The following is a 576,716-nucleotide window of genomic DNA, read 5'->3' on the forward strand; positions in this document are numbered from 1 at the left end:
AACTTCATAAATTTCTCAAAGAAACCTAAATGAATATTATTTTGAAATACGTCTTGAGATAAAACATAATTTACAAGAAAAAACATTATTTCGATCACGTTAGAATAAATCGTGTGTATACTGAAAATAGTGGCATGGTAAAAGGGTAAGTAGCCTAACTAACTTGAATCAGAAATTTTGATCAGACAATATTTTAGTTATTGTATAATGTTACTCATTAGAGTAGCAAAATTATCTTTCAAAGTCTTCTGATTGAGATGTTTACGTAAGCATTTTTTTTCTACGTACACTTCGCTTTAAATTACGAAATAGATAATTTAATCAAATGTTTGCCAACTGTTGACTAGGTCACTATTTTGCAGTATACCCAAGATATTTATCAATACCAAATCTATGCTAACAGCTACGTATTTTTACACCAAACCTTAATAAGCTGGTTACATTAAACTTTTGGCGTACTAAAGCAGTTTGGATGTTTGTGTGCAAATATAGCCCTTAAAAACGGTACTAGCCAGCCAACAAGTTCGTTTGCAATCATTTAAATAAATTTCATGTCAAAAAAACCTTTAGTTAAATAAATATGTAATTTTGTGCACTGTTTTACTGACACGTGAATTTTCTGCAACATACTTCGTAAGCAACGATCAGTAAACCTACATTTGCAAGTATTAGTTAAAAATCCATAATCATGTTTATAGTTATATTTCATTCAATTTAGTGATCCAGTAAAACAAAACATAAAATGAAAATTATACAAAGAGCCTTTAGATTACTAAAGTTTTCTATCAAATATAACCTTAAAACTAGTGTTGGGCCGAAACCAAATTTTTTCGAATCCGAATTTCAAAATAGAATCCCAAAGAGTACCTCTAAAATACTCCTCGAACCTAAATCTAGGTCTCAAGGGTCTAAAATAAAATAATGCACAGTAAATAAAAATGATAACTATGGTGTTGATGATTAAGTCTTTTTTCACTAAGTTTCCAGAATAAATACTTATTGTAATTCCATTTATATAATTAATGTTAAATTACAATATCTTGGGGAATGGTAACAGGATAGATATGAAGGAAAAGGTTTACATTCTAAACTTCAGAGGTTAGATATTTTAATTTATTTTATAATAAGGATTTGATGGTATTGAAGGATTTGAGGATTTTTACTGGCCAATCCCTACTGAAAACTCTTTTCAAAACTGCGACATTTCTTCACCTGTGAGCCCGCGAGAAGTACCCACATAGATTCGTGTACTCACATAAACCGCATAGTTAACTTCCAGCACACACAACATTCGTGACGTTCCTTGCGGATACAAGTGTGGACAAGTACATTCTTCAGGCGAATTCGTACACGGTAGGTGAATTCACTGAAATGTAATCAGTGTAGTCCACACATGAACAAGTGGAATTCGTTCGATGAAATTATCCGTAAGAATTCGCGTATTCTAATGGGAATATTCGGTCAGATTTTCATTTCAAATATGCATTAGTTAATATAGTTTTTTTATTATTATTTCCCAAGCGTCGTCGTAGTTTATCGCCGACGAGAAGATCACGAAACGCCATCTTTTGCACTGAGCACTTCATGAACTTCAGTTCCTAAACCGTATTTCAAAATATAACTTAATTTACAAAGAACATTGGTTACAAATTGTCCAGGGACCTTTGTAAATTTACCTCCACCTTCGTAAAGGTTTGGACACGTGAGTTCACTCGCTTCGAACACGAATCCAAAAGAATAGTCTCGTAATATTAACGAAACATTCAAAAACTCGTTAAGTTTGCAGTATACCCATGGCGGGGGTAACTATGACTCTCTCGCCGGTCGTCGCCCGACGAGTCCACCGCCCCCGGGTCAAAGGGCTGTAAACCCACCGGTTTCCTTACGGTTGGGTCGGTTTCCACAGGCCGAGTGCTTGGGTGCAGTGAGGTCGGAACGTGGTGGATGTTGACTCGTACGTGACGGTCTGGTTTGAGTCTGGTGAGCAAATAACGACCTCTTCGATGGTTCCCGCCACTAGTAGCCCGGCGCGGCTGTGGCTCTCAAGCGGATCCCAGCCGTAGGAGGGTCATGGTTGCCCATATGGGTGAAGCTAAAAGCTACCTCTGTTCTTTTGTCAACTTGTGTGTTTACTTTCCTTGATAACGAAACATACAACTCGAGATTCGAAAATACGGAGTAGTTTCTACGATGATCCGTTTACTTGAGGTTAATTCTTCGTTGAAAAGACCGTAAATTTAGTGTAATTCCTAACAGTTTAATGACGATGTGTGATAGGCCGGAGGGTGGTCTGAGTCCCCGGCTATTTCCACGAGAAGAAGTGGAGATGATAATGCTAAGGGATACCGTTGCCTTACGCTGTACAAAGACGGAGGGACAACTCCCAGGAAGGAAATATTTCCACAAGCAAAAATCATCCCCGACCCGATCCGGGATTCGAACCCATGATCCGTGGCTCCCCAGCTGGAAGCTCTAATAACTTTTTGTTCGATTTGATACAATTTCTTAAACGCCATTGATGCTTTACAATGTGTGTCATAGAAAAAATCTTTAAGAATTGAGAAGCTGATGTCAAATATTAAATGTCTAGAGACAGCATAAAAGTTCCGTGGAAGAAAATTTAGTCGTGAAAATAAATGGTAAATAAATATTAAAGCTCAGACGAAAACAGCGGACGGACAGACACGAGACAGTTGCAACAAGAACAGTAAATCAGAGACAAACCACAACCTTGAACAACACTACAGCACGGGCGAACACAAACCAGTTGCGACGTTTCGGAAACTGGCTTGTTCTCTCCGCATGTTTTTTGTGTTCATATTCGTTGTACATTCTTGAGGGTTTGTTCATGACATCTGGTGTAAAACAGCAATGGCTACGTCAAAGAAAAATGTTTTGATTCAATCTTCCGCAATGTAAAAATAATTCAAATAAATCATTTTTTTTTTTTTAATTTTATGTTTGGCTCTCTGGTAGTTTTAGTCGCTAACGTGTACTTTAGAAATCAATATTTTTATTTCACAAATGTTAATACTTTCAATGTAATCAAACAAGGACTAGCAAAACCGATATACGTAGATAAAGACTGTATACTGTAGAAACGTGTAATATTACACCGCTATAGGTGGCAGCTTATCTCCACCGATGTAGATGTATTTTTTACTTTCATTACTTTTACAAAAGAGTCCTTTGGAATCTTTATTCCCTTTGCTAATAAATAGTTTGTAATACTACAAGAAAGGTACTGTAACTTTGTACAACATATTTTGCATATATGAAATATATTTTTCGAGAAAATACTTAGTATTTCTTACAAAAATTGGCGCGTGATTTTATATTTTAATTGATGTTTGATTTAAGCATGATTTTTTGAACCAAAGAAAATATAAACAAATTTTAAATAATTGTACTTAAGTTGGTTTAATTTGGTTTTTTTAATGTGCGGAGTTAATACTGGAAAGCTATTCAGGAACTTATTACATATAACTAACTATTGTAGATACTGGAACAGCACAATGCATAAATTCCCGGGTAAAAAATCCGAACTCACTATTATTGCGAACACTATTTTGTAGTGATACAGTTTTTTTCATGTAAATTTACAAATTAAAAAATATCTGTGATTTTACATCAATATTTCCGTTCCATCTACAAAAAAAATTACCGTGTACATATGTGAGTGTATTTCAACTCATTTTTATTATAAACTAACATCAACCAATTAGGTGTAAATTTATCTATACTTTAAAAATCACATATACACTATATGCGTTATTTCAAAAACAAGTTTGAATAATTCTACTAATTTCGTGTATGTGAAATGTTATATTTGTTTGTGCAAAACATTATCTTCGTTGTACGTGTAGAATTACACTGTTGTGTTTCATGAAGTATAATTATACATACACTACCTACCTGTGTAGTTTTAAACTTTTAGTAGTATGGGTAATCTGTAAAAAAAAACATCTACATCGTAGGTGTAAATTTGCTCATCACGCACAGGTCATTTAGCCACGGTATTTTATCCTCCGTTTAATTTCTGTGCATCGAACGGTGTTGATGTCCTGTTCTTGCCCTTAAGACCGCGCGCCGTGAAGGACGAACGTATTATGCTTCACATTGCCGCCCTCGCGCCATTGCGCTGATGGGTCATTAAACGATCCAATCTTGTTTTTAAAACTCGCCCTTTTTTTTTTTTTTTTTTTTTTTACTCGCGAGAGGCTCTGTAACGACACTTCGGAAAAGGCCCTACTGCGGAGATGCAGCGAGGGGGAGGGGGGTTGGTGCGGGAAGGATGGGAAAAGGGAGGAGGGTAGCGCCAGTATTACACGGCCACCGTGTCGCAAATGACGTCACAAATTGGCGTCTCCACCGACCCCCCCAATCTTATCTCCACCCCGTACCACTCTCTCTCTCTTTCTCTCCCTTCCTCTCTCTCTCTCTCTCTCTGACGCGTGGTACTTTTCGCGCTCCTCTTCTCTGCATCCCCTTGTTCGTCGTCCTCACCAGCGAAATCGTGGCCAAGGGGCTGATACTACCGAGCTCTTATCTGAAGTTAGTCCCCAAAGCTATCGCCAACCTCTAAAATTAAGCACCAACTACTCTGGTTTAAAGGCATGTTTTTTTTTTTTTTTTTTTTTTTTGTATTCTAGTGATAAAAATGGTTTCGATGTGTAACATCATAGCTCTCGATGTACGGCTTTTGATGTGAGTGATTTAGTGAACATGGGGGGGAAAAAAGAAGTCGCATGGAACGGAAGTATGTAACAGCGGTCCTGCCACCTGTGGCGTATGGTGTTTAAAAAAAGTTCACAAAGTCAAATAGAAACTATATAGAATTAACTGTTTGATTAATTTTAAAAATTCGGGAAGTATTTTAGTAAAATTCCTTTAGGTAAGTTCTTTTTTTTTTCGATTTTATCGGAGTGTTTTCATTATATAGTAATAAATTTCGGTCTGTTGGTAAAATAATTCGGTAGTCGATGTAGCTGCTCCGGCAGCGGATTCTAGCGGCGAGTGCGGGAACTACGTGTGATTCGCGTCAAGAAAGGTAGTTCAAGACCACAATTTTCGTATATAGTCAATTCATGACGCTCGGCTTTACTTTTTAATAATTCTACGTTAAATTTCGTGTCCTAGTTTCGTATTTTAAGTGTGTTTGCAGCATGAGATCACATGAATTTTCTCGTTGCCGAGGTTAGATGTTACACATCTCTGGCTAGTACTGTAAGACTCGCTCACGTGATTTATTTATAACCTAAGACTCGTACTTTTGCATCTTTAAATAGTTAATGTTTAAAAAGCCAATAATTTTATTGCTTCGGAATCATCACATTTATTTTGTAGATACATAAAACTATTCGAAAGTGTCACATGGTGAGAAACATCAATAATTATTTATTAGTAAATAGAAAACTAAGTACAAATGCCGAATTTGCCTGTCTATAACTTTTGCTGTCAACTATAAGAAATAATATATAGTGAATAGCGATAAAAACTAAATAATAACGAAATAAAATTCAATACACATAATTATATCAAATCCGTCGAAACTCAAAATTTTACTAAATTCTCCTATAAATCATTATGCTGTACATTATAATATAAAATTATTTTTGTATATTCTTAGTTTAGGTAATTAATAAATATTAATAACTAAAAACTTATTACAAAAATGTATTTAGTTAACAGTGTACTATGTTTTCTAAGTATACGAAAGAAAAGAAAGAAAAAATTATGTATGTAGTTCAAAACTCAGTTAACAGTTACGTAAGAATCTGATACATCACAACACAACGCATAAGTAAATCGGACTTCCAAAATGAATAAAAATTTTTAATGATATTTGTAGTATTGTATAATAAGACAATAGTAAATAGTATCATGTTAGGACCAGGAATAAATTTAAGTCTCGCAATCAATCTAATTTAAATATTCCCTTTTAGGAAGTTCAGTAAATCCAAGAACATGGTTTGGTTACATAAAATTAAATTATGCCAGATTTAAGTGATTTTGTACATTTATGTTCGATATAAGTGGCGCGTGTACAACATTCATACAAATAAAAATAACAAAGTAGGCTGAAATTTATCCACGTATATAGCCATTCATTTTGGCTCTACAAATAACTCAAGAATCACTACAGTGATTCAGACAAAAAATAAAATATATTTAATCATTCAGTAAAATTTATGAAAACAAACGTCATAAACGCAAGTCATCTTAAAGATGAAAAGATGGTTGACCTAAAATTATGTTTATTTTTATCGAATAATTTTTTTATATAGTTTTAATACTATTATTGCTAAAATGTTGCGGACTTCATAAGGTATCTAAAAAATTTTAGAAGGTTATGATTCCTAAGTACAACATATATTTTGTAGGGCCTATATTACTTTCATTTATTTGCAATAATACCTTTCGACTCCTTTTAGCTCTAAACACTTAGACATCATACGAAAAGTACCATTTAAATTATTGGAAATGATATCTTCGGAATTGCATACAACAGGGAAGAGTGCTTTTCTTGACAGGTAACAATATAAACGTCATTAGTTTGCCAGCTGGACCATTCCCCCCCCCCCTTAATTATTTCTGATAAATGTTCTGATGTATGATTTGCTAACCTATGTAGGTATTTGGACAGATCAGTACTTATTATATTCAATGTAACAATTTTTGTGGAAATTCACTTGCTCATGGGACGGACTTTCTGTTTATGAACTCCTACTTAAATGACCATTTAGCCTAAAGGAATCTTGAAAAGTCCATCTTAAAGAATGTCAGCTATTTTTGTTGACTTTTCGAAAAGTTTCAAGGATCTTTACAGAATCGCCGAAGCAGCCTTTCGTGACAGGAAGAGTCACTCGCATCCTTACATCCATCCTTCGTGGCCTTTGAAGTACCATCTTTCAGTAAAAATATTCGACTATTGTTTACCCAGCCAACTAATGTATTCGCCCCTTTATGTTTATGTATTACTGTCAAATGATTAACTTGAAAGTGTATGAACTGAAAATTTATCGAAAATATTTGTAAACGCAGACGAATAACTGCAGATAAAATTATTATTTGTTGATACGCCATGCTAAGTTGGCGTCTACAATAATTCTGCATATTTTCACGGCTAGTCTTTCACAGAACGCAAACATGATATTAAAAGGTTCCTTTGTTTACGGATGCAACGGCACAGGATTGTTGGGTAACAGCCTGAATGGTTGGTTTTTGTGAATCAACTGTACGAAATGGCTCATTACAGGAAGATTTCATTGCAGAACAGAATATTGTTGTCTTTCCTCGCAAGGGGATTTATCAAGGTGTTTGGCTGGTTCAGTAATTGTTAAAGGTGTCGCAAGGAAAAACTCACTATCAAACATCTCTCTATCTGCCACCAACTCAATTCTTGGTTGTTCCTCCCTGGCAGAAGCAACACATGTCGCTACACGTTGCCAAAAAAAAGTGGGGGGGGGGGGGGGGCGAACGGCGAGATACGTGTTCCATCAGCTGAGGTTCGCTGGAATGGGTAGGGGTTCCAGGGTCCAGAGGGGAGGTTTTATTAAACCAGCCAACGGCCTGTCGGCACCCGTCGCTCCCTCCCCTTGCATTCTCTCTCTCTCTCTCTCTCTCTCTCTCTCTCTCTCGCCCCCTTTCGACGCCTGGAAACCCTGCAACCTACACAGCCGGCACGGGCTTCCACCCACACCCTCCCCCTTCCAACGAAACTCGTAGCATCACGTCACCCCTCACACGCACGTATATAAGGGTGGATTCCTCACCGCTTCCAATATGTCAGCCCATGGCGCCCTTCCGTACAGTCACTGCCAGTCCAAGCCACCGGGCGGACACACAACAGTAAGCAGGTTTTATTTTCCAGTCGCCACAAGCTAAATCTAACCCTGGAAAAAGTAATTAACACTCAAAAGGCCGACGTACATCACTTCTATGTTTTTTACATGGTACTTATTTTATTTCCCTTATTTATACTTTATGGAACTTTCAAATTATCACCTTCATATATGAGAAGCAAAATTTCGTTTTAAAATAACAAGAGCTCAAACCAACTTGTATTATGTGGCTAATTAATTTTATATATTTATTTCATCATTTAGAGAAAGCGGTAGTTTCGTTTGTGTTTCATGGTATGTTCAGACCGTGATATATTAATTAAAATTTGTTACGAGTGGGATGCAGGGAGATCACAATTAAATAACTAGAGTTTTATTTGTTAACCAATATTCACACTGTTGATTAAATTATAACAGTCTGTCCACAAAGTATTCACACTTTTAATAAGTCCCCACTGGAGCTCGGCTCGACACTGGCTCTCTCCCTGCTGCTCGTCCCTTACCGTGCTCCCCCTGTCCCGACACACTGCCCTGCACTTCTCACTCGTTCACCGTGACACGGTCCCTGGTGCATCGACCTTCCTTCTCGTCAGCCGCCATCGCTCGCGGTGTGATCCTCCCGTGTGCGCACGCTGTCAGCCCGCACCCTCTCCGTGACTCCTCCGGGAGAAAAACTTGGCTAAGCATTTAGTCGCGTGAAAGGGGATTGTATTAACCCCCTCCCCTCTGATTTTTGTTTCATATGTAGCTTTGAATATATATACTGTATAGAAGTCGCGAGTGGATAGGATTTACTCTACGTTTTTCAGAAGCGTATGATGAGCAGCTTGGGAACTTCACCGCTGCAGTGCGCTGCCGTAACGCCCTGTATCGTCTTAGGTTGTTATTTACACGTTAGAGCGCAGCACTGTTGCCCGCTGTCATTCCCCGCACCCCCCATCAATCATTCACTGCAGCTCAAGGTCGTTCAACGGGAGGGGGAAGGGGTGTTTGAAGAGTTCGACACTTGTCCGCTAGGGACCACCACAAGTCGATGCCCTAGAGATTATGGCGATTGCGGCGGTGAATTAACCAACTACCTCAAACCGTATTCTAAATTTTAATCTGGGCTGGTGACTTCTATACAGTATATATATTCAAAGATATGTAGTGAGTTAGATTTTTGTTTCGTCAAGGTTCATCTGGATGGTGGGAGGACCACCTCCGACGAGACCGAGGGAGGTGTGGTAGGGACCAGTACCATTGCCAACGTTCCGGCGGAAGCCTTCGGGAACAATCCCGGCCAGCACAGTGGGTGCAGCGCCTGCCACGGTCTGATCCAATCGAATTGAGCCTCAGCCGGTGGTGGGCGCCCGTGAATCTCACGACCTGGGACGACGTAGTTCACCGACCCTTACCGGGTTAATGCGGGCGGCAACCCGGCCCTTAGAAGGCTAGTACATCAGCCTAAAGAGTCTGCAAGTGCACGCGGACAACCAGGATTGTCCCCGTGTACCTGAGAAGCCTGCCTGGCATCAGCCGGGCAGGTGGAGGGGCGTGCTTTCAAGCAACACGGATCCTTGAGATAGGCAACAATCTTGTGTCAAAGCTTTGATAGGCCTATTCTAACACGTCTATCACCTGTTCCCTGATTCTACCTTTGAGGTGCAGGTACAGGGAGGGAGGAGGTGCGGAGAGCCGGACATGTTCCGGAAAACATGTTGCGTTCACGGCTGGTCAAGGTGCCTGGGGGAATGATTGCTGACCTACGATGTGTCGGAGCTGTAGCCGGCTCTAGTATCTGAGTGATGCTCTCGCCAGGTCACCGAAATGGGCGTTCGATGCGAATACATAGCCTCTCCCGCTTACAGCAACCCATAGCCTTCTCGTGGCGCCATTGTTATACAAATAGGGCAATAACGGGGGCACCCACTCCTCTGACTTCCTCGGTGTGTCGGAACGGGTATTCTTGTATACTAGTAGGCTGTGGACGGGTGGCTCGCCTTGCACTGCCGAAAATCTATCGGAGGGTTTTGGACCCCCAAACCCTAGGTGGTGTCTCAAGACACCTGGTTCGCTGTGAAGAGCCAAAGGCGTGTATGGAATAGCGAAGGGCTTCTGAGAGGCCTGAGGGTCGCCGTGGTCAGGGGCAGCCCGAGCCTTCACTGGCTGTATCCCATAGGCGGGGGAGATTCCGAAGTGAGTAACTGAGGATATCCATGCTGCTGAGGGCGGCAGTCACCGGACTGTAGATAGTGCCGGGAAAGCACTATACCTTAAAATTAAGAGTACCATGGGACTGTTCCTCTGATGAGACAGATCCCCGCTGAGGTTTTCTTATACGGCCCTGGATCAGATTTGGAGATGGACTCGTGGTGGCAGTGGTAGCTCCTATCGCTTGGAGCACACTCAGAGGAGTCCCCGCTCTGATGACGAGTGGCAGTAGTGAGCTACTTAACGCTCGGGTACTAGCCTGCAAAGCTAGCAGAGGCGGGTAACCTCGGCTAGATCACGAGTATCTGGGTGACCGAGGGGTCGCAGTGATGTGAGAGGTATGGGCCGTGTCGGTACTCACCAGGCCCACAGTGGGGGGACTTGCACTGGTGGTGTCCTGGGGTATTCGGCGGCTGGAGGTTCTCCAGTGGCATGGCATGTTGAGATCGGTTCCTTAACCTCTGTGCGTAGCTGTTGGCCTTCAGAACCATACCGCGTCTGAATAACGTAAATATTCCAGGTCCCGTGGGGCCCATGGTAAGGATGGGTGTTAAAACCTACACCTGCCATGTAAAAGATCCACCATGGAGTTTCCTCCGATTCAGCCCATTAGGGAGCAGGCACGCGGTGCCCCGGTGAGCACAGCTAATAGATCTTGTGAAAACATGTTGCGTTCACGGGTGTTTCCCCTTCACCAGAATTCCATAAATCCATTGTTACCCAACGCAAATGGTGAGATTTCCTTTTATTAACAGCTTTTCTTTTCTGTTTTTTTTTTTTCCTTTTCGAGCTTTATTTTCCTTTTTACTAACTACGCATGATGGTTTTCTCTGTAGTGTGGGTCCAGCTCCGGCCCCGGATTGCGGTTCATCTTCTCTTCTGGCCCAACTCATCTGATGGGTCGGCTACCAATTTCTCCATGCGAACTCGGACCCCTGTAGCCCTTTCTCTTGGGCTGGCATCCTAATGTTTCGACCATGCATCACGATATTCTCCGCGTAGCTGGCAAGAAGATGAGTTTTCTACAAGCCTGTGGACGTAATGTTCCAAAAGCCCAAATTATTATTCAGGACATTTTATAGTTAAGTTTAAATTTAACAGCTCGAATATGTTTACCGTCTTTTCTTTTTGACAATCTTTTAATCTTATTTTTCTTTCAAAGGAAGAATGTAAACAACAACCACACCCCCCCCCCCCCCCCGGGCAGGGCCTTTTAATTTCAGTTTTTTTACCTTGTGAATTTCAGAGGTTTTACTCAAAACTAATGTTGAGGATAGGTATTTCCTTGTTTTACTTCCAAAGATCATCGAGCACATAATAAATTGCAGACAAACTGAGATTTCTGTGTTCATCCACTTATTTACGTCTCACTATTGAAGACCTTTTTAAACATCCAGTCAACAAGGCAGTCACTTAAACTACTTGGCTGTAACGAATAATAACTTATTTAACTTATGGTTCACTTAGTCACTTAGCATAGTATCTACGGTCCACAATAACTCTAAAACAGTAGCTTGTAGAGTTTAAACTAAATTTATGTCACACGAGCTGTGCTCCCTCCTCTGGATATTTAAATAATAAATTTATTATACTTGTCAGGCCAGCATTCGCTTTATTGTGATGTGGTAAATACCAATCAAAGAGAAGCTTAGGATCAAGTGTCACACAAGAGCAACATAAAATAATTTGCAGTTAAGTTTTGTTACGAAATTGTGGCGTACTGTAACTGAAGAAACTCTAAATGAATGTTTAATTCATCGAGTTCGCTAGAAAAGGTTAAGGTTGGTGAGATGAGAATGGAGAATCGACGGGATGAATGGGTGAAGGGAACGGAAGTACCCCGAGAAAACCTATCGGCTCACGGTAACGTCCGATAAGTTTCGCACTTGCAAAAAAAAATTTTCACCTTGGACAGAAACTCTAAATGAGTAATTCCGGTACAGTAGAGTATGTTTTAATGGACTGCTTATGGTTGATCACGTGCGTCGAAGTGGATGGATGAATGAAACTCTGAACGAAGTAAAGTTTAATGTAACCAAAATTGTAAAAAATTAATAAATCTTTCTGTATTGATTAAAGCGGATGAAATAGAAAAAAAAAGTATAAAAAAGCTTCGAAGACTGAGTCAAGGGGGAAAAAAGAGAAAGGAATAGAGCGGAGAGGGAAAGAGATAGTCATTCCTCTGCCATCGGGATTGTTAAGGGGGGAAGGGTATTAGTATCAGAACGGTCAGCGCACAAAGAAATGGATTTTCATCGCCACTGCGCAACGATACGGACCGACTGTCCTTGTGATCCTGCGATCCTGCGATCCTGCGACGGAAGAGGATCGCGCAGTTCCCAATCCTGCCGACCGGCGGATGTCAAACAAAGACTTGATTGCTTCCCAAGTCATTTCCTGTCCGCAGAAAGCTTTCTAACGTGGTCGTTTTAGTAGGGAATTGCTCGCCCTGAACTCATATGCTTCAAGACCGCAACCCAACAAACAAGTGGTTTTTTTTTCTTTTCAAAATAAGCTTTCTCATACTTGGCTCTACAGCGCACAAATCGGCCTAATGTTAAGCAATACCGACTTATTAAAATCGCATTACAAATTATTCTAACCTCATCAGTTTTGTTCAAATATACGCTAATTTTAATGTTCACCTGAATTTTAACTATATTTCTTACTCTATAAAAACATATATCATATATAAAGGTATTCTACCACAAAATTAATAAGAATTGATATCTCAATGAAAATTTACAGTTCATTTAATGTAACGTTTTATTATTTATATTTTGTATCCAGTTTTGTTCTCGAGTTTCTAAAATCATTATTATTTACTCATACGTCGCAATTTATGATTAATTTTGTAAATATTTATCAATGGCGTGTTTTATTTGAAAAAACGCTTCGCGTATCTTACTTATTTTAACCAAGTCTTTAAATTTATTTGTGAAGTGGAGACTGGTAATGGAGAAGAGTCTGAACGACTTAGTGCTTAACTTGTTGAGATTATCATGATTAGGTGTTCAGGGTTTTCAATGCTGTTGCTTAAATTATTTTCTGTTTATTTGCCAGCTTTTGCGGTTGGAGAATGAGTAAAGATGTGGAATGATCAAGCTCTGATGTTAACAATAAAACATTTGTGTAATGTCGGGAATAACATGTTTCGATTTTTTTGTTTGGTTCTCATTGTCAATAAATTGTTATTGCCAGCCAACTTTTCGTTCGATGGTCAAAAACTATTACTTGTTGTTCCTCTTGTGGGGCAACAGTTTCTACACAACAATTATTTGTTTTCACATCTTATGTTTGACATTGTTTTTATATAAAATATTGAAATATAGAAATAAGTAAATATAAGAATATGGAAAAATAATTAATTTTCAAATTATAGTATTTTATGTGTATTACATAAGTTATACAAAAATAATCTCTGCAATCGTATAATTGTTTTCTTTCTAAACCTCTCTGTTTAGTTATAATGCTTTATGTAATCGTAATTAAAACCCATTTTTTACATAAAGTTGTTAGCCATCTATTTTATGAGTTTAAAATAATTCTATAGATTTATCTTAATTACATATAACACGTCTTTAGGTTAAAATACTGATAAGCAGATTGAGAATAGTCTTATTTTATGCATTTCTACATAATCCATAGATACATATGTTTCACGTTGATACAATAGTTTCTCATACACAGTTTAATTTTTAACTCATATCGTTTTTATAGTATACAAAGAAGAGCAATTTTTACAGGTACTAATATGATTCCATTCTGTATCCTTATGAAATGAAAAAAAAAAATATTCATAGTTAATATTTCACAATACGTTTTTACACGGTTTTTTTATTTTTGATTTACTATTTTTTCTCTAATAATTTATGAGTTTTAATAACAAAAAAATATTTTAGTTATTTTAAAGGAATAAATACACTAATTTCTAAATAACATATCAGGTTTAGTTTTCCCATTTTTTTATTTGTTTTAAATCTTTATATGTTAATAGCTGTAGTACCCGGCGTTGCCCGGGCTGAACACAAGGTGATATATTATCTGCGAAGTACAGCAAAATGGTAAGCGCTATATGGCAGTGTATTGAACATAGAGACATTTCACACAATTGCTGTTTGTATGTCTATGACCTATGATTTTCTGTTTACCCATGGCGATCGGTTGAACGGTTTAGAAGTTGATGCGCTGCAGCGCCATCTAGTGGCAAGTTATAGTAAAATGGATATCGCGAAAATATTCTCCGTGTTGAAATATCTATGTATGCCAACAATATTCATGGCGATGGGTCAAACGGTGTCGGAGTTTATCAACGTGATACATATATACAAACATCCTATTTTATATATAGAGATAAAAAGGAATTTGTCAACAGTAATACTACTACCAATAGTAACTATATTGTAGCCTTTGAAGTAACTACCTTAACGAAAGACAAATTTTCAATACTAAAAGATAAATCATGGTTACGGCATGAAAACTGATGACATTAAATGTGGCGTATTTGGATTCCTACCCATGTCCATTAATGTTTTTATATATATACACACATATATATAGAGAGAGAGATAGAGAGATAGAGAGATATATAGATATTATATATATAGTTAAGACTCCGCGCACGAGCGTTGTCGGCTTGAAGTCACCCCATGGTCGTTTTCTGTCACACGCGACTGATTTCAAACGACTACCGATTTCGATTTCATGCCCCGAATAATACAGATTTCGTCCGCGTTTTTTTTTTTTTTTTACCGCGTACGTGCCGAAGGCTATATTTCCGGCAACGAGGTCTGCAGATGAATCCTATTTCGGTGTTTTGACGAATCACACGTAGAATACTTCGTAAAACAACCCTGACACACAACCCGCCCCCCCCCCCCCCCCCTTTTCTAACCCGTTAAACGAAAACCTGGTAAATGCTTGCGTGGTTGGTCAAGAATGTAAATTATTTTTTTTAACTTGCAAATTAAAAAAAAAACTTGTGAACAGACTCACTGTCCTAACTGAAGACATTAATACAGTGATAGTTCTTTGGTATCAGTACGTAATGTACCCGCTAGGAAACAGGAAACGCTACACTGTAACGGCGAACACTTAGTAATAAGAGACGTGTGTCTCGTAGTGTTGCGACCCGAAGTTAAAAGTCAAAAGGAGCCCAAACCAACCCGGAAAATAAAAAAATCCAAACCGAGCGGTTCCGATCGACACTGAATTACAGAACTTGCCTAATCGTTGTGTCACGTCGACGTCTATGTTGGATTAAAGAGGAGAGCCTATTATTAACAACAAATATATTTGACGTGACGTCTAATAAATCTATGAACGCCGGCTGCACGCAGTGTCCCGTTACGCACATTGTCCCATTACGCTGTGTCCCGTTACGCTCATTGTACGCTTGCGCCGCATCTATCTCTCTTCCACTCGATTGGAACAACCATCGATTTGACTTTTTCGAGGCACATTAAACTTGAAACACTCCCATTCGTTTACTACTTTTCCTATCATCATCCTATCCTTAACAGAATAACACAGATTGGAAGAAGTTAAATAGCAAACATGTATAAAAGTTATAGTTAGAATACTCTGTTCGTTAAAATAATAAACATATTTGAATTAATGAGTGCAAATAAAAGTAAACTTATCAATTAAATTGTAGATTTCATTTCACTCCTTTGTATCCATACAAAATAGTGATAATTCAATAAAAATGATTCAATTTTATTCATAAAAGTATGCAATCATTTCATCAATGTTTTGTTATGACGTTGTCACGTTAAACTATCGTCCGTAAACAGCCGGAAGAGTTAAATCATAATCACAGGGCAACGGAAGAGAAAGCACTTGGAATCAGCCCGTGTAACGTATGTAAAGTTGGGTATAAAATATAAGGTTTTGAATTAAAACATCTTTACAGCCGGTTACAGATAAATAAGTATAAACACTTTTGTGACCTTTTACCACTTTTAGATCATACTTAGTAAATATATTTTGAGAAAACTCGAGTTGAAACATAAAACGTAAGAGAGCTATAGAAATAAACTTTCAACGTACTATCGTAATTGATCGTAGGTAATGAAGAGAATACAAAATACTAAAATTAGTATGTCAAACCGAGCCTTAATTATCCTAAAATAAAGTTCTAATATTTCAAATTAACGAAAATTATTTTAAATAAATTCATTTTATAAACCTCATCTAAATGTTTCAAAACACTTTTTTTTAGTTTTATTTAATTGTTTTAATTAATTTAAAGGCTAATTTTTATGTCAGTTCTAGCAATAACTGAAAGCATGAAATCATGTTTTTTTACAGTTTTGGATTAATTGTTCGTTGGTAGCCTTCATCTTACAACTCTTTATATGTTTATTTTATCATTCATAAATCAATAAAAATTATATCCCCAAAGCTAAAAAAAAATAGCTTCTATGGTTCTGGGAAAACTTAAATAAAAAATTTTAAGACGAATCCGACATATCCAAAACTGTATATTTTATGATTACATGTTTTCAGTACATGCTATAACTGACATTAAAAATTTGTTATTAAGTTGGTAAAAAGCATTAAATAAGGATTTGTTTAAAAGAAAAAAAATATTTATAAACAGTTTCATATGGTTATGTTATGAGTTTATTTAAATTCAGGTGTGAAAATAAAAATTTTACTAACAAAAAAAAATTGGGGGATTCTGAACCCCTTAAAGTGTGAAACCCCTTAAACCGGGACGCGGCTTGGTTCGGCAGGTGTGTAGGCAGGCGCCTTAAAAAGGTCCCGCGGCAAGACGAATGCAGCTGTTCCCCTCCGGACACGGGACGATGTCCTCTTGACACGGCACACTCTCATTGGCGGATCGACAAGGTACATTGACGAGCCGGGTGGAGGGGGGGGGGGTGTTCTTCGAGGATCTCTTCCTCGCTGGAAGATTGCCTCCTGAAGACATGCCCCGGCTCCCTTTGCCTGGAAACCAAATGAGGAAATCCAATTTGCCGAAGAGATATCTCGAGAGAGACAGAGAGAAAGAGAGAGGGAGAAATAGGGAGGGAAAAGAAGCTGGAGACTCCCTCCGAAAATTACGGGGAAAAAAAGGGGGGGTGTAGAATAAAATAAAATGTCGTGATTAAGAACAATACCCGAGGGTAGTTGGTTGCGGCAACCCTTAGAGGCAATTCCAGGGAAGGTAGGTTAACCGGGGAAGGAGAAGGAAAAAAAAAGGAGGGAGACACATTTTAGAATCGCGGGAAAGAGGGAAGGAAATTGGAGATTGACTTGTCCACCGCAGATGGTTCAAAGACGTCGTCATGAGAATAAGAGAGGAAAATAAAATAAAAAAAGAAGGCGGAACTGGTAGAGGGAAAGAACGAAGAAGAAAAGGCGTAAGAGGTTCTTTTTTTTTCTTTTTTTTTTTTTTTTTTCATTCTCCTACCGTGTGTTTTGCGTCGGCGTCAGTGCTGCTTGATCGAAACGCAACTTCAAATGTTTACCCACAAAAACCCGAAGATTACGTGGCAGTTTTACAATACGGCACTTTCTTGAAAGCGTTGGCGTTTTGTATTTCTCCCTTAATCGTCGTTCAAACCATGGAGGTATTAGCCAGTGGAGTGGGTTCCTGGTCTAGAGTTGAAGTCATTCTTGTTAGCAGTTGGCAGGATCGTACACGCGACTTCATTTCGGGTGACTGACATAACCACTGTGCACATTGTCTGCTTTCAATTTCCTTACTTTTGTTGGTGGGAATGATTGATTTTTATAGGATCTTGGGGTGGGAGGATATATTTATCATCCTTCCAACCCCAATGGCGTAGGCTACTCCCTTGGCCATTGATTAGCCGAACAGAGAGTGTAAATGCTTAGTGCTAAAGTTTAGTTCAAATAGCTTTGTTTTACCCCTTGGGCCAACCTCCCCCTCATTTTACCTATCTATGTCTTTTGGTGTGTCCTAGATGAATTGTAAAGTGTTATGTGCTAATCGTCATCCCTGGTATGTAGGCCACCTGGAAGTTCTCAGCCAAAAAAAATTAAATGCTATACCTACCGAAAAAGGCTTCGCTTGGATAAAAAAAAAATTGTCCATTGTGTCATGTGAACCTGAAATGGCACTGTCTCCATGTGGTTCTGGAAGAAGGAAGACGCTTCTTGTCCTAGCTTCTTGGCGAGCTGGGCGGGTATATAAGCCCCTCGCAAGCTGTCGAGGAGGGAGAGAGTAGAGACTCGTAGAGCAGAAGACCACCGCAACGCCAATCGCTATTCCCGCACGGAGATCACCGCCGAAGAAAACTGTGGCTATTTTATCGTCACAATGTTAATGTGGAGAGATAGATTTATTCCATGAAGCCAGCAGCGGGACTTGAATAATTTGCAATTTTTTTTTTTTAGAGAAGTGTCATTAGGACTTAGTCATTTTTTGGAGTAATCTCTCGTCGAAGTGACTGATGGACGAAGAGTGTTCCATGGACTTGGAATCCTACTGTTCTGGGTTGGTAACAGTGACAAATATGTTTGAACTGGAGTTGGCGAGTAGTCGGTAAAATAAATACAGCGACAATCATTGGGTCTTGTGTTGGTCGGTGTTGGTCGGATAGGAGGTTAAGAATGATACGTAAGTTACGTATGATTGTTACGTTATTTTACGTAAGGAACTTGCGCATGCTTATTTGAGATACTCGCATTTGTGCCAACAATGTTTCTTAAATTTCAAAACTGCACCTCGAAGTTTACTTTGACGTTCATAATGGCTTACGTGAGTTGTACGTAAGGGGACTTCAGTCTTATCGCCTCCGATCAGTGTGATATACGAAGATGGTTCGTAGAGGCTACTGTAAAAATAATGCCAGACCGTTTAACTCCAGGGCAATAGATCTGGGTGTCCTGTATGTAAAAACTACTTGTGTTCTGCAGTGTGATGACTGCTTCGTACGAGCTGTACAGGCACTTAGTTTTTTTTCTAGGGGTTGAGTCGCCGAAGTGGAAGGTTACTTTAGGGTGTAACTCCGGGTGACCCAAAGGCTGCTAGCTGTGAGTGCTGCTCGCCCCCCGCCCACTCAAGGACTTCGGCTGGAACGAGACATCGTATCGGCCGCCGTCGGACAGAAAGATCTTCGGGTGGAGCACTTCTCTGAACATGTTACTTGTACGGCGAGTTGTTTTTGATTGTCGGGTGCGGTCTTACTGCTTACACATTCCTATTATCTTTCCTTAATTAATATCAATATTATATGCCATAATCATTGCAGTTAACATGTTCTTTTAGACTTAATATTGCCGCTTGTTGACGGCTCTGTGGCTTAAGTTAGATTTTACCTGTTCCATTTTAAAGATTTAAAGCTCTTTTGAGAATAATATTTTATTTTTGAGATGGGTACACCTAGAGGTTTTTTTTTAATATGCTGAGTAGAAGTGCCCAAAGTAATTTTTAGTGATGTTGGTGGGCTTTTTATATAACCTTTTACTGTGAGCATTAAGTTGCTAAAGTCATGATATTTATTGTTTTTCTATCGCTTGCTTTAAATAGTTATGCCATGGCTCGTGTTTTACAGTGATTGCCGTGACAAGTTACTCGGGAATGCCCTGGTAGCAGACCCCGCTGAGTTATTTTATTTTCAGTATATGAAGTGTCCTGTGCTTAAAAAAAAACACGTATACATTTTATTTCGCTACGATGACGGGAGCCGGAGATAAAATAAACTTTTTTTTCCACAACAAAGATCAACCAATATAAGGTGAGCTCCCGTTTCCACCAACACCAATAACCAATAATAACACATACGTAATCGAATAAATCTGTTCTAAATCAATCAATAAACATTTATCAATTTTTTTATTAAATTATGTGATAATTAAAGAAAAAAATCACCGTGTGATTATTCGCACGGGGACACACACACACTAATATCACACGTTAATATTGTAAATTATTATAATTTTTTAGTTATAAATTCAAATAATTCAGCAAATTAACTGTCTGAGCATGTAGGCAACTTGTTTCCACGTACAGGATTTTAATTTTCGGGAAAGGGGGTTGTTGAGAAGAAAAGGGGGTTAGGGTAGTGCCTCGCAAATGCTGTGGGAACTCGTCTCGGACGATAAACCACCCGCGGAGATAAGGGAAAGGTCGCGGAGGTCACGCGAGTGAAAGGTCAGTTGAGGAACCCCCCCCCCCCCCCTTACCAACATCTAACACCCGCCCCTTCGGAAACCGCCGCACGCCACTGCCACTTCCAGTTTAATTTTAAGTCACTGTCGTTTTTTTTTCTCCTCTAAATGGAACAGAATTATTCATGCAGAATCAAGGATGTGTGTAAATTTGTGCATTCACGAGAAAACAACTGGGACACTAAAGGGAAAAAAATAATAGCGTTCGCAGTAATGCTGGTTTCGGATTCTCACCCGGGCATTTATGTTTGTGTTGTCCCATTTCCTTCGATTGTAAACCGGTTCCTTCCTAAATAGCCTTCCAGTACTAACTGCACACGTTAATAAGCATAATAAAACAAAATAAAGTCACATTATTGGACATTAGATTATCTTTTCCATGGTTTAATAAAAATTATGCTTGAATAAAACATAAATTAAAATATAAAATTATGCGCAGATTTTTGTAAGTAATACTCAGTACTATCTTTGTTAATATTTTACTTTTTAATGTTTAACTTAAGAGCTCTTTTAACAGTGCAAAAATAAAAATGTTCTTTTTAATACTGCCTCCCGAAAGTCCTCACACCGCCCGCTGCACCACCACAGACATAGCTTTCAGAGATTTGCTGTTCCAGCGTTTGTGTTGGCGTTCTGCGAACGACCTTGTATGTGTTCCTTGCTATGAGTAAGAACAAAAAAAGTCTCCCTTTGTACACAACGTGGCGCAGATGAAGGGTTCCATATTCTGTGGCCTCACGGGGAACGGGGGAAGGAAAAAAGGGTGCGAAAAGGGAAAATAAAGAGTTCACTGAGTAAGAAAGAAGAACAGAGATGGATACAGACCAAAGGCCATATAGATCATGGAGGTATACGTCTATGGAGTGGATGTGTTTTCTGGTGTTGAAGTCACTTTGGTTGGCAGTCAGTATGCAAAACAAACCGTCGCTGTATGGATGATTATGCTAGAATTTTGTTTAATAGCTCGAAAGAAACTCGGTAGTAAGCATCCAAAAAATTTGCATCGCGAGGTGAGTATTGTGTAACAAGGATGATAAAAGCACATATGCACAAATTAGCGTTAAATTTCACTATAATAATGTTATCCGATTTTAGATGGGAAATGAGATGTGGGGGGGGGGGGGTTATTTTCATTTTGTCTTCGATTTTTAATATGCCAAATATTACACACGTCAGCTCTCTAAATTCTTACCTTTTATTTATATCTGTATGTTTGTGTGTGTGTGGTGTGTGTAGTGTGTGTGGTTTGTGTGTGTGTGGTGGGTGGGGTCGTGTGATATGTGTGTGTCTTAAAACGTCCTTTCATTATCCGTCTGTTTAGTGAAGCTTGTGGCGATTTGCGAACTAACGGCGCTGAAAGTTGACACAGTCTAATATTGTTTTGAATAGGCTTATAATAAATATCGAGTGCTTATTTAAATTAAAATGTTTCAAATCCACATTTCTTAGTCTTCATTTACATTTCTCAGGAAAGTTGTGACAAACGCTATTTCTCTAAAATGCAATTTTTTTTGTTATCCATGAATGTTATATCATAAATTAACAATAGGTATTAGGGGCTTACAAAACTCAACCCTAAGCCTGACAGTTGTAAAATGTTCAGATATTTAAAGAACATAAAATTAATTTTGTGGATGTTTTAAAATGAACGTTTAAGAGGAATTGAAGAATTAATAAGTATAATATGTTGAAACAAAAACATCATAGTTACATGATATTGTAAAAAGATGATTGGCTGAAACTCTTCTGAAAAAAAATTTTAGTGCAGCAAAATACTGCAAGTATCCAACAATTGTTTATGTATCATCTTTCGAAGAGATAGCACTGCTTGCGTACTCATAATTAATGAAGGAGTACAGAACCGACATATGATCTATCATTTCTGAAATGAAAAACTCTACTTAGTACTGATAATATAAGTGTAAACATAATAAAAAACACAAATATAATGTGTGCACACCTATAGCTCATAAAGCAAATTTAAGCTTAAGTTTGCGTAAATTTCCTGAGCAGCTAAAGGAAGCGATTGTTATTCCCTTGCATCTTATATTTTTATACCAATCTTGATATTAAGTAGCATCTCAAAAATTTTAGAAAAAAAAATATGTTGAAAACAATTAATGCCATTTTTTTAAATAATAACAAAATACTATCTGTAACTCAAAATGGATTTAGAAAAAGTTTAAGTACAAATGATGCTTCAAGAAAAGTTCACAAAGCCATAGAACAAGATAAAAAATGTGTTTGTGTAATGTTAGATCTTGCTAAAGCTTTTGATACAGATCCACATTAAATACTTCTAGATAAATTAGATAAATTAGGAATAAGAGGTTTGGAAAACAATTGGTTTAAAAGTAATTTGGAGGGTAAGTCTCAGAGAGAAAAAGTAAATAATAAACTAGGAAACTCTCTAAATATAAATATAGGGGTCCCACAGGGCAGTATTCTTGGGCCAATTTTGCTTCTGATATACAAAAACAATATATATAGCCTAACTGACATAGAGGGGCAGATAGTTTATTTTGCAGATGATACTGCAATTTTATTTTCTTGTGAAACGAGTTTTCTGTATTTGAAACGGTTAATAATGAACTTAAAAAAATTAAAGAAATATTAAATGATAGTTTTTCTTTCTCAAAACATAAATAAAACCAAAAATATTACTTTCTCTACCAAAATTTTGGGTCAACCGTTCGAACATGAACTAAATATTCATGTATGTAATGAAATAAGCGTTAAATGTGTCAAATGTAGTGTCATAGAAAGAGTACAGGATAGAAAATACTTAGGTATAGTGCTCGACTCTTTTCTAAGATGGAAAAAAAACATATTTCTTGTCTTACAAAAAAATTACAAAAATTGTGTATAAATTACTTGAGCTATGATCAATATTATCTATTGAAGGTATTAGAATGAGTAGTATAGCATAGCCGGTCCGGAAACAGGATGCAGGATGTGGTGGTGGTGTCGGTGTCCGCCATCTTGGATTTGTGACGTCACGGCGGCAAAAATTCCTCAAAATTCCTAAAAAATGAGTCGAAATGACTCAAAATTTCCCGTTTTAAGAAAAAAAATTCCCGTTTTCGAGGGAAAAATTCCCGTTTCGAGGGAAAATTTCCCGTTTTATTCCTTAAAAATCCCAGCGGCTGAAAATTCCTAAAACTGGCTTAAGCATCCTTAAATCAAGCCAACGTTAAGCCATTTATAGGATTATGACGTCACCGCTGCAGTTTCCGTTACGCCCGCCATCTTTAAATTTACTATCCAATTTTAATGAAATAGAAATTTTTTTAAAATTTATAAAAAAATTCAATTAATAAAATTTTAATAAAAAATATTTAAAAAACATACTTTTTCGACACGGAGCTCGGAGTCCTCGGTTCGAACCCGACGAATGCAAAAAAAAAAAAATGACGACCGATCCTTCCCTCGTGGTGGGTGCTGGCAGACTGACTCCCACCACTTTTTATCATCATCTAGTATGATGTCATGTCCGCCATCTTGTCTTCGTCTGCTGGTAGCCATCATCATCTTGTTATCGTCGGCGAGAGTGCGCTGACGCCATGTTTGTTTAATTCTTATCCGCTAGAGTGCAGTAATCATTTATTATTGCTGTGTCACCCGCCATCTTGTCATTTGGCCGCCATCTTGGAATCGTGTAATTATTTAGCTTGAAATTCGGGAAAAATTCCAAAATTCATTAAATAAATCACTCATTAATTTACAGATTGATTCGATCAGTTTCAGTCCTTGGTTCGATACCCGATCGATGCAATAATGTTTAATTTGATGTAAAAAATAATTTAAATAAACCATGTTCAACATTCTTAAAGAGACATTAAAACCTCTACTGTCATCATCATCCTATAAGCCATCAACACCAACATATTGGTAATTCATAATTTTAATGCTAGAGATTCGGGAAAAAGTTCAGAAATCATTAAATAAATTTCCAATCAATGTACTGATTAATTAGATCGACTTAGGTCCTTGGTACGATTCTGGACGATGAAAAAAAATAACAATTTAACATAATAGTGACAGGTTCGAGAAAAAAAACAACACAAGTTCTTTCACAAACATAATATTTATTACATAATATATATTCTACTACAGGATCAGTTGCTAAAGCCAGCAATCTTATAATCATTTAGTTCCGCAGCGGTGTGAAATGACTAATTCTTAGCTCCAATCGGTTTATACTAGACAGAGTCCAACCAGAACCTTTACAGACATAGTCCACCTCTTCTTGACAGAGTTTCTGGATACCGTATTTAACAGTTTGCTTCACATCGTTAGAACTGTAAATTACTGCAGCCGATGTCTTGAATGCACACTTCTTCACTTTGTCATCGAACGGATAAGGCTTTCCATATATACAGCCCAACCACAAGTTATATTTCAAAGGTCCGTTTGTTGCTACATCATCAGTAAGCTGATTGATTATCTTCTGTCTGATATCGTCAAGAAAATTACAAATGTCCTTTGACTCACCGATCGTATTTAGATAATAGTAGTCTTTCAACGTTCCACGAAATGCAGACTGGGCCAAGTAGAAGCCATTATCGTTCACTTGTAATGCTCCGAACACAGTCTTAGGTTTAGTTCCATGTTCAGACATCATAACAATCGGTTGCTGAGCATCTGTTTTTTTGGTTGTACGCTTTCGTGTCTCCAATCTAAAGCGAGGAGTCGAAATGTCGGCAGGTAGTTCAGCAGTAGGAGCACAGACTCCACCTTTACATTTTTTCGCATGATGTCGCAAACTGTCAATTCGAGTAAATCATTTAAGGCACTCATCACATCGAAACTTCATGCGAGATGGATTCTTCGTGCATTTGCTCCGCTCATGTCTTCGTGCATTATGAGCAAATGCGAACGACGTATCACAGTAGCTGCAAGGATACCGTGGTGATGAAGACGAACCATTCAGACCCGATCCAGATACTGACGTTGCCGCAGTAGTACTATTTCCAGGCATTCTCTTATGCACATCGATGCATCGTTGTTGCGACGAAACCTTTACTTTCTGCCGCACAGCAGGACCTTTGCATGCCTTCATGTGCGTTTTCATATTATCTTTTCTGGCAAACTGCTTATGACATTTCTTACAAACAAACATTTTACGATATAGGTTCTTGACACATTCGCTCCTCTCGTGTCGCCGAGCATTGCTATTGTTTGAGAAAATCTTGTCGCAGTAACAGCACCGATGTTCGTTAGTTGTTGTCGATTCGGCATCCATTGAAGTCTCCATAGAGGTCGTATCGTCGATCGTCGTGGTTTCCTGCACATCCAGCTCAGTAGTCATTAAGCTATCTTCTGCTGGTGGTATCACATCTGTTGAAATCTCCTCCAGTGTTGACATCGACGTTGTCAACGGAATCTGCTCCTTCTCCGTCGTAGCTGTCGTCAAGGTTCCCGTAGACGATGGTACAACCTCCATCGAGTTCGTCGTTAAAGTCGGTAAAGATGCCATCGAGTTCGCAAGAACAGGTAATTACGTGATTATTGCACCAGAAGAAACAAACTAGGTGATCCTTACACCGACGACGTCAGTAACAAACTGAGCGACCTGCTGTCTAGGACTCACTTATATACATGCACCGTATGGAATAATACGCTAGTCAAATCGAGAACCATTTACAATAATACTAGAGTCAAAACAACATTAAAAATAGAAGGACCAACAACGAAAAGGCAGCACATTTGGAAGCACCGACAACGAAAAGGCAGCACATTTGGAAGCACCGCCAACGAAAAGGCAGCATATTTTGGATGCACCATCGAATAAGGAAGCACCGACAACGTAATGGCAGCACATTTGGAAGCACCGACAACGTAAAGGCAGCACATTTGGAAGCACCGACAACGAAAAGGCAGCACATTTGGAAGCACCGACAACGTAAAGGCAGCACATTTGGAAGCACCGACAACGAAAAGGCAGCACATTTGGAAGCACCGACAACGAAAAGGCAGCACATTTGGAAGCACCGACAACGAAAAGGCAGCACATTTGGAAGCACCGACAACGAAAAGACAGCACATTTGGAAGCACCGACAACGAAAAGGCAGCACATTTGGAAGCACCGACAACGAAACGGCAGCACATTTGGAAGCACCGTAAACGAAAAGGCAGCACATTTGGAAGCACCGACAACGAAAAGACAGCACATTTGGAAGCACCGACAACGAAAAGGCAGCACATTTGGAAGCACCGACAACGAAATGGCAGCACATTTGGAAGCACCGACAACGAAAAGGCAGCACATTTGGAAGCACCGACAACGAAACGGCAGCACATTTGGAAGCACCAACAACGAAAAGGCAGCACATTTGGAAGCACCGACAACGAAAAGACAGCACATTTGGAAGCACCGACAACGAAAAGGCAGCACATTTGGAAGCACCGACAACGAAATGGCAGCACATTTGGAAGCACCGACAACGAAAAGGCAGCACATTTGGAAGCACCGACAACGAAACGGCAGCACATTTGGAAGCACCAACAACGAAAAGGCAGCACATTTGGAAGCACCGACAACGAAACGGCAGCACATTTGGAAGCACCGACAACGAAACGGCAGCACATTTGGAAGCACCGACAACGAAACGGCAGCACATTTGGAAGCACCGACAACGAAACGGCAGCACATTTGGAAGCACCGACAACGAAAAGGCAGCACATTTGGAAGCACCGACAACGAAACGGCAGCACATTTGGAAGCACCGACAACGAAAAGGCAGCACATTTGGAAGCACCGACAACGAAAAGGCAGCGCATTTGGAAGCACCGACAACGAAAAGGCAGCACCATCATCAAAAAGGCCGCACATTTGTCATTGGCTCCAATATTCATTGGCTCCAATATTCATTGGCTCCATTATTCATTGATTCCATCAGTCTATTGATTCCATCAGTCTAGTGACTCCATCTGTCATTGGCTCCTACAGTCATTGGCTCCTACAGTCATTGGCTCCAACAACTGTCTTTTGTCTCACCAACTCCAAATATATATATTTGGCTAGAATTCTACGAGTCTAAGAGACTATGAGACCACATGGCTACGAGTCTAAAATGATCTAGCTGGTTACGAGTTATACATGGCTTGCGAGGCTACAGAGCTATGAAGTTTCTAGTACACAGGTTTACATGACTGCGAGGAAACAGGACTACAAGTCTGCAAGAGTACTTGACTACGAAGGTACTCGCCTACATGACTCCAGTTACCGCATCTGTCTTCGACGGAATTTTCTCTTTTGCTCCAACTGCTCCATCAGCATTATGTTATAAGATTACAAGGCCTCTTGCTTACGTAGCTTCAAGTCTACAAGCCTCCAATGCATCATGACTGCGAGACTACGATCAATGAGGTTACGAGTCTACGCGATTGCGAGTCTTCTAGGTTACGTGATCGCGAGGCTATAGGACTACGAAGCTTCTAGAACGCATGGTTACGAGACTGCGAGGCTACAATTCTACGAGGTCCCAAGACATCCAGGCTACGCGACTACGAGCCATGAGGTTACGAGACTACGTGACTACGAATCTTCAAGTTTACGAGACTGCGAGGCTACAGAGCTACGAAGCCTCTAGTACACAGGTTTACGTGACTGCGAGGATACAGGACTACGCGACTTCGAGCCATAAGGTTACGAGATAACGTGACTACGAATCTTCATGTTTACGAGACTGCGAGGCTACAGAGCTACGAAGCCTCTAGAAAACGAGTTTACGTGACTGCGTGGATACAGGAATACAAGTCTGCATGAGTTCTTGACTACGAAGCTACTCGTCTACAAGGCTCCAATTGACACATCTGTCTTCGATGGAATTTTCTCTTTTGCTACATCTACACCATCAGCATTATGTTATAAGATTACAAAGCTACTTGCTTACGTAGCTTCAAGTCTACGAGGCTCCAATACATCATGAATACGAGACTACGAGCCATGAGGTTACGAGACTATGCGATTGCAAGTCTTCAAGGTTACGTCATCGCGAGGCTATAGGACTACGAAGCTTCCAGAACGCATGGTTACGAGAATGCATGACTAATTGGTCGCATGGCTACGAAACTTTATGTCTCTAACTGACTACAATAGCACTATTCAGTGGTGAGAGTTAATTTATTTCATGCAAAGGTACTTGCTGCAAGCAGTTCCACTTTTCAACATCAGATGACGTCACGTTTTGCTTGCAGGTAAAATAATATTTATTTATTTTATGCGGGATGCGGGTTGTTCACTATCGATCGCATAAGAAGAATGGCATCGATAGTCTTCAAGGAGAAGGAAGTTCGTCCTTCCTGCTAGTGCTTCTCAGATTTCTCACGGTCCGCCATCTTGGATTGCGACGTCACGGCTGCCATCTTAGATGGGTGTGACTTTGACCTTTGACCGAAACCGCAGGAATGATCGCAAGCACACGGATTAACCATCAAAATATATATAAGAATTATCAGGAGCACACGGAGAAAACCATCATAATATTGGCAAGAATAATCAGGAGCACACGGAGAAAAACGACACATGTTTTCTTTGATATCATAAAATTACAGAAAAAAAATATTTAAAAATAAAAAAATTAATAAAAAAATTAAAAATAAAAACAAAAAATACATAAAATTCTGGCTTGTACTAGAACTCTATCTTTGCTCAGCAATGATAAGTTTACAAGCTAGCAGAATCTATTTATGTATTTTTTTGTTTTTATTTTAAATTTTTTTATTAATTTTTTTTATTTTTAAATATTTTTTTTCTGTAATTTTATGATATCAAAGAAAACATGTGTCGTTTTTTTCCGTGTGCTCCTGATTATTCTTGCCAATATTATGATGGTTTTCTCCGTGTGCTCCTGATAATTCTTATATATATTTTGATGGTTAATCCGTGTGCTTGCGATCATTCCTGCGGTTTCGGTCAAAGGTCAAAGTCACACCCATCTAAGATGGCAGCCGTGACGTCGCAATCCAAGATGGCGGACCGTGAGAAATCTGAGAAGCACTAGCAGGAAGGACGAACTTCCTTCTCCTTGAAGACTATCGATGCCATTCTTCTTATGCGATCGATAGTGAACAACCCGCATCCCGCATAAAATAAATAAATATTATTTTACCTGCAAGCAAAACGTGACGTCATCTGATGTTGAAAAGTGGAACTGCTTGCAGCAAGTACCTTTGCATGAAATAAATTAACTCTCACCACTGAATAGTGCTATTGTAGTCAGTTAGAAACATAAAGTTTCGTAGCCATGCGACCAATTAGTCATGCATTCTCGTAACCATGCGTTCTGGAAGCTTCGTAGTCCTATAGCCTCGCGATGACGTAACCTTGAAGACTAGCAATCGCATAGTCTCGTAACCTCATGGCTCGTAGTCTCGTAGTCATGATGTATTGGAGCCTCGTAGACTTGAAGCTACGTAAGCAAGTAGCTTTGTAATCTTATAACATAATGCTGATGGTGTAGATGTAGCAAAAGAGAAAATTCCATCGAAGACAGATGTGTCAATTGGAGCCTTGTAGACGAGTAGCTTCGTAGTCAAGAACTCATGCAGACTTGTTTTCCTGTATCCACGCAGTCACGTAAACTCGTTTTCTAGAGGCTTCGTAGCTCTGTAGCCTCGCAGTCTCGTAAACATGAAGATTCGTAGTCACGTAATCTCGTAACCTTATGGCTCGAAGTCGCGTAGTCCTGTATCCTCGCAGTCACGTAAACCTGTGTACTAGAGGCTTCGTAGCTCTGTAGCCTTGCAGTCTCGTAAACTTGAAGATTCGTAGTCACGTAGTCTCGTAACCTCATGGCTCGTAGTCGCGTAGCCTGGATGTCTTGGGACCTCGTAGAATTGTAGCCTCGCAGTCTCGTAACCATGCGTTCTAGAAGCTTCGTAGTCCTATAGCCTCGCGATCACGTAACCTAGAAGACTCGCAATCGCGTAGACTCGTAACCTCATTGATCGTAGTCTCGCAGTCATGATGCATTGGAGGCTTGTAGACTTGAAGCTACGTAAGCAAGAGGCCTTGTAATCTTATAACATAATGCTGATGGAGCAGTTGGAGCAAAAGAGAAAATTCCGTCGAAGACAGATGCGGTAACTGGAGTCATGTAGACGAGTACCTTCGTAGTCAAGTACTCTTGCAGACTTGTAGTCCTGTTTCCTCGCAGTCATGTAAACCTGTGTACTAGAAACTTCATAGCTCTGTAGCCTCGCAAGCCATGTATAACTCGTAACCAGCTAGATCATTTTAGACTCGTAGCCATGTGGTCTCATAGTCTCTTAGACTCGTAGAATTCTAGCCAAATATATATATTTGGAGTTGGTGAGACAAAAGACAGTTGTTGGAGCCAATGACTGTAGGAGCCAATGACTGTAGGAGCCAATGACAGATGGAGTCACTAGACTGATGGAATCAATAGACTGATGGAATCAATGAATAATGGAGCCAATGAATATTGGAGCCAATGAATATTGGAGCCAATGACAAATGTGCGGCCTTTTTGATGATGGTGCTGCCTTTTCGTTGTCGGTGCTTCCAAATGCGCTGCCTTTTCGTTGTCGGTGCTTCCAAATGCGCTGCCTTTTCGTTGTCGGTGCTTCCAAATGCGCTGCCTTTTCGTTGTCGGTGCTTCCAAATGTGCTGCCTTTTCGTTGCCGGTGCTTCCAAATGTGCTGCCGTTTCGTTGTCGGTGCTTCCAAATGTGCTGCCTTTTCGTTGTCGGTGCTTCCAAATGTGCTGCCTTTTCGTTGTCGGTGCTTCCAAATGTGCTGCCTTTTCGTTGTCGGTGCTTCCAAATGTGCTGCCTTTTCGTTGTCGGTGCTTCCAAATGTGCTGCCGTTTCGTTGTCGGTGCTTCCAAATGTGCTGCCTTTTCGTTGTCGGTGCTTCCAAATGTGCTGCCGTTTCGTTGTCGGTGCTTCCAAATGTGCTGCCGTTTCGTTGTCGGTGCTTCCAAATGTGCTGCCGTTTCGTTGTCGGTGCTTCCAAATGTGCTGCCGTTTCGTTGTCGGTGCTTCCAAATGTGCTGCCTTTTCGTTGTCGGTGCCTCCAAATGTGCTGCCGTTTCGTTGTCGGTGCTTCCAAATGTGCTGCCTTTTCGTTGTCGGTGCTTCCAAATGTGCTGCCATTTCGTTGTCGGTGCTTCCAAATGTGCTGCCTTTTCGTTGTCGGTGCTTCCAAATGTGCTGCCTTTTCGTTGTCGGTGCTTCCAAATGTGCTGCCTTTTCGTTGTCGGTGCTTCCAAATGTGCTGCCGTTTCGTTTTCGGTGCTTCCAAATGTGCTGCCTTTTCGTTGTCGGTGCTTCCAAATGTGCTGTCTTTTCGTTGTCGGTGCTTCCAAATTTGCTGCCGTTTCGTTGTCGGTGCTTCCAAATGTGCTGCCTTTTCGTTGATGGTCCTTCTATTTTAATGTTGTTTTGACTCTAGTATTATTGTAAATGGTTCTTGATTTGACTAGCGTTTTATTCCATACGGTGCATGTATATAAGCGAGTCCTAGACAACAGGACGCTCAGTTTGTTACTGACGTCGTCGGTGTAAGGATCACCTAGTTTGTTTCTTCTGGTGCATTAATCACGTAATTACCTGTTCTTGCGAACTCGATGGCATCTTTACCGACTTTAACGACGAACTCGATGGAGGTTGTACCATCGTCTACGGGAACCTTGACGACAGCTACGACGGAGAAGGAGCAGATTCCGTTGACAACGTCGATGTCAACACTGGAGGAGATTTCAACAGATGTGATACCACCAGCAGAATATAGCTTAATGACTTCTGAGCTGGATGTGCAGGAAACCACGACGATCGACGATACGACCTCTATGGAGACTTCAATGGATGCTGATTTGACAACTAGCGAACATCGGTGCTGTTATTGCGACAAGATTTTCTCAAACAGCAGCAATGCTCGGCGACACGAGAGGAGCGAATGTGCCAAGAACCTATATCGTAAAATGTTTGTTTGTGAGAAATGTCATAAGCAGTTTGCCAGAAAAGATAATATGAAAACGCACATGAAGGCATGCAAAGGTCCTGCTGTTCGGCAGAAAGTAAAGGTTTCGTCGCAACAACGATGCATCGATGTGCATAAGAGAATGCCTGGAAATGGTACTACTGTTGTAACGCCTGTATCTGGATCGGGTCTGAAAGGATCGTCTTCATCACCACGGTATCCTTGCAGCTACTGTGATACGTCGTTCGCATTTTCCCATGATGCACGAAGACATGAGCGGAGCAAATGCACGAAGAATCCATCTCGCATGAAGTTTCGATGTGATGAGTGTCATGAATGGTTTACTCGAATTGATAATTTGCGACGACATGCGAAAAACTGTAAAGGTGAAGTCCGTGTGCCTACTGCTGAACTACCTGCAGAAATTTCGACTCCTCGGTTTAGGTTGAAGGTTCGTGAGCGTACAAGCAAGAAAACCGATGTGCAGCAACCGATTGGTATGACGTCTGAACAGGAAAATAAACCTAAGACTGTGTTCGGAGCATTACAAGTGAACGATAATGGCTTCTACTTGGCGCAGTCTGCATTTCGTGGAACATTGAAGGACTATTATTATTTAAATACGTTAGGTGAGTCGAAAGACATTTGTAATTTTCTTGATGATATCAGAGAGGACATAATCAATCAGCTTACTGATGATGTAGCAACAAACGGACCTTTGAAATATAACTTGTGGTTGGACTGTATATATGGAAAGCCATATCCGTTCGATGACAAAGTGAAGAAGTGTGCATTCAAGACATCGGCTGCAGTAATTTACAGTTCTAACGATGTGAAGCAAACTGTTAAAAACGGTATCCAGAAACTCTGTCAAGAAGAGGTGGACTATGTCTGTAAAGGTTCTGGCTGGACTCTGTCTAGTATAAACCGATTGGAGCTAAGAATTAGTCATTTCACACCGCTGCGGAACTAAATGATTATAAGATTGCTGGCTTTCGCAAATGATCCTGTAGTAGAATAGAAATTATGTAATAAATATTATGTTTGTAAAAGAACTTGCAGTGTTTAATTCCTCGAACCTGTTACTATTATGTTAAATTGATGTTATATTTAATTTTTTTTGCATCATCCAAGATCGAACCGAGGACGGGAATCGATCGAATCAATATGTAAATTAATGAGTGATTTATTTAATGAATTTTGAACGTTTTCCCGAATTTCTAGCTAAATAATTACGGATTTTCAAGATGGCGGCCAAATGACAAGATGGCGGGTGTCACAGTAATCAATTATAACTGCACTCTAGCGGATACGAATTAAACTAACATGTCATCGGCGCACTCTAGCCGACGATACAATGATGATGGCTTCCAGCATCGAAGACAAGATGGCGGACATGACATCATACTACCTGACGATATATATGCTTTGAAAAAAAAGTGGTGGGAGTCAGTATGCCTGCGTCCACTGTGAGGGAAGGATCGGTCACCATTTTTAATTTTTTTGCACTCGTCGGGTTCGAACCGAGGACTCCGAGCTCCGTGTCGTAAATGTTTTTTTAAATATTTTTTATTAAAAATATTATTATTTAATTTTTTTATAATTTTAAAATTTTTTCATTAAAATCGGATAATAAATTTAAAGATGGTGGCCGTAACGGAAATTGCAATGGTGACATCATAATTCGAAATGGCGGATAACACAATGCCGGAATGTTCGAGAAAACGAAATGACGTCATCCAAGATGGTGGATCCAAGATGGCCGTCGGGGTCAAGGTCAAAGGTCAAGGTCACATCCTGATAGAGGCTTAACTGAGGCTTGAGTTAAGGATGCTTAAGCCTCTATCAGGACATTTCTAGCCGCTGGGATTTTTAAGGACTAAAACGGGAAATTTTCCCTCGAAACGGGAATTTTTCCCTCGAAAACGGGAAATTTTTTTCTTAAAACGGGAAATTTTGAGTCATTTTGAGTCATTTTTGAGGAATTTTGAGGAATTTTTGCCGCCGTGACGTCACAAATCCAAGATGGCGGACACCGGCACCGGCACCACCGCCTGAGGCCTGTCCTCGGTCCGGCTATTGTATACTACTAGAATGGTTTAATGTTCTATTTTTCAGTATGTTATGCATTATGGAATTCTGGCAAAGCGTCATATTCAAAAACTTATTTTACGAGTCATTTAAAAAAACACACACGTACCCATCCAAGGAACTTTTTTTAAAATGTTAACAGTATTTTATATTTAAATATTCTTTATTAGTGCTGCAATAATTAATATGTATAAAAGGGAAATCAGTAAAATTATGTATATCATAACTATCCTACACAGCATAGACAGAACATAAATTTACCAATCCCTTTATTTCATAAAACAATTTCTCAGAGATCTTTAAAATTTTTGCTTCCAAAAATTGTAGTTATTCTTCCTGAAAAATTGAACACAAAAAAAATCAGTTTAGTAAATATGTCAATTTTGGCTGAATAATTTAACTGATGAAGTGATTTATGTAATATTTAAGTAGGTTTTTATGTACTATATTAATTTGCATACTTCTACTTTCCATTTTTTTATATATAGAATTTTTTGAAACGTTATACTTTATTATATTGCTCTTTTTAACTTTAATTTTATAAATACTTATGTAAGATTTCTTAAAAATTTTTATTTATTTATTTGTCAATTTTTACGATTTGCAATAAATTTTAATTAGTCAAAATACCACTAATTTTTTAACGTGACTATATGCACTCACACACAAGATTGCTTTTGTGAGTGCTACATTTTCCTATTTAATTTATTAAATTGTAATCATTGCGTTAAAAAAAAGAGTAAAATAAAAATAAATTAATACGTTTAAATATGTTTAAATCGCGTTTAATTTATTCACTGCATGTTAGAGACATTCATCATAATTTAAAAATAAAAATAAAATATGAAAAATTGTGAGGGAGTGTTTCAGTAATCGCCAGTGATGTGTAAACATCTGAACTCGGCAACAAGCAGATTCGTGTGTTCTCGTGTTGCAAATAAACTTATAATAAGAAACTCGGACACCAAATTTAACGTAGAATGTTTTAGAAAAAATTAGAAGCGTGTTAAATATATGAAAATAATTAATTTTGGTAAAAAAAAAATTGGTTGTCTGTAAAGTCGGTTTACGGACGATAGTTTAACGTGACAACGTCATAACAAAACATTGACGAAATGATTGCATACTTTTATGAACAAAATTGAATCATTTTTATTGAATTATCACTATTTTGTATGGATACAAGGAAGGAGTGAAATGAAATCTACAATTTAATTGATAAGTTTACTTTTATTTGCACTCATTAATTCAAATATGTTTATTACTTTAACGAACAGATTATTTTAACTATAACTTTTATACATGTTTGCTATTTAACTTCTTCCAATCTGTGTTATTCTGTTAAGGATAGGACGATGATAGGAAAAGTAGGAAACGAATGGGAGTGTTTCAAGTTTAATGTGCTTCGAAAAAGTCAAATCGATGGTTGTTCCAATCGAGTGGAAGAGAGATAGATGCGGCGCAAGCGTACAATGAGCGTAACGGGACACAGCGTAACGTGACAATGTGCGTAACGGGACTCTTTTTCGTGCGTGCAGCCGGTTTTCATCGATTTATTAGACGTCACGTCAAAAATTGTAAATCATTTTCCTCTTTTTTTTCAAAATCTAACTATAATACGGTTTAACAAGGTGGTATCATCTGTTTTTAGGTTATAACTCTTTACGCGTGTTGAGGGTAAAGTTTCAGTATGAAATGCAATGAAATAAGCGAATGTTACGCAACGTAAATCTGACCGTTTGACAGTACAATGCTCATGAATGCAGAAACTGCTGTAGCAACGAGCCAAAGTCGTCTAGATAGTGGACCCACGGGGGATGTAATAAGTGTATGGGTATGCCAATGTAAACTTTATGGTAGTAAAACTATCCTGGAATACATTTTGTATCTTTAATAGTCATAACAAAATATAAAAGTAAGTTCTAAAATACCTATAATTTATTAGCCAGTAAAATTGTTTTGGGACTTCATTTCGTCAAAGATAACAATTATTTTGTTGGTTCTCCAAAGCATTATGAACGTGACGCTATTTCTAAAGTATTTTCCAAACTAAAAGTAGCAGTCAAATAGATCCCGGATTGGGACTTAATTTTCAACAAGGAATTATATTAAAATACTGCCCATCTTGTTAACATTCATTAAACAGTTAATACTATAAATTTTCCAAACTCAAATATTAACCGGTAACATTTTTAAACACATAACACTAAGTATATGTTTGAGTTTTTTTTTTCCTTAAACGACTGAAATCAGTATGTAATTACTTTCTACAAACAAACCTTAACCTTATTAAGCTGATGCAACATTTTTGTATTATATTATAATGTTATTAAAAAGTATTAAAAAATCTTCTTTCGACGATATTTGAACCGCGGACCTAATGCTTACGAAGGGCACATATTACCATAATGCTACAATGACTTCTCGGAAATAATGAGGAGAGTAGTTATTAAACGTAGTTTGTTTTTTTTTAGGTTATTTAAAACTTTGGATTACGTTTTACTATGACTATTTTAGTTTACCAAATATGTTACAGGGTAGTTTCACTATCATAATGTTTCATTTGGCACACCGATTCGTTTGGCATGTACCCTCATTATTTACCAAAGTGACTATATACGTGTTTATGTTGCTACACGTTCGTCCGCCATCTTTTCGTTGTTTCTGAGACTTGTGCGCAGACGCAGCTCCGTTGTCTCGCATTTCCGTTCCATCTTCACTAAATTACTCCTACCACATACCGTATACCGTGAGCTAAGATGTTTACACATCAATGATACTAGAAGTGTGTATATGAAATGAAAGAGAATAATGAATAGTATTCAAGTTTATAGGAAACGCCCAATTAACGCAATAATAAAACAGGGGCCCGGCCTACATGATTCATTTAGCAGACGTATCACACCAATGAGTATGCGAAGTTATCAGACCTATCCATATACCCTGATCACGACATGCCTCCTAGTTGCTGAAGAACTATAAGATGGGTAAAGGCAGGGGAGTTCTACTTCAGCACATGACAGAAGAGTGTTACGTAATGCAATGTAAAAAAAACTTTCTTAAGAGGGAGAGATAACAACCAAAATATGTCATTTTGGTTTTAATAATTTTTATACTCTTTTTTTCACCTTTAATATTGAAAATTAACATTCCTTATGGTATAGATCACACGTTATGTAGGATTTTTAAAAACCATAATTTTATGTCCATTGACGGCGTTATTAATGTTGCAATCATTACAGATAAATTAATTAAATAACTAACATCAGTGATTTCACAAGAAATAAACTGTTTGTTTCAAGTTTTCAGTCACTATTTAATTCAAGCACTCCTCTAAACTATTTACTATGTTAATGAAGCCAAAAACTGAATATTAAATGATAGGGAATGGTTATGGCCTAAAAACTGCTAAATCCAATATTCGGTTTCTATCCCTCCTGCTTACGTCAATTTAAATGTTTGCAGAGAGAAAAATGCGTCAAGTAAGTTATATTAATAATTATTGTCTGGCAAGTTCTGTGTATGAAATATATTTTCCAAAATATGGTGGATCTGATACCTATTAGTGATAAAAAAGGCCAACACAATTATTATTATTATGTTTGTTGTCTCTCTTATTGAAAGCAATCATTAGCCAATGAATTTCAATAAAAATTTGAACGCTATTAATATATGTCGAGAAGTAATTTATAGCTTGTTTCATGCTTCCCCGCGAAAGCATGCCTTTGTTCTGCATGCATAAACTTAAAAATCATTTGATGGATTTCTAAATAAAGGCCGAACAAAGTTGCAGGCGCAGATAGTGTTTAAAAAGAGCTGAACGATGTGAAACGTATTTGACTGAAGTCACGTTCATGAAATATTTTAATTACAAAAACGGGAAGGTGTGTTCAGAATCCTGGTGTTATTGTGGAAGCTCGAGTACAACAAACGTTTTAATAGCTTCTCTCTTGCGATACTGGCCTACGTTTTCGCCCATTATATGTATCTTAATAATATATATATATAAATCCAGTGTCCTGATGTTTGTTTCCAGTGAACTCTTCACCAAGTCAACCAATTTCGATGAAAATTGGCATTTATGTGTAATTTTTTTCCAACTTGAGAGATAGGATAGTTTTTATTTCGATTAATGGTCTTAATAATTTATAATTAATAATAAATAATAAATAACCGATCGCCATGGGTAAACAAAAAATCATAGACATACAAACAGTAATTGTGTGACATTTCTCTATGTCCAACACACTGTCATAATTATAGAGCTATCCAGTTTGCTTTAACTCGCAGACAATAAAGCTCCATGTGTTTAGCCCGGGCAACGCCGGGTACTGCAGCTAGTATGTATATATGTATGAACCTGCAACAAAATAAAACTTTGAGTTTAACAAATGGAAAATAACAGAGTGTCTGCAGCAGTACCGTTCGTAAACAAACGCAGGTGTGATTGAACCCATCCGAATGGTTTCCGACGATGTCAGTAGTCTATCGTAAACCATTGGTTTTTTCCCGATGCGCAAAAGACATGAGACGGTCTAAATCATCGATAGTAAATGGTCTATGAGTCTACTCTACATATACTTCACCCCCTCCCCCTTCCACCCTCCAAAAATCGCTACCTCTTTATATTGCGATTTGAGGGCAAGTTACCTTTGATAGGTTGTAAAATCATGCCCTATCTTTGGCACTTTGTAACTCGTCGTTATTTAGTATTCACGCAAATATTCCACTTTATATTTTTATATATTCAAATTATACATATATATACAGAGTGTTCGCGAATTGCGGTGCATAAATTTAATGGATGCGAGAGAATGCCAAAAAAAACTATTTTTGTTACGTAGAGAGAAAATTTGAATTTGGCGGGCTTCAAGGGACTATTCCACTGGCTGAGAAGACAAGCGACTGCAGCGCAGTAGCGTACAGACAAGACTCCCCCGTGGGAAGCAGGCGACAGCCGGGTTGGAACAAAACAACGCCCTACGTGGTGTGAAACTCCCAGTTCCGGGTCGCTGACGAAGCTGCACAAAGGTCTCCCAACTCTGGCACACGCTCCTTGTTGTAGGTGAAATGCGCGCCACTGCTACTGCTGAAATCCCTCTCGCCTCCCCGTGCCACCATTAAGGGCGGAATTCATAGTGGTGATATAAGCAATACTTGAAAAAAGTACTGCTTATATGCATACTTAAGTATGGCATTAAATTCATAGCGAACAAAAAGAGCACTGCTTATTAGGGCTACTTCAAGTAATACTTCACGAAACACTGCGTCAAATAAGTACTGCTCAATATGAATTTACAGTCATTAAATAAGTTTGCCTTGTTTCTTAAGTATTCATAATCAAATAAGCCATGCTTATTCATTGATCTAAGTAATACTTCATGAAGTCGGCTATCTAGGTGACTCAAGTACTGGTACGGATTTGTTTGTTGTAAGTAATAGGTTATATTGCACCCGCGTGGTAGTGAATAATTTCTATAACACTTTAGGCCCCTTCTGGGAGGGGTTTTCTCAGAGTGGTAAACTGATTGCCTTGCACTAACAACAAACAAATAATCAACAGTGAAAGTACCATCAAACGAGACGTTTCCCGAACGACTGTTATGAAAATAATTTATTCAAATAGTAAATTCAAGGCGATCAACAATTGCAGAAGATAATTACACATGTTCAATTTATAACACATTAATTATTGATACATGATTTATACACGGTCCCATTAGACACACGGGGCAGAAGACCCTTATTACACGACGCGATGTCAACTTGAAATCAGAAAAAAGGTATACATGCAGTATATCATATATAAAATTTAACTTTGCCCTTTAAATACTTATGACGAACAGGGAACGTGAATACATAAACAAATTAAACCTGATCACCTTGGCTGCCAACGCTGGGATACACCACCAAATGAACAAAGAGAAATGACGAAAACATCTTGCGAGGCACGGTTGACAACGGGAGGAAAAGCCACAGAAAATACTAATTGGAATTTACAAGGTGGCGGCCAAAACAATAATTTCGAAACAACAAGAAAGGAGAATTATAACATTTACGTTACATTCCGGGAGCGGCCACCGCGTCCCTTCCGCAATCACTCAATTTGAAGTCAACCGTACCTTGAGGTGCGAGTAGATCGGTCGGTGTCCCAGCGTCGAAACAGGAAGAGTCAGGGGGCGCAAGGCCTTAAATAAACTAAGCTCAGATGGCGCTAGTGTTGTCAGCTACCACCGAAGAAACGACAAGAGGGGAAAGCGAGGGGAGGTAAGGGGTTTGGGGCAAAGGCGGATGGAGGGAGTGAGAGGGGGGGAAGGCCGTGTGCACGGGCGCCCATGCAGCCCGTTGCAATATAAGGTATTAATTGCCGTTAATTTTTCCATATATTAATTAAAATTGAGAGTAAACAAATTCAATTTGGGGAAAAGAAACTAAACAATTCGTTGCCGCTTAGTTTTGTAAACAATACAGGCTATGTACATAACCTCTTCTGCAGCTAGCATGTTGTTTCGCTACCACGTGGCTAACTTCACCCACTTATAGATCACAGACACAAGATGGCCAACATAACAACACAAACATTCAAAACATATTTATGTAGTTGTAAATTCGTTTTTAATACATGTTCATATTTATGTTATTCAAGTTCACTATCAAATCAAGTATAAATATCATCTTACGTATTAATATCATTATTTTAATCGCATATGTGGTTTGAAACGTTGGCATTTTTATTTTCAAACAGGTAAACTATGTATTTACAGCAGTATGTTAGCTTGCGTTACGTTGACACAAAATTCGTCCTTTACTTTTTGAGATACTTCATCAAGTACAGCATGGCCAATATAAGTAGTGCTTGTTCAAGTATTACTTTGTCAAGTATAGGTTTATGAATTCATTGCTGGAATAAGTACTACTTGAAGAATAAGCACTACTTTATAAAAAACTACTTATTCGCCAAACAAGCCTTCGACTATGAATCCCGCCCTAAGACACGTCGATCAATCCCCGCGGATGTGAGGTCTGCAGCGCTATTGCCGTTTGTCGCAGTGTCGCAGTCACTGAGGCCCTGGTACGCATTGGGCGTTTCAAGAAGGAAGCCTACGATTCACTCGTCCTTCTGGACATGCCCGAATACTCACGTTGGCAAGCCTTCTTTCAACAGACGAGAGAGCCAAACGCCCGATCGTGCATCTTCGGTTTTTTTTTTTTTTTTGTTCATTGTAAATAAATATACAACCCATGATAACTAATGGTCAATTAGGTTAGGTTAGCTACATTATAAATACTTTAAAACATTGTGGACGGTTGATTTGGTTAGGATAGCTACATTAAAGATACTGTGAAATCATGTAAACGGTTTCCTAGCCCTGGATAGCTACAATTTTAAAAGTTATTTGCTAAGAAACCATAAAGTGATTTTACAGTATTTTTAATGTAGCTATACTTACCTAATATAACCAACCATCCACAATGTTTTAAAGTATTTATAATGAAGCTAACATATCCTAATCGACCGCAAAATTTAATGCCACACCGGTTTATACAATGAGATAGAACCGGGGGGGGGGGGGGGGAAGCGAGCATGAACTTCGGGGAACTTCGGGTTTGGCTCTCTCGTCTGTGAAAAGAAGGCTTGCCAACGTGAGTATTCGGGTATGTCCAGAAGGACGAGTGAATAGTAAGCTTCCCGTTTCAAGAACCAAGGGGTCCGGATGTACGTGTGCACTCGCGAACGCGCGGTTGTAAGATGTTGGGTTGGAACACGCGCGCTGTCCGCGCGTCAGCTGCTCGCTTCGACACACACGCGCCGCCCACTGTGCTGCAGCGAGCCAGAGCACTGGCCGTGCTAACACACGGCTAGCAGTCTCCTGGAGCGGGCGGAGTGCTCGAGTGACGGCCTCTTGCGGGGAGGGCTCCCAGGGGCCGTATTACCTTTGAATATATATACTGTATAGAAGTCGCCAGCCCAGGTTAAAATTTCTAATACGGTTTTGAGGTAGTTGGTTAATTCACCGCCGCAATCGCCACCATCTCTAGGGCATCGACTTGTGGTGGTCCCTAGCGGACAAGTCTCGAACTCTTCAAACACCCCTTCCCCCTACCGTTGAACGACGTTGAGCTGCAGTGAATGATGGATGAGGGAAGCGGGGAATGACAGCGGGCGACAGCACTGCGCTCTAACGTGTAAATAACAACTAAGACGATACAGGGCGTTACGGCAGCGCACTGCAGCGGTGAAGTTCCCAAGCTGCTCATCATAAGCTTCTGAAAAACGTAGAGTAAATCCTATCCACTCGCGACTTCTATACAGTATATATATTCAAAGGTATTACTGCGCAGGGTGTCATCTCACTCATGTCCACAAGAAATCGCCCACATCGATTGCAGATAGCCCATGGAAAAGAAGTGTCTTCTATCTCTATTCATCACAATGCCCACAGCAGCATATGGGTTCGAGTCCCTACCGCGATCCCGCTAGAGAAACAAATTTTTAACACCGCCTTATAAGTAACCCAGTATCATCCTTTTCACAGACATCCGCACATAAACTCTTATTTCACAACAAAAGGCAGTGGGCGGCCTGGAACTCTTCACGGGCCCTTGGTTCGATGCTGGGTTCTGGCACACGGACCACGAGGCCCGCAGTGGCTGTGATGACAATACAGTTTGCGGCACACTGTGTCGCAGTGTTGTCTGACTAAGCAAACAGTCTGAGCCACTGTGCTGCTGTGCTTTCGGGTAGAGTGTGCGCGCGTTGACCGAATAACGTAGAACTATCATTTCGATACCGAGCTATTTATTGATTAAATACAAAAGAGTCCAGCCATTTGGGACACGGAGAGTCCCGATTGTAGAAACAGGAGTAGATACTGAAGAAACGAAATTGGGAGGAAACGGTGGAAGTGTTTTTTGTGATTCTGAAGATGATTTGGAGGAGGAAAAAAAAAATTTCTCTTTGCCTCTGCCGTCGTCTTTTATAGCGACCCGTCCATTTTCCGGGCTGATCCAGTGCGCATGCCCTAACTAACGGTCGTCGAACAACGAGACTAAACAGCGTGGTGTGTGCTCTGCTAACGCGCGTATGACGTAACGCCCGACGCCTAAGACCTGGTACACACGGAGCGTTGTAACGCGAATCACAGCACGTGTTGAAGGCGGATACGTTACGGACGTTGAAGCGTCCTGTCTCGCGTAACCCCCCCCCCCCCTTTTTTTTTTTAAATTTCACGATGGAAGCCGAAGAAGTCGCATGTCTTTGGCAAATCTATCGTCGTTATAAATCAAAAAGACAGACACAAAGACAATATTCGGTCCATCCTGTTTTAAGAGAGAGAGATTAACATACGGTATGATTGCGGGACGGGTATAATTGTGAATACATACTATATGAAACACCATTAATAATTATTGAAAGTGGAAATGCACCACGATACATTTATCATATTACATTTTGAAAGAAATAAAAAAGGGGGAGATACCGTGGCAAGATCGTATAATTTGAATCTATGTAAGTATGTAACTAGATGACTAGTTATAAACTTAAATAATTATTTACTTATATAGTTGCACACTGAAATTACTTATGAGTTATTCAACTGTGTTAACATAAATATTAAATGGTTTATCAGAAACCTACTAGTAAATGGAAATTATACTACTTACCCAGATTTTTTTTTTTTTTTCCATCGAGTCTGCACTTCCAAGTATCTCAGCCATCTCTTCCCAACACGACTGCTTCATAATTTCTATCCCTGTGCTCCGAGCATTACAAATCCCTCTTCAACTTCATCAACATGACGGGCTCCTGCGTGGTAGCAGGTACATCCTCCACGAAAGCGCGCGTTAAACTGATCAGTCCTACCGGACACTAGGTACCGCGACACTTTAGGAGAGTTGGGAGGGGGGGTGTCTCGGAACGCGCTTTGGAACGGGGACGCACCACAACGCCGAAATACCACAACGCCGAAATGCCAAATTGACCACAACGCCGACAGCTAGAAAACTGTTGTGTACCACAACGCCGAATTACCACAACGCCGAAATACATTAACCCCGAAAAATGTCATTGCAGGACTGCCACAAAGGTTATGTTAGGTAAGGTAAGCACACAAATTCATTCAGTTGTTTTTCATTTTGCTCCTGTGCCCACCCCCCCCCCCTTTCCCGCAGCAACACTTTTCGGCATTACTGTATTTCGGCGTTGTGGTACACAGCAGTTTTCTAGCTGTCGGCGTTGCGGTCAATTTGGCATTCGGCGTTATGGCATTTGGCGTTATTGTACGTTCGGCGTTGTGGTATTTCGGCGTTGTTGTAACGACCCCTTTGGTACCTTTGTTGGGCAATAGCGCGTGTTAACGTGTTTACACATTCGCCCACGCCTAGGTATTCCACTAACGCGTGGTACAGTGTCCCGTGTTAGCTAGGCCCCTAACAGTCATCACCGCAATCATCGCCCAAAGCGAGACGTGGTAACGTACCACATCTAACCATCCACTGAGCTGTGCACCGGACTGCTGGTTGCTAGTGGAAAAGCCTCCTAAGATGTCCATCAAGTTCTGTCCCTGCCCGAACACGCCCGAATATTCACCTTCGGCCAACCTCGGGATTTGTTTTATTTTTGCGCAGGAAAAATTAATCCAAATATTAAAAGTGTTCGGTTAGGTTAGCTACATTAAAACACTTTAAAACACTGTGGACGGTTAGTTAGGTTAGTATAGCTACATTAAAATAAACAGAGAAATATAAACATATAGACTATAAATAAACCCGAGGTTGGCCGAAGGTGAATATTCGGGCGTGTTCGGGCCGGGATAGAACTTGAAGTACATCTTAGGCTTCCCGTTGCTAGTGAGAGTGGCTAGAGCTAAACGTCTGAGTCCGGCTCGTTGCTTGCTTGCCACGGAGTTTGAACGCCACTGCGCTGCGATCCCAGCCAGTGGAGTAGCGCCCTGGTGCGCGCGATATTCAAATTTGAGCATCACTGTTTGTTCCTGTAACTTTGCAATATTTCATTTCCGAATATAATGTTCCTTTAATAAAAAAGTGTTGATTTTGGCATTCTCTGCCATCTTTTAAATTCTTGCTCTGCAATTTGCGAACATATTAGTATATGTATTTATGCATGTATGCATGGATTTATGTATATAAATATGTGTGTGTGTTTGCACCTTATGGGTATTTGTTTTTCATAGTAAGCTGTTGCAGTCGGTTCTTATTTAATTTTTTTGCTTTTTTTTACTTTTCAATTAGGAGAATAAATGGAGTACAGAATTTAAACTAATTGTTTATAATTCATTGATACTGGGTGTTTAAAGACATAATCATAATTTCCTTAAGAAAAAAATTGTGTATTTCTTGCAAGATAAGGATTTTTAAATGACGAAAAATAGTGAACAATGTTTGTGAATATTTGAAGGGCTGAGGATTAGAAGGGTGATATCAACCAATTCATAATGTTTGAGAACAGTGAAAAGAAGATTTTGTTTGGAAATATAAGTATTGTATTGAACTACTACAAAACGCTGAGTTTTCATTTTGTACATTCAAATATTTCTTTTTTCACCAAACAACTTTTTTTCATTGTTTTGTTGTGAAATATTTTTATAAAAAAATCATAAAAAAATTAATTGCATTGTTAACCCGAGAAAAAATTATAAGTGGGCTATCAGCCACATATTAACGTATCATAAAGTTAGAAGTGGGTTATCAACCAATAAGTGTACAGTGTTGTACAGTGTTGTACAGTGTTATTAATGGGAAATGGAACAATATCTGAGGCCAATTTTTTATTCTTCTATGGAAGAGAAATGATTAGTTGGCACCACTGGTGTTATTTTTTCCTCAGGTGGTCATACTGGCTTATTTATCATTGTAATGCACGGTTATGAATGCAGAGTCGCATTGATGTTTATTTTGTTTCGTCATGTCGGCATTTCAGTCTCAAAATAAGTATGTAAGTTTAAAAGAAGGTGATACATTTTTTACTCTACCAGAATTCTACCAGGATATTATTCATGATGAAAATAGTGTTAATGAACCTGCTATTGAAACAGGCAAGTGCTTAGACACATTAAAAACTACAGCATCCCGTCAAGTTTTGTGTTGTTCTGGATTAACAGACAATAGTAAACAACAACATATTAGTGAAGATGAACGTGAACAAACTGAATATGAACATGAAGGAGGAGAAATTGAGCAACAAAAGAAAAAGAGTGAGGAAAGGGAAGAACAAGCTGATCCACAAGTGGATCTCCGAGAACATAGATGTGAGATGCCAACATCTGCAAAGAAAAAGCGAAAGTGTGAAGAAATGTGGAAACAAAATGTAAGAAAAAAGTTAAAAAATTCATTTGAAGCTTATACAACAACTAGTAACAAACAAGTTAATGCAACAATGCAAGTGGTTACAGAATGTTCAGATGGATGTTATTTGAGCTTACAGAATAAAGAAATTCATTTTCAAAAATTGAAGGAACTTCAAGATTACGATAAACAAAACCTTTTTCTTAGAGGTTTGATTTCAGTAAAAGAAAAACAAAGATCAAGAATAGCAGAAGAAGTCAGAAAAAAAACCAGGACAGTGTACGAATACAGTGTAATGGAAAATGGTCAACGTGTTGTTGTTTGCCAAAGCGTTTTCATGAGTCTTTTTTGCATTAAGAAAAAGAGACTAGAAAAATTACTGAAGTCTGTAAGTGCAGACGATCCTGGAATGGCACTTGATAAAAGAGGTAAACACACAAAAAAAAGAACAAGTGAAGTAATAAAAGACAGTATTAGACATCACATTTCTTCATTCCCAACAGAAATGAGCCATTATTCAAGAAATGTGAATTTAGAAAAAAAGTATCTCTCTCCATCTCTGAATTTGTCGAAAATGTTTAGACTCTACAAGGAGATACATCCTGAGGCTGATGTAAAGGAGTGGCTTTACAGAGACATTTTCCTTCATGAATTTAATCTTGGGTTTGGAACACCTAGAAGTGATACATGTGTTACTTGTGACAAATTTTGCGCAATGTTGGTAAATCCTGACTTAACTGACCTGGAAAAGCAAAAGCTACTTACAAAAAAAGAATTGCATGTCAAGAAGGCAGATAAAGGGTATGAGGAATTGAGGAATGATATCAAAAAAAGTGATGGCAAGAAGAAAGAAACTATAACATTTGATCTGCAGCAAACATTGCCTACACCTCACCTAAGCCAATCCCAAGCATTTTACAAGCGTCAGTTGTGGGTGTATAATGAATGTGTACATATTGGATCAACTGGAGAAGCATTCATGGTTCTTTGGACTGAGGGAGATGCAAAACGTGGGTCATGTGAGATTGCGACTGCTTTGCTCAAGACTTTGGTGCTTATGCGTGGTAGAAAAGCTCTGCCTGTTCAAGAGTTAGTGTTCTGGTCAGATAGTTGTGCTGGGCAGAATAAGAATTTTCAAATTATTGCTTTGTTGTCATATCTAGTGCAAAGAAAGTTTGCTGCAACTGTTCGACATCGGTTTCTTGTGAGTGGACATACTTTTCTCCCATGTGACCGTGATTTTTCTCACATAGAGAGGCAGAAGAAATTGAATGTGAATGCGATACACACCCCTGAAGACTGGGAAAAAGTTGTGAAAGAAGCTAGAAATGAGAAACCATTTGAAACTTTAGTGATGAAAAGTAGTGACATATATGACTTCAAAACATTTTTCGATGAAGGTTTCAACAAACCAAAGGCAGCCCAGAAAGTGAGAATACGTGAGGTAACAGAGTTTAGGATAGACAGAGAGGATCCTTATGAGGTGAAGTTCAGATATAGCAGTGGAAACATCGAGTCATACGACACATTCAGAATTTGCAGACCTGGACGGGCGAAAGTTGTTCCAGCACTGAAAAAGTTGTACCACACAAAAGTGAAAGTAAATCCAAAAAAATTGAAGGACCTAAAAGATCAAATGGAATATGTCCCTGAAACAAAAAAAGACTTTTGGAAAGACTTTTTTGCTGAGCAAATTCAACTGGTTGACAAGGAGTGCCGTGTCACTGAATTCCCTGAAGATGATCCTGCTTACTGGGAAAATAGTTACTGATGTATGTACATACATTAAGACTATCTAGAAAAGAAAAGAGAAATGTACATGTTCTACACCTCTGTCTTGACTTACTTTTTAATCCAAACTTTCAAGAGTTGTGTTAGATGTATGTAACATTATTTAATTTTTCCTAAATAAGTTTGAATACATTTTTAAATTATTAAATATTGCAATACTAATTCAGTTAAGCTTCAAGGAAAAAACATTATAATTTTTAGTATAGCAGTAAATAAAGTATTATAAAACTAAACCAACAGCCTATTATTGCACTGGTAACAATGGTAGTCTTTTTATTCAATATGAAATAACAATCCATTTTATATTAATCCTCGTATGTTTGACTGTTCTTGTGTATTTTGTGCTTTTTTGTATAGTAAAAATAATGTAAAGGTAAATCTCATTATTTTGAGGTGTATGGCTGATAGCCCCCATCTAATTCTTTGGCATGTGGTTCATAGCCCCGTTATAATATTATTGGTTGATAGCTCCATTATAATGTTGCCAGAAAATGCAGCTCGAGAAGTTTAGAACTATATTTTGAGTGTTTAAAGTGGGCTACGGACAAAACCAATGATACCAACGAATTCTACACGAAATTTCCTATAATAATATGCTGGAAAGTCATTTTCGCAATTTTGGCTGATAGCCCCCTTCTAATCCTTAGCCCTTCATTTGCGCACGATACAATTTGTTTTTAATATTTTATTTTTACCAATGAAGGGAAGATACTTATAATTACTCAGCATTAGATTGAGAAAATCTATTTTGATGGATAAATGTACTACTAGTATCTTATCTACGGGTGAATTATGCAGTACAAATCGCTGAAGCTGGGAAGATTTCTTTTTTTTTATTTGCACAAAGTAACGCTTTAAAGAAAGTAAATTATCTAAGTTTGTACATTGGGCTAATTTCCACCCTTCTCTTGTAGATGTACTTAGTTACGAAACACTTTCTTACTTGTGCGAAATTTCTCGCCATTCATTTCCTTGTTTCCAGGTTACTACCTCTGTCTGGTAGACGAAAATGTCTGCGTGCGTTTCTTATCTTTAAGGAAGAACTAATCCTTTTATGACTTCTGTCCTGTTCTTTCTTTAAACTGTTACGCCATAAAGATTTTCCCCCACTCATCTGTTCTTTTTCGCTTCCGAGTTCTTTATTCCGCTAGTTTAATTAGAAGAATGCGGAGATAGCAAGGCTGCAATTACATTTCGAGGGAGAATTTGAGAGTGTGCAGAAACTGATTAAAATAATCAGGTACATTAGAGGCTTTTTTTTCAAAAGTAGCTCAAAGCGTAAACATGAAATAGGAAAGTAAATATTCTTCCCTCATACGTCACTGCTAAATTGTCTACTGAGAAGACTACATGTTTCAGTTTTAAAAACATTTCTCAGTCTGTTCACAAAAATTAGTTCAATTTCATCAATATAAGTCGTGTACTTCAAAATATTTCAAATGAAGTAATGTAATGTAAATACGTATGATAATCTTCCATATAAATCAAGTTAGTTTTGATATTCTTTATATGGATTTTTTTTAATACACCAAAAATTTTGACTAGGCTTAAAATTTGTTTAGTTAGGTTACATCGGTTTATTATTTATTATTATTAATGACTAACAATAAAATTTGTCAAGAAATATAATAATTTAAGGTTGTATGTTACTAACTGATACGTATTTATTTTTAAATATCAAATACCACATTTCTGATGATTTCTTATGACATAAAACTTTTTTACATGAAAAGCCTTGGCTTGGTTCATAGCCCATGTTCACCAGTTGAGTGTATTGGTTCACAGAAAACGTTCACCCAATGCTTTATGATTTTAAATAAAGGTTCGTTCACTATCCACGAATGATGATGAATTGTTAATCGGTCCAGTTCTATAACCATCACCACGCGAAGATGGCAATGACGTAACAGATATTCTAGACTGAGATATTCTAGGTGAGATGATACTGCAATGGTTCATCGTCGCCTTACGTGTTACGAAGCAGAAGGTGCAAACACAATGCACCCTGGCCCGTTTCTATGACAGGAATTTTTCCACTAGTGAAAACAGGCTTCGAATCTAACCACTATTTATTTTAATGATTATCGGGTTGGTAATTTTTTTTTTCTAAATTACAAACGAGTCGACCACAATTTTTGTTTGACGGTCACGTGCAATTACTAATTTGACAATGGTAAATTCAAGGTCACGCCCATGCCTTGCCCGGGACTCGAACCCACGACCCCTAGTTTCGAGAGCCAGGGTGCATTTTACTGTCCTGGGGGGGGGGGGGGGGAGGGGTGTCGGCTCTCTGAGCCAACTTTTTGAACATCAGACACTTTAAGAGCGCGGTCATATGGAACACCGAACCGGTTCAGGCGAACAGGTTTAAGCTAAAATGCGTACAAACGCGAAAGTGTACGGTTACACGGCATTTGGTATAAAATGTGTGTTAATCTCCAAATACCGATTGTCTACTGTCAAGTGATTTTGTTGTAGACCCTATTTATTTGAGCGCGTGTCCCTCTGTTAGAGAATTACCGTCAGCATCAATTTTTAAAACAATACAATTTTTAAAACAATAAACTTGTTGATTTTTTTTGACGTGACGTCTAATAAATCGATGAACGCCGGCTGCACGCACAAATAAGGATGACTCATTGTCCCGTTACGCACATTGTCCCGTTACGCACATTGTCCCGTTACGCTCATTGTACGCTTGCACCGCATCTATCTCTCTTCCACTCGATTGGAACAACCATCGATTTGACTTTTTCGAGGATCATTAAACTTGAAACACTCCCATTCGTTTCCTACTTTTCCTATCATCGTCCCATCCTTAACAGAATAACACAGATTGGAACAAGTTAAATAGCAAACATGTATAAACGTTATAGTTAAAATAATCTCTTCGTTAAAGTAATAAACATATTTGAATTAATGAGTGCAAATAAAAGTAAATTTATCAATTAAATTGTATATTTCATTTAACTCCTTCTTTGTATCCATACAAAATAGTGATAATTCAATAAAATTATTCAATTTTATCCATAAAAGTATGCAATCATTTCATCACTGTTTTGTTATGACGTTGTCACGTTAAACTATCGTCCGTAAACCGACTTTACAGACAACCAATTTTTAGTTGTTGTTGTTGTTATGGTCGATAAAATATTACACGAACTTGTGCCAGGAACATTCTTCATCGTGCGTTTTTCGCAAAGGACTGTTTATACTCTCGACACTCAACAGCCAAAATCAGAGGCTTGTGTGGGAGAGATATCGTACTGAACTACATTGCCGATCTGTTTGGGTTGAATGAGGAATGAATGGCCTCGTAAGAAACACGTTCCGACACTTGTGTAACCGTGCGCACATGTATGTTGAGCACGTTTACCTGAAGTATGTCGTTCTGGGTCCCGTGTGACCACACCCTAAGTTAAGAGGAAAATGTAGTTTCATGTGCACGATGACGCTTCACAAAATTGCAACGATAGTAACGATTTAAATTATTCCCAAAGGTGGAAAAAAAAGAGTGAGAATTAATGGTAAAAAAAAAGTGGGCGGGTCTTTCAAAACTCATCGGTTATGTGTAAAAATCCAACCTCGGTAATGAGAAAATCCATCTGTCATGTTGTTCATGTTGTAAGTAACTTATAATAGGAATTTAGGACACGAAATTTAACTTAGAAGTCTTTAAAATAATGCTCGGCGTGATAAAGAAACTGATGGATAAAATTGTCACTTTTCAAATGCCAAATATTCTGGATGCGAATCGCTGCGTGAACCGTAAACGTTGCTTGTAACCATCAAAGGCAGATAACAACTAAGCAGCACGAAAAAAAAATATATTTTTTAAACTATTAGAAACGGCTCTGATAGAACCCCGGCATTGTGCCTGATTTTCGACAAATTTTATTAAATTACTGCCCGTCTTATTAAAATTCACATAAAACGGTAAAAGTATAAAGATTCTGCACATGTTACAAATTTTATTTTTATGGCTGTCCTAAATATTAACATGAAACTTTTTAAAACACATATAATAACACTAAATATATGTTTGTATAGGGCCTAGTTGTGTTTGCTTAAACGACTGATATTAAACTGTAAATATTTCCTACAAACAATCCTTAACCATATTAAGTTAATTAAATGTTGTTATATAAAATTATTACATTATATTGGCATTAAATAAGTTTTAAAAAATATCCTGTGACGAAATCCATACTGCCACCCTTGAGGCTAACAAGCGCACAGTCTACCGCTACTTGTCCCATTGGGAACACAGAAGGTGAATATGTATTATAATCAGTGAAAGTCCAATTATCTTAGGTATTTTAAATTTTGTGTTTTATTTTACTGCTATGACTATTTTAGTTAACCAAATATTTTCCTGGGTATATTCACTCACTATCATAAAGTTTCATTTGGCCCCTATGTTTACGAAAGTGATTATATACGGGTTTATGTTGTTACATGTGGGTTCGCCATCTTTGTGTCACATTTCCGCTCATCAACTTCCGTTCCATTTTCACGAAGTTACTCCTAACGAATGCTGTGCCCGGAGAGCTAAGATATTTACACAAAAAAAATGTATAGAGTACATCGAGAACACGACTGAATAAGGCGCGACGACAACGACGACACGACAACGACGGACACGACACGACACGACAGACCCGACACGCTCAGTGGCCAATGAAAGACAATATCTCTGTGACGTCAACATAACAAACATTCGCCCCGAATGGCCCGCAAGAAGTTGATTCTATTTCTGACTACGTCGTGTCGTGACGCACGACGGAAAGCAAAACGGAAACCATGCAAAACTAATACTTAAAATATTTACCTTCTTGGTAAATCTTTATGCTGAAAGGGAAATCTTTATGCTGAAAAATGAAAACGAAATTTAATTTTACGTATGCGTACACTTTCACGTTTTTAGTGTGCCTTCAACTGTTTACGTAAACGGATGTCATCGTGTTTATGGACAATATTATTATTCAACATTTAGTCATGATTTAATTTTAGAATGTACCAGTTCAGAGAATAACTTGACTACTTGATGAAGTTCTGGCTCGTGGTATTCTGTATGACACTGGCTTGAAGGACTACAGAAATCAGACACCAAAAAAAAAGTAAGGACCGAGATAGTATTTTTTTCTTAATTAAGAATTATATATTATAATAAACTTAAACTCACGTCATGCCCGTCTAAATTTCTACGGGAACTAAAAACTTTCTGTGGGGCCCACACTATTTTAAGCGCATTCTCTTCTTCATTTTATGAACGCATTTGGCATGAGAATATTTGCTGAGAGCCATTTAGAGTTAATCGTGTTAATGTAGACGTGGTATTGTGACCCTACGCTATTAACTCTGTCGTGCTGGGAAGATGTACGACATATAATCGGATTGGTCGTGTTGTGTATTCAGATAAATGAGCGGGTATTATTACTAAAGGTATTTCCGTTTGATTAATATAGTATGCCGTATAGTTAATCATTAATGCCGAACATCATGTATGATGAACATGATATGAGTTAATTAAATCTTAAAAGTACAAAATTTCTTTTAAAAAAAGTATAAAATATTAACATATAGTTATGGCCTAAAGAGCCATGCGTATTCAAAATCAATTTGAAAACGTATTTGCGTAAAAATATTAGAATCTACACGACATTTTAAAAAAGGATGCTCTATCGTGATTTGTTTAAGGAAGTAAATGTTTTAAAATCTCTGTATATATCACTCAATATATGACTCTGACAAATTTTTCTTTATATATGTACATAAATTCATATAGTTACTCTGAAAATATACTATTTTCATTCTGTCTCTTTGTTCAACAGTTTTTAAGATTTTTGTGTTATTTATATTAGACAATAGACTGATAATAATTATGTCGTAATAACAGTTACTTGGCACCAATCAGTATTAAGATTAATAAATTTTAATTCTCCACACGACAATTTATAAAATTTACTGTCATTAATACTGTAATAAAACAGAAAATTAATCAATTAGTATTTAGCAATAATTATGCTTGGTGCTTTGGTTAAAACTATTCTTCGCAATTTAATTGACACAATGGGTTCAATGAAAAAATCAAAATCATTCAGGTAGCAAGAAAATAATTATTCAAAATTAATACGAAACAAAAAAACATAACACTAGTCACAAAGAACAATAACTCACGTTTATTATTAAAAAGCATTTTATAGGACCAATATAAAATACAAACTTGTAGGAAAATATTTCATTAAAATTTTTATGGTTTATCATCAAACTAAATTTCAATAAATCATTAAAGAAATGTATCACTTGAGATGTGGCTTAAAATATAGAGCTGCCAATACGATCAGCATAGACCCAACAAATGTCTAGAATTCAGTGGTAAAAAAAATTTAAAGTGTTGTAAAATATCAGGGAAGTTTGCAAACTAAAATCATAATTTCCCCGCGTAATTCAGTCAGAGATGCGTGAAGTCTTATCTCAATCTCTGAACGCGTAACACAATATTCAGTCTGTATATTTTTCGTATTTTTTATTTTAAAAACATGCAAGTTTGCAGCATTGAAATTGCACACAAACGTTAGTTAAAATAGTTGTGTAACTGTTTAGTACGTTTAAGTGTCCGTGCGTGTTGGTTTAAATGGCTAAAATCACTTGGCGTCACTAATATGTGAAAGAAGTGACTTAACAAACGCGCCAGATGTCCGCAGGAAAAGGACGCGAATTAATAGAAGTTGTTTACTGCAATAATCTTGCCGCACCGATAACAAAAAATTATTCGTAAACACAGTTTGTGTTCGTAGTCACTATTTCACTGAAACAATACTTTTCACACATTAATTTGCGTGATTACAACGGGCTGAGCTAAGGCTGTAGCTTAAGCATAATGACCCTAATCCACCTTAGTCCCATTGCCCAGCATGCCTCTGGCTTAGCATTCAAGTATCTCAACAATCAAGGCTAAGTCAAGAAAGCTAAAACTGCGCACTGTGTTGAAGTCATCCAACCACAACACGTAAGACAGATTCACGCGTGGTAGTTTTTAACGAAACTTAAATCATGAAACTAAAGTAACTAGACATTATGCACTAAAGCTAGACATAAAGACGTAAAACAGACTTAATATTTACGTATTGCAAGTATTAACGTAAATAAATCCCAAACAAAATAAAATAAAAAATGGTTCAAATGTAGTATCCGGTAATAAAATACATAAAATAGTACTAAAAATGTACTCTGCACAAGTATACTTGTGATGTCAAAAGTTGTATCGAGGATATATGCTATCCTTTTGCACGCCTTATTTACGCCCTGTAGTGTCAAGTTTTTTTTCTGGTGATTCGCCACATGTAAAAATAAGATGAATAGGCCTAAATAAGCCGGTCTCTTGCCTAACAGCACTACTTGGATGTGGGCTACGCTGTCATCACCGGCTGCATACCCGACAGGCGTTATTACACGCTGTAGAACTTGCATCAAAAACGCCTAAACTTTGTACTTTAAAGTAAGGCAACCATTTTCTGTCAATATTTACTTGCCAATTAATACCAAGAAGGAGGTAATCAGATTGTAGTTGCAATGTTGTTAATCTAGCAGAAAGCTTTCAAGACCCCAATATCCACCTACTTATTTTTTTTTTCTGATTCGTTAACTTATTATTATCAAGCCCCATAATCTCTATTTAATAAAAATTGTCGTGTCTTTATTTTGGTGTCAAAATGCAAAAGAATAATTTTTAAAGTGTAACGGGCTTCAGTTATAATGTTGGGTTATTGCGTTATTACGTCATAATTGTAGTTTTATCGTGGAGGTATTATTCCATGGAGTTGTTTGGCGTCCGTTCTAAAGTTCAAGTCACGCTTGTAAGCAACAGGTTAACCAAACAACCCGTATACGCATAAATAACGATTCTAGAAGTCATGTTTAATAGTTTGAAATTAATTCGCTAGGAAGATCGTAAAAATTCCATCATGAAGTTAGTTTTGTTGAACAAAGATATTAAATACATACGGCTCTCGTATTAAAATTTATTATCATTTTTGAAATTTTTTGTATTCACGTGTTAAAAGGGAGGGGGGTTGGTGTTTATTTTGGCTTCAATGAGTATCAACAAAATGGCAAAGATTTCACAAGTCGACTTCCTAACTTTATACCTCCGTGAGTCTATTTGCAGTTTTACTAATGTTTTAGTATGTACGACCTTCATATTAATTTTAATGGTTTTAATATTGCGCCATGTAGGTATATTATATATGGCATATGTTATTTGTAAAAATTCAGGCAAATATCAATTATTAAAAAATTTGGCCATTCACTACACGGTAATTTTCTGTTTTGTCACAGTTGGCTAGTAAGCACAACTTTGATTCTACAATATATGTTTTTTTATATATATTTCCCAATACTCTGTAAACCAATAAAGGACAGCTGCAAATTTTGTGTGCGACAAACATAGCGTTGTTGTCACACCAGTCCAATAGAGATGTCAGAAGATAGTTGCAGTACTGGCATTTTATTTGCTTGAAATTCACGATGCCAACATTCTGATGGCAAAAAAAAAATCTTTATTTCCCTCTAAGCAAAGCCTTTTTTATCGTTGTTAAAATTTATTAAACATAAAAACTTCCAATAATTTGAAATTTTTAATACAAGTGAAAATTATGTCACCAGATAGCAAAATAAATTGTTCGGGATGTTCACGCAAATCTATGATAAAATTTACGTGAGCTTTCCGTACTATATTTTTTGAATAATTTTCCTATTTTGAGCTATTTTGCTATTTTCTGACTGAAATAAGGGAAATCCAGCTTCCACCAACCCCATGTCTGACCCAAAATTATTTGACAATAATAAAATTTCAAAAAAAAAATCTTGCAACACCATGTTAGTATGCGCACGTCAATTTAATGAAACATCTGGGGAAAAAAAAATAAACTGCAAAAGTCTGTTTGATTGCAGAATGGAGCACGATATTTTCCCCTCAATTTACTATCACTGTGGGAATTTCCAAGATTTTCCCAGGATTAAAAGTAAATTCTCTGACTTTCCGTTACCAATTACAATTCCCCTGACTTCTCTCTGACTTTCCAGAATTTGAACACCGTGATTTTAAATATTACGTAATAAATAATTATTGTATAGTCAAACCTTGTCACTTGCCTGTGTCTGTAGCATAAAACTGTCCGGTATTGGTTACTAGCAAGTTGGTAAGAAGTAAGAGAGGGAGTGTGTGCATTTTTTACCAACTTTATTATTGAAGTCAAAATGAGAACATCCCACTCCTTTCCCATCTGGATAGCAAATTTTTTTTTTGTTATAAAAATATTTCATTGCTAGTTGTTCCTTGCAAATGTCCTTGCAATTCAATGTTTGTTTAACAATACTCATTTTAAGAAGGTACGTTATTTCCTACCGTGTTCCTTTCAAAACGTAACATATTAACCTTTAAAATTATCCAATTGCTAACAAGTTTACATCAACTTCAGAATAGCCACCAACTCCATATTTTGTAGTTTATTTGAAATTTCTTCATTAAGATCTGGAACCAGCTGACGAACGAAGGAAAAAAAAATCCAACATGGCTGCTGGCGCAAAGCTTTTAAATGTCGACGTTCGACGGTTGCCCGCCGCGGCGCGCTGCAGTCGCTTTATAACGCTCGGCTTTTGTTTATGCCTCGGCCCGCGGCTGCGTAATCACACGCGCCTGGTTAATTATCCAGTTGCCCGCCTCCGACGCCGCGGCGCTAGTGCGCACACCTCCTCCATCTCTCTCTCTCTCTCTCTCTCTCTCTCTCCCTCTCTCTCTCTCTCTCTCTCTCCCTCTCTTCTCAAGAGAAGCGGCGCTACCAACTTTACCAGACCCTCCCCCACCGAGACTCTAGCGCGCTCCTTTGCTGACGTCACACCGGCCGTTTGAAATATTCAGGGGGCGCCTTCTCCTGCAACTCACCACTGAAAAATACACCGCGCCACCTACCCTCCCCTAGACACCCACCCCCTTTACCCTTCTCTCTCTCTCTACTAGCCGTGAATTTTGCAACGCCGCCCGCTGCAGAACAATGCCTTTAATTCGTCGCGATAGCTTTACGGGTCGGCGGGCAATGCTTCACGAGCTATAGCGAGACCCGAAGCAAATCCTGGCGCGCTCGAAATGAAATGGAGCTTGAAATATTTACGATGCACGATTCTTTTTTTCCGCAGTTTCTTGCAATGCTGCCAACGTCTTCGACCCAACTGTAACCTCCTACCTAACGTCCCCTCCCCTCCTTCCTTTTGAACCGTTACCAATCCACAACCTGACGGTGTCGCTCCGGGCTGCGCGTTGCATGCCGGGATTACGCAACTTGTAGATACAGGATGTCCCATAACTCACCGTCAAGCCGGGGACAGTTCATGGACCAGTCAATTACTGTTATGAATATAAACCATCAAGAAGTGTAGGTTGCGAGTTTTACACTTTTGACGTGACAACGTCTAATAAATCGATGAACGCCGGCTGCACGCACGAAAAAGTGTCCCGTTACGCACGTCGTCCCGTTACGCGCGGTGTCCCGTTACGCTCATTGTACGCTTGCGCCGCATCTACCTCTCTTCCACTCGATTGGAAAAACCATCGATTTGACTTTTTCGAGGCACATTAAACTTGAAACACTCCCATTCGTTTCCTACTTTTCCTATCATCGTCCTATCCTTAACAGAATAACACAGATTGGAAGAAGTTAAATAGCAAAGATGTATAAAAGTTATAGTTAAAATAATCTCTTCGATAAAGTAATAAACATACGTATTTGAATTAATGAGTGAAAATAAAAGTACATTTATCAATTAAATTGTAGATTTCATTTCACTCCTCCTTTGTATCCATACAAAATAGTGATAATTCAATAAAAATGATTAAATTTTATTCATAAAAGTATGCAATCATTTCATCAATGTTTTGTTATGACGTCACGTTAAACTATCGTCCGTAAACCGACTTTACAGACAACCAATTTTTTTTTTAAGTTTTTAAATCCCCCTCCCTTGCACTAAATTATTAGATACTGTGACTAAATGTTTTCGCTACACAATCATATTTAACAATACTATTGATGACAATATATATAAATAAAAATTTTAATGTTCATTCCTTCAAAATTTTAAATCCCCGACAGATTTCACCGATTGTTTTGAAATATTGACACAACAATGCATTCGAATACGCGCGTGTTTTTATATAACTATGTAACACCTGAGACAGGTAAAAATATAGGTAAAAACATAGATTTTTAATATTTTCAAAGCTATATATTGTCATATATACAAGTATAGAGATAAATAAATATAGGTATATAGTGGAGAGAGATATAGAGGGACATGTGTATAGAGATATAGAGATAAAGAGAGATATAGAGGTATATACGTAGATATATATATAGAGGTATAGAGTTATACATATAGAGATAGATAGGAGGATAGAGAATTACAAATTACAAAAAAAAAAATTGGAGCACTACAACGCAACCACGAATTTGCTGGTACAAAATAAAATCAAACATGCTACACGTTTGGTTGGGAGGGGGGATGAGTTTGTCCTTAACGCTGCCAAAATTTTGCATTGGGTAAGATTTACTGTCATACTGTAAAAAATATTGCTTTGCTTACTTAGCAAGTTGTTTAAAAATATGGCTAACTAAAGCCACCAAGGAAATAATTTTTTATGGAGTGAATAACTAAATAAACCGATTTAAAATGTTTACCACATAACTAATGCAAAGGTTTTTTTACCCCAAAAATAGAATTTTTATTTTAAAATTTTTCTCAATATTTGAGTTTTTTATTATTGCATTGCAACAATTTTTAGTTAAAATATCTATTAATTTGGTGCAGGCTTTGAGATTTTAAATATTATGGAAAAAATTATAATAACTAGAAAACTACGACACTTTTTGAATTTGGGTTTTTTGATTCAGAACAGTTATTTACTTGACTATCAATTGTTCTCAGTTTGACTTTGATAAAAATATCACTCTAAAAAAATTGCTGTTTCTTTTTGAAAATTTTTAAAATTTAAGCCAATGGTCTATATATCCTTGTGCTACCATTGTTCTGTAAACAGTATTTTTTTAACAACCTCGCGTGTTTTAACGGTTCGTGAGCAATCATCATATAATGCTTTGTAAGCGGTATTTCGGTTATGTGTGCACTGCAAATATATATATATAAATGTATATATATACCTATATATATTGTAAATGGAGTAGAAATATTCATGTAAAGTTACAGGTATTTGTAAATTTGTACATTAACATAAAAAATGTGTCACTAGAACACATTGTTCGCAGTAATACTGGGTTCGTATTATTATCCTGACATTTTTGCTTTGTAATGTTGTCCCAGTACCTCCAATAGTTATTTGCAAACCATTTCCTGAATAGCTTTCTAGTATTAACTGCACACATAACAAGCATGAAACAACAAAACAAAGTCAAATTATTGAATATTCTGTTATCTTTTTCAGGGTTTAAAAAAAAATTTAATTATGTGCCACTTCTCGTAAGAAATACTCAGTATTATCTCGGAAAAAAAGGTATTTCATATATGAAAAAAAAATACCACAGCCATGTGTTGTAAAAATATACTATACCTTTCTTGTAGCATTACAAACTATTTCTTGGCAACTATTTACAAAGTAATCTTTGTAAGAGTACAAAATGGTTTTTTTTTCTGTGTCCCACACTGTTACCGCCTTTGAGAACTGTCAAATTTTAGACAAGTTACGTTGACGCAGGCTGTAAACAAGGATTGCAATATTCTTGATCGTGAATACCATAGAACTGGGACGAAACATTTGGAACTATTATAAACAAATCTTTATAATTTTCTTTTATGCAATTAATTCTGTTGCTGGTATTGAACTTTGGGGACTGCAGCCTTGTAAACCTACTACAAAACTGTTCCTTTTTTTGTTCCTATTCTAATTTTTTGAGTATACCACCACATATTTTGCTACTGGTATTAAATATATTGATGTGATTTTTAATTTTCTAGAACTAATTGTTTTTTAATGTAATATTTTTTTATTTTAATGTTACAAACACATTTACATACCCAGGGTGTCCACAGAAGTGACAAAATCAATTTTAGTGACGTTTTAGTGACCTTTTCAGTGACTTTAACTGACCTAAATGGCAACATTTTTTTTCTGATTTTTTTTTTTACTTTGTACTATTGACTAAACTAATTGACACTTTTACAAAAAAATACACATTAGGCTTAACATTTATGCCTAAAAACTACCAATGACCACCCAAATTTAAAAGGACATGTTATCCTAATGCAGAGCTGCCTACCTCAAATCACACCTATCAGTAATTACAATTATATGAAAAAAGTACGCTTAAATCATGCACGATAAATTTTTTCTGAGGCATTTTGACACACTCACAAGATAAAACAAGGACATTAATATGCAAAAAAAAAAAATATATATAGGCATATGTATATGAATATAGCCTAATGAAAATTTATGAATCGAAAAAAAAAACTTTTTGAACAATACAAACTGAATGTCAATTTTACTGGAAATTTTGAATCTTCAATTCAAAGTATTCAAATTTAACCTTTAGAAAAACTGTTTTTTTATTTGCTTCTTTTATCCTAATTGGATAATAACTGTCATGTAAACAAACAAAAGAAGACAAACACAAGGACTTGTAAACAATAACTTTGCGTTTGTTACTTTCGTTTCTAGCGAAAAAAGGACGATATAGATTTTTTGCTCATCATGGCTATAAAATGACCCGCATATTTCTTTGATTCAATATGCCGTCCAGTCATCCCTTCCACCATGAGCAATCGAAAAGTCACACGTGCATACATTACAAAATGCATGGCGTTCCAAACATTTGAAGACAACAAGCATGGCCATTCTTTTGAATATTTAAGTCGAAAGTTCTGAAGAATTGCGTGTTTCGCCCCCCCCCCCCCCCCCAGGTACACATTGTTCTGTCACACGCTTCATTTCTACAACCGGCACTGAAGAACACAACACTACCGAAAAACACAAAAATAATTCACGTCTGTAGACACGACAAAAACACTATGATGAAAAAAATGGCTTTCAAGAAATAAATTAAAACAACACAGGTTAGCCAAAGTACCGTACAAAAATTATCGTGATGTAAGTAGCCTTCAAACTAAAAGTCTGAGAATATGTACTAGTTGTATCGTACAACAGACGTAGTACCATTCCATTAATATTTCAAAACACGAGAATTAATATACTTATTTCGACAGTACATGCGCACACTTACTAGTTACGTTATTTGCGCAAACAAGCGATGTATTCAAACTGCGTTCACGAAACACGCACAGCAGAAACGGAATTTTCTCCGTTACCATGCAGCACAAAGCCTCGTTTCCGTAAAAAACCAGCGATGTTCCGTAATTCCGTAATTCTATGTTAAATCCGTAATAATTACGGAAAATCCGTAATGGCTGGCAGCTCTGCTAATGAGAGATTGTGTATTTACTATACTTGTATGGACGCGGAGGCGGAAAGCATCGTTATCGTAACAAGATGTACGTACTAGTATACCGTAACATCTATGGTTTGAAAACCTCTGAATCCTCGTACAAATACTAGTCTTTTCATACGTCAGGCAATACTAGACTCGTACGGCCTGTGTCCTAAAAAACGAAACAACGAAAACGAACATAGCACGACAATCAGCTTGGCATAGCATTGAATTTCACCACTGCGTTTCATGGTATCTTATTTCAGCACTTTGTTCTTCTATCGCAGGCCGAACCATAGTAAAGAAAGAAAAATACGGCTGTGCCAATTACACAGTCACTTAGCATCCAATAAATACACGTGAAAATACGTGAATAGAAAAAATTTTCGTGAGCTTGTATCGAATCCCGTGACTTTTTAGTGACTTCGTGACCTCGCATCAAAATTCGTTACTTTTTCGTTACTTTCGGGACTTTCGGGACTTGTAGACACCCTGATACCACAATCTAACAAAATATTTCTAAGACGTTGAAAAAGTTTGAAATCGCAATGCTTCAAGTTATTCTTGCAATTATTTTTATATACTTTGTTATGCTGGGTCAAATCACGTATACTATCAATATTAGTTGATACGGGAATACAGGATATTTATCTTCAGCGCACCCCCACCCCCCTTTCTCTCCTTCCCCATCCACTGTCAAACAAACGAATAATACGATTTCGAATTCACAGTAGAAATGATTTCTGCGTCAGAGCATTTGAGTCACAAAACATCGACTCCTCTATGAACACGGATGAAGTGTTAAATGGCTTGGATGTAGATTTGTAGCTGCCCGTGGTACAAATTAATTGAGAAAAAATCAGGGGTCTAATGACCTGTAGGCTAAACTGTTAAGTCTAGTGAACTTCCAACACGATGCCATTTGTTAAAAACCTCTCCGTGGTTTTTTTTATTAAATTTTTTTTTTTTTTTTCAATTTTTGGTCAATACTTTTATTTAAGGGCTAATTATACCATTTTAACTCGATAACTCTCTTTTACTTGCTGTTCTCTCACAAATGTTTTCAACATATGTATTCACTTAAGTTTTCGTATTTGTTATCACTTGCGCTACATTTTTATACCCATTATATTACATTAAGTGAATATATCTTTGACATTTTTTGTGTCTCAACGACAAATGCAAAGGATGTGTAGAGTTAAAAATTTTAATGTAGCCCTTAAATAAAAGCAATGAATTTAAAACATTTTTAAATCACTAGCATAGCTAGAGAAACCGAGCCTTAATACTGACTCGTAAGCCTGTGGATTCGCTACTGGATAAAAAATATTGGTTGTCTGTAAAGTCGGTTTACCGTCGATAGTTTAACGTGACGTCATAACAAAACATTGATGAAATGATTGCATACTTTTATAAATAAAATTGAACCATTTTTATTTTAATAATAAAAGAATAAATACTTGAAATTATACTAGTAATCAGATTTTTAAAATGCAAGAATAATTAACCCTTATTGCCGAAATTGTTGTTGTAATAAGCAATGAAAACCACATTAACTTTTCACTTCACTTTATAAACAGTCGACGAAACAATTCACGTGTAGATGACTTGTAATTAATTTTAAAAACTGGCGTTTAGCTATAAAGTTTAAATATAATTATGAACAAATTTTCATATAAATAAACTGTAATGAAATATCTATCATCAATTATATGAATCACCATAATTTTTTAGTCAATTGTAACATAACCTATTATAACTGCACTCGCCGACAGCGTAACGGAACACAGCGTAACGGAACAATGAGCGTAACGGGACACAAAGTAACGGGATAATGTGCGTAACGGGACACTTTTTTCGTGCGTGCAGCCGGCGTTCATCGATTTATTAGACGTTGTCGCGTCAAAAAAATATTCTACAGGCTCTGCCAAAATTCTCTTCGATCCATTTTATTTTCTTGAAGCGTATCTGCCGCATTTTGGTGAACTTAAGTCGCTGACGCGTTACTCTCGTGTTGGCAAGGGGTCGCGGGTTCGATCTCGACATGTCGGCGTGACGCAAATTCGTGAACACCGTGCTTCGGAGACGACTGCGATCCTTGAGGTCTCCGGAGCAACTCCGGGCGTGGCAGTTGTGGCTGGAAACCTTCCGGGAAAACAACGAACACACCAACGGCTCGATACCGGAGTCACAATCGAGCGACGCGACGAAAAAAAACATCGCGTCATTGCGCGCACACGCTGTTTTCGCCCGCGCGCCAATCACAGCCAAGCCACGAAAATGTCGAATGTTTCTGGTCATTTAACACCTGCACCACAGATACGACAGTTATTAATTTCTTAACAGTTTTTTTTTAATCAAAATTTTCGAGAGGAATAGGTTTAGTCCGAATTTAGTGTTCTTTGGGGAATTCAGTGTGCGTGAAAACAATTTCAAATATTTCACAAATTAATTTATATAATTTTTTTAAAACACTTATACCAATGCAGGAGTCTGGCCTTCTTTCGAAAACTAAAGTCCTTCGCTAGTTTCGCTCGCGACGCGACGGGAATATGAAAATCTCTCTCGCCGGGGAAACGTCCGTCGCGCAAGCGAAAAATTTAAATTTTCCCATCGCGGCCACGTAACAGATGCGCCCCTAAACGTGATTATTTTCCGTTCGCGTCGCTTCGCGTCGCTTCAGTCGCGTCGCGCTAGTCGTGACTGCTCCTGCATGATAACTATTATTTTTTGGCTGGTCATGCCCGCTGTGCCAAACGGAATTCTTTCGGGGGGGAAAAAATATATATCTTCAATCCCAAACAAAAAAAAACTAAATAATGCAGTGTAGAAAGAGCTGACGAGAACGGCTGGTTTGTCTGGTGTCCCGGGATGTTGCCTTTTATTTCCCTCATCAAACAGACTCCAGGGGCTGTAAGACTTCCGGCAATGTCGCGCCGCCCCTTCCCCCCCCCCCCCCCCCAATCACCCCGGGTGAAAGCTGCGTTCAATTAAATATCTGTTCGACTTTGACCGGAGAAAAGGTTTTTTTTTTTAAAAAAAAAGAGAGAGAGAGGGAGAGAGAGAAAAAAAACTAACGTCGAACGCGTGTTTCCTGAATTTTAATTGCCCCTGCGGCAGCTTGTTCCCGAAGGGACGAAAATTTCGGGGCCTCTCTCCACCCCCCCCCCCCCCCCTTCCTTGTGGGTGATGAGGAATGACTTGGAAGAGAGCGCTCCGCCGAGGAAATGACGAGTGAATGTAGCAATTTCCTACGTGGAACGATGCGGTGTGAGCCTTTGCGAAGCGTCGCCAGAGGCCTCTGGCGGACGAGGACAGAAAATAAAGAAGAGAGAGAGAGAGGAAGAAGGGTCGGTAGATTGGACAAGGGTTAAGAGGGGAAGGGGTCAGAACGGCGGGGACAGGGGCTCAGCCGAGCCGTGTGACTAAAGGGTCAGTTTATTTCAAACACGGGCGTAAGAGACGCCATGATCAATACTGTACTCTCGCCGCCTTGCTACCCCGTGCATGCGAGGTTCGTTCAAAAAAAAAAAAGTAACTTGAAATTTTTGTAGTTTCGCGGGTGGTATTAGTCAGATTCGTGCAATTATTTTTTTTTTCGTTGTTGTGTTGGTAAACATGTCTGAAAAGTTGTTGGCCATGTTGGATTTTTAGTTTGTGGTATCAGCTGTAAAAACTGGTTAGATGCGTTTCGGTACCATCGGCGATTTGTTATTTAATTTATTTGTTTAAGAAAATTTTGTTATGAAAATGGAGTAAAAGTGCATCAATGTTTCAGAATATTGTTTGTTTTTTTTTTTTTTTTTTTGCGGAAGGAACACACAGCTTCAGACGAGGGCTCAGCCAGTCCGAGAAGCGAAATTCAGGTCACGCGCCAGAAAGTGCGGCTACCCGCAGAACGCCAGCGTGCGACGGGAAGTCGACCACAAGGCGTCTGAGGCAGGACCCTGGCATTCTGCAGGTGGCTGCCCTGCGTTTGCTTCTCGGACTGGCTGAGACTGTGGTCTAAAGATGGGTGTTCCTTTTGTAGAAAAAAAATAATAAAAATATATTTTAACACATTGCTAAGTATGTGTATTTGGTTCATATGTGGACAGGGGTGGGGGTGGGGGATCCAGTGAACCACGGTGGCCATCTTGAATAATGTCATTCCCGGTGGCCATCTTGTATTACGTCACTTCCGGCGGCCATCTTGGATTACGTCACTTCCGGTGGTCATCTTGGATTTGACTTTGACCTTTGACCCCAGCGGCCATCTTTGATTCCGCCATTTTGTTTTCTAGAAAATTACACCATTTTGTTTTCTAGAACATTCCACCGAATTATGATGACACATCCACCATCTTGAAAATCCACAAACATAAACTAGAAAATTGGGAAAAAATTTTAAAAATTTATAAAAAAATATTAACACAATTTTAATTTAAAAACTTGATGACTTCGTCATCGAGCTCCTCACTCCTGTGCGTTGCACTTATCGTTACGATGCCATCTTCATCGAGCTTCCCACTCCTACCCATGCATTATAGTCTGCTGGAGGCAGACATCTTGTTTAGTGGAGACCGCCATCTTGAATTCATCTGATGGATGTCGTCATCGGGTATAGGTTTCAAAAGTATGTTAGTGTATGTAAGGCCGAGTTTATATCTCCTACCAGTGTTGTTATGACCCTAATAGACCAAAAAATTCACAGATTTTGTTAAAATAAATCACAAAATCCACAAAATCCACAGTAATTTTGTTGTTGTAACCATAATTTATTCTTAAAGACATACAATGTATGTAGGGTTATATTTATGATTCCCAACAGTGTTTTTATGAGCCTTATAGACCAACAAAATAATCCACAGTAATTTTGTTCAAGACCACCATTTTTTCTTAAAGACATAATCATTTGTGATGTTTATATGTATAGTCTGTGATATATGTTATCATATATCAAAAGAATCGTCTCATCGTTGCGGTTGCGATTATTACAGTATTGATAATTTAAAAAAAATATTTAGTTAATTTAATTTTTTGACTCAATACTACATCGTTCAGGACCAGAAAATTCTCAGAGTCCTCACTCTCAAACAATATTTTTATTGAATTATCTTCTAAGCAGTAACAGCTTGCGTTCTCGTGTTAAAAAGCTGAACGGAAGCAGATATTTTAATGTTTGCGTATATATTTTCATTTCTCAGAGACAAATTTCAATAGCATTACCTTGCGGAATGCAGGTGTTATGTTAAAATAATAAACAATTTGTAGGTAAAATCATATTTATTGAAATAAAGCCAGGCTTTTAACGACACAAAATCCTCAAGAAAAAACTATATAACCTAAACGGAAACTATATACAACAAAGTCTCAGCATTGCGGATGCGATGGTTATAGTAATAATACTTAATAACTTTTTCTTCCATAAAATTTATTTACTTACTACTTCATAATCGTCACAGGAACCAGAAATTTTTCAGAGTCCTAATCGACATCCATCAGATAAAATCAAGATGGCGGTCTCCACTAAACAAGATAGCTGCCTCCAGCAGACTATAATTCATGGGTAGGAGTGAGGAATTTGATATTGTCATTGAACGAAAAGTACAACGCACAGGAGTGAGGAGCTCGATGACGAAGTCATCAAGATTTTTAATTAAAATTTATATATAATTTTTTTTAATTTTTCTCCAATTTTCTGAATTAATATTTGACGATTTTCAAGATGGTGGATATGACGTCATAATTCGGTGGAATGTTCTAGAAAACAAAATGGTGGAATTTTCTAGAAAAGAAAATGGCGGAATCCAAGATGGCCGCCGGGGTAAAAGATCAAAGTCAAATCCAAGATGGCCACCGGAAGTGACGTATTCCAAGATGGCCGCCACTAATCCCTGAATCCCCACCCCCCACCCCTGTTCTCATATGAACTAAATACCTACACCTACTTTGCTACTCTTTGCTCCATTCTTATAACAAAATGTTCTTAAACAAATAAATGAAATAACAAATCGCCGATTGTACCGAAACACATCTAACCTGTTTGACAGCTGACAGCAATCTAGACATCCAATATGGCTAACAATCTACAGATACTTTTCAAACCTCTTTACCAACACAACAATGAAAAATTGCGTGAATCGGGCTAATAAAACCCGCGAAACTACAGAATTCCCGTTACTTTTTGAACACAAATCGCATTTGCGGAAAGTTCACGTGTTTAAAGTAAATTCAAAATATAACCACGTTTAAGGGTTTTTTCTACTAAAAAAATATTTAATTGGTTTTTTATGAACTTAATGGCCAATTTGAGTGTCAGACTTAGCAGTCACAGGAAGCGTAATGTAATCTGACATACAATTTTGGATTAACCGTTCCTATGTAGCTTTAGTCTTGAAATTCTTTATTTTTAGTATATCGCTAGTTAATAAAACCTCGTTATCGCTCACAGGGTATTGCTGGTATATTACCATGGCATGAAAAGTACGTAATTACTTCCGAACGTTTTTACTAAGGAAATAGACCGAATAAATTATCAGGTGTATGAAAGATTTAATTCATAACAAAAGCGTTTAAAAATGACATTAATCTAAGTCGTTACCCGTAAGTCATTTTTATTTTTAGTTTAGATTAAGTATCGGATTTCAAAACACGCCTTTTCCCACGATTTCGTCTGCGTGGACTTCATAATTGGATCCAGTGTAGAATGAATAAATAGAGACAAATAATCATGAAAAAGGATATAGGCTATGATTCTTATTTGTACTGTGGTTTTCCGATTCATTAACATGGTATTCACAGAATTTATGATGTTCCTTGACACTCATAATTTAATTCTATATAGGTGTTTGTGCAGACGATATTAGACAACCCCTCATTTCCTAATCACCCCGTTTTACGGTATGAGTCTGAATTCCACATACCTAAAAATCTTGGCTACATATTAATCACAAAAAAATAATTTAACAAATATATATATTGTATACAGCTTATAGTCCAAATTGCTTCCCAAATAACAGTCAAAGTAGTTGTGCCGAACTTGTGTTCGCCACAGTGAGCATAATTTGGGGTCTAGATTTTTTGGGTAGCACTCGTGCCACGCTGGATGTAGCGGCCCACGAACTGACATTTGGCTTTGCCTCCTCTGTCAAAATTAAGGGAAGCCTTCATTTCACAGACGTGAGAGCCGCACCCGAAGTTCCCCGAAGTTCTTGCTAGGAAACCGTTTACATGATTTCACAGTATCTTTGATGTAGCTATCCTAACCAAATCAACCGTCCACAATGTTTTAAAGCATTTATAATGTAGCTAACCAAACATAATTGACCATTAGTTATCATGAGTTACAATGAACCAAAAAAAAACCGAAGGTGCACGATCGGGCGTTTGGCTCTCTCGTCTGTGAAAAGAAGGCTTTCTTAAAATTAAGTTGGCGTCTGAGCGCGAGTCGACCTTGGTCGCAAGCGCCGATGGTAATCACGTGATTCCTGAGAAAATCATCACACAGGAATTGATTCAGTCATTTCCTGACGTCTTTACGATACGCATAGGTAGATGTGATGTGCTGCCATATAAGTTTTATTTCAGAGATAAAACCCCTGTTTATTCTAAATATCACAAGGTTTCACCTCCATATTCAAGATGGAACATTATGGATTTTTGTATAGTGTTTAATTGAAAAAAAGAATTTCTACGACTTATACAGATCTTGTTTCTAGCGCAAAATTATTTCATTGAAATAATTAGGAGTAGCACCATGTGTCTTCATAGATTTTTGTAACGTGTTCCTACCTCCAATTATTCAATAAAATTATTTTACAAAAATGTCAAGTTTTTACTTTATTGTGTAACTTTGTTGAAACTAAAAACACTTTCCAGACGACTGGTGTTCTGTTCTAATTAGTTTCTGAATTATTTTCAATAAACCTGTAGTTCAGCTCTTACTCCAAATGCGTAAAGCAGTCTTCGGAAGAACTTAAGAAGCACGTGTGTGTATGTGTGTTCGTGTGTGTATGTGTATGTGTGTGTGTGTTTCCAACTATTTTTTTATGATTAACCTAAAGACGGAAGTTTGTTTTCGATCTCAGACTTATTCTGTATGAACAATTTCTCAGGTAAAAAAAAAAAAATTGGTCGTCTGTAAAGTCGGTTTACGGACGATAGTTTAACGTGACAACGTCATAACAAAACATTGATGAAATGATTGCATACTTTTATGAATAAAATTGAATCATTTTTATTGAATTATCACTATTTTGTATGGATACAAAGAAGGAGTGAAATGAAATCTACAATTTAATTGATAAATTTACTTTTATTTGTACTCGTTAATTCAAATATGTTTATTACTTTAACGAACAGATTATTTTAACTATAACTTTTATACATGTTTGCTATTTAACTTCTTCCAATATGTGTTATTCTGTTAATGATAGGACGATGATACGAAAAGTAGGAAACGAATGGGAGTGTTTAAAGTTTAATGTTCCTCGAAAAAGTAAAATCGATGGTTGTTCCAATCGAGTGGAAGAGAGATAGATGCGGCGCAAGCGTACAATGAGCGTAACGGGACACCGCGTAACGGGACAATGTGCGTAACGGGACAATGTGCTTAACGGGACACTTTTTCGTGCGTGCAGCTGGCGTTCACCGATTTATTAGACGTTGTCACGTCAAAAAAAAATTTACAAGAAATAAAATTTGAAAGAGCTTATTTTTTATCGTCTGAGAAGCGCAGCCGTGTGAATTATTCTTGTCTGTCTGCGACAGGGGCCGTGTTATTTTCGAATCAATCACGTTTCCGCGGTGGCCGAAAGTCTTGCGGATAACGTGGTTAAGGCCCGGAGCGAATTGGAAGCGCCGCTGCTTTCCATCCTTAAGGGACGAGGCAGCAAGCTCATTAAGCCGGTCGCAATGCTTCGGGACCCCATCAGCTCCATGGTTTATTTATGAGCTCCGATAGCTTTTCGAGCTGGTCCCCCCCCCCCCCCTCACCCCCCCAAGCCAACACCATTTTTTTTTTATCGCCAGACAGACGTCTGCGTCCCATTTTACCCGCCCGAAACGAAATTATTCAGCGAACAAAACCAATAATTGCATTTAAGCTGCACGTGTAGGAGGGCTGAAGTGCCCCCTCCAAAAAACAAAACAAAAAAATAAATAAAATAAAATAAAAGGATTAGTTTTGAGAGAATTTTTGTGTTTCCCCGGGACAAATGAAAGGGTTCCGTCGTACAAAGAGGGTGCCCCTGTAACAATGCTTGCGCGCTTTTCCTCGTTGGAAATAATTGGCAGAGGATTGTCTGCTCTTCCCAATGACGTCACGGTTGTGTGTGTGTGTGTGTGTGTGTGTGTGTGTGTGTGTGTGTGTGTGTGGTGGGTGGGTGGGTGGGTGTGTGTGTGTGTGTGTGGGTGGGTGTGTGTGTGTGTGTGTGTGTGGGTGGGTGGGTGGGTGGGTGTGTGTGTGTGGGTGGGTGGGTGTGTAGCTGGTTCCGTAACAGCAGTGGACTGTACGAAATAAAACCGATTTCGCTGAGTATCTCCACGGCTTTTGTGACTTTTCATTGGTCTGTTCCGCTTGATAAACTATTTTTTCCCGGATAAAAAAATACTTAAAATCGCATAGTTTATAACTATAAAATAGTTTACTAACACGTAGTATACGTGCGCGACTTTGAAAATTCAGAACTATAAATCTACAAAATATATATACCAGTCTCTTTAGGTTCTTAGTTTACTGTGTTGATAAATGCATTTTATCAACACAGTAAAAATTCAGTTCTTTATGTTTTGCGGGTATGACTTTTTTTTTTTTTTGTTGCGATTCTGTAAACGTGTTTGAGCTATTGAATAGGCTCAAACTTTCTTGCTGAAATAATTACTTCTTACATTCGCTAATTTCATTATTTATTATTCAAACGTTAACTAAATTTACGTATATTAAACATTTTAATGGAAAACTACATAATTATACGATTTGTGCGAAAGAAATATTTTTAACTAATCTCGTAGATAATAAGTATACACCCATCCTTCTTCTATCCCAGCTACATTTTAATGGAATAAACATACGAATAAGAATGTTTCAAACAACAACTATGTATACGTACATAGATTGGAAAAACATCACTCGTAACAATCAAACCAAAATTTCTACACATCAATATTTATGTGGGGGGAAAAAAATGTGTGAACGAGTCTTTCAGTAGCACTCGCCAGAAATGTGTAACATCTAACCTGGGTAACGAGCAAATACATGCGTTCTCATGTGTTGCAAATACACTTATAATACGAAACTCGGACACTAATTTTAACGTAGAATACATCTAAATTATGCTGAGCGTGATGAACATATGCACTAATTGTGTTTTCAACTATACTTATGGACGCGAAACACTCGTTAGTTTCCACGCCCGCCGCTAGAATTAGTTGCCGTAGCAGTTATGTCGACTATTGAATCATTTTATTATGAGACCGAAATTTTTAACTCTAGGTTACGAAATAATAAGTGGAAATAATACTAACCACGGCTTTGGACAGGATTTTATTTAAATACTGCCCGTCTTGTTAACATTCACTAAACAGTTAATATTATAAAGTTTCCCTTGGCTATGTGATCTTTGGTTCGTGCCATCCGCCACAGATAGCAGCACCGTTGGTTACACACTTCCGTTCCATGTAACTTCCGTCCCAGTCACTAAATTACTCCCACCAAATGCCGTTTACAGAGAGTTAAGATGTTACACATCAAAAGTATTTTTATTTCTCTTTTAACGACCAACTTAATAAAAAATACGACGTATGAGTTTTTTTTTCTCTCTATTTTAATCAAAATACCGTGTGTTTTATTTTTGCATGAGAAAATATAACCTGATTATGAATCGGAGAAACAAAGCTCATTAATGTCCGCACTTACAACAAGCTGTGTCTTCTGGTACCAACATGTGTGGGACTGATAAATAAGCGATGGACAATTTTTTTTAATTAAACCGTCGCTTCAAAGTGTAGTCTTTGTCGTATAACTGTTCAGTTTTTTATATCATAAATCGATAAAATTTTGGTTTTATCATAATCCTATAAAACGACGTTTTTCAGGATTGAATGGTAATTAGTGTTAAAGTTTGTCAATGAAATTTAAATATTTACAAACAATAAACCTTGGTTATTTTACAACTATATTTTTTTTAAAAATAATCAAAAAAATACGTACAGGCTGAGTCTGCATTCAACTTACAAACTTCGGCTGCAAGTTCATCCCAACAAAACACGTTGAAAACATCCCAACAAAAGATGCTGAAAACATCCCAACAAAACATGCTGAAAACATCCCAACAAATCATGTTGAAAACATCCCAACAAAACATGCTGGAAACATCCCAACAAAACATGCTGAAAAAATCCAAACGACATATGGTCTAAAATGCTTCCCAAAGCTGGTATACGCTTTGAAGTAGCGGCTGAACAAGATTTAAATTGTAAAAAAATAATAATAAGTTTTTAGCATATTTAACTGAGCGTCTTAATTATGATTAATTGAACTTACTTCCACAACCACACTGCGAATTTCTTCGTTATAGCAAATATTATTCAACTGAAGAACTTGTGGTTGCGCCTTTATTTCCCACGTATTTATGTGTCGTCGAGGGTTGAAAGGTTTAAAACATACTAAAATTTAAATTTTTGAAAAAATGGTCAGACCACTAGCCTCCAACCAAGGTGATACGGACACGATTCCCAACGTGAGGAGAACACGTGTCCCCCCCCCCCTCCTCCTTCGCTGGTGGGAAACTTGACGGACGTTGCCGCCTCCCTCGGCCGTGCGTTCCGCCGGTGCTCCAACGAGCATTGCGTGTCGCGCTCCCGTCGTCTCCGCGTGGACCTCGGTGTGGGGAAGCCTAAGATGTACATCAAGTTCTGTCCCTGCCCGAACACGCCCGAATATTCACCTTCGGCCAACCTCGGGTTCATTTATATTTCTCTGTTTATTTTAATGTAGCTATACTAACCTATCGAACCGTCCATGGTGTTTTGAAGTGTTTTAATGCAGCTAACCTAACCGACCACTTTTAATATTTGTAATCATTTTTCCTGCGCGATTTTTTTTCCTAACCTAACTAAAACTAAATGTATTTTGGAGGGGTCCGGGTTAGGGAGGAACCTAGATGCGTCTCAGGCCGAAGCCTATACGCCTAGTCATGCTGGGATTAGCCATGCAAGGAGAGGGTCGCATGCATCATGTGCTAGGAGGGGATTGGCCAGCCATGGCAGCGATTGACGCCATGACTATCTCCCCTCACTCTTAAATCTAGACTATAACTAGAGATAGGTTGGGCCCAGGTAAAACCTACACAAACACAGGGAAAACCCTGGGCACATTCATGCGGGATGCCAAATTGGCATGCATTACGTGTAGGAATTTACAGGAGACAGAGGATGGTCTGGGCAAAAATAAAACAAATCCCCGAGGTTGGCCGAAGGTGGAATATTCGGGCGTGTTCGGGCAGGGACAGAACTTGGTGTAGGTACATCTTAAGGTGGGTCTACACTATATAACAAAAACATGTTATATTTGTAACATGTTATATAACAAGTTACACAACTTGTTTCATAACATGTTACATAAAAAGTTAAATAATAAGTTATATAACAAGTAATACAACTTGTTTCATAACATGTTACATGTTTTCAAACATGCATACCAGTGTGGACAAACGGCCAACATGTTATACAACAAGTTATTTAACTTCCTTTGATCTTTACCGACACTGCATGGGAAGCATATAGGGTAAACCTGGGTAATTTCGTGATAAAATGTCATTTTATGATCATTTCAATGATACCAATAATTGCAAGTCTTTGTTTAGTATGTTAGCATTTAGTACACACTCAATGTTAATAGTTTTATTGTGTTTTAAATTATATTATATAATTTTTGTTAATTATAATTAATATTTTGTCTGTAGGTGCGTATACTAGGTTATTTCGTGATAACCTTGGTAATTTAGTGACTACACCTTGATAATTTCGTGATAGTTTACTACTCTGTTAAATACATAGAAAAAATTCCAACAATGTGCCAATTAATTTCATTATGTTATTTTTACAGTTTTACATGTTAATTGTCTCCAAAGTACACTAAAATAATATTTAACATTTACTTAAATTGAATAGTAAAAATTAAATAAAAAATCTTCCACCGAAAATAAATGGAACATAATTTCAAAACAAATTAAACAGGGATTTTAACAATAAAACACATTAATCTTCTTCATAATTGCCCTGATATTCTTCACACATGAAGATGTCTTCCTCAGTATCATTAAATGTTTGGCATTTAATGTGATACCAGACCAAACAGAAACTGCACTGAACCCATGTGGCTCCAGTTTTATTCCTTGCATCGTCATTGTAACTCTTGCCACAAACTTCACACATGCAGTCACATCTCTCTCCTGCTCTCCAGAAGTGATGGCAGTTACACTGTTATTGCTCTGCTTATTTGGTCTGCCTGTAGCAAAAGAATTACCACATTTAGTGAATAACAATTAAATCATAATGCTTAGTTTCGTTTTATACAAAATTATATCTAACATTAACATATTACCTTTTCGTCTTTTTTTTTGCCCATGGTTCTCCCTCAGGTGGATTTAAGCATTTTGCTCTGGGATCTCTCTTAGCTCTGTTTGTTTCTCGGATCTTCCTTACAGTTGCCGCTGTTGGCAAAGAAAGTTGAAAGTCAACATCTTCAACTGGTTGTGTTGCTGTTTCAGGAGATGTTTCTGTCAATTTTGATGTTGTTATGGCCTCTTCTGAGATAGCATCGGGTATTAGTGGGCAAACACCTGTCTTCATGAAAACTGAAATGATTTTTTCAGAGCTAAAAGCGCTCAAAAATGCTGGTCTAAATAGTCTGTTAAAATCAGCACGTCTTGGTTAGTGAATACGATTTTCTCTCATTTGGCTACTGAAAATCTTCCGCCAAGCTTGTTTCAACGGCCGGTAAACTCCAACATCCAGTGGCTGTAAAAGATGAGTCGTGTGAGGCGGGAATGTGAATAGGAAAATCCTATTCTCTTTCGCAAGTGAAATGACATCTTCAAAATGTGTGAAGCATGGGAATCCATTAGAAGGACAACTGGCCTCTTTGGTGGGATGCAGTTGATGAAGTGCTGGAACCACTCAAGAAAGAGATCACTATTGATCCAACCCTTTGGCGTGAGACTTATAAAGCTTCCTGGGATGGCATCCTTTAGCAGATCATCATTCATCTTAACACCCTTAAAATAATCATGGGTGGTACCCAATGACCACTGGCATTCACACATGCCAATATGGTGTGGTTTTCACCACGATCGACATATGTTCTCTTGTATACATTTTTTTCCCAATCGCTGTTACAACTTTAGAAGGTTTAAAAACGTACGACAAACCTGTTTCGTCGCAGTTCCAAATTTTATCAGGACAGTCTTTGATTTGCAACTTTTTTACAAGTTCATCCAGGCTTGCGAAGATTGATCTGTTTGCCATTGATGATCTGTATGCAGCAATGTTTTCTGGGATCCGAAGTGTCAAGCCATATCGATTCTTGAAGTCCTTCCACCATCATTCGCTTGCTGCTTCATCATCACTGTTGAAAGGGTGTTTCTTACCAGAAATCACAGCAAGTTTGTAAGCAAGGCGAAGAATTTGAATGACGGTCAACCCAAAACCATGTTCCTGCATTGCGATTAGATATTTGTAAATTCTTTGTTCTAATTTAACTGACAAAGCGAAAGGTTTCCCAAGTTTTGGTAAACTTTGTCCCAAGTTTTCTTCATTCTTACTTCTTGTAATAAAATCTTTAAGAGTGGACCAAGGAACATTGCATTCTCTCGATGACTTGAACACAGAGTAACCATTTCGTACCATTTGTGGAGCCTTGATAAGGTCTTTCTGGTAATACTGTGGATATTTTGTAGCCATCTGGCAGACAATAACAAAACAAATTCTTGGTATTTGACTAGTGAAGCAGGTGTCGTAAAATCCTAACATCTAGGCTCCTAAATAACAAAATATATATTTTTGTAAGATTCGAAGTCACTCCGATAATAATTTGCTTAATTTTTAGGTTCTAATTCAGTTAGTGTTTAGAATTAGATAACTGGAAGAAACTGGCGACAGAATATTATTGCAAAAAATAACAAATAATAAATTTACTAGTCATTTGTACGTTTGTGTTTACACAATACAAAAATGACAATAGGTAATTTCGTGATACCTTGAGTAGGAGTAGTAAGCTGTTACTAGGCCAATGTAAACATAGAAATGTAAACACAGCACCAGTAACAGCATGGGCGCCGCCATCTTGTTTCATGGGCGCCGCCATCTTGTCACGTGGGGGCCGCCATTGTTGTTGACAGAGGTTACCAGGGCGCGCCGGTAGGCCGCCATCTTAGTTAAACCTTTAGTTACCAGAGCGCGCCACCGTCGCTCCGAATGTGGGAATTGTATACAAAAAACCTGGGCGCTGGGTGGATTCGATCCCGGGGACGCACCAACGTCGAGGAGACGGACGCCTTGACCACTAGACCACGGGACCATATGAAGTATGGGGAATTAAATAACGAACATATGCCTTAAAGAAGCTATGCTTAAAAGAAGCTATGTCGTTAAAATTTCGAAAAGCACCCGCCATGTCTTAAAAAATGCAACCATACTAGCTATGCCTATAGACCCCACCACTCCACAATCGCCGCCATGTCCAAATTTCGAAAAATAAACCCCCCACCCCCAAGTATGTCTAAAAGAAAACCCCGCCATACTAGCTATGCTTAAACCGCCATGCGTAAAAGCCCCGCCACTCCACAACCGCCGCCATGTGGTATGCTTAAAACAAATGACGCCATGACGTATGCTTAAAGCAAACCCCCACCATTATGCTTAACCGCCATGTCTTAAAAAAACATGTCTATAAACCCCACCACTCCACAACCGCCATATTGTTACAAAAAAATATGCTTAAAAGAAGATATGTTTAAATTTCGAAAATAAATAAAATAACGCTATGCTTAAATTTAAAAAAAATACAGTCATACTAGCTATGCCTAAACGGGTAACTTTCGAAAATAACCACCATGTTTAAAAGCCCCGCAATACCAGCTACGACTAAAACAAACATAACCTCAAAATCCCGCGCAGAGAGAGCGAGATGTTGCCTGCTGGAGCGTCACTCGTAAACTGCGCAACTATAAGCATAATAATGTCTTTAAAAACAACAGTGTGTGTGTGTAACATGCCAAGTAATAAGCATAGTTACTATTACGTCGAGTAAAATAAGCATAGTTAAAAGTATTAATAATGTAATAATATATTTACAAACACTTTGTAGTAAATGGCTCTCGGCCAATGTGATAAGCATTAAAAACACCGTGCTGGAAACCTCGCTCGTGCGACCAGGAACATGTTTACCGATGAGGCGCATGCCCGGAGGGGGGAAGGTGACTGCAGATGACTTGTTGACAAAAAAGTGTTGACCGATGAGGCGCGTGGCCGGAGGGGGGAAATGAAATCTCCACTACCGATCTCGCCCGCGAACGCCCCAGGGGGCAAGGTGTTATGTCGGACACCGACGGCGAGGCCGAAAAAACAAAAGCCGGAGAGGAAACCTACCGGATAACATCACGGTAATTAACCCAAGTCTTTACGGAAACGGGAAAACCTTTCCACGACACTAGGAAACGGTTGCCACACTTTTTATGAATTTTATTCACTAAATAAGTATCGGGGTACGCAGTTACCTGAATCTCAGGACCATAAAATCCGCCTTTAATTTCATTACCGTCCAAATCACTCAAATGAAACACACGTGGAAAATTATTCATAACTCTGACCACTCTGAAAACTTCGTGCGACCACCTGGGTTTGAATCCCTTCTCAAACACTGTCTTGTGTTTTGATATACGTACGTACGAACCCACGCGAGCCTTTAACCGTCTAGAATCTATTTTCTTAACATACCTGTAAACTGTTTGTAGCAATGAGTTATCCCTCACAGCATTCGGAGCCATGCCTATAGTGCGGTGGAACCTATTATTGTAGACAGAAAGTAATTTCGGTAATAGTGTAAGCCACTTATAATTTCCTTGTGCCGAGAACTCACGGTAAAGCATATCCTTTAAACTCCTATTAAAACGTTCTACAACAGACGCCTTGACTTCGCTATAACTAGAGTAGTGATTAATTGCGTACCTTTGCATTAAGGCTTGAAAATGTTTATTGTAAAATTCCGCTCCAGCGTCGCTTTGAATATTCTTAAAACTTCCCGCCTCATTTAAAATACTCTTCATGGCCGCGGTGACTAATATTCCCGTCTTTCGTTTAACTGGAACCGCATATGCACGTTTGCTATAGACATCTATAGCAGTAAGGATGTACTTGAAACCGCTATTTATCCTGCTGTACGGAATCATCTCCACCAAATCAATCTGTAATAAATCGCGAAGCCCATATGTCAACACACGTCTACGAGGAAAAATTCTGCGAACTCCGCGATGCAGTTCATTAGAAATCCCACGTTGTGCGACACTCATTTTATGATATAGCCAGCTTCCTTCAACTCTTCAAGAATAGATATCACCTCGTTGCTATGCCCGGTATGGCCAGCAGCTTGCGAGGCCATTAGTAATCTGAGGCGAGCAATAAGTTGGTTCGGGTTGTCCCAATAGATAAATTGCTTTGTGCGTTGCAAATTCAATGTTTTTTGTAACAAGCCACTTCCTCGCTGAGATGAGTCAATATTCGGAAACAATCCTTTAATGATATCAAACTTTGCATGCGTTTCGCTTTTATAACGTTTTGTCGTAGGATCATTTTTTTTTAAATAAGCATTTGTAATATCTAGTAAATGTCCGTATTGTTTTAAGGCAGAATCGGAGTAGGTGTGCGGCACTCGGCGGAACAATAATTCGAATAAGCCGGGAGCAGGCTGTATCAATTCTTCGTTTACGCGAATTAAATTATTATCGTGAAAAAATACTTCCGTATCCCCTAAGAACCAATGGTTGTTGCGTTTATAGAGACCGTAGGTCCCAACACCCGAGCGAAGGTTGTAGCTCCGTACGTAAGACTGTAATTCACCCAATGAATCATTCATAACATTGCGACGTATACTAGTGTCAGAATCATAACCATCACTCATTACCGGTTCCGGCTTCACCTCTGAAGACTCTTGTTTCGGAACAATACCACGTTGCGGGATCACAAACGACTGTCCAAGACTATCCAAACGCGAATTAACAGACTTGAACATTTCCTGATTAATCGCATCCCTCTCCATTCGCGCTCGCTTAGCCAAAATATATTTGGCACGTATGTTCCGTATGACATGATCTAATGCGTTTGCCTCGGCAGACATGACTGAAGATAACCATACAGCATAAAGCCTTTTTATATACAAAATGTCTAAGTTTTAGGAGGCGGCCTCTGAGGTGTGGGCCGCTTAGCAACAGTCCTCACAGTCGATGCAGAAACCAATCCATCAAAACCATTCTTAACAACACCAATAGTACGAGCCAATTGAGAAACACGTTGCGAAATGTCAGCGCCACTAGCGGTAAGTTTCAATATCAGTTCCGCCAAGATAACGTTTACCTTTTCTATAATCGTATTCTCAAATAGATCGAGTTTATTCTCCAACAAAGTAACATACATATCACCCAACTTTGTTGGCAGTACCGACAGACGAGAATTGATTTGGTCCACAGACCGCTGCTCCTTCAACTCCATATTACGTAAAAACTCGATAATACCAACCTGCACATCCCGTACATTGACTAACGATAAATTGAGCTCCGTAAACCGACGCAACAGCTCCTCCGTCACCTTGCGAGTGATTACACTCGCGACAGAGTCGATATATTGTTTACTCGCGCCATCCCCAGCATCCTTTGGCATACCCACACGCTTTAAACGTTTTCCGCCCAAATCGCAATTCCCATCAAGATCGCGAGATATACACGAGTCAAGCTGACGTTTCAGAGGACCACCTCCAAACTTTGATACGCTGTAGGACATCCTTCAATGACTCGCAACAATAAAATGATCAAAACCACAACGATACCTGCCATTAAGTAAAGGATAATCCTTTACAATAACAAGAAAACCATGTTCATTTTTCCAACACAAGAAGCACATATCCTTAAACGCGCGAAACTCCATATCACTGTTTACATGATCATCGTAGGCATGTCGCAAATTAAGCATATCCATGCGGAAAAGCACGATAACATTCGCATTATCACGAAGCAAATGTTTAGGTATTCTGCCATAAGTTTGACCTAGGTAAAAACAATCAACATGTGCGTGTCGACCCATAGAAAAATACTGTTGTATGATTCCTTGTTTCTCACACATTATATCGTCAAACACAAACACTGAATTGGCCCTGGCCTCGCTAGGAGGTACCACATCAGCATTTTCCGTATACGGGAAAAATCCCAAACCTTCCACCGCTCTAAGAACCGTAGCCAGCCGTTTATACTTTGGTTGGTGCAACGATTTTGAATATAGATACACATTCTCGAACCGAAGACCGTTCGGTTCCTCGAGTAAACTGAGTAGGACACACGTTTTTCCGCATTCGGACGGACCGACAATTAAACATCTTATTGTCGACGGTAATAAAGAACCATGCCGCGACTCGCGAGCACTGGCTTCATCAGCCTGTGTAAGCCGCACAGGCAGCGACTCACGCTGTGGCACTACTTCCATTACGCAACTAAACAGAAAACTATAAAAACAGCGTACTTATACCAACTCGAATCAGTATAGTGTTATGCGTTGTACACGAAAGAAGGTACAAAGAGGTGGAGGAATAATAAACTCTGTTATTAACAAGCTGCCAGTAGAAGTACATCTGCCAGGATATAATTACTGCGGTCCGGGAACGAAACTCGCCAAGAGGCTAGCACGCGGAGATACAGGAGTCAACTCCCTTGACGAGGCGTGTCGTCTCCACGATATTAGCTATTCTAAAAGTAATAACCAAAGTGACAGACATATAGCCGACGGTATATTAGCGAACAAAGCCGCACAAATAGCAAAGAACCCCGCAACGAAATTCGGTGAAAAGATTGCAGCGTGGGGAGTCAATAAGATAATGAGAGTAAAACGTAAGATTGGCGGCGGCGTCTCAATAAAGAAAAACCGCGCGAAAAAAGGCGGGCTACTACCTTTCATTTTCCCAGCGCTGGCAGCGCTAGGCAGCCTGATTGGCGGAGCGGCGGGTATAGCCAAGACCGTAAACAACGCACAGCACAATAGTAAAATGCAGGCGCTTGCAAAAAACGGTTCGGGCCTATACCTGCGTCCCTACCCAAAGTCAGGGGGAGGGGTCAAGCGGAGAAGAAGGAAGAGGGGCGGGAAAAGGAAATGAGGATACTGAGTAACCTGCCAAAGCGAGCCCTTACCACCACAGACATAAAGACAGCAATTAGGAAATTAAAAATTCCACATTTTAGAAATGTGTTTATGAAGGATAAATTACCCACAAAACCATATCACAACGAGAGTGGTATTATTAATTTAGATACGAGTAAGGGGCCCGGAACGCATTGGGTAGCGTATGCCAAGACCGGTCGTACGGCTCGGTATTATGATAGTTTTGGAGACCTGCCGCCCCCTTTAGAAATGCAGCGATACCTGAGAGGCTGCAAAATAACATATAATTACGATAGACAGCAAAAGTTAAACTCATTCAACTGCGGACACTTGTGCATAAAGTTTCTCATCTCGGTATATAAGAGAACCGGCTTCGAAAGAACATGTCCATCACGCTAATACTAAGTGGAAACACATCGGAACTGTGTTCAACACACTTCCCACCGATCGACGTAAGTGACGGGTTATGGCAACTCGCTCTCGTGGATTTTACCGTATACAATTCCATCCCGAACGTGGACGAAAACAACCGAATGTTTAGGTACAAGCTGAAGAACGAAGAGATGACGCGAGAAATTAAATTACCTATAGGTTCCTACGAAGTCTTAGACATTGAAACGTATATTAAACAACACCTACCCACAGACGTAATGTTTTCGTTGAAAGGTAATCCAAACACTCTACAATGCGTATTGAACAGCAATGCACAAATCGACTGCACCGGCGACTGTTCCCTAGCCCCGATGCTTGGATTCGAACCGGAAGTCTACGAGGCGAATAAAATTCACGAGTCGACCCAGCCCGTAAACGTGATGCCGGTAAACGTGATTAGAATCACGGCGAATATTATTGGCCACAGCTTCCTTAATGGAAAACCAAACAGTACGATACACGAATTTTCCCCGAACGTTCCTCCAGGATATAAGCTCAGTGATACGCCTCAAACACTCATTTACAGTCCGGTTACCGTGCAACAAATACGAGAGTTGGTTATTAGAGTGGTAGACCAGAACGGTAAATTAATCAACTTTAGAAACGAGGTGATTACACTACGCTTACATTTGAAAAAAGTATGGGCGTAAGATACTTTGGTTTGCATAAAGGGGCGGGGGTGAGCAAGCATAGAGCCAGTACGAAAGCAAACATCAAGCGGTTAACACCTGCCAACGTGAGATTCCTAGAAAAATTAGGTTTCAAAGTATTTCCAAATGGAATATAGTATACTCGATGTGCAACAATCACCGCAGTTTGACGATGCAGTCTCAAAATGTGAAATGCACACGTACAAACCATACATTGCGGGACCGTACGAGCCAAGCTCCGAGATAGTTATAGCAATACAAAACTCTGACGTGTATACGCACATTGCTAAATCGTTTCTGCGAATTCGCGGTGCATTCACGAAACCAAACGGGCAGAAACCAGACAATGCAAAAATCGTAAACAATGGTATACTGCATATGATAAATCGAATATCATTCGAACTTAACGGCGTGACAATCGACGAGGTACGTGAAGTTGGAATTGTGACAACTGTGAAAAACTATTTATCGCGCACGCGTGATGAAAAAGCTGTAAGTAAGATGGCGGGATGGTGTCCGGACGGCGACTACAATTTACCACTTACAGCGCAAGGCGAGTTTGAGATATGCGTTCCGTTGAACCAGTTGCTAGGCTTTGCAGAAGACTATAAACAAATATTAATAAATTGTAAACAAACGCTCGTTATAATCACCGCAAACAGTTATATTAACGCTATAATGGACACAAGCGATCAGCCACAGCAAGTGACATTAAGTTTGCAATCTATCGACTGGCTTGTTCCGCATGTAACGGTAAGCCCCGCCCAGCGCACACGGCTGTTGAAAATGATTGAAAAAGGCCGCGACATAGATATGGCTTTCAGATCGTGGGGAGTAGAAGTTTACCCGAGTTTACCACCATCACAGAGCGTCAGTTGGGCTGTAAAATCTAGCTTCTCCAGCGAACGCCCTCGTTATATAATAGTGGCATTTCAAACCGGCAGGCATAATGTTCTAGCCGCAAACAAATCTAAATTCGACCATTGTAATTTACAAAATATCAAGGTCTATCTTAATTCCGAGGCGTATCCATATTCGGACCTAGCAATAAACTTTACGAATGGATACTACCTACTTGCATATAACATGTACTCGGACTTTCAAGCGAGCTACTACGGTAGACTAAATACACCTCTACTTGACCCGGAGGGATTTAAAGATAAGGCCCCTCTCTTTGTATTCGACGTGTCACGTCAAAACGAAAAACTGACCTCAACCATCATAGATTGTAAAATAGACATAACCGCAGCAAACAATATACCGCCGCTAACACAGGCATACGCAATTATTCTACACGATAGATTAGTATCGTACAACCCGAGGGATCAAAGTATTAAAATAATGAGCTAAACGCGATGTATGTTCAGTCGTGTCTCAGCCGCCATGGCGAAGTGTGTTAACCTCCAAGGCTTATTCTCACAGCACGGGTTTATTGTTAAGGAAGTTAGCATCGCAGACTCTGAAGGGAGCGTGATTACGCGCTCGTTTCAACCACCATTTGCGTGGGAACATTTAATTAGCAAACATCAACAAACAAACACGTGGCTCACCAACACCTTCCACAATCTGAAATGGGAAGACGGAATATTTCCCTACACAAGCCTGCCAAACATATTGACGGCACACCTGAGTGGAACTATAATGGTTGCCGGAGCCGAACAGAAACGTTGGCTAGCTAAACATTGTCGCAAACATGTGCGCATAGTGGACGTTCAAAGTGAATATGGCTGCCCATCATTAAAGTTATTAGATAAAACGTACAGCAACAACCGCAGAGGCACAAGACCGGTATCGTCGCGCCACAACGCAGCGCTGCTCAGAGCATGGATGATTGAAAACATTGCCGAGAGCAATGATAAGGCGGAAATGTCAGAGGAGGGGTAGACCTCAAGGTCACCGCAAGCAGCATTGTCGGTATAAATATAGCTAGGTGGTCCAGAGTAAACAACATCTCAATGCCTTCGTATCTAAATACCCAAGTAACAGATCATGCAATGAACTGTTCCGAATGCCGTGATTGCATAATACATTTAATTACTCATCTGGTAAATATTGTTTTAAATAGACACGCAGGTCCGTGCGTGAACAGTCGTGCGGAAACAGTGACGGTGTAAAGATGGCTAGCTTTAATCCCCGGAACACGTATCCAGATGTAACTCCAAGGGTAGGCAGTGTAGAGTATAGCGAGTGGAGTCAGGGCGCGTTGAGACATGTTACGGAAGAATGTGACTCTACCGTGCACTCGAAACATATACACAACCCAAGACCGGAAGACCTGCCTCTAGAAGTGATTCCCTGCCCCGGCTTCGGCGAGTGCTGCGTTAGTATGCTACGCACCGATACAACTCTACCCGCAACAAGTGCAGAGGTCTACGCACACGCCTTCGAGACGCAGCCGCCATTGCCCGCCTGCAGCCAGACTTCACAGCCGCCGGTAGAGCCGAGACGCCGACGCCGCCCTTCCGCCCGCAGAGCGCGGGGCCTCGATGAGGGCGACCTGGGTCCAGCGGTGAGCAGTGACCAAGCATTGGATGAAAGAGTGTTAGACATTGCCAGAACCGCACTGCGCAAAGTACTTACAGACCTTTTAAAAAATATATAATTTGTTTTATACATAATATCATTTAAACTTAATTACAATGTAATATCATTTATGCGTAATACCATTTAAAATTGATTTCAATGTATTATCTTTATACGTAGTATTGTTTGCAAAGTAACTTTTATTCGTAAATATTGTTTATACGTAAATTGTTTTCACGTTTTGTATTATTTTATACGTATCATTGTTTTGTATTATTTTATACGTCAACATTGTCTTCAGTGTAATAACTTTATACATAATAATTGTTTATACGTATTATTGTCTTCGGTGTAATATCTTTATACGTAAATTGTTTTTTCAATGTAACAATTTTGTAACTCTATTCCAACGGGTGTGGGCTATTAAAAACATAAAAAAAATGTCTCGATGTATTTTTCTTTCTACTTGACCCTGACAACCTCACTAATGTGTTCACTCGTAACCATGCAAACCACATAAATATTTTTTTGAAAATGTGTTCACTCGTGACCTTGCAAACCACACTAATGTGTTTACTCGTGACCTTGCAATGACCTTGCAAACAACTAATGTGTTCACACTAAATTTTGTCTTAAGACGGAAAACGTTCGTGTGACGTACGTGTGGTGAAAGTGTGTCCAACCCGGACTGACCTAGCTGGGCATGTATAAATACCGCCGTCGGGAGGCGATTGCTTGCATTTGATGTCGACGCATGCTACGTGAGGTAAGTCTCCTCCGCTAGTGTTAATTCTACGTCTCTACACGGTCCCTCCCGCTGGCTGGGCTGGGCAGGCTCCCCTCCCCGACTGCCGGCTGGGCGGACTCCCTCCCCGACTGCCGGGCGAGCTCCCCTCCCCACCTGCGGGGCGGGGAAAGGCTCGTTGTCATGACAACACGGAGCGGAGGGGGGTGCGCTCAGTCGTGTTTACGGCGCGCGCAGAGTAACAAGTTCACAGTCGCTCAGTCATGTTTACAGCGACACATAGTTTGCGCTCACGTAGCTTGGGCTTCGCTCAAGACCCTTTCCTTTAATATTAACAAATGTTTATTTTATGTTTCCAGAACATTATTTGTACCGCTGAACGTAACTTCCCGTCTATCCCCTCCTCGCCATGTCTACTCCCCCCGAGGCGAAGCGACCCCGTCCCAGTGAGGCTTCCACGTCGGGCACTCGCGACAGCGCGCGGGCGTCCGGGGTGGAGCCGCGTGAAGCTGGCGACTTGCCTCCCCTGGAGAGTGTTATCTTGGACTCTGCTTTTGCTAACCGGATAGTGGACTTTCGGATCGGAAATGATGTTGAGCCTATTGATCCCGATTTGGACCGGTTTCTACAGAGATGTAGGGTTCCCTTTCTGGCCTTAACTTCCGTCTTGGTACGCCCTTTTAAAGTCTACATTTCACTCTCGGCTTCATTTGTTAAGGAATCTGTGGAGGGAGGCGAGAGTGAGACATTTCATTTTACAACCCATTCAGCCGCGGTACTGCTCTCTGATGAGGTAGGGGAAATCTACGATTCAGTATTCATTCCGGAAGTCAATAAGAACGTTAGCGAATTCGCTGCTCGTGGCAGTGGGTGGGCTCTACAGCGATTGATTAACATGGATGTACATGTTTCAAGCTATAGGGCTTTCACCGTTGGCGCGCCGCACACGAAATTACCGACGTTTTTATCCAATAGGAAAGCTTGTGTCAATATTGTTTGTCCCGAGCAGCATTGCTTTCTGTATGCCGTTATGGCAGGTGTGATGCCGGCGGAAGCCCATGTTAAACGAGCCAGTTCGTATCCGGATCCACTTGTGGCTTTCAATACGTCTGGTTTGAGTTTCCCATCCACTCTCCATCAGATTAAGACATTCGAGAGGAACAATAATATTTCCGTTAACGTTTATGCTTGCGTAGACAATAAGGGGAGTATTGTTGATGAATGTTTTAGTGGCAAATCTGTATCCTCTATCCAGCCTCTTCGCGTATCCTCTGAGCGAAGAGCGAGACATGTAAATATTTTAGCGATTCGTTCTAGTGGCGCGGCAGAGCACCTACACTTTGTAACAATTAAGAGTCTGTCCAGATTATTAAATTCCCAACTGTCACGGTCTAATCGTAAGAAATGGATTTGCGAGCGCTGTCTTCAATACTTTACAAGTGAAGACAGGTTAACTTCACACACTATTCTCTGCAGCCAGCATCAAGCGGTGCGTTCCTGTTTCCCTACAGAGGAGAATAAATATTTACAGTTTACAAATATTGCAAAACAGGATCGCCTCGGCTTTATTGCGTACTGTGACACCGAGTCATACCTTAAGCCGATATCCACCTGTTTACCCGGTGATGAGACATCTAATACCACACGGGTAAACGAACATGTACCATACGCATGCAGCATTTTGTTAGTGTGTGGTTACGATAGCTCTTTGACCAGGTATGTGCAATTCGAGGGTGATAATTGTATTGCTGAAATGGTCGCCGAATTAGTTTCAATGACAAAGTGGGTATGTGATATATATTCAAAGACCATTCCTATTAAGACGCCGACTCCAGCCGTCTCTGCAAGGCTTGCGAGTCAAACACATTGCCATATCTGTAAGAAGGTATTGGCTGGGCAGAAGGTGCTCGATCACTGCCATTTGACTGGTGAAATACGTGGTTATGCCCATTCGAAATGCAACCTGGCTTTCAGAATGCAAAAGAAACAGCTTGTCGCGGTATTCCATAATTTGCAAAATTATGATGCCCACTTTTTAATGAAGCATTTGGTTTCGCGGCGGATTGCACAGCCGGACGGCTCTTTTGTTGTGGAGAATCCCGGCGAGGTCAAAGTATTAGGCGTAACTCTAGAGAGTTACAAATGTATTACTAAATACATACATGTCTCAGAAAATGCGCAAGGAGGCGTGCGCGCTGTGCGTCTTAGATTTATTGATTCACTTAACTTTTTAATTTCATCTCTGGAAACTCTCGCTGGCAATCTCACGCCGGATCAGTTGAAACTCACCCGTTCAATGTTTCCAGATGACGCACAGTTTCAGTTAGCTACGCGTAAAGGTGTGTTTCCCTATGACTTTGTTAAGTCTAGTGAGCATTTGCAGACTGCCTCGCTACCACCAAAGGATGCGTTCCATAACGTAATGAGTGGCATGGACGTGAGTGATCTGGACTATACTCACGCTCAAAAGGCTTGGGACGTATTCCATTGTGTCACACTGAAAGAGTACGCACTTAGTTACCTTAAGGTGGATACTTGTTTGCTGGCCGACATATTCGAGTCTTTCCGTTTCGTTTGCCTACAGCATTATTCGCTTGATCCCGCACATTACATTACCGCTCCCTCGCTCGCATGGGATGCACTTTTAATTAAAACCGGTGTGCGTCTTGAACTTGTGACCAACCCGGACATATACCTCTTCCTAGAGTCTGCCGTTCGTGGAGGTATTACAAACGTAAGTCGACGTCACGCGAAAGCTAACAATGTGTACATGTCCAGTCACGACCCGAGCCTTCCGTCTTCATACATTTGTTATTTCGATGTTAACGCACTGTATGCTCACACAATGTTGGATAAGCTTCCCGTGGGTAATTTCCAATGGGTTCCCAGGGATGAGTATACGAGTTGGGATTTCAACACCATTGACATCGATGGTGATACATCATTTTTCGCGGAAGTAGATTTGACCTTTCCCGATGATTGTCACGATCGCCTATCAGAGCTGCCTCTGGCCCCTGTGAATGGCGTACCGCCAAACGGGTGTATGAGTAAATTACTGTTAACTCTCGCGCCGCGTACTAAATATATTGTTCATGCCAAAACACTGCGGCACTACGTTCAGTATGGGGCGGTCATCGGCCAGGTTCACCGCGTGCTGCGGTTTGCGCAGGCAGCTTGGATGAGGGACTATATAGCCTTTAATGCTGAGCGTCGTGCCCAGGCTGCGAACCCCTTTGAGAAATCGTTTTTTAAATTACTGTCGAACTCTGTGTACGGAAAAAGTTTGGAAAATACGTGAAAGCATAAGGATATACGCATTGTTTCACGATACGATTCCATTTATGGGGCGGCTGAGCTGATTGGTCGTCCGACATTCAAGGCTCGGCGAATCATCGATGAGAGTTTAGTCCTCATAGAGATGCTTAAATGGACGATTACCTTTGATAAACCATTGTACACAGGTGTCGCCATTTTAGATTTATCAAAATTAGTTCTCTACGATTTCCATTATAATTACATGCAAAAGAAATTCCCTCCACAGTCTCTGCATCTCCTGTACACGGACACGGATTCGTTAATTTACCACGTTGTGTGTGACGACATTTACGATTCGATTCGCCCCGATTTAGCTTCCCGTTTCGATACATCAAATTATGCTCCAGGTAATGAGCAACGCTTCCCCTTGGTTAATAAGGGTGTAACGGGGGTGATGAAGGATGAGGCCGCTGGCAATGTCATCACGGAGTTTGTTGGTCTTCGCCCGAAGCTTTACGCGTTTAAGATGGAGGACGGTTCTTCTACGCGTAAGGCGAAGGGAGTCAAGGCCAGCGCACTGCGTTCACTCCTGTTTCCTCAATACCTGGAATGCTTGCTTCAAAATTCACGAGTTCTCGCGACCCAACACCATTTCCGATCGCGAGGCCACACTGTGTTTACGGAGCGTGTGACCAAGGTAGCATTGTCTTCAGGAGATGATAAGCGTTGGCTTTCTGAAGACGGTGTCAGCACTCTGCCTTGGGGACATAAGGACCTACGCCTTTCCCTGGACCATGATTAGCCCTTTCCTAGTGTTACGTTCAGCTATGCTGTCGTCTCCGAGTGATGGGGTGGCCTAGCGCTTCGATCCTCCCACCATTGCACGTGGAGAATAACCTATTGGTATGTCACAGTACAAAAAAATGTTAACGTAATTGTTTACATGTTTTTTTAATGCTAGAATGGACTTAACGTAATTTTTTATCTGTTTATATAATTTAATTTTAAAGTTAGAATGTCTTTAACGTAATTTATATAATATTTTTTAAAGCTAGAATGGTCTTAACGTATTTTGTTTTAAACATGTGATTTTATTTTACAAAAGGTTGATGTAATTTATTTTCTTTACAAGTCTTAACGTAATCTATTTTAAACATGATATTTATTATCTACACATGTTTATATAATTTAATTTACACAAGTAATTTATACAATTCTTGACGTAATTTATTTAAAAAAGAAATGTTAACATATTTTATACAAACGTTAACGTATTTTCTGTTTACATATCTTAACGTAATCTCTTTTAAACAAGTAATTATTTTCTCTTTAAATTATCTTAAAGTAATTTATTTTACACAAGTACTTTATTCAAATGTTAACATGTTTTCTATTTCCAATTCTTGACGTACATTATTTTCCCCATATTTATTTTCTCTCTTTACACGCTTGGGGTATGCTGTAGCTACTGTGTATGTATTGTTCTGCAGATCTCCCCAACACGAGATGGCTGTATCGATATGTGATGATTGTCAGCCATTATACCGAGAGAGCTAGCCGAGCTGTTCTTTACGGAGGAGGGTGGGCCACAGCCACCGCGGGAACGTGAAGGCCGCAGCGATTGCTCGACCGCGCGCCTTCGGGGTTGGAGTTGTCCGCCACACATGTTTTATACATAAAGTATAATAAAACCAACATTCTTTTTTACCCGTGTGTTGTCTACATTATTTCTTTTTTCCACCTCTGTGTATTCCTTGTGCTTTCTCCTTTCCTGTACGCAGCGATAGCCTGACCTTGTTACTCTGTGGTAAACACTTTCACTCTCACCCAGCAGGTAAACATGTTCCTGGTCGCACGAGCGAGGTTTCCAGCACGGTGTTTTTAATGCTTATCACATTGGCCGAGAGCCATTTACTACAAAGTGTTTGTAAATATATTATTACATTATTAATACTTTTAACTATGCTTATTTTACTCGACGTAATAGTAACTATGCTTATTACTTGGCGTGTTGCACACACACACTGTTGTTTTTAAAGACATTATTATGCTTATAGTTGCGCAGTTTACGAGTGACGCTCCAGCAGGCAACATCTCGCTCTCTCTGCGCGGGATTTTGAGGTTATGTTTGTTTTAGTCGTAGCTGGTATTGCGGGGCTTTTAAACATGGTGGTTATTTTCGAAAGTTACCCGTTTAGGCATAGCTAGTATGACTGTATTTTTTTTAAATTTAAGCATAGCGTTATTTTATTTATTTTCGAAATTTAAACATATCTTCTTTTAAGCATATTTTTTTGTAACAATATGGCGGTTGTGGAGTGGTGGGGTTTATAGACATGTTTTTTTTTAAGACATGGCGGTTAAGTATAATGGTGGGGGTTTGCTTTAAGCATACGTCATGGCGTCATTTGTTTTAAGCATACCACATGGCGGCGGTTGTGGAGTGGCGGGGCTTTTACGCATGGCGGTTTAAGCATAGCTAGTATGGCGGGGTTTTCTTTTAGACATACTTGGGGGTGGGGGGTTTATTTTTCGAAATTTGGACATGGCGGCGATTGTGGAGTGGTGGGGTCTATAGGCATAGCTAGTATGGTTGCATTTTTTAAGACATGGCGGGTGCTTTTCGAAATTTTAACGACATAGCTTATTTTAAGCATAGCTTCTTTAAGGCATATGTCCGTTATTTAATTCCCCATACTTCATATGGTCCCGTGGTCTAGTGGTCAAGGCGTCCGTCTCCTCGACGTTGGTGCGTCCCCGGGATCGAATCCACCCAGCGCCCAGGTTTTTTTGTATACAATTCCCACATTCGGAGCGACGGTGGCGCGCTCTGGTAACTAAAGGTTTAACTAAGATGGCGGCCTACCGGCGCGCCCTGGTAACCTCTGTCAACAACAATGGCGGCCCTCACGTGACAAGATGGCGGCGCCCATGAAACAAGATGGCGGCGCCCAGGCTGTTACTGGCGCTGTGTTTACATTTCTATGTTTACATTGGCCTAGTAACAGCTTACTACTCCTACTACCTTGGTTATTTCGTGATATCCTAAATTAATGTGAAAATATGTTCAAAGTGTAACTCACATGCATTAGTTTCGGTACAATTATTAAAATAATTAGAATTAGTGTTTACAAAATCGTCACAAATTATTAAACAATACACTGCAAGACACTCCAAATTATCTTCTCCTAAAACCTTAAATTATTCTTTGTGTTACTAAGGCTATATAGGTTTTAGGTTGGAAAGAACAAATACGTTTAAGGTGTTAAAAAATAGCTTAAGATATTTGCTATAATTTCACCAAATTTCAATTACTTACCTGTTTTGTTAGTTTTTCAAATATTTTTCAAAAACACGCTTAGATAGCCTTCCGCAAAACATTACAAAAATTCAACATCAAATAACAAAACAACTCACAGAGAACAAATGAACTATTATGGGGAATCCGTTAGTCCGGACACAGACATGCCGCGCTATCAACCAACGAACTTTCGAACTGAAAGAGCGTTTTGTTTTTCCGTGAGAGAATGTTCAAAATATGTCACGAACTAACCACTGCTGCCACGAAATTACCCAGGTTTACCCTAACTTGTTTTATAACACTTATTTTGTTATAAAACATGGTGTTATATAACATTTTTCTTCATGTTTTCATAACAAGTTATATAACTTTGTTGTATAACTTGTAATATAATTTTCATTCTTTTCATTTTGTAACATGTTGTATAACTTTGTAATATAACATTTTATAACTTGTTTTGTTATACAGTGCAGACCCACCTTTAGGCTTCTCCTCGGTGTGTCGACGGGGACTTGGGTCGCTCTCGCCCATGGGGCGGCCGCTCGGGGGAGGTCGTAAGAGCGGCCGCGTCGTCGCCGCTGCGGCCCGATGATCCCCCCTTCCCCCCTCATACACCACACGCGGTGCGGCGCGTTCCGCGTCGCGCAAAGCCTTCCTGTAAACAATCCTCGCGTCCTCGGGCGCCCCTGGGGAAACTCTACCACAGCTCGCGGCAGCCAGTGGCCGTTGTTCCCCCCCTCCCCTCCCCCCCGCCACAGGAAAAACACGCGGTGGAAGGAAACTGGGGCAGATATCCCAGAGTCACGCCGTCGTCTTGACAGCCAGGAGTTCCCCGCCCCAGACGCTCTTTTCGCGCGCGCGGGGAAGAAAAACAGGGAGCGAATCTCCCACGTGTTCTCACCAAGCGCGCGACTCCGGAGGAAGGGCGCAGGGGGGGCGATAGCCCCTTCCAGTGGTGGATTCATAGGTAAGGGCGCGGGGGGCGCCCCCCCCCCCACCTTAACCAGGGCAGCCCAGCACCAAGCATGGTTCTTGGCAAGGGGAGGGCGCGCACCCGGCCGCCGATGTTATACAATACACATTCATACACTTACCTTTAACGACTTCATGTCTTGGAAACAGTTTGAATAAAGTTTTATTAAGCTTCGCATGTGACTAGAATCTTTAGTTTTTCTGTAGTGATTTTGACATTTGTATACTGCACAATTGGCCATTTTAACTACATATAGCACACAATTATGCACCAACAACAGCAAATATTCGGGCGAGACGTAAATGAAACGGATAGAGCTTGGAAAAAGATCTCTGGCTACATCCAAGCAACCAAGGTGACGTAACAAGGGAGTGTGTGGAAAAGGTAGACCTGCGCCCCCCCCCCCCCCTTGAGATTTTTCTGTATCCGCCACTGACCCCTTCCGAGCCCAAAATTTTACTTCTTATTTCTTTGTAGAGAATATTAATATTAACTTAAAATCTTTCGTTAATGTGCTAAACTCTTCTTTCAATCATAATGTGTGCGAAAATACTAAATTTCAGTATTTGAGAGCATATATTTTGTGGATATCCCAAGGGCAATGTCATGATTATTAACTGCATCCTCCTGTGTGTGAGAGCCCTGCCCGAGAAGTCTTCCTGGAGCCGCCATTGGTTCTCACGATGTTGCAAATTCTTACGCGTATAAATACGAAATTTTGGAAAACGAAAATTTTAACGTGGAACAACGTTGAGAGTTATGAATACATACGCACGCAAAATTTGAGTTTTTTTAAAGCTAAATTTCTGGACGCGAATACACACACACGTGGTTCCCGCGCCCGTCGCTTTTTAATTCACTGCCGGAGCAGCTACGTCGACTATCGAATCATTAAACTATAAACTACTGATTCGGCTCCAATACAAGCGAAAAAAGATTTGAAAAAAAATACTAAACCACTGCTTTGGACCTGATTTTCGACAGGGAATATTATTAAATTACTACCCAGCTTATTAAAATTCATTTTAAAAAAATTAATAGTATTAAGTTTCCCTTTGTCTTTGTGAACTTTGGTTCGCACCATCCGTCACAGATGGCAGCACCGTGGTTACACATTTCCGTTCCATGCGGCTTCCGTTCAATCCACGAAATTACTCTCACCAAATGCCGCATTCCGAGAGCTAAGATGTTACTCATAAAAAAATTTCGTACTTTTACAAATGATTCTGTTGGAGACATACATATTTTGTAACACTGGAAGAAAAATGTGGTAGTTTTGTACAACACATGGCGATGGTTAATTTTTGCATAAATGAAATACGGTTTTCGATATAATACTGAGTATTTCTTACGAAAATTGGCGCATAATTTTATATTTTAATTGATGTTTCATTTAAAGCATATATATTTTAAATCCATGAAAATATAATCGAATATTCAACAATTTGATTGTATTTGGTTTTATTATGCTTACTAGTTAATGCGAGGCATGCGTTGCAATGCCACAATCTTTTTTTTTTTTTTTTGGAATTTGGTACACATATTCAACGCATCTCTCTATATCTCTTTCTATCTATCGTTATCTTTATCTCTTTATAACTCTATCTACATATATATCTCTATATAGGTATCTATATCTCCCTCTATATGTCTCTATCTCTCTCCTCTATATACCTATATATATAACTCTATATATGTTACTCTATAGCAATGTAACTATTAGTAATCTACGTTTTCATCTGTCCATATTTTTATCCATCTTTTTTACCTGTCATATGTGTGACAAAGGTATATATTTGGATGCAAATTTGTATCAAAATTTCAAAACAATCGGTGAATACCTTTCTGAGATTTAAGATTTTGAAACAAACGAACATTCACATTTTAATTTTTTTTTTTTATATAGTTTAATGTGCGCAGTCAAAACTGGAATCTTTTCAGGGAACTGTTGAATATAACTTTTAACAATTGGAGGTAGTTGGGCAAAAAACACTAAGCATAAATGCCCGTTTGAGAAGAATTCGAACCCAGTGATAACTGCGAACACCATTTTGTGTAGTGATATGGTTGTTTTCGTGTACAGGGCCGGATTTAGGGGAGGGCAACCGGGGTGAAAGCCCCGGGGCCTCCACAAACGGAGGGCCCCCACAATAATTTCATATAATTCTTGTCTCCGATTATATTTATGTATGTTTTTTTAAATACTAAGAGATACTACTTGATTTCACAATAAATTATTTATTGGAAAACTCGACTGAAAAAAATTGTTCATTTTATTTGGAAAATAATTTGGGGCCAGGGGGCCTCCGCTCCTCTGTTGCCCCGAGGCCTCCAGACCTCTAAATCCGGCCTGTTCGTGTAAATGCACAAATCTGCGTGAACATTCCCGTTCAATTTGTAAAAATAATAATAATAATAATAATAAGTACAGTGTAGCGCGTGGATGTCGGAAGACGGTCCCTGCTGCCGTCTGCCGCCAGATGGATGCGTCTGTAGCGCGCCAGGCCTGCGTGGAAAACCCCTCACGGCGCGACGACGAATTCCCCGCGCCCCAGAGCTGTTCCGAAGAAAGTAGCCACTGCATACGAGCTTGGAACGACGCGTATCAATCACCGAAACCCTCCCTTCTTTTCCTTCTTCCCATTCCTTGTTCCTTCTTTCCTGCATCTGTTTCGCACCTGCTGCTTCCAAGAGTTGAACGTATTTCTGCTGGAATGTTCCGCATTCAATTCGGCTCAATGAGATTTACGTTTGGGATATTTTCCTCATTCGGGTCCAACTCCTTTTTTTGTTCTGGTCTGTACTCGAGCTGATTGAGGGAGAGATACTGTTGACCTGTGAGTTTCGGTTTATGAACTAACAGTGCCGGTAAATATGTAGTTGGGCGATATGTGTTTAAAAAAAATTTTTAATCCGAAAATACTTTTATTATATGCTCTTTAACTTTCTCTTTTCAGTAAACACGGTGGAGATAAGAAATTCCAAATACTTTAGGAGATATCTAATTTTTTAATTTTCATCACAATACCTGTGCATTCATGCGGCGTACGAAATGTTTCTTGTTTACGAGTATCAATATTTCGAATTTTAATGTTTTATTTGTTATTTGGACATTGTTGCGCAAGTAGGCTAATAAGTAAAAAAAAAAATACGTGAGTTCCTACTGTTCATCCTTTGTCCCAGTTTGTTAGGTCAGGTCAGATACATTATAAATACTTTAAAACTAAACAACCATTAAAATTAATTCATATAATTTTTAATGTCCGCTTAGTTTGAAAGTATTTATAATGTAACTGACCTGACCTAATCGACCATTTTAATTAATTAGGCATTCACGAACACACGGCAAAATAAAAATTTGTTTCGGTCGAATGATTGCACAGGTCTTGTATTCATTGCAAAATAAGAACGGCGATATCTCCTAAAGTATTTGTAATTTCTAATCTCCGCCGGGTTTTATGAAAAGAGGAAGTTAAAAAGAATAGAATAAAAGTATTTTCGGAATTAAAAAAAAATATTTTAACAAATATCGCCCAACTACATATTTACCAGTGCCACTTGAGACGGGATCACACATCGACCATGACGTTGAAAATTTGAATGCAGGTGACCCTATGCAAAAATTTTCAGTCAGACACAGTCGAACAGTAGAGACACTACATGTCCTGGCTGGAACAGCTGTCGTAAACTAAAGAGGCACACGATATTTTTGCTTTAAAGATGCTAACTGGAATTTTCGTATTTTTGCAGTGTTGACAAAACGAATCAGAATAAAAACCAGATACAAGAACAAGATTAACATCATTTGTTAGGTGTGAAAAAGAAATTCAGAACGTAATAAAGTTTGTTGAACGTGATTTTGCGGGGCAGCAAAGTTGATAAAAACCAGAACAAAGTGGAAACGTTTTAAAAACAAGGGAGTTGTGACTCCTTAAAATAGAAGAAGTAACAAAGTTTACTCGGAAAAAGCTACAAGATTAAATCCAGATTTGATTTCTTATATGATAACATTAAACGAAGTTTACGTCAGTTATTTTTATAATATTACAGTAGGCAATCAAAAACTAGTTTGTATACAGTTCAAGAATCAAGGGAGAGAGATAGGACCCGAAAACATTGGCTTAAACAGTTTCTATTTTATAATATATTTTTTTAACATTTAATATAGAATATTAACCTTCTTTAAGCCAGAGAGAAATATTACGGCATTATCTAACATCACAACATTGTGTCTATTTAAAGTATTATTACTTTTCTTATTCATCACCATGTACACCCCCCCCCCCTTTCCCTCCTTTAAAGGGTTATTGTGATATGCTTGAAGCATCCCCAAAGATCCTGTTCCATAATTTTCTCCTCGATAATTCTTATTTGTACAGGAGACAAAGAATTATGTAACAAATACTGTTCCAGTGAAAATAATGTAAAATTTACAAAGTAACGGTAACAGCAGAAAATAACACTGAAGAGAAAATTTTAGAGTGTTTAAGTCTTCCCAGGTAGCTTTAGACTGACCAACGCTTTCTTACATAGCAAAATTTAGCATGTAAACATACAGTAACACTGTAAAATACATGAAAACTTATTTTACATATTTCTGCAATTACAGCTTCTATTGGCTTGTGCAGACTTTTTGAATGCTCATAAAATGGGTATTCGCCAAAGGAAAGTTTAGGTTGGACCTAAATATGAAGAAGATAATGCATTACTTATGTCAAAAATGAAACCATAGTGTATTGAGATAAAGTTAAGTTCCCCTTGTGAACCTTATGCAAAGTTAAAAAGTTGAAAGTCAAAGTACAACGAACACTGACAAGAGTTTTAAGATATTTTCCCATTAATTGCGAAATAAGTCATCGAGCTAGTGTGAGAAGAAAAAAAAAGTGTCTAATAATGTCCAGTGTGACAAACTAGTTATTTAATTAACTAAATATCACCATTATTTAATAATTAAAATGGGCGTTACCTGTTTAGTAGTTATTCTAATATTACCAGTAGTAATCTCAAAATACAACATTTCTGGCCAGCTTACATATATTATTTTAAAAGAAAAGAAAATAAAAATAGACAAATTGACATTTATTAAACTTTAAGTGCTTATTTTAGTCGATAACTTTGAAATTCATTTTGATACAATAAATTATTCTAGTTATAACCAGGTGGCCATAGTCCAATGTAAGATCATGACTGTACTATCTAGTTTCAAGTACGTCCACAAATTTCGGATGTGTTGTACATAATTGCACAGACTACTCATTGGCGTAGCTGTATTCATAAAGTTGGGGGGGGGGGGGGGGGGACAAATAATTATTTTGCTGTCATGTAAACCGGGGGTCCTCCACCGGAAAATTTTTATTTTAAAAGTGCAAAATAGCGCTTTTTAAGCAGTTTTTTGTATCTAACCATTGGATACATCGATGTTAAAATCATTATTGTTTCCTTAAGATAAAATTTGAGAGTGAAGATATTGCAAATAAAGTTGGGCAGAATAATATTATAAAATAAAAATATCACGGTCTAGAAAGTTGGGGGGGACAGTCCCCTCCACCCAAAAAGTTCAGGGGGACACGTCCCCCCTGTCCCCCCCCCCACGGTTCCTACGCCCCTGGGACTACTACATTTTTAATTTCGGCGCGACTCAACTGCTTTCTTCCGTCAGCGGGACCGAGAAACGGTTGAAGTGATTGACCAGCCCATCTGACGAGGTGAACAGGACTGGAGACAGAAGTTTAAATTTAATTTTGGGAACCTGGACCCACCACGCAGAGACAAAGAAAGAGCGGAGTTAAAAAAAAACGGAGAAAGAAAGAAACAGGGTAAAACATTTGCCTCGTAAAACGCGGGGAAAAAAAAATTGATAAGAGAGGACATCTGAATCTCACTCACCGCAGTGGTGGGTAGAGAAGCCGAAATCAGCTCATCTCGCCGCAAACGGAGCATAACGCCGTACGAAACAATATAACAAAAGACTAGCTCACTGCATGATGCTCACAAGCCTAATATTAAAAAATATATATAAAACATTTGAGGAATGAATCCTTTTCGGTCGGAACTACATCTTTCAGACAAAAGACTTCAAGCACTTAAACGCTAAAAAAAAAAAAAAAAAATGCGCCTGGTTAGCGACACGGCCACTTCACACCTCAAAAAAACACTGCTCGCAAGTAGACGGTAACATAAATCTGCGTCACAAGAGAACCAGGTGTGGATATGGGTGGAAGGATGACCCTCACGAAAAAAGGGGGGGCAGGAGTTGGCGCTCCATGTGAGGAATCTTGGAACTAAAGTCCCAAAGTATCAGTTACTGAGCTGCCGGTAGATGGCAACCCGGGGCTGAGTAGTAGACATAGGTGCGGGCGAGTATGGTTCAGACTCGCCCGCCACGCCGGCCCGCCAGATGTCGGGCAGAGGCAGCGCGACGAGCGCGGGCAGGAATTTTGGACATCCCTTACGGAGGTTTAAAAAAAAGGGGGGGGGGAATTCCAGAGGGGAAGCCTTCATTTCACAGACGAGAGAGCCACACCCGAAGTTCATGCTCGCTTTTTTTTTTCCGTTCTATCTCATTGTATAAACCGGTGTGGCATTAAATTTTGCGGTCAATTAGGATAGGTTAGCTAAATTATAAATACTTTAAAACATTGTGGATGGTTGGTTATATTAGGTAAGTATAGCTACATTAAAAATACTGTAAAATCATTGTATCGTTGCTTAGCAAATAACTTTATAATATGTAGCTATCCAGGGCTAGGAAACCGTTTACATGATTTCACAGTATCTTTAATGTAGTTATCCTAACCAAATCCACCGTCCACAATGTTTTAAAGTATTTATAATGTAGCTAACCTAACCTTTTACAATGAACAAAACAAACTGAAGATGCACGATCGGACGTTTGGCTCTCTCGTCTGTGAAAAGAAGCGTGCTGGCCCGGCGGGAAACGACAAAACGTCGCCCCAGAAACAACCAGTGCCACCCAATGTAATGCGGACAGAAATGTCCAAGTTCCCGCCCATTGCTTAATAGTTCATTTCTACTCTGCCCAACTCGTTCTTCCGGAACCATCCTTCTGTTTCCTGTAACCAACCTGCTAGATATTAATGCATGAAATTTTTGCATCCCGCATGTCAGTGCCCAGGGTTTACCCTGTGTCTATGCAGGTTTTACCTGGGCCCAACTTATCTAGTTTTTAGTCTAGAATAGTCAAGTGAAGGGAGTTGGTCATGAGCAAATTGCTGCCATGGCTGGCCATTCCCCCTCCTAGCACATGATGCATGCTACCTCTCCTGCATGGCTTAACACCTGCATGATTAGAGCGTATGGGCTTCGGCAGAGTCCCTCCCTAACCCGGACCCCTCCCAAATACACTTAGTTTTAGTTATGTTAGGGAAATAAAATTGCCACGCTACGCCGGCTGCTTCCAGGCACGTCGGGCGCACACGCTACGCCAGTGGAGCTCGAGCGAGCACGCACGTGACGGGAAGTGTGCAGCTCGCGATCAGGTCAAAGCGGCCGCGGTCTTGGCTGGCCCGGGAGACACAGAAGATTCTAGCGACAGCAATGCTACCTTCCTGCAACTGCCGCACCGCTTACGCTCGTTCCGAGGCCGGCTGCCGCACCGCTCAGGCTCGTTCCGGGGCCGGCGGCACGATCATATAATTATGTCATCTGAAACTTCCAATCATCAAATATGGCCTCGTGGCTGAGCGCTCAGCGGCGCTATCATCTAAACGTAAGGTTGACGGTTCGAATCCCAGCAGGTACGAATTTTTTTTGTACTTGTAAAAATAAATACGATCACGTAACATTTCAAAAGTAATAAATATATTTGAATAATGAATGCAAATAAAAGTATATATATTAATTAAATTGTAATTTGCAGGTAAGGACATGATAAGTAATGGTCAATTAGGTTAGGTTAGCTACATTATAAATACTTTAAAACTTTGTGGACGGTTGATTTGGTTAGGATAGCTACATTAAAGATACTGTGAAATCATGTAAACTGTTTCCTAGCGCTGGATAGCTACATATTAAAAAGTTATTTGCTAAGCAACCATAAAATGATTTTACAGTAATTTTAATGTAGCTATACTTACCTAATATAACCAACCATCCACTAAACAGTCTATGTGGCATTTTTATACTGGAGAGAAAAAACGCGCGCTTAAAAATAAAAAACATCCAGGGGGTAGGCGCTCCCGATCGGCTAACGGAAAGGATCGGCATTTGCGGCCAGTTGCAGGAAGGTAGCATTGCTGTCGCTAGACTCTTGTGGGAGACACTGTGTGCTTGCTGTCAATTCTGCACATGAGTGCAGGCGGGCACAGAAAAAGGAGGGAAATAAAGAAGTTCGACTCTTACAGTGGAAACTGAAACCATGTTTCACGCGACATGTGCCGCTATCTGTTGGGCGGGCCCATAACTACCAGAAAATAAAAAATCGGAATAGAGGTTCTCATACAATTTTTTAAGTTGATACTTTTTTTTGGTATATTAGCTGACTAGCTGACCGACCCGGCTTCGCACGGCTATACTAATGGGAGAAAAATTAAGCCACATCTCCCATTTACAGTAATGGTAAATAAAAAAAAATTCAGCGAAAATTTATTACAGTGCTGTATAATGTACCGGAGAGAAAATGAATAGCACCGATGGTTTCCCGACTCGTGCACGCAACGTACAACTGATGTACCCGTACTTCGCTACGGCAATCTACAGGCAGATCACTCTTGCGCCGCTCATTATACATGCCCCTCCTTGTGGGTACGCCACTGCCGCGCGATGCCCGTTGCCATGGAGATGCAGAAGGCATGAACAATGCAAAATCCTGTTCTCATGCAGACAAAGTACCCACTGTTGCCTGGTTTTAACCACCCATGGGATCTAATTTCCGGAAAATGTCATCCTGCGTAACATAAGGAACATTATCTACTGTGAAGTTTCAAGTCTGTAAAATATATATACTTGAAAAAAAGGGCAATTTTTGATATTTAAAGTACCCGCAACATTTCAACGGTGATGAGGACTGCACTAACAATGAAATAGTCGTTAACTTCTAGCGCCTGCGGCATTGTCAACACACACTTCGTACGTGTACTACATGTTGTATCTAACCCCCTCCAACGCATTTGATTCTAAATTGGACTTTTAGTAGAGGTGGGTCGAAAAGTATCAACCTGATACTTTGTCACTGATACGCGCCTGTATCAGGAACGGCAAACGAGTACACTTGAAAAGTATCAAGTACTTTAGTATCAGTTCAGAATTCGCCTGGAACAACACTACGGCCAATGTGCGCAGAACCCGATCGCAGATGACGGTCACTTGGGTGGAGCTTATGAAAGGGGAGGGAGCAGGAACGACGAATAAGGGATAAAGAAGGGAAATAATGTAGGGGAGGAAGCGCAGGGGAAGGCGTTGAAGGAGAGGCGCAAAGCGAAATTGTTACACGAGTCGTTTGGTTACTGTCCCACATCAAAGTACGCTCAGTGCGCAGTGCATGCACAGTCTCGTTCAATAATAAAACTAATGAAATTTTAATATTAAAAAGTACATTAATACAAGATATATTTATATTTGTGCACCTAACAGCTATGAAAATGCAAATAAATTCTCAGTTGACGCTAATAACAGATGTAATCAACATATGGACTTTTTTTTTCGAAAACAATTAATAACTAGTGTTTTCATACATTAAAAGATTACGATTTTATCAAAAATTAAAAAAAAAAACATACGTACATTAGTGAGCATACTATATCAATGATTACGTTTCAAATGTTTCTTCAGATTAGTCGATGATGATTTATAACTCAGTTTTTGTTTACACAAATTACAATTAGCAAACTCATTATTTACCATAAAATAAATCCACATAAATGAAGTCTTTTTCCTGCACTTATCCATTCCTTATTTCACTATAAAGATACTAACTACAAAGCATGACAGCCAGCAACAATGTACATGGTAATAATACACGGCCAGGACGAACTGCAGTGAATGTTGAACTGATTGATACTGGCTGTATCAGGCGGGCATGAGAGTAACAGAGATACAGAATTATCGGGCGTGATGAATAATGTATCAGAGACACCGATACCTTTTTAGGCTGGTGATGACGGCACGGAGGATGTGTACCCTGTAACGAGAATGCTGATACCTTGTCGCTTCCTGGGACCGCTACTGCTCTGATCAGAAACTTGTAACTAGATACATTACAGTATCAGTATCAGGTTGGAACAGCTACCGAAAATTGCTGTAACAACCCACCTCTAACTTTTAGTAAGGATCCCTAATGTTATTGATAATATAATATAGCCTATAGCCTTCCTTGATAAATGTACTATCCAACACTGAAAGAATTTTTCAAATCGGACCAGTGGTTCCTGAGATTAGCACGTTCAAACAAACAAACTCTTCAGCTTTATAATATTAGTATAGATTTATGCTGGCAGCTCAAACTAATTTAATTGATGCGAAAATACTTAATTCTGTTTTGTAGTAAACCGTCATGTAATAAATAAAGGAGTAGGAGGTGCAAAAATTCATTGTACTAAACACCACAAAATTAGTGGCTGCCTAAATAGAGTGAATTTTCACTGGTTTGTTTGCCTGATAACAGCTTATACATTACTTCTCCTAATAAATTAATGTAGTTATGTCAGCAATATATTATGAAAACTACTATCTAGCGGACGGGCCCATAACTACTTCAAAAAACTAGGTCTCAGTCTCGGTAATTAGAGTTTCTCCCCCATGCAGGCGACCTGCTGCCGACCCAGTGCGGGATACTGTAGCATGTCCGACCACTCAGCGCTGAAGCACTAGCCGGGTTCTGCAGAGTGGGAGAAGTTTCAATCGGACCCCCCCCCCCCCCCAATTAATAACAGTAAACAAATATTTAAATCAGAGCCAGGGGGTATGAAACTGTGCCGAGAAGAGTCACTGATTGACGGACACAACGTGTAAACAATCTAAACAAACCTCGGCAATGTGCAAAACTCGTGTGTTCTCGTGTTGTTCGTGTGTTTGCAGAAAAAAAAAACTTATATAATTCGAAACTCGGACACAAAATTTGACGTAGAATTCTTTTCACGTAATGCGGAGAGTGATGAATGAACTGATGAATAAAATGTAGTCGCTTTTCAAATAGGTACCAAGATTTCTGGTTGCGAATCGCGCACATATTTCCTGCCCCCGACGCTAGAATTCGCTGCCTGGATCGTAAACGTTGCTTGCCGCCATCAAACGCAGATATCAATTAGCAACTCGAAACAACCGGAAATTTTAAACTAATAGAAACGGCTGCAATAATACTACGGTTTTGTACATGATTTTTTACAACTAATTTGATCAAAATACTGTTTATATTGTAAAGTCACTTAACAGTTAATACTATAAAGTTTCTGCATACATTATGAGTTATTCTTTTATGTCATTAATAAAACATTAACCTGAAACATTTTAAACACATATTATAACACTAAGTATATGTATGTTTTTGATTTTACTTAAACATCTGAAATCAGTCTGAAAATACTTTCTACAAACAAACTTTAACCGTATTGAGCTGATTCATTATCATTATATTATGTTATTAAAAAAGTAAAACCATCTTCGAGTGACGAGATTTGAACCACGCCGTGAGGTTACCAAGTGAACGCTCTACCGCTGTGCTTCTGAGCCGCTTGGCTATTAAGAAGGAGAATATGTATTATAATTATTGTCATGCCAGTTTTTTTAGGTATTTTAAAACTTAAGATTACTTTTTAATATGATGATTTTAGCTTACCAAATACCTTCAGGGTAGTTTATCTATCATCAAGTTTCATTTGGCACACCAATACGTTTGGTATGTCTCTTCATGTTTACGAAAGTGACCATATACAGGTTTATGTTGCTACACGTTGATTCGCCATCTTTGTTGACACATTGCCATTCCATTTTCACGAAATTACTCCTACCAAGTGCCATATTCCGAGGAGTAAGATGTTCACAGATACAGAAATATTTTACTACAAACGTTTAACGAATCACTTGCTTGGGCATAAAGTTTCATGCAACATGAAACATTTGCAAATGAGTCTTGGAAGGTATCATAGCTTATGGAGGTAATGGTGTTCATCACACATGAGATTGACTGAAGTGTCAATGCCAGTTGTAGATCAGTGGGTGTCACTGATGACTGTAGTTAAGGCTTTCGGGAATGTTGCATTCTCTGCATTCTTTCAAAATTCCAAAGGTTATCGAACAAATCGTAATTTTAAAAAAAAACATGACATTGGTGCATGAAAAGTGGTTTACCTACCTCATGAAAAGGTAGAATCATACACTGAATTATTCTGATCTAAATCAGAAAAGCAACTAACATATTTATGAGACAGTACCAATTAAATGCTTACAGAACAAAGCAGCTTTATAACAAGGTTGTTTCCTATATAGTTGTGTGTCTGTGATTTCGGATCTTGTTCATGACTTAAATTAAATTCACAGTGCAAACATTTGTGGGTGTTCATGAGAGATTTTATCAAGCTAAGAAAATAATATTGAACAATTGAAGTAACTTTAAACCCCAGCACTAAATGAGAACATTTATTCATTGTGTTTATAGTTTAGTATGTAGGCTTTGTAGTCACACTGCTTATGTGTAAGAATTAATTCTTAATTCTCACAAAAAATCGAAGAAAAGTTAAAGCAATTTTTTCATGATTTTGGAAAAAAAGTTTTCCTAAATTTATAAATTAATTTTTAAAAAAGAAACAATTTTACAGAAAAGGCTACATAAATACAATTAATTAAAATCTGTATTTCACATGAATACATGATCTGAGACAATGCTAGATTTGAAATTGAAATCGGTCTTAAAAGTTTTTAAAGCTATGAAGTAATTTTTATGCGCTTTTGGAATATAGCAAATTTGAAAACAGTAAAGTTTACTACCTTTAACACATGATTAAACATGTAGTGCTGGAGTGCCTCAAGATGGTAACCTAAGGTAGTGATTAAAAAAAATTAATGACTGTGGGAAAAATAGATATGTTTTAATGGGTTTTATGCATCAGCTGTTCTCGAAGATGAATATTGGATTAACGGCTGGATTAACAAAAAAACTGTTTTCAAAAAATATATTTTATTCAACAATGTTTTGAAACCTGGAAATAACCAGTATACATACAACTGAAGTTTTTCCCCAAAGTAAAAATGTAACAAATTAAAATAAATTACCTAAAAAATTATGTATATACATGTGTGTGTGTATTCTCAGGAAGAATCTAAACCCATACTACTCCTTCTGTATACACCATTAGACAGTAGCACGATAACCAGAATGTTCGTTTCATTCAGCACAAATGGGAAAAAATAGCTGTGGCAAATGACAGAAAATATTTTTGCTACCTAACAATAATTAACTACCGAAAAAATTGTTACCATCTGTAATTGGTAAGTAACAATTTGCAAAAAAAAATAAAATTTAAAAATAAATAAAAATTGAACAGAAACTGCAGTTACATATAAGTACCACTGCCTGTCCAGTAAGACAGGTATGTGCGCTATATGCCGGAACGTGCTTCTGTTTTGAAAACTAGGTGCTCCCGTGTTTGTTTGCTGGCAGGCTCTTACAATGGCTTGTCTCACTACCATCTATTTGCATACATAAGGCACATTAGGTTGAATTAGAAATGTAAGATTCATAGCCCACTGTCACTCAATTCATCCGTCACATTCTAATCTAATTTATACTCTTTCCATCCATTTGAGAAGGTCTTATTTACACTTTTATGGAATGCTTCTAATCACAGAGATATCTTTCTATTAAAATAATTTCTATCAATAAAATAAGATGCACTATCATTTCAAGCCATGGAAAATTAACATCAAATGAGTAATTCTAATGCTATGAATTTCTCTGTGATGAAAGCTGGCCAATTTTTGCGAAAATAGGACAAATTTTATATGGAAGACGACAAAAACAAGAGTTATTAGTACCTTTCAGTACGTCACTGAATATTAACTTTGCACTGCTCGCTTGCTATAACTTATGCGTGATTCCTTGTTTATGCAACCTGATCTGTGCTGAGTTTGTCCAGTACGATGACGACATCGAATGCAGGGGTAAAGATTGGTGACGACACACTTCATCCTGGTTCACGATGACAAGTATGATGTCGGTCAGTGGAGGAGGGAGGTTTAGCAGGGGGGAGGAATGAGAGAGACCGCTCATCGCTTGGCGACTTCAGCGACATACCTAGGCAATTCACTAACTATTATCCATGCTTCACTACAAACGAAACTATGGTCGCTATTATCAACAAGTACACAGATCCTAGCCAATAAATGGTGCGGCCTTTACAAGCTTTAAAAGTACATTTTTCAACAGTTTGAAATGAAAATACAGTCAACTATTTAACACACACAAAATTTAAAAGCTGCTCATAACACTGTGCAAGATATTTAACTTACCCTACCAAACCCTGATAAATAATGATAGTAAAATATATATAACATAGACATTGCTTATAATGGACTTTGTACAATACAATTATAAAATATACATATGCCGAGATTTTACTACGGATGGCAGCAAAGTAATTTTTTTTTGGTTTGATATGTAGGATTTAATTATTACACACTCACCAACTCCAATACAGATAAATTACATACTGGCATTAACATCAACACCCCAATGGTTTGGTGAAAACAAAATAAATGCTCAAAACGTATTTTTCGTCTCACACCAACAGCTATCTTGCTGCCAGCCGCAAAAATACCGCAGTAGATACACTTTGTCAAAAATTGAAAATTACAGGAAAAAAGTTAAAGAACACAGGTATCTGATAATAAAAAACACACATGTACCATTTAAAACAATGGAATGTCAACATCATCACAACAAACCACTAGAAATATTTGTAGGAAAAGGCAGTGATTTTTCAGTCTTTTCTTTTTCTTTTTTTTAAATTGTTTATTAATACAAAACCTGCATCAGACAAATATAACTCAACAATGATTACTTGAAATGAAGATAAAAAATTTGCATTTTCAGATTTAAAACTTAAGATTATTAAATAGATTCAAAATTTCTTAGTGTCATTGATAAATATTTTAAAATAATGAACTTCATGAAGTTGATTAAAACCAATTAAAACTGTTACTGCACTTATTACCTTATCGCTACAGCAACTTTACTAGCAACACTTTTACAGCCAGTGCGCAAGGGCATTAGAACTGAAATCAAGTGATCAACGTCCCCATTAGACATCGAAATTCCTTGCTGTGATAAGGCCTCCTTCACACACTTTTTCACATGCTGCTCTTGCAATGGTTGGAAAAGTATTGAACAAGCCCTGATTTTGAACATACTTTCGATCATAAGTTGATTTTCAGTAGATACCTTGCCACGCTGCTGAATGTTAAAAATTAGTATGAGGATGACACGAAAACCACGCGAAATGCTTGCAGCAGAGAGCTCATCGAGGAATTTCACACCGGCCCTTTCTTGTCCAACGGACAGCCCATCCATGATAACCAGGTTATCACCACACGGGGAAAGATTCGACAAAACCTCGTCAGCGGAAGAAACGGAGTGGCCAGCCACTGAGGGAATGACGTACTGAATGTTTCTAGGCCACGTGAAATATTTACTTATCAGCGAAGCCGCATAGGACTTGCCAACGCCGGTGCCGCCATAGAACACCATGGCCTCGACTCTCGGGCCATCGGAAATCGAAAACAGCGTCAACTGCGTCACAATCTCCACACTGGCCCGCTCCTGCCCGAACAGTTTGTGTTTGAAAACTCGTTCCAGCATGTCCGTCCTGAGGGTGTGTCGGCAAGCATCGTCGCCCGGGCCCGCGAGCCTGCGGAAGAGGAAAAAACCTGCAACCAGCAGCAGCGACATGCAGCACGCCAGCCACAATTTCTGGAACTTCTCGAAACTACAGTTCTGGCCGGCAGATGCCGGGGACTGTTTACCAGCACCCGAGGATGTGCTTCTGCCGCCCGTGTCCCTGCTGTCGAGCGACCGAACCTTCCTGCCCTTGTCTGCGTGTGAAGGGAACCTTCCCTCCCTGCTGTTGGTGCTGCTGAAGTAGTGAACGTTCCCGGTGTCTGTGACCATGCGAATCTGCTCGTGCGTGACCTGGCTGACGCGCCCCCCGCTCCCGATGAGCTGCTTGCAGCTGAAGTGGCGGAACATGGTCCAGCCTCGCGGGACGTGAAGAAGGCGTCCCTGCTGCGAAGACTTCGTCGCCGGAGCAGGGAGCTCCGTGTCGAGGAACCTCCTCCGCGGGCTGCCAGCCTCGACAGCACGCTGCTTCCCAGAGTCCATCGTGTCAGTCGGAGCACTCGCTGTAAATGCCAAAACACAAATGCACTTATCTGGATTTAAGTAAACAAGGAAATAAAAAAATAAATACCCAACTTACTACTGTAAACTTCAGATAATCTGGCACACTCAGGACCTTTTAGCGGCCGGAATACAAAAAATTCCAGATCAACGGACGGTATATTCCTTCGTCGATAAAAGCTAAGTTGTAGAGCATATACATCAGCAAGATGGTGTTTCGCTGCAAATACTGTTGAGCAGGAACATAAGGATGAATGAACATTTTCAACGTAAACACAGTTCAAAAGTAAATTTGTCTGTCCATTCACCTACTACTTCGAGGCTGCACAGAGCTCATCCGACTGCCACTTATGTGCATACTGTAAAAGAGTTTTTCGACCTTAATTAAAAAAAAACTGTATTATTTTACCTTCAGTTCCCTAAGTAGGCTTAAGTCCATACATTTCTAGGTGATGCAGGACCATCAGGCTTTCTGGACAGTTGATTCCGGACTATTGGAAGTCTATTGTATCGCATAAAAATTTCATTAAGTGGCAACAACTGTAGGAATAACATAAAATAATATGCTGTGTTCTTCTAACACATTACCAAAGAACTAAAAAATTTGAAAATTAATTTGCATTTAAAAAAAAAATTTAATTCAGTACTTACTAAAAATAAGAAACTTCCGATTATGTTCATGAATGTGACAACATAGATCAAAGCAGAAGTACATAATACCAAAATACTATTGAATAAAATACAAAGCTGTAGCAGCATATGAATTTTATTCAAAATGCATCTTCTTTATTTATCTTTGACGTTAAAACTCAGTATTAACCTTAACGATGAATAACAATGCTCAACATTTCTACTGGTACAGCATATTTATGATATTGATGATTCTCTAATAAGTGCATTAAAAATTCTCGGTAGTTAATATTTCATCCAAAAATTAAAATTGTTTTGTGAACCAAAAAGTCGCCTTGAAGTAGCCATACAATCACATGGGCTAAATACAAAAAAAAAATTACATATTATTAAAAAATTTAACTAAAAAATACTCTAAAGTTTATTATGCATTAGGTAACTTTTTTTTTTAGTTACCTTGATTGTATGTGATGACTGGTTAGCAAGCCTTACTGCTAATTAACCTAATACATTAAAAACTATTTAATCCAACACAATCAAGACCACTGCGATGTTGGATTAGTGATTTTTCCAGACAAAATTACAGTATAGGCTATCAATTTTTATTAGGAAAACTGTGGAGGATTTGAAATTGCCCATAATTGTACATTTAAGTGCATGCCATACATAAGACTAATAAAGCATACAATCTTGCACAAATGAAATATTTATTATGACTGTTACGTAGTTTTACTTACAAAAACATTTAGCAAACTAACATTGAAAAATTATTGAATTTAAATACAGTTCTTCTAGCAAAGATATAGATATACTTTAGAAGGGCATGTTGAACAAACTTGAATAATATTGAAAAGTAAAATAAATTTGGGTAGATAGTCCTGGCTCAGGCAGTAACGTACTGACTAGTCTACATTATCAAAGCACAAAACAATTTTTATGTCACTATATTTACATTACAGGAAATATTTACAGTAATCATTCCTCATCCCGTATCCAGTTTATATCAATGTTTTATAATTCATATTCTCAAAACATTATCACAAATACATTGAACTGCTTACTTTATTTTAATAGTTAACAATGAGGAACATTAATCATATTTACAATAATTTTACAGCAACTGTTAACCAGAAAATACCATTTTTTCACAAATTGCTAACATTATCTATTCTCCATTTAAATTGGTTATTACAGAAAACCACTTGTTCAAATCAATGTGCTTTTACTGAATAATGACCAAAAAAAGGTTAGGAAGTAATTAAATGATTTCTGGAATTCAAACAAAATATGAATAGTATCAAAACAACAACATAAAACATTATCATAGTAAAAAGATTCATTTTACTAGGAAAATAAATCACCATTCAAAGCTCACAAAATGATTTCCATTTGTTTATAGAAGTCTCTAAACTGCACAATCATCCAAATATATTTTCAGTGCTACTGTCTTATCTTATTAATTATTTTTTTTGTAATTTCATTGCATTAATTGTATTAAAACTAGGATTTCTTTCAGAGACTCCCTTTCCAATACTCAATATCTTAGAAAATAAAAAATCATAGGTGGAGTTTACCCTGAACTTTTAAGAAATCATTAATAAAGCTGGACTCTCAATGATCCGTTGCGTCCGTCAGCCATTCATCTATCCGTCTGTCAACAAGTCGAGCGATTCACAATCATGTGCACGTCCATCAAATACTTTTTTAATTTTAATGCTGCCAACCGACCAAAAATCTTAAATACTGGTGACAATTTATCTTGTATAGATATATTGACGATCATGAAAGTTAACACTTAATAAATAACTAAATTAATTTTTTTTCACTATATATATCACACACCACACACGTCCCTAAATTTACTACGAAGGGATGGTTTTCTAATTCCTACTAGTTTCTGAAAAAATTAAATCTTTATATCTTACATAACAATACCTGTGTTTTTATGCTGCCGCCACCATTAATTGTTTACCCGCAAAAAATAGGAATATGTATATGTTTTCCATTAACTAAGATGTTCCTGAATTAACCCTGGAAGGAAAGTTTATTAATTCCTACTAGATTGTGAAAAAAATAACAGTTTACAGCTCACATTACCATACGTATGTATTCACGCAATTGCTGACATTCATTCTTTACCCATGTGGATTTTTTATTTTTTTTTTGTTTAGAGAACTTAAGTCAATGTAAGTGGTGTTGTAATAATGAAATTTGTTTCAATAACAACTGTATTGTAACTTTAAGGAATATTTAATGCTTATTTTTCATGTTTTTTGTTGTTTAATTACAAAATGTTTGTTTTGTTACAGTGCATTTAAAGTACTTACTATTTTGAGTCATGTTGTAACAGACAAGTCTAGTGGGAGGCAAAAATTTGAATAGCATAGTTAACGTTTATTTTCTTTGAGGAATATGTGCTGTGAACCGAATTGGCTGACACACTAATTTTACAGTTTACAGTCTTTCCCAGGAATTCCTTATTACAGCCATTGTACGTATATTCTGTGTTTGATATGGCTGGTGGTTCATGTATCCCAGTTTATCCCTGGATCCTGAAGGCTTGATCCTGATGGCATGATCCTGTTGTCTTGATCTGTAGTACATGATGCTTGCTGTTTTAGTTAAGTACGTTGAAAGATCTTGATGGCATGATCTTGTTGGCTTGATCATGTGGTAAGTGATGCTTGCTGTTTTAGTTCAGTACGTTGGAAGAATGTGCACATGAAAGAAATTGCAAAATAATTATTAAGAATTATGATTGTAGGTCGAAAAAAAAAATCCCCTTTTAATTGACTTTTGATCATAATTCATTATAATTTTTTTTATGTACAGGATCTTCCAACATACTGAAGCAAAACAGCAAGCATATGTACCACAGGATCAATCCAACAGGATCATGCTATCAGGATCAAGCCTTCATGATCCAGGGATACACTTCAGTATATGGAACAAAAGAATCAGCATCTTTTTTATTCTACATAGTTGTGCTAAACAAAGAGATACACGTTCACGAGTAAACAATGAATGGCAGCGGCAGTGTAAAAACACAAATATTAAGACACCATGTTTTCGGGGTAAATTTAGGGACGTCTCTAGAATTTGAAAAACGTAACTTAAGTTATTATTTTCTTTTTGCTCCACGAAGTCACACGTCCGATTCTGGTATAGTATAGTAAGCTATAAACTATAATATTTCACAAACTATTAGGAATTAAGAAACCTCCCTTCAGTGTAAATTCATTGAAGTGTGCAGTGTGTGACAAGCATATTTTCCTTTTTTTTTAACCAAATAGAAAAATTTTAATAAATGTTACCACCCATTAGGAGGTATGGCTATAAACCCTAATGAGATTTGTGTTAAAAATGTGGGGTAAATTGGTGCGCAAACAATTAAAACCTTTACAGAAAACATACTTTAATTTTTAAAAAAACCAATGCTTCAAATAATGTTGTTAAAAATAAAATTTGCCAATTATTGTTTTGTACAGGCCTTCTCATCAAAGAAAAGTAAATAACTGATATTTCTATAAGTTACTAAATAGTTAAATTGTTTTAATAATTTTACATACGATCTACTCCACCACCTATTTACCCCATCCTATCTTAAGGAAAGACGTTAAACGTTAAAGCACTGGTTTCTAGTAGTTTTATTTCTCTCTCTCTAGGTTTTTACCCAAGACAACGAAACATATGAAGCTATCTCTAACCTTCCAAAAACAAACAAACCCTTAAAAAACTTTTCAAACTCCAAAAACAAAGAAAACAGACTAACAAAATCAAACTAGACACAAGTTATAATAAATGATTTAAAATAAGCCGTTAAAATTACCACCAAATCAAAAGCCCAATCACCTGCTATGTAATCATTTCACTATCATCAGCCTAGTGTACAGTGTAGCGCTTTCCGGAGTTCAGTACCAAATACTGGTTTTTTTTTTTTTTTTAACTTTTCCTATGTTACTCTAACCCACTCACTTTTGATCTAAAAATATCCGTGTGACTTTACACTTACGTTATCACGTTTGTTACATAAATAAAGATTGGTTCAAGTAGTGTTGTAATAATGTTATACTTGTAGTATACATTTTTTTATGTTTATTAATTTGTAATTAATGTTCACAATACTATTTCTTTACGGAGCTTGGAAAATTTATAAATGTATTCTATACGTCATAATTAAAGCAATTTTTTGTAGTAAACATTAAAAACTTTTATTTTTTATTGAAATAAAATCATTGAAATTCGTTGTCCTTAAAGCTGAAAGTGGAACAATCCCACAACATGCTACGGAACGTTATGGCTGTAACTATAATAAAGTTCAATCAAAATTGCGCGTTGTGTGACGTTAGGTTTAGTTTACGTTTTACCTTTCAGCTTTTGGCTGGTCAGCGTTGCCACTAACACGTGTGGGAAAGTTGTGTTTTTTAATTGATTATGTTGTATTTATCACAGTAGTTTATAAATTATTTAAAACTTGAGATATTATATAGAATTGTCTACAACATGCCAGTAACCAAAGCGTCTACTCTTGTAAATGGCAGTAATCAATCCCCAGATGTTTGTGAAGGGGAAACCCAACCTAAGACTGCAAAACAGTTGGAGAAAGAAGCAAAGAAGTTAGCTAAACTTGAAAAATTTAAACAGAAGCAAGATAAAACAACGGTAGATTCATCCAAGGCAAAAGATAAAACGGAGGTAATGAAACATTCTTTTTCTCGCAGGAAACTTCTTAAAATATTACATCAGACTTGACTTTTATGTGATCTATCATGTAATCTTAGTTGTAACTTAAAAGTTTATTCTATATCTATAAAACAGGCAGTTAAATTTGAACTGACAGTTGGCAGGATTCTAATTGCACAATGCATATTTGAATTGTAAAGCTAATGCTATTAAAAAAAATTAATATACCTAGGGAATTTTTCTAGTTGGCGATACCATAACATTACTGATGACGTTACCAAGATTGCGTCCCTTTTCATTACCTCCCCTACGTTCTTACGGGACAATACGGGAATATTGGGGTTTTGGGCAGGAACTATAAACTCATTATTTGTACTATTCATATTTTTAATCGCAAACTAGAATAGGTATTATCCCCCCTGTTTTATTCTATTTTCCTTTTTTTTTTAAAATAAAAGAAATTATGCCTATAGACTTTACAACTGAAGCCAGTATCGTGAAATGTAACACTGCCTTTTCATTACAAAACTTCACGATTCTGAAATAAAAATTCCAGGCTGAATTATTATGATTAAATTAGATACCAGTATCATCTAGAATAGACTGGGTGGGAGTTAATTACACAATACCAATAATTATTTTTATTTATAATTTCCTGGTATGCTACTTAGAATATTCCTGCCTATTCTTTTTTGCGATGCCCGTAAATAAAATTGTAAAATAATAACATTTTATTTAATATTGTGAACTACGATAATCTTTCACTTGCTTTATTCTCTTTTGCGATTCCTTAATAAATTTTTCTTGAAATGAGCACATATTCTAAACAGATTACATTGTTAATGAGAGGTAGAATATTGTATAATGCGATACGTGTAATTATTATTTTGAAAGAAAAATTAATTACCTAATCAGTATTGTGTTCTAGTATTAATTCCCATCCGTTTTATACTAATTCTCAACACCAGAAAAATTTGTTTTAATATAACACACATTCAACATAGATGCTATTGGTATCAAGTGGTTGATTATTCTATAATGCAAACATAAACCTTTGATTTGGTACCGTCTTCCAGTTTAACCTCCCACCCATTTTTTTGCTATTTTTCACTACCTGAAAAATTTGTATTCTATTTTACACATATTCAATGTAGATGCTACCTGTATCTACAGGTAGAGTATTTGACTGTATTTGAATTCACGAAAATAATACATTTATTAGGTATATCACCATATTACCAATGAATTTCCCATGTCTCAAAACAATCCATTACTGGTAGAATTTTACTGTGGTTTACATAACCCTTTCCTAACATCACGTATTAAACATACATAACACACCTGTGACGTAACCCATCAAACTAATAGCATATAACACTACTACAAATAAAAAACCTTTTCTTTTCCATTTAATATAACACTTATCTGTTGTTGCTTTATGTCAATTATCTTTTATTATGATTATTTATTTTGTATTTATTTGATTTACCACTAATAAATTGGTATTCGTCCTTTTATTTTTTATCCATAACAAAACTCTATTCATTTCTTTTCCTGTCCACTACTACCCTACTTTTTTTAATTTCCTACAGCTACCTATTGATTAATTTTTTCTTTATTTTCTAATTTTTTTACAATTTATTTTCTATCACTATTTAACATCTTGAATAAACTTTATAAATAAACATTCTTCTTCACTATGACTATACCTCCATACATACGTATTTGTCTAAATAACTTTGTAAATTTGTTTCCTTCATTTTCCTGTACCCACATTTAATTTAATCGCACTCCAGAAATCCTCTATTGTATCATAGTTCTTAAACTATATCTTGTGATTGACAGTACATATAAGTTAGTGCTTAAATCCTAAATTTGATAACCCTCCATATGCCTTCCACATATCACTATTTTACTGCAGTGCTATAGATAATAGAACTTTTTTGAACCACAAATAAAATGTACTACTTAATATATGTAAATTGTAAATGTACTAAAATTGTATTAGAAAATTGTAATTTGGCCCTCCCCTGACCATCAAATGGGATCCGCTCTTGCTTCAAGATGCCATTGAGGGCCACAAGAAACTTTATACCTCTCTTGACTATCTCAAATTATATTAAATAAACAATTGCTGGTTATGTTTAAATATTTTAGAGCACCACACTCTTTTTTCTTTGGAGGGATAGTTGTGGGATTTAGCAGCTTTCTGAAGAAAGGTAAACTAACCAACAAAAAAGATTTTGACATCAACAACTACACATTTATAATTTATTGTCTGCCTTGTGTGAGGCCCAGGCAGTCTTTCTTCATAACCTTCCCCCCCCCCCCCTCCCTCAAAAAAATCACTTGGCAAGAATTTGTGAGAAATCAGCAATTGGATTATCCAATTTGGACTATCAAGTCTGCTCACTTACTCGCCTAGGCAATCCAATCAGTGATGCACACAGTCAGTTATATTACACTTCAAAATTCACCAGGATGAGATCACTCAATTTTTGCAAATCATTGCGTGGTTTAACGTGTATACTAGCCGTGTTTTCACAGCTTGGCTTCACTCGGACAGATAAAGATTTTTAGCAGAGCAATTTTTTTCTTTTAAGAATGTTATGAAAACTAATATTTAAATTAAGTTCCAGTTCCAACTTGTTTTTCTGTGCCTGGCCTTCAAATTTATTCAACTAATATTTTGTTTATATAAGGGCAGAGTAATTGCAAAAATACTGGATTTTTTTTTTTACATCTTAACATTTTAATCAGCGCAAGCTAAAAAAAAAAAAAAAGCAATCAATTTAGTCTTTGTTCTTTAGTTTTAGTTTTATGACAGTGAAATAATTTTTTTAATCACTCCTATGGTTTTCAAATTTCACTGCTGTGATTGTTTTGTTTCTTATTTTACTTTATTACAAGAAAATAAACTGGGAAACGTGGCGGACGTTACTGTGCCCTTTCGGTTTTCTCGGGGTACTTCCGTTCCCCTCATCAATTCATTTCATCGCTGCTCCAGTGCATCTCAGCACATGCTTTGTGCCCATTTAGACCCTGCCTCTAGCTGGTAACTACATGTCAATTTTCATATCATTTTCACTCTTTTGTCACCCTTGACTTTTTTTTTTTGAGTCCAAGGGAATTCTATCACTGAAGTGGTTAATGTGCTTGTTCAATTACTCATAGCTGCCCTGGGACTGGCTTATTGTAGCTCGTAAGCTACTCGCCACGTAGGGACTCGTTTGGAACGCTGTGAGATGGTTCCGATGTGTGTGCCTCGTTCGCACAGAAGAAAGAGAGGAAGAAGGAGGTTAAAGAGGCAGCGACGTACGACCTGCCGACGCCGGCGGGAGAGAAGAAGGACACCGGGTGTCCCATGCCGGATGCCTACAGCCCCCAGTACGTGGAGGCCGCGTGGTACAGCTGGTGGGAGAAGCAAGGATACTTCACACCGGAGTATGGAGTGAGTACGGTACACTTACCATTAGTTCAAGCTCTGTGAGATGAGATAACAACTAATAAAGTAATCTACTGGAAATTGACATGGATATACAAATTAGTAGTTCTAAAGGAAAATTTTAAATTTATGGCTAATCGAACTAAGTTAATGGGGTATTGGCAGGTTATTACGGTATCTGCTTGTTAATGAGGTTTAGGATGAATAGTGGGGTATCAGCCAGTTCGTTTCATATCGGCTCGTTTGTGAGGTATATGATATATAGTAAGGTATCGATCGGTTAGTGGGTTATCTGACTTTTTAATGGGTTATCAGCCATTTAGTGGGTTAGTCAGATAATAAAAACTCTTTTTTAAGTATCGAGAAATCAAGTTTGATGCTCCTATCAAAAATAACAAATTTCTCCAAATTTCAAGGTGGTGCTGTAAGGGAAGAATCAACCACTTTGATTACAAACCATTGGATTGTGAATCCTTCAATACTAGTATTAGGTATAATAGTTTGACACATACTACTTGCAATATTGATGATACAGGGAGAAAACATTTGCTTGGACAAATGTCTAGAGTAAGATTGTGCAAACCTAGTATTGTTAGTTTAGTGTTCCCATCAGTAATAATCTCGCTGTCACTAAGCCTTAAGATAAACCCATTAAGTGGGGGGGGGGGGGGGTAGCACATGTATTAAAAGAATCCCTATTATGTGGCTATCTAAAAAGTGTTTACTTTTTTTTTTACATTTGTTGCACTCTTAATTTTTTTTTTGTTGCATGAAATGTTCATTGTAGCTTTATAAAATTATTTGTTTACAATTTTTGTGATATTTTTGCAGAGAAAGAGTATCTCGGAGCCGAATCCCAAAGGAAAGTTTGTGATGGTGATCCCTCCGCCCAACGTCACCGGATCTCTGCATCTCGGCCACGCGCTGACCAATGCCATCGAGGACGCGATCACGCGGTGGTGAGTCCACCCGGCCGTCTTCTTGCCGGACAGATGGTGCATTAACCACTCGAAGTGGCTGCATTTCCCCCTCCCTTCCCCCCCCGCCCCTCCACAACATTTTATAATTCTGTACCAAGATTGCAATCATTTGTGTACATCTGTTTCAGGTATTATGTCCTGTTTAGATCAGTGATCATTATGAATGCTCTGTGTAAATCGATACCTAATATCAGTCAGTGATGGGTCAAACTCACTTTTTTCTCGAACCAAAATCTCAAATTTGATTGTTAAAAGAGTGTCACTAATACATGCACAGATCTCAAGAGTATAATAATAATAATAATAATAATAATAATAATAATAATAATAATAATAATAATAATAAACATATGAGCAAGAACACAAAATGCAAGTTTTGAAGAAACATTCAACTTATTACCTAAATTTTTAATTTTTTTTTTTTTAAATAAATATGCATATGTTTATAGAGATACAATTTTATTTTTGTCTAAAATGTGTCCTGCACTGCTAAAAAAATTGTGAGAGCACTGTTGCTAGGGGTAAACACAAAATTACATTATATTTTTTGTAGAGGTAAATAATACAGGCCTCATCTACTAGCAGTTTTGTTGTTTGAATTTATTGATTTCCCATTCTCAAATTATTTTTTACATATTCATTTCCCTTGAAAATCATATGTTTTGAATGCTAAAGCTTTGATGGTGTTTGAGGACAGTAACGGCTTAAACTCTGCAGTCATGGGTTCAGTCCCGGCTGCTGCCTGCAGTGGTCGACTTTTTTCTTCTTTCCGAAAGTGGTTTTCCACCCCCCACAGATGACAGCAGAAGCTTGCCACGTTGGAACATGAAGATCAATTTTTTTTTTCACAAAGGTTTGATTTTTTTTCAAGTGGGAAAAGGGTGGTGGACGTTTCAGTGAACAGACAGGTTTTCTCAGGGTACTCCCGTTTTCCATGCCAACAACTTATTACGTCAATGCTCCATTGTCATTCCTTCGTCCTTCATGGTCTCTGGGATTGTTACAGGTCACAAAAGTCACGAAATACTCATGAAATGAATTGTAATGTTTTCGGGAAGTCACGATACTTTAATTTCCAGCGGTTTTTTTGTCGACTTTCATTTTATATTCTTGATACCTCACTTCAGTTTATACGTATATAAATCTACACATTCCTGCCAATAGTAGATATATTCTGTATTGTGTTTAATTTTGGCTTTTTGCATATAAAAGTATTGATGAAGTTATAAACTAAACTGTACATGGCGCCTTTCGTTTGCTAGCAGCCACGAGCTTCACTAAGCTTGGTTTTTGCCAAGGAGAAGGATAGGAAGTTGCCAGACCTTACCATGTGGCGGACATAGAGAAATGACACAAACTGTTTGTGTGTTAATGACTTCCCTCCTATGATTATCTATTGTAAAACTGTATTTACTTTTTTTTTCATTCTTTTAGGAATGGAATTTCATAATTATTTGTAGTCTATGTCGCTCTTGAGTTCATAAACTATCTATATGCTAAAAAATCGTGTCGATCCTTTGCTTCATTGCTGCGTGAAAGAAGGACAAACAGACAAACACACTTTCACATAATAATAATAGTAGGGATATCAATGAGTCCTTATACTCTAAATCATTGTTGATTCGTGTTGAAACATGAATTTCACAGCTCTCTCCTTCCGCCCCTTGGCTTCTCTCCCCTCGCCCGGCAACACAACGTCCTGGGGGTATGGGCGGAGTGGACCGAGGGGACCGGCTGGTTGCAGGCACCGCATGAAGGGCGAGACGGTGCTGTGGAACCCGGGGTGCGACCACGCGGGCATCGCCACGCAGGTCGTCGTCGAGAAGAAGCTGTGGCGGGAGGAGGGGAAGTCCCGCCACGACCTTGGCCGGGAGCAGTTCCTCGCCAAGATCTGGGAGTGGAAGAAGAAGTGAGCGCCTTTTTTGTACAGCTTGTAACTCGGTGCACATGATAGACTTGAAACTTCTTTGGAAATTCCAACCTCGAATCGTAAGTATATCGTAATTGGTAAAACTGCAGAGAGATAGAAAGCAGACATTTTTTTTCTAATTCACTGTTGAAATACTCACACCATAAAGAAAAAAAACTGTATGTGATACTCTTTCTTTGGACTGTTCTGCCATTTGGAACAAACCAAATCTCTGAACGAAATATGAAATTCAAAACAGGTAGCCCTTTCTATGAGAGAAATGCCGGAACTGTCTCAACAGCTCTCTCTGTGCCGCTGGTTGAACAAGGAGGAATGCAAGCGCGCTGGTGGCAAACTTGAAATTCAAGGCATTCACAGCTGACTGTATATGATACCTATATCTATTTTCTGAACAATCGCATGCGCATACTCTCTGTCTTATTCTTTCGTTCATCTATCTCTCTTGGTTTAATTTTTTTTTTAGGCGGGGAACAAATCATTGCACAAAGAGGAGAATGAAAACGAGCCCACCCTAGTGCTCTCTTTATATAGGTCATGGCAGGCTTCGGTTTGCCTTTGTTTGCCATTATTGATGAGACTACAGGTTTTTTCTCCAATAGTATTTCTTACCATTCTGTCATTAAATTTTTATTGTGTTTTGAATAGCAAAATTTATTTTAATGTTTTCTGTAAAAACTGGCGGAAACTGTGACCTGAGTCTAGAGAAAACTACCTACAGCAAATAGAAAGAAGTTTTCAAGTGTTATGTTTGAACTGTAATCAGGTTGAATGTTTTATTCAAGCCGATCTGATTCATTACAGCAGAAATGAAAATTTATAATAATGTATAGGTTAAAGATAGTAACTCAGAACTTGTTATCAAATATTACAGTAGCATAGTGCTGATTTACCGAGTACATATTAGTATCGGAACAGAATGAGGCTTTGTCATGTGAAGCTTTCAGCCTGTAGCCATAACTTGAATGTTGTAACGCATTATTTTTACCCAGGCAACTGACGATGTGGCCGGGATAAAAGTCCGCCTGCACGTTCACCGCGATGTTTCCAGGAACGGGGACAGGATCTACACGCAGCTGCGGAGGCTGGGCTCGTCCATGGACTGGAGCCGAGCCTGCTTCACCATGGACCCGAAGCTGTGCCGCGCGGTCACCGAAGCGTTCGTAAGGCTCCACGAGGAGGGCACCATCTACCGGAGCAACAGGCTCGTCAACTGGTCGTGCACGCTCAAGTCTGCGATATCGGACATCGAGGTGCGGTCGCCCCGGAGCCTGTCTTCGTCCTTGCACGTTTGTGCTTTGTCGTCGGTGTTTTACTGGATGTAACCGTGAATAATGAACCATGAAGAAATCGAATAAGATTGTTCAGTAAGATAAAATCATTATAATTCATCAGACAATATTTCAGCTGGTGATGTACTGACGTTATCATTTTAGTAACCGTTTCAACCATTATTCCCAAATTTCTGGATTTCTGATATAATCGTTTTGAGCAGATACTTAAAAAATCTGGCCCCACATGAAAAAAAAAATTAAATTTGATCCATGCAGGCGTCTCACATCTTTCCTATTTACCTGTTTTAAGTTCCGTAGACATATTTACTCCAATTCGCCTGTAAATTTAAGGCTATACTCGGGTGTTGTGTTTGTTAATTAGGTTGAGGCATAAAGTGTAGTGTGCTATGCACAAATTTTATGCTGTGAAATACTTTTTTGGTCATCCAGCAGGGGGGGCTGAATTGTATCCCCTTGGAAAGGGTACCATTCAGACTTATGGTGGCGGTAGTGTAGCTGGGTAGGAACTGGAAAGGTACCCTTTCCAATTTCTTAAAATGTTTCGGTTTTAATGCAAATATGCACTGGAAAGGTATCCCCTCGGAAAGGGTACCTTTCAGGATTTTCTGTACAATGACACAGCAGAAAATAAACTGGAAAGGTACCCTTTCCGATTTCTTAAAATGCATATTATTTTCTGCTTTAAAATCCTGAAAGTTATTCCCTTAGAAAGGTAACCTTTCCAGTTTGCGACATGTTTGTGCTCATAATGGTTAGGTAGGTTAGGTTAGTTTAGGTTAGGTTAGGTTAGGTTAAGTTAGGTTAGGTTAGGTTAGGTTAGAGGGGATAACTTTCATGACTTTAAAGCAGAAAATAATATGAATTTTAAGAAATCGGAAAGGGTACCTTTCCAGTTTATTTTCTGCTGTGTCATTGTACAGAAAATCCTGAAAGGTACCCTTTCCAAGGGGATACAATTCTGTCGCCCCATTCAGCGTAGATCCTTGTAATGAGGATACCTGTACTCGCAGACCCGTGAGTAGAGAGGCGTGTCTGTCACGGCAGGTGGACAAGGTGGAGCTGAGCGGACGCACGCTGCTGTCGGTGCCCGGCTACGAGCGGAAGGTGGAGTTCGGCGCGATGGTGCTGTTCGCGTACCGCGTCGAGGGGGAGGGGGAGGAGGGGGAGGAGGAGGTGGTGGTGGCGACCACGCGCGTCGAGACCATGCTCGGGGACACGGCCGTGGCCGTCCACCCGCTGGATCCGCGCTACGCCCGCCTGCACGGCAGGTTCGTGTTGCACCCGTTCTGCCACCGCCGGCTGCCCGTCGTCGCGGACGACTTCGTCGAGAGGGACTTCGGCACGGGTGCGTACGTCGCTCTCCTGAGGGATCGGTGAACTGTCTTTCATCCAGCACTCTGTGGTTCGGCACATCCTGTAACCCCAGGCCTCTCACGTTAAGATTTTTTTAGGTTTATTCCGGTGTTTTGACTAGGGGTGAGCCGATCACCACATTTGCTGATCATGCCGATGCCAGAAATGTGGTACCGATTATGCCGATTTTTTTGACCGATTAGTGCTTTTTTAAGTTGGTTGTAAAATATGCTCCAAATTACTTAAGTTAAATAATTTTACTTGAAACTACTCATTACTGAATACCCTAAACAAATAGGTTATATATATTTATATGACAAACTTTTGATTTAGACACTGATTATTAGTTCGTTCCCATTAACTAATCTGGAAATCTATTAATCCCTTTTACAAAATCTATAACACTGTTGACCAACTAATCATCATCGTCACACCATTCGAAAATGAATGATTGTTTGCATTTTTCAGCTTTTTGGCGCAATTTAAAATGCTTTCTGCTTGATATTAAGACGATGTTCCGACTATATGCCAGCGCCCCTGGCTGACGTGGTATGGCCACTCACGTAAGGCTGTTCCAAACACCGCCACCGTTCGCCCAATCATATGCTTGTTTTTGTATTTATCGGGTGTCGCTGTTCCAAGCTGACGTCAGTGCCCCGAACGGTGTGCTTAGGCTTTAAAACTTCGCCAGTTTGTCTTATCTATCCAAACATTATGCCGGAAAGGAAAATAAACGCCGTAGTTTTACGTATTTTTACAGTATATTTTTGAGTTTAACATTATAACGTGAGCGTGTGTAAGCTTTTGTTTGCCTTAGTGCATTTATGACAAATGTTCAGTGGCGGCCATGTTGCGGTGTTTGTTTACAAGTGACGAGACAAGTCTTTAACCCAGTATTTAAATTTCGCTTAAAAACACTGCAATTTCACGTTTTAATACTAAATTTCGTGTAAAAACGCTGTGTTATGGCGATTTCGCGTAAAAACTGTATTTTACGGTGATTTCGCGTTTATCGTCGTTTAATCACGATCGCACAAAGAACAGGCCCCTATGCATGACTTATTAAATGGTTTGGTGTGCTTTTGTTTACTCTTTTTTAACAAACTACTTTTCATGAATATGTTTATTCTTTAAGAATAACTTTACTTAATTTTTTTTTCTGCAGAAAAGATTAAAACATGTAAGTAACGTAAATGATACTTTAAAAACGTCAAGCAACAGTTCTGAAGAAAAAATATGTCGGCGCTTTTGTGTTACGTAGAGATATTTTTTTTTGTCTTCAGAAAGCGGTAATCGGCAAAAAGGATCGGCATGCACGGAGCTGATCATGCAAATGACAAAAATGGCCAAAATCGGCCGATCGGCTCACCCCTAGTTTTGACCTAGGCCATCAGGTCATAGTTTATCATTATCGTTTTATAGTTGGTTACATTTCACATTTCGTGGGTACATTTCCGTAATGATTTTTGTAGGCATGGTCGGGCAGAGAAATTTGACTTCGGGCGGGCTCGGGCGGGTAATTGTCCAAAATTTTCGGGCTCGGGCAATCTCGGTCGGGCATCAAAATCAGTTAATGAAATAAATTTTGAACATAAAATAGTCGTACTTAAGTTTGCATTGACAAACCTGAACTGTTTTTATTTATTTACTATACCGCACTGATATGAAAGTTAAACATTAAACTAAAAAATAGAGTGCATATTAATCTTGGAAATAAAGTGCTTATTAACTAAATTGTGTTTGGGTAGCTGCTTGAAGGTTCATTGTCACTGCTGATTGACCTACACTTCCACTGGTATCCATTTTGGTAAAATAATGACATGAATTAAATAGAAACAATTCACAACCACTTTCTGCAAATGCCACGCAACTACAATGTGTGTAATTAAAGTCAGCTTATAATCCTTCTCGCGCACAGCAAGCAGCTCCACCGGCCTTGAACACTACTTTGTGACTATTGAGCAGTGAGCATCCGCCGTGCGCGCGCGTGTGTGTGTGTGTGTGAGAGAGAGAGAGAGAGAGAGAGAGAGAGAGAGAGAGAGAGAGGCGGGCGACCAGCTGCATCGTTAGTCAGCCAGCGAGAGTAACAGTAAATGTTGACCTTGACCACTTCCGCTTGCTGCAGGGCTCGCTCTCTTATATCTGTCTCCCCCTCCCACAAACACACTTGCTGACCGGGCACCTTCTTTATCTTATCTCTCACGCACACTCACTTCACCGGCTGGTGCCGGGACGGCGGCGGCGTGGCATGTTCCTGCAGCTGCCGCGCGTTCCAAAAAAAAGAAGCTTTGTTTACTTGCGCCGTGCGGTATTGCCGTTTTCCAAGGTGCCCGATATTTTCGGGCACTGAAATACCCGCCCGGAATTTCGGGTATACTTGATACCCGAAACACTGCCCGAAATTTCGGGTACCCGACCATCCCTAGATTTTTGGAAGATGACCAATGCTCATATGTACTTTTTCATTCTTCAAAATTGATTTTATAACTTATTTAAAATACCCTTGTAAATTTTTTTCTCATATAATGGCAGTGGTCCTGAATTTGCTGGATTGAAAACCTCTTATTATAGCAGTAATATGCAAGCAGAATAATTTTTACGCTTTTGCGTACATCGTTTCTTTCATTGTAATCTAATTTCAAATCGAAGATCAGAATATTCACGAATATTGAATATTATTTAAATAAAATTCTAACATACAGTGAAATTTTTTTCCACACTTCTCAGGAGTCCAAGAAAAATTTATTTAAAAGAGAGTAATATACCTGGAGCCATTTCAAAGAGGTGTAAAGTAAAGGAAATTTTTAAAAAAAACTGGCAATGCATTTTTTTAAACCAGTAAATTTTTAATTTTGAAACATTTTTTGGTATGGTTACATCCATAAAATAGAACATCATTAATACTGTTAAATCATAATCATTTGTTAAATGTAAACAACATGTGAATAATGTTGCAGTACAAATCATAATTACTCAATCAATCATCTTAGCCTTGTATATAGTATGTACTTTTTTGTTCCCAATAATTTTTTCTGTGTTTGTGTTTGACATGGTGTAGGCCTATCTATTGGGAACAAATAATTTATAAAAAAAAATTTTCAATTTGAAATTTTGAATCAAATATTAAATTATTCAAGAATATTGAATTATGAATATCAAATGATTTACGAGTATTGAATATTTTTTGAGTACTCGGAAACCCCTAATATACGTTTAAAAGCAATGTGCTTGGCCGATTCCGGCTTTGGACTCTGCCAATTTCACTTCTGTGTATTGCATGGTACCTCCTACTTGTCAGGCTCTTCAAATTCAGCATGTGACTCTTTTGAACACATTTCATGAAAACTTCTTATTTGACTGTGTTCTGACAAGATTTTTTTTTGTTGATTTTTAGTGTATCTGGTGATAGTATTCCACAAAAAATTTACTACAGCTTAGTGTTAATAAAATGAGGATAAAATGCTTGCTACCCTTATTTTATTATTAAAGGGAGAAGATACTATCAACCATGTTTTTACAAGTCCATATCAGTAATAAGAAACAATAGTAATCAATTTTTGCTTATCTGAAATTAGTTTCCTCTATTTATTTAAAGTAAAATTGTAATATATAATTTTATATTGTAAAGGTCAATATCTCCTGTAATAAGTAATAATGTTAGGAAAAAACATTATAAATTTCTTTTCGTCCAATTTTCTCGTAAGACATCACTCGCCAGGTGTTGTCTGTGTTTAGAAACTGTCTATAGATAATAGCAGTTGGTTGTAGTTTTGCATTTGACATGGAATCACATTGGTGCAGTCCGACTGTTTTTTTTTTTTCTGTGTCGAAGGTCTAGAAAGGATAGGCTGAGTATCTTCATTGTTTCAGTCCTGTTGGTAATTATTATTTTTCAGCATTTTTATGTTTTTTTGTTTTTTTTACCGACAGGTGCAGTGAAAATCACACCAGCTCACGATCCGAATGATTATGAAGTTGGGAAGCGGCACAATTTGCCATTCTTAACAATTTTCAGCGATGAAGGGATAATAGTTGGTGATTGCGGACCATTTGTTGTGAGTAATGTTGGTTGTTCTTCATTATAGTTCAGTTCCCTTAGTAACTGTTGTATTTTCAGGGCAGCATATTGAAGTAGGTATTTTTACTTTGAATTGTGATTTACATACATGTCAAATTCTATTCTGTCATTTTTTTTTGCAAACATAATAGGTTGTTATTTTTTTTTTGGGGGGGGGGACTTTGCTTTGTGTGAAGTTCGCCCATACCTGCCGCTAAGTTGTGGTCAAAACACTCAAAAGTTTTGTGATTTTGTGAAGTCGCAAACAATGTATGGAAAAAATTTGCATTGTAACTAGAGGAAGACAAAATTTTTAAAGTGGAAAATATTTAAAATAGGAAAATTCTTTTAAATCATAGTTAATATTTAAATAACTATTCTTTTTGTTTTGTTTTTAGGCAAGTGTCTAGTACATTTGTGTGCAATTATTGATTTTGAGGGGTGAAAATTGTATTTGACGAAAATATCCTGCACAGAAAACAAATATAAATGTTACATAACCATGTCTTCGTTGATACTATGTTGACTACTTGCTGTAGAGATCATTGTGGCAACGAACACATAAGTCACAATTTCTTATTTACGAGGTTTACTAGCCTGTCAGCAGCCGAGTTCGGGAGTAAATTACAATAAACAAATAAATTCAATAATTGGTAGTTAACTCTCTGAAACTATAATCTGATGTGGAATCTTGATTGGTAAAATAAACAAGAAAAAATTATACCTATCACAGTGAAATGTGTAAAGTCATGTACAGCTGTTTACATCAACGTGCTTCATGCTCTGCTTCCTGGCAAAGGAAAAAATCAGCCTATAAACAAATTGTAAGGTGTTTTTCCCTCATGTTCGGTTGTGCGGTAGTAAATCTGGCTCGCTTGTGGGAAGTCGTTGGTTTGATCCCAACGGTCTGCACGGGAGGGATGATTTTGACGTAAATTATTTTTCCTCCCCCCACTCCAGGTGAATGATGTTGCAGTTCTCCGACGTACACCTTCCCCACGCCTCACGGCAATAGTCTGCAATCAGCTTCACTATGGTCAGCATCTAAAGAACGAAAAGTAAAATACAGTAACACCCTTTTAAAAAAATTGCACTTAATAAAATATTCTCCATAATAAGTTAAATATTTTCACTTTGCCTTTAAATACAGTTTTATCATTTTAATAAGTTTACCCTCTTAATTAGTATCTCAAGAAACTTCTTAACAGAGTTTTACTCTATTTAAAACTAGCCGTAAAGTTCTTACATCAAATGTAGCGTAACGAAAATTCTGACACCACTAGTGTTAAACTGGACTTAAAAAGGGACTGAGGGAAGAGGAATGCTAGATAGGAATAAAAATTGAGGGTATAGGGAGAGAGGTAGGCAATGGATTCGTGATCTTCGCACTTGTCATATGCCTGTAAGATTTCTCGGGAGTTAGTCATAGTGTCCTTCAATTAATACACTGACAGTTATTACCAAGGACCTGTCTATTAATTTGTCGTGACTGCATGGTCAGGCCTGTACAAGAAGTCTAGTGACTGTAGGCTGTACTCTACCCGAGTGTCGAACCTGGTACCTTGCTCGCTAGCACCTGTCGCGCTGCGCACCGCGATAAGGCTCGAGGTGCCTGATAGACTCTATGTCTTAGTTGCCTTAACGCATCTCTCTTACTTTTAGTAACCTCACGATAGTATTGCACTCGCATGACATTGGCCCTCTGGCTTAACACCTCCTCTGACCTCCCTTGAATCTGCAACTAGACCTTTGCGAAGCTTCGACTAAGCGAATCAATTGAAGCATTTCTTTTTAATATTTGATTTGACTTATCCAGGAAATTTGCTATTCATTTTAATTATAGCTTTGGTTCTAATGTAAAGCTTCGTGACATATGTGAAGCTTTGTGTTTGTTGCAAAGTTTTAAAACATCAAAGGCCTAACATTCGCTCATGAAAATATCAAAATATTCAGTTTTTTTTTTTGTTTTGTATATTTTTTGGTTGAATAAAGTTGGTTACTTAAAAAGACTAAAAGGTGTCACTCAACTTGCTCTTATAAATGCTCAGTATTATAATTATGTATGGTTATTTTTATTTTATAATTTTTATTGAATGATATTATGCATTTATAGGACCCAATTGGTTAATCACTTAATTAGTCCAAACATTACAAATTTTAAATGGTTAATTTTTTACTTCAATCTTGTATTTTATTAAATAATTGTAATACTGCTTTTTAGAACTCACAATTTTATTTGACTTTGCGAATATTTTAAACTTTTGATTTCATATTCAATTCGCATTAAAAAAAAAGTAAGTAATCGCACAGGCCTACCCACAATGCCACAGAACGACGTGTTAGCTTCAAGAGAACAACGCGCCAAAGAACAAATGAAGTGTGCGGAGTGGCAGTCTCAGCATACGGGCAACGAACAGAGCAGCTGACGATTACAACTGCACAACTCTGGTACCTTCCACAAAAGTTTAAATTAAACAAATCCTATAAAAAATGGGTACCCTCGCAATCATGTGTGTTTCCTTAATACATCATTAGTACAACGTGATGGCAGGGCGATATGCCCGGGTGCTAGAATCGTACCCCAGCCATCAGCCTTGATGGCCATGGTGTGACTGGGGTGGAATAGGCAAGGTGAAACCATAGTGATTCACCATTTCCTTCCACAGTGTGGAATTTAAGCCAGAAGCTCCAATGTCTGATCACTGAGCAAAACGTTTTGCATGATTTGTGGGTTTCAATTCATGATACTGAATGCTGGTGTTTTTTGAATGCCTCATATTCTGTTTTACCATAAAATCTAATTTAAATATTCAGTAAAATACACTTACGATTTGGTGGGTATTTTTACAGCTAATTCTGCCAAAAGAATTTTTATCTGACGAGCAATTAGTAGTTCTGTATTGCGCAGAAGTGGACATTAAATTAATACGAACTACCTAAGACTAGGTTACATCTGCATTTTGTGTTGCTTTTCTAAACTCAAATAGTATGAGCTTTTTTGAAGCACGTGGTTGTTCATTCCAGCGAGGTGTTAATGTTGAACATGCTTTTAAAATGTTATTATTTTCCACTTCAGAAGTCAACTAATTTTTCAGATAGAACTTCTGTATTCAATAACTATATTTATGTTCAAATTTTAATTTTAGCTGGAAAATTTCAAATGCTTATTACCTATCTGAGGAAACCATAATCATTTGTTTTTTAATGTGTAACAGGGTATGAAGAGGTTCGATGCAAGAAGAGCAGTAATCGAGGCTCTGAAGGAAAAGGGTCTCTTCCGTGAAATCAAAGACAACCCCATGGTTGTGCCCATTTGCAGCAGATCCAAGGATGTAGTGGAACCGCTCATTAAACCTCAGTGGTCAGTAATTACCATCTTACTGCAAGATGCTGTTGCATTGCTATCATCATGGCCATTGTACTAAATATTTTTTTCTTGTATAGTTAATGGTAATGGGGGAAAAAAATTGCCGTCCTTTTCCGTTACATGCTATAGTGAGCATTCAATCAAGTTTAGGCAGTTAACAGACATACTAAAAGAAATAATGATTTCCTTCAGTTGAACCTTTAATCCTTATGGCCTCTAGGAATCTTCTTTGCAAAATTGCTGCACCCTTTCCGTCCATTATCATTACATTATCCTATTTCGACATTCTTTTATTCCTATAATCCAAAAATGAATTGCATTTTCGGATTAATTTCCTATTGTGACCAAACAAGCGTTAACACTATCAAACTACTAAATCCTTTTCATTGCAGTGAGTTTTTATTTTTTAATTTTTTAAAAAAAAAAGAGCTACTTTGTGGTTTTCTGGTTTAATATTTTATGCCTTTGAAGCCAAAGGTAACACTCCAACAGATGATGTTACAGCCACTGGATTTTCATTTGAATAAACTGCGTGAAGTCTGCACTTAAAGCCTATTGTGTGGCATGTATGTGACATTTGCAGTGGCCATGAGGCTATCCTGAAACATTGTTCTGATTGGTCGTACTGGAGTGGTTTTATTTATTCCTCTCTGGTGCTAATTGGCAGCTATATTTTGTTTTATGTAATTTAGTAGTTACTAGTATGTAGTTTGATTAAATTTAACAATCATTTATATTTTGGTTGTTTACACACTGCCGGAAGAATTTTTGGCTCAAGTTTAGTTTTATGTTTGTTAAAATTAATGAAAGTTTTGAAAAAAGTGTAATTTTGTTCATACTATATACGTAATTGGTTGTAAATTCATGGTGATTATAGTTTTAGTAATTCAATCAGGAATTTTGTCAATTAACTATGTAGCATTTTTTCTGTAAGAACTTGCTTACAATCCCTTAAAATTTAATTCTCAAATAATTTTTTTTAAAAAAATTCTTTTTAGGTATGTCAAATGCAGTGAGATGGCTAAAAATGCAACGGAAGCTGTGCAATCAGGGGAACTGAAAATTATTCCTGAACACTTCTCTAAAACGTGGTACCATTGGATGGAGAACATACGGTATGTGAGATCAGGGAAAAAATGCTCAGAAATTCAAGTCAGTACACCAAGTCAAATTGAAGTGCATGTTAATAAACCATGTGTAATATCTAATTGTGAATTAAAACATAAAAAAAGCAAGATTAAATAAAACTTGATTTTTTTTGCTATAAATTTTATCCTTGAATCCCTTTATTTGTTATTTTTTTTTTTACTTCATAGTGGTAAATTATTATTAAAGATAAATAAAAATAAATAATTTTAGCTTTCCATATTTAATCATGCATGATTTAATAACTCATGACTCTATTACTATTGCTGGTGCTTGCTCGAAACTTGTGCTTGCAGATTTCTTTTAATTGTAAATCTGTCCGAGACATGTATATTTTTTTAATGTAAGTACCATGAGATATTTTTATACTTTATTATAATTTTAAGAATTTTGGAATTATTGAATAAATTGTTTTCTATTTATAAATATTGATAGTAAAAACTAAAATATCACAATTGAGTCTATGTGCCATTTATGTTCTCTCACTGCCCCTACAAAAATATATTTTTTTTGTTCCAGGGACTGGTGTATTTCGAGGCAACTCTGGTGGGGTCACAGGATCCCAGCTTATTTTGTGACCGTTGATGATCCTCGGATACCTCCAGGCAATGTGTGTGGTTATAGCTATTTGGATTTCAAACCATAATCAGCAGCTGCCAAATGTTAAATTTAAAATTTAAAATTAAATTTAAATTTAAAATTTGGTCTAAAAATAAAATCATAAAATCTTGTCTCTGTTCATTATTCACTGGTAATATTTTTATAGGAGTGTGACAACGAGTACTGGGTGAGCGGCCGAACGGAAGAGGAAGCACTGGAGAAAGCAGTGAGGAAGTTCAACGTACCTGCGTCCAAGATCACTCTTACGCAAGATGCAGACGTACTCGACACGTGGTTCTCCTCCGGACTTTTCCCGTTCTCCATTTTCGGGTGGCCAGAAGAGGTTGGTGGTCTTCCTCGAACAATCTTGACATTCATGCTAACCAAAGTTTGATGCCAGAACAAAATTTGAGACCTGAATGTACGTATTACATTTTTCTCTTGATTTGTTTAATCTTAGGTTTGTATTCATTAATATTATTACAAAAATTCATTTGTAGTGGAATTTGTACATTTTTTTAAAAAATCAATCTTGATTCTTGCCAAAAACTGCACAAAAATCCACTTTAACATAGCATGTCTTATGCCTGTTAAAAACTGAAACACATTGAGACAACTACAGTAGAATCCCGCTGATGCGACCCCTCACGGTTTCCGGAAAAACAGACTTTTAAACGGAATGGTCGCAATAGAGAATTCGGGCCAATTTTACCCCCCCACCCCCCCCCCCCCCCCACCCCTCCCCCAAATATAAAGTGAATTTGCGTCACGCGAGTTCGGCTATGCTAGCCCGCTGGTTGTTATTTTCGTTCAAAGCGTGGCGAAGGAACTTGTGTGGATCAGGTAGAAAACATTCGGCTATAAACGAAGGATATAAGAACAATGCTATCCTGAAATGCTGTGACATGTTTTTGGAGTAGATAATCACAGCGACAGACCAACAGGATGGGCTCCCGTCCTTGCCGTCAGCGATGTTTATTTTGACAGCTCAAGCAATTATCTTTTCCACGTCCCTTCGCAGCGTAAAAAAAAAAGAAAAAAACACTGAATGCAGATGGAAAAGTAACTATGCGGTAAAATAAATATATTTACGGCACTGCTAAATTTTTTTATTCAAATAATTCGAGGTATTTGTGATTTTTCAGCAGAAACTGCTGTGTGATTAATAAACAAATAGTATCATAATAACTTAAACTTATAAATTATTTATTAACGGCGAAGGACAGTCGTATAAGCCCATAAAAATATTTATTTTACTGAGAATGGCCTATACAACCTGGCTTTTGTCGCACACGGTGTGGGAGGGGAGGAGGATGCTGACAGTTTCTCACGCAGAAGGTTGTAATAAGGGAGGCAATGTGTTGAAATGTTAGTTGGGAAGGGGGGGGGGGGGGGGTGTTTTAACATGGTTTGTGGTTCTGGGAGGGATGAGCCTTGAAGAATTAGCAGGGGATGGGAGAGGTAAGCGTCATGTCAAGCCGCCAGCCTGGCTGGACAAGTTTCTTACGCTCTCGTAGAAGCTACCACAGCGGCTTTTCGTGAGGGCGGGTTAAGATAACATGACAGCTGAGACGGCTTTTTATGCGATAGTGGACGCGCCGAGCTCGGCTAGACACTGCCGTGTGGACAGTCTAGAGGGGTGGTATCTATTTTTAGCTGTCTTTTGTATGCCTGCCTGCTTACAGTACAGCTCTTGCCAAGATAAACGTGAACACATGGCGCCCAACAAAGTGTAACAGACTTGTTTTTCAGCCGATTTTACTCAAATTTTCGACTTTCTCTGCTCAAATTTTTCACGGTTTCTCAAAAAACGGTCGTATAAACGGAATGGATGCATCAGAGGGGGGTCGCATCGGCGGGATTCTACTGTACTTGTTTAATTCGGGCTTGAGATTAGTGAGTGAAAGGAAACACTAGGAATGAGCCAATATCAACCTCATATTTGTACCGTCAGATCTTTATTGTTTGAAAAATATTATATTGGAGGGAAAATATTTCATGAAAAATATTTCAGGAATGTATGTGGAGTGATTCAGACACCAGCACTTTAGTAGTTGATAAAGGCTACATTATTAATCTGTAACAGAAGCAGTCACTCTCACTGAAAGTTTGTTTAGCATTATAGGGAATGATTGTGACACACAAAAAAAAAAAATTTGTTTAGATCTTGAACTTTTAAATGTGATTTTTTTTTCCTTTAAAAATAGAAATGTAATGGCTTAAAATGTTTTTATTTACCTCATTTTATTTCAGACTCTTGAGATCTAGATTTGGATTTGACCCAGATTAGCAGGAATGCACTACATATAGTTTTTTTAGGCCAGAAAAACAATGATTACAAAAAATTAAACTTTTCTTAGTGGGCTATGTACTTTCGGATAAGAAACTTAACCGAGATTACAGTCTCAACCAGAAGTAAAATTATTATTTCTACTCCGTGTCTGCCCTTCAGGAGTGTGTGCCGGCACCTGGCTTGTGCTTGTTTGTCCAGACGGAGGAGCTGAGGAGCTTCTACCCGGGCAGCCTGCTGGAGACGGGCCACGACATCCTGTTCTTCTGGGTGGCTCGCATGGTCTTCCTGGGGCAGAAGATGCTCGGGAGGCTGCCCTTCAAGGAGGTGTACCTTCACCCCATCGTCCGGGACGCCCACGGCCGCAAGATGAGCAAGTCGCTCGGTAACGTGATCGACCCCATGGACGTCATCACGGGCATTTCGCTGGAGGTGAGCCCGTGCATCCACGGCCACTTTTTCCGACCAAGACTCCGTTTGTGAAGTTTTCATGTCAACATGGTTTCATGAAATGTATGTACTTTGTATTTCATTGAATTTTAAACATGTAGGCAAGTTTTTCCCTAAAATTGTATTAAAAATTTATGTTTGTAGTAATGTAATTCGTACAGGATAGCCCATAACTAGGCCTGTGCAATTATTCAAATTTTCGAATACGAACGCGATGAATAAACGATTCAGATTCGATTTGACCTCGAATACAACCACTCCAAAATATTGAATATCAGTTTCCGTACAAATATTGGACATTACATACCTCGTAATTTTATCATATACTAACTTTCGCTGTTGAGGTTAAGATATTTTTGCAATATAAATACCCTTTTTTTTTTGATGATTTAATGGGACTTCATAATCAAAAACGTGAACAATAATCAATGTTTTAAACATGCTACGAGTATTCAAAGTTTTTTTTTCACTACTGTCTCACTAAGCAGTAATGGAAAAATCACGTGAACTATTACACAGCACATTTGTCATTTCAAACTTTAAAACAAAATCTTTCGTCACACGCACTAGAAGTGGAGAGGGGGAAAGAAAAAAACAACCATGGACTATAACACCTCAAAACACAGACACTCCATTGAGATGGGCATTAAAAGAAGTAATTGTCATAGTTTCAATGCCATATAAATCAATAGTTACAATCAGTTGAACACCATGTGATACAAAAGCATCTTACTTGCTGTATATATCTGTGATGAAACACAATGTGACTCGAAAATATATAATAAAAAAATAAGTAAATAGTGTTAAGATTCCAGATGAAATCAGCAAAAATTATTTTTATAATATAGCTGAACTAAAATTAAATTTACCTGGCAGCCGTTAACAACGAAAACTTGTGAATATATTGGGTTAGTTATGTAAATAATGAGCTCATTCAATTACTAATTTGGGAATATGGCATTCAAAAAAAATCTTTTTTCGTAAAATAGAATGCAAAGGATTTCGTGGTATTTAGCAGTTTGCAAAATTTTTCTGAATCAATATACAGGTTGTGGAAAATAGAGTGAATAGGAATTGAAATTAAATGAAAGGTTTTCTGCCTTTAATACTCTCACCTGAGAGGAGTTTTTCCCGATTGGTTGCAGCTGTGGGCCAATCACAGCCTTTCATTCATCTAATTGGACTGTTTGTTTGGCCAATTCGAGATGTGCAACTGTTTTTGACTAGGGGAGCTGGCAAATCAGTGGCCTCTTCTCTTCTTATTGGCTGAGCTGTTTGGCCAACCAGAGGGGACCTGTCTTTTGTTAGATGCAGAGCTAGGTTTTAAGGTTTTCTGAAGAATGTATCCTATATTCTGCCTAATTTTTAGCCATCTTCTCTATTTATGTTTGCTGGGTGTTTTAATATTCATACTGATTCTGGAATGTATCTTTTCTTGTATTGTCGAATGTTGGCTATGGTGTGGAATTGGTAAAAATCAATGCTGTGTCTGGTTTCCAAGGAGTGTTCTGCTATTGCTGATCGTGGGTTTTCATGTTTATAGTCACTGATATCGTGATATGTTCTTTAACCCTTGTGATAATTCTTCTGCTAGTTTGTCCTATGTATACCTTGCCACAAGAACATCGAATCTTGTACACATCAGCTATCTTTTTGGCTGGGGTTTTGTCTTTGGCAGGTGTCACAAGAGACCCCTCAATCATGTTTATAAGTTTGAGAATTGTATGAATTTCATTCTTCCTAAGAATTCTTGCCACTTGGTCTGGAATTCCTTTGACATAAGGAATGAAAGTTTTATTAGGAAAGTGACTCTTTCTTTTGCTTTTGAGGTGGCTTCATGGCTTTCCTAATTTCTGGTTTTGAATAACCATTTGCTTGAAAAGCACTTGTTATATGTTTCATTTATTCCATCTTCTTCGCAAATGGCTCTAGCTCTGTTGACCAAAGTCAAAATGACTGTTCTCTTCTGAGATGGAGGATGGTGTGAACTCGTCTTTAGATACCTGTCTGTGTGGGTTGGCTTTCTGTAAACACTGTGGCTGATGTGGTTATCTGCATCATATTTAAGGCCTAATTTGAGGAGAAAGCAATAAGTACCAGCCAGCTTAAACCCAAGTGCTGGTACAGGTATGTAGATGACACTTTTGTGATTTGGTGCCATGGTAAAGATAAGCTGCAAGACTAACTGAAACACCTGAACAGCATCCATCCGAACATACATTTCACCATGGAGGTGGAAGTAGAAGGAAAATTGTCTTTTCTGGATGTATATATATTGCCATCCAGATGAGAAAGACAGTCTCCTACTCCATGACTTCTTAACCACCATGGTCTATGGAGGGCGAAAGAAGGGAAGTATTCTCCATCAAAGTACTGCAATCTCCATTTCTTGAGACTGCAGTCACTTGAATTTTTGTGTGAATGGTATGTGTCTGCTTGAAGTTGGAATTGGAATGTGTTGACTTGAAGTTCAAATGGATGTGATTAAAAGATCAAATATGTTCATGGAATTTATTAGAGCTTATTTTTTATTTAATTTTGATGTACCTTTCTGCAAATTTGACTTTTGCGTGTGTTAGTATGTAAAGATTTGATTCAGGTGTTATGTGTAAGAGACAAATGATTATTTTTCCTCAGGAATAGAAGTAATGTTTTCCGATCAGCTTAATACATATATTGAATTCATCACATCTAACATTATGTCTATTGGGATGGTTTGAAAGCAAGGTTTGGTTACGAACCAAATACAGTTATAGCTTGTAAGTATGGTATATTGTAATCGTATGTGAAATAAGGAAACATTTTATGCTCTTCCAGGACCTACATGAACAGTTACTTGAAAGTAATTTAGACCCAAAAGAAATTGCAAAAGCGAAAGATGGCCAAAAGCAAGATTTCCCAAACGGAATACCAGAATGTGGAACCGATGCGTTAAGATTCGCACTGTGTGCTTACATAATGCAAGGTAAGGTACACGACACCATCTGTCTATGTGAAAAGTTTCCATATTTACTTGCCATGGTTGCTGACATAAAATAATTGTACGAGTCATTTTATTATTGATATTGAAATTGAGACATGAAGCGGTATAGTGGTTTTAGTGTTGATTACTTGTTCAGTGTTTGGGTTTATATATATATATGTGTGTGTGTGAGTGTGTGTGTATGTATGTATGTGTGTGTATGTATATATATATAAAGCAGTGAAGGACAAGATGGCTGCAATGAAAATTGTCTTGTGTGAAAGTCTCTGTTATTTCTCTTTTTCCGGGTTCCTTCAGAGGTTCTTCAGACACTCTGAACATATGATGACATTTTTATGTATCTCCAACACTATTGTATGTATTATATTAGTATGTTAAGTATTAAGGTAGGAAAACTTTTAAGACGTTATTCCTGTCCTGTCTAAATTTTTAAGTCCCTCAGAAACTTCTCAACAGGGTTTTAGTGTTATTTGGACTTGTATCAAATATACATATATACATATTGGAAAGTGGAGGCTTTATTGTCCACAAACCGGTCTTTCTTGGCATGGTGTCCTCATGTATGTCCTCTAAAAATAATTACTACCTGGCGATGTTTGCAAAAAAAATCAGTCTGTGTAATACCGGAATCATAGGTGTGAGTGCTAAATTTTCCTGTTTAATTTAGTGAATCGTAATCAAAGTGTAAAGAATAAAGAGGAAATAAAAATTAATTTTATTATACTCTAGAATTTATTAAGTTTATATTAATAACTGAGAGGTTTAAAACAGCCTGTATTTGCTGTTCTAGTATATGTCTTAATTAAAATAATAAATTAATTTTTTGTATTCAGTTTTTAATAGCTGAGAACTTTTTCTAATGTGAAAATTTTTATTTTCAACAGGCCGTGACATAAACTTGGACATACTGCGCGTCCAGGGCTACAGGTTCTTCTGCAACAAGCTGTGGAACGCCACCAAGTTTGCCCTCGCGTACCTGGGAAGCGACTTCGTGCCGTCGGACGGTGAAGTAAGTTGCGCGGCGGCGCGGCGCGGCGACACGGACGGTGACGGTGCGGGTGGTGGTGGTGGTAGTGACGGTGGCGGTGAGGTGGAGACGGATGTGAGGTCCATCGTCGGCATCTGCCGCACGGGGCGGGCGGGTGTGACGGACGCTATCTGCCGCGGTCTGGACGGCTACCTCGCGGATCGTAGCTACCTCGGAGGTTACGTTCCCACGCAAGCCGACAGTGCTGTGTACGCGGCCGTGAACAGAACTGTGTCCCCCTTGCGACTGCCTCATCTCAGCAGGTGGCAGAGGCACCTTAGAAGTTTGGTCGAGGGTAAAGTGTCCTTTCCCCCTTGCCCCTGGCTGAACGACGTAACTCCTGTTGCGAGAAAGGTAGGTAGAATTCTGTAGGCCATTAGTGTAAAATCCTGGTAGTTCTAGTATTTTTTAGTAGTTATTTTTAGTTTAAAAAATGTCACTTAGTTTATTTTGATTTTTTAACGGAATTTGTTTTGCATTAGGTGGTGTGCAAATACATATTTACAGGTAAGACTATTTTTGTCAAGGCAGGGGGTTTCTGTATTTTATTCCCACCAAAAGATTATTTATTTCTATTTTCATTTTGAATCTTTCTCCTGTGTTAAAATCATAAATATCTGTGTTTGAAATATTGAATCACCTGTAAATTTATTTTTGTATAGTAGTATATTTTTTGTTATGTTTTTTATGTGCTGAAAGGCATTAAATTTTGTGGGTAGTGAACATTAATAAACACAAATGATTTATTCTTGTTGTTGTTGTTGTTGTGCTTGTTGTTGTTGTTTAAGAATTAGTAGAATTACTGTAAAATGAGTGACAAATTTTATGTCTAAACTTTCAAAAGCAACCATCATTATGATGTCCTTAAACCTGGTTTTCTAACTTCCTTATCTATTCTTTACTTTATTAAATATATATTATCAGAATAAAGGTTTGCAAAATATTTTAATTTTGCCTTGTTGAGAATATCTTATATGATGTCTGAAAAAAATTGTTTAATTTGGGGACTAATGACTATTTATATTGATTATTTATTATTATATACAGTGTCGTTTTCTATTTTATTGTATTTGTAATTACATTGTACTACCCCTTATGTTGTAGTGTTGTCTCTTCCTTATGGCGGAGTTCAAATAACATAGGTACGGGACCTAAAAATTATTTACATGTGTTTTAAGTAGAATTTTGGATTACAAACTATATAGCTTTTAAACAACTTTCACATTTGCACGTGATTTACATATTAGGATAAGTTTGATAATAATATATTAGTAATTATAATTTGATAATAGATCATTTTTAAGTCTAAACATGGATTGGTGAAATATGTTAATGTTGTGTTGTAATGTTTTAAATAACAAAAATGACATCTGTACCTGTCAGAGAAAGTAACACGTAACTTAAGAAAAGTCACATAATTGAGATGTAGTGTTCATTTTTTGTTTTTGTTTTTATGGTTGTGCATGCAGTTGCAAATGTGCGTGGCGTTCCAGGTGCGTGGCAAGGAGTCCCCCATGGACGTGTGGATGCTGAGCCGGTTGGCCGCGGCGGTGGAGCAGTGCGACAGGGGCTTCAAGGCGTACGAGTTCCCGACTGCGACGACGGCGTGCTACAACGTGTGGCTGTACGAGCTGTGCGACGTGTACTTGGAGTGCCTGAAGCCCGTGCTCCAGGGCGGGGACGAGGCGAGCGTCGCCGCCGCGAAGCAGACACTCCACACGTGCCTGGACGTCGGGCTGCGCCTGCTCTCGCCCTTCATGCCGTTCATCACGGAGGAGCTGTACCAGCGGCTGCCCGGCAGCTCCGCCGCCACCCCGAGCATCTGCGTGGCACCGTACCCTCAGGTCGAGGAGGTAACCACTAACCAGGTCCCTGACTGAACTGTGTATCATCCTCATCCTCCTCATCCTCATCATCATCATCCTCATCAACATCCTCCTCATTCTCCTCATCATCCTCCTCATTCTCCTCATCATCATCCTCCTCATCATCATCACCATCATCGTCATCCTCCTCATCATCATCCTCATCCTCCTCATCATCATCCTCATCCTCCTCATCATCCTCCTCATCGTCATCCTCATCCTCCTCATTGTCCTCCTCATCGTCATCATCCTCATCATCCTCCTCATCATCATCCTCATTATCACCATCATCATCATCCTCATCCTCCTCATCATCATCCTCATCATCCTCATCCTCCTCATCATCATCCTCATCATCCTCATCCTCCTCATCATCATCCTCCTCATCCTCCTCATCCTCCTCATCATCCTCCTCATCATCATCCTCATCCTCATCATCCTCATCGTCATCCTCCTCATCGTCATCATCCTCATCATCATCCTCATCATCATCATCTTCCTCATCATCATCCTCATCATCATCATCTTCCTCATCATCATCATCCTCATCATCATCATCATCCTCATCATCATCATCATCCTCATCATCATCCTCCTCCTCATCATCATCCTCATCATCCTCCTCATCATCCTCATCCTCCTCCTCGTCATCATCATCATCATCGTCATATCACCATCATCCTCATCACCATCATCATCCTCAAATGCTTCTAGTCTACGGCCGGGTCAACAAAGTATCCTCCATCTTCCTGTGTCATGTCACTGTTCCAGTCTTCTCCTCTCTCCTGCACTCCTTTCAACATTCTGTTCTTCCCGCCTCATTCCTTGAGGCCTTCTTCCTGTGTACTTAAACTCCATCATTTTCCCAGGCAGCCTCTCTCTTCCCATTCTCTGGACGTGGCCATACCCAGTGACTCTTATTCAAGTCCTGTTCTCCTGCTCCTGCTTGCACCAACTCGTTCCTGATCCTATCTCCTTCATTCCTATTGCTCTTTTCTTCCCAGCTTCTCTCTTATATCTGCAGTCCAAGTCTCTGCTCCATAAGTGACTATGGACACGTAGTAGGTATTGTACAACACTTGTATGCATTTTAATGGCTCCTCCCTCTTTCATACCAAATCTCTTACAAACCTGTAGAGAAAAAAAATCAAGTGATGGTCATGATGAGAAACATAAATGGAGTAAGGAGATGCATTGAATTAGATGGTATTGTGTTGAAATGGGTGGAAACCTTTTAAGTATCAGGGAAGTGTATTGGTGAGAGGGGGCCCATAAACAAGAAGGAAGTAGTAAGAAGAGGACAAAAAGTGTGTATGTTGTGAGATCGCAAAGGCGGGGGAGAAAATAATTAGCGTTGTGTTCACGCAAAACAAGGGTATCAGTGCGAAGGAGGGACACCTAACAGCTTCCTTCTCTACTCATGCCCCACTCCACTCATCTGTGCTTGTGTCGTTGAGAGTCATCACTGTGCAGTGCAGGTACCTTCGCTGCTGTGTGAGAAGCTAAGACGTGTGTGCACACACACATGAAGCCTAGTGGCACACAAATTGATTATACATATATTTTTTACCGTGTTTATGCTTGTGAAAGTTTAGTGAAGAATTATTTTGACCTGTAACATATTAGCTCTCGGTATACTGCATTTGGTAGGATTAATTTTGTTAATTTAATTGAAGTCATATTAACAGAAGTGTGGAACTACCACGGTGCTGCCATCTGTGGTAGATGGTGCATACCAAAGTTCACAAAGCCAAAGGGAAACTTTATTAAATATTGAATGAATTTTAACAATATGGGCAGTATTTTAATAAAATTTACTGTAGAAAATAGGGTCAAAAGCTGGGGTTTATTATTTGTTTTAGTCTTTTTTGCTTTATGGGAGCCATTCCATTGTATAGTTTAAAATTTTAGTTTGCAAATCGCATAATTCAAAAGTCGACGTAGCTGCTCCGGCAACGAATTCTTGTGCCGGATGCAGAAACTACATGTGATATGCATAAAGAAATGTGGTTGAAAACACAATTTGTGTATATATTAATCACTCTAGCATATTTTTTAAGAATTCTATGTAAAATTTTGTGTTCGATATTTGTATTATAAGTGTATTTGCAATGTGAGAACACATGAATTTGCTCTATACCGAGGTTAGATGTTACACATCTGGTAAATACTGAAAGACTTGTTCACCTGTTTTTTTTTTATATATATACCCATGAAACATTTCTGTTTTTGCATGCCCAGTGCCCTTGGAGAAATTTGGTTGTGGAGTCTGAAGTGGAGTTCATCCTCAAGATTGTTCACATGTTGAGATCTGTTCGTAGCGACTACAATCTGCTCAACAAAACCCGAACCGAAGGTAAAGTTACTAATACTTACTTGGTAATATTTTATGATTTTGAGTTTTTGGTTCAGTTAGACTAGTGTGTACATGTACTGTTAGACTCTTGATGCGTCACGCATGCCGCTAACGAAATACATTCATTCCTTCATGCCCCACCTCCATCTTCACGGCCGCAGTGCCGTTTACCCATTTCAATTAGCGCCCTGGTGCTTGCACCATTTCAAAACACATCTGGCTAAGTGCTGCTGCGTGATCTTATGCCGCCTACTGAACATGTCCCGCCAATCAGTGTCGCGCTCATTGCCCCTCCTCCCGTCCATTAAATGAGGACTTCGCAGCTGTGATTGCCAGCCACTATCTAACCGCCGACTCGCTTTGTCACGTTTAAACTCAACGCCTCGGTTCATTTTAACCCTCTACACCTTGGATGGAACTGTCTGCTATTCAAAATTGCGACCTTCAGTTCCAAGAGCCTGCCCGCTGCCACTGCTATCAGCCACAAATTCTAATGTCCGTCTACGTGCACCTTATCCTAAAGTCAAAGAAAATTTGATTTCCTTAAAATCACATTAAGTCCTATTATTAGAGTCAAGATTTTGTGGTGTTATTTTAAGACAAATTTCGGTGTAAAGAAATAAAGATTTCGGTGTTATATGGTTTTATTTTTTTGCTCAAAATACCCACGGCAAAATTTTCTTGCTTTTCTGTACGACATGAAAATTTATTAAAACAAATATTAATAAACACTAAAACCTCATGATCTAATTACAATTAAGTTCATTTGCAAATTCATAGATAATTAAGTTCATTTGCAAATTCATAAATTCAAACTTTTAAATAACTACTAAAAATTTCACGACTTAATTACAATCACATACACTACAAAATTACACAATTAAGCACTTCCAAAGTTACTATTAAGACGGTTTTATTGAAATGATATCATAGTTAAATTTTCCGCATTTTCTGGAGTGAGACGTTGTCTTCTGTCACTAACTACCAGTGAGTACCTGGAAAATGAACGTTCTGCATCAACATTTGATGTTGGGAACAAGATTGCCCTTAAACTGGCTTGAGCAAATTCACTGTAGTCCCCTTTAAGGGAGCCAAGTACCTTTGCAACATCAATTTGGCTTGTTTCTGGCAATGAAAGTTCATCCTCAATTATTTTTTTGAAAGCAACATAGCCATGCATGAATGTATCAATGGGAAGATGGGAAACAGAAGGCAAGTTATGCAGAGACTTCTGTAGGTTTGCATCTTCTATGCTAACCCTACTCACATTTCTTGGGTTGACCCGCAAATTAATGGCATTAAAGACTCTTAGACAAGGATGTCGTTTAACAGATGAGTTTTGCTTCAAACGCTTATGTTTCTCACTCGCGACATGTTTCACAAGCGTATCGCGTCTCTCGTAGTCTAGCCTGCAGTTACAGAATTTGCCCATTAAAATTTTATCACTGAAATAAAATCCTTCGCTGGAAAATTCTTTCGATCGGTCACTGGCAGAAACCTTCGTTTTAGGCATTATCAAAAATTTTTAATCACATAGTAAGAATTTAACCTCTTAGTACGCAAAAACTTGCCGTGCTGGAAAGATCAAAACAATGGAGAATAGATGCGAATACAAACGCATACCGAATACCAACATACGTACGTGAAAATTAATACCGACATAAACATGTACTATTTATTATTTACAATCGTTACGTTAAGCAGGGTTAATTTTATTTTCATACCCTACGTACTTTATTTTAAATAAACAGTAAAAGCAATGCGCTTTAGTGTTTAATATTTTAATGATTAAAAACGTAATCTTAGAAAAACATATTTTCGACGTTTGTTATTTTTGTATTTACAGAAAGTGAACGGCGGCCATTGTATCATAGTTATCAACATCTTAAATTATTATGGTACACAAGATTACTGTTTAAAGAAAATATTACGTTAATTCCGAGACTTCATTTCAATATCTATAATGAATCACCATCGCATATAATATATATGGCTGCTAGTTACTGTCAGAAATATTTGATTGTGCTGAAGATAGTGAATTGCCCTTACAGAATAAAAAAAAAACGTAAATAATTAGGATAGACGAAATTTCGTGACATATCGCGGATTTCGCACAATTTCGTTTTATTTTGTGTTTTCAAGCGGTTTTCGGTGTTATTTCGTTTTATCGCGCATTACCATATAACCGTGCCTCTACCTATTATTATGAAATAATCATAAGACAATAGAATAAAATATCTCCAGTGAAATAGTATTCTGTATATGCCTCTGCTACGAAAACTGTATATGTACGACACCAAACCTAACCAGGATGTCTACCGATCACAGAACTGAAGGAGTGGTCATGAATGTTACAGAAAAGTCCGTAAACGCTGGAAGTTTATAAACTTTAGTTTACACTAATTTTTTTCCTAACTTGTATTTTGTTTTCTGCCATCTTACTTCAGTTTATAGTCTCGCATTAAATCGGCACTTGCATGCAAATGGTAGATGTATTTAATATTATGTTTAATTTTTGTTCGTATACATAAAAATTTATCCTGTAACTAAAATAAATAAGAGGAAAGATCCTGAAAAAGTCCTGAAATTGGTTCATCAGGCATTTGTAGACATTCTGGTAATGTACCAGCTTCAAATGTTAATTGGAGATCACGTTCAGGTTTCAAGTAAAGAATGCAGTTTATTCTAAGAAATGAAACCGGACTCTGCATTCCAGCTAACCTGAATGTTTTGGAATCGACTTCTGTCAGTCCTGTCAACAGCAGCCCGAAATTAATGTTTAACTTTTTCAAACTTATCCTTTCTTATACCTTTGCCGACTAATATTATTACACACACGTCATTTATGGGGACATGATTATATGGTGAATTGCGATAAAATCTAAATAACACTGAAAAGCATATCAATTCACCGTATAACATTGAAATTTAAGTTAATATACCACAAAGCACCAAAATGCAATTAAAATTAATAAACTTATCAGTTTTTTCAATTAAAGTAATTTATTTCTCATTAAATTTGTACCCCATTTTATGAAAAAAATAAATTGAAAAACTTGTAGGTACTTCGTTTTAATCTTGCAACTGTTACTAATTACTCATGTAATGTTAGTACATTTTTCAAACACAAAAATACTCAACAGATATATTTTGTGTGTTCCGAATAGTTAAAAATGCTTATTACAAATCATTATCTTGTAAAAGTGCATCATGTAGTGGTCAATCAAACTGTTTTGAAGAAACTAGTATCATGGAACATTTAAGTGTATTTGTTTAGTAATATGCAATTTTTTTTAATAGATTTCATGAAAAAATAAAACCATAAAATCTTTTGTCTCATCATATAGTGCTTTGAATAAAAGAAAACACTTAAAATTAAAAATTTGAAATAGTTAATGTAGCTGGAACGTAAAACATCAATTGAAAAACTCTTGTGCATCTCTGTGTTGATCCCAGCGTACGCCGTGTGCTCGGACGAAGGCACCACGGAGCTCGTGAGCAGGTACTCGTCCGTCGTGGTGACGCTGGCGTGCTGCAGCAAGCTGGACGCCAGGTCCGCGCCGCCGCCGGGTTGCATCATCGTTACCGTCTCCGACAAGTGCGAGGTCCACCTCCTGCTCAAGGTGACTGCCCGTTGCCGTGCTTTACACGCCCCTCACGTGATCCTCGCTTCCATTTTTTCAGAATTTTCCCCAGTTTAATAAATGCATTCTTCAACAAAACGAAAATCCTATATATAGTAACGCTGATCACTGATCACTGACTATAAAGCCAAAGAGACATGTCTACCGTGGATATCATGGCGCACAAATATTAGCCCACTCCATAGAGATGTGTATAAAATAGAAAATGGAAGTGTAACAGTAGAGTAACACTTGAAATACAGCTACATAAGTCGAAAACTCCTTAGTTATTAAAATAAAGTGTTTGTTGTATGCTAACTATGCTTATAATTACTAAAAAGGCTTATACCTCATAAAGTTTACCTCTAAATGAAAAACAGTGGAAAAATTTTCCCGTTTTGGAAACCTAAGTTTGTGTTACTGACTGGGAATCTTTTGATGATATTTTGAGTTTTGTACTTGTGTCCTATCGAAAATCTTTGTTTTTACAGTGAACTCTCGATATCTCTGACTTCGATATCCCGGACATCGGATAACTCGGACATCTGCAAAAGTGGGGTGCGCGTCATACGTGGGTATTTGCTGGCGCGAGGTGCGAGACTTGGCAACATTGCGTGGTGGGCGGATTGGGAGACGTGGCAACGGTGCGCGGCACGCCAAGGTGGCTATTGTTATTGGTCACGAGCCCGTCACGCCGGCGGTAACAATGGCAGTTATTGATGCACTTGTGAACTAATGGGTAGTTGGAAAAAATAAATCGACAATAGCAGTATCGTTTTTATTTATGTTCAGTTAATTCTTTGCACATTATAATGGCGCCTAAACTAAAATGTGTAACTTTAAGTATCGCGCAAAAGTTAAAATTGATTGAAAGGCTAGAGTCTTGCGCGTCTGTCGATAGTTTGTGCATAGAATTTGGGATTGCTAAACAAACTTTCAGTTATAAATTTACATTACATACGCTCATAAAAACTTTTATCAGTAAATTTTTTTTTATTATTATCTCCCACGTTTACCGTCCGCCCCCTCCATTCCGTAAGAGACGTTGAGAAACAGCTGACCTCGCCTCTCTCCGTCTCTCTCTCTCTCTCTCTCTCTCTCTCTCTCTCTCTCTCTCATCTCCTCCCCTAGACCATTCCGTAAACAACATGAGTCTCCGCAGCAGGCAAACAGTGGATTCATTATTCAGCATATAGCACAGGCTTATCTTATCACCACGTACCTTACATTTTTTGTATTTAAGATGCACAATGTAATACAGCCAACCGTAGCCCTGATGTAACTTGCTGTGTTGTCACTTCCCGCAAAAACCATTGGAATTTTTGTCTTTTATGTATAAATGTTTTTATGCCCAAATGTTTTTTTTGGCAGATTTTCTGTTTTGTAGTTACGTCCTTTTGAATTTTTGTATTATATTCTTCTTTTGTGGTCATTTAATTCTTGCTACTAAAATTATCGGTGAATCTATAAATAGCAAAACTGCACTTATATGTTTTCTTTTTCATTAAGAGAAATTGAATTTTTAATAAAAACTTTGTATACATAAATTGTTTTTTATGTCATTTTAAAACATGTGGCGTAGGCACCTTACAGCCTCCTAGTTAAACCATAGTTACAAAACTTAAGGTAAAATGAATGAAAACTGAAATCCTTCTTTAAGAGTCAACTCTAGATAATAACAGTTTTCAGAATAACTGTGAATAACAATTTTTATATAAAACATATTATAATTAGTATAAATTAAATAATTTGTCATTAATGTAGAATATTTGCTAGGCTTACTTTGTAAATTGATGAAACACTGATAGAAAATAATAATTACACAAAATTACAAAATAAATAGCTTAATTATTGATAACTTATTCAGGTAAAAAAAATTTAATAGTTCGAAATTTTGCCAAAACTGAAAATAACCTTAAAAATGATTCCACGTGTAAGGTTGCATATGTTTAAGCTCATTTTGAAGTTGTTTTGAGTTGTGAGTCACGTAATATGCGAAAAAACACGGTAGATGTTAAATGCAGTTGTTTGGAAGGGCTTTTGTTACTGGAGGTGGTTGTGCTCTCGTGTCTGCGCAGGGCTTGGTGGACCCCGAGAAGGAGCTGGCGAAGGCGGGCAAGAAGCAGGAGCAGCTGCGGCAGCAGGTGTCGAAGCTGAGGGCGGCGGCGGCGGCCCCGGACTACGCGACCAAGGTCCCGGCCGAGGTCCGGGACGCCAACGCCGAGAAGCTGGCCTCGTCGGAGGGAGAGCTGGTCCGCCTGGAGGCGGCCGTCTTGGCGCTCAGGGACATGCAGCTGGCCTGAGGCGCCCGTCTGACCTGTCGGACGCAAGCAATAAGTTATTTCGAAAATGCAAGTTCCTTATCACTATCTCTATTAAGGCGAAAGATGCACACGTCTGTTCTTTCAAGCTACGGATGATTTGTGTTGAGGACTGAGCTAATTGCTGATGACTCATCTTCCCTTTTTTCTCAGCCAATTAGTGCTTCAAAAATAAGATATATATTTATAATATATCAGGGGATAGCCGGGTGGTTGAATCTTCAAACTCTGTTAAACCATCTGCAATTTGGTATTTGAAATATTTGATTTTCGAGAGAAAAAATTCGATGAAAGATATTTTAATTCTATTTTTTGCTTTTCTTTGTTCCTATCCTATTACCATTTTCCAAGATAGGTACCTAAAGTACTTTCAGTATGCAATTATGTAATTTAAATTATGATAGTTATTGATTTGGGAAACTTATATTCTTAAACATATGTTTAAAAGTTTTGATGTTTTAACACTTAAGTTAATTTTTTTTTAATTTTTTCATTCCTCTACATTATTTTATTTTTGGTCATGAGACCTATATTATTTATATTTGAGAGGAATATTCAAGAACATTGGGATTTGAACGATCATTATTTTTATTTATTTTTTCTTAATGGGCTCTGCTCTTTGAATTGCCTTATGTTTATTTGTTTATTTTATCGCAACATTTTCTACACACATGATGTAAATTATAAATAAATGAAAGGATATCAGATAAATATTCTCACACAGCATTTTCATAGAACCTTTTAACTAGCAGCATAATTATTTCGTTATTTAAATGGTTTCTAAACTTTATTTTTTTCAAAGAAACATATTTGATTATTACTGTACTGTACACAGCATCGCTTAGGCACTTCTCATATTACATGTAAAAAAAATTATGCTCATTTATCAGTATGATACATGACAGAGACAGACACATCAACATATGATTCTTGAGAAAATAAAGCCACTCTTTTTTAGAGTTTTTTAACATCTTATGTTTCAATATCTGCCCTAATATTATGTATTTGTGGCATAATTTGTCATGAATGTAATAGGTATTAATTTTGTCTCAAACATTATGGTTTCGGAAAGATTTACATAATCAGTGTCCAGATACAATTGTAAAATATTGTAATTTACCCATGATGAATTTGAAGTTAAACTTGTCAAGCTTTGCTAATACATAGAAATGTATAATTTATTGTTTTTCATAAAAGTATTACTGCCAAGGTCAGATTTCAACATCATTGTAAACAGCCGTACATGGCAACATTACTGGAAAGATAAACAAGGTCATAAAAAGTTTATGTCTGGATTAAGGTTAGTGTGCTGTTACATGACTATCCCGTGCACAGAAAGTGTATTGTTTTTATTATAAACTAGCTGTACCCTGCCACGCTTTTCTGTGGCTTCTTAGCTGAATGTAAAAGAACATAATCCGTTTAGTAAACTCCGTTGAAATCCATGAAAACAAAACAATCAAGAGAAAACGCTTGTCTTTTGTTTTTATTAGCGGGATAAATGTTCATAAAAGTAAAACAGCAATAAAAAAATGAAGGAACGTTAGAATTCAAAAAATAAATAGCCATAAACCATCTAGGAAAAATTTCGCATCGAATAGTGGTAGTTTCATGTCGATACGATCAGTGGTTTAGGCGTGATTGAGCCTCAAACGAAGACCATTTTCATTTTATATATATACTAGCTGTACCCTGCCACGCTTCGCTGTGGCTTCTTAGCTGAATGTAAAAGAACATAATCCGTTTAGTAAACTCAGTTGAAATCCATGAAAACAAAAGAATCAAGAGAAAACGCTTGTCTTTTGTTTTTATTAGCGGGATAAATATTCATAAAAGTAAAACAGCAATAAAAAAATGAAGGAACGTTAGAATTCAAAAAATAAATAGCCATAAACCATCTAGGAAAAATTTCGCATCGAATGGTGGTAGTTTCATGTCGATACGATCAGTGGTTTAGGCGTGATTGAGCCTCAAACGAAGACGATTTTCATTATATATATATAGATATATATAGATTACATTTTTAAATTATTTATTATTATTTTACATTTTCATGTCTATGCTACATTGTTGTCTATTGGACGTATCTTAAAGTGCTACAATCTATGGCATAGCCCAAGTGACTTTGAGGCCTCAATTAGCAAGACCCCTCTAGGGAACAAATGACTTTCATGGCAAATTGAACTTTTTGTACGTAATTTGCACAAAAGAACTTTCATTGTTGAAAATTCACGTTTTAAATTTGAGACATTTTAGTGTTTTCAGATGTGTTGTTGAATGTCTGTATTTTGTTTTGATGGGTTAATTAAGTCAACGATCTTTGTGTCTCGGCCAATGAGAGGCCATGTTGCTTAAGTTAAGCGTCGTTAATTAAGTTAAGAAAAACGTTTTTGGAATGACTACTGCGTTGGCTAGACAGCCTGGGTTTCAATCCCCTTAAAAATCTGATAATTCTACGAGCTAAACAGATCATCCAGTTGTAGGGATGTTTTTAATCGCCGTATAAACATAATTATATGTAATTTATATAGGGCACATCCTATATGATGTGTAATTAGGTGTGAAATTAACGTGAGTAAAGTTGACTCGTAATGCTATTTTGAACGGACCGTATTTCTGCATAAACGTATTTGATTCTGCCAACACTTATATAAATTTTGATTTTTGTGTCGAAAGATAAACAATTTTTAAGCCAATTACTATTCTGATTTACATGTTCTTAGTTCTAACCCAGAGGTGAAATGAGACGGAGTTCTCATGAAATTCTACCATACCTACACACTGGATTCAGCCGAGGTACACTAATTTAACTAAAGTGACAACGATAATAAACTATATTTTAACACATTAACTTTGATCTAGAGTGAGAGCAACAGACACAATAATTTGGATTTATGAACTTTTGTTGTATTTTATCATGTGTGCAACATATCTCCTGTTTATTTAAAAACATAAGAGTATACCACTGGTTAAACCAATAATTATCTATATAATTGTCTGATTAAAGATTATTTGTTTGATTTTATTTTATTCTATTATTACTTCACAGTGTATGTGTTTTTGTTTAATAACCCTAAACTACATGTTCTCACTCTCATACCAATCCTAGATCTGAAGTGTTATATTATTTTATTTTTTTCTCTTATGTATTACATTACACTTATCCTATCCTGATAATGAGGTTAAGTTATACATAAGAGTGGCACCCAGAAACAATTCAAAATAATCAGAGTCTACACTCGGCAGAGTGGCCATATTAAAGAATAAATACTCAGAGTGTTCACCAACGTGGCTTATTATTATTTATACTATAATAAAACAGTAGTTTTTTTCTGTCTGTCTGTCTGTTTGTACGCAGTGTTCTACAAAACTACTATACGAATTTTAATGGGGTTTTCAAGTTAACTTGAGCGTAGCAGAGAAAGAAATATAAGCTTTATTTCATTAAAATCGGCTCAAGGAAAGAAAAGAAATCTTAATTTTATGACATACAATATAGGTAATCATTATAAGAAGCCATTAAGTTTTGCTATTGTAAGGAACTAAGTAGAGAGTAAGAAAAAATAAAGATCCAGACAGTTTGTAGTGTCGCCATATTTGTTTCAATTTTCAATACCCTTTTTTAGAGGTGGGACGATACCACACTTTCGATACTTGATTCTGTATTGTTTTTTCAGTTCGATACTTCGATACTTTCTATACTCCAGGGAAAAAATATTTTCCCATTAAGTAACATTTATTACAAATAACATAAATTAGTTTTAAACTATATAAATTCCCTCTTTATTACAAAAATACAAATGAGAACTTTGAGAAGCAAATAAGAAATGTAGTAGTAATTTAATGAAACTACTTTAAATTTATAGTAGATTTAACAGCCAAGCACTAGTTGTAACACACTCTCTTCAGTATAGTCGGTGCTAATAAAATAACGGAGAAGTAATATAACAGGACAATGGTGCCGTTACAGTTCAGGACACAAAAGCAAACAATGTTTATTTTTTGAATAATTGATAAAATAGCACCGTAACGTAAGACAACAATATGATAGTGTTACGATTTGAAAGGCACGTTAATTCCGAGGTTAAACTCACGATATCGTTCACACAACAATCCGGATATTTGTCTGAAAATGTTTTAAAAACATTCAACACAATAGTTTTCTGTGCACATTTCAAAGGCTTTCCCGTTCTGTGTTTTACAAAACTCGGTCCGGCGTCAGCCATAACAAACCGTGCGCGCGCGAATCCGAAATACAACTGTTGCGCCGGGCATCAACTGTACACTGTACACATGGCGTCTGCTAACATAATTGTAAGTAAATACTTGCTGACACATTAAACTGTATTTGATATCAATGGTGAAATGCTATAATGCTATATAACAACAATTGTTATAAAAAAAGGCAGTGTAAAAATACTTACAAATGGTAAGTAACCAAGGGACTATTTCTTGCACACGAATAATGTGCGCGGTGGCCGGCAGCCAATAAAAATGTTCATTTACAAGAGGCTTTGTTTATTCCAAAACTCAGGTAAGAGTGAACGAAGAATAGGCGCGTTATTGTTATTATTGCGACGGATTGCAGGTGGAGTCAGTTAATGTGAATTTTAAGTGCTCGATATTTCTACTAATTTTTTTTTTTTCAAATTTCCTGTGAATTCAATGTCAGAAGTGTTACGTACGAAAAACGTAACTTATTGAACACGAAACAAAAACAACTTTACCTTACTTTACCGTTTGTTTACTATTGGAAAGTTGCAGTTACAACTTATATAATTATAATTTATTCTGATGTAAGCCTATTGGTTATCATACTTACGGCTAATAAGCTGTTCTAGTAGTTGTATTTTGTACGATGGCGACTCAATACTCAATTCAATACAAATGAACAAGCATTCCGGTATCGAAAGAATGTATCGAATTTACAGTTTCGATACTCAATACTTTGCGATACCGTCAGGTATCGAGGTATCGAAGTATCGAAAATCCCATCACTACCCTTTTTGTATATTACAATTTAAATTGCAGAAAAAAATCATGTTTCATAGACACATAAATAGTGAGTGTGTGTGTCATTTCTCTATGTTCACGAGGTCTCGCCGCGTCAATTTTCTCCTTGGGGCGAATCCGTCCGCTTAATTAAATTAAATAAACAGCTTTTATCGTTGAATGATTTATTTCATAAAAAACTGCTCTCATAAAGACACTAATGAATCACCATGTTCGATAACAAGAAATTGTGATATGGCAAAAGTGTTACAAGACTGCTCTCTAATCGTTTGGGATGAATGCACAATGGCGAATAAAAAAGCAGTTGAAGCTGTGGACATGACACAGGTGCCCTCCCTGAGCAACACGGTCAGGTGACGCTTCCAGAAATACTTGGCAGAGTCGTATCTTCGGAAGACGAACTCATACGTTCGGTATTCGGGGATCTGTCAAACATACATCATCAGGAACATACGTGGTTATGTGAACGTGCCATACTCACTCCAAGAAATGACCAAGCTGCTGCAATCAATGAAAAAATTTTAAACGAATTGAATGGGGCTGAAGTGGTTTACACATCGTTTAACAGCGTCCTTAATCAGGACGACGCCACTAATTATCCAGTTGAGTTTTTGAGCTCTCTCACTGCAAGTGGTCTTCCTGTTCACAAAATTGTTCTCAAAGTCGGTGTTCCAATAATGCCTCTGAGGAACCTTACTCCCCCAAAATTGTGCAATGGAACCCGACTTAAAGTAACTGCTCTACAACGAAATATAATCGAAGCTGAGATTCTCACTGGATGTGGCTCAGGTGAAACTGTTTTCATACCACGCATACCAATCATTCCGAATAACTTCCCGTTCGGGTTCAAGCGCACACAGTTTCCAATAGCAGTTTGTTTCGCGATGACAATAAATAAGTCTCAGGGTCAGAGCCTTAAGGCAGCTGGTGTCGACTTAAGGTCTGATTGTTTTTTCCACGGCCAGATGTATGTGGCTTGCTCGTGGGTCAGTAATGCAGACAATCTTTACATTCTAGCTCTAGACGGGAAAACAGTAAATGTGGTTTACAAAGAAATTTTATGAAGTGTCTTCCCGACATTACATTTGAAAGTAGAAACATATTTACCCAAAATTTAGGTAGTAACATATTTTTATTGCAAAGACTGAAATAGAGGTGAGAAAAATTATCACATGTGAACATAAGAAAACTACTACAACTGTACCAACTGTTATGTTATAATGTTTAAATTTCTAAATGGTGCAAGATAATACAAAATTCCATGCGGAAAAAGTCGTGGGCAGCAGCTACGTATAGTTATAGGTATAGGGCTATGCATGCTGATTTTTCATATACTGCATGGATGCGAACATGTAAGAATAATCTATCTATCTTACTAGAGTAAAACAGTAGTTATTTTTCTGTCTGTCTGTTAGTACGCGGTGTTCTACAAAACTACTATACTAATTTTAATGGGGTCTTGCGTATAACAGTCATTACTTAATTATTTGCCTTCAATGCAGTTATTTTATTTCACGTCCAGTGAAGCGGGCGGGTTCGGCTAGTCTACAGTAAAACCATTTATACATTCTAGTAAGAGTAATATTAAGAGTAGTAGTAACTATTCAGAGAACTATTATTGCACTCACACACACTACCTTATCATTAGTGTATTGTGTTTTTGGGTTCCTAAACCATATTTTATGACTTATTGTTGTTAAAACACCAAACTATTGATTTTTCTAATCATTAAGTATTGTGGAATGATATCCAGGTTGATGGTTTATGTTACGTTCTCTAATTTAGTTGGTGCCCATTGACAGAACGTTACGTCAGTTCTTTGGTTACCTTGTCAAATTGTTTTTCTGAATGTCATTGAAAAAGTTATCAGTACGTATTACATTTTTATACTATTGTAATTTTAACTGTAAACTTTTAGCCAATTTTCTGTGTGCAAAAGCTTGAACATTTTGTCCAAATCAAGGGAGTGAAGGATTTAAAAATCCCTGAGATAGATCAATGACTGAAATTTTCCTAGTTCTGTTTGAACAAGTATCACGGGTATACGAGCTTGTAACTGTAAAATACATAATAATTCTAAATACTGATCATTAATCCTATCCATTGCAGCAGATGTAATTAGAATGTATGCAAATGTAGGCATCTTCATGTTTAAACTATTTTTTTTATACTGGACCAATACTTGTTCAAAACTTGATATCATCAGTTGCTTTCTCCAAAATGTTTGGTATCTTTAATTCTGTAGTAAATAAATTTTAAAAAATTGTATATTTATATTTCTAGCATATCACTCCCATTATTTCAATAAACATTGTGCAAATTAACTGGAATTTTTTTCATGTACCTCACAAGTAGGTATAATTTTTAACTTTTTAATGCTAGGGAATGGTGCAATTATTATCACAGTAATTTTTTGTCACATTTTACCATTTATATTAAATTTAGTATAGACACATTAAAAGTGTATTCATTTTAAAGTAATCTGAAATGGATTTCTGCATACACCACACACTTACAGACTAGCGACAAAAAGGATTGTGCAATTTTTTTTTTTTTGCAATGATTACAATTAAGTTTATTATATAAATTTTTGTCATGACGGCCATTATACGTGGTTGCAGTCTGATGTTCATTAATTAAAATCCATCTGTGACAAGCTGGGAGGAAAAAACTTATCTTTTTTTTATATAAATAAACTAGGAAAAAACTTATCTTTTTTTTATTATAAATAAACTAGGAAAAAACTTATCTTTTTTTTATTATAAATAAACTATTAATTCAAAGGTTTTTTCTTCTTCTATACTTTGAAAGATTTGAAGAAAAATGTTGGATGAGAAATGTAGTAAATTCATAAATTTAACTAGCAGAAATACTGGTGAGAATTTTAATATTTTTCTCTTGATAATTTTTATCACTTTAATGTGTTAACTTTTTCCAACCATAGCAGCTGCTGAAGTAATTTTAGTTCTGCCCTTATGGTTTGCGTATTATTTACACTAATGCTGTCTTTTGGTAAAATTTTGCCGCTGATTGCTGCTGTCGTAATATAAAAAAAACTAGAGCTTCTAAATTATGTTCCTGAAATACACTTTTATACCAGAAGTTAGAAGAGTACAGGAATACTTTCTATTATACATAATCTTTAAAAGTTGGTACTTAGTTTTAAATGGTTTATTTGGTTTCAGCTCTGGTGCAGCCAAAATCGTTAGGTAAGTTATATATATATTATATATATATTATTTTTCATAGCAACATTTTATTAAATTTGTTAGAAAACCCTGGAATTAGTTTTTGCCAATAGTGTGGCCATCCTGTACCAGTCTCAACAAGAGAACAAATATTTTTGTTTGATCAAACTTTCAAACAATACCTTTTTGACTGTGATCATCTTAATACTATGTATCACCACCACTTAAGTAACACCACCGCCTAAGTGACAATTTTTTTCCTCTATGGAAAAACAACCATTTTGCATCTTCTCACGATGTTATTGAGTACTATCTACTGATTAAATATGTAAATCTAAAATAAAAACATAATTTTGTTTTGTTATGCTTGCGTTGGCAAGGTTTTTTATATTTCCTGTAAAATTTGGTTTTTGTCACATAGGCGGTGTTGTTTCTTAATGACGGCACACAAATTTATAATCAAAATATGCACTGGTTTCGCAGTTTTATAAATCAGGATATGTATTATGTTTTATTAAACATTGCTGGTACTCTTGTAACTAAGATGTTGGTATCGGATGATTTCCTTGTTTGTTTCCTGATTTACCCTGTGTGAAGGAACCCGACTTTAATAGGTAAAGGCATAAAAATACATAGTGTGAACTTCTTCGATGCCCCAGAACAAGTCTGAAGTATGTCCAGTCTTGCGAAGTAGATTGATACAAGCCCTTAATTCTGAACGGTTTGTGTGCGTGTGTACGAGAAAATCATTTCAGAATTCAAGCGTGATTATGATTACGACTACACTAAACTCGATTCCACAAACCCCAGATTTAACGAATCAGCAATTTTAAGAATACGTTCTCATGAACTGTCGAAAATTCCAAAATTTTATCACCAAAATATAATCAGAAAAACAGTTTAAATTTTCAATGATAGGTTAAAAAATTTAATTTATAACAGTTAAATTTGTGGGGGGATATAATACTCATTTATTCACAGATTGCCAGAAACAGACCAACACTCAATAAATAACTGCAAGGGTATGCACAAAAAATATAAAACTGAAATAAATACTTGTTCGTGTAAGAAGAAAAAATTGTTTAAAAATTTGGCTGCGATAGCTTCTGCAACATAGGTGGTCGCGCAAAGTCTGTCTAGTACAGGCAAGCAGCGTTATCATGACGTGTAGCTTACCCCTCCCTCTCCTTTGTGGACATTCTTCAAGGCTAAAGCAAATCCCTCCCAGAGATACAAATCATCTTGTCTTACCCCCCCCCCCCCCCCCCTCTTTTCTCTCTCCTAACATTCCAACTTCCTTCCCCTTGTAAAACTTTCCACATGAGAAACTGTCACGATAACCACAACCTCCCCAACCATGTGCCAAAATACCACACTGTAGTATAATCTATTCACTGTAAAATATTTTTAACGCCAATGCGACCACCATTTACCATTAATGCTGTATGCTAATAAGCATCAGACATTAAATTTTTCAAAAATAGGAACTAGATACACTTTCTTCATAAATCACACAGCAGTATTTCTGCTGGAAAATCACGAACTTTGAAATTTCTTAGAAGGAAAAATTTACCAGGACCATATAAATATTTATTTCATCGCAAATGAACTAGACTCACCATTCCTTCCGCCATTCCTGGCCCGTGACGAATAGCAACTACAGCGTGTGCAAAACAGACGTCTTCCGAAAGGGAAAGATATCCAAGAAAAGCATGTTTGGACCACCTACTGTCACCAAATAAAACACAAACACCGCACAATGCGTGGTTAGTCCCTGTGAAATCCCTTCATTACCGCTCCTGCTAGCAGGCGAGACATGGAATGCTAATAAGGATTAAGGGAATCCAGAGGAAGAAAATAGACAGCAGCCAGTATTTTTCCTGCTTGGATGACAAGGTAAGCATTGCTGAATACCGTATTTACCCGAATATAAGACGAGATTTTTTACCATAATTTATCATTCAAAACAAAGGGGTCGCCTTATATTCAGATACATTGATTTTTTGGTAAACATAATTATTTTAGGTCAATGTTTTCAGGTTGTGCAGTAGTTACTGGCTGCACATGTTACGACCGATGTTTTTGGAATGTTTTATAGCACAAGACGGCGCCCATCTTAGCGATTATTTTCTTGTACAAAAACATTAATGTAGGTTATACTGTTATACAGTACTTCTTTGCTGTGATTATTTAAGTTAAACGAACGGTATGTTATTTACATTTTAAATGCTGATGAAACGCCTGTATATTTTGATATGCCTTCAAATTATTCAGTGGATGCTGTTGGAACTAAAACAGTTAATGTGAAGACAAGTGGCAATGAGAAAATGAGGATAACAGTGATGCTTACAGTGTTAGCTGATGGTAGAAAATTGTTCCCTTTTGTCATTCTTAACCGTAAAACTATGCCAAAAGAAAAATTGCCTTCTGGGTAATAGTGAGATATCAAGAAAAAGGTTGGATGACAAGTGAGTTGATGCAAGACTGGTTAAAGGCAGTTTGGGATAGAATGCCTGGGGCACTTTTAAAGAAGAAAGATGTTAGTGTTAGATGCATTCAAAGGACATTTAACGCCAGAGGTGAAATCATGTATTAAAGGTATGAACACCCAACCTTGTTATTATTCCTGGAGGCATGACTTCAAAGCTGCAGGTATTAGATGTGTGTGTCAACAAACCATTTAAAGACAGTCTAAAAGTGCTGTACTCTGAATGGCTCTTGGCCGGCACCCATGCTCTAACACCAACAGGCAAAATCAGAAAACCAAGTATAGCAGTCTTGTGTCAGTGGATTAAGGCTGCATGGGACACAATCTTATCGGAAGTGATCATCAAAAGCTTCAAGAAATGTTGCATTTCTAATGCATTGGATGGCAGTGAAGATAGTGTCATGTGGGAAGAAGATGCAATTGAAGCTGAAGTCGACAGCAGTGAAGATGACAACAATGAAGATGATGCATCAGCATAATGAAACACTATAACAGTTTCCAACAGTTACAGTAGCAGCCATTTAGGTATTTATTTCTGTTTGTACATAAACTGTTAACAGTATTTCAAAAGTAGTGGTTGAAATCCTTTGTAACATTCATATTTTCAATTTTATATCTAATTTGTTGGCATGTGTTTAATACAATAAACAATTATTTTCCTGAAAACATGAGGCTGTAGTTTGGGAGTCGTCTTATATTCGGGTAAATACGGTAATAAAAACCAACAGGCACAAAACAGCTACGCAGATGTAGTACCCATTTGATTGTTTCCTGCTGTTTGTGCATATGCAAAAACCAGTCAGCATTAACTACTCAATTTTATTATGACTGTATAAAACTAAACAATTTGGCATATGTTTTTCAATTCATTTAATAGAAACACTACTGTTTCGTATAACTCTAACAGTACACTAAAAATGTATACATTGACAAAAATCTGTGTGTGTTTAATCAGCACCAATGATTCAGTTAAATCAAAATAAACACAGGAAAAATAAATACATGTATATCTACCTACATGGAACACAAAACTTGACAGTGGTGATTATTGCATAATATTTAACACTATTTACAATGTGATTTATAAAATGTCTAACAATCCAACAGCACCATAAATACAAATAATCGCACAAGATAGTCAACAAACCAATCTTTTTTTTTTAACACCAAATTTAAAATATTAGAAGCAGGTGGGAGACAGGACGAAGATTTAGTGACAGTATACAGTCATTCCCATTTAAACTTTCTCTCTCGATACATAACTCACTATATAAATGTAATGATCCATAAACATAGCAACAATCCATCACCCGTCATATATATAATTTGCAGGAATTCAAAAACACTCCTTAGTGAATAAATACTATGTTTATTCGCCACTCCTACAAACGCTTCATGTGTAAATTTTATAATGTTTGCTTAGGAGGCAAACCGCATGATTTCAGATATGTCTCTTAAACAATTATGTCCGTGGTATTGTATTTGTATCAAGATGATTAAAAATCTCTACGGTGTTTCGACTAAGACAGGAAAACACACGGTAGATCAGGGACAAACTGAAATGGTGTGGCGAATAGTGAGACTGGGTTTAACACACAAAAAAAGTCTGTAAGAGAAAACGTGGTAACCTAAGAAATTGGACTGCCACAAAAATGTGGTATAAATCATAATTACACATGAACCTGTATGGTTAAGACTGCTGGTAATACATGAGACAACATAACATAACTTTTAAGTTTTCCACAAATTAACATAACAATAACAAACATTAAAATATTTCATTAACTTCAAGAAAGCATTATTCAAAATTTGAATTTTAGAACACTTCCTTAATGGAAGGAATGATTTATTGTGAAATGATGCAGAGTCCAACAAAATGTTAGAATAACAAACACCACACTAATTTCCTTATAAAGGAGCCATTATATACATGTAGAAAAGAGAAAAAAAAGCCAAAAGTATAGTGCAATGAGGCATGTGTATTAAAAACTCAAAACCACAACAGTTCAGTAAAAAACACCAAATGTGCATTTTTCAAAAAATTTGTTCGCAAAATGCAATAATGCATACATACAACATTTAAGTTGTAGTTCATCTGTATATATTTTGAACCTACGGTATGGTGTAAACATTTCATAAACACTACATTTAACACTTGGTTTTAACTGGCCAAAATATATCATATACATATTTATATTCAAAATTTCTTGCTCTTCAGCTACCATATGTATCTACACCAGACTCATTGACATGATTTTCATAAAACTAAACATCAACACATAATTTTACTGTATACAAATAAAAATTTAAAAAAAAAAAATCAAAATAAGACCAATAATTTATCCTGATATGTTTTCTACTATTCCCTCATCTATAAAATACTGCCTTAAATATAATATTGATATAGTTTTAAACACAGATTTTATAAATTGAAAATTTATACTGCTACTAACTTTATGTGAAACTCTTCAAACAATAACAAGTATACTAGTATACTAACAAATAACAATCAATTAATTTCTCTTTACACATTATTCAAATCACTTATTGATACACAATCATTGTGACAAGAGACTTAATAAAGTTTGAATAAACATTTAATTATCACCCATGCCTTTCCTGGACTTTCACAGCAAATGAGAGGACTTTATTATGCACAATACATAGGTGGAAGAAAGAACAGACAAGAAAAACATTTAAAATATAAATTTTTCTCACTTAAAACAAAATCCTGCTGTCAAAAAAAGTTATGTTATTATGTGTTTTTAGCTGTCAATAATTTTGGGAATTTCTTATAGCGGCACCAAATTCCCATTGGATGTTGATACAGGCAGCGTATATTATCATGTACTGTAGGGGCCAGGAATCTTGCGAGCTGTCAAAGCGAGGGTGAAGGAGAAAGAGGATGAAGGACGACAGGAAAAATAGAAGTTAAAGGATAAGTGAGTGTAATGCAGTGGGGGATTCCGTCTCCCTTTGTGCGTATATTGGCAATTAGTACACAAAGAGTAACGGAGCCGAATATAAAACGTAGGAAAAGTAATAAAGTGATTCACAGCAGAGAGAGAGAAGTAATTAGTAAAGTAATATCAATCTGTGATCAAGAAGCAATCTTTGTTCTCGGGAACTATGGGATGCAGCTCGCTACTTTCGTGGTCCCTACAGTAAACCCAACAACACAATCGCATAAAAACTAATACTATGGCAGGTAAAACAAAGTATACATACATACATTCAAATGGTTCTCACTAATTCACAGGCAGTTTCAAGCCCGGCGACGAAACACAAACAGTACCGTAAATGCCGGGGTACATTCGCAACAGCACGCCCACAGCACACATGCATGGAAAAAAAGATAGCAGCTGCAACATTGGGAATAGCACACACACACACACACAGGAGAACAGCACGTGTCGAACTTCTAAGTTTTCGCTGTGCTAGGCACTAATTTCTGTTTTTGAGACCAATCTGAATACAATATATCAGCGGCATGGAGTAGCTGGCGATTTCTTTGATATGAGTATTTCGAAACTACCAGTGAAACTGATTTGAGTGTGGTGTTTATGCAAAGGCAAAGCTCTGTATTTAATCATTCCTAAATGTTAAAAGCAAAATGGTAAAATCAAATGCTTGCATATAATAATAGCTGACGAAACTCAAGTGTGCAGTTTGCGTGCCGTCGCGAACGTAGCCCGGCTCAGGCTGCGACTTCGAAAGCAGGTACGGGTGGCGCTGACGCGGCGCTATTCGAACTTTGTCCAGTTGCTCTGCGGCGAACCTCCGGGGCGGGCGGGCGCTGCGTCGCCTTTCCGGAAGCTGTTGAAGTCGAGCCCGTACTCTCTGAGCAGGAGGTCGGCCTCACGGGCGCCCGCCTCGCCCCTCGACGAGTGCAGGAAGGAACGCTGGGGGGCGGGGGCGGGTGCGGGGGAAGCCGCGTGACCGTCCACGCCACCCTTCCCCTGGTTCGCCGACCTCGACGGGGACATCTTCTTCACGGTGGGGGAGAAGTAGGGGTACAGGGGGTTCTCCAGCCCCTCCGCGCCCAGCTTGGCGTGGTTCTGGAACGCCAGCAGCGTCTGGCTCACGCTCGGCAGGGACGACTGGTCCACTCTCTTCTCCTTGGTCAGCAGCGGGTCAAAGTCGTCCACCGGGTTGGAGTCCAGGCATATCAAATCCCGTGATGTCTTTTGCTTTTGCTGAAAAACCAGAACACACATTTAATTGATGAGCTTCTCACTCCTCCCCTCTTTCAAAATATTCATACAAAAAAACTTCCATAAAAACCTCAAACTCTTAAGCTTTGATTACAGAGAAAGCTATACAATCTTAAAACTTATACTTTGACACGCTGCATATAGACTAAACCACTCGTGCACAAGTTTATTTTGCAAAAACAGTAACTATGCTGACACACCATGTTTACCTCGGTATATAATGTAATGATTTTTTACCCAAACTGTGGAAACTTAAAAGTGGTGGTCGCATTATAATCGCTAACTTTTATCTTGCAATTGGGAACAGCTTAGTTGAAAAACTAGCTGCTGCTTGGTGTTTCATAAGAGACCGTGTAAATCACTCTACTGACGAAAGTTGCAACAGAAAGGGTTTAGTGAACATAGAATAACGTTAATAATTTTAATAATTTTCAAGTGCTATGTACTTGAACTGTGATTTCCAATCCTTATAAAGTCTTTTTCATACACTCATAATCAAAAAACTTGGGGTTGCATTAATTTGAGTGTTACATTATTTTTGGGCAAATGTGTAATTTATGTTTTTTTTTAATGTGTGTTGTGCCCCAGCTTGCGCCCAGCCAAATGTATAATTTCACTAAAGATTATGCTATACATACATTTCAAAGTTACATATTAGGGTTCTGTGAGTATTCGAAAAATATACTATACTCACGAATAATCTAATATTGAAGTCAACATCTTAAAGCAATAGTTTTTTAGTTTTACAAGGTGTATTCCAAAAAAAAAAAGAAAATATTTAAATTTAAAAAAACTAATGTAAATTGTATAAAACTAAGATGATTTATTGAAAAATTTAGATTGTTTTTCTGCAAAATTATATATATAAAATAATTAGTTGGATAACGAAACCACTTTCAAACTTGAAATTTTACTGTTTTAAGAGAATGCATTGACGTTTTCTTTATTTTCTTGCATTTTACATCAACATATCATGATTCTAGATTTAGTTCTTTATCATTTTACTGTATTTTGTGTCAATTTTTGTTTAACTCCTGTGATTGTGAACTTTAATTTGTTTTAGAAATATTTCTGTTTTGTGAATAATTTGATATTAGATTCTAAAATTATATTACAACTTTAAAAAAAATGGGTCCACATACTTATGTACGTGCATTAGAAGTTATGCTTATTTGGTGTTATAAAAAACTAACTTTAATTTTGCATCTAAATAATCAACAGAAATGTGTTAATATAAACATGTGCATAAAATTATTTATGTATTTTAGTATAATAATAGAGATAAATTTTCATTAATAATGAAAATCAATAAATATGCTAAATGTTTATTCTAATGTATTATTTTAATTCTAATAAATAATAATGCAAATAAATTTTACATATGGAAACAAAACATCACTTGGATAAACACTTGAAAAAGTTTATAACCACAATTTCTATCACCAATATTCACAAAAGTACTTTTTTTTTTAAATTATATTGGCCAGTATTCAATATCAATTACTAAAGTATATGATTTAAAATTTAAAAGCACATACAGTCAAACCTCTCTGAAACGACCCCTCACGGTTCCCAGGAATAGGGTTGTAATAGAGAGGGGGGGGAGGGTCGTAATAGATGGTTTCCGAAATATTCAGTTCTTTCAAATACCCCCCCCCCCCCCCCTTTCCTCATCTACCCGCTACTCGCTAAGAAACCAGCCGTACAATGGCAGGATGCTGTCACTCACAATGCTAGACGGCATTGCTTTAAACCCACTTCAACCTTCATGACAAGTCCCTCGCCCTACAGGCCACCTCTAAAGAAAATATGTCAAAAGACAGTTTATTTTTACTGGTTAGTTTACATGTACGTTTTCTGCTTGCCGTAGTTAAATAAACTAAAACCCCGATGCCACGAACCCCGGATTTAACGAAGCAGTGATTTTCTGCCGGCTTTAATACTTCCAATAATGTTCATTTAAGAATAACAAAAAAATAATGGGACATTTCCCTTAAAAAATATGGCATCGGTAGGTTCTGCAACGCGAGTGGACGCACACGAAGCTCGCCCAGCTGGCTGGCGGCAGCAGCTTCATGACGCATAAGCTCACCCCTCCCTCCCCTCGGTAACATTCTTCAAGGCTAGCTCATCCCTCCCAGACACACAAACCATCTAGTGTCCTCCCTTATAACACCCCAACTTCGCTCTCCTTTGAAAAACCTTCAGTGAGAAAATGCTCATTTCACCCTCCCTTCTCCCGTAAAATTGGGCTATTATGAATGGTGTACTAAAGCGGTGAGGGAGGGGATAAAATATGTCACTTTTCACACCAAGTTCGAGTTCAGTCATCTCTGGCAAGGAATTTACAAGCTTTCAAACTTAAATATAAATGTATTTTAATAGCAAGGGTCCTATGAAAAGGAATATACCGAATAAAATCAAGCTGCTGTCACCAAACAAAGCATAAAACGGCCCAATGCGTGGTCGCTTCGTTATTGCTTGCGCGAGAGGTGAGAGGTGGGATGTTAGAAGATAAATGCAGGGGAGACAGACGGCAGCGGTGTGTTTCCTGCGTGGGGAATAAGTGGCGTAGCCTTTTTTTTTATGCTGGGTGAAGCGACCTTTTTCTATCAACCCACGGGAAAAGATAATTGCTTGAGCTGTCAAAATAAACATCGCTGCGGCAGTTAAAACAAGTCAAGGCGGGCGTGCATCCAGTCGGTCGCTGTGTATTGTCAACCGATAGTAATAAAAATCAAGAGAAATCCAGCACGTAGCTTTGCCTTAACTGCGTACCACACTAGACACTCGCAAAAAGCTAAACCTAAACACGTTGCCACAAAAACCTTTATCTGCACCCTGCCGGCAAAAGGAACGTGGATGGGGGTTGTTAAGCGCTGACAGCGGCCGACAGGAAGTGGTATCTATTTTTAGATATGCGCTGCCTACGGCAGTACAGCACTCGGCAAAAGAAACGCTGTAACACGCTACTCATCACAAGAAACTTATTTTCTGTCCGATTTTCATCGGATTTTCGGCAATTTTTTCACTGTTCCTCAAAATCGGGTTGTAATAGAGAGGTGGTCGCAATAAATGGGGTCGCAACAAAAAGGTTTTACTGTATATACTTTTAAGTTGTATGTAGCCTTTTACATACTGTCAATTTTTTTTGCATGTTGCACGCGCATCATAAAAATTCATTCTTATAATTTTTTTTCATAACATGCACTTGAAAATACAATTGAAAAAATTTATAAACACAATTTCTATCACTAATATTCACAATAAATAAATAAATGTTTTTTTAGTGATATGGACCAGTATTCAATATCAATCACTAAATTATAAGATTTAAAAAAGCACATATATAATTTTTATTTGTATGTAGCCTTTATTTTGTATGTAGCTTTTCTTTCAGTCCGTAAAAATTTCATTGCTTGGTACATGTGCATCATAAAATTTCACTCTCATTATTATTTCATAACGCATATAACTTAAAAAAACATATTTGCAGAAGCCCACTAAATATACTTTGCCTTAATATTGTATATTTTAAACCACCGGCCTGCTCTTTCAAATTTAGAAAGTACCCGTAGGTTGATATTTGAATTCACATCTAGTGAAAACAAAATCATTACAGACTGACACACACATTGCCTGTTGGGTAAATTGGGGTATAAATCAGCCAAGGCCAGGAGTGTATGGAGGGGATAACCCCCTCCCACCCTTTTCACTGAAATCCTAAAAGAATTTATCAAAATCTATCATTCCCACCAACAAAAAGGAATTAATTTGAAAGAAAACAACTGGCAAGTAGTTCTATCCCCCGATTAAAATTAAATTCTGCGTTCACTCCTGGCCGATGCCTATTGCAGGGAACCATCACAGCACTGGCACGGAATGATTTCAGGAAATCACGGACAATCAAAATCAGAAATCAGGATGGTTGGACCGAGATTCGAATTTTGGTCCTCTTGAATGTTAATCCAAAGTTTAATCATCAAAACAACTCACTCTCAATTTTAAGTTTGGAAGTCTTTTGGAAGCAGACAGTAAGTCTCCTGAACTACAATACAAAAACACAAAGGACTTGGTGAGCTTTAAAAAACTGTCCATAATTATAACAAGTTTTCAAACAGCCAACACACTCCCATGGGATTCTGATATTTAAATGCAGCATAAATTACTGCATAAACACATCAATGCAACTGCAGAAAAACTAATAATATGTCTTGAGAAAAAATAATGTAGTGACGAGGATAGTAGTAGCCAGCACAATAAAAAAGCACAGCGCAAGGCAAAGTGGTTTACACACTGTCAGTCTGTGCAGCCTACTAGCCAGCTAGGTTCTTGTCATATCACTAGAGGGATGATGATAATGGTGATCTTACTGTAATTGAGTAAAAAAAAAATTGCTTACATAGACGAATGACTGAGTTAAACCTGAAACACCTGAATTTGAAATTCTGTCTCACTGAGTTCTCATGGTACATAGTGAATTTGGTCATCTGAAGCAATATCAGTCTCATGTTGACAGCTAGACTGATTGCAACTGGAATGAATGAATTGATCATCAACATCAAGATCATTTTTGATGGAGTAAGGTTGGAATGCAAGGGTGAGAGAAATGGGAATACCCTGAAGAAACCAACAGACTCACTGCAACATTCCCCACTTGCAAAAAAAAAAAAAATTCTGTGTACCCCTGCCGGGAATGGAACCCGGATCGTCTAGGTGACCGTCCAACCTCTGTGGCCCCTTAGACAACATCTTGTCACTCGTCCATAAAGAAGTGCATCCAGCGAAGATGAAACTCTAAATGCTCCCCACTCACACTTTAGTCACCCCGTCATGTCAGATTACAGGTTTTACATACGTAGTTCCAGATTTCTGTGAGAATTTGCATATTTAGAAAATAAGACTATTAGGTTAAGTTCTAATAATTATCCAACTGGACAAATAATGAGAATGAACCTCTAAAGAATGACTGACAACAAATTTTTAGTTATTAATACTCGCAGCAGATGTATAGGGCAACATATATGTTTAGTGGATAATTTACAATGCTTATATAGTAAAACAATTGTACCAGTCACATCACCTGAATAATTTTACAAGAATGAGATAAACCACTGTTGCAGGTGAGGCCCAGACTTAATCCAAGAACCAAGTACAAAGTGCTGCAGCTGCAAGATTGATAAAGCCTACTGCAGAATTGGTGAAGGACTCAAACCTGTACGACTTTAAACCACTGGTTCAAACCCTCATCGCTGACTCAACTGAAAGAGCTGTAAATGAAAATTAGTAGGGATTAATTTGTAGGGCCAGTTACTAAAAAGAAAGAAAGTAATTTTTCACTGATTCTTGGGACGTTAAACACTTGTCGACGAATGGATCTTATTCAGTTCACATGCACCAAAATGCAGCAATTTTTCAGTGGGCAGGCATCAATGCTGTGAATAGTATAACCAACAATCACTATATGTGAACTTCACTACTGAAAATAAACACACTTTTAACCAAACCAGTGTTTTCAAAATTTTTATTTTAATGCAACAGAGTTTAAAATAAAAATTATCTAAATTAGGTGAAGTCTACTGTTTATAAGGTTAGCAAAAATATGATCTTTTAATCAAAGTACGTATGTAAATAATCTTCTTAGAAGGCAAGCATTCAGGAACCAAGCCAATATTTTTCATTAATAATGAAACTTAGATACATTTAAGACTACTTTTAGCAACATACAGGTATTATCAGTACACATGCACAGAACTCAAATTTCACAGAAACATTAACTTGCAATAAACATTTAAAAGGCGTTCCAACACAAACATCAGTTTCTAAAAGCATAAAAAATTTCTCAGCTTTACACCAATTACCAAGCAAAAGCAAACAGATCTACAGTAGAGTATCAACTGGCCGAGTTTATGCGGACTGCTACAACTTAGGACACGAAAAATCTCAGATAACGTGGGCATGATAATAATATTGTCTTTGTTTTCAGTTGGCCCAGGGGTATCATTTTTTGGGGTGGTGTTTATCCAGCTTTTCTCCAGGGTATATTCTTTCATGTCACTACATGATTTGCCCAACCAGTAAATAGCATCTTTGAGGATAATTTTCTTTAGGCTTTCTCGACAACAGTTAGATCATTCTCTAGGTCCTCAAGCAAATGTTGCTGCTAATGGCGCTTTATGGTGGCTCAGATAATATGAATTCTCAGTTAATCGAGACTCTACTGTACTTTGCTTTTTAAATAGAAAGGAAAGAGGTTAAAAAGGGGGTTGGAAAAATCATCAGAAAAGCCAAACATTCCGGATAGAATAAACAAGCTGGAAACTGAAATGGACACAAAACGTAATTGAAAACGTGACCGCTCTTTCGTCGCAGTGCCGCTGGCTTCGACTCGCTGCCGTTACCTTCGGGCTCCTCAGCATGGGGGGCAGGAGGCGAACGACGTCAACCGAGGAAGGGGACGCCAAGTCCCCGTCACCGCCCATCGCGAAGGGTGCCGCCCCGAACACATCACAGCCGTTAAGGGAGGGAGAGCCGTGTGGAACGCGGTCGAGGGGCGGAGCCTGGTGGGGAGGGGACGGGGGAAGCAGGAGGGGAGCGGTGGGGGACGTCCACCAGGCATCAGGGCTGCCACAACCACCACCCGAGGGCTTGAAGCTTTCCAGGCTACGCACAGGCTTCAGCTGCAACGGCATACGTACACACAGTGCAACCGGGACACATGCATGAACACACACATATTTGACAATTTATTAAACAGCACCCTTCACATCACAACCCTTTACGTACCCAAGCTGAATAGCATTCATTCTGTGGCAGCAGCATTTATAATTGCTTGCAGTTACAAAAAAAACAATTTACACATTGATACGGTAAAAAAGCATAACACAGAACAAAGTGCCAAAAGTCTAACATTTAAACCAAACAGGTTCATTTTCACAGATCTCTTACCAGCACAATGAAAGTTGAACAGTTAGGAATCTCAAAAAGAATACATTCAAAAACACAAATACCTATATTAGTTTATCACATATGATGTATCAAGTTAAATTCAAATATGCACATAAATTTCCCTTACCAAAAAAAATTATTGGTCATTATATGAAATGGATTTTTATACAACTAAATCAAAATATACAGTATTAAATCACCTTTTAAAGGTTTTAATTTCTTTTTGCCATTTTAAAGGCTATAAAGAACTAAAATTGCAATCATTAATTGTATAATTAAATTATAGTTCTCTCAGGTACCATTTGTAAAACAGTCACCTCACGAATCTATGTCACTACAACGTTTTTAGGTAAGCATAAACGGTTTGATTAAAAAAAATTAAAGAAAGAAATAAGCCAAAAGTAATTTTGTGGAGTGTGTGTTTTTTTTTTGGGGGGGAGGGGAGGCACGGTGCATTTTGATTCCTTTACTGAGCACTGTACTACAGTTTGTGTTATGTAACTTGTCTGAAATTTCATTCTCAGAAGTAATACCAGTAATAGCTATTTCCCAACTGTTACTAAAAATAGCACCAATTAATGTTTCTTTACAAATACTGACAACCACATTAAATTGTTTACAAACTCTGAACGAGAGCTGCTTGATTGGTGCAAGATTACAGAATTTTCCGAACCATGGAATGCTGGATTAGACATTTCACGGTACGAACAAACTCATTTTGTACAAAGTAAATGACCTATCGTAAGATAGGGCATTTAATTTATAAATAAAAAAAGGTTGCAAAAGCCTTTTCCCCTGGTAACAACTCATAGAAATAGACAGCGACGTAAAGCTGTGCGTGCCTGCCAGTACCAGCCTTACATCGACCTTCGTAAGGAGCGTCAGTGACCATATTAGTTACAGCAAACTTTGGACCCCGAGACAAACGCAGACTACTGATAACAGGCAGAACCAACAAAGATGACATCGAGCCAAGGGCACCTGCGTACGACAGTGCAAACATGGCATGTGTTATCTGATGTGGTGTAAATAACGTACAACACGAGTCGTCTTGACGCCTCTGCGTAGCGAGACCTTGCACACGGGTGCCGAGCGAGCTTTGAAAATAGCTCACCGGTAAAAAGAAAGTATATCGATAGATAGCATTACCCAATGGAAAACCATTATATCACCTGCCTGAGCAATTAGTCCACTAAAGTTAGTTAAAATGACTGAACAACGTGAAAAATGGCCCGCTGGGTTTCTAAACTTTTGAAATGCGTGGATACTAATCATCTCGCACTACCCTGATTTCCACGACAGTACTTTTATAAATAAATAAGTAGCTTTTACAATCAAATGCACACACCAAAATACCATATACTGAGCTGTTTTAAGCCAAAGAGATTGAAATTTTTGTTAACTCTTCTTTTAAAGGAGTTTTAATTCATTTAATACCAATTATTACTCCAAGTTCAAATAAATTTACTGACACTGCAAGTGCTTTTTTATCTATCTTTTTTATAGATTTAAAGGAAAATATTTAGCCGACACTACACTTCAGTTTTAAAATGATATAACTTAACTGCTTATTTCACGTGGCCCTTCAAATATAAAAAAGGACAAACAAAACTTAGTCACAGAAAAAATAAGTTTTTTTAAGGTATGTAATGATTTTTTTTAAAAAGAACATGTCAAATTACTGCAGTTATAACCACAGTATAAAATAGCGATAACAATTTATTTTATTTAAATTTTAAAAAAAGACAAAGAGCCTGTGTCTCGAAAAACCTTAGTATTTAGCTAAATAACGTGCTGTTTTAAAACTGTTAATAAATTAAGCTTGTATTTGTTATATGTTATGATGTTGGGGGAAAACTAGTGAAGGACAAGGGACAGCTGAATATTATCTGCCCAGAGCGCTAGATATGTGAAGTTGGGGCCTGATAACAGATGCTGTATCGTCAGCAACATAGGATATGTTGAAGATTGATATGGAAATAAATCGAGTTCTCCGAATAACAAACACAGCACATGTTAAGGTGGTTTGAACGTCATACCAAAAACTTCACGAAAAGGGACCAAGGATGATTTAAACAAACATTATGTCTTCCCGTAGCGTAGTGTTCGGGTAGTACTTTTTTAGTAAACCTGAAAGACTTTATGCTCATCCTGCACTTTCGAGCACACAGAGAGAGTGCACATCTCTCCACTCACAGTTCTATCGACGGGGGGCGAATCGGAGCCTCCGGAGTCGAGCAGCGAACACTTCCCGGACATGAACTCTTGGAGCGACCCCATCAGGTCCATGTCCAGTGGCGACAGCTGCAGTCCCGGGCCGTCGCCGCTCACCACTTCCGCCTCGGGAGAGGACGGATCCGACGACGGGCCGAGGGACAAATACTGCTTCGATCTGCAACATCGTCAAGCTACACGTCTTCGCGGTCCAACACCGGATTTCTAGAGCATTTACAAACACCAAAAAAGATTAACCATTTTCAAGACTTTTTTTAGGACCTTTTTCATATCGCAGGGTCATATTTATATAATAAAAAAAATTGGTTGTCTGTAAAGTCGGTTTACGGACGATAGTTTAATGTGACGTCATAACAAAACATTGATGAAATGATTGCATACTTTTATGAATAAAATTGAATCATTTTTATTGAATTATCACTATTTTGTATGGATACAAAGAAGGAGTGAAATGAAATCTACAATTTAATTGATATTACTTTTATTTGCACTCATTAATTCAAATATGTTTATTACTTTAACGAAGAGATTATTTTAACTAGGGGTGAGCCAATCACCACATTTGCCGATCATGCCGATGCCAGAAATGTGGTACCGATCATGCCGATTTTTTTGACCGATTAGTGCTTTTTTAAGTTGGTTGTAAAATATGCTCCGAATTACTTAAGTTAAATAATTTTACTTGAAACTACTCATTACTGAATACCCTAAACAAATAGGTTACATATATTTATATGACAAACTTTTGATTTAGACACTGATTATTAGTTGTTCCCATAAACTAATCTGGAAATCTATTAATCCCTTTAACAAAATCTATAACACACTGTTAACCAACTAATCATCATCGTCACACCATTCGAAAATGAATGTTTGTTTACATTTTTCCGCTTTTTGGCGCGATTTAAAATGCTTTCTGCTTGATATTAAGACGCTGTTCCAACTATATGCCAGCACCACCGGCTGACGTGGTATGGCCACTCACGTAAGGCTGTTCCAAACACCGCCACCGTTCGCCCAATCATCTGCGTGCTTTTGTATTTATCGGGTGTCGCTGTTCCAAGGTGACATCAGTGCCCCGAGCGGTGTACGTAGGCCTTAAAACTTCGCCTGTTTGTCTTATCTATCCAAACATTATGCCGGGAAGGAAAATAAAAGCCGTAGTTTTACGTATTTTTACAGTATATTTTTGAGTTTAACATTATAACGTGAGCATGTGTAAGCTTTTGTTTGCTTTAGTGCATTTATGACTAATGTTCAGTAGCGGCCATGTTGCGGTGTTTGTTTATCAGTGACGAGACAGTATTTTACCCAGTTTTTAAATTTCGCTTAAAAACACTGCGATATTGCGTTTTAATACTAAATTTCGTGTAAAAATGCTGTGTTATGGCGATTTCGCGTTTATCGTCGTTTAATCGCGATCGCGAAAAGAACAGGCCCCTATGCATGACTTATTAAACGATTTGGTGTGCTTTTGTTTACTATTTTTTAACAAACGTACTTTTCATGAATATGTTTATTTTTAAAGAATAACTTTACTTAATTTTTTTTTCTGCAGAAAAGATTAAAACACGTAAGTAACGTAAGTGTTACTTTAAAACGTCAAGCAACAGTTCTGAAGCAAAAAATATGTCGGCGCTTTTGTGTTACGTAGAGATTTTTTTGTCTTCAGAAAGCGGTAATCGGCAAAAAGGATTGGCATGCATGAAGCCCATCATGCAAATGACCAAAATGACCAAAATTGGCCGATCTTAATAATCGGCAATCGGCATCGGCTCACCCCTAATTTTAACTATTACTTTTATACATGTTTGCTATTTAATTTCTTCCAATCTATGTTATTCTGTTAAGGATAGGACAATGATAGGAAAAGTAGGAAACGAATGGGAGTGTTTCAAGGATGATGTGAAGGAAAATGGCTTACCCAACAAGATGCAGTCAAAAATAATATATTTGCGCCACGGACTCTGCAGCAATGCTAGGAGGAACGGGTTAGCAAAGAGCAATGAAAATGTTACATTGAAATGCATGAAAACAGAATCACGCCACGGACTCTGTCGCAATGCTAGGAGGTTCAGGTTAGCAAAGAGCAATATAATATGAGCGTAACGGGACACAGCGAAACGGGACAATGTGCATAACGGGACTCTTTTTCGTGCGTGCAGCCGGCGTTCATCAATTTATTAGACGTCACGTCAAAAAAATCAAACATAATAAAAAAATTATTAAGTATTCATGTGTAGATTTTTAGAGATAAATTTTATTAGAAATATTATTCACATGATTTAAGCCGATAATCACCTGTTATTTATAATTTGTGTGGCACTATAAACTGAAGTAAGGCGTCAAAGAACTCAATGTAAGTTAGACAAAGGCTGCTGGAAATTAAAGTTTTGTGACTTCCAGCATCGTTACTGTTAATTAAGGGACTTTTTTTTGTGATTTTTGGTGGCCAGTCCTTCAGTTTCGTTGCTTTCTCGATAATTCCGTGACTTGCAGACAGCCTGATTTCTGAATAAGTTTTGGGTTCTGGAGATACTCGATATTAAATATTTAGTGCATTATTAATGAAGTCTATAAAGTAATAATACTTACCATTTAGTTAGGCAATCCCCAAATTTTAAGAGAAAATTGAGTTACTGGATTGTACCTACCACTGTTACATTGATTAAAAAAACCATGAAGACAAAATATAAAAATCTAGTATACATCAAGAACCAAATTTTAAATAAATTTTTTACAAGAATTCAATAAAGTATTTTATTATTTTTAATATGTGCATAGTTCAAATCATTAAACATGGAATAGAAAACTATTCAAAGGAATTTTTGTAATGCAAGCATGATTTTGAAGGTGAAATAATATCATGTCTTGTTTCAATCAAGTTGAAAGGTTCTCAAAATAATGCATTGTTACTCAATGTATCTTTAACAGTGGGACATTCGGAATGAATAAACTCAACAACAGTTCAAGAAAACTGGGAAAAATATCCACCCAGGCCTACAGCCAGAAACCATCCCAGCTTTTGAATGTGTTATTTCAGGACACAATGACAAACTTAAAAAAAGGATAGCAAGATAGCCACTTCAGGATTCGAACCCAGGTTCTCTGGATTGTGAGAATTGTCTTACCACTGCACCACCTAGTTCTAGATTTTAAATACAGAATTCTGTGAAAATATGTCTGGTGGCAGCAGAGTTGCCTCATGTACACATACACACACACATGGCTACATAAAGTGACATAATAAATTGAGAATTTTTTTTTTTATATAAAGTCTGATGCAGAAAGGGAGTTAACGTAAATGCAAAAATCACATTAAAAAGATGTGAAAGTGACGAAAAATGTGAACAATAAAAAAAAAATGCATTGAATAAAAAATAAAAAATTCCTTGGTTAAAAAAAATTACATATCGTCGCTTAAGAAACAACACTGCCCAAGTGACATTTTTTTTTAATATGTGTTAAATTTTTGTTTCTCAACACAACCATTTAATCTTTTCTCACAAAGTGAATTCTAACACTATCATCCAGTTCCAGCATGGCTCAAAAATTATTAAGCTCTAAAGAAAAATTTTGCTTTTTGTCACATAGGCGGTGCTGTTTCTTAAGTGACGATAAAAACGTATATCACACTCGCCAACTTTATTTATAGCTTCAACGAAGAAGACCAATCGATAGATCGAAAATGACGTTGAATGATTCGACAGGAAGGAATCGGGAGCAGGTGAACCAAGCGAGCTGCCGCCGACGGACCGGGAAGGACGAGCGAACCGTACTTGACGTCGCCCGCGGACGTGTTCCTCTGCGGCCGGGGCTCCTTGCGGAACGAGGCGACGGCCGCAGGCTTGGCGACGTAGGCGGTGTGGGGCCGGCGCTTCTGCACCGGCGACGAGGGGGCAGACCGGGGCTTGTGGCCGGGCTCGCGGCGGTGGTGTCGCTCCAGCTCGTCAGCGTGCAGCGCCGAGTGGCTCTGCGGGTCTCTGAACATGGACCGGAGCTCCTTGTAGGCCGACCGCACGTCCTTCCCCCGCTCCTTCACCTGCGGGCAGTCCGTGGGGCGTGGTGGTTTCCAGGGGCGCAACAACAGGGGGGGACACAAGGGTATATTGCCCCCCCCCCCCTCTGAAACCTTGAAGTGGGGGCAAACGAGGGCAAAGAAAGTGCCGTGTAATCAATTTTTTTAGATGATGAAAACTGCTTAACATAGCACCATTTTCCACCTTGAAATACAAATTTTTCCCGTTTCAATAAGGGGGGGGGGGGGGAAATTGATGATTCTTTATAAAAAGGTATATTGCCGCCACCCCCCTCCCCCCCCCCCACCCTTGGTAATTTAGCTGTTGCGTACCTGGTGGTCTCCACAACTCTGATTTATGAGCAAACTTGAGTCGTACTCAAGCGGTATACAGGTATAGGCCGGGGTTGGAAAAAAAAACCAAACTACCTAATTTTTTTGGTTTGAACAAGGTTTTTTTACTATGTCATTAAATTAGTTTGGTTCTCGGCATGCTCAAATGAAAAACTACACAACATCCCGCTTTCTGCCACTTATTATGTTGAATAAGCAAAGTTACAAGAACTGAAGTCTAGTAAATCTGCACATCTGACTGGGACCTGAACACAGAAAGGGTATTTCCCCACATGAGTATTCTCAATAGAATGGAGTTTCTCACAGAATGAGGATTTACAGTACAATTGGGGATTTCCCACAGAATAGGGATTACCTATTTAATATCTTTTAATTTTAGATGTATATTAATCTGGGTATGATTTACAACTTACTTAGATAATTTAAATAAGATCTTTGGTAATTTTTTGTTCCTGTGAATCACTAGAAACATTCATGCCCAAACTTTTGTTATTAGAGTGTAAGTAGACCTTTCATTATATATATATATATATATATATATATATATATATATATATATATATATATATTAAAAAACATTATTTTAAAAAATATTTTTTATAAAAAGCACTTGTTTTAAACCATTGTGGTTTAAAGCAGCCAACCGTGTTATAGGCCCATTGTAATCTTTGATGTCCCGTCAATGTGGCTAATGCTTACATGCCTTTTTTTTATCATTACTATTATTTAAGGGCTATTTATGAAATTTTAACATGACACCTCCCTTGTATTTGCTGTTCTGTCACTAATATATTTCAAAAGATATTCACTAAGTGTGATATAATGGGTGTAAAAAGTCATCCAAGTGATAATACTAGAAACATGATTATATGGTGACTTGCAATAAAACCAAAATAACAATGAAAAACACACACCAAATAATATCAAACTGCAAGTTAATATACCATAAAGCTTAAAAATGCAATTAATATCATAAAATTAATTAGTATTTTAAATCAAAACTTAAATCACAAAAATATAAGCTTGTAATATAGTAAATTCAAAGATTGTGATTTAAGCATTTAGCATGTAGTTGTACCAAAAAGTACAGCCTAAATAAGTATAAGATTGGAAAAAAAATTACTTTCTTAGTTCTTGCATTTAGTTACTTATTTTTACATGGAGGTGTTGGTTTATTCTTAAAAAAACTAACATATTTTATGATTTATTTTATACTGTTCCGAGTAGTAAGACATGCTGATTAAATATTTTTATATTGTAAAAGTGCATCATCTATCATTCAAAATTAGACTTTTTTGGTGAAATAAGTATCATGAAACATTAAGTATAATACGTATTTGTTGAATAACATGGTAGATTTATGAACTGAAATTCATAATAAAAAAAAATTAAAACAGAAACCTCCTATTTTGAAAACAAAATTGGCCTAAAAATAACACCATTAAATCTTGTCTCTAATAATCACACAAAATATACAACATCCTAAAAAATTTTGTGATGTAAATCCAACACTTCTAGGAAATAATTATGATTTACAGTATTTATACACTTTTACATGTTACTTACAGATTTCACAGCTGATTTCATTGCCGGGTTCGCCTGAAATAACAACATGAAACCAAAAATGAAAAGCAAAGCAAACATAAAATCAGTATGTACTTTCATATGGATGCAAACAAAAGATCCACAAAAACAGCAAACTCCCAGATCAAATGCAAAATAAATAATTAAGTCGTGCAGTAAAATATAATGCATTTCAATCAATTTGAATTTATGTGCTAAAGAAATTTCACTCTGTGAAAACTACTAATGGCATAATAGTCAATCATAAAATAAACAAAGAAAAATAAAATAACTAAACATACATTGCTTGCAACATAAATTGTACTCAGTATATGTCTCAGTGTCGTCGTCCCCCCCCCCCCCCCAAACTATTTTCTTGGAATAGTCTCACCTTCTAAGTATTTTTGAGTTGTGGACTTTCCTTGTCGCCTCCTGAGTCTCGTCACCATGACTCATTTCTTTCGCTGTCTGCCAGGCCTAAATGTACTTACACACCTGCAACCTCCAGCTGCAGTCAGCAAGTCAAAAGTCAAAAGTCAGTTTACGGATGCCACATGCTTACTGCTTCTTGCCCGTTTACAGACGCACTATCTTGAAAGGTTAAATGTTCTCGACCATCATTCCTAGATGTATGCCCTAAGTTTGTTTACAGACGCGTTTCTTGGCACTGCGCAGCCTTTTGCGACCTGAAGAATACTGCAAAATATTCGCAAGACAGTTACGCGTCCCGTGTGGCGAGAGGGCCAGAGTTTGCTACTGCGTTCTTTGGGCACAATAAACGTCCTTGCACAGTAAAATTTTATTGACTTGCCTTTTACCGACTGTCAACTTTGTCTATGCTCTGGTGGGAACCCCCTGCCTCATTACGACCCCAGAAAAGACACGAAGCAGCTGAAGTGTTCTCAGCATCCGTGTCTTGGCTGCCTTGCGATCAGATGGCAACCAAGACACACATAAGCGTCTCAATCCCTTTCCACTCCCTTCCTAAGAATCAAGTGTTTCGGATTTCAAACTTTAACCTTTAACTCTTCAAACAAATGAACATCTCACCTTATACGCCAGAAAATACGGTACAACTACACCTAGTTCATGCATAAATGAACATTTTCTGAAGGAGTGATTAATGTCTACTTTCAGTATCCCCCCATACACAGACATGCATCAAACAAGGAGAACTGCTATTTTGTGAAAAAATGCCAATTTTAACAATTATTTTCAATATGCTATTAGATAAGCCTGACTACCAAAATAAAAATTTTCTGATCCTTGCATCTCTTTCAGGATAATTTTGGTAACAAAATAAAACTATACCCAATCAGTTATCCACTGTAAAAACTTTTTTTGCAAGTACAAAAAGAATACACTGTGTGGGATAATAGTCACAGTCACATTTACAGCAAAACAAAAAATAAATATTATGTAATTTTTGCAACATAACATACACATAAATACAGGAAAATAAATGTAGTACTGCAATACTTACCACTATTTCCAAATGATTAATAACTATACAGTTTGCTATAACATACAGTTCGCTATGCATTTCACTTACTTAAAACTTTCTTTTCAAATATTAAACAATTATGGGTATTCATAGGCAATATAGTATTTTACTGTAAAAAAAGTCTTGCTGTAAACAAAAAGCTTAAATTATATTTAGCACACAACGAATTATAAATATTTTTGGAGAATAAATTTTGTTAAGTCATGCATACAATAAATAATAAAGCGCTATATATTACCTTACTCTTAACATTTTTTATGAAAGCGCTTCCTTCCTTCTTCATTGTGTACGTCCATTCTTTGTACTGCTGCTTCAGTTTGGAGCTTGACTTGCCGGAATAATTACACGCTTCCAACTCAAACTCGTCAGAGAAACCAAGGCCGTTGTTCAACATGTCCAGTCTCTCTTCGATGAACTGTGGACAACAACAGCTGTGCAGACTCCACGTAAGAACAGCTGTCCGTGACATAACAGGACATTTACACAAATCTGACATACAATTCCCCTAACTTTTTCCTCACTAAAATTTCAAATTTCCATTACTATTGCATTTAAATAATTTACCTAATTTTAAATTTATCTGGAAGAAATAAAGAAAATTCACACTCCTCCACACCCATGGCTACCTTAAAATTTATTAATAAAAATTAAACTCAAAACCTTGCATACAAAATTTTATAGCGTGTACAACAATGCACTACAACACCACCCGAAAGAAAATTCTCTGATTTTCCCTGACTTTCCAGAACGAGGATACCCTGATTAATAATGAATTTTCAAAGTAAATTTTAATAAACAGTAACACTGTCACCAGTTCGAATAATTCTGTGCTTATTTAACTTATTTACTGATGCTTCAAGTCTCGTCAACGAGGTCACTGAGAGAATGAAAAACATGCGTCAGTCAGAAAGATCAGGGGAAAATCTAAATCATTCCTGCATTCGTCCTGGAATGATGAATAAAAAAAATGAAAACCAAAATCAGGATGGATGGAGAAGGATTTGAACCCTGAACCTCCCAAAGACAAGTTCATCATTTTACCATTGCACCAACTCACTGGGTGGTTTGAATAATTTTAAAATTGACTATACAGTACACAGATATTTAGCTGAATTGATGAATTTGTAATTGTTTTGGTGAAAGGGTTGACTTGATCAGAAACTACCAGCAACTACAAGTAACAATATACAGGTGGCCATTAAAATTAAATTTAAATTAATGGTCCAAACATACACACAATGACTTGTCACTATTAAAAGTTACACCTGCCAAAGATATCAGAGCATTTCAAACCTGAAAATTTCCTGTACTAGCAACTCGCAATCTTTACATTTTGCAACCTAAGTTCGTAATCTACACGCTTCCTCAAATAACCTACTTTCTTGTTTAAAATTTTCATAAATTTCATTTATCAATTACAAGAAATCATTCACATGATTTCAGAAATAATGAAAATTAAACACAAAATCACGAATCAAATCAACACCCGAAATGTTACAAAAATTACTTCTGAAATATGCTGTACTTGCATAAACAGGTTGTTCGCAAATTGTAGGGCATAAATTTATGAGTGGCAGAAAAAAAAAAGTTAAGGAACCTATGTTTAGAAACTAATTCCTGCAAAGTTACTGGCAGAAACAGTAGCACAATCACAGGGCAATGTACAATGTAGTTAAAACGCTTCTTGGGAAACAGGCAACAAGCCGGGCACAGACATTTAAAATTAGCCATACACAATTTGGTGTACATCACTCTTCAGTGGTAACGAAGTTTCATTAAGAAAGCGACGGGTGGTTAAGGGCGACGCTCACCTGCTGGAATATCTGCAGCTCCAGCATCTTGCGCAGGAACGGCTGCATGGGCGCGGGCCGCGACTCGACGAAGGCGTCCGCGCTGAAGGTGATCCGCTCGCCCTGGCAGAACTTGAGGGCGTCGCGGTAGCCCCCGATGAGCTGCACCAGGGCCCGGAGGAAGGCCCGCGAGACCCCGTCGCCCAGCAGGCTCGCCCTGTTGCGCAGCTGCCGCCTCAGCGAGGTCACCTGCGGCACGCCGCGGGGACTCCTCACAGTGCAGCGTTCGTAGACATCGCGCATGCCGCCCCTCGAGGTCGCTACTGCCGCACCTCCGACGCGAGGAAAAAGATCTAATTTTCGTAATCAACTCGTGGGGGAAAAAAAACTATATATTTTACAAGCTGTCACATGCAGAACTAATACAACCAGGGAAGAAACACAAACCAGAGGCACTATCTTTAAATTCAGCAGTTTTTTAAGTGACTTCAAAATTCACATTTTATTTAACCCTTTCAGACACACCTAGTCAATTCCTACAATATATACTTAATTTAAATTTTTTTTTTTTAATTTTAACTAATTTTTTTTGTGTGGTAATAATATTACACTATAATTATAATATTAATGTAGAATTATTTTGTAATAATAAAAGTAAAATAAAATGTATTTAATTATTTCATAGCCTTGAAGTATGATGTCCACTGGAATGTAGGTACACCCCAACCCATGCATTTCAGGTTTGAAAAAATCAATTTTTCATTGAGATATAAATGATTCACTTCAGTGGACGACTAGCCTGAAAGGTTAACCAATAAAACTGTGTCGATATGATGGCAAATAAGATTACAGAACGACCGGATTATGATTTTAAAGTGAAACGGGCATAAAAAAAATGCTGTCCAAAATCCCTAAAAAAAAAAAAATTAATAACAAAAAAGATCCACTCAAAATTATTCAGGGTGGTATAGAAGACCAATAAAAATGTTTCTCATTAATAAAAATACTAACCCTATTGGGTTCTCGGTGGCTGTGATCGATAATGCAACATGCTCACATACTGTGGAAAGGAACGAGAGTTTGATTTACGAGCACCGAGTTGGTACCCAAGAGGTGTGGAGCCCACTATAATCTTGGAAGGTCCATTTGCCTGAAGCATCCGAGCATAACCGTGCAATGTAAAACGCTACCAAACAAAAAAGTAATATCCCTAATGAGACAAAATTAATGCACATTTCTTTATATTTATAGCATTTATAAACTTATGAATAAACTGTCTAGTTCAGTTTTAAAATGTAGTATTATTTTTTATTATTATTGTTGTCCAAAACACTTGAACCTACACATAAAATGTGTTCAGATAAGTATTTAATTAACACCTATTTAATAACCTTTCTGAGCAATTCAAATATGATCAAATCCTCAAAACCCTAAGCATGCTAACACTGCTGTTTAGAAGAAAAGTGGTAGATGCTGTTTCCAAATTTTTTTTCTGATGTTTAACATAGCTCCGAAATTTTCGAAAAATTTTTTTTTAAGATTTGAGAGTTTTTTTTTCTGAAACAAAGGACACCTCAGCTACTGAAGTCAAGAAATGACAAAACTGTTGGACAAATAATAATTGTAACAAGCCTTTTAAAAGATCTGGACCCTTTTACTAGATGAAAAATCTCAGTGAAAATTATTGATTAATTGTTTCGTATGATGAAGATACATATACAAATAAACATTGTTTTAAATAACATGTTAATAAAAATTTAACTAGCAATGAATTAGAATAGTGTCACGTATATATACCTCTTTTATTGTTTTCCTGGTGCCATTCTCTTTGTTTGTCACATCTTTGTAATGTTTTTGTCCTTGTGGTATTCTTTATATTTAAGTTATCCTGTGTTTGTAAGTGTAATGTTTGTCTGTGTATATATTCTATTATTTGTTAAGTGCCTGCCTCTTCAACACTTCGACTGTTGGCAGGCACTCAAATTGTTAATATATAAAAAAAGAAAATTATTTTTATTATTTTTCTTACAATGGTTATCATATCGTCAGTATCTATTCTACAATTGGATATAAAAACTTACCACCTTCATGTGCAAAAGCCTTCACATTACTGTTGACTAACAAGCGGCACTTATTTAATTAAGACTTGAAGGATGCAACGTCCTGCCAGTAAACCTAACATCTTACCACATCCTGGGGAAGACTTTCGAGATCCATGAAAGGCGTTTCGACGACGTTGGTGTCGGCGTCCAAGACTACCACATCACCTAGTTCGGAAGTGCGAGCTCTCTGTAAATGAAATACACGCCATTGTCAAATAAATGTGTTGACTGTGCCAATTTATTTATATCACTAAAATTGAAAAATCAGTTAAATTATAACACAGTTTCCAAAGAAATATAATTCTAATTGTGTCTACTTTCCTTAAAAATATTAATTTCATCTTAAGTACTCTTAAATTAATAATACATATGAAATCACACATTTGAATACCAGTTAGACTGGCACTGTGTTTATTCCAAAAGCATCATATGTAACGTTCAACACAAAAAAAAACTTTGTTTTAACATGATGTTTTAAAGTATTTTTTTCCTCTCCAGAAATCTTGTCCAAATCTCACTTTGCTTGTATCATCAATTTCTTCAGCAGTGATAAAATAATGTGGTAAAAACAATTACTACTACAGCAGATACAAAGCGAGTGCAAGGGGTATTGTGAGCGGAAGGGGAGGGGGGGAAGTTGAACTGATAAAGAACTTACACTGGGTAAAATTATGTTAATGGCCAAGAATAGAGCCCGGGAGAAACACTAGTGTCTGACCACAGAACCCCTTCCATTTCCCCCTCATTTTTCAAGAGCTTCTGTATATGCCACTGAGAATTATGTATTGTAAAATAAATTATAATTAATTATATCGTTCTGAAGCAATGTAGCCAAACAGTAAACAAAACACACAAAACCTACAAAAAAATAAAAGAGACAATTTTTTTTTTTGATGGTTCTTTTATTTTCGACCAGCCTGACAGATTCATGAGTGATGGGAATGGGCATGAGAAAGGTAAATTAAGGTTAAGGGCAAATAAGCACCTTATGAACACTTTCACACTCACACACGTACCGTACCCCAAATACTGGCAGCCAGAGCTTATCTCGGCGGCTGAATATATACAATCCTTCTATCAGAAAAAGGAATAACATTTTATTGAAAACAGAATCAAAACCTCCCGATCAACACCATTCACAGGTGGTGAGAGAGAGTACCGTACCTTCAAAACTGGTTCCGGCACACCAATCAAGTAAGGCATAGGTGCGAGCAGGTAGTCGATTAGCGCCATCGGTAGGACTGGGATGAATATATGTTGCCAGTTCATGGGGTAGATGACCGCGTTGGCCGACTGTACGCAGGCACTCAGTCTGTACAACTTTTTCGAAGTGAAAATTATCCGCCGCTCATACAGCATCGACGCAAAAATTACCATCATGTTGTGAGCGTCGACGGCGTTGTAATACTCCGTGAGGTTTCGCTGGAAGAAACGTGAGAACAATAAACTGTGAAGCACATGCAAAAATAAAAACCAGCGAAATTCAGCGAGGATGCACAACTCACGTTTTCTGGAATGCAGGGCAGCTGGTACTGATTCGGGCAAGCGCATACAAAATTCTGTAACAATTGGTAAACAAAAAATATTAATCTCTAACATCATTACGTGATACCCTTGCTACATGCCAATATCTTCGATTTTTAAAAAAATATATATTCATAACACACAGAGATGTCTTATAATTTTATGGCTCTAAAATTCCCATGACTTAGCTTTAGAAACTTGCTGAATTCAAAATTGGTGGCCATTGTAAGTTTTATGTCAGACACAGTCACCCACTTTAAATAATAAGTTATTTTCTCCAGAGATTACATGTGGGTGCCTGTTCATTAAAACTATAAGACAATAGAAAACTAATGTTGGAAAGATAAAGTTTGTCTTGCTGTGTCAATAATTAGGATAAATATGTCAGAAATGAAAAAAAAAAATTACCAAATAGTACAAGAGGACAAGATATGTTCTTCCTTGATAACCCTGTGTTACCAAAGGTCTTATACGCTTTATAAAATCTATATGGGAATTTTATTACCTACAAATAAGTTTGACTTAATTTTCTAATAAAAAATTAATTTATTAACTAAACAAAAACTACTTTCTACCAGATACTCATAGAAAAATAAAAATACAATCCACAATTAGTACAGCAGGCTTCAATATTTTCTACTAAAGTTCTGCACATCATTGAGTGAATACAGAGGTATAACAAGTAGTTTACAAGCCTCGACATCACACCAAAATGTGTTTTCATGCAAAAACATTGATTTGTCTTACAATAATTACAAAAACAACAATAGTTATTATAAAGACATATTTTTCACAGTTTTAAAACTTATTATTTTATATCAAGTGCTTTCCAACATTGTCGATGATGCAATGCAAATGGATTTTGAGTTATTAAGCATTTCTAATGTACAAGTTGAGTTGTGACAGTGAGCTTAGTGTCCACAAACAATGTGGTTATGTCTGGTAGCGCTGTTAACTGTGCAAAAGGCACACGTTAGATGTCAAAGTAACATTTGACAACTTAGAAGCACAAAATATATCACATTTATGAAGTTTTACTCAGACATATTAACAGGTTAACTTTAAAATCACGTGTCACTATAGTAATGTTTACGTTAAAAAAAAAAATTGGTTGTCTGTAAAGTCGGTTTACGGACAATAGTTTAACGTGACGTCATAACAAAACATTAATGAAATGATTGATCCAGAAGAAAAGGAAATATCATATTCGGCCTGAGACTGAGCCGTAATAGGTTTTTGCAACCAAACCATTTAGGCATAAAAAATATTATATTCTTTGAGGAAGAATTTTTTTTTGAAATTTTTCTATCTTTTGTATGATAAAATCTACCTCTGAATACTTTTATGAATAAAATTGAATCATTTTTATTGAATTATCACTATTTTGTATGGATACAAAGGAGTGAAATGAAATTTACAATTTAATTAATAAATTTACTTTTATTTGCATTAATTATTCAAATATATTTATTACCTTTGAAATGTTACGTGCGCCGTATTTATTTTTACAATTACAAAAAAAAAATTCGCACCTACCGGGATTCGAACCTAAAACCTTACAATTAGAAGCAAGCGCCGCTGATCGCTCACCCACGAGGCCATATTCGATTATTAATAATTTCAGATGTTATATATACATTTATAAAAATTTTGTTCACGGTAGGGGAATAATATTTGTTCGCTTTTATAACTCGATTTTATAACAAATATGCATCCCAAATACACAAAACTTATTTATAGTGTATTACAATATTTTTTAAAACATTGTGCAAAAGATCCCGGGTGTAATTTGAATTATTATGTGTAACTGTAAAACACCATTGTCGGTTCAAAACGTATTTGAATATTCAACATTACTTTTAAATAACTGTACCAATTGTGCTGAAAATCGGTGGACAATCGTTAAATTACATAATATTAATAATTCAAACGACGAAAATATGATTGAAAAGTCAAATCGATGGTCGTTACAATCGAGTGGAAGAGAGATGCCACGCATGCGTAGGCCCTACAATGAGCATGAAGAGAGATGCCACGCATGCGTACAATGAGCAAACACGTCACATCCGTAGTGGGACACTTTTTCGTGCGTGCAGTCGGCGTTCATCGATTTATTAGACGTTGTCACGTCAAAAATATACATGTATTTATTTTCCAGATGTGTATCCTCGGTGCTGATCAGTCACGCAAACATGTCACGTGTTTGTCTGCAACGCTGAAGCCGGCCACAAAATTTCATCATTGCATGCAGTCAGGCAGCGAAATACACAGGTCTCTTAAAAATTAATACAAATATCAAGAGACAAATCGTTCACTGCACACTGACGAACCAGAACAAGAGACACCTCTTTCAATCAGAAAGTAACCATTCGTAAAAAAAAAAATAGGGCTGTTCCGATACCCGATCAGATATTGGCTGTTGACATACACCAAGGTATGGCCCAAAGTATTGGCATAGGTATCGAAGGTACTGGAAAAAAAATGTAGTACTCAGAACTTTAATATTTTTACAAAAAAAAAATACTCATGTTTTTTATAGTTTAAAAATATTTTATTTTTATAGATTTATTTTAACTACATTTTTAAAGGCAAATCTTACACACTGATAACTTAGGCACTGTTTAACTACAAGTACTAAATATAAATAAGATGTTTACCCAAAAATTAGGTGATGCACAATTTCCAATAAAATTTGCTTTGAATTTAGATTTAGGGGAAAAAAATTACATCCTCTAAAAGATTTTTTAAAAATTATGTTTCAATTATTTATTCATTAAGTGTAGCCAGTTGATCGGTGGAGGTATCAAGTGTATCGGGGTATTGTAGTTGGTATAGTGGTATCTGGTATTGGTATCGGAAAAGAAGGTAACGAAACAACCCTAAAAAAATATTGAAAACCACCCTAAAAAAATTAAGATGAAACAAAATGCTATTTTCAAATTTCACTCACATCTCTCCCTTCATTAAAGGAAACGTGTAACGTCCCACCGGGACTTGGTATATTACTGCAGTACACAGCTTCCAGGAACGTCCACAGCTCATCCGATTTCGGCCCGTGGGTTATCTGAGCAATTTGGTTCAACAGCCTGCGAAAAATTACCAGAGTTCATAAGAACAAAGTTGTAAAACAGACTCTCTCCTATTGGCCTCTGCTGGCCGCCATGTTGATGACGACAACTCGAGGAACCTGTCTAAAAGTGTCTCTAGTTGCTGGCATATTCAGTTTAGTTGGGCTGCTGATCTACTGTGGAGTTTGTCTGGTTTAAGGCTAGCCGGTTAAGAGGGAGTCCACTGTAGCATAACAAGGTTCAAGAGCGTATGCAGCTCAAAACAGAAACTAGGATATTTTTCTGACTTCAACCTCTCCCATGGTATCATAAATTATGACAAAAGGAAGATCATCTCATTTATTAAAAAAAAAAAAAAATTTTTTTGAACATTAGTTAAAGAGCATTAGTTACAAAATGCTCCTTGTTTGAGAAAACCCATAAGGTAAATGCTTAGCATGTCCAACCCATTTGACCTGTTTTCACCAATAGTGCTTCTTGGCCATATTTTAATACATTAAATACAATCATATTTTCCAGTTTTATTTCTCTTACCCTTCAGAAGGTTCACTTTCGTTCAACACTTTGGATCACTTCCAAAGGCTTCCACGATAGTGGTAGGTGAGTATTCTGAAGGGTAAGTGGTAGGTGAGTATTCTGACCATTCAAACATCATAGCCCATAATTTGAAAAAAAATATATACACATATATATATATATATATATATATATATATATATATATATATATATATATATGTATGTATAAAAAATGACCACAACAGGGTTTGCTGGATTTCAAAACACAAGCCCAGATGTTTCTAGCTAAGAATAAAAAAAGCATGACTTAAACAGCAACTTATCCATTCTCATAAATGGTTTGTACACCTCTTGAGCAATAAAAAATTAAGAAATTTTTAAGAATCACTTTACTTCATCGCCTTTAACACTATCAAGAGGTAGAAAACTATTTGTAATATCACAAAAATTCCTCAGGGAAAAATGTTAAATAGTTAATGCAGAAAAAAATTATTTTGTTGGTTATTTCAATTCTTACAAATATGCCCCTTATTGGCCAGAATTATCTCTGAATCACATCTAACCCAATCAGTGTATATCTGAAATTTATACCACTACCATTTACATTTACTTTGCAGGTTCAAAGTTAGTTTAAAGGTGAGATACAAACTATGAAAACCAATTCAAAACATTTTTTTATTCATAAAATATAATCAATGGCCCCAAATTCGCCAATTGTATTGGGCATGCACAAAGTATTGTTTACTGACAAGTCAGAAACACCAGAACATTTAAATACCACCCACAATTATCCATTGCTTGCAAGCTAACAGTCTTTATTAATTAGTTTTTACGGATTCTTAGTGAAATTGAAGAACTTTTAAGGGTCCTTAATCAAATTAAGGACTTTTTAAGGATATTAAGGAGGCGTACGGACCCAGTCATAATGAGGGTCGCGGTGGTGGAGTGGTCAGACCACTTATCACCCAAGGAGGAGGTCCAAGTTTGATTCCAGGCAGGCAAAAACCCACCCTGTAGGAGATGTAGCGGATACCATGAGCTGATTGGTTTTCTCATGATAATCTCATTTCCCTACCAATGCACTTTGTTGCTGTCCCGTAAGACTCTTTTGGCCCCCATTCATAGCTAATGAGCAAATATTTCATTCTCATACTATGTATTTCAATAAATAAATCACTAGGTAACTCATATTTTAAGCTACATTTATTTACTCTTGCTATCATGATTGCACACAATCTAAAAGAGCATTAAAAACAAAATTTTAATATACACTGGTAAGGCTTTCATGATTCAGACAAACTGCAAATGTCAATGTTAAAAGTCAAAAGTTTATTAAAAAACCCTCCTGACTTAAAAATATATAAATAAACAAAAATTAAAAACAAAAGTAAACCTTTATGACACAGCCTATACTTTTCTAAGTTCACTAAGAAACCTTGTGGTAAAATATTAATTAAATATGCATCTGTGATAGTTCTACAATTGTTTGAAACTGCATGCACATATCAGAAACCGTCCCAGAGGTTGGGGACGAACATGTCGCGACTTACTTGTAAAAGGACTCGTGCCAAGGTAGGTAGCTCAAAATCACAAGAGCAGTTTCACTTTTTGGATCATGGCGGCAAAACCCAAAAGTCCATTTTGAGTCCACGTTTGTCAACACGAACGAATAGTGCTGCACAGTAGTACTGAAAATTTATATAGATTACCAAAGAGTAAAAAAAAAAATTGTACCATAAAACAAACTTATAAATACAGTAAAACTCTTACTTTCTCATGGAATTTGAGAATTTAAGCTTCTTAACCATGAAAATTTTAAAAGGATTTACTAATACCTTATTTCCTTCGGTTTAAATTGAAAATAATTTCATCCTAAAAAATAGGAAAACATTTTAAATCATAACTCCTTAAAGGAGTTTCACAACTACATTCCCCACAAAATTCTTGCATGTACTATGTGGATTATGGTAGGCCTATCTATGCTATTTCAAACATATTGTAACTTACTTTAAAAATTAAGTGACAGATTTGCATAAACTAATAATCTATCCAAAATATTGTAACGGTCAGCTACTAACTTTTCAAAGTCACATGGATATGCAAATTTAGGAACAGATTTCAGTACTTCTTCGTTTTTGTAACTGTCAGGAAACTTTTGAATTATCCATGCATCCTTTACGTTTGGTTGCGGTTTTACAACTTCGCAGAAGCATTGAAACAAATGCTTCACATTTTCCCTGGAAACAAAAATATACAATAAAGTTTAACTCTCACCAAAACTACAACAGCAAAGACGTGATCAATTTTGTCAAACTAATTCATAATTAATATTTTTTTCTTTACATTTTTCCAAAGCTACAAAAATATTCTTTTTTAACTTTAAACATATTACCAGATCATTAAGTGCAATTTGTATTTATTCATGGATTAAAGCTTTCATTTATTTTTAATAAAATAAGGTGCAAAAAATAAAACTGCTGTAATCCTATGAAGAACACACTTAATATAACAAATGAAACCCTTATTGATATGAAAGATTTTTAATAAGTGAGACAGATTCTTGATGAAATGATAAATGATTCATATTGTGCCTTTAGAAACGTTTGCCAAAAATTAACATTCATAAATTTCAATTTAAAACCTGAATTTCAGAATCTTTTGATTCAAGTGAAATCAATAAAATAAACAAATAACAGAATCAGAACATTAAATTAAAAGTGAGTGCAAAACAGAAAGATTACGTTGGATTAGCCAGATGACTAACTGCAGGAAATCATTAAGTTACATTTCAGTTCTGTTAGTGGTAAAGAGCTACTATAGATGCAATAGGTTATTTTCTGGTTGCATATCCAATTTTTGTACACAAAAAGAACAAGCTAAAACAATCCAACCAGCAGTAAACCTTTAATTTCACTGTCAGTAATTTGTGAAGCCAGTGAAAGTACAAGATGGCATGAAAATTGTGTGATAGTTAATAGATGGAAATAATGCACAATTTTTTTTCCCCTTCCCCCTAACACACGACAGGTGAGGATGATACTGCTAGAAAAGTGGGAAAGTGACAATGATGAGGGTTGAACCAAGCCCTTTAAAACCAGACATGTAGTACAACGAACGACTGGCACTAACGTTCGTGTATTTAGAATAAAAAAACACAAACTAACCCATTTCTATCCTTACCTCATAAGACAACATTTAACCGCCAGTCAAAAACAAATCGTTTTTTTTCTTTACTTCTTAGAAGAAGAAAAAAAACAGCTTAAAACTATAAACTAACCAAAAAAAAATTTAAAAAAAAATTCCTCGACATATATGATATAATACCTTATTCTAGAACCCATTTTTCATTTCAGGAGAGGTTATCATCATCTCATTAATAGCTGTCATGCATCAAGTTTTGATTCCAATTACTAAATGACAGCACACATTGGAGAGCGCCATTACTTTAATAAACACAGCCACCCCTAAATATTCAACAGCCTGTCGAATGGTTAAATTCAGCCGCCGCTGAATTAAAAAATAAGCAAGGAAATCATATTATAAAATCTGGTACAATTGTCAAATCAAAAAAAAATTAACAACTTATAAATAATAATATTGTAAAAGGGATATTTAAAGTGGAAAGAGAATATTTATTCACAAATTTGTTGAGCTGTTGATTATGGTTGGTACCATAAGGCTGAAAAAGGCAGAGATAAGTAAATTGACTTATCTCTGGTAATCTCTGGATAAAACGTGTAATTTACAATGAATCATTCTAATGGTTACAGGTTACATATCCAAAACATACTAAAATAAAAATTCATCCACTGATACAGTACAATATAACATTTACAGTATGGACTTGACATCGTCCGGCCGAAGGCCACCCCAAAGCCCGACCTGCAACCGCCAATATCCAACCCCGCAAACGGAACGCACCCCTAGCAATGGCCCACCCCAGTCAGGCGAGCCCCTGAGGACCAGGTAGAATCAAGGACCATGTCTTAATTAATCAGCCACCTCGACCCCAGTTCATTAGAAAACAGACACAATTTAATAGGAATACCACTTTTTATTAAAAAAACCCGCCCAAGGGAAGTGTGACGCAGGAGTGCCCAGGTCACTCACGTGTGAAATTACGTTAATACATTTGTAAGTGTCTCCCTTGCGGCCTTCAGCCTAAATTAATTAGAGTATTGTGTAACGTAAATATGACTCCCCGTTTTTTGTGTATAACTTGCCACTGGAGCAGTCAACAAGTTGACGTCGACCCAAGTGTCGAACCAGCTCGCACAGCCCGTTATGCCACGCCAACGCCTTCTCCTGCCTTGTGTTGCGTGTGCGCCGATGTGCAGTGCGGCTAGGGCAGGGGGGGAGATTCGCACGCTAGGGGAAGTTTACTGTAAAATACATAAGAAACATTCTTATTTGTAAATTGTTTATATTATTATTTGAAGGGTCGTGTTTTCTTTATTATAAATGGTTTATTATATTGTATGAAATGTTATGTAAAATTAGTTCTCACGTGTTCACCGGGCGCCAAGGCCGAGGCTTCCGCCTGTGACCAATCAGCGTGTTCCGCGGGCTCGCGAGGAGGGGTGGGACGCGGGCGCTGGGTCGCGCGAGGCGGGGAGGTAGTCAGTCGGCGGCTGGACGCAGGAGGCGAGAGACGTGGCTACGAGAGCTCTCCGAGGCGATGAGAACGGGCGCGGTGTCTCGCTGCAGTTAATGCAGTGCCGAGAGGAAGCGATTCCTCTGCCACAGTCGTGTGGTCAGTTAGGTGTGTCATCGTGTCATTCAGTCGCGGCGTGCAGTCAGGCACTGCTTTTGCATGCGTGTTTTTCTCCGGCAGTTTACGAGTCGCGGAGTTCTTTTGCGGGCTGGATTTTCGCTTTAGTTTGCACGGTAATTTTCGGGTCTTGCTCATCACGAACGGGACATCACGTATTTTTTTCATACAGCAACAGTGCGCGGAACCGGGCTCCGCCCTACAGGATCGGTCACAGGCGGGAACGCGGTAGCCCCTTGTAAAGGGTTTGTTTTCGTATATAAAGAACCTGGAAACCGTCTTTGAGTGTATTAATGACTATCCTGGTGACTTAGTCCCTTGGCTACGCGGCCCGAACCCTCTCTACCGAACACTGAGTAGCCGGCTAAATACTACCATTCAGGGGCTAGTCGACCAGGCGACGACAAAGTGACGAACAGTATCTGGTGTGACTCTTATTACTTAAACTTAATTTATGTAAACTTGTTAAACCTAATTCTTAGAGAGTCTCTGCAAATTAGATTAATCATTAATAATTAATGTACGAATTTAGTGCCGCACTCAATCTCTTGTTATTGAAATAATTTCCGAATAACGGAACTTAGGAAACTTTGGCGCGAGAGAATGCTGAGGCCTCCCCTCGCGCCAAGGGCAAACGCCAGTACCGAGCGACTCGCGGACCGGGGCGGACGTGCGTTCCACGGTGAGTCTTCATCCTTTGTCTCCACTTAAATTCACTACTGGTAACTATAGTCATTAATTCAAATCCTTTTCGTTGCTTAAACTCCCCAAGTGTACCTGGTCCTTTTTACGGTGTAGGGCCCAACCCAGCCTCTTAAGTATAAACTCCCCGCACTAAACATTACGCGGGACAATTCAATATACAGCACGGGCCAACTCCCGCCAACAATGACTTCTTGATAATCGTCGAGTGCACAGCCACCGGCAACAACGACGCATAGGAGTTGCAACTGATTTAACTGCGAGCCGCGGTCCACACAGGTGGACCCGAGTACCGCCGCTTTAACAATTTTCGGGATTAACCGCCCCAATCGACATTTCTCTTAACCTCGACTGGCGTGAGGGTTTAAGATTAGTGACAGTGCATCACAGCACTCAATGCTAATTTAATGTAATTTCGTAGGGTAATTCAATGTGCATCGTGTAAGTGTAAACTGTAATTGTAACTGTTCGAACCGAGTAAATGTCCACTCCGCACAATTCGTGCGCGATGTGTCACCGACAGTACAAAACCGAATTCGTGTGTGTTATTGTGTGAGTCTCCCTAACCCAGCCAGGAATCTGCATGTTATGCTGCACAGGGCCTGTAACTCATTTCATGTTTCTTGGCTGTCAAGATCATACAAATTTTGAGAATTTTGAAATGTCAGGTAAAATTAATTAATATTTTCTGAAAGAAATGCAAACCATTTCTTGAAGTAGCCAGTGGCATAGCAGTTAATCCTAAAAAGTTTCAGTTCTGCAATAAATTAAATTCTCCTTATTTGTACAACCCAAAAAGGTTAAAAATGTAACTTTGGCAGCTAATTATGCGAAAAGTATGCAACTATATATATTATTCATTTCATGAAAGTTAAACGATCGAAAATGTCTAAAAGTTGATCAGTGATTAATATAAATCTAAAATCATGACCTGGAACGGGACATACACCCTTAACAGCCAGGGATCCCTCCAACCTCAACCATCGTCGACGGTCCTAGAGGGCCATGCAGGGGCATTCGCACCCACCGACTCAACTTTTGGTTAGACACAGAGCTAGCCTGACGCCCTCCCGGACACATTTTCATTAAGAGCCAGCTTCCCTGCTAGGATCCACGCCCGGTCTCGAACACGAGAACCTGGACGACGGCAGACTGAAACAAACTACAAACTTGTTATGATTTAGATATTAAATTGTAGTTCTGTTAAGCAATATGGAGAGTTGGGGTTAAAACTTGAAAGGAATATTTTTAGGATAACTGTGGGCATGGCAAGTGTATTCAGGTTCACGAAGAGGAAATGTATAAAATTATAAACTGCTAGAGGAGAGAATAAGTAGGATAAGTTACAAATATCTAAGGATTGCTTATAGAAAGAAATCTGGGGTAAAGAAAGCCAGTAGAGAAAATAAAATTAAGAAAAGCAGGCAGCCCTTAATATATGCTGGGTAGAAAAGTGAATAGAGGAAGCAATAATCTTAAGATGAAGGCTTACACTGCCAGGTTGTGCCTCAAGGGTATCCAGCTCAAAACAGTATGGGGAGACTGTAATTTTTCTGAATTAAATTACTTTCATGCTGGAGGAGAGTACATGGTGCTATACAAGAGGAAACAATAACAAAGGAAGAACATCATGATGTGCAATACTGTTGTCCTATTGACATTTGAGATCTCAGTGGAGCATCGCCACCCTATGTATATGTCTGTAATAGGATAAAGGGACACAGATTATAGTATTTAAGAGTGTAACTGAATATTTGTAAGTTTGACGCCGCCCGTCGGTGCTCCCTCTGAGAGCTCAGGCCATTATGTGTCCTCAATACCTGATTAGGACGAATGTAACTAACACGCCCACGCATACCAGGAAGAGTGAGTTAGGGCAGTGCACCGAACAGCATGGCGCTAGTCACGGCCGGCTGTGTTGTGCGACGTGCCCGCCCGGGTGTGGTGATGCGCCATCGGAACATAGTGTACATGCAATTGTAATCAAGGGAAGAACTAAAACTCTTTATGTCTTTAAAATCTCTAAATAATTAATACATGTTGATTTTTGTGCTTTGTGTCACAACGCTGGCCGTCACCATCTTCCTGTGCTCCATAACTTTCCGCGGGAAAATGAGCCCTCCCTGGCCGGGTTGCCAGAGAGTGGAGTCAGTCGCCGTCAAGCACTCATCAGGGCCGGCAGCTCCGCGCACATGGAACCTTCACTTATCGCGCCAAAACCAGCATGTAGTTTTCAATAGTTCAATTTTTTAATCCGTTTTTATCCGCTCCCCGGCCAGCCTTAAACCGACATTGCGAAGTTTCGCGCGATCCTTTACTAATTATATGTGTCTCAGGCATGAGTAGTTTTTATTATAATACGTAAGTACTTTTGTTAATGGCATCACGCCGATGTGCCCACGCTTCACGCTGTAATACCCCCGCCAGGAGTTTGGACTTTGCCCACGCGGGGCTGCGTAATAGCCCAACGTGCACAGTAACATTTAATAACGAATCAGCTTCTGGGACGTGCCGTGGTCGCGTGTGAGATTTCCGTGCCCCGGTACTGCCGCGCCCGCACCCAGCATTCGTGGCCTCTACGCCAAAATTAGGACGGAACTCGGGTAATTATGTCAACCTAATCTGAACTGTATTTCTGTACCAATTCATTTCACTCTGCAGAACAATTCGATGGCAGATTTTATTCTACGGTAATAATTCTAGGCTTAGCTTCAGCTATCAGCAACGTGTGTGATCTACCCATGCCAAGGGCATGCTAAGTGTGGAGATAGCCACCAAGTGTACTTTTGTAACTCCAGTATTCATCTAGGTCAATTTATAGGTGTGTTAATTAGTCAGTCATAGTCATTCACTTGTTTCGCCATCCGGCACATCCTTAATCGTATCCTCCCGACATGTCACGCAACATAATATCCCCTACTGCTAGTTTCAGGTTAGCGTGCAACCCCCGGTGGGGTAATTCCGGGACATTCCGCAAGCAGTGAATCAATGCCGCCATTCGAGGGCTGCGTGTGCAGAGATTAGAAGGTAGATGATGATACGGCCAGTTACGTGACGGCGCCATGTACCATGCGACTTACTGTACCAGGTGACGTGTGAATAAAATCAGTTAACATTTAAGTGTTTTCCCTTAATAATTACGGCATCCTGGGTGGCCTAAACAGCCCGGGGAGTCCTTTGTCGACACGTCCCTGCCTGCAGCCACGAGGCAAAGAACCCTGCCCTCGAGTCAAATTTTGAGTTTTCGCAGCTTATATTCACTAATTCTAAAATAGGCAGCGGGGACAGCGTCAAGTTCATAAGGGTGTTTGTATGGATATAAATGTATTTGTATTATGAAACACCGTAGTATTGTATAGAGCGATCATGCTGCTTGAGGTATGCTATCTTCATAGGAAGAATCTTTTGCGAAAGCGCTGACCTTCAGTTCTACTGGGTTGCTAACTTATTTCAGATGCGGACATTTGAACTGATGTAGCATTATTGAGACGCAGTGCTTTTACAAGTAACCGTTGCAGTAAGGTCGTTAGTAATAAAAGTTGATGCCGGTTCCGCCTGTCCCCCAGTGGTTGTTGATGAAGGTTGAGGCTTGGTTCGATTTCAGGGGTAGGTTTGAGCCTTAGTGGCATGGAGAAGGGGATGGCTTGGCTGATGAGGCTGTTCTCACCCTATAGCTGCTTCTCCCAGTTGGCTAGAGCCAGCAGCTCTCAACAGCGCCTCCGCTCGTCCTCCAGGCTGTCAGCTACCTGCCGCTCTGCCTCTCGCAACTGCTCCTCTTGCCTCAGCACCCTGGTCTGCAGGGCGAAGTCTCACTCGGAGTGGGTGTAGCAGTCATCAGGTCTGCTCCAGTTGTCGGTCAGCGCTGTCACCACTTGCTCTCGCACTTCCACACTGATTCCAGAGGCGGCGGGCACACAGTGGCGGGCCCTCCCGACAGATGTGCTCTACTGTCGAGGGAACCTAGTTGCCGCATCTTGTAAACGGACGATTGCCTCTTGTCTACACACAAAGACTGTGCCGATGCACTGACACTCGCACTCGCTCACTCCCGGTGCACACGGACAGTGATGGGCAACAGCGACCTTAGTGACGAGGAAGGCATGATGGAAATCGTCAAAGTGTTTCAGTCTCTCTCTGTGTGGTTATTTGTAAGTGTGGGCGTTCCGGTGGCTAGAACAGCAGGAGTTAACCCGTCGTGTTTCACACCTCCAGAAGATCCTAACTCGGCCTTTAGGTGTCGAATGCTGAACCTGAGTATTCTCGTGCCCTGACTGTGAGATGGAGCACAGTCATTTGAATATATTTTTTGAGCTGGCAATCTGTAAATAATGATTTATCTCTAGGGACATTTAAAACGACAGGGGAGGTAACGACAATTACGTATTAAGTTTTTGTGTTTCGGGGGTTGGAATATTTGGATGAGAGTCGTGTGATAGCAAGAGATTTGGTTGACGAAGGTTAAGAGGAAAGTATAGCTGCAAGCATAGCACATAATTTAATGTTATGTCTGAAGTTAATACGGTTCGTCTGTTAAAGTATTTTCCCAGTAAATTTATTGATGTATAATTAAATTTGAGAATGATAAACCCTCTATTAATGCTGTATATATCTCAGATGATACAATGATACTAAATATTAAATCCTCAAAAGATTTCATAATTTATTTTCTACTTTAACGAAGGCAAAATTTCAGAAATGAGCAATAACAAATTGTTAAAAATGTACAATCTAAGATGGTGTATATTAGTTTCTGTCCTCCTAAGCTTTCAGTTTTCCACAATTCTATAAAGACATTTCACAATAATACAGTGACTGCCGATCTTTGTAGCCGAGTCGGATGCAAACCGTCTAACGGTGTGAAAAGTTCTGAGTTCGGATTCCGAGTATGACATATGTGTAAAATTCGAATGAACGACAATAATAAAAACAAATTAAGATTACCCACTTGGTTGCTGAAAAAAAAGTTGTAAACCAATAAATATAAAAAATATCTTTGACTATTGCTGACAAAATTTAAATTAGTACTAATCTATAAATTGATAAATAGAAAATATGAGGTAAAAAAAATTATAATAAAATGTTTATTTAGAACAAACTAAAGTTTGTTGAAAGTTTGTTTTTAGTAGGTTTACACACATGATGTGAGTGATAATTTTGGGATTTAAAGGATGGGGAACCGCTAGGGTAAAATCTTTTGCGCGCTAAATGTTTGGGTTGTGGCGGAATGAGAAGTAATGAATTTGTTGGATCGGGTTAACAATTATTTGAGAATACCAAAATTTAAATAATAACTAAAAATTGATTTTTTTTTGGATTTTAATGGGCCTATTTGGGTTTTAGTACGGTGAGCTTAACCTCACTTTACGTTTGAAAAATGAAATAATTTTTTTTTTAAAAGCATTCGGAAGCGCTCTGACAATTTTTGTTATATATAAACAATTGTTTACATGGTGAAACCAAATGAACTTTATTGTAAGTACGTTACGGCTGGGGCCAAGACTATTTTCGATCCTGCCATTTAGAAAGCCTCGGCTACACTGTATTCATGAGGGATCTGTGGAATACCACAAGGTCATATTTCAGCTAGTATTAAGTAAACAGTTGGGTGGTGACAACAGAATCAGTTCCATCTTTTATTGAAAATAGTCTTGGCTATGCTATTAAAGCACAAATAAAAAAATTGCATCACTATTTTTACATTACTGGTAATATTTACAAAAATTTTACACCTTCCTTAAACCAGAAAATATTGTTTCTTTTTGCATGTGGTGGGGATAGTAATACTTAGACTCGACCATGGTGGCGTACACGATACCGCATAGGCCGAGCGTAAAATTGTTAATTGTATGTGAAGTTCTGGGAAATACCTGAATGTGCCTCAATATTATAATTAGAAATATAATAAATAGAGGTAAAAGTAATGAAAAAAAGCGTACCCCTATGTATTTGTTACAATTACAATTAGTACTCGTTACTATCGTATTGTTACGTTATTTGTTACTTCTGATACCTCATAACACGCTATGTTATGTTAGAGCAACGAATCGAGTCGTATTGCGTACGCATATGTACAGTACGACGTCGTGACGTCGCGACGTCGCAACATTCGTAATTTGTAGAAAACATTCTTATACATTACATACCAAACTGCGTTAGGTGCATTTTTTTACTTTTCCATATTATGAACCAGACTTTTGTTTAAGTCATTCTAAATTTAATTTGATTAAATAGGTAAAGTGTAGAACTACAAGTGAACTGTTGACGGAATCTACTAAATGTGCAATGGATTTACTATTTTGAAAATTTTAACCGTGAGCTTATGTTATATCACAATAACATCGCAATCTATTATGCGTCGATTATAATGAAAAAGCAACAAATATGTGTCGAAAATTATTTATTGACAATAAAATTTAAACAACATTCTAACGATAAATCCCATACTACGAAAAATGCGAGTAACGAAATGCATTCATGTGTAACGTTTCGTTACTCGTTACTGGATTTCACACCCGTTACTCAGTACCGAATTCATACGGTTTGCTACAGCTCTAATAATAAGGAACTGAATAAATTCATTTTCAGGTGCTTGCTTATTTTTTTTTTTTTTTAAAAAAAAAACTCATCTAGTAGCTCTACAGTGGAAAAAAAAAAATATTTGAAGTGCACAATGTTTTGTTTAGTGACATGAGATTATGCTACGGTGTGGAAGCCACAATGTATCTGAGGCTTATTGTAGCAAGGCACCTACCACAAAGTGAAATATCTTTAGACCTGGCTGGGAATTGAACCTGGGACTTTCAGCTCACCAGACAAGCCACTCTCGATCCATTGTGCGTTCCCAGGTGTAGTCGGTGATTCAGTCCAAAGCAAATCGAAAATATTTTCTTTGTAACTTTTTAGCCAATGTTTTAAGCCCAGTTTTTTTTTGTATCTGGACTAAAGAAAGAGTGAAAGAAGTTTATATTAATACCTGCACACTTTTTAAGTCTTATATTTTGGCCATTTATAGCTTTCTCAGATTCTTGATTAGAAAGTGTTAGTCCGAACTTGGGTCTTGATTCAATACTTAAAATTTAATATTAGCCTAGTTACTCTATCAAAGAAATATATTGTATTCTGTGTTTATTTTAACCTGTTAAATAATGTTACACATAAATTAATAAGTTTTATTACTTTATAAAAAAAACATTATAAATAATATTTTTTTCAGGTAAAAAATGGACATTGATTCTGATGAAGCCGGGAAAGAACGTCAGAAGCGGAAAAGAGATGAGTAAGACATGCCTTTAACCATTATGAAACTTAATACATTTGTGGTTGTGTATTCAATTAATGTTTTATCGTAAACTTGAAACAATAATGTTAATCTTGACTGGACTGTTTTATCTTTCTAGTAGTTTTTGAGTTTACTTCTTAAGAACAAACTCACATTCTTTTCATCAAATTAGTATTGATACTATGGTAATTTTTTTTTATCCTGTAAAATTATTTGTAAGAATTCTAATTCTATAATGAATGAAACCATGTTGGTATTTTGTAGTGACAGCTTTGAACAAAACCCTGCAGTTCCACCTGCATTCTGCATTTGGGAGATGATCGTTAACCCTTTAAAGAGCCTCTTTGAGGATTTGGAAACCTCTCACGAAGACCTGAAAGCTCTGATATACTCGCTGGCCAAGGCTTGCAAAGATTCCACCGATACATTCTACCCTTCTGGCAAGGGAGTCTCGCCCCCAACTTACGAGCTGTGGGTGCAGCAGTATACGAGTGAGTGTTACTAGTCATTAAAAAATAAAAAAAAAAAGTGCAATACTTGTAAATATTTATGCTCCAAAAGTTGTGTTGGGAGGGACTGGTTTGGTGTTTGCAGTGAAGCATGTTTGTGCAAGCCTGTAATTTTCATTGTCTTCAAGTAATTTACATTTTAATGTTTTGTATTTTGGAGTGAATTGAAATTGTACATTATCAAAGAACCTGTGTGATGTGTTCTGGGGTCAGAAAACTGAAATTTGTGAGCAAAATAAGAAGCCTGTCATCTTGCAATTTCAAATATTTTGACACCCCTTGCAATAAAGCTTCCATGCTAAATTTTTTGGCTGGATATGGCATTGGACTTGGCTTTGGCTACTTGTTGAAGTCAACACTTGTGAACAGGTTTGGTTATCATGATAGTTGTAGTCCCCACGTAAAATGATCTGTACTTCCTCGCGGCATTTACAAATTAGAATCTGATAGTAAATACGTGGTTAACACAGTATAGAAGGTCTAGGTTTGTGCCTTGACTTGTTAAAAAAACTGGGATAAATAGTTAAAATTTAGAATTACAGTCAAAAATGGGAAAAATCCAAAATAGTGGGGCCTAATCCTCCTTAAGCAACATGTTCTATCATGGTTTACATCATAAGGGAAATTAATGTTACCTCAAGGGAATTAAAACAAAATGGTTAGACAAAGGCTCTTCTTGTATTGCTAATCTATTAAATTGTATTTTTTGGCACATAAGGCTGAATTCCATACCTTGTGCCTTGGAGTGAAATGTGAGCAACACTTCTTTGTGCATTGTTTCCAGGATTTTTGTTTCTCTATTAACAGTTTTGTCTGTCATAAATTGAAGAATTTGTTACTACCTTGTGACTATGGCAGTGTTAGATGATGGCAAAAAAAATATTAGTGATTTTTTTCTATGGAGGTATTACATATTTTGGTCACTGATTGGTTTAATAATAAATAAATAAACTTGAGAATTTAGGAAAAAGTCAGGGAATTCTGTGTGTAGCTTTTTCTGAACATCCTGGCTACTTTTCCCACAAAATTAACATCCAATAAAATATCTGATTCATGTCATAATTTCATGCAATCGTTTAAATATTAACAAAGTTCAGAGATGATGCTGTTATACTCTGCGGCTTCACAACAGCGTATTGGAGATTCTTTTAAGGTTCATAGCTGTATCTGATCAAATGAAATATGATTTCAAATACAACACTATTCCAAGTAAAAGTTAATCTAAGACTAACTAATTTAAATGTTTAAATGTTTGAATATATGCCTTCCACAAATTAAGGAAGTAATTGGTAAAAAAGATGACTTGGAACAGAAGACCTGAAACAAAGAAACCCTCACAATTAATAAAACCTCGGATTTGAGACTAAATTATCATTGATTGATCAGTTAAAACTGTAAGTACCTATTAAAAATAATTAGTTCTGAGGTATTTGGTTTATGAATGGTAAACATGTTGTAGTTTATTTCCTATTTGACTGATCTAATTAATTTGAAATAAAAGTTTACATATTAATATTATTTTTAATGCACATATCATTATATTAAGTACTGTAAACTTTCGTCAACATTCTGTTAGGATAAGGCACTAAATAAAAAGATAAAAAAATAATGTTTTTCAATACATGTGCTACTAGTTCGGTTACTATTTTGTAATTATGTTTTATATTTTATATTTTTGTATACATAAAATTTCTTGTGATTTTGAATCATGTTTTGATGGACATTTGAAGTATGTGCCTATAGCTGAAAATCACAACATCCAAGATTTCCTTGTTTTTAAATAAATGGTCACTATTTGTGTGTTGAAAGAGGTATAGCTGGAAGTATTTGGGTTTTAAAAACCTTCCTCACAGCCCCATAAAGACAAAAACTTAAGTAAGTTAAAGACATTGTGGGCTTGAAGAAGAATGAAACTGTATATTGGGAAGAATTGAGAGCAACAATTGACTAAGGGCCATGATGGTTGAGTGGTCATTCAACTCGTCTTTTATCAAGGTGATCCGGGTTTGATTCTCATCAGGGTCTAACCGGGATATTTTCCCAAGTGGCATTACGTGGCAGACATTGATTTGAGTTGCTGGGTTTTCTCAACCCCACCACAAGCATTCCATTAAAGCTCCAATCTCATCTGTTCATCCCTAATTGTCTCTAAGAACCTTGATGTGAGCCAGATACTAAGCCTTAATTCATTCATTTATTCAACAATTGACAATGCACAAATGATTTTCAAAATAACAATCTTTGTGTCCCCACGCATAATCAGAATTTATCTTTAAGCACATGTTGCATTTTGGGGAACTTTTAAATGAAATTGGACTCAGATTTTTGTGTCCATTTACAGATAGTGGAGCGAGAAAATAAATAAATATAAGGAAATAGCAAATGGCACATAATTTATTTTCGAAATTAACTCTTTTTTTGGTGATGTTTCCTATTTTATTTTTGGTGGGTTGAACTTTTCTCTACTCCAAACGTTGAATTTGAATTTAGGTCTCAAGGGTCAAAAGTAAAAACCATGTACCATATTTACCCGTAGAAAGGTCACCTCTGGGTATGGATACCACCTATAATATTGGATATGAAAGTATGACATTTTCACCGTAAGGTTCGCCCTTTAATAAGGGTCACTGAACTAGATTTCCAATTTTTTTTTACCTAAGCTAACTAAAATAAATCTTAAGTGTGTGAAAATAATGCTACTGTTGAATCATTTAGTTGAAAACACAATTCCTCTAAACCAAGTTTATTGTGCATCGCTGTGTGTTGGTTCTATTGGAGTTTTGGGAAACAGACATTCTCGAGAGGTCAGTATTTTAGCGTTTTAACTGCTCGTTTTCTTTTGCAGACTTCGACATGTGGCTCCTTGGTCGCTTGTTTTACATGCTAGGTTACGAGAAGCTGCAGTACCTGCATGCTGTGTGCACGGAAGCTCAGCTGAATATTCTGTACATCTTGCAAGTGAACCATTACGAAATCTTTGAACGAATCCTCCAAGAGTACCTCCATTATCTGACAGGTAAGCTTAGAAAAAAAAAAGGGGAGGGGGGGGGTTGCCCGTAAAGTCGGTTTATGGACGATAATTTTACGTGACATCATCATAAGAAAATATTGATGAAAAAATTGCACACTTTTTAATTTTCAAATATTATTTACAGTTTTTGAAAATTTAATTTAAATAATTTTTTTTAAATATAATCATGAACGATTAGTTAAAAATCCCGCCTTAACCTGTTTGATATTATAGAAGATTTTCTCGCATGGTGGTTGGCCGGTTCTTGCACGCTCGGCTCAGGCGGAACGTGACACTTTTTCGTGCGTGCAGCCGGCGTTCATCGATTTATAAGACGTTATCACGTCAAAAAACATTTACAGCACATGTTTAGAGTTTTAATGTACACCAGGTCACAAACCAGTTTAATCTCAAATATAAGACTACTTTGAATATAAGACTCTAAATAAAAAATAATAATTACTAGTACGTAAGCTGACTTAGAACAATAGATGACCTGAAACAAAGCAACCCTCCCAAATCAAAATATCTCGAATATAAGACTATTTTCAGTGCAAGTTGATAAAATACCAGAATGTACCCATGAGTTTAAACTGGAATTGTGAAAACCAAAAAATTCCATGATTAAAAATTACCCACAATGCCTTGAATAATCTATTTGACTTCTCACAAATTGTCTTAAGACTTTTGTATTGTGTTTCCTTTCAAATCTGTGTAATGAGTAGAGACCTGCAAAATTCGCGGTTTCGATGGCCCTCAGGATATACTGTACATACCCCTGTACACTCGGGAAAATAACGCAAGTTCATTGGCTGCCGACTTGTAAGTCGTCTCAGCTGGTTTGTCTGTGATTCGATCCTTCTTTGGTTGAGGGTTTATAACTGGTTGAGATTCGTTCAGATGAACAGTAAGCCAATAGCAAAAATTATCTAAGAAGTATATGTGTTTGAATTCTAGCCTATCACCGAATGAATCCGCAAATTTTGCAGGTCTCTAGTAATGAGTCAATAGGTTTAAACTGCTATCAGTGATGAAGGTTCTCGCTTATCAAATTTTAAAGCTGTATACGTATTTTTTTATTCTGCCATTAATGCCTAAGAGTATAATTTTGACTCTAGAACTTTATGTTAGATGTTATGTATACCCTTGTACATCACATTGATCACATTTGTAGGTTGAACTGAATCTAAAATTTTTTTAGCACTTCTCAAAAAGCACTAAAGAAATCCAAATATTTTGGAAATTATTGTACCAAAATAAGTCAGCTTCAACTAGATACACTTAAGACCCTAAAAATAATGAACTTATGTTTCAAAATGCACAATAATATATTAATAAATACAACTTTTAATAATATCATGCAGGTATTTAAGTGTTAGAAAATTCTATCACTATTCATACTTATATCATGATATTGCATGTTTTGATTCAATAAGTAAATTTTATATTTATTAATTAATTAAAATATGTAAATGGTTCTTTCTTTCATTATATGTAGACATCAGGCACTAGGCCTACTATAAAAAGGTTTAGTATGGTTTAAATAATTTAATATATGATCCCTTGGGAATTAAATTTGTTTGAAGGGCTGACTTAGCAGCTTTTTTTTCTAATGACTTGTCTTTTAATCATTTGATTGTTCCTGTAAATATTTTCGAAGATTATTTTTGTGATGAGGCACAACATAATGTCTTATATCAACCATTTTTTTTTCTTTATCTTATGTTACTGTTAGGTAAAGAATTTTTTTTAAAATAGTGATGTTTAGTACTGCATGTATTTTTTCTTGAAGGTTTTATGTCAAGTTAGAGGTGGGTCGAAAAGTAACAACCTGATACTTTGTCACCTATACGCGCCTGTATCAGGAACGGCAAATGAGTACACTTGAAAATTATCAAGTACTTTAGTATCAGTTCAGAATTCTCCTGGAACAACACCACGGCCAATGTGCGCAGAACCCGATCGCAGATGACGGTCACTTGGGCGGAGCTTGTGAAAGGGGAGGGAGCAGGAACGACGAATAAGGGATAAAGAAGGGAAATAATGTAGGGGAGGAAGCGCAGAGGAAGGCGTTGAAGGAGAGGCGCAAAGCGAAATTGTTACGAGTCGTTTGGTTATTGTCCCACATCAAAGTACCTACGCTCAGTGCGCAGTGCGTGCACAGTCTCGTTCAATAATAAAACTAATGAAATTTTAATATTAAAAAGTACATTAATACAAGATATAATATTTATATTTGTGCACCTAACAGCTATGAAAATGCAAATAAATTCTCAGTTGACACTAATAACAGATGTAATCAACATATGGACTTTTTTTTTTCGAAAACAATTAGTAACTAGTGTTTTCATACATTAAAAGATTATGATTTTATCAAAAATTAAAAATAAAAAAAAACAGATACGTACATTAGTGAGCATACTATATCAATGTTTACGTTTCAAATGTTTCTTCAGATTAGTCTATAATGATTTATAACTCAGTTTTTGTTTACACAAATTACAATTAGCAAACTCATTATTTTCCGTAAAAAAATTCCACACAAATGAAGTCTTTTTCATGCACTTATCCATTCCTTATTTCACTATAAAGATACTAACTACAAAACTTGACAGCCCGCAACAATGTACATTGTGGTAATTAATACACGGCCAGGACGAACTGCAGTGAATGTTGAACTGATTGATACTGGCTGTATCAGGCGGGCATGAGAGTAACAGAGCTAGAGAATTATCGGGCGTGATGAATAATGTATCAGAGACACCGATACCTTTTTATGCTGGTGATGACGGCACGGAGGATGTGTACCCTGTAACGAGAATGCTGATACCTTGTCGCTTCCTGGGACCGCTACTGCTCTGATACAAAAGTATCAGATACTTGTAACTAGGTTCATTACTGTATCAGTATCAGGTTGGAACAGATACCGAAAATTGCTGTAACAACCCACCTCTATGTCAAGTATCAAGTTTATTTTTGGGGTACACAGAATTTAAAAAAAAAATGGAACACAGAAAAGTAGTATTTGGTTGGTGATGTTAAGTGAGTAACAGTGAATTGTAAATGGTTAGGTATTCTGTGTATACCAGCAAGTGAATAACACATCAATGCGGTTCTCCAAATTTTTTCCACAATCATGAGCTGTCTGATGTAGAAATTTATTCCCAATAGGCATGTTCAAATACTGGTTTATGGATGAAATTGTGAATATCTTTCTCAGCAAGGCTGTTTGAACTATTTTATAAAATACTGAAATAAGTACTGTAAAAAAAACATAAATCTTAGTTGTTAGGTTTTGAAAAAAAAAAAAATTTGTCTTCATAATTTTATCAAACCTAATATATAGAAAAAAACTTCAGCAATATTACATTATCTCAAAAAAGAATTTTAAAAATCTAATTGAGTATGACTACTTCTTGGTTTTTTTGGGTTAAGACTACGTCCAATGTAATAATGATGTGCGACTCTTTGGCTTACCATGTTGCAGCGATTATTAGGCTGGTCTTCTGGCAAGTATTTATATAGGGCCAATTAAAGATCAGCTGTAATTGGTCCCGGCATGTGGCCATAAATAGTGTGATGTTTTGGCCAGTCTAGTTATCTGGAATCAGCAACTAACCTATCTTATTGTCATACAAAGATTTAAATCTATTGATTGTAGGCCACAATAGTGTAAATCTATGTCTGGGGAGAAGATATTTGCTGATTTCAGATCACTGGATAAACTGAGCTTCTACTCAGCATCATTTTGATTGGCCAGACCCTCATCTAATCATGGCCTCTCGCAGGGCCGTGAAAATGGCTGCAACATGAATGTGAAAGGTCATCATCTTAACTCACAAGCAGTCATGGAGTAGTTAACTCCGGCCACAAAAGCTTACGATCCAGATTAAAATTTTTAAATTTGGTCAAACCTTTCTTATATAACTAACAATTTATTCACCGTTGGCAGTCAGTGTAACAATGCTGCTACAGTAAACTGAAGACCCGTAAATCTAAGGCTATATGCGTTTCAAGCCTTTCAAATCGTTGAAGCTTCGTAGTACATGTTTGAAGCTTCAAACAAAATAAATAGCAAATTCCCTGGTGAAGTTTAATGCAGTATCTAAAACATCTTCCATTTGATAAAGCTTTTAATAATATACATAGCCTAATCAAGATTAACAAAAGCATTTATAGGAAAACTTCTGATCATCATTACTGTCTGTAATTCTATCTTACACGCTAACATATACAAAACTTGGCCGCAGCATCAAGAGGCTGTAGTAATGTTGCAGTTTGTAACTTGGTCCACACCGTTCCTATTCATTACAACAGAAAATTCCAATTGCGTGTTAGCGATGAGAGGACAAATATTGTTCGTTGTTCAATAAGAAATTAAAGTGAAAGTTTTGTGGCTACAGGATTTTTTTTCAGGCTGAATGTAAATATTGTGTTTCAGATCTCGCCGAACTGCAGGTTCAGCAGACATTGTGTTCGAGGGTGCCTGTGACCATTGAGAGATTCAGTTCCCAGCATGATGTGTGCCCAGGGCTTGATTTGACTCAGATTAATGTGTCCATTTGCGATGAAAATATGTGCTCTAATCTTCTGTGTCATGTCTTACAGGTGAGTGAAGCAAGGAGATAATTTTATCGAAATAACAATTGGCACATAATTTATTTTAGAAAATAACTCTTATTTGGTAATGTTCTCTATTTTACTATGGGTGGGACATACTCAGATTTTCTCGAATCCAAACGTTGAATTTGAATCTTGGTCTCAAGGGTCAAAAATTAAAACATGTACAAGTAATAAAAAAAATATTGAGTATGGTGTGAAAATATTCCAACCTTTAAATGTTTGTTTCACAAACAAAATTCTCAGAATCAATAGATATTGTAATTTTATTTACATAAATTCCTATTAAAAGTGCAATATCTTGGGGAAGCAGAAATTGGATAGGTATGAAGAAAAACAAAAAAAAATGTACCTATTAAACTTCAGAATTTTTACCGTTAAATATATAGATTTACTACGCACGTTCCTTAAATGTTTTTCCTTGAACCTTTTTTCCTGTAAACACTTATCTTACAGATACAAGAGGTTCAGTGGTGCTCAGGAATTTGACTGGCCCATCTCTGTATTTTCGTCAATTGCACAAAATTTCAGCTTGATGGTTTGTCTGTTGTTTTTTTGGGATTCAGTACTGTAAAAATTCATACCTAGTGTTGATGGTGAAAACAGACATTTTAACGTGTTATTTCTGTGGAAAATTATCTCAAGACATGTTGTTGATGTTAGATTATTACCATAATACGCAGGAATCAGATTATATTGTATCAGTCCACATACTGGTTAAGTTCTTAATTAAAACACATTTCACATAACCCTCGTCACATACATTTTATCAGAAGAAGAACCCACGATGTAAGTACCAACACTACAACACAAATTCATTGTTCCCAACACCTGTTTAATAAACTTCTTACAAAATAAAATCAACATGGCAACACATTCTAACAGTTGCGAGAGCCAGAACTCTTCAAATCCTAGGTGCCAGGTCACCATGATTCCTAACGTTTCTCTGCTAGCGGCTAACTCCTGCCAAGGCGCCGAGCTATACCTAAGTGAACAGTAGTTTTGGAAACATCAGCTAATTTTGTTGTTACAAAATCTTGCTGTACAGAAATGACTTTTGAGTCCAAGAAACTGGGATGGGATCTAAACTAGTGTGGGCAGGGCCTTCGAGCAACATTAAGCCCCCTCACCATTGTTTCATGTACAACTTTTACAACCCCAAATAAAGACTGTAAATTATGTTACCATAACTCTAAACATTATCTGTGCATATGAATATTACTTGTAAGGTTTCCTATGAATTATTACCCTCGTAGTATGTCTCCTTTTTAATTTTATTTTTTTTCCTCCATGTATGTAATTTTTATAATTCATGTATTTCTCTAAACCTCATCTGGTATTTGCTTGTAAATTACTGTCTTGTATCTGTTTGTATTGTTGTTATCACTGAAAGGGTGCGGTACTCTAGTCTTCGTATGTTGGTCATATGCGGTTGGCTAGCCTGCTATGATGCCAATGATGTGGGGGGAGGGGTGTGTGCGTGTTTGTGATTTTTTTATATTTTTAGAGATGACTTTGAATTTGTCCTTATTATGTTGTGCCCACCAATGAAATTCCAGTACTTTTGGTGGGCATGTAACAAAACTAATAAATAAAATATTACCAATAGACTTGTAATTTTCATCCTATCAGTGTACTCACAAGCTCGGGTTGGTGATAAGGCTCTGGGGATTTTCATCCCTATATTTTATATGTGGTGTGCAGCACAACATGAGCTGGTGGATAAATAAAGTACATACTTGGCGAACAAATCGTCCGTTAGCATCCCCTATGGCGGTCTCGCAGCGAACGCAGCACCCTTGTGCCCCAAACGCTCGGCAACATGACATGTTCACAGCTAGACAGCAGTGCCACCTTAAAACAGACTAGTACTACATATTTGGACATTGACGGTTTGATGCTGTTTCAAAAATGATGACCCTTGGAAATCTGATGTAGTTTCTTGAGGAGGACTAATATTAAGCCACTGCTTGCAGCACAGCTTCCGTATGAAATTTTTTTGGCTTGACATTTCATAGGACTTAGCTAAGAGCTCATCAAAAATTTATTGACTGGCTTTTTTAATTGTGTTTGTCCTCGAAGTAATCAGTTATCTCCTGCCCAGCAGTAACTGACCAAAGTTTCCAAGTATCAGATCGTAACAAGGTATAAAAGCTTGAGAAGACACTATTACACCTTGTCATTCCAAAAAATTTTTACAAAAAAATTGAAAGAAATTAATTCCAGATGGCAAAGTCTGGTTTCCCTTAAGGGGCCCACCTAGCCACGGGTGTATTTGTGTCAGTGAGGTGGGATGATAAGTGTGACGCTTGCTGATGCTTCTAGCACGGTGTCGCCCCTGCTCTGAACTGGCGCGCAGTCTTCTCTTCTTACATAGGTCAACTAAGAAATTTGAGTGGTAACCATAACATTGTATGGTGGAGAAACGAAGATAAATGTGTAATAGAAGTCCCTTGAGTGCCATCAAGAATCTGTATCGGACATTTTACGTCTAAAAAATATTCTGATAACACATGTTTTAGCCATTTTCACTCATAAAAATACTGTTTAGAAACAAAATACTGAAACAGAACTAATCATCCGTCCTCAGTGCTTTCTTAAATGCTTTTCATGAACAGATATCACTTGGATATCTTCAGCAGTTTTTAAATTGCTTGGTTTCTTCTGAAGCTATGCACACCGCAAGTGTGCCCAGATAGGCAGGCCCTTGAATGACGTGGTGAGATCTGAAGTTCTGCCTTGAGACGTTCTTGCCTCCTGTGGCCCTCAGGGTCCTCACCGGTGGATGGTGGTCGACTGAAGTCCGTGTCTCGTGCGACTTGTCTCAAATTTGGCAGTCATCGAAAGCAGTACTAGTGGTACCCATTTCCCGCTTGCAAATCATTGCATGATGTATGTGTGCCAACATCAGCAACCGTATGAAATTGACAGACCAACTGTGGCAGAAGGATACTTGGACTAACTTGTACTACTTTTTTGAGAAATGCCACCTTTGAGGCAATTTACTTCTTGCAGTCTAAAACCCCGGAGACACCTCGTATGTTTCCCGATTTTTGGTTTATTGTTAATCGGTAGGGACAAGATTTTATGGGTTTTTAATTTTTAGGTCAATTTCGTTTTTAAAAGAGGAGATTTTGGTGTTGCTTTGACAAATATGACACTCAGATATTCCTCAGTATGTACTTATTCTTAGTATGTACTACTAGTATTGTCGTAGTAGGTGGTGCTCACGTTGTGTGCAGTGGCTACATGTTGTAGCATCGTACCTGGGTGTGGTGCCTGCGGGCGTGCGGTGCCTAACCCTGATTGCAGCGCCCACCTCGTGTTTGTCGTCCTGTCTACTGTCCATCCGGTATGACAGAATTGTTGCCCATTGGAAGGGCAGCCCTTCAGGATTTTTTTGTCAGTGGGTTATTTGTACATAGACTGGAAGGGCAGCCCATCCAATTTCTGAAAAAAACGCTCCTTTATTAGTTTAAATAATTCTGAAAACTTGTCCCTTGGATGGGCAGCCCATCAGGATTTTTCTGACAGTGGTTAGTTTTTAAAGTGACCTAACCTAACCTTACCTAATCTAACCTAAAATATCCTAACCTAACCTAATCTAACCTAACCTAACCTAACCTAACCTAACCTAACCTAACCTAACCTAACCTAACCTAACCTAACCTAACCTAACCTAACCTAACCTAAACTTACCACTGTCAGAAAAATCCTGAAGGGCTGCCCATCCAAGGGGCAACAATTGAGCTCCCCCGTCCATCCTGTGCATCCATTTTGTGTTTGTGCCTGCCCCAGAAGTATTTATCCTGTTGGCAGGCATGGAACAAATTTATAAATAAATAAAATATTTCGCCAAAATAGTCTCATTTTGACTGACATGTGATTCACATATACAATAAAAGCATTAGTAGTAAGAATGTCTTTAACAGAACTACTCAGGAAAAGAAAAATAAAACAGTTTTTTTTTATGATTGAAAAATGTGACATCATTAAAGTAAAATTTGTTTCCAATAAGAGATGAAAGTTAAAACAATTTGATATTAATTTTTTTCTAATCCATTTAATTAGTTTAATTTGGTACAAAATTCATGCTAAATAAATTACATTTGATGTATCTACCATAATTAAAGATGAAATTGTCATAATTTGAGTTAAAGTTTGTCAAATTGCTCATTGATTTCATGCTTCTAGTTACATTTTGGTGCTAAAGGGTCTATTAACTTGCATTTTGATGTTATGTAGTGTATCAACATGGTTTGCATTGTTATTTAGTTATATTGCAATTCAGAGAGAGGCAACAGGACTGTTGAATGTTCATCATTAAGCATGTGTTTTAATTATAATTTTTTTTCAGATTTTCACCTCGCTGATAAGCAGTATTTCCGAGCACATACCACTTTTTTTGAAACTGTGGAAAATAGTGTGCATGCTAGTGGAATGTGGGTCTGTCGGGGTGAAGATAAGTTCATTGAAGATGTTGTCTGTGATGCTTCAGAACAACGCATCTGATTCACCCGAGGTTAGTTCTTGAAATAAAGGATTAATAGGTCACTAGATGGTAGATTGATCTGTAACAAGGAGGCTACAACTTAAGCAAAAGTCCCAAAACTTTAATTCCCAGTAGTCTTTTGATAACTTTCACTTTTTTTTAAGTTTAACTTTAGTTTATAGTTGCACGTTAAACATTAAAATCGGCACGTACCTATAGATAGTAGGTATGTTTCCTAGTATGTTTAAATTTGCTCACTATGTGTAAACAATTATCTTGGATATAAAGAATGGTTAAAATTATATTAAAATATTCTGAAAAAGTGCTGAAGTTGATTCACCAAGTATATGTATGCAACCTGTCTAGAGGTAATGGTGGCAGTGTTAATGTGTAAGTAGATACGTACCTACTGCTTTTGACAAATGGTACATAAGGTACAAAGTGTTAAGGGTTTGTCAGATAAATTAACCAAAACTTTATATAGGAATGGGTTGGATAATTTACATACCTGAAAAACAATGACGATGATGATGGTGATGGTGATGCTATACATGATAATGTAGATGGTATAGATTATGGAGGATGTAGATAATGTAATTGATGTAGAAGATGATAATGTAGGTAATTGTATAGATGATAATGATGTAGGTGAGTGTATAGATGATATAGATGATGGTGTGGTTTATGATGTTTCAGTCCCTAGCCATCACCACAGGGAGATGGTCATGGTATATCTGGGGCACACTAGACTAGATAATTCTGCAATGGTTTACCATTGCCTTTTGCAACATGGAAGTGACAATACATGACACAGTCCTGGACCTGGGAAGACATTTTTCTACAGTTTGAAAGTCCTGACCCGTCCAGAAATCAAACTGGAACCTTGGCTTACCAGCCAGCAGCTGTGAATACTGACACCTAACAACATTAGACACTACTTGAAAAAATAGCAGGCTAAAATTAATGAAGGCACTCCATGAATGAGAAACAGTTTTGAAAAGCATTAGTAAATTTTAATTTTTATTGTAACTATGTAAGTTGAGAAGTGTGTTTTTTTTTTCCACAATAAATTTATTTATATTTTTGTTGAAAAATTATTTTGTAATTTTTGTGTTATAGTTTGTGAGGCACTTCATCTATGTTCTGAGAGCAATTACGAATGCCTCGTGGGCCGACCTGTCCGACGCTGATTACGAGCGACTGTGTGATGCCGTGCGTACATCGCTGCAAGCGTTCATAAACAGCGGGAAGTCTGTTTTGGCCTTGCACAAGGATCACTTGATAGATGTCGGCCTGGAATCTCTTCTGGCGGACGAAAGGGACTGTGTTGCATTGGGTAGGTGTGCAGAAGCATGATGATGTATCCAAAATTTAGTACATTCATGCATACATACATTGTAGTAAGGGACAATATTATATGGCGATAAAATAAAAATAACACCAAAAAAGCATGTCAATGTACGGTGTAACACCGAAATGCAATTAATACACCATTTAACACCAAAATGCAACTTAAATCATGAAATCAATCAGTTTTCAAACAAAACTTTACTTAAATACATAAAAATTAAAATTTTAATGTATTAAATTAAATTAATGTTTTTTCTGAATGATGTTTGCACAAAAATGTATCATGTAAAAGGATTGGAAAAAAAAATTAATTTTACTTTGTTTAATGTGAATGAGCATTTAAGTGTATTGTTAAATAATTTATGCCTAAATAAATACTATGTTTACACTCTTAGGTTTGACATTCATAAGATGTAGAGTTGAACATGCTATTACAATAGTTTTGTGTTGTAGCCCATTTAAAGGTAGTTTCCTAAATTATTTTGTTCAATAATTTTTTTTTATTTTGCTCATTATTTTTAATTAATTCTTAATGCAGATAGATTTAATTGTTTATTAATGGTTTTATTAATTTAATAATTTTTTATGTAATGGTTTTTGATAAACCTAAATACCTTTTTATATTTCAATCCTAGCATGAACTATGAGCATGTAATTGTGTGGTATACAGTTAAGAATCGACCATTTGTGTCTTTGTAGCCTGTCGTAAAACATTTTAGATTTAGGACATCATTTATTAATTAATTAAAACTTGGTTCACCCAAAATTCCCTAACATAAGTTTTTAATGGTTTGATAAAACCAAATCTGTGTTTAGTTACTATTGATATTAAAACATAAAGAGTTAACACAATAAGTGGTAAATTCAATGGTTAATTCAAATTTATATACAATTTTTTTCTGTTTTTTCAATTTATCTACTATTTAAATATAAAATGGTCCTAGTTTCTCAAAACCATTAAACACTTTCATATTAAATTTATAAAACCATTTATAAGCAATTAGCAAAAGTTGTGATTTAAATTTATTTGAAAAAAAAATTTAAAAAAAAGTGTTAGCAACAAAATAATTTAGGATAATATTCTCTTAAATAGCTGGGAAGTCCTTGGTTTATTTAAAGTGTTAAGAATACTTTGGGGTTAGTACAATAGTCAGAATAATAAATAATTTAATAAATTAGTAAAATAGTAACCATGTTCAATTATTCAATGTTCTGAGCTCTTTCAAACACATACACATTTGTTTGTATACTCATGCTGAGAAAATTTTTTTTTTTCTGTAGTAGGTACCATTTTTTTCTAGCCACTGAGAAAAGCCAAACCTACTAGCGTTTTTGTCAATTATTTGTGCTTAAAGTACAGTCACTTATTTCCCCTTAAGCCATTTTTGACTAGGTTAAATGTACGTATTTTCATTTTGAAATATTATAAAAATGGCAACATGAAGAAGTGAAACAAAAGTTAAAACTTTTGTATAGAATTTATTGGTACAGCGGAAGTTGAATTAATAACCTCCATTTAATATTATTTACCCAATATAATATTTTTAAATGTTTTTCAGTTTTTTTTTCTTTGTGTACAGATATCCATATATGTGTCCATAGGTTGATTTGCATTATTAGTATTTTAAAGATTTTTAAAAAAATTAATATGTACCATGTGGCAAAAATAATTCATTCAAATAAATTGTTTCAGAACATCTTCATTCATGTGCAAGTGATCTGGTTGTAAAACTTCTTGCAGAGGATGTGCAATTAGATGATGCTCGTATTGAAGCTCTTGGAAATGCCGCCACAAAAGTGAGGAAATTTGAGTAGCAAATCGTAGAATAAATACATGTACAATATTTGTGTTTTATTCATTTAGTTAAATAAATAAATAAATAAATGTAATACTTATAAATACAAAAAAAGAATTTTTGAATCTTTCATGTAGTTTATGTCGAAATGTATTTTACGAACAGCATGAAATGAAAATAAACAAACAGTATTAGAACAAGTTTAAGCTGTACACATTACGTAAATATTTTCAGAAATAACAAAATAATTTTTGTTATAAATTATGTAATCAATTCATTTGCGTTCAGGTGTTTGTTGATGGTTGCAATGTAATGTAATATCTTTTTACAACTTGTTTTGAATATCATTGTACTGTATTAATATTTTATTAGTATTCTCGTTAAATCTATATTGATGTTCGATAATCAAGCAAAATAGCTAACATGAAACGGCTATGAACTGGAACTAGCCAAATTAAAAAGCATTTTTGTATAACATTTTTCAAAGTAATTTGAATTTAAAACAAAATTTGTACATGTTAAATTCATACGTTTATGTATTTTGAAATAAAGGAATTAAAATATGTACATAATGGTAAGCTTTTATTTTTACAGTGATATTTTTTAGCCCTGCATTGGTATTGTGATCTGCTAATTCGGATCGGGTTTTGTTTTACAGCCATGCATTAAGGTGTTGATGTACTGTGTGATCAGAGAACTACAAGCTACGAGCCCAAGAGGAAATGAACACCCATCAGTTGCTAAGCAAGACTGTGAAGTGCTAATAGCTCAGGACGTTAGCTCCACGTGGTACAAGATGTACACTCGCTTTCTGTACATCATGGAATTTACTACATCTGTCAGTGATGTTCATGTTTTACTTTCACTGTTGAGGTAATTTAATTTTTGTTGTCTTGGATTTTTCCATCTTTTTGCTATAACTGTAGTTTTTAACTATTCATCCCTGTGTTTTGGCATGTCGAGGCATAGATCATAACTCCCAGACCTTCTACACCTTGTAACCACATAATTACTAATTGGCAATAGTCTGTAAGTGCGAGGAAATGACGTATTGTTTCACACAGTTGACTACAACTATCATCATGATCACACCAGTTCATGAGAGTTGACTTCAAAAAGTATGCCAGAGCTAAGTCCTATGCCATGTCAAACCAAAAAAAATTTAGAATGGAAACTTTATTGCAAGCTGTATCAAAATATTTGAAGTTGTAAGATGGCGAGGCCAAATCTCCCTTAAGACTAGGTCTTGACATACCATATTTGTTATTTAATTTTCTTGCCTTTGTTATTATTCCTCTATATGATAGCTCCCTTGCATTAAGTTTCATCACAAACTTTGTCTCTAAATATTTGTGAAGGGTTAAATAAAAGCTGTAAAACAGAAATTTGATACTGAGTTAAAATATGAAATGCAAGAGGACTGTCATGATAAATTTATAGGAATGGAAAATTAAATACAGTAGAACCCTGTTATAATGTTCCTGCATATAGTGTTTTACTGCTTATAATGTCATATTTTTAAAGTACCAATATTTCCCCCATAAGGACAATGTATTTATTTCCTGCATATAACGTTCATAAATAGTGTAATTTCCTGCTTATAATGTTTGCTTTCTAACATTCAATAAATGGGGAAATAATGTTTTAAAACCAAATTATTCCAACACTTACGATAAAAAGTTTCCTTTAAGTATGTTTATGTTTACAATCACTGCCATACAAGAAGTTTGTTAAAATACAATTTTATGCAATGTACTGAAGGTACACAATGTTCATAGTTACGTGTCAGTTGACACCCTTAGTCAACTCTTCTCTTCCTTGCCATTCCAGTGGGTATTCAGATGCACGTACATAGTTCGATATTAAAGTTGCCAACCATTGAGCGAGGGCATAACTAAAAGTGTTTTCTATTGCTTACAAATAATTTTTTTTTTCATTCATACGTAGGAATCCCAAAATTAAACATTTTCAGGTGGCGAAGGAGTAGACGTTCTCACTCTTAATGTTGTCATCATGAATCGTGAGACAATTTTACAAAAAATGTGGCAGTGTACCTTTAAAGACAAACAAAATTTAACCAGGGAACAAGACGAAGTTGAAAATTTGTTGGTTTTTTTCAGAAAATTCATGTATCAAGTATACTATCTTTGGTTTTAACATTAAAGTTGTTTACGTAGCTTGGTGAGTCCATTGGTACAAGGCTCGAACATTGTTAAGTGCTAAATTGAGATTTTCTGCTGATAACGTTTTCCTGCTTATAATGTTTTTTTCTTTTGCTCCCTTGAAAAACATTATAACAGGGTTCTACTGTAACCTATACGTAGGGACGAGATTTTATGGTGAATTGTGATAAAACTGAAATAACACAGGAAAACATGTGAATACACCATATACTAACACCAAAATGAAAGTTATTACTCCATTTAGCACCAAAATGCAACCAGAATCATGAAATCAACCAACAATTTCATAAACATGTAATCTTTTATTTAGTAAATTCAATGAGTGTGATTTATTTAGCGTGAAGTTTGTTAAAAAAAATTAAGAATTAAATTGATTGAAGAAAATTAATTTTATTTGGTTTGAGCTTGCATCTCTTATAGTAACACTTTTTACATAATGTTGACATATGTTTCAAACACAAAAATTTTTGCAAGTTTATTTTAATTTTTTCGAGTATTTCTGTCCCAGACATGCTTATTACAAATTATTTTATTGTAAAAGTGCATTATTAATCAGTCAGAATGTAACTATTATGTTGAAATAGGTATTGAGAAATATTATTTATTTTCATATTTGTTGTATAAAACCTATTTTTATCTCCTGTTTAACAAACAAAATTGACCTAAAAATAAAACCACAAAATCTTGTTCCTACCGATAGGGCATGTTTGACTGAGACTCGAGTAGACATTTTCTAATTTTTTTTTTGTGACTAGGGAACTCCACGACACAGTGTTCTGGGTAGCTGCGGCCTGCACTCTACAGGAAAAACCCTTCCAGAATGTGAGATTTTTCGGAGAAAATGTGGAATTGATGATAATGTTTTTAGTGGACGCTATTAACAGAATGCCCAGAGATTTCTCGGATAATGTTAAGAGTAATGTGGTGGAAAAAACAATCAAAATTGCGGGATGTTTTCTGCAAGTCCCTGAAATGGAAAATGTCTCCGCAAAGGCGTTGAATACTGCAATCGCCCTGGTCTCCCTGCCTTGGGTGGATGAAAACAGCGAATTTCTGGACCTCGGGAAAGAATTTGTTGACAATTTTGACATTGCTTCATTCAAGACCACCAGGTTCAAATGTTTTTTGGGTAAGTTATTTCTGTGCTTGTATTCTTATTTAAAATCTGTTTTTTGCAGGGTAAAATTTCTGCTTTAAAAACTACTTTGTATTTTAATATACTTCCATAAGGACTTCTCTAAAAAGTAGTGTGCAGTGTGCAGTTGACAACACCATACAGTTAACAAGCAAACTCATTATAACTGGGGAAAGTAAGAATAAAGCTGGTTATTTAGTAAGGCAGTAATTAAGGTTGTTGCACAAAAACAGTGATGGCTAATCATCTTTCACGTAAGTTAAAGTACTGGGTACTGTTCATTCTAGAAAAAAAAAACACTGTTATCTTAATATAGCGAATACAACTTATATTAGTTTAAGAGCCCTGCTAATCTAGGCGAACATACAGTATGTAGAGCTTCATAATAAACCAAGCAATTTAAAAACTGCTCAAGGTATTCAAGTGGGGCCTGTTGACGAAAAGTATTTAAGAATACGCTGAGGGCAGATTAGTGGTTTTGTTTCAGTATTTTATATTCAAACAGTAAATTTAGAATAGTGAAAAATGCCTAAAACTTTTGTTTTAAGAATAATTTGAGACATGAATTGCCTGGTAAAGATTCTTGAAAACACCCAAGGGCCTTACATTACACCTTTATCTTCATTTCTCCGGCAAATCAAATTATATTAGAGTTTTAGGTATACCTGTCAATTATAAATTATTTTTTCATTATCATATTCAGTATATCTTAACCAATGTGAACAGATCTCATGCTTACATTAAATATATTACTTTTAATGCATCTAATTTTGATTCTATTGTCAGTCTTTATATATTCTTAAGTTATATCGAAACTAGAATATGGCTCTATCATTTGGAACACCATTAATAAAATTGATAGTGATAAACTTCAGAAAGAGTATATTAAATTCAGAAAAATTATGTCAAATTAAAAATTTCGATAACATTGTCATCAAGACGAGCTATATTATCGTATTTACCTGAATATAATGCGATGATTTTTATAAAAACTGCTGAAACTGAAAGTGAGGGTCGCAGTATAAACACAAACCTACATCTTTGCTGCTGGAAGAATGTTTTGAAAGGGCGTGGCACGGTGAGACAACTGTGTCAAGGTCACAGCCGGCGCCAGCGATGCAGCCAAAATGTGAAGTAACAGAGCTACTAGTCAGCGCTTGGGTCAGTATTAGAAGTGATTGTCTTTTGTTTGGTCACTTGTGCTTTGTTTAGCATTGTAGGAAAGTGAAATTTTTTTTTATAAAATGGATACTGTAGAGAGGTGTGGGAGTTCACAATTTAAAATGTCATGAGACGAAGTTATGATGCTAACTTTAAGTTTATAGTGGTAAATCATGCAGTTCAAACCAACAACTGCCAAGCTGCTCGTAAATATGACATTACTGAAAGCAACGTGCGTAATTGGAAGGCGGATTTGCTTTGTCTCAAGAATGCAAATGGTTTGTGGAAAGTATTCAGATGGACTAAAAAGGGATGGTTCTCTGATATTGAAACCCGCGTGGAGAGGAGATGGAATTACAATTTCACAAGATGTAATAAAATTAAAATTCCAAGATACTGCTTATGAATTGAACATTCCGTGGACTAGATTCAAGGCAAGTACTGGGTGGTACATAAGAATAATGCACCGTTGCAGATTTTGTTTGCGGTGCATAACACAACTAGCCCAAAATCTGCCAAACGATTTCCAAGATAAATTGATTAAATTTAGGCACTATGTGATTAGTTTGCATAAACAACACCATTATTTGTACAGCCAAATTGGAAAAACTGATGAAACGGCAGTGTATTTCGACATTCCCAGCAACAGTACCGTTGAAACGAAAGGCGTTAAGATTGTCACCGTGCGCATGACTGGAAATGGTGATATTACCTGTTTTGGCAGGCGGCAGGAAACTGCCACCAATCATTATCTTAAAAAAGGAAAACTCTTCCCAAAGAAGCGTTTCTGCCGGACATAATCATTCGTTATCAAGAAAAAGTCTGGATGACGAGTGATTTAATGCAAGAATGGTTATGACTTGTGTGGAATCGGTGCCTGGGTGCACTTCTGAAGAAAAGGGGCATGTTGGTCCTTGGTGAAATTCAGGGACATATGACACTTGAGGTTAAAACTACGATAAATAATTTTAACACAGACTTGGTTGTTATACCAGTTTGAATGACAAGCCAGCTACAAGTTCTCGATGTTGTCGTAAACAAAACAAGCCATTTAAGGACCAACTTCGGCAACAGTATAATGATTGGCTGTTTACGGGTGACTATTCTCCGATGCCAACTGGGAAAATTGAGAAATCATGAGTTCTTCAGCTAGCAAAATGTATTTCTACAGCCTGGCAAAGGATAACTTCAGAATCCATCGTCCATGACTTTAAGAAGTGTTGCATTTCAAATTCCATGAATGGCACTGACGATCTGTGCTGGCAAGATGAAGTTAAAGGCAGTGTCAGCAGTAGCAGCATTGTAGACACTGACAGTGAATGATTATTCTTACCAGCATCATAACAAACTCTGTTAATATAAATATGTAAAATAACTGTTTATGTAAATAATATTATTTAGTGTTGTGAAAACCTATATTGGCCTAGGTAAATTAAACTATTTAAATTTTATTATATATTTAATTTTAAAAAAAATAGTGCTTTGTCTTTTAACTGTGATTTCCTGTCCATAATTTTGTATTTTAACTGTGATATACTCTCCAAACATTTTTTTTCCTAGACTGTCAATCACAAAGTTTGGGGTAGCATTATATGAAGAGTCGAAGTGTCTTCAGGTAAATACGGTAGATGCACTATTTTCAAGTAACCCTTCTGACAAACTTAATCTGCTAGAAAACACTGGAATTAAAATACCATCCTTCAACAGTCTTAATCAACCACTGTTATGTTCTTTAAACAAAAAAAAATATATATATTTTATATTGTATTGTTAAAAACTTCAATAAATTCAAAAGCTTATTTCCCTTGTCTAATAATAAATTAATTATAAAGAAAATAGTAGGATACCTTAATTGTTCACCCTAGTTCACTATATATAATCCATGATCAAATCAGTGTGTGTTCAATTTATATACTTATTGTCCTGTTTTTGTTTCTGTGTTTTCTATTTATGTGTCTGTTTGTTTGGATTTCATATTTTTGTTTGTATGTAGTTTTGTGTTATTATTTTTATTGTGATTGTATTTGTGTATTGTATTTTGCCTATCATACATATATGACATTCTTGCCATAGGTAGGCATGTTTCAAGTATAGATAAATAAATTAAAAATATTGTTATGGTTGCTACTCAAATTTCATAGTGAAGACTGCACCTGAGTTTAGAGCCTTTTACTCTTGGAGATACTGCCCTAGAAACACTAGCAGATTAATTATGCACTAAAAATTCACATTCAACTTTGAAAACAAATATTTGTTGACTTGAATCGTGTCTTTAAATCATAGATAATTTTTTTTTTCCTCTAGAGAAACTAAGGGTAAAAAAAATTAAAGTTAAATCAAAAATTAAAATTAAAGGCATCTTATATTTGAGTAAGTACATTTTATTCTGTACAAATTTGACTGTTCTCTAAAAATAACGATTTTGTCTAAAAACACTGCAGACAGAATAATTAAATGGCAGAAGGATATGTAGACCATTAGTTCTAATTATTGAAAATAGTTAAATTTGGGACATATTAAAATGACACAGACTGTACTGTATTTACTCCAATATAAGACACCACTGATTTTGAGATGCATCTGTTCTTTTAGTTATTATTTTCACTAGAGAAATAAGGTTTATGATTTTAAGATGCAATTCAATTCAAAGAAATTTTCTTTTTAAATGTGAAAGTACATTTTTAGTGCATTACCGCTGCTTAGCAGATATGCGGCTCATATTTTATTGACCTACTAGGCATTTACAGGGTGGCAAGCAACAGGGAAAACCTGGAAAAGTCAGGGGATTTTTAGTAACAGGAAAAAGTCAGGAATTTTTATCATGGTTAGATTACTGAAAAATAAAAGTTATATTACGGACTTATTTTTATTCATCCCGGTTCCACGGAAGGCCCTTTTTCTCTCATTTCTTGTTGCTCGTTATTATATCAGAAATTTGACCATGTTCTATTGACAGTAGTGTGAAAAAATAATCGATACTTGCTTGTTGCAGTATTCAAGTGTGTTATGCCTACGAGTTACGATTTTGAATATGAATTTTTTTGATAGTTATTGGCGATTAACTAATATCAGAGGGCAGGGGAAAATTTTTTTTTCCAAGCCCGGAAGAGCTATGGAATTTTTAATCACAGATTTTGTTAGCCATGCTGATTTCTATCTGATGTTTGAATGAAGATCCTTCGCTGAGGATGGAGTGCCTGGACCAGCTGGCGAGAGCCCCGCGTGACACAGCGGAATCCTGGAGGCTCGGCGTCGTGAGGCAGTGCCTCTCGGGCCCAGACGGGGCGCTCCGAGCCCGCGCCGTCGCCGGCGTCCCCGTGCTCCTGTCCGCCAACTGTCACTCCGTCGCGGCCGCGGACGTCCTCTCGGCGGCGCTCGGGCAGCGGGACCCAGTGGTGGAGCTGGCGCTGTCCCGAGTCTTCGGCATCGTGGCGTGCGTCCTCTCCGGCGATCATCGTCTCACCAGGTGAGGGGAGGCCTGCTTTCGGAATAGGTAACATAGCTAGGTAAAATTAACTTTATTTTACCTTTGGAATACATATATATATATATTTTTTTATTCATTATACAGATTTATGGGGGAAAACAAACATCCAGTGCTTCAAATTTCTTGGAATGAAGTTTGTTTATGTTTGAAACCAGATAAAATAATGTGCCACCAACTAGTAGTTACGGCACAATTTCAAATTTGAATTTTTTTTTTTTAACTTAAATAATGTCTCCAAGCATTCCTCTGCTGCATGAACTTAAACTTGTTCCTCCTCTTGTACACTCCCATTCAACGTTTGTCAGACTCGTCTCTCCTGATTTTCCCAGCCTTTACCATTTCAATGACCCAGCAGGACGATCCCGTTATTCCCGTCTTGGCGCACGGACGTCTCCTGTAATTCGTCCCCGGTTCGTGACGAGAACTGCTAAGGCATGCAAACTCTCAAGACCGGGCAGTTCCTAGAGCTCGTCTGACGCCGGCACTCCTTAGCATGATCGCGAATAATCTTCTTCAAAGTATAGTCACGCCTACGAGTTTGGTAGACCAGCTTTCCCACTGGCATTGCAGTTTTAACTCCTCCCCCCTCTTCAGGTTTTCCTGGGAACGTCGCCCCGGGTCTTTGACCGGCCGGTAACCCCTGAGATTTTGAACGCCCGCGAAACGCCTGCCCTCTGGTGTCTCCCGCAGGAACCAGTTCAAGTAGTTACCCTTCAAGCCACCAGAGCGCTGGCTTAGTCCGTCCCATAAGCCTCAATGCTACTACCAGCTGACCCACAAGAGTCGATTTCGTCTTAGTTCAGCCACACCTCGGTAGGTCGCGCTGACATCGGGCAGTACCAACAACTTCGAGGTATCAAAGTCTGCCTTTCCTCGACAAGCACCTCGGTAATGTTCGGAACCTTTCGGTTTGAGAGGCAAAGCCCTCCCCACCTTTATTTCGTTAACATCGCTTTCAATTACGAGTCTCGACCGCCAGAAGCTTACTGCGCGCTGCGATTCAGGACTGAGTGCATAGAACGAACGTCATCGGGACGCCTCGCTGTTTCTCTGAAGATGTGATCCGATTAGCCAAGGGATGTTTCCCAACATAGTAGTGTTTAGGCGTTAGTCAGTCCACGTAAATATAGCTAAAGTAATAATGTAGAAGTCATCATAGATAATATATTTTCTTTGAGAATCATGGAACATCCGCGTCACGCTTGCCTGGTCAATCATCGGGCAGACCCTGGAAGACATCACCCTGTTTGGTGAGGATTTAGCACTACCCCTCCCCCACCATTCATCGTAACTAGGAGGCATTTTCTGCCTATTTTACCTACTGTCTGTGATTCAGTCCTAAACATATGTGTTTGGATCTGTTCACAGACAGGGATCAAGTGCCCCAGTATTCAAGTGCCACTAGTACTCGTGCCAGAGTACCAGTGCCAGGCACCGAACACCAGACCCGGGTGCTTTGCCATGGACCAGATCTGTCTACACCGGACGAAAGGCCCAGGGCCTCTGACGTCTCGTCAGCTGCCCCACTTCAACTAACCATCTCCGAAATGCCAGCATTGCAATTTTTTTAATAACTTTTTTCGGACTAGCATCCAGACACGATGTCTTTTCGACTAGAATCAGGAGCATCACTACGATAATTTCATGTGTTTACTTATTAAGAACTTAAATCAAAAATTGTGAAATATACTTATGCTAATTCACTAATAAGGCCCAGCCCATTCTAGAGTACACTCTAGAACCCATTCCTGTACCCATTCTTGTATTAATGTAATCTCAATCCCATGTTGTTTATGCTTTCTTTCTGTTAATTGAATCACATGTTGTAACTCTATATTATGACAGATAACCAAAAGTAAAATAATAAAAAACAGAGAAACCAACGCTGGACGAAATCATTGTTTTACCTTCTGGAGCTCAAAGATCCACTTGTTCCCCTCAGTCATCAGGTGAGAGTGACGAGGCGGAGCAATAATATACGTATAATTTAACAATTTATCGGTAAGAAACATTTGTAGTCAACTAGAGTCATGCGAGTATAGGATTTTTAGTTCGAGTCGAGTTCGAGCGAGTATTCAAGAAATGTTTCGAGTTCGAGTTCGAGTTAAATTCGAGTCGAGTAGTAAAATCCATAAATATCCATTATTTATATATAACTCTCATGTTTAAAGACCAGCAAATATCAAGGCCCTATACAAACCTCGGGTGTGAGGATTCTCATTGCTGCAAATATTTTCATGGTCTTTTAATAATTTTGTTTCTTTTGAAAATGCAAAGTATTATTAAAATTTACTTGTTAACAAAAAAAAAAGTATAAAAGAATGTTTTAAACACCGACACCGAGCAAAATTTTATTCAAAACCATAGCATAAGTGCAAAAGTATTTGTCAACATTCTTAGCAGTCACCTAGCTGCAGGGTATATTAAGGATTTCCACTGTTACAGGAAATTTTTGTAGCCATACAATAAATATCAACTTTTTTTTAAGAATAGTTATACTGTATATATTTTAATATACATGCCTAAGCCTGAACATAACTCAATATTAAAAAAAAAAAGACAGCAACATTTTACTATAGGAATGATCATAATCAACATTTTTGTAAAAGTCTTTCAAGGAGAAACACCAGCTGTTCAATGTGCTCTGGAGCAAGGTTTTCTCGGCGTGTGGATACAGTAGAATCTCGTTATAAAGTACATCAATAAACCCTCAACTTTTATACCTACTTAGTAATGACAGTACTTTATTCTGGAAGTTACCTTTAAAATGTAGTACTTTTGAATTTTTGAAAATAAAGTAGTAGGGGATCAAATGTTACATTAGCTTGGAAGCAAATATTTATAAAACAACAAGAATTAAAAAAGAATTACTGAACTTAATACAGTAGCCTAAATTCTAGGCCTACATATACAAAATTTATATCTGTTGAATACAAAATGACAAATGGTTTAAACTATTTTGCAGATATGTACATTTATTGGGATAGAATTCCCTCGTCATCTTCTAGGCGAAGTCTCTTGCGACCAGCAGATAGAGATGACTGTTCATACAGTTTAATAATTTTTTCGCGATCTTTTATTATTGTTGACAGTGTAGTGGGCACCAAACCAAACGACCGTGCCACATCTGCATTTTTCCTGCCTTTGTCAACTTCTTTTAATATTTATACTTTTTCCTTCAAAGTAAACTGCTTGCGTTTCTTTTTATCTATTTGGCCATCCATCCTGATTAAAATATTCAATCAACAATATTGTTTGCCTCATGCCACGTCAAATGTAAACAAACCTCTCATCTATAGATAACCATAGCTCCGCACTAGTAGCGCACGTTGCGAGCATGGCTGTTCCAGGCAACATTCCGACCTTCATGGCAAAACAAAGCGTGTCGGCCATGTTGTGACACCAAACAGTTCGAAAATTAACCTGCATAAATTAACATTATATTGGATTTTCTATTTTGTATATAAGATAAAATTTAATTATTATTTAAAGTTTGTATCTGCGGTAATTGAAACTTTTAAAACGTGCTTTATAAATAACCAAAAGATGGCGCAGCTAAAAACAATTTTCTTGGAGGGGCGAGAGAGCAATCGATTGTTTAGATCGTCTCGTGCACTGAAGTGTGTGATCCATGGAGGACGAATGGCGCGTTGTACTGTGTTTGTTTACGTCGTATACTTGTTAACGATTCTTGAAAGTGATAAAAATTAATCATAATGTACATTTATATTAAAGAACCCCTGCGCAAACACAGTAACTATTATGTAAAATTTTCTTGATAACTGGAAAAGAATGGTCGTATTGAAAGGTAGGAAACGTTTTTAATGTTAAAAGTGAAATATTTTTACATTGTTTACATAGGTGTTTTGAGCGGGAATTTAAAATCATACGTTGAACTGAAAGATACAATGGGTTTCTTTTATTTACATGCGCAAACAAGGTTAGTTAACACGTAATTTTAAATATTTTTATACTTGGGCCTAACCAAAAAAGTCTGAAAAGACATCATTAAACTCGAACTCGACTCGTGAGTCGTGAACGGCCGTGCCGAGTCAGAGAACTAATTAAAAACTCAACTCGAACTCGAAATTCGAGTACTCGCAGGTCTCTATAGTCAACACCTCATGCTGCTAAATGTTGTAGGTATAGCATTGGCGTAGCTGTGTTCATAAAGTTGGGGGGGACAAATAATGATTTTGATGTCATGTAAACCCATTCCCCTCTTACTAAGACGGGGAGTTCCGGGGGTCCTCCACCGGAAAATTTTGATTTTAAAAGTGCAAAATAGCGCTTTTTTAAGCAGTTTTTTGTATCTAACCATTGGATACATCAATGTTAAAATTATTATTGTTTCCTTAATATAAAATTTGATGAGTGAAGAAATTACAAATAAAGTTGGGCAGAATAATATTGTAAAATAAAAATATCACGGTCTAGAAAGTTTGGGGGGGACAGTCTCATCCACCCAAAAAGTTCAGGGGGACACGTCCCCCCTGTCCCCCCCGGTTCCTACGCCCCTGAGGTATAGATCAGTCTGGTATTAGTCTCTAGTGTGTTTGATTTGTTTTCTTGTGGGTTACATCTCACGTTCACACCTGGTGTTGTCCGATGACGCGGCCTGATGGCTGATCCTTGAAGACCGCTGTGTTGGCCGGGTGTTCCAGGGTGGTGTGCGAGGACTCGTACGTGAGGCACCGAGCCGAGTGCAGGCGCTGCGACGGCCCGGAGAGCGGTGGTGAGCACGGGAGCCGGTGCCCGCCCGTGGCGGAGCGCCTCCTGGCGGGACTCGCGTCCCTGCTGGACTCCCGACTGGCGGAGGTGCGGCTGAACGCCGCCCGAGCCCTCCCGAGGCTGTGCCGACACCTGGACCGGGGCGGCCGGTGCCTGGAGCCCGCCCGGTGGCTGGCCCTGCTCCGTGACGACGATCGCGCCGTGAGGCTGGAGCTGGCGGGGGCCGTCGCCCCGCTGGCGCTCGCCCGGGGGCCGGCCCCCCGCCCCGGGTGCGACTCCCTGGCCGGGCTCTGCGGCAAGCAGCTCGTCGCCGCCGTCAGGTCGAGCCTGGCGGAGCCCCGGGAGGAACTGCAGGACTCGTGCATGCGCGCCGTCGCGGAGATCGGCCGGTGAGAGTTCCCTGGTCTCCCCGTGAGAACTCCAGGGGAGTTGGAATGAGTCGAGGAATTCGCTTTCAATCCTTCGTAAAGTCATGGAAAATTCCTCCAGCGAGGAGAAAATAGTTATGCGTGCAATCACCCAAACTGTTTGTCCGATGGTGTTTTTCGTGCATATTCATACACACTTTAAAAACTAAAAAAGGCGTGTCAGAGTTATGTTAAATACATAAAGAAATAAAGAAAGTGAAGAGACCACTACAGCAGCTGTGGGGATGGTTGAGGCCGGACTTTTCGTATTTTTTTCTTCAGAAAATAGATGAATTATTTAAAACAGATTAATGAAGAGACACTTCGAAATTTAGTTCAGGCGTAAGTTTGGGAAATTTTATTACATATTTGTGTGTACAGCGTGTTTTTCCGTGCAGGAATAACTTTTAATTTTTTAAATGGTTTGATTATGCGGTAGTACACAAATCACATTTGTGTGGAAGCGTTTAACTTAATGCTTGGTTAAATGCTTTAATTTTTGCACATTTGTTTATTTCGTGCATTAAAAAATAAAATAATTATCAATAGAAATGTGATTGAGGAAGGGAGATGTAAACCTGGTTTGTTTGTTACTAAAATTAAAGTTAAAAAAAAAAGTAATTATCCTAGCAATGAACTTTATGCAAATGATTTGTTGAGTGAAACAATTTACAAACCAAGGTTAAATTAGTTAGTCAATTTTCAAAACATTGCTTTAATATTTTTATGATTGACTGTTTTGAGTACTGAAATGTGTGTTTACAGTAGCTGTCACCCTTAAAGAGCTAACAATTAAATGGAATTAGAGTGTTGGTCTTGTCAAGGGTCGTTACAGATGTTTGAAGGGTGAATCCATGGGATGGAGCAGCGACTGGACGATTAAGTGGGGGAAACAGGAAACACCCCGAAAACCCACAGGCTTGCCTTAATGTCAGCCATGTTTCCCATTTGGAGGTTTTACGCTGCCAGGAATTGAACGTACGAGGGTTATTTTTTTTTCAACCTCCGATCGGCTGTAATAAAAAAACGGGAATGAATTGGGAAATTATTTTAGTGTCAAAAGAAACGTACATCTTTACTCTATTTTTCCACATAATCACCGTGCAGATTGAGGCATTTGTCGTACCGATGCACCAGTTTTCCAATACCCTCTGCATAAAATGATGCCTCCTGCCTATTCAGCCACGTTTTAACAGTGCCCTGCAGTTCATCATTGGTGTGCCCTTCTGCCTGTAAGAAACGGATGACTCCACGCAGCTCGTATTTCGCCGTACAGTTTATCGTTGCAGCCATGTTGACATTCCCATAACCAAGCTTCAACTGAGGTGTGAGTTGGCCGCTCCACATGGTTGGTGGAAGGGGGTAAACACTACGAGACTGTACGGCGAAATGCGAGCTGTGTGGAGTCATCCGTTTCTTACAGGCAGAAGGGCACACCAATGATGAACTGCAGGGCACTGTTAAAACGTGGCTGAATAGGCAGGAGGCATCATTTTATGCAGAGGGTATTGGAAAGCTGGTGCATCGGTACGACAAATGCTTCAATCTGCACGGTGATTATGTGGAAAAATAGAGTATAGATGTACGTTTCTTTTGACATTAAAATAATTTCCCAATTCATTCCCGTTTTTTTATTACAGCCGATCGGAGGTAAAAAAAAAAAAAAAACCTCGTATTTCAGATGTTCTTGAAATAAATTGAACTGTGCATACACAGAAATTATAGTTTTTAGGATATTGTTTTTCTATTCTTTCTCTTTACTTTTCATCAATGAGAACAAAATTAGAATATTGTTCAGTGATTTGGAATTATATTAATTCGTCTAATAGAGATGAACTCAAATCAATTCAATATAAAATATTAAAACTTTTAAATACAAAACAGTAAACGTTTATCCCAGGCTAACTTACCTTCTCTTTCTAATCATAGAGAATACCTAGATTCAGGTATTCATTAATAATTTTTATAGCTCTAAAATTAATTACAAATATATTCTTGATAACATTTGACTTAGGGTCCCACAGTTTCACAGTCATTTAAAAATTTCAAAAAAGTCTTTAAATTAAATTCTAATTTTAATAAATTACAAAACCTGGTAAATTAACTGAAAAAGCATTGTCTTCATAATATCTGTTCATGTTTTTACTAAGTTATTTATTTAACTTTACAGTTCTTTAGATTTATAGCATTTTATAAACTTTGTATTTATCTTGCTTTATTAATAATCTTGTATGTATTCACTCAGTCTTTTTTTTATATTATTGTTTTGATTGGCATTAATGGTATAGTTATACATAACTATTTTTCATTTATAAATTTAATTTCATCATTGTAGTATTGATCTCTGGGTTGTGCTGTCCTTGTTTGTCCTTTGTCCTGTGATATTGTTTTTAGTATTTTCCTATTTTGTGTTTGTGTTATGTGCGTATCAGTTAAGGTTTTCTTCAACTTTAGATAGGCATGATACAATTTAATAAATTTATAAATAAATGATTTGTTCTAGTTATACTTTCTAGCTTTAGTTTCATTAATTTGATTCTCAATTTTTAATATTGTTTGCAAACTTTATTTTTTCTTTTTTTAGAATACCGGAGGAAAATACTCTGCTACTTGTTGTTGGCTTGATGATCGTGTATGCCTTACATCCTGCTTCATGCAAGAGCTCTGTCGTTAAAGTACACCTCAACCAGATAGCTTCTGCTCGAAACACAAGTCCAGACATTCTCTTCTGTCAAGTTCAGGATGAACTCAGTGATGTAAGTGTAGCCATGTTAGGTATGCCATCTGTTTTTTAACATGTGATTACTGATATAAAAAAAAATTTAATTGCTAAAATGTCTTTTTGTTGTCATTTAACTGTTCTTTGTTTTAAATAAGGGTGTAAATTCAGACATAACCTTCTTTCTGATACAATGATAAGTGATTTTAAATTATTATTAATTTCACATAAACTATTAGCCTTCATATTTGTGGTTATGGAGCTTTTATCTCCGCCAATTTTCGCAGCTTAATAACATTTTTGCCCAGTATTTTTAACATTTGTTTGTTAAACAGTTTCATTGTTTAATTTTTCACTAATTTATTTATCTTCATTAAGAAAATTAAGTTTTCTGAGATATATTTAAATTTTATTTACATGTATTTTTTTATTGTTTATATTTTAAATTTCTTTTGTTTGCAAATAAACTTAAAATTTCTAGCAATTCAAAGCCAAAAATAATATATAAAATTGATCCTACTTCTTTGTATACTAACTGACGTAGTTCTGTATTTCTTTAAAATCATTTTTGTTTTCGGTTGCAAATTTATTTTGCAGTTTCTCATTACCTTGGCTCAGGGTTTGTTAGTGTAATACAAGAATAAGGTAACTTATTACATACTAGGGACAAGATTATATGGTAAGTTGCGATAAAACCGAAATTACACAATGGAGCCTGTCAAAACAATGTATGACACTACATGGCAAGTTAATACACTACGTATTTAGCACCGAAATGTAACTAGAAACAGGAAAGCAATCAGTAATCTAATGTAACATAAATAAAGTTACAAAAAAAAAAGTTATATTCAACAGTGGTAAATTCATTGAATGGAATTTGTTTAGCGGCGTGGTACGGCGCAGTATGGCACGTTGTAGGTGGGGAAATATGCCTAAGTGTGCTTACCTGAATGGGCAGACACTTGAGGGCAGATGACTGTGCCACATGCGTGCAAATATAAATAACAAATAATAAATTAAAAAAAATATTAAAAAAATTAAGCAGCATTTGCAATAACAATTAATAAAGCTCAAGGACAGATGCTTAAAGTTGCAGGAGTTCATTTTAGAAAAAATATGTTTTTCCCATGCTCACGTGTATCAAAACCGCAAAATCTTTTTTTTGGCAAAAGATGGGAAAACAAAAAACGTAGTTTATAAAAATGTACTTAAATAAACTCATATGGATAGGGCTGGGCCGATCACTAAATTTGCAGATCATTCCGATACCGATAATTTGCGCCGATGACCGGCGCCGATCATTGCCGATCAGACTAATTAAGAATTTTATAGCTTGTTTGATATTAATAATAAAATCTAAAAAAAATTTAATAAAAAAGTTACCTTATGATAACTTACCATTTATTTAACACTTCTGACAGAAGACAAATTGTTCATTGATTTTTAAAAATGAACAAAAATATAATGTAAGCTAAGTATTTCCTATTTTTACTATTTCTAGACCTTCCCACCCCACAAACCAAAGTACCCATACAACAATTTTTACAGGTCTTGAAAATAAGTGCTTTATAATATCTTCAAAAGATTTTCCAAATAAATAACTAAAGGCCTACCTTATTTAGTTACTTTGTAAGTATTAAATTAGAAACATACAACTTTGCATTTTTTTAATTCAGTTATTTATTAATTTTAATTTAGTATGTAATGATCGGCGTTTTGTGACCGGTAAATAATTTGCAATTCGGTACCGATGCCGATGTGTGAAAATCGGCTGATTATTGTGATCGGTGATCGGCATAGGCCCAGCCCTACATATTAATACTTTATACCTTATGTACTTATATACTTAAAATAATTTAATAAGCTCTTTGCAGTGAAACGCCACAAATAGCTCATTAAAATATTTATACGTATGTGTCTTATTTGTAAAATAATTAGCCTAAATAATTAAAAATGCTACCCAAAGACACTACCTATTCCACGCGGATGAAGTCGCTGGCACAGCTAGTGCTGAATAAACAAAATTCTTTGAATTTAATAAATTAAAAAAATAATGGTTTTGTGAACTGAGTTACGGTTTTTAATTAAAACTACTGATTTATTTCATGAATTCAGTTTGAATTTCGGTGCTTTATGGTGTATCAACTTCCATTTAGGTGTTACATGTTGTATTGAGACATGCTTCTTGGCGTTATTTCAGTTTTATCACAATTCACCGAATAATCTTGTCCCTATGTATAAGTGAATCGTGTGTTAGTCAAAATGAGAGTATTTTGGTATATATATATATATAAAAAAAAAAAAATAAGTATTTCAGGTTCATTTTTATTGACCACTATTTTTTTTTTTTGTAAAGACGTGTTGAAATAAAAATGATAATACCGAAATCCCGGGGTGCGAAAACAAAACCAACCTTGAAAATGTCCGTGCTGATCTCAGGTGATGGCCGACTTGCTCCTGCAGAACCAGAGCTGCTCGAACAACTTCGTCTCGTGCGTGAGCAAGCTGGCGCAGGCGTTCGGCATCGCCGTGTCGCTGGAGTTTGTGGGCGGCCTGATCTGCCAGCTGCTGCCCGTCGTGGTGGCGGCCGTGCCAGGGTCCCGGGAGGCCCGCCGGCTCGTGGGCGAGATGGCGCTGGCCAAGAAGATGGACGCCAAGCAGCTCGTGGACGAGCAGTTCCAGGTCCGCGGGAATCCCGCAAGCTGGAACTGAAACGGAACAATTTTGTATCCAAGTCGACATTTTGTTACCACTCAACCAGGGCCGGCGTGTCCATATAGGCGAACCAGGCAACCGCCCAGGGCGCCAAGTAGCTGGGGGCGGCGCAAATACGACACATAACAGCTGATACAATATGTTTAACGATAATTGAAACTAGATGAAAATGGATTTTTGTAACAGTTTGGAATGTTTATATTGATATAAGTAATTATTTAAAGCCCACGGTGACCTGTTTATGATTTGTAATAAGTAAATAAGTAAAAAAAATAACCACAAGCCTGCTTACATTTGATTGTTGACAAAATCTTAGGCTTACGTGATGTATTTTGAGAAAAGGAAAATTTTTTTTGGGGTGTTCCCCGGGGGGGGGGGGAGGGGGGGGGGAGGGGGGGGGGGGTTGGGGTGGCACCTAGGGCGCCAATTTACCTTGCACCGGCCCTGCACTCAACCACCTCCGGCTAGCTCAAATCAGGTAATGAGTGGAACATGCAGGTTAGAAGCAGGTCACGAAGAAATTACTGCTCGATTGTTTGATGGATTACCTGTTCCTTTTATTTGTGATAAAAATCCAGCAAAAAAATACTCAAAAGATAAATTTATCATTTAAAAAAAAATTTTAAAAAAATAAACCCGGAGAATTACATTTACAATAACTTTTAAGAGGGAAAAATTTTACATCCAACCCGAAATACGACAAAAACAATTTATAACAAATTATTATTAATGGATTGCGTGAGGAAGGCTGTAATTTGGGTTGTTACAATTTAAAATCGAATAATTTTTTTTAAAAATTATTTATTGAAAGATACACAAGGTGTCCACGTTCTGGAAAGTCAGGGAAAAGTCAGGAAAGTTGAAATTGTCCAGGAAATTTATTTGAAATCCTGGAAAAGATATGGAATTTCCCTAGTAATAGTATGTTTAGGGAAAAATGTCATCCCGTAGACTGCGAAATAATTTTTTTTTTACCCCATTATTATACACATTATAAAATGCCATATGCAAGGTTCCATTGGAATTGTAATTTTTGTATGAAAAGAAATAAAGTTGATGGAGAACTGGGCCAGCTATGAGAATGTGGAGGCTGAGTTGGTTCCCAAGTGTTACAGAGACCACTATAATCTGGTTATTCTCATAGTCGTAAGCCACTCTGCATAAATGTACAGTAATTAAAGCTCTACCTTCATCTTTACTTTTCTGTTACCATCTATTAAAACTTATTCTTTTCCAGTTAAAAACTCAGAATTTTTTTTAATAGAATACAAGAATACCTCTTTTAATTGCTTTTCTATTAAAATTGATCATCGTTACCTTTTTGTTTTTTAACTTTTAAAAATTATAGTGTTGAAATTATTCTTTATAAATTAAAATTATGCCTGGTGTAAGGCATTTTAGCTTAATTTTTACTGCTTATTCTTTTTCAGTACATCTACCCGCATATTTACATGCTCAGAAATGAGGATAATTTGCAAGGATGCATTTCTTTCATGGAAGAGGTAACTGGGTATTCTGTGTCCAAACTAAAATGGCGTTCTTTTAAGGTAAGTTTTTGCTACAGGTTTAGCCTGGTAGAACAAAAAAACTCTATGAATTAGTGTTAATCAAGAAATTGAAATGTTATTATTAATGAAATGTTACTTAATATTTTACAATGGTGCATGTTATTAAAATAATGAACCAAAAGTGCTTGAATATTTTTTTTATTTATGTCAAATTTATACAGAAACCAAAATGTGGTACATAACTTGAGCTCAATAGAGCCTGTGTGGAACACATTATGTCCATTCACTCAAATGTTTATACTTGCGGGTCTGGGCCACAGTATGGTTGAGTGATTCAAGATTTTATATTTTCGGACATACCTACTTCATTTCTAGGTACGTTGAATGTCATAAGAAACCTCGATAAGGGACAAAAAAGATGAATATGCAAACACACAGAAAACAAGCCAAAATCAGCCAATGTCAAAAAATTCAAAACATAGACAGCACAGAAAATTCAGTGGAAGGAATCAGTCGGAACAGCACAGATGAGACAGTTGCAACAAGAACTAGAACAGAAAATAAAGATGATAACGTCATTGGACAAAACAGTGACAAACGGACAAACTCAATGTGGATACTAAAAGGGACAATGTCGACAACACACAGATGCACAGGCGAACCTAGTGATGTGACAGAACATCATAACAACGACAGCACATACAAACACAGCAGTAGGCTTCCTAAGACAATGGTTGTGTTTGGATATTCGTCTTTTTTTTGCACGTTATTGAGGTTTCTTATGACATGCAGCGTTACCAGCAATGGCGTATGTCCAATCAATGTTGGATTGTGTATGTTAAATCAATATTTCCCATTGCAAGAACTGTTCAAAGAACGTAGAGTGGTCAGAACTGTTGCTTCCCAACAAGGTGACCCAGTTTCAGTACCAGGTGGAGTCGTACACTCATTTTTTTTATGCAAATGAGGAACGTGGTAGATATTATCGTGAGCTGGTGGTTTTTCTCTTGGTACTCCCATTTGCTCTGCCCATTAATAACATCACTGCTAAATTATTTTCTCATCATCCTCTCATTACAGTGAAACCTCAATTTTAGTACCTCACTATAGTGGATTTCTCACTTAAAATATATATTTTCACATCCCAACAAGTTAGTCTTACATTTAGTAACAGTTCAGTCCAAAGTACTTTCATTATTAAGTACCAAAACGTGGGGTTTTCTCAGGTACGTTGTAATGAGATATTCTAGATTTAGAGCACTCATGAGTTAGTTCATTTTCATGGGGAAAATGAGGCATTTTATATCAATTTGTAGCTTTTCACACTAAAATTATGCATTGTGAGCGCAGATAATTTCATAAATAAAACAAAACAAAACCCCCTTTTTCTTTTTCAAACACACATACGTACGTGGTATGAAACTGTCCGTAGTTTGCAAAATGTAACCTCAAGATTACTAATCGAAAGAATATTAACAAAATAGCAGTCAAGTGTTTACTTCGTACTTACTTAGGGCTGATTCTGAGTAATTTCCAGTTGGCCCAAGGTGCATTAACAATTTGTATACAATGTGTTAAATTGTAGCATTAAAACTGTGCGAGAGTATATTCTGATACATAACTTATTTTAGGCTTAACCAAAGACAGTTATTATTGTCCAGTTTCAAACTGACCTTTGAATATACTATAAAAATTCATTTTATGCTCCAATTCATATTAGACTTGGTAAAAAAAATTTTTTGGTTGGGGAAACTATTTTTATGATTTAAATAATGTTTTACAGTGTTTTTAATTAACAGTTATTGGGTAAAATGGATTTCTCTTGGTAATAATATAAGCTTCTAATGGCAATGACTATTTTTTTTTTTGCCTCTTAATAGGAAGGTTTTCTGCTTCTTCCCCCTCCTGTGTATCACATGTTTCAAGAATTCTGTGTGGTTTTCAGGCATTATGCAGCGAGTTCCTTCTGTCTTACAAATTTCGATCCACAGAAGTGGTGAATGCTCTGAAAGAGCTTGTGACGCATAAGTCAGAGTCCAAAGATTCCACAGAGCTAGTCACAGCAGAGAATCTAGTAAGCAGGTTAATTTTTCTCTTTGGTGCTTCCGTTGCAGTCTAGAATGTATAGTTTATAGTAACTGCTTACTTTAAAATAATTTTTTGCTAACAATTATGGCATTCTTGGTTTTTTTGTAATATGTTTATAATTTTCATCTTGTAACTTGGTTTGAATAGTAGAATGTTGCTAAAAGGTGTACCTTTTAGTAAATGAAAAAATTCAACACTGATAATCTCTGAAGTCTACGAGGTTGATTTTTCCCTTCATATCTATCCTGTTACCATTCACCTAGATATTGTACTTTTAACATGTAATTGTGTAAATAATATTGCAATGTGTATTGATTCTGCAAACTTAGTTTGTTAAATGAACATTTAAAGGGTAGAATATTTCAACACCATAGTTAACATTTTAAATTTATTGTACATTAATTTATGTTTGAGGTGTTCTCTGGGATTTGAATTCGAGATTCCGATTTGAAAAAATTGGGTTGTGACCCATCACTAAGTTAGAGCATTTATTTGTTAAGTTCTAAATGGCTGTGATTGTTATTGCATACTCTCATGTGCTAAGAGTCATGAGTATGATCCCAATACCTTCGCACGACTCAAATCCATGAGCATTGAGTTCAGTATCAAAGTATTTCAGAACCCACTATGCATAATATTTGAGGTCCCTTCATCTCAACGGGGTAATTTCCGAAATTATTTTGCGGCTATAAGTTTGTATTTTTGCCAACTTTTTAAAGTGAATCAATAACATTACTATATAGTTTATGGTATGTTATTGGTTCTTCAATAAGTGTTATTTAAACATTTTTAAAATCTTAAGGCCAATTTTTATTTCAATCCTAATTATGAATAGATAGTGAATTAACCATTCTTATGTAACACTAGCTGCTGTACCCAGCGTTGTCCGGGCTGAGAACAGGGTGAGGGGGACCTTTTTCGAAATCAGATGTAGTTAGTAATTGTATTCTTAATTTGAATGTCAAGTGTGCAAAATAATTTAGATCACTTTCAGATCCCGATAGACGTTGTTCTGCCAGTGTATAGTTATTTACCTGTATGTATCTAAAAATTGGTGGTGTGTATGTAATCTTGGCTCTACAAAGCATTATAGAAAAAAGCTGAAAAATAAGAGATTTCTAATATTGAAATGATTCCATTATCTAGCTAATGCTCAGCATGCATTGCAATGCCTCATTCAGTTTTGTTTTGTAATATGTTTAAAGTAGTTACACATATACAAATCATTCATCCATATCTCAAAATATATATTTATCTTTATTTACATTTATATATATATATATATATGTATCTATATCTATTTATCTCTTTATATCTACATATATACATATATACCTCCCACTATCTCTATCTCTTCTATATATAAATCTCTATATAGTGCTATACATCTATATATCTCTTTATCTAACCCATTTAATTCTCTATACCTCGCTCTATCTCAACTTATCTCTCTGTCTCTCTCAATCTCACTCTGTATATATATCACTCATTCTCTGTCTCTCTTTTATTCTATATATATAAAAATGTTATGTTGGTTTGTGTACGCTTCAAAAACTCAAAAAGTTCTGCACCGATCGAGCTGAAATTTTACCATTATATACAACCCGCATCAAGGATTGTTTTTATCTACTTTTCACGTCAGCAACATACCCGCGACCGCGAAAAAGTAACTGCGCCATTTTATTAATGTGTTTTCTCACCAATAAAAAAAATCACGCATTTTCTGTTATGGAAACGTTTCTCCATGCCAAATGATTTCTCTTAGCAATGGAAAAAACTACGTCAAGTGAAGCGAGCGGGAAATGGCTATATACAATGAGAATGCTTTTATTGTGAGGTGCAATAATTAAAAAATGACTAAGCGTACCGGTATGGGACTAATTATACAATATGAATGAGGTACTTTAGTGTGATCGTGTCTCGATTGAGCTGCGCCGTTATCCAAATCGTAAGTAGAGGTTATGTTTTGTATGGGTCTATCACCACTTGATGTGGGATTGCATGTAGATGGTTCTAGGCTATTCATTTTTTGAACACCTTAGGCCCTATACCTTTTTTTAAATTTTTAATTTAATTAATATGTTCTATCGCCAATAACAACAATTGCATCAATCATAAGTAGAGGTTATGTTTTGTATGGGTCTATCACCATTTGATGTAGAATTGCATGTAGATGGTTCTAGGCTATTCATTTTTTTGAACTCCTTAGACCCTATACCTTTTTTTTAATTTTTAATTAAATTAATATGATCTATCGCCAATAACAACAATTGAATCAATCGTAAGTAGAGGTTATGTTTTGTATGGGTCTATCACCACTTGATGTGGGATTGCGTGCAGATGGTTATTGCATCAATCGTTAAGTAGAGGTTATGTTTTGTATGGGTCTATCACCACTTGATGTGGTATTGCGTGTAGATGGTTCTAGGCGTTTCAGGCTACTGCCAGGCTCTAAGGTTTAATAATGAAACGAAAGGGATGTGTTGCGCTGGCGGAAAAATCAAATTGCCTCAACTTGATGCACCACCAGATCCATTGAAAACTTTACTTGCTGGATCTACCGCTGAATCGAAGCATTTCCTATAGAACATCAGGAAATATAACTCTTGCTTCCAAATGACGTCATTTGGTGCGGAAATCGTGACTGCTCAATTCATGCCAACTTTTAAAATCAAAGGGCAAATATATCACAAAGCTGGCTCCCAGCTCCCATTCTCAGATAGTGACCATAAATTCCTACAAATGTACTTCATTGGTGATGATAGAGATGAAGTAGATGCACTTTGTGGAATACATACCTCGCTAATAAGACCAATTAAGTATTTCGCAACTGCAGGAGCTTCTTCACGAAAGGAACAATTTGGTGCGTTTGTTCAAAACAGCAATTGATATGATGCCATCAGATACCCACAAAATTATTATTCACGCAGACAAAACTCCCGCTGGAGAACATGTCCGGAGATATAATGCTCCAACTATAGACGAAGTAGCAATTGTCATAGTCGGAGATCAGTTCCAACCTAGAGATATTTTCTCCATCGAAGAAATAATCAACTGATAAACGTAGCAGAAACTCACTGTTGTTAGGATGCTTTACAATATCCAGTGATCTTTTGGGATGGTGCCGATGTATATCATTTAAATGTGAAAATGATAAATCCAGTAAATGGTGCAGAAATCAATAAAAATTGCAGCTCAATGAACTTTTACGCATACCTCTTAATGATTCGTAGAAACGAGGACAATTATATTTTAAAATTACGTCAGGTGTTTCACCAGTATATTGTGGATATGTATGCAGAAATTGAAACGGAACGTCTGATATTTCTCCGTTTAAATCAGAATAAACTACGCTCTGAAGAATATGTTCATTTGCGAGATGCAGTTGTGAATGACGGTAATACAACCAACGTTGGAAAGCTAACTATTTTGCCATCTTCATACATTGGCAGTCCACGTCACATGCAAGAATATATTCAAGATGCAATGTCATATGTTCGTCATTACGGGCGTCCAGATTTATTTATCACTTTCACATGCAATACAGCTTGGGACGAGATACGGCAGCTGTTACTTCCTGGCCAATCACACGTCGATAGGCATGATATTATAGCACGTGTTTTCCGACAAAAGCTTAAATCGCTGATGGATTTCATCGTGAAACATGAAGTATTTGGATCTGTGCGCTGCTGGATGTATTCAGTCGAATGGCAAAATAGAGGATTGCCACATGCGCATATACTAATCTGGCTCTACAATAAAATAACTTCAGACGAAATCGACGATCAACTGAAGATGGTGGGAATTCGGCAACTATACACATGCAAAATAGTGCTTAGCTATTGCAAATAAAGTTCTTAGTCAATTAGGAATGCCAGCACCAACCCGAACTGCGACTGTTGCATTTGATGTAGATTTACGCTGTGAACAGAGTTATAACATTGATGATCTTCAGACATATGTCCAATCGAACATTTCCAAATTAACGCGTGAACAGAAAGGCATTTATGATCGCATAATGCAAATGATAAATGACGGAATTGGGGTGTACTTCTTCTTGGATGCGCCAGGAGGAACTGGGTAAACATTCCTAATTAGATTGATTCTAGCAACGGTTTGATCAAAAAATGACATAGCCTTAGCTTTTGCTTCGTCTGGAATAGCTGCGACATTGTTACCAGGTGGAAGAACTGCGCATTCAGCTCTAAAGTTGCCATTAAACATGCAAATCATCGAGACTCCTACGTGCAATATTTCCAAAGCATCCGGTATGGGAAAAGTATTACAAAAATGTAAACTAATTGTTTGGGATGAATGCACGATGGCACATAAAAAATCGCTTGAAGCTCTTGATCGAACGTTACGAGATTTGCGTGGAAATGTTCAACCATTCGGGAATGCATTGCTATTGCTCGCAGGAGATTTTAGGAAAACATTGCCTGTAATTTCTCGATCGACACCAGCAGACGAAATAAATGCTTGCCTGAAATATTCAACACTATGGCGGCACGTACGTACATTGCAGTTGACTACGAATATGCGTGTCCAGTTGCAGAATGATGCATCAGCTGAGGTATTCTCACGACAGTTACTGGAACTTGGAAACGGACAGCTGCCAGTCGATGAGACGTCTAGTCGAATATCATTTCCCGATCATTTTAGTAATTTAGTAACATCGAAAGAAGAACTGATCGAAAAAGTATTTCCTGACATTCATAAAAATCATAGAAATCACGATTGGCTCAGTGAAAGAGCTATCCTTGCCGCAAAGACTAAAGATGTCTATCAACTTAATAATGTTATTCAATCCAGTATTCATGGTGATGAAATTACATATAAGTCGATAGACACCGTTGTGGAAGCAGATGAAGTTAATTATCCAACTGAATTTTTAAACTCACTTGATCTGCCAGGGATACGACCACACATACTTAAATTGAAAATAGGTGTGCCAATTATCCTTTTGCAGAATATTAAACAGCCAAAACTCTGAAACGGCACGCGACTTTCAGTTAAGAAATTAATGAATAACGTAGTGGAAGCAACGATTTTAACGGGGCCTTTCAAAGGTGAAGATGTCCTCATTCCTCGAATACCCATGATCCCGACCGATACACCATTTCAATTTAAAAGATTGCAATTCCCAATTCGATTGGCATTTGCAATCACAATCAAAAAAGCTCAAGGTCAATCTTTAGAATTGTGTGGTTTAGATTTAGATGCGGATTGCTTTTCACATGGACAACTGTATGTTGCGTGTTCCTGAGTCGGAAAACCAGATAGTCTTTATATCTACGCATACAGTGGAAAAACAAAAATATATTGTATATCCACAAGTATTGCAAAATTAAACTTATGTGAAATGTATTCTTTGTTTTGTTTCTCATTTCTGAACTATTCAATCACAATGTGCCACAGCGAAGCGTGGCAGGGTACAGCTAGTATTTAAATAAATTGTCTCATGCGTGCACGCTTAGACAACAAAAACAGACGAAGTGCCACTATATAATATGAAATAAACACATTTTTTTGAAACGATTCGTGCTCCAACTATTGCAAAATAGTTATACCATCTCAGAAACCTTCACGGACATCCGCATAACATCTCACCAAAATTTAATCGCAATCGGATAAATGGTATAGGAACGCATACGGCACAAACAAACAAAAATGAAAGACATGACAAACGCATCGAACGAAGGTGCGTTTAAAATTCAAGGCAACTCTATCTATTGACGAAGTTAAGAACCAAACTGTTATTAGCACCTTTATTTTGCTAGCCGCTGCGAGCTCCACTAAGCGGGCTGGTCTCACCAAGGAGAAAAATATGAATTAGCAAGACCTTACTATGTGTATGATCGTGTGGCAGACATAGAGAAATGACACTCACTCACTATTTGTATGTTTATGACGTATGATTTTTTCTGTTATAAAATGAAATTTTCACTTATTCATTCCCTTATGGATGGCATTTCATATTAATATGTAACCTATGTGTTATTCTGATGTATAAGCTATATTATTGTAAAGTTTCATTAAAATCCATTCAGTAGTTTTTACGTGAAAGAGTAACAAACATCCATACTTACAAACTTTCGCGTTTATAATATTAGTAGGATATAACATAACACTTTTTAGTTTTAGAATGTCATTGTTAAAAAAATCAGAGTTTTAAATTAAAGGCTACATAAGAAAGTTTTATTCAAAACTTTATACCACAAGATTAAATGCTTTATATCCATGCTAGGATTAAAATATATATTAAGCTTAAAGTTTCTTTGAAAATATTCATAAAAATGATAAAATCATTTATTAATAATAAACAATGCTACCCTCGTAATATGCCCTGTGTATAACTGTGCAAATAATAATTTATATTGACTATCAGACAGGAGGTAAGATGATTTAGAATGTGAAAAGAAAAATGTTTTTGAAGTCTACTCTCCAAGAATTTAAAATTACAAAAAAAAAAAAAAAAATACTGTTTAGAGAAAAGTTATGTACTCTGTTATTTAAAAACTTCTGATTGTACCATTAGTAACATTTATTAAAATCTCAAAATTAGGTTATAGTATTTTAATTTTATTTCCTTTGACTAGATTATTTTTTACTAGGTACTGGAAAAAATTAGGTAGCATTTTGCTATAGATAGTTTTTTTTTGTTATTTCAGCCTTTAAATGCTTTTTTTTTTGTTAGTTTACAGCATAATTTTTATTTCTACTGTAATCAGGTACGGCACAAACTCAACACATCGACCTTCGTCAGGCGGCTTAATTTGTGCATTATGCTTTAGCAGTATGACTGTAGAGTAAACGACAGCATCAGTACAGGTGGTGCTTCAAGTTCCCCTCAAATGTTCATAAAGTTTTGCAATTTTCAAGGATGTCGTTTTTCACGCTAGTTTTTGTGACTAGCATGCTACGTGATATCGCTGCGTCTTTGCGATGTGGTAAAGTTACGTGCTTTCGAGTTAACCTTCAAAATAAATCTCCAACCCAATTAATCCAATTGATTCATAACTTAGGTACTATAAATTAATTCTGTAACTTAATGTTTACTAGCATATTGCATTACCAGTTTGTAATACATATATAAGTGAATATTTAGTATTAAAATATCCAGAATGTTTGTAAGTTGCATTAAAACGTTAACTTCACAGTTGTAGATACCAATTTATAAAACGTAGTTGCTAATTTTGGAAGACGTAGATACTAATTTTTCCAGCTCCTATTTGTTACTACAGAAAATCTCGGTTAAGATATTTCTCAAGGTACTTAAAAATTTAGACTTATTATCAGTGAAACCTTATTATGAGGGTAATACTGTGTGTATTAGTAGGTCAAGTGCTAAATGTTTTAAACTTATATAAGAAATGTTCTTCGTGGGATTTTCTTAAGATTTTCTCTAAACAGTATTTTTTTTTTTTTGTAATTTTAAATTCTTGGAGCATAGATTTCAAAAACTTTTTTTTTTTTTTTCCACATTCTAAATCATCTTACTTGCTGTCTGATAGTCAGTATAAATTATTATTCGCACAGTTATACACAGCGGCATATTACGAGGGTAGCATAGTTAATTATTATGTAATAAATGCTTTTATCATTTTAATCAATATTTTCAAAGAAACTTTAAGCTTGATACATATTTCAAATATTTCAATCCTAACACGGATTGTTGTTTTGCCGTGACTGTGAAGGCCGCGATGTTCGGTCCCCCAGGCGGACAAGCTGCAGCGACAGTTCCTCGGCGTGATGGTGTGCTTCGACGACCGGCTGCGGTCGGGCTCGGTGTCTGACGCGGTGAAGAGGAGGGCGCTGCTCTCGCTGCCGGGCGTGATCCGGCTGATGGGGCCCCGGCACGTGACGCCCATCCGGTTCAAGGTCCTGGCCATCCTGCGCTCCGCCCTGCAGCTCCGCTCCAGCAACTTCCCGGACCTCTGCTGCGCCTCCTGGGACAGCTTCGTCCACAAGTGAGTCCGTTTCCAAGTCGGGGCACCGCTTCAAATCCTGCAAATGATTGTGGGTGGACTACATGCCGCATGTACCCGCGTGAGGTTAGCACGTTTCGTGCCGATTTTCAGTTTAAAAAAATTAAGTTCGTTTTTTATGCGAATTCATAACTTTGGGTTAAAAAAAAAAAAATTGGTTGTCTGTAAAGTCAGTTTATGGATGATAGTTTAACGTGACAACGTCATAACAAAACATTGATGAAATGATTGCATACTTTTATGAATAAAATTGAATAATTTTTATTGAACTATCACTATTTTGTATGGATACAAAGAAGGAGTGAAATGAATTCTACAATTTAATGGATAAATTTACTTTTATTTGCACTCATTAATTCCAATATGTTTATTACTTTAGCGAACAGATTATTTTAACTATAACTTTTATACATGTTTGCTATTTAACTTCTTCCGATCTGTGTTATTCTGTTATGGTTAGGACGATGATAGGAAAAGTAGGAAACGAATGGGAGTGTTTCAAGTTTAATGTGCCTCGAAAAAGTCAAATCGATGGTTGTTCCAATCGAGTGGAAGAGAGATGGATGCGGCGCAAGCGTACAATGAGCGTAACGGAACACAGCGTAATGGGACACTTTTTCGTGCGTGCAGCTGGCGTTCATCAATTTATTAGACGTTGTTACGTCAAAAATTATAATTGCAGTGTGTCATTGAGTGTGTGTAAATAAATTTCCTATTTTGGTTTTTAATAAATATGTTACGAGTAAGTATAAATTGTTTGGTTAAAATATCTGAGCACGGTGCATGATAAGCACTACGAATGGCGCCATTGTGCTATGTCTGCTCGGTAGACATTCGTGCAGCCGGCACAGGCGAGTGACGTGACTTGCTGGGCTAGCATTGGGCTGAAGGAGAGGAAAATTATAAAATAAATCAGCCAGTTGGTATGTGTGCATCTGCGAGTGCTTGTGGCCATGTAGCGGTGTTGACGGTTCTACCGCCTTTTCTCATAATTGTAAGTTTTAAATGTCCGTGAACTGGCACCATACACAGTCTCCACGTGTGTATTTCGACAGGTTTTTTGGATGCAATTGTGACCCAAATATGTTTATTTTGCATGAGATTCATCATCTTTCAAATGCAACATTCCGTTCAAAAACTGCAGCCATCGTTGGTGCTTTGAAAGCCTCACTTCAAAGCACGGCTGTTTACGTTCCTCCAGCTCCTGCAGGAATTTCTCGCCAACTGTAATGTTCGTGCTAGTTTTTATAAAAGAAATGGACATAGGGTAGCGAGATGCCTTTTCTTATTGGGGTAGAGGACTGATTAAAAAAAAAATACAATAGCCGGGAGAGGATACATGGGTGGAAATTGTATTTTTATGATTCAAATTATAGGCACAACCCATACACAGGGGCGACTCTTCTGTTGGTAAATATGGTACATTTCTCAGACATATGTTTTAATTATTAAGTCAAATTTTAAATCCATAGGATGCACCCGAAAACCTTGTAGGGTGCACCATTGCACACTGATGCCCACTTTGAGAACCACTGTTCTAAGGGGTGTGCCGTCATCAAAATACTGATTACAGTTTGGTGCTCTTTAATGCTATATTCGTCGGTTGAAAATCTATACTACCCTTGCAAAGCCAGGTACTACAGATGATCGCTTTTTTTATGCCATGACATCATTTTGGGGTAGTGTTCTTTGTTTTGACTTGCCATTGTCTTACTTTGCATGCACTTTTTGTAGGACTAACTTAAAAGTTAAAATACAGTTTTGAGCTTGGAAAGAAATTTTTTTTTACCTGAAAAATTTCCAACCTGGTCTAGGATATCACCCTGGCATCCTTATAAAATCCAAAAAAAAATTCTGTAAATAAAAGTAGTGAACATATCGGTTCCGCACATTCTGAATCTGACACTGATTGAACCGCTTGCATTCAGATTTTTTTTTACTGGATTGGGGCATTTATTGTCCTTGAGACATGTGATAATAGAGAATTTTTTTTTTAAAACTGTAAAGCTTGTGTAAATTTCTTGTTTTAAATATAATTTTTTTATATATGATTTTTTCTTTGGTATTTTCATTAAAACTAGTATTTTGATGTTAGATAGTAGGACAAAATCTCCATTCTGGCATGGCTGTAGTCCTGAATGTTCTGTACTAAGAATTGTTTAAAATTTTTTTTATTTTCAGAATAATTTTATTTTGAAATATACCATTTCTGGTTACTTGAATTTATTTTTGAAAATTGCTCTTATGGATGTATGTGGTGTAGAATTCAACATATCTGTAAAAGGAAGGATAAGAACACCATGTCCATTTTGTTACGAAATAGAGTTGGCAGGATTAAAACATCAAACTGTTACATTGAAAATATTTTTTTTTTGCTAGTAAATTATACCAGGAATAATGTGTTAAATTTTCTTAAAGCTGTTCCTTTTACCTGTGCTAACTTAGAATACTGTAAATAGATTTGAAACAAATTAAAAATTTGGTCAACTGAAAAACCACAAACCACTTGATCAATACAAACCACAAACAAAAATAATGACAATATAATTTGAATGCTAATATGAGTAGGGATTACACAAATATGTTTTATATTATGTATTAATAAAATAACTTGCATTTCAGTTTTATGTGGTGTACATATTAACTTGTGTTTTGTGCTTGACTTCATTTTGTATTGTGTCGTATCCTTGTACGCTTGCTATTAGGCTTTTGCAAGGTGGCAAAGAGTCACCCTCCACCTTATTCTCCCAATTCCTGAAGCCTTCTCCTTAAGGGGCCCGCCTCGTCAGGGGTGTATGTGTGTTAGTGAGGTGGGATGATAAGCGCGACGCTCGCTGGTGCTTCTAGCGCGGTATAGCCTCTAAGCGTAAGACTCTGAACTGGCGCGCAGTCTTCTCGTCGACTCAGGATAACTGTGAAATTTGAGCGGTGACTGTAACATTATATGGCTTAGAAATTAAGATAAAGGTGTAATGCAAGTCCCTTAAGTGCTTTCAAGAATCTGTACTGGTTGTATTATGCCTAAAAATTACCCTGAAAACATGCGTTTTAGCCATTTTTACTCTTCTAAAAATACAGTTTAAAAACTTAATCCAAAATCAAAAGTACTTTTCGGCCCTCAGCGAACTCTTAAATGCTTTTCATAAACATTCCCCGCTCGGATATCTTCAGTAGTTTTGAAATCACGTTGTTTTTTCCTGAAGCTCTGCGCACCGTGTGTGTGCCCGGGTGGGCGGGGGCCTTAAGTCCTTCCCCTCCTCACAGTAGTATCTTCCCTCCCTCCCCCGCAAGCGTCCCACCCTATCGTCATGCCCTTGGTGTAAAAGTACTCTTTATTTTATTCCAGCATTGACATCTCGACGGTTGGCCCTCTGCTGGGTACGATATTCACGTCTCTCTTGCCGTACTTGGAGGATTTCCAAGAAGAAGTGAGCTCAATCTTCCATTTTCTGGTGCGGCAAGATATTTTGAAGCCATACTTGAAGGATTTGTACTTCGTTCCAAACCACCCAGCCATTGAGGGTGTGTACGCAACCATTCAAGAGAACATTGTGACTGGGAGGTTGGTTCAGCATGCATACTAATACCAATAATAATAATAGTAATAATAATAATAATAATAATAATAATAATAATAATAATGTAGAATTAAATTTCATATTTTAGGATAGTTTTCATTTTTTATCTTTATTTACCAAATCTGGTTAGTCTTGTATTGTTTTCAGTATACTTTTTTTTTGTAGTTTTTATTTTGCTATGGCATGAAAATTGATCATAGGTTTTTCAAAGTCTGCTGTGTCATCCACCGACTGTTAGTAAAAGTAAATTAAATAAAAGAAAAATGTTAAGGATATTGCTATATTGTTTTTTGTTAAATCCTTTAATATGCTTAGTTTGTAAACTTAAACATTTCACAGATATTTCAGGTTAGCCTATAAAGAGGAAGGAAAAAAAAAAATTCCTCTAGGAGTCTTGGTTTTGTCAAACTTTAACATCAATTAAAATTGAAATTTATGTATTAGTAGAGATGGTTATTTATAGCATTTAAAATTATAACATTTAGCATTTTGAAATTAAATTTTAGCATTTTGTTGCATTTTTGAAAACAAGATTTAGCCAATTCTCTCATTTTACATTACTGAAGAAAAGTATATTTTTAAAAAGCATTAAATAATACACATATTAATTACTAACAACCACAAAAATAAATATCTAGCACAACTACAAAGATAGCCTATCTTGGCAGGTTTCCAAACAACTTATTAGCACTTATGAGTGCAATAAATTGAATACTTAAAATTACAATATATATTTTTTAGCCGTGTTCATGGCCATTGATGTAGAGTGCACAAATAATGTTATTGAAACTGGTTTTTTCAATTTTCGCCTTCTTTGGGTTTTCGATCATGCCAGAAATCGTTGCTTGCCGTTTTACCGACTTTTTTTTTCATCCGATTTCTCGGTGAATCTTTTTTTTTTGCAGCCTGATGTCCCTCAGATTTAATGTACTTTTCAAGTACATTTTTTTTTTTCCACTCCAGATGGCGATTACATAAATTGCACATAAAAATATTCTTATCACTTTCTTAGAACTGTTCACATTTGGATTCATTTATGCGATCGCGAATGGAAATTACGTTTTGTCCCATTTTTACCACGAGAAATAACAGTGGTATACAACACATTCACGAGTATGCACGTATTTGTAAACACACCACCTTCCACAGACTACACAAGAACACGGCTTTCACGTGAAACACAGCCAGAAAATGGGACTTACAATTGTTAGCGCGGCGAAGCAAAGATGTCGCAATATGGTGGCCTAAAAACTTGTACTCTGCAAGATGACAGACACTCTTCCAGCTAGTTGTTCTTTGCTTTGTTTACAATCGCGAGGCACGGATGGCCATTCATCATTCAAAAACAATAGTTGTTGTGAATGACATGACAATAAGATACTTGTGCTGAATACGCCATAAAATGATGGTTTCTTTTGATACTGAAATGAAACGAAATACAATCGGTAAATAAATTGTGTAGAGTGAAGACGAATCTACGTTTTTTTACCTTGATTTGCATTTATCTCGGAATTGTCTAGATTTCGCATTTTATAGCCGAAAAAATATAATTTAGCATATTTTCGCATCTAATTCGCGAAAACGAAAAATCACCATCCCTACGTATTAGCAGTAAACATAAAATTTGTTGCATGACTGCGTATTTACTTACTGTTTAGATGCTTTAAATTGTGATTTACCAGTGTTGTTTAAAACTGCAGCAAAACTAAAAATGTTTTGATATAGTGCACGTTTGAAAAAATTGACAATTTTGCTAACATTGCATATTATTTAGTATCACATGTAGCCGAAGAGCTAATGCCCACTATTAAAAAAAGCTTTATGTTAACATAGGATGCAAACTGTCAGAGCCTATGAGAAATGAATTTAAACTTCCAAAATAAACTGTGTTTTAATGTGCAATAAAAGTATACGTATGTATAAAAATAATGTATTATATCCTAAATGACATAAAATGCTAAATTACAAGAGTAAAATGCTAAAAAATTTATTTCCTAAATTCTCATTATGTACCTCTCTATTAACTTTTTGTAATATGCGAAATAAAAATAGAATTTGGTGCATGTGAATTGTGTTCCTTTTGAAGTCCAGGTTAAATCTATTTATAGAGTTGGAATAAGTCTTATATTTTTACTTTTAGTTATTAAAATGTGTATTTTTATGTATACTTTTTTTAAAGTAACTTTTATGAGAGCCATCGTGCTATTAACCATTTATACTTGTGATTCCCTGAATTATGATACATCTGTTATCGCTGCGATTGCCACTGTTTGTTCTCAGGCCGTTCCTGGACACACTGAAAGATGCCCTCTCTTACATCACTCACGAGAACATGGACATTCGTTCTCACGGCTTGAAGCGCTTGAAGAAACTTCTGGAGTCCAACTATGTGCAGTTTCAGAACTGTGTGGTCGGGGCAGAAGGTTTAGATCCTGTTGTTACTGAGGTAGGGAAGTGCTTTATAAAATTTTTTTTCATTATACAAATCAAGTCAATAATATTAATTTTATTTAGGGTAAATTAAAAAAAATTCCCTAAGGCATTGTACTTTTAAAATAAAATTATATAAATAAAATTACAATTTTTATTGATTCTGGAAACTTAATTTGTGAAAAATCCATTCAAAGTCTAGAATGTTTCAACGACATTGTTAATATTTTTAATTTAGTGTACTTTATTTTATTTTGTACCCTTGAGACCTAGATTCGGAATCGAATGGTATATTCGATGTACTCTCTGCGATTCTAATTCGAGATTCTGTTTCGAGAAAATTGGGATTCCACCCATCTCTAATATATTTATATGCACACACATAAACACGTGCGTGTGTACATACCTGCACATATGCACACGTGCACACATTGACCTTACACTTTTTCCTAAATTATATGTTTAACAGAAATTTCTCTTATTTTGAATATCATGTGTTGGCATTTTCATCAAGAAGTACCAATTCCAACCTTTAGAAGTGGTTTTTCGAAATGTCATATAGACAGTGACATTCCCATTTTATTTCTAAATCATTTGAAAGTTTAAATGCAAATTGTGAAAAAAATTGTTCATCAAAAAGTACAAAATTTGTGCTTTAAGGGTGGAAAGGGGGATGGGAATTTTTTTTAAATTTATTGTAGACAGCATTCCAACTTTTATTTTTTATTTTTTAGAAATCATTTGTAGACAATATTTTCCCCCTTATTTTGAAGGCAAAGTGAACAAAGTGTCATTTTAGTAGTGTCAGAGTTCTCTTTTAAGGGGTGGGAAAGTGAATGGTTTTTCGAAATCTTATTAAAAAAAAAATACAAACAAATGAAAACTCCTTATTATATTATAGATATATGAAAGATTTTACAAATATATAGTGATGATGATTAGTATGTATCTTCAGCTATTATCATGGTGTAGCTTGAGTACGTCCATGATATGGCAACTTAACTACAAACTTTCTTTTGTATATATGTGTGCTAACATCTCACTACGTAGCACTTCTTTCTTACACTAATTGAGCAGGCAAATTCATAGGCCATTATCACACAAATCTTAAACATTTGTTACTTCATCACACAAACAAATCAAATTAATCTACTGAAAATTAATTTAGAACATCAAAATATTTCTAAAGTTGGCATTTTTTAAAGATGAAGCCAATATTGATTGTTTTTAAATTTACATGTTGTAGGTTTGACAGTTATTATTTAAATATCCCATTCCTTAATTTAATATAAAAAAAATCTGAATTAAATACACATTCGTATTTATTTTCATGCATAGTGTTTCCTTAGATTTTAATTACAGTAGAGTGAAGACTTGTTTATTTACTGAAATAAATGTTATCTGATAGGTTACTTTTGTGCATGAATGCACCAATTAAAGCTACATAGTCATGCAGGCTAAGTGCAAGTGGAGGTTGTAAATCTGTCTTAGATTAGAGATGTATGATTGTTTTGCAGGTTGTGGAAAGTCTCATATCGAACTGCAGTGATACGGATATCAGTGTTGCACAAGGCTGTGCCATGTGTTTGGGAGAAATTGGAGCAATCGACCCTGGGAACCTTCCCCGCAGAAAAAGCACAGCAGGTAAATAATTTCTAAACATCTATGTCACGGGCAGAAATAATAAGGGTTCGCACCTGTCTCCCCTCAAATGATCTTTCTGATCTGAAAATCATCATCAAATGTCATTAGAGAGAAAGGTCTTTAAATCTGCCAAGTTCGGAACCACGGCCATGCTAAAATTTCGATTTTGCCAGACTATCGATCTTCAAAGTAGTTTTAACTGATATACTAGGTAGAGAAAAATTACGTCATTTACCCGCATATGGGTCATACATTTTATGCAGATTTTTTGTTTGTAGTGTGATCATTATGCAAGTATTGCATTTTGGGTAAAGAAAAAGACTAACATTGAACCGTGTGGTTGAATATGTACTTAAATAACTAGCATGTGTTTGTTTTTAATAAATATGTTATGGGTAAGAATAAAAAAAAAAATAAAAAAAAAAAAAACCAGCCAGAGAATGAGAAAGAGGGGAGGGTGTGTGCATGTGTGTGGCCATGCAGCATTGTTTATGGTTCTCCCTCCCTCACTCATCATTAATGTCCGTGAAGTGGCACTACACAACCGTCACGTGTCTATCGATACAGGTTTTTGTTATGCAACTGTGACTAAACATTGTTTTTTTGTGTTAGATTTCCCATGCCTTAAACTGCAACATTCCATTACAAAACTGCTGTGAAGAGTGTGCTTGTTTTTATTAAGGAACTGACAAAAAAATCGGATAATAAATATTAGTGTGTCATCATTTCTCGCATGGTTTGTACAACAATTTAATAAATAATATTGTAAAAAGTTTACTCTTTTAGGTGGATTTCGTAGAAAGACTACCAATTATAGCCGTTACCTTGGTGTACTTCCGTAAATTTTTTTTATAGTTTTTTGTTTCAAAACCATTGTCAAATTAAAATTTATACACACTTATATATCATAATTTTATGGACACGATAACTACCGTAATTTTGCACCAATCACTTCCAAACTGATACATAAAATCAAGTAATGAAAAATCTCAGTGAAGTACGTTAATGGGAAAAATTCCACAAAAGGGGTAGAATTGGGGGTAGGTTTTTTGGAAAAAAAAAAATCGCTATAGCTCCCATAACATGACAAATATCGCATCTGTTTGAACGTGTTATTACTCGTAGGAGTAATACCAAAAAGTTTGTGTACATACTTTTTGGATACGACCAAATATAACTGCAAGGAGTAGGGAAAAAAAAGGGTTGAAGGACAAAAAAATACATACTATTGTATCTGTTCAAACTATTTGTAAATCGTATAGTTTTTATCTAAACCTTTTCTGAAACAAGTTTTGATAAAATAAACCATTGCATCAAAAGGATGAAAAAAAATGGGTATAATAATAAAAAAAGAATAATTTCTGATCATGTATGCTAAGTTCATTCTTATGTATTGTAAATCCTTAACATATTATTGACAACTTCATTGGACAAAAACTTTTATAGGACCAACCATTACTGCATGGGGTGAAAAATATTGGGGTTGAATGACAAATAAAATAACACTGTTAGTAGGCAAACTATCAATTCTGTTCAGATTGTTTGTAAACGTTAATGATATCATCCAAAACATCCCACAATGACTGTCACTAAGAGGGGCAAGCCATTGTTAAGAAATAAAAATTCATTTCATGACAGTAATGTTCAGTATTAAAAATAACTAACATTTTATAATCATTTATATTCACAAAATCAGTCTTATTTGTGGTGACTGAGAAAAATAAAAATAAAATAAATTGTGGGAATATATGTTTATTTTCAGAGCGTGCTGCTTTCCCACTCAGCGTGAAAACAGACAGTTTCGCGGTTGCTGCTCTCAACGAACTTGTGAGGTCATTCCAGACTTGCAGGAACTCTGAAAACTTGGACGGATTTTCCCTTGCGATTCAGGTGAGCATCGTCATTCGAGGAACTAAGGTTTGATCTCCCACGCCCTGTTAGCTACATTATAACCCCGATTTTCTAAATCTGGATTTAATGTAGGTAGCTTCGATTTACGAATAAATTACAGCAATCATCAAAAAACCAGAAATTTAAGACCAAAATAAAAATATAATTATTTAGAATAAATTTAAAGAAATCACAATAAAAGCTTATAATTTTTTTTAAAATGCACAGCGTATATTTGTAATACTCTCAATTATGTTTCAATAAAAAGAGGAAATAAGATTGGACATTCCCTTGAAAAATGTGGCGGTGGTAGTTTCTGCGATAAAAGTGGGATAGTAAGAAACTCGTCCGGCTGGGCTGGTGACAGCGGCGGCAGAATGACGTATGGCTTACCTCTCCCTCCCCTGGTTAACATTTTCCAAGGCCAAAGCTCATCCCTCCCGGAGACAAAACGTTTTGTCTCCTCCCTCTTAAAATTCCCTTCCCTTGTTCAACCTTCAGTATGAGAAAACTTTCAAAATCCCCCCCGCAATACCAGCAACGAAAGCCAATTTCCCCCCCCATAATCTGACTTTAACTAAGTGTATTTGTTTGGGAGGAGTCTGGGAAGACTCGCCTAAACAAGACAAATGTTGAATAGTCCATTCTCGGTAAAATTAATATTTTTTAGGCCCACGTGACAGCCATGTTTACCGTTCGTAAATACTGTGTGATTATGACATCAGGCATTAAATTAAATAAAAAAAAAATGAACTGTGTAAACTTTGTTTATTACTCATACACCATATTTCTGCTGGAAAATCACAAACTTAGATTTCTTAGATGGAAAAATTTAGCAGGGCCGTAAAAATATTTATTTTACTGCAAATGAACTATACTCACCTTTTTCTCTGTATTCCAACATTTCCGGTACATTACACATAGCAACTGCAATGATGTGCAGCATTAGAGAAGAAAGAAAAGCAAATGAGAAGCAACTTCCTCCCCTTACGGCCATAGCCAGCAATCAATAGTTATTTAAATCACATGTCGCATTCCTCACACCGCTAGGTAAATGATATAAGTATTGCTGTTTGTAGGAATGGGGTGTAGTTTTTGAACTAAGCTGTGTTTCTCACACTAAAATGTGCATGTTTTAGTGAATGTGTTTTGTCATTAGAGCACAGTGTTTTTCTTAACCTCAAATGTCTATAATCGCTTTTATGAAACAGTATAGGTAATTTTTTGTTTAGATGATTTGAGCTCAAACATAGAATGAAAGTATCATGATAAAATTAAAAGAAAAAGCTCTCAACCAATAGTTATGACAAAAAAAAAGAATAATAAGGGAGTAAACCAACATGTCTCAGAAGCTAACTCTTTTGACGGGCGTAATTTTAATTTGTGAAATTTTACGGCAGTCTTCTATAAGACCTTCCGCTTGATTGTGAGGGCCAAGTTTATCTGGTCGTTTATATTATTTCTATCTTTCTGTGAGTGAAATTTTTGATATGAACAAAAAGAGACTGAAAAATTAGTGGTTTTTTTTTTTTGTGATACCCACTGAGCCAATGAGAAACCTTACACCAAAAGTACTATGGAATCATATGCCGCCCAGTTAATATGGTTCTCAAGTGAGTAGCCAATGAATGATAAATTTTCCTTGGCACTTAGAGGACTGTTGGGAGTGTCTAACAATAGAACAGCTAATAGTTTAAAAGTGTTATTTTTTTTTTTGCAAACTGGTGTTCTGGCAAGCTGCCTTGAGTCTTGGTGGATCTTATTACATTAGGAAAATTACCTTTTTTATTTTTTGTTTGTAATTATGTTAAAAGTAGCAAGTAATTTTTTTTTCTTTCCAGGAGCTTTTGAAGGCGTATAGTATTTCTCCTAATGCGAAAGCTTCAAAGCGGCATTTATGGGACAGTTTCCCTGATTTCATGAAAGAGATCATGTCTCCGTTGCTGACTTCTAGTTACAAAATAACGGTCAACAGGGTGTCAACATACGTCCATCCCGTGTACGGGTAAGTTAAACCTTTGTAGCACGTTAATTGTTACATGTTACATGCCATGGTTTTTATGGCCGGTATTGCAAGACAAAAAGAAGGGTTTAGATGTTGAATATGCTGCACCTGTACTCTAACCGTATTCCTAGTGCTTATTTTTAGGGAAGGGATTTTGGTGTCTTATTCATTGCCGATCTGTCGCCCAAATTCTGTGCATGGGCAAGGCTCACTTTTTCATTGATTTTGTCCAGATGATGGATCCTTGTCTGGCACCATTAACTTGTATGTAGTATGTTTCCTGAACATCGGGGAACGTACCAAGCATGTTGGTGAGCCAATTGAAACTTTATGATAGATGATAGCGAAACTGTCCCGGAATACATTTTCTACACTTTAATGGTCAGAACAAGAAATAATCACAACTTAAAAAGTACCTACTTCAGAAAATTATAAAGGCAGTACTATTTTTTGTCGAGGTGCTGTTATCTCTAAGATTTTTGCTGTAACATTTGTATCGATCGTTGCGAAACGTCCGCTAGAATGTGTTGTAACTAGTTTCTATCCTCACGCAGGGCACCGTGTATGAAAACAGTTGCTGATCTGTTTCCTTACTGGGATTTGGTTAGGCCATTTTCTGGAATATGGCTTGGTTACGTTTTTTTTCCCAACAAAGCAGTGCTTATTCGCTATTTTACCCGGATGTAAGGACTGAAGGAAACTGAAGGACTGGGAATGAAAGTCACGAAAAAGTCCAGAAATAAACAGTAACTTTACTAAAAATTACAAAAGTTAAATTTTCAGCAGCCATTTACTAATATGTGTTTTGTTTTTGACCCGTCACTTCAAATTTATTGCATGTTAAATATAAATAATTGGCAACTGTACACTTAAATAATGCAGCGTCACCAAGTTTTACAAATTTTCCATGTTTATTACTGATTAGTATTTAAATGTTCAGTTAGATAACTGCACTGTGTTATTTATGTATTACAGAATCAGAGAAAGTTACTGATTTGTCAGAAATATTATGCTTATTTGCGTTTTGTACGATAAATCTGGCTTTTGTGGCCAGTTGGCTGTTGGCTACATAATTTGCACGATAATTGTGGTAGTTCTCTGCAGTCATGGCACCATAATTTTGGTGATGTGTGCAGGTAATATTTTGGCAACAGAGGAAAATATATAGCTTGTTAGGACCACGACAGCCAGCATTGGATCAGGCTACTGTTGTGTTGCCTTTCGCATCGCCATTAAATTATGAGAAATTAAAACAAGACGTGTGTCGGTCTTATGCCTCAGACTTTAAAAGGGTTGAGTAAAGGTTTCGTGATAGCTGCATAAAAGCATGGTTGTGTCTCATTCCATCTAAAAATTCTAAAGAGTCAGAAATATAATTTTTATGAGTTATGACTTTTTACTCACGTTTGGAGCATAACATTTAATTGTGAAACATTTATTTCAAGAGTTACGTTTCGAGACTTTGAAGAGTCAAAAAGTATGGATTTTTACATACAAACATCTGCTTAAGTTCAATGTATTGCAAATCGGACCAAGAAAGAAATTGCATCCATTTTGTGAATTTCATCTTTCTCTAAAGCAACTTTGATATTAGCTAATAATTGGGCTATAAAAAAATATTACCCTTAAGGAGATTCAAGAATTCAAGCATATAATACTTGCATTACCAAATGATAAAGTAAACTTTGTGTAAACTACTTAACATAAATATATATTCTTAAATTATTTTAGCCTTTAAAATATGAAGTGGTTTTCTAACTTGTGTAATTGTTAAATTATTCAATTTACTGTGTAGGCATTAGTGTTAATTTTTTTATTGTGTAAATATGCTCTAAATATGTTTTAATTTTCTAACGTAGATATCTGCTTGTTCCTGTGGATTGTAGATTTATTTCATTTTATGTTAAGATTTGCTTAGTGTATTAAAAAAAAATACATAAAAATTTTTTAAGAAAATTTTATTCAAAGTTTCTGATAAAAGTCCTTAAATTGGTTTACCAGGTATCTGTGGACACTCTGTATTTAAAAAGAGTATCATGATGCAGAGAAAAACCAAACATGTAAAATAGCAGTTTCATCTTCTCATACAAGAAACAAGTATATATTTGTATTTTGTTTTGTCAGTTCCAGGTATGGAAAGTCACTCACAGACTGGGCTTTCCACTGGATAATTAAACTCATCCCGCTGATGGAAGATAAATTTGCAGAGTCCATCTTTGATTCTTGTCTTTTTGCAATGAAGAACAGTGCTCAAGTACTACTGTTCTTCTTACCGTACGTTGTCGGTGAGTGAAATAAACTAAATGTTCTGAATTATTGCTTTATTTTTCCGCCTTGTGATTCCTGAAAGATTGTGTTTTTTTTTTAAATTTTACTTCAATGCAATAATTAAAAAAGATGTATGTAGTAAAATGCTGCTTTTGTGCAGATACATTCCAAATCTTCTACCCTGCTACTGCTAGTGACTATCATTAAGCCATTTATCATTGGGATAAGGAGGAATTTTTTTACGTAGGTAGTATATATGTATGATTTAGTCTGTGTGTGTGTGTGTGTATAATACAGAAATGTTTGTTAACAGTGATTTTTTAAATATTTTTCAATGTTTGTTTAAAGTTTGTGTATTAGCTTACATTAACAATTTATTACCTTAAAAAATATAAAATGCTGCAAAATGAAATAATCTATGACCATACTAATATTAAAACTGTTTGAAGTTCACTGAATGAAATTATGAAGACATTTTTTTTTGTTATTTTTCTTTTGCTGGGGTGAAACACTACATTTGATTTTTTTCTGAGGCAGTTAGTTATAATTATATCTATTCTGTAGACTTTCTTTTACGTTTATATTTTGTAATACTTTTCTTAAAGAACGCCCTTTTTTAAAACTATTTGCTAGAAGTATTGCAACCAGAAATACTGAAGTAGTGAAGATGGCCGTGCTAAGAAATGCCAGCGCGGGACTTTGCTTTGATGCGACAACTCCTGGGATCTGTCCGCAATAACAATGTTTTTAGCAAATATTTTCATTTGCAGTATTTGATGGATCATGCCATTTCGAAATGCATAGTTTATGATTACGCATTGGAAATTTTAAAGTTGTCCTCTTTGTGGATGTCACAAATCTAATAATAAATAATAAATAAATAAATAAATAATTTAGTAGGGATGTGCGAATCCTTGATTTTCAGTTCGGTTCGAATCCGATTCGAATCCCTGGCAATATTTGAGATATGAATCCGATTCCGAATATTAAGCACAAAATAATTAAAAATAACTGATTAATTAAAATAATGTATGTTCTCTTTTTGCTAACTATAACTACTGGCAATTATTTATTACACTGAGATTGAAATGTTTATAATTATGTAAACTTAATTAATAATAAACACTTTAAAATATGAAAACCAAAACATATTCGATTCTCCAACTCAACCGTAATAAACTGCACGCCACAGGGAAATCTCAGTTTTATAAACGTTACAGCAAACGAAACCATTTTTTCTCCAATAATTAGCCAAGACTTTTTTTTCTTGTAGGTATGTAATTGTTTTTAATTTATAGTTTGCTATACGACGAAATTCGCAATTATAGTTTAAGCTCTCAAAATCTCGAAATTCTTTAAATGTCACTGTGTTAATTATTTAATTTACATATCTTTCTTTGATACATCATATTATAAATACTTACATAATAGTCGCCTAATTTTATTTTCCCCTGCTAGTATTTTTGAGCCGTATTAAATTAATTTATAACTTTGTGAATATTCGTAATACTGTTCGAATCCATATACGTACAACGATTCCGGGTTCGGGTAATTGTGGATTCGAACCGTACCCGAAAATATCGGGTACTCGCACATCCCTATAATTTAGAATATTAAGTCCGTACTGCACCAACGGAAATCTTTTATTCGATTCCCGAAATAAAAATTGGTTGTCTCTAAAGTCGGTTTACGGACGACAGTTTAACGTGACGTCATAAAAAAACATTGATGAAATGATTGCATACTTTTATGAATAAAATTGAATAATTTTTATTTAATTATCACTATTTTGTATGGATACAAACAAGGAGTGAAATGAAATCTACAATTTAATTGATAAATTTACTTTTATTTGCACTCATTAATTCAAATATGTTTATTACTTTAACAAAGAGATTATTTTAACTATAACTTTACTAACCATAAATTTACACATCAGACAACTTTGTATTTCTATTAATTAAATAAGCATTAATATCTGAATGAATAATAGATTTCATATTATAAAAACATTCTTTTATACGGAAAACTACCTACACAAAGTGCTTGGAATCTAACAGCAGGACCAAAAACATCATGCAACATTTATGTGAGAATTTTTTTTTCACAAAATTTTGACACCCAAAAATAACAGTGCGATGATTATGCAATAAAACACGGTAGTTTTAAAAAAATTTCTCTGTCTCTTCTGGCATAAGTTCAAAACTACAGGACAGATTTTGATTAAACTTTCTTTATTGTAAGGTCTTTGGCTAACTTAAACATTAGGCTACGGTATATATGTATACAAAATTATACCCTTAAGGGAGTTAAAAAGGGGTAAATAATATACTAAATACAGTATTTAAATAATTAATCATAACTCAAAACTAATCAAGCATAAGAAAAGATATGTGGTATCAAAAATAAATACACCAAAACTATAAATATGTTTTTACCATTTTGCCAATTTTCATTTATAAAGAAGTAAGTTTGGTTTTATAAAGATAAATTAATATTGTATAATAATCCACTAGAGCAGAAGGTAAGAAACTGAGCACGAAAAACATGCATTCAGAGTTATGTATTTGGTTTTCCCTATTTTTGAAATCCAACAATTAAGTGGATGAAAAGGATGATAGTTTTGTTTTACTAATAAAAAAAATCACATATGAAGCTAATAAAATGGAACGAATGAAGTTGTGGTACACACAATAAACATACCAAAACTACTAGCTTCTTCGTACCCTTTTGTGAGGTTCCACCTCGAAGAAATGTAAGGGGTATGAGTTTGATTTTAAGAAGAAATTTCATACCTACAAATCTAAGAGAACCTCCCAATAGAGTACTGTATTAATTTTTTTTTTCTTCAAATTTTTTTAAAAGATATATGTAAATGAAAAGGGTGTAAATTTGCTTTTATTTACAAGCATCATATATCTACGAAGCTAATGAAGTGGGAGGTAAAGAATTCAGGATGCTTCATAATCATAATCATACAGAATTTATTAATTTCTTGCCACGTTCAGAAATTCTACCCAAGTAGGTTGGAAAGGGGCTTGTTCCGTGACTACGGACGTTATAGAATTCACCCGAAAATTGGTGAATTCTAGCAGCGCCCAGCACCAACTTGTGTCTAGGCGGCCATCTTCATTTTTACCGTCCTTTGTTGGACACACAAGCAAGGAGAAAGTTTCGTTCACATCCAACCAACAACAAAAAGAAAAACACTGTTACATGTCCACGCTCCGAGCACAAACAAATGAGAAATATATACAAATGGTCCTTTTTTTAAAAGTCACTGAACACTGCTGAACAAGGTTTTTATTTTTTTATTCGTATGACCCGCAGCTAAAGAAAATTTTATTTTAAGTTCCTGAAAAAAAGTCTTGAAATGCATTCACCAGGTGCCTGTAGACACCCTGTTCTTCGACCTGCCACTCCAGTGACGGTGGCATGTTGCCGAGGGTGGAATGCCCTGTCGCAGTGCACGCGCTGTTCGCGTCGAGCCAGGAGACGAAGCGGATGATCCTGGAGGAGCTGCTGGCCCCGCTGGGCAGCGCCCTGCCGGCTCCGAGCTCCTCCGGCGCGGCCGCCTTCCTGCCCCTGCACCGCTCCCCCCCCCGGGCGTCGCCGCCGCGGGCTCCCGGCCCCCCAGGACCCCGAGGAGGGGGGCGGCGGGGCGGCGGCCCACGACCTCTGCACCAAGGCCGTGTGCACGCTGCTGGACTTCCTGGACCGGTGGCGGCGCGAGTGGCGGCCCGGGGCGTGCGTCGAGGAGGCCCACTTCACCAGCGTCCGAGGCAAGCGACAAAGAATCTAGCTTCGCCCTTAAAACATTCCAAGGGCATGGGCCTCTCTGTCGGGGGGGGGGGGGGGGGGGGGGGGGGCACATGTCCCCTCCAAAAATTCCTTGGGGAGGGGACAAAGGGACGGGATACGGGGACAAAATATTTATATGCTGTTTTGATTCATTACAAGTTTCCATTCGGTTCGAGGTAAACTTTGAACGCTGCATTAGTACCTTACAGAAGCGACGAGGCAAGGTTCTTATCCAGCTTGTTTTTTTCTCTTTTTTTTTTTTTTGGAATTTCGATGGTCTCGTGGCATGTCTCTACTCAATTCTTCGTTCAACATTACATTATTATCATCATTACATTGTTACTATCATTATCATCTCATTACACGCAATACATTCTATTTGGATATTTTTACTTCTATTCGCCAAATATATTTACACCCCATGTCCCCCCCTAAATTTACTTACCAGAGAGACCCATGTTCTAAGTGCATGATGAAATTTGAAAAAGCAAAAGAACTAGACACAGGGAAATTCCGCAGATTAACCGGAGTGACACGAAGTACATTTGACCAAATGGTATCGTTTTTGGAGATAAGCCACAAAATAAAAAAAAAGCCCGAGGAGGCCGCGTACTTAGGTGCCACAAACCGGCTTTATTTGCAAAGTTCATGGATGAAATGCATAATAAAAGGGTCAAAATGAATGAAAAAAAATTGAGACAAGATAAAACACGTACAAAAACATTTCGCTCCCCTGCTTGTGCGAATCGTTATTTGTCTACGCTAAGTAGGGTTTTAACTCTTGCAACAAAAGAGTGGGAGCTGCTTTCTATTAATCCTTTCTCTAAGGTTTCTATGTTTCCTAAAAATAGAGGTAGGATCAGATTTTTGAGTTAAGTACAGGCTGAAAAAACATCTTTGTAACAACTGCTTACCATGACCACTTCCTTTTTTATGTATGTCTATACTTAATTTTTAATTACTTTAAATTAGTTTTGGTAGAATCTTTTGTAATAGTTAATATGTGAACATTAAGTTAAAATTTTAATTTGTTCTCTTAATGTTTAGTCAACATCTGCTTATATCATGCTTAATTTTTAATATTCCACTATTTGATGTAATTGCAGAAATGTTGTGAAGTGTAACTTCGTCACCAATAAAGACGATAAATAAAAAATTAAATATATAAATTAGTACCGGGTCCACCCACGGGGACGATATTAGAAACCTGGCAAACACAGGGGAATGCACATTGTCAAAGTGCATAAACTGAAACAGAAAGTATTTTACTGTGTATTATCCTAATGTCTTAAAACTTGTATGTATTTTAATTAAAGGATTTGCATGCTGTTAATTATCTGCATCTGTTATTTATCAACATAATTTAAACATATAGGTTACAATAAACTGTATCTGAAGCACAATCAAATATATATAATTACAGTTCTATCAATTCAAAGTTTTTCCAGATAGATTGATGACACGGGAAAAATTGGAAAATTTTTATTTGGGACAGCAAAACCTGAGAAAACTCAAGAAACTGGCTTTACTAATTTTATTCTATTTATTTTCCTGCGCAAGTTTTTTTCAACATGTATTTAGGTTACATTCTATGGCCATTTCCTTCTTCAATTTCCCTGGCTTGTGTGGCATGTCCCTCTGTACTCTATAATAAATAGTTGTTGACAAGACAAAAACCAAAATAAAAAATTTTTAAAAAGTCTTGGTGGTTGACTGATGATGACACGAAAAAAAAAACTTACCATGTCGGTCGGACGTCCACGTCACTACCTAACTCCAAAGTAAGCAATTACATTTCTTTAACTAAGAACCCATAGCTGCTCTAATGAAGTGACCTAATTAACATTTCAATCACTAAGAAGAACGAGAAACGCTCTGCAAGGTCTTTTATGCAGCGCCCCAGGAGGGAATGCGCATGCGCACAAGGCTTAAGGGAGGGTAAACGACCAGCAAAAATGGAAGGAGAGGAGGAATATGATGTCTCTAAGGGGAACGGAGCGTAAAGTGGGAGGGAGGGGTGACACCCACGCCGCAGCAAAATATGAACTCGTGAGGACGAAATCATTACAAAGAGAGAACTCATGCCAAATTCTGTTGAAAATTTGGTCAAAGCTTTCGCAAACATGTGGTACGGCATGTGAGTCACAAAAACTTTTCTCTGTCTGTTTGCAGAGTTCTGCAGTCACATATCGAAACTGACGGTTGCTACTGCGAACTACAACTGCATGGAATACCCAAGAGCACTTATTTATGCTGAAACATACATTAAAGAGCATCCGGACGAGTTCCAGAATCAGCTGCCGTTACTTACAGTGAGTTTTTATACTTGGATTTGAATACACAGTACATATATAATTTTTTTTATATCATTCATATTTTTAAATGCTGTTTTCTTTTTCATTGTGATGATTCATAATCATGATAAAGGGTAACATTTTCACATGTTATTTATTTAGATGAACGTTTTAAAAATGTTTGAGTCAACCCTAGGCTAGCATTATCTTTACATATATGCTTTTTATCACCCTCAATTGATATATTAGTTTTTTTGTGGTGACATTTCCAGACTCCATTATTTGTCTATTCTGTCATCATTGCTTTTAATTTGGCAGGCAAATTAGTTAATAACTTTTCAATTCCTTCATAGTTTTAGCTCACACTGTTTCCATGATAGCACAAGTGCATCACTACGCCACTGATATTTAAAGCCAACATTTGCTCAGAAAGTAAACGGAGATAAGTGGCTGTAAAATTTGGTAGCCAATAAAATTATATAAAGTTATATTAGACTGAATTTGCAATAAAATTCGTACTGCAAGAATTAATGGACTATAGTTTTATTAATATATATCAAATCAGGTGAGAGGAATTAAATTTTTAATGCATTCAGTAAATCATTTTGTTGTACAATATGTGTTATATTGTATGTGCTTTGTTTGTTATTACTTAACGCAGAAGCGAATCAAGTGTCTTAATAGCTTGCTCCATCTTACTCGAATACATTATTTCCTTATTTGATTAAAGTGAGATGTTAAGTGTGCTTTTTTCTTTCTTTTTCGGAATATTATTAACTTTTCCAGTGGTAATATATGTAGGTTTAGCTTTGTGTTTGGCTGTGTTACTCTTCAAGTGATGCTATCTTCGGGAGAACTTTGTGTTAAGTCTGTAAAGTCAGAAATTAAATTGCTGTGTGTTAAGGGGCCCGCTTCGTCAGGGGTGTATGTGTGTTAGTGAGGCGGGATGATAAGCGCGACGCTCGATGGTATTTCTAGCGCAGTATCGTCTCTAAGCTCAAGGCTGTGAACTGACGCGCAGTCTTCTCGTCGTCAATTGATAACTGTGAAATTTTTGCGGTGACCGTAATTTTATATTACGGGGAAATGAAGATAAAGGTGTAATGCAAGTCCCTTAAGTGCTTTCAAGAATCTGTACCACTTGTTTTACACCTAAAAATTACTCTGAAAACATGCGTTTTAGCCATTTTAACTCTTCTAGAAATACAGTTTAAAAACATGATCCAAAATTAAAAGTACTTTTCGGGCCTCAGCGAACTCTTAAATGCTTTTCGTAAACATACCCCACTCGGATATCTTGAGTAGTTTTGAAATCGCGTTGTTTTTCCTGAAGCTCTGCTCACCGTGTGTGTGCCCGGGTAGGCGGAGCCCTTAAGGTAAGTGTGCCGTGTCCTGCATTATTCGGCTGTGGTTGTTGCAGAAAATATTTGCCCAGCTCGACGAGAAGGACGCTGTGTCCGGTATCCTCACAACTCAGCAGCAGGAGCCATCTCTCGAGGACCTCATCCTTGCCCATGAAGTCATGGGGAACCTGCAGGTACTGAACGGGCCAACGGTGCTTCCCGGTGTTACGGCTTTTCAGTAATTATCACTAGCGACATGATTTTATGGTTTTATTTTCAGGCCAATTTTATTTTTTATTTTGAACAGGAAATTTCAGTGTAATGGTCTTTTTTTTTTTCCCCATGTTTTTTCCATGAGATACATTTATTAAAAAATACACCGTATTACTGTACATAACTTAAATGTTACCTAGTACTAATTTCTCCAAAACAGTGTCATTTTGACTGATAAACGATGCACTTTTACAATAAAATGATATTCAGAACAAATAAAATAAATTTAAGTTTTTTTTTAATTTAAAAAATGTACTAATGTTGTAATGTGAAAATGAGTAACTAATAACATTTGCAAGATTAAAAAGAAGTTAACTTTTTACAATTTTTTTTCTTCATAAAATTTGGTACAAACTTAAATAAATTACTTGCTAAATAAATTACTTTCAATGAATTTAATGTTTTAGAAAGTTACCTATTTGTCTTCAGAGACAAGTTTTGATTGGAAATGCTGATCAGTGTCATGATTTTAATTGCATTTTGGTGCTTTGTGATTTATCAACTTGAATTTTGATATTATATGGTGTATTGAGATGCTTTTCATTGTTATTTCGGTTTTATCACCATTCACCATATAATTTTCCCTAACTATTACTGATTTAGACATCCAGTTACGAAACTACGGCAGTGTTATGTATTAACTACGAAAACAGAAAAACTTATGCACGTCTCAATATCAGCGTTTTCTACAATAAATATCGGTCATGTATGTTGTGTAATAATAAGGTAAATCTTTTGTAAAGTACTTAACATAAATATGAATCCTGACAATTTTTATATTTTTAATTTAATGTGATTTGCAAACCTGTGCAATTTGCAAATTACTTGATAGATAAATTATCTCTTTGCTCTATAGAAATGGTGTTACCGTATTTACTCGCGTAAAGGCCCCCCTTTTTTCCCCCAAATTTTGACTCCAAAAAAGGGGAGGGGGCCTATACGCGAATTTGGAGGAAAAAATATATTTTTCTTTTCAAGTTGTGCGTCTATGTTCGAATGAGGAAGGCGGGGGAGGCAGCGACGCGGCAGGAGGGAGAGAGAGAGGCAACGACTCCGCAGGGGGGAGTGGCAGCGCTAGGACAGGGGGGAGAGAGGCAGAGGCAGCGCTGTTACAGGAGGGGAGAGAGGCAGAGGCGTGGCTTAAGGGGCCTCCCTAGTAGCATCAGAAGTTAGCGGAACACTATGTTTTTAAAATAATGATGGGACTTTATTAATCGACACTACGAATCTGAAAGTTTTTCACCCACGAGAATATACTACACGAATTGTCTGTATATGTTTACATTTTTGTTTTTTTCTATCAAAATATCAAATAAAAAATTTCCAACTTGTCCAACTTTGGGGCTATTTTATAATGCTTAGGAGAATGACAGAAAAAAAGTACAAGTCTAGAAAAAAAGATAATTTTTTTCTGAAGAAATTCATGTATTTAAAACATATAGTCATCGCTTTGAATTCCGAGATATCTTTTCCACAATCTCTGCAAATCCTGAAAGTTTTCCACCGTCTCGTGCTGCCGCTCGGCGAAGCCAGCTCGCAGCCACAGCTCAGGTAGCGCGGTGGTGGACCCGTGCCCGGAGGGGAGGCAGCTACCTGTGTGTGCGTGCGTTCGTGAGAGGGAGACAACCCACAACCGGCACCGGTAAAAGATAATCCCGTGACCGAAAGAAATTCTCAGAATTGCTTTTAGTGTGCCTCGCCACAGTACCATGTGCTCGACTTACTCTGTGACTATATTCGTGTATCTTTAAAAATTGCTTTTGTTTTTTAAACTACAAATATCCTAAAGCTTACCATACTATATCATGCATTACGAAATAAAGTATTGAAACTGATCAATCAACACATTGAAAGTTGTCGTACAAACTATTTATTGGTGGCTTTACAGTCTCGCTAGCTAATTCGACAAAATTTTAGGGTTGTGCGAATGTTCGGTATACCGATACCGAAATCGAAATTTTGCTACTTTCATTTTCGATTTCGGTAAGAATTTCATCTGTCGAAGTTCGTTTTTAGCGAAATATTTCGAGCCAAACGAAAGTTCAATAGCTTACCGAAGTTCGTTTGTTCTAGTTGAAAAAGAAATCGAAATTTAATAAAAATGTACAGTAGAATACCGGTACAATAACGTACCTTATTATAAAGTATATTTCACTTAACGAATTTTTTTTAAGTCCCCGCCAAAAATCATATCTTCGCCATGCAACACAGTTTCAGTTTAAAGTATCATATTTTCACTATAACGTATAAATACTAGTAGCGTGGCATTACTACAGCAAAATTTACTTAAACTGGTAAATAAATTTCCAGCTAAATGATTAATGTAGTAGAACAAAGATACACAAATACCACCGCAACGTATTTTCTTACCTCTAAATTCTCAAAACAAAGTTAACAAACAGTTGCGCGCACAACCATAGATTATACCGTACGTAGTATGCGACGCGACGTGAGCAACACAACACCATTCGATACATCGAAAGACGGAGGTTTGAGAGAAGTATTAATTATTTAGACAAAAGTGTTACGCTACGCTAAAAATACTGTTTGATGTCTGTGCCGGGATTGTTTATTGTTATTGTTGAGTTTATTTTCAGGTTACGTTATTTAGACACCGCATTGTATTTGTGCTACAATATGAATGATCCTGGAGATAAAAAGAAACTAAAGCAATTCACGCTTAAGGAAAAAGTGGATATACTCAAGAGAACTAGACAAGGGGAAAAAAGCAAGTTGCAGTTGCGAATACATATGGCATTGCGGCTCTCCTGTAGCTATTTTTTTATATATTTTTTTTTCTCTTTGTAAAGATATGTATGCATGTTTCAGTACTAAGTACAAAAACTTGAGGTACCTGTAAGTACTTAGCACTGAGATTCTACTGTAATGTCTTTATATGATTTGCATATGTTATTACATTATTAGTAATAACAAGCAAATTATTAATTAGAAAAAAGATTTCCATTAAGATTAATTTACGTGGTGATGAAACAAACTCACGTTAATGAAAATACGGTAAAATCATAATTTGAACAAACATGGCAGATAAAGTAAACAAAATTCAACCGTGATTACCGTAGGCTAGGTATCAAAACAAAATCATGCAATATTTGAAAAATTACCTGATTCATTTGCTTTCAAACAGTAGTGTAGGTACTATATTCGTAAAACATACATTCCAGAACTGTTAGTACACATAAACAAAGAACGTACCTACTTTTATTCACGCACAGCCAAACAAAAACATTGTCGTCTGCTTTATTTAAATTTTACATACTCTGACTGGCATATAAAATCCTCATAATATACAGCCAATTAGACAAAAAGGTCAACAAGTCACTGCGTGTAATGACCACTTGGCAGCAACCATTTGTTATGTTTTGTTTTGACCATGTCCCTTGCCTGGTCTACAGCTTCCTGAGCTAGCCATGTGTGACAGTGGTGCAAGATGGTGGCCGTTCCGCAGTATTCACGTATTTTTTCATCAGTACCATGCACGAATAAATATATTATCATAGACTGCGACATTACGACTGTAAAGGAAATAGTCTGTGTGCTGAAAGATCTGGATTGATTCTTGAAATTTACGAGTGACATGGGGCTGTGTTGTGTGGTCTACTGCAGATGTTGATTATATTAAATAGTAATATTTATATATACATCAAAAGGTACCAAAATGATTTATGTAATAGAATTTATTACTGAAGAGCAAATTTTGGGGCACTTTTTTTCTTTGTTAATTAAAAAATTTCGCTTAACTTTCGTTAAGAATATATTTATCTCATAGAAAAATTCATTTTCGTTTCACTTTCGCGAAACTTGATAAATTTTCTTTCACTTTCATTTCATGTGGATAAAGTCACTTTCGCACATCCCTACAAAATTTATATTTAACTTTTAACATGAAAATACACTTCATTGTTTTTCCTTCTATTTTTGATAAAATATCAAAAAAAAATTATTATACTACCCAATATTTTTTAATATTATTTTAGTTTTCCAAAATGATTTTACACATCTTACAACGCCGGGGAAAATTTTTTATACTGGTATTAACCAAATGGTTAACTATTTACAAACGTTTTGATACTTAAAAATGTAGGTTTATATAAAATGTATCTTAAATTAAAAGAAAAATTGTATTTTGAAAACTAAATGTCATTTTGCTATGCTTTTTGGTTAGATAGATATCTGATTGTCTGCACTGTTTTAAAAATGTTCATGGAATGATAAATAAAAATAAAAACTAGGGAAGTTCTATATTAAATAAGCTATAGTCAGAAGTATATAAATGTTCCTGCTGGCGCAGGAGTCACGAGGAGGATTGAAGATGGGGTCAGTGACTGATCGCTCACATATGTAGTTATGGATGGTACGTTATTAATTACAAAATTCAAAAACCATTTGAAGTTAAAAAGTATAATTAGTGGCAATGTTTAATAAAGATGACGTAAATTTTCAGATAAACTTGTTTCTACAGCTCGATTAATTAATAAGGGCAGGAAATAAGTTTTTTACAGCAATTATACAATTTATTAAAATTTTACTAACCACAATTAATTTATCCAAAAACCAAAAATTAAGTAAATATTGCCCACAATTTACAACATCCACGAAAGAACCTTGCAAATTATTTTTGTTAGATGCATTATTTTGCATTCAAGTTCTTTATTTTTTAATACTTCACCTACTTATAATTGTTACATATTTGGCACATGGTCCGTCACGCCCAATTAAAGGGCCTGAATAAGTAGAACGTGTTTCTGATCAAATTGCACGCCTGTTAATTTACCTGCAACCTGTGAAATAAATTATTGTACACTCGTGACGTTGTCAATCAACTTAAATATTTATGAGTTAAAACAAAACAACTATAACGGATAATCAAAGAAATTGTGAAATTTTGAAAGCTTGTTCTGTTTTTATATAGTACACAAAGCAGTTAAACCATAAATTGTTTGTTGTTGAAAAAAAAATCATTAATCTTTCATGCTTTTTTCATTTATTTTTATTACCAGATATTTCCGTTGAAGTAATACTTTTATATATACACACACACACACACACCAACACACACACCAACACACACACACACCAACACACACACACACCAACACACACACACACACACACACACACACCAACACACACACACACCAACACACACACCAACACACACACCAACACACACACCAACACACACACCAACACACACACCAACACACACACCAACACACACACCAACACACACACCAACACACACACCAACACACACACCAACACACACACCAACACACACACCAACACACACCAACACACACACACACACATCAATCTAGAAAAAAAAATTAAGGTAGCCTTATTCCAAATATGTTATGACATACATTAGTATAAACCAACCAGTAGTTTATAGTAATTAATAATGTTATTTAATTTCAAAATTTGTATATATTTATTTGTGAAGTATTGCCACAACTTGTGTTTTGGGGAACTTTTTTCTTTTTCTTTTCATTATACTTCATAGTAACTTTTAACAACGATATCTTTGGATTTAAGATATTTATTTGCCTACTTCCTCTATTCTTGCTTTTGAATTACAAGTTCGATGGAGAATTTTTATTAGGAAGGATGAATTCGAACGGCGAGCATGAAAGAAAATGATAAGCAGCAAACTTGACTGAGACTTCGAGAAATGTACGAATCTAAAATTTATATAAAACTTAAAGTTCATCGCTGCCAATATTCGACCAGAACTACATAATCGTCGTCGAAGGTATTCAAGAACTACATAGTCGTCATCGAATATAGACCAGAACTACATAGTCGTCGTCAAAGATAGTCAAGAACTACATATGCGTCATCGAGGATAGTAAATCGCTGCATCATTGTCAAGAATGTGAACAACTGCCCTTCGTCGTCATCAAGAATCGCCGGTTTGGAGACCCATCAACTAACAGTCGCTGTCCACATCGGGACCTGTACCACATCCAGCTGTACACACCGAGAGCCGCTGTTCCTGTGGAGTCATCATCAGGACGATCGAGAAGTCGCTGTTCCTGTGGAGTCATCATCAGGACGATCGAGAAGTCGCTGTTCCTGTGGAGTCATCATCAGGACGATCGAGAAGTCGCTGTTCCTGTGGAGTCATCATCAGGACGATCGAGAAGTCGCTGTTCCTATGGAGTCATCATCAGGACGATCGAGAAGTCGCTGTTCCTGTGGAGTCATCATCAGGACGATCGAGAAGCCGCTGTTCCTGTGGAGTCATCATCAGGAAGATCGAGAAGCCGCTGTTCCTGTGGAGTCATCATCAGGACGATCGAGAAGTCGCTGTTCTTGTGGAGTCATCATCAGGAAGATCGAGAACTAGGACATCACTACGTCAGTACGAATGTAGTTACTGAGATCCGCAGTTCACGGTATAGTTGAAATACCATATCTTAAGGTGGTATTGTCCTTAACTTGCGGCATATTCTGAGGTAACTATGAACTATGAGAAAATTTTATATCTTTCCAACTCCACAAGTTTATAATTAATAGCAGTACATAACCCGACAGCAGTGTATCAATCTTATGTCTGATTCACCTACTTACACCCATATAACCCGAGATACTAACCGAAGAGTCCCGATTGAGCTAAAATAAGTTAAAACTTTACTACATTTGAATATAGCAATATTTGTAATATCAAGTTTCAAGATGATATGGTAATATAAATATTAAATTTTTATTTGAAGAGGTGTCCTATTACACAGGTTGTGCAATATTAATATTTTAAACCATTCTACTGGATATAGTTATTCTTGTAAAAATTCTAATTAGAATGTTGTAATGTGAAAACAATATCATTTCCAGTAATATAACTATTCATATTACAACAGTGAATCGTTTTCGTTATCATTGAAATTGGATTAAAACTTAAGATTAATGATAAGTATATCATAAACATATACTCAGAGATCATATATGTTCTTTAGAGGTTCTCAAATTTGGTATTAACCAAATTACTTTTTTTGTTGGTCTGCCAATAACCGGGCTAGTCAGATTGAAATAGGCGATCACATTAGTTAACTAAGAATATAAATTCGCTTTACAACCACAGCTTGTACACAAGTCGTAAAAAACATGGGTTCTACTTACAGGCCGTATTTAATGTAGTAGGTTTATGACAAATACAACAGCAATAAACATATGGCTGAGTCTGCTTCCATGTACACTTTTTTTAAGTTATCACTTCACTTTTAAAGTGGGTAAAGTGTACCTATCAAGTAGCTTAGCATTACCCAAAGTGAATGTCGTGCTCCAGAAAATGTTCGAACTATGTAATATTTGTATCACTGTTGCGTTATAGACCTGCAACTTTTTTCAGTGCGCGAACTTTTTTCAGTGCGCGATGTCACTCTTATGTAAAAAATATGTCGTGTTTAGCGCAAACGTGTTCGAATGAATCCACATCGAGCTGCCAAAGAATACCTATCGATGTCGGCAACATACATAAGTATACAAACCATCGTTTACAAGTGTATTCATACGGAAGTATAAAACTGGCGGCGGGCCATGATGCAGTTGGTTCTTCGCGTACAGTCCACTGACGGGATAAGAAGCGTCAAAGCTCTTATATGGCTATTCTGTAAACTTGTATGTCATTTCACTGCCTGCTTTAGACAAACAACATCCATTACTTTTAGCTTTGGCTTGAAAAGAATTACTCCGGCCGGCTTTCTTATAAGACTTATTTCAGCTCCACGTGCGACCAGTGTGTATAATTTGTCCGCGGCCTTATCTTTGGGTGAAAGTTATTTGGAAGGGAAGTTGTATCTGTAATGTTCATCATGTATTACATAACAATTCAACTTGGATACGCACATGTGTTTTTAAAATATATGTTTAATAACTAGCAATACAAAGTATGTGTTGAATTTCATGTATTGAATTTTTTTTACATTATGTACGAACATTATAATCACAATATTTCATGAGAAGTTTTTAAAACATTTTACAAAGCAATCTCTAATTTCTTCCACACCTCATGGTTAACCTTACTATTTTATTTCATGTTTCAGTTGATTTAAACTGTTTGGAATCATAATATGATGGACAATGAAGAATATTAGTTTCAGTAAATTTTATGAGAGGATTTACTTATTGCATTAAATATACCTCAATTTTTACCTCAAAGGAAAAAGTTGCATATCATTAAATGATAAATATTTGTTTCCCATTAGTATAGTTTATGAACATAACTTATTGTGATAATACCTACATCAGTTAAATTGTGTTTTTGTAATGCTCTCCTATTGCAGTAAAATTCTTGGGCAAATTGAATAGCACATAGTCGATCTTCAACATAAGCTTTTGGAATACATAAATGTAATAAATTATGTTCTCGTGATTTTAACAATTAAATATTTCTTCGCATGAAAAAATTAATTAACTAAAAAAATATTTCAGTAAATTTATACTCAAGGACTAAAATTTTTTATTTTTATTTTAAATAATATTGTATGTATACTTTTCTGGAAATAGAAGATTCAAGAAAAAAAATTTTCTTTTATTTTTATTTTGTTCTTGAACTTACTTGACAAGCAATATTGAACTTCAACTTTATACTTTCGGTATAGCACTTTTCGATTTATTTTCTTCAAACGGGAACTAAAAGTAATGAATAAATAGCATTTTCCTCTATAATTATTGCAGCCGTATACTGAAAAGTTTAACTTTCCTTTATTTGCATGACGCGGAACTCCTAACTAGACAAAACGTTTGTTATTTATTTTGAACGTTATATTTATGTTTCCTTTCGAACAAACTCTTAACATTTAATTTCATCAAAAGTTATACAATATAAGTATCAAGTTAAAATATTTTTAAGTGAAGTTGTGGATATTTTGTTGTTGGAAATGACACTCTGAAGTTTGAATGAAAGTGATATATGATAAAATTATATTTGTAGTTAAAAACAGATAATTCCTTTCAAATTCAATCTTTTGTTACATGCATATTGCCAAGTAAATTTGACAATATACAGTAAACTCCCGGTATACCGCGCCCCGATAGATCGCGGAATCGGGTATATCGCGGGTCAAACCATGTCCCCCAATCAGAAATTAATAATAATAATAATAACACAGTAGAACCTCGTTAATTCGTGATGGTCGGGACCGAGATAATCACGGATTACCGAATTTCACGGACTAGCGATTAAAGCCCGGAAGGTCTTGTCAAGCTTCTCAGATACCGGCGTGCAGCTGGGTTAAGGCCAAGGTCATGTGACGTAACATCTACCGAGGCTTACTGCGCCATGGCAGCAGATGGATAAAAAATAGTAAACTCTCCATTATTCGTGTTAATTGGGACCCGCCGATGCCCGGCTAATTAAAATCCTGTAAAAAAAAAAGTAATAAACCCGGATAATCCGTTCACGGTAAAGACCGTCTTCGAATTAGTCTCGGCTTAAAAAAATACGGCACTGCCTAGCCATTAGTTCACGGTCATTTACAACAGCCGAAGAGAGAAAGATAAGATCGTGCTGAACTTGCACACATAAATTTTGGGTAGCCCCCCCCCCCCCCCCTTCCCCCTCAATCATCCCACTTCGTCCAGCCGAATGCCAGCCAGACACGTCACTCGCCAGGCGCCTGCCGTGCGTTGGCGGGTGGAAACAAACAAAGGGAGACGGGAAGCAGAAGTCAAGACATCCCCCTCAAGTTTAAAGAGTGACAAATGTGACAGCTGAAAGGGGGACGACACAAAGGGTCGGTACAAACAGCGTTGCAGAGTTTGGCGGCCCATGCGAAGGCTTGCAGTGTTTGCCGGCCGCCGGCCCGCGTGACGTTAATTTTAAGCGCTGACAATTTTTACTTCTCTTTTTTTTTCTGCACTTTTAAATCGTCCCGGATTATCCGATTCCCGAATTAGCGCGTCACGGATTAACGAGTTTCTACTGTAATAATAATGGAATAAATGATTGACAGCCGATTAGGATAATTTTGCGTTGTAACTCACAAACTAAGCATCGGGCAGAAAAAAGCCTAGGCGTAGAAAATGTCCGCAGTGAAATTCTAAACAAGATATCTCCGTACATTATTCCTCTATCTTGTAGTGTTTTCAAATTATGATCCAATCCAGACCAGTGTTATTTTCTGAAACATTAGTTCTTAAAATTTTTTTAACCCACAAATAAAGCATCGGACAGGGGACCCGATAAAGCCTACCGTCCAGCGACATTATCCAGCGACATTATCCAGCGTGACTCGGCTGGGGATTGATTTTGGATAGGTTTGGTTGACGGCAAGCGCTTGGAGGGGAGAGGCGAGCCGAGAATATGCGACCAAGACACCCGGGTAGACGGAGTGGAATATAAGCACCAGTGATGAGAGGGGCGATTAAGCCGAAAGGGGGGAAGTCTGGTGACCTTGAGTAGTTCACTCATTTCCGTCTGCACACTTCTCGTGGTCACGTGTGTTGACAAGCGGAGACATATAAATGTTTTGTTACAACTTGAACCTACAGACGTAATATTATTCGTTGTATTATACACGTTCATCTTTTTACTTTGGTATAATGTTTTAACATTAAATAATAAAGTAAATCAGCTAGCGTAATTTTAATCTTTGCCGAGGAATTCCCAGTGGTCCAATACTTACGTGAACCATACTGTACCACTTTTGCCGTGAGGTAGTAAACAAGCCCCGGATATGTTTATGTGTAGCGGCCTCGCGACCTTTAACCAGAGGCTGGGGAATATAACACTTGCCGATCCGAGCCACACACACTTAGCAACTCGACAAAGCGTTTGATGGAATAAGTAAAGACAACGTTTAACAGACTTTTTAATACGGCGCCACTGATTGCGCTAAAATTATTTTGGCGCAATTTTTGTATCCCACATGTGACCATTTATAATTTACTGTAAGCATGGATAACAAAGTTTAACCACTTTACACGATAGACGATTCTTTATTTTATATTGTACGAATGCTAGAATAGTTTTTCACGTATCTGCTGCATACTTCTGCAAAAGACACGCTATTTGTAAGTACGTAAATCTAGAATTTTTATTTTGTCAATCAAACTCGGTACTTTGCGATTCATATTCGGTTTGAAGTATTACTATGGCCTTTCTATTTAGAAGACTTTGACCACAAAATCGTGTGTAACCGCACACACTGCACTTACTTTGTTACGGACACTCAGACGAAGCAGATACTGTGGCTGACACCACGAGACTGGCAGCAGCTTGTGTGCCGCACGTGTGTATGGCAGCGTGTGGCGCGCTCGTAGGCCGTGCGACAAACAGTGCGCGGCATGCGGAAAAATAAAAAATAAAATTCAACATTTAATATTTATATTTACAATTTATTATTTTTATTTTTTCACCCGCGTTTAGTGAAAACTGCGGATGCAAAGTCCGCACAAAGGCGGGCCGTCTATACTGTGCGTGCTTGCCGACCTATTAGAACACAGGCGGTGTTTTATGCCTTTTGACCTTGGTCACATCGAAACATCGCGGTTATGCAACAACGCGGGTAAAAGTTATGTCCCCCGACAACCGCGTTAAATAGGGAGTGTACTGTATTAAATTTTATGCATTTGAATCTATTCGGATATTCTGCAGCATTAATTCATATAAGCAAATACTTATTACGTACAATGTACTTTTAGTCCTGTTGTATAATTATACAAAAAATTGTATCCAAAGTATTGTTTCTTCTATGCGGTTATGGTTGAAAAAGAAAAAAAAGTAATTTATATTATTTTTAAATTTGGTTGTTAGTAAGAACACGTATTTAGTGTAATACGACATATATTATTCTGTTTATTAAAACATTATTATCGATAACTCTATTTTATATTTATCTGTCTATGTTATATTTCAAATTGATTGTTTTTCTTCGGCTTATGACAGCACCAAATTTTGTTTTATCGCATATGTAATGTTTTTATGTTTTGCATATTATAATTAATGAGTTAGTATTGTTGGCGGGTGAGGCTTTTTCACAAATGTACGCGTTCTTGGCGGCTAGCAGGTAGGACGCGTGTATTACGCAGGCTGGATAGGGAAGTACGACTGCGGGCGAGCTCCATGATAGAAGCAACGGGAGTAGTAGCACTCGGCTATTTGTATAGGTTGGGATAGCTGTGCGAATGGTAGAACAGACCACGGGTCTATGATGAGGAAAAAGGTCCCAAGCTCGACATCCCGAACTGTCGATGGATCATCAGGAAAGTCAACAACTTGTTCAGAAACTTGAGTCCCTCTTTCAAAATTCAGTTTATTACCTGGACATGACTATATTCGGTATTCTACCAAGCGAAGCAAACTCTTAATTCATTACTAGTTGATGTTTAATATTTTGACGCAAAATAAAATTGTTAATTAGATTACTTTGCTCATGCCAGGTTTTACAAGTTTTGTCAAAGATAATTAAATGAATAAAAATTGAGTCCCTTTGCTGCTGGCTACCCGCAAGAAATTATCATGGTGAATAATAATAATTATAAGTCTACATGTAATATTATATGATTTTTGTGGGATTGTGTTTTGGTAATGGTGTGTGTAACTGTCTTGTGTATTTTATTACATTCACTTCACGTAACGAATTGTCTGAACGTAATGTTATTGTTTGTTTGTTTTAATATTTCGTTTTATTGAACAAAGATACATAATTTGCCGCTTCGAGCGACTACAGAAATGATAATACAATTAGTTTACAGTGTTCCAAACATTTTAGTTTACTCTACTGTACATGGGTCGAATATGTTTTATGTTTTATGTTTTATGTTATGTTTACTGAAACCATTATACGCGCTAAGTGAGATGTTGCGATTGAGTAGAAGGGAAAATATGTCTTAAAACCCTGCATAATGCATACCTGCCAACTTGTACGATTTTCTCGGAAAATGTACGAAAAATAGCTTCGTTGTACGATTTTACGGACAAGTGTTATTTTGTACGAATTTTCCACAACTTTGAATAAGTTCTGCCGTTCTGCGTAACAGAACAATTTATCTCGAGTATTGTAATCGATATATCGATGTGAACCTTAGGAAATGATATATTTACATTAGAGTATGTGTCGATACTGTTGTATCGTTTGTTTTATCCCGTTTGTTGATGCTGATGGTTTTCTGTTTTCATTAGTTGCCGTTAAGGTGGCGGTGTTTTAGCGGAGTTAATTCATGCGTGATGTAATTTGATTTAAAGACTTTTTTAATGTAGCAGTATACCATTTGTGCAGCGTAATTTGGTATTGTTACGTTTAGTTTCTTTATTCATTATGGTTTCGGCCTTTGAGGCACAAGTTTTTTGTTAGGTAAGCCGTTAATCTGTTTCTCAGGTTATTGTTTGATTTAAATTCGGTAAAAATGAGTAGGCCTACTACGAAAAAACAGAAAGTGTATAATCAAGTATTTAGAGAACAGTACAGTGTTGAATTCTCTTTTATTAAGAAGTCTGTAAAGGGTGACATATTTGCTTACTGTACAGTTTGTCATTCCGACATAAATATTGCACATGGTGGGAAAACGGACATAACGGTTCATTGTTGAAGCGCCAAACATGCCGCAAATGTAAAATGCCAGGAAGAAAGCCAGAAAATATCAACTTTTTTTGTCAAAACGGGAAATGCCGACTTAGACGTGATAAAAGCAGAGTGCCTGTTTACGGCCTTTTTGGTAGAGCATAATATACCTTTGACTGCTGCTGATCATGCAGGTGCATTGCTACGGAAAATGTTTCCAAACTCAGAGATAGCCAAAAAGTACGGGTGTGCCAGAACTAAAACTGCAGCTATTGTAAGTGAAATGGCTTCTGATAAAACAGAAGACCTGGTCCATTGTTTACAAAATGGACCATTTGCTGTTGCTACTGATGGTAGTAACGACTCAAATGCGAAACTTTACCCGATTGTTGTCACATTCTATGATGAAAAGCAGCAGAAAATTGTTAACACAGTTTTGTCCATTTCTGCATTGGAGGGTGATTCCACCGGACGTAATATAGGGAACTTAGTGCTTTCACAGTTTGAACTCAAGAAAGTACCTGTTAAGAATTGTATAGCATTGTGTTGTGATAATGCAGCTGTAATGGTAGGTCGCAAGAATGGCGTTGCAGCTGTATTAAAAGAAAAGCAAAATGATCTCATAGTTGTAGGATGCATTTGCCATCTAATTAATCTGGCTGCCGAAAAAGCTGTAGGGGGTTTACCCATAAAAATAGATGAAATACTTGTGGATATATTCTATTACTTAGAAAAAAGTGCAAAGAGAATAGACAGATTCCACAAATTCCAAGAGCTTCATAATAAGGAAGCAAAAAATATTTTGAAACACGTTAGTACAAGGTGGCTCTCTCTTGGGCGTAGTTTGTGTAGGCTAGTTGAACAATGGGACCCATTGGTTAGTTTCTTCAGTGAAGAAGTTGCAAGTCAGAAATCGTCATCATCTGGTAGCCTTAGCTCGTACAGAATTCCTAAGATGAGCCCTTCACAGAAAAAACAACCCATTCCAAACCCTGTTGGAGTAGGCCTAAATGCCAAAAATGAAAATGAACGCAAAAGGAAATCAGATTCCATTAGTGTCCCTAGTTCCAGTAGTAAGACAGTTGCTTTAGCAAGCTCTCGTGACAAACCTTGTTTGAAGAATCTAACTCCTGTCATTAATCGAGAAGAAAAGTTGTTTATGTTCCTGACATCTAAACTCAGCAAGGCTTTTTGTCTATTTCTTCTTAGTGTAATACCATCATTTGATAAGGTAAATACAACCCTCCAGTCGGCATCTCCACATATCCATGTCCTTAGGCAACTGTTGTTTGATTTTTTGAGAGACCTGTTATCAAACTTTGTCAAGCCGAAAGTAATTAAAGGCAGCTCCTTACTTGAACTCGACTACCACTCCATTGAGAATCAGAAAGAAGACGCTGATTTAGTTGTAGGGAATCAGGCTGTTAACATTGTGAAAACACTGGAAGACAAAGAAAAAATAGTTTTCTATTCTTCTGTTCGTAAGTACTTTGTCTTAGCTTGCGATTACATTGTCAACAAGTTTCCTTTAAAAGATGAGGTATTGAAACATGCAGAAGTTGCTAGACTCAGTAACATTGAGAATGCCAGCTTTTCTTCTGTCCATTATTTTGTGGAATTATTTCCTATTATGCTTGCTATAAAGGAAGGGGAAACACAAGATGCTGCTATAGACGAAATACAAAAGCAGTTCACAACTCTTCAGGTCAACGACATTTCAGATATTTGTGCAACAGAAGTAAGTGAAGATATAAAATGGTCTCAGTTAGCCAGTATTCGAGGAGTAGATGGAGTGGCAAAGTATAATCGGATAGCTAGAGTAATGTTATCAATCTTATCCATCCCACACAGTAACGCAGAGTGTGAGCGTACTTTCAGCTTAATTAAGAAGAATCGAACACAGTTCAGGTCATCAATGTCAAATGAAACTCTGGAAGCAATTTCTATCCTCAAGTCAAGACAAACTGGTGTATGTTATGAACAGAATTATAGTGCAGAATTTTTGAAGAAAGCGAAGAAGGCGACAGCCTCCTCTTTGAAATCGCAATGCTCAACCTCAAATTAAGTTAAAAGACAATGAAACAACTGTTCATATATACTTTTCTGTTAATTTACATCATATTTATGTGATAAATGGTTGGTTTAGGCTATTTAGCATTGCTTATAGAATTATTTTTAATCACAGTAATTTTTGTGGCATGGAGTTTAAATTGCCGCGTGTCCTTTACGCGAAAAATTAACATTTTGAAATGTCTTCCTAATTTTCATCTTGGAAAGTTGGCAGGTATGGTAATGTTATGAATTCCATTCATTCGTTTACTCTGTGATCCGGAGGGTCTGTTGTTAATACTGAATACATGTGCACTTCCTCTATGTAGAGTGGCTTCATTAATATGAAAGCATAGCTCACGTTGATGAAATACTTATTAATTAAAAAATAAAAATGTTATTTTATGCTTTAGTTTCTGTTAGTGTCGTACACAGATTAAAAATATAATGCAGAGTTCCTCAGTTTTATGTATACATATTGAAATTTGCTCATGTGTAGAGTAGTTATTAAAGCATAAAAAACATATATGACGAATTGTGTATTATTTCCATTAGGCGTGACCATGAAAATAGATAAGATTTTATCATTATGTGATATCTACATTTGAAATATTGGCGTTTAAATATTTATGAAAGCGTGTGAACTCTTAAAGCACTATTTATCTATTTAGGAAATAGGTAGTTTCTTTGATTTCTAGAAGGGTTTTTTAAACAAACAACTAAATTAATTCAAAAATTTGAACTACTGCAAGCAAAAAATACTTTATTCCATTTTTATTTTAAAATTAGCCATTGAATTCTACCTTGCTTACACTCTATTATCGAAAAAGTTTTTTTTTTGACAGAGGTGAATACCGTAAACTAATACACAAAACACAGAGTAGTTATTAAAAGCATAAAAAACATATATGACGAATTGTTGTGTATTATTTCCATTAGGCGTGACCATGAAAATAGATAAGATTTTATCATTATGTGAAATCTACATTTTAAATGTTGGCGTTTAAATATTTATGAAAGCGTGTGATCTTAAAGCACTATTTATCTATTAAGGAAGTAGGTAGTTTCTTTGATTTTAGAAGGGTTTTTTAAACAAACAACTAAATTAATTCAAAAATTTGAACTACTGCAAGCAAAAAATACTTTATTCCATTTTTATTTTAAAATTAGCCATTGTTTTCTACCTTGCTTACACTCTATTATCGAAAAATATATTTTTTTGACAGAGATGAATACCGTAAATTAATACACAAAACATACATGTTTTCGTATGATACAATAATAGCTAGTGACAGTGACGAAACCAAAATTATTTTGATAGTTTGTATAGAAAATCCCCAACAGTAGTGGTGGTATATTTAGGGATTTATTTGTAGATGGGTAAGTACTATTCCACAATAAAAAGGAGTTATCGTCAATTATCAAAGCAGCCATATTTCGTATCTTCTTTGACAGCCTAAATACAGCACCAAATGACGTACTTGGCTAAAAATTAATTCCAGCTGCATGCGTAGATTCCGGGAGGAGGGGAGAATCTCAGGGTGGCCCGAACCTCCCTGAAATAAAAAAGTCCGTCTGAGGGGGCCCGCTTGCATTTGCAAAATCTTCACGTTATCCCGTGGGCCTCATGGGAATCCTACAAATTTTCGCCCGTGATTCCAGCTATACATTTCACTGACACCTTGAGCACAACAGTCAGTGCACACTGAGTTCTTCCATACCACCCGCACTTGTCTTCGATAAAATCTGAACTCAGGTGGATTCAGCGTGACTGACTAAGCCTGCAGTCTGAATCCACCTGTAGGCCGCTGTTGCATCATTTTATTCCCAGTTTTATACTCAATCTATTAGTAGGACGTGATTTCTCATCACGGTGCGGAAGACTTTTATGAATGAAAGCGTAACTGTTCGTGCAAAACCATTCATCACACAAATGTCAGTTCGAAAGTATAATGTTGGAAATTTTTTTAATGATATAATTTTTGCAAATTTTTTCTGAAAACACAAGCTAACGCATCGATTGTTGGTGACAGCATTTTTTGTAATGTATGTAAATCTCTTAATTATGTAGAACGTTAATTAAAAAATAAAAATACATGTTTTAAACAGAATTGACGAATGTTTGCATTTCATGGATATGGACTGGATTGCAACACTAATTTAATGTTTCAAGTTAATAAACACTGTCAGGAAGCAAGCAAGGCAATGCGAGAACATTATCCTTTTGGTTGAATGTAGCGAAAAGGAAAAACAGTCACCTTTCTTGCCACGATCTTGTTCGCAGATAACGCAGGTATAAGTAGCAAATGGACTCCACACAATAACAACCCTCCCATTATTCCGCCCCCCTCGCTGAAACGCCCTCTCCCCCCTCCACCGCGGTGCAGGTGACAGGCTCAGGTATATCGCCCCGCCCAACCACTGGCTGTAGCACGTGGCCAGTGGCCCAACGCGCTAAAGATTTTTACTAGGGAGGCCCCTTAACCTCCCTCCTGCCAGCTAGCCAGCCAACCAGACAAAGGAGTGTTAGAATCCTTGACCCACTTCCCTTCCTCCTTCACTTCCCCTCTACTTCTACGACAACACTCCACATCAACACATTGGCAGCGCGCGAGTCCACCTTTCTTTATCTTTATGTCGTTTGAGATAGAACTAACTGCTTACGTCTGGCATGCCTCACGACGGTCCTACTGAGAACGGACAAACTATAATACCAGTCTCTGTATCACTGCCGCTTACAAAATCACCTCCCGCCGCTCACAATACATGGCTTGTTGTTTGATGCATACCAAGCTGCCCTGCCCTCAGATAAACCCAGAAAAACACGTTTTTAAATTTTTTCTCAAAAATGTTTACAAAACAAGGAGGGGGGCTTATACGTGGGCGGGGCCTTTACTCGAGTAAATACTGTAATTATTTTGTAGAGTCTAGTATCTGGCCTAAACTTCATAGTGTTTGTTTGTTGAACACGTGTTGTATTGTATGCTATAATGTTATTACTATTACTTTTGGGCATGCCTGGGAGTTGTCAGCATTGGGTCTGTGTAGTTTCCTGATATTATGGTTCCTTTAAAATACCCTACCAGAAACCAACTTTTGACATCTTTTGTTTTGGTTTAGAGTATTTTTGTATGTTTCTGTTGCCTTGCTATTTGTAATATCCATGTAACGTTTATCATGCGAAGAAAGTAAACAAACACATTCTTTCAATGTTACCAATGTCTGAGGATGTAAATACTCGTGAAACAAAAAATGTTTTTGCATGCCATAGAGTATGGTTTTCTCTGTCACAATGCTTAAGATTAACATCTACATGTATTAAATTAGTAGAACTGTTGTTTGTTTGTTAGAAATAATGATTTGTGGCTATTATGCATGTTTGAAGTCATTTATATAAACAAAGAATGCAAACGAAACATATTGTAATTACTTTATAAAAAAAAACTCTAAAATATAATTACATCAGTTTGATAATCAAAAGTTTATAAATGTTTGCTGATAAAACTAAATTTGAAGATAAGAATGTGTCCATGCCATCACGATCCCGAAGCCAATAGCGTTCAGCATTTCGCCTATTCCAGATTAAAGTTTTAGGCTAGTGCAAAAAATAAGCCTCCGGTTTTCTGTGTTATTGAATTGTTTAAGTAACCATTCTAATATTGAACCTCATATATAGAGTAAATCCATCTGGAAACAAACCAGTTAAATTAATTTTTAACTTTAAAATAGCATTTTGAATGGAACATTATCTTCTAATTTATGTTTTGAATTTTGTTTGATGTTATTTATTATGTATGCAAAAGGAGCATATATTTTGATGTTGTTAAGTAATTAAATTTTTTTCCCTTCCTCTTTAAAGCTTTGGTTTAGTTATGTTACACTATTGCTGTATGTTTTCTCAGAACAAACAGTGAACTAGTTTAAATTTTTTGGGCTTTAAATTGATTGTTGAGTGCTTATTAAAATCTAATATTGTTAATCAAAGAGTTTTAAAGCAGCCAAATTTATATCATGAAAAATTTTTCTTTTTCTTTACTGTACAAATATTACAAGCCCTCAATCATTTTTTTTAGAAAAAAATTTAATCCAAATAAAATTAGTACTTTTTGAATCACAGAAATTAAATTTGTGATAGTGACATTATTATAATGACTGTCATAAAAAATCATGCTTGTACTGCAGGATGTAAGTTCTTGCTACGAGAGACTTGCTCAAGAAAAACTGCTAACACCTCAGTTTATGAAAGGAATGGTGCGGTGCTATCTCGCTCTCGACCAGCCGGTTATGGCGTTGAGAGCTACAGAGAACATCTTGACACACAGGCGAGTCTGCATTTCTTTCTTAACTAACAGCTCTTCTCTTGCGATCCTGTCACTCTGTTAAAATTTTACTCTCTAACTGTATGAACAACATTATTGTACCAAATATAGCTTTCCATTTCTCCATCAAGTAAAGTTGGCAGACGACCAGAAATTTTTTTTTAAAACCCTGTGAGACATGTAAAGAGTATCATTTGATTTTAATTTATTTTTTAAAATAAAAATAAAGCTTCAGAGTACTGAATAGAATGTTGACAATTTCTTTAGCTTTTAAAACATTGTTCGTTTATGTCACATCATTTGTTATTTCCATATAAATTTCTTAACATACAAAATGTGATAACATTATTTTAGTTATTTTACTTAAACATCCTCTAATCTCCCATGAGTTTTTTTTGCCATTTTAAGATTTGTTAAGACAGAAACAAAAGTCGTAACCATTTTTGCTGGGCACGATTCTGATTGACTGATTCCGTAAAACATACAACGTATTTTTAACCCATTCTAATACCGTGTAGCACTTTCAGACTAGCAAACTTTACTGTGGGTGTGTTCAACATTTTTCTTAAAAATTTGTTTTTATTTTATTCTATAAATTTTTATTACTCTTATTTTAATTCCTGTATTTTAGTATTCTACAGCAAAACCCCTTATTTGCACTTTTCATGCGGACAAAGTAAAAAAGTGTAAAAAGCGGGAAAGTGTAAATAAAGGGAAAAGTAAGAAATACGTTAAAGTTAATTAAAATACAGTCGCATTCTGCAGCGTTCAGAACAAATACGGGCTACATTACACATAGGCATTGTACCACAGTAAAAAAAATGAAAAAAAAAGGGCCGCAAATTGATGGAAATTTACTGTCAATAGCGCGCCGTGCGCAGAGAAAGGTCATTGTACTCGATCAGCTGTTGTTACGGCGCGGCGTAGCCGCCTGCTGGCTCTCTCTGTTCTCTGAGCTGTGCATGCGCAGTATAACTCACTCAACGCTCCGCCCAGACTCGTGACCTTCCATCAGCAGCCAGCCAATAGATGCGAGCTTAGCGGAAAAAAATATAAGCTCCACCTCCCGTGTACCAGTTTTGTCCAGTTCTAATACCAGTTTATTGGTATACGCACCAGTTTTTTCGCTGCCGTGACGTGTTCAAGTTTACGTTCATCTTGATGTCTTGATACCAATAATTAATAATTTACGATCCCCAGAAATAATTTGTTAGTTTAAAAAATATGCGTCAACTGTACAATACTTCCAAAATTATAAAATACGTATAAAACTGTTACCAAGACTCTGCTCATTTTATCTTGTGAAGTTTGTCTCGTACCAGTATTTCGGCTAAGTTGTGACATAAATACAGTATCAGAACTTAACAATCAGCCACGTTTATACATTTGTGTCGTGAGTTTACGTTTTTCCCTTGTGCAGTTTAGATTGTCTCCTGCTATAATTACTAGGACTTTTACACGCCTAGGCTTGAATTATTACATGTTTAGAAATAAAAGCAACTTTTCATGTTATAAAATATGTATATTTTGCGATTTAAAATGTTCATTGCCGACTATAAACGTTACGTTTTTCACGATGTTTTTAGGCCCACTAGCTAATCTTATTTACTCTCAAAGTACCCACGGTATTTTCTGGTTGTTTATGGTTGTTACGTGATGTAAATAGCGGGATGGATTCGATTTTTGAGACGTAATTCGCGTGAAAGTATTGTATTGGACTAAATGGGAACTAAACAGGACCTGAAGAATATAGAGCAAATAACGGGAAAAACGTAAATAATGGTAACGTAAATAAGGGGTTTTGCTGTATATGGTTAGAACTAATATTTGAAATAGTTTACAATGTATTACAAAATGCATCTCGGAATAGTCGGCAGTCCTATGCAACGCGAGGAAAGTTGCCGCCTGTGCAAGGCACGAGTGCTGAGAATGCGAATCGTCCTGAAACTTGTTAGCCCCGGCACACGTCGGCCGCAGCGGTAACGGCCGGTCGGCACCGCCTTGTTGCCCCGCAGTCCCCACCTGGCGGTCGTCATGTGCGAGCAGCAGGCGGAGGCGTTCTGGCAGCTGCACATGTTTGACGAGCTGGCCGGCCTGGTGTCGCGGCCCGAGTTCGCCGGCGACCGGTCGTGGGGCATCCAGGTGGGCAGGATCCTCACCGACTTCCGGCGCCTGGACCGCGACGGCCTGCGCGAGAACGTGGAGGCGGCGCGCAGGATGCTGCTGGAGGCCCTCGCGACGTCCAGCCTGGACAAGGGGGCCTACCACAACGGATACGAGGAAGTTGTCAGGTACGGATGCACGTGTGTGTATGTATGTGAATGTCTCTCACTTTTTTCTTTTGCCCGTTTACCTTTTTCTTTTCCCATTGCAGCAAGTTTTTACTTTTGCAGTACTGATTTAAATGAAATTTTTCACCCACGAGTCAAATTTTTTTCAAAAATGAATTGCAAAAATCAGCATTTTACTTGGGCCTAAATCACTTGTTTGACACCAACTTGCAAAATGTGTAGTTCTGGGCGAAGTTCGAAAATTTCGAACCTAATCGAACCGAACCCTTACGTTCGGTTCAGTTCAAAACCTCTTAAAATATATTCGAAAAACCGAACGTTCGTTTAAATAAAAATTACGTTTTTCTAACCCCCATTATATCTCTCTGTCTATATCTCTCTATATCTCTCTATCTATTTCTATCTATCTCTCTATATCTCTCTATATCTCTATGTTTCTATCTATCTATCTCTATATATCTCTCTATATATCTCTATCTCTATCTATCTCTCTATATATCTCTATCTATCTCTATCTATCTCTCTCTCTTTCTATCTCTCTCTCTATCTATCTATCTCTCTCTCTCTCCCCCCTCCCCCCCACCTTGTCTCATGAGATCACCCGAAGCCCTCAACTTTGTTCTAACTGATGTGTTTCCATCCACTGCTTCACTTCATATTTTTAAAACTTTATTGTTTGCTTCAGGGTCTACCACAGAGGGTAGGTTGTTTAGCTTAATTATTTATTTTCTCTGTTTACGAGCTTTAGAACTTTGAGTGCTGAACTTAGTCTAAACAACACGGTGACCTGGACAAGTATACCAATTCCATGTCAATGAGCCTTTCTAACTGTTTACAATAATTAGTAACATAATGAAAAATGTGTATAAGAGCTGCAAGAATAAAACCAATTTTACCAGATATCATTATGTATTATTTACTGAACGGCCATGTGTCCGACGCAGTTGAGACTAAGGCTTGTGAATGCCTTAGTAGCCCTCTTAACTACGATCATTAACTGTAAATAGCATGCCGATGCATAGGTTTGCACCCGAAAGAGTCACGTCATTGCCCGCCGGCAGTCTCTGCCAGGTTCCACACTGGGCGCCACTTTATGTCCCAGGCATTTCGGAGGCTCTGATATGATTTGCATCGTCGTTTGTTTACCTTGGGTGCCACCATGAGGAAGGGCATGCGGACCCGGCGTAACAGGGCCGTGACGAGACACTTGCGGGTGCAAGACTCGAAGTTCCCCCTATGCCATCCACAGGACTAGGCCTGCTCTACGCATCGGGCATGCTATTCACAGCTTACGATCGTAGTTAAGAGGGCTCGAGGCATCCCACACCCTATAGTAGTCTCAACTTGCGTCAGACACGTAGTCGTTCAGAATGCTGGTCAGATTGCTCATTGACATGGAATTGGTATACTTGTTGTCCAGGTCACCGTGTGGTTTAGACTAAGTTCAGCACCCAAAGTTCTAAAGCTCGTAAACAGAGAAAATAAATAATTAAGCTAAACAGCAGACCCTGGAGCAAACAAGAAAGTTTTAAAAATATGAAGTGAAGCAGTGGATGGAAACACATCAGTTAGAACAAAATTGAGGGCTTTGGGTGATCTCATGAGACTTGGTGGGGGGGGGGGGGGAGGGAGGGAGGGAGAGAGAGAGAGAGAGAGATAGGAGAGGCGTAGACCCTGGTCGATGTCACAGTGTGGTCCCGAATGTGCTGCATTGGTACCTTGCACTGTACTCAGCGTGTGAGCTGGTGAGCTGAGTGGAGTAGGGGGCCGGAGGTGGTACATAAGCTGGGATGGGTAGCCTCAGCCTCTGTGTATAGCTAAAAGCTCTAACGCTCTTCCTGGTTGCGTATGCGGCTTATCCGCATCCGTGCCCATGGGGGCCCCAGCCTGGAAGTCCTTATAGGATATGAAGGCTGGGTTATCAAAAAGGAGGAGAGATCCCCATAACCTGTACTCGGCGTGTAGCTAGTCCCCTCACGCGTGCGTGCGACCCAGGCTGCAGATGCTGAACGAGGTGGAGGCGGCGGAGGAAATGGTGCGAGGCGCGCTGCGGGGCACGGGCGACGCGGGGGCCGTGCAGGCGCTGGCGCACAAGTGGGGGCTGAAGCTGGAATGCGTGCAGCAGTCGGCGGGCGTGCTGGAGCCCATCCTCGCCCTGCGCCGCACCCTGCTGGACCTGGCGCGCCGGCTGCTGGAGCCCGGCGCCTCCGGAGCGCTGGAGCCGCTCGTCGGCCGGCTCTGGCTCAGCAGCGCCGAGCTCGCGCGCAGGTACGCAGTTTCCGGTGTCAAATTCGCACATTATTAATAAGCAAAATAAAACATATAAAGTCCAGTTACTGAACATATAATTATAATCCCATGGTTTGAGAAAAATTATGCTTGAATGAAACATCAATTAAAATGTAAAAAATGTAAGAAATACTCCGAATTCTCTCTCTTCCTGTTCCTGGTTTCAATACCAAACCAGAACTTTATACCTCATGCTCGTTTGACCAAAAACGGTCTCATTTTGACTGACACATAATGCACTCATGCAATAAAATCATTAGTATTTAATAAGCATGTATACGTCTAGAGAGAACTCCTCGGATAAAATAAAAAAAAATGGCAAATTTTTGTGTTTCTGAAAAAACGTGCCAACGTAATTAATGCAAAAACATGTCACTAATGAGATGAAAAATCAAGCAATGTTAGTTCTTACTTTATTGGTACAAAATTCATGTTAAATAACATTCAATGAATTTACTTTCATAATTACTGTATTTACTCGCGTAAAGGCACCCCTTTTTTCCCCAAATTTTCGACTCCAAAAAAGGGGCCTATACGCAAATTTGGAGGAAAAAATAGATTTTTCTTTTTTTCAGGTATGAAAAACTAACATTTAATAAAAGCAAAATGAGATACAGCCACAACTTATTTAAACGCCAATTAAATTTAGATTAAATGAAACAGCTGGCGGAACGACTGGCAAGTCGTGCGTCTTTATTCTAATGAGGGAGGGTGGGGGAGGCAGCGACGCGGCAGGAGGGAGAGAGAGGCAGCGAGTCCGAAGGGGTGAGAGCGGACAAACTATAATACCAGTCTCTGTATCATTGCCGCTTACAAAATCACCTCCCGCCGCTCACAATACATGGCTTGCTGTTTGATGCATGCCAAGCTGCCCTGCCCTCAGATAAACCCAGAAAACTTGTTTTTTAATTTTTTCTCAAAAATGCTTACAAAACAAGGAGGGGGGGGCGTATACGCGGGCGGGGCCTTTACGAGAGCAAATATGGTACTTCATACTTATTTAACCTTAACAGTCTCATTTTGACTGACACATAATACACTCATGCAATAAAATCATTAGTATTTAATAAGCATGTCTAGAGAGAACTACTCGGATAAAATAAAAATAAGATGGCAAATTTTTGTGTTTTTGAAAAATGTGCCAACGTCGTTAATGCAAAAACATGTTACTAACGCGATGAAAAAATCAAGCAATGTTAGTTCTTGCTTTATTGGTACAAAATTCATGTTAAATAACATTCAATGAATTTACTGTCATCATTAATTTTATTTTTTTTTTTTTTTTTTTTTTTTTTTTTTTTTTTTGTAATTTGGGTTAAGTTTTGTCGAATTGCTGATTGGTTTCACGTTTTCAGATAAATTTTGGTGCTTTATGGTTTATTAACTTGCATTGCCGGTGTTGAACGTTGAATCAAAGTGCTTGTCTGTGTTGTTTTGGTTTTATCGCAATTCACCCCATAATCTTGTCGCTACTTACGTCTACGGACGACTTGTGTTGAAGATCCATTGCGACGTAATGTCGCGGGCAGGAATCAGATTGTTAAAAAGTTGTTCTTGAGCCTTTGCTGATTCGTGGACGAAGGTGTGCAAAGCCTAATGGTGTTTTTTTTCTTCTTTTTCCTTCCAGAGCTGGTTCGTACCACCAGGCGTACAACTGCATCATGAATGCCCAGAAGTGCCACCTGAAGGAGGTGTTCGTGGAGAAGGCCAAGTGGCACTGGGAGCGGGGGGAGCAGGAGCTGGCCTTCATGACGCTGCGACGCGGCCTCGAAGAGCACTTCCCCGACTCGGCCTCCTTCAAGAACATGGCGTCCGACGAGAGGAAGGACGACCGCAAGCTGTGCGCGGAGGTCGGTCGCACCGGGGGGAGGGGAAGTTGGGGGCATTCATTCTTCGGTTGTACCGTATATACTCGTGTATAGCGCGCCCTTTTTACCCCTCAAGTAAAGGAAAAAAATCAAGGATGCGCGCTATACACGGAAAAAAAAAGTTAGTGAGGGGGAGGCGGGGAGGAGGAGTGGTAGTTGTTAACTGCCGGGTGACGGGTGACGTTTCTGGCCAGCCCCCACACATACGCACAAGCAACGAGGCCTCTCTTACACACACACACCAACACACACACACACACACACACACAGACACACAGACACACAACCTGGTCTCTCCCACGTACACGCTCACACACACACACACACCAACACACACACACAGACACGCAACCTGGTCTCTCCCACGTACACGCTCACACACACACACGTGTGCGCGCAAGCTCGCACATCATGGTCTCTTGTTTATTTTTAGACCTCTCCCCTCTACAGAAAGCCAGTGCAGGAGCTAGTAAAAAAAAAGAGAGAGAGAATGTTGTTGTCACCAGTCCCCACTCCCCAGCCCACTTCCTTCGCTTCCTCGTCCCAGCAGCTACCTGTGAGTCATCTAGTCCTCCGCGCCAGCTTAGCAACAGTGAAGGGAGTGGTGGTGTTTAGTCCTGTCAACTGTCGGTTATAGTCCCGTTCCTGCCTGCCTCCCTCCCTCCCTCCCGAACTTGTACCAGTTGTGAAGATACAGCGCTTCATTATCTTCCGTCTACACAGCAGAGTTTAGCTTGCTCGTGTCGTATCGGATGGTACCGTATGCCACAAAAGTTTTGCTTTCAGGTGGAAGAGTATTTAATTTAAGTATTTTCCTGACACATCACCACACATCAATTTAAATAATCATTTGTTTCATAAGTAATTACTTAACAGGTACCACAAAATGTTAGTAATATTTATTTATGGGGGAAAATTTTTTCTTTTTTTTCTTTTTGAATTTGTTGCAAAAATCGTGGTGCGCGCTATACACGAGTAAATACGGTATTTAATTCCTGTTCACGCATTTTTGAAGATTATATAAGTCGTGGGTACTAACGCCGGAGCTCGTTGGAAGCCATGGCGCACATGGGCATTTCATAGCAGGATGAGTTGAGTCATTGGTTAATAATATTTACCTGTCTCACTTCCGTACTACTACTACTACCGTACTGTCTCACTTCCGTACATGTAAAATTTCAGGTTGTCATCTGAGTCACAAAAATAACTTAAAAGTTGTGAAACAGTCATAAGTTGTAGTAACAGTGTTGATGTCACACATTTAAGTCTTGAGTTTTTAATGGTTTTTAATGCCATAATATTACAATTTTTAAAATCTTTAGAATATTTCTTGCAGCTCCTACTTCAAACCGCATTTGAAAATTTTTTTTTTGAAAATGAATTGGCGAAATTGCTACAAAAATATACCCTCTTTTATTGCACAATCGTGGCACCTTTATTTTAGGGTGTTAAAATTTGGATAAAAAAAAACCTTCGCGTAAACGTCGCATGTGGTTTTCGGTCCCGCTATTAGATTCCGAGCGCTTTGTGTAGGTATTTTTTTCCGTATAAAACGATGCATTTTAAAGTATAAATCTAATATTTATTCGGACATTACCGCTTACTTATTTAATTAACGGAAATACAAAGTTGTCTGATGTATAAATTTTTATTTTAAAGACGTTTTTAAACGTTATAACCTATATCTATTTGTCTGCGTCGCCGCAGTGTACCACTTACATAAATGTAGCGAGTGCTAGTTGACATCTTTCATATTTGGTTATGTTGTTTCCCGTATAGAGCACGCACACGTAATTGAATATCGATATCTCGCCGATTGCATGCAACGCGTGCTCTGTCGAGTGCCGAGTTAACTACATTTGATGGCTTGCACTCTTTCGTGGTGTGTACTACGATAGTTATGCGTTCGTTCAGGCTCGCATTTGGATCACAGATTATGTGGGGTAAGTTAAGGTCTTGTAATGCAGTCTTACTCGTGTAGGTTTGAATTGCCACAAGAAACTTAGGACTTTGATGGAGCAAGACACAGCTAGAGTGTTTGTTTTGCATGTGGGAATGTTATTCAATCCAAGTCATGTGACCAGTAATGTTGTTGATGACAGTTTGTATCCTGCTGTGAGGAAAATCCCTGTCCTCTCAACACTTTCGAAGCAAGAATTCTTGGAAGGATACTTGACCTTCCAGACTCATGTTTCAGAACTTTTGAGGGACATGAAGCCTGTAGCTGTTGGAGCTGTTTTATTGGCTTTACAAGATGGCCACGAAAACTTTGTAAACTGTTCTCTCTCAGTTCTTTCCATACCGCCATCAAATGCAGACAGTGAACGGGCATTCTCTGCATATGGACACATATTCTCAGACTTAAGAGTGAATTTAAAACCCAGCAACATAGAAATCCTCCTGACTCAGTATTTTGGCAGAAAGCTCTTCTGTCGAGAGCATGTGTTTAAAGACATATCTTTTTGTAGAAAATTGTTTTAAGAACTGACTATATTTTTATGTAATTTTCACTTAATTTGTAAATTTGTTACTGCAGTCTTAGTTTTCTTTGCCATTGTTTGCCTATGTAACAAATATTTACAAAGTAGGCATGTGCTTTCATTCCAGGGTAAATGTTTTTAAAAATAATATTCTGTGGACTGCGTAATATTGATTTAGTTTTTAGTGTTTGCCAGCTGAGTGCATTTTATGTTTAGTATTAAAATTTTAAAAAATTTGAGGCTAAACCAATCTCATTTGCCAATTTCAATTTTAATTTAATGTATCTCACCAAAATTTTACAACGATTTTGCCACCGCTTGCTTATTTTTACACAGATATTTTGCACAGCTTTCGACTTTTTTTTACACCAAAATGAGCCAGTTTTATTGACCATTTTCTGGGGTCCCTATGTATGCTCTTTTGCTTCTAGGCAAAACTGTTGATTGCTACGTATAATGACGAAACAGCAAATGTGACAATGGATGTCAACATAAACCACTACAAAGAAGCGATGGAGCCATATAGGGAGTGGGAAAAGAGTCTTGTGTGTTTGGCCCAGTATTACGATCGTGTTGTGTCGACTGTGGCACCTGAAGAAAGGGACTTGAAATTCGGGTGAGCTGCCCTTTTCTTAAGTTTTAAATGTACCAAGCAGAGGAGATCATCCCCTTTCGTACATTCTTTTCATAAATAATCATTGTTTTAATTTGATTGAGTAGTTATAATATTTACACTTGGTTTAAGTAGTATTATAATTGATGCCTAATACCCCATGCTTACCATCATAATTAAAGAATATTGTTCGTTCCCGTGTTCAGGTCAGTTTGAATTAATAATTGGGGGAAAATTCAGTTAGTTTCACCTAAAGTAACTACCATTATTTTGGGTGCCCGTGCCACTATCGAAGGGTGCTGACGTCAGTTTCCCCATCGTAATGCCCTACACATGTGCACGGGACCTTGTCAGCACCTGTGAGGCCGGGAACTCACCACGCAACTGGCAGCTTGCCACCCCTCCACAGCCTTGCTGACCGCTGCCGAAGCCCTTCATCCCTCCTCCGCCGCAGCTCGCGGGACAGTGTTAAAGGCAGTGCTCGGACAGAGCCCCACAGCGCTGCCTTGTGCTCTTGCTGCCCGTGCTTGTGCCGCCTTCTACGTCGCCGGGTGTGAGTAGGGCCAGTTTTGGAACTCTTTAAGGAGAACCTTCTAGGCTGACCAGAGGGTGGCACGTGTGTTACTTATTGTAATAAACACCAGCCGCAGTGTTGATGCCTTTCTGTTCTGTGGGGCACCACCTCTTAACGTTATCTTTCATCTGTCATCCGCCAAGGCCCTTCGCCGGCACCCTGCAGACTCGACAGGTGGTCCCGGTTCGACCCTCGCGCCTCGTCTCGTTCCTCACCGACACGGCAGTGGGGCGGTTACTCAGTGGCCGGACTGTCCGGTGACGTTGGTCCACTCGGAGAAACAGCTCACTACAAATCGACCGCCACAGTTACCACGCCCTGAACACTTGGGCAGGACTGGAAGTACTCGGTGACATTGACCCGCCGGGAAACCAGTTATGCCTGAGAACGGGGTGATCTGACAGGAACACTACCACAGCACACCGCACCACACATCACATCGTCCCTGCTCCCACTCCACCTGGCCTTATGCCCTATCGCAACCGGAGGGGGTTGAGAGGCGGGAAGCCCTCCCTGCCCACGGCCACGTAGCCGCAGCGAATGGGACCAGCGGTGCCCCCGCAGCCCTCGAGGCCTCTTGTTTGAGCGGAGCAGCGCCCAGACCGCACTGCAAGCCATGGTTCGGGCTGAGATGCCTCTACCAGGCCAGTCGCAAGAGCCCTGGCCCGCGGTCGGAGGAACCTGATAGTCTGTGCCTGCTACCAGCTGTCCTGAGGTGGGGCATCACAAAAGGAAGGCCACCTGATCTCTGCCTCACCCTCGGGTGGGGGAGATGAGAACGAAAATTCATTAAAAATTCATGTCGCTCCATAGTTTTTGATTCTGTACTCGGACTAAGTATGGTTTGTTTTTTAGTGGTGAAAACACAACTAAACACTTTGAAATCACTTAAGTCGTACAGGTGTCTTGCTCGATGGTGATGAAGAACTCAATAATCCCGTTATTATGTTTGGTAGGCTACATGGTGTAACGTGTAAGGTACTAAAAATGTTATATCTCTCAAAAAATTGTCTTTTTTTATAAGGTTAAGTAATATTAGAAACAGTGGAACCTATGTTTGCATATGAGTAATGTAAAATTATGTTATATTTGTAACCTTTATTATGAAGCATAATGTTTTGTATTACAGGGACCTTCAAGTGAATGCAATACATTGTTTTCTAAAGTCATTGCAATATGGCTGTAACCATATCTACCAGTCAATGCCTCGGCTGTTGAGCATTTGGCTGGACTATGGAACACGATTTTATGACGCTACAAAAATTCGAACCTCGGCCACCACTATTGAAATCATGAAATCGCACATGGAGAAAATGTCTAATCTAATTGGTAAGAATGTTGTCTCTAACTGTCGTTTCATTATCACATTACATTGTATCATTTGGTTTCAAATTCAAACATACAACCTTCTATATTTGAAACTGATTGTATTCTAGAAGAGTATGTGCATATGTTTTCTCATTTCTAGCCTATGACTTTACCCAGTCAGGCAATTTTGATTTAAGACATACTACATACTACAGTGTCTTAATAGAAAGAAAACCAAGCCACTTTAAGGAAATTAATATCTACATGATTGACGTTCTGAGATACCCTCATAATATGTACCATGTTGATTGAACTAAGAATCCATCCAACTATTTAATTAATTATTAATTGATCTCATAATGTTGGAGTGTCATGTTTCACCTTCTTACCTGCTTATATAAAGCTTCATATTTATAGAGTCCAATAATAACTCAACAAGGTTTAATCTTTCTCAGTACATTGTTGGAATCACTAGTTGGCATGACGCAAAGAATGTGATGCGACAGTAAAATATTTCATTATTGTAAAGATTCTATTTTTACCCATGTAACAGATAAAACTAAAATATTATATTTAAAATATTTCTTGCCATTTAATATGCACCAAACATACAAGAGCCATCATTGTTTAGATTTTGGTTTTGTTTGACATATTTAAAAAAAAATATGTTTAATTCAATTTGTTTGGAAAAATCCCTGTACTTGAACACATTTCAAAGGTTTCTCAGATAAATGTACGTAAAAAATAATATTATTGTTATTACAGATAAATGTACATTATTAACCACAGTAATACCAATTCACCACTCTAACCATCTTTCCATAACAACATTGTAAAGCTTATTTCAGTAACACAGCCAAATGCACCTTGCAACTTATAACAACTCAAATTAAAAGTAGACCTAGCCAAAGAATACATCTTACAGTTTTAAAAATAGTTGATATACTGTTATTTAATCTGAGTGAACTTGCTAATGTCTTTGTAGTAAAAAAAAAATTACAAAAACTGTAGTATAAGCATGCAGAGATTGTGAGATTGATAATTTTTTTATTTTTCAGACACGTACTTGGACCGTCTGCCACCTTACATGTTCCTTACAGCGTTTTCACAAATCATATCGCGTGTCTGCCACACACTTCCAGACGTTTATAAGAGAGTGAAAGCTATAATTGTGAATTTGCTTATTGTTTACCCACAGCAGTGTATGTGGATGTTCATTTCTTCATGTAAGGTAATAAGCTGTGCATAACTACATATTTGCTTATTTATTCATTTTTGGTACTTAAAATGTTAGCACTGTACAATTTAACTGAGATGTGCACTGTAATTTTACAGTAGAACAAGTAGAACCTACGTGAAAAGATTTTAAATAGTTTTCATTGTAGAATATTTTTTGGAGTTTTTGCGTATGATTTTTGTTTCACTTGGCCCACTTATCAAGATAATTTTTTTTTTAATTTTTATAATTTTCTGTCTTGAAATAATTGACAACAGTAATAAAACTGTTTGGTATTAATTATTGACCATTGTATATGCCAGCAGTAAAGTTAAGTAGGCATTAGATTTAACTGAAAAGTTACATATACATATTGCTGTACAATTATAAATTTTTTTTTCAATTTTAATTCATTTTCTATCCTTCTCTTCAAATAGTTTTTAATAGATGGTTTCAGTTTTGCAAAAAAAAATATTTTGAGGTAAATTTTTTTTAGTGAAACTTCTTTGGGTGCGATGAGAGTAAAATTTCAAGGTCAAATTTTAATGCAATGTTTCACGAAACATTATTGTGAAACTATTTCTGGTGCTAGTCAAAGAGAGATAAAAAGACCACTGTGCTATATAGGTTGCTGGGATTGTTTTCATCTCCTTTTTGTGCGATGATTTGACCCCCGCCCAAAAAAACATAACCGAAAGAGATAGATAAATGAAGGAATAAGACAGAGAGAGTGCACTTGCACTTGTTTCAGAAAATACATACAGATATTCTATCCAGTCAGCTGTAAATGTGTTGAATTTTATATTAGCTACCAACACGATCACGTTCCTCCTTGTTTAACCAGCAGCGCAGAGAGGGCTGTTGAGACAGTCCCTGCATTTCCCGCATAGGTAGCGCTACTTGTTGCTGTTATTTTGAAGTGAGTAATAATTTTGTAATTTGTGTTCATTTAGAAAATTTTCTTCATTCTCTCTTTCTCTCTCTCTCTTTCTCTGCCATTTTACCCCTTACGAGTCGAGGTTTGAATTGCCAAAGAAGTTTCGCTTTTATCACTTTTAATGAGTTAGACGCACTCTTTTTTTTTTAGTCATCATTTCCTGCACTCGCCAAACGAAGTCAAGAAATTCTTCATGATCCAGCTGTCAAGCAAGCCAAGTTGAGCAAACTTATAAACGACTTCAACAACTTGTCCGACAAGCTTATTGAATTGATCAACACCCGAATAGATGATGTACGTACAGAACTCCTTAGTTCATACTGTGGATTAAAGAAGGTTGTGGTTTTTAGTGGAGTTAATATAATATTAAGAGGAAATAAAGTATTAAAAAATTCAACACTGATACCCTCTGAAGTTTATTCAATCAATTTTTTTTCTTTGAATCTATCATGTTACCATTCCCTAAGAAAGTGTACTTTTAACATGTTATTTATAAATAAAAATACAATATTTTTTTTGATTCTGGAAACATAGGTTATGAAACAAACATGTAAAGGGTTTAACGTTTCAATGCCATAAGTTAATATTTTTAATTTCTTGTGTAAAATTTAATTTTGCCCTTTCAGATCTAAATTTGTATTCAAGGGGTATATTCAAGGTACTCTATCACTTCCCTCGGATATCAAATCTTCTAAATACTAAAGAATTGATCATACAATAAAACACTGTTAAGAAGTTTATGAAGGAACATAAATAGAAATTCATTTAGTAGTGTTAATAAGTAAATAAGGGGTAACATTTTAGGTATTTATTGCTTAATTACATAAACTTACTATGCAGAAAACTTTATTTAGTGGGATTTTTTTGAGAGGATTTTACTTTACCTGAGGGATATTAGGATTTGACTGACCCATCCCTAGTTACTTCACCATATTTTGTGTTACGGTTGATTTTGTTCTGCATTTATTCTCAGAACTTCACAATGCCGTCTCTCTTGTTGCAGTTGATTGAATTTTTTGTGTTCTCTTCGCAGAATGTAACTTCCACGACCGTTAGTGCCATCGTAAGAACTTTGCCCCTACTGTTTCGAAGCAACTTCAGCCCCATCATGCTGCCGATGCAGAAACAGCGCTCCATCATGCTTCCCAGTTCAGAAGATGGAATCCAGACACATGATCCTTTTCCTCGGTAAGAAAACATTTTCTATTAATAGCAAGCAGAAACAGACATTTCTGTGTGTTAGGGATTGAAATGTTTAATGTGTGTGTAAAGTATGACAGTGTGGTGCAAAATATCTAGGTTGGCAGCCATGCCAACAGGCGTCGAGGCCAGATATGTGGGTAGGTTATGGTTGCTGGTTGCTAGTAAACAAACAGTGGATACCTCGTGTGAGGGCAACCAAGAATCGCAAACCATCGGGTTAAGTAAGGTCTGTGTGCAGACATAACAGTGGCAACGATGATTGTTCGTAAGAGAAATAGGTTATAGAGTTGTAGCAATGATGGCTACTAATGGAGTGATTGGGGAATTTGTGGCAGGTCAGGCAACGTGGAATTCGTACCAGGAAATAATTCAGTTTTATTTCATTGCAAATAAAATTGAAACTGACGACGTGAAGCATCTTTACAGTATGTGGGTCGAAACCGTACGACTTGGTCACAGGTTTAATTCTGCCTAATGGAACCAATTCAGTGAATCTTAGTGAAGTGTGTACAAAGCTCACGGCGCACTTTGAGCCGAAGCCCAGCAAGATCGTGGAGACGTACAAGTTTATCAAACAGGACCAACATTTGGTGGAGTTGTGACACTTAAGTATGCATTGTAACTTCCGGAATCTGGAACGAATGTTATGGGACCGGCTGGTGTGCGGGACAGGTTGGTTCAGTACACCTGGTTGGCAAAGGATAAGCTAACTTTCAAAGTCATTGTCGATGTTGCTGTGGCGGCAGAGGCAGCAGGGAGGAAGAAGTGATACAAGCACACTTGATGGTGATCAAACAATGAAGCTCATGCCGTGGCAAGAGAAAGAGGTACAGACCAGGGCATGTAGCAGAAATTCCACTTAAGCAGCCATGTTGGCGTTGTTGGGGGTCCCATTCAGCAGAATCTTGTAGGCATGTAACAACAGTCTGCCATTACTTAGACAGAGCTGGTATTAAGAAAAAGAAGCTAAACACGACCAATAGCATGCAAGGAAAGACAGGAGAAACAGTTAACAATGGGAGGACACGCATGCTGTCTTTATGATCTTGTATATAGACTTGTTACCAATTTCAAGTATAAATTTTCTTACTACAAAATTTCTTGCCGCAAACTAGTAAGAAGGTTTATCTTAAAATAATTTTGGTTTTTGCTAATGTATAAATATATAATTAATTTTGTGCTCTATTCATTCAAATTTTTCCATTTTCCTTTATGTTTTACCTTAGATGGAAATACTGGTAAGGGTTTTTCCTTTAGATTTATCACTAGAGTTGTTTTTAATTTTTGCTTTGTCACAAATTTTGTCACCAGATATCTATTAAACGTTATTTCTGAGTTGTAAAATATCACACAAGTGATGATGAAAGATTGCCTTTGGTGTGAGTTTTTGTTGGTAGCTAAAAATTTGTATACACGTTGTGATCTTGTTGCAATTTTATATTTGCAATTGTGTAACTGTTTTTAGACAACTTTAAGCAATCCAGTTTTAATATGGTTTTGCTAGGGTAGGAGAAGGTTAAGAGTGCTCTTTTATCATTAGCTTCTGATTTTTATTTTAAACTAATTTATCATTACTAGAGACCTGCAAAATTCGCGGTTTCGATGGCCTTCAGGACAGACTGCACATACCCCTGTACACTCGGGCAAATAACGCAAGTTCATTGGCTGCTGACTTGTAAGTCGTCTCAGCTGGTTTGTCTGTGATTCGATCCTTCTTTGGTTGAGGGTTTATAACTGGTTGAGATTCGTCCAGATGAACAGTAAGCCAATAGAAAAATTATCTAAGAGGTGTATGTGTTTGAATTCTAGCCTATCACCGAATGAATCCGCGAATTTTGCAGGTCTCTACTCATTACTGTGTCCATCCTTTAAAGTATATTTTAATTTATGTTGAATCATAAGTAGGGATGGGTTGAGTACACATTTTTATCGATTCCGATACCGGTACCGATTCCTAAATTTCGATTCTCGATTCCGAGTCATTCCAGTTTTCGATTCCTGGTAATTCTGGTCACATAATTAAAACTACTTAAGAATTGAATGCATTACATAATGATAATAACATGTATAAAGGATAATTATAAACTTAGGATTAAATGTTAAGGTTTTTTTTTTTTTTTTTTTTTTCAATTACCAGTGAAGAAGCATCTTCACATAAAGTTTGTTTGCTAGTAAGTACTAGGCTGTGCACAAAGAAGTTTAACATTTAGACAGGGTTCTTTAACAGGCGATAACGCCGATAACATAACATCTTTGTTCGAAATGGGTTCAAAGGTAGCACTACTTTTTTCTGTGGTACCTTTTGACTTAGTTGGTGACAGTGCTGTAAACAAAAGTTTGTTTTTCTTCAAAGACTATTTTTTCTGGTAGTAATGTGTGCCGGGATTTCAAATGCTTCATTAAATTGGTTGCAGATTTGTAAGTACCGCTCCGTGAAATTTGCGCACTACAGTGATTACAAATTGCATAGTTGTCATTTTCACTATTGATGCGAAAATGTTCCCAAACTTTAGACATGTTGATACAACATCAGACCATTCGCATCGTAATTTGAAACGACAGTCGGCGAACATTTTTTTACTAACAAACTAGCAAAACACTTGAAAATAGTTTTAGCAAAACAATATTTGTGCCAAATAAATAGCATATATGCGAAACAATTCACAGTAACCTCAATAGCACGACGGTGAATTACGCCGTAATTCACCGTCGCACATAGGGGTATTTCTTACATTTAGCTGGCCAAAAGTCCAATCCTCGGAATTGCACTCAGGTTAAAAAAAACCGGTTCCTAGAAAAGCCAGATAGTTGTGCGACCTAACCACATTGTTTTCATTTCACCCACCTCATTTTACAGATGGTAGTGTCAGTCGGAACTCAGGCATTGCTCGCAGTGGTTGTGTATACTAGATGTTCGTGCTTTAAAACTCAATATTTAAGTGTTTATTATTTTATGTTCTATTGTGAAAAGATAAATTCTGGTTATGGATTCTGTAATTCCTGGTAAGTAACTTTGTTATTTTAGTCCAAATATTATAATTTTACAAACCCCCTTTTTTCTTTTTCACTTTTAAAAAAGGCTTTTAAATTCAGTTATTTTTATCAAAAATAGTAGTTTTGGGAGCCTTGTTGTTTAAGTGCCCGGCATTTCCCGGTTATGATGCTTATATATTCTTAAAATATAGTTATTATACTTTTGAAAAATGTATATATTGGTTCCAACTAATTCCTACTCCTCCATGTAGAGTGATTTAAAATTTATAATATGAAAATGTGAAAAACTCATGCTTCCGATACATTTTATTTCTATTATTTCAGAACCTTCTGGAAATAGTTTGATGACTCGTAAGGAAATATTTGACCTGATGATATCACAAAACCATCTAGATTTTAATGGTGAATTAGAATACATCGAAGATTATTTGGTTTCACATAAACCTTATACCGAAGAACAAGTTATGGAAATAAAGCGTAATTTATCAAGATTGAGATCAGAAGTGAAAAATCGCTGGGTAACAGCAAAATACAGAAGTGATTTATTTGTGAAAAACAGTGAAAAGTGGTTGAGTGGAGTGTTTAAATTACCTGTATTAGTGGCAAGAAGAAGACCGGGTAGACCAACAAAATCATTTCAAGACATTAGTGAGCGAAGCAAAAGACACAAGACTGAGGGTATACGTTTGTCTGATAGCCCTGAGAAAATTATCTATGCAGCTGAAATGGAATTGAGAGCCCAAGGAAATAGATGTGCGTCAAATATACTGAAATAGATTTCAGAAAGTAAGGATCGTGCTAAGGAGTACAGGAATTCAATCGAGTGTGACAAGGCACATGCCAAGCAAGTTTGTCCGGAGGAAGCACTAGCAATGTTTGTAGATGCTGATTTGTCAAGGACGCAATATGACAGAATCAGACAAACAACAGGAAATCTTCCCTGCTACTCAGTTTTGCAGAAATATAAAAAAAACATTGTTATCCTTCCGATGAATCTTTCAACATAACTAAAACCTGTGCCGAAGTGAATTTACAAGGTGTCGTGAACCACACAGCCGAAAGATTACTTTTACATTTAGAAGAAGTTTTGAAAACCCTTGACGATAGTGAAAATACTTTCCGAATGATTTGTAAATGGGGATGTGATGGCTCACAACAGGCTCAGTTCAAACAAAAGTTTGAAAATGATAGCGGATACGACTCACACATTTTTCAAAGTTATTTTGTGCCTCTGCGTATAGTGTATGGAATGGAAAATAAAATATTGTGGCAGAACCCAACTCCATCGTCACCCCGCTACTGTAGACCTATCCGTATACGCTTTGTAAAGGAGACAGTTGACATAACGAAGGAAGAAATCAGTTACGTGGAAAGTGCGGCAAATAAATTGGAACCAACAACAGTAACAATTGGTGGAAGGCCATACATTGTAGAAAACAAGATGATGCTTACAATGATAGACGCAAGTGTGCAATGCGGCAACAGGCACAAAATCTACAATGAGATGTTATATATGTGGAGCTACATCTAAAGATTTCAACGATTTGAATAAAACAAGTGAGATTAATGTAGATTCGTTAATATTCGGTTTGTCTATTTTACACGCCAGGATTCGGCTATTTGAAAGCTTACTGCATATTGCTTACAAACTTGGCGTGCAATATTTACCCGCTAAATCTGAAGCAGACAAACCTTTAATACAAAAGAACAAAGAAAGAATTCAAGACGAATTTAAAAGCAAGCTAGGTCTCCGCGTAGATTTTCCCAAAGCTGGATTCGGAAACACTAATGACGGAAAAACAAGTCGACGATTTTTTGAAGATCCTGAGTTGGCAGCTGAAATAACAGGCCTGGATGTTACTTTCATTCAAAGAATAAAAGTGATTCTTGAATGCATTTCAAGCGGGTACAAAATAGATGTGAAAAAATTTCAGAAATTTACTAGAGAGGCTGCAGAACTTTATGTTGAATTGTATGGTAGGCATAACATGACGCCTACCATGCATAAACTATTGATACATGGTTCTATAATAATAGAGAATGCCCTTTTGCCTATAGGACAATTGTCTGAAGAGGCAGCAGAAGCCAGAAATAAGCATTTCCGTTCATACAGGCAGAATTTCGCAAGGAAATTTAATAGAGTAGACAGTAATACAGATATTTTAAATAGGCTGTTGTTAACATCTGATCCCCTGCTTTCATCAAGGCGAACAATGATCAAGAAAAAACGAAATTCTTTTATGAAGGAAACATCGGAAATCTTGATATGTGAAGAAAGTTAAGGCTTTTTCCATTTAATATTTATATTTTCAGTTTTAAAATATAATTATAATTTTTTATTTTAATTTAGTTAGTAGATACGTATATAGTTGTCCACTTTAATTATTAACCAATATAAATTTTACTTACAAGAACTTTCATTTTCTTTCGCTATTTGTTTTCGCTTTTGCTTTTTGCTACATTGCATTGCTGGAAATTAGAAGTGAAGATACTTTTGCAGACAAGTTTTTATAAATTACAGATTATTTTCCAAACGTTTAAGAGCGATAAATAATTTTGTCCCGCTAGATTAGTCCAATACCCCTATGTGCGTCGTGCTATTGAGGTTACTGTGAATTGTTTCGCATCCATGCTATTTATTTGGCACAAATATTGTTTTGCTAAAACTATTTTCAAGTGTTTTTCTAGTAATTATTACGGTTTTCCTTTGCAAGAAATAAAAATGAGCCTCTGTTGGCGGTATGGCCAGAGAATTCTTTGAAATCGATTGTTGCTTTCATTATACAATTTGTCCCGTACGCAACGAATCAATACGTTTCGACTTGACTTTATATTTTATGGCCACCAGAGATTTTGTGGAGGCCATCATCCTTGAATGGCTCACAACTAAAATGGTGACGACACGTGATGTGATCTCGTTTCATAACCATCACTTTCTTCACAAAAAACAATGGACTTTTCTTAACTGCAAATAAAATTAATAAGTCTTTTAACAATTTATTTACGTCTAATACATGAGTGAGGAATAATGTTCTTCGATCGTGGAGTTTTAATTAGAGGTTAAACATGCCCGGTAACATTGTTTTTATTTATTTTTATTCGTATAAAATTAATATTTAATAATAATGAGCATTATTAGGAATTTTATGCGCATACGGCAGGTAAGATATATTAAAATAAGTAAGTAAAGTTCAGACGAAAATATATTACTTCTGTATTTTCATAACTTAACCGATTCCTAACCTACCTTGCCCTTTTTTAGTACCCGATACCGAGTACCCAAATTTTTTAATAATCGGTGGTATCGAGGAATCGGAGAATCGAATCGACCCATCCCTAATCATAAGCTAAATCACCAAAGTGCAAAGTAAAAGAAAAAAAACATAATTATTAATGTTTAATATTACGTTTAAATATTTTGGAAAACCTAGACCTATATTTTAATCTTGCACAAAGTATAAGTTTTCTGACAATATTAATAGGCTTGTGTGAACACTAATTTTTTTATATGTGAAGCGAATACTAAATTGAATGTTTAAAATATTCGCAAAGTCAAATCAAATTGCCAATATTGTTCTTGATGAAGCTCTATTAGACTTATTTTTATTTTACGAAATTCAGATTTATGTAAATAAAATAATCGTTAAACATTTATAATGGTTTAATAAAAAAATTAAAAATAACCTTTCATAATATTAATATTGAATTTTCATACAAGGAAACAGAGTAAAAACTCATGATTTGTTTTTAAGTGACAACTTTATTCAAGCAAAATACATTTATGTAACACAAAAAAAAAGTATTTACATGAGCAAATTAGGCTTCAGTGTTTTAAAGCTTTGCAACAAATGCGAAGCTTCACATCAAACGTGAAACTTTGCATCACAACAAAAGCTTTAAATAAAATGAATAGCAAATTTCCTACCAAAGTCAAATCAAATATTAAAAAGAGCTTTGATTGATTTGCTTGGTCGAAGCTTCGCACAGGCATAATATTTAACACAGATTTGGCCATTTGGAATCCTTGTCATGCTGTCCAACTGAAAATGGAGTAGTGTTTGTGAATAATTTGGAACGCGTTCAACTTGTGTTTTTACCTGGAGAGAAATTTTGTCACGTGTGTCTCAACTCTCTGTAATAGAATTACATGTGCTGAGTAATTTTTTTTTTCTACATTATAGTTTTCGTGGTGAATTTATATGCCAGATAAGTGTAAAATAAAAATTTATGTGATGGTATTAAGCATATTTTTACATTTCAATTATTTACTTATTTTTTTGTGAATTTCAGGAGTGTCGTGTATATTGAAGGCATGCTGGAAGAAGTCACCATATTGTCGTCTCTGCAGAAACCTCGCCGATTTTCATTTAGAGGCTCTGACGGGCAGGAGTACATGATAATGGGAAAGCCAAAGGTTAGTGACTTTGTTTTAATTAGTTCAGGCTCGTTTATATAGAGTGCTTTATTTTTAGATTGTGACAGCCACCCATATTTCGTTTGACATTTGTTTTCTCACAATTATTATTTGAGACAAAATAATTCTGTATTCTTCATGGAAAGGCTTATTTTAAATATTGTGGTTTTTTTTTTGGTAGCGCTGCAAAGTAGGTAGTATCTCCCATTTTTTTTAATACTATTCCCTTGACTTGTATACTTATATATACCTATTATTTCTAAAAACATTTATGAAATCTTTATTTTTGAGTGCCAAACTTTAATTTAAGCATTGATCTTTTTCACTAATGATGTGCTGCATATATTTAATGAAAATTTGTTTTTTATTTTATTTACATTTTAACTATTAGCAAAAAGAATATTATAGAATAGATGCATTTAGTGGCAGATTTAGAGGGGGTAAAAAATGCATGGGATAATACGACTTCTGAAGTAATAAACAGGTATTATACAAGGTCCAGACAACCGGTGCACCACCCAGAAGTCAATTCTGGATGCCTTACTTTTTCTAATTTGTATGAAAATAAAATTGAATTTTTTGAAAATATCCTTTGATTTATTTAATATTATGTTTCATACCAATTACATAACTTAAATAATGTTGCTATGTAATTACTGAAAGTGTTCCGTAATTTTAAAATTTAATTATTATTTAAATTTTTAATTCCTAATAATTTTGAAGAGGCCTGTCATGCATTTGTTTTGGATTGTTACATGATAAATATATTTTGGTGTGATTTAGTTACCTTTCAAAACATTGTTTTTAATCAAAAGCCACATTTTTTGTTTCAAATAGAGGAACAAGGCTGTCATAATATGTTGAAAACCTGTACTGTTTCTTTCAGGATGATTTGAGAAAGGATTTTCGAATCATGGAATTTCATTCCATTATCAACAAGTACCTGCACAAAGACCCGGAGTCTCGACAGCGAGGTTTGAAGATCCGCACATACGTAAGATCTTTGTTATAACACACGCAACATGAAAATTGTTGATTACATTATTACATTGCAACCTCATTACAAAGTACCTCACTTTAAAATGTATATTTTTAGGTTCCATCAAAATGGTTTACATTTAGTAAAAGTTCAGTATAAAGTACCTTCATTAAAAACCACAAAGGTGGTATTTTTCAAGTATGTTGTAATGAGATTTCACTGTATTTTTAATTTAAATATTTGAGAGATAATGTGTGTACATTTTCACATACACATTTATGTAGATAGTTCTTTCTGCTCCAATTAATTTTTCTGCAGAGATTTTGGGCAAAACTGAGAGTCGTAAGTTGGTTATTACTGTAAAGTGTTGTTGTATTGTGCACACAAAAATGTTTTGAACCAATTAATCATGAAAAATTAATTTTTGTTTCCAAATATTTATAATAATCTTTTTAACTAATTAGTTTGTTACACATAAAAGATTCATAAAAAAATAAATAAATAATAATAGTTTTGTGTACATTTCTATTTCATTTCTTTGGACTGTGAATAAATGTACTGACTTAAGTTTTATGGATGTTTTAGAGTGTGGTTCCGCTGAATGAAGAATGTGGCATTGTAGAATGGGTTCCCAATTTAATTGGTCTTCGCCCAATTATGTTGAAATTGCTGAAAGAAAAAGGCCAGCATGTTTCTGGCCGTGAGCTAAAGAAAATGATGTGTGGTAAGCTCTTACATCACATTTATCCATTGGTTCTAGAATCTTTGTCGGGGTATTCATGTACAGTTGTCAGTTGGTTTGCTTCTGTTATCTTTGGAGAACATTTTTTATCTTCTTGAGAGTACTTTATCATATTTAATGTATATTACACAGTGTTGAAAAGTATTGAGCTATTACTTTTTGTTTCGACATTTGCAGCTGTGAGCGATCCACTGCCCAAAAAGCGCCAAGTGTATTTGGAACAACTTCTGCCCAAACATCCTCCAATACTTGAAGAGTGGTTTCGGCAAACTTTCGCAGATCCCTACAACTGGTGAGTGGTTTTATTAAATACGTGGCACTAGCCAGTATGAAAAAAATAATTAAATGGCAGCAACCAAAGATGATTCTCAAGTCCAAGAACATTATAGTTACCATTTAAGCTTATCTACATTACCTGTCAAATGTTAAGGTTCATTATGAAATTTGTACAAAATGATCTTTTTTCCGGCTCCAGGTAGTGCAAAAATTGTGTGTGTGTGTTATACATGTGTGTGCATGCATGCATGCGTGTGTGTACGTGTGCAAATGTGTGTGTGTGTGTGTGTGTGTGTGTGCATCTCACAAATTAAATGTAAACAATTCTGAAAAATTTTATCTTTCAAAGCTATTTTCTTGTAAATGTTTAAATGACATGTTCCATAGTCTTTTGGTATGCACCAAAATCAAGGCTCAACGGAATGTATGAATAAGTAAAATAAATACCTAATGTCAATAAGTTAAATTTGAAAAAAAAGAAAAATTTCATAAAAATAATGAAAAGAAGTATTACAACAGATTGCACCAAATGTTTAAGAACAGGGATGTTTTGTACAAATTTTGTAATGTTCCTATACTTTAACGGGTAATGTATGTCTTCAGTACAATTATTTTTTATTTGTATTTCTAAAAATAAACATATTTACGTAATGTTCAATATAGGATGCTTGAATTTTTTTTTTTCCAAAATTCCATTTTCTTTAATTTCTCACAAACATGAAATTAATGCCGGGTGAGAAGTAAATACTAGTATTTCATAGGAATACCAAAAAATGTGTTTGTTAAGTGGGGGATTAGGCCCGGTCAGCTTGAATTTTTTATTTTTTGGTCACATTTCTGTTTTGACAAGGTGTAGTACATACCAACTTTTGGTATTTGCTGTAATTCTGTGTTCATGGACTGCAATGATTATTTCGACAGTTTTAGTTGCCAGTGTGAAATAGTTAATTTGTGACAGTGATTTAAGGCTGAAGCCTGTTAAGAAATATCTCACAATGTATGATATTTTGGGAAGATATAAATATAATTAAGGTTTGCTTTGTCATGCTAAAAGTTTGGCTAAGTAGCTCAAATTGATATTTCACCCACCTCTTAAAGTAACGTTGTTTGAAAATAATGACGCCAATAACTTACGGCATGATTATAGTAACAACAACAAGGTCGTTGATTCTAAGTAGTGCTATTTTTTCATCCACATGAATTTTTAGTTTCCGTGCACACACAATGGCAACGACACTGTGTAACGTCAATCACCAATGCAACAAAGAAAATAATTTGAGTCTTAAAAACATAGTTTACCTTTTCTGTAATAGCTATTCACTTTCTTCATTGGCTATATTTTTAGCTCAATTAAAATGATAGAATAAATTACATTACTAAAAAAAAAAATTGGTTGTCTGTAAAGTCGGTTTACGGACGATAGTTTAACATGACAACATCATAACAAAGCATTGATGTAATGATTGATCCAGAAGAAAAGGAAATATCATATTCGGCCTGAGACTGAGCCGTAATAGGTTTTTGCAACCAAACTATTTAGGCATTAAAAATATTATATTCTTTGAGGAAGAAATTTTTCAAAATTTTTCTATCTTTTTGTATGATAAAAATCTACCTCTGAATACTTTTATGAATGAAATTGAATCAATTTTATTGAATTATCACTATTTTGTATGGATACAAAGGAGTGAAATGAAATGTACAATTTAATTAATAAATTTACTTTTATTTGCATTCATTAATTCAAATATGTTTATTACTTTTGAAATGTTGCGTGCGCCGTGATTATTTTTACAAGTACAAAAAAAATTCGCAGCTGCCAAGATTCGAACCGATAACCTTTGGATTGGAAGTCATCCATGCTAACCACACGGCCACGAGACCAAATTGAAAAAATAATTGTTTTAGATGTTATAAAATAATAATATTCCACGCACGATATTTGTTTGAATTTCTTTTAACTAGCATATTCTCTGTTGGACTTGAAATATTTACATGCTCGTGGGCTCATAACTATAATACATTGTGTGATTTAGTTGATCAAATAATAACTCATGACAAATAATTACCAATGTCAAACTAAAGCGTGAAAAGTATCATACCAGCAATAAATATTAAGTTACACAGCTAAAACAATACTCATACAACACTGTTTAAATATACTGATTTACACTAGTAATTAAAATAATACGTACTTGTAAGAACGCCATTTCCTTGCGAATATACTCCCGTGGCGCGGTGCACAACAATAACCTCGAACCCCGGCCGAGTTCTCTGTACCGTCCGCAACATACCAGAGAGATGCCACGCATGCGTAAACACATCCGTAGTGGGACAATTTTTTGTGTGTGCAGCCAGCGTTCATCGATTTATTAGACGTTGTCACGTCAAAAATATTTCTGATGCCCGTGTGTGTTTAGCCAACATTTGTACTATGCCATCGCGCCACTCAGAAGCAGAACTGGCAAGAAATGCCTGAAACTTTCAGCTCGTGCCTACCAGGATGTGCTAGTGGCAAGTCATGTGGTTAGCGATTCAAGTGGAGTCGTGCATTTATAGTAAACAACAGTGTCAGGAATTACGGTTACAGGTTAAATAATCCTTCTTGCTAATAGAAAATATTACATTTATGCTTATTTAATTGTATTTACACGTTCCATAGAGCTTCTATATTAATAACATGATCAATTTGTAGCTCATAAATGTTTTTTGTGCCCAAGACCTTATACTTTATATATAATCGAAGCAGCCTGTGGTTATTTTTTTGATAATGTTTTTAGATGTATAATTAATACATGCTGTGAATTAATTTTAGCAGAAGTTGAAAACTAATTATTTTGATAAACATAATCTCTTTTGAAAAAATGGTATTTTAATAGTGCTGTTTTTTCTTAGTGTTACTTTGAGGGGTGGGTGACTAGTAAGAAATTGAAGCACAAGGGGACTAATCCTTCATAAACTGGAATTTTTTTTAGTTTCTTTAATTTTTCCTGTGATTGCAGGTTCTGCGCCCGAACCGCGTACATCAGGACAGCGGCAGTGATGTCGGTGGTGGGGTACATAGTCGGCCTGGGGGACCGGCACGGGGAGAACATCTTGCTCGACTCCACCACGGGGGATGCCATTCACGTTGATTTCAACTGCCTCTTCAACAAGGTAGTGCGGTTTCGCCGTCTGTGTACGTGGTTTGTCGCGAGTACTAGCATTCGAGTGAAGTGGCGCGATAGTAAAAATGTTGGACGTGCATGGCAAATGTCCCTGTTTTCATTTAAGGGTTTGCAAGTATTAGAAAAAATATTTAATTTTCAATTCAATATTTAAAATAGTTTTAAAATTGTTCTTTACTAATATCTACAGAATGTAGTACCCATTCAAAAAAATAATTAAATGAAAAGAATGTAATATTTAAGAAACCAAGAAAATTTATTCAGAAATTGGGACTTGTTTTCTGCAACATATTACGTATGTGCTTTTTATGTGTAAAAATTAACCTTATATAAGGATAAAAAAATACCTATTAAAGATTCCCTATTTTAATTTGAGTAATTAGTTTGATCAGTACTAAAATTATCAAAATTAAATATTTTTTTTGTTTAAGAAAATACTTTGATGTTTATAGTTCTCTGCATTTTACACTACTGTATTGTGGTTACACACACACACACACACACACCCTATACATGCACATCTCTACATGCTATTGTACACCCCTCTACACACAATTGTACACCCCTCTACACACAGGGTGTACCCATCTACATTCACACCTGCATCTACCTCTACGCACACCAGCCTCTACATCTACACTCAACCACAAAATTATACTTCTACACACCCCACACACTTGTACCTCTAACAACACCTATACACACACTTCTACACACGCCAAAACACGCACCCACCTCTACAAACTTCTATTTCGCACCCATCTCTACACACACCTTGAACTACTTACACTGTCAAGGCCTACAAAAATTCCCCACACGACCTCTACCAAAGAGGGTCTATCACACACCTTCCCGAAACGAACTATCCTCACTGCTTCCCCGAAGTCTGAGTCCCACCCCTTTGAGCATATAATGTGAGATTACAGAAATTTATCCAACATGTTATCATCAAAATCTTACAGTAAAGCATCTACTGGGTACAGATAAAAAAACAAAACAAACCAGTTAAACATGTAGTTAACTTTATGCTGTTTATTAAACAGTTGATTATGCATGTGTTAAACCTTTTTTAAAGTAAGATTGCTTCATGACAATAATATAAAAAATATACAAATATTTTATACCTACACACACATGAAACTATTGCATCTAAAATACATGCCTTATAATAGGACAGTAAACTTAAGCTAATCTAGCTTAATACAAATACATGTTGGAATAAACTTCTTTTTTTAATGCCAGGCTAGATAATAAATAAGGTAATCTAAAACACTATCTAAAATACTGCAATTTAAATGAAGCACACCTTCATCAAAGTTCACATGGCCTTTTCTGTTCATTATGAATTTCAAGTTGAATTATAAGCACACTAGCACAACAATTTTTTTCATGAACCTTCCCTGAGATCAATTACGCATTATTAGTAATAGTTACGGTAATTCGTGGACTTGAAATTTATCGTTTGTTCACACAGTTTTAACATAAACACACTTCTCATTTAACTGTTTCCACTTTGTCTCAGTTTGTTACGGTTGTAATGGTGGAAAACATACTTCATCTTCGCTCAGTCTTTTTCCTTTCCGTTTGCAAGACAATTTATTCATAACTGTTCGTTAGCAACATAAACGTCCATAGCAAAATTTGAGAATCAATCTACAAATGTTAATCTCGTAACTGTCCCATTCAAAGCAACACATGCTTTGTCAAACTAACATCCGCCCTACCAAATTTGAGCATTTTCCGTTCCCAATTACTTAATCTATTTATGATCTTTACTTCACGACGCAAACGTCCAGAGATGTCCCTCGTAACTCCTGGTGTGAGTTCCTCGCCGACATCATCCGCCGCAGGCAGCACGGACCTCTCTCTTGTAGCCGGTAAAATTACAAGTCACCAGACCGGCGATAGTTCGCACCTTAGCACACACTGCCGATTTTCGTTTGTTTCTTGTCCGACTTCAGGTGCATTTGGCCCGTTTCTAAAACAACCAAAGGGGTAATATTAAGCAAGCATCCCAAGCAAGCGCAAATAAAAAATAGAAAAATAACTGAAAGCTAATTAAAAATTACAAAAAAGAATAATTTACAATACTATAAAATAGCAGAAATAAAACATAACATTACTAAAATTATTAAAAAGTAATAAAAAGCAGACACTAAAATGTATTAAAATTCAAATTGCAAACCTATAAAAAAGTTACCAGACAACTGGTAACAACACACAAACAAACCAACACACACACCTACACCAAACACACATCTACACACACCATACACTCTTTCACCTACACACCTAAACCTTCAATCATACATAAACCTACTCATTTTCCTACAAAACTCACTCACGCCTACACACACCACCACAAACATCTACACACACTAAAATATCTAACAACCTACACTCTACTACATACAGACCTTCCTACACAAAGATACACACATTCTCATCTACAACATCTACAACAAAAGAAAAAATGACATACCAAACACACACCTACACACACCTATACACACACCTGAAAAAACACCTACATACATGCATGAAAAAAAAAACCTTCACAAACCAATACACAACATAAAAAAATTTCACTCACACCTTAACACACCTACAAACAATTTTGCTCAAACCTAAACACAAATACACACCTATACACACACCTACACATACATATTCTCACACACCTATATCACACACACATACCATGCACACACACATACACCATGCACACACATCCACACCTACACCAAGCACTAACACCCCCCCCCCCCCCCCTAAACCACACACCTACACCACATTACTTACTCCACACCACATCTACTTACTCCACACCTATATACTTACACACTTATACAACACCTACTTTAACCACACACACATACTGCTATACACACACAAACCACACATATATCATTCATGCACACAGACATACACCTCATGCTTACATGCACACACACACAAACACCACACACACACACACCTACACCACACACACACCTACACCACACACACACACACACCTACACCACACACACACACCTACACCACACACACACACACCTACACCACACACACACACACCTACACCACACACACACACACCTACACCACACACACACACCTACACTACACACACCTACCTACACCAAATAGACACACATCCACATACACCAAATACACACACAACCATATATACCAAACACAGACACAGACAGAACCACATATACCACACACAGACACCCACATATACCAAACACATTCACAACTAAATACTCCAAACACATACGCAATCCACATATACCAAACACATACACCCACCTACACCACACAACCTTAAACCACACACACCTACACCACAAATGCACACACTCACATACGTACACCACACACACACCTGTACACACACATCTGCCGCATATACACACCTACCCCACACACACTGGTGTGTGGGTTTAGATGTGTATGTTGTGTTGGTGAGAGTGTGGTGTATGTGGGTGTGTGTGGTGTAGGGATATGTATAGGTTTTTGTGTTTTAGGTGGTTGTGTGTGTCTGTGGTATAGGAAAGTGTGTGAGTCTGTGGTATAGGAAAGTGTGTGGTGTAGGTGGGAGGTTTGTGTGTGTGGTGTAGGTGGGCAGGTGTGTGTGTGTGGTGTAGGTGGGCAGGTGTGTGTGTAGTGCTGGTGGGTGTTGTTGTGTATGTGGTGTAGGTGTGTGTGTGTGTGGAACTACACCACACACACCACACACACCCTCAAAATACACCACACACCCTTCCACCAACACCTTCAAACACACACACACCGACAGCCCACATACTCCCCCTACACCACACACCCTCCTACATACACCACACACACTAGCCCTAACCCATCTAAACCTCCACACACCTACAATCCACACACACATACACACTCCTACACCCACACACACAAATACACACACCTACACCTCACTCATACATACCTACACCTCACTCATATACACCTACACTTCACTCATACACACTTACACCTCACTCATACACACCTACACCACACTCACGCACACTGTCTCCACACACCTTCACCCAAACACCACACAAAATGTACACCACACATTCAACTAATCCACACATTCAACTAAGTATCACACCTACACCTACACCACACACACACACACACACACACACCTACACTACACACCCACCTACACCACACACCCACCAACACCCACACGTAAGTGCATGTGTGTTTGGGGTAGGTGGGTTGCGTTGTGAGTGTGTGAGATAGTTGGGTTTGTGTGTGAGGTAGGTGAGTGGGTGGGTAAGTGTGGTGTAGGAAGGTGTAGTGTAGGTGGGTTTGTGGTGTAGGTGGGTGTGTGTTTTGTGTAGGTGGTGGGAGTGTTGGTGGGTTTTGGATGGGTGGGTTGTAGGTGTGATTATTTGTGTGGTGTAGGTTTGTGTGGGAAGGTGAAGGTGTTTATTTGGAGGTGTTGTGTGTGTGGTCAAGGTGTGTGGCTTATGTGTGTGTTGTGTAGGTGTGTGTGTGTGTTTAGTAAGTGTGTGTGATGTAGTTAAATTTGTTAGTGTGGTGTAGATGGTGTATATGTGTGTATGTAGTGTAGATGTGTGTATGTGGTGTTATTGGGTTTGTGTGGGTGTAGTGGGTGTAAGAAATGCAGGTGCATGTGTTTGTGGTTGTGTGTGTGTGGTATAGGCATGTGTGTAGTGTAGGTGCGTTAGTGGTGTATTAGGGGGTGTGTAGTTGGTGAATGTGGTGTAGGTGTGGTGTAGGTGGGAGGTTGTGTGTGATGTAGGTGTATAATATATCAGGTGGGTGTTGTGTAGGTGGGATGGAGTGTGTGTGATGTAGGTGTGTGTATGTGTATTTGATGTAGGTGTCTGTGTATATATGATGTAGGTGTGAGTGGGTGTATTTGGAGCAGGTGGGTGTGTGTGTCTGTGTGGCGGGTGAAGATGGTTGGAAGTGTGTGAGTGTGTAGGTAGCTGTATGTGTGTGTGGCATAGGTGTGTATGTGTGTGTGGAGTGCTGGTGAGTATTAGTGTGTATGATGGGTCTGTGTGTATAGTGTGTATACCTTCATCACACAAACCTTGACCTTGACCATACACTTACACACCCACACACATACCTATAACAAACACCCACCTACCACGACCACCCAAAAATACCACACAACCATACCCTCTACACCCCACATACCACTACACCCCACACCCCACTTCACCCCACACCCCACTTCACCCCACAACCACCTTAACCCCACAACCACACCACCTTCACCCAAACCCACCAACACCCCACAGCTAGGCCCTCTATAACCCACACCCTCTACACCACACACCCGCCTTCACCTCACACCCGCCTTCACCTCACACCCACCTACACACCACACCCACCTTCAAACCACACCCGCACCCACAATCACCCCACACCCACACCCTACTACACCCCACACCTGCACCCTACTACACCCCACACCCAGACCCTCTACACCCCACACACAGACCCTCTACACCCCACACACAGACCCTCTACACCCCACACACAGACCCTCTACACCCCACACCCAGACCCTCTACACCCCACACACAGACCCTCTACACCCCACACCCAGACCCTCTACACCCCACACCCAGACCCTCTACACCCCACACACAGACCCTCTACACCCCACACCCAGACCCTCTACACCCCACACCCAGACCCTCTACACCCCACACCCAGACCCTCTACACCCCACACCCAGACCCTCTACACCCCACACCCAGACCCTCTACACCCCACACCCAGACCCTCTACACCCCACACCCAGACCCTCTACACCCCACACACAGACCCTCTACACCCCACACACATACCCTCTACACCCCACACACATACCCTCTACACCCTACACCCAGACCCTCTACACCCCACACCCAGACCCTCTACACCCCACACCCAGACCCTCTACACCCCACACCCAGACCCTCTACACCCCACACCCAGACCCTCTACACCCCACACCCAGACCCTCTACACCCCACACCCAGACCCTCTACACCCCACACACAGACCCTCTACACCCCACACCCAGACCCTCTACACCCCACACCCAGACCCTCTACACCCCACACACAGACCCTCTACACCCCACACACATACCCTCTACACCCCACACACATACCCTCTACACCCCACACCCAGACCCTCTACACCCCACACCCAGACCCTCTACACCCCACACACAGACCCTCTACACCCCACACACAGACCCTCTACACCCCACACCCAGACCCTCTACACCCCACACCCAGACCCTCTACACCCCACACACAGACCCTCTACACCCCACACACATACCCTCTACACCCCACACACATACCCTCTACACCCCACACCCAGACCCTCTACACCCCACACCCAGACCCTCTACACCCCACACCCAGACCCTCTACACCCCACACCCAGACCCTCTACACCCCACACCCAGACCCTCTACACCCCACACCCAGACCCTCTACACCCCACACCCAGACCCTCTACACCCCACACACAGACCCTCTACACCCCACACACATACCCTCTACACCCCACACACATACCCTCTACACCCTACACCCAGACCCTCTACACCCCACACCCAGACCCTCTACACCCCACACCCAGACCCTCTACACCCCACACCCAGACCCTCTACACCCCACACCCAGACCCTCTACACCCCACACCCAGACCCTCTACACCCCACACCCAGACCCTCTACACCCCACACACAGACCCTCTACACCCCACACCCAGACCCTCTACACCCCACACCCAGACCCTCTACACCCCACACACAGACCCTCTACACCCCACACACATACCCTCTACACCCCACACCCAGACCCTCTACACCCCACACACAGACCCTCTACACCCCACACCCAGACCCTCTACACCCCACACCCAGACCCTCTACACCCCACACCCAGACCCTCTACACCCCACACCCAGACCCTCTACACCCCACACCCAGACCCTCTACACCCCACACCCAGACCCTCTACACCCCACACACAGACCCTCTACACCCCACACCCAGACCCTCTACACCCCACACCCAGACCCTCTACACCCCACACCCAGACCCTCTACACCCCACACCCAGACCCTCTACACCCCACACTCCAACCTACACCACACACCGACATACACCTTCACCCCACACCAACAGTCTCTTCACACCACACCCACCTACACCCATGTTCATTCAACTACCACCTTCACCTCACACCCACCTTCACCCCACACACACACACCCTCTACACCCCACACTCACACCCTCTACACCCCACACTCACAACCTCTACACCCCACACTCACACCCTCTACACCCCACACTCACACCCTCTACACCCCACACTCACACCCTCTACACCCACACCCACCTCCACACCCACAACTTCTACACCCCACACCCACACCCTCTACACCCCACACCCACCTTCACCCAAACCCACCTTCACCCCACACCCACACCCTCTACACCAAACACTCACCTACATGACACCCAACTACAGCATTCACCCACCTACACCACACACCCTCTAAACCCCACACCCACCCCACACCCACACCCACCTACACCCCACACCCTCTACACCCCACACCTACCTTCACCCCACACCCACACCCACCTTCATCTCTCACCCACACCCACCTCCACCCTACTCCCATCTTCACCCTTCACCCTTCACCCCAAACCCACACCCACACCCACACCCTCACCCTCAACCTCTACACCCCACACCCTCACCCTCTACACCTTCACCCCACACCCTCAACACCCCACACCCTCAACACCCCACACCCTCAACACCCCACACCCTCACCCTCTACACCCAACACCCACACCCTATACACCCAACACCCACACCCTATACACCCAACACCCACACCCTCACCCTTTACACCCAACACCCACACCCTCTACACCCAACACACACACCCTCTACACCCAACACCCAACACCCACACCCTCTACACCCAACACCCACACCCTTTACACCCAACACCCACACCCTCTACACCCAACACCCACACCCTCACCCTCTACACCCAACACCCACACCCTCACCCTCACCCTCACCCTCACCCTCTACACCCAACACCCACACCCTCACCCTCTACACCCAACACCCACACCCTCACCCTCACCCTCACCCTCTACACCCAACACCAACACCCACACCCTCACCCTCACCCTCTACACCCAACACCCATACCCTCACCCTCTGCACCCAACACCCTCACCCTCTACACCCAACACCCTCACCCTCTACACCCAACACCCTCACCCTCTACACCCAACACCCTCACCCTCTACACCCAACACCCTCACCCTCTACACCCAACACCCTCACCCTCTACACCCAACACCCTCACCCTCTACACCCAACACCCACACCCTCTACACCCAACACCCACACCCTCTACACCCAACACCCACACCCTCTACACCCAACACCCACACCCTCTACACCCAACACCCACACCCTCTACACCCAACACCCACACCCTCTACACCCCACATCCTCACCCTCTACACCTTCACCCCACACCCTCTACACCTTCACCCCACACCCTCAACACCACACACCCTCACCCTCTACACCCAACACCCACACCCTATACACCCAACACCCACACCCTCACCCTCTACACCCAACACCCACACCCTCTACACTCAACACCCAAACCCTCAACACCCACACCCTCTACACCCAACACCCTCACCCTCTACACCCAACACCCACACCCTCTACACCCAACACCCACACCCTCTACACCCAACACCCACACCCTCACCCTCTACACCCAACACCCACACCCTCACCCTCTACACCCAACACCCACACCCTCACCCTCTACACCCAACACCCACACCCTCACCCTCTACACCCAACACCCACACCCTCACCCTCTACACCCAACACCCACACCCTCACCCTCTACACCCAACACCCACACCCTCACCCTCTACACCCAACACCCACACCCTCACCCTCTACACCCAACACCCACACCCTCACCCTCTACACCCAACACCCAACACCCAACACCCTCACCCTCTACACCCAACACCCACACCCTCACCCTCTACACCCAACACCCACACCCTCACCCTCTACACCCAACACCCACACCCTCACCCTCTACAACCAACACCCACACCCTCACCCTCTACACCCAACACCCACACCCTCACCCTCTACACCCAACACCCACACCCTCACCCTCTACACCCAACACCCACACCCTCTACACCCAACACCCACACCCTCTACACCCAACACCCACACCCTCTACACCCCACACCCTCACCCTCTACACCTTCACCCCACACCCTCAACACCACACACCCTCACCCTCTACACCCAACACCCACACCCTATACACCCAATACCCACACCCTCACCCTCTACACCCAACACCCACACCCTCACCCTCTACACCCAACACCCGCACCCTCTACACCCAACACCCAAACCCTCAACACCCACACCCTCTACACCCAACACCCACACCCTCAACACCCACACCTTCAAAACCCCTCACCCCACACCCACACCCTCTACACCCCTCACCCACCATCACCCCACACCCACCTACACCACACACCCACTTTCACCCCACACCCACCTTCACCCCACATCAACTTACACCACCCACACCCTCTACACCCCACACCTACCTTCACCCCACACCCACCTTCACCCCACACCCACCTAGTGATGGGTAGTGGAAAGTTTCCAGTCAGAAATTTCCTGCCGAAAACTTTCAAAAATGGAAAATTTACAGACCTCATGGAAACTTTGGAAAAAAGTGGAAACATTGGGAAACATTGAATTTTTTTTAGCTGTAACAGTTGAGTGCTGTTGAGTATATATGCAAAATTTCAACCGAAATGGAACACATTGAATAAGGTATAGTTTTAACAGAGTACCAAAGTAGAGAAGGTATGTGGGCCAAAGAATTTCTTTGGATGACGCTTGAAAAAGGTAAAATTGAACCCTGTACTTGGTGGAAAGGTCTGTGTGGTCATACACAGCTGTCAAAAGCAGCAAACAGAATCTTAGGTATGCCAGTAACCTCTGCTGCTACAGAGAGGTCTTTCAGTACACATGGTAGTATACATACAAAACTAAGAAACCGCTTGACCACTGAAAGAGCAGGTAAAATATCATTCATTGCCCACAACTGGAAATTGTGTCACCACATCCTGGAGGACATTGAAAAATTGGAAAGGAAAGATTCTATTACTGTCATTGTGGAAGACAAATGTGAGAAAGTATAGCAGAATAAAAAACTACCACAGTGTGTTTTAAAAGAAGACAGTGCATCTTGTTCTAACAATGAAACAGAAGAGGAAGAAAACAGTGATTTCAGTTATGAGGACAATGATGATTTCATTGGTTTCTAAGACCCAATATGACTTAAATAAGGACATGTTTGTTTCCAATTCAGTTAAAACTGTAACGTATGTATGATTTCTTATTATGAATGCAACTAATTGTTGATCAATATTTTTTTTAGTGTTCTATTTGTTACAACTTATTTGTCTTTATTTCCAATCAGTTGATAAATTGTAATAATATAGTGTTAATATTTTCAAATCTATGTAGTCAAATATTTTAACTGTTATTGACCAGGTAATTGTTTTTTCAGAAGGAATCATTTCTTTTAAATCTGCAGTTAAGTATTCTTTACCTTAATTTTTCTTCCACTACATTAGCTTTTTGTTATGTTGAAAGCAGCTGATTAAATAATTTTCAGATTTAAAAACTGATTAGGCCTACTTGCAATGAATTTGTGAACTGTATTTGTAAAAAGAATAATTCCACCTAAATGTTGAAATTAATTTAGAACAGCACCCACAGTAAATTCTACATCGCTAACGAAAGATATTTTAATGTCCTCTTAATACTGCAACTATGAATATTGTATTTTACAATATGAAAATTTCATACAGTAGAGACAGTCACATGTCTAATTCTCTGAAATGGTTATTTATAAACCAACATCAAAGTTTCCTAAAATTTCCTATGTTTTTCGGTTTTTGGAAAGTTTCCATGAAAATTTCCAGGAAAATTTCAGATAGATAAAATTTTGGACATTTACCCATCCCTACACCCACCTTTACCCCACACCCACTTACACCCCACACCCACTTACACCTCACACCCACCTACTCCACACACCCACTTTCACCCCACATCCTACCTTCACCCCACACCAACCTACACCACCCACACCCTCTACACCCCACACCCACACCACCTTCACCCCACACCCACACCACCAACACCCAAAGTAAGACCCTCTATACCCCACACCTACACCCTTTACACCCCACACCATCTACACCCCACACCCACCTTCACCACTCACCCATACCTCTACACTACACACCCACCCCTCTACACTACACACCCACACCTACCTACACCATTCACAGACACTTACACTACACCACACACAGTTACACCACACACAGCCATCTGGTATTCTCATTTGTGTCACTTTCATTTTTAGTTTAGTTCTTCATGTACTTTGAGTCCGGACGAAATTGGTAATGATTTGCCAACCTCTCCTTGTTAATTTTGGTAGCTTTGATACTACCAACGGATTCAATCTTTTTTGTACTAACTAGAAATATCTGGTGTTGCATTTGGCACAAAAAAAGGTATAAATATTTCATAATTTTTTTCTTACTAATATTTATTAAATTTTTAAATTAATTAATCTGAATGTGTGTGGGTTTCAGGGCGAGACGTTTGACTGGCCAGAGCGCGTGCCTTTCAGGCTGACCCACAACATGGTGGTCGCCATGGGCCCCATGGGCGTGGAGGGCACGTTCCGAAGAACCTGCGAGATAACGCTGAGGATGATCAGGAACCAGCAGAACGCGCTCATGTCTGTCTTGAGACCATTTGTCTACGACCCCACCGCCACTTTGGGCAACATGAGCCGCAAGGGGCACTATGAGTTCACCAACGAACAGGTATCGGAACAGCAATTATTATTTTGTTATTTGTGACATATTTCTTTGTTTTGAAATTAATAACAAACAGTGCTGTGTATCTCGTGGAAGGAGTCAGTATGGCTCCCCTGGTAGAACCACAATGAACTACTGTGTCTGGTATGGTAAGATTTTTGGGAAGGGATGGGGGGGGGGGGGGTAGAGTAAGTGCAAGGATGCTTTGACAACAAACCGCTTAACTCATTTACTTAGCGGTTAGCAGAGGAGTAAACCTGTAATGTTAAATACGTTCGGAAATCAATAAAAATGCATATAATTGACCATATTTTCCTTCCAACATCTGAGATTATTCAAGTCCTGTGGGAGATTTCTTATCACTGTCCGCTGCTGCGTGCTAAAACAAATAATTTAAGACAGCAAGTTGTTTAAACCCCTGTTGGGATTGGAAATGTTTGGGCTGGCATGCCACAATTTATTTTCATGTTTGTAGAAACCTCTGTGTGTCTGCAGTGCATTTTTTTATATTTATTTCTATGCTATAAAACAATTGGTTCAAGTTTAGTAGAGGCACGCCACCTAGTTCGTAAGTGGCCAGTTATCTTGATGCCCTTGTCAAGTCACCCTCAGCATTTTCGCACTTTCTGACCTCGAAGACGGAAAAACAATACCCCAGTGGCTAGTCATTTTTAAGGGTGGCTGAATGTGAATAACTTACTCGCTTAATATGTTTTAAATGTTTTCGCTTGCAAAGTCCACCCAAGTGGTCACCTGGTATGTTTTGAAGAACTTGTTTGTTTGGATATTCTATTTGGTTTTAGGGTAGCATGAGATTTCGATTTGAGGGTGGTGGGGGGGGGGGGGGGGGGCATACAAAACGTAATGTTTAAGAAAAATTTATTATCTCGTTTAAGGTTGGTTGTAAACTTTTTTTTTTGTAGTTTGCATTGTGACAAAGGAGTCAAGCACAGTGTGGAATTAGTGTCTGCCGCATGTAGCGCTGCATTTTAAAGAAGCCAAGTTGGTCTAGAGTGTTTTTTGTGTGTTTGATGCTTCACCTGTTAGAAAGGGAGGCACTGGAACTATTAATGTGTGTTCATTCTCTGTGTACGAAACCCTATGTTTTTTTACCTAAGTTAGTATTGTTAACTGCAGCTTCGTAAGGCCTAGTAATATAAATAGATTTAATTGATATCTGTCTATGCTATGTGTAGCCGGGAAATATACTAAAAATATTTTAAAAGTTGATAAAGTAGGCTATATTGCAATGAGCTTTGGAGCTGTAGTGATCGAGTGGTCAGATAATCGCCGACCAGCGAGGCGATCGGGGGTCAAATATCGATAGGGTCAAATCTGGATTTTATTCGCTTGTGGGTGTTACTGTGACCCATAATTATAGATTAGATAGTAGTAATGTGTAATTCCGTTCTTTTTTTCCCCCCAGGCTGTCAAACACATTCAAAATATTGAGCTCCGAATCCAAGGCAGAGTGAAGAGCAAGAACAAAAGCTTCACTTTATCTCTGTTGTCTGTCGAAGGCCAAGTGAACAACTTGATCCAAGAAGCAACCAGCATAGACAATTTGTGTCAGATGTACATAGGTTGGGGAGCATTTTTGTGAGCGCCACAAAGGATTTGTTTGTGTTGTATGCTATACCTATGTGAATTGACATTTGTTCCTTATTAGTTGATGATTCAACACTGGAAATACGTGTATTTATTTTTGTATTTTTGTTATTAAAGGTTATGATGAATTTCATCTTCAAAAGCATTTTTCATGAGTGTGTGCCCTATCTCCATGTCTTCACTGTACTGCTTACAAAAATGTGTAACCATGGTGCTGCTATCTGTGGTGGATGGCACAAACCAAAGTTCACAAAGCCAAAGGGAAAATATAGTATTTATCAACTGTTCATTAATAAAATTTATTGTCAAAAATCAGATTCAAAGCCGGGGTTTTAGTGTTTTTAAAGTCTTTTTTGCTTTTGTCAGAGCTGTTTCATTATATAGTTATACATTTCAAAGAATTATTTTGTTGACGTAGCTGCTCTGGCAGTGAATTCTAGTGGTGGGTCAAGAAATGTAGTTGAAAACACAATTTGCGTTTATAGATTATGCTCAACATTATTTTTGAAGAATTCTACTTATAATTCAAAACTTGGCTGGCACAACATTTAAAGTTTATTTGCAAAAATGATCACACACAAATTCAATTTTTACCGAGGTTGGATGTTTACATATCACCGGCCGGCCACATGGCATTACTTTTGGCTTTAAGGAGTTAACCAACATACGTAAGCTTGAAAATTTAAAAGTCCGTCACGTGGGAGAAAGAACTGAACTCCCCAGGCCTGCCTGGCTGTGTGGACACAGGATCCCAGACCATTGCACGAAGTTAACACTTCCCCGCACTAGGGTGAGCTGAGTACGTAAATAAGTTCATTAATTTGATACACAGCATTACCAGTAGGCCTGTGCGTAGCTTCGACTAAGTGAATCATTCGAAGCTCTTCTTAATACTCAATTTTACTTTGCCAGGAAATTTGCTATTCATTTTATTTGAAGCTTTGTTTGTGACAAAAAAAATTAAAAACTTAAGATTCACGTATGAACATATTTTAAATTTTATTTCTCTGTGTGTGTGTGCGTGTGCGCGTTTGCGCGTGTGCGTGCTTGAATAAAGTTGAACAAAAGACACACCATTTTCTTTTATGGATACTCAATATTAATATTATGCATGGCTATTTTATGATTTTTACTGAAAGATGTTATTATAGGGCCCAATTGGCTAATCACTTAATTAGTTCAAACATTATATACATTAAATATTTTTTAAAATTTAATTCTGTATTTTGTCAAATAAGTGTAACACAGCTTCACCGAGAATAATAGTATTCACAATTCAATTTAATTCAATTCAATTCAATTCAACTTCACAAATATTTTAAACATTTAATTTGATATTTGCTTCGCATCAGAAAACTATTATTCGCACAGGCGTGTCTACAGGTCACTAAAATCACAAAAATACTAAGGATACTGAAGGACTGGTTACGAAAGGCACGAAAAAGTACCTGAATTAGCAGCAATAGTGTTTGAAGTCAAGAAACTTTAATTTCGAGCAGCCTTTACTAACATACATTTTGTTTTCTGACAGCTCATTTTAGATTATGGTCACGTGGAAATTACCTCCGAAAATGTTTTAGTTTCTTAAGTTACGTTCCTGCGAATTGTATAAAAATTCATATTGCATTTGCTCATGCTTGTCAAAAACAATATACTATCAACTATGGCGGTGTTCAAACATTCTACCCTTGAATTGGTTGTTTCATAAACTAAGTTTCCAGAATTGTAGTTTTATTTATATAATTACAATTAAAAATACAATGATATGTATGAAGAAGAAAAAAGACCTAATATCTTCAGAGATTATCAGTGTTGAAATAAAAAAAAAAATACTTTTTCCTCTTTGAATCTTGAATTTTTTGAATACTAATGATTTTATGGTTTTTGAGGATTTGCTTTATCCATCCTGAGTATGTAGATTTAAAATCACCATTGTATAAAAAAAAAACTTGTCAAAATTTTATGAAAAAGTCCTGAAATTAGTGTCTAGACATCCTGATTACTTACCTGTAGCCAATTTGAGCTGAAAAAGGTTGTGTGTCCTTGTTGCAAAAGCCCACAGAGTCCCCAGGTAACAGCGTGGTGGTGGTGGTGGTGGTGGTGGTGGTGGTGGTGGTGGTGGTGGTGGTGGTAAGCGCAGTATGGTTCTGAAGGAAAAACACAACACCCAGGGAAGTAAAACTACCACACAATAAAAATTCCTAATCTTACCAGTAATCCAACCTGTGACCTTTGAACCAGCAGCCGAAAACCCTGACCGCTATCAAACAGTCTGGCTTAAGCGTAAGCGTAAGCGTAAGCGTAAGGCTACAGCCATCCTATATTGGTAGGGACAAGATTATATGGTGAATGCGTTATAAAACTGAAAAGCATGTCAGTTCGCCATATAACAGAAATGCAACTTAATGCATGATAAAACACTGACACTCAACTAAAATCATGAAATTAATCAGGATATTAGCCAAACTTAACTGAAATAAAAAAATTAAATGTATTAAAGGCAATGAATGAATGTAATTTTGTTACTATGAAGTTTGTACCAAATTGTATAATTTAAACAGACTGGAAAATTTAATTTTTTTCTTTGAGCTACATTGCTTATCAGATCTGCTACTTTTTTTTTTTTTTTTTTTTACATATATGGTGTCTGCATTATTTCCAAACACACAATACTTGCAGATTTATATTTCATCTGAATAGTTAAGCCCATGTCATACTTATTAGGAATTCTTTTATTGTGAAAATGGATCATGTATTAATCAAAATGGTGAAGTTAGTATTAAGAAATATTAATGAAGGTATTATTTGTCAAAAAAAAAATACTATTTTTTATGAATATAATTTATATAAAAAAAAAACATTAAAACCATAAAATTGGTCGACCCCTTCAGGATTGGCTTTGGATTGAAGCTGATGGCTCTCTATATGAGAGAAGGATGTGACATCTCTGCCACACACTGAGAAGTTGAACGATGAGATGAGGCGAGTATGGAATGGCATGCGACTGAACGGAAATCCATTGAGAAAACACACTGACTTAAGTAACGTCCGTCACGTTTCTCACTTCCAACTAACTAAATATGTTACTGATTGAAGTGTAAGAGATTTTTTTACATAGCCTTGTGCGCACCTAATTAACAGAACTGAATCAAATTGGATTAAGCTGGCTTAACGTAAATTACTTTATTTATGTAGGTTACTGCAGGAAAGCCACCAAGTGGCGTCTTGTACAACTATGAAGTTGCTACCTTCACTAAAGGTGCTTTTAAAGAAGACAAAAGCCAACAAATAAGAAAGCAGAGTACAGTTACACACTTACATAGTTGCATGTACACTTTTAAACAATTGAATATTTTCTTGGTAACACACATGCATCCTTCTCCCATTATGCAAATTATGTGTGCTAAAAACCTTGGAAGTATAGCTATAATTAATATTTTTAGTTCCAAAAATGAAGTTGTAGTTAAATAATTTTAATCCGGACCAAATTCTCAAATCCCTCACCTTTCTGTGTGATGGTTAAAATTTTTGTAATATATTTCTTGTATTTGCTATGCAATCATGCCCAGTGTTTGGTGCTTGCATAGCGCATACCTTTTATCTGTTAAAAAAAAAAATCCACCATCACTTCATAAATACTGAATTATATTCTATCAGAATTATTTTTGAAGACTCCTTGTTACAATCGTAAACACCTTTATTTTCAATGGCATGAGCCCGTGTGTCAATGTACCAAACGTACTATCAATGTTACGAATTCAAGCCGGCCAATAGCTCAACTAAAAATAAACTAGAATTTTCCCGCACTGTCGCAGTTCAGCCCAACTGCACAGTCTGTAGAGCCAGCCCAGGTACTAATGTACTCCTCACAGAATAAAACAGCACCACAATAGTTTGATAAACATGATATTTGTCTTAAATTTGAAATAAAAATATATCACTCTCAGGGGTTCCATGAGAGTGCTCCATGGCTTTTCTGTACCACATAATCGCTCGATTGACTTGACCTATCCAACCAGTAACACTAGAGAACTTAAAGGCCCCTACCTACCAGGGCACACTATGTGTGCATAGATTCAGAAAAAGAAACCACGTGATTTATAAACTGTCCAGGATATCCGAGTGGTGTCTGTTTATGAAAATCCTACTTAAGAACACGCTGAGGGCAGGCGAGTGGTTCAGTTTCCGGATTTTATTTTGAAACTGTGTTTGCAGTAGAGTGAAAATGCCTAAAATAAGTTTTTTTTAGAAACTCCAGGTTTCTTCACATATAACGTGAACCTCAAAGTTGCAAACTGGTTCATCAGACATCAAGCTAGAAGCTGTGCAGTGAATAATGATTTTCGGCACAATTTTAAATTTGAATTTTGAACCATAATTTTAGCAGGAATTTTATTACTAAAAGCCCACTGTATACACCTACTTAATTTTTATTCGGCTAGTTCCTCGAGTCGTTCCCAGTGCCGTATCTTAGAATTTGCCTATCATTTGCGAATATAGCACCTTTCCTCATCTTCTCCCCGCTTTGGATCACGCCTGTCGCCTGTAATTCTCCCTGCAGCCATGACAAGAACTGCCATGCCCTGCAAGCTATCAGAGCTATCTAAGACCCCACCTTAGGCGAGCATTTGCAGTCATGCTCCGGACTCAGTTGCCCTTATGCCCCGGCACGTCCCCACGCTCAGTAGAGCACATTTCCCACTGCCCCTGCAAATTTCCACCTACCCCTTCTCCATCATTTCCTGGGAACACTGCCCAGAGCATTGACCGGTCCTTAACCCCGGCCAACGACGCCCTGTCCCAAGGTCTGGACACATGTTCGAATGTTCCGCCTCTGACCTCTAGTGGCGGATTCGTAAGTTATTTCCCCTGGGTGTTTGAGTGCCAGCTAAACGCCACTGCCCTATAGCGATTCCTGAAGCCAACACACTCACGTATTTCTCTTCCGAGCCACCAGAGTGCTCCACCAGTCTCCTCTATAAGCCCCATGCTTTTGAAGTAGCCTCGTGCGATCGGGCACTAACACCAATGTCGAGATATCGAAGTCAGTATTTCTCGATCCCTCCTTCGGACTTCTTCAGAACTTTTCAGCCGCGTAGACGAAGTACCCCCCTTCTTCCAAGGCTAAGCGCTGATTTAATTAAATGTCATACAAAGGGACTTATCGGCGCGACTTCTCACGAGCAGCATCGTTTCTTGGCCAGCCCTCAGCACTATTCAACTCTGCTAAAACCACAAGGATGTAGTCGCCTCGTCCAAGGATGCCTTCCCTAAGTCTTTAGAAAGCTATTTGTCGGACTGTGCCGTAGTGTACAGAATTTTATTATTTGCTAAATTTTTTGTTAAATTTAAATTATGAGTGTGTCCGCGTCGACCGCGCCAGTTTCGGTCCGGATTTTGCGAGCACCTCGGCGAGACTTCTGAAGCCACACCGCAACAACCTGTTTTGGTGAGTTTTCGATACTCATTCTCTTCCCCGACCATTTTCTTTTTTGTGGGAATTTATGCCTGATTAACGACTGTCTGCAGACCAGATCTAATTCTTTTGGATTTGGCTTGTTCGCAGACAGGGTCGAAGAACTGTCCAAGAATCCAAGAATTGGTATCCCAGACACGGAGCCGAGATGGGAGTTTTCTCTGGTCCTCGGTACCCGAAAACTACTAAAATGCCACTTGGTAGCCCGGCTCCATCATAAATTATCACTCCCGACAAACCTCCAAATTATCCGCGACACCCACTGTGGGCCAGTTCGCCACGGGATGCCAGCAGTTAATAAAATATGTACCTACTATAAGTATGCTATAGATAAAGTGAATAACGACTTATAATTCTGGTATTATCGATAACTAGATGTACTAACTGTAAGCAACACAGGAAAGCATGATCATATAAATTTGTTATCGTTTTAATATTTAGAATGGATTTTTATTTTATATCATGGTTCTAAATGTTTAAGAGCCGGCCCCTATTATAAAATTTTCACTCATTCAGTTATGAACTGTTACACTCCTCAGTCACAACAGAGCAAACCCAAGTTAGGTATGTTATTGCTTTGTTACACTTCACTCTCTCTTGATGACTGGGGGTAACTAGTGGATCTTTTAGTTCCAGAAGGCAATATAATGATTTTGTCTAGATATTAGTACCTCTGTTTTTATTTTACTTTTGATGATTTTCAGTCAGACTTTTTATAAATTAACACACATATATAAATATATATAAATACCTAACGTGGATTTAAAATTACATTATTAAAAGAATGGGCCGGCCCTTATTAGACAATTTAATTGATCATTAACACAATTTAAATAAAATATGCAACAATAAACAGATTCAGTTCCTATTACAATATCGTGGCTTAAGGTTATTCTGAAGATCTAAAAAACTGAAGAACTGGATGTTTGACGATGGCTGGCCAAAGTTACATTGCTAACGAGACGTCCGGGCGCCTTAGTCGTGCCCATTGATGGAGGAAGGGCTCGAGGGTGGAGTGGTCAGTTCAGCATCTGGACCTTGGGAACTTGTCCGTTCCTTGGAAACTGTCCGGTACTTGGAACTTGCCCGGTTCTGGGATCTGTCTGGTTCTGGGACCCTGTCTGTGAACAGATCCGAAACACATTATGTTCAGGACTGATTCACAGACAGTTGGCAAAATAGGCAGAAAATGCCTTCTAATCACGATGATGGTGAGGAGTAAAGGTTGTTAAAACTCACCAAACAGGGAGATGGCTTCCAGGTTCAGCTGGGCTCACGAACTCGCGGTTGTCGCGGACGTTTCCATGATTAAAAAAATGAATTAATAAATTATGATGAATAAAACTTTACTCCTACGAGGTAGACCTACACGGACTGACTAAATGTTAATCACTACAGTTGTGGGAATCATATCCCTTGTTAGCTGATTACATCTTAATAGAAAAACGGAGATACGGAGTGGTCAGCCTGGTGTCGCAGCGCGCAGTAAAATTGGGGCGGCAGCGACTCGTAATTAAAAGGCGAAGATAATCAAAAGAAAGAGGGGGGGGGGGGGCTTATGCTTCCGGACCGAAAGGTTCCCAAGATTACCGAGGGGCTTGTCGAGAAATACTGACTTCGATATCTCGAAGTTGGCGGTACTGGCCGATGTCAGCGCGACCTACCGAGGTGTGTCTGAACCAAGTAGAGGTCGACTCACACGAGGCGACTGCTAGCAGCATGGGGCTTATGGAGCAGACTAGGCCAGCGCTCTGGTGGTCTGGGAAGGAACTACGGGGTACTGGTTGTTGCGGGAGACGCCAGAGGGCAGGCGTTTAGCGGGCGTTCAAACACCCAGGGGAAGTGATTCGCAAAACTGCCACTAGGTGGCATAAGCATGTACTTTTTGGGACTGGAGTCGTGGCCTTGGGACAGGCCGAACCTGGCCGGGGTTTGTGGCCGGTCAGTGCTCTGGCCAGTGTTCCCAGGAAAACTTGGAGAAGGGGTAGGGGGGTTAAAACTGCGATGACAGTTGGAAAGGGGCTCTACTGAGCCCGGAGGCGTGACTGTACGTTGGTGAAAATGACTCGAGATCATGCCCCTGAAGTACTCATGTCAGGGGAGGTCTTAGAAGCAGCCTGCCATGATAGCTTGCAGGACATAGCAGTTCTCGTCACGGCTCGGAGGCGAATTACAGGCGACGTTCATGCACCAAGGCGGGAATAAAAGGATACACAGTCTGACTCGATAAAAGGCTCGGTAAAATCGGATCTAGGGCTGGGAAAAATTGTAGAGGCAGGTCTGACAAAGATTAAACTGGAGTGTACAGTAGGAGGAGCAAATTTAAGTTCTTGCAGCAAATAATGACTGGTAACATTATTTTTTAAAAATTCAAATTTAAAATTGTGCCAAAAATACTAGTTGGTGGCACAGAACCCTTATTATAAATTGTAATGTATGAATGTATGAGCCCTATTATAAATTTTAAGTAATTCACTTCTTTATCAAACCAAATTCTTATTACGAAATTGATGTTTGTTTTCTCTTGTTAAAAATAACTACGAAAGAAAAATAAATAGAAGCACAGCTATAGGCGAAACTACATTTTTATTATTTATTCATTTGAAGAAAATTATCCACTCTCCCCAAAGTATTTTCAGGGAGACAGTGATTTTTGTTGTTGTTGGGCCTTTGTGTCACCTCTGAGGTATAAAGCATTGTTGTTTTGTTTCTTTTCCAAAGGAAATTTTATTCTCTTAAATATAATAATATAACAAACTGACGCAAAGTCCATAACAAAGCACCAGTGAGCATCACACCTACCATCCCGCCTCATACAGATACACCCCTGACTTACTGCAGGGGAGGGGGAAGGTAGAAACACTAGTAAAGCTGTTTAAAATAAACAAGGGGCGAGGGGTTGGAAAAAACTGGGAGATATATTGCACAGAATTGGGTACAGAGGCAGGAGAGATCGTCAAGTGGAAGATCCAAAGAGACATGGGTGGCTGTTGGGTCCCGCGCCCAGCCATTAAATTTTTTTTATAGTCCTTGTTTGTCTGTGAAAAATTATGAAATTAATGGAAAAAACAATGTTTAAATTTTATTAGCATATAATTTACAATGTCGACCAATACCTTTAGATTTCAATTTCGAGTTTTCATGATTTCATATACCTAGTAAAAAATTTCTAAGATTTTATTTCCTCACATGAAGACGCGACTTCACGCCGGAATTCGATCGCTAGGATTAATAAAACTAACCCAAGTATAATTTTTTTTCCCTGAAAGAACATCGACATTTCTTAAGATTAATTAGAAAAATAATTACCGAATTTTAAGTTCCAGGTTTGGCTTAAAACCTTTTGTTTTCGAGAGTTTATTTCAAAAAAAATGTTCCACTCTTGAAAAAAAAAAAAAAAAATGGCCCAGGACCGCTACTGGAAAGAGAGAAGCGATATCATACCTGACGAGGAAAGGTACATGCCTCAAGACACATTTTGTGTGGGGGGAGAGGGGGGGGGGAAATAAAACTGTTATGTTTCAAATCACTACGATCAGCCAGTCTCTTTATTTTATTCAGTACATGCGTCGACAAGAGTTCGCCGACGCTTATCTGTGGTCGGGGGGGCTGATAAGATTAGGGTCCGCTGTTTATTCTCGCGGTTAGCCATACGAGAGGCCTGCTGACAACGTCGGGCAGCGGGCAGACAGATGTCCGCGTGACGGCAGAGCCCGTGAGCCGCCTCCTCCGTCGCCGATGTTCGCGCACAAGGCCGCCTGGGGCTGGCTCTATCCCTACCAAGGCAGCAAGAAGTGTCGAGGTGGGTACGCCGGCCGACAGGTTCGCTCACCTCTCGGCTCGGGGGCTCCGCGAGGAATCCTGCTGCTCACGCGTTCTTTCGTGCGCGCCCGAGTATTCTTGGCTTTCTGTAAACTTGGAACGTCACATTATGTAGGTCTCAAGTGACCAGGAGCGTAAAGTATCGGGGAGGGATATATAACTTCCCCCCCCCCCCATAAATCCTTAGAATCCGGAAATCAGGCCAAAAGGTTATAGTACACCCCTCCCCCCACCTTTTTTTACACATGATGATATTCTCTTTACTCTCTTGCAAGTGACATAACAAATTTCCAAATCAGTGTCTTTTCCGGTTCAAACGGCTTGAATATCTGTGTTACGTCACTTGACACATTATTATGCCGCACCAGGACATAATTCGGGCGTGTAAAAAAGAATTTGTGGAATCGTGGACTGTCTTGTAGTGTCGTACTTGATAGAAAGGTCGTCAAACACAGTCACTTCCTTTAAAAAAAAGGTAATCGAAAACTTGTTTCCACAATGCCAAAACTACACTTCGACCAGTGTTCAGCAGAGCATGAGCTGATAAAACATAACGGCTTCGACCTGTTATCATGTGATTATGTGGACGTGATCACCCCCTGACTCTTGAAAGGCTCATGGAGATATCTAGTCCGTGGAATGGGCGCTAGAAGTTTGTTTGATAGCTTGGAAGAAATTTGCTAGGATTGGGAAGAGAGAATTGTTTTGACAAAGATGTCAACAACACATCAACAAGTCAACATTGGACTCCAATACAACGAAAAAAAAAATGTTTTCGCTATCTAGATGGGAAATGATGTTGAGAGGTTGATTTAAAACATGTTGGACATACGCCATTGCTAATTTAGACTGTATGTCATAGAGAAAATCTGAAGAATGGACAAACACACACACACACCTACACACACACACACACACACACACACACACACACACACAGGAAACCAAGCCAAAATCAGTCGATCAGATATCAAATGCATAGACAGTTTGTGCCTCACGACGGGAATAGATTCTAGTTCCTGAAACTTCGTTACTGTTGTATCTTAAAGAAGCCTACTTTGTTCTTCTGTGTTGTCGCCGTTGTGCTCCCAGAATATTTGTTTAATTTCATCGCTGGGTTCGCATGTGCGTCGCTGTGTTGTCATTGCGCTGTCCAGGTCATCTGTTTGGAATCATAGTAGGGGTTCCTCTGTTTATCGCTGCACGTTATCCAAGGTTGTTGTTTGTCTTTACTTACTGTGTTTGTCGCAACTGTCTCGTCGTTGTCAGCAGACTCGGTTCGTCTGTGCTGTGATAATGTTCTAACTCTTTTCACTAACTTTTCTGTGCTGTCTATGAATTTAACATCGGATGATTTTGGCTTGTTTTTCTGGTGTGTGTGTGTGTGTTCATCTTTTTGTATGTCCGTTCTTCGGGTCTTCTCTATGACACTCAGTGTAAGCCAGCAATGGTGTATGCCGCACATAATGTTTTTTAATCAATCTTCCCCGTCACAAGAACTATCCAAAGAACGTATGTTGAGGGGTGGTTCTAGTTTCGACTTCTATTATAATCATGGCATGGCAAGCAGAACTTACGCAGCATTTTATTTCTTTGAAGGGGGGAGGAAAGGAATAGAACCGATATCAAGGCCGTAGCCAGGATTTTGCGAAGGAGGGGCTCCAGTATAATCATTATATATATATTTTTTTACGAATAAGTATTCTTTATAATGGAATTTCAAAATGAAAATTGACTGTCACACTAAAATCTCAGTGAAAGTAGGCTTTTAGTACTTCAACGTTTACATATAGAATTTTTAAGTACTGTAATATTTTTTTTATGAAAAGCTGGACATTTTTTATTTTGTTTATTAATATATATTAATGTTAGTAAATATATGAAACACACATGTCAAGTTTGTATGAAAGACATACTTACACATGTGGAAACTGGCATGAAAAATAAGACTGTACTTGAAAAAACAATTCCTGCCTTTTCTGTGTGTGGAGCCTGTAATATGGGAGGAAATGCACTAAGGTTGCCCTCTAAGGATTACAATAATATTTCCAAAAATAAAACTTTGTAAACTTTCGTAGTTAAATTACTGTTATATTCTAATTCCGTTTTTTTTTTCTCTTTTAAATTCCGGAAAAGGGGAGGGGGGGGGTTCCGGACCCCCAGAACCTTGCCGCTGTGCCCGCTGTTGGCTTCCGGTTTATTTCCTTTTGTTGATGGGGATGATAACGCAAGCCACTGACGGCAAAGATTGCACTCACTTCACTCCTTATCTTCATACCGCAATAGACCCCTCTCTTGAATAATTTACAGTGCGTGTGTACCGTCAACTGAAAATAAAATTAGCCTATAACTTGATTTGGAAGTTTTTATTTTATTTATTATTATTTTCACGTCGCACAGTTCATGCGCATTTCAGGCTCTTGAAGTGATGGACCTCAAAATATCGTAATTGCTCCGAATGTTATTACAGTAGAACCTCGATTATCCGTGATCCGATTAATCAAGCATTCGATTAAACGAGTTCTCAATTAAAAATGAAACATTGTTTTTGAGAAGGGAAGGGTGGGGGGGGGGGGAGACCTAGCCCGCGAAGTTTAATTCATTAGGAAAGGGACAAGAAAGGAGGAGTAAAACTAGAAACTACGTATTAAAAGTAGAAGCGAACGGAAAAAAAAAAACTCGTTAAATTACACGCACCTATGCATATCAAATTGTAAATGTAATTCATATTTTTTCATTGTTAACTGTGTCTTTTAGGTGTTTACAAATAATTTCATTCACACACATTAAAAAAATAATAGTTCAGTAATACTTGTACATTTGTTTTGTATGAATTACTTACGAAATTTTGCTATATTGTATAACATAAATACACTTGAATTCGATTATCTGTGATTTTAGCTTATCCTTGCTGACGTTCCCCCCCCCCCCCCCTTCCCCAATTACCCCGGTCATACAAGATTCTATTGTACTTGGGTTCTGACTTGGTGCTCGCAAATTTGGAATTGGCCTTACAAACCTCGAATTACTAAATGGTTGAAACCACTCTCGATTCGTTTACACCGGGCACCAGGTACCGGTATAAACACACCAGACGCAGGCACCAAAGTTTTAAGTTAAAAGGCTAAGTAGTCGATTATTAGCATTAACGCTTTAGTTTTCAAACCATTCACTTTATGAAATAGTATTTTTTTGTATGAAAATCGACTGGTTTTAAATTAACTTTGAAATTATTTTTAATCTTACTTTTTCTTTCAATGGAATGCTTTCCGAACACGTTCACTTCTTAGTTTGTAGGCTACTTTTACCTTTTAAAGTGACTAATTTTCTGCGCTGAATGTATGGTGAAATTGATGTTCGTCAAACCAACTTACCGTTGTTTGGAATTTGTATTCCCGAGACTGAAGTAGCTTAATATTTAGAATTTTTTTTTTTTCCAACCTTAAACTTTTTATCAGTTATTTTATTTTCTAGCATTATTTTTTTTAATTAATTCAAGTAACATTGACGAATGTCGGAAAAGTACTGTAAAATTAGTAAAATTAGTAGTTGAACTTTATACATTCTGATAAATTTAGATCTTAAATACAATGCGGTTTTTTTTTTTTTTTTTTTTTGTGTACGGTGGGAACTACGTGTAAAGTTATACAGAGTGAGTCTGAATTCAACCGACAAAAACTTCAGCTGCAGGTTTGTCACGAAAAAATAATTTTTTCGCTGTCGTAAAATTATTTTGTTGGAATAATTGGGGGGTGAACACCTTTATTTTACACGTATTGTTACCAATTATTTCAATGAAATAATTAATTTTATAACAAAATTTGTAGCGGTCGTAGAACTTCATTCAGTTAAACATAATCCAGATGCTCAGTGTTCAATCCTAAATACGTTCTCTATGACTTATAATGATAAAAAAGGGTTTTCAGCTCAAATTTCAAAGACGTATACCAGCTTTGGTAAGCACTTTATACCGTAAGTCGAACACATGTTTTAAACTTATTTGGTCGTGATAAACCTGCAGCCGAATTATGTCTTATTCAGACCCGGGTCTGACTACACATACACGAGAAAGTATTTGCACGTGCCTTTAAAGTCATATCTATTTAAAAATAAAATATAAATAGTAATCATTCATCAAAATTCGTGGTTTGAAATAAAATATATCTTCTACATTTAATACTGTAGCTATCCTTAGGCCTATTACTATTACTGAATGAAAGTGACAAACTTTCCATGACGACACAAATCTAAGAATGCATTGAAAAATGGGAATTTAAGTATCCATAATAATCGTGTAGACAGTTTGTACGATATCTTATTTCGTTCTTGTTTACATTAGGATTTTAGTATGGAAAATATTTTAAAATTATTCTATGTATTTTTCACTTCTATTTCGTCACAAAAACCTTTTTTCAAATGCATTTTTTTTATTTACAGTTTTTTTTAAACATATATAGCTAAGCTTTTTGTTAATTCACGCAGCTTGCTTAGAAATAGCCTCACTTTAATCTGAGTACTTTACTTCCATACCTCACTTTAATTTGAGTACTTTACTTCCATAGCTCACTAAATTACACTGAACATTCGTATTGGAAAATAATAATTAGCCTATGCATAAAAGGGTGAGTGTTCAGCATCAAACTGAAATCACAATTATTGCACGTTGCGACGAACGGGACCACTTTTTTTCGTAACCAATCACATGCTACACATTCGTGACGTCAGCGCGACATAATTGGCGAACGCGACAGACTTCCCAAGTAGAAATATTTTTAAGTTTTCATTTGCGAAAGTAACGTCAGATGGGACCTTTTTGTGTAACGCACAGATATTTGAGATTTCAAATCTATCTGCACCTGTAGACCCGCCCGATAAAGGCTCAGATACAACCAACATTGTACTTAGTTCTTAGTTCTACTCTTTTCTTGTCCCTTCCCCTAATGAATTACACTTTGCGGGAGTGCCCCCCCCCCTTTCCCCCCCCCCCCTCCCGCACGGTCTGTCCAAAAAAATTAAGACCGTTTTCGTTTTAAAAATCAGGAAAATTATATTCCTACAAAATTTTTACATGGCATTGTTCGTACGTGTCTACGCGGTTTTTATACGTAATCCCCGGCAATACCAACTCACTTCTTGAGTCAAACCAAATTCAAATTCAAAAGTTTTTATTTTGCTTTGTTACACATTTGCATTTACATGACAGTGTGGCATGCCAGCACCAGGTGCTCTTTTGCCAAAATTACAGTTATTAGTTAAGGTTACACATTACAAACACAACAATATTTACAGAGAATTACAGAAGTTTTACAGGTATGATGCAAAGGAAATTTTAAAAACCTTTGTAACTTGTCTGGGGCTGTCGGCCCTGGGGAACAAGGTTCTCAACTCCTTTGTCATAATAATCTCCCGTCGCGGTTCGCAGCCTGCTTGACACCCCTTCCTGGACTTCCTCGTCCGTCGAGAAGCGTTTCCCGCCCAAACGTTGCTTTAAGTGAAGGAACAGACGGGAAACCACTATGCTATGGTATCCCTCTGTATTTTATTAGTATCATGAACTGCAGGAAGAGACAATGATCATCTGGCATTGCAGCTAGTGTGTGTAAATAGTTTATTGTATGTTATCTAATATTATTGTATTTCTTGGCTTCGCCGCCATATGCAATCTCTTTCCGCAATAAAATAACTTATGAAAACGAAAACTAAACGGGAACCACTAGGCATCAGGTCAGGGCTGTATGCCGAATGGCTAAGGACATCCCACATAAAATATTGCAGGAGCGCGGATAGTTACAGTTATAAGCACTCACACAACACAAAACTAGCACAGCGGCCTGGCTACAACAAACATAAACTTAACCCCAATACTTTTTTTGTTATGTTTGTTTTAGCTTTGAAAAAATTATTATTATGTAGTTAAGAGTGTATATAATATAAGGGAAAAAATTGGTACCAACAGAATAAAATCAATTCTAGCAGAATAATTGTAAAATTAAATGCAGAAATAATTTATTTGTTTCCTTCGTAGTTTGAGCTGCGATGTTTATAGCTTAACTCCATCGTGCGAACATAATAAGCAAAATAAATAATATCCGGCACATTTTCTTTATTTATTAAATAAAGTTCTCTAATGACTACATAGTATGACGTACTTAATATTAATACCGGACTTGGGTAAAATTCTATAGTAGTATATGATTGTAGCTAGTCAGGTTGTATTGCATGAAGTTCAACTGCCATGCAAAAAAACTGTGTTCTACTTGTGAAAAGCTTACGTTGATTGTTGCCAGGACTTAAGGTGGCCACCTGGTTAAGGGTAGCCAACAGCGTGCAGAGCTCCGGGTGTCAACACACCATTTAAAAAACATTTAATATTTCAGAAAAGTGTCTGATTAAGAATAGCATTTAAGAGCCCTTGCACTCGTCTACACAAGTTTCATTTCATGGAAATATTTTAACACAGTATTGTAAGTGGTAGGTATTGGGAAGTGTACTGAGCTTTTATATTTAATATTTCATCATAAAAATTTAGGGTCACTTTTCAAAATCCTATAAAGGCATATTACCGAAGACTGTCCTTGGGAATGTAAAAACCATGCTCTGCTACCAATGAAACACTTACCTTTCATATAAACAAGTTTATAATGGGTTTACATGCATTTGTAAATGTAGTATAAACTTTCTTGGTATGCTGAGTGGGGAAGGTGCATAAAGGCGAAGAGGCTTGTGATGCGCGAGCCAGTGTCACCCTTAGAACCCCCCGTGCTTTTTAGAGCTCGTGCGCCTGGCCAGGTGGCCCGCTACAGAATTGTTTCCAATTAAATCTGTACCATGCCTTGCAGCACTCAAGGGCAAGAGCTATGTGGTGGGCAAGGACCCTGGCTGCGACGTGGTCATCTCGAAGGCACAGGCGCCCTCCGGCGACGACTACGCCAATCTGAACAAGCAGCACTTCAAGATCAAGAGGAAAGATGGCGAGTCGTTCTTGAAGGACCTGAGCAGTGCGCGCACGTACGTGAACGGCAAGGAGCTCTTCTTCAACGAGAAAGTCAAGCTGAAGCACAACGACGTGATCTCGGTGCTCAGACCACACTTCAAAGGTAAGTGTAAAGGAGGGCGGAACCTAAGATTAACTGAATTCCAATTGCTCGCGTAACTTACGATTTCTTATGCTGTTTTTAAAAGTGAGTGGTAAGTTAGGGTACGTCTTTTTCATAAATAAAATAATCGCTGAAATTCGTTCTGGTTGACGTGAACAATTCTTATAAATCTGGATGTCAGTTTTAAAAGTACAATGTAACAAACTAAAATAGGATAGATTTGCAAACAGTATAAAATATACACCGAGATTATTATATTCGAAATGCCATATATATAAATAGGGTAAAGGTTTATGCAAGCACCATCACAAAACATATCTTGTATATTTACAGGTCACTTCAAGTATAGGCAATTTTATCGAATGTTAGATTCTGGGTGACTTACCTTATTTAAGAGCAGATATTGAAAACATACATTAACCAATGGGAATAAAATAAAATAAATTTTGTGCAGAAAGTAGTAAAATCATGTTTGGAAAAGTATTCGATGTTAACAACTAATATCTAAGAATTCTGTGAAAAAAATACAATGTCAAGACATACGGCGAATTTGTACAATCGGAATTACAAGAAACGACGATTAGAACAAACAACAGCCTTTTACGATTCTAAAATGGTGCCACTCACCGGTGCCGAACAAACCAACTCTTCAGGGAGAGGAAGAAAGCTAAAATGGCGGACGTAACCAATCCTAGTACGAGTGCAAGCATCACCGACAGTAATCAGCCGTGTCCTAGTACAATGAAACTGCAATAGAAATACGCTGATAATGAAACTATAAATAAACATTTGATTGGAACAACTGTGTTTTTCGAGCTTCCCATTTACAGAACGTATTCATGTCATGTGTCGTATCCCAACACAGCCTAAACCAATTATTTTTAGATCACATCTATGTGATCATAAATAAAATTGAAGCTTGGTTGGATTAAGTCAGCGACATATGAAATATTTTAAATAAAAATCTCATATATAAATATTCGTACAAACTTTTGTCGTGACGTCTAATAAATCGATGAAAGCCGGCTGCACGCACGAAAAAGTGTCCCGTTACGCATATTGTTCCGTTACGCTGTATCCCGTTACGCTGTGTTCCGTTACTCTGTCGGCGAGTGCAGTAATAATAGGTTATGTTACAATTGACTAAAAAATTATGGTGATTCATATAATTGATGATAGATATTTGATTACAGTTTATTTATATGAAAACTTGTTCATAATTATATTTAATCTTTATAGCTAAACGCCAGTTTTTAAAATGAATTACAGGTCATCTAAACGTGAACTGTTTCGTCGACTGTTTATAAAGTGAAGTGAAAAGTAATGTGGTTTTCATTGCTTATTACAACAACAATTTCGACAATAAAGGTTAATTATTCTTGCATTTTAAAAATATGATTACTAGTATAATTTCAAGTATTTATTCTTTTTTTATTAAAATAAAAATGATTAAATTTTATTCATAAAAGTATGCAATCATTTCATCAATGTTTTGTTATGACGTCACGTTAAACTATCGTCCGTAAACCGACTTTACAGACAACCAATTTTTTTATTAGTAATTTGATCAGGAAACTGAAAATTTGTTCGAAGTAATATATAATAGTTCCTCCTGCCAGTAGCGGTGGAAAGGAGGGGGATATCTTCCCCCATTTCAAAGTTATTAAAAAATTATCAAAATATCAGTGTTGATGTGTGAGAAGCCACGTCGTCTACGGATTCTACTTTAGGCACATATATCAGAGTGTTAGTGTTTATAGTAAAGTATTTTTTAATATGAAAGTATATTTTTTTCAATTTTTAAAAAAATACCTCCCCCTATTAGAAAAAAAATCCTTAATCCATCACTACCTCCTACGACTGATAGCGGATTTAATATTGGGGTTCGCCACCTTGAATTATGACGTCACGGCCGTCATCTTGCATGGTGTTGAACGTGACCTTCAAAATTAGCCAAAATTCACACAAAATTTACTCAATTTGCCAAAATTGAACCATATCCACCAAAATGATAAAAAATTTCCCGTTTAATTTTCAATCAGGAAATTTTGTAATTCGAAAATTCCCATTTTCAAGACAAAATATCCCAATAAAGGTCCAAAAATACGAAATTGTAAATTCCTCAAAATGCTTTTCAGTTAAAAAAACACCCAAATATTCTAAAAGAGGCTTAAGTTTCCTTAAAAAATTTAACTCAAGTCTCTAAGGTTGACCTGCAACTTGTACAAGGCCGTCATCTTGGATTCCAAAACCTTAGTTTCTAGAGTGCTCAATAATTTTGAAATTCTTCATCTTGATTTCAATTAACAATCTGACATCTTTAATTTCTCGAATATTTTGAATAATAATTATATAATTTAAAAATGGCGGACGCCAAATTAATAAATGATTCCTGCACTCTAGTGGGCAAAATTAAAATTTTTTTGTCGGTAGTGTACTCTATCATACAAAACTAATATATCAGATCTAAATGGCCACCGCCAGCAAAGAAAAAAAAATGGCTGTCATAACATCATACTGACTGATGTAATATCTGCCTTGGCATTAGTGGTGAGAGGTCAGTGTGCTGGTGGTTTGAGTGAGGAAGGATCAGTCGTCATTTCTAATCAATCGTCCTCGCCGGGTTCTAACCCAGTATATTTTGATATTTTTCATTATTAAAATTATTAAATTCTTTTTTTATAAATTTTAAATTTTTTTTCACCTAAAATCGGATAAATTACGGATTTTCAAGATGGTGGCCTTAACGAAAAGTGCAACATTAGGGTATTAGAGTGCTTGGTTCCAAGATGGTTAAATTCAAGATGAAATTTGAGGTCAGAGTTCAAGGTCATGGTCAAGGTCAAGGTCAAAGGTCACCTGTCAAATAAATCAAATCGTATTTAAATAATTTTTGTGTAAATTAAAAAAAAAATTTCAATTTAAAATTTAATAATATTACGGATTTTCAAGATGGCGGAAAAATTTCAAAATGAATGAAGATTTTTTAATTAAATTTTTATTGATTAATTTTTTTATAATTTTTTCCCCGTTTTTCTAGCATTAAAAATATGGATTTTAAAGACAGCGGAAGATTTTCAAAATGGCGGAGCTTTACAAATTAAAAGTGATATTAGTGAAATTGTTTATTAATTAAAAATTTGTCCGGATTTTTGTTGAAAATTGTAGATTTTCAAGATGGCGACCGTAACGAAAATTGCAACGATGGTGGTAGAGGTCAATGTCAAGGTCAAAGCTTCCCTTCAGAAGCTTATTAGAGGCGTGCCCATGGGGAATTTAATCCTCAACGGGAACATTCAAGCCTCTGGCATTTTTGGGAAATAAAACGGGAAAATTTCCCTAAAATCGGGAATTTTTCTCTCTTAAAACCGAAAATTTTATTTTTCCAATTTTTGAGATCTTTTGACGGAATTTTTCCCAAAAAAAACTGGAAATTTTGGTTAATTTTTGACAAATCTTTTTCAATTTTTGGCAAATTTTGAAGGTCAAGATCAAAGGCCACCGTGACGTCACAATCCAATATTGAAGCCTGTGCCAGAACCATACTTACATACTACTTGTAACATTTTAGCATTCGGTATATGGCGTTTGGTAGGAGTAATTCGTGAATGGAATGGAAGTCACATGGAACGGAAATGAGTAAACACGGTGCTACCATCTGTGGCGGATTGGCGCCAATATAGTAGTAACTGTTTAATGAGTTTCAATAAGATTGCTGTATTTTAATAAAGTTCATTGTCAAAAATCAGATGCAAAGTCGGTGTTTTATTTTATTTTTTTTAAGTCTTTTTTCGCCTCTATCGGAGCCGTTTCATTATATTGTTTAAAATTTATGTCTGCAAATCGAATGATTAGATACTCGTAGCTGCTCCGGAAACGATTTCTAGCGGCGGGTGCGGAAACTACGTGTGATTCGCGTTCAGAAATGCAGTTGAAAACACAATTTGCGTATATTTGTTCGGCATTATTTTTAAGAATTCTGCTTTTAATTTAGTGTCCGAGTATGTATTATAAGTGCATTTGCAACATGAGAAGACATAAATTTGCTAATTACTAGTGATGTTTAATATGTTTATTTTTCATTTTAAATAAATTTCAATGCAAATCTTAAAATCCCGTTTCAAAGTAAGTAGTTAGTAAGCCAAGGAAATATATATGCTTACACACTCCAATCACAGGCCGACATTTTTAAAAGTGTCAACGAACGAATAATATAGTTTGTGCTGATTCTCACGGAAATGTTTCTCTTGTTCCAGTGTTCGTGTTTCTTGAAAGCAAGATACTGCAGGCGGATGACTTTCCAGAAGTTATAAAAAACAAGTACGTTATCTCGTACAGCTTGTCGGAGCGAAAGCCACGCATCACAAACATGGTGTTTGATAAGGTAGGCACACGCGTTCAGCTGTCACTGGCATAAGGTAATCATGTCGTAGGTTTCAATGGAAACAATGTTGCGTTTTTTGCATAACGTTAAAAATGCTTTTATGAATGGGTCGTTAGACAATGATGTAAAAACATCACTTACAAGTCTTAGTCCTAAATATATAATATTCAAATGTGTATATAACTATAATATATAAATGTTTTGCACTATGAAACCGTATTTTAAGGATAGTTTGCTTTCGTTTTTAATTTAACTAGTTCACCTTTTGTTTTCGGTTCTACCAATAGCCCGTTATACAATGTTGTATGTAGTGTCTGCCTGGAGAGACAGTTGTAAAAACTGGTTTGATGGCTTTTTTAATTTACAAATAAATAAAAAAGTAAAAAATATTATTATATTACCGTACGAAAACAAAATTATTGTGTGGAAAATCTCCGCTAGAGTTCCCGGAGCATTTCAGTGTGTGGGGGAGGGGGGAATACCAACATTTATTTGGTACCTTCTGTAGAGATATGCAACATAGTAGTTTCATTATTACCGCACAGGTACTAGTGCTCGAATTCCTGAATTTACTTTTCTGGTATACTTTTCTTCGGATATTTTTTTTTCTCGAATATCACAATCTTTGGGATACTAAAGATCTGATAGTACTTGTGATGTCTACTGGGTCCCATCAAAAACTCAAGATCACAGAGCGAAACGCGCAGGGCGAAATTATTTGCCAACTAAAAGCTGACTTAAAAATAAAAAAAAACTTGAATGCAAAAAAAATATTTACTCATTCCTTAAATAGTTAAGATGTTTTTACGCGTCCTTGTCCATTATTGTTTTGTTCTTCATGCTTTGTATTGCTATTTTTATTTTTTTTGTCGTGCACACCCTTGAAATCTCTACGAATGAGTGTGCATGTAACAAATTGTGAATTAATAAATATTATACAAACAAACGCATCAGGGCTTTGTCCTGTATCCACACAAAAATATATACAGATAAATCTTATAAATAAAAATGCAGGTTTGTGTGTTCGTCTTCTATGCGCTCACGCATCGTACATCCGATTGAGTTGAAACTTTGCACACTTGACCTTCGAAACAAGGGGAAGGTTGCTGTCTGGGTGATATTTCGATAAAACAAAGCCTTAAAGCATAATTTAATTATTATTTGTGAAATCTCCCCATTCCATCGTCGTAGCACAACTAACCACGAAAGAACGCGTTTGTATATATGACTTCAAACATTAAAAAAAAAAGAAGTTCCAGTTTTGTATTCCCATTTCATTCTCCTTATCGACTGAAACACAAGTTTTGGAAGTAGTTTTGAGCCCGCACACTGAACAGTACTTTTCATAATACATCACTAACATGGCTGCGTTGATTGTGAGAAGTATTGCATCAGTTATCGTCAGGCAAAAAAAAAAAAAAAACCGTGAAAATTAAAATCACTCTATTTTGGTAGACACATTACCAGAAATACTGTATCTCCTGCTCATTAATATAGAACATTTTTTTTAATAAATTACGTATTAAATATCTTCTACTATGCAATTAGACAAGCAGTTGGATTATCATTATAACTTTGAGTTTAAACCTCCCACCCCAGTTTTTTTTTTTTTTTTTTTTTTTTTGCTGGTAGTTACGGGCCAACCCCACAGATGCGTCAAATGTGCAAAGTTTCCACTGTACTGTAAAAGTCGCACTTCTGTATCTTCCTCCTTTTGGGTGGGGGGAAGACTACCATAATGGTAGAATTCCCCGTGGTCTCCTTGAAACAGAGAGAAAAGTACCACAATGGAAAACTACCCTAAGTTAAAAGGAGGAAAGGTGGAATTCTGCCATAATTACTTATACACTCAGAGTAGTGTATAGAATACTTCGGTAGTTAACGCTGTAATTTTCAGCAGTTTATAGATATAACTTCTGACGGTGACTTTCTGTAGTAAGAGTCCTTATTAATTCGGAAGATTGCGTACGAGAAGAAAAAAATATTTCCAAAAATTTCTTATGGGGAGCAGTACTGTATTCTTATAACCAAGACATGGTAAAATTCCCCTTGTAATTTTTCTTTATGGTAGTTTTCCATTATAGCACTTTTCCCAGGAGGAAAACTATCTTAAAGGAACAGTACCTTGTGTAATTCTACCATAATCAATACTTATAGTAAAACTGTTCGAGGCAAAATGTCGGTACATTAGATGAAATTATAAATAAATTATTTGAAATGACTATTTACATTATTGTGAAACCAAAAATACAGTTTTTAAAATTTTTGTTGTTCGAGTATCAATCAAAAACTACTTGACGGATTTTAATGAACTTTTTTTTATTAGAATGGTCTTTAACCAACTTAAAAACTGGGCTTCATATAATTATTACAGAATCCCACCCCTAAGGTGGATTAAAAGATGTAAATAAGGTTGTAAGATGGTTAATTATATCTCTGAAACTAATTAAGTTAAAGAAAATGTATTCAGTATGTACCAATTATTAACATATCAAAACATCCTACCAAAATAATAATATCCCCGAATTTAAATAAACGCATTAAATTATATTAGGTACCAATAATGAACATACGAAAACTACCAATATTTAACAATTTTTATATTTTGCGATATTCAACCCCTAAGGATTGAACAAGTGGTAAGTAAGATTTTAAGATTAATAATTATGTTCCGTATTTAATCAAGGGTAGTAAATGATCCTTGTTACCAATAATAACAATACAAAAACTATCAACCACAATTTTTATATTTTCCGAAATGCAACCCCTAAGGGGTGAAAAAGATAAAACTTTTTTTAAAGAATAATAATCATTTTTCCTATTTAATTTAAAAATTGTAAATTATTTTTGGTACCAATTATAAACATAAGAAAAATACTAACTACAATTGTACCATTTTGTGAAATTCAACCCCTAAGGTGAAACTGAGATAAATATACATAGATTGAAGATAATTAATAACATCTCGTAAGCTAACCAAACATAACAAAAGATACAAGGGACCAATAATAAACACACAAAAAAGTACCATCCACAATTTGATCATTTCGTGAAAATGAAATCCTCTTTGTTTCAGGAAACGTGCAAGCGCTTGGTCCTCAAGAAAATCGCGAACACTTACGCAGACAAGATTGCTGAAGAGATTGAAATGCTGCGCAAACTTCAACACGTGAGTGATTCAGAGTTTGATTTTCCTCGGTCATTGTATACAAATGATTAGGCCTATGTCAACGTATTTCATTTCAATATCCTAACCAAGGGCTGATATACCATAAATGTTAAGCATGGCTCCAAAGAAAACCTAGCTTCAACATGAACCAACTATAGTGCATCTTAACACGTCTGAACTAATGAAGCGTTAAACTTAGGCTAAAATTTTATTATTATAACTTCCCTAGTTATAATATATGTAAGACATATTATTTTATTCCGTTTGAGCTTTTTTCAGTTATGGATGAGAATAACTGATATAAATCTATTTCAAAATTATTGGTGCTATGCAGAAACCATCCACAATATATATTCAAACCTGATATAACTAGCCTCAAAAAATTATTTAGAACGCATATAGATGCTAACCAAAGAACAAAAGCTTATCACTGTAGTATTTTCAAGTATGATATTTCTATTCTCATTCATACAATAAATGTTAAAAAACAATGTGGTAGTAACAAATATTGTACACGACACTATTGGAAACTCAGGCCCGTTAACATGAGCGAGGTACGAGACACATTTTTACTGCGATCGTAGCGGCGTGAGCGAAATTTAAATTTGTGTGCGTATGTGCACAGGGAGTGCGTCGTTTGCCCTACAGGCGTTTGCCCTAAACAGATTTTCGAAGCATATTCTCGCATTCCTCATTCCAAACAGGCGTTTGCCCTAAAAGCGTTTGCCCTAAAGGTGTTTGTCCTAAAGTCGTTTGCCCTACATGCGTTTGCCCTACAGGCGTTTGCCCTACAGGCGTTTGCCCTAAAGGCATTTGCACAAAATGTTTGATAATCACATTCGGGACAAGCTCCGGCATTTGCCCTAAAGGCGTTTGCCCTAAAAGAAGTTTTTCGACAGTCATTTGCTCTACAGGCGTTTGCCCTATAGGCGTTTGCCCTAAAAGTTTGAGAATTTTCAATAATCCGAAAATTAATGCTTGCCGGCGTTTGCCCTAAAGTCGTTTGCCCTACATGCGTTTGCCCTACGAACCTTTTCAAAGATAGATGTCCTTACGTGTGTCGCCCCTGTTGACAAAGGTTGGAACCATTCTCCAAATGAGTACAAAGTACAAAATTCACAAATTAGATGGCAGCACATACAGTTTGCTTTCCCAACGTAGAAGTCTACGAATGCAGCTGGTAATTGAACCTTACAACAGATGGTGCGCCAATCTCAGTGACTGGATTGTATTTTTTAAATCATTTTTTAACAAAGAAGTTGATGTAATATTTTCCAAGGTGGGGGGGGGGGGGGGGTTAAACTAGCGAACGAATTAACTTAATTTAATATTTCTGCTGTATATAAAAACAAGTGTTAACAAAAGGAGCTTACAAATTTTTATTATCCTTACCTGCTGGAATTTTCACTTAAAGTCGTCCTAAAAACGATGACCCTAAAATAATTTAAGGCAGAGGATTATACATATGCATTTATAAAAACATTTTGAGTGTTTAAAAGTTACTGTTAAAATAGCCTGCGTGACCTTCATGACTATTTTCAATTTTTATATAACATGTGCCCAACTGAATCTGTCGTTTTATTAATATGTTTCTAGAATGCGGTGAAAATACTTCCATCGAGAGTGTGCATATTTTGCTAATTCGCCCAGACCATCTATAGCTTAACCCCTAATAAGTTTTATGGGAACAAGTGAAGTATAATAAATTACCTACACACAGACACAGCGAGGCTCTTTTCAGCGTAAATGTTACATGGCAGGACAAGATTCAAGAAAAGGTTTAGCTTGTGAGAAGAGTCCTTTCAAAAAAATGTCAGGTAGGAGCCCTGGTTCAATAATCAAGAAAGTCATTCGTAAAAAGATTCGACACGGCACAACTCGGCGTAAACTGGCTTGCCAAGAAGACAGTCGGTTGAAACTAAAACGGCGTGAACTCCAATCGACTAAACCAAATGTTGACTATGGATCCTCATCAGGGCAAGTTACTGATGTACAAGGGTGTGATCTTCGTGAAAATGAACTATTAAGTAAGTGTGAACATTACATCGCGTCACTACAAGTCACTTTGGAAGAAGGAAGGAATATTGTGGAACAAACAAATATGCATACAATCCCGCAAGGAAAGTCGTTCTGTGTGCGGTGGGCTACAGTCACATTATTATTATTGAGAAATACCATTACGTATTTTCATTATTTTATTTAGGGAATATAAGTGGAATCCACTATGGAAATATGGGAAACATTATGGATATATTTTTATATATATTATAATACGGATATAGCCTATTTTAAGAATCATGCCAACCAATGACTATTATCGGCCAACTCTTAAAACTGAACGTCAAAGTGATCTAACACAAACATTACAAACTAAATGCAAATTATGGAAAACCCAGAACAAAACGAACTGGAATACTTCTTCATTGTGTACTTCAGCTGTATGTTGTGTATACATTCCAGAATAAAATAGTATGAACAATATGTAGGAGTTAAACCGCATTAGTACTATTATGCTAATTAAGTAAATGTTTAACAGCTAGTATTCGCATTATTTACCTATATGCTCGTAATATTTTAAGTAATCATAGTGTAATGCGCGTCTGACAGTTGAAATTGAAATAAGCAAAGCCTCGGAAAAAAAGTTGAACCTTTTTCCAGCAATATTTTTGTTGAATCGCCAATACTGTTTTTTTTATTATACCATTTTTTTTTTGGTCGAAGACCTTACATCACCTAATGTTCCGAAATATTTTACAGAAAAAATATTCGATAACATTGAACTTAGGGCAGGGAACCATCTGCTGGTGAATTTAGGAAGTTCATACCACATGAATTCCCACCAAACCTCGATATAGGCTTACATAAGTGCCATCTAGCGACGGTTTTGTAAACTTTGCATTTAAAGGGAAAACATTTATTGAGGTATTGCTACCTGCGGAGAAAATATAAACTACAAGAACACCGTTTGAATCGATACATAATTGAAAAAACCTACATTACCCAAAATAACCTAAACTTCGTTTACCCTAAAGTCATTTGCCCTACAGGCGTTTGCCCTAAAGGCATTTGCCCTACAGGCGTTTGCCCTACAGGCATTTGCCCTAAAGGCGTTTGCACAAAATGTTTGATAATCCCATTCGGACCAAGTTCCGGCATTTGCCCTAAAGGCGTTTGCCCTAAAAGAAGTTTTTCGACAGTCGTTTGCCCTACAGGCATTTGCCTTACAGGTGTCTGCCCTAAAAGTTGGTGTGGTTTCGTTAATCCAAAATATAAGTGCTTGCCGGCGTTTGCCCTACAGTCGTTTGCACTAAACGGCATTTGCCCTAAAGTCGTTTGCCCTACAGGCATTTGCCCTACGTTTAGGGCAAACGCCTGTAGGGCAAACGATGTGTACCCTGTGCACAACTCATTTGCCACCTCTATGGATTGTCAGCTGGAATTCGGAAAGCCCTACACTTCATCAAATAATATTGTAGTAGAAGCCATAAAGAGTGTAAATAATTTGTAGCCAAAATTCCATACACACTTCTAATGCATTTGTTTATGATCCATTTAGGTATTATATAGCAATCAAAGTACTAACAACATTTTTTACATCGGTAGTTACAGCTTCTGCCGCCAGAATCGCTGGGCATCACTTGTCTCGCAGATTCTCGACGACTTTCCTTTATTAACATTAAACAATATTTGATATGCACAATAAGTTTTTGAAGTTATACTTCTTTAGGGGCGTTATGAAAAAAAATGGCGAGAGTGGATTTTCACGATGTGCGCGCACCATGCAACAAAAATTGATAGGATGAATAAAGCTACATACAAATAAAAATTATATATATATATATATATATATATGTGTGTGTGTGTGTGTGTGTGTGCTTTAAAATCATATAATTCAGAGATTGATATTGAATACTAGACTATTTAAAAACATTTATTTATTGTAAATATTAGTGATATATTGTGTTTATTAACGTTTTCAAGTGTTTTTATATAAGTGAGGTTATGTTCCCGTAAATATATTGTATACATAAATCATAAATGACTACATTATGGGTTTATAAATACGTAATTAAAACTGATAAATTAGAATAAAAAGTCCGCATATTTATTGATTTTCATTATCAACTAAAATTCATCTCGATTATTTTACAAACTGTAATAAATATTTTTATACACATGTTTACATTAATATTGAACACCGAATGTTTATTCTAATATTTTTTTTTTAATCTGATTGAATTCATAATTTACCAACCGTATTTATAATATCACTTCAGTCCTTTTATTATTTTTTGAAGTAATACTTCTTTACTGAGGGGGCAGCAATTTTTGAGCATTACGAAAATTCCGATCGCATGAGGGGAGTAGTCAGGTACGTGGTGGGGGAACCGGTAGAGGAGGAGAGTGCGTCAGCGGCGACGCCACTCCAACACATGCGCTAGCGGTCGAATGGGAAGACTGCAAGTAGAGGGGGGATAGGTACGTAGCGCAGCATGCTGTACGCTAGTTGTAACGGCCGCGGCCGGAAGGGGAGACGGCAGAAATGACGCAGCAGTGATGCTACGAAATTCTCGTGACGCTGTTATTGTTATTGTTTGTCTACTCCTCAGATTTCGAAACGGCTGACGATTGACGCTGCCATATTTCTTATATTTCATTTAAATAATCCACAATTGAGGTGGCATACGAAAAAAAAAGCACATTAGTCAAAAGTTGCTTTTGAGATATTAAGCCTTAAAGTTTTTAAACACTTATAACTCTTAAGATATAAATGATTTTTTTTTTCACAGAGTATTCTCACCAATATGACGTGTTGGAAAAAACCTTGGTCGGAAAAAGGGCACAAAGGCCTATGTGCCTTTTTTTCCGAATGCCACCTAAATTTATTTATTTGTGTGGAAAAGTGTTATTGATTTGTGCAATTGAGTTTATATTTATCATTAATTTTTATGTGGATAGTTTGATGGAAATGAAAATAATTTATCTCTAGCTATACCTTCAAAGCAAGAAGTTTCACGTCTGTCGTGCGTGGACAATTTTTGTACGTAAAATTACGTATAGGTAGAGGCATGCATTTTTCGCGAAAAGATCTGAACGCCTATTAGACTGCAACAAGGTATACCCGCTCTTGTGGTTTCTTCCTTGTGATTGGCGGCCGCCTGCAAGATAAGTCACCGACTTATTTGACCGAGCCAATCAGTACGCGTTTGCTTCCTCATTGAATCACTGTGATTGGTGTTATTACATTCGATATGTATACCTGGGAGAAACTCGCCCGATCTCGAAACACACAGACGGTGCTATAGTGTTTTAACTTTCATCTAGTCTCAAAATCTTTTCGCGAAATCTGCATGCCCCTACGTTAGAGACCCGTGAAATTCGCGGGTTCATTTCGTGTTATGCTAAAATTAAAATAATTATACCTAAGTTTTGCTTCTGTCATTGGTTCACTGTTAATCTGGAGGACTGAGGGCCAATTAGAGACCCTCACTCATAGAAGTGTCGAATCACAGGCCACCCAGTCGAGACGACTCACAAGTCAGCAGCCAATGAACAGTTGGCATTTGCCCGAGTGTGTAGAGGATATTTGAGTCTATCCTGGAGGTCATTGAACCCGCGAATTTTACGGGTCTCTACCCTACGTATAGGTAGGGACCGGAAAAATTCGCGGGTTCAATGACCTCTAGGATGAATTCCATAGTTCTACGTACACTCGGTCAAATGCCACCCACTCATTGGCTGCTGTCTTGTGAGACGTTCCAGCGTAGCAGCCTGTGATTCGATAAAGCTTTGGTTCGGGTGTTTCTCATTGGCCCAGAGTCATCCAGGTGAGTTGTGAGCCAATAGCAGAGGCAGCACTGAGGTATAACTATTTGTATTTTAGCCTGTCGCGAAATCAATTTGCGCATTTTTCCGGTCTCTACTTATAGGTAGGGACACCTGTATTTCGCGAATACATTTCGTGTCAAGGTATTTTACAAAACACTGTAGGCTTTTCTTGTAATTATTGAATGTGGTCGGTGACGGCTGTTTTCCCGCACTTGACGGGGCCAATGAGGACGTAGTTACCGTACTGCTGCACGCCCGCAATTCGCCAAACCTCCGAGGAAAAAAGATACAGTTATGTGTTGAAATAGCCTGACACGAGATGTATTCGCGAAGTACAGGTGTCCTTACGTATAGGTTGTACACGCACATTTGCGTCTGCGGTGGTTGGTCGGTTTCTGCACGACGCGTCACGAAGCCGGCGCGCGGTCTGTTGTTCCAGCCGTGTCTGATGTCCACGCTGGAGGTCCACAGCGCCGGGGGAGACGTGTTCCTGGTGCGGGAACACGCGGAGGGAGGCAGCCTGCTCGCCAGGATACGCCCCAGGAAGACCCTCGCCGACGACGACATGAAGCTGGTGTTCTACCAGACCACGCTGGCGGTGCAGTACCTGCACGACAATCACGTCGCCCACGGCAACTTGAAGGTACCGTGTCGCTTCGACAACCTTCCGTGAACCCGCGGGCACTTGCTAGCAAAGCCGTGACAGTAATTCTGCTTGCAATTTTCAAAATATTACCTACATAAAAAAAAAAAAAAAAGATTTGCCTGTCTATATGCCTATCACGAGCATCTGGGTGACCGAGGGGTCGCAGTGATGTGAGAGGTATGGGCCGTGTCGGTATTTACCAGGCCCACTGGGGGAAGGGGGGGGGGGCTGGCACTGGTGGTGTCCTGGGGTATTCGGCGGCTGGAGGCCTGCGGTGGCGTAGCATGTTGAGATGGGTCTCCTCAACCACTGTGCGAAGCCGTGGGTTTTCCAGAACCGTGCCGCGTCTGAATATCGTAAATATTCCAGGTCCATTGGGGCCCATGGCGGCTTCACTACCATGTAAAACAGATCCATCCCCTGGCTTATTCTGATACTACCTTTGAGGTGCAGGCACAGAACCACGGATGAGTGCAGCTAATAGATCTTGCGAAAACATGTCTATATGCCTGTATGTTTCTCTGAATTGCGTTTATACTTATAAATAGGGGCAGGCATTTTTCGCGAAAAGATTTGAATGCGTATTAGACTGCAACAAGGTATACCCGCACCTGTGGTTTCTTCCTTGTGATTGGCGTCCGTCTGTGAGAGCCGGCGTGTCTTTGTTTGACCGAGCCACTCAGGACTCGTTTGCTTCCGCACTGAATCACTGTGATTGGTGTTATTACAATCGACATGTACCTGACAGAAACTCACCCGATCACGAAACACAGACGATGCTATAGTGTTTTAACTTTCATCTTGTCTCGAAATCTTTTCGCGAAATCTGCATGCCCCTACTTATAACTTGTAGGTAGTGCATAATTAAAACGAAACTTTTTTGTGTGTAACACCTAAGCTCTCGGTACACGGCATTTGGTAGAGTAATTTCGTAGATGGAACGGAAATGCTGCCATCTGTGGCGTATGCCGTGGACCAAGGTTCACAAAGCCAAAGGGAATTATCAACAATGAATTTTAAGATGGGCAGTATTATGATAAAAATTCCTTGTCGAAAAACAGGCCCAAAGCCGGGGTTGCACTTTTTTCAAGTAATTTTTCAGTTTTATCGGAGCCATTTCGTTATATAGTTTAAAATTTCGGTTTGTAAATGGAATGATTCGATGGTAGCCGTAGCTGCTCCTGCAGTGAATTCTAGCGGCGGGTGCGGTAACCACGCGTGATTCGCGTCACGAAATATAGTTGAAAACACGAAATTATTTTTAATAATTCTGCGTTAAATTTCGTGTCCGAGTTTCGTACTATGAACGATTTTGCAACATGAGAACACACGATTTTGCTCGTTACCGAGGTTTAGACGTTGCACATCGCTGGCTGCACGCACGAAAAAGTGTCCCGTTACGCACATTGTCCCGTTACGCTGTGTCCCGTTACTCTCATTGTACGCTTGCGCCGCATCTATCTCTCTTCCACTCGATTGGAACAACCATCGATTTGACTTTTTCGAGGCACATTAAACTTTTACTTTTTTCCTTACTTTTACTTTTCCTATCATCGTCCTATCCTTAACAGAATAACACAGATTGGAATAAGTTAAATAGCTAACATGTATAAAAGTTATAGTTAAAATAATATCTTCGTTAAAGTAATAAAACACATTTGAATTAATGAGTGCAAATTAAAGTAAATTTATCAATTAAATTGTAGATTTCATTTCACTCCTTTGTATCCATACAAAATAGTGATAATTCAATAAAAATGATTCAATTTTATTCTAAAAAGTATGGAATCATTTCATCAATGTTTCGTTTTGACGTCACGTTAAACTATCGTCCGTAAACAGACTTTACAGACAACCAATTTTTTTTTTCTTCCTTCCTTCAGCCCGAGAACATCCTCTTCAGCTCGCCCGACTCCAAGTCCCTCGTGAGGGTCGCGGACGTCGGTCCGGCGGGCGCGCACGTCGGCTCGGGCGAGACCGAGAACGACGACAGTCCGCTGTACCTGGCGCCCGAACTCGTCAACGTCAGGGACGCCTCCAGACGACGCAGCCCTCAGGCCGACGTGTGGGCTCTGGGAGTCATCCTCTTCTACTGGTGAGCGCGAGAGGTGTGGGACACCAGCCGTTTCCGAACGACGAACATGTGTCATCTAGCGATACAGCATCTTTTTATTTTGGGGGGACGATAGAATTGTATCCCCTTGGAAAGTGCACCTTTCATACTTTTGGTGGCGGTAGTGTACCTGGGTAGAAACTGGAAAGGTACCCTTTCCGATTTATTAAAATGTTTCGGTTTTAATGCAAATATGCACTGGAAAGGTATCCCCTCGGAAAGGGTACCTTTCAGGATTTCCTGTACAATGACACAGCAGAAAATAAACTGGAAAGGTACCCTTTTCCGATTTATTAAAATGAATATTATTTTCTGCTTTTAAAATCGTGAAAGTTATCCCGTCTTACCTAAAATTTCCGAGGCGATACCTTTCCAGTCCATATTTGCATTAAAACTAAAACATTTTAAGAAATCGGAAAGGGTGGCTTTCCAGTTTATTTTCTGCTGTGTCATTGTACAGAAAATCCTGAAATGTACCCCTTGCAAGGGCATACAATTCAGCCCCTTCCCCCCCCCCCCCCCGTTTTTTTGCTGTAATTCTTATTTTGAACTATTCATCCAATTTTTTTTTTGGTCTGCAAATGGATTAAAGATCCGATAGTAGACGTAGCTGCTCCGGCAGCGAACTCTAGCAGCGGGTGCGGTAACTACGTGTGATTCGCGTAGTATGTCAAGGCATAGATAAAATCTCCCAGACCTTCTGCACCTCGTTGCAGCCACACATTCGCCAAAAAGCCCTAGTAAGAGCCGCGAGGAAGCAACTCCATATTTAAACGCGGGTGGCCACAACTATCGTGATAACAACACCAGTTCACAAGTGCTGACTTCAACAAGTATCCAAAGCTAAGTTCTATGCCATATGCTATGCTCGGAAGATTTATTGCAAGCAGAATCAAAATATTTCAAATTGCAAGATGGCGAGCCTTTAAGGCGAGTCTCACGCGCCTTGCAATGTTTAAAATTTCAACCTTCAACCTACGAACAACGTTGGTTACAAATTATCCAGAGATCTTAGTAAATGTACGCCTGTATTCGCGAATTTACGAACACGGATTTCACTTACTTGGAAAATTAATATTATTGGTATAGTGACCAAACATTCTAAAACTGGTTAAGTTTACAGTTAAGAACAATCTTATTTTGTCCAAGTGTGTGTTCACCTTTGTTTAGAACGAAACATATATTCGGAAGTTGAAATACGACGTAGTTTCTACGAAGATTCAGTTATTTGAAATTAGCATACCAAGGGGAAAAAAAAGTATTGTTATAATTTTATGTATGTTAAAATTCAGTTTATTAAGGCCACCGTGTAATGTATTGAAGTTATACTTCTAATGCGACTTCCACAAGGTTGCGTTAAACGTTTAACGCTCATGGGGAGGGGGAATAGAAAGAGAGAGAGCGAGAGTGAATGCTATTGTTAGGAACTAAGTAGAGAGTAAGAAAAAAATAAAGATCCTGACAGTTTGTAGTGTCGCCATATTTGTTTCAATTTTCAATACTCTTTTTGTATATTACAATTTAAATTGCAGAAAAAAATCATGTTTCATAGACACATAAATAGTGAGTGTGTGTCATTTCTCTATGTCCACGAGGTCTCGCCGCGTCAATTTTCTCCTTGGGGCGAACCCGTCCGCTTAGTTAAATAAACAGCTTTTACCGTTGAATTAATTCATGATTTATTTCATGAAAAGCTGCTCTCATAAAAAAAGTTAGTTTTATAGACATCCAATAGGTGTCTCTCTCTCTCTCTCTCTCTCTCTCTCTCTGAAAATCAATCTATGAATCGTTACAAATTTATTTCCTTTATTTTTTTAGTTTGATTTGATACAATATGATTTCACTAAAAATCAATTTCTACCCGTTCCTATTTTCATTTCCACATTACGAAGTTTCACTTCTTCCGCGCGGAGGGACTGCACGCACTATTTTTGCATGCAATTAACACATTTTTTAATGATGCCAAAGAAGTATAACTTCTCACGAGCTTACCTAAGTACACGGACCCATTTTTTTATGATTACAGATTTTTTTATTAAGCAATATGTCTTAGATGAAATTATATATGAAATTTTGTATGTGTTGCCCAGATGTAGAAACCCAGAAATTGAATCTTTGCACTCTAAATTCGAACTAGTTGAAACCACTCCAAAGCAATATAATTCGACTGGAAATTAATTGAAACCTCTGCACTTGAACCAATGGATACTTTCAGTTTGTTTCCACTAACCTAACGTCACAGTCTCATCAGTAGATTTCACTCATTTTCCATTGAATGCCATACTTTAATCTTAGATACGAGTTTATAGTGAAGTCCGTAGAGTCACCAGCCAGAAGCCACCTGTTGGCAATATTTTCACTTACTAATATTTCACTTATTAAAAACAAACTGATTCTGATTTAGAGTTTAGTACGTGACTTTCATTCAATTATTATAATTAATTATAATTAATATTTACCTGCAATTTTCACAAATAACATAACAAGTAGCATATATATATTTAACACCAAAATTTCTGCACATCACAAAACGGACTGCTTATACTAATTATGACGATCTATAGCTGCAGGCACGTGACGAAAAAACAAGTTGAAATTTGTCAACTACTTCGGTTAACATGTACTTCATAAGAATGAGGTTGGAGCTAAACAACTGGTTTATTTAAAATTATAGAAAATGTATTTAGGATGGAGCGCCACGCGGCTGGATAATGATTAATTTTAACTGAGTTCTACAACCAACGCAGAACTTGTTGCTGTCGTTAAAATGATTCCACTGAAATAATTTGGGCCAAACACTTAATTTCCCATATATTTTCTGTGACCCGGAGGAATAACCTGATGTTTAAAGGGGAGTCTATTAATCCGCATGTCAAAAATACATTTTATTATTAATGAAATTTTTTTCTTAAAAGTACCTTCATATGCGAATACCTCACGCAACAATCAGAGCTCCTGATTAGCAGCAGCTCTAGCACACTAGGTGTTAAAATGTTGCATACCCACCAGGCGTAGCATTTAGTCGTACTAAATTTGACACTATAACATGTCTCAGAAACGGCACAGTTCAAGTTAACAACACTACGCGAACTTATTAATTTTGTTCGATTAAACATTGACCGTACGCTTAGTTTTTTATCTTCAATAATTTTTCTATTATTTTTTTTCAACTTATTGATGAGTACATTCTTAGCTCTCGGTAACGTCATTTGTTATGAGTAAATTATTGAATGCAACGGAAGTCGCACGTAACGGAAATGTGAAACCAGAGTGCTTTCATCTGTGGCCAAAGGGAAACTTTATAGCATTAACTGTTCGATGAATTTTAACAAGATGGGCAGTGTTTTGATAAAATTATTTGCCGAAAATCAGATCCAAAGCTGGAGACTAGTAAATTTTTTTATGTCGTTTTCCCTCTTATCGGAGGCGTTTCATTATGTAGTTTAAAATTACGGTCTGCAAATGGAATGATTCTGTACTCGAAGTAGCTCCGGCAGCGAACTCTAGCGGCGGGTGCAGAAACTATGTGCGATTCGCTTTCAGGAGTTTAGTTGAAAACACAATTTGTGTATATTTATCACGCTAGACAATAATTAAAAGAAATTCCATCTTATATTTCGTGTCCCAAGTTTTGTATGTAAGTGTATTTGCAACATGAAAACACACGAATTTGCTCGCTACCGAAGCTAGATGTTATGTACACATATCTGGCGAATACTCAAATTTTTCTATGTTTTAACCTGCGGATGACGTTTTTAGGTCGAACTCACACTCATTATGTATATGCGTTAAACAACAGTAAAAAAAATCGGAATTTTATAAGGTAAAACTCAGTGGGGGCGACCCGCCACGCGCGTTCGAAGAGAAACTTCACAGACTGGTTGTAGTTCGGCGTCAGCTCGCTAAAAGCGCTGCTGCTGGCTGCCACCGTCTGTAATTTTTGGGCAACTAACTCTACAGAGCACGATTACAGGCTATGTGAAACTCGCGTGTTTGCAAATGTATATAAACTTGAAAAAAAAAATGGTTGTCTCTAAAGTCGGTTTACGGACGATAGTTTAACGTGACAACGTCATAACAAAACATTGATGAAATGATTGCATACTTTTATGAATAAAATTGAATCATTTTTATTGATTATATCACTATTTTGTATGGATACAAAGAAGGAGTGAAATGAAATCTACAATTTAATTGATAAATTTACTTTTATTTGCACTCATTAATTCAAATATGTTTATTACTTTAACGAAGAGATTATTTTAACTATAACTTTTATACATGTTTGCTGTTTAACTTCTTCCAAACTGTGTTATTCTGTTAAGGATAGGACGATGATAGGAAAAGTAGGAAACGAATGGGAGTGTTTCAAGTTTAATGTGCCTCGAAAAAATAAAATCGATGGTTGTTCCAATCGAGTGGAAGAGAGATAGATGCGGTGCAAGAGTACAATGAGCGAAACGGGACACAGCGTTACGGGACACAACGTAACGGGACCATGTGCGTTACGGGACATTCTTCGTGCGTGCAGCCAGCGTTCATCGATTTATTAGACGTTGTCACGTCAAAATTGTGTTGATAACACGTGTAATGCGCAGTTGACGTATCCGCAGCCACGAAGGCTCGGTTCGCCCCATTGGACGGTGCTGCCGTTGAAGTGCAATTGGAATAAACATGGCCACAAAAAGCGTTGCAGTAACAAATCACTTTTCCTGGTCGTTGCTTTCCCTGACGCTCTGGGCGTTAAACGTCTCTATTTCGTTACGCTTTGATAACCTAACAACTCGGTGGGCAGAGCCGACCCTTTAAAACTGCTCCGCTTCACAGATCACAGTATTTTCTTTTTGTAAACTGAAACAATCATGTAAAATTACAGATAATTGTAAGTTTGTACATCATTGACTTGAAAACTTTACAAAAAAATGTTCGAAGTAAACACCGTATTCGTTTTTTTTTTGCCAGGGATTTTGTGCTTTTGTGTTGTTACAGTATCTACATTAGTTACGATTATTTCTTACCTTGCCATTACCAGCTCTCCAGTATCAACTGGATGGCGCTAACCAAAATTCACAAAGCAAAGGGAAAAGTTCATATCATTAACTGTTTAATGAATTTTAACAAGATGGGAAGTAATTTAGTAACATTATTTTGGCGAAAATTAGGCACGAAGACAGGCTTTAGATTTTTTTTTAAATTTCTTTGTCGCTTTTATAGGAGCCGTTTAATTATATAGTTTAAAAATTCGCTCTGCAAATCGAATGATTTGATAGTCAACGTAGCTGCTCCGGAAGAGAATTCTAGCGTCGGATGCGGAAACTATGACTCACGTCCAGAAATGTAGTTGAAAACACAGATTTTGCGTAAGTTTATCACGCTCGGAATTATTTAAAATAACTTGTGCGTTGAATATTCGTGTCAGAGTTTCGTAACGTAAGAGTGTAATTGCAAGTTATGAGGATCTCGCCTCCTTATTGATAACCCAGACTTCATATCCTATAAGGATTTCCAGGCTGGGGCCCCAAATGGGCACGGATACGGATACGCCGTATACGCAAAATGGAAAGGCGTTAGAGGTGCGGCTATGTCCAGGGACTGAGGCTACCCATCCCAGCAAAGGCACCACCATAGCAGTGTGTAATTGCAGCGTGAGAACACGTGAGCTTGCTCGTTGCTGTAGAGAGCAATGGGAGACATGTTGACGTGTGTGTGCCGGCCCAGCCTGAGCGGGTCGCCGCCGTTCAGACACTCCGGGAGGACTTCGCCCCAGTGGACCTGCAGCTTCCTGCCCAGCGCGTGGAGCCGGCGGGCGCCCGCCAAGGACCTGGTGCGCGCCACGCTCACCCCCGACCCCGAGGAGAGACCGCGCGTCGACCGCCTGCTGGCCCACCCCTGGCTCAAGGTAACACTCGCCCGACCCTCGGTCACTTTTCAAACACACTTGTATCACATGAAAACTCGGACAAGAACCAGAATCAGGTATCAGGAATCAGGGATCAGGCCGATGTCTTCACCAGACATGACCACAGTGTGTTATCGCTGCGTCAACTTGCATAGCTTTAACTTATCCTTTGATTAATTTTTTTAATTGAATTATTTTAATATCACATCAAAAAATAAAACTTAATCAGTCTAATTAACAGAAATTTAAATTAATACCGAGCGTGGTAAACATGTATTTTCAACTACATTTCTCCATGCGAATCACACGTAGTTTCCGAAAGATCCGCTAGAATTCGTTGCCGGAACAGCTACGTCGCCTATCGAATCATTCCATTTGCAGAGCCAAATTTTTAAACTACATAACTGAACGGCTCCGATACAATCGAAAAAAAAAAAGAATTGAAAAAAAAAATACTAAACCCCGGATTTGCCCCTGATTTCCGACAATGAATGCTATAAAATTTACTTTTGGCTTTGAGAACTTTATTTGCGCCATCCACCACAAATGACAGCGCCGTAGTTCTTACAAATTTCCGTTCTTTGAGACTTCCGTCGCATTCTCGAAATCACTCCTACCAAATTCCAATGCCGTAAACCGAGAGGTAAGATGTTACACATCAAAAAATGATCGACTGCCGTAAGGCATGCACGTGATAGTGTTTTTTCCTTTGTAATTGGCGGCCGTCTGCCAGAGAAGTGTTTGCTTCCGCAATGGGTGACTATGATTGGCATAGTAGTAGTAGTAGTAGTAGTATAGTAGTATAGTAGTAGTAGTAGTAGTAGTAGTAGTAGTAGTAGTAGTAGTAGTAGTAGTAATAGTCAAGGCCGGTGCAAGGTAAATTGGCGCCCTAGGCGAAAAACCTTAATTGCCCCCCCTCCCCCCGCCGGACACCCCAAAAAAATTTTCCTTGCATCAAAATACATCACGTAAGCCTAAGATTTTGTCAACAATCAAATGTAAGCAGGCTTGTGTATTTTTTTTTTTTTACTTTTTTACTTATTACAAATCATAAACAGGTCACCGTGGACTTTAAATAATTACTTATATCAATATAAACATTACAAACTGTTACAAGAATCCATTTTCATCTAGTTTCAATAATCGTTAAACATATTATATCAGCTGTTATGTGTCGTGCTGCGCCGCCCCCAGCTACTTGGCGCCCTAGGCGGTTGCCTAGTTCGCCTATATGGACGCGCCGGCCCTGGTAATAGTAGTAGTAGTGGTAGTGGTAGTGGTAGTGGTAGTGGTAGTGGTAGTGGTAGTGGTAGTGGTAGTAGTAGTGGTAGTAGTAGTAGTAGTAGAAGTAGTAGTAGTAGTAGTAGTAGTAGTAGTAGTAGACTCGCACCTGAAATAAACCCAGCCAGACAGTAAAAAACAAACTTTGGCACACAGCTGGCCTAAAACTCTATTCACAAAAAATTTATGACCCTACCTATTGCTGCACTCTTAGAAATTACAGTAAATTTACTTACTTATCAATGAAGAATTCACCTGACCTGAACCAAGTGTTCTTCGTAATTTTAGATAACTTGGTCATCTCACAGAGACGTTTGTACTTTTACAAAATTATCTTTGGAAATTAGCTGCCACTAAATAGTTTGAAATACTACAAGAACAATATTGTACATTTTTTACAACACATTTTGCTATGTAATTTTTGCATATACGAAGAACGTTTTTTTGAAACAATACGGATCATTTTTTAACTTACGTAATTTGGCGAATAATATTAAATTTTAATCAATATTTCATACAAGCATACATTTTTATACCCCGGAAAAGATAGTGGAACATTCAACAATATGACTTTTTTGTTTTATTATGCTTTTTAAATGTGCGCAGTTAATACTGTAAAGCAATTCAGGGAACGGTTTACAAAAATCTTTAACTATTGAAGGTACTGGGACAACGCAAAAGACTCCGAACCCATTATTACTGCGAACGTGTAAATCTATACTAATATTATAAAGCTGAAGAGTTTGTTTGAACGCGCTAATCTCAGGAACCACTGGTCCGATTTGAAAAATTCTTTCAGTGTTGGATAGTACATTTATCGAGAAAGGCTATAGGCTATATTATATTATCAATAACATTAGGGATCCTTACTAAAAGTCCAATTTAGAATCAAATGCGTTGGAGGGGGTTAGATACAACATGCAGTACACGTACGAAGTGTGTGTTGACGATGCCGCAGGCGCTAAAAGTTAACGACTATTTCATTATTAATGCAGTCCTCATTACCGTTGAAATTTTGCGGGTAATTTAAATATCAAAAATTGCCCTTTTTTTCAAGTATATATATTTTACAGACTTAAAACTTCACAGTAATGTTCATTGTGTTACGCAGGATAACATTTTCCGAAAATTAGATCCCATGGGTGGTTAAAACCAGGCAACAGTGGGTACTTTGTCTGCATGAGAACAGGATTTTGCATTGTTCATGCCTTCTGCGTCTCCATGGCAACGGGCATCGCGCGGCAGTGGCGTACCCACAAGGAGGGGCATGTATAATGAGCGGCGCAAGAGTGATCTGCCTGTAGACTGCCGTAGCGAAGTACGGGTACATCAGTTGTACGATGCGTGCACGAGTCGGGAAACCATCGGTGCTATTCATTTTCTCTCCGGTACATTATACAGCATTGTAATAAATTTTCACTGAATTTTTTTTATTTACCATTTCTGTAAATGGGAGATGTGGATTAATTTTTTTCCATTAGTATAGCCGTGCGAAGCCGGGTCGGGCAGCTAGTGTACAAATATACGTTATTTACGGTGTGCGTTCGATTCTGGCCGCGTGTGTACCAGCGGGGCGTGACCCAAACGGAAATCCAAGTCCCGAACGTCCGTAGAAGGGAAGCAAGTCCTGACCTGCTTGCGGACACACTCGCCCAGTGAGCCAAGCGGACAGATATCGAATACAAATAACCTCCCCCCCCCCCCCCACACACACACACACCCCCCAAGGGGTTGCGGGCGAGCGGGTGTTGTCGCAAGGAAAGAGCCTCGCCACGCAAGGAGCCGGCTGTCGCACGCAACGAGCACGCAACACGCTACGTGCTGCTTACGTGCTTGCGGGGCGAGAGCGCTCGGAAAGAACTGAGAAACTTCGAAAATAATTGCATTTGCCTCACGGAGCTTACAACGTGATTGGGTTACTAAATTAGTTATGGAGTAATTAACACAAGCGGAGCTCTGCTTCATTGTCATATCACAAACAGTTCACGAAGATGCGATTGTTAACTAAAACTAAGATATAACAATTTATTCTCATATTTAATTTGAATATGTAGATAATTCCCATACAATAAGTAAAATAAACGACGGAAGAAAATAACATATTCACAAAAAATATGCTTAAAATCCTCCGTGAATTTGCCATGATTTCTATGCAAATTTAGTATATATAATTATAAATAAAATGTATTTATATCTTTATTATATATATTGTTTATAAAAAGGGGTTTATTATTTCCAAAACAGTTTATGAAATAATTTGAGAAACTAAAAATAATTATTTTTCGAGTTTTAGATCGTGAGGTATTCAGGTTTCAAGTAATTGTTTGCATGCAGTCTTTATTGCAAATATCTGTACATTTTTATTATATCTCATTCATAAATAAGTCCTTAATAAGAATTTTCTCAAAATCATATCGGCCTCAGATTTCGGAGTTTTGGGAAACCTTTTTTTTTCACATTGATTTATGAATGATCTATAAATGAATGTTTTTACGACAAAGATTACATAATAACCGTTAATTCAAAACTGTACACCATACAATTAATTGTGTTTCATTAGTTCATTCAAGAGATGAAATGTAAATTGTCTTTTAAAATTCTAAAAGAAATTCCTTTAGTAAACACTTGTTAAATTTATTAAACTTTTTAAAAACATGTAACAATATTTGTTATGCGTAAACGTCTTAGTTCTCAGTATAGGGCATTTGGTATGAGTAATTTCGTGAATGGAACTGATGTCGCATGGAACGGAAATGTGTAACCACGGTGCTGCCATCTGTGGCGGATGGTGCGAACTTTAGTTCACAAAGTCAAAGGGAACCTTTACAGTATTAGCAGTTTGAACATTTTTAACAAAATGGGCAGTATTTAATAAAATTCATTGACGAAAACCAGGTTCAAAGCTGGGGTTAGGAAATTTTAAAGCCTTTTTCGCTTTTATTGGAGCCGTTTCAATATAACTGTAGTTTTAAATTTATGTCTGCAATAAAATGACTCGATATTCAACGAAACTCCTCCGGCAACGAATTCTAGATGCGTGTGCGAAATATACGCGTGATTCGTCTTAATAAATGTAGTTAAAAACACAATTTTCGTATATTTATCACGCTCTTCATTATTTTAAAGAAGAATACGTTTAATTTTGTGCCAGAGTTTCGTATTATCACTGGCGAATACTGGAACACTTCCTCATATTATTTATTTAATTTATTTAGTACATTGATAAAACACACGAAAATATATATCATAAATTATTTATGATATCACCTCTTAATCGTTTATGATCGGTGGTTGGGAAGCTTTCCAGCATTTGCCTGATTGATTTCGAAGAACCATGAAAAAATTTGCAATCATTACGTCTGAATTAGGAATCAGGCCCATGTCTTCCCAGACATGAGCACAATGTGTTAGCGCTGCGTCAACTTGCATAGCTTAACTTATCCTTCGACGTACTTTTTGAAATTCAATGATTTAATATCATATCAAAAAATTAAACCTAATCAGACTAATGAAGATAATTAATAATATTAATTAATTAATAATATATTATAAATGTTTCTAGCAAATTTGAAAGTAGATATGTAAAAAAAAATTAATATGTTCTTGAAATAATTTCCATCCCATTGGGATTTCAATAATTGTTGGTATTTTAATGCAACAGATTTTTCAAACAATGGTCAGTATGTACTGTGACGTATCTCAGGATCCACACAATAAGTTTTTACTCCCCGTTGTTTGTCGGAAACTCATTCGACTTCACTTCTTTGCAAACACTGCAGTTTCTATTTTGTAATATATTTATATTGTTACGACCTATGTGAGGAGAACTGGGTTCGTAAGGGTTAACCCAATTATTTTAACGATTTTAATTTTATTACAGTTTTATTAATTACTAATATTTACATTACTAATAAACAAGTGTACTTAGAAATGTGCGATCACAGATCACTGGCACTTAAAAATGTTTATTCGCAAGTCACTCAATGAATTCCAAGTTCCACAGTTCGCACTCCGTACTGGAGTTAGACTCAACAGTGGTTCGCCCATTACCTCGCGCCTGGCTACACACACAGTCTCGCGCCACTCAGTCGCACTCTCGCGGTCCCGTCGCTCCGCGTCGCGCCACTCTCGAGGGGGAGGGGGGGGGGTCTCTCACACTCTTCGCCGATCTCGCACTTCCCTTCGCTCGCGGAACTCGTTGCGGGACCCCCGCGGAGGCCGACGACGTTGCCTAAGTACCTGGGGAGCCCTTCTCGAACCCACGAGAGTGGCCTTGACGTGTCGCGTGATCCTAGGCCGACCCGACGCCCGAAACATCGAGAAAGGTGGCATCCATTCACGCCACTCCGCGCGACTAGCCTGCGGAATTCCCAAGGCCGCTCAGCGATAGTTAACAGCGCCGAGGAAGGACGATGTTGGATGAGCAGAGGGCGGAGGGGGGGTAGCGACGACCCTTGTAATCCGGCCATGCGCGCGTGGCATGCCTTACGTCAGTGGACGGCATGTGACACGGCACGTAACACCAGTGGCCGAACAGGTCCGCCAGCCAGCTCCAAACATGGCATCGTGTCCTGGTCTTTCGCGTTCATTATAATGTATACTATATATGCATACTATTATTTTTGGTTTAGACAGTCAGGTAACCCACATCCTCTGTCATAAAAGTAATAATACCAACGAAAATTTTTTCCGTAATGAAATATTTTATGTTATTGATATGTTATTTTTTGCTATTAGGGTGTGATTTCCGTTTCATGTCATTATTTTATATTTATGTTAAACACTTTTTCGCTTATATATTTGTCATGTTTGCCACACAAAAAAAAATTACAATTACTACTTAAGTAAAATAATTCAAACCATGTCATGATGTAGTCAGTATAATAACTTATATATCTAAAAAAAAACTTCAATTCTGCAATACATTTAATAACTCTTATTTGTACGCCACAAAAAAGTAAAAAAAGAAATAATAATGGCAGATAATTTATGAAAAAAAAAAGTAGGTATGCGATACATATATCTTTTTTAAATTTTAACGAATTCAAGGTCCTACAAGTTTAACAATGATTAAATATAAAAATATGACTTAAAATGCAAGTTTATTGTATATAGGAAATGTGCGTCTACAATCGTGTCGTACCGTGCTAGTTTTAGTCGGTATTGTTTATTTTGCTTGTGATAGCATCCATGGGCGTCGCAAGGATGTATTTTTTGTCGGGGACTTTAATTGATTTAGTTGTTGAGGAATATCCATCCCCCGGGGGAAAAAAAAAGCGGGGGGTCCGGGGGTCCTCCCACGGGAAAATTTGGGGTTTGAAGGTGCAAAAAGGTGGTTTTAAGGCAATTTTCTTTCCTAAATTTTCTAATTATAGTTGGTTGCAATATATAAATTATTTTTTTATAAAAAAAATATTATCAGAGAACAAATTTGTAAAAAAAAACCACAGTTAACATATCTGTTGGTGCTATATCCACACAAAATCATTCATTTAAACATCAGGAGAAACTACGAAACTACGAAACTAAAATATATTATCGGAGGGGACGAAATTGAAGACTTTTATTTTTTTTGAAGGGGGGGGAGAGACGTGTCCCCCCCCCGTCCCCCCCGGTTGCGACGCCCATGTAAGCATCTTCATATTGGTCTAATGTTTTATTCGGTGTGTTGTTATATATTTTTTTCTTCAGGTGGATGCCGTCAGGTCTGCGGCGCACGGCCTCATGTACCCCGGGGTGAAGTACGAGCCGCCGGAGGAAGAGCAGACCCCGCCCGCCTCGCCCAAGCAGGTGTTCCTGGAGGAGGTGGTCGTGCAGAAGCCGGGGCGAGCGGGGAGGCTGGGGGTCCAGGTGCTGCCCTCGGGACCCGCCTCGCGCCTCAGCGCCCCCGAGGAAGAGGAGCAGTTCCCGCCCCGCGCCTTCCACAAGTCCTTCAGCTTCCGCGAGCCGGGGCCCGCAGGGGTTGGCGACGGCTGGCCCTTCAGGAGGTCGTGGAGCCAGAGGCTGCCAGCCGCGCCGGTGAAGCCTCCCCGGCAGGGAGTCACCCCGCCGCCGGTGCCTCCTCCCAAACCCCTGAGGCTGTCCGTCGCGAGGCGAGCGTCCGGCGGGGACGACGACGACGACGACAACAACAACTCCCCGGCGCGTGTTCCCGAGACACCCCCCGGACACCCTCACGAGGAGGGCGCGCCTCGTCCCGTGCCTTCCCCCAGGAGCAAGCTGCCTCCCGCGCCCGCCGACGAAGTGACGCTCAGACTCCGCCCCGGAGGAGTCCCGACTCCATCGACGCCTCCCCCGAAACCCGCCAGGACGTCCCTGCAGAACCACTCGGCCGACCCGCCGAGGAAGAAGCGGCTGGCTCCGAAGCCTCCCCCGAAACCGCGCAGGTCGCAAGACGACGGCGGCTCGCACACTCCGGCGCCGATGAAACTCTGAGCGGCAACAACATTTCCCAGTCATTCATTCATTAATTTGCATCACAACAAAAAAAAAAGTTTTTTCATCACGCGGTAATCTTTGCAAGTATACGTGTTCACGACTTTCAGATTTGTAACTTCGTTCTGATTTAATTTCTGCACGTCTTGATGCCATAAAATGTGTATACTTTTTCAACCACTTTCCGCATTAAATGGTCAATTCTTACTTACTATGTTGTGCAAAAACTTTATTTTTTTGAGAGCAACGGTGCTATTTTGGTTAAATTTGAAAACTTGTTTAAAGACACGTGTATTGTAACTCCTTTAGGGTATGAATAAAATTATAATTTTTTATAAGTGTGCTTGTTAATATGGTTGTTTGATAATCTCAGGAAAAATAATTGAAGATCTCACAAACCATGCTACATTTGTTTCGATTTACGTTAAGCATGCTCTCTGAAATGTATGAAACAGGTGTTAAAAGTCATTAGAATCAAGGAGCAATGAGAAAAAAATTAATAATATATTTCCAAAATCTTGTGACAACCTTGTGAATAAAACCCGAAGTCTACGCACATATTGGATAAATAGTTATTTGTACAGAGTTCTGAGTAAATAGTTCGCACTACGCAAATATGCAGTGGTGAGTTCAATATCATTATTTCACTAACAACTCTGCTTTAAAACGTGTGGTGAGAATATAGGTACGTTCATTGTGAAAATCTTTTGAACTTTTTACAATAAAAATCATTGGAAACCCAGCTGCCAACGATATCACTAATTTGTAAAACTGCAAGGTAGAGCTTTGTAAAAATAAAAATGGTTCTTAGCATGCCTTGCAATTTTACAAGGGATATGTTTGGCAACTGAGATTTCAAGGAATATCCTTGTAAAAGTACAAAAAAAATTTCACAGTGTTGTACAGTGGCTCACATAAGTAGCTTTCTTTCAAATGTGAAATCATGAACACTGTTTTCTGTACCGAAGACCGGATCGCCCGCCACCTCCCCTCCTATGTCTGCGCCCTTTTAGGGTAGAATAGGAGGCGTCTTACAGATATTGTTTAATCCAGAGCCCAACATCTGAACTAGACTTGGAAAACAAGTCTCCTCCGCTTTGTCCGACTTGCGGACCGCCAACTGCCTACGCAAGTCATTGGACAGAGTTTCACAGGAAGTTAGCCTCAGGTTTCCGCCGCCCGGCAGGCACAGACCCAACCAGTACGTACTAACTTCGGAAACTGGTGACCACCAAGGTCTACCACCAGACAGGCTTCAACCATCTAACTTTGTCACCGAACTGAGCAAATCCGGGTCGGAAACCAGAACCGAGCCCCAGAGGTGAATGGCACTACACACCCCCTCCAAGCACACTATTTAAAGCTGAGGACAAGGATGGTTCTTCAACCAGGGTGATCGGTACAGACACTCCAGAAGCCAGGCATGATTCCCAACGACAGTCAAAATGTAGCATGACTGGACAGAGTAGTAGCTACCAAGACCCAGGCACTACACACCCTTTCCTGGTACACCATTTAAAGCGGAGGACCAGGAAGATCTTTCAATCAGGATGATTGACACTGGAATTCCAGGCAACATCTGCACCAGTCAAGGCCCGTCACCAGGCACAACTCCAACACCACCAAAAGCACCTGGAATCCCCGGAGCACAACACCAAGACAATCAGGAGTAAGGCCATGATCAAGCTGGTGGAAGCAGTTGGTCCGCCGCCTCCAGCCGACCTATGACCCCCCCTCGCAAACTCTCGAAAGAGTAGCCAGCTTTCCTTCCGAGCCACCATGCTCGCGAGGTTTAAGTCACACCCGATCAGACCCACCTTCTATCTCAGCTGTTCTCGAAGGTCCTCGACCTTATTGCAATGGTAGAGTACATGCTTCACATCGTCCAGCATGTGGTAGTACCCACACTCCGGATTCTCTACTAGACCAAATTGGTGGAGTTTGGCCTTGAAATTCCCATGACCAGAGAGAAGCTGAACCGTGGCATGCGTCAACTCAATGTGCTTGTACTGAAGCCGATCTTCCACTCTCGGAAATACCGAGTGAGTTAACCTCCCCTTTTCAGAGGAGTCCCAATTACGCTGCCATTGCTCCAAGGTCAGCTCCCTCTGCAACTTATAGTACTCATGTCTGGTTTCTAAAGGAATATTTGGTAAAATTTCGAAAATAATTCTTCTGTGCAGTGAAAAATCCCTGAACCGGCCGAGAATTGACCACAAGACTTTTGATTCATTAACCAGAAGATCCAACAATCATTTCTCTTTTTTTTTTTTAAATTTAAAATGATGGGATTTTTGATGATTATTCATCACCAACGAGCCTAACATCACTAGGGGGTACGCTTGGGGGATACACATTCCACGCCCCGAAATCCTACAAAAAAAACTATAATTCACACAAACAAAAGAACATTTGATAGCAAACAGCAATTAAAGAGGTTCTATCCCCAATTCCCTCAAAATGAAATTCTGCATTAGTTAATGAATACCACGATCCCTTTATTTTTACTTGCTATCGACAAATTGTCAGTTTCTTTAGACGATGTTAGTGACTTCGCACATATTCTGGCCAAATTTGTCGATACATATTCACGCCCATGCCTTACTGTGGAACTCGAACCCAGAACCCCTTGCACTACAAGACTGCCTGCATTCAACTGCGCTACGGAGGTCGTAAACAGGATGAGACGAAGTCATGTGGAAAAAAGTGAGCATATTCATATATATGTTCGCGTGTTGCAAATACACTTATATGACAAAAATCAGACACGAAATTTAACATATAATTCTTTAATATAACACCAAGCGTGATAAATATACACGGGAAGTGTGTTTTCAACTACATTTCTGGACGCGAATCACACGTAATTTCCCACCCGTCGCTAGAATTCGCTGCCGGAGCAGCTACGTCGACTATTGAATAATTTGATTATCAGACCGAATTTTAAAACTATGTAATGAAACGGCTCCGATAAAAGCGGCAAAAGACTTGACCTGATTTTAGACAAGGAATTTTATTAAAATACTGTCAATCTTGTTAAAATTCATTAAACGGTTAATACTACAAAGTTTTTTTTTTTTTTGTTAACTTGGGTTTGCGCCTCCTGCCACAGATGGCAGCACAGTGGTTACAGTTTTCCGTTATATTCACGAAATTGCTCCTACCAAATGCAATATACCGAGATATAAGATGTTACTCATCAATAAAAACGAGTATTTGCTTCGTTGTAAGTTAAGACGCTTTTGCACGCAAAGCGCGGTAGCTAGGTAACGGTTTGTAACAAACAACATGGCTCCTGCGTGAGTTCGGACAAACGTACACATTTTCTTCGCAGGTGACTTTCGGCATCGGTAAGTAAGTACTCAAATTTATTGAATGGCGTATACTCGCATTCATATTTGGTATTTAAATTTTGTGCAGCTGTTCTACAATGTGCGATTGTGTTTTACTGCCCCAGTCTATACAGCAATGTCTGCAACGAAATGTTAACAATAGAAAAATGTCGACATTGGTGCTGTTGTTTTGCTATTTTTTTTCGAACGTATTTTTATTTGTACTGCAAATATTTATCTTCTAAAAAAAATTAACGAACCTTAAATCAAAGAACCTAAAATATATTTGGCATTAAAAATATTTTCAATGAAAGGTTACTATCTGGATGGAGGTATGTTAATTAAATCTGGAGAGAGACAATGGATAATTTTAAATAAATTAAATAAATGAATGTTGATAACGGGTCAAACATGGTAATTAATGGAGTAAAAATGTTTTAATTATTTTTGTGTTGTGAATGTGGCCAGACATGATTAGGGAACTGGAGAATGAAAACAAAATAATAAATACTATTATTATTAAATGGGAAAATTATATCAAAAAAGTAATAGAGATAAATAAGAGAAACATATGATAAAATATATCAGTCGCTGCTTAGTAAGAGTACCTTTATTTTTAAAAATGTAAAAATCAAATATAAAAAACTAAAAACGTATGATTCACAGCAGCTTAGCGTTAATCATTGCAAAGCAACCTGTCATTGAGTATCGGATGCACCCAATATTACGTTTGCCGCCTTCCGACTCTTCTTAAGATAGTTAGTGTCTGGTAATTAATAAAGTATCTTCTACGTTCATTACAAATAATGTCAACCTTTTTCTTTGTTTCGTGGTCCCTAAGATTTTAAAACCAACGTCAAATAAAAAGTTTAAAAATATAAAATATATAAAATTTAATATATATCAAATATAAAGATAGAAAATCTAAAATTTCGGTCGAGTTCGTTAATTTGCAAAGTCTGAGGAAGATTTTTTAAGGAAAGAAACAGAAAATCCTTTTAAATCCCTTAATATTTACCGGTTGTAAATTTATTTTCTCCGTGACAATATAAACAATTTTGCAACTGTTTAAAGTCATTATTCGTTTCTCGTAAGAATAGCACCAAAATGTTTGTTTAAATTTTATTTTAATTACGTGGATGGTAGACAAAAAATGGGATGGAGAGACAAAACAATATATAAATTCCTAAGTGGACACAGTTTAAAATCTTTTCAAATTAATTGTAAATTTTGTAAATATTTTATAATAGCAATTGAAAAAAAAAATTAATACGACCCTCCCTTAATGTGAGGTGTGACTTTAGATTAAAAAAATACTTGTCTATCACAAAAACTCATTTCATGTCTCTTGGCTGTCAAAACCGTAACAAATTTGAGAATTTTGAAATGCCAGGTAAAATTAACTTATAGTTTCTGAAATAAATTCAAACCATTTATAGAAGTAGCCAGAGACATTGCAGTTAAACCCAAAAAGTTTCAGTTCTGCAATAAATAAATAAAATTCTCCTTATTTGTACAACCCAAAAACGTTAAAATTGTAACTTTGGCAGCTAATTATGCAAAAAGTATGCGCTGTATATATTTTTCATTTCGTGGAAGTTAAACAATTGAAAAAGTCTACAAGTGTATCTGTAATTAATGTAAATACAAAATCTTGACCTAAATGGGAGGCACCACTTTAAGAATGGGTCTTGGAGCCATGCGATTGGAGTCGGACCTTGTGCCTGCTGAGGCATCAAAGTCCGGTCCCCACTCCATCAGCAGCGGTCCCTGCTGGCGGAACGCACCCACGCGAGTCAAGTGTGGACCCCTGTAGCCAATGAGCGAATAGCACAACCCCAGTTTTTATTCTTGGTGACCACCCCTTGTAATTTGTCGACCAAACAATCCACTGATTATGTAAACAAACCACGGCCATTGCCTTCATTCTCCGTCCGCTTATTGAAGCTCGCGGTGGCCTTGCGAACTATAGGCGCTAGTAGTAGTTTAACCCATTATTAACATCGTTTTAAATGGGAGTTTCGCATAAACGTGTTTTTAGTTTTAAACTTCGGTCACAGTTTTATGATTTTCAATTTATTTGGGAGCAATAACTTGTAACTTTGCCGCAATCGTCAGTTGAAAGTTGGAGTGCTGAGAGAGAATACTGAACCCAAACCAACTGGGATCCCCTATAAGAAAGATAGTTTGAAATGTTAATTGCGCATTTAAATGAAGGATATTTCGTTATCTTCAAGTAGGTGTCATTCTTTCGAATGTGATTTTTAATCCAGTAATTATTTTTAATATAAATAAGATTTCAACTCTTAATGTTCCTGGTATTGCAGCTTGCCATTTTTTTTTCTTTTAACTGGGTCGTTAGGTAAGTATAACAAAAATAACTTGAAGGTTTAAAGCCGTAACCTTTATTACAACCTGTCACAATACAAGAGCGAGGCATTCTCTTTCACCACTTAAACATAACAGACAAAAACGGAAACATTTTAAGGCACTGATACAGATTAGGTGTTTATCAAACACCCAAAGGAATAAAAAATTAGTCATCTGGGAGAAAATTCAAAAATTGAGAAGGAATTAGCAATAATTTATATATATATATATATATATATATATATATATATATATATAATAGGATGTTGGTATGTATGACGTCGTTAAACTACGACACCGTCTAACCGATCGCCGTCTTGTCAGCACGAGACACAATTGCAGAGTGACATGTCTAAATAAAACTAACGTGTCTTGCAAGTCGTTTCCAGTCATTTACAAGTCGTTGTTAATAAGTCAGTAATCAGCATGCTGTGCTGGACACTGTGGGGTCGTTACCACAACGCCGAAATACCATAACGCCGAATGTCAAAATTGACCACAACGCCGACAGCTAGAAAACTGCTGTGTACCACAACGCCGACAGCTAGAAAACTGCTGTGTACCACAACGCCGAACTAACAACTGAATGAATTTGTGTGTGTTTCTTAAATGTACCTTAACGCCGAAATACCACAATCAAACCTAACCTTACATAACCTAACGTAATATAACCTAGCCTATCCTAGCCTAGCCTAGCCTAGCCTAGCCTAACCTAGTCTAACCTAACCTAGTCTAAACTAACCTAGTCTAACCTAACCTAATGTTTGTGGCAGTCCTGCAATGACATTTTTCGGCGTTAGTGTATTTTGGCGTTGTGGTAATTCGGCATTGTGGTACACAGCAGTTTTCTAGCTGTCGGCGTTGTGGTCAATTTGGCATTTCGGCGTTGTGGTATTTCGGCGTTGTGGTGCTTCCCCGAGACTGTGCACCTGTGAAGCAGCTAGTTATTTTTTTATTCAGCGATCTACAAACCTATGAGCCTAGTGAGTCACCGCTGGTGCAGACGATCCACGATCAGCATGAATTCCGTTAGACGCACGAGCTAGCCTGGCGCCCTCCCGGTCAGTAAACTCTTTAATTACACTCAGCAACTCACTAGACCCACGGATGATGGCAAATTTCATTACTACAAGAGGATATATCCTCTTCCAAGTGCAGCATTTGGACGATGCATACATTTAATCTTCCTAACAGATTTAAACCAGTGGATACCGCCTGATTGGGGCTAACGTCCATCCAATCTATACAGACGCACTTCGTAATGGACCGCATTCCTTAAGGGGCCTGCCTCGTCAGGTGTGTGTGTGTGTGTGTGTGTGTGTGTGTGTTAGTGAGGCGGGATGATAAGCGCGACGATCGCTGGTATTTCTAGCGCGGTATAGCCTCTAAGCTCAAGGGTCTGAACTGGCGCGTAGTCTTCTCGTCGTCACAGGATATCTGTGAAATTTGAGCGGTGACCATAACATTACATGGCCGAGAAATGAAGATAAAGGTGTAATGCCAGTCCCTTAAGTACCTTCAAGAATCTGTACTGGTTGTTTTACGCCTTAAAATTACCATTTTAATTCTTATAAAAATACACTTTAAAAACTTAATCCGAAATCAAAAGTACTTTTCGGCCCTCAGCGAACTCTTAAATGCTTTTCGAAAGCAGACCCCAATCGGATATCTTGAATATTTTTGAAGTCGCGTTGTATTTCCTAAAGCTCTGCGCACCGTGTGTGTGCCCGGGTAGGCGGAGCCCTTAAAAACCTCCCCAGCCTACCTCGAGGTTTCAATCACATGGCCCCTCGAAGCCAGGGTGCTTATTCGAATCAATATTTACATTCATAAAGTCATCACGATGTCGATGCAACTCGATAGCGATATGATTCGATACATGATATTCAGAACCTTGAATAGGCCCATAATAGGTACTAGGCACACTACAGTCACTCGGGTAGGTTTGTATTTGGGGGGGGGGGGGGGGGTTATTCTTTTGTCTGTGGTGACTCGAAAATGATAGGTACGATAATTCAAATTTATATCTTAATTCGGAAATAAATATAAAATTCTTTAAACACTTTGGTATATCCAGGCCCTTTCGTTCAGGACCTAATTTGTTTTTGACCATACAATGTCTCGGGGGAAAAAAATGATGATACGAAAAAATGTAGCTTTGTCTTCTGGGTTGTAGCCGTGTCCTTGGCAAAAAAAATAATTCACCAAAGTTTCGGTCGACATTGCAGTCACCATCAGGGAGCCGTTACCTACCCTAAATGTCGGTGAATCATTCGCCAAGGGACACGGCTTTACCAACCCAGAAGCCAAAGCTACTTCAGATAATGGCCGTGAGAGACTGCCGAAAATTTATCGATAGGAACAGATGTTGGGGGAAATGACTATGGTTATAATAATGACTCATTTTAAAGTTATGATAAACCCGGAAAGGTTCTTGTCGGTCTGGGGACTCATTTTAAAGTTATGATAAAACCAGGAAAGGTTCTTGTCGATCTGGGGACTCATTTTAAAGTTATGATAAACCCGGAATAGGTTCTTGTCGGTCTGGGGACTCATTTTAAAGTTATGATAAACCCGGAAAGGTTCTTGTCGGTCTGGGGACTCATTTTAAAGTTATGATAAACCCGGAAAGATTCTTGTCGGTCTGGGGACTCATTTTAAAGTTATGATAAACCCGGAATGGTTCTTGTCGGTCTGGGGACTCATTTTAAAGTTATGATAAACACGGAATAGGTTCTTGTTGGTCTGGGGACTCATTTTAAAGTTATGATAAACCCGGAAAGATTCTTGTCGGTCTGGGGACTCATTTTAAAGTTATGATAAAACCCGGAATGGTTCTTGTCGGTCTGGCGACTCATTTTAAAGTTACGATAAACCCGGAATATGTTCTTGTCGGTCTGGGGACTCATTTTAAAGTTGTGATAAACCCGGAAAGGTTCTTGTCGGTCTGGGGACTCATTTTAAAGTTGTGATGAACCCGGAATAGGTTCTTGTCGTTCTGGGGAAGTACTGTGCTGTGGCGTTGCTGCAGACTGAGCTACCCGGGAGCATGGAAGCACCGGCGAAGAAGGCCACCGCCGGGAAGAAAAGCGTCCAGTTCGACGTGCCGCCGCCGACGACGACGACGACGAGGGAGGCCGAGCGCACATCGTCCCGCCAGAGGCCGGCGCCCCGCGCGGACCGCTACCTGACCACGGGCCGGCAGTTCCGCCCCGGCGCCGCGGCGCGCGACGTGGCGACCGAGCCGCCGCCCTTCTGCTCCGACCTCGACGCCGCCGCCTGCCGCGAGGAGGCCCTGCCCGCGGCGGACAAGCACACGCGCCGGTCGCGCCAGCAGGCCGACCTGCTGCAGAGGCTGCACGTGCCCGACGACGGCGAGGAGGAGGCCGCCGGCGGCGCCTCGGACGCGGAGTCGGGCATCTCGCGCCTCGTCCAGGGCCGCCCCGTCAAGGAGAAGCTCGACCTCAGGCGGTGAGTCGAGTCTGCTCCTCTGATGCACCGCAAACACTCGGGAACCTGGTCCATGACAACGAAAAACCAAAATCTCGTGGCCTTTTATTTTTTTTTTGACGTTACAACGTATAATAAATCGATGAACGCCGGCTGCATGCACGAAAAAGTGTCCCATTTCTCACATTGTCCCGTTACGCTCATTGTACGCTTTCGCCGCATCTATCTCTCTTCCACTCGATTGGAACAAACATTGATTTGACTTTTTCGAGGCACATTAAACTTCAAACACTCCCATTCGTTTCCTACTTGTCCAATCATTGTCCTATCCTTAACAGAATATCACAGATTGGATGAAGTTAAATAGCAAACATGTATAAAAGTTATAGATGAAATAATCTCTTCGTTAATGTAATAAACATATTTGAATTAATGAGTGCAAATAAAACAAAATTTATCAATTAAATTGTAGATTTCATTTCACTCCTTCTTTGTATCCATTTAAAATAGAGATAATTCAATAAAAATGATTTAATTTTATTCATGAAAGTATGCATTCATTATTTCATCAATGTTTTGTTATGACGTTGTCACGTTAAACTACCGTCCGTAAACCGACTTTACAGACAACCAATTTTTTAAATAAGGAACTTACTGTACACCTTCGAGCTTCAAAATTTGAGAACGAACCTTTGCCGGAGGTACTTAAAGCGTTCATAAGCCAGATAAGTCCGATAATACTAGTTACTATTGCAGTTGAGACAATCACAACATAGCTAAAACAAAAAGGTGGCATAAACAACCACGAATCTATGAACATGCTAAAGAAAAATTATCCCAAACATAACCAAAAAACTGCTACTGTTCGTTCTGATTTATGGATAAATAAGTACATAGTTTTCATAAATCATTCTATGTGTGAGATTTTATTTCGAGCTTATATCCAAGCCACTACTATTATTTTACTTGATTTTTTTTCTATAAAGTCTGTGCCAGATCGCAAAAATAAAACTGATTTAAATAAACTATATTTCTTTAACTAAAACTATATGATAAAATGAATAAAACAAATATTAAAATGTTCTGTGAATCCATGAAAATAGTTTTTTTTTTTTTAATTTTTCTGTGTTTTCTGGATAATCCTTTCCAGCAATTTTCATTCGTTTAATGTAAATTTTATGGAACAGTGCTGGAAAATATTGCGGATCCACACCGCGATAAATACAAACACATTTTGAGTTGCGCATTTGTCGATTGTAGCCGGAAGGCTACTGATTATTCGGGAGGGGCAGGTAGGCCATGCTAGAATAAACAATATGTCTACTGTTGCACACTATTTATTTGCGCCGTCGAGTGCGCTAACAAATTTACATGTGTCTACAGTGCACAACAGCCTACTCGTGCTAAGAGGCAGACTGGAACTGTCTCTTCTTTCCTTCTCACCAGCCTGCTAGCCAGCACGGAGGAGGGGTGATAATCCCCTTGGCATCCGGGCTAACGGGACTCCTGGAGGGTGCGCTGCATTCTGGCCCAGTGGTGTACAAACACCGACGGGACAGCCGGTGCTGATAGCCGCATGGTTGGTGTAGCGCGGTAGATGTCTTCGCGATGTACCGCCACAGTACCCCCATGCCAGTGACTTGCGCACAATATACCAGAAACCACCTTGGAGGCGGTTAGGAAAGCGGATTTGGCGCCGGATCGACGTTTTGCAGTTTGGGGAGGCACGATGTTGACATCCAGATGATTCGTTGGAGCGGCCATCCCAGCAGCAGGACGTGGTATGTCGTGGTCCTCTGGAACGATGTCATGGATGGTGTATGCAGGTTTGAGGCGATCGATAGAAACAGTAGCCTGCCTACCTTGCATTTGGATAGTCGCAGTTTTTCCTGAGCGACTAACAACAGGGAAATGCCCCTCATAAGGATGTTGCAAGCACCCTTTTGGACCATCGCGGCGAACAAAGACCTCAGTGGATGTGGCAAGATTCTTGAAAACGAATGTTCTCGACTTATCGTGTTTTGTGCCACCAACTGGTCGGAGTTCACGAAAGTGCTGCCGAAGCTCTTGGATAAGGCCCGGGGCCTCCAGTTGTCCTGCATCAGGATGGACGACAAGAAACTCGCCGGGTAGGCGTAGTGGTTGGCCATATACCAAATCTGCTGCAGAAGCACTGAGATCCTCGTGCCATGCTGCTCTGATTCCCAATTGTATGGTGGATAAGATGTCCACCCAGTGCTCTGTCATATGGCAACATATGGCGGCCTTGAGCTGTCTGTGCATTCGCTCCATCATGCCATTGGAGGAAGGATGAAATGCAGTGGTCCGAAAGTGAGTCATTCCCATCAGGTTACTGAGGTCCCTGAAAAGGCAGGACTTTAACTGGCACCCTTGGTCGGTAGTGATTTGTAGGGGAGTTCCAAAGTGTACAATCCAGTTGGCATAAAATGCTCGAGCTATGGTGTTAGCCTCAATGTTCTCCACTGGAACTACCTCTGGCCAGCAGGTGAAGTGGTCTATGATGGTCACACAATAATGGTAGCCTTGTGTGACAGGCAAAAGTCCCACAATGTCGATGTGGACATGGTCAAAGCGGGAGGATGGTGGAATGAAGGAGCCAACAAGGGAAGAAACATGGCGAGAAATTTTGGAGCACTGGCAGCGTTGACAGGCACTGGCCCATCTTCGACAGTCCGATTTGACAGAGGGCCATACAAATCTTTGTGTGACCAACCGTATAGATGCATTAATGCCTGGGTGAGACAGCTGGTGTACCAAGTTGAATGCACCCTGGTGAAATGGGGCTGTGACGAAGGGTCGTGCTGTTGGTGTGGAGACATCGCAGTAGATCTCTGTTGGGGAATCTGGCAAGCATATCTTCTGCAGCTGCAGGCCAGAATCTAGGTGTAGAAAACTTTGTAGTTCATCCTCAGCCTGTGAGGCCGCAAGGGCTTGGTAATCGAGGGTTGCAGCGACAGCATCCACTCTAGACAGGGCATCTGCCACGATGTTATGGGACCCCATGATATGCCTAATGTCTGTGGTGAACTGGCTAATAAAATCAAGATGTCGGGATCTCCGAGGTGATCACTTCTCGGGGTTTTGCTGGAAGGCATAAACGAGAGGCTTGTGGTCGGTAAAAACCGAGAAATGTCTGCCTTCGACCATATGGCGAAATTGATGGATCCCTAAATAAATGGCTAGTAGCTCCTGATCATAGGCACCATAATTTTTTCTGAGCAGGGTTGAATTTCTTGGAGAAGAATGCTAACGGCTGCCAGGATCCTTGCACAAGCTGTTGGAGGACTGCTCCCATTGCAAAATCTGAAGTATCTGCCATTATTGCTAAGGGTGCGGACGAACTTGTATGGGCGAGCGGGTGGCTTAAGCAAGGCTGGTTTTGCACATCTCAAAGACACTGTCGCTGTCAGGTGTCCATGTTAACAGGGCTTTGCCTTTCACATCACCCTTTAGTAGTTCGTGAAGGGGAGCCTGGGAGCCTTGGGAATGAAGCACCGGTAGAAGTTTAGCATTACTGTAAACTGGCATAGCTGCTTCGCAATAACTGTTTTTTTTTGTAGTGGAGTATAGCATCAACCTTCTCTGGAACGGGTGTGGTGCCATCTGCTGAGATATTATGTCCTAAGAATGTCACTTGTAGTTTGCCAAATATGCACTTGGATGGGTTAATAAGTAGCCCATACTGAGCAAGGCATCGGAAGAGTTCCTCGAGGTGCTGTCTATGTTATACCTCATTGATGGAAGCTACCAAGATATCACCAAGGTAAGACACACAAAATTCAAGTCCTCTGAGAACTTCGTCAATGAACCTCTGAAAAGTCTGAGAAGCATTACGAAGGCCGAAAGACATGAATGGGAATTCATAAAGTCCAAAGGGAGTTGTAATGACAGTTTTTGGAATATCAGCTGGCGCAACTGGGATTTGGCTGTAGGCCCTCACAAGGTCAATAGTTTAGAAGATTGTTTTTCCGCAAAGAGTGTGAGAGAAGTCTTGTATGTGGGGAATTGGATATCTGTCTGGAATTGTGCGTGCATTGAGCAACCGATAGTCCCCACATGGCCTCCATTCCTTCCCTTTTTTGGGTACCATGTGCAGAGGTGAAGACCAGGAGCTGTCAGAAGGGTGAGCGGTGCCAAGTTTGAGCATTGATTCAAACTCCCTCTTTGCAATCGTGAGTTTGTCCGATGCCAAACGACGTGGTTTGCTGAACACAGGCTGCCCAGCTGTAGTGTGTATATGGTGTACTGCAGAATGTTGGACAAGATGTGGGGCACCAGATGGGCGGGTAAGACATACATACTTTTGGAGGAGTTCGAGGTAGTGAGAAGATTTGAGGCAGAGTCCTGACACTACTGATGTCACTTGTAGCTTTGTGGCAGACAGAGGCAAGAGATGTGGTACTGTCTACTAGGCACTGATTCCGAATGTCTACCAACAGGCCATAATGGTGGAGGAAATCAGCACCGATGATTGGTTTGGTAACATCGGCCACCACAAAACGCCAGACAAAATCAAGCCTGAATCCTAAGTTTAAAGTTAGGGTAAGGAAGCCATAAGTCGAAATATTTGAGCCATTGGCTGCGAACAAGACAAGGGGCCACCTTCCAGGCAGTCTAGCGCAGGGTCGGACTGGGCCGGAAGGGCCCGGGTGGCTGTCCACAAGCTCGGGGCCCGAGACTAGATGATGGTAGATGGGATACTATCGGAAAATACTGAGATAAACAAAATATATAATTTAATTATCAACTATGTAATACATTATTAGGTACGAACAATAGCACATCAGGTTACCCCACTACCAGTATAAAAGTACCTCCCTTAGTAAGCGAGTTTCATGTAACTCGAGCTCAGTTCAAGGTCAAAGTATAGTAACCTGATAGATATTACAATAATTATTAATTATATTAAACACACATTTAAGAAAGGCGTTCTTTGTAAATTGTTTGACAATATATATTAATTACATAGTCTCTCCTCTAACATTAATGGGCTGTAGGTTATTTTATTTTCCTAGTATTTAATACACATGTACATTACCTACCACATTCCTTTAAATATTGTTTTTGTTTCTAAATTACAGTTACGTAAAATAGCAACCATTGAGTGCTTGGTTACTTTGGCAATGATGTCCTATTGTTGGCTTTTTGTATTATGTATAACACAATTCAAACATGTATATTAGATATAAGCTGTTGGATATCTCAATCAATAATAAAATAAAATACTAAGTATAACAAATAATATATAAAGTTAGCCAATCAAACTTCTTTTTTTAAAAGAGGAGAACTTTCAGCTAAGCAGTTAATGATTCGATCGTAAAAGCTGCTGTTCTCGTCATCCTTGATTAGATCCGATTCTGTGTTTAATATAATCAACGAATCCAACAGTTCTTGCCCCAGAAGAGAGCGAAGTCTCGTTTTAATGCGCTTCAACGTTGAAAATCGTCTCTCACAAGTCACTTGCGTGAATGAAATTGTGAGAATTACACAATATGCAACATATAAGGTGGTGTACGTGCTGATATGCATGTTATACTGTGATAAAAGTTTACATGCACATGGTATGCAACTTTGACAGACGTCCAAACCACTTCTGGAAAAACACATGGCGTCCTTTGCTGTTTGGTTTAAGTCTAAGGCATCTTCGTCGTCTTCTTCTTCAGTTTGTGAAACTGAGTCTTGCTTATGTTGCCTAGGTGAAATGTGCTTATCGCAAAGAGTTTTAGATAGTTCATTAAAATTATTTGCAAAAGATTTCATCTATTTTGACAGCAACTCTCGATCGACATTTGCAATTGATGCGAGAGACTTTAGTTCGTCATTAGGAATACAATTTCGTTGATTTTATTGAGGTTTTTCGGGTCCAAACAAGCGGCATATTTCATTAAATTTCGTTTATTTTAACTAAAGCTGTATTAATAATGACGTTGAAGACAGAAATAGAATAGAATCTCTTTGGGCCTGTAGCCAATAATGTTGCTTCATCTTGATATAACTCATCATGTTTCTTCGATTTTTTTATAAATTCTTCGTAATGGCAACGTAGTTTGTATGTCGAGATAAATGTTCTCGGCGTGCATCAAGTCTTGAACATCGGATGCAAATCAACTTGCAGCTTTGAAAACATCTTCAAAAGTATCTAAATATCTTCGTAAATTCATATCTAAACATTTGATGAATCCCCAAGCTTTAAGATAATTCAATGTAGTTTTTTGGTGATATTGCTTACTGGGGTTGATAGGTCAAACATTTTCTTGAATGTGAAGGCTGTCAGCAGGGGCGCAACAACTAAATTTTCAAAGAAGGGGCAATATACCTTTTTATAAAGAATCATCGATCCCCCCTATTTAGGCGGGGGGTCCGGGGGTCCTCCCCCGGGAAAATTTGTATTTGAAGGTGGAAAATGGTGCTATTTAAGCAGTTTTATTATCTAAAAATTGATTACACAGCACTTTCTTTGCCCCCGTTTGCCCCCACTTCAAGGTTTCAGAGGGGGGGCAAAATACCCTTGTCCCCCCTGTTGTTGCGCCCCTGGCTGTCAGGATAGTTTCAAATTTCAAAAAGGAATCCATCATTGCCTTTGCTTGGAAGGAAACATTTGGCTCGAACTCCGTGCTCGAAGATATGGCACTTCAAGTTTTTACTAACGCGACGTATCGAGTTTTCTCCATAACAGTGGTCAAGGCTTTTTCTTTAGCCCACCATCTCGTTTTTCCAATATTCTGTAATCGTCACAATATTTCTTGTTCAGCTGTTAATTCTGAAATTTTGTCCACCCATAGAGATGTGTGCTTAAATGATTCATGAATGAATACACTGGTAGACTCTAAGAGCCCAAACAAATTCTTTGCTTCAGTACAGCTTGTCGTCGCGCCTCCTAGCACTAAGTTTATAACATGTGCATAACAATGTGTGAAAATTAATTTTGGCATTTCTTCCTTCAGTTTTGCTTGAAGACCATTATACCTGCCTGCCATATTTCCGGCACCATCAAATGACACGCTGATAAGATCTTGCAAATCTAAGCCTAACGGGGCTATTTCATTGCTTAAAAGAGCTCGGTAATCTTCTCCTTTTGATTTCCGGACAGGGACCATGCTGAGCATCCGTTCTTGTGGGATCCCATTCTTAACATAGTGTACGCAAATTGCAGCCTGGTCAACAACGCCAACATCCTGACAAGAATCCACATTGAGGCTAAAATATTTCGCCGCCTGGATTTCTATAACGATTTCTTGTTTAACTTGACGTGCACATATATTTATTAATTTATTTATAGTGGTTTTTAACATATATTTATTAATTTATATATAGTGGTTTTTGACAAAAAGGAAACAAGCCTATATCGACCCTTACCTTTTTTGAGTCTTTTCTTTTCTTTACTTTCAGTAATGGCCTCAGATATGTGGGCCTTAAGAACGGGATCATACTTACTTCGACAACAGGACAACTAAATTTAAAAAGTTTCCGTAATTCTTCTTCTGGTTGTCGTCAGCGATATCCGTTAATGAGTAGAAGGCCTCACTTTTTCCACGATAAGAAATGCCTTGTTTAGATATAAATAGTATTATATAAATTATTCTTTTCAGGACCAGACGCCTATTGGAAATCTCTTGCATATTGTTTCGCGCGAGATGTTTTTCCACATTCCCCCCCCCCCCTTTTTTTTGCTGTAAGCAAGGCGACCACGGCTAACTGATGACCGTGGCTTTCCTCGTGTTTGACAAGTTGCTCATAAATATATTTTTTGGACGGAGTAACACCATCAATAAATGGACTTTTTCCGTCTCTCTCTTTTTTTATTAGTGTCGTCAGACGCAAAATACATGCAGGCAGTACAAAATAGCTTATTTAATTCAAGAGAATAAGAGGCAGATTCTCGTCGAATTAAAGTTCCTGTTGGTAACTTTCGGTAGTAAACCCGATTTCCATCAAAAAGCAAACTGTTTTTATCACCCGAAGGTTGGATAGGGTGAACAGATAAGAAACTTAATTTCTTAGCAGTCGTAGCATTTTTTTTCTGGCGGAGCAAATTCAAAACGTTTTTGAATTTCACTGTAATCATCGTCTGTAAATGTAAGTGGCTTTAGCGCAACGCTATCGATATTTGCACTAGCTCCGGTATCGCTATAAATTGAAGTAATTGTGTCTTTAAGATTAGAAATGCATGCATTAGTTTCTTGTGTGCTGTGTCCTGCGTGATTAGTATCGGTACAGCCGCCGCTGCCATGCTCTGTTCTGAACTACTTGCATGCGAAACTGAATCCAATACTTCGTCTGACTCAAATATTGATGATGATGATGAGGGTCCTATAAAAATAAAATATTGTTTATACGTATTTGATAGCTATACACATTCACAAAAAATCATTGAAATCAGTTGCATGGTTTCTGAAATTTAATAAAAATCTGCTTTACAAAATTCAGCTATCTGGGTCCGAGGGTTTGGGCTGAGCATTAATGAGTTAATCCGCCAGGACTTTTGTATATAACTTAATACATTAAGATTTCTAAAAATTGAGCATTCTCTAAAATATTCCGTACCTATCTGTAGCTTAAAATTCATACAGCTGAAAAAATATATAAAAAGACGTAACTTTGACTTAAAACAGGTAATTTTGACAGATTTGAGAATATAAAAAAGAATTAAAAAGTGAAACTACAGGAAAAACTAGCAAATATGTAAAGATTTGTTAAATTAGAAAAGAAAACAACTGTATTAAATTAAATCTATTAACCCGGTTGCGTTTCGCTCCGATTTTGAGGATATTCAAGCTCTTGAGATGTAAACGTGAAGGAAAGTCTGGATTGCTTTGGATTCGAAGCCGCTGTTTCTATTCCATCTTTCTTTTATTTTTCCGTTTCTCGGAACCAGATTTGTGTTTATATTCCGCTGAATGTGACTGAAACCATTAAGTATATCAATTTGAGTAACTAATACATATATAATATTAGACATGTACAAAGGCTCCAAAATAACTTTTTTTCAGAAGGCATTTAAAATAATGTGCAACTTACCTTTTCCATTGTAATGGACTATTCAGTTTTTTGATATATTAAGTGGTTAACATAATATTAGGAGAGTTAAAACAAACTACACGCATCACACATCAAAACATAAAAAAAATCAATAAATTAAAAAAACGTAATATTATGAACTTGCACTAACTAGAGTATCGGCGATAACGGCAATACAAGCCGATAAAACAATGGAATACGATGCCAGGAGCCAGGAGCGCGCGTCGGGTATTCCCCAACCACAAGATTCTTTACTTGCGTAATGCGTTCCGTTTCATCAGAAATATGAGATGAGAGTGAATAAATACGTTATGTTCGTTAATTGTTATTTATTAATGTTGCAGTAGGCCTACCGAATCTATCGAGTTTTCAAGAACATCTAAAAATTAAATTTAGTTTTTTTAATATCTATGAAACAATGTAAAATGTAATGCATTACGCTACAATGATACATGTCTAAATAAGTTCATTCGATCAAAAGTTATTGCCGTTCAGAAAAAAAAATCATAATTAGTTTCAGGGGGTGGCTTGCTCAGGTACAACCATTTTTCGAATTTTTCTTTTTAATTTCTCTCTAATTGTATGAATGCACTATCTGATCTAGTTTTACACTTAGGTCGCAAGAGCTGGGACCCAGCCTATCCTACGGTTGCCGCAAGCCCCCGCAAGCCAGGCCCGTGGGGGCCCGTGCAGGCTGGGGCCCGGCTGGCAAGTGCCACCTCGACTATATGGCCAGTTCGACGCTGGTCTAGCGCAAGGAAACACACAAATGTCAGCACCTGTGTCAACCTAAAACTGTACCTTTGTGCCCTTGTCCGAGATGAAGAGGTGGCTGCCTGAAGTCGGGGTTGGATCACTGGCCTCCATCAGCGAGTCCCCTGCATGTTTCTCGAGCTGTATTCGCAGGGATGAACACACTTTCGCGCCCCATCGCCAAAGCAACGATGGTACCAGCAGATCCTCTGCAAACTCCTGCTGCGGGAGTGTTGCTGGCATGATGTAGATGGGGAGTGGTCGCGGCGACTGTCGTGCAGGCCAAGACGAGTAGGGGATGCTACAGCTGCGATCTCCTGTCGCAGTGTTGTGGCCATCTCTCCTATTTTGGCAGTCAAGAGGATTGACATTTTCTCTAACATGGATTCCAATGAGGGTGCTTCTGCCATCTGTGGTCTCGGATTTGTATCCGCGATGGCATCTGCAAGCTCGGCTAATGAGTCTAACGAAGAATTTATTTGTGTCGCAAAGATCGCTTGTGTTGGTGGGGGTAAACGACCCAGCCACAATGACTTGAGAAGGTCATCTGGAACGACTGTGCCTGCCAAACTGCGGAGGTGCCGTAGAAACTGCGAAGGCCTTCGGTCACCGACTTCCTCGTGTTCCAGTAGTTGTTTCGTTTTCTGTTCCTGTGAAGCACTTAACCTCTTTATAAGTTCTGATTTGAGTTGGCCATACTTGTCCTCAGTCGGGGGTTGGACAGGTATATCGTGCACTTCGGACGCGTATCTACAGTCCAAATTACCTGCCACATAGTTGAACTTGGTTTCGTCGGATTTGACACCTGCTAGGGCAAACTGGTTTTCCACTTGAACGAACCACATTTCCGGGTCTGGAGCCCAGAAGGGTGGAATACGTACTGCAACACGCTCGATGGAGACGGTTGATGATGGGGGTTCAGCCATAACTGCGGAAGTGTTATAGAGTGATAATGACATACTAAAAAAAACGAGGTGCGATTATGTACTGGAGCACGATGCAACTGCCTGGACTGTGTCCCCGAAAATCAACATAACTCCTATTTGCGTGTCACAACGAGTCTCGGAAGTCCGAAGTATGTGCTGGAAGTGTCACAGAACTCGTTCAGTTCCTCTACTTCCGGGACAGCGGCGCGGGTGATGTGCGACGAGGATGACGTGCGTCGCGGATGACGTGCAATGCAGATAACATGCAACGCAGATGACGCACAGCACGAGCGATGTGCCTTGCGGGTGACGTGCGACGTGCGTAAAGTGCGGTGCGACAGATTGCATATATTACGCAAAACATGAATATCGCGTGACACTTATTTCGGAACGCATACTAGCCTTGCCCCTATCACGTCGGGGTCACCACTGTAACCGGAAGGCTACTGATTATTCGGGAGGGGCAGGTAGGCCATGCTAGAATAAACAATAGGTCTACTGTTGCACACTATTTATTTGCGCCGTCGAGTGCGCTAACAAATTTACATGTGTCTACAGTGCACAACAGCCTACTCGTGCTAAGAGGCGGACTGGAACAGTCTCTTCTTTCCTCCTCGCCAACCTGCTAGCCAGCACGGAGGAGGGGTGATAATCCCCTTGGAATCCGGGCTAACGGCACTCCTGGAGGGTGCGCTGCATTCTGGCCCAGGGGTGTACAAACACCGACGGGACAGCCGGTGCTGATAGCCGCATGGTTGGTGTAGCGCGGTAGATGTCTTCGCGATGTACCACCACATCGATGTTCGACTTGAACTTAAATTTTTGGACGAGCTTGTTTAAATTTATCAATTATTAGATTCCTCTGCCTGCTTGCAAGTTGTCCAAATCTGCTTACGCTCATACACAATACCTCCACACTACATCAGTCGCCTGTCAGTCCTACGCACGTCTGAGCGAGAAGGCTCCCCATCATCCACTTTGCACGAGGGACTTGTCACTAAACCCCAGCACGAGCGACTCACGCTGCTCGTCTGGCTCGTCTTATCGTCTACGTGTCAACACGAGCACGAGCAGTCTAATCGTCTTGCTGTTACCGGGCATAGAGCGACACCTGGGAGGTGAACGGGGCGTGTGACGGCAGCTATGTGGCAGACGTGCGCGCCAACCTGCTGGGGCGGCTACAGGAGGGCTACCTGCGCGATGAGACACTGCTGTTGGACGAGCGGCTGTCGCGGGAGCAGCGGCTGCTGGCGGCGGCCCGCGACGAGCACAGGAGCCACGCCGAAGCCTTCCACCTGGCGCTCGAGCGCCACCACGAGGAGTCCATGGCGGTGGTGCGGCGCCACGAGGAGGGTTCAGCAGAGCTGCGCGCCGTCCTGGAGCAGCACCGCGAGCTGCAGCGACGCCTGTCGGCCGCCAGGGCGCGCGTCTACGTGCTGGCCGAGGCCTGGGCGCACTGCAGGCTCTACCAGTCCTTCCTCTACCAGGTGCGTGCTTCATGCTCCGTGCACACGGTCTTTAGGGGCGCGCTTTTACATGCTGGCCGAGGCCTGGGCGCTCTGCAGGCTCTACCAGTCCTTCCTCTACCAGGTGCGTACTTTGTGCTCCGTGCACACGGTCTTTAGGGGCGCGCGTCTGCCTGCTGGCCGAGGCCTGGGCGCTCTGCAGGCTCTACCAGTCCTTCCTCTACCAGGTGCGTGCTTCGTGCTCCGTGCACACGGTCTTTAGGGGCGCGCTTTTACATGCTGGCCGAGGCCTGGGCGCTCTGCAGGCTCTACCAGTCCTTCCTCTACCAGGTGCGTGCTTCGTGCTCCGTGCACACGGTCTTTAGGGGCGCGCTTTTACATGCTGGCCGAGGCCTGGGCGCTCTGCAGGCTCTACCAGTCCTTCCTCTACCAGGTGCGTGCTTCGTGCTCCGTGCACACGGTCTTTAGGGGCGCGCTTTTACATGCTGGCCGAGGCCTGGGCGCTCTGCAGGCTCTACCAGTCCTTCCTCTACCAGGTGCGTGCTTTGTGCTCCGTGCTCACTGTCTTTCAGGGCATCCACTACTTGCTGGCCGAGGCCTGGGCGCTCTGCAGGCTCTACCAGTCCTTCCTCTACCAGGTGCGTGCTTTATGCTTCGTGTCCATGGTCTTTAGGGCGAGGCCTGGGCGCTCTGCAGGCTCTACCAGTCCTTCCTCTACCAGGTGCGTGCTTCATGCTCCGTGCACACGGTCTTTAGGGGTGCGCGTCTACATGTTGGCCGAGGCTTGGGCACTCTGCAGGCTCTACCAGTCCTTCCTCTACCAGGTGCGTGCTTCGTGCTCCGTGCACACGGTCTTTAGGGGCGCACGTCTGCCTGCTGGCCGAGGCCTGGGCGCTCTGCAGGCTCTACCAGTCCTTCCTCTACCAGGTGCGTGCTTCATGCTCCGTGCACACGGTCTTTAGGGGCGCGCGTCTACATGTTGGCCGAGGCCTGGGCGCTCTGCAGGCTCTACCAGTCCTTCCTCTACCAGGTGCGTGCTTTGTGCTCCGTGCTCACTGTCTTTCAGGGCATCCACTACTTGCTGGCCGAGGCCTGGGCGCTCTGCAGGCTCTACCAGTCCTTCCTCTACCAGGTGCGTGCTTCGTGCTCCGTGCTCACGGTCTTTAGGGGCGCGCGTCTACGTGCTGGCCGAGGCCTGGGCGCTCTGCAGGCTCTACCAGTCCTTCCTCTACCAGGTGCGTGCTTCGTGCTCCGTGCTCAAAGTCTTTAGGGGCGCGCGTCTACGTGCTGGCCGAGGCCTGGGCGCTCTGCAGGCTCTACCAGTCCTTCCTCTACCAGGTGCGTGCTTTGTGCTCCGTGCTCACTGTCTTTCAGGGCATCCACTACTTGCTGGCCGAGGCCTGGGCGCTCTGCAGGCTCTACCAGTCCTTCCTCTACCAGGTGCGTGCTTTATGCTTCGTGTCCATGGTCTTTAGGGCGAGGCCTGGGCGCTCTGCAGGCTCTACCAGTCCTTCCTCTACCAGGTGCGTGCTTCATGCTCCGTGCACACGGTCTTTAGGGGCGCGCGTCTACATGTTGGCCGAGGCCTGGGCGCTCTGCAGGCTCTACCAGTCCTTCCTCTACCAGGTGCGTGCTTTGTGCTCCGTGCTCACTGTCTTTCAGGGCATCCACTACTTGCTGGCCGAGGCCTGGGCGCTCTGCAGGCTCTACCAGTCCTTCCTCTACCAGGTGCGTGCTTTATGCTTCGTGTCCATGGTCTTTAGGGCGAGGCCTGGGCGCTCTGCAGGCTCTACCAGTCCTTCCTCTACCAGGTGCGTGCTTTGTGCTCCGTGCACACGGTCTTTAGGGGCGCGCGTCTGCCTGCTGGCCGAGGCCTGGGCGCTCTGCAGGCTCTACCAGTCCTTCCTCTACCAGGTGCGTGCTTCATGCTCCGTGCACACGGTCTTTAGGGGCGCGCGTCTACATGTTGGCCGAGGCCTGGGCACTCTGCAGGCTCTACCAGTCCTTCCTCTACCAGGTGCGTGCTTCGTGCTCCGTGCTCAAGGTCTTTAGGGGCGTGCGTCTACGTGCTGGCCGAGGCCTGGGCGCTCTGCAGGCTCTACCAGTCCTTCCTCTACCAGGTGTGTGCTTTGTGCTCCGTGCTCACGGTCTTTAGGGGCGCGCGTCTACATGTTGGCCGAGGCCTGGGCACTTTGCAGGCTCTACCAGTCCTTCCTCTACCAGGTGCGTGCTTCGTGCTCCGTGCTCACGGTCTTTAGGGGCGCGCGTCTACGTGCTGGCCGAGGCCTGGGCGCTCTGCAGGCTCTACCAGTCCTTCCTCTACCAGGTGCGTTCTTCGTGCTTCGTGCTCACGGTCTTTAGGGGCGCGCGCCTACATGCTGGCCGAGGCCTGGGCGCTCTGAAGGCTCTACCAGTCCTTCCTCTACCAGGTGCATGCTTTGTGCTCCGTGCTCACTGTCTTTCAGGGCATCCACTACTTGCTGGCTGAGGCCTGGGCGCTCTGCAGGCTCTACCAGTCCTTCCTATACCAGGTGCGTGTTTTGTGCTCCGTGCTCACGGTCTTTCAGGGCATGAATCTACTTGCGGGTTGAGAATCACACACGCTGCAAGCTCTAACAGTCCTTCCTCTACCAGGTGCGTGCTTCATGCTCCGTTCTCACGGTCTTTAGGGGCGCGCGTCTGCCTGCTGGCTGAGGCCTGGGCGCTCTGCAGGCTCTACCAGTCCTTCCTCTACCAGGTGTGTGCTTTGTGCTCCGTGCTCACGGTCTTTAGGGGCGTGCGTCTACATGTTGGCCTAGGCCTGGGCACTCTGCAGGCTCTACCAGTCCTTCCTCTACCAGGTGCGTGCTTCGTGCTCCGTGCTCACGGTCTTTAGGGGCGCGCGTCTACGTGCTGGCCGAGGCCTGGGCGCTCTGCAGGCTCTACCAGTCCTTCCTCTACCAGGTGCGTGCTTTGTGCTCCGTGCTCACTGTCTTTAGGGGCGCACGCCTACGTGCTGGCCGAGGCCTGGGCGCTCTGCAGGCTCTACCAGTCCTTCCTCTACCAGGTGCGTGCTTCGTGCTCCGTGCTCACGGTCTTTAGGGGCGCGCGTCTACGTGCTGGCCGAGGCCTGGGCGCTCTGCAGGCTCTACCAGTCCTTCCTCTACCAGGTGCGTGCTTTGTGCTCCGTGCTCACTGTCTTTAGGGGCGCACGCCTACGTGCTGGCCGAGGCCTGGGCGCTCTGCAGGCTCTACCAGTCCTTCCTCTACCAGGTGCGTGCTTCGTGCTCCGTGCTCACGGTCTTTAGGGGGGCGCGTCTACGTGCTGGCCGAGGCCTGGGCGCTCTGCAGGCTCTACCAGTCCTTCCTCTACCAGGTGCGTGCTTTGTGCTCCGTGCTCACTGTCTTTAGGGGCGCACGCCTACGTGCTGGCCGAGGCCTGGGCGCTCTGCAGGCTCTACCAGTCCTTCCTCTACCAGGTGCGTGCTTCATGCTCCGTGCTCACTGTCTTTCAGGGCATCTACTACTTGCTGGCCGAGGCCTGGGCGCTCTGCAGGCTCTACCAGTCCTTCCTCTACCAGGTGTGTGCTTTGTGCTCCGTGCTCACGGTCTTTAGGGGCGTGCGTCTACATGTTGGCCGAGGCCTGGGCACTCTGCAGGCTCTACCAGTCCTTCCTCTACCAGGTGCGTGCTTCGTGCTCCGTGCTCACGGTCTTTAGGGGCGCGCATCTACGTGCTGGCCGAGGCCTGGGCGCTCTGCAGGCTCTACCAGTCCTTCCTCTACCAGGTGTGTGCTTTGTGCTCCGTGCTCACGGTCTTTAGGGGCGCGCGTCTACGTGCTGGCCGAGGCCTGGGCGCTCTGCAGGCTCTACCAGTCCTTCCTCTACCAGGTGCGTGCTTTGTGCTCCGTGCTCACTGTCTTTCAGGGCATCCACTACTTGCTGGCCGAGGCCTGGGCGCTCTGCAGGCTCTACCAGTCCTTCCTATACCAGGTGCGTGTTTTGTGCTCCGTGCTCACGGTCTTTCAGGGCATCCACTACTTGCTGGCCGAGGCCTGGGCGCTCTGCAGGCTCTACCAGTCCTTCCTCTACCAGGTGCGTGCTTTGTGCTCCGTGCTCACTGTCTTTCAGGGCATCCACTACTTGCTGGTTGAAAAACACACACGCTGAAAGCTCAGCCCGTTCTTCCTCTACCAGGTGCGTGCTGTACGGATAAGTTAAGCCCGTTTTATGAACTTACGGTAAGACATGCCTGTGATTAAAGAGTCCTTATTGGTGGAGTTATCTCGGTAGAGGAGGTTCCACGGAGGTGTGCCCTTGCACGGAGGGACGAACACATGGTTCTGGACTTGAGGACGGTGGGGAGTCCCACCCACCAGCACTGCGGCTGCCTGCGCAGGTGAGCCCGGTCACGTGGCGGCAGGAGCACGGGGTCTCCGTGTCCGAGGCGGACCCGGGGACCACCGGCAGGCCCGTGGCGGCCCGCCTGCCCGACGAGGACTCGCTGGAGGCGCTCATCGGCCGCTTCTCGGCCGATGTGGCGGGTGAGCTGCGGCCCGAGCTGTGCTTCTCGGAGCCGGACCAGCTGCTGCGCATCTTCGCCGACATGGAGCACAAGAACCTCGACTCCATGCTGCACCTCGAGGCGCTGCTCGAGTCCTTGCAGGAGATGCAGGACGTCAGGAAGGAAGAGGAGGAGAACGTCCGCAGGGAGGTGCGGAACCAACCCAATCCATACCCAGGGGCGCAACAACTAAATTTCCAAAGGGGGGAGGGCAATATACCTCTCTCATAAAAAATCATCGATCCCCTCTATTGAAGAGGGGGGTCTGAGGATCCTCCCCCGGAAAAAATTTGTATTTAAAGGTGGAAAATGGTGCTATTTAAGCAGTTTAATTATCTAAAAATTGATTACATAGCACTTTCTTTGCCCCCGTTGGCCACCACTTAAAGGTTTCAGAGAGGGGAAAAAATCCCTTGCCCCCCCCCCCCCCCCTCCCTTGTTGTTGCGCCCCTGTACCATACCTATACCAATAATAAATCTGTTAGAGGAACAAGTCTGTATATTGGATGGAATTTTGAAGGAAAAAAAAGAAATACTGTTATTAATGGCTGATTACATTATTTGAAACTCAAAAATATACAGTTCAGGCATTCCTCGAAAACTGCTTGACAATTTTTGATGAAACCTTTTAGAAAATTCTTCGGCTAACTTACAAAAAAGCTGTATATAATTTAATAATTCCACCCCTAAAAGGGATGAAAAGGGGTTAATCATGGGCTTAAGATAATTAAATATATATCTCCGATGCTAATCAAGCTCAATAAAAGATTCGATTTTACCATTTTGCGAAATTCAACCCTTAAGGTGTGAAAAATGGGGAAATATGTTTTAAGATATAGCCTATAATCATATTTACAATGCTAATCAAGCATTAGAAAAAAGGATATTGGTTACCAATGATTAACATAAAATAACTACCAACCAAAATTTACAATTTTGCGAAATTCAAACCCAAAGGCAGGGGTTCCCAAACTTTTCCAGTTCACGGCGCGCTTACAGGTTTAGTGTTTTGTCGCGGCGCCCTATCTAGTCTAAATATGTGTACAATGACAAAAATACCAAAATACCATAAATATATATTTTTTTGACACTAGGCACAGAAATGAAAACAACTGCAGCCTGAGGCTCACATACCACAATCTGAGGCTCACATGTGTGTTTGTGTGTATTATATATATATATATATATATATATATACATATATATATATATTCGTGTATGTCAATTCTTAGGCCTATTATATATATATATATATATATATATATATATATAATAGGCCTAAGAATTGACATACACGAATATATTATTATTACAGAAAAATACTAAAATAATCAGTATAAAGTTAATGTGACGAGTGAGCTTGGTGGATCTCATTTCTGAATACAACCTGAGTGTGAGTATGTGAGTACCGACGAACGCAGCGAGTGGTGCAAGCAGCGCACGCGATTTGAATTGTTTATTGCGAATACAAGTAAGTTAAGTTTCCGGAAGAGACAGAGGGCGCACAATTTGGGAACCTGTGCCCTAAGGGACGTAAAAATGGCAAGTGTAGTTTTAAAACGAAATATGAACACTTCCAATTCAAACAGAACTACAGGTTAAGATACTAAGAAAGAATAACTTGCATATAGCATTTTGTATTTGTTTTATAAGAATTTGTATTCAAGAGAAGAAAAGGGCGTAAATTTTAGATTTATTTTATTAAATTATATCTCCAAAACTAGTTAGTTTTGACATTAATTATTTAATAATAATAACAATACTAAAACACACATTATTACATTACCATTTTGCGAGATTACGTCCTTAAACATTGTAGAATGAGTAAGTTTCGTTTTAAGAAAAAAAAATGCATACTTCCTAATCTACTTGATCTCAAGGATAAGAAATTCAGAATGAACAACAAGCATGTAGAATTACCAATAGTATGTTATTTTTTATTTTACCTGATTAGAGCTTCAAGGAGGGGGGGGGGGTGAAAAGCAGTAAGTTTTGTTTTATCACAGAGAAATCATATCTCCATAGCAAAATAAGCTGTATGTAAGAAACTGAGCATGAATAACTTAAATAATTAATTTAGTAGTGTGAATTTTTAGAAATTCGACCCCAAGGGCAGTCAAAGGGGACATTAGTTTAAATATCTAAGTAAATTAAGCTGGAGGTAAGAAAGTGAGCAAGAATAATGTACATTATATGATTCCATAGGATGTTATTTTTTAACTTTACCATTTTTCTATATTCTACCACAAAATAGATGAAAAGGCGGTCAGTTTTGTTCTATTATAAATGCCATATCTCTGAAGCTAATCAAGCAGGACTTAAGTTATGCGGTATTATTTATAAACCTGCAAAATCTACCAAATCATTCTTACTATTTGCTGTAATTCTATTCCTTAAGGAATGAAGGACTGTAAATATGGTTTTAACATTAATTAACATCTCTTCGATTAATTCAAACTTAATTTAAGGTACTACATATATATATAGATTTTAATTAATGTTAAAACCATATTTACAGTCCTTCATTCCTTAAGGAATAGAATTACAGCAAATAGTAATATATATATATATATATATATATATATATATATATATAACTCAGATATTTGATTGAAATCTGTTTATTTCCAAAGATTTCCCATTGTTTCTATCAGTGAACTCTAAACTAAATCCAATATTAACATATATACATCTTTTACTAAACATCTGTCGGACACGGCAAAACTAAAACAATTAAACATATTCTTTAGGAAGCAGTCTGATTCAGAGATTAGCATCTGGCACCCCTGGCTGTCAGCGAAATACAAAAAATTATTCTAAATAAAACCAACCCATTTTCATGCTACGAGACATTTCACAGCTAAATGGGACATTTCCGAATTAAACTTGGGGTTTTATTTCTGGGAATACTGGCAACACTGGCTAGAGGTCACGACGATTGGACACGCCCGCTGTGTCCCTACTACAAGAGGGGAGGGGACAAGAGTGAGAATGAAATATTGCTGTGATGTATTGGTGGGGAGGAAACGACAGTTTCTCAAGAAAAAAAGAATTGGAGTGGGAAGAAGTTGTGACGACTACAGTTATGTTTTTTTTTTTTTTTTTTTTTTTTTTCCCCGTGAACTTGATTCAAGTTCCAAAGTGCGATGTTGTGATTTTCTGATTGCTCTGGGTCGTCCACGTGCATTGCCTCTATGTTCGATGCTGTGTTATCTCTGTGCTGGGTCGATGCAGACGACTGCAGCTCGAGGCTCGCCACTCCGGGCCTCTGGGTTCCCTGCGCTTATTTCTTCCTCGACATCTCTCCGCACCGGGGAGTCTGCGTGCGTGTCTCTCGTTGCTTCTTTCATTCATTCACTTCATGTTTGGGCATTATTAACTTCATGCTTGCGTCAATAAATATTGTGCACGAAATACTAACTTTTTTTTTTTTACAAAACGTATTTTACATTCTAACGTAAATAATAAAAGCTGTGTGGAGAAAACCCACCAAGAACTTTCGTTGCTAGTTCGCTTGCAACTGAACGCTAGCCGCGCCTGCTACGCATTTATTAGCGTTCGCTGCCGGTCGGTTACGTCAGTGCAGGATATGCGCCGTGGGGGAGGGGAGGGGGGGGGGAGCGTTTGTGCCAGCATTTCCCGTCGCCGTCAGAGCGAGCTTTACGATGGTATAGACATCATTACCCTCGAGTGTATAGTTTGGCCGTGGTGGGCGGTTCAAAGTATCCTACTTTCGTGTCGCCAAGATTCTGTAATGACGAACATCCCCCCCCCCCCCCCCCAAAAAAAATAACACGTTCATCGAATTCACGTCAAAACCCACCTGCTCAAAGTAAAATCCTCCAAGTTTCCCACTAATGAAAAATACCGTCGTGACCTCTCCGGAAAGGCAGACCTCGAATCGCCTTTGGTGATGAAGCGAGTAATCTCACCACTCAGCAACCGCATCGGGACGTTTGATCACGCGATTTCAATTGAATGACCTCTACAACAGACTCCACGAACCTCTACAAACTCGGGTGAATGCCGCCACCTCATTGGCTCCTGGCATGCGAGTACTGTTAACTGGGAACTTCGGCACTTCTTTCGTAGAGGGTTTCTTATCGATTCAGATGCTTTCAGATAAACTTAGGTCCAATTATTGTATCAGTATGCAGGTAGACATATATTGATTATTGCTAGGGACAATATTATATGGTAAATTGTGATAAAATCAAAACAACACCGAAAATTATGTCAACACGCCATATAACACCTAAATGCAAGTTAATACATAGGGGCAGGTATTTTTCGCGAATAAATTTCAATGCCTATTAGACTGCAACAAGGTATACCCGCACCAGCGGTTTCTTCCTTGTGAATGGCGGCCGTCTGCGTGAGAAGTCGTTGCCTTATTTCGTCGTTAGACTGACGTAGTGTCGTAAGTGCCATAAGGACAATTATTCAGGAGAGCACTTTAAAGAAAATTGGCACCAAACTCACTTAACTGGAGAAATATTTTATAGAGTTGTGCGCAATGTAATGACTCATTAAAATAGTATAATTGGTGCTACTTCCGAAAATATGATTAAAAGTTTTATGGCTGCCACCATTTTTTTGTAAATTGGCCTAAATGGAGATATGCCAGTTCGACGGTCCTGAAGGTTAAGGTATTGTATCCATTTTGGAAGTTACTTCAATATGTGTTTTCTTTGAACTAACGATTTTTATACAGAAGAATACAAATCAACATAGTTTAGCAATGTGTACACTATATGTGAAATGTAATATTAACACATAACTGTAGCACTAGTTTTTGTCACCACTTTTGCAGCACCGAACTGGAAAAAAATGTTATGTTTATTTTTGTGCAATATTTGGGTGTTGTCCAAGGTGTGATAATCCTTTGTAGAACTGCTGAAAAACACGATTACGGATCACTGGTTTGGGGCCAACACAAAGTGTGACCAAGTCCTTGTATTTTTCGTAGGCCAAAGGTGGAGGACTAGAATTGAGTTTGGAAACACCATGTTTCATGCAGTCCAAAGCTTGACGTTTGAGAGACAGCCTCTCGAAGGTAGCATCAGTGTGACTATTTTTGATGTATATGCAGTTCACATCCTCTTTTGTCACAAACACTTCACGGATTTATTTCCATTTGACTGGTTGTCCAGAGTCAAATAACTTTACAGTCTTGATTCTAATGACTTCAGAGAATTTTTTATAATCTAAGAACTCGTTGGATTGCATTTCTCGAACTTAATTATACTGACACAAACCTCTCACAAAATGAAAAGTGTCACATACAATACACTCTTAATTAAACATTAACTACTCGGGAAATAATTTAGCATAGTGATGTATTCACCAATATAAGACAAATTTGGACTTGGACTCACAAAGTGGTGTAAATACCATTCCTGGCACTTACGCCACTTGGTGTGTCCAAGAATCGTGGAAATATGGCGCTTACGCTAAAAACCAGAATGCCCCCCCCCCCCCCCCCCCCACAGTAATAGAAAGGAGATGGAGATACGCCACTTCGTCAGGTCATAGATCAACACATAGCAGACACCCAGGCTTAATATCTCAATTTTTTCACATTTGGCGCTTACGCCACTTCGTCAGTCTAACGACGATTTGACCGAGCCACTCAGGGCGCGTTTTTCTTCCGCAATGAATTACTGTGATTGGTGTTGTAACAATTGACATGTACCTGAAAGAAATCCACCCAATCACGAAACACAGACGATACTACCGTGTTTTAACTTATAACTAGTCTCGGAATCTTTTAGCGAAATATGCATGGCCCTATTAATACATTATAAAGCACTGAAAGAGAACAAAAATTAAGAAATTAATTAGCATATATGATGAAAACTCAACCAAAATTAAAAAATGTAATCATTTAATATATTTAGTTAAAAGAAAGAAAAATTATTTTGCATGGAGCTAGTACCAAAATGTATGTTACTTAATCGATTGAAAAAAATTGGTGTTTTTTATATTGCAACTGTTATTAGAAACAAATTTTTACATATCGACATTGGTGCATTTTTTCAAATACACACATACATGTTGATTTATTCGTATTTTTCTCAGTAGTTTGACATGCTTATAATAAATTGTTATATTGTAAAATTGCATGATGCATCAGTCAAAATGACACTGTTTTGGTAAAGTAAGTATCATGTTTGTTGAAAATGGTGCTATCTTTATTAATAAACAGATGTCATAAAAATAAAAAAATACCGAAATCTCAGTTTTTAAAAATGAAATTGGCCTAAAAACAAAACCATAGAATATTGTCTCTAAGTACAGCACATATAGCCCAGTCAACGAAGACAAAATAGGGGAAATAATTCGTGCAGTCGGAAATTTTTGTACAGTGGTAGGGGGGAGACTCATGAACAACATACTAAAAATACTGACCGTTGGGTTGTTTGCCGGGGCGGGGGGGGGGGGGGGGGGGGAGCATTTAACTGTCATTTGTTCGCGTTTTTGAATAAATCGAAAACCGCGGCCTCTAGCGAAAACACATTTATATACAAAATGAAAGTACATAAAATTTGCTACATAAAAACTCTAATTAATTTTTCTATAGGATGTATAGGTTGCGATCTGCAAGGAATATAAAATCCTAATTATTTTAAAAAAAAGTTTGAATGGTAAAAAATTATTTTTTTTTTAAGTAAAAATAAATTTAGAACTAATAGAAAGAATGGCATAGGCACTTATTAAAAAAAAAATATTATTTAAATGTGTATACCTACATTTCAAACACACAAATATGAATCATCATCGTCTTGTAGATCGAGTAATGGTGCACCATTCGTACATGTACCATGGCATGCGCCGCACACCATGGAGCATGGAATGCCGGCTTTTCTGCATCCACATAGTCCCCCACACCCAGTAGAACATCGGCAAAAGATGCTTTTCAATATCGCTTCAGGTGCTACTTTTTCTTGGGTTGTTACTGGGGTGAGCAATCCATCCTCTCCTCGATTCCATCCGCACTCGGTCGGGGATACAGGGTTGTTGAGCCATTGCTGTATCTAGAAGTAAGTAACCATGCCGCTGTAAATTTCAAGAAATAGTGCTGTAAAAAGCATTATATACAATTAAGTTATTAGTAAAATTACATACCTGTAAGTAAACTCTAAAAGAGTGTTGGTGCGCAGCTCCTGTAGTTGGTGGCAGTGAGGCGAGGTCTGGTTCTGGCTTCGTTGATGATTTTAGGAATGCAGCATAACGGAGTTTATTCAAATCTTTCTGATCTGCAGTTGCTTGGTAAATTTCTAAAAACATGTTCTCACCAGCCTGTGCAACCTTTTCTGCTGGTGTCGAGGGGCTAGTGAAGATGTAGGATATTGTCTTCATTTGCTTGGGTATCTTACTGAACAGCTTAATCATTCCTCCTTTGCTTCTGTTGTAAATGTCACACCCGCTAAAAGCATGGAGAAGAAGAATTGTTTCTGCAAAAGGAAGTTGTTGGAGCTTGTTTATTAAAAACAATTTTGATTCCACCTTTCCTCTGCCAGGCTTCATGAAGTATACATTACTCCCTGGTCGTGCAAAAGCAATGAGTAAAAAAATTAAGTCGACATCTTCCCTTATTATTGTGACAGTGGGGTGTAGGGAAGCTTTCTCTAATCCAAATCTCACTATAGTGCCATCAGCATCCCCTGTAGCAACTACTGTTTCTATTTCAGTTGCTGTCATTTTTCACTGACAAGTTTTATGAGCCTGGTTTTGTTCTTTTCGTTTGCAAGAAAACGCTCTTGTTGAACAGTGACATTCATGTTTTCATTAAAATTAATATCACATGAGGTTTTTGTGAGGCTTCTTCTCTTCTCCTCTGCTCGCTTTGTGCTGTTGATGTCACCATAACCATCGAAAACCACAGTACAGTTTTCACCATAATACTTCAGTACATAGGCTATGTATTGATCGCAAAGAACAGAAATCTTGGTACCCGAATTCCATTTCATGCGATGAAGGAGGAAGCCTCCATCTTCTACATTAGTGGTCTTTCTTAGATCATGAGTTGCATAAAAATCCTCTGGAAAAGCACCATAAAAAGAAGACTTCATTCTTTTTCTCATTCCCCCTTCATTAAAGAGTGCCAATGGGAATTGAGATAATTCAAATCCCAATAGCTGTGCAACATCTTCATCACTCTTTTTTGTAATGGCATTTCTTTGGAAAATTGTCAAAGGGTCTACAGTCACTGTGTAACCATTAACTTTAATTGCATTGCTCATATTAGCCAATGACAACACAACATTCTTTTTAGACTGTTTTATGTCACCAAAATTACAGCCTACCAAACTTTTCATGGTACCAGTACCGATTTCTGTGGCTTGAAGACTATTTATCTTTGAGTTTCCGATTATCCCTGTCGATAGAGATATAAGTGAATTAATTTTTGGAAAAGGATGATGGTCATTGAACCAGTCATAAATCTTTGCCCTGTCTTGTCCAGCCCTATTTTGCCGTGATTCCCGGACATCAACATGCTGATCCCTACTTGAAAAAGTCATGCCAGCAAACTCCTCTACTGACAAGCAGATGGTGGTTGCTCCAGGGGACCCAGCGACCCACTTCGCTAGAACAGAATCAGTTATTCCTCTTCCTCGTGTCATACCACCTGAGCTTTTAAAGGAGCGCATTAGTGTCTGCTCTATGGTCATGTCTGACAAAACCCCTACCCAATGTGAAGCAGTTCGATTTACCTATAGTGAAATAACCCTTATCTCCAAAATCCTTGAACACATTTTGGTGGCTAGTTTTCAGTGCTAGCATGTCTTGCACATAGAGTTGGGCACATTTTGCATATTGAAAATGACCACTTGCATGGAAGAATGGTGTCATGCTCTGAACACAGGACAAGTGGCCATTCCAATCACCATGGCGCTCAGAATCTATGAACTTTTTCATCAATGAAACCATGTTAAAATACTGCACTCACAAAGCAGCAGACGGGCCGTTTTCCTTGACATGCTCTAGCTCATTCTTGAATTTATTTCAAATTGACGCTAAGCAAGAATTACCCTCAACCTTTTGTACAGTAAGATCTTCCACATTGATCAAAATGCTGATAATCTCTTTCTTTTCTTCTTCTGAAATACTGACTTCTTCCAGAATGATTCGAGCTAAAACCGCTTGAACGAGTAAATGTCCCCGAACGGCTCTGCTGTAAGCACGCCCAGTTAAGATCTTGTCAACTGAATTTGGAGCATAAACTAGGCTTAAAACTTATTTCAGTCCAGACCCTGCCATTGTGTGACCAATGCATCCCATGAAGGACATGAGTGTATGAAATCCTCCCAATCTCACACAAAAATACCTGACTGGATTTCTCGTGCCTTTATATACAATGGTTGGTCGAAAGTAAAACAAATCGTGGCACCTTGCTTCTGGCTATCATTGGAAGCATACTTTAGTGCTGTGTACACTATGTTGTAGTCACTTAGTGGTGAATTAATGAATGGCAGGAAAGTTACTGCACTTCTTTCGCCATTAATTGTATTACTGACAAACTGCATAAATCCCTTCCATTCCGGTATTGCGGGCAGTTCTGGAGTGGGTTGTACTGAGTGGAGTCACTTACAACACATCCACAGCATATCTTGCAAAGTTGGTACAAATATGTCGGCTGGAATATGATTGAGAAAGTTCAAGTCAAGAACAGTAATCTGCCGTAATGCATTGTTTGTCCGATGATCAAAGGTCTGAAGTTCCATAACACCTAGGTGGCCTACTTCTGTGGCAGAGGGAGCCGATTTGAGCCTCTGGACCTCTTCAGATGGTAAAAAAGTATCCACTACTTCACTTAGATGTTGTACATACATTTAATATTCAGTCTGAACCCACTAAATTCAACATTAAAAATTAATTTCGTATAATTCAAACACATTTGTTTAATAATTAGGATTTTATATTCCCTGCAGCTCGAAAACTATACATCCTAGAGAAACATTGATTCGAACTTTTTGTGGTAAATTTTATGTACTTTAATTTTGTATACAAACATGTTTTCGCTAGAGGCCGCGGTTTTTGATTTATTCATGAAAAACGTAAACAAATAACAGTTAAATGATCCCCCACCCCCCGGATCGCAACCCACCGGTCAGGATTTTTAGTATGTTGTTCATGGGTCTTTTCCCTACCACTGTACAAAAATTGGCGACTACGCAAATTATTTCCCCTATTTGAGATTTTTTTAGCCTTCTTTGACTGGGCTAATAGCGGAATGGATCTAGGAATCCTTCTGGTCTTTTTTTAATTTCGGATGTGGTTCCCCGGCTGGAAGGTCGGCGCCATGTCGGACAGCATCGCGGAGCTGAAGACGTCCATCAGGTGGGAGGAGGAGAGGGGACTGGAGCTGGAGAACCACGCGAGGAAGCTCATGTCCACCACCTTCAAGGACCTGGTGGTGTCCGACGACCTGCTCCGGCTCAAGGTGTTCATCGAGGACACGTACGAGGCGGTCATCGCCAGGAACGAGGGCAACCTCAAGATGGTGGAGATGAAGACCGCCATAGAGGCCCGATACGATCAGGTAAACTCTCAGGAGGGGAACCCACCACCTCAGTGCCGGGTGTGTGTGCATCTGACGCGCTCATTCATGAAGCTAACCAAAAATTGGTTGTCTGTAAAGTCGGTTTACGGACGATAGTTTAACGTGACAACGTCATAACAAAACATTGATGGAATGATTGCATAATTTTATGAATAAAAATTAATCATTTTTATTGAATTATCACTATTTTGTATGAATACAAAGAAGGAGTGAAATGAAATCTACAATTTAATTGAGAAATTTACTTCTATTTGCACTCATTAATTCAAGTATGTTTATTACTTTAACGAAGAGATTATTTTAACTACAACTTTTATACATGTTTGCTATTTAACTTCTTCCAATCTGTGTTATTCTGTTAAGGATAGGACGATGATAGGCAAAGTAGGAAACGAATGGGAGTGTTTCAAGTTTAATGTGCCTCGAAGAAGTCAACTCGATGGTTGTTCCAATCGAGTGGAAGAGAGATAGATGAGGCGCAAGCGTACAATGTGCGTTACGGGACACTTTTTCGTGCGTGGAGCCGGCGTTCATCGATTTATTAGACGTCACGTCAAAAACGTTGGGCGTCGATTAGCAACAGAGCTCCAAGTTCAAAAAACACACATCAATAAATTACATAGTTTCTCTCGTAATTCCAGAAAATTAATAATTGGTTAAGTGTACGTAAGTAATTACGTTGAGTTCTACCAAATTTTGAGTAGGACAGCTTCTACACGATTTTTTTCACTTGTATCTCTATTGCTGATTGCCATCAAATTGTTTCATGTAGATATTACATTTAGGTTTTAGCAATGAATTTAAAAATGAGGACGCACTCATAACATTTTGTAAACAACGTAAGCCCTACATGCATGCAATTCGGTGAAACGTTGGTCATATGAAATATATATAAGGCTTTTTCTAAATCCTTCTGTAGGTTGGCTTGCACAGTCAGGCAAGGAAAAATCCATGCAAAAAAACTTTGCATGTTAATCGAACGGAGCCAAACATTTCTGTGCCCAAAGTCACGAGAGATTACAACACTTGTTTCTCCAGATAAACTATTAGATTTATGTTTCCCACATGAATGTAATGTTCAAATTAACGTTTTTACATTGATACTAGAAACTAGTATCCAAAAGCATTTATTTGTAAAATAAAAGGACATTTTGCAGTGTGTCGTTTCAGGTTGTTTGTTTATGTCGATGGGTGATGAAATAATGATGCGATGATGTAATAATATGATCAGGGCCATCGAGAAACACTAAGTGCTCGGGAGAAAATAATTTTGTAGGACTTTATTCATACTATTTAATGAACAACTGCTCAAACCCTACAGTTAAAAAAAAAAAAAAAAAAAAAAAAAAAACATTCTTAAGGAAGTGCAGTTGAACAGAAGCGGTCACCACTTTTCACTCGATTTTTCTACATCAATTATTTGCATGTTCAATTATGATAAATTTACTTAGACACTGTTGAGAGAACTGTATTGTGCACTCTAAGAAAAGCGGTCCAAAGATTATTTAGCTAAAAAAAAAATTGAGCGAGTCTTTCAGAACTCGCCAGAAATGTGTAAACATCTAACATCAGAAAAGAGCAAATTAATGTGTTTCCATGTTAAAAATATACTCATAATACGAAACTCGGGCACGAAACTTAACACAGAATCTTTTAAATTAAGGCCGAGCATGATAAGTATACGCAAATTATGTTTTCAGCTACTAATTTTATTAAATCACACGTAGTTTCGGCACCCGTCGCTAGAATTCGCTGCCGGAGCAGCTACATCGACTACTGAATCATTCTATTTGTAGACCGAAAATTTTAAACTGTATAATGAAACGGCTCCAATAAAAGCGAAAAATACTTGAAAAAAATAAATCTCGAATTTAGACTTGATTTCCGAAAAGGAATTTTATTAAAACATTGCCCATCTTGTTAAAATTCATTGAACAGGTCATACTGTAATTTTTCTCTTTAGCTTTATGAACTTGAAGTGTATTAACAACAAATTTTTGAGATATTCGCCCTATGGTGGTAAATTCAGGCATTAAAAAAATTTGAAAAACTTAACCGGGGCTTCTCTGGTGCTCAGGGCCCTGGGATTTTACCCCTTCTGCCCCTCCATCTCTATGACACTGGGCATGATGCAATACCGCGATTCCTTGATGCGATGACTTAACGAAATGATGATTTATGAAAATTCTGTACTTATGTAACCATAAATTAGAAAGAACAGTAGCAGTTGTTTGGTCATGTTCAGGATTTTAAAGCGTGTTCATCGATCCCTGGTTGTTTGTGTCACAATTTCAACTTCGAGGCATCGGTGTAAAATGATGTTAATTTTCTCAACTGGAATAGGAACGAGCATTTTGAGACTTTTCTGGCTTGTGAACGCTTCAGGTACCTCCGGCAAGGTTCGTCCTCAACTTGTGAAGCTACGAGATGCACAGAAAGTGCTTCTTTCGTTGTTAAGGACTAGGTTCCCGTGTGTTTGTGGTACATTTAGAGAACGCCGGCATAGGAGAAGATCGGCTCACCATCTGAGGTGAAGCTTCTCCTCGACGGCATGGGAGACAGTGATGATGATGATGATGATGGTGGTGGTGTTGATTTTCTCGTTGTTATGGACTAGGTCCCTGTGTGTTTGTGGTACATTTAGCGAACAGCGGCATAGGAGAAGACCGGCTCACCGTCTGAGGTGAAGCTTCTCCTCAGCGGCGTGGGAGACAGTGATGATGATGATGATGATGTTTTCTCGTTGTTATGGACTAGGTTCCCGTGTATTTGTGGTACATTTAGCGAACAGCGGCATAGGAGAAGACCGGCTCACCGTCTGAGGTGAAGCTTCTCCTCAACGGCGTGGGAGACAGTGATGATGATGATGATGATGATGTTTTCTCGTTGTTATGGACTAGGTTCCTGTGTATTTGTGGTACATTTAGCGAACAGCGGCATAGGAGAAGACCGGCTCACCATCTGAGGTGAAGCTTCTCCTCAACGGCGTGGGAGACAGTGATGATGATGATGATGATGTTTTCTCGTTGTTATGGACTAGGTTCCCGTGTATTTGTGGTACATTTAGCGAACAGCGGCATAGGAGAAGACCGGCTCACCGTCTGAGGTGAAGCTTCTCCTCAACGGCGTGGGAGACAGTGATGATGATGATGATGATGATGATAATGTTTTCTCGTTGTTATGGACTAGGTTCCCGTGTGTTTGTGGTACATTTAGCGAACAGCGGCATAGGAGAAGACTGGCTCACCGTCTAAGGTGAAGCTTCTCCTCAACGGCGTGGGAGACAGTGATGATGATGATGATGATGATGATGATGATAATGTTTTCTCGTTGTTATGGACTAGGTTCCCGTGTGTTTGTGGTACATTTAGCGAACAGCGGCATAGGGGAAGACCGGCTCACCGTCTGAGGTGAAGCTTCTTCTCGACAGTGTGGGAGACAGTGCTGCTGCTGCTGCTGATGATGATGATGATGATGGTGAGGATGATGATGATGATGATGGTGAGGATGATGGTGATGATGATGATGGTGAGGATGATGGTGATGATGATGACGTGCGCGTGTGTCCTGCAGTTGATGCTGCAGCTGGAGAAGTTCCCGAAGAGCCTGGTGCGGGAGACGAAGCGGGAAGTGTTCTCGGAAGCGCGCCGGCGCATGAGGGAGGCGCGCTCGGCCGCGACGAAAGCGGAGCTGATGGAGAGGGTCTTGCGGCGCCTGAAGAAGGCGCTGGAGCCGCCCTTCCGGAAGTCGGGCCGGCCCGTGCACTTCCGGTCGCCGCCGTCCAGGCCGCGGCGCAAGCCGGGTCCCAAGCCCCAGGAGCTGACCCAACAGCAGGAGGACTTCCTGGAGTTCTTCTCCGACTACTGCCGCCACACGGACTCTGTCGGCGCCTACATACCCGGCTTCTGATCCCCCGATCCCCCCAAAGTTTGTCCCGTCTTGCTGAACCGTCCCCGTGCGCTCCAAACACAACCCATCAATATTTTGAACAAGTAGTAAATCAAATAGTAAGTACCGTGTATTGATTCCATATGTTAGCCCATTTCGAGTTAAAAAAAAAAAAAAAAAACTTAGTGCGACCCTTGTACAAGTTTTGCACTTGAGGTAAAAAAATATTACATTTCAACATTGCTTATACGTGCATAAATAACTAGCTTGTGTCGTTAGTATCATATTCTATGGCCATCCAATAGTGTGACTCACTTTCCCAATGTGTTTTGCTATGTCGCCCTGTTCCAAATTATACATACATGTATTTAAGATATTTCGAATTATTTATCATTTGATTGATCTAATGGTCATCTAGTGTCCAAAGATATGAAAAAATCGAGCCGACTTATTTGTCTGTAGCGAAATAAAAATGTTTAACATGCACAACGAGTAAAAATGTATATTAAAACACAAATGTCTGTTATTCTCTTTAGGAATGTACGCTGTTAAATGGTTACCTAGATAAAACCTCTCCCCCCCACCAAAAAAAATAATTCTCATTAATAATTTTATTTTTTGAGTCCAAAAAGAAAAAAAAATTCTTTCATTTATACTTTATTCCATTTTCAAGGTTCATTAAAAATGACATGCAGATATTAATTAAAAATTGAGTGTAGTTGCAACAAAATTAATTACTATGATGTGATACCGTGTACCTATGCTCGAAACATTTGAAAAGAAAGACTGCAATGTGAGCTGATCGGCACTCATTAATCATCATTACCTGTTATGGTGCTACATGGTTCATTATGAAACTAGCCTAATTACCCGGCGTTGTCCGGGATAAATCACCCTTGGGAGCTGATTTTTTTGTAAAACCTCGTTTTCAGTTGAAGGCTATGTAATATAAGGAACATCAATGCCGAGTTTCAAGAATGTATGCCGTAAAGCTACTCGAAGAAAAGGAAATTTCGAATCTTAACGCCTCGCAAAATTTTTTAGAACTTATTGTTAAAATACGTGGAATTTTGAATTTTAACGCCCTCGTAACCCTTCCTTACAGGAGCTGATTTTCGTAAAAATTCTTTCCTAGTGGATGTCTACATAGTAAGAAGAAATATACGAGTCTGTATGTCTTATAGTTCCTGAGGATTGGTGTTGAGCGAGCGAGAGAGTGGTATTTCGCATCACCCTTTTAGGAATGGAATAAAAAAAAAAAAAAAAAAACTTCTTAGTGCACCCCTAGGGTACTCAAAGAATATTATCTCCATGTGTCAAGTCTAGAAGTCCATTGTTTTAGGTTGTGTGTTGTCTGTCAGACATTGTTAGAGTTATAATATGAAATAAATATTTTATTTCTTATAAAAATTCATTAATAATTATAAAAATTATAAATTATTATAAAAATTAATTTTAAACCAAATAACTATCAAAACAAAGTTAATTGTTTGTTACGTAAAAATTCACATTTAAGCTAATCTAATAAATTTATTCAATTTATAATACGATGGAGTAAACATATGAAACGGTATAGGCTGCAGGAGATCCAGACACAATACACAAGGAAGAGGGGAAAAAAAATGGTGTGTGGCTGTGTAATGGACACGGCCGTATGTTGTACGTGAACACGTGTACTTTACAGGTAATATTGTCTATACAAAATATGAAATACGCTTTTTTTTTATTTGAACATCATGTATATTAACTGTAACTATTTTACACTAATGCTTTATATAAGCTACAAGCAATAGATAGATTTTGACGAGAGCTGACGATTGAAACGTAAACGAATGTCGCAGCTTCTCCGAGTCAAAAGTTATACGAAATATGGAAATCTCGAAACGCAGCAAAATGACCTCGAAATGTCGGCGCTTCCCCCTCCACCGCGCGCGATGCGTCACAGTCCTCACTTAGCGTAACGAATTCTATGATCCTTTAGCTATCCAGTGGTGTAACTAAATTTTGGATGGAGATGATAGATATGTAGCTGCAACACAAAACTGTATCCCCCCCCCCCTGATTTTGTTATTATTCGTATTTTGAATTGCCTCCCACTATGGAAGCAATTTTAAAGAAGTATTCACATCAAAATTACCGGGGAACAAGGGATGACGTTGACGCTTCATGTGGACCATCAACTACCACTATAAGCTAGATGTCCAGCACGGGTCCTACATCGGGGAGCGAGTCGGCACACCGACGGCCCAATCACAGAGCGAGCTGGCAACAATGGGGTGAGTCGTCGACCCCGTGTTCGGGAGCCAGTGAATAATTAACTGTTCTTCGAGGTAAGTATAGGAGCGTGCGGGTCTCATCTGGTGGTCAAAATACAATCTCAAATAACGGAAGGTATTTAATAACCCGTGACTTCACTCGCGCAATCTCAGGGTGTTGCTGATATTTTACCATGTATATATATATATATATTATATACAGAGGCGCAACAATTAAATTTCCAAAAGGGGGGGGGGGGGGCAATATACCTTTTTATAAAGAATCATCGATCCCCCCTATTGAAGCGGGGGGTCCGGGGGTGTAAAATGGTGCTATTTAAGCGGTTTTATTATCTAAAAATTGATTACACAGCACTTTCTTTGCCCTCCGTTTGCCCCCACTTCAAGGTTTCAGAAGGGGGGGGGGGCAAAATACCCCTTCCCCCCTTGTTGTTGCGCCCCTGATTATATATATATAGACACACACCAATTCGTAAACACAGGGGGAAGCACTAATCGTATTGGTGTGCCAAAATAAAGTTTTTGGTAGGAAATCTATTCTCGAATACAAATTGTAAACATAAACAGTCATAGAAAGGGGTGATTGCAACTTTGATAATACTTTAAAATGTTAGCCTTTTTTGATTACCACCCAATTCTCAACGCTTTGATAGCGCAATTGGCAAAGCTTGCGCCTCCTAGTCACAAGATGATCTTTTTGATTGAGTTCAAATCCCGTCACAGGAAAGAAAAATATTCTCTTAATGATAATTACAGTATACATATTGAACTTTAAGCAGAAATTACGAATTAATTTTTTGTGTATCTAATTTCATTCATTTATGTTGTACCATGTAGGCCTATAGATCTTCAGAACGATAAAGCTTGTTAAAACGTTATTTTAAACATAAAACCTCTCTTTTGACATAGCAAGGAAGTTGTTATGCAACCAAAGCCAAAGTGATAAAACTAATTTTTTAATGTCTATATCATTTTTTCCCTTGTTAAATTTGAGGTTGTATACTGGCTGTTTATCCGGTTAGATATTGCTGTCAATTTAACCAATTACTGAAATTACACAAAGAATGCAAGCCATTGAGTCTAGAATAATGTTTCTTCAGAATTGATTTTTTTTTTACTATTTTCTTCTGTATGTAACTTAAAAAATATTACGAAACTTAGTGTCATCGATAACAAAAAATTCTGTTCAGCTCTGGACTAAATGAGATTAATTTTTCCTTCTTGATGGGCTAATCTAGAAATGTATTTTTGTAATATTATTTTAAGAATTTGTGTTTAAGCTAGCTTAATTATTTTGTTAGGTGCGTAACGTCTCAAAGTTGTAGGTTATGTGTGTCTGTAGCAAAACAGTAAAGTGCATGATGCCAATGAACGAAACATGAATGCCAAAAAAACTTTTTTAGACCCTGTCATTGCATTTTATATTTTAATATTTATATAATTTATTATTGCATTACATATACTTTACCTAATGCAAAAGTGCTACTATTAATAGTACTTTTTTCTCTAATTCCTCAAGTAACTTTTAATGCATATTTCTGTCCGTTTGTTCTGTTATCTCATAACAGTGAGGCCTACAGAAATTTTTTAAATAAACAATAAAAACAAAAGTAATTTTAAATGTTATAACTTTATACTAACTTTGTAGCAAAAAAATTTACAAGGAAGTGAATGTCCTTTGTGTTATTGATGTTTAAACAAACAGTTGATAGGAATGCGTGGTGGTTTTCTTTCTATTAGGAATTTAGTTCATAATGAGAACTTCACTTATTCTTAACTTTGCTTGTTTCTAAGTTATTACTTCCGAAAAGAATTATTACAATTTTTAAAAACATTTGATAAGTTATAAAACACAGTAATAAACTAACACAATAACCTATTAAAAAGGTATGACTAGTTGGCAATCTGAACTAGTAAGATGAAAATATTTATTACTATGGACGTGGACTATCACGATGAATTAAATGCATGCTATTTTACGAATAGGAATATTTCACAATTTTCCTACGTTAAATCAAACACAAGTTCTCTTTTATAGTTCTTAAAGTTGAGTTTATTTCATATGAATATTATTTAGGTTTACGAAATATATTCCAAGGTAGTTTCACTAAGACAATGTTTCATTTGACAGACCAATATGTTTGGTGAGTTTCCCGATATCCAGAAACACGAACATATGCGAGTCCGCCATCTTGTCAGCTTCGGCTCGCGGGTGTGTCAGGCAATATAACACTATTTCCCAGAATGCAACAGTAGTCGTACCGCCTAGCAGTCCGGAGTGCTCGGAGACTACGACAAGTAGGCGGGAGTTGTGATCACCCTACTCATGATGTTTCTTTTTTTTGACGTGACAACGTCTAATAAATCGATGAACGCCGGCTGCACGCAATAAAAAGTGTCCCATTACGCACATTTTCCCGTTACGCTGTGTCCCGTTACGCTCATTGTACGCTTGCGCCGCATCTATCTCGCTTCCACTCGATTGGAATAACCATCGATTTGACTGTTTCGAGGCACATTAAACTTGAAACACTCCCATTCGTTTCCTACTTTTCCTATCATCGTCCTATCCTTAACAGAATAACACAGATTGGAAGATGTTAAATAGCAAACATGTATAAACGTTATAGTTAAAATAATCTCTTCGTTAAAGTAATAAACATATTTGAATTAACGAGTGCAAACAAAAAGTAAATTTATCAATTAAATTGAAGATTTCATTTCACTGCTTCTTTGTATCCATGCAAAATAGTGATGATTCAATAAAAATGATTCAATTTTATTCATAAAAGTATGCAATCATTTCATCAATGTTTGGTTATGACGTCACGTTAAACTATCGTCCGTGAACCGACTTTACAGACAAACAATTTTTTTTTTTTTAATACGTTTGAGAACACCGATACTGGCGGAAGAAGGGTTGTCGTGAGCGGGAGTCACGACCAGACGACGCTAGTGCATTTCAGGATCGTCGAGCCCCAGGTGGCGGCGCGGGTCGCTCGTCCAGACGCAGACGCCGAGTGGCGCCCGACAAACGACGCGACAGTCGGTCGCGACGTCAATATGGCCCGAGGGACACGCAAGCAACAACTGCCCGCTGATTGGTTCAATGAGCCACCCCCTCTCTCTCCCTCCCTTTGTCTCCATCACGTGCTCGCTCGCTTAGAAGTTCCCCCATAGGTCAGGCCAATGGGGGCTGACGCTGTTCAGAGGCTACGAAACTATTGTTTGAAGTTGGTCCCTATACCATTACACAACCTCGAAATAAAGCACTAACAAGTAAGAAGTAAGTGTATGAAACTGTTTTGTTTTTCCTCTTAAGCTAACTGTTGCGCCATATTGGTTATAGTAAAAAAAAAAAAGAACCCACGTGTGAACGTGCATTGAGATGTATATCCACTTAAGATATCGATTGCTGTCTGTTCACGAAAAGTATTTAAGAGTATGTTTTAGGATTTAATTTTAAAGAATGGCTAAAAACAGGTGGTTTTTATTATATTAATGGTTAATCTTCAGTCAATATTCTTTTAAAACAACATGGCTAATTGCATTGTATCTTCAACATAAATTCTATGCACTATAATCTTAGGATCACAGATCAATTTAAAAAACTTCACAACGTAAAGACTGCGTTTCGGTCCAAAGCCTTGCGCTTAGATGCGACACCGCGCTAGAAGCACCATTGAGCGACGCACTTATAACATCCCGCCTCACTGACACAAAAACACCCCTTGCTGGGGAGACCCTTTAAGGGTGATTAGCCCTCTCCATCTTGCAACGTCAAATATTTTGAGAACGCTTGCAGTAAAGCTACCGTACTAAATATTTTGGGTAAACGTGGCACAGGACTACTTGTTGATTGGCTACTTGCTGATTTCAGAACTTGCAAATTGGCGTGATTATCATTAGAGATGTTGTCACCCGCGTGAAACAATAAGTTATTTCCTTGCGGCGCTTACAGACCAGATCCTGTTAGTAAATATGTGGTTGCAACAAGGTATATCATGTCTGGAAGATGTGATTTATGCCTTGAAATGACAAAAAATTCTGATTAATAGTTCTAAATTTCAATAATAGGAAAAAAAAATATTGTAAAAAAATCAAGATTACGGGGCCTGATTCCCCTTAAATATTGCACACCCTCTTGCACGTAAAGACGACTGCACACTTGAAGCATGTGCCGGTGTCGCCCTTAATGCTTCCTTCAGTCCAATCAAGAATAGTATTCCATTATTCTCCTCCAATATCATTCAATTTATCACTGATAAAGTCATCAAATGAAACAAACTGTAAAAGAATAATTGAAGATAAAAAATACAGCAGTTTTCAAAGAATTTTAGATTAGGAAAAGCGTATCACGCCCCGCTAGTTTTATCGCTGAGACGTCTCAAGCGTGTCGAAAGTGATCGGCTAGGAAATTATTTCACTCGAATCGCGTCTGTCGCGTCAGTCGCGTCAGTCGCGTCAGTCGCGTCGCGTCCGTCGCGCCCGGCGCATCCGTGAAGCCATCGTGGTCCCGGCATGACGGCGCCCTCTTCAAATAACCTCTGACGCTTCTCCTCCATCACATCCCGCTCATGATGCAGTCTAGTTTCGCATCCTCATTAAATATGCGGCGATCCCGAAATAGCGAGGCACAGCGGTTCGCGTAGCCGCCTCCCTCCATCTGCCACTGGGACCCATACCAGCCAAGCACGGGTAGCATGTCATCACAGGGCGCGTGTGTCCATGAACGAATGTCCCAGTTATCAAAAAAAAAAAAATTGGTTGTCTGTAAAGTCGGTTTACGGACGATAGTTTCACGTGACAACGTCATAACAAAACATTGAAGAAATGATTGCATATTTTTGTGAATAAAATTGAATAATTTTTATTGAAATATCACTATTTTGTATGGATACAAATAAGGAGTGAAATGAAATCTACAATTTAATTAATAAATTTAGGCCTACTTTTATTTGCACTCATTAATTCAAATATGTTTATTACTTTAACGAAGAGATTATTTTAACTATAACTTTTATACAAGTTTGCTGTTTAACTTCTTCCAATCTGTGTTATTCTGTTAAGGATAGGATGATGATAGGAAAAGTAGGAAACGAATGGGAGTGTTTCAAGTTTAATGTGCCTCGAAAAAGTCAAATCGATGGTTGTTCCAATCGAGTGGAAGAGAGATAGATGCGGCGCAAGCGTACAATGAGCGTAACGTGACACAGCGTAACGGGACAATATGCGTTACGGGACACTTTTTTGTGCGTGCAGCCGGCATTCATTGATTTATTAGACGTTGTCACGTCAAAAAACATGGGTGGTACATAAAATTTTTCAGGGCACGCTAATTTTCCCGCAATGACGTTGCAGATGTGTCGAACGTGATTGGTTGGAAAACCATTTTATTCGCGTCGCGTCCGTCCCGCTATTGTATAATGTCCCGCGTCCAGTATAATTCATACAGCTTTAGATTTATTATGTTTACTATTCCTTTCGGTGAAATTGTGAAAACAAGCTCATAACGCATTGATTTGACGAAGATTATTCGATAAATGTAACTAGTTAGTACTTTTCGTAAATTTACTGTAGTTTTCTTTAAGTCAAAATTATTCAAAGTCGGTAGAGTAAGTTGAGATCAGAGCATAACCGGGGGGGGGGGGAGGGAGAGAGAGAGAAAAGAGTAACGCTTAGTAGTGAAGCATCGATGGCGGTGAGAAGAAAGGGGGGGGGGGGGGGGTTGTGGATAATGATGAAAAAGCAGAGAGTCGGACAGCTGCAAGTCACTATGCATGTTTTTCGTCGTGCCATGTTGTGTTACATTGTAGCTTCGGCCACGCAGAGCGCTATGCTCGCTATGTTCGCTATGTACGCTATGTTCGCTATGTTCGCTATGTTCGCTATGTTGGCGATCCTGGCGACGTCGCCGTGTGTTCAGTTCTCGGCTGTTTTTTTTTTTTTTTTTTTCCTAAACGTTGCTGACTTCGCGCATGCGTTGATCATCCAATACTTGTTTTCTAGCGGATATGGGCTGTGATACTGCGTTTGCTCCTTATGAAGTTAAGTATCTTTCAGTAGTGTGTTTTAAAAAGTCACGTCGACGGAAATTTCCATTGAAGAAATACGAATATATCCATGATTACTGAACAAATCGATGTAAGACTAAACAAGGCAGAATATGCAGGACAATGCCTGGAATTTGTTTTCAAGTGAACGATATCAAACTGAGTTTAATTTATTCTGAAATAATTCATGAATTTGGGCTTCGTCCTCACACACAAATGCTTCATAAAATGATGAAATTCTTCAAAATTCTTTTCTTTTTCAGATTAACTTCATGAACCCATTTATTTATACGTTCGCATACCTTAAAAGCCAGCAGAATGTTATCGTCGTCGGAATCATCACTCGAATCCCACGGCATGCGTCTCTCCGACATCGCGAACTGGACTATTCTGTCTGGCCACCTGGCGCAGCGAACATAGCGAACATAGCGAACATCGCGAACATAGCGATCATAGCCTTGCATTCTGTGCGGCCTCACTTTGTGAACCTCCAGTGTGTTGGTTGACGCAATTCTCGCCCCAAAAACACAGATGGCAGCAGAAGCAGCGCGCGATGGCGCGTTTGCGTCACAGCACACACACGTGCCTACTTGCGCACTGCCATACTTCCGCATCCGCATAACTCCACAATCGCCTGCACGCTCGCATACTTGGGCTTTCAAATAACTGTGTGCCCTTACTCAATTTCCTGTCCGTGAAGTTTGCCCTCACTCGGTCAAATCTTCTTCTCTTACTAAATTTGACAATCGAGTTAGAAGGGTAACATTAGAAGAACATTGATTTTCAAATTTTCTCCACAAAATAAAGTTGGACAGATCACCTCAAAAATGTTTCAAATCGTGTCGCACTACCAAAGTTTAGTTTTGAACTGAGCTTTTTTTTGGGGGGGAATTTTTAAATTTTAGTATTCTTTCGAAATTGAATAATAATGCACCCCAGTACCGCATATAAATTTAGAGCTTGTTATGAATTTTGTACATTCATCAACTTTTAAAACTTCTATAAATTTAACTCACCTTTATTCTCTTTACATAACACAAAAAATATTCTGCGATTTAAGTAATGGACACATCATGTGCTTTTCACGTATAAAAAAATTTCGCACACTACATTCATATTAACATTATTTTATTTTATTTTCACGTTCATAACCGGTTTAATCCGCCATGTGTTCCACGCCATATTAAAGATTCGTTGTGACGGAAAAAGACGCCATTTCCGTTTCCGCTAGGCTCGATCCTGATTGGCTGGTTCCGTCCAACATTCAACACTTCAGGACCAGTAATACAAGCAAGTATCCAACTCGTCAAAACAACAATTGGCCGCGCTAGTGATGTACTCGGTGACGTCATAATCCTCCAACATTATTCGACCAAACATATTGTAAAATGTTGGAAACGAAAATTTAACAGGTCCATAACGAACGTGGCGGCCACGGACAATTTTTTTATTACGTGTTACAACTTATCTCTCGGTATACGGCATTTTGTAGGAGTAATTTCGTGTATGGAACGGAAATGTGTAACCATGGTGCTACCAACTGGCCAACTGGGGAAAATGACGCGAACCAAGAAGTTAATAAAGCCATTGGGAAAATTTAAAGCATTAACTTTTTATTGAATTTTAACAAGATGGGCAGTATTTTAATGAAATTATCTGTCGAAAATCAGGCACAAAACCGAGGTTTAGTTTTTTTTTTTAATTTTTTTTTTTTTTTTTTGCTCATGGTGGAGCCGTTTCATTATAAATTTTAAACTGTTTGCCTGCTAATCGAATAATTCGATAGTCAACGTAGCGTAAACTAAGTGATATTCGCGTCCAGTTCATTTAACCGAAAACACAATTTGCATGTATTTACCACGCTCGGCATCACTTCAAAGAACTCTGCGTTAAAAAATATCGTGTCCGAGTTTCGTATTGTAAGTGTATTTGCCACGTAAGAACACATTAAAAAATATGTTGTCTGTAAAGTCGGTTTACGGACGATAGTTTAACGCGACAACGTCATAACAAAACATTTATGAAATGATTGCATACTTTTATGAATAAAATTGAATAATTTTTATTGAATTATCACTATTTTGTATAGGCTAAATACAAAGAAGGATAGAAATGAAATCTACAATTTAATTGATAAATTTACTTTTATTTGCACTCATTAATTCAAATATGTTTATTACTTTAACGAAGAGATTATATTAACTATAACTTTTATACATGTTTGCTATTTAACCTTCTTCCAATCTGTGTTATTCTGTTAAGGATAGGACGAGGATAGGAAAAGTAGGAAACGAATGGGAGTGTTTCAAGTTTAATGTGCCTCGAAAAAGTCAAATCTATGGTTGTTCCAATCGAGTGGAAGAGAGATAGATGCGGCGCAAGCGTACAATGAGTGTAACGGGACACCGCGCAACGGGACAATGTGCGTTACGGGACACTTTTTCGTGCGTGCAGCCGGCGTTCATCGATTTATTAGACGTTGTCACGTCAAAAAAATAATTGCTCTTTGCCGAAGTTAGATATTACACATCTCTGGCGAGTACTGAAGAGAGACTAGCTCACATTATTTTTTTTTTGTCACGTTGTCTTCTTGTGGGCGACACGTGTCGATCGCCAAGACGGCCAAGGTCGCGGGGTGGTACACGTGTGAAGGTCGATCCCCGAGTTATCCCCGAGTTTCACGGTAAATTGAATTACCCGGGCAAGAAGGTCGCTAAGTCTGGCGGGGGGGAGGGGCAAGGATCAAGGGAAGCGTGGGAGGGGAGTATGTGTGTGTGTGTGTGTGTGTGTCAGTGTGTGCGTGAGGCTTCGGACGCAACTCGCCACGGACGACTTTTCCCACGGCCCTGGGGGCTAGTTGTCCGGCTGTCCACGCGCGGCGGGCAAGAACGGCTCTAGTCCCGACTATAAGCTCCCCCCCCCCCCCCTCATCCACCCTCTTCTAAACTAGCCAGCCAGCCAGCCATCCTCACGTGCGGACCAGTCGCTCGTGCCGACGACACAGAAGCCGGGTGCGCCGCAAACTGCGTCTGCATCGCGCGGTGCCGGTGGTCATACATTTATAACCACCGTTCACATCTGCCGCTTGACGTCTACTCAAAAAGCGCTACTCTGAATATTGATGACCACTGAAATAGGCTAGTTATACATTTTTTTTTTGACGTGACAACGTCTAATAAATCGATGAACGCCGGCTGCACGCACGAAAAAGGATGACTCATTGTACCGTTGCGCACATTGTCCCGTAACGCTTTGTCCCGTTACGCTCATTGTACGTTTGCGCCGCATTTATCTCTCTTCCACTCGATTGGAACAACCATCGATTTGACTTTTTTGAGGCACATTAAACTTCAAAAACTCCCATTCGTTTCCTACTTTTTCCTGTCATCGTCCTATCCTTAACAGAATAACACAGATTGGAAGAAGTTAAATAGCAAACATGTATAAAAGTTATAGTTAAAATAATGAGTTCGTTAAAGTAATAAACATATTTGAATTAATGAGTGCAAATGAAAGTAAATTTATCAAATAAATTGTAGAGTTCATTTCACACCTTCTTTGTATCCATACAAAATAGTGATATTTCAATAAAAATTATTCAATTTTATTCATAAAAGTATGCAATCATTAAATCAATGTTTTGTTATGACGTCACGTTAAACTATCGGCCTAAAACCGACTTTACAGACAACCAATTTTTTTTTTTAAGTGAAACCTCTTTGCCGCGGGAGCTACAAGTTTCGAGCGTCACGAAAATTCTGATCACACGAGGGGAATAGTTGGGTACGTGGTGGGGGAACCGGTAGAGCAGGAGAGTGCGTCAGAGGCGACGCCACTCCAACGCATGCGCTAGCGGTCGAATGGGAAGACTGCAAGGAGAGGGGGGATAGTTACGCAGTGCAGCATGCTATATGCTAGCTGTAACGGCCGCAAGGGGAGATGGCAGAAACGACGCAGCAGTGATGCAGCAGTGATGCAGCAGTGACGCAGCAGTGATGCTACGGACTTCTCGTAACACTGCTTGTGTTTGTCTATGCTTCAGTTTTAGTTACGGCTAACGATTTACACTACCATATTTATTTTATTTAAATTATTAATTTGAGATCATACCCGCATTCTTGCTATTCTCCATTAGCCCTTGTTGAATTAAAAAAAAATACTAATAATTTATCTCTATTTATACCTAATAAGAATTCTCACTTCTGTCGCTTGTAGACTCCAATCACACATTTAAAAAAAAACTTATAGGCATGTAATTACAGTATCTGTTGTTTAGCTTGTACCAGATGTGTCAGTTCTCAAATGTAGTAGTTTTGAATGAATTATCTACATATCGTTCTGCCACCCGTGTTTGTAAACAACTTCACGAGTTTGTAAGTTGTTCATAAACAAACATCATGAAATGCTTTGAAAAGAGGCAGCTAGGGAAATGAGTTGGTACCACTGAAACGTTTTTTGAGAATTGTCAAATTTGAGAAATAACAGTACCTGAAATATTCTTGTCTCTAACAACAACATGGCAAAAAATAAAATATTCTTACACTTGGAATTACAGTAGAATAGTTATTTGCATTCAATCAGGAGGGATTAGAGTGGTTTAATTTCTAAATTTACTTATATTAATTTTATTCACTGCATTCAAAGTTTTTATTTTTAATTAAATACTCAACTTTATGTCTTTGGTAGCGAACACATTTATTTTGTCATTTGAAGTCTTTTTGATGTGTAAACATCTTAGCTCAGGGTAATTCCGTGAAAATGGAACGAAATTCGATGAACGTAAATGTGACACAAAGATGGCGGACCCACGTGTAGCAACATCAACACGTAAATATTCCCTTTCATAAACATTAGGGGACATACTAAACATATTGATGTGCCAAATGGAACTTTATGATGGTGAAACTACCCTGGAATATATTTGGTAAACAAAATAGCCATAGTACAAGGTAATCACAAGTTTAAAAAAAAAACACCCAAAGGAACCTGGCATTACAACAATTGTAATACGTATTCTCCTTCTAAATTCCCAATGGGCGAGCCCTTGTTAAGTTCATGGAGCGTGGTTCAAATCTCATCACTGATCTTTTTTAATAATTTTTTTATTATAATTATAAGTAAATAATATGAATTATTAATGTTGAAACAGATCAATATGAATATGATTTGTTTACAGGAAGTATTAACAAACTTCTTTCAGTCATGTAAGCAAAAATAAATAAATATGAAAACATGTACTTAGTGTTTTAAAAAGTGTTTCAAAATGTTTCATGGTGATATTTTAGCAATGCAACAGAAGTATAACTTCTAACAAGTGTGGAAACTTCATAGTATTAACTGTTCAGTGAATTTTGACAAGATGGGCAGTATTTTAATAAAATTCCTTATCGAAATTCAATTAAAAAGGCGGGCTTTTATCGAAGCCATTTCTTGTGGATTAAAATTTCCTGTTTTTTTTTTGTGTGTTGCTAATTGCTACCTACGTTTGATGGTGGCAAGCAACGTTTGCGATTAAGGTAGCGAATTCTCACGCGGCGGGCGCAGAAAGTATGTGTGTGATTTGCATCCAGAAATTTCAGTACTTTATTTATCACACACGGCGTTATTTTAAAAAAAAATTGTTTTGATAAATTTCGTGTCCGAGATTCGTTTTTTTTTAAATTTAAGAACACATGATTATGTATGTTACCGATGTTAGATGTTTACACAGCACTGCCGTATATATATATATATATATATATATATATATATATATATATATATATATATATATATGTGTGTGTGTGTGTGTGTGTGTGTGTGTATTTATTACAAATTGTACAGTTGTTCCAAGACCCCCCCTACGCCACTGTTGGTGATAGCAGGCTGTACAGCCCTGTCGCAGTTCATGCCCAATGAATGCCCTCCTTGGAGAGTTGGAGAGGTTATAATGGTCTTACAGTTCCACTCCCCTTTTGGTCGTCTCGCCTTTCTGCTCCATTCCCCCCCCTCCCCTTCCCAACCCAAATTAACCCTACAAACTCATACCCCTCACAGACAACATGCAAGGATCCTTGAAGAGGCTGGAGTGCCCTTGCTTGTTCACGCTCCCTGCGTCTCTCTTGCGTGGGTATGTGTGCATCGCGCGCTAAAGAGAAATCGCGTTACCATTGCAGTCCCAGGCAGGCGAATACAGCCGCCATGTTGGTTTTTTTTTACGGTTTCTTGTTGGTTTCAGATCAGCGTGAAGAAATACAGTACGTCCATAAAATAATGTCCAAGTTATAAAATGTCCAAGTATCAACAGCAAGCGTTGGAGGGTGTTGGTTCAAGGCCACAATTAAAGAGTAACGCAACATAAAATAATGTCCAAGTTATAAAATTTTCAAGTATCAACTACTGCAAGCGTTAGAGGGTGTTGGTTCCAGGCCACAATTAAAGAGTAACGCAAGTAGCCTTAGACAAGCGCATGCGTGGATACTGCTTTGTTGTTTTCTCGCTTGCAGCGCGAAAAAATGGCTCTTTCCCCAAATAGTAGAGGGTGAACCTGTAAGCTCTGTTAGTAGGGACCGGAAAAATTCGCGGGTTCAGTGACCTGTAGGATGAACTCCACAGTTTTACGTACACTCGGTCAAATGCCACCCACTCATTGGCTGCTGTCTTGTGAGACGTCCCATCGTAGCAGCCTGTGATTCGATAAAGCTTTGGTCGGGTGTTTCTCATTGGCCCAGAGTCATCCAGGTGAGTTGTGAACCAATAGCAGTGGCAGCACTGAGGTATAACGATTTTTTATTTTAGCCTATCGCGAAATGAATTCGCGAATTTTTCCGGTCTCTATCTATTAGGCAACAGGACGGAGCCCCTCCCCATTGGAATCTCATTTTGTACGAGAGTGATTGAACGTCGAAGTCCCTGACCGTTGGATTGGTCGTAATGGTCGAGGCGATAGAGTTATTTTTCGCTGGCCTCCACCTTCACCTGACAACGCCACGCGATTTTTTTTTTTTTCCTTTTGGGGCATTATAAAAGATCGTGTCTAGTGTCTACGTTACGCTGCTATCTAATAATTTGCCAAAGATGAGTCACAGAATTGAATATGTTTTCAACTTATTTTGTCGTAATGAACCTGTAGCTGAAGTTAGCCGAATTTATTCTCTCTCTGTATACAGACTTACATTTGTATTATGATGATTGATGTTAAAGGGAGGGAGTGAGCAACCGAAGACACCACATTGATTTCAACAGATTTTTATGCCGTTTCAAATTACAAATTTGCCTTGGTTGTGGAAGATACTTACACGCTAAGAGAATTTCGAAGACCATAAAATAGTATCTATTGACTATATTATTACTGTTTTATCAGAGACATAGCCAGGGGGACAGTCCGTGGCGTTCGGACCCTCCCTTTCAGGACTTAAGATCAGAAAAAAAAACTAGATAAGACAGAATAAGAAAATGACAGCTACTTATAGCTACATAGGGTTACAGAGAGCTTTATTTGGAAGCACAATTGTAATCCTTAAAGTGGGCTACAATACATGAATTTCCCCCACATGTCTAGCACAACATGCTCTTACACAGAAGCGGCAGGTATTGTTTACAAGAACTCTATATGTAATGCCGGTTTGCACACGTGTTAGTTGTAAGCATGTGTTTAATACAAAGTTGGCATATTATTTATGTATTAAATAAAGTTAATACATATGTATTTCTGACTTGTTTTAACAGAACATCACACAATTTTCTTAAGAAAAAAGCGTTAAAACAATTAAATAAAAAACCAAAATATAAAATGCTGTTTTCTTTTCTCAAGGAAAATCACTAATTAAATTTCTGTGTGTAAACGATGGGCTCATAAAAGTCTACTGTTTTATGAGATCATGTGACACTTTTCTTTTAAAACTTAACTAAAATGAACTTAAACTCGCAAAAAAAGTTTTAATTTTTATAGCGGATCACCTCCTTAAAATAAAAATCCTGGCTCTGCCACTCATTATAGTCACACTTAAAAAATATACTGTTACGAAAGTGAGCAAGGCCCCGACACGTGTAGGTGCACAGCTGGCTGACATCATGTGGCCGCCGTAACGTGAGACGTGCCGCGCGCGTCTGTAGATTACAAGGGTCACCGCTTTACCCCTCCTTCCCTCCGCTCCCCGCGCGGCGCCGATAACCTGACACTTGACACCTGGCAGCTGGGGAGTTCCGCGAGCCACCTGGCAGCTGCCGACGCGTGTCTAGAGATTTCTCGCGTGGGGTCGGCGCGGAATGACGCGACTGGCCCCAGCCACGCTCGTTAATTCTAGAAGGGCGTCTGCGCTGATATAGAAGCCCGGAACGCCGGCCTCCAAGTCAGTTCAATCGAGAGTTTTTCCGCGGCGGAGTTTCCGGGGCGATAGTGCCGCGGGTGCGGCAGATCGACGAAGTCCTTGGACGAAGGTTCCAGGGCGGAGAGTTCAGTTCCGGGCCATAGTGTCGCGGGCGCGGCGGAGTCCCGAGCAAAGTTCCGAGCGAGGCGTCGAGAGGGATCCTCGGTGAAGGGAGGTGTGACGACGGCGGCGGCGGCGGCGACGGAGTCCCGCGGCGGAGTCCCGCGGCGGAGACCCACGAGGGGTGCTGCGACGAGAGTTGCGCCAGAGGTGCGGCCCAGCGAGGTGTGCGGTGTGTGAAAACGAGTGACTGGGGAAGCAACATTTTTAAGTGCAATTGATTATTTGGCATTTTTAGATTATTTGTTAATAAAGTAAATAGTGGCAATAAATACAACTGTGTGGTAGTAAAATATTTAATTGGGCTATCCTTTACGAACCCGATCGCAACAATACATTCAACAGTGAATGAAAATGACTTCGCTGGGAAAACTATCTGTAACGGCCTGCCACTACGAATCCACGAATTATGATCTACTGATTTAATGAAGCCAACTTGTAAAAATAAAAATACAGATGATTTGAACTGAAGGTTTTTGTATCTTCTCAATATATTTCACGTGATATTATCTGAAAATATAATATAACACTTGATATATAATTTCACACATGAAGAGGTCTAAATTAAATTAGCTTTCTTCGCCCCAGCCGAAACCGGGACGTGACTAGACTAGTTTATACTCGGGGCAAGAATGATGTCAGCGCCCTCCTTTTCTTAAAACCAATCAAACCAAAACCTTTTTCGACAATACCTTATACCACCACTGTGCCATATAGTTTTACTTAGATGGTAAATAAATAGATTATTTTGCAGTCATTTCATTTTTAATACATCGCAAGTTGGAAATAAATATATGAATCTTTCAGTACAAATAATTCACTTTATTTGCCACACAACATGTTCAGGCAGATTTCAAAGAAATACTACCTATTTTAGCCGTTAAAATGGTTCGACTTCCGGAAATTTTTTATCTAGTTTTTCATTTCATGGTCCAAAGACCCCAAAACCAACGTCACGATAACTGCTGCAATTTTTCACATATCTCTTCCAAACTGATACATAAAATCTAATTGTGGAAAATCACGGCCGAGTTCGTTAATGGGCAATTTCCAATCAAAGGGGTAAAAATGGGAAAGGTTTAAAAAAAAAAACCGAAAATCGCTGTAACTCACATAATATGGAAAATATTAAATCCGTTTGAACGTGTTATAACTCGCAGGAGTAATACCAAAAAATTTCGTCTAAAAAAACATTTTTGTTACGACCAACCATAACTGCAATAGGTGGAAATAAAACTGTTTGAAAGTAAAAAAAAAAGATCCTTAAGTCTTTTTAATAGATTTACTACCTAATCCGTTATATATTATTGTATAAATCCTTAACTTCATCTAAAACTTTGGCTGAAACAATGTTTGATGTAACTTATTATTAAAGTAAAAACAGGGGTTGAAACAAAAAATCAAAATTATTTAGTATTAAATTCATTCGAATTCATTTTAAACAGTTATAAAATGATCTTAAACCTTGGTGCAAAGCAAATGTTTATAGGACCACATTATTAGTGCACGGGATGAAAAATAGTGTTTGAAGGTTAAAACAATTAAATTACTTTATTTGGCATATACTATGAAATTCGTTTTAAGTTATTCAATTGGGGATACATTAAGTTAAAAATAGTCATCAAATTTTCGTAACATGGGAAATGGGCAAACATTTAATCGATAATTTTGTAATATAAGAGAACATAAATATGTTACGTACTTTAAGATCTTAATATGTTCGACAAGTTTATAGAAGTATCAAAAAAATTTTCCAGAAGAATTAGGTACTTAAAAATGTAAATACCCCTGTAGGCTGTGACGAAAGGGATTTTTTGTTTTGTTTTAACAGTTCGATATTTAAATGAATAACTATAGTAAAATTACTTTGCCAGTTTAGTAAGCAACCCCCCCTCCCTCCCCCCGAATGCGATGCCAGAGGCACAAGCCTAATCCGTGCCCCCCCCCCTCCTTTTTCATAGTTACGTCCCTGAGCCGACGTACATTTAGCTCGCCCGAGGTGTAACAGATCCTCAACGTGTTTCAGGGCTGAAGCTCCGCAGCCCTTAGCCTCGCGGCAATGTGGCATGCGAGGAGGGTGTGTTTGCCGACAATATATATTGGGGGGGGGGGGGGGATCAGTCATCCGTCCACACGACGTGCGTGCGTCGTGTGCGCTGCATCCTGAAGCAGTCGACAACAGCGTCGCGTCGGTCGGGCAGAAGCTAACACCTGACCCGCATTTGGGAGGCGCCCCAATACACGTGACAGTTCTGTGGCTTATTTATTAATTCATTCATTCATTCATTCATTCATTCATTCATTCTGTGGATACGACATGGAGCCGAGTGTTCCGGGATGGAGAACACGTTTATCTGTCTGTCTGTCTGTCTCTCTCTCTCTCTCTCTCTCTCTCTCTCTCTCTCTCTCTACAGTTAAATGTGTTATATCTTATTATGTTAAAGAACTCCTTCAAAGAGTAGGAAGGGTGATCTAATACAATTTATTTTCGTTTGTTTCACAAGTTTTTTTACCCACTGCATTTATAGTAAAATTTTCCGTGAAATTATCGGATAGAGTCGGATATTTTTCCCCACCCAAAAAAAAAAACTTCATTCTCCAATTTAAAGACCATGGGTCTTTCAGTACATTATCCCAGTATTTTTTTAAAATTGTTATTCATACGATTAAATAACTTGCATTTTTGCGATACAAAGTTTTATGTATTACAGGGACGAGGCTGCTGCAATGTATTGTTACGAAAGCTAGCGAGGAGGGCAACGATGAAGGTAGCGCCCGACCCTCTACAGTAGAACCCTGTTATAGTGTTTTTCAAGGGGTGCATAAGGAAAAAATATATATATAAGCAGGAAAACGTTATAAGCAGGAAATACCAATTTAGCACTTGTCACAGTTTGATTCTTTTTACCAATTGACTCGTTAGTTATACAAACAAATTTAAATTTAAAACCACTGATGGATAAAGTAGCTTGGCTTCTGGGTTGTAGCCGCGTTCAAGACGAATATACCACCGACGTTTCGGTCGAAATTGCTTCAGTCTGCCAACACTCAAAATGAGAATTTTTCAGATGATGTGTTAGTACATAGTCGTGCACACTATAAAATGGCGTATGCAAGTTTGTTTGAGTTTTCATTTTTCGTTAAATAATTCTTGGCCAGATATGGGAAACCTGGAGACGCTATTTTCGTTGTTTCTTTCAGAATTTCGTAAAATAGGTAAATTATTATTTTTAAAAAAAAATTGAAGGAAATTTGAAATTTGTGTGGACACCCGGACGATGGCGATTGCAATGTCGACCGAAACGTCCGTGATATATCCGCCTCGGACGCGGCTAAAACCCAGAAGCGAAGCTACTTCAGACGATGGTCGCGAAAGCCTGCGATCTTCATTCACTGATGGATACACTCGATGCTCGAGTTTGCTTAATCAAGGCAACCATTCTTCAATTTTATCGTGCTTCCAGTTTCTATTTTATCTGTCTTTAATGACACACTGCAACATTTCTGTAAAACGATTCGTGATTCGTGACGATGTCGATCGAATAAATTAAACTCTTTATCAGCACTATAAAACCCTTCGTTTTTGTTATACTTGTCATTGTGGAATAGTTGGCAAACTAAAATGTTTTAGGACTGCGTACTTACATCTGAAAACACACTAGAATGGCAAGGAATGGAAGTATTTGTAATTTTTTTTTCAAGAAAAGGGTGCCAGCTGACACGTAACTGAGAACGTCATGTATGTACCTTCCATATATACTGAATACACAGCGTTAGCCAGTACTAACATGTAGCACTTACATTTTGTCTTTTCATACAATTCTAACTGAACAATAGCATTATAAAAGTATAGCAGTGATTGTAAACAAAAATGCATGTAAAGTATTTGCATTTGGTAGGAGTGAGTAATTTCGTGAAAATGGAACATAAGTCGATGAACGGAAATGTGACCCAAATATGGTGAACCCACGTGTAGCAACATAAACCCGTATATAGTCACTTTCGTAAACATTAGGGGACACACCAAACGTAGTGGTGTGCCAATATAATTAATAAACTAAAATGGTCATATTAAAAAGTAATATCAAGTTTTAAAATACCAAAGAAAACTGGCATTACAATAAGTATAATACATACATGATCTCATTACGACATGACAACGGGCTCGGTAGGACGGTGGTTAAACGCGCGATCGTTAACTTCAAGGGACATAGCTCAAATCTCGTCACTGGGAAATTATTAATACATTAAATTGTTGAATCGGATCAACAAGGTTAACAATTGTTTGGAGTAAAAAAATTTCAGACTTATTTTGATCGTTTAAGGAAAAACAAAAATACAAACATAATTTTTACAATGGTTCAGGTAATATTTTAGTAATGCCATATAAATATAATGTCAAACGAATACGTAAACTTGAAAGTATTAACGGTATGGTGAATTTTAACAAGATGGGCAGTATTTTAATAAAATTCCTTATCAAAAATCAGGTCCAAAGTCGCGGTTTAAGATTTTTACAAGCCTTTTTCACTTTTATCGGTGTCGTTTCTAATATTTTAAAATTTCCGTTTGTTTAGTGCTGTTATCTGTGCGTAATGGTGGCAAGAAACGTTAACGATTCAGGCAGCGAATTCTAGTGGCGGGTGCAGAAAGTAAGTGTGTGATTATCGTCTATAAAGGTTGATGTGTACTTGAACAGTGATTTTTTTATTGGTCAGTGTATTTTATCACGCTCGGGATTATTTTAAAGAATTCTATTTTAAATTTCGTGTCCGAGTTTCGTATTATACATTTGTTTGGAACACGAACAACACTAGAACACATATGAATTTTGCTCGTTACCGAGGTTAGACGTTAAACATCTCTGGCGAGTATTGAAAGACTGGCTCACATTTGCTGTTAGTAATTCCACCCCTGTTCCCTTAACAGACTCCCTTCTATTCACCTGCTTCGTGTGGGGTGACATTTCCGTCGCAGGTGGGGTTCACACTGGGGGAAACACGATCCCACGCGCCAATCCCGTCGCATTCACTGCATCTGGGGCTGTACGTCTCGTGCATACGCTGACAGAAAAAAAAAAAATTGGTTGTCTGTAAAGTCGGTTTACGGACGATATTTTAACGTGTCAACGTCATAACAAAACATTGATGCAATGATTGCATACTTTTATGAATAAAATTGAATCATTTTTATTGAATTATCACTATTTTGTATAAATACAAAGAAGGATTGAAATGAAATCTACAATTTAATTGATAAATTTACTTTTATTTGCACTCATTAATTCAAATATGGTTATTACTTTAACAAAGAGATTATTTTAACAATAACTTTTATACATGTTTGCTATTTAACTTCTTCCAATCTGTGTTATTCTGTTAAGGATAGGACGATGATAGGAAAGGTAGGAAACGAATGTGTTTCAAGTTTAATGTGCCTCGAAAAAGTCAAATCGATGGTTGTTCCAATCGAGTGGAAGAGAGATAGATACGGCGCAAGCGTACAATAGCGTAACGGGACACAGCGTAGCGGGACAACGTGTGTAACGGGACACTTTTTCGTGCGTGCAGCCGGAGTTCATCGATTTATTAGACGTTGTCACGTCAAAAAAGAGCGTGTAAGAACCGCGTAATAGTCAAACGTGAAATTGTATGGGTCACACGGCATTCGGTTTGTAGGACAATGTTTCTAGTTTAATTATAATGGCCATACTAAACGTATACTATATAAATTGCATTTTAAAAATAATATTTTTTGTGGATCGTTGCAAGAAATTATAGTTTAGGACTTAAAAGCTCTTTTTTTTTTAGTGTGACGCACAATATTTGTGGCGGTAAACTTTTGATATGTTACTAAGAAACGTTGATTCTGTCACTGTACAAAATTTAAGATTTGGGATAATTGTTGAAAATCGTCCCGGCCCAGCTGACTTCAGCTACCTCCGCAGTAAAGTACCCACTACGCAGCACTGACTGCTTCGGAGGTCAGATCTCTAGTACCAGACTTTTAAATATTGTACCAATTTTAAGCTTAAGATATATGCAAAAAATGTTTATTGAAATTATCGGGCTCTTCGTGTTTAACATTGTATTTTCATTCTTTGTAAATTTGAATAAACTCTTTTTTGACGTGATAACGTCTTATAAATCGATGAACGCCGGCTGCACGCACGAAAAAGCATGACTCATTGACACGTTCCGCCTGAGCCGAGCGTGCAAGCGAGAGCGCGGAACAAGCGATAGAGAGGCACGATCGGTTTGTGACGCATCCATCTCTCTTCCACTCCATCGGCCGATGCGTCCGAGCAGAAGAGAGACAGCGGCAGCACACAACCTACACGTGAACTGTTTTGTTAACTGTTTATAAAGTGAAGTGAAAAATTAATGTGGTTTGTATGAAATTTTTCATCAATGTTTTCTTATGACGTTATCACGTAAAATTATCGTCCGTAAACCGACTTTACAGACAACCCCCTTTTTCATTATAATATTGAATATATTGCATATTTAGTCAAACATATTGAAATGTTTTTCAATTTTATAATGAGGAAAATATTTTTTGTAGTTAATTGCGGTTGTTTTTATTGAAGGTCTACTGTAATAATATAACGTTTACGGAATGCAATATTGTGGCGCGCTCAAGAAGCTATCATTTAGGATTTAACTGCGCGTTTATGGTGTGTCGCACAAAGTTTGCGGATGCAATCTTTTCACATGTTACTATAAAGCGTCGATATTACCACAGTTCTAAATTTCATTTTGTAGCAAATTTTTTAAGATATTAAAAAATTCTCGATTACGTGGGAACGAAAGTCGCCCCAGCGCTTGCAGCTGTAGCGCTGTCGCAGTACATGCACAAAACTGCTACACTCGGAACGCCCTAGCGACCCAGTCGATTAAACTAGCCTTTTGGAAAATACGTCACTTTAAAGCGTAAGAAATATGCAACAACTTTTGTCAGAGTACTTATTTACTTCGACGCTTTATTTTTTATGTTAATCGGGTTTTTGTGTACTTGAAAGTGATAAAAAAAACTTAATTAATCGATTTAAATCACATATTTATTGTTAACACTACAAATAAATTTATCAACATTAATGTGTAATCTATAGTTTATACATTATTTTTATAAGTTAATGCAGAATTTCAGTTTAAATAAAAAACTGCATAAAATGGAAAGCATTTTAAAGGGACTGCGGTAGGTCGTTGTCATCTAGGACCTAACTGCGCGTTTTTCGGTGATACGCAAAAGGTGTAGAGCGGTAAAATTACTGTATGTTTTTAAGCTTAGCTGACTCTACCACTGTGCAAAAATTCAACTTTGGACACAAATTATTCACAGGTTGAAAACATTTGTTGCCTGGGCTAATTGCCCTAGGAGACTTGATGTAAGCTTTTGGACATACGCCATTGCTAAGCTTAGCCAAAAGCTTACATCAAGTCATGCACTCCCATTGCACAAATCATTCAAAGATAATGCCCTAGGAGACTTGCACAGAAAGAGTTGCGCGGTTTTTCAACGCCGAGCTTAATGGCGATGTTGTCTTGCTTTGCTGAACACGACGACTTGTCGTTGCCATGGAAACATCCCCCCCCCCCTTTTTTTTTAAACTCTCCAGGTCCCACTCCGTTGATGAATAGTGTGATGGCGGCGCTGCTTCTGTACACCTGGCGGGAGGGATGATGGGAATTGGAAATCGATTGTATGCGGTATACTATAGTTTCGCGGCTTCAGTCGGTTAAAGCGGACTGAAATAATGACGACGTGATCCATTAATTTTGTTTCTCCTGTTGACTTACACAAGTAACTTTTTTTTTTTTTTTGTGATTTTCGAATAAAAAATGAATCAGAATTCGCCGTCTAAATTGGCTGCAAGTTCATCACGAAAAAAAAAATTGAAAACATCCACCCTTTTTATTACTCAAAATTTACTCAAAAATATAGTTTTACGACCATGAAGAGTTCTGCAGTTTCCATAGATATTTTATTCCCCCATGAAACATTATTTAGACATTCTATGTTTCATATTAAATACTTCTCTATTATTTTCAATACGCTTCAACTTGAAAAAGTGTACCATGCTTAGGAACAAATTAAGACATTCAGTTTTCAACTTATTGGTGTGTAGATACACATCTTAGCTCCCGGTATACGACATTTGGCATGAGTAATTTCGAGAATGGAACGTAAAAGTGTAACCACGGTGCTGCCATCTGTAGCGGATAGCGCGAACCAAACTTTACAAAGACAAATGAAAACTTTATTTTATTAAATTTTTAGTGAGTCTTAACAACATGGGCAGCATTTTAATAAAATTCCTTGTCGAAAATCAGCTCCAAAAGCCGGGATTTTGTATTTTTTCAATTTTTTTTTTTTTTTTTTTTTCCCCCGTTTATAGAGGCCGTTTCGTTGTATAGCTTAATCTTTCGCTTTTCACATCAGATGGCTCGAAATTCGATGTCTCGGCAGCGAATTCTAGCGGCGGGTGCGGAAACTACGTGCGATTCGCTTCAAGAAATGTAGTCTTAACACACAATTCGCGTAATATTATCACGCTTGGTATATTATTTTTTTAGTAATTCTAGTTCAATTTCACATCTGGGTTGTAAGTGTAGTTGCAACATGAGAATCCTTTAATTTGCTCGTTACCAAGGTCAGATGTTACACATCTCTGGCGGGTACTGAAAGACAAGCTCACTTTTTTTACTATTATTTTACGTGATGAAACTGCAGGTAAAGTTTGTAGGTCGAATTTTATTACAGCCTGTTTAAGTTTTAAGGTCAATACATTAAGCATTACGAACTTATAATTTTCCTGATGTAATTTAATAGGCTAGAAGATTTGTGCAATTCATGGAAAATTCATACTTTACACGTAAACAAACGTTCGTAATTTCTCTCATATATTTCACAATTAGCCTTACAAGACTTTAAAAAAAAAGATAACTTCATTTGATTGCTATGGTTCGGCTGGAATGCATAAATGATGAAACCAATTCACAACAATTGAATCGTTTAAGTGCGTAATTTAAATAAACTAGCATTCTTTTAACTATAAATTATCTTTCATTGTAGTGTGCTTGATATTTGAAAAAATTAAAACAACTCAATTCATAAAAGATTTTCCGGTAACTGGCTACTGTTTTAAAATAAAACTATAAAATATATAGTTTGATTTTTCAAAACAAAATCACGTTAAAAACTGAAGAGGTAAAACAAATTAACTATGTCTGTTTTGCAGAAAACAATTTGTAAGTTTCACGGGGGACTTCACCCGACCGAAGAGTTATTTTATACGTTTCCTAATTGAGCCACATTGACGTGGTAGGCACCATAACAGAATGTAAATACCAACTAATAAACATGAAAATCTGTGGGGGGGGGGGGGGGGGGGGGTGGATATATTGAGCGACACTCTCCAAAACACTAAACTGGACAGTTTTATGTTTTATAAATTTTCTATGAAATACTGAGCAAAAGATCACATAGTGGTGGTGTGCTCCAATTTGAGGGGGAATATGAATGTGAAAATCCGTTGAAATTAAAACCGTATTCATTAGTGAGGGGTGAAATTCCAATTTTATCGAAACCGAATCTCTTAACTTTAATTCCAAAGAGTAATCCGAATATTATACCCTTTGAGTCCGAATATATATCTCAAGGGTTAATAACAACATAATGTACAAGAAATGAAAAAAAGAAACCTTATTAACCGTGATGTTAAGTTTTTAGAACCAATACATCTTGTAATTTTATTTATATGTTAAAATTACAAAATTACGTGGTGTGATAACAGGATAGGTATGAAGAACAAATTGACCTATTAAACTTCAGAGGTTGCCAGTGTTCAATTTTTTTCTAAGATTCCTTTCAATCATTTTCCTCTAGTATCGAATACTTCGAATACCAAGGATCTGGTTGTATTCGAGGATAGTGGGTTTCGACTGTTCGACCCCTAGCAGTCGGCGGCGAGTAGAGGTGTAAAAGTAACGAAAAAAAGCGTACCCGTATGTATTCGTTACTATAACAATTAGTACTCGTTACTTTAGTATCGTTACGTTACTCGTTACTTCTGATACCGCATAACATGCTATGTTATGTTACAGCAACGAATCGAGTCGTATTGCGTACGCACACAGTATGACGTCGCGTAAATAATAATAAATCGAATATAAACAATTAAAAATATTTGATAATTAACAGCTTTTGTTAACCAAGAAACAATTAGATCTCATTAGAGCGTCTTTATTATAATATCTCTTTTAAGATAAGAACAAAAAAACGTGAAAATACGCGATAATAAAAAAAACATACATAATATTTATAATTTCTAAAAAAATACTTTCTTACGTTGTTTCTGTTCCAATCTCAAACTATGTCTACACACACAATACCTTTAATAAACAGTAAAAAACTTGGACGACGAATTTCCAAATTATACTTTACTTAATAAACAAACATCGTTCTTTGTAACGAATAAGCGCGCGCATGCGTAAAACATACGAAAAAAATGCGAGTAACGAAATGCAGCCGTGTGTAACGTTTCGTTACTCATTACTGGATGGCGCACCCGTTACTCAGTACCGAATACATACGGTTTGCTACAGCTCTAGCGGCGAGAGTGAGCGCGTGAAAGTGTTCCGTTTAGGGAAGCCGGGGCGGGCGTAAACGTCGTGGGAACTGCAGCGAGAGTGCAAGTGAGCGGGTTTGTCCGGGACAAAGGTCGGCGCCATGGCCGCCTCTCTTCCTCGTCGTCGGGACTTCCGCGGGCTCTCAGCTGTCACCCGGCGCGGCTACACCTTTCACCTTCCACTCGCGAAGAACACCCGTCGCAAACAATCCTGGGATCTTCGCAGGGGCGTAGCCAGGGGGGGGGGGTTAGGGGCTCAACCCCCCCCCCCTTAGCACCAAATCTTTAATTAATTTCCTATTCATCACTCAAACAAAGTTCATATTAAAATTTATAAAATTTTTACCATTACAATATTTAAATTTAAGAACCGAAAACTGCTAAAATAGCACTATTTTACACCTTAAAAATCCAAATTTTTCCGGGGGAGGACCCCCGGACCCCCCGCTTTAATACGGGGGGGGGGGGGGGCATGCTTCTTAACACCCCCCATACACAAATCCTGGCTACGCCACTGGATCTTCGTAAGCACAAAGCACACCGAGTTCACTTACAACGAAACACGATTCCAAAATAATTCACTTGGTACATTAACTGGTTAAGTCTACAATAAGAACAATCTTCTTTTGTCCGAGCTTATGTTCACCTTTGTTTAGAACAAAAAATACAACTGTGAAGTCGAAATACAGCGGAGATTCTATACGGAGATTCAATTTTTTTTCCGTTTATTTGCGTCAATTTCTTCGTTGAAAGGTTCGTACATTTACTGTACAATTAAAACAGTGTGTATAAAGAGGGAGGTGGTATGGGTAATATCCCCTTACTACCCAGAAATAATTTTTTTTTTTTTAATTTTTATTTTGGAGGGTATATTTATGGAGTTGCTTGGCTTCCGCGTTGTAGCCTCTTCAAACGTGAAGTTTTCAACGTCGTTTCGACCAAAACTGCAGTCGTTATCATCAGGGAAGCAGTTACCTATAAACAACGGTGATATATTCGCCTTCGACGCGGCTACAATCCAGAAGCCAAGCAACCCCAGACAATGGTCGACAGAGCCTGCAATCTCCATTAGACCATACATTTTTTAAAAAAGATTTTAGGCCAATCGCAGACTCATTTAATGATAAATGTTGCAAATGCATCCTTTCTTTGTACGACAGCCTCTCCCGATAAGTCATCCTGCAGTCGCCCGTGGCTGCCATGACGTGGCTCACGAATGCACAGTGCGAAAATTTTGGTATCAAATATTTTTCGAAATTTTTGCAAATGTACGAGAAAAATACTGCAAATTTTACAGAATATTTTTGGGGGAAAAGACAAAAAAAAAGCTGCATTTCTACAAAGGTATTGTGTATAGTTTCAGTAAAGTGTTATCACTCAGAAACTGGAAGAGTGTAAAAATCCCCTCCTCCCTTTTTTTTTTTCACCCCACCTAAATACATACAATTCTTACCAACAAGAGAAATGAATTTGAAAGTAAACAGCGGACCAAGAGGGTCTATACCCCTTTTTTTTCTCTCCAAAATTATACCTGTGTACGCTACTGAGTGGAATTTTATGGAAGAGACGTATTTTAAGAGATGTAAATACTTAAGGGGGATATGGCGCTGCCAGCTTGGATTTTTCCATCTTTTTTGTTATAATTCTAATTTTTAACTATTTATCCAAATTTTCTGCATGTCAAGGCATAAATTACATCTTTCAAACCTTCTATAACATGTTGCAACCACATATTTACAAACAGGCTCTAGTCGTAAGCGCCGCGAGGAAATATCTTATTAGTTCATGCGGACGACTACCAACAGGTAGCCATAGCTAAGATCTATGCCATTTCAAACGAAAAAATTTAGCACGAAAGCTTTACTGCAAGCGGTATAAAAATGTTTCAAATTGCAATAATGCGAGGACAAGCTTGCTGGCCAACATCAGACGACGTCACTCACCATTCCCCGCAATGTTTTGGGCGGGACAATATGGCGATGGCGGGGTAGGGTGGGAAAATGACCTCAACTTCGTGCAGCTCGTATGTTTTGCTAGGTTTGGCTGGCGACAAGCAAAAAAAAAAAAAAATTACATTTCAATTGTCTACATGGTATTTAACATTAAGTGCCATCTATTTCGAATGAGCGCAAATTTTCTGAGTCCATTGACCACATTACGAGCACTTGCAGTTGTGAGCTAATAATTTTTTTTATAATACTGCTTTTAATATTGTTCAGAATACCCTATTTTAAAAGAGAAAAGATTTAGTGAAATTTTATAAACATTTGCACTTTTACAAAAATATTTTCAATTCCAATTACTTTTTTTTTTGCTGTAGGCATTACTGCATGAATACTGGGTGACAAGGCGGCAAATATGTAGACTTCTCTGAGTTATGGTTTGGAGAGGGGGAGGGGGGCCGTGAACTGCGGCCAAAGTGATTTGCGTGTAGGTATTAATCGACATAAATCATTTCATTAGTCCTAAATTTATGCATTAAATGGAGAAATTCATGATTTCCAAAGAAATTTTCCTTAAGACACAGTTTTTGCATTATAATTGCGTTTTTAATCCCCGTTCCACAGTTAAGTTTATCCCCACAGTGAGGGGCTGTTAGTTCCAATTCCCCCCCCCCCCCAAAAAAAAAAAAAACACCTTCTAACAAGCGACCAAGGAGGTGAAAAATTTTAGGCGCGGTGTATTTCTTCGAATGCTGTACCCGTTCATAGCGTAGATAGAAGCACCGGCGTAATCAAGATGATTGGTGTTCTTAGAATAGTTGATGTGGAACCAGGCAGTATTTGGTTCCGTTTAATTTTTTTATGTTGTAAATGGAACAGAAATATTCATGTAAAATAACAGATATTTGTAAATTTTTACTTTTACATGAAAACAACAGTAGGTATCACTTAATCAGAGTGTTCGCAGTTACTAGGGCAGTTATACTTTCAGTTATACCAGTACCTCCAATGGTTAAAGTTATTTGTAAACCGTCCCATGAATAGATTTCCAGGATTAACTGCGCTCATCATTAAGCACAATAAAACAAAATAAATTCCAATTAATAAAAAAAAAGATTATATTTTCCATGTTTTTAAAAGTATGCTCGCCAGTCTCCACTCCAAATTGGTTTTGAGTGCAGCTCTGACTTGTGGCTTGCACACTTATCCCACTTTCTCGCGAAATGTCGTTTGCGGTGCCGCATTAGTTAATTGCTATTATAATTTCGGCCCCGTGTCTAAGGATAGTACCCCTCCACTGTCGCTCACGTGACTGAGCGAGTGTAACCTCCAGCCTTTCTTTGCGAAAAAAAGAAAGAGCGATAACGTCACTGCTAAAGCCCCAGGCCTTTCTACTCCCACCCCCCTCTTCGTTCAAGCGATTCACTCACTAACTTCCCCCCTCCCAAAACCCCTGAGAAATTCCCAGACACTTGACGAGAAATTTTAAACAGCTACGTCGAGGGGTAGCTTGAGAAAAGTTGGAAATCAACAGAAACGGGTACGAGTATTTTGCTGTCGACAATTACACAAAATGGTACAATTATTTTCTCACACCTAAAACATACGTAATAGTTACGCTTTTAAGTTTCCCAACTTCCTCTTTGCACACAAACAATTTCTCTTCGCCTTGCTTATTAAAAAAATAAAGGGGGGGGGGGGGTTGTATGTAAAGTCGGTTTACGGACGATAATTTTACGTGATAACGTCATAAGAAAACATTGATGAAAAATTGCATACAAACAACATTAACTATTCACTTCCCTTTATAAACAGTTGATAAAACAGTTCACGTGTAGGTTGTGTGCTGCCGCTGTCTCTCTTCTACGCGGACGCATCGGCCGATGGAGTGGAAGAGAGATGGATGCGTCACAAGCCGATCGTGCCTCTCTATCGCTTGTTCCGCGCTCTCGCTTGCACGCTCGGCTCAGGCGGAACGTGACAATGAGTCGTGCTTTTTTCGTGCGTGCAGCCGGCGTTCATCGATTTATAAGACGTTATAACGTCAAAAAAAAAAAAACAACGTGTGAACCACCCTTTTCTAAGGAACGCCGGCAGTTACGTCCTTTGATCTGTTGTACTTCGTGCGTCGGCCAGGGTAGGGTAAAATCACAACACTGGTTGCGAGATCGGACAAAGGAAATATAAACTGAATATAAAAAAGAAAATGGTCGCTCGTGAAACTTTGCTGCTGGAGTTCAGTCTATGTATAATTTAACACACTTATTAATCTATTATTGGATTCCATCGTAAATCACGGACGGACTTATTATCCAATAATGAAACCATATCGTGACCTCCACAGGCCGACGCGTAGAGACCTGCAAAATTCGCGGATTCATTCGGTGATAGGCTAGAATTCAAACACATATACCTCTTAGATAATTTTGCTATTGGCTTACTGTTCATCTGGACGAATCTCAACCAGTTATAAACCCTCAACCAAAGAAGGATCGAATCACAGACAAACCAGCTGAGACGACTTACAAGTCGGCAGCCAATGAACTTGCGTTATTTGCCCGAGTGTACAAGGGTATGTGCAGTCTATCCTGAAAGCCATCGAAACCGCGAATTTTGCAGGTCTCTACCGATGCGACCCTCTGGGGTCGACGTTTGTGCTTCAGGAACCAGAACCGAATGAAACGCCAAACAGTGCCGTCTCTTCGAAGGTCGGACGCGTCAGCAAGCCTCCACAGTCTTGTTTCTACGCCGTACAACGTCCCTCGAGAACGGTTCATTGACCCGGACCTCTCCTGGTCCACCAATCAGCATCCCCGGAACAACCTGAGCCCCGCAACAGCAGCCAGATTTCATGTTTGTAGGCGGACTTAGATTGTGATCTATTTGAATTTTTACAGTTGTTACATCCATATGCTGGTACGTAAACTCCTTATACATTAGAATTATTATTCGTGTGATATTAAAAATAAAATAGTTTTAAACTTAATATTCGTCTATCCTTGAACTGCAGATTCCCCACTGGCTAGTGAACAGGTTGTGTTACTGAATACTTAACGTTAAATCTTATTTAAAACATTCGATAGATTCATTGTAAACTTATTTACATTTATAACAAAAAAAAAATTGGTTGTCTGTAAAGTCGGTTTACGGACGATAGTTTAACGTGACAACGTCATAACAAAACATTGATGAAATGATTGCATACTTTTATGAATAAAATTCAACCATTTTTATTGAATTATCACTATTTTGTATGGATACAAAGAAGGAGTGAAATAAAATCTACAATTTATTTGATAAATGTACTTTTATTTGCACTCATTAATTCAAATATGTTTATTACTTTAACGAAGAGATTATTTTAAATATAACTTTTATACATGCTTGCTATTTAACTTCTTCCAATCTGTGTTATTCTGTTAAAGATAGGACGATGATAGGAGAAGAAGGAAACGAATGGGAGGTTTCAGTTTAATGTGCCTCGAAAAAGTCAAATCGATGGTTGTTCCAATCGAGTGGAAGAGAGATAGATGCGGCGCAAGCGTACAATGAGCGTAACGGGACACAGCGTAACGGGGCAATGTACGTTACGGGACACTTTTTTTTTCTCGAGCGCGCAGCCGGCGTTCATCGATTTATTAGACGTTGTCACGTCAAAATAAATATAAAGGATGTCAAGAAACTTGAGTTGCCAACTTTATTTCCCGGTAACCCCACAGTATGTACCACCGAAATGCGTCAAACATGCTAAAAATAAAATGAATTTACGAACAATACTGGTTACAAATCATCTAGAGTTTTCCGTAAATTAACGGGCGCCGAATTTTCATAATTCAATACGAACTGAACAAGAGTAACCTGAGATTTTTAACAAAACCTCGTTTTTTTTTTTTTAAATCCCTGCCACCCTGTAAATTTTTCGCTTCCAACACGTTCCAAAACGTTTTGTGAATTAAAATTGGAGGGTTATGACGTCACCTAAAACGTCACTATTGCAGCCATGTTTGCTTACGAGTTGGATGACTTGAGCTTCCATCAACGCATTTTGTAAATAGGACAGGTTCTAAAATATGTTATATGTTGGTTGCAATCGGTCAAACAAAACCGTGCCTATCGCAAACGAAAATTATGTCCGTTCCCGTCACAATGGCGAAGAACCCAAGGATGTTTAAAGAGGTCATAAAAGTGAAATACACTTTTTGATGTTTTTTTACTTAATTTTGTTTTTTAAGTACATTTGGGTACAAATCATTTTATTTCTATTGGTTCGAGTGATTTTGTTTGAAGTATTAGGTTTCCGACTCATTTCGGTATATGAGGATTTATTTCATTTCCATTTGTAAATAAAATACTGGTAATATGAATGCGCATGCGAAAAATGTAAAAAGGAAATTATGTTTCTATAACTTTAAAAAAAATCACTTAACGCTTATTTTTATATTTTAAGGACTATTACTGTGAGTTAAATTTATAGTTGTTTAAAAAAAATTATAAATGCGCAAATAGCTTAACCAGTTCAAAAATACCATCCAGCACAGTGATACGTTATTTAATTTAAAAATGTGATTAAAATTGGTAAAGTATGGGATGGGTCTAGACCAAAAATAAAATTTTATAGGGAGACATGATTTAAAACATATTTGAGGTTATCTGTCCAAATTTATTTGATTGAGAAAAATGGAAGCCATTTTCTCTCCAACACTACCGCTCCAACTTTGTTGTCAAATATATTTGGGGGACGAATATTTGACACGTGACACAACAAAGACCTGTGTGTTTACCTTTCACAACACAAGACTCGGGACTCAAGTCCGACCCTAGTTTCTATGAAACCTCATTTATCTGGATTTGCGAAGAACCCTCTATTTACTCAAGGAGCAATCATCTTTGAACAGCCGGTAAAATTACTATGATCTTTTTTTTTTGTTCAAAAGCGTGCGTTTCCTAAATACGTAAAAACTGATGATTGCTGCAACTAACTGAAAGGAAACCCGAGAATACGTAAGGTATATATAGAAGAAAGACTTCCTTGGTGCGACTTTCGGGCGATTTTTTATTTAATTTCTTGTTTCGTGTTCTCTAAACCGTTATAACAAACTCGAAATTGATATGCATATATTTATTTATATTATAATAATTTTTTTTGAACAAGATAACTACCGTAATTATGCACAAAAAGACTTCCAAACTATCTCGGTCGAGTTCACTGATGGATAGAATCGGACCAAATGGGAAAGAACGGAAAAACTTTACAAAAAAATCTAAAGAAAAATATTAACACTCAATATAACAGTTATTGCATCCGTTTGAAGTAATCATACCAATGCAAGCAGTAAAAAAATCATTTATTCGAAATATTTTTTTGATAACATAAACCATAAGCTCAAAAAGTGTAAAAAAAACCTGTGCTGAACGGAAGAATGCCGGATTAAAAAAACTCCAACTAAAAATAATAATTATTGAGCTAGTCTTTCAGTACTCGACAGTAGTGTGTCAACACCGACCCAAGGTAACGAGCGAATTCATGTTTTCTTGTGTTGCAAATACACTTATAATTCGAAACTCGGACACGATATTTAATGTAGAATTCTTTAAAATAACGCCTAGCATTATAAATGTACGCAAACTGTGTTTTCAACTAAATTTCTTGAAGCAAATCACACGTAGTTTCCACACCCGCCGCTAGAATTCACTGCAGGAGCAGCTACGTCAACTATAGAATCATTCCAATTGCAGAGCGAAAATTTAAAATATATAATGAAACGGCTCTGATAAAAAAAATTAATAATATTAAACCCTGGCCTTGTATCTGATTTTCGACAAGGAATTATAATAAAATACAGCTCATCTTGAAAAAATTAATTAAGAAGTAAATACTGTAAAGTTTCCCTTTTCTTTGTGAACTTCTCGCCATCCGCCACAGATGGCAGAACTGTGGTTACACATTTCCGTTCCGCGTTACTTCCGTCGCATTCTGAAATTTGTCCTACCAAAATGCCGTATTCCGAGATCTAGGATGGTAAACATCATCAAACAACGGTTTCAAATCCTGTATCTTTGTTCAACCTCCGGTTGAGCATCGTCTAGTAACTTATCTAATAGGCTAAACAAGCTTGCGTAGCACCGTGCGGAAGCTACTAACCACTAGCTTGCTAACACACCTTGTTAGGACAGGTTCGCGTCAAACCACTTACATTTCTTGACCTCTCAGTCACTTCCTCTTTATGCGACCGTTTAGTATACGAATACTAAAATGTACGAAAATGAAATTGGATTGTTTTATAATCTCAAATTTATTATTTGAGGGTACCTACATTTTGTAGAATCATACCACAGCCGTTCTGTTCCTTTTAATTACTGTTACGTTTCCATGTTTCGGAACGCCAATTCTAATAAGGTAGGTGACCCAATGGCGGCCATACCTAAGCTTTCAGTAATTTTCTTAATTTTTCTTTAGTGTTTAAAGACTTTTAAATATTTTTATTTAATATTGTGATTCATTCTTTACAGTATACAAAAATTACAGCCATGTATTAGTCACTACAACCGAGTAAAAATTCAAAATATAATAACCAGTAAATGGGCCACCTTTGGAACACGGGTACCAAAGGTGGCCCACCATGAGTTACCTAAGGTGGCCCATACTGGTTTTAGACATTTAAACCTAAAACTATAGTGATTTGACAACAAAATACCTAACAAATGGATATTCATTCATATCACATATGATTGACAGGCATAAAAATGTATTAATCATTACTAAAAACATTATTTATCAATAACAACAGTTATTAAATTAATTGTCTGTAGGTGTAACACAAAAATATGCATTAATAATAGTGATACATATTAACAGAATCAATTTTCAATTTGAATCTCGACAAAACATACAACGTAAATTTGGTATTACATCGTTACAAGAAATACCTTCACATGCTTCGTGCACATAACGTAAACAGAGATAGCAAAGTCTCATATCTTAAACTCTGTCAGTCTTGCATAGGAGGCAAAACCAGGAATCATTGGGCTGGTTTTTCTTCTGAGAAGATGTGCTGGGCAGTTCATAATGTGTCACTAATATCTTTCTCTTTTTTTGTTTCCATCAGATCAATTTTCTCTTTAACCTCGGTCTTCTTACTTTTCGCTTCAGAATTTATCATGTTCGACTTAGAATGTTTTTCTTCGGTTGCAGAAATAATCTCGTTGGTCTTAGTATGCATCTCTTTGTTTTCAGATTTGTTCTCATTTCTCTTCGAAATTGTTTTTCTTTTACCCAAATTTATTGCTGTTCTTTTTGGATGCAGTCGTGGCATTTTGGAAAAGACTATCTATAACCTTTTGACATCTGTAGTTTATTGATTTGCGTCTTTTAATTTTTGTGATACCTTTTTTTTCTTGAAATTGGATGTTCTCAAAATTTCTGTTATCGTGGGTGATAACTGACACTGTTCAGACACTGAATGTTCGGTAACATCAAGATTTTAAAAGCTTTAATCATGATCAGAGTAATCTGAATCTGAGAAAGAGCTTCCACCTTTACATTCTTGGGTGTTTTGACATCTAGAGGAATGCAGAATAAAGTACCTCGTTAAAAATTAAATTTAATTCATATTTGCTCTATACAGCTATCTATATTTATATTATTATAATTATAAAACAAATTTCAAACAAGGTTCCCAAGGTGGCCCACTATGGCCACCTTGAGAACCTATCCCACGACAACGTTTCAACAGTATTTTGGTAGAGAAAAAATAAAACTTACATGTTATATATGCTTACATATTCATAACACCCATTAAAAGATCTTTTTAAAACTATATAACAACAATGAAATGTCTAAACATTAACTAGTTTTATTTAAGTTTCAAACTCACCTTAAAAATAACAAGCGTGGCCTGCGTGAACAGCGCCACTGTAATGATGGCTCACAACATGGCGGCCGTTCAACCGAGAGGCTTAGGGCGCGGTTATACGGGACCCTGAACTACTTCAGGTGAACATGTTTAAGTAAACACGTTTACAAACGCGAAAGTGTACGGTTACATGGTAGTTGCACAAAAGTGTGTTTAGCTCTAAAACCGATTGTCTACTGTCAACGAATGACTGTGTTGTTGATCTCTATTTTGTAATTGTATCCAGAAAACGCGGGATTTTCTCACTTGTTTATACAGCATTATCAGCAGAAATGGAATATGTTTACATATTGCTCAATATTTTTTTACAAATCGGGAATTCAAACAACATGCACAGTAAAATTTTTAAACTTATTTTTTATTATTTTTTGAGCGAGAGTACCTATCTCAGTTTTAAGAAAATTAAGGTCAGGATCAATTAAAAAATATATATATAATTATCTGTTGATTTTTTTTTGTTGCATTCGGTAAAATATTACTCGAACTTGTGCCAGAAACACTTTCCATCTTGAATTTCTGCAAAAGACTGTTTATATTCTAAACAGCCAATCAGAGGCTAATGTAGAAGATATGTCGATCTGAACTACTTTGCCAACCTGTTTAAGTTAAATGGGAAATGGCCTCGAACGAAACATGTTCAGACTGTGTGTAACCGCACTCAACAGCTGAACATGTTCACCTGAAGTAGTTCAGAATCCCGTGTAACCGCGCCCTTAATTCCTCGTTTCTTTGCCTAGATCGCGACTCCATCCAACAAGATATTCTCATATAGCTGCTAGTAGCAGTGCCAACATGAAAAACAAACTGCGGGCCACCTTGAGAATCCGGGCCACCATTGGGTCACCTACCTTAGTAAGGCCTATTTGTCATATCTTATAAGTTCACAACTATTGTCAAATATGTTAATATTTTACCTAAGTATGCGTATTAAAAATCTAAGTGTAGTGAGCTTTTAAAAGGTTAACTTTTTAAAAAATCAGTTTGAAATACTTCCAGAACTTAGACTCTAATCAACAATAGCCGTTATAAATATTGAGGACAATGAAAGCCTGATACACGTCTTTTTAAGATTATTCACAATAGTTGAGGTGAATAGTCCCAATATAGATATATTAAATCAGGCAACACCTTCCACCCCCCCCTACCCTAAAAAATTATAATCATATATGGTGATTGAAACAAAGTCACAATTTCAAAAGAAATAGTTTGTAATATTACATGACAGATAGATATTATAACTTTGTATGGTTAATTTTAAAAAAATATGACATACTTTTTCGAGATATTACCTACTGAGCATTTCTTACGGCAATCGGCGCATAACATTTTATTTTATTTGATTTTTTCATTCAAGTATAATTTTTTTTAAACTATGTAAAATATAGTATAATGCTTATTAAGGGAGTGCGTTGTTTGCCCTACAGGCGTTTGCCCTAAACGCATTTTCGAAGCATATTCTCGCATTCCTCATTCCAAACAGGCGTTTGCCCTAAAAGCATTTGCCCTAAAGGCGTTTGTCCTAAAGTCGTTTGCCCTACAGGCGTTTGCCCTACAGGCGTTTGCCCTAAAGGCTTTTGCACAAAATGTTTGATAATCACATTCGGACCAAGCTCCGGCATTTGCCCTAAAGGCGTTTGCCCTAAAAGAAGTTTTTCGACAGTCGTTTGCCTTACAGGCGTTTGCCCTACAGGCGTTTGCCCTAAAAGTTTGCGAATTTTCAATAATCCAAAAATGAATGCTTGCCGGCGTTTGCCCTACAGTCGTTTGCCCTAAAGGCATTTGCCCTAAAGTCGTTTGCCCTACAGGCGTTTGTCCTACGAACCTTTTCGAAGATAGATGTCCTTACGTGTGTCGCCCCTGTTGACAAATGTTGGAACCATTCTCCAAATTAGTACAAAGTACAAAATTCACAAATTAGATGGCAGCACATACGGTTTGCTTTCCCAACGTTGAAGTCTAAGAATGCAGCTGGTAATTCAACCTTACAACAGATGGTGCGCCAATCTCAGTGACTGGATTGTATTTTTAAATAATTTTTTAACAGAGAGGTTGATGATATAATATTTTCCAGGGTGGAGGGGGGGTAGCTAGCAAATGAATTAACTTAATTTAATATTGCTGCTATATATAAAAACAAGCGTTAACAAAAGGAGCTTACAAAATTTTATCATCCTTGCCTGCTGTTATTTTCACTTAAAGTCGTCCTAAAAACGATTACCCTAAAATAATTTAAGGCAGAGGATTATACATATGCATTTATAAAAACATTTTCACTGTTTAAAAGTTACTGTTAAAATAGCCTCCGAGACCTTCATGCCTATTTTCAATTTTTATATAACATGTGCCCAACGGAATCTGTCGTTTTATTAATATGTTTGTAGAATGCGGTGAAAATACTTCCATCGAGAGTGTGCATATTTTGCTAATTCGCCCAGACCATCTATAGCTTAACCCCTAATAAGTTTTATGGAAACAAGTGAAGTATAATTAAAGACTGATTTAATGTGTGACAGCCAATGAAATGTACAACTTTTCAAAATGCATTTAATCATTTCATCCATATTGCCACAATATTTGAATGAATGTCATAGGTATGAGTGTAAACTAGGAACGATTTTGATACGTCGTGGAATGTACAATAATGAATTACGTAAAAGTATAATACACAAAGAAAGATCATTAAATATAACTCTGTTTCAGATGCTAATGAATCAGCATATCGCAAAAAAAAAAAAAGTTCAATTTTAGTTAATATATTTTCAAAATAATTTATTTTCAAAATTGCTATGATCTTGTTTTTAAACACTGAATCAACTTCTCTATATTTTTTGCAAGTGAAGCTTAGAAAATAAATATTTAAAAAATAATTCACCGAATTACATAATTTTCAAAATAAACAGTTGCAATTTTATTTAGTTAGTTACATATTTGTCACATGTCCACAAACAGTCTTACGACTTTAACAGTGGGCACGATATATATATATTCAGTATTTGGTTAAATGTACGCAATAGGTTTATCCAACCCGACTTGCTTGCCTTGGTCGGCAACTATGTTGGCTCTTTTCTCGTTAGAACTCTGGCTATCGTGTGTATGGAGTAACATATTCTTTCTTCACTTCTGCTAATGAAATTTATATAACCACTTTTATACCCATGGGTATAATAGAATATAAAGCAGAAATTGGGCGTCGAGTGGGGCGGGCTTACAGGACAGCAATTCATAACAAAAATTGTTAGCATAACAATCCTGTATCAAAAATAGTATTATTTGTGCACGCGCAGTTCATCTCCACAATTAAGTTTGTACGTGACTATAATTTTTTTTCTCCTGAGATCGTTTTTAGGTAGATTTCGCAGAGCGACTTACAGAAAATTTCACAATATTTTCTCCAATCTAGGTCCTATGAATTTCAGAATTTCTAATTGAGGTAAATATGAATGTCTAATGTATTGTTGGATTGGATTTATATCCCATACATATTGTTGAGACAAAAATTAATTTGCAATATATTGTTACATTGGATATTCTAGAAATATTCATAAGATTTTACAGTTATTGAAACTTCTGGAATTTTTCAGAAAGTTTTTTTTTATATTGGTAGATCGTACGGCGAAATCTACCTTTCCGACTGGCTGCCATCGGGGATTTTTCATTTATAATTATGGGAGATTTGATTTCACACTATTATGCACACATACGCTTCATATCTAAAACAATCTTGTTCGAACGAAAGGTTTTTAATTTTTTAATAAAACATTTTTTTTGTGACAGATATCTCAAAGAAAACAAAACTAGTAATTCGGCAGAATTCTATACGAGCCTCGTTGCCAAATTTAATGGACACAAAATAATAAATTACCTACACACAGACACAGCGAGGCTCTTTTCAGCGTAAATGTTACATGGCAGGACAATATTCAAGAATGGTTTAGCTTGGGAGAAGAGTCCTTTCAAAAAAATGTCAGGTAGGAGCCCTGGTTCAATACACAAGAAAGTCATTCGTAAAAAGATTCGACACGGCACAACTCGGCGTAAACTGGCTTACCAAGAAGATACCTAGTCGGTTGAAACTAAAACGGCGTGAACTCCAATCGACTAAACCAAATGTTGACTATGGATCCTCATCAGGGCAAGTTACTGATGTACAAGGGTGTGATCTTCCTGAAAATGAACTATTAAGTAAGTGTGAACATTACATCGCGTCACTGCAAGTCGCTATGGAAGAAGGAAGGAATATTGTGGAACAAACAAATATGGATACAATTCCGCAAGGAAAGTCGTTCTGTGTGCGGTGGGCTGCTAAAGTAACATTATTATTATTGAGAAATACCATTACGTATCTTCAATATTTTATTTTGGGAATATAAGTGGAATTCACTATGGAAATATGGGAAATATTATGGATATATTTTAATATATATTATATTACGGATAAAGCCTATTTTTAGAATCATGCCAACCAATGACTATTATCGGCCAACTCTTATAACTGAACATCAAAGTGATCTAACACAAACATTACAAACTGAATGAAAATTATGGAAAACCCAGAATAAAACGAAATGGAATATTTCTTCATTGTGTACTTCAGCGGTATGTTGTGCATGCATTCCAGAATAAAAAAAAGGATGAACAATATGTAGGAATTTAACCGCATTAGTACTATTATGCTAATTAAGAAAAATTTTAACAGCTAGTATTCGCATTATTTACCTATATGCTCGTAATATTTTAAGTAATCATAGCGTAATGCGCGTCTGACAGCTGAAATTGAAATAACGAAAGCCCCGGGAAAAAAAGTTGAACCTTTTTCCAGCGATATTTTTGTTAAATCGCCAATACTGTTTTTTTATACGATTTTTTTTGGTCGAAGACCTTACATCACCTAATGTTCCGAAATATTTTACAGAAAAAATATTCGATAACATTGAACTTAGCGCAGGGAACCATCTGTTGGTGAATCTTGGAAGTTCATACCACATGAATTCCCACCAAACCTCGATATAGGCTTACATAAGTGCCATCTAGCGACGGTTTTAAAACCTTTGCATTTAGAGGGAAAACATTTATTGAGGTACTGCCACCTGCGGAGGAAATATAAACAAGAACACTGTTTGAATCGATACATATTTGAAAAAACCTACATCACCCAAAATAACCTAAACTTCGTTTACCCTAAAGTCATTTGCCCTACAGGCGTTTGACCTAAAGGCATTCGCCCTACAGGCGTTTGCCCTACAGGCGTTTGCCCTAAAGACGTTTGCACAAAATGTTTGATAATCCCATTCGGACCAAGCTCCGGCATTTGCCCTAAAGGCGTTTGCCCTAAAATAAGTTTTTCGACAGTAGTTTTCCCTACAGGCATTTGCCCTACAGGCGTCTGCCCTAAAAGTTGGTGTGGTTTCGTTAATCCAAAACTTAAGTGCTTGCCGGCGTTTGCCCTACAGTCGTTTGCACTAAACGGCATTTCCCCTTAAGTCGTTTGCTCTACAGGCATTTGCCCTTCGTTTAGGGCAAACGCCTGTAGGGCAAACGATGTGTACCCCTTATTAATGTGCGCAGTTAACACTGGAAAGCTATTCAGGGAACGGTTTACAACATAACTGTAATTATTGGAGGTACTGGGACAACACTAAGCGTACATTCCCAGGCAAGAATAATTACTGCGAACACTATTTTGTAGTGACACTGTTGTTTTGATGTAAATGTACAAATTTACAAGCATCTGTAATTTTACACGAGTATATATGAACCATTTACAAAAATAAAATACGCTCTATGTAACTGTTATTTTGTGAATTCACCTCCGATGATCACGGCATTGTGCGTTGATCCCCCTGCCTCAGACAACACTCTAGAGCCCATCTTGCATCTTGAATCTTGCATCTTGTATCTCGCATCTTGGCCTTCAAGCGTGCCGGTCTGTGACGCAAGCATCGGCGGAAACACAACAAGTTGCGAAGGTCAGTTAAGCCCGAGGAATTAATTACCCCCATCTCCGACACTTTCTGTAAATAATTTTTTTGATGTGTAACATCTTCGCTCTTTACACGGCATTCGGTGAGAGTAATTTCGTAAATGTGACGGAAGTCGCATGGAACGGAAAATGTGAACCACTGTTTTTAAGGGGAAACTTTACAGGATTAACTGCTTGGTGAATTTTAACAATATGGGCAGTATTTTAATAAAAATTCCTTTTTTAAATAACGTTAAAACTCGAGGGGTTCGTTTTTTTTTTCTTCAGGTCTTTTTCGTTTTCAATTGGAGCAAGTTTCATTGCGTGTAGTTTTAAAATTTCTCTCTGTAAATTGTATGATTCAATAGTCAACGTAATTTCACTGACGACTTGTTCTAGTGACACGTCCTGAAATGTAGTTGAAAACACAAATACCGTATATTCAACACGCTCAGTAGGTATTATTTTGAAGAATTCTACGTTGCGAGTTTCGTATTGTAAGTGTGTATTTGCTACGTGAGAACACACGAGTTCGCTCGTCACTAGAGCTGTAGCAAACCGTATGTATTCGTTACTGAGTAACGGGTGCGCCGTCTATATACGAGTAACGAAACGTTACACACGGCTGCATTTCGTTACTCGCATTTTTCGTATGTTTCACGCATGCGCGCGCATATTCGATGAATTTACGTTACAAAGAACGATGTTTGTTTATTAAGTAAAGTATAATTTGGAAATTCGTCGTCCAAGTTTTTTACTGTTTTTTAAAGGTATTGTGTGTGTAGACAAAGTTTGAGATTGGAACAGAAACAACGTAAGAAATTATTTTTTACAAATTAGAAATATGTATGTTTTTGTTTTTTACTATCGCGAATTTTCACTTTTTTTTTATTATCTTAAAAGAGATAATATAATAAAGCCGTTCTAATGAGATTTAATTGTTTCTTGGTTAACAAAAACTGTTAATTATCAAATATTGTTAATTGTTTATATTCTATTTATTATTATTTACGCGACGTCATACTGTACGCGTACGCAATACGACTCGATTCGTTCCTGCAACATAACATAGCATGTTATGCGGTATCAAAAGTAACGAGTAACGATACGATAGTAACGAGTACTAATTCTTATAGTAACGAATACATACGGGTACGCTTTTTTTCGTTACTTTTACACTTCTACTCGTCACCGATGTTAGATGTTACACATATCTGGCCAGTAGTGAAAGACTCGTTCGCCGCTAGCGCCACCGTCGAATGCTCGGAGTCGGGAGGGTGATAGGGAGGGAGGGGTTCGTTGCCGTGTTATCACCATCTCACCGCCGCGGCGCCTGTCGGCAACCAAGTGAACCGACGGCGCGCCGTGTGTGACTTCATCATTGGCTGCGCCAACGTACAAGCTACAGCCTCGCGAAACCTCGGGGACCATTTTTAAATCCAGTGTGCTGTGGACGCCCAGTTCACTGGGTGTTTTGAGGGGCGCCAGCGATGATGTGCTAGATGGGGGTAGGCGCCAGCAGTGCTGATATGTCTGAGGGCTAAGGACACAGCCAACTGTCTGTTTAGCCGAGTGAGCTAGGGGGCCCAAGTGGTGACTATGCTGGGATGGGTAGCCAAGGGCGTCGCCAGGAAGGGGAGGTAGGGGGGGGGGGCAGTTCCTCCCCCCCCCTAGAGCCTTAGAGATATAAAATAATGTAGCCAAATGCAAAATAAATACATACTTTTCCCACAACTTGCCCCCCCCCCCCCCCCCTTTTAGGCCGTCGGCTGGCGACGCCCTTGTGTGTAGCCCAAGCCTCTGGTCATAGTTGAAGCCTTAACACCTTCCTGATCAAAAGGGGGGTAGTAATCCCTTGACATTTATGTCTTAATTTACTTGCTCTGGAATGCTTAAAAATCGATCTGTAAGCCGACTCCCAAACCACCCTTAAAGGGCGCATGTTTGGGAGGACAAGCGAGGATGCCGACCTATTGGTTGGAATACGATGTGACGCTCAGTTCGTGAGTGCCTGGAAGTCTTGTCAACTATGCAGTCGCTTTACCGATCGTTTCAGCTGCCGTTTTATTTCGCGAGTAGCGATGAAAGTTTCATACGTTCCAAGGTCAAGGTGATTCCACAGCGAAACCAACAAAATAACTACTTGACAGGCCGGAGTCTCCTTGGTAACTTACACTATTAGTTTTCAACAAACTGAACAAATTGCAATGGTGTAAGTATACCAGTATTTTTAAGTGGTTCTGTTTAGAAAACTACAGCTTAAAATGTTATGGTTTCAACTTCATACTGGTTCTTATTTTCCAGTTGACTGAAATTATCTACGCCACTCTAACGCATGCAGGGATAGGTACGTAGCGGAGCATGCTGTATGCTAGTTGCAACGGCCGGATGGGGAGAGGCAGAGAAAAGGTAGAAATGACGCAGCAGTGATGCTACGGAATTCTCGTGACGCTGTTATTGTTTGTCTACTCCTCAGTTTTCGAAACGGCTAACGATTGACGCTTCCATATTTATTTTATTTAATTTAAATTATTTATTTATTGTGTATTTATTATGTATTTATTGTATTTATTTATTCGTGTGGAAAAAAATTACATATCTGTGCAAATTAACTTTATAATAATCATTCATTTTTATGTGAATAGTGTGAAAGAAAATGTAAATAATTTATCTCTAAGTATATATCTAATAAGCAAGAAGTTTCACTACTATCGCGCTTGGACTTCACGATCACGCTTCTTTTTAATAAATAACAATAATTCAGAGATCACACACCAAAAGATTTCCAAAGACAAATAACAAGTGTCTAATGACGGTATTGTTACGAGTGAGAAAACAGGTTCGGAAAGTATAGCCCGTTAATTAAATATAGTATTATTTATCACCTCGTATTTTCACTATTCGTTTAGTTATAAAAAAATTAACCTGTGAGTTCACAAATTAATCACACTTTCTATACGTCCACAATTTACTCTCTCCATTGGAGCTCGGCTCTTCAGTGGCTCTCTACTATTCTTCACTCGAAGCTGTGTCCAGTTCACTGGACAGGGAATGGAACAATGCAGACACCCTGGTCCAGTAACTGGTGCCAGCACTGGAAGCGCAGAGATTAGGAAAGGATCCAGATGGAGCATTAGCCGTCAGAAGTGAAGCCGTCTCATTTTCACATACCAATATGGCGGACGTTTGTTTATATTTACAGCCTTCTTAAATTAACGATTAACGACTGTAGTTGTTAAGCTGTTCGAAAGAAAATTAGATGAAAATATTACTGGTTAATATCTTTATTATAAAAACCAAAACTAATCTTAATAATACAAAAGTAATGACATGAGTTGAAATTTTTCTCCGATTCAACCTCCAATCCAAGTATAAATGACGCAATCGTAAAAAAACGGCCGTCATATTGTTACGCGTGTGTGTGTGTAGGTGTGTGTGTGTGTGTGTGTGTGTGTGTGTGTGTGTGTGTGTGTGTGTACTTAAATCCGCCTCACCTAGAATCGGACCATCTGTATATTTACCTAATGCACAATTCCTGGAACTCCGAACAATCGGGAACTTGAAAAATGTACCTCTGGCAATGCTACAGCAGCAGAAAGAAATGGCTACGTGGAGTGGTTAAAATACCCTCGCTTTTTGTATGACTGTGCGAAATTCTAGAATGTTTGTGAAACACTAATCACAAGAATCGCAGTGAAAAAGGTAAAAGCGCCGAAGCTTAATGCAGTAAATATGCCTGTACCAGGAACAGAGCAAGATGTTAAAAATAAAATAAAAGCACTCTGGTCTACGTACTGCCAAGAAGTGGCGAAGATACGAGGGTATAAGAAATCTGGAGCTGTCTTGGACGATGTATACAAGCCACAACAGTTATGGTTTACGAAGGTGGATTCGTTTATTGTTCCAATTGTAACAACACCGGACAAGGACATTAAATTTGGTGTATTATAATTTTACAAATGAGGCAAAGGAAATATGCGGGGGAAAAAAACAGACAGAAAGCTCGATAAACAGATACTTCTATTAGCCTATTAGCAGAAGCTGCAAATATGCTATTCGTCATTTTAAACAGAAAAAAAGTAACAATTTAAATGTTAATTAGTTCAGCACTTGTTTTGTTCCCCAAAGAACTAGGATTAAAAAAAAATATATTTACCTTTAGTGACTTACTTTAAAAAAAAAAAAAAAAAGAGTGAGTCTTTTAGTACTCGCCAGAAATGTCTAACATTTAACCTCAGTACGAGCAAAATTCGTGTGTTCTCATGTTGCAAATACCCTTATAATACGTAACTCTGGGCAACGATATTTAACGTTGAGCGTTATAAATATACACGCAAATTAGGTTTTCAACTAGGTACATTAATTTCTCGACACGCAAATCACGTGTAGATTTCGCAAACGGCGCTAGAATTCGCTGCCGGAGCAGACAGAACTTTTAAACTGTAGGTATAATGAAACGGTTCCGATAGAAGCAAAAAAAAAACTTGGGGAAAAAAAAAAATAATAAACTCCGTGTTTGAACCTGATTTTCGACAAGTAATTTTATTAAGATTTTGCCCATCTTGTTAAAATTCATTAAACAGTTAATACTATAAATATTCCCTTTGGCTTTGTGAACTTTGGGTATTCGCGTCATCCACCACAGATGGCAGCAACGTTATTACACGTTTCCGTTCCACGGGAACTTACTCTTACCGAATGCCGTACGCCGAGAAAGGAGGGGGTGATATTTCGGTTTCTATGTTACTACCTAAAGCTGATTTTGACATGTTGTGTGTGGCAGTGGCGGATCCAGAGGTTCACCTCGGAGGGGGGGGGGGGGGGGGGGGGGCACTCTAGGATTTCAGAATAGCCAGAGAAAAAAGTCTTAAAATTACTAAATTTGTATTTAATCTACTCACACTACACATAACATCCAACCACCAGATTTTATGATTCTACAAGAAATTCATTAATTATGTTAAAATATTTTATTGTTTCCAGAAACAATCATTTTTGTCGGCAATATTAATGTAGCAGACAACTGGTTTTTCGGGGGGGGGGGGGGGGCACTTGCCCCAGGTGCCCCCCCTTGGATCCGCCACTGGGTGTGGGCAGAAAACAATAATGGGTGTACGTGTGTCGTTGCTCTATGGGGGGGCCGCTAGTGCGCCGACGCGGCGGGAAGCCTTCTTTTCACAGACGAGAGAGCCAAAACCCGAAGTTCCCCGAAGTTCATGTTTTTTTTTCCGTACCTTTAATGTAGCTAACCTAACCTAATTGACCATTAGTATCATTTTATCAACACCGCCATATTTATTTACAATGAACAGAAGAAAAAAATACGAAGAGGCACGACCGGGCAGTTTGGCTCTTTCGTCTGTGAAAAGAAGGCTTCCCCCGACGCGGCAGTTGGTTCGGCGCGCGATCACGTGACTCTCATTACCGCGGGCACGGAGGGGCTGCCAAGCGCGCTTCCTGCCGCCAGGCTGCAGCACGGGTCCTTGCTCTTGGAGCGCGCCCAACCCCCCTCGCTCCAGCAACCCCGCGCAACCGGCCAATACCACTGACACTTTCTCCGAGGCCCGGTCTGCAGTGGCACGGAGACGGAGACGCAACACAACGCCGAAATGCCACAACGCCGAAATGCCAAATTGACCACAACGCCGACAGCTAGAAAACTGCTGTGTACCACAACGCCGACTTACCACAACGCCGAAATACACTAACGCCGAGAAATGTCATTGCAGGACTGCCGCAAAGGTTAGGTTAGGTTAGGTTAGACTAGGTTAGGTTAGGCTAGGTTAGGTTAGACTAGGCTATGATAGGCTAGGTTAAGTTAGGCTAGGTTATATTACGCTAGGTTAGGTTAGGTTAGGTTAGGTGGGTTAGGTTTGATTGTGGTATTTCGGCGTTGTGGTAACGACCCAACGGTAAAATGGTCCGGATCTCACGGACCATTTTACCATCGCGTCCGCTGTCATCTGTGGCAGATGGCACGGACCAAAGTTCACACCGCCAAAGAGACACTTTATAGTATCGACTGTTTAACGAATTTTAAACATATGGGCAGTACTTCAATAAAAATTCCTAGTCGAAATTCAAGTCCCAAACCGGGGTTTAGTAAATTTTTTTTTTTTCGCTTTTATTGGAGATGCTCCGGAAACAAGAAACTACGTGTGATTTGCGTCAGAAAATGTAATCGAAAACACGTATGTATATCATGCTCGGCATTATTTTTAAGAATTATACGTTGAATTTCGTGTATTTTCGACATGACAAAACATGAATTTTCTCGTTACCGACGTTAGATGTTACACATCACCACGAACTATTAATATTAGTTCATATTAGTAGGAGGAAACACATATTTACACTGTCAGACAATGGCACCTCTTGGGATATTATGAACTCTTGATGTCACACTGAATCACAGCAATATTTTATGAAATAAAAAACAGCGTGTTCCGATATCTCAAGGTTTCACTGTCCTACATTTCCCTTTCGACTCGTGAGGAACGATTACAGGGCGCAGTCATGGTGCATTGTTACTTCAGGGGAAAAAAAAAACACGTGGTCCTGGATATGCTTGGTTTAAATAGTGACTCTCAAAAATGTTAACATGCTTTCCCAAACGCCAAAGGGAATGACAATGTACGTAATCTATACTAACGTAATAAGGCTGAAGAATTTGTTTGCTTGAACGCGCTAATCTCCGGAACTACCAGTCAGATTTGAAAAAAAAAAATCGGTTTGCATCTGATAGCCCCAATTCTTGAAGAAGGTTATGTATACAATTTTTAACATCATTTAAGGACTCTTAGGAGTCAAACAAAAAGAAAAAAATCAGAAAGAACGCTAAGAGAAAACGACGTAATAGCGCGGTCGGGCGATGCGATGCAGTGGTAGGTGGGAAAAAATACTGGTAGTTCCATAGATATATTAGTATAAATAATTTTCTTTAAAAAATGAGGTTTATATCGCTATCTTCAATGGTTTTTTTTTCAAACTATGTTGACAAACTTTAAAATTCTTCTGCCAAGAAAAGAGTTCAAGTGAAATATGTACTTGATTTTTTGTTTCATTCAAAATGCCTCGAAGAAAATCTCAGCTTTTTCAGCAGTCTGCAACATCAAAACACCTGAGACTTATGCGTGAAAATGAAACGGAAGATGAGCGTATGAATAGGTTGGAAGTCAACGTAACATTACCGAACAAACCCGGCTTAGGTAATCGAGTGCTGAACGCTCTCAGCGTTTGATTGAACAGAATGTACGAACTTCCGCAAACCGTGCTCGAGAATCAAGCGTTGAACGTTCACAGCGTTTAACCCAACAACGAGTGAGGTAAAATGTTATTAGAGCACGTAGCCAAGCCAAATTACTAAATTTGCCATTTCTTTATGACTCTAATGTAGATTATTTCGAGATAAACAACGATGACATTGGCAGAATGAATAATATTTGCCACAATTGCCAAGCCTATAAATGGACATCTGAAGCGCCCGGTTTATGTTGCAGCAGCGGTAAAGTAAATATCCCTAAATTTCCAGAACAATCCCAGTTTTGAAAGAATTATTATTAGGTATACATTCAGGCTCAAAACATTTTCTAAGTCATACAAGACAATATACTACTCTATTTCAAATGTCTTCGTTTTGTGCCAAAGAAAAATTCGCGCGGCGAATTTTATGCCTATATTCAAGATGTACGGACAAGTTTACCACTTGATAGGAAATTCACTTCATGCTCAAAATGCGCAACCCGATTTTTTGCAAAATATATTTTGTTTCCCCAGATGCTCAGCTATCTTGGCGTTCAAATTTAAATCCGAGTCTACGAATTGACCTTACTGATCATTTGCAAAAATATCTTCAAGATAATAATAGTTATATTCAAAGTTTCAAATATAATCTTGAAAACAGTTCGGCGCACGATCTAAAACTAATATCCACGCTGATCTAAAACCTCCCAACGATCACAGTGGTAGATATAATGCGCCAACTGTAGACAAAGTAGCTATTCCTTTGGTAAATGAAGATAAAGGTCCGAGAGATTTTGTGTTAAATACTAGAGATGGTCGTCTTCAAAGAGTTTCTAAGTTGCATAGATCGTATGACCCACTACAGTATTCCCTGCTCTTACCACGAGGATATGATGGGTATTGCATCAACATTTAACAACAAAACGGTGCTGCACGACCTAAGACAATTTTATGCATTCAGGCTTATGGTAATAACAAATTATATGTCAGAGGATTGTTTACTCAATATTGTGTCGATATAATGATATGTGAACGGCTTGAATTTAGAAGAAGGAATAAAAAAATTGACAGCTGATGAATATATATACATTAATGACACACTGTCTTAAATGATAAAAATGTTAATGCTTCTAATAAAGGTCAGTATGTTATAGTGCATTCTTCATTTACAGTATATCTACGATATATGGATGAAAAGAGCCAAGACGCCACGACACATGATAGAAACTTTGGAAGATCAGATCTTTTTATCACTCTCACTACAGAATGGCCAGAAATTAAAATTGAGTTTTTTTCCAAAACCAAAAATCGCAAGATATGCATTATTTTATTTCAAGAATTTTCCATGAAAAAAAAGACCTCTAACAAAAAAAAATTAGGACCAACTAAGGCCTTTGTTTATAGCGTTTAGTGGCAGAAAAGAGGTTTACCGCATGCTCAATTTTTGCTACGGCTTACAAACAAATTGCAACCAGATTCCATAGATGATATGGGCTGAAATACCCAATAAACAAGATTCTGGACTTAACAACATTGTAATGAAAAACATGATCCATGGCTCTTGTGGAGCAAATAACTCAACATCACCGTGTACGAAAGAAAACATGTGTTCCAAAAAATACCCAAGGAAATTTATATCTGAGACATAAACTGGTGATATTGGTTACCCAACCTATAAACGTAGAGCTCCAGATAGTGTGGGAAATATACTGTAGGTGTATTGCATGTGAGGGAAACTGAAATGAATGTAGACAATAGGTAGGTTGTCCCTTATATAATCCAGTTTTATTACGAATTTTCAACGCGCACATTAACATGGAATTTTACCAGTCAGTCAAAGCTTTAAAATGTATATGAAAATAAATTCATAAAGGTTCTGATCAAGCCACATTCAATTTGTACAATAATAACGATGAGGTAGAAAAATATCTTAATGGTCGCTATATTAGCACTTCTGAAGCTATTTGGAGAATTTTTCAGATTCCTATTCATGAAAACTTCCCAGCAATCGTTTATTTAGTGGTCCATTTGAAAAATGGACAAAAAATTTACTTTAATGATATAAAATCTTAAAAATCGCGTTGATAATCCTCCTGCATCGACTCTCACTGGATTTTTCGAGCTCTGCAGAAACAACGATTTTCCAAAAACTTTGTTATACCATGGAGTGTCCCAATATTACACCTGGGGAAGAAATACATTTTCTAGACGAAAACGTGGCCAAGATGTTGATGGCTACCCTGGTGTGAAAAAATGACGCAGCTTTAAGCCGTGTTTATTATTTCCATCCAAATCAAACAGGTTGTTTTTACTTAAGAATGTTATCAATGAATGTGCGCGGACCAACTTCTTTCGAACATCTTAGAACTGTTAATGGCAATATTTTGACAACATATCAAAGCGCTTGCCAATGATTAGGATTATTAGAAGGAGATGAACATTGGGAAAATACTCTTTCAGACGCAGCTATTTCTGAGTCATCAACAAAACGTAAGAGCTATATGTTAATATCCTAATATTTTTCCATCCATCAGAGCCAACCAAATTATGGAGAAAAAAATTGAAATAATTTGGGTGAGGACACATTAAATAGAGATAGAAACGAGGATCATGACCCGCTAATGCAATATAATGATAAAATATACACTGAAGGGCTTACATTGATAAAGGATAAATTTCATGAGAGATGCGGAACAACTCTTACAGATTTCGAACTCCTGACACCTATTCGCGATAATATGGACTCTCTAAACGAAGTTTTGTGGAGACTATATGATTTAAATGAATTAAATAAATATATTTCCAAAGAATAACTGAAGTTAGTAAGTGATCAACTTTTCGCTTATAATTATGTTTTAAAAAGTCGTTTTCAGTGACGAAGGAAAAAATTTTTTTTAAGATTATACATGCGGTACTGGCAAGACTTTGGGACCAATTTAATATTATCATAAATTAGATCAAGGGGAAAAATAGCCATAGCCGTTGCGTCGTCAGGTACCGCTGCCACACTATTGACAGGAGGAAGGACGGCTCATTACACTTTTAAACTACCCCTTACAGTATCACTTCTAAGAGAGAGCGTGTGCTCTATCCGTAAAAATGGCTCATTGGGCAAGGTATTCCAAGATGCAAGCTTAATAATATGGTTTCAGTGCACTATGATTCATATAGCTCATGTGGAGGCCTTAGCTACAATTATCAGAGACATCAGCAGCTCAAATAAAGTTATGGGTGGAATTACTTTGATGTTTTCTGGAGATTTCAGACAATCATTGCCTGTAATAGTTAAGGGGACTAGAGCAGATATTATTAAATCTTGCAAAAAGAACTTACCCAATGTGGAAGTCTGTTGAATCCTTGAATCTGAATACCAACATGAAGAGTCACTTAGGTGGAGGAAGCACAGATTTCCCAATTAAGCTCATTTTGATTGGTGACGGGAAAGTACCTGAAACAGAAAAAATAAATTGTCATTGATAAAGACCTTGGTGAAATCGTAACCAACATTGAATAACTTATCTCTAAAGTGTATCCGGATGTAGCCAATATCCAAAATTATTAATTATGTGTGAGATGTCAATTTTAGCGGCCCGGAATATAAACGTTGACGCCATCAACGACAAAATAAAGTCTAAACTACCAGGCGACATCGTATACTACCTTGCCACTGATTCCGTCATGGATCAAGAAGACGCGTATTTTTAAATGCATTGAATCCGTGTGGGCTACCCCCACATTCTTGAAATTAAAAATTGGCATTTCAATTATTTTATTATGTAACCTTAAACCACCAAATTTATGTCATGGAACCAGACTTTAAGAGAAATTTCTTATAAACAATGTCATATTGTCTACAGTTTTGACTGGGCCAGCAATTGGGCAAACGGTACTAATACCTCGCATTCCGATGATACCCATTTTAAATGGTTACAATTTCCTGTGAATGTATTGCGAAGGTATCGTTTGCAGTCACTATAAATAAAGCTCAGGGACAAACTTTTAATTATGTCGGAATAGATTTTAGAGAATACTGTTTTTCCCCACGGACAATTTATAAGTTGCCTTATCTAGATCAGGTTGCGGAAGAAACCACAATATACTAATACCATACGAAAATATGACTCAAAAAAGTGTATATGCTGAATTAATCTCAATAATTTATAAATAATCCGATATATTTTAAATAGTATGTGTAAGATATGTATTTACTTAGAATGTAAAATTTTTAAGTAAAAAAATTAAAAATGAAAAAAAAACTTTATAAAAGAAAACTATTTTAGCACCTGTAATTTATACCAAAAAAATGTTATTAAAAATTAAAAAAAACGACCTAACAAACCGGCGAAGCTGGTACTTGCAGCTAATACATAGATAAAAAGTTACAAAATAATGTCACTTGAAGATACCAAAACAGGCAAAGTTAAACAATCAAACACACAAATGGTTAAGCAATAAGCACAAGCAAGTCAAACTAAGCAGAATGCAGAAGCAACATCGTGGCAGGAAACACATGCGCCGAAACAAGCCACACACAAGTTAGCACCTCCTTTGAGCGAACTCAAAAATAGCACTACAAGAGTGTGTTCAAACGTGTATTACTTAACGGTTCATAGACTTACAAGCGGTATACCATGCCAACATCTTAACTCCTCTTAAAAAAATTTCATCTAACAAGCAATGTGTGACTACGCCCTCAGAAATATTAGTGGACCGCATGCACAAGTCAAACGCACTAACATATTACGAAACAAAGAAACCAACTATTATATTGTTACGAATGTGAGCAAGGCCGCGACACGTGCAGGTGCAGAGCTGGCTGGCGACTGCCGCAACATGATATGCGTCGCGCGCGCCTGGAAGATAACAAGGATTGTCGTTTCCCCCCTCCTTCCCGCCACACCCCGCGGGCCCCCTTCCTTTGACACGTAACTGACACCGGACAGCTGGGAGTTATGCGAGCCGCCGACACGTGTTTCAAGAGATTTCTACCCACGTGTCGGCGCGGTACGACGCAACTGGCCCCGGCCGCTCTCGTAAGTTCTGGAATTGCGCCGGGGCCTATATATATGCCCGAGGACGTCAGGGTAATGAGTCGGAGTTCAGAGAGAGAGAGAGAGAGAGAGACTGAGTTCAGGCGGGAGTTTTCCCGCGGCGGAGTTTCCGGGTGATAGAGTGGCGAAGTCCCTGGACGAAGATTCCAGGGTGAAGAGTTCAGTTCCGGGCGATAGTGTCGCGGGCGCGACGGAGTTCTGAGCAAGGTTCCGAGTGAAGCGTTGAGTGGGATCTCGGCGAAGGGGAAGTGCGACGGCGGCGGCGGAGTGCGGCGACGGAGGACCACGAGGGGTGCTGCGGCGTGAGCTGCGCCAGAGGTGCGATCCAGCGAGGTGTGTGGATTGTGAAAACGACTGACTGGGGAAGCAACATTATTTTTAAAGTGCAATTCATATTTGCCATTTTGGAGGATTATTTGTAAGTGACATAAATAGTGGCTATAAATAAAACTGTGTGTGATAAAAATCTTTAATTGGACTATCCTTTACGAACCCGCAGTAAATCGTAACAATACTAATGCCTACCAACATCATTTGCGCTAGCCTACACAAGACGAACCATACCGACAGTGCGACCACTCTCAACAATACAAATTAAGGAGGAGTCTCTCACTAGCGTGCAAAATAAGCATTACTCACGTTTATAATGCCTAAAACCTAAGCTTACGTGATCCCTAAAAAATTTGTTGTCTGTAAAGTCGGTAAACGGACGATAGTTTAACGTGACGCCATAACAAAACATTGATAAAATTATTGCATACTTTTATGAATAAAATTGAATCATTTTTATTGAATTATCACTATTTTGTATGGATAAAAAGGAGTGAAATGAAATCTACAATTTAATTGATAAATTTAGTTTTATTTGCACTCATTAATTCAAATATGTTTATTACTTTAACGAACATATTATTTTAACTATAACTTTTATACATGTTTGCTATTTAACTTCTTCCAATCTGTGTTATTCTGTTAAGGATATGGCGATGATAGGAAAAGTAGGAAACGAATGGGAGTGTTTCAAGTTTAATGTGCCTCGAAAAAGTCAAATCGATGGTTGTTCCAATCGAGTGGACGAGAGATATTTGCGCCACGGACTCTGCAGCAATGCTAGGAGGAACGGGTTAGCAAAGAGCAATGAAAATGTTATATTGAAATGCATGAAAACAGAATTACGCCACGGACTCGGTCGCAATGCTAGGAGGTTCAGGTTAGCAACGAGCAATATAAAATGAGCGTAACGGGACACAGCGAAACGGGACACTGTGCGCAACGGGACACTTTTCGTGCGTGCAGCCGGCGTTCATCGATTTATTAGACGTCACGTCAAAAAAATAGTATTGACTCCCGCGTGAAAACCGCTATAGAGAGCACAGCGACGCAAAACCACAAACAAATAGAACGCAGAGTATTCATAAACGGGCCTAAGTGAGCACTCGCCTCAGAAGTCACGACATTCGAAACTATCAGACCGAGAGAGTGTTTCCGACAGGGTGGTTCCGAAAGGTGAATTTCGCCTATCACGCGATATACTACCAAAAAAACAAAAACACAAGTCTTACGTGGGGCACACCACATTCGGCGCGGCGGCATGCTGCCACGTCCGAGACCGAACGCAAATTTAAAAAAAATGGGGGGGGGGGGGGGTTTGTTTGTAAAGTCGTATTACGGAAGATAATTTTACGTGATAAAGTCATAAGAAAAAAACATTGATGAAAAATTGCATACTTTTTAATTATCAAATATTATTTACAGTTATTGCAAATTTAATTTAAATAATAATTTGTTTAAATATAATCACGAACAATTAGTTAAAAAGCCGCCTTAACATGTTTGATAGTATAGAATATTTTCCCGCACGGTAGTTGGCCGGTTCTTGCACGCTCGGCTCAGACGGAACGTGACAATTTTTCGTGCGTGCAGCCGGCGTTCGTCGAATTATAAGACGTTATCACGTCAGAATCCAGGCTCGTTATGTCCCTCATCAAGGGTTCGTCCCCTCCGCCGGCCAAACCCTTCCCCCCGCTAACGGGAGGGGGTCAGTGGCCCATGGTCAAGGGAAACTCGCCCACAGACAACATCTAGCTTAACACAGCAATTAAGCCCAGCCCGAGCCTACAAACTCAACTAAAAAAAAATAAACACGATAAACTGAGCAGTTAAGGCCAGCTGCTCAGCTAAATATTACATCCCCCCCTCCACCCGCCACTAAACCAGGGAGGGCTGGACAACACACGAGTTTAACGTACAAATAAATTCATTTCCCTCGAAATTAAATTAAATTTAACTGAGGCCATTTGAGGTCACCAAGCTTCGCAGCACATTTTCAAAGTCAGTTATTTCACAATCCCTGTCAAAAATTATTGTTCATAGGAACCAATCAGGTGGTTAGGGGCCGCATTCAGCCGGCCTGGGACACCTCGCGGGCCTCGGGGTTGGATGCCAAGTTGGGGTGTTCGCCCCCTGGGATCCGCTATGGCGATGATGATATCCCTGTCGATCAGTTAGCAATGGCTGCTTGGGGGTTGCTTCGTTAAGCAATTGAACTGAGCACGGGCGCGGTTAAATGAGGGGAGGTCGATACATCACCAGCGAACTCTTTAAGTATCTCGGCGCGCAGTTCGTATCTTCATCATGTCCGCCGACCTCTCTGACGGCTCAAAAGTTATGGTATAAGGCTCTTAGAATCAGACAGCAGGTGTACATCGTCAATACACACAATACCACCTTTCGGAATCTTAAAATCTCCTGGTGTAATACTAACAGAAACTGCACAATTTTGACTTATAAGTGAACAACAGTGGGTGTTCCAATATTCCCAGCTGGCCAGTAAAAACACTTACAAGCGTTCAGTAGATACAGTACTTTACTATATAATACGATCTGTGACGGACGACGATTCATCAGTCAGTCTCTTAGTCGTCAACGTTTAGAGCGAGCCTTGTGAAATAATGGTATTAGGCTCCTAGGACCAGAGAGGTGTGCTTTATTAACACTGATTATTAGGGGCATGACGATTACGCGAAAAGATTTCGGGACTAGATGAATGTTAAAACACTGTAGCATCGTCTGTGTTTCGTTAATGGGTGAGTTTCTTCCAGGTACATATCGATTGTAACAACACCAATCACAGTGATTCATTGTGGAAGTAAATGCATCCTGAGTGGCTCGGTCAAGCAAGGCAACGACTTCTCTCACAGACGGCCGCCAATCACAAGGAAGAAACCACAGGCTCAGGTATACCTTGTTGCAGTCTATTAAGTGTTCAGATCTTTTCGCGAAATCTGCATGCCCCTACTGATTATGCACCACAGTATCACCTCCTTGCATCTTATAATCTCCTGATATCAAACTGAAAATGAAATACGAGGTTCATTGTTCTTTTTCTTTTAAGTGATAATAATTCCACTCCTTATACATATCAATTTATATAGCCTATATATAGTGTCCATAAAATAATATCCCAGTTTCAATAGTATGTTACATCAGTTTAATTTTAAAATATTTACAAAAAATTATATATATGCATTTGAAGGTAAATAACCTATTTTATTTTTACAAATGTTCAACATGTGTGTACACCTTAAATTATAAGGTACCACATCCAACCTAAAGTCAAATTCTTCCCACACTTCGGTTAACACGTCCGGAATAATGGAAGCAATAAATAAATAAATAGCCTCTTCAATTCTGTCTCAAATCTAGGAAATCCATTAGGTAGCGGCGGAACGTAGACACAATCTTTTATAAAGCCCCAAAGGCAAAAAAATTGTCACAAGAGTCTAGCGGCAGCACCGCTACTTCCTGCAACTGGCTGCAAATGCCGCACCGCTCACGCTCGTTCCGGGGCCGGCGGAGCGATCCCGCAACGGGAAGCCTTCTTTTCACTTGACGAGAGAGCAAAAGTCCGATCGTGCATCTTCGGTTTTTTTTTTCATTGTAAATAAATATGGAGGTGTTGTTAAAAGGAAAGACTATAAACAAGGCAACGGTATTTATTAGTAATTATTTTTAGAGGAAAATACCTAATTGAAGAAACGTACTTTGTGGATTTGTATATTTTTTATACCGTATAAAATCTAGGAAGTCTTTGTCTTCCACAAATATTCTCGGGACGCCCCATATTCCCTTGCAATTTTACGCAACTTGTAATTTTCAGGTAATGACATCATAACTAATGGTCAATTAGGTTAGGTTAGCTACATTATAAATACTTTAAAACATTGTGGACGGTTGATTTGGTTAGGATAGCTACATTAAAGATACTGTGAAATAATGTAAACGGTTTCCTAGCTAGTTAGCTACATATTAAAAAGTTATTTGCTAAGCAACCATAAAATGATTTTACAGTAGTTTTAATGTAGCTATACTTACCTAATATAACCAACCATCCACTAAACAGTCTGTGTGGCTTTTTTATACTGGAGAGAAAAAACGCGCGCGTAAAAATAAAAAAAACATCCAGGGGAAAGGCGCTCCCGATCGGCCAACTTCGGAAAGGATCGGCATTTGCAGCCAGTTGCAGGAAGTAGCTATGCTGCCGCTAGACTCTAGTATGTTCGTTATGTCGATAGTCAAGTAAACGTGGAGGCCGGCGATAAAGAGTTTTTTTTTTTCAGAGCGATACGGTAAACTTCGGGGGAATTCGGAGCTGTTCGGGTGTGTCTCTCATCCCTGTGAACTGTAGGCTTTTCCCTACCCCTCCTCCGGCCAAAACTCACTCAGGGACAGGATGGGAGTTGTGTCGGTCGAGAGCGGAAAAGGGGGGGGGGGGAGGTCTAATTAGCGTCGGGGTCTCCCTTCCTGCGTCGGCATTTGTTGCGGGCAGTCCGGGCAGAAGTATGTGCTCGGCATTTAGGGCCACAGGATGGAGGGCAGGGTCCTATATATCACTTAGCGGAACTACCTCCGACCCCTCTAGCGCCACGTGCTGGGGTCTAGCCCAGGGTTTCACTTACCCCTGGCTCAGTCCCGAACGCACCCCTAGGCGAGCGAGTCTTTGAAGTGTTTGCCAGAATATGAAACATATAACCTTGGTAACGAGCAGATTCACGTGTTCTCATATAGCAAATACAATGATAATACGACATTCGGACACCACATTTAACACAGACCTATTAAAATTAATGCCGAGCGTGATTTCATATATATATATATATATATATATATATATATATATATATATATGTGTGTGTGTGTGTGTGTAGGTGTGTGTGTGTGTGAGTGTGTGTGAGTGTGTGTGTGTGTGTCAAAAACACGCAAATTGTGTTTTCAACTACATTTCTGGACGCGCTTCACACGTAGTTTCTGCACTCGCCGCTAGAACCCTCTTTCGGTGCAATTACGTCGACTATGGAATCATTCGAATTACAGAGAAAAATGTGTTAAACTACGCGATGAAACTGCTCCGATTGAAAACGAAAAATACCTGCTTAGAAAAATCTCTGGCTTTGACGTGATTTCCGACAAGAGATTTGATTAGAACACTGCCCATCTTGTTAAAAATTCATTAAAAAATTAATACTACAAAGTTTCCCAATGGTTTTGTAAAATTTGGTTCGCGCCATGGTTATACATTTCCGTTCCAGGCACATAATATAATACTTATGTTGAAAATGTTTGTGACTTAATAACAAATACAAAGGAGGTATCCCGTTAGAAATTTTAAAAAGTCTATAAATAAAAGTAATGATTAAAATATTTTCAAATGATAACAAATCATCACGGTGTTTTAGACCGAGACTTAATTGTCTGTCTTTATCCAATCATCGCCATCGAGTGCCCCACTCTCAAGGGTTTCATTTCGGGATTATTCGGACGCCTGACTCGGGGTTAGTGAGTGTTCTAGTTTAGCCACGAGCCAGAAAAACCTTCCCCATCAAGGCGGTCTAAATGAGTTGCAGACGGAAAAGAAGAGGGTACACAAAGGACAGACGGATAACGCTGAAATCGCATCAGCGCGATGCGAACAAAAGGAATTTTACAATGCTGGAACCACCAATGGCACGAAATTGCGTGATGCGACGAGCGAGAATATATTATTCTAACCAATCACGCTCGACTCGTCCATGACGTCAGCACCATATCAATGGCGGACAACAAAATACTTCTCGATTAGAAACATGTTATATGTTCTATTTCCATCGCTGGGTGGGCGCGACGTTACCGAAATAATAGTCACATTTTTGTTCTCTAAAGTTGGTTAAACTGGTGCCTTCGTAATATATTACAACTCGTTATATTTTGAGGTTTTGTTTAAAAAAAATTATATGTGAAAATTCTTAAATGTGTTCCAGTACGATGTTACATTTCAATTAATCATGGTTCTCTGAAACAAGTCCATTTAAAAATAAACCCGAAAGCGTTTACGGATGTTGTATGTTTTTTTTTATGTATGTAATGATAATTTAACTGATGTTTAAACATCATAGCTCTCAGTATACGGCATTTGGTAGGAGTAATTTCGTGAATGGAACGGAAAAGTGTAACCACGGTCTACTATCCACTATTAATGACGTGAACCATTATGAGTTTATGGTATTTTAAAAGCAACGAAGAACTGTTTTCGAGTTCGTCGATTTGGCAATTTTGAATAGCGACGACGAATGTAGGAGAAAAAAAAGGGGGGGGGGGTTGTCTGTAAAGTCGGTTTACGGACGATAATTTTACGTGATATCGTCATAAGAAAACATTGATGAAAAATTGCATACTTTTTCATTTTATAATATTACATTTTATAGTTTTTGCAAATTTAATTAAAATAATTTGTTTAAATATAGGTAATCACGAACAATTAGTTTAAAAAAAAAAACCGCCTTAACCTGTTTGATATTATAGAAGATTTTCTCGCACGGTGGCTGGCCGGTTCTTGCACGCTCGGCTCAGGTGGAACGTGACAATGAAGACGTGCTTTTTCGTGCGTGCAGCCGGCTTTCATCGATTTATAAGACGTTATCACGTCAAAAAAAATGGGTGAATATTCAACAGCGGCGAGTGTCTGTTGCGTGCTAGTGCTTCTACTTGTGCATGACCTGCCTGGAGGGCCGTGCCTATATTTAGCCGCGGCGGCCACGCAAAGGCCGCTAGTGCGCCAGAGCTATTCCCGCCCTTCCGCAGTGCACCGCGCCAGTCGATACTCGACCCTACCGGCTCGTCGTTTGCCGGGAAGCCCAACATGTACATCAAGTTCTGTCCCTGCCCGAACACGCCCGAATATTCACCTTCGGCCAACCTCGGGTGTATATATATATATATATTATATTTCTCTGTTTATTTTAATGTAGCCATACTAACCTAACTAACCGTCCATAGTGTTTTAAAGTGTTTTAATGTAGCTAACCTAACCGACCCCTTTTAATATTTGAATTCATTTTTCCCTGCGCAAAAATAAAACAAATCCCGAGGTTGGCCGAAGGTGAATATTCGGGCGTGTTCGGGCAGGGACAGAACTTGATGTACATCTTAGGCTTCTCGTCGTCTGTCCCTCGGTTTTGACGCCAACTGTACCATTCTCCACGTGCACCATAGCACAAGGAGAGATGACACACAGAGTCGCGACTCTTACGGTGGAAACTGAAACCATGTTTAGAGCTACGTGTGAAGCTATCTGCTCCAAGGGCGGATCCAGAACAAGGTTCAGGGAGGGGACAAATATTTTTTTCTAATAAATATTAGTTTATTTAAAATTGAAATACCGAACAGTAAGTTTAGCATAGTCTTAATAAGCTTGATGCTCTATTTAACAGTGGGTTGGAAGCTGAATAATAATTTTGTAGTTCTTATTTAGTCGTGTGCATTTGATTTCTGGTTCAAAAATGTTCTATTACGTATAGGTATATAGCACCTCTGGATCCGCCAATGTATATGTTGGGTGGGCTCGTAACTGCTAGCAAAAAAAATCGGACTGGAGGTTAAAATCCCAAGTGTTAGGTTCATTTACTTGACTTATTGCTTGGAAACCGATATTTAAACTGTGCGAGAAACACTTAATACTGTCTTGAGATTAAAAAAAAAAAAAAGCACGTTCTACATAAACTGGTAGAAGATGCAACATTTCCGGTACGCCACACCACAAAATATGTGTCTACTAAAATAAAACTGATTAGTTCTCTCTGGTAGTAGCTTATGCATTACTTCTTACAATCAATACAGCTCTGTTAGTGATGCATTATGAAAGCTTTGATATTGCGGGTGGGCCCAAACTACTTCAAAAAACTAGGTCTCGGCAATAAGAGTTTTTCAGTATAAATATACCAGATTCAGAGAGTAGATTCCTACATTATTATTATTATTACAGGTGTGGAAAACAGGTCATAGCCAAAATTATATAACTAGAGTTTATTTATTAACTGATAAACTATTTTCTAAATTACAACAATCTTGACGGCTATCCACAAACTAATCACACTGTAATGAGACTGATATTTACTTCCCCCTACAGGGGAAGGGGAAAGCAAAATCGGATCAAAATAGTTCAAACGGATGAGGTTTCTTTAAATAGAAAAATCACAATATCAATAGCTCCAATATCTTAAACTAATTCTAATGGCTCCAAATAGCTGGTTTCAACAGGCGCATGCAGGTTATACAAGGCAATATTGTATGTAGCCCGTACGGTCCATGTTTCTCTGTCGAGGGATAAATTTTCAGCATTTTGCGAAGCACGTAGAAGTCTTAACCTGTCGAAAAAAATGTTTGGATCTCTGTACGAAGTGTAATCAATATCTTTCTCTGCTGTCATTTTTCTTACATGTTTATTATTTCATGATCAACATCATCATCATAGCGATTATCATCATCTCCATGATCAGTATACTTTGTTGTCAGCTTTGAATTGATTCTATATTGTTCGCAAGTTCGTGTTTACGACTTGAATTTGGTGCGATTTTCCCTCAATAGAGACAGAAGTTCCTTCTTCCACCACTGTCTTTTTAATACCTTCACCAGCTTTCAATTCCAAATCAATTTGTGAGATATGAGGTAGTGTTGGTAGAAAATAATTATCACCTTTTTTTTCGAGATCATAATATTCGCATAATAATTTGCTTTCATACCACTTCCTTTATGTTGAAGACCCCACCTCGTTATCATTAATTAGCTTGGTTGTACAGATCTTGCGATGTTTCTTAAAAACAAGTTTTGGACCGGAAGGTTTTCTGGAATTGGTTGCAACTAAATGGTTTTTGGTAAGGACCCAAAATACACTCGCTCTTCTCATGATACTTAGCATTCTTTCTTAAGGTAAACTCCTTGCTGCAGTTGCAGTAACTACAACGGTGGGATTTCAATGACAATGCATGTACACTGAAAGTTTGTATTGAAATAAAATACTTAAAAAAGGGAATTTCAATAATACATCAACGAGAGTTAATTTTCCATTTAAAAAAATAATGGCCATGTAGTTCCGCTTCTTACCAACAGATCACATAATGACTCGAAGCGTGTTCGTGCTTTTTAAAAAAGAAATATATGAATCCACGTAGCTTAAGTTACCTTATATAATAACATAGTATCAAAAATCCATAATTGTTGTGTTGTAAAAAAACGGTAGCTGTCTTACCTGGGATGCGGGATGCTCTCTAACGGTCGCAACAGGAGGGCTTCGCTTGGCTTCATGAGGAAGGGGAATCATCCTGCATGATATTGTTTGTAAACTTTACTTAGAATAGTTATCGACGGAACAATGGATCTTTTAATTCAAGTGCCACCTGATTAAAATATTAAATATTGCTGATTTGGCTACAGAAATTCACGGCAAGTGCCAAATAGATAACAAAAAAAAATCCCCTGGGAATTGATGACTCAAGAATAACTAGAAGCACACAGAGAGAAAACCACTAGAAATCTTGCAAACTTATACTCTGTGAATGTACATTTTGATGATTACGTTTGTTCATAGGTTGGTAGGTACCTTTCCCGTGGATTGCTGGAACGAACGCTTCTGTTCGGGTTCTGCGCGTGAATGTAAAGGAACACCTTTGCACGTTAAGTAAGGCTGGTTTCACAGTTAAAAAAAAAAAAAACACAAGCGAGCACACAGCAGGCCATGCGCATGACTGTGAACACGTCTTGTGCGAAGTCCGTTCACAATTTAAATCTTACAGTTAATTTCAGCCAATTAAATTTCGCGATGCATCCTACATCTGTCGGCAGTGTTATTATGTAATTATATTAACAACCAAATGATCACCCGTAAAAAATTTGTGAGCACAGTTTAAAAAAAATAAGGGTTGTATAAAATAGTTGTTAACCATTCTAACCACCACATTTTTTTATTTACAATTGTTTGCTACTGACCTATAAGTAATAGCATTAATTAATTTTTTAAAGCAGAGAATTAATTACACCTGAGCACTGTAATATCTCGATAACTTCTTGCAAGAATGTTATTGATAATATAAACTGTTATCTAGTCCTGTCAAAATGGCTTCATACTCTCCTCTCATTGGTTGCTGTGCTACGAGTCCGCAAGAGGAATTACCCACTTCTCTGTGACTTAAGCACGAATGGAGATTTATACTGAAACCATTGACAATAGAGCATGAAATATTACATAGTTTTACAAGTTTTAAATTCTCAATAATTGTTTGGGTGTGTGGAATATCTTTTGGATGATTTTAGAGCTATGTTTATTTTAAATAAATGTCGAGATGGTGGCCTTTAATTCAGCACTGCAATAACGCAGACAAAAACGTGGTGGTGATAGCAAGGGAGTAGGTGTGTGTAATATGTGCCATGTTAATAATTGGAGGTCAAAATGACATTTCCCAACTATTTGGCAATATATATTGTTATAATCATTGAGTTAGGTATTTTCAATACCTGTATGGCATGCCGTGGCGTAGTTGATGTCGCTTTTCCACCTCGCCATTGCCATATTTTCACGCCCAAAAACATTGCAGGAAATGGTGCTTGACCACACCTGGTGAATAGTAAGTGCAACCAGAAGCTTCGTCGTTAAACACAGTCACTTCCATATAAAAAAAAGAAAGTATTTTGAAGCTGTTTTCACAATGCAAACACTACACTTCGGCCTATTTTTTTTGAGCGTCTAACCAACATGGTGCAGGCCATAAGAGCTGATTAAAAAATTATAGGCTTCACCAGGACACCATGTAATTATGCAGAAATGGCCAACCCCTGGTTATAATCAAGTTTAATGCTTATTCCTTGCGGGTGTATTTTTGAAGTGAAAACTTCTATACGAAGGTTTGGATAGGGAGTAAATTCATGTAAGTCGTCATCGACATGGTCACGTGACGTGTTAATATTTTTTTATATTTCAAGGATAAAACTTAAATCATTCTATTTTTAAAGATACAAGTTTTTAATTTTATTTTTATTTTCCAAGGAAATTTTAACGTTATTGTGTGGTACATATTGCGAGTATTGGATATTTTTTAGTAGGTAGTTAATTTGAGGTTATGTTTTTTTTCCTTTTGTTTATTTATTTACGAGTGAATTTATTCAAATGTAAGGTTATTGATTTATTAGAGATAATTTTGATTATTCGTATATTTAAGTTAATAATTTTTTATTCTTTCAATGAAAAAACTTCATTTCTTCTAGTTTTAAAGTTATTATTGGTAGGGGCAAAACTTATGGGTTCGCGTTACCGACATGCTAGTGATAAAATACCAAAGTCATTTTCTTGCGTACATTTGACGTAGAAATTATTACATATTACACATTTAAAACTAATTTTTAAGTTTTCACTTCTATCAACAATCCCCATAACTGACTTTTAGTTGTTTTTTTTTAATAATACTCACTTCATGGCAACATTATTTTTTTCTATTCTTTATGTTGCATTTCCTTACAGCTTTGTAACAAACTTCGAGAATTAACCTTTTTAAACAGCCAAGATTTGTTTTGCCAAACCAATTTGCCAATCAGAGTGATTTCAGCTTTGGAACAGACAAGAAACCCACTACGTGGTAAATAACCAAGAAAACTTTGATGGCTGAGGCGCTAGGGTCGTTGACTTACATAGAACAACTTGGTATCCGCCACCCACCTCCTTCTGAGATAGCGCATACGTGTTTTCATTGCAGTTAACGTTTACGTGCCCCTTGGGCGTCGTTAAGGAAGTGTACGTTCCCACCAGTTCTGTGGAAAATTCCCCTCTTTCAGGAGCAATTTCTCTTTCTCACCCCCACACACTATTACATTTCCGATTTTCTTCTGCCGGCGATCTAGGGGAAATTCAACAGAAGCTTACACAAAGAGCTTCACAAATAAACTCGCTCTAAACATTCAAACCGTTGGAACTACAGCTAATTAGTGGCATTTCACCACAAAATAACTCTTGAAGCTATTCTAGACTTACTAAACAACGGAACAGTTTCAGTTAATCAGCACTGTTTTGCAGTTCCATTTCACATGCATATAATTGCAGATTTGTCATAAATTTTGGAAAGTCGCGCAGTAACCAAGCTGCATGAGAACAATTTCTCAAACTACGATGACATAGACAATAAAGTAAAAACGTCATTCAAATAGTTGTTGAGCAAATTTTAATTATTGGTTTACAATGTAATGCTTGTGTAGTGAACGAAATTTCGTTGAGGAATAGTTATCTCTGACCAAATATTTCTTACATATTATTTTTTTTCCTGGTTCAACAATTTTTTTCGAATTAATTATTAGAGTTCTTGTTCCACCAAAAAAAATCTATTTCAAATTATATTACCTTGATCAACAAATAAATGTTCACTTTAAAATGTTTATTGGAAATTATTAACACTTTATTCACATGCATTTGACAAATGATTTCTCACGCAACATTAAAAATTATGTAAATGCTTTAAACTAATAAATTAATTTTTAATAAATGATCTATTAAATGAGTAACGACCACCATTAGTCATTAAAATCTAATCATAATAAAGTTGCCTTGGCGAAATTGTGTGTTGGCTACTAAACCTGAAACGAAAAAAACTCACTGCAAGTAATTTCATAACAAAAATAAATTAAATATAAAATATAAAAAATGCTTTAATGTTCAACTGCAACTACAATTACTAGTTTGTTCGCTTTAACTTTTTTTTACTGCGATTTGTGTTGTTTTTAGAAAAAAATTATAATTTTTTGAAATACTGATTTTTGTTAATTTTTATCGATTCACAAACGTTTAGTTCCAAAAATTTACTTCATTTATTTTTTCTGTCCTTCAGTTGTAATGCATAGGTTCTCGGTGAAACCTCAAAAGTGAGCAGTGTCGCCGAAAGATATACAGTATGAGTCTGAATTCAACCGACAAAACCTCATCTGCAGCTTCATTGCCAGAAAATAAGTAGAAACATGTATACAAATTATGGTCTAAAATGCCTCCCAGGGCTGGTAGGTACATGCCTTTGGAGTTGGGGCTGAAAAACGTTTTTATTGTAAATAATAGAGAAAGTATTCAAGAAAGAAATCTGATCGTCTGGGTGAATGAAGTTCTACAACCGTCGCAAAATTATTTCATTGAAATTATGGGCGATAAAAACACGTCACAAAAATATGTAGAAAATAAAGGTGTTACTCCCAATTATTTCAATGGAATATATTTTCATTTTGCTAGAGTGACACAATTCCTGGTGGTTATATAAAATCATTCAATTAAACCCTCTACTGCATGATTTTTTTTATCTTAATGAAAACATATATGTTTATCATTTACAGCATGGAGATTACAGCAAAAAAAATTTAAAAATTTAAATTCATTTTTAAATTATTTACTTAATAAAATCGATTTGTGCCATATAAGACAAAATATGCAGTTATTGGAAAATAAAAATAATGTAATATAAAAAAATATATATCTACAGCTGAACATTTTCTTCCAGTAAATAATATTAATTAACAATAGGTAATATACACCAAAAAAATGTTTTTGTTGATGTAATGATCATCAGGAGCTGCCAGAAATGGTTTCTGTAGCTTGCGCCGCGTATGGAGCCCCAAGCAGCTGCTGTCCTGGAGTAATTTCGTTTGTGGAGAAAAATCTAAAATGCTTTATGCCATATGTGTCACAGTATGCAGTAGAGGGTTAAACATGATCCAAAACGTCCAGTGTTCCGTCATTTTAAATATTTACTATTTATTTACAAACATTTACTAGCTCCAACTTCAAAGACATATATTAATCAGCCTTGGCAAGCACTTTAGGCCGTCAGTCGAACAGACATGTTTCAACTTATTGTGTCGCGATGAACCTTCAAGCGAAGTTTTGTTGGTAAAATTCTGACTGACCTTGGGTAGTACACATACAGATATGTAGTTCGTACACCGGAATTGAACCATTTGTTTGCCAGAATATTTTCTTCCCTGACACGCCAGAATATCAGAATTTTGTCTTCTGGTAAAGAAATCTTGTCTTTAAATGACCTAATGAAAAGCGTGGAAAAAAAAATTGCCTGTAGTTAACCATATGCTACATTTATCTCAGTTCATTACCAACCTTGTAAAAATAATTTTCACTCGACACAGTGCACGTCGTACTCCACATTGAACTGTGTATTTAATTTTTGAGCTTGAATGTTCTTATAACATCGACTTTTAAATTTGGTAAAGAACAAGCCTTGGTCTTTGGATATATATATATATATATATATATATATATATATATATATATATAGTAAATATTCAAAACTATCAAGTTCGCATTTATTAGTGCGAGGAAATTCTGTGGACAACACCGGCCGTTTTAAATCTGTTTGGTGACAGGACTTATTCATCACTATCTGAAAATATTTTTTGCATTTTTTCCTTAACCAGAACTTAGTTGGCAGCGATTTATGCCATTATTATCTTCCCTGTTTCAACCCTAGACAATTTCTAGTTTAAGTTGGGCTCGGGTTCATCTTGCGTAGACACCTGGTAGCTAACAGCCGTTCCGATTGCAATGTGGCATGTACAGTATGACCAAAAAATCTCACACTTTGACATGCGAATAAAATTGCAGTTAGAAACATTTTTACTAAAAAAATATAAAATGGTACGAGAACAGTTTGTAAAGCAAGTACTGTGTTAAAAGTTATATTACTCTGTGATAATGTGTGGCAATGATGAAAATACGATTATTTTCAAGAAATAATAAAAAATATTTATAAGAAAATAAATGTCGATAAAAAAAATGCGTATTGCTCGCAATGAACAGCACTTTGCCATGCGTCATTTTCAAAACACAGTCGTTACAAACTGTTGTCACACCCACTGTATATTTTTGAATAAACAAGTTTCTCTCTGCAATCCATTGTGTTTTATCCTTTCAAAAGTGGAAGGATTTTTTTTTTGGGTCATGTATAAGCTGAGCGCTGGAACATGATTGCAGACGTTAAATTTTTCGGCGGTCCTAGGTTTGGTAACCAGTGGTGCATGCACTGTTCCCGTCGCTCATCCGTCTGCCAGCTTATGAATTTTAAGATGTTAAGAAGAAAGTAACTGGGTACAAAATTTGCTATGTTAATCAACTAAATCTGATGTCTTATGAGTATTAAAACATCAACTTAGTAATTGCGAAATTAATCTCGATCTTGTTCATTGGACTTGCAGAATTTCATCTTCGCCATTTCTGGATCTCCGTTATCTGGCAACACCGCTCTAGAATTTCATCTCCGCAATCTGGCAACTCTGCTCTAGAATCTCACCTTCGCTCGTTCGGCAACACTGCTCTGCCGTACCTGACAACGTGCGCTGCGTGGGCGGATCTTCCCCCCTCCCCCCCCAACCCTTCATCATCGGCACAAAAGACTGGCGCCCTTCACTTCACCCAGCGCAGCGGTAGGCCTACCGTGTGTGGCTGGCGACAAAGGATACCAACCCACGAGCTTCCAAAGACCGTGTTCATCACGGTGAAGTTGGCGACCGTGCGCCAAGCAGCCGAGAGAGTCAAGATCACTGAAATGGCCCGAAACTTCTTTTTTTTTTTTCCGTCCGAAACATGTTGGTATGGTCCGTGCCATGTAAACTTGTCTCTAAATTTTTAAGGTTCTGATGATTTTTTACGAGACCTGACAACTACATAAAGTTGTGTTCAAACACTGTTGACAGAACATCAGTGGTATATGGATACGTATACAGCTGATAGTACTGAGATCTGTCTAACTTGAGACAAATTACAAGACACCAACTACAGAGATAACTATGACTTGATGTCCAGTGTGTTTCAATATTTTAAGATGTTTTTGAAACTCGATTTTGCTATGTTTGATGTTTACAAAAAATAGAAATAGAAATGGATGAATTAGATTTTGTGAAAACATGAAAAATTATTATTATTTATACTTACTACTATAAAGAGTCATATATTTACTGCAATAATGATAATAATGAAGTTAATTTCATTTATGGTTCTTTAAAAATGCATTCAGGCATTTTTGTTTTTAGCTACATAACTGATAAACAATTCAAAATATATTTACATTGTTCTTTGAGAAGCAAAACAAACATGAAAAACTGTGCGAAATCAGTACCAAACTATAAATGAAGGAATTCAAATGTATTTCTATTCCGTATAATTCGCCTCAGGTATGTACGATCAGAGGTTTCTAGAGGGCAGTTTCAGGCATAGTGACTTCGCTCTCAGTACCACACTATACTTGGTGGGCATGGACTACAACCATGCTGCTTGGGGCAGCGCCGGTGAAATCTCTCATTCAGCGCGGCGCATTGCGAACTTCCCACCGTCACATTGTGATAACAGATGGAAGTGTAGTTGTTTTTAAAATAGTGACCGATATCACGGGATGATGAGCTGCGCTATTGGCTTGTAGGGTTTATACACTTCGAAGGCGAGGCATGCACCAATGTTTCGATCAACCTTCCAGTCATCATCCTCAGGATAAAGGTCTACCCAGTGAGGGCATTGTAGGTTATAGGGAACCTCTCTCCATAAACCTCAAAAAAGCAGCTAGGCAGTAAAAAAAATTGGTTGTCTGTAAAGTCGGTTTACGGACGATAGTTTAACGTGACGTCATAACAAAACATTGATGAAATGATTGCATAGTTTTATGAATAAAATTGAATCATTTTTATTGAATTATCACTATTTTGTATGGATACAAAGAAGGAATGAAATTAAATCTACAATTTAATTGATAAATTTACTTTTATTAGCGCTCATTAATTCAAATATGTTTATTACTTTAACGAAGAGATTATTTAAACTAACCCTTTTATACATGTTTGCTATTTAACTTCTTCCAATCTGTGTTATTCTGTTAAGGATAGGACGATGATAGGAAAAGTAGGAAACGGATGGGAGTGTTTCAAGTGTAATGTGCCTCGAAAAAGTCAAATCGATGGTTGTTCCAATCGAGTGGAAGAGAGATAGATGCGGCACAAGCGTACAATGAGCGTAACGGGACACAGCGTAACGTGACAATGTGCGTTACGGGACACTTTTTTCGTGCTTGCAGCCGGCGTTCATCGATATTTTAGACGTTGTCACGTCAAAAACAGATTACCTCTGACTGGCCAGACAGCCAACCAGAAGAGAAGAAGGTCACTGTTTACCCAAAGCAGCTCCAACCAATCAAAATAAGCCACCGCTCTGACTGGCCAAACCACTCGGCCAACCAGAAGTAAGGAAGTCTATCAGTGGCCCACAACCGCAGCAATCAGAAAACACACATTCATTAGTTTTGTGGTCTGTATCTTGCCTCTTGGAAATCAATGTCTCAATCTTTTACTTTTTACTTCTTACGCGGTATTTTTTTTTGGGAAGTGGAAAATAAATATTGATATAAAATTACTGACTTTTTAAACTTGTAAATTTACACGAAAACAACTGTATCACTGAAAATAGTGTTCACACTAATACTCGGTTCGGATTCTTACCCAGACATTAATGGTTTTTGTTGTCCTAATACCTCCTTTTAGATTATTTCGGTTATTTCACATTAATATGTCCTACAGTTAGGTACCATTTCCACACATTTCAGTTCTTTCCTTTGATTTATTTAGTTACAATTCAAGCATTTAATCATTAAAATTCGGTTCAATTAAAGTACTTTTATTTCATAACAAATGGGTCATTTTGATGCTTTTTCATGTAATTTTACTTTATTTTATTTATTCAATTACATTTGGGTACAAATAATTTCATGTGTACTGTATCAAGTGATTTTGTTTGTTGTATTAGGTTTCCGATTCATTTATAAACCATACCCTGAATAGCTTTATAGTATTAACTGCACACATTAATAAGCATGATCAAACAAAATGAAGTCCAATTATTGAATATTCGGTTATCTTTTATTTTGGTTTGCAAAATTATACTTGAATGAAATATTAATAAAAATAAAATTATGCGCCAATTTTCTTAATAAATACTCAGTATTATCTCGGAAAACGTTATTTCATGCACGCAAAAATAACCATAGTCATGTGTTGTACAGAGTTACAATATATTTACTGTATTTCTTACAAAGGAATATTCTGTAAAAGTACAGAATTTTTTTTCTGTGTAAAAACCATCGTGTGTCACTCTTCAGGTGGACATGTTGGGAAAAATGGATGCAACCAGTACTGCTTCTCAGATCTGTCAAAATTTGATACAGTTTACATGTCACACGGACTTTACCCCTGCGGAACTCATGATATATATATATATATATTTTTTTTTTTGGACACGTCATATTTCACAGCAACCTTCACCTCAACCTCTTGTCTTGTACGTGGGGTAGAGCGAACACTAGTTCCGCAACGCGGTATACCCTTCATTACTTTGCAATGTGTCCTACGTCATTCTCCACCCTTCACTCTCTCGTCTCCGGCAGTCAGGATGGTTTGGGGGGGGGGGGGGGGTTGTAGGGGAGAGTACCACCCCCATCATAATTTAATGTTTCCCCGAGAGACTTGGCAACGCGGCGCTTTCAAATTTGGCAGCACAGGCATCATGGCGCTGTACGGGCACGTCGCCATAAAGCACTGAATGTCATCGGTCGTGCACTGACGTGTGTAGCGCGGACATATCCCTCGTTTATAAATCATTACCTACTAAACCCTAAAGTGCCCTCCTTTTGGATGTTTAATAACGTCTTAGCTCTCTGTATTACAGCATTTAGGTAGAACGTAACCACGGTGCTGCCATCTGTGGTGGATGGCAGAAACCAAAACGTTCACAAAGCCAAAGGAAAACATTCAATTATTTAGCTGTTTAGTGAATTTGTCGAAAATCAGGCCCAAAGCCGGGGGTTTAGTAAAGTTCAAAGTATTTTTCGTTTTTTTTTTTCGGAGCTATTTTATTATATAGTTTAAAATTTCTATATGCAAATGGAATGGCCCGATAGTCGACGTAGCTGCTCCTGCAGCGAAATCTAGCGGCGGGTGATTCGCATAGAAAAATGTAAATGAAAACACAATCTGCGTAATATATTTATCACGCTAGGCATCATTTTAAAGAATTCTACCTAAAATTTTGTGTTCCAAGTTTCGCATCTTAAGTGTATTTGCAAAATGAGAAGACATGAATTGTCTCGTTGCCGAGGTTACATATTGCACATTATTAGCGAATTCTGAAAGAGTTGCTCACATGATTTTTAATATTTATATTAAGACTTTCGTTACATCCTAGTCAAAACTTAAGTATTTTACAGAAACTCTACAAATATGCAACTCCTTAAATAAGCAACGCATTTCGCCGTATCTATGAAATTTTTATGGTTACTTTCTACCGTTCCTACAATCATCAGATATTGTGTACCGAAAAAAGAAAACAACGAAAATTTGACTTTTTTTCAAGTAAACGTAAACCTAACACAAATTGTACATTAAAATTACTTTAATTGCATTATTTTATTCTATTATCGTATTTCAACACCATAAAATATATCAAAAAACACATATACAAAATAAGCTGGAAATCCTGAAGAGTAAATAACTATGTTTTTCCTACGCTGTTAAAAATTTTCAGCTTTAATTTACGAAGAACTCTGGTTACAATTATCCAGGGATCTTCGTAGATTTAATGTTAACTTCGTAAACGGGGGCTAAGCAAATTGGCTTTCAACATGAATCCATGGAAATAATGTGGCATACCAGCAAAACATTCAAAAACTTACTAAGAATTCTGATTTCTTCTGCGTGTGTGCTTACCCTTAAAATATAACTTGGAAGTCGAAATACGACGTATTTTCTGTGAAGATCCAGTTATCTGACATTACGAAGAACCCTTCGTTTGTTTGAGGTAAATTCTTCTTTGAAAAGTCCGAAAATTCACTTTAATTTCTAAGAGTGTACACAAAGCGCACTATGTATCTATGGTCCACCCTGCGGCTTTCCCCAGTGTCTTCTCTGGTCGCAGTTCTTGTGCGGGTGTGGCTATTTCTGTTGTGTGCTCAGTGTTCTGAAGCAAGTCACAACCGTAACGACCGACGGTAACGGCGGCGTCGCTTTATTTATATTTATATTTCCTCCCTCCTTCCACCACTGTTTCCCTGCCAGGGTCCACCCCCTCCCCCCTAACCATACCCCTCATCCTCACACTCCCACTCGCTCAAAACCTCTCTCCCCGCAGCTGTGCGGAAGGAAGATAAGAAAAGAACCAGGCCCATGCTTAATATCTCCACAGCTTTTGTGCGGCAAAGAGACGGGGATAAGGGTTAAGAGGAATGGCGGAGGAGAATACTCGTGGGAGAGGAGGATTACGAATGAAAGCGTTCGCACACCCTGGATTTTTTTTTTTCCTTCCCTACCCGTTGCCGAGTTTGAAGACTCTTGCACATGAACGAGACCATGAGGATCGTGTGGGGTGGAGGCAAGGTGGGGGGTTGTGTTTGCTGTTGCCATGACAACCTCGAGGCAAAAGCGCGAGGTCGTTGGCTCTCGTGCCATCGCGAAAACTCTTTTAAGATTCACAGACACTGGAGTCAGACGCCCAAACAGTTACGAACATGTCTGAAGTTCGCCGCTAGCCTGTGCAACGTTGCGGTCAAGATTTAAAAAAATATATATATATATATTTTTTGGAAGACTACTTACTTATATTTTATTTTTGAGTAATTGAAACGTCTCTAACCTATCCTATTCGACATTTAATTTAAGTAACGATCATTTAAGACATAACCTTCCGAAAAAAAAATCAAAGAACTAAATTTAACGACAATTTTATTTAAGTGACACAACTAACCAAATATATTTTTTTTCTTTTACAACAGTACAAAAATAAAACAATCTGAAGATGCATGAACGCGGATAGTTCGGATGTCTGGTTCGGGGCCAATGTGGCGTGCGTTTCATGTACAACAAGAAAATTATTCTCGAACGGTTGAGAAAGAAATTAGGCACTGTCACTTCAAGCCAACAGCAAAAGAAAAAAAAGAGGGAAATCTTGATGTTTGTTGCTACGCTATCATTTCCAGCAACGTTTATTCTACAAATTAATTCCGAATACCAAATCTACGAAAACAGTTAAAAAGTATGTTCGTATCATGTGTGGTCAAAAATAGCTCAGTTCAGAATTATGTTCGTACTAACTGCACTACCCGGCATTGCCCGGGCTGAACACAGGGTGTAGTTAGTAAATGTCTTCTTAATTTGAATGTCAAGTGTGAAAATTAATTTATATCACTTTCAGATCCCGACAGACGTTGTTCTGCCAGTTTATAGTTATGTACCTGGTCTGTATATAATTTAGACTTTATAAAGCAATATAGAAAAAAGCCGAAAAATAAGAGATTACTAATATTGAAAAGATTCCATTATATAGCTAATGCTTGGCCTGCATTGCAGTGCCTCATTCAGTTTTGTTTTGTAATATGTTTGAAGTAGTTCCACATATACAAATAATCTATCCATCTTTCTATATATATTTATCTCTATCTACATCTATATACATCTATGTATCTCTCTATCTCTATTTATCTCTTTATATCTACATATATACTTCCCACTATCTCTATATCTTCTATATATAAGTCTCCATATAGCTATATACATCTATAGGTATATCTCTTTATCTAACCCATTTTATTCTCTATACCTCGCTCTATCTCAACTTATCCCTCCGTCTCTATCTTACTCTATATATAAATATATATGTATATCACTCTATCTCAGTCTCTCTTTTATATTTAAATAAATTGTGTCATGCGTGCGTACTTAAACAACAAAAACAGACGAAGTGCCGCTATATAAAATGAAATAAACACATTTTTTGACACGGTTCGTGCTCCAACTATTGAAAAATAGTTATACCGTCTCAGTAACCTTCATGGGCATGCGCATAACAAATCACCAAAATTTCATCGCAATAGGATGAATGGTATAGGAACGAATACGGCACAAACAAACGAAAATTAAAGACATGACAAACGCATCAAACGATGGTGCGTTCAAAATTCAAGGCAACTCTATCTATTAACGAAGTTAAGAACAAAACTGTTATTAGCGCCTTTATTTTGCTAGCCGCTGCGAGCTCCACTAAGCGGACTGGTCTCACCAAGGAGAAAAATATTAATTTGCCAGACCTTACTATGTGTATGATCGTGTGTCAGACATAGAGAAATGACACTCACTCACTATATGTATGTCTATGTCCTATGATTTTTTCTGTTATAAAATGAAATTATCACTTTTTCACTCCCTTAGGGATGGAATTTCATATTAATATGGGGTCTATGTGTTAATCCAGGTTATAAGCTAGCTGTAGGCCAAATTTCATTCAAATCCATTCAGTAGTTTTTACGTGAAAGAGTAACAAACATCCATCCATACTTACAAACTTTCGCGTTTATAATATTAGTAGGATCGTGTGTGGTCAAGAAGAGCATAGTTCGGAGTTATGTTCGTTTCATTATGTGGTCGGAAATAGCACAGTTCTGAATATGTTCGTATAGTGTGTGGACAAAAACAGCTCAGTTCAGAATTATGTTCGTATCATGTGTGCTCAAGAACAGCGCAGTTCGGAGTTATGTTCGTTTCATTATGTGGTCAGAAATAGCACAGTTCTGAATATGTTCGTATAGTGTGTGGACAAAAACAGCTCAGTTCAGAATTATGTTCGTATCATGTGTGCTCAAGAACAGCGCAGTTCGGAGTTATGTTCTTATCATGTGTGGTCAAGAACAGCTCAGTTCGGAGTTATGTTCGTTTCATTATGTGGTCAGAAATAGCACAGTTCTGAATATGTTCGTATAGTGTGTGGACAAAAACAGCTCAGTTCAGAATTATGTTCGTATCATGTGTGCTCAAGAACAGCGCAGTTCGGAGTTATGTTCGTTTCATTATGTGGTCAGAAATAGCACAGTTCTGAATATGTTCGTATAGTGTGTGGACAAAAATAGCTCAGTTCAGAATTATTTTCGTATCATGTGTTGTCAAGAACAGCGCAGTTCGGAGTTATGTTCGTTTCATTATGTGGTCAGAAATAGCACAGTTCTGAATATGTTCGTATAGTGTGTGGACAAAAATAGCTCAGTTCAGAATTATGTTCTTATCATGTGTGGTCAAGAACAGCTCAGTTCGGAGTTATGTTCGTTTCATTATGTGGTCAGAAATAGCACAGTTCTGAATATGTTCGTATAGTGTGTGGACAAAAATAGCTCAGTTCAGAATTATGTTCGTATCATGTGTGCTCAAGAACAGCGCAGTTCGGAGTTATGTTCGTTTCATTATGTGGTCAGAAATAGCACAGTTCTGAATATGTTCGTATAGTGTGTGGACAAAAACAGCTCAGTTCAGAATTATGTTCGTATCATGTGTGCTCAAGAACAGCGCAGTTCGGAGTTATGTTCGTTTCATTATGTGGTCAGAAATAGCACAGTTCTGAATATGTTCGTATAGTGTGTGGACAAAAATAGCTCAGTTCAGAATTATTTTCGTATCATGTGTTGTCAAGAACAGCGCAGTTCGGAGTTATGTTCGTTTCATTATGTGGTCAGAAATAGCACAGTTCTGAATATGTTCGTATAGTGTGTGGACAAAAATAGCTCAGTTCAGAATTATGTTCTTATCATGTGTGGTCAAGAACAGCTCAGTTCGGAGTTATGTTCGTTTCATTATGTGGTCAGAAATAGCATAGTTCTGAATATGTTCGTATAGTGTGTGGACAAAAATAGCTCAGTTCAGAATTATGTTCTTATCATGTGTGGTCAAGAACAGCTCAGTTCGGAGTTATGTTCGTTTCATTATGCGGTCGGAAATAGCACAGTTCTGAATATGTTCGTATGGTGTGTGGTCAAAAATAACATAGTTCTGAGTATGTTTCGTATCGTGTGTGGTCAAAAATAGCTCAACTGAGATGTGTTCGTGGAATGTGTGGTACAGCAACTCTCGTGTTGGGCTCGTGAGCCAAGTTCGCCGAGATATTTGGACTCGCGAATGCGCCCCTTTAAAGTTCCCCTCGTCCTTGCGGGCAGGACTAATTGGACGCTACATTTCACTGCGGTCCGTCCATAAGATTACCCAGCATCCCCGCGGACGTACGGCAGGCACTGCGTTCTCGTAGAACTAACCTGACTATTCGCAACCACCCGCGTGTCTCCGAGACAGAGATAACTGGGAATACCATTCCCTCGCTGGGTGTGCACAGAAACAAACTACTAGGTTTTTCATAAATACTGATTCGTGATTTACCATTTAGCTTATAATTAGGGACACCTGTATTTCGCGAATACATTTCGTGTCAAGGTATTTCACAAAATACTGTAGCTTTTCTCCTGTGGTTATTGGCTGAGGTCGGTGAGAGGTGTCGTCCCGCTCTTGACGGGGCCAATGAGAATGTGATCACCGTACTGCTGCACGCTCACAATTTGCCATGACTCTTAGAAAAAGCTACAGTGTTTTGTGAAATACCTTGACATGAAATGAAATCGCGAAATACAGGTGTCCCTACTTATAACTCATGACGTGTTATGAACGTTTAACTAAAGCAAGACTTGTAGGTTTTAGTTATTTTACATGGTGAATAAAAAAAACACTCGTTTACATTCATTATGTTACGTTACATTAAAATTTAATAGTATCAACAGTAAGTGTTGGTTCAAGGTCGGTCACAATTTTAACTCAAAACTCTCATGTCTGATGGCATCGCTCGCCTGGCAGGCCTCACCTCCAGTGCCGGCTGTGTTCTGAAAGGCATGAGATTTTGAATTACAGCTTAAATAATTTCACTAAATTTTTCTTTCTTCGTAATTTAAGTGGGCTGGCTGGCAGCCCGGCGGGAAACGACTAAAGTCGCCTCCGAAACAAACAGCACCACCCAAACCAATGCGGACAGCAATGTCCAAGCCCCCGCATGTCTCCAACTCTTCTTCCAGATCCATCCTTCTGTTTTCCCGTAAGCCTCCTGCTTGACACTAATGCATGAAATTTTACATCCCGCATGTCAGAGCCCAGGGTTTTCCCTGTGTCTATCCAGGTTTTACCTAGGCTAAACTTATCTAGTTTTAGTCTAGTATAGTCAGTGAGGGGAGTTATGGAGCCAATCGCTGCCATGGCTGGCCAATCCCCCTCCTAGCACACGATGCATGCTACCCCCCCCCCCCTGCATGATTAGAGCGTATGGGCTTCGGCCTGAGACGCACTTAGTTCCCTCCCTAACCCGGGACCCTCCCCAACACACTTAGTTTTAATTTAGGTTAGGAAAAAAATCAGTTTCAGATAAGCGCATGCGCGAATACTGTTTTGTTGTTTTCTCGCTTGCAGCGCGAAAGAATGTCTCTTTCCCCAATTAGTAGAGGGTGAATCTGTAAACTTTATTTGGCAACAGGATGGAGCCCCTCCCCATTGGAATCTCTTTGTACGAGAGAGGTTGAACGTCGAAGTCCCTGACCGTTGGATTGGTCGTAATGGTCGAGAGCTCTTTTTCTCTGATCTCCACGTATTATTATGGCAACCTGTATCACCGAATCCATAAAATCAGGAGGAATGAACTATTACAAACATGTTTTACATTTTAAATGAAATACAGGACTGTTTTGTTTTCCAATACCACCCCTGAAAGTTAAATGGATGGGTTGAGAAGTGAGTTGAATTTCAATAAATACCCACCGGTCTAGGAATCCACGAAAGTGGAAGAATTTTTTTTATATAGGCTACATTTAAAATAAATATGCAAGTGCTTCACACAATACAATTACTTCGTTTATAATCCTACTATGATTTAATCATTACTATTCAGAAAGGCAACTTTTTAGAGGGTGGTATGAAGAACACAAGTCTTATGGACTTGAGGGCTTTGCACCATCCATGAAATAATTACCTCATTCAAAATATTTGGTTGGATTCACCGACTTACACACGTACATAAATAATTCCCCTGCAATTCACACTTCGATAGTGGCAGTGATATGGTTTTGAGAGTGCAAATTAAATTGAAATTATAAGTTTATCGTTGAAATAAGAATTTAGTAAAAGACTGTCCGAAAAATACTTAATTTATAAACAGATTTATGTACTTACCTGTACTTTAGTTACCTACCATCTAGCGGCTAATAGAAAATCTTGGTTAACCGTTGTGAGTTCAGACATATCAAAACTATGCCAGTAAACCCACACAATTTTTTTTTAGTAAAATTTATAAAAATAGTGAAAAAATGTTTTTTATTTCAATATTTCAGGTGTGCGATTCAACCTAAATATGCTATGATTTATAAGCTACCAAAAAGAAGCGAAAGTTAATCGAAACTGATGCTGTAAAAATCTCTGTTGTTTCGTTTGACCTCAATAATATCGTCAAGACCTAGCTTCGCTCGAAAGAAGCGAATTATAGTACTATATATAATTTAACATTCATTCAAAACTGAAGATATTTTTATAATTGTATATAAAAATGAACGCTTGTTCAAACAAAACTGGTTTAGGTAAACATAAATTTACCGACACCTTAGTTGTAATTCGATGTAAAGACATTTAATTCTTGGTTGTGTAGAGTGTTTCATACACAAAAATGGGCAAAACGTGGCAGTAATGGAAAGAGATTTAAGTTAGTATGAATATTTTTTTTTTACTTTTAAACCAAAGTTGACATTTTAGATTGTACTTCACAGTGAGAAATTTTGTTTGTATATCAAGAGTGGTAGGTATAAACGATTATAATGTGATTAAAATAAAACAAGATGGGAGGATAATTTGAATAAACTTTGCTTTAGAGTTATACCTTCAGATGATTTTTTTTTAAATAAAGTATATTTTTCATACAATTAATTGCATCATAAAACTGAATCCACAAGAATCATTCTCATCACCCATTGAAAACATTTAGTAACTTTAATACAATATATATAAAAAAATACCTGCATATCTCATGCACGATACAGGTTGCGTGGCAGTTATTAAATGTTTAATCCATTAATTTCAATCGTTACTTTATTGTTTAATTTACATTTTCTATGAAATACCAATATATATGAGGTATTTTTTGTTTATGCAGTTTGAAAAACATCAAGATATACACATGTTTTTTGTATTTATATTTACAAGTGTATTTTGTATATCAATTCATATATTTATATATCTAAATTTCTTTTCATATAATAATATCTATCAAGCTGGATTTACTCGACAAAAAAATTAGATAAATGTTTGATAACACCATAAGAGTGTCAATTATTAAGCTAGTGCTATTAATCGTCTATTTTTTATTTGTGAAAGGAATGTACGTAAGTTAACTACAGAGACATTACCATGTAGTTCATTCTACAAAAATTTCATATACATGATTTGGTTCCGGCAAGACCTGAAATCACTGAATAATGTAATTTAAGTAGCTGTGTAAATAGTCACGTTATTTTAGCTTTAAACATAGGGAAATCACAATGTTTTGTGTTAATAACGTCTACATGGCTTGTCTTTGGAGCATACATGGCTTGTCTTTGGAGCAACAACAGCATTATTCCAAGGCTTCGCGATTTTTCTTGACGGAAATATAGAAAGGACACCAACATTTTGCATTTTGCCTTACCTACCAAGGTTTTTTTTTTAATGTGTCCCCATATTTCAAATTTTAGATGTGCAATTTATTATCCATATGAGTAGTATATAATAGTATGTCCGAGATCAGGATGCAGGTAGTGGATTGAAGATTGTCGGTCAGCCATATTAGATTGTGTCGTCACGGCGGCCATCTTGGACGAGTGTAACGTGACAATGTGCATAACGTGACACTTTTTCGTGCGTGCAGCAGGCGTACCGGGACACAGCGTAACGGGACACATCGAAACGGGGCATAACGTAACGGGACAAGTATATCACGGCGGCCATTTTGGATCCGCCATCTTGGATCCGCCATTTTGGATGACGTCATTGTGTTCTCGAAAATTCCGGTGATGTGTTTTCCGCCATATTGGATGATGACGTCACCGTTGCAATTTTCGTTATGGCCGCCATCTTTAACTTTTTTATTTATTATCCGATTTTAACGAATTTTTTTTTAAATTTATAAAAAAAATTAAATAATAAAATTTTAATAAAAATACTTATAAAAATTGTACTTTTTCGACACGCAGCATGGAGTCCTCGGTTCGAACCTGGTGAGGGCAAAAAATTAAAAATGGCGACCGATCCTTCCCCCGTGGTGGGTGCTGACAGACTGACCCCCACCACTTATGTCAAAGTATACATATCTTCACCTAGTATGATGTCATGTCCGCCATCTTGAAATTTGGACGCCATCTTGAAAATCTTTATTTATTATCCGATGTTAATGAAAAAAATTCCAAAATTCATCAAAAAATTAATGTATTTGAATTCTGTTTGAATATATCGATGTACGTCCTTGGTTCGATTCCCGACAAGAGTAATGGGTCGATCCTTCCTCCATGAAAGTTACCTAGACTGATCTACCACCACCAGTACCAAGGTATATATCATCAACTGGTATGACATCATGTCCGTCATCTTGTCTTCGTCCACTGGAGACCACCATCTTAATTTCGTTCGCTAGAGTGTGCCGATACCATGTTAGTATAATTATCTGGTCACCACACCTTTGACCTTGACCTTGAACTTTGACCTTGACCTTGAAATTTGACCCCTGACTTTGAAATATGACCTTGACCTTGAACTTTGACCTTGACCTTGAACTTTGACCTTGACCTTGAAATTTGACCCTGACCTTGAAATTTTGACCTTGACCTTGAAATTTGACCTTGACCTTGAAATTAGACTTTGTCCTTGAAATTTGACTTTGTCCTTGTCGACCATCATGGATCCGACATTTTATGTTCAGTACAGGCTACCAGGAGCTACCACCTGCTGGAGTACGCCATCTTGTGTGTGTACTTGTATTATAGAGTACATTTCCATCTGGATAATTTTATTCTAACCCGCTACAGTGCAGTAATCATTTATTACGGAGGTGCCCCCCCGCCATCTTGAAATTCAGCCGCCATCTTGAAATCATGTAATAATGTAGCTAGAAAAGCGGGAAAAATTCCAAAATTCATTAAATTAATCACTCATTAACTGACATATCGATTCGATCTGCTCCAGTCCTTGGTTCGATCCGCGATCGATGCAATAATGTTTAATTTTATGAAAAAAATAATAATTCCAATAAACCATGTTCAACATTCTTAAAGCGACTTTAAATCATCTACTACCATCATCCTATAAGACATCAAGACCACCATATTGGAAATTCGTAATTGCAATGCTAGAGATTCGGGAAAAAGTTCAAAATTCAATAAATAAATTTGTAATCCATATAATGATTGATTGGATTGACTAAGGTCCTTGGTTCGATCCCTGGCCGATACAAAACAACTTTAATATTTTAAAAAAGTACCACTAAAGTGGCAGGTTTGAGAAAATAAAAAACACCACAAGTTCCTTTAAAAAAACTTTTATTACATACATACTACACTACTACAAGTACAAAAAATACACAGAAAAATTACTAAAGCCTTTTGGATTCCTCGATTCAGTCAGTCTTCTTATTGTACGGACTAAGCCTTTTACATGACTTTAAATGTCTATCCGATCCGATCATCACCGCAGCCAGAGACGGACTGAATTTTATATCACTTATATAGTCTCATTAGCCGGTACAACACATGAGTCAAACAATAACCATGTTCATTATAGGTCTCGGAGCATTTTTTATAATGACGATGTAAGCTATCGAGACGTGAAATTAGTTTATTGCACTTATTGCACTGAAATTGTATTCTTTGAACATTATAAGAACAACCGCTTCTTTTATGTCTGCGAGCATTTGAGGTGATAGTAAATGATGTACCACAGTATTTGCACTAATGCGAAGTATGCTCTTCATTAATTGAAGTATTCAATGCTGATGAAACTTCAGCTGATGGTGGAACAGCACATATCGAAGTCTCCACCAGTGTTGTCAGAGGCGTTGCCAACGGGATCTGCTCCAACATCGTCGGCGATGACGTCATGGTTCCCGTAGTCGATGCTACATCCTCCATCGAGTTCGACGTTAAAGTCGGTAAAGATGCCATCGAAGTCTCAAGAACAGGCAATTACACGACTTATACACCAGAAGAAACAAACTAGGTGATCCGTACACCGTCGACGGCAGTAACAAACTGAGCGTCCTGCTGTCTAGGACTCGTTTATATACATTAACCGGTTTGAATAATACGCTAGTCAAATCAAGAACAATTTACTAAAATACTAGAGTCAAAACAACATTAAAAAAATAGAAGCACCATCAACAAAAAAAGAAGCACATTTGGAAGCACCATCAAAAAAGGAAGCACATTTGGAAGCATCATCAAAAAAGGAAAAACAATAGGAAGCACCGCCAACGAAAAGGCAGCACATTTGGAAGCACCGACAACGAAATGGCAGCACATTTGGAAGCACCGACTACGAAAAGGTAGCACATTTGGAAGCACCGTCATCGAAAAGGCAGCACATTTGGAAGCACCGTCATCGAAAAGGCAGCACATTTGGAAGCACCGACTACGAAAAGCAGCACATTTGGAAGCACCGACTACGAAAAGCAGCACATTTGGAAGCACCGACAACGAAAATGCAGCACATTTGGAAGCACCGACAACGAAATGGCAGCACATTTGGAAGCACCGACTACGAAAAGGCAGCACATTTGGAAGCACCGTCATCGAAAAGGCAGCACATTTGGAAGCACCGACAACGAAAAGGCAGCACATTTGGCAGCACCGACAACGAAAAGGCAGCACATTTGGAAGCACCGACTACGAAAAGGCAGCACATTTGGAAGCACCGACTACGAAAAGGCAGCACATTTGGCAGCACCGACAACGAAAAGGCAGCACATTTGGAAGCACCGACTACGAAAAGGCAGCACATTTGGCAGCACCGACAACGAAAAGGCAGCACATTTGGAAGCACCGACAACGAAAAGGCAGCACATTTGGAAGCACCGACAACGAAAAGGCAGCACATTTGGAAGCACCGGTAACGAAAAAGGCAGCACATTTGGAAGCACCGACAACGAAAAGGCAGCACATTTGGAAGCACCATCATCGAAAAGGCAGCACATTTGGAAGCTCCATCATCGAAAAGGCAGCACATTTGGAAGCTCCATCAACAAAAAAAAAGGCAAAAAGGAAGCACAAGTTACGAGATCTAAGTCTTAGTTAGAAATCAGAATACAATAAATAAAAACATTAAATTCTTATAATTTAAATTATTTATTTTATTGCTTTACATTATACAAATGCAAGTAAAACAAGCCATTATTGTATATAGCCAGCATTCCTCAGTTCCTTGAGTATGAAGGATATTTCTTTGATGCACGAATAGTTTCCTGCACAAAGCGAACCATGTAGAAGTCTTAGCCGGTCAACCAATATGTTTGGATCTTTCCATGATGTGTAATCATTCTCTTCTACCACCATCTTCCTTGCACCTTTATAATAAATATTATGATCTCTGGTGTCTTCCGTTTTACCACCAACCTCAGGGTAACTTTCATGTTTGAGACGGCGATCATCACAAGCTTGATCAGATTTATTTAATATATCACGTCGTTTCCACCGTTTCGGTCTCAGGACACCGCCACATTCTTCGATCTTGGCAGCTTTAGGTGCTTCATCATAATCTATGTCTTTGTCAACAGCCTCAGAGTCACTGTAACAATCACCGTTGAAGGAATCGTCTTCACCCTATTTACCGTAATAATTCGATGTTGATGATGTTGAAGTGTCTTCATCGTCTTCATGCTTCATTTTTAGGAGTCCATCATTTTTACAAAGTAGGAAAGATCTACTTGAATTCGGCTGGAATATATTCTCACTTTTCACGTTAAGGATTCTTCCATTGTCTTCATTCTTCCGTAAATCATCAACCTCCTTCAATTTAAGTTCTTTGTCGAGATCGGAAGAGCCAAGAAAATTATTGTCGTAATGCAGATCACTCTTCCTTAGGCTAGTAGATTCATCGTTGTCCTCTAGCTTGTACGCAGGCTTGGCGCTACAAGTTCTGCCATGTCTTTTTAGGCTCTCTCTCCGCGTAAACGACTTGCTACATCGAACACAACTTATCATATTGCCCAGTGGATTTTTAACACAGTCATTCTTCTCGTGTTGTCTTTTATTCTTTCTCAAGATAAACTCTTTACTGCAAAACTTACACCTATGTTCTTTCGATACAACGTCAGATCCCAAATCGGAATTCATATTAGTTACTGAGACTAATGCCAGATACCAATTGAGTGTTTTAAATTAGATGCAATACTTAAATAGAAATTTTTTCATATTTCATCAGCGAGAATTAATATATCTCATGCAAAAGTACTTTATGCATGTGGTTCTGCTTTTAAACAACAGATGTCGCCACATGTTGCTTGCAGGTAAATAATATTTAGTTCTTTTATGCGGGATGCGGGATGCTCACTAACGATCGCAAAAGAAGGATGGCTTCGCTAGACTCCAAGGAAAAGGAAGTTCGTCTTGCATGTTGGTGCTCCACAGATGTCTCATAGCGTAATATTAATTTGACTGAGTAATGATTTTTTTTCCACCTGATAAAAATATTGCAAGTTTTGATTTAGTAGCAGAAATTATCGAATTAAATGTAACTCCAAATAAAATGACATGTCTCATCAGACAAAAAAAAATCCATGCAGAGAGAGTGGTTTCTCAGAATAGTCAGAAACACTTGAAGAAACCACAGGAATGATTGCAAGAACACGGAAAAAACCATCAAAATATTGACAAGAATAATCAGGAGCACACGGAGAAAACCACCATAATATTGACAAGAATAATCGGAAGCACACGGAGAAAACCGCCACAAGTTTTCTTTGATATCATAAAAATACAAAAAAAAATAATAAAAAATTAAAAATAAAAACGAAAAAAATTCAAACATTCTGGCTTGTACTAGAACTCTAACTTTGCACATCAAAGAGAAGTTCACAAGCTAGCAGAATGTTTGAATTTTTTTCGTTTTTATTTTTAATTTTTTATTAATTTTTTTTTGTATTTTTATGATATCAAAGAAAACTTGTGGCGGTTTTCTCCGTGTGCTTCCGATTATTCTTGTCAATATTATGGTGGTTTTCTCCGTGTGCTCCTGATTATTCTTGTCAATATTTTGATGGTTTTTTCCGTGTTCTTGCAATCATTCCTGTGGTTTCTTCAAGTGTTTCTGACTATTCTGAGAAACCACTCTCTGCATGGATTTTTTTTGTCTGATGAGACATGTCATTTTATTTGGAGTTACATTTAATTCGATAATTTCTGCTACTAAATCAAAACTTGCAATATTTTTATCAGGTGGAAAAAAAATCATTACTCAGTCAAATTAATATTACGCTATGAGACATCTGTGGAGCACCAACATGCAAGACGAACTTCCTTTTCCTTGGAGTCTAGCGAAGCCATCCTTCTTTTGCGATCGTTAGTGAGCATCCCGCATCCCGCATAAAAGAACTAAATATTATTTACCTGCAAGCAACATGTGGCGACATCTGTTGTTGAAAAGCAGAACTACATGCATAAAGTACTTTTGCATGAGATATATTAATTCTCGCTGATGATATATGAAAAAATTTCTATTTAAGTATTGCATCTAATTTAAAACACTCAATTGGTATCTGGCATTAGTCTCAGTAACTAATATGAATTCCGATTTGGGATCTGACGTTGTATCGAAAGAACTTAGGTGTAAGTTTTGCAGTAAAGAGTTTATCTTGAGAAAGAATAAAAGACAACACGAGAAGAATGACTGTGTTAAAAATCCACTGCGCAATATGATAAGTTGTGTTCGATGTAGCAAGTCGTTTACGCGGAGAGAGAGCCTAAAAAGACATGGCAGAACTTGTAGCGCCAAGCCTGCGTACAAGCTAGAGGACAACGATGAATCTACTAGCCTAAGGAAGAGTGATCTGCATTACGACAATAATTTTCTTGGCTCTTCCGATCTCGACAAAGAACTTAAATTGAAGGAGGTTGATGATTTACGGAAGAATGAAGACAATGGAAGAATCCTTAACGTGAAAAGTGAGAATATATTCCAGCCGAATTCAAGTAGATCTTTCCTACTTTGTAAAAATGATGGACTCCTAAAAAGGAAGCATGAAGACGATGAAGACACTTCAACATCATTAACATCGAATTATTACGGTAAATTGGGTGAAGACGATTCCTTCAACGGTGATTGTTACAGTGACTCTGAGGCTGTTGACAAAGACATAGATTATGATGAAGCACCTAAAGCTGCCAAGATCGAAGAATGTGGCGGTGTCCTGAGACCGAAACGGTGGAAACGACGTGATATATTAAATAAATCTGATCAAGCTTGTGATGATCGCCGTCTCAAACATGAAAGTTACCCTGAGGTTGGTGGTAAAACGGAAGACACCAGAGATCATAATATTTATTATAAAGGTGCAAGGAAGATGGTGGTAGAAGAGAATGATTACACATCATGGAAAGATCCAAACATATTGGTTGACCGGCTAAGACTTCTACATGGTTCGCTTTGTGCAGGAAACTATTCGTGCATCAAAGAAATATCCTTCATACTCAAGGAACTGAGGAATGCTGGCTATATACAATAATGGCTTGTTTTACTTGCATTTGTATAATGTAAAGCAATAAAATAAATAATTTAAATTATAAGAATTTAATGTTTTTATTTATTGTATTCTGATTTCTAACTAAGACTTAGATCTCGTAACTTGTGCTTCCTTTTTGCCTTTTTTTTTTTGTTGATGGAGCTTCCAAATGTGCTGCATTTCGATGATGGAGCTTCCAAATGTGCTGCCTTTTCGATGATGGTGCTTCCAAATGTGCTGCCTTTTCGTTGTCGGTGCTTCCAAATGTGCTGCCTTTTTCGTTACCGATGCTTCCAAATGTGCTGCCTTTTCGTTGTCGGTGCTTCCAAATTGTCTGCTTTTCGTTGTCGGTGCTTCCAAATGTGCTGCCTTTTCGTTGTCGGTGCTTCCAAATGTGCTGCCTTTTCGTAGTCGGTGCTTCCAAATGTGCTGCCTTTTCGTTGTCGGTGCTGCCAAATGTGCTGCCTTTTCGTAGTCGGTGCTTCCAAATGTGCTGCCTTTTCGATGACGGTGCTTCCAAATGTGCTACCTTTTCGTAGTTGGTGCTTTCAAATGTGCTGCCATTTCGTTGTCGGTGCTTCCAAATGTGCTGCCTTTTCGTTGGCGGTGCTTCCGATTGTTTTTCCTTTTTTGATGATGCTTCCAAATGTGCTTCCTTTTTTGATGGTGCTTCCAAATGTGCTTCCTTTTTTGTTGATGGTGCTTCTATTTTTTCAATGTTGTTTTGACTCTAGTATTTTAGTAAATTGTTCTTGATTTGACTAGCGTATTATTCAAACCGGTTAATGTATATAAACGAGTCCTAGACAGCAGGACGCTCAGTTTGTTACTGCCGTCGACGGTGTACGGATCACCTAGTTTGTTTCTTCTGGTGTATAAGTCGTGTAATTGCCTGTTCTTGAGACTTCGATGGCATCTTTACCGACTTTAACGTCGAACTCGATGGAGGATGTAGCATCGACTACGGGAACCATGACGTCATCGCCGACGATGTTGGAGCAGATCCCGTTGGCAACGCATCTGACAACACTGGTGAAGACTTCGATATGTGCTGTTCCACCATCAGCTGAAGTTTCATCAGCATTGAATACTTCAATTAATGAATAGAATACTTCGCATCAGTGCAAATACTGTGGTGCATCATTTACTATCACCTCAAATGCTCGCAGACATAAAAGAAGCGGTTGTTCTAATAATGTTCAAAGAATACAATTTCAGTGCAATAAGTGCAATAAACTAATTTCACGTCTCGATAGCTTACATCGTCATTATAAAAAATGCTCCGAGACCTATAATGAACATGGTTATTGTTTTGACTCATGTGTTGTACCGGCTAATGAGACAATATAAGTGATATGAACTTCAGTCCGTCTCTGGCTGCGGTGATGATCGGATCGGATAGACATTTAAAGTCATGTAAAAGGCTTAGTCCGTACAATAAGAAGACTGTTTGAATCGAGGAATCAAAAAGGCTTTAGTTATTTGTCTGTGTATTTTTTTGTACTTGTAGTAGTGTAGTATGTATGTAATAAAAGTTTTTTTAAAGGAACTTGTGGTGTTTTTTATTTTCTCAAACCTGCCACTTTAGTGGTACTTTTTTAAAATATTTAAGTTGTTTTGTATCGGCCAGGGATCGAACCAAGGACCTTAGTCAATCCAATCAATCATTATATGGATTACAAATTTATTTAATGAATTTTGAACTTTTTCCCGAATCTCTAGCATTGCAATTACGAATTTCCAATATGGTGGTCTTGATGTCTTATAGGATGATGGTAGTAGATGATTTAAAGTCGCTTTAAGAATGTTGAACATGGTTTATTGGAATTATTATTTTTTTCATAAAATTAAACATTATTGCATCGATCGAGGATCGAACCAAGGACTGGAGCAGATCGAATCGATATGTAAGTTAATGAGTGATTAATTTAATGAATTTTGGAATTTTTCCCGCTTTTCTAGCTACATTATTACATGATTTCAAGATGGCGGCTGAATTTCAAGATGGCGGGGGGGGCACCTCCGTAATAAATGATTACTGCACTGTAGCGGGTTAGAATAAAATTATCCAGATGGAAATGTACTCTATAATACAAGTACACACACAAGATGGCGTACTCCAGCAGGTGGTAGCTCCTGGTAGCCTGTACTGAACATAAAATGTCGGATCCATGATGGTCGACAAGGACAAAGTCAAATTTCAAGGACAAGTCTAATTTCAAGGTCAAGGTCAAATTTCAAGGTCAGGGTCAAATTTGAAGGTCAAGGTCAAAGTTCAAGGTCAAGGTCAAATTTCAAGGTCAAGGTCAAATTTTAATGTCAGGGGTCAAATTTCAAGGTCAAGGTCAAAGTTCAAGGTCAAGGTCAAATTTCAAGGTCAAGGTCAAATTTCAAGGTCAAGGTCAAATTTCAAGGTCAAGGTCAAAGTTCAAGGTCAAGGTCAAATTTGAAGGTCAAGGTCAAAGTTCAAGGTCAAGGTCAAAGTTCAAGGTCAAGGTCAAAGGTGTGGTGACCAGATAATTATACTAACATGGTATCGGCACACTCTAGCGGACGAAAATAAGATGGTGGTCTCCAGCGGACGAAGGAAAGATGGCGGACATGGGTCATACCAGTTGATGATATATACCTTGGTACTGGTGGTGGTAGATCAGTCTAGGTAACTTTCATGGAGGAAGGATCGACCCATTACTCTTGTCGGGAATCGAACCAAGGACGTACATCGATATATTCAAACAGAATTCAAATACATTAATTTTTTGTTGAATTTTGGAATTTTTTCATTAACATCGGATAATAAATAAAGATTTTCAAGATGGCGTCCAAATTTCAAGATGGCGGACATGACATCATACTAGGTGAAGATATGTATACTTTGACATAAGTGGTGGGGGTCAGTCTGTCAGCACCCACCACGGGGGAAGGATCGGTCGCCATTTTTAATTTTTTGCCCTCACCGGGTTCGAACCGAGGACTCCACGCTGCGTGTCGAAAAAGTACAATTTTTATAAGTATTTTTATTAAAATTTTATTATTTAATTTTTTTTATAAATTTAAAAAAAAATTCGTTAAAATCGGATAATAAATAAAAAAGTTAAAGATGGCGGCCGTAACGAAAATTGCAACGGTGACGTCATCATCCAATATGGCGGAAAACACATCACCGGAATTTTCGAGAACACAATGACGTCATCCAAAATGGCGGATCCAAGATGGCGGATCCAAAATGGCCGCCGTGATATACTTGTCCCGTTACGTTATGCCCCGTTTCGATGTGTCCCGTTACGCTGTGTCCCGTTACGCCTGCTGCACGCACGAAAAAGTGTCACGTTACGCACATTGTCACGTTACGCTCGTCCAAGATGGCCGCCGTGACGACACAATCTAATATGGCTGACCGACAATCTTCAATCCACTACCTGCATCCTGATCTCGGACTTACTATTATATACTACTCATATGCATTTCTTTATAATCTACCAAAAATGAAGATGAACAATAAATTTATTTTTAAATAATATTATTTATGCGAAAGTTAATCGAAAGTAATGTAAATTTATTTTCTGGAACTGTAAAAATTGCTGGTGTATCATATCATCTGAGTAAAATTTTTATGAACGGGCTTTGCTCAGAAGAAACGAATTATGTTACTATATATGATTACTCTTTCATTTAAAATTAAAGCTATATTAAGAATTTATACAAATTGTATGCTTGTTTAAACACAATTCGTTTAGGTAAATATAAAGGTACCGACTCCTTAAGATGAAATTTGATTGTAAAGATAATTGAGTCCTAGTTGAATAGTGTTTTTCATGTTCCAAAAATGCGTGATATGTAGGAGTTCAAAATAAATTTAATTAGTATGAAGTTTTCATACTTTGAAACTAAAATTGATATTTATAATTGTATTACACAGTGAGAAAGTTATGTTCATGTATCAAGAATGGTAAGCATAAACGATTCTAATGTGATGACAAGTTATAAGAAGGTAGAAGCATTAAGAATTAACTTCAGATAATTTTTTTAATAAGTTCTGTTTTCATACAATTAATTGAATTATAAAACTGAATCAACAACAAACATAATCACCGGTCGATCAGATTTATTAAGTCATACAATAAGTTATACAATCAAATACACGCATATTTCACGTATGACACAGACAGCGCGAATGAAAGTAAATGTGTGTTCCATTTATTTCAATCGTTACTTTATTACCATTTTCTATGATATGCAAATCTCTATTCCATATTTTTGTAAATTAATTGCTAGTATTTAAGATATAACACATTTCAAATGTATTTATTTTCACTAGTGTGTTTAAGTATTTCAGTACTAAAAAAAATATCGGAACGAAAGTTACAGTTTTAAATAACTTTTTACATAAAAACTATTGTTCTTATAGGTATATACAAAATATCACATTTCAAACTGTCACCCGATTTCTATAAGAAGTATGGAAAATATTTTGTTGATTTAAAAATTTTTTAATGTTTCAAAGTTAAAAGATTTCTTTAGTTATTTTAAGTACTAGTCACGTACAATTTTTTTTTTCCAGAATATTATTACACAGGAAAAATAAAAAGGAAATGGTACCATTTTCCCACAGGTATATTTGCTATTAGGCCGATCCTTAATGCCGGTTTTATAAACGACGAAAGAAATACAAACACAAAAAAATTCTGTAAGGACGTTTTGAAATAGGCCCGTTTCTAACATACGCAAGACGTAAAAACGCAACGAATGCATCGACCAACTTACAACTTCTTGCGTTTCAGATTTCGTTTCCGCATTCCATATTCGAAGTGAAGAGTTCCAACAACATTTAAAGATGCAGACGTTATCTTGCATAAAAGGCCACAATGTTGTTTTTATTATATATATTACGTTCTCATTTGTTAAACTTTCACACAAGGAGAGCATTTAACACCTTTAAATCAAGTTATTGACAATTTCGTGTTCTTTCATTTTGGATATGAATTATCAAAAGAAGCCCGGGGAAGAAAAATGTTTTTTTCATGTTTTATGATATTCATTTCTAAATTTGATGACGTCTTGCTTTATAAACGACCTGTAATATTCTTGCGTTGTTTGCGTGTTATGTTCCTTGCGTAATTTTTAAAAACCGCTAAAGGGGCCCGCCTTTTCAAGGGTGTATTCGAGTGAGGATAAGTGCGACGCTCTCTGGTGCTTATATCGCGGTAACGCCTCTATGTGGAAGGCTGTGGATTGGATCATAGTCTTATCGTCGTGAGCCTTGGACAACTATGAGACTTTAGTGGTAACAACGAATAGAACATCATATGGCGCAGAAATAAGATGAAGGTGAAATGCAATTCACTTGAGAGCTTTCAGGAGTATGTACTGGTGTTTCATGCCTAAAAACACTATTCCTAAAACACGCTATATAGGGCTGTATTCCAAGACGTTCGGGTAAGGTAGCGAATAAGCACTGCCTTGTTGGGACACTACTGTAACCTAACTCTCTGGCCGTATTCAAGAACGTGTACAAATCAAATCCCAGTTAAGTAAACAGATCGGCAACCGTTTAAATAATCGGCGCCCTGCGGCGAGGCTAGAAACAGGCTTCAAAGCATTTTAGCAGATCTTCCATAACCATCGATACAAAAGTTACGGTGAATAATTCTAGCGATAGCAGCACTATCACACAAAAAAAAATTGGTTGTCTGTAAAGTCGGTTTACGGACGTTAGTTTAACGTGACAACATCATAACAAAACATTGATGAATTGATTGCATACTTTTATGAATAAAATTTAATCATTTTTATTGAATTAACACTATTTTGTATGGATACAAAGAAGGAGTGAAATGAAATCTACAATTTAATTGATCAATTTACTTTTATTTTCACTCATTAATTCAAATATATTTACTACTTTAACGAAGAGATTATTTTAACTATAACTTTTATACATGTTTGCTATTTAACTTCTTCCAATCTGTGTTATTCTGTTAAGGATAGGACGATGATAGGAAAAGTAGGAAACGAATGGGAGTGTTTCAAGTTTAATGTGCCTCGAAAAAGTCAAATCGATGGTTGTTCCAATCGAGTTGAAGAGAGGTAAATGCGGCGCAAGCGTACAATGAGCGTAACGGGATACAGCGTAATGGGACAATGAGCGTTACGGGACACTTTTTCGTGCATGCAGCCGCGTTCATCGATTTATTAGATGCTGTCACGTCAAAAAAGTATTTCTAATCATCTCAAGTACTTCTTTAAGTAGCGATTATTTCTTGTCATGCCCATTAAAGTGTAGGACATAATGTATTCCAGCATAATTTCGCTATCATAAAATTTCAATCGGCACACCCGAAACGCAAGATACGTCCCGCCGATGATCACAACAATGACTATACACGAGTCAATGGCGCCATACGCAGGTCCGCCATCTGGACGCAATCATTCGAAAAGTGTCAGTTCTGCGCATGCGCGAAATTCGGACAACAGATCGGCAACGGACAGGCCACCGTAATCCGTTCCCTGAAAACAAGGGACTGGCCATGTCCTATCGTGCGCTCGTGAATACTGTTATTTATTTATTTTATTTATTACATTTATTTGAGTGCCTACCAACAGTCAGAGCCTTTAACAGCTGGGCACTTAAAAAAATATTACAAAAAAAAAACATACACAAAACACAATAATAACATAACATTAAAATGAGACAACACAAACATAAACAAATGACAAAATACACTTAAAAAATTATAATAACTAAATTGGTCAATTTTTAATTAATTAATGAAATAAAATAATACATTATTTACATAAGAAATTATCTTAACTGCAAGAAAATTAAGAATTCAAAATGTCTTTCATTGAGTTTTTTGCCCTATTGAAAGGGTCTAAATCTTTCAAAATATCATTACAATTATCAGTACACCGTTTTGATAGCTCATTTAGAGAACAGGTGTAGCATATTCAACACCTAAACCATTTTTTTGTGTCTTTGGGTACCGGTTTTAGTCATTTTCACTCTTCTTAAAAATAATAATAAGAGTTTAAAATCTAAACACATAAACAGATTTACTCATCCGCCATCAGCGAATTATAATAATTTTTTTGAAGTTATACTTATTTATGCGCGTTATGAAAAAAATGATGAGAGTGAAATTTTCAGATGCGCGCTGATGAGAGTGAAATTTTCAGATGCGCGCGCATCACTGTAACACAAAATTAACAGGTTGAAGCTGCGTGCGTACCATGTGACGACATTATCACAAGAAGATGGCGGACTCACGTGTATGAACATAAACCCACATTAGAGGACATACCAAACGTATTGGTGTGCCAAATGAAACTTTATGATAGTGAAATTACCGTGGAATTTATTTTGGTAAACTAAAATAGTCATTGTAAAGAGTAAATTACAAGGTTTAAAAAAAACACATTATTTTGGTATTACATCAAATATAATACACATTTTCCTCGTAACCTTCTGTCAGAGCAGTGGTCAATATGCTTAAGGGCCGTGGTTCAAAACTCGGTGGTAGGTATTTCTTTTTTACTTTTTTTGAAGTTATACTTCTTTAGGCGCGTTATGAAAAAATGATAAGAGTGTAATTTTAAGATGCGCGCGCATCACTTAACACAAAATTAACAGTTTGAAGCTGCCCGCTAAACCACTCATTACGTCTCGAAAAAAAGCTACCAACAAAATAGAAATAGAACCTCTATTAGTCGCGCATGTTGGCACGCTCTTCGCCTCTGACCACTGTTTTCATATTTATAATATTTATCCACATGTTTCTAGTTTCTACGTTCACAACCCGTGTTTTAGTTTCATACAAGTGCGAATTATATATGTGCTAATAAATTATATTCAGTAGTGATTTAAATTGAATATTTTGATTAATATTATTTACTATTCGTAAATATTAGTAAAAAAATTGTGCCTTTATACTTTTTAAAGTGCTCCAATATAATTGAGGTTAACTATCCGTATGTATTATTTATTGATATAAATTAAAATATTATTATTTAATATAATTAATACTAAATATTATTAAATAATTAATGTTAAATATTTATTATTGGTTATTTAATATTTACAAAAAAAATTTAATAAAACATTTAATAAAAAATGTGATAAAAATTTCAATCGAACATCAAATTAAAATATTAATTTTTAATATTTATTATTAAATTGAATAAATAATAAATAATTATAAAAATAAATAAACAAATTTATTGAAAACTTTTTGATAAAAATGAAAAGTGAATATTAAATTAAGAAAATAATAATTATTTAAAAAATTTATAAACTTAAAGTTAGTAGTAAATTTAAAAAAAATAATTTATATATTTTATTTTAAAATATTAAATAATCAATAATAAATATTAAAACTAAGAATCTTATAATATTTAGTACAAATTATGTCATACATATTTAGTATTCTCTAAATTTTATTAATTTATTTTTCAAATTTAAACTGAACTTTATTGACTGTGTTGACTATCTTTTTTCAGCCCTTTGATTATTTTATTGTAATTAATTATTTGCATGTAATTAAAAACTATTTTTTAATGATGCCAAAGAAGTATAACTTCTCACGCGCGTACATAAGTACACGCACCAATTTTTTTTGCACAGGAAACAGTTCTAGTAAAGTGAAAATTGACTTAGTTTACACGGCAATTTATTTCCAAGTGTTCGGGAAAGTAGAAGACTAAATAATTTCGATTATCACTTCTATAAGGTTCTTGGATGGGTCACTTTAGAAAAAAGGAACAGCAATATTTGTAAACAACAACACCACTCTGGTAACGAGAGCAGTTTTTGGCGTGACAACGTCTAATAAATCGATGAACGCCGGCTGCACGTACGAAAAAGTGTCCCGTAACGCATATTGTCCCGTTACGCTGTGTACCGTTACACTCATTGTACGCTTGCGCCGCATCTATCTCTCTTCCACTCGATTTGGAACAACCATCGATTTGGACTTTTTCGAGGCACATTAAACTTGAAACACTCCCATTCGTTTCCTACTTTTTCTGTCATCGTCCTATCCTTAACAGAATAACACTGATTGGAAGAAGTTAAATAGCAAACATGTATAAACTTTATAGTTAAAATAATCTCTTCGTTAAAGTAATAAACGTATTTGAATTAATGAGTGCAAATAAAATAAAAATGTATCAATTAAATTGTAGATTTCATTTCACTCCTTCTTTGTATCCATACAAAATAGTGATAATTCAATAAAATTCTATTCATAAAAGTATGCAATCATTTCATCAGTGTTTTGTTATGACGTTGTCACGTTAAACTATCGTCCGTAAACCGACTTTACAGACAACCAATTTTGTTTGAATCACGCGTGTTTTTCCCTGGAGCCCTGCGCACCGCGTGTGTGCCCGGTCGCGCGGTGAGGCGGGCTCTGCGTTCTATTCGAGGAAGCCCTTGGAGTGCGAGGCGTATTCTCGGCGCCTCGACGCACAACACATGGCGAGGGAGAATAGGGGGGGGGGGAGGGTGTCTGCCGGGGAGCAGGGCACTCTCGCCCTTAGGGGCCAGGCCGCAGGGTGATTGGTGAGGCGGTTAACGCAGCCTGAGAGACCGCGCGAAGGTAGAAGGGGGAGAAAAGGAAATGGGGGGGGGTCTCCCCTTTGGTGGCCAGGTGTTAAGCCTAGGGCTGGTTCACGCTCGTCCACAAAGTTTTCATCTTTGAACTTACATTTAAAAAATTTGGTTACAAAAGAATCCAGAAATCGTACTTCCGTGTATGAACTCTCAAAAAATTAATTTTTTAAACTGTGAGTGACAAAACCTTCGTAAACTCGATTAAGTTAGCAGAGCACACCTTGGAAACCAGACACAGCATTGAATCAGACCAATTCAACACCACAGCCAAGATACCACAATACAAGAAAAGATCCATTCGAGAGTCAGCAGAAATATTAAAACACCCATAAAAAAAAACTAGAGAAAATGGACACAAATTAAGAAGAATATGGGGAAACACTCTTTCAGAAATCTTCAAAACCTAGCTCTGCATCAGACAAAAGACAGATCGCCTCTGACTGGCCAAACAGTCCAGCCAACCAGAAGAGAATAAGTCACTGATTGGCCAGCACCCCCAGCCAATCACAGAAGCACAGCTCCGACCGTCTAAACAACAGGTCAACATGGAGAAGGAAAAAAGGCTCTGACTGGCCCACAGCTGCAGCCAATCGGGAAACACTCAGGCGAGAGCATTAAAAGCCAGGAGAACTTACAAGAACCTCAGTACCCATGCATTTTCTGTGTTCCTAGGGGTTCGGAGGAGCGGCTCGCACAGCTTTACACTACAGGCCACACCCGAGTTTAACTAGGTCACTTGAAATTACAGCACACCGACAAGCCTCTAATGCACACCAACACGACATTACATCACGCCAGTTAGCCGATCTAACTGGTGGGGAGCTTCACTCCCCCGCCGAATTAGGTACACGTAACTTTTATAGCATTACACAACCTACCAGCGCACACACAGGCCCGTGTGCCAAACCTATCTCACAAGACACACACCCCCGCCATCGATTCAAATGATTCTTCACCAGTGTGGGGTGCACCTGATTTACTATGAACCTAGCGAGTTATAGAAACTTCGGTTTCTGGCCTCGCCCACGCTTACTGCCCCGGATGGCAGTATGATGAATCGGCGGCGGAAGAACCTCAGTAAGTAACTGCCACTCTGATGATGGCAACTGCAACGTCAACCGAAACGTCGGCTATATCTTTGCCTTCAATGTGGTTCAACCCATAAGCCAAGCAACTCCAGATAATGGACGTGAAAGCCTGCGCACTTTTCTAAGTATACATTTAATAAGCTTTCATTACCTCGACGGACATAAACTAATAAAGGTGACGACAAATAAGAAAAAGAACGTGGATAATTATCTGAAACAAGATTCCCACACACTTACTTCGGCTCACTTCCATGAGTTTTCCCTGTCCCAACTAAAATATTTTCTCTGTCTCATCGGTTTACAATTCCAAAACTCATTCCGACATACATGCATACATAACATACAAAATGCAAAACAATTTTTTTCTTTCTGGACGATAGGCTATATGTTTACATTTTGCACTGCCATCATTTGTATTAACACTAAATAACCAATACTGCCAGTTTGAAAAATATAACGAATCAATCTATTTTATAAAACTTTGTAATAAGGCTTCAGAACTTATTGATTGTTATTAGGCTAAAGAACTATAAGCATTTGATTCCGCTTCAAAAATACACAGTTGCATGTATTATTTACGTTTAATTAATACCATTAAACGTCGGATATGGGGACCCAAGAATGCATGAATTTATAGTTAAAATTAGGGATAAGCCAATCACATCCTCAAATACCATCAAATCCTTTATACTCGAATTCGATATTAGAGGAAAAAGATTCGAAGAAAAATATTAGAAATGAAATAAACTAAAAACTTAAACACTGGTAACTTCTGAAGTTTATTGACTACGTCAAGGTTTTTCTTCACACATATCCTGTTACCCTTCTTCAAGATAATGTAATTTAATATGTACCGATATAAATAAAATTACAGTAAGTATGCATTTATTCTAGAAACATTTTTTTTTGTGAAACAAACATTTAAAGGGTTGAATTTTTCAACATTATAAATAACAGTTTTATTTCTTGTGCATTATTTTATTTTGACCCTTGAGACCTAGATTCAGATTCCAGGAGTATTTTCTAGGTACTCTTTGGGATTCTAATTCGAGATTTTGATTCGATAAACTTGAAATTGGGCCCACCACCAGTTTGAATACATGTTGTTTTAAGACATTAAGATACTACACAGTTATGAAAATATACCGATACTGTTTTGTAATTATATAATCATAATTTCCTTGTGTTTTTTTTCCGGTTTTGAAGACAACTTTTCAATTCTCTGTCATTTTCCTGCTTTCAAGATTTTCACTTTATGCGGAAACCATGTAAAAAAGCACTACAGGGATGATTGGAGGAATATTGAAACTATAAACTTCTAAGTTTATGTCATTGCTGCAACTCAGATCTAATGGAAGTGCACAATGTTCAGTCACAAGCACAAGAAATTGTGTTCACACAAATGAGTTATTTATACCACATATGTGTGCTGTTCATCTGATAGTTTAATTTAGTTGATTTTCAGAAGTATACAAGGTAATAATTTATACCTACCTATTAAAAGTTTCTATAATTACGTCTACTCAAAACAATTTTTTTTTTACATTTTCATTTTAATTAATTCCGCGGTGGACTTCATTTAAACAGTATTATTTTTTCTTGTAAAGTAAATCCAAATGTTTTGTAACACTGTCAAACTGTCAGGAGTTGCTTTTTTATCCATAACACGGAGTAAAAAAAAATAACTTTCTCCATATTTAAGTAGCGTATAATTCTTGGAGTCATCAATGTAGTTTAAAATCACTGAAGTTATCTTAAGAGTGTAATATCAATTTGCAAGTTTCATTAACTGTTCTTGGTATAGCCTGATATATGTTTTTTTTGCCTGCTAAAAATTATCAGATTTTTGGAAAATGTGGATTAAATAAAAAACAGAAGAATATCTTGCGGCAATTATTTTTGTACGTTCGCGCGTGAACCGACCTTCACCTACAGGGGAGGAACAGACGGGAGTAAAACAGACGCCTGGGTCATTGCGGGGTGCTCTAGGGTCGCTTTCGGGGAAGGAGGGAGGGGGGTGGAGGGAAAGAAGACCTTCAAACCAACTTCCTGGAGGGCCGGCGAAACTCTCTAGTCAAAGGGGTACAAGGGGGGGCAGGGTGTCTGCCCTCGCGGCAGCTGTTTTCCCCGCTCAACCACCCCCTCCCCCCTTCACCCATCCCCCCCCAATCCTTTTCCTTTCCGGTTCCCCTACGGAAACCCTTCGCCACTTGGGATGGGCTTCCGGTGTTACCGTCTCGTCTGGCGTTCCCCGCAGCAAATATTGACTTCTTTCAGAGCTAGGCCCCCCGTCTCTCTCTCTCTCTCTCTCTCTCACTCTCTCTCTCTCTCACACACACTCTCTCTCTCACTCTCTATCTCTCTCTAGTTATTAGCGACTGTGATGTTCGCAAACAAGACCCACCGCCTACCTCTGCTGCTTGGTGAATACTCCCCGCTTTAAAGTCAATAAACAAACACTACTTCCATTCCCCTACCCAAATTTCCCCCTCCCCCTTCAAAATTAACCTGCACATATAGTCGACAACTAGGTCATAAAGAGACGGCAAACACGCAAAAAACACGGAACAGGTGAGATTGGTGAAAGAATCGCCCATAGCCTCAAGTAAAAATTGTACTGGAGTTATTCTGGAGAACAATGGACAATTGACATCAGGATGGCTGAATCAAGATTTGAATACGAGTCTTGTGTCTTACCATTTTTTTTTGTTTAAAGTTATACTTCTTTAGGCACGTTATTAAAAAAAATATGAGAGTTTTTTTTTTTTGCAATTCGTGCGCACCATGCAACAAAATTTTTACAGGATTAAAAGAAGGCTACGTGGAAATGAAAACTATATATGTGCTTTTAAATCTTATACATTAGTTATTGATATTAAATACGGTCCATATCATTTAAAACATTTAATCATTGTGAAAATTAGTGATATAAATTGTGTTAATAAGTATACTCATATGAGATGATTTTATTTGCACTATAAATTATTATATTACTATTTAATAAATAATTAAAATTTTGAATCAGAATACATATCCAGAATATTTATTGATTTCCATTATTAATAATATTTATCTTGATTTTTCTACTAATTATGTAACAATATTTACACACGCATTTATATTAATATTGAACACTGAGTATTTATTTTTATTTTTTAATTTGATTGAATTTACATTTTACCAACCGTATTAATAATATCACTCCAGTCATTTTATTATATTTTTATTAATTATTTGCATGCAAAATTAAAGTGTTTTTTTATTACGCCCATTAAGTTTAACTTCTAACGTGCGTACATAAAGTACAAGCACTTTTTTTAAATAGAAATAATTGGCATGCTTATGACTAGATGGAGATATGGTTGATATCATTTTGACAACTAGAGTAACGGTAACAAAGTGTAGTAACTTATTCAGGCCGAACACGGACTCACACACGTCTTTTACGCGGGACGCGAACCCAGAGCCCCTCGCGCCGAAAGCCGGCGATGGGCTACTATAGCGCCTACTTCGCTCTGAGACAAACCTGCCCCCCCCCCCCCCCCCAACATCATGCTCTGTGACATACAAACAATCGTTCAGGGTGAAACTGCAATCACGAAAGTGGACTGGCATTCGACTGCCGTATCATCTGTGGGAAGCCTTCTTTTCACAGACGGGAGAGCCAAAACCCGAAGTTCCCCGAAGTTCATGTTTTTTTTTTTCCGTATCTTTTATGTAGCTATCCTAACCAAATCAGCCGTCCACAATGTTTTAAAGTGTTTATAATGTAGCTAACCTAACCTAATTGACCATTAGTATCCTTTTATCAACACCGTCATATTTATTTACAATGAACCAAAAAAAAAACCGAAGATGCACGATCAGGCGTTTGGCTCTCTCGTCTGTGAAAAAAAGGATTCCCATCATCTGTCTACCAGAGACTACTGCGCCACGGCAAAAAGGAAGTTTTGTTATTTTTTCCCCGTCCTGTATAGTTCAAAAATAAACCTGGGTTTTGGATTTCGATAAATTTGAACTTCGGCACTGGCCATCGCCGGGTGAATTTAAATTTAACATTTTTTTTTTACTGCCTTGCCAGTGACTTCATTATCAGAAGTTTATGATAACTGAAACAGTGGAAGTACGTCAAGTATTTTTTTTATCAACGGAATGCCCGCCTTTGATACTAACTGTTAACCACGCAATGAGACGCGACGCAATAAAGGTGGCCCTTATTTGACCTACGTTCATAGCCGGCTTGTGTGCAGTTACACTGGACTTTCTTTTGCGGCTTATGAAACAGTGGCATGAAAAATAAAACTTTATTATTTGAGTGAGGTAACGAAGGATTTATAGCTGCTGGAAGTATGTATATTTCTGGCTAAAGTTGCGTTGGGCGTAGAAAGACAATTTGATACTGCCGTATTTGCGGCCAAGTAATGCTATGTTTTGATTTTCCTTCGCTTCTCGCGAAAGTCCTTTCTTTTGGGGGCGAGGGAGATATTTCCGTAAACGACCCAATTAAATTTTGCAAACTAAATCTCGTAAAACAAGTATTTTTTTAATTAGCTCGAACATGATGCTAAACACAGCTTGCGAACACAAGGTTCTGTTTAAAAACAGTTAATTTCAAACAGTGTGGGTACTCGAAAACTTCTCTCTTTTCAAAAATTTTAATGAATTCATGCATAGATTTTGCATGTGAAATTTCTAACAATAAGATTTTATAAACACAATTACCGTTCCAAAAAAAAAAAAACTACGTTATGTTGAAAACTTCCCCTTTTTCACTAGCGCGGGGTCTTTCTCCAACTGAATAAATGCGCAACTTTTGGGAGGGATTAAAAAAAAATAATAATTGGAGAAATAAGGTACTCGAATAATTCTTCAGAGTTCATTAGTGAGGTGCGACAATAAAACTTGTTTTATGCTTGTAAAAGTTCGAAAGTACTCATTACTATGATGTCGTGTTGTTCAGATTATCAGCTTAGTACCATCGTTGACTTCCTCTGTTTCTTTCTTTACTGTCCAAGTTTGTTTGTTCGTCTTTATTAACTGGTCTTGTTGCAACTTTATCGTCGTTCCATCAGTTCTGTAATCTATTTATTTATTTATATTAAGATACGAGTGTGTGTAGGTATGCTGGTGTGTGTGTTTGTGTGTATGGTTGGCGTATTCATTTTATGTGTTAAGTATATCAGCTTAGTATGTAGAATAAAATATTAAATAGTTTTTTTTTACTTTTTAAAGTAGTACTGTGTAGTTTACATAAGTTTTAATTTTTGAAAATTATAGTTTTTTTCTTATTCATTTATTTTTTTAGTTACATACCTGTATTTGTTCTGTGTACTTTTTCTCGGTAAGAAATGAGACCAGTATTTAAGAGCACATATGGAAAAAAATTACATAATTATAAATTATTTTTTTCCCCGTAGTTTAAGTGTGAGTATTTTCTTAGCTTAGTCGTCTTTTTTCAGTGATCACATCTTTGTTTTACTATTTAATGTCCATTTGTAAAAGTTATAAATATACATATATATTTGTGGTTAAGTGTAAGACAAGGTGGTATTCACGCCACACTTAGGAGTAAGACAAATAAATAATATTTATACTATTCTTAATAACAGAGAAAGTATTTAAGATAGAATATTGAGCGCCTGGAATATGTTTAATTGAATGAAGTTGTACAACCGCTGGTAATTTTTTTGATGTAGCAAAATTATTGCATATGTGAAAAATAAAGTTGGTATCCCCAATTATTTCAATGAAATAATTTTGCTACCACGACAAAATTCGTGGTAGTTGTAGAACTTCAGTAAATTAAACATACTCCAGACTATCGCAGTCCTATCTTATATACGTTCTCTATTATCCACAGTGTAATTGTTGATCAGCTCCGACTTCAATGACGAACACCAGCCTTGTAAAGCCCTTTAGGCTGCAAGTCGTATCTGTTTTAGACTTATTTTGTCGTAATTAAACCTGCAGTCGAAGTTCATCGGTCGAGTTCAGGTAAATATTTCAATTTTACCCTGCCTCACTCTTAGTGACATACTTAATGATTCACGAGAAATTAACACTAATCACAGGGACTTCTTCCGTGCATCATTTGGAGCAAGATATGTCATATAAATGTGGGTCCTACACCCATATTGACCTAGTAATTAGACTAATTGGTAATGTTATTGAGTGTGAGGATTGCTGAAGGACACTGTCTACCAAAGGACTTAACTAACACGTATCACGCGTGTCACTACAGTAATTACACACAGCCGCGTGCAGCAACGTGTATCAATGTGAAGCAACCTGGAGCAACGTGGAGCAACACGTGCGATACACGATCATGCGGCCAAGTGCGTGGAAGCAAACGTAAAAATTTCTCGACGTCACTTGTAAATTTCGTTACACACAGTTACAATTATCAACTGTAAACAACGTGGTCTGACTGTACATCACTATATCATCCACTCTGAATAGTGAGTTGCATTCGTCATTTTTCTACTGTTCCGAATAACTCTGTAAATATTTAATTTATTGGGTCAGATCCCACATTTATATCACTTATTTCAGTTTGCTATCAAAAGCTCCTTTATCTAATATTTAAGTTTATATAGGAGAGCAAAAAAATTGTTTTGGATATAATGGGAAATACAGATATGCTGTAATAAATAAAAATGTCAAAATGAAGTGATATGTAATGATAAAGAAAGAATATATATGTGTAAATGATTTATTAATTTTTTTTTACGACATAGAAGGTATTGAACAATAAAACGAAGAAAAAGACATAGGAGTTTTCAATTAAGTCCGATGGATGTCCTTGCATTCATAATTCTACTTTGGAGGTTTTACAGCCTGTGGGTCAGTAATTTATGAACCAAAGTCATCTAAAACACCAAAGTCTCAAAACTCAGACTTAGGAGGTTTTGATAGTAAACCGACGGTATTTTGCTCCAATGAGGCAAAATATAAGCCAGGTAAGAATTAGTAACTCCGTGTGAATCATGCTGTATATTGCGATCACTAGGTCTCTAAAAATTATAAATTATGTAAATTTGCGAACTTCTTCACCTCAAATAAACTAAGGATACTTTCTTCATAGTTTTAGATGAATTTATCATCTAAGAAACTACGCCGTTTCTAGCTCGTACTCGTAGTTCCGTTTTAAACATAATATAAATATAGGTAAACGTGGAAGGATGAAAAATTTTAATATGTATACTCAAGTAAAAACCTTTTTGAAGATTTACTAAACAATACACCAACATTATTCCTGAGATTTATTTTCTAAGGTAGCCTAAATAAACCAGATACAGAGATACTGAGATACCCGTCAACGTTTGAAAGCTCGATTAAACTGAGTCCCCTGGATAACGGGCTGTTAAGGCTCTATCACACGATGGAAGATTTCGTTCAGGCTCCTTTAGAAGCTTCTAGCAAAACCTATATCCAAGCCGCCTATGGCAGCAGGTATGGCGTCTCTATAGAAGAAACTGTCACAAGTGGAATGGTGACTGGTGCAGGCCTAGTTTGTGCGAGGTGAGATTATAAACAAATGCTTCCTACTCGACGGAAATTACTTTTAAATGCGACGTGGTACATTTGGAATTTATAAACTTGGACTGTCTCATTATTCTGAAACTGCTTCAACAGATCACATTTAAAATCCTTAGTCAAAAATCCAAGCCCTTCTAAATAAATTACTGTTTTTTAACACAAGAGCTCACTTAATCTTCATTCTTCTTGGCTAACTTTTCAACCTTGTTCGAAACCTTCCACAGAAATTCCACACACGATGGGTTACGAAAACGTCCATGAAAAATCCCAGCGCTCTGCTAATTATTCCACACAACCATCCATACAACCTGTCATGGAAACTCCCATCTTGTGGTCGTGGATTTTGACGCACCCTAAAATGTCTAGCAGCCAATGATAACAACTCCACTTAGTCGGGCCGAATCATGCGAAACCCGTGGAGGAGGTGAAATGTGGCAGCAGCAATCAAAGTAGTAGATTTTTTAAAATGTATGTATCAGAAAATTTACAAAGAAGTTGCCCTCATGCGAAGATGAGAAAAAAAATAAAACAAGTAGCAAGGCACCGTAGGACAGAGAACTGATCCTTACAAACTATTGTACAAAAAAATATATTTTTTAATTTGTATGGCTTTTGGACCCACCTCTAGAGCAAAAGAGGCTGAATTACGGAAAATGCACCCCCCCCCCTTTTTTATTTTTATTTTTTTACTTTCCCAACCAGTTCTGGCATATTCCGAAGAAAAAAAAACTTTCGCGTTTCTCTTTTGAGTTGGATGACTTTTGACTAGCGTTCTTCGTACATTCACGGTGGATAATTTTTTTTTTTTTTCACGTGTGACATCTTAGCTCTCGGTTTACGGAACTTCGTACGAGTAATCTCGGAAATGGAAACGTGTAACCACGGTGCTGCCATCTATGGAGAAGGGCACGAACCAAAGTTTACAAAGCCAAAGGTAATCTTTATGGATAGTTTTTAAATAAAATTCCTTGACGAAGTATTTTTATTGGTATTAGTATTTCTCAAGTATTTTTCCTTTTTTGTCGGAGCCGTTTCATTATATAGTTTAAAATGTCGGTCTGCAAATCGAATGATTCAATAGTCAACGTAGCTGCTCCGGCAGCGAATTCTAGCGGCGGGTGCGGAAACTACGTGTGACTCGCGTCCAGAAATGCAGTTTTAAAACACAACTTGCGTATGTTTATCACGCTCGGCATTATTTTAAAGAATTATATGCGTTGAATTGTGTTTCCGCGTTTCTTATCATAAGTGTATTCGCATCATACATGAATTTGCTCGTTACCGAAGTTAGTTTTTTTTTAAGTTTACTCATGATCAAGTTTACGTCGTGTGGTAAACTAGTTTTTTTTTTCCGGTCATCTCGCGTGCCCAAGTCTGGGTCGGTGGTGACTCAATCCGCAGTCACTAGATGTCCTGCGCAGCGCAGGGGAAGTGGGAATTCCCAAGGTCACGCCGTGGTCGCCTGGTGTTTTTTTTTGTACCTCGTGAAAATCATCCGTTGGGATGACGCAAGGTGTTGGGGAGGATGGGAGTGTTCACCTCCCCCCCCCCCTTTTCCCCTTCACCAACTCACGCTCCAGAAAATGGCGGCTGACTTGAACCTTCGAGGCACACCTTGCCGGGGACGCACCACAACGCCGAAATACCACAACGCTGAAATGCCAAATTGACCACAACGCCGACAGCTAGAAAACTGCTGTGTACCACAACGCCGAAATACCACAACGCCGAAATACCACAACGCCGAAATACCACAACGCCGAAATGCCAAATTGACCACAACGCCTACAGCTAGAAAACTGCTGTGTACCACAACGCCGAATTACCACAACGCCGAAATGCCAAATTAACCACAACGCCTACAGCTAGAAAACTGCTGTGTACCACAACGCCGAATTACCACAACGCCGAAATGCCAAATTGACCACAACGCCGACAGCTAGAAAACTGATGTGTACCACAACGCCGAATTACAACGCCGAAATACACTAACGCCGAAAAATGTCATTGCAGGACTGCCATAGAGGTTAGGTTAGGTTAGACTAGGTTAGGTTAGGCTAGGTTAGGTTAGGTTACGCTAGGTTAAGTTAGGTTAGGTTATATTACGCTAGGTTAGGTTAGGTAAGGTTAGGTTTGATTGTGGTATTTCGGCGTTAAGGTACATTTAAGAAACACACACAAATTCATTCAGTTGTTATTTCGGCGTTGTGGTACACAGCAGTTTTCTAGCTGTCGGCGTTGTGGTCAATTTTGACATTCGGCGTTATGGTATTTCGGCGTTGTGGTAACCACCCCACCTTGCCTAGATATGACCTTGTCACAGGGCCCGGATCTAGGAGAAGGGGGTTAGATTTAGGAGGGGGGGAAGCCTATCCCAGGCGCCTGGATGGAGGTACGTACGATGGGCCGACAAATTTCAATGGACTACAAAAAGTGTGAAATATAAAGCGAAAATGAAATTTTTATTTAAATAAAAACATTTTTTTAACAAACATGTTTATAAAACGGACTACAAAGTTTAAAATATATTTTTTTTCCTCGTCCTATACAGATTACTAACCCCATTACTGATTGTCCTGAAAATTTGTGATTTGTGAATTTTTAATAGGTATGAAAATACTTGTAACATTTAAAAAGGGGAAAAAAAGAAAGAAAGTAGGGCGCATGCAGTAGATAATAGTAAGGAGTGTAGGGAATAGCTGTCGTTGAGAAAACAACAGTTCGTATCATTTGGAGTGCAATAAAATTTTTAGTGACTTGATGAACTATTTATTCTTTAATTATCTATTGCATGCGTCACACAGCAAAAAAAAAAAAAAAAAAAAAGTATTAGCCGATGTTAAGCGAATATTTGGTGTATTGCAAACGGGGTTGGAAGCAACGGGTGGAAATCTCAATGGCTGTAGAAAACGATGGTGACCGCCTGTTTGCTATCTCTTTTGGAATCAATGAAGGAAGTTCCTGAGTGCTGTAAGTTATCTGTAAGAATGAAAATGATGCAAGTAATTGACAGCGCCTGCAGGAAAGACGTGCCCGTTCACGGCTAACAGAATCCACCAACTTATGGACAGAATCTACACTACACGAACCATACATCAGCCCAGTGTCACGTCACCTCACCTGTGTCAGTGACATCACGCTAGTCGAGCTATGGCTCAGAAACGAGTGAAATTTGCATTCTATTTTTTTAAATGACTAATAATTAGAGACCAAAAATTCGCGGATTCATTTCACGATATGCTAGAATCCAAACAACTGTACATTTATATTGCTTCTGTGATTGGCTTACAGTTTATCTGAAGAACTTTTAGCCAATGGGAAGCCTTCAACCAAAAAAGTATCGAATCGCAAGCGTCCCAGTTGACTAGTGTCACGAGTCAATAGCCAATGAGCAGATGGCATTTGCCTGAGTATGTAGACGGTTGTGGAGTCTATCCTAGAGGTCATCGAAAGCGCGAATTTTTTCCAGTCTCTACTAATAATCATTTATTTATTGCCTTATTTTAAGTGGCAAAGTTAAGGCGTACCGCCTTGTCTTACACTTAACCACATACATCTTTACTAACTAGGTACATGCAAAGTAAATCTGATAAATATTATAGCCTAGACATACCAAAAACTTTATTCTTTGTCTTTCAATTTATTTTATTTATTTCTCATTTCTACTTTTCTGACAATATGACAACTTTGTCTTTTTTTTTCTTACCTCATTATCAAAATCGACTTTTCCTTCGCCAGTATGCTCTCTCTCTCAGTTGCGTATCAACGCCAGTCAGTTTTTCTTACAAGCACTGTAACAGCTCATCAAATGTTCCGATACTCATACGCGCAAAAAGATCAAACTTGTCTGGATTGTGACGAATATCAGTGTACAGCGCGTAAAATATCTCTTTCTTAGATCGGCCGGGTGGGATAGGACGACTTCCAATATATTTTATGTTTTACAGCGTTTCTTTCGCTGCAGCAACAACACAAACAACGCACTTGCTTCCTCCAAATCAGCTAGCAAGCCGCATGAGGCTCTTACCAAAGGACTTTACGGCTCTACAACTCACTGCGCTGCCACAGCACTAAACAACCATGCCGAGCAAAATGAAACGGCCCAATCACAACGCATTGTCCTCGACCTGCGACTACACCACTACCCCGCACAGGTGCTTTATTTTAATTTTAACTGGGTTTTCTTGTTTTATCAGTAGAGCTCTACTAACGACTACCATATATATATTAACATTTAAGCTACGTGTTTTTTCCTCAGTAGCCTTTATTTTTTAAGACTTTATGGTGAATTTGTGAATAAAATATTTGGATTTTATCTCGTTCCTTTTGTCATGTTAAAATTCAATGTAGACGAGAGAAAATAAACGTTGGAGTACTCTAAAAAAAACTGGAGAATCTGTTCACTTATATCTGGCTGGTCTCTCTCGAGAGTCTGCCGACCCCTGCTCACACTGGCAACAGGGTATGCCGTGGGGCAGCGCCCTCTCAGTGGCTCTCAGTGGTTCTACTGTGTAGCGTTCCCATTGGTCCAGCGTGAAGGGAGACAGCCACATCACAAGGGCCGTCCAAACTGGGAGTGAACAATGCAAATGAATATGTGTTGGATCTTCTCGAGTAGTTATGGGGAAATAAAAGTCGCTATTTAAAAAAAAGGCGTTTCAGGTTATATTTTACAGAACATTTAGGTAATCGAAAGATCATTAAAATTATTTTCATCACACATTTCATTGGAAATATCGATTTTAAATAAAAAATATATATTTTAAACGTTTTTATACAGAAGTATCAACAAATTAATACACATACTTACTAAAACAAAGGTCGAATCTTAATGTTACCGTAAATTCTTCTGTCAGTAAATAAGTGAAACATGACTAATTTTAGCTTAACAGGTTTTTGTTATGAGATTTATTCATAAAAAAAACTGCAAAGACCTGCCTGGTTGGCTGATAGCGTTTGTAGCGGCCAAACATTCTACACGTCTCTACTTTTCTAGTGCAGCTCGAGGGCAGAAGAAGTATGCTGGGACGCAAGTACTTAGCAGTGTACTTGAACTCGGACATGCCCCAAGTCGTCCCGAACATTCTACACTTCTCTACTGTTCTAGTGCAGCTCGAGGGCAGAAGAAGTATGCCGGGACGCAAGTACTTAGCAGTGTACTTGAACTCGGACATGCCCCAAGTCGTCCCGAACATTCTACACTTCTCTACTGTTCTAGTGCAGCTCGAGGGCAGAGGAAGTATTCTGGGACGCAAGTACTTAGCAGTGTACTTGAACTCGGACATGCCCCAAGTCGTCCCGAACATTCTACACTTCTCTACTGTTCTAGTGCAGCTCGAGGGCAGAAGAAGTATGCCGGGACGCAAGTACTTAGCAGTGTACTTGAACTCGGACATGCCCCAAGTCGTCCCGAACATTCTACACTTCTCTACTGTTCTAGTGCAGCTCGAGGGCAGAAGAAGTATGCTGGGACGCAAGTACTTAGCAGTGTACTTGAACTCGGACACGCCCCAAGTCGTCCCGAACATTCTACACGTCTCTACTGTTCTAGTGCAGCTCGAGGGCAGAAGAAGTATGCTGGGACGCAAGTACTTAGCAGTGTACTTGAACTCGGACATGCCCCAAGTCGTCCCGAACATTCTACACTTCTCTACTGTTCTAGTGCAGCTCGAGGGCAGAAGAAGTATGCCGGGACGCAAGTACTTAGCAGTGTACTTCAACTCGGACACGCCCCAAGTCGCCCCGAACATTCTAGAAGTCTGAACAGTTCTAGTGCACCACGAGGGCAGAAGAAGTATGCCGGGACGCAAGTACTTAGCAGTGTACTTGAACTCGGACATGCCTCAAGTCATCCCGAACATTCTAGAAGTCTGAACAGTTCTAGTGCACCACGAGGGTAGAAGAAGTATGCCGGGACGCAAGTACTTAGCAGTTTACTTGATCTAGGACACGCCCCAAGTCGTCCCGAACATTCTGCACTTCTCTACTGTTCTAGTGCACCACGAGGCAGAAGAAGTATGCTGAGACGCAAGTACTTAGCAGTGTACTTGAACTCGGGCACGCCCCAAGTCGTCCCGAACATTCTAGAAATCTGAACAGTTCTAGTGCACCACGAGGGCAGAAGAAGTATGCCGGGACGCAATTACTTAGCAGTTTACTTGATCTAGGACACGCCCCAAGTCGTCCCGAACATTCTATAAGTCTGAACAGTTCTAGTGCACCACAAGGGCAGAAGAAGTATGCCGGGACGCAAGTACTTAGCAGTTTACTTGATCTAGGACACGCCCCAAGTCGTCCCGAACATTCTATAAGTCTGAACAGTTCTAGTGCACCACAAGGGCAGAAGAAGTATGCCGGGACGCAAGTACTTAGCAGTTTACTTGATCTAGGACACGCCCCAAGTCGTCCCGAACATTCTTGAAGTCTGAACAGTTCTAGTGCACCACAAGGGCAGAAGAAGTATGCCGGGACGCAAGTACTTAGCAGTTTACTTGATCTAGGACACGCCCCAAGTCGTCCCGAACATTCTATAAGTCTGAACAGTTCTAGTGCACCACAAGGGCAGAAGAAGTATGCCGGGACGCAAGTACTTAGCAGTTTACTTGATCTAGGACACGCCCCAAGTCGTCCCGAACATTCTTGAAGTCTGAACAGTTCTAGTGCAGCTCGAGGGCAGAAGAAGTATGCTGGGACGCAAGTACTTAGCAGTGTACTTGAACTCGGACACGCCCCAAGTCGTCCCGAACATTCTTGAAGTCTGAACAGTTCTAGTGCAGCTCGAGGGCAGAAGAAGTATGCTGGGACGCAAGTACTTAGCAGTGTACTTGAACTCGGACACGCCCCAAGTCGTCCCGAACATTCTTGAAGTCTGAACAGTTCTAGTGCACCACAAGGGCAGAAGAAGTATGCCGGGACGCAAGTACTTAGCAGTTTACTTGATCTAGGACACGCCCCAAGTCGTCCCGAACATTCTTGAAGTCTGAACAGTTCTAGTGCACCACAAGGGCAGAAGAAGTATGCCGGGACGCAAGTACTTAGCAGTTTACTTGATCTAGGACACGCCCCAAGTCGTCCCGAACATTCTTGAAGTCTGAACAGTTCTAGTGCAGCTCGAGGGCAGAAGAAGTATGCTGGGACGCAAGTACTTAGCAGTGTACTTGAACTCGGACACGCCCTCGAGTGCAATGCCTCACCACGTGAATCCTCGTTTGGGGCTCGAGGCTGGGGAAAAAAAAAAGAATAAAACCATGACCCCAGTTACGATCTACCTTCACGTCCTAAAGCATCGTGCATCAACGGAGCGGTCCGGCGAGACTGGAAGATTATGTAAATATCACCGGACAGCATTCCAGCGAGCCCACTATCTTCCGGACAAGTGAACAACACCACACTCTGGTCCCCGGCTGCAGTGCCGTAAAGTCTCCCGTGGCCACAGGAGAAGAAAAAAATCACTACCTGGAATGTCTCATGGATAAAACGTCTGGTCTTCAAGCTGTTTAGTGCTACTATCAAATACTCTTAATTCAATCCCAATGGGTTAAGAGTCCTAAGATTCCCAAAGGTTCACTGTACTTAAACAAGGACCACCCTTTCAAGGTTTGAAAATGTTTTTTATGCATTGAAATGTACAGAAAGATGCACTTTACACACAGCATTCCAAACATTTTGTTTCTTCCACTGAGGATGAGGCAAGTATTTTTGTTCAGATTGATAACAAAAACCTTGTTTTATACGGAGTCTATGGTTTCGCCGGGGAAAATAGAGAAAAAAAAACTCAGCCAATAGAAATACGAACTGACTTATAAAAAAGCAAGACAAATTTGACATTAAAAAAATTCAAAAATGAAATAACACCATAAAGTCGTTGCACTCATTCAGAATGAAAGTAACACTGCAATGATATTCATCACAACGTGATTACTGAAATAGCCGATTACGTAAGAGCTCCAGGAGTCGATGAACTGCATGTCGGCGAAGTTTCCAAGGATTTTCCTCGTAAAAAAATACAAAAAAAAATTGGTTGTCTGTAAAGTCGGTTTACGGACGATAGCTTAACGTGACAACGTCATAACAAAACATTGATGAAATGATTGCATACTTTATGAATAAAATTGAATCATTTTTATTTTAATAATAAAATAATAAATACTTGAAATTATACTAGTAATCAGATTTTTAAAATGAAAGAACAATTAACCTATATTTTCCGAAATAGTTGTTTTAATAAGCAATGAAAACCACATTAACTTTTCACTTCATTTTATAAACAGTCGAGTGGAAAAGAGATAAATGCGGCGCAAGCGTACAATGAGCGTAACGGAACACAGCGTAACGGGACACTTTTAAGTGCGTGCAGCCGGCGTTCATCAATTTATTAGACGTTGTCACGTTAAAAAATATTTTACTGTGATTTATACCGCGGCTACCTCCTTTTTTTGAACCTCGCCTACCGGGAGACACACGTGAGGTGTGCGGAGCTTCAGAAGAAACCACGTGACTTGAAAAACTGATCACGATACCCGAGTGATGAGAGCGGTTTAGAAGTTCTGTTTTTCGAATTTGTCCCGTTAAGCTCATTGTACGCTTGCGCCCATCTATCTCGCTTCCACTCGATTGGAACAACCATCAATTTGACTTTTTCGAGGCACATTAAACTTGAAACACTCCCATTCGTTTCCTACTTTTCCTATCATCGACCTATCCTTAACAGAATAACACAGATTGGAAGAAGTTAAATAGCAAACATGTATAAAAGTTATAGTTAAAATATTCACTTCGTTAAAGTAATAAACATATTTGAATTAATGAGTGCAAATAAAAGTAAATTTATAAATTAAATTGTAGATATCATTTGTGCCATTGCACATTTGTAGTAATGCGCATACTCACTTTATCTATTTTATAGTTATTGTTTTTATTTTTTTTTGTATAGCAAACTGGGAGCCATAATTTTTTTTATTCTTGAATTTGTAAATCATCTTGTAACCAACAATTTCAGCATAATTTATATTTATAAAAGCACAAGTTTCTGTGTTAAAAATTGTTATATTAGTTTTACAACAAAATAATTTTACTTCTGTCCATAATGAATGTTGATTTGGGAAATCGCACTATAGTGTAACTCTATTTGTTTTACATGTGCAGTCTTTCATGTCTCCACTCTATGGTCTTCTTCAGTTGCACAAAATAATACGTCTTTCTTTTTGAAGCATGTCGGCCATGATGTAACTGTTCCTTAGCTTCGGCCGTTTCTTAATCTCTTGACATCAATGTCTTAATTAATTCTCCGTACACCGCAAGTGGTGAGTAAAATCACATATTCCTTCAAGAATATGTGGAAATGATATTTTGTTCAATTATCTTATTTTGTAAAACATTTATGTACAGTGTGTGTGCGGAAGGCGTGGGTGGCCATAGGCGCGATTCCTTCGTGACACACTACTTCTTCGTCACCTGAGTCATGGTGCTCCTCAGTGCCTGATGCAGCTCGTCTAATCAGGAAAGATCTTCTTTGTTACTTTCTGCATGCAGAAGAGCAACCATGAGCCACCACATACCAAAAGATAAAATTTTAACCTAACATTTTCGGCATTGTTTTGGACTAATAATTAATTTTATTTTTACTTAACCTATGTAATTCTTAACATCAAAATCAATGTGCTTAACTTAAATATCTAAAGGGGCCCCTTATCTTAACATTCATTTTTACTATAAGTATGACTGTATACTCATCAACTGATATTATACTTGTTATTGTTATTATTTAAAGTAAAAGAATTTAAAGAAAAGAAAATATAAGGAACAGAGAAACGATATTGCTGTATTCATTTAACTAAAACCACTGTTTGTATTAATTTTGACTATTATATATATTTAACTATTTTATCCTGTAATATGGCCTACCCAGTCGGCTCAAGGTTCTCATGATTTTCTACACGCCTAACAAGGCACCATTGAGCCCGTTCCCCATGCTTTCACTGCTGGCCTCTGTACCTCCTTGGTATTTGGTCAGGTTGAGGTGAAGAGGGCGGCAAAGCTTGGTAGCAGAGCATGGTTCTGGTGTTTTGTTGGTCGTGTTCACGTGTGTAGATGTTTGTCTTGCATGTGTCCACCCTCAGATGTGCATGGCTTGGTTGTGGCAATAGTTATTTGCTGTTGTTTTTATTGTGGTAGTTTTGTTATTTGTTATTTTCATTATGTCCTCTTCAATCATCCCTGAGTTCCTCATAAAGGATGAATTGATCTTTGAGTGTCAATTGCGTGGCATTTCATGTGAAAACGCCACAGTGGCACATTTGCGTAAAACATTGCGTTTGGCTCTTCAGAACAGCACTCCAGTTAATCATGACCTTTTGATAACAGTGAACCCTAATGAGGAGTATAAAACCTGCACGAGTAAGATACTAGTTTTACAGGAGTTGGTTACAAACTTAGATGATGAGAATTTTGCCGTAACGCTCCCTCGTGTCAGAAATCGTTTGAATCACTTGAGTACACGCATTAAGTGTTTGCTTGATGTTCACACATCTAAACTGTCTGAGTTACAAGTTGCCTCACTTGAAAATATGATGGAGGAGATTCAGAATTTAGTTGAGACTGTTGGTAACGCTGAATCTCAGTTCTCGTTAGTGCGTGATGTAACACCTATCACATCCTTGACAAATATTTGTGAACAGTTGAGCAGGGTGACATTGCCCACTTCCACTGTCCCGAATCCACTTATTTCGTCAGTTCCTGGTCCGTCCAAGGTAGACTTTGATCCTGTCGGCAACGTTTGTAGCCCTATGTCCATTCCTAACCTAACTAACCCAGCCTATACCACATCCACTCAGTCCACGAGTCGGAACCCTCATGTTGTATTTAGTACATCAGCAAGCTCGACACATAATCCTACTCTCACTAGAAATTTTGCGCTGCCAAGTGTGTTTGGTAAACTTACTCATCCTCTCGAAACAATGTTGAAAGACTTCCCAGCCACTGATGGGTTGCACATACCTAAATTTTTAAATTTCCTTAAGATTATTATTAAATTGCGACAAAGTAACACCATCCATGAGTCGCAGATCTTGGAAACTATTTATCCTTTCACTTTTGGGCCTTTAGCCGAAAGGACTCAGCAGGCAATTGCCCAGAACCTTTCCTTCGATGCCTACCATGAGAATATCCTTAGTTTTTTTATTCCCTTCAGGTTGCTTACACAATTACAATTAAATAATTTCAATCGGTTACAGAAACCTGATGAACCACTTTCTGTGTATGTAAATGAGGTTAAGGAGGCCGCTGCCATTTTGCGACTTGGTGTAACTGAACAAGAGATTGTTAACACCATCCTAGAGGGGCTTTCCCCTGATGAGAGATCTCGGTTAGTCTTTCTCAGCAAACCCTCCACATTTTCCGAGCTCGACAGAATGTGTATCCATTCGCAAAATGTTAGGTTTGCGGATCATTACCGTAACCTACAGTTTGCCCACCCCACATTTAAGACTCAAAACTATGGTTTTCACAGTTCATGTAACACCACACAGGTTAATCCTAACTTTAGGAAGAGTAGTGTTTACAACCAAACAAAAACTAAGCCAGACAATCAAGCACAAGGTCAATTTTGTAATTATTGCAAAAGAAATAACCATGTCATCAGAGACTGCAAGGTTCTGCAACAAAAAAACGCCAGAAGCAGGGATGTAAGGTGAGCGACTTACCCTGCAAGCAAGATCGGAAGCCTAATTCACAGTATAATGCTCACGTTCTTCAGCAGATTAACTCAGCTCTTTGTTTTCAAACATATTTTGGAGTACGAAAACACTTTCCAGATCAAGTTTGTAAGGTTAACTCCCCTAATATTGTGGGAATAAATTCCGTGCCAGTACCTCGTATTGTGGTATCGTTTGGTTCCTTTGATACTCCTGCTTTAGTTGATTCGGGTTCTACACGTTCTATCATTTCCTATGAGTTGTTCACCAAATTAAAGGAAGCTAAGGGCATTAAATCAATTGTAAAAGGCGATTTCAAGTGCTATTCTGCTTCTAATGATATTTTAACCATAGATTGTTGCGCCACTATTAAATTAAAAATAGCAAATTTCACTTGGGTTTTCCCTTGCTTGGTATGTAAAAATATAGGTTTGGATTGTATTCTCGGAGCAGACTTTATGATGAAAACCGGACTTATACTTGATGTGCAAGAAAAGTGTATTTTCTTTAAGTTCCTACCTAAACTCAAAATTCGGTTTGCTGACAGTAACCAGCACCTTGATAACCTTGCTGAAATCAATGTACACAACTCTAGTAAAATTGAAAGTGATACTTTGAGCCATCTGTCTGATGAACAGCGTATTGCTATCAGAAAACTATGTGAATCATTTTCTAAAGTTCTAACCTCCGAATTAGGTCTTACCAACCTCTTGGAATATGAGATTAAGCTAAAAGATAGCAGCTATGTTAAAAATCAACCTTACAGATTGGCACCCATTCAGATGAATCTTTTGCGAAACGAAGTACAGCAACTTTTGGATAAAGGCGTTATTGAGCAGTCTACCTCTCAGTATGCGAGTCCTGCATTTCTAGTTCCTAAATCTAATGGTAAGCAACGAATGGTGATCGATTTCCGTCGTGTAAATCAAAAGATTGAGATTGAATCAGTTCCTTTGCCCGATCTACATTCAGCTTTTCATTGGTTTGCTAGAGCTAAGTACTTTACCACCATTGATTTAAATTCAGCATATCATCAAATCCCTCTCAAAAAAGAATCTAAGCACATCACTAGTTTTTGTGTACCCTGGAATTTATACCAGTTTACGCGAGTTCCTTTTGGGCTTGCTACTGGAGCTCAAGTCCTCACACGATTATTGGATCAAATTTTTCATGACATTAAATTTAAATTTGTATACAATTATTTGGATGATCTTGTTATATATTCTGAGAATTTTGAGGAACATCTTCAACACTTGAGAGAAGTTTTCTCTCGTCTTGAGAAAGCAGGCTTAACCGTTAACCCACAAAAGATTAAAATTGCTGTCCCAGAGATTTCATTCCTTGGTCATAAAATTTCTTCTCAAGGTATTTCCATCGATCCAGAACGTACAAAATCCATTAGAGAGTTTCCTCCACCCCGCGATGTTAAAGGTATAGCTAGATTTATCGGTATGGTCCAGTTTTTTGGAAAATTTATTCCTAATTTGGCCGAGAAGGCCGTTCCTTTGAATCAACTCCGTAAAAAGAATGTGAAATTTGAATGGGGAGAAAAACAACAAAAAGCTTTTGAAACACTAAAGAATGATATAATGAGTCCACCAGTACTCCATATGGCAGATTTTTCGAGACCTTTCATTTTGCAAACTGATGCTTCAGGTTCAGCAATAGGGGCAGTTTTAGCACAAGAGTTTGATGGTGCCCGCCATCCGATAGCTTTTGCATCCCGGACTCTGACCAATCAAGAGAAGGTAGCATCTATTTATGAATTGGAATGTCTCGCTGTTGTTTTTGGTATAGATAAGTTCAGGCCTTACTTAGAACATACAGAATTCCTTTTGGAAACGGATAATCAAGCTCTATCATGGCTCTTGGCGCACCCACGACAATTAGGCAAAATCGGTCGTTGGGTCATGAAAATCTCATCTCTAAAATTCAAGGTTCAGCATATAAGAGGAACACAGAATGTAATTGCTGATACGCTTTCACGTATGTTTGATTGTTCACAGCCTAGTAAGGAGGAAGCCACTTGTAATGTTTTGGTCACTGATTTCCCTTTAGCCTTCAAGACTATTCAGGCTCATCAGGAGGAAGATGAGGAATTGCAGAAAATTGTCCAAAATTTGAGTTCAGGTATCCAACAAAAACCATATTTTCTGTCCAAAGGTATCTTGTTTTCCAAAACTCGAAACAATCAGAAACGTATTGTTCTTCCCAAAATATTGAAACCCCTGGTATTCGAATATTTTCATTCCTCGCCTATTGGTGCTCATCTCGGTATATATAAAACTATTGAGGCTATTAAAAGGCATTTTGTTTGGAAAGGCATGTATGCTGAGGTGGCTGATAGAGTCAAACAATGTCATCTTTGTGCACTTAGTAAACCTGCTCAGAATACCCATTTAGGTTTTTTGTCTTCTGAAATATCCGACAAACCTATGCAAAAATTATTTGTTGATTTCGTAGGCCCTTTTCCAAGGAGTAAAGATGGAAATAGTATCTTATTAGTTTGTGTGGATGCATTTTCCAAATTTGTTTGGTTGATTCCTTTAAGAAAAGCTGATGCGCCATCCACGATTCGGGCCCTTCAAACCTACATATTCCAAAGTTTTGGGGTTCCTTCATCAATAGTTTCGGATAATGGATCACAATTTACTTCCAAATTATTCAAAATTATGTGCTTCACACATGGTATACGTCATATCACGTTGTCACCATACTATCCTCCACCTTCGCATGCGGAAAGGTTCAATCGTAACCTCCATTCGGCCTTAATTGCCTTCCATGCGAAAGATCAAGTTAGTTGGGACAAAAATCTGCGTTGGCTTCAGATGGCTTTTAATTATTCACGTCATGAGTCACATAAATCTTCGCCTTTCAATTTGATGTTCACCTATGCTCCGAACAATCCCTTGTCTAATCTTTGGTCCTTGGATGACCTGTTACCTAAGGATTCTAAAAACATTAAAGTAATTTGGGCAGCTGCCCTTAAAAACCTTAAGCACTCACATGAAAGAAGTCGTATTAAATATGATAAGAATCGAGTCAAAAATCCTTTTCGACGAGGTGACCTCGTCTTATGCAAGTCACATCCTACCAGTAAAGCAGTGGATAAGAGAATGGCGAAACTGTCTTTTCGCTGGTCAGGCCCTTATCACATCCAACGTTTTTTAACCCCAGTGACAGCTGCCCTAGCTGATCCTGACACGAGTTCTTATGTGACCAGAGCTCACATTTCACACTTAAAAAGGTATCACTCTCCACCTCCAGTTTGAATTGTCCAATGTTGGGAACTGCAGGTCCTTTCGTTTGGTCTTCACTGCAGGTGTTTACTTTTGTCCGATCCTTGACTTAGTTTGATCGTGGCTTGATCACCCACTGATCCTAGTCTTGAGGATTCAGAATTTATTTAACTTTTTTCAGAATAGGCCTATTCTTTATGCATATTACATAAACAAAAAAACCATGGTAGTAATTTAAGTTTTAATAACATCTATTATTTTATCTTTGTTTAGGGTATGTTTTTATGGGGTATGCTCTAGTTTAGATCACATGATGTGTGGGTAATATCTGAATAATGTTGGGTATTATTAATAATTAGAAATCTTAAAATGTTGTTTTATTTTATATTTCACTATCCAAAGGTGTTTTCCTGTGTTCTTGTTTTAGTGTCGCTGTGAATCTCCCGTCTCCTGTATTTCCTTGTGGTCGTGTGCCATGTTCGGGGTCTTGTGCCTCCTTGTTTGTGCCTACTCCTTCGCTCTTGGAAGAGTTACGGTAAATCATTTGAATTCTGGTATTCTCTTCGAAAAACAAGATTCGCTCATCTTTTCGGACAATGTTTATTCCATTGTGCTTGACTTCAATTTAGTTCAACTTGAAAATGAAAGTAAACAAGTGGATGTTTTTCTGAACAAAGTTATTTCACTGAATAGTGGTCATCACGATGACGAAGCTTGGAATCAGAATTTTGCGTTTGTGGTCAAACAACTACAAGAAAACTTTATTGCATACAAAACTGAGACTATGGCTTTAACTTCACTTCTGCCCCATCGCCCTAGAAGGCAAAAACGTGGTTGGTTTAATTTTGGTGGTTCTATATTGAAGACAGTTTTCGGTACCCTAGATAGTGATGATTTGACTGTCTTAGAGAAAAGACTGAAAGTGGTTAACGAGAATCAAGATGACATTTCTAACAGTATGTTACATCATATGATTGTGGTCAAGAATTTAGAAGACAGAGTCATAAACAACACTATTCTCATTAAAAATTTGGCGTTACATTATCTAAATAGCCATAATGAATTTTACAAAGCATTAAACAGCTCCATCCATGAAGTCTGGGACAAAATCACATTAATAAGTTGGAGAATTGATCTAAATACCCTTTTGTTTAGGGTTAGTGAGACATTATCTAGTGCTCGGCTGGAAATTTCCGATCTAAGACAAGCTATTGAAAACAGTGTTCATGGACAACTAAGTTCCACTCTTCTAACACCCACGGTGTTTATTGATCTTTTGTTTAAAATTCAACAGTATATTGCCCTACCCTTGCATATGTTGGCTACAATTTCGCATGATAATCTCTACATATTTTATGGTTTGAGTAAAGTCCAAGCCATCGTCTATAATGGTTCATTAAATGTCATTGTTAACGTGCCTCTAGCAAACAAGGATAGCAGTTTTGAGGCTTATAACATTTTCGCCTTCCCATTTTTCTCTTCTGAGTTCAAACATTATCTTTTACTCAACGTGCACGACACTTTGTTGGTTAGTCCAGACAGAAAAATATTTGCTCCTGTGTTTTCTTCTTCTCTCTCGGGTTGTAAAAAATACGGTGTAACCTTATGTTCCCCGACCTTTCCGTTTTTTGATGCTCATGTCAGTAATTGTGAGTTTAACCTTTTTCTTGGTAAACCCACTTATGATATTTCTGATAAAAGCTTTGTTTCACTGGATTTACCTTTCCTTCAAAAAACCAATACACTTTGGTTATTCGCTAGTAATCATTCATTGGATGTTACCTTACTGTGTCGATCAACTGCGGAGTCATTTCCACCTTTAACTATTTCTTTAATTGGTAGTGGATATATAAATAATGTTTCCCATTGTGACATTGTAAGCCCATTTTTCAAAACTTTCGGGTCAGTAATTTCTACTTTACATTTCAATCTAACTTTACCTTCTATTCACATACCAAAATTTAATTTTAACCTCAGCAAGCCGTCCTTTGCATCACTTCCTAATTTAACCATCAATGCTTCTCTTATTAAGGATATTAATGGTATGTTAAAGTCCCGTCCTAACGGTGCTCCTTTTTACGATGTAGTTAATCTCTTTCGTCCGAAGCAACAACACGTTGAGTCCTACTCTCACTTTAACCTTGCTGCCATATCCATATCCTCCCTGGTCTTAATTTGTATCCTCATTTTGAGCGTTATCCTGTTCTTGAAGTTGCGCTCCATCTCGACCACCCCCCCAAATCCTTCACCTCCTATCCCTTCCGGGACAATGTTGTTTCCCTTAGCCTCGTCGTCTAATGTGGAATAGTAATTTTTTTGATATATATAGCTAAGTGTTTATGTGGGTATTGTTGTAATTGGGATGTTATTTTAGTTTTGGGACTTATAAACTGTTGCCACTCACCGGCTGTTGCCCTTTGAGGGGAGGAGTGTGTGCCATTGCACATTTGTAGTAATGCGCATACTCACTTTATCTATTTTATAGTTATTGTTTTTATTTTTTTTGTATAGCAAACTGGGAGCCATAATTTTTTTTATTCTTGAATTTGTAAATCATCTTGTAACCAACAATTTCAGCATAATTTATATTTATAAAAGCACAAGTTTCTGTGTTAAAAATTGTTATATTAGTTTTACAACAAAATAATTTTACTTCTGTCCATAATGAATGTTGATTTGGGAAATCGCACTATAGTGTAACTCTATTTGTTTTACATGTGCAGTCTTTCATGTCTCCACTCTATGGTCTTCTTCAGTTGCACAAAATAATACGTCTTTCTTTTTGAAGCATGTCGGCCATGATGTAACTGTTCCTTAGCTTCGGCCGTTTCTTAATCTCTTGACATCAATGTCTTAATTAATTCTCCGTACACCGCAAGTGGTGAGTAAAATCACATATTCCTTCAAGAATATGTGGAAATGATATTTTGTTCAATTATCTTATTTTTTAAAACATTTATGTACAGTGTGTGTGCGGAAGGCGTGGGTGGCCATGGGCGCGATTCCTTCGTGACACACTACTTCTTCGTCACCTGAGTCATGGTGCTCCTCAGTGCCTGATGCAGCTCGTCTAATCAGGAAAGATCTTCTTTGTTACTTTCTGCATGCAGAAGAGCAACCATGAGCCACCACATACCAAAAGATAAAATTTTAACCTAACATTTTCGGCATTGTTTTGGACTAATAATTAATTTTATTTTTACTTAACCTATGTAATTCTTAACATCAAAATCAATGTGCTTAACTTAAATATCTAAAGGGGCCCCTTATCTTAACATTCATTTTTACTATAAGTATGACTGTATACTCATCAACTGATATTATACTTGTTATTGTTATTATTTAAAGTAAAAGAATTTAAAGAAAAGAAAATATAAGGAACAGAGAAACGATATTGCTGTATTCATTTAACTAAAACCACTGTTTGTATTAATTTTGACTATTATATATATTTAACTATTTTATCCTGTAATATGGCCTACCCAGTCGGCTCAAGGTTCTCATGATTTTCTACACGCCTAACAAGGCACCATTGAGCCCGTTCCCCATGCTTTCACTGCTGGCCTCTGTACCTCCTTGGTATTTGGTCAGGTTGAGGTGAAGAGGGCGGCAGACATTTCACTCCTTCTTTGTATCCATACAAAATAGTGATAATTCAATAAAAATGATTCAATTTTATTCATAAAAGTATGCAATCATTTTATCAATGTTTTGTTATGACGTTGTCACGTTAAACTATCGTCCGTAAACCGACTTTACAGACAACCAATTTTTTAAACTGTATTTTTTAAGGGAGTATGAAAATGAATATAATTCCCCCCCCCCCCCCCCCCCTTCAAAATAATAGCTAGGCATAATACAACCGGTGTAGAATTTTGCAAGCACTTAAAGGGACTGCCATTACACCCTTAGTACCTTCATTTCTCCGCCGTATAACGTTAACATCGCTGCAGAACTCTCCAGTTGTCCCACGCACACGTGAGAAAGCCGCGCGCCGGTTCAGACACGACACAGCGCTAGAAGCTCCAGCGAGCATCGCGCGTGTATTACCGCCTCAGCACACAGATGCACCCTTCACTGAGCGGCCCCCTTTTTGACGTGAATACGTCTTTAAAATTGCTTCCATAGTGGGAGGCAATTTAAAAAAAAAAAACGAATGATAACCAAATCGGGGGATACAGTTTGGTGTTCCAGCTACATACATATTGTTACGATTTACCGCGGGTTCGTAAAGGATAGCCAAATTAAAGATTTTTATCACACACAGCTTTATTTATTGCCACTACTTACGTCACAAAAATCTTCTAAAATGGCAAATAATTAATTACACTTAAAGAAAGGTCCCTAGTCACTCGTTCCACACGCCTCGCTGGGCCGCACCTCTGGCGCAACTCTCGCCGCAGCACCCCTCGTGGGTCTCCGCCGCGGGACTCCGTCGCCACACTCCACCGCCGCCGACGATCCTCTCGACTCCTCGCTCGCAACTTCACTCGGGACTCCGCCACGCCCGCGACTCTATCGCCCGGAAACTCCGCCGCGGGAAGACTCCCGAACTCCACTGAACTCACTCACTCCCTGCCCTGGAACCTTCGTCCAAGGACTTCGCCACTCGCCCGCACCCGCGGCACTATCGCCCGGAAACTCCGCCGCGGGAGAACTGCCGACTGAACACTCCGAACTGACTCTCTCCCAATCGGCGTCCTCGGGCATATATATAGGCCCCGGCGCAATTCCAGAACTCACGAGAGCGGCCGGGGCCTGTCGCGTCATCGCGAGTCGTCCCGACGGCAGAAATCTCTCGAAAACACGTGTCGGCGGCTCGCGCAACTCCCAGCTGTCCGGTGTCAGTTACGTGTCAAAGGCAGGGCACCGCGCGGGGAGTGCGGAGGGCTGGAGGGAGATAAAGCGGCGACCCAGGTGCGCACGGCACATCTCATGTTACGGCGTGCACCTGCGCGTGACGCAGCCTTGCTAACGTTCGTAACATTATCATTTCCATCCAAAATTTATTTACACCACTGGATAGCTAAAGGATCAAAGAATTCGTTACGTCAAGTGAGAACTGTGACGCATCGCGAGCGGTGGAGGGGGAAGTGCCGCCATTTTGAGGTCATTTTTGCTGCGTTTCCAGATTTCCATTAAGTATAACTTTTGACTAGGAGAAGCTACGACGTCCGTTTAGTTTCAATCGTCAGCTCTCGTCAAAATATATCGATTGCATACATAAAACATTAATGTAAAGCAGTTACAGTGGAAAACCGGAAGACTTCTTAGTGTTCAATCATGATTATAACATACATAAGATAGGGTATTTTATAATTTGTATAGAAAATATTACCTGTTACGTACACGTATTCACGTACAACACACGGCCGTGTTACGGACACGGCCATACCCCATTTTTTTCTACAAATTATTTCCGACGGCACTCCCAATACGAGCCAACACAAGTTTCACCCAAAAATCGTTAATATTAAAATTATAGCACGAACCCACTTATTAAAATGGGTAAATCGAATTTTAATTGTTTGACAAAATTGATATTTGTAGTTTGAATAAAACTTTTGGCCACTTTTGTTGATAATAATATTTGATAAATAAAAAATATATATGCGAGCTTATCTTTCGGTGCTCGCCACAATCCTAATCTTGGTAACATGTGTTATCATTTTGCAAATACACTTTCAATACAAAACTCGGACACGAAATTTAACGTAGAATTCTTAAAAAAATAATGCCGAGCGGGACAAATATACGACAATTGTTTTTGGCTACTTTTATTGACGCGAATCACACGTAGTGTTCGCACCCGTCGGAAGAACGGTTGCCAGAAAAGTTGCGTCACCTCGAATAATTCTATTTGCGAAGCAAAATTTTAAAAATATATAAAGAAACTGCACCGATAAAAAAAAACTTGAAAAAATACGCAACCCCGGTTTGAACCTGGATATCGACGATACAAACTAATTTAAATAAAACTCCAAAAATTTATTTATAAAAAAATAAACGAAAACAAATATTCAAGTTATTGCATGGAAATATATTTTTCAAACTTATAAAACAATAATAAATGAGATTCATTCACTAATCAACAAAACAATCTTAAAAATTTTTAACTTCATATTCAAAATAGAAGTAATGAACTTGCCATTTTTTTGTTTCATAAATATCCTATCTTCAGAAATATGAGAAAAATATCAAAATAAAACATATAGAGTTAATTCTGCGATTGCTGTCTAAAACTTGCTTTGAATTTCAAGTCACTAGAATTAGCTTTTTTTTTTTTTGTATTAAATATGATCCTGCAGACAGAAATTTTTACCGGTAGACTAGATTTAGGTATATAAAATGCTTAAAGGAAATATAATTAATATGAAATGATTCGAAAATCACAGTCACTTAGAATTTATTTTTAATTGATCGTAATACATAATCTGCGAAACCACGCCGTTCATTTTTTTAAAGCCACTTTTGCTTGGAGACGGCCGTACTAATTGTGATACGACCTTTATAGTTCCCGTTCTTCTAAGTACCTAGTGTAATGGACTCGGGAGGTACTGCCGTAACGCCTTGATAAAAACTTCCGAGCGCGGCACTGACGACATCTCATTAACGAGTTCAGTCGTTAGGAGAAAAGAGCTAGCGATATCACTGATACCTGAAATCCCGCGCAGTTTTAAATTTTCACTTTATACACTGTTAGAAATTAGAATAAATTTACTGAATTTTCAACGAATTAATCTGTGTTGTTATGGAAGAGAGGGTTAAGTCAAAAACATCAAATTTTAAGAGAGGTGGAAGAAAGTCAAGGATTATTTTAAGGATATGCCTTTTGACACTTTATATGGTTTGTAGTTTTGTGTTGCCTGTATAAGATATCAATAATTAATAATATAACGACTAATATTTGATCGTGAAAATAATGTTAGACTTTCTTCCACCTCTCTTAAAATTTAATGTTTTTGACTTAACCCTCTCTTCCATAACACCACAGAAATTACCCCAGATAAACGAAGAGGGCTTCGTAATTTCAGATAGCTGGTTCTTCGTACAAACACTAGACCGTGTTTCGACCTCTGAGTTTTCATAAGGTAAACACACACGTAAAAAAAGAATGTTTTTGCACGAGTCGTGACAAGTTTTTGTAATGTTTTGCTAGTATGCCCAAGATTACTTTCATGGACTCATTTTCAAAGTCAATAAAATAAGTAACCGAACATAACGACCAATCCACAAAGATCTCCCGCTAATTTGTGACTAGCGTTTTTTTGTACATTTAATATGAAAAGTTTTAACAGTGTACTTACAAAAAAACGTTTACAATGGGGCACAGATATAAGAAGAGGTGATAATTGTGTAGTTTCTATACGAAAAACCAGTTTCCTGTAACTACGAACTGTAACTCAGTTTATTTTAGGTGTATTCTTCGTTGAAGAGCCCGTAATCTTAATGTAATCTCTACAGTGTAAGAGCGATGGAAATGTAGGAAAGCACTTACGTTTTCTCATTAACACTCCGTTTGTGTACATTCATTCCCAAAACTATTTTAAAAAAAAAGCAGATAAATAAAATCGGGTTGTTAAGTTGTGATTGCAGAAAAAAATAACTATGTGACAAAGAGTCGTTATAAATAATTAATCCATTTTAAAGACGAACGTTCATGGGCTTATCTCTTTACTGGTTTCTTTTCGACAAATAATGAATTTTTATCTACTAAATAAAAAAAAAGTTGTTGGCCAGATCACTTAGACCAATCACCATTTAGAAATTTCCGGATCTGTGTTTTCGTTCGCTACAAATTGATTATTTGTGTCAATGAAAATGTTGAAATATTTTTTACATTGCTTTAAGCCAATCCACATATCAATAATTGGGTTGTCCTCTATTTGATTAATTTTTTACTCTAGTTTGGAGAGTATAATTTAGTTCCTTTTTAAAATAAAAATTTTAAAATGTTTTTATCACTGCAGATATCTTTTTATTCTTTTTTTCTGTTTATAAAAGTATTATTTAAATGTAATCATACTTTTTATAGTTCAGTTTTTACATTAGATTTTTTAATATTATTCATCTTTCTATGCTATAATATATACAGCGCTATATTAAGTTATTATTTTTTGTACTCTGTTAAAACACGACTAATTGGAAACCTGCCGAGAAGTGAAATGTGTTGATATCTAAATAAATAAATCATAATTTGGAAAACTGCAATACTTACTTATTTATATAAATTATTACTTTCTACACATTCCTCCTCCTCGTTCAATTTGCTTTGTTTTATTTGTATGATTTTTTAAAAAACTTTTGCAGTTTGACAATAAGTTTTCAAAATATTTCTTTGTAGAATAACAAGATTAACTTTTCACGGAGTAGATATTCCGTACACGGCTTGGAAGATGACGCACTCAATATGTACGGCCTGAAGCAGAAGGAATTAACAATTGCCCATCTCGTCCGTCCGTCGTCAATCCGTCCGTCGCCAATCCGTCCATCGGCCGTCGATCGATTTACAATATTTAGTCCGTCATAATATACAGAATAACTCAGTGTCTATTGACAGTATAATTATAGTAAAACAACGAGGAAAAAATATAGTTACTTAGAATTAAGGTCTTATTATATTGTTATTATTACACGTTATTTCACATTATCTTGATCACCGATGCAAAATGCAAACTAGTGGCATTCTCAGCGATACAGTTGGAAGCTTACCACATTAAACAAATATTGCACATTATAAATATTGAAATCATTGAAATCCTCCGAATGGTCATAGGGTCCAGGTTTAACTGTGGTATCGTAATTGTGAGACATAAAATGCGAGAACAAATGAGACAATATTTGAGAATTGGTTAGTATTTTAATAATACTAAGTTTTTATTAGTTTTTAAGTTTACTAAGGAAAATATATTTTATTATTCAAAATATAATATTATGTAGATTTTAAACTTTTTTCTACATAAATCTTTCGAAGGTGTTTTAATATTTTCGGTAATATTGTTTATTTTTAGTTTAAAAACATTTAGTTAAGAACATTTTTTTTTAAAATAATTTATGTACTTTGTAAACATTTGTGTGGTTAAGGGTGTATCCAAAATATGAGGGGGGGGGGGGAAGCCTCCTCTCTTCCGAAGTGTAAAAACAAGGAGAAAAAATCTATAGTTATAAAATCCATAACTAATCCTAACAAATTATTGTTCAATTTTTTTTTAAAAACTGATTAATCATTTGCTAGTATTTATTATTAAATGGCTCCATGGAAACGGGTTGAATTACAAAAAATGAAACTCTTACTTTTTTTTTCTGGATACGCTCTTGAGCACGTCTTAAATTCGCCGCATAAAAAATTCGTCCCGTAAAAGATAATAACTGAATACAGGAGACTTCTGCGAAGCTTTAAGAGCTTGCACAAGTAATCTCCAGTTCAACCTCGTCTCTTTAATTCCGCATTTCCGTCACCTCGTTATCTTTCGTCCAGGCTCTCTGACGTCTGCCGTGCATTCGGCCAAGCCAAGTGTGCATGGCTCCAGGCAAGACGGGCAGCATCATGTAGAGTCAGATGGCTTTCAGGAAGAACTTCCAAGAAAGACCACCTGTTGCAGTCGTCACCATGGTGCCACTTCCCGGACAATATCCGCCTGTCTTGTGCCAGAACTTCTAACCTTGCCGAACAAAGGAGAAGTTCACAAGCTGGCAGAAACTATTTTTTAATTTTTTTAAAAATTTTCAAATATAATTTTCGTGGTTCCCTGTTCTTGGTTGTGGCAAAACGTGCGTTGGTTGTCTCCGTGTGCTCCTGATTATTCTTAACAATATTTTGTTCATTTAATTTCCATTTACTCCTGGTTATTCCTGACCAGACTTCTGCTAATATTCTGCATGTGGTTCTGGTTATTCCTAAGAAGATAATTACTGCGTGTAACTTTTTTTTTTGTAATAAGACATGCAACTGTATTCAGAGTTTCGTTTAATGAGTGAATTTCTGTTTTCAAATCAGCACTTATAATATTTTATCAGGTGGAATTCAGCAAAAATAAATATTCATTACCAGACGATTACTTTGTCTTAAAACAACTGAGAAACACTACCAAGTGTAATTCAAACAAAAAAGATTACTTATTAGTCAATTAGTATGCCTTGAGGCAGCTGAGAAACACTGACATGCAAGACGAACTTCCTTCTCCTTGATGTCTAGCGAAGCCCTCCTTCTCTTGCGATTGTGAGTGAGTAACTCGCATCCCACATAAAAGAAATAAATAATATTTACCTCAACACAACACGTGGCGACATCTGTTGGCAGTTATAAGAACTACTTGCGACAAGTTTCTTGTACGAGATAAATTAATTCTTGCCGACGAAATATTAAAAATTCTATCTGAGTAAATGTTTAATTTAAAAATCTCAGTATGCATTTGGTATAAGTCGCCGAAGCTAATAGGCTATGGATCCTGGTTATTTGCCTACAGATATATCAAAAAGACAGCGCTGTAGATACTGCAGCAATGAATTTGTCCTGAGAAAGAATGCTAGACAACACGAGAAGAATGATTGTGTTAAAAACTCACTACGCAAAAGGTTAAGCTGCGATCGGTGAAGCAGGTTGTTTACACGAATTGATAGCTTAAAAATACACGTCAGAACTTGTAAAACCAAGCCTACTTACAATATATAGGACAACGATTGAGCTACTATTCTAAAGAAGAGTATGCTACATGATGTAAATAATTTTCCTTGTCTCGAATGTGATTATGTTCGTAGCTATCTTGATCTTGATAAATAACTTAAATTGAAGGATGCTGACGGTTTAAGGAAGACAGAAACCAATGGAAATAACATTACAGTGAAAATTGAGAATACTCAACTCAAGTAGATCCTCAGTACTTTGGAAAAAGATGGGCACTAAAAAAGGAAGCTTATACGATGAAGCAGCTTCGACGTCAACGATTTTTAATTCTCACAATAATCCAGATGAAGATACTGACTTCTAAGATGACGGTGATAGTGACTTAGAGGCTGGCGATAAAGAGTAGACTTCCGAGATCTTTAAAATATCAATAATAAGCATTTCAGGAAGATGACGGCAGCAGAAGAGATTGATTATTCGTAGAGACCTGCAAAATTCGCGGATTCATTCGGTTATAGGCTAGAATTCAAACACATATACCTCTTAGATAATTTTGCTATTGCCTTACCGTTCATCTGGACGAATCTCAACCAGTTATAAACCCTCAACCAAAGAAGGATCGAATCACAGACAAACCAGCTGAGACGACTTACAAGTCGGCAGCCAATGAACTTGCGTTATTTGCCCGAGTGTGCAGGGGTATGTGCAGTCTATCCTGAAGGCCATCGAAACCGCGAATTTTGCAGGTCGCTAATTATTCGTCATGAGAAGATCCTAACATATTAGTCGATCGTCTGAGAATGCTACTAGCATCGATTAGTAGAAGAAACTATTTGAACCTCAACGAAGTAGCCACCGTACTCCGAGAATTAAGATATGTAGGCTACATACAGTAATGACTTGTTTTACCTGCATGCATATAAAAATTAAAATATATATATAATTATTATTGATTTTAAAAACATTGTTTTATTTCTCGAATTCTGATTTCTGATTTCTAACTAAGAATGAGTTCTCACAAATGTGTGTCCAATGAGTGTATTGTGTGTTCATTGCGTGTTCGGTGTGTGCATTGTGTGTCTAGTGTGTGCACTGCATGTACATTGCATGTCCAGTATGTTCATTGCGTGTTCAGTGAGTGTATTGTGTGTCCATTGCATGTACAGTATGTACATTGCATGTCAGGTGTGGGCATTATGTGTCCAGTGTGTGTATTGTGTGTTTATTGCATGTCCAGTGTGTGTATCGCATGTTCATTGCATGTCCTGTGTGTGTATTGCTTGTTTATTGCATGTCCAGTGTGTGTAGGTATTACATGTTTATTGCATGTCCATCACATGTCCAGTGTGTGTAGGTATTACATGTTTATTGCATGTCCATCACATGTTCAGTGTGTGTATTGTGTGTCCACTGTGTGTATCGTGAGTCCATTGTGTGTATCGTGGGTCCATTGTGTGTATCGTGGGTCCATTGTGTGTATCGTGGGTCCATTGTGTGAATCGTAGGTCCATTGTGTGAATCGTAGGTCCATTGTGTGTATCGTGGGTCCATTGTGTGTATTGCATGGCCATTGTGTGTATTGCATGGCCATTGTGTGTATTGCATGGCCATTGCATGTCCAGTGTGTGTATTGCGTGTACATTGTGTATTCTCTGTGTGTATTGCGGGTCCATTGCGTGTCCAGTGGGTGTATTGTGTGTCCATCGTGTGTCCTTTTTTTAATGTATGTCGTTTTGTTGGATGTGCATAGTCAAGACTGTAGTCAGGTAATAATTGTCCTTGTGGTTCGGAGACGTCTGGTCTATATGCCTGGCACTGAACAACACTTGTTTAAAATGTTCGCCGAGTATCGAAGAAAATTACCTATTGGTTCGGAGACTCATGGCATGTATCAAGATTTTTTGTTTCTTATTATTTGTAAAGATTTTTTTTTTTGTGTTATATGGCCTGGGTTCGACTCTAGTATATGCACTACAAAATTTTTTGGGGTGGAAATGTTACCTTGGCAAGCAACTGTTCTACTCTCGTTCCGTTTTTAGTAGTTGGAAGAGATCCCAACAAGTACTTTTCATATTCTGAGTTATGATTTCAACAATGTTCTTATGTATTGGCTTGATGGCTAGTGCGATGAGTGTCTGGAGCGAGCAGCCAGCTTGATGGTCACTCTATGCTTGTGCAAGCTTTCAGATCTCTGCCCGCGCCCGAGGTCAATGTTTTCCTGTTCCTGCAACAAAGGGGTTTCTCATTCGGCCAGCGCCTGTCTCTAGCATTAAGAATTTTTGACGTGACAACGTCTAATAAATCGATGAACGCCGGCTGCACGCACGAAAAAGGATGACTCATTGTCCCGTTACGCTTTGTCCCGTTACGCTCATTGTACGCTTGCGCCGCATCTATCTCTCTTCCACTCGATTGGAACAACCATCGATTTGACTTTTTCGAGATACATTAAACTTGAAACACTCCCATTCGTTTCCTACTTTTCCTATCATCGTCCTATCCTTAACAGAATAACACAGATTGGAAGAAGTTAAATAGCAAACATGTATAAAAGTTATAGTGAAAATAATCTATTCGTTAGAGTAATAAACATATTTGAATTAATGAGTGCAAATAAAAGTAAATTTATAAATTAAATTGTATATTTCATTTCACGCCTTCTTTGTATCCATACAAAATAGTGATAATTCAATAAAAATAATTCAGTTTTGTTCAGAAAAGTATGCAATCATTTCATCAATGTTTTGTTATGACGTCACGTTAAACTATCGTCCGTAAACCGACTTTACAGACAACCAATTTTTTTTTAAAAAACTTTGTGATAAATGAGCTCGAATTTGGGTAACTCTACTAGTCGTATGTTAATACTTTTAACTTCACCTGTATTGGAAGTTATTTTTCCACACAAAGCATGAAAAAAAAATTACAAAGTTGGCGGATGGGTATCGATTACATGGTCCTACCACATGAGTGATTGTCACTTGGGGTGTGCTACCTCCTTTATTTTCTGCTCTGCTGTTTCATGTGATATTTATATTGTTTTTTAGTTATTGTATCTTGGAACACAGACTGTTTAAAATATAATTAATAAATTTAATTAACTCTGTACTGTCTGGTATCAAAACCACGGACAGGAATCAATGAAATCAATCAGCACATTAATAAGTAATTTGATGATTTTTTTTTCCAAATTTCCAGGTTAATGATTACGAATTTTCAAGATGGTGGCCATTATGTCATCATCGGCTTACTGGAGCCTGGTAGACTAGGAATCTTAAGCTGCTTTTTAGTATTTTTCACCATACCTTTTTCAATAAGTTATTTTATACCTTTATCTTTTTTTCTGCATGATTCAAGGATCTAACCAAGGACTGATATCGATTGAATAAACCATTATTTTGATGCGTGGTTTTTTTTATGAATATTGGAATTTTTCCCGAATTTCTAGCTAAATAATTACACAATTTCAAGATGGTGGCCAGGGCAACTGACAAGATGGCGGATCCAACGGTAATAAATAATTAATGCACTCTAGCGGGTAAAAACTAAAATAATATGAACGAAGCGCACTCTAGCAGACGAAAACCTTATGTTGGATCCAAGATGGCGGCCTCCAGAGGACGAAAACAAGATGGTCGCCATGACATCATACTGGATGACGTAATATTTACCTTGGCATTAGTGATGGGAGATCATCGTACCGGGTGGCTTGTGTGGAGGAAGAATCCGTCACCATTTTTAATCAAATGACCTCGCAGGGTTTGAACAGAGTACCTTTTTAAACATTTTTTAAAACATTTAACTAAGTGATTTTTTCATGAATTTAAAACTTATCGCGGTATTATTGCTTAAAAACTATGGATTTTCAAGATAGCGAACAAATTAATAAAAGGCAAAATGATTTTTAACTAATTTTTTTTTGATCGTCGGTTTATTTATTTTATAATTGTTCCGAATTTCCAGCTTAAAAAATACGGATTTTCAAGATGGTGGTCGTAAAGAGAAGTGAAAAAATATCGGTTAAGATCAAGATCATGGCCTCAGCGGCTTAGGGCGGTTTAACCATGGGGAATTTAAGCCGCTTTGGGGAATTTTCTTTTTTCTAAGCCAAAAGTCTTTTGAGGCATTTCGAATTTTGAATTTTTGGGAATAAAAACGGGAAATTTTAAATCAAAACGAGATTTATTCCTTCAAAGTAGGAAATTTTTGAATTTTGAATTTTTTAAAGATTTTTAGCGGTTTTTTTTAAATATAGAAACTTTGGTGAAGTTTGACCCATTTTTGACAAATATTGTTAAGTTTGTTGAAAATGTTTTATAAATTTTGAAGATCAAGGTTAAGGTCATCCAAGATGGCCGCTGTGATGTCACAATCCAAGATGGCGGACATGAGCTCCAGTTCCAGTAGTCCCCATTATATACTACTAATAACAATGCGAAGATTTTTATGATTATTTTTTTATTTAACTCAAAGGGTGCTCAAATTTTGGTGTTTTCTTCATTTAAATAAATATTTAGCCTCATTGTAATAAAACAATTTATCCATAGTTTAAAAATTACTAGTTTTACCTATTGTATTGTATTAAAAAAATTCATGCAATTTTTCTCGCACTAGATGGGACTATATAACACTATTAAAAGTTCGATCAAGTATATCAGTCAAAATGAACAATAGTATTTTTTTTTTCACACTGAACATAAAAAGATTTCTGTCTGCAGGAAGACTTCTCCCGTCAGGTCTTTACTCCCTTCCTTATACTCCTGAAGAAGATAAGTAGTCTACTTTACGCTGGAGAGGATTGCTTTACGAAGGTATCACATATCGAGGAAATGGAAACCTAAAGAAAAGTCTGAGAAGTTAAGGAGCTTACAAGCGTAGAAGGAGGGAAAAAGAAATCCACTTACATAAAAAAAATCCATTAACTTTTTTCACGGCTTGTGTTATGTCCTCCAAAAGGTTTTGACGCTAACGGATGCAGAGACCTCAGAAATATATCCACCAATTTAAATCCACTCCATATAAGATATTTTACTTAAAAAGAAATTTTGTTCGTGCGTATAAATTTAGTGGGTGTAAAAGTCGCCAAGTGAACATATTTTATAACCCGGGCGTATTTTGACTTTGCCCTTGAAATACAGCTAACTAAGAACTGATTAGTGCAAAATTATTCAGAATAATATAAATAAAAAATTAACTTTGCTAAAGAAAGTTTATTCAAGGTAATATCTCTTTTTTTAATTATTTCGATGACTATTTCTAAGAGGCTCGAATAATTTTATCTCGCAATAATTTGCCCTATCAAGCTTAAATTTAAGCAATGGTTTTCTGTCATTATTTGCAAAAATTTATAATAGTTTAAATAATTTACTTTTTTTTACATTTTTTTTTTGTTTGAAACTGCTGCCATTCTCCTCTCAAGAAGACAATCTTATATTTTGTCACAATATTAGAGGATTCCTTGAAAAAAAAGAGTCTTTATGAATATTTTTCTGGATGTTTGGCGCCTATTTATTGATATCTCAAAGCGAAGCTTGAAATGGTTCATCTACACAATGGGAACAAATATGTTTCAATACCAATTGCTCCCTCAACGACAATGAAAGAAACATAGCACCATAGCTTTGGTCTTGGAACATATAAGGTTATCGTGAACATCAATGGGTGATTCGTGTGGACTTAAAAATGGTAAACTTTCTCCTCGGACAGCAAAGTGGCCACACAAATATCCTTGTTTCTTGTGCTTCTGGGATAGCATAGACAAAACTCACCACGGGTTAGACAAGAGTGGCCTAAGAGAAAAAAAACTTGGTCGTTGGAGAAACAAACGTCATTAACAACCCTTATTTGAACGAGAGAAAATCATCTTTCCTCCTCTGCATATCAAGCTAGACCTTATGAAGCAGTTTGTAAAGGCTCTTGATAAGGACGGAACATGCATTGCTTATATAAGAGGGGGGGGGGGGGGGGGGTGAGATGTCTCACTTGAGTAACAAAAAAATTAAAGCAAAAATATTTAACGGCCCAGAAATAAGAAAATTCATTAAGGACCAAGCCTTAGTAAATTCCATGAATGAGAATGAGCGAAAATCCTGGAGTTCATTTGTTGCAGTTGTCGGAAATTTTATAGGCCAACGAAAAGCAGAAACCCATGTTGAACTGGTAAACGATATGCTCAAAAATTTCAAATCCCTTGGGTGCAGCATGAGTATTAAGGAACACTATTTAAACAGCCACCTGGACGGTTATCTTGAAAATTTAAGAGACAGCAGTGAGGAGCAAGGTGAAAGATTTCATCAAGATATTAGAATTATGGAGGACCGCTATCAAGGAAGATGGGATACGCAGATGATGGCAGATTATTACTGGAGTTTAAAAAGGGACTGTTCCAAGATGTATTCAAGAAGTTCACGAAAAAGAATCTTCCGAAGTCTTGAGTGACCGGATGGTTCCATCGATGACTTGGTACTATCTTTGTATACATAATAATATTAGTATATACTAATAATATTTGTATAATATAATAATATTTGTGTAATTTAATAATAGAATTGCATCTTTAATTCTTATATTTGATTCATGGATTTAACCTAAAATAACGTAAAACTTAAATTTCACTAAAACGTTATATCTTAAAAATTTGAACTCCATGGCAAAAAATAATGCCATATTTGAATTCAAGGCACCAAATTCATTTTAAATCAGCTCCAAATACAGGTATAAGTTACATATATAATAAAAAAAAACTAAAAAGTAAAATTAGAGCAATAGATATTCTTGTACTGTAAAAAATTGGTTGTCTGTAAAGTCGGTTTACGGACGATAGTTTAACGTGTCAACGTCATAACAAAACATTGATGAAATTATTGCATACTTTTATGAATAAAATTGAATCATTTTTATTGAATTATCACTATTTTGTATGGATACAAAGAAGGAGTGAAATGAAATCTACAATTTAAATCATAAATTTACTTTTATTTGCACTCATTAATTCAAATATGTTTATTACTTTAACGAAGAGATTATTTTAACTATAACTTTTATACATGTTTGATATTTAACTTCATCCAATCTGTGTTATTCTGTTAAAGATAGGACGATGATAGGAAAAGTAGGAAACGAATGGGAGTGTTTCAAGTTTAATGTATTTCGAAAAAGTCAAATCGATGGTTGTTCCAATCGAGTGGAAGAGAGATAGATGCGGCGCAAGCGTACAATGAGCGTAACGGGACACAACGTAACGGGAAACTTTTTCGTGCGTGCAGCCGGCGTTCATTGATTTATTAGACGTTGTCACGTCAAAAAAATTTTTTTAACGTATTTAGAACACGAACAAATATAGCTACCACCGCAGCTAAAGTATTCGGCTTCTATTAGTCGCACGGAGTAACGTAAACGGAAGAGCTCAGCATCGCCGAGCTGATCCGTACGGGTCCGTCTGCCTCCGTCTGCGTGCCGTTGCAGACCGGCCTTCAGGCGCAGTGTGATAAGTTGCGCAGGCGCACACATTACGTTGCACTGCGGTGTTACGGCAGCCCCGCGGTGACGCAACGGGCGGCCGACAGTGGCGTGGGCCGCACTCGCAACGCTCTGATTGAAAGCGCGCGGGAAGGTTCCCTCGCGGTAGACCCCGCTGGGAAGCGCTTCCGGCGCGGGAACAGCATTCCTCCGGCCGGCACACGACGGAGTTTCGCCACGAGACGCGAGAGCCAGAACGCGGAAAAGAGCTCGGAATGTCTCCACGGACAGAGATAAAACCAGGCCAACAATGGTTTCTGGTGCCGCGGTATTCGGAGCTGATTTCGTGTGAACTTGCTGCCTTCAATTCAAATATGGCATTACGTTTTTTTTTTTGCCTAGGAGGTCAAATTTCTAAGATATAACGTTTTAGTGAAATGTACTTTTTAAGTTATTTTAGGTTAAATCCATGATTCAAATCTAACAATTAAACATGAAATTCTTATTAAATTACACAATTATTATTATTGGTATAAACTCAATGTTTGTATATACACACACACACACACACACACACACAAAGATAGTTCCAAGTCATCGATGGAACCAACTAGTCATTCAAACAATTCGGAAGCTTTTTTTTTCGTGAACTTCTTGAATACATCTTGGAACAGTCCCTTTTTAAACTCCAGTAATAATCTGCCATCATCTGCGTATCCCATCTTCCTTGATAGCGGTCCTCCATAAATTTAATATCCTGATGAAATATTTCATCTTGCGTCTCACTGCTTTCTCCTAAATTTTCAGGTAAACGGACCAGGTGGCTGTGTAAATAGTGCACCTTAATACTCGTGTTGCACCCAAGGTATGTGAAATTTTTTGAGCATATCGTTTATTAGTTCCACATGGATTTCTGCTTTTCGTTGGCCCATAAAATTTCCGACAACTGCAACAAATTAAGTCCAGGATTTTCGCTCATCCTCATTCATGGAATTTACTAAGGCTTGGTCCTTAATGAATTTTCTTATTTCTGGCCCATTAAATATTTTTGCTTTAATTTTTTCCTTACTAATGTGAGGCATCTCATCCCCTTTATAAAAGCAATGCATGATCCGTCCTTATCAAGAGCCTTTACAAACTGCTTCATAAGGTCCAGCTTGATATGCAGAGGAGAGATGATTTTCTCTCGTCCAACTAAGGGTTCGTTAATAACTGTTTTTTTTTTTCTCCTACGAACATGTCTTCTCTCTTAGGCCAGCCACTCTTGTCTGACCTAGTGGTGTGTTTTGTTGTTTTTTTTTTTTGTTGGCCTCTGTAATCGGTGACGTAATGCTGCAGCCACAGAGGCTGTGTGTTCTGGCGAAAATGAATTCGCCGGAACAGCTCAGATTTGTTCGATAAAGGAGAGTATTAAATGGTCTTTCAAGAAATTTTATGATTATTTCAGAATGACACCTTCAACGATAAAATATATAATTTTTTCTACGTCCATTGTTTTGCCCTACTGATCAACCCGCAAAAATCACGTGGACGTCACAACTAAATGGTTTGAACGAACAAATAGTTCTGACGTGTTCGTGCGTAATCTGTTGAGGCGGTTGCAGGCAGTGGAAACACTTCCATTTGACTCGCGTTGTTTAGTTGCGCTAACGAACTCGTCAGAACCTCCGAATCAGAACACGCATCCACCGTGGCCGTAGCTCAAGGGGAATCAGGCCCCGCCATCTTGGTTTTTCCCATTTTTGACGTGACAACGTCTAATAAATCGATGAATGCCGTATGCACGAACGAAAGTGTCCCGTTACGCACATGGTCCCATTACGCTGTGTCCCGTTACGCTCATTGTACGCTTGCGCCGCATCTATCTCTCTTCCACTCGATTGGAACAACCATCGATTTGACTTTTTCGAGGCACATTAAACTTGAAACACTCCCATTCGTTTCCTACTTTTCCTATCATCGTCCTATCCTTAACAGAATAACACAGATTGGAAGAAGTTAAATAGCAAACATGTGTAATAGATTATAGTTAAAATAATCACTTCGTTAAAGTAATAAACATATTTGAATTAATGAGTGCAAATAAAAGTAAATTTATAAATTAAATTGTAGATTTCATTTCACTCCTTCTTTGTATCCATAAAAAATAGTGATAATTCAATAAAAATGATTCAATTTTATTCATAAAACTATGCAATAATTTCATCAATGTTTTGTTATGACGTCACGTTAAACTATCGTCCGTAAACCGACTTTACAGACAACCAATTTTTTTTTGCTATATTTCTAATTTTGAACTATTATCCCAGTTTTCTGGCATATCAAGGCATAAATCATCCCTCCCTTCTCTACCTTGTTGCAACCACTTACAGGCTGTAGTCTGTAAGCCCCGCGAGAAAATAACGTATTATTTCACGCTGGTAACTACAGCTGTTAATCCAGTATATAGGCTACATATCTTCCAAAAACTATCGAATTCGGTTCTGAAGTAAAGACATGATCAAAAACCACACAAATACACCAAATTAAAAATTTCACAGCTGTTTTTCTGCACCTCGGAGGCATAAGAAATTATTTCATAGAAACCACATATTTCACGACAGCAGTTTAAGGTATTTAAGATAGTTCCTTACTTATACGCTCAAATATTTTCTACCAAAAATATGTGGATTGAGTGTTGCATGCTACTAGAAAGAACGTCAAACGGTGGTCACATTTATAGTTAAAACTGCATCTTGCCCAAAAGTGAACGTAGTGTCTTGTGCCTACAAGGTACACATATTTTATTAGAATGGATTGTTATTTCTTAAAACAACTTGATTTCATGATGGCGTCTCTCGGTTAATATTTCTCTCTGTTAAGAGCCTTACCTAGTACTGGGTGTTATGTGTGTTAGTGAGGCGGATGATAAGGGGACGCTCGCTGGTGTTCCTAAGGCGGTATCACCTCTACGCGCAAGGCTATGAACTGGCGCGCAGTCTTCTCGTCGTGGCATGGGACAACTATGATATTCAACCGGTGACAGTAGCGTTGTGTGGTGGAGAAATGAAGATAAAGGTGTAATGCAAGTCCCTCAAGTGCGTTCAAGAATCTGTACCGGTTGCTTTTATGCCTAAAAATTACTCTGAAAACACGCCTTATAGCCATTTTAACTCATCTAAAAACACAGTTCAATGGCTTAATCAGGAAACAAAACTACTTATCGGTAGGGGCAGGTATTTTTCGCGAATAAATTACAATGCCTATTAGACTGCAACAAGGTTTACCCGCACCAGCGGTTTCTTCCTTGTGATTGGCGGCCGTCTGCGAGAGAAGTCGTTGCCTTATTTGACCGAGTCACTCAGGGCACGTTTTTCTTCCGCAATGAATTACTGTGATTGGTGTTGTAACAATTGACATGTACCTGAAAGAAATCCACCCAATCACGAAACATAGACGATGCTACCGTGTTTTAACTTATAACTAGTCTCGGAATCTTTTCGCGAAATATGCATGGCCCTACTTATCGGTGCTCAGCGAATTCGTAAATGTTTTTTCGTAAACAGACCCCACTCGGATATCTCTAGTAGTTTCGGAGTCACGTGGTTTTTCCTGAAGCTCTGCGCACCGCGTGTGCGCGCGGGTAGGTGGGGGCGTTTATATTAACCGACCACGGAGCGCACCGAGACACTTCAAGCGCCCGTGTGCTAATTACGGAACAAGGCACGGGTGTTAACGCGCCGCTGGACGTCGGAGGCTGTCTGCGACGCAGCGGCCTTGAAAACCACGTTTCTGTAGCAGTGAATATGGCTTAGCAAATTTAAGGATGATCGATAGAAAAAATAATTTGTGAGCGAGTCTTCTAGAATTAGCCAGCCCCGCCATATAACCTCAGCGAAGACCAATTTCATGTGTTCTCATGTTGCAAACACACTTATAATTATTCGAAACTTGGACACGAAATTTAACGTTGAATTATTTCAAAATAATGTCGAGCGAGATAAACATACTCATAATGTATTCTCAACTACAGTTTCCGACGCAAATCACACGTAGTTTCCGCAATCACCGCTAGAACTCGCTGCCGCAGGAGCTACGTCGACTATTGATTCATTTAATTAGCAGACTGAAATTTTAAACTGTATAAAAAAACGGCTCTGATAAAAGTGAAAAAAAAAATTGAAAAAAATACCAACCCCTTGCTTTGGATCTGATTTACGACCAGGAATATGGTTAAAATACTACCCATCTTGTTAAATTGTATTCAACAGTTATTACTATAAAATTTCCCTTTGGCTTTGCGAACTTTGGTGCGCGGCTAATTACTCCAACCAAATGCCGCATTCAGAGAGCGCAAATGATACGCAACTAGAAAAATCACTAATGCTGGAATAACAAACAGCGCTGTAAACGTGACGCGAATAAAATTACTTTCTTACCAAAACACGTCAGCGCCTCAAAATCCGCGGTTGCGACAGAATCTCTGCTTTGCCACTGAAATGCATGTCAGACTTCTGTTTACGAATGATGGATGGAACTAAACACTTGTTGTATTATTATTCACACAAATTATCAAAAGTTTTTTGTATACTAAATTTACCCGTGCCATCTTGAAATGTATGTATGAAATGTATTCACGCACAGTCATATTTCGTAATGAATGTTAAGCTTGAATCTCTCTGAAACACGTCAAACGAAATTAAAATGCATATACATTTATTTTCATTGCTGTCGTGTATTTGGTACGTACATTATAAAAAAAATTAAAAAAAAATTGGTTGTCTGTAAAGTCTGTTTACGGACGATAGTTTAACGTGACAACGTCATAACAAAACATTGATGAAATTATTGCATACTTTATGAATAAAATTGAAAGATTTTTATTTATATAATAAAAGAATAAATACTTGAAATTATACTAGTAATCAGATTTTTAAAATGCAAGAATAATTAACCTTTATTGCCGAAATTGTTGTTGTAATAAGCAATGAAAACCACATTAACTTTTCACTTCACTTTATAAACAGTCGAGTGGAAGAGAGATGCGGCGAAAGCGTACAATGAGCGTAACGGGACACAGCGTAACGGAAAAATGTGCGTAACGGGACATTTTTTCGTGCGTGCAGCCGGCGTTTATCGATTTATTAGACGTTGTCACGTCAAAAAACTTTTATTTTGGCTTGTTACGCTTTTGCAACTCCAGGATTACGGTTTCTGGAAATTATGAATTTGTTTTGCCTTATTTTAATTTTCGCTTTATCTAACATAATCACATAGGTACGCACTTTAGTTAGGATGTCCTTTACATGCGGAAAAAAGAAACACTATTCTTAAATTGCAATTTTAGGACGGGTAACCGAAGATGTTTGAATCTCAGCGGCGGACCCAGCCTCGAATTTTAAAGTGGGCGGATGTCCGGAGAGTGTCGATGGGGGGGGGGGGGGGGAGGGGGGGGAAGGGGAGAGAGTTTGAGTAATACATCCTAATTAAATTAGGAGTCCGACATTTTCAACCCGTTAAGGTCGGATCTTGCACGCCATGTTGGTATTTTATTTTATTTTAATAGTCATTATTATTGTTAGCTAATGGCTATTTCTGTAAATTTAACAATATACCTCCTTTGCATTTGTTGCTCTGTCCAAATTTTTAAACAGATATTTACTGCCTAAATGTGTGTTATATACCTAATGTGTGTAAAAAGTAGCGAAATTGTCTGTAGTTTTTATGACTTCGGCGACTATTTAAAGAAATTCTTTGACACTTAGTGTATACCTATCCTTTGAAAATATTTGTGACATAACAAAGGAGGTATTGTGCTAAATTTTAGAAATAGCTTTAACCAGTGATGGATAAAATCCCAATTTCCTCGAATCCAAATTTCGAATTCGACTTTAGGTGTCAAGGGGCAAAAATAATATAATGTACAGTAAATAAAAATATATTAACCATGGTGTAGCAACATTCTACCCTTTAAATGGTTGTTTCAGAAAATTAGTATGCCAAATAATTCCCTCAATTCATTTTGTCTTTTATTTACTTAATAAAATGCATTTTTAATAATTTTATAGGAGAACGATATTTTAGGACAAAAAAAGATTATTGCAAATCTTTGGGGCTTAGTCGGCACGGGTTGTAATCGTGCTATAATGTTAAAACTTCATATTTTAGTATGGTTTAGCATTGATAAAAGATATAGAGGTATGCATTTCAAAAAAATCTATAAAAATATTTTTCATCATATAAGGGACACCCTGGTATATATATTAAACTTTATTAATAAATATGGCAATTGTTCAAACATATTGTATGTTATTTCCTAGTTTTCGTACCCTGGTTAATCATTTGATATATTAAACAAGTTGGTTGACAAGAATACATATGTTTTATAGTAGTATAATTAAAATTTGTATAATAGTTTTAAATATTGTGAAATTAAGTAAATTGTATAAGTAAGAACGGTAAATAGTCAAAAGATTGTGAGTGAAATGAATAATAGACCAGGCGTGTGATAATATTTTTTTATAAAAAATTCAGGTAGCCTAGTGGTTAGCAACTTTGCTACCTAACCCAAGGTTTTTTCTAAAATATTTTTAGTTTAAATTATGTCATTAAGGACGATACTATCATAAGCATTAAATGGAATATTTGACCTAGACACACGTGCCTCTTTGATGGTTGCGATAATAGTGTGCACTAGCATAATGATGAACGAATTAATATATAATACATTTAGTAAAAAAGTTAAATAAATAACCTATATAATCCAATATAACAACTATAAAAGTTATATCTAGCATGCAAAAAAACCTAAATCCGAAGCCACAGGTCTCGTTAGCTGCGATGAAATGCAATATGACTGGATAATAATTGAATGATAGACCATCAGAAAAATAATCCAAGATGGCAGAATGTTCTAGAAAACAAAATGGAGTTCTATAATGATAATGTGAAAATCCGAATCCACAAGCCCCCCCAGGTCACATCAATAATGACATAATCCAAAATATTAGACAAAGTTCTAGAATCCAAAATGGCGAAGGTTCTATAAAATAAAATGGCGATTTCATAATGGTAATGTGAAAATCTGGAATCCGAATCGTTAATATTCAAGTCTTATCAGTGGTGACGTAATCGAAGATAGTAGAAAGTTCTAGAATTCAAAATGGCGGAAGGTTCTAGAAAATAATATGGTGGTAGAAAATGATGTAATCCAATATGGCGGCCGGAAATAACATAATCTGAGATGGCTTCGGGAAACGAAGTAATCCAAGATGATTGCCGGAAATTATGTAATCCAAGATGACCGAAAATTATGTAATTAAAGATGGCGGCTGTGACGTCAGGGGTCAAAGGTCCCTAGTCCTGTATCTTGATCCACAATCCACTGCCCTCGGACGAACATAATCATAATCATACTACTCAGAAACTAAGGTTTCAGCATCAACACATATTGTAATATTATTTATAGAATTACATCTTAAAAAGCAGATTATCTTGGGAAAGGAAACAGGATAGCTATTGAATTTTTAAATGAACTCTATTTCCTCCAATAATTTTATTTGAATCTTTTTTTTTTCGAATATAGGATCCTTCGAATAATGATCTGATGTTATTTTGAGGATTAGATGATTTATTATGACTTGGGGATCAATTACAAAAAATGGAAACATCAACATGAGGAGCGATAACAAACCCCCTCCCCCCTTCCTTTTTTCGCCAAATCACCACTTCTATAGGACTGCCACTTGTGAATCTTAGACTGTGTTTATAAACTACCCAAAAAACTCAACGCGCAACATACTCAAGAAAGTTACAGTCTCTTATAAATCACGCAAGTCATAAGACGTCACCAACTCTATAACTTAAAATGTAAAACAGTCGAAAACAAATATCTACCCATGACTTCTTTTGATAATTCATATTCATCACGAAAATAAAAGAAATTGTCAATAACTTGATTTTAAAAAGTTAATTTCTGTCACTGTGTGAAATTTTAACAAATGTGAACATCAGCGGCGTAGCCAGAAGGGGGGGGGGTGTTTAGGGGTACACCCCCCCCCCCTTAGCACCAAATCTTTAATTAATTTCTTATTCATCACTCAAACTAATTTCATATTAAAATTAATAAAATTTTTACCAATACAATATTTAAATTTAAGTACCGGAAACTGCTAAAATAGCACTATTTTACACCTTAAAATCCCAATTTTCCCGGGGGAGGACCCCCGGAGCCCCCCCTCCCCTTTTAATACGGGGGGGCCATGCTTCTTATTAACACCCCTCATACACAAATCCTGGCTACGCCACTGGTGAACATAATGCATATAATAATAATAATAATCATAACCCACTCTCACTTTTCATTTAATTAAGCGTCACAATATTTAGTAGGCTTTGTTTATATCGCGCCAAAGACAAACTGAAAGAAAAGAGTTCACACATGAGCGAAATGGTTTTCTTTACAATGTGCGACTCTTTTCTTTCAGTTTGTCTTTGGCGCGATATAAACAAAGCCTACTAAATATTGTGAGATTATATAAATTGACAAAAGTCTTATTTTGCAAATTTAATAATGGAATAATCTTATCAAATTAGTGTATTGTCATCGGTCCTCAATAAATCTACAAAGTTTGAATGAAATCTGGCCGTTTAAAGTGGGTAAAAATTGCACCCAAAGGAGTCGGTTACAAACATACAGGTGAAGCTAATATAAAGCGTGTAAAAGAACATCGTATGCTTCCACGCACAGAACATCGGAACACTTCTCTTCGAACACGGCCGTCGAAAACGCCAGCTAAAACGCAAGAAAGTTGGAAGTCGGAACAATACTTTCGTTGCGCTATTGCGCCTTGCGTAGTTTATGAACCGGTTCTCCTTGCAATGTTATTTCTGAACATTTTGCGTCTTGCGTTTCTCGCGTATAGTTTATAAACCCAGCCTTAGACCCGTCCTGCAACGGCACACAGACGGAGACGGACCCGTACGGATCAGCTCGGCAATGCTGAACTCTTCCGTTTACGTTTCTCCGTGCGACCAATAGAAGCAGAGAACTAGACTGCGGTGGTAGCCATGTTTGTGTATGTTCTAAATAACGTTTTTTTTTTTTTCCATTTACAAGAAATTGTAGTGTTCTATGACTGCATAATAATGGTATGATAAAGCATGAGAAAATTAAATCCAAGATGGTGGAATGTTCTAGAAAACAAAATGGCAGTTGCATAATGATAATGTGAAAATCTTAATTCACAAGGGGCCCCCCCCCCCCTCCAGGTCACATCACTAATGACATAATCCTAAATATTAGAAAATTCTAGAATCAAAAATGGCTAATGTTCTAGAAAACAAAATGGCGATTGCATTATGGTAATGTGAAAATCCGAAATCCGAATCCTTAATCCTCAAGTCTTATCAGTGGTGATGTAATCTAAGATAGTAGAAAGTTCTATAATTCAAAATGGCGGCAAAATGGTGACAGAAAATGAAGTAATCCACTATGGTGGCCAGAAACAACATAACTCAACATGGCTTCCGGAAACGATGTAATCCAAGATGGCTGTCGAAAATTTATTTTTATTAAGTATATATGCAATTTCTGCCCGAGCTAAAATATAGTAGCATGATATATTTTTTTTAAAAATTAAATTAATATTTTGTGACCTTGGAATGCAATCTCACTGGCTGCCACATGTGACGTTTCCGTACTTTTAAAGGGAGCAGCAGAGACGCGATACTGAAATTTTCCGGGAGATCCGTCTACGTTGCCGAGCCATTGTAGAACGGGCCTTAAGGTGGGTGCACAATTGAAAAAAATAACATTACGAGTATGTCGTGCGCACAAGATTTTACCGCCATGTTTTCCAACCTACTGACTCACAACAACGCATAGGATGGCCGTGTGCATGGAAGGGAAATGAAGATAGTTTATTTCTGTCACGGAAACATGGCGCAAAAAAACCAATGAGAGGACAGTAGGAAGCCATTTTGGCGGGACTAGAGAACTGTTTATATTTATCAATCATATTTTAGTAAGAAAGTGTCGAGATAGTACAATGCACAGGTTAAATTCCTGCTATAAAAATAATTAATGCTATTACTTATAAGTCACTACCAATAAATTGTAAATTTAAAAAAATGTCGTGGTTAGAATGGTTAGCTAAAAAATTTATACGAGACTTATTAATTCATATTTTGAAGGGAAAAAAAAATGTGCTCACAAATTGCTAGTCAGATGTCACGGGATACTCGTTTTTGTAGTTTTTGTAGTTAATGTAGTTAGTTATTTACACGGCCAACGGATGGTGGATACATCGCTAAATTAACAGTAAGGTTTCAATCGTGAACAGACTTCGCACTTGTGTGGTGCACAGCACATAGCCTGCTATGAAATCGCTTATGTTTTTATTTTTTTTTTATATATATTTTGAACCCTGCTTTAGGCCACCGATGCGACTTTGCGTTGGCGCCGGTGGTCGCTAGGAGAAGAGGGGAGACTAGCGGCGCCGCCATATTTTCAGTCTCCCCCCCCCCTCCCAACCCACACACACAACTCACCCCATATGATCATTCTCGAAGACCGCTAACGGCTCGCGGAGTGCATTAACGCCCCCCATGAGCTACACTGACACCCACGAACTCCGAGGGTCCCACAAGGAAGGGAGCACAGAGAAAATAAACTACTACTACTACTACTGCAGAGTGGACACTTAAATGCTATTAAATTCAGGCATCTCCCTCTCCCCCCCCACCCCCCCCCCCCCCCACCGATATCATTATACCGAATTGAAAACTTAACAACCTTTAAACACATCGTATCAGAGCTTCAAAAAATACGAGTAACGCACCATAAGCAAATACGCCATAAACCAAAAGAGGAGATAGCCTTATGACATTTTGTGCAACACGTCTGCCGATGTTGTCAGTCCAATGGATGGCAAAATATATGGGCGGTGATAACGTAGTAATTGTTTGAAATATATGATACCAACATTATGGCAGTTAAAAAAAAAATCTGTTATCTAAAAAAATATATAACATTTTTAACGAATTTATTGTAAAAAATAAACCTAATCTTTTGAAAAATAATGTGACATATTTTAAAGCCCAGTTTCTTCCGAATTCAGTCCGGCCGCAAAATAAATGTCCTCGGAATATTGAAAATATTTGTGATATCGATTTGTAACCAAAAAAAATGCGTGCGTATCTCAGTACACGTGATCGAAATGAAACTTATTTGGCAATTCAATCCTCGACTCGTAATTATATCGTAAGGCGTAAAATGTCATAGAGAGAGCGAAAGAATGAAAGAAAGTATAAGAGAAAAGGGACAATCTTCTAAAAATAACACAGCGTGGGTTTATTTGCTTTCATTTCTTTTTCAAGTATTTAAAAAAACATAACCTTTTTTGTTATTATTAAGTTATTACAAATTAAATTAACACAAAAATTAAAATTAAAACAATGTATTGTATAAGAACGGAATCTGTTCAAACGTTTTTTTTAAACTAACATATTCTAGGTTAGACTTAACATATTTACGCGCTGGTGGGTTCATTATTATAATAAGATATGTGATTTTGGTAACTCAAATGATAATTCGTGACAAATAATTCCCCTTCGAACTAAGGCGTGAAAGGCATTACACCAGCAAAAAATATTTAGTTACACAGTTAAAACAATACTCATGTAACACTGTTTAACAATATTGATCTACATAAGTAATTAAAATAATACGTACTTGAGAGAAAACAATTTTCTTGAGAATATGGTCCGTGGCGCGGTGCACAACAGTAAGCTCAAACCCCGTAGTGTTGTCCTCTGCCCAAATATTTCCTTACTAGATGCCAGCAAGTCGGCTGGCGTCAGGCGCAGGCGGGTCCCTACCGCCGCGACACGCCTATCCCTGCAGCATGGCGGGGTTCAACCTGAGCCACACGCCGCCACGTGGAGCAAGTTCTCTGCACCGTCCGCAACAATTTAGCGTCAAAAATCGTTTCACAAGAATGTTTCACAATTAATTTAAGTGTGCTGGCTGGCAGCCCGACGGGAAACGACAAAAGTCGCCCCCGAAACAACCAGTGCCATCCCAATCAATGCGGACAGCAATGTCCAAGCCCCCAACCCCCCTGCATGGTAGACTCTTTTCTACTCTGTCCAACTCTTCTTACGGAACCATCCTTCTGTTTCCTGTAATCAACCTGCTTGTCAATAATGCATGAAATTTTGCATCCCGCATGTCAGAGCCCAGGGTTTTCCCTTTGTCTATCCAGGTTTTACCTGGGCCCAACTTATCTAGTTTATAACCTAGAATAGTCAGTGAGGGGAGTTAGTCATGGCTAAAACGTTGCCATGGCTGGCCAATCCCATCCTAGCACATGATGCATACTACCTCTCCTGCATGTTTCATAGCCTGCATGCTTAGAGCGTATAGGCTTCGGCCTGAGACGCGCTTAGAGTCTTCCCTACCCAGACCCCTCCCAAATACACTTAGTTATTAGTAAGATTAGGAATAAAAACTAATTTTTCACGAAAATTTTGCATTGATATTCGGCATTAAACATTTTACTCCCGTCGCGCCCAAAGAAGTTTCACTTCAAAAACCATTTTGTAAATTATGAAGAGTAGTATATAATAGTTCTTCCGATCGCAGGAGTAGGAGAGAGGATGGTTCTTAGTGGTGTTTTTCTTCCCCAGCCAATGATAATGCAACCACGTTACAGAAGCTGAATTTTTGTATTTGTAGGTATCGTCTGCATTTTGAAGTGCATTTTGGTTAGGGAATCGTTGCTGATTGATAAATTGTTCAACGTAAAATTTTTATCCACGATTTAATTTTTTATGAGCCCCTTGAAATACCATACATAGCCTATGGCTACGACTGAATCTAAAAATTGTAAAATTTCAGCTCGTAACCTAGAATTCGTACACAAATAAGAATCAAAAATATTTAACTTAAAATACCATTTCATGTAATGCAAATAGCCACCATAAAACTGCTGTATGGTTAAAAATATATATTCGTGAATTATAAATACATTTTTTTATAGACTCATAGGCCTATGTATAAAATCAAATATCAACCTGAAAAACCACAGAATAATCAATATTTACGTAATCATAAAACAAAATAAATATTTCCATTACAGCCTTATTTATTTATTTTTTTAACTTTTCGTACAATTTTTTTATATCTTATCGTTTCTTGACGCTAATAATTCAGCATTTTCTACTCCTTTCTTAATATATCATAACCTCCTTTCCCCAAGGAAACGTTATTTCGCACCAACAATAAATTTTATTGTGCTCTGATTGGTGCTTCCCATAACTCTTAAAGAAAAATATAAAATATAACCATCTCTGTTAGTTCTTGAGTCAACATACGATTCGCACACGACCCTTCAAAAACTCTTACACGACATCCATAAACCATTCCACAAGTATACATAGTCATATTTTAAGTACACGACGACTAATTCTTAATTCTTAATTTTCAATAGTAAGCCCACCTTTAGGAAATGAATCTGTGTCCAGTGTTGCCAGATCTCCCGCGCTGTATTAACGCACCAGCAGCACGAAATTTTCGTGTTTCAGAATCTGTTTCCGAACACATGCTTATCTTCATCAATTTCAAGAGTTTTTCGTAAACATTGAAATCGTAAATTCGAATATACGAAATATATAAGTAAGTTTAAGAATACATAAATTGTATTTGAACGAAACGGAACACTGCGATTGAACGATCGTGTTTTGTTTCGCATGTAAACGGAAGTGAAGATATATACGTATGCCGTAATTGACAGTGAAATACAGTACAGGCATGTAAGCATACATCGGAGGGGCAAGAGGACCCCCCCCCCCCCCCCCGAATTATAAATACCAACACTTTGTGAGGGTATTGTCAACTTTTTAAATTTATATTTTTTGTTCAAATACTGCGTTGTAGTGTGTTGGTTAAAGGTCACAAATAAACAGTAACTCAAAACCGTTTTATACAAGCGCATGCGCGAATACTGCTTTGTTGTTTTCTCGCTTTCACAGGGAAATAATGACTTTCTCCCCATTAAGTAGAGGAAGAACCTGTAGACCTTACTTGGCAACAGGATGGAGCCCCTGCCCATTGGAATCACTTCGTACGAGGGTGGTTGAACGTCGAAGTCAGGGACCGTTGGATTAGTCGTAATGGTCTAGACGACAGAGCTCTTTTTCTCTGGCCTCCACGTTCACCTAACATAACGCAATGCAATTTTTTTCTTTTGGGGCTTTATTAATATCGTGTCTACTTTCCGCCACTACCTAATGATTTGCCAGAGTTGGGACACAGAATTTAAGATGTTCCTGCTTAGATTAATCCGGACGTGTTAATCAAAGTGTGGGAAGAATTGGACTTTAGGTTGGATGTGTGCCGAATAACTAAAGGTGCTCATATTGAACATTTGTAAGAAAAACGAGGTTAGTTTACCTTCAATTTGATGTAAAATTTGTTGTAAATAGTCTAAATTAAACGGTTATAATATACCATTGAGACGTACGTTCTTTTAGGACATTCTGTACACCATACAAGCACAGGGATGTTTTATGATAGTTAACCCACGGGCAAAAAATTATGCCACCTTTCATTTTATTTTCCCTGCGCAGAGAATCCTACATCCCCCATGGATAGAAGCGTGTAAATTCCCGTGGATCTGGCAACAATGGGTTGGCACAGCCTATGGAGGAGAGGATGCGAAAAATGGCCCCTCCGAGGAGCACTTCGCCGGGGGCAGTTACGAGATAATCACGAGGGTGCTTCGCCCAACTCGCGCTCTCTTTTGTTCCGAGATTAAATCCCTTAACTTCCTACCCCCTACCCCCCCCCCCCTGGGCCCTTGCCGCTTCACGATAACTCTCCGTAACAGCGTGTCTGCTCGTCTTTTCAAGTTAAGTGGTCCTTCGGGAGTTGTCTACAGCTTCAGTTCAAATGTGCACTCGTGAAACTCTGCTGTCGTAACTCAGAAACACAATAATAGAATACATTTTTCAAGCTATTCGGTTTGAACCTGAGTTAAGTCCTAGTTCTGTGATTTACTAGCTATAACGTTTCTTTGTGTGGTTCGAGACGTTGCGTGTTTCTAAAAGTAACGT

At 38.0% G+C, this 576,716-nt stretch overlaps 6 protein-coding genes across 11 annotated transcripts; 4 read left to right on the plus strand and 2 right to left on the minus strand.

Moving 5' to 3' along the window:
- Positions 1-107,928: 107,928 nt before the first annotated feature.
- Positions 107,929-115,985, minus strand: LOC134538387 (uncharacterized). Of its 3 annotated transcripts, none has more exons than XM_063379671.1 (2): positions 115,920-115,985; positions 107,929-111,439 (listed from the first exon to the last, which is right to left on the minus strand). In XM_063379671.1, the coding sequence occupies exon 2, from the start codon at positions 111,417-111,419 to the stop codon at positions 110,253-110,255; it is 1,167 nt and encodes a 388-aa protein (XP_063235741.1). In that variant the 5' UTR covers positions 111,420-111,439; positions 115,920-115,985; the 3' UTR covers positions 107,929-110,252. The 3 variants fall into 3 exon arrangements, with proteins under 3 accessions (XP_063235741.1, XP_063235740.1, XP_063235742.1); XM_063379670.1 differs by having other exon boundaries at positions 115,897-115,963; XM_063379672.1 differs by having other exon boundaries at positions 115,775-115,951.
- Positions 115,986-116,408: 423 nt separating this feature from the next.
- Positions 116,409-166,311, plus strand: LOC134538388 (valine--tRNA ligase). Of its 3 annotated transcripts, XR_010076132.1 has the most exons (20): positions 116,415-116,762; positions 120,028-120,201; positions 121,027-121,154; positions 122,920-123,084; positions 124,154-124,355; positions 125,442-125,742; positions 129,681-129,805; positions 133,023-133,168; positions 134,173-134,289; positions 134,840-134,930; positions 135,087-135,263; positions 137,412-137,642; positions 140,478-140,625; positions 141,528-142,024; positions 143,164-143,523; positions 145,777-145,891; positions 149,348-149,514; positions 151,593-151,865; positions 160,034-160,057; positions 166,287-166,311. XR_010076132.1 is itself a non-coding variant. In XM_063379674.1 (18 exons), the coding sequence occupies exons 1-18, from the start codon at positions 116,571-116,573 to the stop codon at positions 151,815-151,817; spliced, it is 3,189 nt and encodes a 1,062-aa protein (XP_063235744.1). In that variant the 5' UTR covers positions 116,409-116,570; the 3' UTR covers positions 151,818-152,546. The 3 variants fall into 3 exon arrangements, 2 of the variants coding, with proteins under 2 accessions (XP_063235744.1, XP_063235743.1); XM_063379674.1 differs by lacking the exons at positions 160,034-160,057; positions 166,287-166,311 and having other exon boundaries at positions 116,409-116,762; positions 141,528-141,652; positions 151,593-152,546; XM_063379673.1 differs by lacking the exons at positions 160,034-160,057; positions 166,287-166,311 and having other exon boundaries at positions 151,593-159,172.
- On the minus strand, positions 163,158-195,849 carry LOC134538390 (DENN domain-containing protein 1A). 2 transcript variants are annotated; one of them, XM_063379675.1, is made up of 14 exons: positions 195,687-195,849; positions 194,441-194,599; positions 193,913-194,050; positions 191,727-191,862; positions 188,758-188,811; positions 188,417-188,674; positions 187,338-187,439; positions 185,172-185,399; positions 183,599-183,775; positions 181,860-181,892; positions 179,701-179,963; positions 175,883-176,078; positions 173,140-173,418; positions 163,158-166,720 (listed from the first exon to the last, which is right to left on the minus strand). In XM_063379675.1, the coding sequence occupies exons 1-14, from the start codon at positions 195,701-195,703 to the stop codon at positions 166,268-166,270; spliced, it is 2,493 nt and encodes an 830-aa protein (XP_063235745.1). In that variant the 5' UTR covers positions 195,704-195,849; the 3' UTR covers positions 163,158-166,267. The 2 variants fall into 2 exon arrangements, with proteins under 2 accessions (XP_063235745.1, XP_063235746.1); XM_063379676.1 differs by lacking the exon at positions 173,140-173,418.
- A 7,176-nt stretch (positions 195,850-203,025) lies between these two features.
- Positions 203,026-333,553, plus strand: LOC134538393 (serine/threonine-protein kinase ATR). Its single transcript, XM_063379686.1, is given in 43 exon segments — positions 203,026-203,307; positions 205,049-205,111; positions 205,379-205,605; positions 208,469-208,639; positions 213,075-213,241; positions 217,611-217,775; positions 218,865-219,081; positions 220,789-220,892; positions 221,550-221,764; positions 223,830-224,203; positions 228,545-228,836; positions 233,522-233,977; positions 236,580-236,751; positions 239,154-239,396; positions 240,860-240,976; positions 242,883-243,011; positions 250,745-250,995; positions 254,360-254,575; positions 256,872-257,037; positions 258,539-258,665; positions 260,428-260,555; positions 262,397-262,560; positions 264,685-264,845; positions 268,295-268,507; positions 268,509-268,610; positions 270,802-270,941; positions 272,344-272,460; positions 292,294-292,433; positions 294,446-294,721; positions 296,717-296,989; positions 298,638-298,860; positions 301,790-301,974; positions 303,675-303,874; positions 304,912-305,084; positions 306,157-306,300; positions 307,040-307,194; positions 314,494-314,617; positions 315,504-315,611; positions 316,182-316,320; positions 316,516-316,630; positions 319,617-319,770; positions 331,573-331,809; positions 333,230-333,553. Coding segments are annotated over 42 exon segments (7,713 nt in total). The 5' UTR covers positions 203,026-203,307; positions 205,049-205,055; the 3' UTR covers positions 333,407-333,553.
- A 9,005-nt stretch (positions 333,554-342,558) lies between these two features.
- LOC134538038 (ovarian-specific serine/threonine-protein kinase Lok-like) lies at positions 342,559-379,900 on the plus strand. The gene is made up of 8 exons (XM_063379011.1): positions 342,559-342,689; positions 349,549-349,806; positions 354,063-354,190; positions 357,267-357,359; positions 363,628-363,831; positions 365,718-365,929; positions 371,666-371,846; positions 378,819-379,900. Exons 1-8 carry the CDS (start codon positions 342,626-342,628, stop codon positions 379,560-379,562), a joined length of 1,884 nt encoding a protein of 627 aa, XP_063235081.1. The 5' UTR covers positions 342,559-342,625; the 3' UTR covers positions 379,563-379,900.
- Positions 379,901-388,313: 8,413 nt separating this feature from the next.
- On the plus strand, positions 388,314-420,412 carry LOC134538609 (cilia- and flagella-associated protein 100-like). The gene is made up of 6 exons (XM_063380039.1): positions 388,314-388,735; positions 390,640-390,843; positions 400,574-400,919; positions 405,276-405,590; positions 415,738-415,986; positions 419,581-420,412. The coding sequence occupies exons 1-6, from the start codon at positions 388,314-388,316 to the stop codon at positions 419,914-419,916; spliced, it is 1,872 nt and encodes a 623-aa protein (XP_063236109.1). The 3' UTR covers positions 419,917-420,412.
- The last annotated feature ends 156,304 nt before the right edge of the window (positions 420,413-576,716 follow it).

This window comes from Bacillus rossius, chromosome 13 (assembly GCF_032445375.1).
Source record: "Bacillus rossius redtenbacheri isolate Brsri chromosome 13, Brsri_v3, whole genome shotgun sequence".
In the NCBI taxonomy this organism is placed as follows: Eukaryota; Metazoa; Arthropoda; class Insecta; order Phasmatodea; family Bacillidae; genus Bacillus; species Bacillus rossius.

Coding starts and splice junctions, on each gene's coding strand:
- LOC134538387 (XM_063379671.1), bottom strand. CDS start 111,419: ATGGACTCTGGGAAGCAGCGTGCTGTCGAGGCTGGCAGCCCGCGGAGG.
- LOC134538388 (XM_063379673.1), top strand. CDS start 116,571: ATGCCAGTAACCAAAGCGTCTACTCTTGTAAATGGCAGTAATCAATCC. Junction 137,643..140,477: donor TCACGGGCATTTCGCTGGAG/GTGAGCCCGTGC, acceptor ATGCTCTTCCAG/GACCTACATGAACAGTTACT. Junction 145,892..149,347: donor CAACAAAACCCGAACCGAAG/GTAAAGTTACTA, acceptor TGTTGATCCCAG/CGTACGCCGTGTGCTCGGAC.
- LOC134538038 (XM_063379011.1), top strand. CDS start 342,626: ATGTTCGCGCACAAGGCCGCCTGGGGCTGGCTCTATCCCTACCAAGGC. Junction 342,690..349,548: donor AGGCAGCAAGAAGTGTCGAG/GTGGGTACGCCG, acceptor CATGCCTTGCAG/CACTCAAGGGCAAGAGCTAT. Junction 354,191..357,266: donor CAAACATGGTGTTTGATAAG/GTAGGCACACGC, acceptor TCTTTGTTTCAG/GAAACGTGCAAGCGCTTGGT.
- LOC134538390 (XM_063379675.1), bottom strand. Junction 181,893..183,598: donor TAAAAAATGTTAAGAGTAAG/GTAATATATAGC, acceptor TTGTTATTTCAG/GCGAACCCGGCAATGAAATC. Junction 173,419..175,882: donor CGCCCCCCGTCGATAGAACT/GTGAGTGGAGAG, acceptor ATGCCGTTGCAG/CTGAAGCCTGTGCGTAGCCT.
- LOC134538609 (XM_063380039.1), top strand. CDS start 388,314: ATGGAAGCACCGGCGAAGAAGGCCACCGCCGGGAAGAAAAGCGTCCAG. Junction 390,844..400,573: donor GACGACAAGAAACTCGCCGG/GTAGGCGTAGTG, acceptor GTGTGACGGCAG/CTATGTGGCAGACGTGCGCG. Junction 415,987..419,580: donor TAGAGGCCCGATACGATCAG/GTAAACTCTCAG, acceptor TGTGTCCTGCAG/TTGATGCTGCAGCTGGAGAA.